This window comes from Haematobia irritans, chromosome 1, assembly GCF_050003625.1.
Source record: "Haematobia irritans isolate KBUSLIRL chromosome 1, ASM5000362v1, whole genome shotgun sequence".
In the NCBI taxonomy this organism is placed as follows: domain Eukaryota; kingdom Metazoa; phylum Arthropoda; class Insecta; order Diptera; family Muscidae; genus Haematobia; species Haematobia irritans.
The window spans coordinates 84,024,222-84,600,937 of NC_134397.1; the positions used below are offsets into that span (position 1 = coordinate 84,024,222).

The 576,716-nt window shown below is 33.9% G+C and overlaps 9 protein-coding genes, 11 long non-coding RNA genes and 1 pseudogene across 47 annotated transcripts; 7 read left to right on the plus strand and 14 right to left on the minus strand.

Annotated features, from left to right (window-relative positions):
• Positions 1-12,446: 12,446 nt before the first annotated feature.
• On the minus strand, positions 12,447-13,448 carry LOC142239643 (uncharacterized). Its single transcript, XR_012723088.1, has 2 exons — positions 13,049-13,448; positions 12,447-12,983 (listed from the first exon to the last, which is right to left on the minus strand). It is a non-coding gene; the product is annotated as an uncharacterized LOC142239643 (long non-coding RNA).
• Positions 13,449-19,672: 6,224 nt separating this feature from the next.
• On the plus strand, positions 19,673-53,274 carry LOC142239652 (uncharacterized). The gene is made up of 2 exons (XR_012723090.1): positions 19,673-19,760; positions 53,114-53,274. It is a non-coding gene; the product is annotated as an uncharacterized LOC142239652 (long non-coding RNA).
• Positions 21,901-22,312, minus strand: LOC142221310 (uncharacterized). Its single transcript, XR_012717984.1, has 2 exons — positions 22,172-22,312; positions 21,901-22,114 (listed from the first exon to the last, which is right to left on the minus strand). It is a non-coding gene; the product is annotated as an uncharacterized LOC142221310 (long non-coding RNA).
• Positions 32,799-33,555, plus strand: LOC142221312 (uncharacterized). The gene is made up of 2 exons (XR_012717985.1): positions 32,799-33,055; positions 33,109-33,555. It is a non-coding gene; the product is annotated as an uncharacterized LOC142221312 (long non-coding RNA).
• On the minus strand, positions 36,609-41,266 carry Calr (calreticulin). The gene is made up of 4 exons (XM_075290990.1): positions 41,085-41,266; positions 40,920-41,024; positions 40,378-40,850; positions 36,609-37,556 (listed from the first exon to the last, which is right to left on the minus strand). The coding sequence occupies exons 1-4, from the start codon at positions 41,173-41,175 to the stop codon at positions 37,017-37,019; spliced, it is 1,209 nt and encodes a 402-aa protein (XP_075147105.1). The 5' UTR covers positions 41,176-41,266; the 3' UTR covers positions 36,609-37,016.
• Positions 52,540-53,031, plus strand: LOC142239649 (uncharacterized). Its single transcript, XR_012723089.1, has 2 exons — positions 52,540-52,861; positions 52,926-53,031. It is a non-coding gene; the product is annotated as an uncharacterized LOC142239649 (long non-coding RNA).
• A 2,632-nt stretch (positions 53,275-55,906) lies between the features above and the next one.
• Positions 55,907-245,889, plus strand: Myo81F (unconventional myosin 81F). The gene is made up of 22 exons (XM_075290991.1): positions 55,907-56,056; positions 95,636-95,750; positions 98,314-98,376; positions 103,470-103,577; positions 110,778-110,922; positions 119,440-120,005; positions 120,076-120,318; positions 136,113-136,478; positions 139,137-139,255; positions 154,444-154,963; positions 168,983-169,119; positions 174,499-174,742; positions 186,280-186,918; positions 188,869-189,092; positions 189,752-189,890; positions 212,355-212,762; positions 214,182-215,175; positions 234,538-234,836; positions 236,224-236,556; positions 236,618-237,028; positions 237,101-237,304; positions 245,533-245,889. The coding sequence occupies exons 2-22, from the start codon at positions 95,640-95,642 to the stop codon at positions 245,608-245,610; spliced, it is 6,351 nt and encodes a 2,116-aa protein (XP_075147106.1). The 5' UTR covers positions 55,907-56,056; positions 95,636-95,639; the 3' UTR covers positions 245,611-245,889.
• LOC142239660 (uncharacterized) lies at positions 96,666-97,327 on the minus strand. The gene is made up of 2 exons (XR_012723091.1): positions 97,090-97,327; positions 96,666-96,986 (listed from the first exon to the last, which is right to left on the minus strand). It is a non-coding gene; the product is annotated as an uncharacterized LOC142239660 (long non-coding RNA).
• On the plus strand, positions 165,677-166,634 carry LOC142239663 (uncharacterized). Its single transcript, XR_012723092.1, has 2 exons — positions 165,677-165,708; positions 165,880-166,634. It is a non-coding gene; the product is annotated as an uncharacterized LOC142239663 (long non-coding RNA).
• Positions 245,890-257,122: 11,233 nt separating the features above from the next.
• Positions 257,123-330,927, minus strand: Snap25 (Synaptosomal-associated protein 25kDa). 2 transcript variants are annotated; one of them, XM_075290994.1, is made up of 8 exons: positions 330,528-330,927; positions 326,809-326,908; positions 310,140-310,181; positions 290,885-290,933; positions 277,736-277,853; positions 259,793-259,921; positions 257,699-257,843; positions 257,123-257,637 (listed from the first exon to the last, which is right to left on the minus strand). In XM_075290994.1, the coding sequence occupies exons 2-8, from the start codon at positions 326,905-326,907 to the stop codon at positions 257,575-257,577; spliced, it is 645 nt and encodes a 214-aa protein (XP_075147109.1). In that variant the 5' UTR covers position 326,908; positions 330,528-330,927; the 3' UTR covers positions 257,123-257,574. The 2 variants fall into 2 exon arrangements, with proteins under 2 accessions (XP_075147109.1, XP_075147108.1); XM_075290993.1 differs by lacking the exon at positions 290,885-290,933 and adding an exon at positions 302,725-302,773 and having other exon boundaries at positions 330,528-330,923.
• A 754-nt stretch (positions 330,928-331,681) lies between these two features.
• LOC142239668 (uncharacterized) lies at positions 331,682-332,176 on the minus strand. Its single transcript, XR_012723093.1, has 2 exons — positions 331,953-332,176; positions 331,682-331,895 (listed from the first exon to the last, which is right to left on the minus strand). It is a non-coding gene; the product is annotated as an uncharacterized LOC142239668 (long non-coding RNA).
• Positions 332,177-357,184: 25,008 nt separating this feature from the next.
• On the minus strand, positions 357,185-357,777 carry LOC142239674 (myb/SANT-like DNA-binding domain-containing protein 1). Its single transcript, XM_075311461.1, has 2 exons — positions 357,572-357,777; positions 357,185-357,486 (listed from the first exon to the last, which is right to left on the minus strand). The coding sequence occupies exons 1-2, from the start codon at positions 357,718-357,720 to the stop codon at positions 357,318-357,320; spliced, it is 318 nt and encodes a 105-aa protein (XP_075167576.1). The 5' UTR covers positions 357,721-357,777; the 3' UTR covers positions 357,185-357,317.
• A 558-nt stretch (positions 357,778-358,335) lies between these two features.
• Positions 358,336-360,417, minus strand: LOC142227058 (uncharacterized; annotated as a pseudogene).
• Positions 360,418-361,063: 646 nt separating this feature from the next.
• LOC142239678 (nucleolar protein 10-like) lies at positions 361,064-361,522 on the plus strand. The gene is made up of 2 exons (XM_075311467.1): positions 361,064-361,174; positions 361,245-361,522. The coding sequence occupies exons 1-2, from the start codon at positions 361,171-361,173 to the stop codon at positions 361,508-361,510; spliced, it is 270 nt and encodes an 89-aa protein (XP_075167582.1). The 5' UTR covers positions 361,064-361,170; the 3' UTR covers positions 361,511-361,522.
• Positions 361,523-362,544: 1,022 nt separating this feature from the next.
• On the minus strand, positions 362,545-364,197 carry LOC142227064 (uncharacterized). Its single transcript, XM_075297392.1, has one exon. It carries the CDS (start codon positions 364,195-364,197, stop codon positions 362,545-362,547), a length of 1,653 nt encoding a protein of 550 aa, XP_075153507.1.
• A 49-nt stretch (positions 364,198-364,246) lies between these two features.
• Positions 364,247-366,510, plus strand: LOC142227073 (uncharacterized). The gene is made up of 2 exons (XM_075297403.1): positions 364,247-364,768; positions 365,533-366,510. Exons 1-2 carry the CDS (start codon positions 364,247-364,249, stop codon positions 366,508-366,510), a joined length of 1,500 nt encoding a protein of 499 aa, XP_075153518.1.
• Positions 366,511-371,396: 4,886 nt separating this feature from the next.
• Positions 371,397-411,038, minus strand: LOC142221317 (trypsin-1). Of its 2 annotated transcripts, XM_075290996.1 has the most exons (4): positions 410,801-411,036; positions 410,581-410,693; positions 390,735-391,121; positions 371,397-371,831 (listed from the first exon to the last, which is right to left on the minus strand). In XM_075290996.1, exons 3-4 carry the CDS (start codon positions 391,048-391,050, stop codon positions 371,476-371,478), a joined length of 672 nt encoding a protein of 223 aa, XP_075147111.1. In that variant the 5' UTR covers positions 391,051-391,121; positions 410,581-410,693; positions 410,801-411,036; the 3' UTR covers positions 371,397-371,475. The 2 variants fall into 2 exon arrangements, with proteins under 2 accessions (XP_075147111.1, XP_075147110.1); XM_075290995.1 differs by having other exon boundaries at positions 410,581-411,038.
• Positions 411,039-430,270: 19,232 nt separating this feature from the next.
• Positions 430,271-430,726, minus strand: LOC142239682 (uncharacterized). Its single transcript, XR_012723094.1, has 2 exons — positions 430,522-430,726; positions 430,271-430,457 (listed from the first exon to the last, which is right to left on the minus strand). It is a non-coding gene; the product is annotated as an uncharacterized LOC142239682 (long non-coding RNA).
• A 12,606-nt stretch (positions 430,727-443,332) lies between these two features.
• On the minus strand, positions 443,333-534,551 carry bt (projectin protein bent). Of its 26 annotated transcripts, none has more exons than XM_075290997.1 (36): positions 534,533-534,551; positions 532,199-532,739; positions 527,403-527,433; positions 527,163-527,325; positions 524,953-525,094; positions 519,821-519,956; positions 516,843-517,043; positions 516,472-516,773; positions 508,122-508,345; positions 507,655-508,057; positions 506,914-507,563; positions 506,161-506,346; positions 503,951-504,580; positions 500,618-500,677; positions 491,209-491,520; positions 490,804-490,929; positions 490,649-490,681; positions 486,099-486,251; positions 485,819-485,854; positions 480,551-480,583; positions 480,013-480,057; positions 473,039-473,186; positions 472,563-472,936; positions 469,411-469,536; positions 465,345-466,044; positions 464,928-465,281; positions 462,100-463,812; positions 460,949-461,848; positions 460,128-460,891; positions 459,927-460,062; positions 458,862-459,752; positions 456,138-458,798; positions 455,791-456,072; positions 445,960-455,724; positions 444,918-445,896; positions 443,333-444,853 (listed from the first exon to the last, which is right to left on the minus strand). In XM_075290997.1, exons 2-36 carry the CDS (start codon positions 532,509-532,511, stop codon positions 443,464-443,466), a joined length of 25,362 nt encoding a protein of 8,453 aa, XP_075147112.1. In that variant the 5' UTR covers positions 532,512-532,739; positions 534,533-534,551; the 3' UTR covers positions 443,333-443,463. The 26 variants fall into 26 exon arrangements, with proteins under 26 accessions (XP_075147112.1, XP_075147113.1, XP_075147123.1 ...); XM_075290998.1 differs by lacking the exon at positions 527,403-527,433 and adding an exon at positions 531,540-531,561; XM_075291008.1 differs by lacking the exon at positions 506,161-506,346.
• A 10,440-nt stretch (positions 534,552-544,991) lies between these two features.
• On the minus strand, positions 544,992-545,779 carry LOC142221321 (uncharacterized). Its single transcript, XR_012717987.1, has 3 exons — positions 545,552-545,779; positions 545,356-545,483; positions 544,992-545,141 (listed from the first exon to the last, which is right to left on the minus strand). It is a non-coding gene; the product is annotated as an uncharacterized LOC142221321 (long non-coding RNA).
• Positions 545,780-570,407: 24,628 nt separating this feature from the next.
• Positions 570,408-571,215, minus strand: LOC142239685 (uncharacterized). The gene is made up of 2 exons (XR_012723095.1): positions 571,141-571,215; positions 570,408-571,007 (listed from the first exon to the last, which is right to left on the minus strand). It is a non-coding gene; the product is annotated as an uncharacterized LOC142239685 (long non-coding RNA).
• Positions 571,216-576,716: the final 5,501 nt, after the last annotated feature.

The window sequence follows — 576,716 nt, forward strand, 5'->3', positions numbered from 1 at the left end:
CTGTCAAAATATGCTTTTGACAACCCTGTTATTTTCATTAGAGGTGCGTACCAGCTTACGAAATTGAACGCTACCGAAAATTTCGTTAGCATAAATAGCATTGCATTTCTTATGGGAATGAAATTTTTCGCTAGAGGTGCATACCGGCCATATTAAGAAAACAAGAGAACGAAACTGTCAAGCGAAACTGCGACAGTAGTTTCATGCAGTTTTTGTGGGCGCTTCCCTCAAATATCATACAGTTTGCGTCGGCGTCACCCAGTTCAGTTCTCTGCCGGCCTTATGAAACTTAAGAAAAATAGGATTTAGAACCTACTTTGTAGTAACAAATGTTCTTTTATATAAATTTTTTGGCAGACAATTTGAAATTATAACTACCGATGCCTTAATAAAGAATTTATCAAAACAGCGCTTCGACCGCAACGTCGGTTATACCAAAGCTGCAGGCATTGTGCGACATCAATATTTTATTAATGCATAAAAATATGTTAAATGTGATGTGATAGTCGTATAAATGTTATATTTACAAGAATTTATAAATGTTTAATCAAATCAATAAACATTTTAACAACCCTGTTTTACTTGACCACAATGATTCTTTTACACCTATCTTAAAATGCACCTTTTCTGATTGTTTGAAAGGGCTCTTATTGGCGTCGTTCTAAATTTATTAAAACAAGTATATACGGCCGTAAGTTCGGCCAGCCGAAGCTTATGTACCCTCCATCATGGATTGCATAGAAACTTCTTCTAAACACTGCCATCCACAATCGAATTACTTAAGTTGCGGTAACGCTTGCCGATGGCAAGGTATCTTAAAACCTCCTAACACCATCTTCTAAATTGTATGTAAGTCCAAACGTGGTATATATTAAATCAAAAAAGATCGATCCAATACGTATATAATTCAGTTTGACAAAGTAGACATAAAATTTTGACAAAATTTTCTACAGAAATAAAATTTTCTATAGAAATAAAATTTTCACAAAATTTTCTATAGAAATAAAAATTTTCACAAAATTTTCTATAGAAAGAAAATTTTGACAAAAATTTCTACAGCAATAAAATTGTAACAAAATTTTCTATAGAAATAAACTTTTGACAAAATTTTCTATAGAAATAAAATCTTGGTAGATTATTTTTGGCTCGAGCGGCAACCATGATTATGAACCGAATAAAATTTGAACAAAATTTTCTATAGAAATAAAATTTTGACAAAATTTTCTATAGAAATAAAATTTTGACGATGATGAACATTTCATTATGAACCGAATAAAATTTTGACAAAATTTTCTATAGAAATAAAATTTTGGTAGATTATTGTTGGCTCTAGTGGCAACCATGATTATTAACCGATATGGACCAATTTTTGTGTGATTGGACCAATTGTTGTATGGTTGTTAGCGACCATATACTAACACCACGTTCCTAATTTGAACCGGATCGGATGAATTTTGCTCCTCCAAGAGGCTCCGGAGGTCAAATCTGGAGATCGTTTTATATGGGGGCTATATATAATTATGGACCGATATGGACCAATTCTGGCACGGTTGTTAAAGATCATATACTAACACCATGTTCAAAATTACAACCGGATTGGATGAAATTTGCTTCTCTTGGAGACTTCGCAAGCCAAATCTGGGGATCGGCTTATATGGGGGCTATATATAATTATGAACCGATGTGGACCAATTTTTGCATGGTTATTAGAGACCATATACCAACATCATGTACCAAATTTCAGCCGGATCGGATGCAATTTGCTTCTCTTTGAGGCTTCACAAGCCAAATCAGGAGATCGGTTTATATGGGGTCCATATATAATTATGGACCGATGTGGACCAATTTTTGAATTGTTCTTAGAGACCATATACCAACATCATGTACCAAATTTCAGCCGGATCGGATGCAATTTGCTTCTCTTTGAGGCTTCACAAGCCAAATCAGGAGATCGGTTTATATGGGGTCCATATATAATTATGGACCGATGTGGACCAATTTTTGAATGGTTCTTAGAGACCATATACCAACATCATGTACCAAATTTCAGCCGGATCGGATGCAATTTGCTTCTCTTTGAGGCTTCGCAAGCCAAATCTGGAGATCTGTTTATATGGGGTCTATATATAATTATGGACCGATGTGGACCAATTTTTGCATGGTTGTTAGAGACCATATACCAACATCATGTACCAAATTTCAGCCGGATCGGATGAAATTTGCTTCTCTTAGAGGCTCCACAAGCCAAATCTGGGGATCGGTTTATATGGGGGCTATATATAATTATAGACCGATGTGGACAAATTTTCGCATGATTGTTAGAGGCCATCTACCAACACCATGTACCAAATTTCAGCCGGATCGGATGAAATATGCTTCTCTTAGAGGCTCCACAAGCCAAATCTGGGGATCGGTTTATATGGGGGCTATATATAATTATGGACCGATGTGGACCAATTTTTGCATGGTTGTTAGAGACCCTATACCAACACCATATACCAAATTTCAGCCCGATCGGATGAAATATGCTTCTATTAGAGGCTCCACAAGCCAAATCTGAGGGTCCCTTTATATGGGGGCTATACGTAAAAGTGGACCGATATGGCCCATTTTCAATACCATCCGACCTACATCGATAACAACTACTTGTGCTAAGTTTCAAGTCGATAGCTTGTTTCGTTCGGAAGTTAGCGTGATTTCAACAGACGGACGGACGGACGGACGGACGGACATGCTTAGATCGACTCAGAATTTCACCACGACCCAGAATATATATACTTTATGGGGTCTTAGAGCAATATTTCGATGTGTTACAAACGGAATGACAAAGTTAATATACCCCCATCCTATGATGGAGGGTATAAAAAGGCACCTAATAATTGCACTCATGCGATACTTTTTTGTAGTAACTTGGTGTGGTACAACTTCTCAATAGTGACGGCGCTTTTCCGACGAGTTTTGGATGTCGTATACGATTGTTTTCGACGTGGTGGGGATTCTCAGAAACGTTGTCAAATTCAAAAAATGTTGGCAGGGACATTGATATATAGGAGCAACAGTCGTGCAATGGTTCATGCCAGCTTTGCATACAAACGGTTATGGATTCAATCCTAGTTTCGGCCAAACACCATAAAGTTTTGCAACGGTGCATTACTCCATCTGTAATGTTGGTGACATTTCTGAGTGTTTCAAAATTCGTGTTTTGTTTTTTTATTGTGGGTTTTACTTCAATCATATTTGTTGTTTTGATCTCAGCTTTAAAACCATTGTGTTGACTAAACTACAAGAGTAGCTTAACCAAAAAGAGGAAAAGAATGTTTGTCAAATTTATTTGGGCAAAGCCCTATATAGACTGCAAGATGGTTGGATAAATTTGACTAACATTCTTTTCCTCTGTTGGTTAAGCTACTCTTGTAGTTTAGTCAACACAATGGTTTTAAAGCTGAGATCAAAACAACAAATGTGTTTCAAAATTCTAAAATTTTCATCGCAATGGGAAATGATGTTCAAGCTCGGCTATAAAAAGGAGATTCCTTGTCTTTGAGCTAAACATGGCACCGGGCAGCACTCAGTGACAAGAGAGAAGTTCAATACTGTGGTATCATAATGGACTAAATAGTCAAAGTGAGACTGAAATAATGGGCTACCACTATAGCTAACCTAAACTGTACACGAATGCATCACAATTGGCAAAGTTCACCTTAAATGTGAATACGAAAAATTAAATATATAAGGATATCTCAGAAACTGTTTCAATAAAATATTTTTAACCTTTCCGAATTCAGGAGAGGAATATACATAAAAAGCAATCTCTCACCAAATGTAAATTTTGGTGTAAACTAGTGTTATTACTAATTGCTTTTTTTACTTCTTTTCATTGCAGATTGTCTTAACATTGTTATGTTTTATCCGCGTGTATAACGTCAAAGAAGAAAAACAAATGAAAATAAATCCTGGACAATACTCCAACTCAAATTCCAATACTTCGATGGAATTAAATTGATTTTACACATTTTTTGTTACAGGGACAACAAACATTTGTAGTTGTTATAGCTGTAAAAATGTTAGCTATTTCAACTAAATGTGGGTATTAAGTTCGAGTTTAGCCGCTAAAATCGCCATTTTTTTCACTATTACTTTCTTAATTAATCCACTTTAAAGAATACAAACTTTGTGAAAATTTGCATTGGGCTATTCCCCATGAAGTTATAATAAAACTTGTAACAAATATGTATAATTTTATGCCTTTTTTATTGATTTAGTTTTCACTTTAGTGAAAAAATGAAAATTTTAGCGGCTAAACTCGAACTTAATACTCACTTTAACCATTAGCGTAGCTAGACAATTTTCCTAGGGGGGGCTATAGCCCCCCCTAGCTAAAACTTTATAGACTGAACTTATATGTTCAACTAATGTTTTATTTCATAAAATTTAATAAAAAAATAGACATCAAAATAACTCGACAATCAATTTATAATAAAGCAACTAAAAGTACCCTACGGGAAATTGGTGCAAATTGCCACTGACGGACCTATCACAGAACTGGTACCTTTGCTCCAGTTAGTTGCAATTTTCACATTTAGTGAAATAAAATTATCAGAATAACCTTTTGTTCGACATATTTCAAATGTTTTTTTTTTTCATTTCGGGTTCGATTAGGAGCCCAAATTGAAAGAGATTGCAAAGAGTTTGTCCGAGACTGGTTCCTGAGGACCTGTTTATGGGTTGCTCCTACTAAAGTGTCCCAGGACGTGTCCTTTGGGATGAGTCCAACACGCGTCCTAAAATGTAAGTTTATTCCGTCAATGACAAACCTATGTTAAAGTGGACGGTCCCTTCCATACGCTTTCATCAGAACTGGGACTGGTCCATACACACCAGGGACTAGTCCTGTACCAGTTCTGTGGTTGATCCATTTCCCGTAGGGTAGTTCCACACTTTTCCCAGCAAAAAATTGGGAGTTGACTTCACAAAGAAGTTAACTATTTTAACTACACAGGAAGTTTTTTTACTTCATTTTTTTTTTTATATTTTAATGCGTAATATTTTGTTTTCTTTTTTCAAATAGTTTAAAAAAAGAGTAAGAATAAATAAAATGGTACAAATTATTCAAATTTTGCCACAAAAATGCAAAATCCATTATAGGAAAATCGATAATATTTGAAAATATTCGAGGGAAAACGTTTCAAACAAGCGAATTTGGAATTTGAAGAAATCGGATCAAAATTAGATATAGCTCCCATATATATATATATATATATATATATATATATATATATATATATATATATATATATATATATATATATATATATATATATATATATATCGCCCGATTTCGACAAATGGGGTCACGTTGCGTTTGTTTTCAAACGGATCGTCTCCAAATTTGGCAAAAAGTTATCATTTTCATCGCTCCTCAAGTCTGCAAAATTTCATCTAAATCGGTTCAGATTTAGATATAGCTCTCATATCTATGTATCGCCCGATTTTCCAAAATTTGGCCATAAAAACCTTATTTATTAAGCGATCTTACACAAACTTGGCTTACTCTAGTCTTTTATGGTACTGACAATATGTGCCAAAAATAATCGAAATCGGTTCAGATTTAGATATAGCTCCCATATATATGTATCGCCCGATTTTGCCAAATTTGGCCATAAAACCTTATTTATCAACCGATAGTGCTCAAAGTTGGCTAAATATAATCTTCTATACCTCTAACTGTATGTGCGCAATTTCATCGAAATCGGTTCAAATTTAGATATAGCTCCCATATATATGTATCGCCCGATTATGCCAAATTTGGCCGTAAAACCCTTATTTATCAACCGATCGTAACCAAGGTTGGCTAACTGTAATCTTCTATAGCACCAACTGTATGTGCAAAATTTCATCGAAATCGGTTCAAATTTAGATATAGCTCCCATATATATGTATTGCCCGATTTTGAAAAATTTGCCCCTAATAACCTTATTTTTGACCATAAGGGCCTCATTTATTAACTGATCGTACTCAAATTTTACACAAAGTGACCCTCTGTGGTATCAATCATACCTGCAAAATATTATACAAATTGGTTCAGATTTAGATATAGGTCCCATATCTATTCTATCTATTTTGTCTCTCTATTTTGTCATATTTGGCCATAATACTCTTATTTCTTAACCTATGTTATTCAAATTTCAGATTTTGATGTACTAGCTGATCGTATTTAGACTTACATTTAGCTCTTACATAAATCTATTGCCCTATTTGCAGAAATTTGGATTTATTGCCCACAACTAATTGACCGATTTCCTCTTTTTTTTAATAATGGACTCAATATTAGTGGCATACTAACTCTTTTGGTGCAAAATAAACTATAGCTCCTAATATTAGACACTTTTGCTCAGATTGTGACAAGACACCCATAAACATGTACCCCCCGTTATGTTCTCCAAAACCTATGCCAATGATACCCCACAAATGCTTATATTTACTAATTCAGTAGGGATGGTTAAGGATATGACATAGTCGGCCCCGCCCGACTTTCTACTTTACTCACTTGTTTTTTTATAAAAATGTAAAATCGTAAATAGGTTTTCAAATTCTGGGGGGGGCTAAAATTTTTCTGGGGGATCTAAGCCCCCTCCCCAGAGGCCTTCCTACGCTTATGACTTTAACGCAGTTTGCTGCTTCAGCAAAGATGTTTGTCAAAAACGCGTTTGCTAATTCAGCAGCATTTGTTTACTATTTTAGCTGTAAAAAATGTTCGCTGTTTCAACTAACGAATGTTTTCTGAAACAGCTACATGCTACTGCTGTCCCTTTTTCAGCAAACAAAAACTGCTGTTTTAGCAAACATTTTTGCTATTATGAGTAACAAAATTTTTTGGGTGTAGTTAGAATAATAATTCTGATATCTCTGAAAAATGTTCACGCAAATCGGAGTATAACTGTGGCGTCCGTGGTCATATAAGGGTAAATCGGGCAAATGATATACATATATTGGAGCTATATCTAAATCTGAACCGATTTCAATCAAATTTGGCACACTTCACGATAGTATTAAAAGTACTTCTTGCGCAAAATTAGTAGCAAATCAGGGCAAAACTCTGGCTTTTGAGCCAAAGAAAAACTCTGTGCTATATTTGAGGACGATCGGACTTAAACTGCGAGCTGTACTTTGCACACAAAATTACATATACAGGCGGACATCGCTAAATCGACTCAGAATTTAATTCTAAGACGATCGGTATACTAAACGATTGGTCTCAAACTTTTCCTTCTCGGCGTTACATACAAACGCACAAACTCATTATACCCTGTACCAGGGATCCGGAGCGGTCCATTTTTTTCGCTCCGCTCCGCTCCCGCTCCGGAGAAAAAAAAAACGCTCCGCTCCACGCTCCGCTCCGAGAAAAAAAAATCGCTCCGCTCCACGCTCCGCTCCGCTCCTCTTCGAGAAAATTATAGTACAAACATTGTATTATTTGTTCAATTGAGTTTTATTATACCCTGCTCCACACTGTGGAACAGGGTATTATAAGTTAGTGCATATGTTTACAAAACCCAGAAGGAGACGAGATAGACACATGGTGTCTTTGGCAAAAATACTCAGGGTGGGCTCTTGAGTCGATATAGCGATGTCCGTCTGTCCGTGAACACATTTTTGTAATCAAAGTCTAGGTCGCAGTTTTAGACCAATCGACTTCAAATTTGGCACAAGTATGTGCTTTGGCTCAGAATAGAACTCTATTGATTTTGGAAGAAATCGGTTCAGATTTAGATATAGCTTCCAAATATATATTTCGCAAGATATGGACTTATATGGCCCCAGAAGCCAGAGTTTTACCCTAATTTGCTTAAAATTTTGCAGAAAAAGAACAATTAGTACTAGAGTCAAGTGTGCTAAATTTTATTGAAATAGGTTCAGATTTAGATATAGCTCCCATATATATCTTTCGCCCGATATGGACTAATTCGGTCCCAGAAGCTAGAGTTTTGTCCCAATTAGGTTGAAATTAGGGGTACAATTAGTAGTGTAGTCAAGTATGCAGAATTTTATTGAAATCGGTTCAGATCTAGATATAGCTCCCATATATAGTTTTCGCCCGATTTACACTCATACGACCACAGAGGCAAATTTTTTGCTCCGATTTAGTTGAAATTTTGCACAGGGAGTAGAATTAGCATTGTAGCTATGCGTGCCAAATTTGGTTGAAATCGGTGCAGATTTAGATATATCTCCCATATATAGCTTTCACCCGATTTACACTCATATGACCACAGAGGCCAATTTTTAACTCCGACTTAGTTGAAATTTTGCACAGGGAGTAGAATTAGCATTGTTGCTATGCGTGCCAAATTTGGTTGAAATCGGTTCAGATTTAGATATAGCTCCCATATATATGTTTTTCTGATTTCGACAAAAATGGTCAAAATACCAACATTTTCCTTGTAAAATCGCCACTGCTTAGTCGAAAAGTTGTAAAAGTGACTCTAATTTTCCTAAACTTCTAATACGTATATATCGAGCGATAAATCATAAATAAACTTTTTCGAAGTTTCCTTAAAATTGCTTCAGATTTAAACGTTTCCCATGTTTTTTTACTAACATTGTGTTCCACCCTAGTGCATTAGCCGACTTAAATTTTGGGTATATAGATTTTGTAGAAGTCTATCAAATTCTTCCCGATCGAGTGGTATTTAAATGTATGTATTTGGGACAAACCTTTATATATAGCCCCAACACATTAAACGGATGTGATATGGTATCGAAAATTTAGATCTACAAAGTGGAGCAGGGTATAATATAGTCGGCTCCGCCCGACTTTAGACTTTCCTTACTTGTTTTTTACTAACTTTGTGTTCCACCCTAGTGCATTAGCCGACTTAAATTTTGTAGAAGTCTATCAAATTCTGTCCAGATCGAGTGATATGTAAATGTATGTATTTGGGACAAACCTTCATATATAGCCCCCAACACATTTGACAGATGTGATATGGTATCGAAAATTTAGATCTACAAAGTGATGCAGGGTATAATATAGTCGGCCCCGCCTGACTTTAGACTTTCATTACTTGTTTTATTTAGAAAAATCGGGTGGTACATATATGGGAGCTATAGCTAAATCTGAACCGATTTCGATGATTTTTTGCACATATAGTTAGTGCTATAGAAGATTACATTTAGCCAACTTTGAGTAAGATCGGTTGATAAATAAGGGTTTTATGACCTAATTTGTCAAAATCGGGCGATACATATATATGGGACCTGTATCTAAATCTGAACCGATTTCGATGAAATTTTCAGACTTAAAGGGTGATACAGAAGATTATTTTGTGCTAAATTTGACGACGATCGGTTAGTAAAAAAGTGCAACGTGACCCGATTTGTCGAAATCGAGCAATACATATATATGGGAGCTATATCTAAATTTGATCCGATTTCTTCCAAATTCAATAGCGTTCGTCCTTGTGCCCAAAAAAAACTCCCTGTACCAAACTTCATCAAAATCGGTTAATAATTGCGACCGGAATCCTGTAAACAACAAATACATGGACAAACGGACGGATGGACGGACGGACACCAAGCGCTAGATCGACTCAGGAGGTGATTCTGAGTCGACCGGTATATATTTTATTGGGTCTAAAATCAATATTTCTGGTAGCACATTTTTTGACAGATCAAACTTATTATACCCTAACCACTATGTGGTTTAGGGTATAATGACTTTAAAACAATGTGTTGAAACATTTTATTAATTTTGAAGATTTTTTCAGAAATATTAAATCTATTTTGACTTCATTAAAACTAAATTTTCATTCATGTTAGGATACACATTTTTATGTCGAATCACTTAGCTATAAGGACAAACAGACTTCATTGAAAAGTTTAGAGACTTTTAGACAAGGAAAAAACTTTATTTCAGAGAAATACGTCTTCTATTCTAAGCAAAATTCGTATTCGTATTTTAAGCATGTGAAATATTTGGCCTCCCGACAATATTCTTTGCGGTGCACCATCTACTATTTAATATGTGATAGAAACCAAATTTATGAAAATGGACCAAATTCTGTTTGGTCCGACCATCGGACCAAATTTAAAAATTAGAAATCTTTTGGACCAATTTTGGTCCGAACGGACCAAAACGGCAACGCTGATTGGAATTGAAAGTCTGTACACAGAGTAGAAGTAACTACTCTCCGAAAGTTTTTTTGTTTTGCAACAGACGTAGAGAAGAGGTTTTGTTATATTTGTAATGTGTGTGTGTATGTTTATGTTTGCAACAACCTCCATCGAAATCAGTCCGTGATATACCTACGAATATTCTTACTCAGATCTAGTGTTACCTAATTTCGCTTTTTTCCATTTATTGTAAAAATACATTTTCGAACAGCGTTTTTAAGAAATGTTCGTTCTCAAAAAAAGTAGATAACATGCAATAATACAAATCAAGTCATTAGTTTTCAATGTGAGAAAAAATTAAAATAAATGTATATGTGCACATTTTTCAACCAAAATTGAAACTATCCATAATTTGAATTAAATTTTCGAGAACTAATATCAGAAATAAGAGAATGCTAGGATATAGTACAATAGTAAAGCAAATATGAAAGTCCTTACACTGAAAAAAAATTTTTTTCTTAATTATTAAAGTCACGTTGATCTTACCTCAAAAATTTTATCATTCATGCTATGATACAAAATTTTAAGTAAAATCACTTGATTATAAGGACATTATAACTTCATTCAAAAGTTTATTGACTTTTGGACAAGGAAAAAAAATTATTTTAGAGAAATGCGTCTTCCATGTTAAGTAAAATTTGCATTCTTATTCTAAGGACATGAAATCTTTGACTTCACGACAATATTTTTTTCAGTGTAGAAAACTAAAAAATTAAATATAAATAAGATCGTTTAATTGCATTTATTTGACGTTCATTACAAACATCTTTGTAGTAATACGGGATGAAATTGATCGAAAGTACTGTTGTTACTTTTACAACACATACTAGAGATATATTTTGACATTTGCCGTTTATGAAAACAATTACTAAAAAAACACGTTGTGTTTTCCCCAATGTACTTACGTACAAAAATACATATCGTACATTTTAAACGTTTACTCACACTACGCTAAGTACTAGCTATATTTGAAATTACCTACACAGTGTAATTTCAAAGTTACACATTTTATTCAAGTAATATTTTATTCGGAGCGGAGCGGTTTTTCATTTGGAAACCGCTCCGCTCCCGCTCCGCTCCGGACTTTAGAAATGCCGCTCCCGCTCCGCTCCCGCTCCGGCAAAAAAAGGGCTTGCTCCGCTCCGCTCCACGCTCCGCTCCGCTCCGCTCCGGATCCCTGCCCTGTACCGCAGTAGTGGTGAAGGGTATAATTAACCAATATCAAACGAAAACGATTAATTTGATTTGTGGCCCAAAATAAACATGCAATCCAAATTTCAGTCAAATCGAATTAATGTGGGGGCTTCTGTGCGCTCATGAATCGGTCGCTATATCAAATCCGGAAGAAGCCTTATTTTGCATATTTTTTAGGGATCCCAAATTCTGGCAAGTCGTATAAAAATTTCAGGCTGGCAAACAATTATAGGCCTTTTGACAAAAGCAGGCTAACTTAACCTAGCCTACGTGTTCAAGAAGTCAAATCGGAAGATCGGTTTATAAGTGATTACTATGTCACCAAATTGTCCGATGTGTCCAATCTTCGAGCTTGAAGTTTAGCGAAATACGTACTTATATAGATATATCATATAACAATAAAATAAAAAAATTAAATCGATGTTTCGAAATGTTTCAAATAAATTTTTATGGTGGGGGATGGCTCCGGAGGTCAAATCTGCGGATCGGCTTATATGGGCAATATATATAATTATTGACCGATATGGATAAATTTTTGCGAATCGGATGAAAATTGCTCCTCCAAGAGGCTCCGGAGGTCAAATCTGGGGATCGGTTTATATGGGGGCTATACGTAAACGTGGTGCCATAACTTTGTTAATATACCCTATGGTGGAGAGTATAAAAATGATTGAAGAACAAACCAACAATAACAAAATATTCTTTTTTATTTCATAAGATAAAAAGTCTTCTTAAAAACCTTTCCAACGATACCCAATAAACACAAACGTTTGAAAAATGCTAAATTTCAACAAATTTTCAAACATTTTTTCAAAGGATTAGGGTAATATTCAAGTTGAGAAATTGTTGAGAAAATCGCGTTCTCAACAAAAAACAGACATTACCCTCAACAGTGAAATTCAACACATTAGCAATAATATCTCAAGTGTTATCCTCAAATTGAAATGCATCGCTACTCAATAATTTGTCAAACAATTTTCGATGCGAGTCAAATTCAAAATTAACATCGTTGCAAATACTTTTCAACCTAAATTTGTATGAATGATATCCCCACTTCAAATTGAAAGTCAAAGCCAAAATTCTATGAATTTTGTATAATTTATTCATTTTCATCAAAATAAAATATATAATAATACACTACACTACATAATACACTACAATACCAATTGATAAATAATAATCTTATTAAACATATCAACAAATAAGAACAAAAAAACAAAACAAACAACAAAACTTTAAATATCTTAAACATTATTAGTAAACACTTTTACTTTTGCATTGATAATTCGATTTCCTTCTTTTTGGTTCCTTCCTTTTATTAACATGCGGGTAATTTGAAATTAGGAACGTACTGGACCGTGTGTTAGAATTGATTTCCAGCAGAAGGAATTCACAAAATATCCATTTTAAACTGATAATAGCATATGAATTAAACTGACGATGTGATGCACATTTTCATCCAGAAGTTGTTGATTTCAACAATTTGTTGTTTAACAATTTTAATTGGTTGCACTTGTAATGTTTCTGGAAACTTTTTCTTGTCGATAAGGCACTCATTTTTCATTGGTCAGCTTCTTATTGTTTGCAAGAATGTAGCATCCAAAGATTTTAGTTTTCTGCAAAGAGATTTAAATTTAGTGACTTCTTTAACGTGTTGATTTAATTTTTCATATTGACGTACCAATTATTATAAACTATTTGAAGCAGTTCCAGTTAATTGTTCACAATTTTTTCATTGGTCAGCTTTTTAATGTTTTATAAACTATTTGGTTATTTGTCTAAAATTTTCCATTTTTTATTTCTTGCAATTGACCACGAACTTCGTTGCACAAATAAGTATTGAAAACCACATGGTTTTTTCGTTGCATTTTAGGGTAGTGTTTTGTCAAAGTTTTCTCATATTATATTCAACGCCTTTTCAAAGATTTCGTCAACATTTTGGCAAATTGTAAGTAATTCGCAAACAATTTGAAGATGTATTGAAGGTGAGCTATTTCAAGTCAAGTTGAATTTATGTTGAAAATTATATTTACCCTCAAACTGAAAAGTTGTTGCATTTGAAAAACGTTCATCATGTGTTTATTGGGTATATTAAAAATGCGCCAGATAACGCACAGTGGTTCCAAATCACTTTTTTTGGAAATAATTCTGAAACTTTTGAACGGATAAAGATACCAACATAATTTTTTCTTTGTGTGAAAGCTGAGGTGTTTTGCTCTAAGTTTGCAAATTTGTGTCGACGGGCTGACCTCCCTGCCAATATTTTTTGAATTTGGGGGCGCTTTTGAGAATCACCACTACGTCGAAAACAGTCGTATACGATATCCAAAACTCCTCGGAAAAGCGCCGTCACTATTGAGAAGTTGTACCACGCCAAGTTACTGCAAAAAAGTATCGCATGAGTGCAATTATTAGGTGCCCTTCTGGATACATTTAGAAGGACGCCAATAAGAGCCCCTTCAAACAATCAGACAAAGTGCATTTTAAGATAGTTGTAAAAGAATCATTGTTGTCAAGTAAAACACGATTGTTTAGATGTTTATTAATTTTATTAAACATTTATAATTTCCCATAAATATAACATTTATACGACTATCACATCACATTTAACATATTTTTATACATTAATATAAGATTGATGTTGAGTTACAAGTTACATGTTGTAGCGTCTATCAGCCAGTGCTTTTATTCCCAATGGAGGCAGCAAAATATTTGAAAAACTATCACTTTATTCCATTTGGAAAGTCAAAAATTGTTCACCAATATGCCTTTCACAATTTTAAGCGAAATAACTATGTTTTCAGCACTTCATTATCGTTTTTATTTAAATAAATTATAAGAAGCTAGTCGTGCTTGGTGTTTCACAAAATATAAAATGGCTCCTGTAACAATAGTGATGGCAAAATACTTTCATGCGAATAGTGATGGCAAAATACTATCACAGTTGGCGATTGTTGCAGTGTCACTTACGAGTCTGTGGTAGCGATGAGGATGAAATGGAACTTTGAAATGCTGGCAGGGCTGTAGGCGTTGAAAGTTGATCCCCTCGGTGGTATGAAATTTTGTTTTAGCTGTCAACTCCGCAATTTTGAACCGATTTCGACTATTTGTTGGGTAGAACTTGTAAAGCTCAACAAAAAAGTCCGCGCACGTATGCAATTATCTTTTACCGTTCGCAAGATATGGGCCCCACAAAATTTTGACAAAGTGGGATCAGATTTTGAACCTAGAAGTTTTTTAATGGATTCGTAATTTTTTTTTTCTTAACTGCATTCCCTACAAAATTCTACGAATTCTAGAAGAAAAAAATATGTAGCCATGTGCTTTAGATTAAAAGTTGTAAAGTCCACACAAAGTAGAATTTCAAAAAAATATCGAATGTTGACCATTTTTTTTTGGAAAAAGGCACGTACAGTATTTTATAGATTTCTCCCAATCTTTTTTTACTTATTTCTTATAGAACACCAAATAGGGATGCGTTTTAAGCTTTTATCGACCATTTTGGTCAAGTAGTATAAGAGTACTTCTCCCAAAATCGGCTATTTTTCAAAAACAAAAATTTTGTTTTCAAAAATTCTCATTTAGCAAAGCACCGATTGCTAAGCCGATCCGTTTTCCAAAAAGCCCTATATGTCCACTAACTAACTGTAAAAGGTTTCAACATCCTACCAATAAATAGCTGTGAAATAAAAAATTACAAAAAAATTACAGAAGAAAAATTACGAATCCACTAAAAAACGGAACTTCTAGGTTCAAAATATTGATCCCACTTTGTCAAAATTTTGAAAAAAAAAGAATAATTGTGGGGCTTTTTACAAGTTCTAACCAGCAAAGAAATCGGTTCAAAATTGCGGAGTTGACAGCTAAAACAAAATGTCATACCCCCGAGGTGACCAACTTTCAACGCCTGCAGATCAGCTTTTTCAAGACAGATGGACAGACTCCCCATTAAAAAAGACATTAACATTTGTAGTTGTTATAGCAGTAAAAATGTTAGCTGTTTCAACTAACGCAGTTTGCTGCTTCAGCAGCTATGTTTAGCAAACACGTTTACTAATTCAACAGCATTTGTTTGCTATTTAAGCTGTAAAAATGTTTGCTGTTTCAACTAACAAATGTTTGCTGAAACAACTACATGCTACTGCTGTCCCTTTTTCAGCAAACAAAATGTGCTGTTTTAGCAAACATTTTTGCTATTATGAGTAACAAAATTTTTTGGGTGTAGCTAGACAATTTTCCTGGGAGACAATTATGGTTTTCTTTTATAAAAATGAATTCATGAATTCAGACTCATATATAATTAGACAATTAGTTCATAATAAAGCAACTAAAAGTAGCTCTACGCTTTTCCCTGCAAAAAATTTGGGAGTTATTTTAAAAGCACAACTTTATATGCACTTCCAAAAATGTCTTCACAAAGAAATTTATTATTTTAACTACACAGGAAGTTTTATTAATTCAATTTTGTATGACTCGTTTTTTTCATATTTTAATGGGTAATTTTTTGTTAGAAAAAAAGTAAGAATTAAGAAAATAGTACAAATTATTCAAATTTTGCAAATACCCTGCCAGCATTTCAAAGTTCCATTTCATCCTCATCGCTTCCACAGACTCGTAAATGTCACCACAACCATCGCGAACTGTGATGGGGGAAGCATATCAAAAAGTACAAAATGTACATGAAAGTATTTTGCCATCACTACTGTTAGAAGAGCCATTTTATTTTTTGTGAAACGCCAAGCGCAACCAGCTTGTTATATTTTATTTAAATAAAAACGAAAATAAAGTTCTGAAAACATAGATATTACGCTTAAAATTGTGAAAGGTATATGGTGAACAATTTTTGACTTTCCAAATGGAATAAAGTGATAGTTTTTCAAATATTTTTCCAGACACGCTGCCTCCATTGGGAATAAAAGTACTGGCTGATAGACGCTACGACCATAGACCAAGGAAGGTATAGACAACGAAAGTGAATTCACAGCGCTGTAGTTTGTCTGCACACCGTAGAGGGCTCTTTTTCGTCTGCAATTGAGTGATTTTTTAATTTGGCTTTAATTTGTTTTCTTTCCTTTGTTCTTTTGATGAAACACCAAATATTGGAAAAACATGTAAAATTCTATACATCCACACCTTTTTTGTAATGCAAATTGACTGATTTGTACGGTAATTTTCGTTTTCCAAAAAGAAATTGAGTCACTTGACTGCGCAATTGAGTGGAATGACTGCGCACTGCAAATAAACAAAACCATGGTGAATTATCAAGGTATGTCTCTATATTTTCTTGGTCTATGCTACGACATTTAACTTACAACTTGTAACTCAACATCAATCTCTTATTAATGCATAAAAATGTGTTAAATGTGATGTGATAGTCGTATAAATGTTATATTTATGAGAATTTATAAATGTTTCATAAAATTAATAAACATCTAAACAATCGTGTTTTACTTGACCACAATGATTCTTTTACAACTATCTTTAAATGCACTTGGTCTGATTGTTTGAAGGGGCTCTTATTGGCGTCCTTCTAAATGTATCCAGAAGGGCTCCTAATAATTGCACTCATGCGATACTTTTTTGTAGTAACTTGGCGTGGTACAACTTCTCAATAGTGACGGCGCTTTTCCGAGGAGTTTTGGATATCGTATACGACTGTTTTCGACGTAGTGGGGATTCTCAGAAGCGCCCCCAAATTCAAAAAATGTTGGCAGGGTAAATCCATTCACATACAGAAAAAAATGCCTTCGAAACAGAAGGAAAAACTGTTAATTAATTTAGTTTAGCCATTTTATTTCCATTAGGTGTTTCTGTGTAAATTAATAAAATTTACTTGTTTCAGTAAAAAAAATCCTTAGTAGAATTCAGTTAGAAATAACTCATTAACCCCCATTTTCATGAAGCTCCGTTAGTGCTCCGTTAACTAACGAACTTTTAAACCATATTATAGCATAGACCAAGAAAATATAGAGACATACCTTGATAATTCACCATGGTTTTGTTTATTTGCAGCATAGACCAAGAAAATATAGAGACATACCTTGATAATTCACCATGGTTTTGTTTATTTGCAGTGCGCAGTCATTCCACCATAGACCAAGGAAGGTATAGACAACGAAAGTGAATTCACAGAGCTGTAGTTTGTCTGCACACCGTAGATGGCTCTTTTTCGTCTGCAATTGAGTGATTTGTAAATTTGGCTTTAATTTGTTTTCTTTCGTTTGTTCTTTTGATGAAACACCAAATATTGGAAAAACATGTCAAATTCTATACATCCACATCTTTTTTGTAATGCAAATTGACTGATTTGTACGGTAATTCTCGTTTTCCAAAAAGAAATTGAGTCACTTGACTGCGCATAAATTTCTGAATAAAAAAACTTGACATTTGTTTTCTCTTTATAAGAGCACAATGCTTAATCTTGGTATACTCAATTATCTTTGTTGAGACCAAAGATAATTGAGACTAACAAGATTAAGCCTTGTGCGCTTATAAAGAGAAAACAAATGTCAAGGCGTAGAGGGCTATGAGAAAAAAATTGTTTTACCATATTTGTCAATTTGTTCCAGGGCAGCTCTGACAGGAATAAATTAAAACAGCAATATTCAAATAAAACCATAATAAATATTCGCTTTAACATACACATACGTTTTATTTTAATTTTCTAGAATCGTTTTGGTATTGCTTTTATGGGTTTTAATTCAGAAATTTATGGAAAACAAAAATGTTATGATATTTTCCGACGCAAACGGCAGTACATTTGAGACACACGTCGACGCAAACTTAATGATATTTTGTTAGCAGAGTCCTCTGGTGCTTCAGTTTTGCAATGACTGAAAAGCTTTCACTCCAATAAACACAAGCATTGGAGAAATGCTTATATTCAATACGCTTTAAACATTTTTTCAAAGAATTACCTTAAAATTCAATTGGGAAATTGTTGAGAAAATCGCGTTCTCAACAAAAAACAGACATTACCCTCAACAGTAGAATTCAACACGTTAGCAACAATTTCTTAACATATTAGCAACAACTTTTCAAACTAAATTTCATTTTAATGCTTCAAACCTATTAGAAAATTTGTTGAAGGCAAGCACTTTGCAACAAAGATAATAAAAGAGGAAGATGGGAGATTGGCTTGCGTCATACCAAATGTTGCATTTACCAGATTAGTTTAATACATGTTTGTAACCTTTTAGTTGTTTTTAGTTTTTATTTTTTAAATGAAAAATTTAATTTTCTTAATGAAACAATGATAAATTTTAGGCAACAACAAAAAAAATTACATTTTCCCCTTTATGGAAATTTATTTCGTGCTATTAATTTCTTTTTATGTGCATTTTAATGCTATGTCAATACTTGTCGTATACGCGTTTGGTTCGAGTATTAAACTAATGTGGTAAATGGTTTGATGTGCTCAGTAGCCAATCTCCCATCTTCCTCTTTTATTATCTTTGCTTTGCAAGGCCATTTGAATTAATGTTTAATATCGGATTCACTATCAAATTGATATGGTGTTACATCATAGACCAAGGAAGGTATAGACATCTCAAGTGAATTCACCATGGTTTTGTTTATTTGCAGAGCGCAGTCATTCCACTCAATTGCGCAGTCAAGTGACTCAATATCTTTTTGGAAAACGAGAATTACCGTACAAATCAGCCAATTTGCATTACAAAAAAGGTGTGGATGGATAAAATTTTATAAGCTTTTACAATATTTTGTGTTTCATCAAGAGAACAAAGGAAAGAAAACAAAAATAAAGCCAAATTAAAAAATCACTCAATTGCAGACGAAAAAGAGCCCTCTACGGTGTGCAGACAAACTACAGCTCTGTGAATTCATTTGAGATGTCTTATATTTAATTGGTCTATGGTTACATGTGAAAAAGACCCAATAAACACAAGATGAGCGTTTTTCAAATGCAACAACTTTTCAGTTTGAGGGTAAATATAATTTTCAACATAAATTCAACTTGACTTGAAATAGCTCATCTTCAATACATCTTCAAATTGTTTGCGAATTACTTCCAATTTGCCTAAATGTTGACGAAATCTTTGAAAAGGTGTTGAAGATAATATGAGAAAACTTTGACAAAACACTACCCTAAAATGCAACGAAAAAAACATGTGGTTATTTGTGCAACGAAGTTCGTGGTCAATTGCAAGAAATAAAAAAAAATGAAAAATTTTAGACAAATAACCAAATAGTTTATAAAAATAGGTAAGTGAAAATAATAAATGAAATAAAACTTTAAGGAAGTCACTAAATGTATATCTCTTTGCAGAAAACTAAAATTATGGATTCTACGTTTTTGAAAACATTAAAAAGCTGACCGATGAAAAAATGGTGGACAATTAACTGGAACTGCTTCAAATAGTTTATAATAATTGGTACGTCAATATGAAAAATTAAATCAACACTTTAGAGAAGTCACTTTGCAGAAAACTAAAATCTTTGGATGCTACATTCTTGCAAACATTAAGAAGCTGACCAATGAAAAATGAGTGGCTTATCGACAAGAAAAAGTTTCCAGAAACATTACAAGTGCAACCAATTAAAATTTTTAAAAACAATAAATTGTTGAAATCAACAACTTCTGGATGAAAATGTGCATCACATCGTCAGTTTAATTCATATGCTATTATCAGTTTAAAATGGATATTTTGTGAATTCCTTCTGCTGGAAACCAATTCTAATTTCAAATTGCCCGCATGTTAATAAATTTTAATGCTGTATGACACCAAAAGGAAGGAAATCGAGTTATCAATGCAAAAGTGTTTACTAATAATGTTTAAGATATTTAAAGTTTTGTTGTTTATTATTTATCAATTGGTATTGTAGTGTATTATGTAGTGTAATGTATTATTATATATTTTATTTTGATAAAAATGAATAAATTATACAAAATTCATAGAATTTGTTATAATTTATTCATTTTTATATCCCCACTTTCAATTTGAAGTGGGGATATCATTCATACAAATTTAGGTTGAAAATTATTTGCAACGATATTAATTTTGAATTTGACTCGCATCGAAAATTGTTTGACAAATTATTGAGTAGCGATGCATTTCAATTTGAGGATAACACTTGAGATACTATTGCTAATGTGTTGAATTTCACTGTTGAGGGTAATGTCTGTTTTTTGTTGAGAACGCGATATCTCAACTTGAATATTACCCTAATCCTTTGAAAAATTGTTGAAATTTAGCATTTTTCAAACATTTGTGTTTATTGGGTACTCATCCTTGTGTTTGTTGGGACGGCTCAAAAGATTTTGTCTTTACGCTAATGATTTTGGTATTGATTCCGAGCTTCACTCAAAAAAAAGTGAACTCTCTATTTCATTAAAGCCATTTTAACAGTAGTTAAATTAACTAAAAAAACAGGACAAAATTATACACAAATTAAGAATTAAGATTTACTAAATTCGTATTTCTCACAACATAGTTCATTATTTATTTTTATTTATTTAAATTTGTAAATTTTACTACAAATGCGTCCATCATGAACTTCCTATGTCACTAAAGACATTCTTGCAATTTTGAACTCCAATTGTTTCCTTCAAACTACAAAATTTTCTTTAACAAATGAAAAAAATAATTATGTCTAATAAATTTTCTTGAATTTGTCGACAAATATTTACTTATTTTTGTAATATTTGCGTGATGCCAGCGTTTGTAATATTGTTTAGTTAAAACTTTCTAAAAGTTTTAAAAATTTTCTAAAATGAACCAAAAGTTTTCTTCCTGATTTGTTCACTGTTTTTTCAAAAGCAGAGAATTGAAGTGAGGACACATTTATGTCACAATTCTCTTTTACTACATGTGAAAATTATTTTATGTTTCAAGTAAAAAACAACTTTAAAATAATGTGTTAAAAAATCTCCTATTTTTAAACGCTTTTAGTTTTACAGTCAAACTGCAAAACGTCAACAATATTAAAGATGATTTCATTAATTTTGAAGATTTTTTTCAGAAATATTAAAGCCATTTTGACTTTAGTAAAACGAAATTTTCTTTCATGTTAGGATACTTAACTATAAGGACTTCATTGAAAAGTTTATAGACTTTTGGACAAGGAAAAAACTTTATTTCAGAGAAATACGTCCTATGCTAATCAAAATTCGCATTCGTATTTTAAGCACATGAAATCTTTGGCTTCACAACAGTGCACATATACTAGGGCTGTTTTCTTTTAGCACTGGATACCCTAAGCCGTGAAGGGTTAGGGTTGTCCAGAACATCTCCAAATATATGCAACACTGTCATATATCCCTGCCAACATTTTTTGAATTTGGGGACTCTTTTGAGAATCCCCACTACGTCGAAAACAATCATATACGACATCAAAAACTCGTCGGAAAAGCACCGTCACTATTGAGAAGTTGTACCACGCCAAGTTACTACAAAAATGTTTCGCATGAGTGCAATTATTAGGTGCCTTTATAGATCAATTTAGAACGACGCCAATAAGGGACCCTCCAAACAATCAGAAAAAGTGCATTTTAAGATAGTTGTAAAAGAATCATTGTGGTCGAGTAAAACACGTTTGTTTAGATATTTATTAATTTGATTAAACATTTACAAATTCTTAAAAATATAACATTTATACCACTATCACATTACATTTAACATAATTTTTGGCATTAATGATGATGTTGAGTTACAAGTAGCGAGTTACATGTTGCTGCGTCTATCAACCAGTGTTTTTATTCCATGGAGGCAGCGTGTCTGTAAAATATCTGAAAAACAATCACTTTATTCCATTTGGAAAATCACCAAATTGTTCACCAATATACCTTTCACAATTTTAAGCGTATAATCTATGTTTTCAGAACTTTATTTTCGTTTTTATTTAATTAAAATATAACAAGCTGGTTGCGCTTGGCGTTTCACAAAAAAATGGCTTTTTTAACAGTAGGGATGGCAAATTACTTGCATGTACTTTTTGGTGCACCTTTTCATGATGGTTGAAGTGACATTTACGAGTCTGTGGTAACGATGAGGTTGAAATGGAGCTTTGAAATGCTGGCAGGGATGCTTATTTAAATTAGTTTCCGTTAATTTAAAATTTCAAATTGTAACGATACAATTTCGCTATCACTTGTTGGAATCATCTATTAATTTTCTAGTATTTTCCTGAATTTCTTTTATGTTCTTTTGTTTGCTTATCGAAATGTTAGTTCTTACTCTCTCATAGAATAGCAACCCCTTTGCTTTGTTATTCTGCATTCTCATTTCATCTCATTGTCTATTGTCATTGTTGTTGTAGTAATGCGAGCATATATCTATGTGAGTGTGTATGTGTTTGGTAGCCACCAGACGAACAACTTAATGGTCGTAGATCCTTCTAGCATTGCCAAAGAATGTTCTGGCGTTGCCAGAATATTGTAGTGCTACCAGAATGTTCTCGTATTGCCACACCGTCATATAAAGGGTGATTCTTTTGAGGTTAGGATTTTCATGCATTAGTATTTGACAGATCACGTGGGATTTCAGACATGGTGTCAAAGAGAAAGATGCTCAGTATGCTTTGACATTTCATCATGAATAGACTTACTAACGAGCAACGCTTGCAAATCATTGAATTTTATTACCAAAATCAGTGGCAGAAAATCCGCTTTTTTATCGACAAATTTTGTTCAGCGATGAGGCTCATTTCTGGTTGAATGGCTACGTAAATAAGCAAAATTGCCGCATTTGGAGTGAAGAGCAACCAGAAGCCGTTCAAGAACTGCCCATGCATCCCGAAAAAGCACTGTTTGGTGTGGTTTGTACGCTGGTGGAATCATTGGACCGTATTTTTTCAAAGATGCTGTTGGACGCAACGTTACGGTGAATGGCGATCGCTATCGTTCGATGCTAACAAACTTTTTGTTGCCAAAAATGGAAGAACTGAACTTGGTTGACATGTGGTTTCAACAAGATGGCGCTACATGCCACACAGCTCGCGATTCTATGGCCATTTTGAGGGAAAACTTCGGAGAACAATTCATCTCAAGAAATGGACCGGTAAGTTGGCCACCAAGATCATGCGATTTGACGCCTTTAGACTATTTTTTGTGGGGCTACGTCAAGTCTAAAGTCTACAGAAATAAGCCAGCAACTATTCCAGCTTTGGAAGACAACATTTCCGAAGAAATTCGGGCTATTCCGGCCGAAATGCTCGAAAAAGTTGCCCAAAATTGGACTTTCCGAATGGACCACCTAAGACGCAGCCGCGGTCAACATTTAAATGAAATTATCTTCAAAAAGTAAATGTCATGGACCAATCTAACGTTTCAAATAAAGAACCGATGAGATTTTGCAAGTTTTATGCGTTTTTTTAAAAAAAAAAGTTATCAAGCTCTTAACAAATCACCCTTTATAAAAGCGCTCGCATGCTGCTAACGAGTCAGTCTTAATTAAAGCGTCAAACGAATAACTTCAGTGTGAACGAATTGTAAAGTGTGAAGTCATAGTAAATAAATTGTAGATTGTCGTTATTTAAAAGAACTGTTTTAATTGTCGGGTAATTAAAAACGCCTAAATATAAAAACGTAACAATTGGTGTCAGAAGTGGGATAACGGAAAAAAATCTACAATGAAGTTTAATGAGCTTCGTGTGGAAGACTTAAAAAATGAATTGAGCAAACTGGAGCTGCCGACAACAGGAAACAAGGCTCAATTACAAAAGCGACTACTGGAAGAGTTCGAGCGGCGCAGTATTGATATCGAAACACATGAGTTCGACTATAAGGTAGATCTTGACGAATCAGTAGTAGCCAGCGCCTTGGAAACTCCATCTGTAGCTTCTAATGTTGTTGATTACACATCGATGGTCAATATTTTGAGCTAAATGATGGAAGAAAATTCTCTAAAAATGCAAGAGAATTCTAGAAAAATGATAGAAGCTAATTCTAGAAAATTGGAAGAAAAATTCGACGAAAATTCAAAAAAGATGGACGAAAATTCTAGAATTCTAAATGAGAATCTTCAACAAATTGCGGAAGGCATGGGAAAACGTGTGGACCATATCGAAAGCCAAATTGGGGAGCTGGATAAGAAGATTATTTCTGTGGATGAGAAAATTATGGTTCATGATGAGAAGTTTCTACACATTGAAAGAAAAATGTCAGAGCTGGAAATTAAAGGTGGACCAGTGCGCGTCATCGAGGGCTCAAAAACCAAACCTCCTGTTTTCGATGGCTCAACTTCATTTGATGTATTCAAATTCCAATTTGAAATGGTTGCTTCTAGAAATTTATGGAACGACAATGACAAAGCAATTGAACTTCTATTGGCATTAAAGGGCAACGCCGCTGATGTGATACAAAGCATTCCCGCTGCCTCTAGAAATAATTATAATGAAGTAATAGCGGCACTTCAACGTAAGTACGGCGGAGAACATAAGCAAGACATCTTCAGAATGGAATTAAGAGGAAGAGTCCAGAAGTCAAATGAGACTCTACAAGACTTTGCAACAGAGGTTGAGCGGTTGGTGCTTTTGGCATACCCAGGAGAGAGTCACCCACTTGTGGACCGCATCAAAATTGAGACCTTTGTGAATGGCATTCGAGACCCAGACATAAAATGTGCAACATATGCGCATTAGCGTAGCTAGACAATTTTCCTAGGGGGGGCTATAGCCCCCCTAGCTAAAAATGTATAGACTGAACTTATAGGTTCAATTAATGTTTTATTTCATAAAATTGAATAAAAAATTAGACATCAAAATAACTTGACAATTAATTTATAATAAAGCAACTAAAAGTAGTTCCACACTTTACCCAGCAAACAAATTGTGAGTTGTTCTAAAGGTACAACTTTAAAAGTACTTCCAAAAATATCCTCAATTATTTTAACTACGCAGGAAGTTTTTTTACTTTCATATTTTAATGTGTAATTTTTTGTTTTCTTTTTTTCAAATAGTTTAAAAAAAGAGTAAGAATAAATAAATTGGCACAAAACTGATAAATCCATTATATCGAGAAAAAACGTTTCAAACAAGCTTCAGAATGCATTAAAAATCATAAAAACAATATAAAAATTATTTATTTGGAAAAATATCACAAAAAGTTTTAATTCACATTCAAAACACTGAATTCGGATCTCACCTTAAGAAGTGATGCAAATGCATTGCAACGGCTGATGAAACGGTGGACATGTGTCCTATGACAAGCTCATATTACATTCATTGCTTTTCCGCCAATTTTGCACCACTTCTAGACCCAAAAAGAACATTTTCACTACTTTTTTCGAGACGCTTTTTCACCGCATTATTAAGATATTAATTTATGAAAGAATAGTTTTAATATCAATTACTATTTTTTTAATTAATTGACTAAACTAAATCATAAGTTCAACCACAGCTTTATTTCATAAATATCTGACTTCAAACATTGCCATCGGCAACTGCTACCACAACCCAAGTAATTCGATTGTTCATGAAAGTCTTTAGCGGAACTTTTTGCGATTCTATATACACGTTTAATTTTTATAAAAATTAAAAAAAAACTATTGACATTTATTGAAAAATGGAAAATCATAAATAGAGTTTCAAATTCTGGGGGGGGCTAAAATTTTTCTGGGGGGGGTCTAAGCCCCCTCCCCAGAGGCCTTCCTACGCTTATGCATATGCGTCACAAAAAGCTACATTTGTGGAAACTGTAACATTTGCCCTTGCACAAGAGACAGCGAGAGTACTAGCACGTCCTCAAGTTCACAAAGTACGTAAGGTGGAGACTGAGAATGACGAATCAAATTCCGTGATTGATTCAGTGAAAGAAGCCGTTAAGCAGGCAATGCAAGAAATGAAGCAGGAAACAACAAAATCCAGAATGAACTGCTATAACTGTGATAAGCCTGGACATCTAGCTCGAGAATGCAAAGCACGACGCAAACGGTCAATGTCCACATCACCATCTCCATTAAACAATAGCCATAAGAAGGTGACCCCACAGTCAAGTGAGTCACCTTTAAACTAAATCGAGCTAATTCAGCGGGGCAAGAGCTGGCTCCCACAGATGATGGCCCCACCATTTCCATAGCAATAGTTCAACGGAAAAATAACAATTTAACTATTGCGGGTGTTATTAATGGCGACAAGCGTACTTTGACGTTGGATACTGGTGCATCAAAGTCTATCATTAGATATGATTTAGTAAAAGGAAAAGTTACACCACTGATTGGAGTCAAGCTACGCACGGCTACAGGGGAACCCGCAACCGTATATGGAAAGGTCACCGTAAAATTAACTATTGCTAACAAATCCGTTACTTATGATTTCATTGTGGCCGATATAGTAGATGAAGTTATAATTGGAGCGGATTTCATGATTGCTTTTGGTCTCAATTTGGATACGAAGCGTCGTGTAATGACATGGTGCGATGCCGAAATAACGGTAAACGTGGGATACGACGAGAATACACCTGTCAGACGTTTGACAACGAGCCAGTCAGAGTCTATACCACCGAATGCCGAAGCAATTATATGGGTTTCTATGGATGGAGATTGTGAAGTCGGCCAATTGTGGGTTGTTGAACCAGCAGAAAACAAAAGCAACAACATCTTGATAGCAAATGCCCTGGTAACAACGAACGAAGAGAGACTAATACCAGTTCGTGTCTTGAACTTGTCTGACAATCATGAGCAAATCGTAAAATTTTCTGATATTGGAAAATGTACACCAGCCGAGGCAATAGTCAATTTGGAAGGCAACTCATCAAAGACACATGGAGCAGTGAGAAAACATCTAGAAGGGTATTTCGAGGCTTGGACACGTCATCTATCGCCGTCAGAGAGAAATAAAGCCAAGCAATTGTTGTGGAAAAACGCCTCTGCTTTTGCTTCTGAAAAGGGAAATCAAGGAAGAACATCTGTAGTGAAACATGAAATTAAAACCGCAGAAGAAAGGCCCATAAAACAGGCACCACGAAGTGTTCCCCTGGCAAAAAGAGACGAAGTTCAAAAGCTCATAAAGGAAATGGCGGAGAGTGGAGTGATCGAGCCATCATCAAGTCCTTGGTGTTCCCCAGTTGTGCTGGTCAAAAAGAAAGATGGAAGTACCCGATTCTGCGTGGACTACAGAAAACTGAATGATGTCACCAAAAAGGACAGTTATCCGCTTCCACGCATTGATGACATGTTGGACACACTAGCAGGAACTACATGGTTTTCTACGCTTGATTTGCAGAGTGGATATTGGCAAGTAGAGATCGCCGAGAAAGACAAGGAAAAGACGGCTTTTGGCGTTAATGGCGGTCTCTGGCAATTCAATGTAATGCCGTTCGGGCTCTGCAACGCTCCGGCTACCTTCGAAAGATTGATGGAGCGGGTACTGAAGGGGTTGAACTGGAAGTCGTGCTTGATATACTTGGACGACATCATAGTGATGGGCAAAACGTTTGACGAGCACCTTAAGAACTTGAAAGACGTTATGCAGCAATTGTCAGCCGCTGGTCTACGCCTTAACGCAAAGAAATGCTCCCTTTTCCAGCGGGAAGTTAAATACCTGGGTCATCATGTGACTGCAGAGGGCATATCCACCGATGAAGACAAAATCCAAGCTGTCAGGGATTGGCCACGACCTGGAAATCTCCACGAATTAAGAAGTTTCCTTGGGTTATGTACATATTACCGACGATTCGTCCCAAACTTCGCCAGCATCGCCGCTAGTCTCCATAAATTGACGCAAAAAGGTCAGAAGTTCCAGTGGAGCGACGAACAGGAGGATTCATTCCAACATTTAAAAGAACTTTTATGTTCAGCTCCTGTTCTAGCGTATCCTATTCCGGGCGAAAAATTTGTTTTGGATACAGATGCTAGCGCGCATGGTATTGGAGGTGTGCTATCCCAACAGATAGACGGCAAGGAGAAGGTCATCGGATATTTCAGCCGAACGTTGTCCAAGCCCGAAAAGAACTACTGTGTAACGCGACGAGAGCTGCTAGCCGTCATAGAGAGTGTAAAACATTATCATAAATATTTGTATGGACAATACTTCTTGCTCAGGACTGATCACTCAGCTCTACGATGGTTGCTCCAATTCAAGAATCCGGAAACTCAACTGGCACGTTGGATCGAGAGGCTCCAAAGCTATGATTTCAGTATCGAGCATAGAAAAGGTGGAAAACACGGTAACGCTGACGCCTTGTCACGTCGACCTTGCAGTATAGAATGCAAGCACTGCTCGAAAACTGAACACAAGGAGGAGATTGTTGATATTCGGCTTTTACACATCGAATCTGGAGTGGACTGGCCAACAGAACAGCGTAAAGATCCCATTTTGTACAAAATTATTTCGGCAAAGGAAGAGAACAAGAAGCCCAGTAAGAAAGACATCGCAGCCGAAAGTCCACTTTTGAAATCATACTGGGCTCAATGGGATAGTTTAGTTCTAGTCAATGGATCCCTGCAACGTAAATGGGAAAGCGAAGATGGCAAGAGCAGCCGAAATTTGATAATCGTTCCGGATTCCAAAATAAGAGACGTTTTGGCGGAGTTCCATAATGGTCCCAGTGGAGGTCATCTGGGAATAACCAAAACCGCCGAGAAAGTGAAGCAACGATTCTACTGGGTTGGATGCCAAAAATCAATTGCTGAATGGGTAGCCAATTGCGAGAAGTGCATGAAGGCGAAAGGTCCAACAAGGAAAAGTCGAAGTCCTATGCAAGAGTATAGACCTGGAGCCCCGTTTGAAAGAATAGCAATGGACGTGGCAGGCCCTTTCCCAGTAAGTGATTCTGGAAACCGTTATGTCCTTGTGGTCATGGATTACTTCAGCAAATGGCCGGAGGTGTATGCAATTCCAAACCAAGAGGCAAAAACGATTGTGGATGTGGTCAACAAAAACTGGATATGTCGCTACGGTGTGCCGTCCGAGATTCACTCAGACCAGGGAAGAAATTTTGAATCGGCCATATTCTAAGAGATGTGTGAATCCCATGGTATCAAGAAAACGAGGACTACGCCATTACATCCACAATCCGATGGCATGGTAGAAAGGTTTAATCGCACCCTGGAGGAACATCTTCGAAAAGTGGTGGACAACGGCCAGAGGGACTTGGACGAGCATATACCAAAGTTTTTGCTGTCCTATAGATCTGCCATTCATGATTCCACCTCTCGAACAACGGCCAATGTTCTATTCGGAACTGAGTTAAAGTTGCCTGGAGATCTGATATTCGGCGCTAAACCTTATGAGCTCGCAATGGAAGAAAACAGAAACGACATCCCAAACACTTTCGGAGAAGTTCACGAATCAGTGCGCAACAAAATAAAAATGGTCAGCAACAGAATGAAGGCGAGATACGATCGTGCTGTAAATACTGAGGGCTTCCAAGAAGAAGAATTGGTTCTGCTATTTAACCCGCAACGAAAGAAAGGACTGTGTCCCAAACTGCAAACACAGTGGGAAGGCCCATACAAAGTCATCAAGAAGATCAATGATGTTGTATACCGGATTCAGAAGGACGACAGCCCTAGATCAAAGATGAAAGTTGTACATCTGGAACGATTGGCTCCTTACGGAACAGGTTCTGTGCCTGTTCGGGACGAACAGGCTTAAGCGGGAGGCAGTGTTACGAATTTGATAATTATAGATATATGCTTATTTAAATTAGTTTCCGTTAATTTAAAATTTCAAATTGTAACGATACAATTTCGCTATCACTTGTTGGAATCATCTATTCATTTTCTAGTATTTTCCTGAATTTCTTTTATGTTCTTTTGTTTGCTTATCGAAATGTTAGTTCTTACTCTCTCATAGAATAGCAACCCCTTTGCTTTGTTATTCTGCATTCTCATTTCATCTCATTGTCTATTGTCATTGTTGTTGTAGTAATGCGAGCATATATCTATGTGAGTGTGTATGTGTTTGGTAGCCACCAGACGAACAACTTAATGGTCGTAGATCCTTCTAGCATTGTCAAAGAATGTTCTGGCGTTGCCAGAATATTGTAGTGCTACCAGAATGTTCTCGTATTGCCACACCGTCATATATAAAAGCGCTCGCATGCTGCTAACGAGTCAGTCTTAATTAAAGCGTCAAACGAATAACTTCAGTGTGAACGAATTGTAAAGTGTGAAGTCATAGTAAATAAATTGTAGATTGTCGTTATTTAAAAGAACTGTGTTTTAATTGTCGGGTAATTAAAAACGCCTAAATATAAAAACGTAACAATATGTATGCTTCACAAAATTATTTTATTTATTCATAGAAGCACAAAATAATCCGCAATTTTGGATTTTTCAGACGATGAAAATTCATAAATTACTTTTGCAATAGATTTTTGTGCGAATATCAGCATTTTTTTTTTTCTAAATACGTTAAATCTTTTGCATGCGGTCGTAGTTCCTCAAATTTGGAGCTTGGCTCTGCACTCTTAAATAGTAAACAAAAGATAATTGGCCAAAAATGTAAGAACGATTTTTATAATATTTTACAATTCAGGGGGCTAGTCACGGCATTCGATATCGAATTCATAATCGTATCGAAAAAATTGTCGATACGATTAAAAGTGTGGATCACGGAATTCGATCGAAATTTGCATGGCTGAATAAGGAGGTTGAATCACGATAACAAAAACAACAAATTTCAATATGTTGTTTACAACTTTAAGAAGTCAAAATCAGCTGATAAAAGAATCGAATGGCATTGGTAAAAGTGGCAATTATTTATTCTTTCAATTGTCCTGAAAAAATAATTAAAATCCAGAGAAAAATAAAGGTTCAAATTTAATAGCGTCACCATGAGTGATTGTGAAGTGGATAATTAATCCGCGGAACGCCGATATGAGACAAATAAGACTATAATACCCACCAAAGTTAAGAATGGAAGTCAGTCAAATGGATCTTCGCCATCTATTAACAACAACAGTTTATGATGCAGTTTAAAAACTGATGTGCGTGGTATTTTGGGGCTGGAATATGTTATCAAGATACTCAAGTCATCTTTGAACAATTCTCCAGCTATGAATGCGCGAGTTTGTTTGAGATGCATTTGCTATGCAGTGTCATTTGGAGAGCTGCAATCACCATAAACATATGATTTTGACATCTTAAAATTTTGTCGAAATAAAAAAATTGTAATCATATGGGCCCATGATTTAACCATAGACCAAGGAAGGTATAGACAACGAAAGTGAATTCACAGAGCTGTAGTTTGTCTGCACACCGTAGATGGCTCTTTTTCGTCTGCAATTGAGTGATTTGTAAATTTGGCTTTAATTTGTTTTCTTTCGTTTGTTCTTTTGATGAAACACCAAATATTGGAAAAACATGTAAAATTCTATACATCCACATCTTTTTTGTAATGCAAATTGACTGATTTGTACGGTAATTCTCGTTTTCCAAAAAGAAATTGAGTCACTTGACTGCGCAATTGAGTGGAATGACTGCGCACTGCAAATAAACAACACCATGGTGAATTATCAAGGTATGTCTCTATTTTAATTGGTCTATGGATTTAACCTCATAGACCTCCTTGGTCTCAGTGTTGCCAATTTGGTGCTTTTAGCACCAAATTTAGTGCTTTTTGATTTCTAAAAAGCACCAAATTGCCTTTTTGGTGCCTTTTCAAAAAAAGCACCAACTTGGTGCTTTCTGACATTTTCATTTAGTGCTTTTAGTGCTTTTTTTTATTTTGAACAGTATTAAGTTTAATTGATACAAAAATGTTGATTAGACTTTCAAGAGCCGAAGAAACTCAAATTTATTGCCAAATATAGAATTTGATTGTTATGAAGTTGGTATTGATTATTTTTTAATTAATATTATTATTAGGGTATTCTGTAGGAAAGTCGAGCAATGAGTGTCGAATTTTTTAATTTGGTAAAGATGTCATTAAAAACGTTCGTATTAAATTCACAAAAGCACGCACAACTAAAATAAGCAATAGACTCCTTCCATATATTAATATTTTGAAAGTTGAAAAACATCACTGATCAAAATGAATTGGACGAAAGCATTAAAACTGATCAAAGTGTATACTTGAATAGCGGTTCATAATGGTGAGTACTAAATTCGAGTTTTGCCGAATTTATACTATATCAGTAAAAAAGGCATAAAATTATGCATATTTGCTGCAAATTTTATTATAACTTGCTGCAAATTTTATTATAACCAAAAGCAAATTTTCACAAAGTTTGTATTCCTTAAAATGAATTAGTAAAGAAAAGTAATTGTGAAAAAATGACTATTTTAGCAGCTAAACTCGATCTTAATACCCACCTAAACTTTTTAAAATTCAATTCACAAAAGTTCTATAATACATCTTCGGAAGTTTTTTTTTTTTTTTTTTTTTTTTTTTTAGTAGAGCATTTAATTTTCGATTTTGTGGTGGAAGGTGGTATGTTACAATTTATAATATTTTTTTGGTGCTTTTTGGCCTTGGGGAGTTGGCAACACTGCTTGGTCTATGTTTAACCTTCTTGTTCAGCCATGGAAATTTTATGCAATTTCTTAAGCGTTGCCAACAGCAAAAAACGAAGCAGAACAAAATGAAATGACAAAATTAAGTTAGCGTCACAAAATAGAATGTAAAAAAAACATGTTTTTGGAGGTTTCAAAGTAAAAAGTAAATTGTATTGCATTATATCTTATGGACCCATACATTCCTCCGAATTCCTTCCTAATTGGAGGATGAGATGAATATAGAATAATTCGGTGACAAATAAGAAATAAAAGTGCACATTGTTATTGGTGTAAGTACATGGGTTTGAAATGGTGTGCACTGTTAGAAAGTCACCTTTTGCAGGCTCAATGGACGATTTCGGCTGACGAAGGAGGCGTTCAAATGGAAAATAATTTTTAGTGGCATGTCAACGTCAATTCTATCACTTTACAATTGTCTGCCGTCTTACAATTTTTTGCGAGTGGAAGCCTTCATAATTCACTATTCTTACAAGGTGGTTCAGAAGCGTTATGTTGTCACGGAATGGTACGGTATTTGGTTGATCACAATCTCTTGAATATCGATCTAGCATGTGCACTTTATATATGGTTCTTTGCCAAGCTAGGATGCTCGCTCCCGAACTCGACTATGACCAATTTTTGATTAACTTTTATTGGAGTTGCATTAGTCCTAAATATTCAAAATATGTTCATTTTATGTAAATTTACTACAAATTAGCAACAATTCGAACTAAAACTAATATATTTACTATTAATATATGGCGAAAACAATGTAAAAAACAAGTGAAAATGTTTTACGATTGCAATTTACCAGTTTTTTGTCGATCCAAAAAACTCGACTCCCGTGATCCGAAAAATTTAGATTTCGATCAAAAGTTCTCGATATCGAATGCCGTAATTAGCCCCAGTAGTTGTTCTTTATAGCCCATTCACATTAGGCCCGAAATCTACTAAAAGTATTTGGGTATGCGGAAGCTCTGTGCAAAATGGGTGTCGCGCGAGCTCACATTTGACCAAAAACAACGTGTTGATGATTCTGAGAGGTGTTTGCAGCTGTTAACTCGTAATACACCCCGAATTTTTCCGTCGATATGTGACAATGGGTGAAACATGGCTCCATCACTACACTCCTGAGTCCAATCGACAGTCGGCTGAGTGGACAGCGACCGGTGAACCGTCTCCGAAGCGTGGAAAGACTCAAAAGTCCGTTGGCAAAGTAATGGCCTCTGTTTTTTGGGATGCGCATGGAATAATTTTTATCGATTATCTTGAGAAGGGAAAAACCATCAACAGTGACTATTATATGGCGTTATTGGAGCGTTTGAAGGTCGAAATCGCGGCAAAACGGCCCCATTGAAAAAGAAAAAAAGTGTTGTTCCACCAAGACAACGCACCGTGCCACAAGTCATTGAGAACGATGGCAAAAATTCATGAATTGGGCTTCGAATTGCTTCTCCACGCACTGTATTCTCCAGAGCTGGCCCCCAGCGACTTTTTCTTGTTCTCGGACCTCAAAAGGATGCTCGCAGGGAAAAAAAATTTGGCTGCAATGAAGAGGTGATCGCCGAAACTGAGGCCTATTTTGAGGCAAAACCGAACGAGTACTACCAAAATGATTGGAAAATTGGAATGTCGTTATAATCGTTGTATCGCTCTTGAAGGGAACTATGTGGAATAATAAAAACGAATTTTGACAAAAAATGTGTTTTTCTTTGTTAGACCGGGGACTTATCAGCCAACCGTTATAATTGTATGCCTTTTTTTTACTGATTTAGTTTTCAATTTAGTGAAAAAAAATTAAAAAAAATTTTAGCGGCTAAACTCGAACTTAATACCCATTTTTGGGTGATTTGTATCGCTCTTGAAGGGAACTATGTGGAATAATAAAAACGAATTTTGACAAAAATAAAATGTTTTTCTTTGTTAGACCGGGGACTTATCAGCCAACCGTTATAATTGTATGCCTTTTTTTACTGATTTAGTTTTCACTTTAGTGAAAAAAAATGAAAAAAAAAAATTTAGCGGCTAAACTCGAACTTAATACCCATTTTTGGGTGATTTGTGCAACCCAGCTGGTTACAGAAATATTCAAAAAAGAACGTGGAATTAAGAACACCAAATTTTCACGTTCGTGGATATGACGTGAATAGTGGAAATCCGAACATGGGTGCATATTTCGTTTTAAACGAAAATGTAATTATTCGTGTCTGTTCTGGTACACACATGTACAATTTTCGTGTGGTGTCACACTTAAAAGGTGTTCTGGCCAACACTATACACCGTCATAGACCTGAAAAATGTACACGAACATTTCTTTTGTGTAGGCTTAGTGTACAGCCATCGTATGCAAAGTTAGAAGTTTTAATAACAAATAAATAACAGATTCTGAAACTTTAATATGTTTTTTATAAATATTTTCAAATATTATTGGGAAAGTCACTTATATATGGCAGAAACCACGATTTTAAAAATCCACCTAAAATTTGAACCGAAATTTCGTCTGATTGGTGTATAAATTTTGGGGTTGTTTTAATCAGCTGATTTTCAGTGTGTTCGAAAGTATAATGTTGCCACAATTCTTAAAAGTTAACACAAAAAAGTTTTAAGCAAAATTATCTTTGATTTTTGTGAATACTATCCGCTTTCCTAAACAAATGAAAGGTCTTTTTGAAAATATAAGGTAATTAAATTATAACTTTTACAAAATCAATGGGCTAAGAAAAGTGAATTTGACCAAATTTATTGCATGAAAAATATGGCATCTTCAATTCTGCAAAGTGTTCTTGGTGCACAATTCACTGAGCAAATTAAAAAAAAACTAACGCCGCCAATATCTTTCTGCACATGGAGGCCGCCACGATAGAGCATTTGTTTGCAACATTATTGTAAATATTTAAGCAATACAAATGAGAAAAACCTTAACAGAATAGTTAATTATGCCCACTATAATTAAATTTCCTTTAATGTATGGATGTTAAAAACTGTTTGACCAAAACCAAAATAAAAACTTCTCCGCCGTCAAAAACAAAAACGAGAACGACACGGCGATCGTTTGTTCATGAGTAACATAGAGGAGGGATAGAAAAAAACAAATCAAAACAGATTTGAAGCATCACGCAATTGTCTCCTTTTTCTTGATAAATTGCTCTTGTCCTTACATTATTCACTGCTAACAAAAATCCGGCAGGCATTTTATGGCTTTGAGTTACGCACTTACTTTTAATTTTTTATGTTTATACCGGCAAAATATGTTTTGTTTATAATTTCTGTCTGCAAATAATATGGCTTGCAGAAAAAATCAGCTGTCACATTTTTCGATTAAAAGTCCGAAAAAATCGTTCACACGTGTGACTCAGAACAACTAACTTTGTGTGTGGTGTGTAGAAAGTGTATAGTGTGGTGCACAATGCGGTGTGACCCAGAACAGACATGATTACCACCCACATTATGGTACGTAGGAATAAATTCACAGTCCATTTATTATTTTTGGGTCCAAACCCAAAATAAGTTGATCCACTTAAATTCAAACATTTCTTCAATCGCGGAAATAATCATATCAATCACCTACACCAAAATTGATTCTGTTAAAATTTTAATTTTCACGGAAAATTAATTGAATCAATTTTATAGTTCATTGTTTATTCAAATTCAATTAAAATTTTAACTGAAAGAATATATATGATTTTTGTTTCTGTTCAATACCAGAATTGTCTTTTTTAGAATTGTAACATAGAGGGATCAATCGTTATAGACAAATGCTCATGAATATTGAACGACATAAACGGTAAAATTTTTACCACCTTAAACAAGCAAATACCCCATGTACATGAAATGTTTAACATCTAGATGTTAGATTCGTAAATATATTAACTCATCTTCATTACTTACAATATGTAAGACATTTTGATATACTATATATATATCTACATACATATATACAGTAAAATATTAAGGTATAATCACAATATAAACCTAACATAAATAAGTTTTTCTTAATTTGTTACATATTTTGTAACACTAGGTTTTATCTTTGTTATGTTCCACTACACATCGATGACGAGAGAGACTCATATTATGTATTTATATTACGTATCTCCATTTAGTGATTTCTTAATATAATTTAAGTGAAATGACAACTACCGCTAATGTAGAAAATTTCTGGAACAACAGGTTAGATGAAAACCTGTTACTTTATTCAGTTCGGAATTTGTCATCACTTGAAACAGAGGAACTATTATAGCTAGATCGAAATTAGAGCTCATCGTGTTCTGTCTGATCATCATTTTCAGCCATTTCATCCTTGTCCTCATTGTCATCATCATCTTCTGATAATGAAGATTTTTGTTCATTCTCATCTTTCTTTCTTTGTTCTTCATCTTGTTCTTCCTTCATTTTTCTTTCACCTTCTTGTGTTTTTTTAACGTCAGCCGCAATTTTCAAGGCCATATCAACATCGTCGGTTATGAGAATGTTATCAAAAATAGTTCCTGATTTGACTTGCCATAAATCGAAGCCCAAAATGCAAATCTCCTTGCGAAGATACAGACTTGGGTCAGGTGTATATTCTGGGTTGTCAATTTCAGGATGTTCCCATGGTCCTTTGTAATTTGGATTGTCGAGCTGCTTGGGGTGCCATTCTCCCTTATATTCAGGGTTATCAATCATTGGAGGCTCCCATTCACCATCCATTTCATCGTCCCAATCTTCAGGCTTGGTGGCATCGGGATCGGGAATATGTTGGGGCTTGTCCCAATCTTCAGGTTTTTTGTCATCTGGATCTGGAATTGTTGCCTGAAATTAAATGGGTACATTACTACACGTGAGAACTATCGATTATATATATACATATTTTATAAGTTTTAATTTTATTTCAGAACATATTAAAAATTTGTAGTTCCCAGCGCCTTAGAGGCATTTTAATTTTATGTGTGGTTTGAAAGAAGACATACAAATTGACTTCAGATAAAAGGTCATCTGACTATATTCTAGAGTACCAATTTGTTCAATGATGGTGTACTCCATATTATAAGCAAATTACAGTTAAAATCTAGTTAAAGTGAATTTTGGAAGTGTAATGTGAATGAGGTATTAGGCGAGTGTTTTGCTTTTGGGAACATTGACCGAATACGTGCACATAGTGACCCCGTTTTACGATGGTAAAATCGAAATAAGTTTCTTTCATTTCCAAACAGTTCTTTAATGTCCAAAACATCCCTCCATACTAATAGTGTGCTTCCGAAAACTATACCCAAAGAGACTGTCTTAACCATTGTAAACAATTTTTGTATTACAAAATATTTTGTATTTTAGTATGATTTATGGCCGATGTAAGAGATCAACAGAATATATATTGTTAGTTGTCCAAGTAGCGCCTTATAACCATAGCTTTAGGCGATTTCTAATTAATTCAAATCAAAGGCCTGCACAAGCCTATTCGAAGTAATCGATGTTCTAGTGAAGGCAATACACTCCACGAATACTTCGATTAATGAATAAAACAAAACCACTTTAAAGCGACTACAGTGTCAAGCATTGCAGAGCCATCACATTCAAAAGAAATCGTTTTACAGCTCTTTTCAATATTTTGGTTTTGAAGTAATCGTCACGATACGAGTAAATCAAAACATTTTTAGTGATAGTTACTTCGTGTCTCATACGAAGTTTCGTTGTTGCTAAAGCAAAGTATTCTATCTTCACTAAAAATGTTTTGATTTACCCGTATCGTGACGATTACTTCAAAAACAAAATAATGTCTCACAAAATGTGATTACTGATACGACGAATACTTTTGTGAACTTTTTTTTGTAGTTTTTTTTTGCAAATAAAAAAATGCATTTGATTTCAAGAAAACAAAAAAAAAACGAATACTTATGTGAGTCACTGTATATGGGAGCTATATATAAGTCCTAACCAATTTCAACGAAAAATTGGCATGCATACCCAGAACGTTAATTCTACTCCCGGTACAAAATTTAAAACAAACCAAGACGAACCTCTGGCTTCTGGGGCCATATAAGTGCATATTGGGCGAAAGATATATATGGGAGCTATATCTAAATCTGAACAGATTTCAACCAAATTCGGTACACTTTAGTCTTGTGTCGTTCCGGAACGAACTAGTTCACTAAAAGGAATGATTGTCACTAGTTCCATCTCTTTCGTCTCATCGTTCCTCATCGATCCTTTTGTCATTTAGTTTTATGTTCAACTTACGCTCCATAGTTCCGAGGATCGCAATTTGATTTTTTGACTTTTGCTTGAGCTATATGACAATGTATTCATTTTGGCGCGTATGTATATTAAATCATTGATTGGTATGCTGCTATTCAATAGAATCATTAGTTCCATTTCAGGAACTAATGATTCTTAATTTCTTGCAATGAGTTTAGTTACTTCTTTAAATTTTCCATTCAATATTTTTTCTTCCTATATTTTTATAAACTATTTTAAGTAATTTTATTAAATTTTTAATATTTTTTTGTATCTTTCATTTGACCACGAACTTCGTTGCACAAAGTAAACAATGTCATCTCTGTCTTTAGTAGATAACAGTGATGACAAATATAAAAAGCTGGAACGAAAAGGAACGATGGAACGATTTGAAGGAACTAGTTCCTTTATACAAAAGGAACGACGAGTCCGAATCACTATGGTGAACGATTTTGCCCAAGACTAGTACACTTTAAGACACTATCAATTGCACTCCTTGTGCAAAATTTAAAGCAAATCAGTCTGAAATTCTGTCTTCTGAGGCCATATTACTAGATATCTGGCGAATGATATATATAGGAGCTATATCTAAAACTGAACCGACTTCTTCCAAAATCAATACGTTTCTACTCTGATCAAAAACACATACCTGTTCAAAATTTGAAGTCGATTGGACAAAAATTGTGATATAGACTTTGATTAAAAAATATGTTCAGAGGCCCGCCCTGATCAATATTGCCAAAGACACCATATGTCTATCTCGTCTCCTTCTGGGTGTTGCAAACGTATGCACTAACTTATAATACCCTGTTCCACAGTGTGGTGCAGGATATAAGTATTGTCGCTGATAGGAGAGATTATAGTATATAATTTTGAAAATGTTTTTTTCCCATATTAACCACAACAATTTCCAAAAAATGTTTGTAGATTTTGTAAAATTTTCTTCATTTTTAAACAAGAGTGGTAACCGTGACAACATAACACACATGAGTCCTACGGTGGTTCTGTGGTTGTTTCCCACCAGTTCACTTTTAAGCAATAAACGGAAAATTGTAAGCATAACTCTTTCTTAATGTACGTATGGAATGTTATGCATTTCTATTATTCGTTCTGTTCTGTTCTTCTCCTTCTTTTCAAATAAAATAAAAAATATTTGATAAAAACATTATGAAAAAAAAATGTATATCGAATTAAAAACGCCTATTTATAGAAATGTCCACGTCATTCAATTTCTTTTTGCCGATAAATAATTGAGTAATTTCCACTCTTCTACCAAACCTTACAAATACGTCACTGGACCAAACAAGAATGGGGTGTCAAGCATTCAAATTAATTAGAAATACCGACTGACAATTTAAATATAGTTGTTCGAAAATAAGTAAATATATTTATTGACACATACCTTGTCATCCCAATCCTCAGGTTTCTTGGCATTTGGATCTTTAATTTTCTTTGGCGGTAAGAAATCCCAGTCTTCTTCAAGATTTCCAGATTGAACGCTCTCATTATCGATTAAAACATCGTAGGTATTATCGGGCTTAACGACCAATGTGTAGAAATGTGTAAAAACGTCGTCTTTGCACCGTATTTCCTTGTTAATCAAATGATTCTTGCCCTTGTAACTGAAAATAACATGTACTTTCTTTGTTCCTGGTCCACAGATATCAGGACCGAACATGATTTCATAGGGAGATTCACCGTGCATATCAGTCTGGTCCAAAGAGCAGTCGAATAATTTGACATAGCCTCCACCACAGTCAATATTTTGTTCATGCTTAACTGAAAATTGTACTACTAATGGCTTTCCTTCATTAGAGAATGGTGCAAATTTTTTTGATGCTGCATAAAATTTAGCATCTTGTGACGTCTGTATACCTATTCAACAATAAAAATATATATACATTATAGAAATAATGTAGTTTATGCCATGAAATATACACATACCCTTGTCGGCATCTTTGTCGTTAAAGAACTTTCCAGAACTGAGAACAAATTTTCCGAATTCTTTACCGGGATGTTTGCTGCTGATCCAAGAATCTTTCCATGAATCTGTAATATAAAATGGTACAATAGTGAATTTATTTTTAAACCGGCTTTTTAAACACATACCATCAACAAAATTTTCTTCAAAATAAGTTTCACTAAATGCAGGACTGAGCAATGCATAAGTGCTCAAGAAAAACAATATATATTTAGCCATTTCTAAGTGGCAAACTTTTTCGAAGCTATCCACAACACAATCAGATCTGAAGTGGTTACACCGGGAGTCTCAAATGAAGCTAAAATATGAACAAATCCCCAAATAATGAAATAGCACGCGCTAGCCGCTGATTGGTTGAAAAGCCAACCAATGAGATATAGGACGCGTACAACATTTTCTGATCACTTCCGAAAGTAAGGCTACCTAAACAGTATGCGTATCAAGAGCGTACAAACATTTAATTAGAATATGAAACTCCGGCATACGCAGAATATCATAGGTGTGTTTGCGCACTCTTCCAGTAAAAATATATGGCAAAAACATTAGCAGATATGTACGCGAACGCCGCCCAGTAACAATTTACTGGACAAAAAATTACAGCTTTTAATTCAATTAAACAGTAAACACCCTACCAGCATTTCAAAGTTCGATTTCATCCTCATCGCTACCACAGACACGTAAATGACACTACAACAATTATCAACTGTGATGGGTGTAGCCCCTGCCAGCATTTCAAAATTCCATTTCATCCTCATCGCTACCACAAACTCGTAAAGGCCGGTATGCACCTCTAGCGAAAAATTTCATTCCCATAAGAAATGCATTGCTATTTATGCTAACAAAATTTTCGGTAGCGTTCAATTTCGTAAGCTGGTACGCACCTCTAATGAAAATAACAGGGTTGTCAAAAGCATATTTTGGCAGCAAACATTTAATTTATTACAATCATTGTGTGCGTACAAGTTTTAAAAGGTCTGTAAATAATAAACAATTTAGTTGAGGAATATTTGGAACATATATTAACAATTTTTAAAAGCGATTAGCTGGTTTAAAATTTCTTGTACACAGCCCTGTTTTTTTGTTGTAGACTTAAATAAATTTTTGCTACCGAAAATTTCGCTAGAGGTGCATACCGGCCTTAAGTGACACTACAACAATTGTCAACTGTGATGGGTGTAGCTCCTGCCAGCATTTTAAAGTTCCATTTCATCCTCATCGCTACCACAGACTCGTAAGTGACACTACAACAATCGCCAACTGTGATGTGGGAAGCGTATCAAAAAGTATGAAATGTACATGAAAGTATTTTGCCATCACTATTGTTACAAGAGCCATTTTATATTTTGTGAAACACAAAGCGTAACTAGCTTGTTATAATTTATTAAAAAAAAACGATAATGAAGAGCTGAAAACATAGTTATTTTGCTTAAAGGTGAGTATTAAGTTCGAGTTTAGCCGATAAAATCGCTAAAGTGAAAACTAAATCAGTAGGAAAAATCCATGAAATAATACATATTTGTTGCCAGTGTTGCCAATTCCCCAAGGCCAAAAAGCACCAAAAATATATAAATTCTCACATACCACCTTCCACCACCAAATCTAAAATTAAATGCTCTACAAAAAAAAAAAAAAAACAAGTATATACGGCCGTAAAGGCCGAAACACAATGAAAAAAAGCAGGCGTATGCTTAGCTTTTTTCTTTGCTTTAAAGCGGCTTCCTTTTTTCCAAAACACATTGAAAATCATATTTGTCTCTTCATAAACATAAACAAACTTCAATTTCCATATACAAACCTGGAAGCAACAAATGTTTTTAACGCCAAAAGCAAAGCAGCCAATAGAAGCCGAAAAAGTTAAAATTTATTTAACTTATTTTCACGCTTCGGCGCAAAGCTTATATTTATTGTGCGCATTCTCATATAATTATGAACGTTTCAACTTTTTTCGAAGCAAAGAAAAAAGCGAAGAATAAAGCAGCGTGTTCATTGTGTGTAGGCCTTAAGTTCGGCCAGGCCGAATCTCATGTACCCTCCACCATGGATTGCGTAGAAACTTCTACGAAAGACTGTCATCCACAGTTGAATTACTTGGGTTGTGGTATCTTAAAACTTCTTAACATCGTTTTCTAAATTGTGAGTTAGTCCATACGTGGTATATATATTTATTAGACAAAAAAGTTATGTATAGTTAAGTCTACAAATAATTACGAATCGATATGGACTTTTTGCACGGTACGTAGATAGCCAGAATTGAAATATGGGGGTCGCTTATATGGGGGCTATTTACAATTATGAAATTGATATGGACCAATTTTTGTGTGATCGGGGATCGATTTATCTGAGGGCTATATATAACTATAGACCAAATTTCAACTCACTCGGATGAAATTTGCTCCTGCAAGAGGTTCCAAAACCAAATCTCGGGATCGGTTTATATGGGGCTATGTATGATTATGAACTGATATGGACCACTTTTGGCATGGTTGTTAAATATCATATACTACCCCCACGTACCAAATTTCAAGCAGATCGGATGAATTTTGCTTCTCCAAAAGGCACCGGAGGTCAAATCTGGGGATCGGTTTTTATGGGAGCTATATATAATTATGGACTGATAGGAACCAATTCATGCATGGTTGTTGAATACCATATACTAACATCACGCACCAAATTTCAACCGAATGGGAAGAATTTTGCTCTTCCAAGGAGCTCTGGAGGTCAAATCTGGGGATCGGTTTATATGGGGGCTATATATAATTATGGACCGATAACGACCAATTTTTGCATGGGAGTTTGAGGCCATATATTAACACCACGTACCATGCAAAAATTGGTCGAAATTGGTCCATGGACCAATTTCGACCAATTTTTGCATGGGAGTTTGAGGCCGTATATTGTCACCACGTACCAAATTTAAACTGAATCGATGAATTTTGGTCTTCCAAGAGGCTCCGGAGGTCAAATCTGGTGATCGGTTTATATGGGGGCTATATATAATTATTGACCGATGTGGACCAATTTTTGCATGGTTGTTAGAGACCATATACGAACACCATGTACCAAATTTCAGCCGGATCGGATGAAATTTGCTTCTATTAGAGGCCTCGCAAGCCAAGTCGGGGGATCGGTTTATATGGGGGCTATATATAATTATGGACCGATGTCGACCAATTTTTGTATGGTTGTTAGAGACCATATACTTGCACCATGTACAAAATTTCAGCCGGATCGGATGAAATTTGCTTCTCTTAGAGGCCTCGCAAGCCAAATTTGGGGGTCCGTTTATATGGGGGCTATACGTAAAAGTGGACCGATATGGCCCATTTGCAATACCATCCGACCTACATCAATAGCAACTACTTGTGCCAAGTTTGAAGTCGATAGCTTGTTTCGTTCGGAAGTTAGCGTGATTTCAACAGACGGACGGACGGACATGCTTAGATCTACTCAGAATTTCACCACGACCCAGAATATATACACTTTATGGGGTCTTAGAGCAATATCGATGTGTTACAAACGGAATGACAAAGTTAATTACCCCCCATCCTATGGTGGAGGGTATAAAAACTTCCGAAGATGTATTATAGAACTTTTGTGAATTGAATTTTAAGAAGTTATGGTGGGTATTAAGATCGAGTTTAGCTGCTAAAGGCCGGTACTATGTTCATTCTTGCGAAAAATTTTTATGGAAACCATTATTTCGCACATAGAAAGCGGCGTTTTTTTAGGTAGCTTGGAGCGCTATTTTAGAGGGAGCGATATTGGATTAAGTTGGTGGTTGTTGCTTGTTTTTACAAAATAACATTTTATTTTTCCTTGGGCAATTGATCTGCTATTCCTTTGTTCCTTTGTATACTTTCGGAACAAAAATATGGTCCGTGTTTGATTTATAAGCCCGCACAAATAGTTTTTAATAAATAAATTATTTCTTAAAGGCCGGTACTCTGTTCGGTTTTCGCGTTGAAACTCCATACAAAACCAAAAAATGCGAAAAATTTGCGAAATTTTTTCCATTTGTGATACTTTGTTTTTTCGTGTTGAAAAACTGACGTTTATAGCACGGCGCCATTTGCAATGTGAATTAAGAAATAATTTATTTATTAAAAACTATTTGTGCGGGTTTATAAATCAAACACGGACCATATTTTTGTTCCGAAACTATACAAAGGATCAAAGGAATAGCAGATCAATTGCCCAAGGAAAAATAAAATGTTATTTTGTAAAACAAGCAACAACCACCAACTTAATCCAATATCGCTCCCTGTAAAATAGCGCTCCAAGCTACCTAAAAAAACGCCGCTTTCTATGTGCGAAATAATAGTTTCCATAAAAATTTTTCGCAAGAATGAACATAGTACCGGCCTTAATTCACATTGCAAATGGCGCCGTGCTATAAACGTCAGTTTTTCAACACGAAAAAACAAAGTATCACAAATGGAAAAAATTTCGCAAATTTTTCGCATTTTTTGGTTTTGTATGGAGTTTCAACGCGAAACCCGAACAGAGTACCGGCCTTAAAATAGTAATTTTTTCACAATTACTTTTCTTTAATAATTCATTTTAAGGAATACAAACTTTGTGGAAATTTGCTTTTGGCTATTCCCCATCAAGTTATAATAAAATTTGCAGCAAATATGCATAATTTTATGCCTTTTTTACTGATATAGTTTTCACTTTAAGGTAAGTACTATGTTCGCTTTTCGCGTTGAAATTTCCGTGGTTACTTTATTAAAACAGCTCAATACAAAGCAGATAAATTGACTCAATTGATGCGCAGTTTCTTGTTCCTCTAGATTTCGACAAGACGTTACAGGAATAAGTTTGTTATCAATTATAATTTTGGTTATTTAAAGAAAAGTAATCGCGAAAATAAAATGGTTTTCAACTCGAACACCGAACATAGTACCCACCTTTAGCGGCAAAACTCGAACTTAGTACTCACCATTATGAACCGCTATTCACACCCTCAAAAAAAATCGCTTCTTTAACATATGTTCCAAACATATTTTGCAGGAAGCACATATATTATTGCATACTGCCGAAACATTAATATGTTTGTTTTATGTGAACATATTATATGTTTGGAAGCATTTTGAGCCAAAAATATTATATGCTTGGAAGAGTTTTTCCCAAACACGATTGTGCTCATTCCCTAACATACTCGTAATTTTCACTTCCACGAAATTTTTTAGTTATTGGCACCTTTTTCTGTAATACAAATAATGTTGAAGAAATTATTCACTTTTATAAATTTTTTAAATTTTACCTTTCGCCTGCACGGAGAATCGAACCGAGGACCATACAGTTTGTAAGCCAACACACTATCCACTGGGCTACGTCGCTGTTATAGTCACCAGTAGATAATTAACGTTTTAAGTTACATTTATATAGCATAGTTTGCAGCGCCCACGAGCCCATGCAAACATAACATTATTTAACAGAAACATACATTTGTTTGCCACGTGGTGCAGTGGTTAGCATGTCTGCCTTGCATACAAAGGGTCGTGGGTTCAATCCCTGCTCCGACAGAACATTTTTTTTTTGTTTTTTAATTTACACATTTATATTTATACTATATAAAATTTTTTTAAATGAAACTTCGAAATGTGTGTTATTAAAGACTTATAGTCAGTAACAGTGCTTGATATAAACGAAATTGACTGATTTTTGGATAAAATATTATTTTTTATTGGAAAAATAACAATTTTGTAACAAAAAACTGTTTTTGGTACAAAACTTTAAAATTTGGAAGGAATTCAAAAACTCTAACAAAAGAAGAACGTGGAGTCGAATATAAACATACATAAATAATTTTATAATATAAACATAAATTTAGTTAGGCGTGAACAGTTTTTTACTAGCATTTAACACCGTCGCTCTAAAATGCCTTTTATTTTTCTTTAATAATTCATTTTAAAGAAAATAAACTTTTTAAATTGTTTTAGCTGCAAAACTCGAATTTAATGCCCGCTTTTATATTTGAAGGTGTCCGTCAACTCCTCGTGGACTACTTATTAATAAAGAGGAACTAAACTTTGTTTTTATACATTTTACTGTGTAATTTTTCACTATTTCCTCCTTATTTCATTTTACTGTCCCACTCTAAAAAGAGTATAGTGCCCTTTCGTTATTTTTATGAAGACCCCTGATTTCTTTTAATGAACCAAGAAAAAAAATTGTGCCCATAATGCCAAAATGATAAACAAAACACATGTCCACACATACATAAAATGCTGCTCTCAAGGCGAAAACATATGCTGTTTGTTTTTCAAATATCTATTCTCTTGGTTCCGAATGTCTATTCTCTTTATTCAAATTAAATAATATTTAGACTTAAGCATATCAAATTTTTGACCTTATCATAAAACAGTTTTCCGAAACAACATACAAGCGGTTTCACAGAAATTGTTCTCTTTTGATTCTTTCGCTGTGTTATGTTGATATCTTTCGTCAACTCTCCCGGTTTCCATCTCTATACTCTCTCTGTCGCTTTGAATAAAATATCACAACATACACCCAGAAAAAAGTGACCCCTTCTTTAAGTTAAAATGAACTCATTGTGAAGAAAGTTGAACTTCGTATAGCGCCAAAGACATTTTTATTTGTTTGAACGATGTGATTTTCGTAGAAATTTGGTATAATGCATTCCGTATATTAGTTAACATTTTCCTATATTTATGTACCACAATACTACAGAATGAAAAAATTTAACTGATTTGAATTCATATATGGAATGATTTTATTGAAATTTTTTCATTCATTTGGACAAATCTTACATATTTGTGGTAAAACTTTTACTTCATAATTAGAACTGCTTACCTTCGTTTTTAAATACAATTTTATTTATTTATATAAGCAATTTTATCTTCAATAAAAGACATGTTTTATTAATATATTGAATATATTTATTAAGAATCAACAGCATCGACTGTCCTTGAAATATTAGTTTATTATTCAACTATTTCCAATTTCCATGTGATATTCTTCTTCTTGTACTTTTCACTTTTAATAAGTTGCTGCCTAACGATTTCAATACCTACAAATATAAAAAATCATAAACCATTTTTGTTACAAAAGGTTAGCGTCACTGAATATTACCTGATAATTGAAGATTCCAAAATGAAGGCAAATGAAAGGGTTGTTATTCTGCTGGTGTTTTCTTTCTTTATACACCATGACGAACATTGATAGATTTATTTTCAAAAAACGAACATTTTTTCTCACTAATTTAAAATAACAAATATTTTATATATTTTATTTGTTATTTATTATATTATTTTACCATATTATTTTTTAACAATCCTCCGTATACAACAACAACGCGATTCCAACTAAAAAAACAACCCACGCGCAAACATATCGATACACCCACGCGCAAACACATCGATTACGATGACAGGTATCGATTACATGTAACAATAGAAATATAGGAAAATTTCCTATATTCTAACAAGTGTGTTTCCTTAAGTTTTGAAAGGATTGCATACCTCTTAGTACGAATGAACTAAAATATTTTTCTATGCCAAGTGTTGTTCGTATGTATGAAAAACTTTCTATTATAAAGGAAGTCGCAATTATCATTTTATAAGAAATTTTACTAATTTTGAGGAAACTTGGTTTTAGTTCGGATTTTGTTTATTTTTACGAATGCTTTGTTATCGGTGAATAAAATTTTCTTGTTCAGTAGTAAATTCGTATACCCAGCGAAGAAAACAGTATGAGTAAAATTCCATGCCTTATTCTAGTTAATGCACTATTCCTAACTGCTTACAGTTTAGGATTTTTTTACTGAAACGAGTAAATTTTATTATTTCTCACAAAAATTTACATTAATGGTAATAAAATGGATAAACCATATTGGTGAAAATTTTTTCCTTTAGTTTCGAAGGCACTTTTTTCTGGGTGTATGTATGTTTAGTCGAAATTTGTAAATTTATATATGTTTGCATTCACACATATGATTTTTATGAAACATTCATGCCACAAACATAATATATTCTAACATATTAACATAGATGTCCCAAACATTTAGTGTTAGTTTAGGAACATTACATGTTTGCACTTAAATATATTGTGTTTTAAAATTGTGCCCGAAACACATTTTGTTTATATCGGAACATATGAAAAACATATTTTTCTAACAGTGCAAGTATACACTTTGATCAGTTTTAATGCTTTCGTCCAATTCATTTTGATCAGTGATGTTTTCAACTTTCAAAATATTAATATATGGAAGGAGCCTATTGCTTATTTCAGTTGTGCGTGCTTTTGTGAATTTAATACAAACGTTTTTAATGACATCTTTACCAAATTCAAAAATTCGACACTCATCGCTCGACTTTCCTACAGAATACCCTAAATAACAATATTAATTACAACTTCATAACAATCAAATTCTATATTTCGCAATAAATTTGAGTTTCTTCGGCTCTTGAAAGTCTAATCAAAATTTTTGTATCAATTAAACTTAATACTGTTCAAAATAAAAAAGCACCAAAAGCACTAAATGAAAATGCCAGAAAGCACCAAGTTGGTGCTTTTTTTGAAAAGGCACCAAAAAGGCAATATGGTGCTTTTTAGAAATCAAAAAGCACTAGATTTGGTGCTAAAAGCACCAAATTGGCAACACTGTTTGTTGCAAATTTTATTATAACTTGATGGGGAAAAGCCCAAAGCAAATTTTCACAAAGTTTGTATTCCTTAAAATGGATTATTAAAGAAAAGTAGTCGTGAAAAAATGACGTTTTTAGCGGCTAAAGGTGGGTACTATGTTCGGTTTTCGAGTTGAAAATCACTTTATTTTCGCGATTACTTTTCCTGAAATAATCAAAATTATAAATTAAAACCAAAATATTCCTGTAAAGTCTTGCCGAAATCTAGGGGAACAAGAAACTGCGCATCTATTGAATTAATTTATCTGCTTCATATTGAACTGTTTTATTAAAGTAACCGCGAAAATTTCAACTCGAAAAGCGAACATAGTACTTACCTTAAACTCGAACTTAATACACACCTTAAAATTGTGAAAGCTACCCTGCCAACATTTTTTGAATTTGGGGGCGCTTCTGAGAATCCCCACTACGTCGAAAACAGTCGTATACGATATCCAAAACTCCTCGGAAAAGCGCCGTCACTATTGAGAAGTTGTACCACGCCAAGTTACTACAAAAAAGTATCGCATGAGTGCAATTATTAGGTGCTCTTCTGGATGCATTTAGAAGGACGCCAATAAGAGCCCCTTCAAACAATCAGACAAAGTGCATTTTAAGATAGTTGTAAAAGAATCATTGTTGTCAAGTAAAACACGATTATTTAGGGCCAGTTTCTCAATGTCTTGTTATTTTTTATCGTGTCGATAAAACAGCTGATCCCATACAAAAATTGTACTAACCGGAGGTCTATCCACCGGTTAAAATTAATCGGAGGATGAGAAACTGGCCATTAGATGTTTATTAATTTTATTAAACATTTATAAATTCTCATAATTTTATGCATTAATAAAAGATTGATGTTGAGTTACAAGTTGCAAGTTACATGTTGTAGCGTCTATCAGCCAGTGCTTTTATTCCCAATGGAGGCAGCGTGTCTGGAAAAATATTTGAAAAACTATCACTTTATTCCATTTGGAAAATCAAAAATTGTTCACCAATATGCCTTTCACAATTTTAAGCGAAATAACTATGTTTTCAGCACTTCATTATCGTTTTTATTTAAATAAATTATAAGAAGCTAGTTGTGCTTGGTGTTTCACAAAATATAAAATGGCTCTTGTAACAATAGTGATGGTAAAATACTTTCATGCGAATAGTGATGGCAAAATACTATCACAATTTGCGATTGTTGCAGTGTCACTTACGAGTCTGTGGTAGCGATGAGGATGAAATGGAACTTTGAAATGCTGGCAGGGTATATTGGTGAACAGTGTTTGACTTTCCAAATGGAATAAAGTAATAGTTTTTCAGACACGCTGCCTCCAACGAGAATAAAAACAATGGCTGATAGACGCTGCAATATGTAACTTGCTACTTGTAATGCTTCTATCGTGTGGGATCCTCAGTATTGATAAGATAGAATCGGTTCAGAAACTGTTCTTGTTGTTCGCTCTAATGCGCTTTACAGACTATAAGTTATTCCGGACGACAGTGCTCGTGTCGAACATATTCCATATATTGTGCACGTTATGAGTTAAGTCCGAAGGCATAATCGATACTGCTGCATGTTTATGGGATCGATAACACATTTACCTATTATTTATGGTGTTTTCTTTTCTGAAAAAAGTGCTTTGCCTTCATTTTGTCTGTACAAAATGCGCATTTTTAAAATGTTACCAGAAACCTTAAAAATTGTTATCATTTCAGCGGGCAGAAAAGAATTCAAAGAAGGAAACAGGGCAATCGCAGCACTCTCGTTTGTTGGCAGTGCTGAAAATGCCCGTAATTTGCCTCTATGCGTGGCGCTATTTTCACAACAGAATTCGAAGCCTTTTCGCACTTTTGCCTGTTTTTTTAGAAAAGAACCTAAAGAGTACATTTTCCGGGCAAAATGCAAAAAAAGTGTGCATTTTTTACAAGAAAAGAAAACGCCATTAGTCAACGCCGACGATTCGTATGTACCCGACACACTGTTAAGCGGACCTTAGACGGATAAACAGGTCGGATAAACACTACGACAGAGGTTCGTCTAGTTGTTGTGTGTTCGTTCAAGTTTTGCCCTTACACTGCACGAACAAATGTGGTGACAACATGAAAAAATAAGAAGAAGCATTAACAAACAATGAAGTTGTATGAAGATTTATTACTGAACAAAATGGAAGAAAAAATTAAAAAAACATCTTGGTAAATGTGTCAAAACAATGATTCCCGAAGTAATCCACATTTAATATATTACAAATTACTTGATGAATTTCAATATACTTGTCGCCTGGTTTTCCATTGATTGGAAGTGGAATTTTTCCACGTTTTTGCCATAATACTGGTTTAGATTTATATATTTGTTTAATTTTCAACCAAAATTGGCGATCCATCATTAATTCATTGCAGAAATGACTGTTTTTACAGCCTATTTCTGATATCCGAACGAAAACAATTGCGAACGAGCGGCAGTCACTCACTTTCGCCTAGATTTGGGTTTCTCTAACTTCCTTTCGTTCGTTCGCATGGCTTACGTTACTGTCAAATGCTAGCATTACCAGATCTCCATTATTTCAATTTCCTCAAAAAGGCCCATACATTTTAAAAATGAGTTTCCATAAAATTCAATCTGGCATCGCCGTTCATTTGGCAAACATTTCCCGCTTTTGATATTTCGTTTAGCTCAATAAATTTTTTTAACAAATTAGCCCGCGTAGAGAGATAAGAATTTGTATTTCCATATTTCTACAATAATTACAGTTCAGTTGTCCTTTTAATGAGTGTTTCATTCGAAATGTATGTGTTTGCTCGTGTTAGACTTTCCCTTAAACGGTCTCTATGGCGGTTATAAAGAAAAAATAGATCGATATAATTAACAGCCTATTTCTTATATCCGAACGAAAGCAATTGCGAACGAACGGCAGTCACTCACTTCCCAATAAACACAGGATGAGCGTTTTTCAAATGCAACGACTTTTCAGTTTGAGGGTAAATATAATTTTCAACATAAATTCAACTTGACTTGAAATAGCTCATCTTCAATACATCTTCAAATTGTTTGCGAATTACTTCCAATTTGCCAAAATGTTGACGAAATCTTTGAAAAGGTGTTGAAGATAATATGAGAAAACTTTGACAAAACACTACCCTAAAATGCAACGAAAAAAACCATGTGGTTTTCAATACTTATTTGTGCAACGAAGTTCGTGGTCAATTGCAAGAAATTAAAAAAATGGAAAATTTTAGACAAATAACCAAATAGTTTATAAAAATAGGTAAGTGAAAATAAAAAATGAAATAAAACTTTAAGGAAGTCACTAAATGTATATCTCTTTGCAGAAAACTAAAATTATGGATTCTACGTTCTTGAAAACATTAAAAAACTGACCGATGAAAAAATTGTGGACAATTAACTGGGACTGCTTCAAATAGTTTATAATAATTTGTACGTCAATATGAAAAATAAAATCAACACTTTAGATAAGTCACTAAATTTAAATCTCTTTGCAGAAAACTAAAATCTTTAGATGCTACATTCTTGCAAACAATAAGAAGCTGACCAATGAAAAATGAGTGGCTTATCGACAAGAAAAAGTTTCCAGAAACATTACAAGTGCAACCAATTAAAATTGTTAAAAACAACAAATTGTTGAAATCAACAACTTCTGGATGAAAATGTGCATCACATCGTCAGTTTAATTCATATGCTATTATCAGTTTAAAATGGATATTTTGTGAATTCCCTCTGCTGGAAATCAATTCTAACACGCGGTCCAGTGCGTTCCTAATTTCAAATTGCCCGCATGTTAATAAATTTTAATTCTGTTTTATGACACCAAAAGGAAGGAAATTATCAATAGGGCTGTTTTCTTTTAGCACTGGATGCAACATTTGTATGGGCTATCCAGAACATCGTTGCACTGGTTTTCTATCCAGAACAACTCATCAGTGCAAGTCGCGCCGATGTTGCCGGATTGTATTTTGATAAAGTGATTCACAATAGCAACTTATTGTGACTAATTTATCAAAAAACATGTAATTCAAAGTGGTACAGTGTCATAAATAATCGCAGCAGTAAATATTTATTACAAATTGGAGCATTTCATATATTAAAAATGCAAGATTTAACTTCTTTTCTGTGATTGTTTTTAAACAGCTGATGACAGTGTTGCATATTTTTGGAGATGTTCTGGATAAGCGAGTACTCTGTTTTCTTTTAGTCCTTCACGGCTTAGGGTATCCAGTGCTAAAAGAAAACAGCCCTAATGCAAAAGTGTTTACTAATAAAGGTGGGTACTATGTTCGGTTTTCGAGTTGAAAATCACTTTATTTTCGCGATTACTTTTCCTGAAATAGTCAAAATTATAAATGAAAACAGACATATTCCTGTAAAGTCTTGCCAAAATCTAGAGGAACAAGAAACTGCACATCAATGGAGTTAAATTTTGTGCTTTATATTGAACCCTTTTAATAAAGTAACCGCGAAAATTTCAACGCGAAAAGCGAACATAGTACTTACCTTAAGGTGGGTATTAAGTTCGAGTTTAGCCGCTAAAATCGTCATTTTTTCACGATTACTTTTCTTTTATAATCCACTTTAAGGAATACAAACTTTGTGAAAATTTGCGTTGGGCTTTTCCCCATCAAGTTATAATAAAATTTGCGACAAATATTTATAATTTTATGCCTTTTTCTTAAAAATTTTGTTTTCACTTTATCGATTTTAGCGGCTAAACTCGAACTTAATACCCACCTACAATGTTTAAGATATTTAAAGTTTTGTTGTTTGTTTTTGGTTCTTATTTGTTGATATGTTTAATAAGATTATTATTTATCAATTGGTATTGTAGTGTATTATGTAGTGTAGTGTATTATTATATATTTTATTTTGCTGAAAATGAATAAATTATACAAAATTCATAGAATTTTGGCTTTGACTTTCAATTTGAAGTGGGGATATCATTCATACAAATTTAGGTTGAAAAGTATTTGCAACGATGTTAATTTTGAATTTGACTCGAATCGAAAATTGTTCGACAAATTATTGAGTAGCGATGCACTTCAATTTGAGGATAACACTTGAGATATTATTGCTAATGTGTTGAATTTCACTGTTGAGGGTAATGTCTGTTTTTTGTTGAGAACGCGATTTTCTCAACAATTTCTCAACTTGAATATTACCCTAATCCTTTGAAAAACTGTTTGAAAAATTTTTGAAATTTAGCATTTTTCAAACGTTTGTGTTTATTGGGTTTATATGCAATATCCAGAACACCGTTGCACTGGTGTTCTATCCAGAACATCTCATCAGTGCAAATCGCGCCGGTGTTGCCAGATTGTATTTTGATAAAGTGACGCTTCTTCGATTCACAATAGCAATTTATTGTGAATAATTTATGGAAAAACATGAAATTCAAAGTGGTAAAGTGTCGCAAATAATCGCAGCAGTAAATATTTATTACTTTTTGAGCATTTTATACATTATAAATGCAAGATTTCACTTCTTTTCTGTGATTGTTTTAAAACAGTTGATGGCAGTGTTGCATATTTTTGGAGATGTCCTGGATAAACGATTACTCTGTTTTCTTTTAGTCCTTCACGGCTTAGGGTATCCAGTGCTAAAAGAAAACAGGCCTAAAATTAACATTTTATTTTCCCTTGGGCAATTGATCTGCTACTCCTTTGATCCTTTGTATAGTTTCGGAACATCCGTGTTTGCGCTATAAACCCAAACAAATAGTTTTAATAAATTTATTATTTATTTATTATTTCTTAATTCACATTGCAAATGGCGTCAGTTTTTCAACTCGAAAAAAAAAATACAACAAATAGAAAAATTTCGCTAGTTTTTAGCATTTTTTGGTTATGTAAGTTTCAACGCGAAAACCGAACAGGGTACCGGCCTTAAAGGGCAAAACTTGAAGACTTATAGTCTGTAGGACTCAATATGTTCGATACGAGCACTGTCGTTCGGATAAACTTATAGTCTGTATGGCACCTGTAGTGTGAATGGGGATGTTGAGTCCTACATTGTTTCCACCGCACGAACATAATTAGGTAGGTTGTGGATTTTCAAGGCGTAACAGACCATACCCGACGGCCCAATGTTAACATGATATAAACTGACTTTGCTGTTTATATTCACAAGTTTTTTTTCGGATTTTGCGATAAGTAGGTTGTTGGTATGAAAAGGCTGAATGTTTTTGGTTAAATACCTTTTGTTTGATTCTTTTTTGGGTTTTGTTTTCAAGGATTCATTTTAACATTTCTCTTCTATTGTTTTTTATTCGTGAATTTATGCATTTTTGTATATTGTGGTCATTCATTTTCATTTCTGATAAATTTCATTTCTGTCTGATCAACTTTCATACAGTTCTTTTGTGTCTACGTATCCGTCTATATATAGTTATAAATTGTCATTTGCAAATTATAAAAGGAAGATTAAAATATTGAGACATTAGACTTGAATGGTAAGTATGTCTACGACTCTGAATAACATATTAAATGGTTTAAAGACAACGTAGGATCCATGTTCTCTGGGTGCTAGCGAGAAGCCAGGAAGGACTTGACCAATAATTTTCTATAAAAATGTCTACGGTATACAAAAATCGTCTATTATTACTGTAAAATATTTTTAAAATTGGTTGATAATTTGCATAAACTTTTACAGAACTATATTTTATAGTGCCAATATTTTTGGGTGGGGTCCAGGAGTTTGTTGTCTGATCTCTTGTTTGACCAGGATTCGTGTATATGTAGAACGATTCACACACGCACACATAGTAATCTTTTATTAGACTTCAAGAGCGAGAAGAATCATTTTCATATTTGATTTATTTTTCATCAATACTGCGTTTAAGCCAAGCAAAAGGTCGGAAATTGTAAGATGTGACTTATTACGTGTCTCCTATATAGCCCACATTGATAAACCTTTTATTATTTTAAAATACGGCAAAGTTTCCTACAATACTAGTAGTATGTAATGACAATGGTTCACAAATATTGAAAATATTACGGTGGAATCGGAAGCTCACATTATTTTTGTTTTTAGAAAGATCCCGCTCTTGAGTTTCTTCGATAAAGTCATTATTTCATCGCTTTTCTATTTCTAAAAGATGACAACGTTAAAATAACCCACCTATTTTTCAGTGCCATTCTTACGTTGCCCATGCTGAACGTCACGATTAGCCAGGGTCTCCATTTTTTGATATGAAGTCTAAAACCAAATACTCTTATTCTAGTACTTGCTCGTTTATGTGTTCACAACATAATTTAGTATTTCAACCCTGGAAGACCTACATATTCCTTTAGCGGACTTTGCGGGTAAAAAATTAAGACAATATGTTTTTTTACCATAAAATATCGACTTCATTTCTGCATAATTTCCAATTTTGTTATCTAATCGCTAAACTTTATAGATTTTTGATCAAGAAAAAAGTGTAAATATCGGTGAAATACATATTAATAAGAACACGTCAAGACAAGAACATATCAAAAAACGGTTCCAAAACAAAAAAACATACCAAAAAACGGTTCCAAAACAAAAACGCATATCAAAAAAACGGTTCCAAAACAAAGAAGACAGTTGGTGCCAACAACTTCCAGATTCTGGGCATGTCGCAAAATTTTCGGAAAAATGTTGATATCAAGGCAATTCTACTAAAAGTCGCAGCCGCATATTATTTGAAGTTGGTCTTCAATATTAATTGAACAAAATTCTAACAGCTATTACTTAATTAATGTATATTAATATGGCTATATTTGTTTAAAGGCCATTGGCAATTATAAGAATCATACATTACTCAGTTTAGAATTTCGGTGAAGTTGAGTCCACTGAGTGATACCGTTACGACATTCTACATCCTATCTGAGGACACAGCAAATTGTCCTTGGGCTTCATAATTGATAAAAACACGATTATGCCTAATTATTATTTCATTTAAGTATTACGTTCCATTTTTTTGTTGGTCTCAGCGCCTTTAAGGCATTATTGAGAAGAGCTGGCAACAATTTACTTATAATATTTAATATCTAATTCAATTAAGGTTAAATTTAATTTAACTCATTTAGATTTCTAGTTGACTCACTATGTAGGCTTTGAGTGTTATTTTATATTGAGATATCCTGGTAATACACATAACTGTGGTATCACAATGGACTGAATAGTCCAATGAGCCTGAAATATCGGGCTGCTATTATACCTAACCTAACTCGTAGGTGTAAAACCAATTATAGTTCCTAATATCAGGCGTTTCTGTTCAGATTGTGATAAAATTGCAATAAACATGTACTCCTTAATTTTCATAAATAAGGAAATGCGGTTCATCTCTCAAACCTATGTTTACTAATTTACTCACGTGCACACCTTTTCCCTAGGTGTGCACGTGAGTAATAGTTTACTCACGTTCACGCACACTCACGACTGAAAAATCATACTCACGCATTATATTTTTTGGTAGGACTCATGCTCACGCCGCACACTCACGAAAAGAAAATTTGTACTCACGCAGGAAAACGTCGTGACTCACGAAAAATACCATGACTCACGAAAAATATCGTGACTCACGAATAATTCTATGATTAATTTACCATACCGAAGTGTCTGAAAACATGAGCATTATTAAAATCTACAGTGTTATTAAACTCTTAACATCTCAGGTGTCACTAAAATTGTAATTGAATTGAACTCTTAAGCGTTTTATGTTGGTGAGCAGGAATATTTTCGTGAGTGTAAGTCGTTACTCACGCACACTCACGAAGATATTATTTTCGTGACTCACGCACGACATTTTGGTTTGTTAATCACGCTCACGCACACTCACGATGTTGTCATGAGCATGCCTCACGCACGAATCACGAAAATTTTCGTGAGTCACGAAAATTTCGTGTCACGTGCACACCTCTAGTTTAGGGTATGGTATAGTCGGCCCCGCCCGACTTTCTACTTTACTCACTTGTTTTAATTGAAATTAAATTTGAAATTGAAATAATTGACAATTAAAATTTTTAATTGAAAATCGTGTTGGTTTTCAATCAAAATAGGTGATTGATATTATCATTTTCGTGATTGAAGACATTTCAATTAAAAAAAATGATTGAATCCGCGATTTTCGTGATTGAAATAAAAAATTTTTTGTGTGTACTATAAAAATGGATGCATTTGACTAAATTTATGACAATGGAAAAAAATCGGCTAAATTTCATTTGGTCCGACCATCGGATCAAATTTAAAAATTAAAAATCTTTTGGACACATTTTTAGTCCGATCGGATCCAAATGCCAAGTACACTTACTTAAGAGTTAAGGTGAGTTCTAAGTTCGAGTTTAGCCGCTAAAGTGAAAACTAAATCAGCAAAAAAGGCATAAAATTATACATATTTGTTGCAAATTTTATTATAACTTGATGGGGAATAGCCCAAAGCAAATTTTCAGTAAGTTTGTATTCCGTAAAAAGCATTATTTAAGAAAAGTAATCTTGAAAAAATTACGATTTTAGCGGCTAAAGGTGGGTATTAAGTTCGAGTTTAGCCGCTATGTTCGAGTTTAGCTGCTAAAATCGTCATTTTGTCACGATAAGTTTTCTTAATTAATTTATTTTAAGGAATACAAACTTTGTGAAAATTTGCTTTGGGCTATTCCCCATCAAGTTATAATGAAATATGCAACAAATATCCCAGCAAAAAAAGTGGAAGTGCTTCTAAAGGCACAACTTTAAAAGCACTTCCAAAAATGTTCTCCCAAAGATGTTCTTTATTTTAACTACTCAGGAAGTTCTTTTAATTCAATTTTTTGTATCTCTATTTTTTCAAAATTTTGAAAGGAAATTAATTTTTTTTTTCAAATAGGTTAAAAACAGAATAAGGATTAATAAAATGGTACAAATTATTACATTTTTTTCGAAAAAAATGCTAAATCCATTCTAGAAAAACTGCCAATTTTTGAAAATATTTGATTTCAAATGTTTCAGACAAGCGGTACAATGCTTTAAAAATCATAAAAAATATAAAAATTATTTGGGAAAATATCAAAACTTTTTTAATCCACATTCAAAACACTGAATTCGGATCACACCTTAAGTAGTGATGCAAATTCAATTCAATTCAATTGCAACGACATTCGTCCTATGCCAAGTTCATATTACATTCATCGTTTCTCCGCCAATTTTGCACCACTTCCGTACCCAAACAGAACATTTTCACTTCTTTTTTGGCGACGCTTTTCTGCCTAATTATTAAGATATTTACTTACGAAAGAATAGTTTTAATATCAATTACTATTTAGGAACTTAAATCATAAGTTCAATCACAGGTTTATTTCATAAATATTAGACTTCCAACTAGAGGTGTGCACGTGAGTAATATTTTAGTCACGCTCACGCACACTCACGACGGAAAAATCTTACTCACGCACGATATTGTTTGGTAGTACTCACGCACACTCACGAAAATGTCGCGACTTACTAAAAATACCGTGACTCACGAAAAATATCGTGACTCACGAACAATTTTTTGAGTACTTTACCTTAGCGACGTGTCTGAAAACATGAGCATTATTAAAATCGAGAGCGTTATTACACTCTTAACATCCCAGGTGTCACTAAAATTGTAAATGAATTTAACTCTTAAGCGTTTTATGTTGGTGAGCGGGATTATTTTCGTGAGCGTAAATCTTTACTCACGCACACTCACGAAGATAATATATTCGTGACTCACGCTCACGCACGACTTTTTGGTTTGTTAATCACGCTCACGCACACTCACGACGTTGCCATGAGCGTGACTCACGATTCACGTGTGAGTCACGAAAATTTTCGTGAGTCACGACAATTTCGTGTCACGTGCACACCTCTACTTCAAACATTCACTTATAATAAAGAAACTAATTCACAATTTAGCAGACAATGTTGAGAAATAAAATATTGCCATCGGCAATTGCTACCACAACCAAGAAATTCGATTGTGCATGAGTCTTTAGCGGAACTTTGTGCGGTTGTATGTGCTTGTTTAATTTTTATAAAAACAATGAAAAATCGTAAATAGTGTTTCAAATTCTGGGGGGGGGTCTAAGCCCCCACCACAGAGGCCTTCCTACGCTTATGCTTGTGGATATGAAACCACCACCTAGGAATGTAAGAATTGATTTTCACATGCTAGAGCGCGAGATCCAGCGTTACAAAAGAGAGTCTCAAGATCAGGCAGCATATCAGACAGGTCTGAACAGGATTCATGAGGATACTGTAGCTGAAGTTTTGGTCCAACTACCCAGTAAAAAAGCATCCCCAAAAACGTAGTGAAAATGTTCTTTTTGGATCCGGAAGTGGTGAAAATTTGGCGTAGAATTTAACGTGGGCTTGTCATAGGACGGATGTCCACCAATTTAACAGCTGTTGCACTGAATTTGCATCACTTCTTAAGGAGTGATTCGAATTCTGTGTTTTGAATGTGAATTAAAAAATTTTGCTATATTTTGCACAAATATTTGATTTTTTTTTATTGCATTCTAATGTTTATCTGAAAATTTTGACATCAAATATTTTCAAAAATTCGCAATATTTCTAGAATGGATGATGCATTTTTTTCGACAAAACTTAACTAAATTATACAATTTTATTGATTCTGGCTCTGTTTTTAACCTATTAAAAAAAAAAAAACAAGTTAAAATTACCCATTGCAAATATGAAAGAAACGAGTTATAAAAAATTGAATTAAAAGAACTTCCTATGTAGTTAAAATAAAGCCCATTTTTGGTTGTGCTTTTAAAGTTGTGCCTTTGGAAGAACTTGCAAATTTTTTTTGCTGGGTAAGATCGGACAAGTGCAGCTGCCTCAATTCCTACCTATCAGTGATTGATAGCAGCGTAGCTGACGTGTGTCAGCTACAGATGAACCAAGGGCCACATGACACTCGTCACCTTTTCGCTTGTCCAGCTAAACCTACCCGACTCATCACCAGATCACTCTGTACGCATCCCTTGTCGCAGAGTTCCTAGATCTGGACACCAGTTGAAGTACCAAAGCATAGAACAGAATGGATGAAATTACATTAAAAACTCTTACAACAACAACAAATAACAAACTGAAAATATATTGTTTTCCATTTTTACCACAAAACACAAAAACACGTAATTCCGAATGGGTTGTGTCCAAAGACGGTAGAAAAGGAAGATGTGAATTGGGCATATTGTTATTCTTTTTCTCGAGAAACCAGAGATTAGCCCCATACATGTTCGATGAGAAGTTGCAACTTTTTTTCGGTTTCTCTTTTCATTTTGCATTCGTAACAAAACCTAATTCACTTATATTAGCATTTTTTTTAACTTTTAAAAGAACAAAAACACTTCATGAAACATTTAATTTATAATTTAGTGCAATCGACAAAGAAATTTGCGGGAACTTTTGAGAAAATAGCAAAATACAAATTGTCTGCATCAATCCAGTAAGTTCGAAGCGCCTTTCCTACAAGTATGGGGCTAATCTCTGGTTTTTAACAAAGATAATAAAAGAGGAAGATGGGAGATTGACTACTGAGCACATCAAACCATTTACCACATTAGTTTAATACCCGAACCAAACGCGTATGCGACAAGTATTGACATAGCATTAACCCTTGTGTATGTGATAACACTGAAAGCGATACCAGCGTGATGAGGTCCCGTGGGACCTACAATAAAAAAAAGGATGGTAGAGAGGTTATCCCTACGATATTTTTCGATCATTTACTGTAGGTGGACTCTTCTATGATGCATAAATTGCATATAAAGGGTGATTCTTTTGAGGTTAGGATTTTCATGCATTAGTATTTGACAGATCACGTGGGATTTCAGACATGGTGTCAAAGAGAAAGATGCTCAGTATGCTTTGACATTTCATCATGAATAGACTTACTAACGAGCAACGCTTGCAAATCATTGAATTTTATTACCAAAATCAGTGTTCGGTTCGAAATGTGTTTCGCGCTTTACGTCCGATTTATGGTCTACATAATCGACCAAGTGAGCAAACAATTAATGCGATTGTGACCAAGTTTCGCACTCAGTTTACTTTATTGGACATTAAACCAACCACACGAATGCGTACAGTGCGTACAGAAGAGAATATTGCGTCTGTTTCTGAGAGTGTTGCTGAAGACCGTGAAATGTCGATTCGTCGCCGTTCGCAGCAATTGGGTTTGTGTTATTCGACCACATGGAAGATTTTACGCAAAGATCTTGGTGTAAAACCGTATAAAATACAGCTCGTGCAAGAACTGAAGCCGAACGATCTGCCACAACGTCGAATTTTCAGTGAATGGGCCCTAGAAAAGTTGGCAGAAAATCCGCTTTTTTATCGACAAATTTTGTTCAGCAATGAGGCTCATTTCTGGTTGAATGGCTACGTAAATAAGCAAAATTGCCGCATTTGGAGTGAAGAGCAACCAGAAGCCGTTCAAGAACTGCCCATGCATCCCGAAAAATGCACTGTTTGGTGTGGTTTGTACGCTGGTGGAATCATTGGACCGTATTTTTTCAAAGATGCTGTTGGACGCAACGTTACGGTGAATGGCGATCGCTATCGTTCGATGCTAACAAACTTTTTGTTGCCAAAAATGGAAGAACTGAACTTGGTTGACATGTGGTTTCAACAAGATGGCGCTACATGCCACACAGCTCGCGATTCTATGGCCATTTTGAGGGAAAACTTCGGAGAACAATTCATCTCAAGAAATGGACCGGTAAGTTGGCCACCAAGATCATGCGATTTGACGCCTTTAGACTATTTTTTGTGGGGCTACGTCAAGTCTAAAGTCTACAGAAATAAGCCAGCAACTATTCCAGCTTTGGAAGACAACATTTCCGAAGAAATTCGGGCTATTCCGGCCGAAATGCTCGAAAAAGTTGCCCAAAATTGGACTTTCCGAATGGACCACCTAAGACGCAGCCGCGGTCAACATTTAAATGAAATTATCTTCAAAAAGTAAATGTCATGGACCAATCTAACGTTTCAAATAAAGAACCGATGAGATTTTGCAAATTTTATGCGTTTTTTTTTTTTTTTAAAGTTATCAAGCTCTTAACAAATCACCCTTTATAAATATTTGGTTGTAAATATAGAGTTTTATTTAATTTTTAATAGGAAACAGATAATGTTTAAATTTTTGATAAGTATACTAGATGCCCTGATGTTTGTCGCAGGCGGGGTACCTATAAGTATCCTTATACGTACCATGTAACAATATATTGTTTTGATAGTTGAATGTTCTTTACAAACTGGATTTTTGAAGGAAAAACAATACGATTTTTTTAGTGGCGTTCGTTTTGTTCGCAGTATTATGTGCATAGTGGTTGTCCAAATTGAGGCACATCTTGCCAAATTCCAGGAGCCAATGGGTCTGGAACATGTTTAGAAATATAAAAACTTAGCTCGACCAAGATTTCCATGAAGTTCAAATAACTTTTTTTGCACTTTTACGCTCACTATATTGGATATATCCACGGAAGACATAACATTATGTACTACCAAGCAACGAAACCAATGGAAACTTCAAAAACGACAAATTCTTCCAAATAACGGTATTTTCTGGAAGGATGTTAGTGTTCTTAATTGTTCCAAATACGAAAATCGAAATATCTTTACGCTGCTTTTTAAACTGTGCTAAAACCACTAATGTAATTAGTGGTATGTCCCATTGGACCTCATCACGCAGAATCGCACTAAACTTTTTCAAATACCTATAAAAACCGATTTAATGATTCAATCACATAAAAATTTTCAAGTTTTCAACTTAAAACACTTCAGTACAAGAAGTCATAAACCATCAAGCTGAAATTCATATAAAAGATAAAGTTATGTATGAATAAAAATCAAAAAGGTCCAGCGGGACCTCATCACGCACAGAAGGGTTAAAATGCACATAAAAAGAAATTAAGAGCATGAAATATATTTCCATAAAGGGGAAAATGTATTTTTTTGTTGTTGCCTAAAATTTATCATTGTTTCATTAAGAAAATTAAATTTTTCATTTAAAAAATAAAAACTAAAAACAACTAAAAGGTTACAAACATGTATTAAACTACTCTGGTAAATGCAACATTTGGTATGACGCAAGCCAATCTCCCATCTTCCTCTTTTATTATCTTTGGTTTTTAACACTAACACTATCAAAGCCCAATTCACATCTTCCTTTTTAATGTTCTTTGGTTCTGTCATATATTTTTTCAGATCTTTACCGCATGATCATTTGTTATTATTCGAACGCAGCAGACAGAATGTCGCCAATCATGTTTTTCAATTTACGTGAAAAAAAAAACAAAAAGCCAACCGTTCGTTACCGTATTTACATTTTTACTACATATTCAGTAGAATCTATGGGGTTAGATAGCATTTCAATCACTGGATAAGCGTTCAAGATCGGATCAGAAAATGTCGCGTTCCAGGTTTTGGGTCAGGTTTTATTTCTTTTTGGACAATTGCAACCCTATTCTCAAATGTGCGCAAAGAGTGGATTAGTAGGATTGAACTATATGAGAGCTATATAAGAATATGGACTGACATGAACCACACTTACGCATCAAATTATGGCAGCGAGCAACACTAAAGGGTGATACGGTCAAAATTTGGTCAAGGGAAAACGCGTGTAAATCGGTGAAATCGTTTATTTAAAAAATTAAATTAAATTTCTTTTTCAAGTTCAATTAGTATAAAATTCAGGAAAAATATTCAGTTAGGCTTTCGCTTTTCCAAATCCGAATTGCCGGGCCTCACGCTTGACACCTGCCATCAGATTTTGTACAGCCACCTTGTCCACCTTCTTCGCCGCAGAAAGCCAGTTTGCCTTGAACTGCTGCACGTCCTTAGCAGTTTTTTTTTGTCTTCTTTAGGTTCCGCTTGACAATAGCCCAGTATTTCTCAATTGGGCGGAGCTCTGGCGTGTTGGGAGGGTTCTTGTCCTTGGGAACCACCTGCACGTTGTTGGCGGCGTACCACTCCATGGCCTTTTTACCGTAATGGCAAGATGCCAAATCCGGCCAAAACGTACGGAACAACCGTGTTTCTTCAGGAAAGGCAGCAGACGTTTATTCAAACACTCTTTCACGTAAATTTCTTGGTTGACAGTCCCGAAAGCTATGAAAATGTAATGATATTTTAGTAGTAATAAGTTCTTCGTTATCCATTGTTTAGAAGTTTTTCTCACTTTGCTTTCTAAATCACTAAAATAGTTTTTTATTTAATTTTTTTTTCTAATTTATAAAAAAGTGTATCTTTATTTATTCTTTGTTCTTATCTTTTATAATTTATTACTGTTAGTTTTTATTCCAATTTTTATTTTGTTATTTTTGGTCAAATTTTTAGATATTTAAAGTTACTTTTGTAGTCTTTTTTATAACCATTTTATATTGGCCTAAAGGCTTGGTTATTTTCACGATAAATATAAATAAATAAATAAATAAATGCTGCTTTTCAAGCCACAGTTACAGATGGCTTGCCAAACCAGATATTTCTTTGCGAACTTTGACAGTTTTATGTGCTTGAAAATATCTGCTACCTTTCCCCTTCCTTTTGCCGTATAAAACTCCTGTCCCGGAAGCTGCTTGTAGTCGGCTTTGACGTAGGTTTCGTCGTCCATTACCACGCAGTCAAACTTCGTCAGCATCGTCGTGTACAGCCTCCGGGATCGCGCTTTGGCCGTCATATTTTGTTTATCATCGCGATTTGGAGTCACTACCGTCTTGTAAGTCGATAGTCCGGCTCGTTTTGTGGCTCGATGCATGGTTGTAGACGATACACCCAGCTTATTTGCGGCATCTCGGAGAGAGGTTAGGGTTTCGCTTGAAACTACCGGCAACTCTCTCTGTCGTCTCAGCGGCTTCCGGTTTTCGATTTCCCCCCGATCCAGACTTCCTGGCTGTCGACAAACGTTCCCCAAACACTTTAATTACATTTGTAACGGTTGATTTGGCAACTTTTAGCGATTTTGCCAGCTTTGCTCGCGATGCGCGAGCAAAATTTTGATACGCTGCTCTTCTTGCTTGGACGGCATTTTGACAACTGAGGAGTGAATTCCAAAATCAAAATAGGAGCAACATTCTACACACACACACCTTCAAAATGAGGGGTGTTCAGGTTTTTTAAATGCAAAATTGAAAGAAATACGTCAAGTTTATATTGACCAAATTTTGACCGTATCACCCTTTACAGCAAATTGGATGAAAACTCAGAAATTATTGTATTCTTTCCAGAAGTAAAATCGGGCGATCGGTCTTCATGGGGGTTATGCCAATATAAACCAAATGTGTGCCTGTTGTGGTCTTCAACTACCTCTAAGTCGAAAGTTTATGTCAATTTTTTGTGATATTGAGTTTCGACTTTTGATTAACAATTCGACCTTTTCAAAAAGTCTACTATTAAAAATTAACAAAAAAATTATAAGTCGACCTTTTGGTTTCGATGTCATCCACTAAATCATATCAGTATTTTCTGGTTTACTTCAATTTTTAATAAAAGCACTATGTACAACAATAAATTACCTTTTAAGGCATGTGGCTGTACAAAATCTGATGGCAGGTGTCAAGCGTGAGGCCCGGCAATTCGGATTTGGAAAAGCGAAAGCCTAACTGAATATTTTTCCTGAATTTTATACTAATTGAACTTGAAAAAGAAATTTAATTTAATTTTTTAAATAAACGATTTCACCGATTTACACGCGTTTTCCCTTGACCAAATTTTGACCGTATCACCCTTTACAGCAAATTGGATGAAAACTCAGAAATTATTGTATTCTTTCCAGAAGTAAAATCGGGCGATCGGTCTTCATGGGGGTTATGCCAATATAAACCAAATGTGTGCCTGTTGTGGTCTTCAACTACCTCTAAGTCGAAAGTTTATGTCAATTTTTTGTGATATTGAGTTTCGACTTTTGATTAACAATTCGACCTTTTCAAAAAGTCTACTATTAAAAATTAACAAAAAAATTATAAGTCGACCTTTTGGTTTCGATGTCATCCACTAAATCATATCAGTATTTTCTGGTTTACTTCAATTTTTAATAAAAGCACTATGTACAACAATAAATTACCTTTTAAGGCATGTTTCTTCAAAGTTGGAAATTGGTCCGCTGGAGGGAATGTTGGGCCGATTTTGGGAAAAATTTGGTCCAAAATAAAATTTTGTTGTGGCAACGCTGATACTAAGAGCGATAACGTCGAGTATGTTGCGAGAACAAGACTGCATGGAGTACTACATTTACAACTTTTAGTTTGAAAGAAAGAAGAAGAAATAGAAAGAACAGTTATTCTCCACTTTATATATTTTCGGTTTGTTATTCAGAACGGCTAACGTCGAGGTAAGTGTGTGACATACTACATACATACATGAAGTGTATGACATATCATATACATATCTGTGGTTATATACCCATAGAAAAATTTTTAACATACGGGCTCAAATCGATACCGTACGTTATTGATAGTTAGCCAACCCTGTATGGTACAATATCAATACCGAATGGTACAGGCGGTACGCAAAGCATGAAAGTACCATACGGTATTATGAAAGTACCAATATGGTATTGAAAATAATACCTAAGCGGTACTATTATTTATACCATAAAGGTATTGATGTATAAACAGTGCGGTATTACCGAATAATACCTAAATGGTATCGGTTTAATAATATTTAGTTTAATAAAACACATGTAAAACACATGTCTTTGTTACGTACTTCATTTAATACATAACATACAAAAACCTAATCATTTCTCCATGCAAAGTTTTTCTCCCTATTCAGCTCCATGTCGCAATTCAGACACTGCAACCCTCAAGTCATTTCTCCATGCAAAGTTTTTCGCCCAATTTAGCTCCATGTCGCAATTCAGGCACTGCATCCCTCAAGACGTCTGTTGTTGTATTTGTAAGGTTTTTGTATGTCAGTTGCGCATCTAATTAAAGGATGATCGAATTAGAAAACATAAATAATGCTAAAAAATATTATACTTACCTATACTTCGCTACATTCACTGAATTCATTTAATTTTCGTCATCTTATCCCAAACTATTGTTATTTACAAGCCGCATGAAAAAAAAACAAGTATATACGGCCGTAAGTTCGGCCAGGCCGAAGCTTATGTACCCTCCATCATGGATTGCGTAGAAACTTTTTCTAAACACTGCCATCCACAATCGAATTACTTAAGTTGCGGTAACGCTTGCCGATGGCAAAGTATCTTAAAACCTCCTAACACCATCTTCTAAATTGTATGTAAGTCCATACGTGGTATATATTAAATCAAAAAAGATCGATCCAATACGTATATAATTCAGTTTGACAAAGTAGACATAAAATTTTGACAAAATTTTCTACAGAAAAAAAAATTTTAACAAAATTTTCTATAGAAATAAAATTTTCTATAGAAATAAAAATTTTGACACAATTTTCTATGGAAAGAAAATTTTGATAAAAATTTCTACAGAAATAAAATTTTAACAAAATTTTCTATAGAAATAGACTTTTGACAAAATATTCTATAGAAATAAAATCTTGGTAGATTATTTTTGGCTCGAGTGGCAACCATGATTATGAACCGAATAAAATTTGAACAAAATTTTCTACAGAAATAAAATTTTGACAATGATGAAAATTTTATTGTGAACCGAATAAAATTTTAACAAAATTTTCTCTAGAAATAAAATTTTGACAAAATTTTCTATAGAAATAAAATTTTGACAAAATTTTCTATATAAATAAAATTTTGGTGGATTAATTTTGGCTCTAGTGGCAACCATGGTTATGAACCGATATGGACCAATTTTTGAGTGATTGGACCAATTGTTGTATGGTTGTTAGCGACCATATACTAACACCACGTTCCTAATTTGAACCGGATCGGATGAATTTTGCTCCTCCAAGAGGCTCCGGAGGTCAAATCTGGAGAACGTTTCATATGGGGGCTATATATAATTATGGACCGATGTGGACCAATTCTGGCACGGTTGTTAAAGATCATATACTAACACCATGTCCAAAATTACAACCGGATTGGGTGAAATTTGCTTCTCTTGGAGACTTCGCAAGCCAAATCTGGGGATCGGCTTATATGGGGGCTATATATAATTATGAACCGATGTGGACCAATTTTTGCATGGTTATTAGAGACCATATAACAATACCAAGTACCAAATTTCAGCCGGATCGGATGCAATTTGCTTTTCTTTGGGGCTTCGCAAGCCAAATCTGGAGATCGGTTTATATGGGGTCCATATATAATTATGGACCGATGTGGACCAATTTTTGCATGGTTATTAGAGACCATATACCAACATCATGTACCAAATTTCAGCCGGATCGGATGAAATTTGCTTCTCTTTGAGGCTCCGCAAGCCAAATCTGGGGATCGGTTTATATGGGGGCTATATATAATTATGGACCGATGTGCACCAATTTTTGCATGATTGTTAGATACCATCTACCAACACCATGTACCAAATTTCAGCCGGATCGGATGAAATATGCTTCTCTTAGAGGCTCCACAAGCCAAATCTGGGGATCGGTTTATATGGGGGCTATATATAATTATGGACCGATGTGGACCAATTTTTGCATGATTGTTAGAGACCATCTACCAACACCATGTATCAAATTTCAGCCGGATCGGATGAAATATGCTTCTCTTAGAGGCTCCACAAGCCAAATCTGGGGATCGGTTTATATGGGGGCTATATATAATTATGGACCGATGTGGACCAATTTTTGCATGGTTATTAGAGACCATATACCAACATCATGTACCAAATTTCAGCCGGATCGGATGAAATTTGCTTCTCTTTGAGGCTCCGCAAGCCAAATCTGGGGATCGGTTTATATGGGGGCTATATATAATTATGGACCGATGTGCACCAATTTTTGCATGATTGTTAGATACCATCTACCAACACCATGTACCAAATTTCAGCCGGATCGGATGAAATATGCTTCTCTTAGAGGCTCCACAAGCCAAATCTGGGGATCGGTTTATATGGGGGCTATATATAATTATGGACCGATGTGGACCAATTTTTGCATGATTGTTAGAGACCATCTACCAACACCATGTATCAAATTTCAGCCGGATCGGATGAAATATGCTTCTCTTAGAGGCTCCACAAGCCAAATCTGGGGATCGGTTTATATGGGGGCTATATATAATTATGGACCGATGTGGACCAATTTTTGCATGGTTGTTAGAGACCATATACCAACACCATATACCAAATTTCAGCCGGATCGGATGAAATATGCTTCTGTTAGAGGCTCCACAAGCCAAATCTGAGGGTCCCTTTATATGGGGGCTATACGTAAAAGTGGACCGATATGGCCCATTTTCAATACCATCCGACCTACATCGATAACAACTACTTGTGCCAAGTTTCAAGTCGATAGCTTGTTTCGTTCGGAAGTTAGCGTGATTTCAACAGACGGACGGACGGACGGACGGACATGCTTAGATCGACTCAGAATTTCACCACGACCCAGAATATATATACTTTATGGGGTCTTAGAGCAATATTTCGATGTGTTACAAACGGAATGACAAAGTTAATATACCCCCATCCTATGATGGAGGGTATAAAAAGATCGATCCAATACGTATATAATTCAGTTTGACAAAGTAGACATAAAATTTTGACAAAATTTTCTACAGAAAAAAAATTTTAACAAAATTTTCTATAGAAATAAAATTTTCTATAGAAATAAAAATTTTGACACAATTTTCTATGGAAAGAACATTTTGATAAAAATTTCTACAGAAATAAAATTTTAACAAAATTTTCTATAGAAATAGACTTTTGACAAAATATTCTATAGAAATAAAATCTTGGTAGATTATTTTTGGCTCGAGTGGCAACCATGATTATGAACCGAATAAAATTTGAACAAAATTTTCTACAGAAATAAAATTTTGACAATGATGAAAATTTTATTGTGAACCGAATAAAATTTTAACAAAATTTTCTCTAGAAATAAAATTTTGACAAAATTTTCTATAGAAATAAAATTTTGACAAAATTTTCTATATAAATAAAATTTTGGTGGATTAATTTTGGCTCTAGTGGCAACCATGGTTATGAACCGATATGGACCAATTTTTGAGTGATTGGACCAATTGTTGTATGGTTGTTAGCGACCATATACTAACACCACGTTCCTAATTTGAACCGGATCGGATGAATTTTGCTCCTCCAAGAGGCTCCGGAGGTCAAATCTGGAGAACGTTTTATATGGGGGCTATATATAATTATGGACCGATATGGACCAATTCTGGCACGGTTGTTAAAGATCATATACTAACACCATGTTCAAAATTACAACCGGATTGGGTGAAATTTGCTTCTCTTGGAGACTTCGCAAGCCAAATCTGGGGATCGGCTTATATGGGGGCTATATATAATTATGAACCGATGTGGACCAATTTTTGCATGGTTATTAGAGACCATATAACAATACCAAGTACCAAATTTCAGCCGGATCGGATGCAATTTGCTTTTCTTTGGGGCTTCGCAAGCCAAATCTGGAGATCGGTTTATATGGGGTCCATATATAATTATGGACCGATGTGGACCAATTTTTGCATGGTTATTAGAGACCATATACCAACATCATGTACCAAATTTCAGCCGGATCGGATGAAATTTGCTTCTCTTTGAGGCTCCGCAAGCCAAATCTGGGGATCGGTTTATATGGGGGCTATATATAATTATGGACCGATGTGCACCAATTTTTGCATGATTGTTAGATACCATCTACCAACACCATGTACCAAATTTCAGCCGGATCGGATGAAATATGCTTCTCTTAGAGGCTCCACAAGCCAAATCTGGGGATCGGTTTATATGGGGGCTATATATAATTATGGACCGATGTGGACCAATTTTTGCATGATTGTTAGAGACCATCTACCAACACCATGTATCAAATTTCAGCCGGATCGGATGAAATATGCTTCTCTTAGAGGCTCCACAAGCCAAATCTGGGGATCGGTTTATATGGGGGCTATATATAATTATGGACCGATGTGGACCAATTTTTGCATGGTTGTTAGAGACCATATACCAACACCATATACCAAATTTCAGCCGGATCGGATGAAATATGCTTCTCTTAGAGGCTCCACAAGCCAAATCTGAGGGTCCCTTTATATGGGGGCTATACGTAAAAGTGGACCGATATGGCCCATTTTCAATACCATCCGACCTACATCGATAACAACTACTTGTGCCAAGTTTCAAGTCGATAGCTTGTTTCGTTCGGAAGTTAGCGTGATTTCAACAGACGGACGGACGGACGGACGGACATGCTTAGATCGACTCAGAATTTCACCACGACCCAGAATATATATACTTTATGGGGTCTTAGAGCAATATTTCGATGTGTTACAAACGGAATGACAAAGTTAATATACCCCCATCCTATGATGGAGGGTATAAAAACTAAACTACCAAGGCGACTAATTACAATTGGTCGCAACGTATATATATCATGTGTTACGGCGTTGTGATAGTTAATAATACCGGATGTAAATGATTTGATACAAAGTGGTACTAAAATTAAAAGGTAACGTGAATCAATTTATTAATACCAATTATCTTTGGTTACTACACCCATAGAAAAATTATTACCATACGGGCTCAAATCGATACCGTACGTTATTGATAGTTAGCCAACTCTGCATGGTACAATATCAATAACGGTACAGGCGGTACGCAAAGCATGAAAGTACCATACGGTATTATGAAAATACCAAAATGGTATTAAAAATAATACCTAAGCGGTTTTTGATGTGTAAACAGTGTGGTATTACCCAATAATACCTAAACGGTATTGGGTTTAATACAAATCCGGTATTTATTGTTATAATACATATTAGTTCAACGAAACGCACGTAACAATGACTTTTCCTTTAATACGTTTATAAAATACATAGTACATACACTTCACCACTTTTTTCATGCAAAATTATTCTTTGAATTGTATGTCCCATCACAGGCTCTGCATGCCTCAAGCTGTCTGTTGTGAGATTTGGAAAGCTTTTGTATGTCTCTTACGTATCTAATGAGAGAATGGTTCCGAATTAGTAAACATTAATAATACTAAAACATTAAAACAAACATAATTCTTTCCTCCCAAACGAAATTTTAGACAAACAAAGTTCGTTTCTCATTTGCTTTTCGCTGTAAGGAAGTGTATTTGGGAGAAAAGTATATACTTTTTGTGATACACGTTTATTCTTTTCCAGGATGTAAAAACAATTTCATAAGGACAAACTCAAAAAAAAATTGCATTTCCCTTTAATGGCATTTTTCTCACATCCACGACGTTTTTTAGTTCTTAACACCTTTTCCTGTAATACCAACAATGTAGAAGAAATTATACGATTTTATAAATTTTAAAATTTGTTTTTACCTTTCGCCTGGACGGAGAATAGGACCTTGCACTTTGTAAGCCAACACACTAACCACTGAGCTATGTACCTGTTATGGTCATCAATAGATAAATATCCATATAAGTTATATTTATATAGCATAGCTTGCGGCGCCCACGAACCGAATAAACAAAGTTTATTTAACAGAAACAAACATTTAGTTTGGCACCATGGTGACGTGGTTGCTACGTCCGACTTGCATGCCAAGGGTCGTGGGTTCGATCCCTGCTACGACCAAAGTTTTTTTTTGTTTTTTTTTACATATATTCCAGATATGTTCGGAAGATTCCGAAAAAATGTTCAACATTACATTGTAGTATATTAAATTTTGAACTGTAAAATGTTTTGCAAGAAATATTGCAATTAACGCGTCTATTTAATTTATGTGAACAAACTACATATCATATGCTACGGGTATGTTAATACCATAATAATACCGGATGTAAATGATTTGATAGAAAGTGGTATCAACATTAAAAAGTAACGTGAACCAATCAATTAATACTAAACGGTAATGGCCACGTACCGCCTTTTTTCTACCAGTGTAACAATGCTTCGCACATAACTGACAAATACTTGTGGTACCACGTGATGCATGTTGTATTCTTTCTCAAGTATTTACATTTTTATGTTCCTTTTTTTCGGAACACATATTGTTGCGGATAAGTATGGATAAAAAACTAACTTATTACATACAAACACTTACATATTCGAAGTCGCTATTTATATCAATTCAGTAAATCGTGAACAAAATCAAAAGTTGTGCACCAATTGTAATGAAATAAAGCTAATTTTCTTCGAAATATATTTAACTAGACCAAAACTGTGATTTTTGTCCCATTTTTATTTTTTTATAAGAATTTTAAAAGAACAAACATTTTTATACCCTCCACCATAGGATGGGGGTATATTAACTTTGTCATTCCGTTTGTCGCTCTAAGCATGTCCGTCCGTCTGTTGAAATCACGCTAACTTCCGAACGAAACAAGCTATCGACTTGAAACTTGGCACAAGTAGTTGTTATTGATGTAGGTCGGATGGTATTGCAAATGGGCCATATCTGTCCACTTTTACGTATAGCCCCCATATAAACAGACCCCAGATTTGGCGTGCGGAGCCTCTAAGAGAAGCATATTTCATCCGATCTGGCTGAAATTTGTACATGGTGTTAGTATATGGTATCTAACAACCATGCAAAAGTCGGTCCATATCGGCTCATAATTACCCAGCAAAAAAATTTGAAAGTTCTTCCAACGGCACAACTTTAAAAGCACTTCCAGAAGATGTACTCCTCATGATGTTCTTAATTTTAACTACCCAGGAAGTTCTTTTAATTCAATTTTTTATAACATGGTTTTTTCATACTTTTAATGAGTAATTTTAACTTTTTTTGTTTCAAATAGGTTAAAAACAGAGTAAGAATTCATAAAATGGTACAAATCATTTAAATTTTGTCGAAAAAAATGCTAAATCCAATCTGAAAAAAATTTGAATTTTTGAAAATATTAAAAATTATGAAAACATTATAAAAATTATTTATTTGACAAAATATCACAGAATTTTTTAATTTACATCCAAAAGATTGAAATCGGATCACACCTAAAGAAGTAATGCAAATTCAGTGCAACGGCTGTTGAAATGGAAGACTTCCGTCCTATGACAAGCCCATGTTAAATTCATCGCTTCTGCGTCAATTTTGCACCACTTCCGGATCCAAAAATAACATTTTCTTTAAATTTTTGGCGACGCTTTTTTTGCTGGGTATATATAGCCCCCATATAAACCGATTCCCAGATTTGGCTTGTGGATCCTCTAAGAGAAGCAAATTCCATTCGATCCGACTGAAATTTGCCCCAATATAAATAATTTGAAATTTGCCTCGACTGAAATAGCCCCCATATAAACCGATTCCCAGATTTGGCTTGCGGATCCTCTTGGAAGGCGCAAATTCGGTTGAAATTTGGAACGTGGTGTAAGTATATGGTCTCTAATAACCATGCAAAAATTGGTCCATTTCGGTCCGTAATAATATATAGCCCCCATATAGACCGATCCGCAGATTTGACCTCCGGAGTTTCTTGGAGGAACAAAATTCATCCGATTCGGTTGAAATTTGGTACATTGCGCTAGTATATGGCCGCAAACAACCATGCTAAAATTGGTCCATATTGGTCTATAGTAAAGGTCTGCACAAGTATGCTTGAAAGCGATTTCAAATGGCTTCAATGGATTTTTATAGAACATGCAGAACATCAGCGCTTCGCTAAACAAACTGAACAAATACATCGTTCGACGGCAGCATGGCTTGAAAACACAAGCACAACAAAAGGCAATCGAAACCAAAAACAATAAACTTGAAGAAGATAGGAAATTGGCTACTGAGGAGATCAAACCATTTACCGTGTTAGTTTTATACTCGAACCAAACGCGTATACGACAAGTATTGACATAGCATTAAAATGCAAATAAAAAGAAATTAAGTGCACGAATTAAATTTCCTTAAACGGAAAAATGTAATTTTTTTTTGTTGCTTAAAATTTAACATTATTTCATTAAGAAAATTAAGTTTTCATTTAAAAAATAAAAAAGAAAAACAAATAAATATTACGAACATATGGTAAATGCATGACGCAAGCCAATTTTCTTTCTTCCTCATGTTTATTGTCTTTGATCGAAACCAAAAACAATGGAAGATGAAGACGGGAAAATGGGCGACGTCATACCAAAAGTTGCATTTACGGTGTTCGATACATACACGTTCGTTCATTTTTAATTTGCAATATTTTTTGTTAAAAACTCACAAATGATGTTAAATTTTGTGTAAATATAATGAGAAACTTTTGACCGATTGTTCTACGTCATTCCCTGATATAAATTTCTTTTTATTCTTAGTTTAATTTGTGGAACAAAAAATCATAAACGACACGTTTGCATCGAACGCCGTCAATGGTTTGATACCCTCTGCTGCCATTTTCCCATCTTCATCTTCCATTGTTTTTGATCGAAACCATTTTCCATTTTCCAATCTTCCTTTTCCATTGTTTTTGATCGAAACCAAACCAAGCATAACAAATATCAAATCAATGTTGCATAGAACATGTTGCTACTTGGGTTATAAATGTTTTGCGTGGGTTATACATGTTCTACAGCAAAGATAATAAAAGAGGAAGATGGGAGATTGGCTTACGTCATACCAAATGTTGCATTTACCAGAGTAGTTTAATACATGTTTGTAACCTTTTAGGTGTTTTTAGTTTTTATTTTTTAAATGAAAAATTTAATTTTCTTAATGAAACAATGATACATTTTAGGCAACAACAAAAAAAAATTACATTTTCCCCTTTATGGAAATTTATTTCGTGCTCTTAATTTCTTTTTATGTGCATTTAAACCCTTTCACTACCGATGTCCACCTAGAAGGACATTTGAAAAAGACACCAAATTCTATTTTCCCACTTAGTTTCGATTTATTTCTCGACGTTATTTTAAAGTAGAGGCTTCAATCTAAATAAGCTATACATATTTTCCATATTAGTGAGCACTAAAATACATTTTTATTAACTTCTTCAACAATAAACGAAAAATACGTAAATTTGAGACAATTTTTATACCCACCACCATAGGATGGGGGGTATATTAACTTTGTCATTCCGTTTGTAACACATCGAAATATTGCTCTAAGACCCCATAAAGTATATATATTCTGGGTCGTGGTGAAATTCTGAGTCGATCTGAGCATGTCCGTCCGTCCGTCCGTCCGTCTGTTGAAATCACGCTAACTTGCGAACGAAACAAGCTATCGACTTGAAACTTGGCACAAGTAGTTGTTATTGATGTAGGTCGGATGGTATTGCAAATGGGCCATATCGGTCCACTTTTACGTATAGCCCCCATATAAACGGACCCCAAAATTTGGCTTGCGAGGCCTCTAAGAGAAGCAAATTTCATCCGATCCGGCTGAAATTTGGTACATGGTGTTGGTATATGGTATCTAACAACCATGCAAAAATTGGTCCACATCGGTCCATAATTATATATAGCCCCCATATAAAACGATCCCCCGATTTGGCTTGCGAGGCCCCTAAGAGAAGCAAATTTCATCCGATCCGGCTGAAATTTGGTACATGGTGTCAGTATATGGTCTTTAACAACCATGCAAAAATTCGTCGACATCGGTCCATAATTATATATAGCCCCCACATAAACCGATCCCCCGATTTGGCTTGCGAGGCCTCTAAGAGAAGCAAATGTCATCCGATCCGGCTGAAATTTGGTACATAGTGTTAGTATATGGTATCTAACAACCATGCAAAAATTAGTCCACATCGGTCCATAATTATATATAGCCCTCATATAAACCGATCCCCCGATTTGGCTTGCGAGGCCTCTAAGGGAAGCAAATTTCATCCGATCCGGCTGAAATTTGGTACGTGATGTTAGTATATGGTCTCTAACAACCATGCAAAAATTGGCCCACATCGGTTCATAATTATATATAGCCCCCTTATAAACCGATCACCAGATTTGATCTCCGGAACCTCTTGGAAGACCAAAATTCATCTGATTCAGTTGAAATTTGGTACGTGGTGTTAATATATGGCCTCAAACTCCCATGCAAAAATTGGTCGTTATCGGTCCATAATTATATATAGGCCCCATATAAACCGATCCCCAGATTTGACCTCCAGAGCCCCTTGGAAGAGCAAAATTCTTCCCATTCGGTTGGAATTTGGTACGTGATGTTAGTATATGGTATCCACCAACCATGCAGGAATTGGTTCCTATCAGTCCATAATTATATATAAAGGGTGATTTGTTAAGAGCTTGATAACTTTTTTTAAAAAAAAACGCATAAAATTTGCAAAATCTCATCGGTTCTTTATTTGAAACGTTAGATTGGTCCATGACATTTACTTTTTGAAGATAATTTCATTTAAATGTTGACCGCGGCTGCGTCTTAGGTGGTCCATTCGGAAAGTCCAATTTTGGGCAACTTTTTCGAGCATTTCGGCCGGAATAGCCCGAATTTCTTCGGAAATGTTGTCTTCCAAAGCTGGAATAGTTGCTGGCTTATTTCTGTAGACTTTAGACTTGACGTAGCCCCACAAAAAATAGTCTAAAGGCGTCAAATCGCATGATCTTGGTGGCCAACTTACCGGTCCATTTCTTGAGATGAATTGTTCTCCGAAGTTTTCCCTCAAAATGGCCATAGAATCGCGAGCTGTGTGGCATGTAGCGCCATCTTGTTGAAACCACATGTCAACCAAGTTCAGTTCTTCCATTTTTGGCAACAAAAAGTTTGTTAGCATCGAACGATAGCGATCGCCATTCACCGTAACGTTGCGTCCAACAGCATCTTTGAAAAAATACGGTCCAATGATTCCACCAGCGTACAAACCACACCAAACAGTGCATTTTTCGGGATGCATGGGCAGTTCTTGAACGGCTTCTGGTTACTCTTCACTCCAAATGCGGCAATTTTGCTTATTTATGTAGCCATTCAACCAGAAATGAGCTTCATCGTAAAGCGCGAAACACATTTCGAACCGAACACTGATTTTGGTAATAAAATTCAATGATTTGCAAGCGTTGCTCGTTAGTAAGTCTATTCATGATGAAATGTCAAAGCATACTGAGCATCTTTCTCTTTGACACCATGTCTGAAATCCCACGTGATCTGTCAAATACTAATGCATGAAAATCCTAACCTCAAAAGAATCACCCTTTAGCTCCCATATAAACCGATCCCCAGATTTGACCTCCGGTGCCTTTTGGAGAAGCAAAATTCATCCGATCTGCTTGAAATTTGGTACGTGGTGGTAGTATATGATATTTAACAACCATGCCAAAAGTGGTCCATATCAGTCCATAATCGTACATAGCCCCATATAAACCGATCCCGAGATTCATCCGAGTGAGTTGAAATTTGGTACATTGTGCTAATATATGGTCGTTAACAACCATGCCTAACTAGGTCCATATCGGTCTATAGTTATATATGGCCCTCAGATAAATCGATCCCCAACCACACAAAAATAAGCGACCCCCATATTTCAATTCTGGCTCTCTACGTACAAAAAGTCCATATCGATTCGTAATTATTTGTAGACTTAACTATACATAACTTTTTTGTCTAATATATACCATGTATGGACTAAATCACAATTTAGAAAACGATGTTAAGAAGTTTTAAGATACCACAACCCAAGTAATTCGATTGTGGATGATAGTCTTTCGTAGAAGTTTCTACGCAATCCATGGTGGTGGGTACATAAGATTCGGCCTGGCCGAACTTGCGGCCGTATATACTTGTTCTACTGTATGTTTCTTGTAAATGGGCATTTATACAAAAACTATAGCTGATTCTTTTACGGTTTCTTTTTTGTATTTTTGCTCACACTGTGAAAGATATTATAGGCTAAATGTCGCTTATTTTCGTAAGGCCATTTAGTCACAATTCAAGAATCAAGTTTTCAGAAGAAGCTCATATAGCTCTTGAAGTAATTGAGGTAGGTTCTCAAATTGACAATTTTTGTTCTACATGCTGTTAGTAAAGGGTGATTCTTTTGAGGTTAGGATTTTCATGCATTAGTATTTGACAGATCACGTGGGATTTCAGACATGGTGTCAAAGAGAAAGATGCTCAGTATGCTTTGACATTTCATGCATTAGTATTTGACAGATCACGTGGGATTTCAGACATGGTGTCAAAGAGAAAGATGCTCAGTATGCTTTGACATTTCATCATGAATAGACGAACGATCTGCCACAACGTCGAATTTTCAGTGAATGGGCCCTAGAAAAGTTGGCAGAAAATCCGCTTTTTTATCGACAAATTTTGTTCAGCGATGAGGCTCATTTCTGGTTGAATGGCTACGTAAATAAGCAAAATTGCCGCATTTGGAGTGAAGAGCAACCAGAAGCCGTTCAAGAAATGCCCATGCATCCCGAAAAATGCACTGTTTGGTGTGGTTTGTACGCTGGTGGAATCATTGGACCGTATTTTTTCAAAGATGCTGTTGGACGCAACGTTACGGTGAATGGCGATCGCTATCGTTCGATGCTAACAAACTTTTTGTTGCCAAAAATGGAAGAACTGAACTTGGTTGACATGTGGTTTCAACAAGATGGCGCTACATGCCACACAGCTCGCGATTCTATGGCCATTTTGAGGGAAAACTTCGGAGAACAATTCATCTCAAGAAATGGACCGGTAAGTTGGCCACCAAGATCATGCGATTTGACGCCTTTAGACTATTTTTTGTGGGGCTACGTCAAGTCTAAAGTCTACAGAAATAAGCCAGCAACTATTCCAGCTTTGGAAGACAACATTTCCGAAGAAATTCGGGCTATTCCGGCCGAAATGCTCGAAAAAGTTGCCCAAAATTGGACTTTCCGAATGGACCACCTAAGACGCAGCCGCGGTCAACATTTAAATGAAATTATCTTCAAAAAGTAAATGTCATGGACCAATCTAACGTTTCAAATAAAGAACCGATGAGATTTTGCAAATTTTATGCGTTTTTTAAAAAAAAAAAAGTTATCAAGCTCTTAACAAATCACCCTTTACAAGTAAAAACGGAAGAAAAATTAAAGTTTTTAATATTAGGTTTATTTCGGTAGTGAAAGGGTTAATGCTATGTCAATACTTGTCGTATACGCGTTTGGTTCGAGTATTAAACTAATGTGGTAAATGGTTTGATGTGCTCAGTAGCCAATCTCCCCAAAAACAATGGAAGATGAAGATGGGAAAATGGCAGCAGAGGGTATCAAACCATTGACGGCGTTCGATGCAAACGTGTCGTTTATGATTTTTTGTTCCACAAATTAAACTAAGAATAAAAAGAAATTTATATCAGGGAATGACGTAGAACAATCGGTCAAAAGTTTCTCATTATATTTACACAAAATTTAACATCATTTGTGAGTTTTTAACAAAAAATATTGCAAATTAAAAATGAACGAACGAGTATGTATCGAACACCGTAAATGCAACTTTTGGTATGACGTCGCCCATTTTCCCGTCTTCATCTTCCATTGTTTTTGAATCTCCCATCTTCCTCTTTTATTATCTTTGTTCTACAGAACCTCAAGCAGCACAGCAGAGTAGTGTGATTTAATTTTGAGAAAAAATATAGAAGCCTTAAGCAGCAATTACTTCAATAATTTTTGTACAATATAGTAACTACGAAGCTTGGTTTAGCTTTGCGTATTGTCTTTTTATTTGATATTGTTTTTTGTTTATTTCTAGAGTCGAACTTTTGGGATTGAAAATGAAAATAAATTACATTGACTATCAATTTTAACATAAAAGATTTTTTATTTTATTTATAGGTTTACTATAATTAAAGTTACAATAAATAAAATTAAAATCAAGCAGTAGCAATTATAGCTATCGGTTTATGTTCATTAGTTATTTCATTTAAAATAAAGGAAAATATAATACCATTTCATGGTTTCATTTAGTAAAACTATCAGTTCTTAAAAATGTGATGTGATATTTGGTATATAAACAGACGGTACTAAGCTTATGTTTCACAAAACCACAAATAAAAGTGCAAAAATAATATAAACTTACGAAATTATTTGGAAAATCTAAAATAGCTTGAAAGAAAATGACATCACAAAATTAATGGTAAACTTGTACCACCTTTAATGCAAAAAAACTTACGCTCGGGGAACCCATAGCTTACAAACTTTCCTTTCAACCAAAAACAATGGAAGATGAAGATGGGAAAATGGCAGCAGAGGGTATCAAACCATTGACGGCGTTCGATGCAAACGTGTCGTTTATGATTTTTTGTTCCACAAATTAAACTAAGAATAAAAAGAAATTTATATCAGGGAATGACGTAGAACAATCGGTCAAAAGTTTCTCATTATTATTTACACAAAATTTAACATCATTTGTGAGTTTTTAACAAAAAATATTGCAAATTAAAAATGAACGAACGTGTATGTATCGAACACCGTAAATGCAACTTTTGGTATGACGTCGCTCATTTTCCAATCTTCCTTTTCTATTGTTTTTGCTAATTGGTATTTTAAGATTGAAAATATTGGTGTTTACTAAATAACATACACTGGTCGGTTGCGGTAGATCGCGTCCGTTCTCTGGTAACACTGCCAAGAGGCTCAGACTTATAATCGAGAAAACATTTTTGAAGCAGCTTTAGAGACAAGCTGCCCTTTCATCCACACAATGTCTATTCAATTCTCCAGATGCCAATCTGATGGACTTTTCTACCTTGGGAACAAATTGGATGCGCTGAAGAGAGCTATTGGATAGAAATGGGCCAATATATCGGAGAGCAAAGCAAAAGGCTGTTGTATGTTAATGGATTATCAAATGTATATTACACAAATGTTTGTCAGTTGAATCAATAAAATATTTTTTCATATTAAAAATGGGGTCGTTTGAATTGGTGCCACTTCCTTTAAGCTACGTTGTATCTCAGTTGCAAAGATCAGTGAAATCATTGACAAATGATGGGGTTTAATTATGACCAAAGATATGAGTAAAACCACCTGCTTCTTTTTAGTGACGTCATACGCATTAGATCATGTATTATAATTGCATTTATACCTGTTTCAACAGGCTAATGTTCATCAGGATGAACAAAAGAACCTTTAAGATTTTGAATCACTGTCATCTAATCTCTCCCCAGTAAAAACTGAGTAAGTAGTTGTTGAACATCCATGTTTGCATAATTGCACTTCCAAAATTTGTTGTTTTGTACTCTATATTACTACAATAAACAATGTTCTGAAGAAAAAACAATTTTGCAATGGCTACTTTTAATTCGGTAGGTAAAGGATTAAGTAGTTCTCTAGTCTTTTTTTTCTTGTTTGGATCACCCCCTAGAAGTTTCGTCGCCCTTCCGACGGTTGTACTGTTCCAATCGGTCCTTCCTCTATGGGATTGCGTTCAGGGTTGGCCTGTCACAAACTGTGACTTTTGCGACATACATTTGCGACGGTATAATACGTATGTCGCAAAAGTCGTAAACCTATTGTAGAAAACCTATTTTTGAATAGAAGAAATCCTGAACATTTTTTAATTTAGCTTGACAGCATTCGCTGTGAGTTTCTGCAGAAATTTGTGAAAGTTTTCCCACGGTCAAGCCTATTTTCTTAGGTGGTATCGAAATTCCCGTTGGTGAGTGTGCAAAATACCTTGGGGTTATATTGGACAGGAGACTGAACTTAAAGCTAAGAAAGGACGAGAAAATCCACGGTTACCCTGTACTCGTGCAAAAGGCAATAGGGAAAATGTGGGGACTAAAACCTTCTCTTTGCACATACCATTGTCTTGGATATCATCGAATGTGCTGCCTAGCTGACGCGACTAAAGTATTTTGAGTTTGCGACTTTTATTAGTTTTTCTACATTTACGACACGTATGTGACGTTTACGACGTTTACAACTTTGCGACAGTCGCAAACCTAAAAAAGATTGATACAGACCATCTCTGATTGCGTTCTCCAAGTTCAAGAATGCGGAACTAGCTATGCATCAAAAAAAGCAGAAATTATTTAGAATCCCAATAGTTCGACATTTTACATTGCACTTGTAAAATGCTATTTGTTTTTGTTTTATATGATGAAAATGACAATAAGTTTTCAAATCTTAACCTAAATTTGTATTTATGGGTGTTGCCAGTGCAAAACACCCTGTTTAAAGTTTTCATGTATTTTTAAAGATTATTCAGTTTTGCGTGCAATTATACATTTGTGTGAGCAGTACTTCATATCAGGCGTATGTGGCAATGTTAACAAGCCTCTTGCAAGAACATTTGGATGGGTATTTAGTTTATTGATATAGCGTATATAAACAAGAAATTTATAGACAAATGTTAAAAAAATAAATGTTTTATTTAGTGAGTTTCATTCTACAATCGTTTCTTTTTACTGGGCATCGGGATAATAAACACAAATGCTGCAAGCATTGGATCGTAATTATAAAGCAGGCAGTGCAATTGATGTTACAGTACTATGCTAGCAACGAATGGAATCACAAGAATTAATTGCTATGTTCCAAAAAATAAAATGTAGCATTATAAAATTAGTTTTTCAGAAAAAAGTTATTTCCAGAATAAATGGTAAATGTTTATGCCACATGAACAACAAATTTTTATTGAAATAGCAAAATAATTTTCTTGTATTGATCATCATTCCAAAATGATTGTGATAGGCTGGAATGAAACGATTTCATTTCATTGTGGGAACAAGTTCACCAGCAGATCCGATGTAACAGGTTGGCTGATAAGTCCCCGGTCTGCAACATAGATGGCGTCGCCAGTATTAAATGCATATTATTTTTATATAGTACCAACCTTCAAATGATTCGTGTCAAAATTTGACGTCTGTAAGTCAATTAGTTTGTGAGATAGAGCGTCTTTTGTGAAACAACTTTTGTTATTGTAAAAAAAATGAAAAAAAAGGAATTTCGTGTTTTGATAAAATACTGTTTTCTAAAGGGGAAAAATACGGTGGACGCAAAAACTTGGCTTGATAATGAGTTTCCGAACTCTGCCCCAGGGAAATCAACAATAATTGATTGGTATGCAAAATTCAAACGTGGTGAAATGAGCACGGAGGACGGTGAACACAGTGGACGCCCGAAAGAGGTGGTTACCGACGAAAACATCGAAAAAATCCACAAAATGATTTTGAATGACCGTAAAATGAAGTTGATCGAGATAGCAGAGGCCTTAAAGATATCAAAGGAACGTGTTGGTCATATCATTAATCAATATTTGGATATACGGAAGCTCTGTGCAATATGGGTACCGCGCGAGCTCACATTTGACCAAAAACAACAACGTGTTGATGATTCTGAGCGTTGTTTGCAGTTGTTAACTCATAATACACCCGAGTTTTTCCGTCGATATGTGACAATGGATGAAACATGGCTCCATCACTACACTCCTGAGTCCAATCGACAGTCGGCTGAGTGGACAGCGACCGGTGAACCGTCTCAGAAGCGTGGAAAGACTCAAAAGTCCGCTGGCAAAGTAATGGCTTCTGTTTTTATACCCACCACCATAGAATGGTGACGGGGGTATAATAAGTTTGTCATTCCGTTTGTAACACATCAAAATATCAATTTCCTACTGTATAAAGTGTATATATTCTTGATCAGGGAGAAATTCTAAGACGATATAACGATGTCCGTCTGTCCGTCTGTCTGTCTGTTGTAATCACGCTACAGTCTTCAATAATGAAGCAATCGTGCTGAAATTTTGCACAAACTCGTCTTTTGTTTTCGAATATTTGTCAAGTTCGAAGATGGGCTACATCGGTCCAGGTTTTGATATAGTCCCCATATAAACCGACCTCCCGATTTGGGGTCTTTGGCTTATAGAAATCGTAGTTTTTATCCATTTTGCCTGAAATTTGAAATCTAGAGGTATTTTATGACCATAAAGGGGTGTGCCAAAAATGGTGAGTATCGGTCCATGTTTTGGTATAGCCCCCATGTAGACCGATCTCCCGATTTTACTTCTTGGGCTTATAGAAACCGCAGTTTTTATTCAATTTACCTGAAATTGGAAATCTAGAGGTATTGTAGGACCACAAATACGTGTTCCAAAAATTGTGAGTATCGGTCCATATTTTGGTATAGCCCCCATATAGACCGATCTTCCGATTTTACTTCTTGGGCTTATAGAAACCGCAGTTTTTATTCAATTTACCTGAAATTGAAAATCTAGAGGTATTGTAGGACCACAAATACGTGTGCCAAAAATGGTGAGTATCGGTCCATGTTTTGGTATGGTATAAAACGACCTCCCAATTTGGGGTCTTGGGCTTAAAGAAACCGTAGTTTTTATCCAATTTGTCTGAAATTGGAAATCTAGAGGTATTTTAGGACCATAAAGAGGTGTGCCGAAAATGGTGAGTATCGGTCCATATTTTGGTATAGCCCCCATATAGACCGATTTCCCGAATTTATTTCTTGGGCTTCTAGAATCCGAAGTTTTTATCCTATTTGCCTGAAATTGGAAATCTAGAGGCATTTTCGGGTCATAAAGAGGTGTGCCGAAAACGGTGAGTATCGGTCCATATTTTAGTATAGCCCCCATAAGAACGATCTCCCGATTTAACTCCTTGGGTTTCTAGAAACTGTAGTTTTTATGTGATTAGCCTGAAATTGTAAATATTCTGGTATTTTAGGCTCACAAAAACGTGTATCGGATAAAGTTTTTATCGGTTCATTTGGTAATGCCTCCATATAGACCGACTTCACTTCTTGAGGGTGTAGAAGGCGCACTGATCATGAAAATTGCTTGAAACTCAATGTAAAATTTCCAGATTTTACTTCTACAGATTTAAGATTTCAAATCAAGACGTTATTTTATAATTTTCTTGCACACTTACAAGAGAGCCACCGTGGTGCAATGGTTAGCATGCCCGCCTTGCATACACAAGGTCGTGGGTTCGATTCCTGCTTCGACCGAACACCAAAAAGTTTTTCAGCGGTGGATTATCCCACCTCAGTAATGCTGGTGACATTTCTGAGGATTTCAAAGCTTCTCTAAGTGGTTTCACTGCAATGTGGAACGCCGTTCGGACTCGGCTATAAAAAGGAGGTCCCTTGTCCTTGAGCTTAACATGGAATCGGGCAGCACTCAGTGATAAGAGAGAAGTTCATCAATGTGGTATCACAATGGACTGAATAGTCTAAGTGAGCCTGTACCAGGCTGCCACATAACCTAACCTAACCTAACCTACAAGAGATGTTAATGATTCCTCTAAAACTCAAACAAAAATGGTTCTTATAAATCCAGAATCTGATATAGTCCTCATATGTGAAATCTTTAAATTTATCTTCGGGAAGTGTCCTCAAGTCCTCAAGCCCTCCTGAAATTTCAAAGGAAACCCTAATATTTGGTTCATGGTGGTGGGTATTTAAGATTCGGCCCGGCCGAATTTAGTGCTGTATATACTTGTTTGGAATGCGCATGGAATAATTTTTATCGACTATCTTGAGAAGGGGAAAACCATCAACAGTGACTATTATTTATATGGCGTTATTGGAGCGTTTGAAGGTCGAAATCGCGGCAAAACGGCCCCATATGAAGAAGAAACAAGTATATTTATACGGCCGTAAGTTCGGCCAGGCCGAATCTTATGTACCCTCCACCATGGATTGCGTAGAAACTTCTGCGAAAGACTGTCAACCACAATCGAATTACTTGCGTTGTGGTAATACTTACCGATGGCAAGGTATCTTAACACTTCTTAACATCGTTTTCTAAATTGTGAGTTAGTCCATACGTGGTATATATTAGACAAAAAATTATGTATAGGTAAGTCTAAGAATTGAAATATGGAGATCGCTTATATGGGGGCTACAATTATGAACTTGATATGGACCAATTTATGTGTGATTGAGGTCGATTTATCTGAGGGCTATATATAATTATAGACCGATATGGACCTAGTTAGGCATGGTTGTTAACGGCCATATACCAGCACAATGTACCAAATTTCAACTGACTCGGATGAAATTTGCTCCTCCAAGAGGCTCCAAAACCAAATCTCGGGATCGGTTTATATGAGAGCTATATATAATTATGGACTGATATGAACCAATACCTGCATGGTTATTAGAGACCATATACTAACACCACGTATTAAATTTCAATCAGATCGGATGAATTTTGCTTATCCACCGGAGGTCAAATCTGAGGATGGGTTTATAGGGGAGGCTATATATAATTATGGACTGATATGAACCAATTCCTGCATGGTTGTTGGATACCATATACTAACATCACGTACCAAATTTCAGCCGGATCGGATGAAATTTGCTTCTCTTAGAGGCCTCGCAAGCCAAATCGGGGGATCGGTTTATATGGGGGCTATATATAATTATGGACCGATGTGGACCAATTTTTGCATGGTTGTTAGAGACCATATACAAACACCATGTACCAAATTTCAGCCGGATGAAATTTGCTTCTCTTAGAGGGTCTGCAAGCCAAATTTGGTGGTCCGTTTATATGGGGCCTATACGTAAAAGTGGACCGATATAGCCCATTTGCAATACCATCCGACCTACATCAATAACAACTACTTGTGCCAAGTTTCAAGTCGATAGCTTGTTTTGTTCGGAAGTTAGCGTGATTTCAACAGACGGACGGACGGACGGACATGCTCATATCGACTCAGAATTTCACCACGACCCAGAATATATATACTTTATGTGGTCTTAGAGCAAAATTTTATGTGTTACAAACGGAATGACAAAGTTAATATACCCCCATCCTATGGTGGAGGGTGTAAAAAGTGTTGTTCCACCAAGAAAACGCACCGTGCCACAAGTCATTATTTTTTTACCATAGTAGCCTCGTTTCTTAACCGATCTTACTCAAAGTTAGCACTAGGTAATCTCTAGGTAAATAATCGAATGACTAGTTGCTGCGTATGTATATGTAATCATTTTATGACATTTGGCGATGTTGCCAATTAAATTTCGTAGAAATAAACGAGCAATAGTTCCAAAATGGCTGTGTTCTTCCTTCGAAATATATTGTCAACAATATCATTTTTCAACGCGAAAGAATGGTTAAGATAAGTTTTTTTCGTGCCAACAAACATAATACCCTCCCTTAGAAGCCATTGCTCTAGCTCATGGACATGCATTTGCAACTGGTATGACCCAATAATTGGGTCACGATGAGTGCTAATGAATGCAGTGTCATCTGCGAATGTGGATGTCATATTTAATGATGTAGTTGGCATATCTGCAGTAAATATGATATATAGGAGAGGTCCCAGTATACTACCTTGTGGTACTCCCGCGTGGGTGCTTATGGTACACGAGATAGTGTCCTTTTCTTTTACTGCGAAGGTTCGATTTGATAGAAAACGCTATAACAATCTATGGGTGATGTCTGGTAATTTTATAGATGAGTCCATCGTGCCATACTTTATCAAAAGCTTGAGAGATGTCTATAAATAAAGCTGAACAGTATTTCTTTTTCTCGTAGATTTTTCTGATTTCATTACTTATACGGTGTACTTGTTCTATGGTGCTGTGACTTTCTCTGAAACTGAACTGGAGGTCTGGAATCACACCTTTTGTCAATAAAAAAAAGGTTTGATTTTTCTTTAAGAATTTTTTTCTCGAACAGTTTGGATAGAATTGGAAGTAAGCTTATCGGACGATACGACTTTATTTGAGTTGGGTCTTTACGGGGCTTCTGAATCATAACTATTGTGGGAAGTATCCTAGACGTAAATACCATTGAATATAAATATTTATATTTTTACTGCTGAGTTTGAAAATTTTTTTTAGCATCCTTCCGTGTATTCCATCACCACCAGTTGCTTTCTAGGAATTTATTTCCCCTATAGAAGTCTCTAAATCCTTGAATCTTAGATTATAGGATTAACAAATAGGCATTGTATAGAATATGCGAAAACTGTTGTTTGAGTATGTGGTGAGAGAGAATTTTGTGGAGTAATATTTGGTGTGAAGACTGTTTCCGGTAATTCGCAAACGCGTTAACTTTTTCTTCTGTGCTTTTTGCCCAGTTAGCTGTTTCTAGACGCAATGGTGAGTCGGAAGCGATGGGTCTTCGCATATGTTTCGTAGCTTTCCAGAGATTGAAGTCAGTTGCTTCCGAGGGATCCAAGTTACGCAAGTAGTCCCTGAGGGCACGTTCTTCATTAGATTTTAGGGCGGCAGACAATTTCTTTTGACATTTCCGCAGTTTCCTCCTCAGTGAAGGCGAGCGGTGTAATTGCAATTCTCTCCTGAGACTCTTTTTTCCTGTATAAGGACGTCAATTCTTTGTGGTTGTGTAGACGAGCAGTTTTGTGTTGTAACGACCTTAGTGGAGGCTAGCGTAATGGATTATTTAAGATATCGGTAAATCGAGATACCGCTGTTCCAATGTCTTCTTCCGATTGTAGTGGGATTTCACCCGCCAGATGGGTACTGACATATTTTATATATATATATATTTATATATATAAATTATAAACTGATGAAAAGTCGTTTTTACCACCAGAATCAAGTAGGGTAAGAATTGATGGAGAATGGTCCGAAGAAAGTTCAAAAGATGGCCGTATCTTCATATTTTCTCGTTTTATTTGCTTTGTAACCTCAAAGTCTATTAGATCAGGAGTTTTATTACGATCTGATGGCCAGTAGATTGGTTGACCACTTGAGATGACATCAAGTTTGGATGATGTAACCGCTCTGCATAATTGTCTGCCTTCACACAAGCTGCTAAAATTTTTGAGCCCAATGTCGAAAAAAAAATCGATGAATCATAAATATTGTGCCTCGGTGGACAATATATAGCAGATATTACAGTTTTGCAGTTTGTTATACTGATTGAAGTTGCTTGTACAAAGAGGAAAATATCACCAAAATATTTCCAATTAAAAAGTTAACTGAAGTTGAAAAATGTATCAATTAATAAATTAATTGATACAATTAATTTTTTAATCAAACTCGAAAGACTAAATCAGTTACAAAAAGCGTTGATTTTTTTAATTTTTGAATAACAATTTATTTCACACATTACATTTTTTAATCAAATTAGTTACGTTTTTAATTCAAAAAATTAATTGAGTATTGCAATCAACATCAACTACATTTTTAGTTGAAGCAATTAAAAATTTAATTGAAATTTTCATATCAAATCAATTAATTTTTTAATCAAAAAAATTTTTATGCCCAATTAAAACTGTGATTGATACTATTATTTTCGTGATTGAAGACATTTCAATTAAAAAACTAATTGGATCAATTAATTTCGTGATTGAATCAGATTTTTTTTTGTGTGATATACAAACTATAAACATATTTATCTCAAATAAACGAGGTTTCGGTAGTAACCGAGGCCCGAAACAAGTGTTGTAAAAATATCGCTCGAAAGCATAAGATAAGTGGATAACTCTAGCTCATATTTTTCTTGTTTGCATGAACCTTCACATAATTAAAAAAATTATTCGAAAAGACATTAAACGTTTTAGACTGCTCGGATTACCACTATAATTGTTAAGCCTTTCGACTCTAAAGTTGCCTGTGGGCAACTTCGTTTGTTTTGAGACTATCAGTTGTTTTTGTATCGAAAGCTACGAGTGTTCTCTTCAAGTTGGATAAAATAGCTAATTTGGTTGTCAATTAGCAATTTTTTTTTCATTAGTACGCACGATCCTCAAAAAAAATATTTACGGATTTGGAAAAAGATTTTTATGCATGTGACTTTTTCAAAAATTCGTTTTGTTTGTTATTGTTGGCTTCTCTTCAATCGTTATTGTTGTTTTTTTTTATCTCAGCTTAAAGCCATGCATTGACTAAACTACAAGTGTAGCTTAACCAACAGAGGAAAAGTATGCTTGTCAAATTTATTTGGACAAAGCCCTACACGCAAAAAAATAATTCTTTCCTCCCAAACGAAATTTTAGACAAACAAAGTTCGTTTCTCATTTGCTTTTCGCTGTAAGGAAGTGTATTTGGAAGAAAAGTATATACTTTTTGTGATAAACGTTTATTCTTTTCCAGGATGTAAAAACAATTTCATAAATTTCATAAAAACATTATTTTCTTGCTAATTGCATTGTCCCTCACATCTTTCTCACATCCACGAGGATGTTTAGTTCTTAACACCTTTTTCTGTAATACCAACAATGTAGAAGAAATTATACGATTTTATAAATTTTTAAAATTTTTTTTTACCTTTCGCCTGGACGGAGGATCGAACCGCGGACCATGCACATTGTAAGCCAACACACTAACCACTGAGCTATGTACCTGTTATGGTCATCAATAGATAAATATCCATATAAGTTATATTTATATAGCATAGCTTGCGGCGCCCACGAACCGAATAAACAAAGTTTATTTACCGGAAAAAACATTTAGTTTGGCACCGTGGAGCAGTGGTAGCTACGTCCGACTCTCATGCCAAGGGTCGTGGGTTCGATCCCTGCTTCGGCCAAAGTTTTTTTTTTGCTTTTGTTTTTTTTTTACATATATTCCAGATATATTCGGAAGATTCCGAAAAAATTTTCAACATTACATTGTACTATATTAAATTTTGAACTGTAAAATGTGTCTTATTAAAGACCTAAAGTCAGAAAAGAACAGTGTTTGATATAAACGAAATGGACTGTGTTGTTATTTCAAAAATAACTTTTTTTATTGAAAAAATAAAAATTTTGTAACAAACGAATTTTTTTGGTGATAAAAGTTTAAAATTTTCGAAGCAATTCAAAAAACTCTAACAAAAGAAAAACGTTTTCGGTACACGTTTTCCAAACGTTTTTTTTTTCTTTGCGTGTATAGACTGCAAGATGGTTGGATGTACAGCTGTTTCGGAATTACCACATTCCTTATCAGCATCCTCTACTTGCAGCAAAACTATCAACCAATTATCAGAATAAATTCGGGTAATTCACTCAACCCAAAGTGAACTACACTTGAACCTCCCGAAAAAGGGTTTGATAGTCGGCTACTGCCTAAACAAATTTGCCAGCATATCTCTTTTCCTTTGCAAAACTCAAATCATCGATTTGAATGTATTTGGCTGGGTTTGTTTTTGAGCGTGCTTCCATTTCAACAAAAATACTGAACGTTTTTTATTAAATCTGTTGTAGTATATATCAAAAAAAATTTTTGGGGAAATCAAATCTTCCATTGCAAAAAAAAAAAAACAACAGGTGATAAATTTTTAAAGTTGTCAAGTTGCCTGTGGGCAACTTTGGGCAATTATAGTAGTAACATTACATATTTTTGGACATTTGGCAACATACTTGTGGATTAGCACGAATATTGTTGTTTTATTATACTTTGGGTTTTTTAAACTGCCAGTAAAAATGACATGGGTTCAAATAAAAAAAAAATACAAAACATTTTCGTGAATCGCGCGAAGCCGTCAATGAATTTTAAACTAACTCTCGTGAATGTGCGTGAACGGGAATTTAAATTCACTCACGCGCACATCCAATTATATATTTTCTGAAAAATAACAACAAATTTTAAAATTCCAATAAAACGGAATACGTCTATAATTACAAAACAAATTATTTTATAGCCGCAATTCTACAGCCTAAACGAATGGGCGTCGTTACTCGAAATTTTGGCTAGACGCTTCTTAAATGACTTCAATATGGTTAAACGTAAAAAAAATTAGCGATACCGATAAAAGTACGGGGTCGAAAAGGTTAATATCTTCAACATCTAAAGAAGCCTCCATCTACAATTATAGTTCTGATTCTTATTATAGCTAAGAGTCGTTAAATAATTATCTATAAATTGGAATTAGAAGCGAATGAAAACGGAGGAACATGCTACGACTAATTAAGGCATTAACAATTTGTTTTTAAATTATAAATAGATGAACTAAAAAAGAAATTGCTTGGTAGAACTCATATTTTTTTTTAGTGAGCGTTGTCCAGGTAATTTTGGTGAACACCGCTTGCTTGAAGGTATTAGTTCACCAATGTGGTATCACAATGGACTGAATAGTCTAAGTGAGCCTGATACATCGGGCTGCCACCTAACCTAACCTAGCCATTACTTTTAAAAAGGAGGCTTGGCAAATCTATTCTCCAAATTTTGTGAAGCTAACATGGTGCGAAGTATTTTTGCAGCTAAAATATCGATTTCGCCGGCAGTGCATTGACTGTGTTCGATACACACACCCTAAAAAAAGCCTGAAACATATACTCCCAAAGCATATATATTTCAAAATGTGTTCAAACAAAATATTGTTTGCATTGTGTTCAAACAAAAAATTGTTTGCATTGTGTTCAAACAAAAAATCATTTGCATTGTGTAAAAGTATTATGTTTACCCTAAGCATACCTTTTTTAAGGTCCCAAATAGTTAATTCCAGTTTGTAAACATTTGTTTGATTGCAGCAAAATGTCTTAAATATAATAATAAAAACATATGTTTGTAATTTATTTGAACATCTACATACAAAATATGTAAGTCGATAAGCAATCATGATCTTTTACTCAGCAACATACCCATTTTTTTACATGTTTTTCGTTATCCATCTCCATCGTCATCTTTATACTTTTCCTGTATTCTCTCTCGCTCTTTTCGATGTTTCTAAACATATATATGTTTATACGAATTTTCTAAAATGTATTAGCATCCAAAAACATTGTTTTTAAGGAAATGTAATGTCTCAAACATAAACTAAATGTTAATATATTAAACTATATGACCCCAACATGTCATACAAGTTTATGAACATTAAACTTGTCGTTTAAACATTCTATAATATGTTTGAAATCTTCAAAACGGAAAGGTGCGGAATATTGGGATAAATAAATAAAATAAAACAAAGGTAGAGGGAAATCGCACTGCTCCACACTGTTATTAGAATGACAGTTTTTTTTAATAAAATGATAAATATATTTGATTTAAAAATAATACAAACTTTATTTAATGAGTAGTCTCTGACTCTTGCTAGTTTAATTTTCATAAATAAAATGGTGGTTGAAATATATAATCTTTTGATAATTATATACTGTCTATATGTATACACTGTATTTATACGTAAAAAATTACCTAGAATACTGTAAAAGAAATAATTGTACTATATATTAATATTTTATATATATGTTTCTATACTTTCAGGAAAATGGATAGTTCTCCGGAAACGGGAGTTAATGACTTAACGGCTATAGCAGAGATCGATGAGATTGGCATAAACAATAATTTGAAAGTCCGTTACGAGAATGAAAGAATATATGTATCCTTTTCAATCATAACTAGATCATCATAATTTCTGAACTGAAAATTGTACGGTATTCAGTAATTTGTCCATCACATACACCTCGAAAAAACTTGTTAAAATCCTCTAGCGAGTTGTACTAAATTTTTGCGGTGTACAATTCGATTTTTATTTACAGGCCGTATAAATTACACAGAAAAATATTAATCCTTCTTTATCCATTTGAAACAATTCATTGGTAAATATTGTATGTTGTAATATTATGTGTACTATTCGGGAATGTTCTGGGTTTCACATGAACGACTTATGGGGAGTTATTCCTGTAGGGGTTGTTCTGTAAGCTACTTTTCCCCTCATAATTTTCACGGATTATTTTTAGTGGAATCTTTCTTATTTCCAAAAAGAAGGATTTGAAACCGAAGTAAATTTTTTATTTTCAATGTTTTCTATATGGTTGATAAATATTGGCTGATAAAATAGCATGAAAGCCCCATAAAACCAAGATTTAAAAATATACCACAAATTTTCCAAGATTCCCCTATCACTTGTTGAAAAAAAGCGGCGGTTGCTTAAAAGCAGCTAATTTTGTCTATGTTTGAAACGACAGTGTCAAGATTTTGTGAAAACGCATTGAAACTTTTGTAATTGCAAACATATTTTCAATTTTAACGCTTATTTGCTTTTAATGAAATATGTATGAATATGATTTTGCTTAAGTTTCAAATAAAAACAAACACATTTTTGAACCAGGTAAGATACATTAAAACAATATTTTTGAACACAGACTCATTCGACTCAATCGAATGATGGGGGTTACAACTTATAATAGATATGGAGTTGGCTATGAGAGCCAATAAAATTGGTTATTGGCACCTTCATATTTCGGTTGTATCATCCAACCTTAATAATCCCCACAACCGATTTGAATGGTAATTCTATTGTCGCGAACATTTATTTTTTTGCATATATTTAAATATTTCGATTAATACATGAATACAAATTGTAGATTATACTTATTTCATTTTTCGAACAAAAAAGTCACAATTCAGCCATTGGCCCGGAATCAGGGAAATCGTTCTATGCATCAAAAATATATATGGCCCTCTATTTTCTGGATATCAGTAATTGAACGTTTGTGATGTGAAAATATTTGGTAAAATCGTTCAGATTTAGGGAGATTTTCCACATCCAACTGCTTTCGTCTCTGAAATGTAGCTTCTTCTTAATCCCTGGTTAATCCGAATTGTTGCATACCTTAAAAGTGGACCAATATAGTTGAGAAACAAACAAATAAAATTAGAAAGTTGGAGGATTCAGGTATACATTTTGGAATTTATAAAAGTAATTTAGAACTTACCCACAATGTATCAAAACTTCGATGTCTCGTGTCGTCGTAGTCTTGGCGGCGCATTTTATCAGATCCGTTTTAAATTTAGTTGATTTTTTTTTGTTTCAAATGGAATTCGGTTGAGAATCGTATATCAGAAAGGACTACAGAATGATAGTAACAAAATTAGGTCATATCAATCGAATTCTAATAAAATTGTTCTAAAAAGAGACATTTAGTTGCTACAACCATTTGTTTTCAATCACAAACGAATATCTATTGCCACAAAAATGTTTGTGTTTGAAGGAAATAGATCAGAACAATTGATATTTAATACTCAATGTAGAATTTTCGTACAACTGATTTGCAACCAATCTGTTTTCTGTGTGAGTTTCTTTGCATCTCCTTAACATTTTGCCACATATTTAGAAATAAAAGAATTGTGCCACATATGTAATGATATGTTTACTTTCATTTTTCGGCAAGCGATTTCGAAAAATCTTGTTTCACCGAAACGAAGAACAACCAAAAATGTTTTGGGGGAAATCAAAGTGGAAGGTGAAAACTATTTGAAGGGAAATCCAGAACATACCTGATTATATGTAATATTATTTTCATTTTAAGGCAATATTTCCGTTTGAAATATACCATTAATAGAATAATATGTTTATTTTTATTCAAGCAATAATAACAAAGTAATTGGGCTTGCAATATTGCTTTTATTAAACCATCATCAATTTAATTTATAATTGCTTTTGTATCAAATTTATCCACTCCTGTCCTGTCACATTTTTGGAGAAATGTAAGCACTTTTATTCTATTCTCTTAATGATTTCCATTTATTTCCTATATCACTTCCCCGGTGCTTAGTCTGCAGAATTGCCTGCAGATTATGTGGCCTTCTTGTTATCATATGTACTGACCGGTATATTTCATTCTTCTTAAAGCATGTCCTGTTCGTCTATCTTAATTGCTTTTTGTAATCTATCCGTCGTTTTTTATAATCAAGCTATGGCTTGATCTATGGTTTCATTTTGTTGACTTCAGTCATGGGTCCATAGAATCATTGATTTTTGGGATTCTATGACGGCTTATCGCCTTTGTGTTTCTCTAGTGACCCCAATGACCTTTCTTTTGTTTCCCCCGAGACCTTTTTTTTTTTATTTGGTATATATTCGGATGGATGCCTTTGTTAAGAACATATATAACCACACACATACCATATACAATAAGTTTCCTTAATAAAGTATGTAGACATATACTGGATCAATCCTTATAGCTGTAAACCCTTATAAACAAATGGATATATTTTCCAAGGTAAGCTTTGTTTACTTTTTCTTATTTTTATTATCTGTACCACTATTTTAAAGGTATTTAAATTAAGAATATTTTTTCCAATTATCGTGAATTATTTTGTTTCTTATTCGTTCTTTTTAATTTTAAATAAAATTCTTTATTTTGCCAAGCGTGGGATCTATTTGTTTTTATTATTTTAAATTCATCCGTCCTAATATTTCGCAATTTTCGTTGAATTGCTTCATCAGAGGTGTATGATATATAAGTCAATCACTATACACAAAATTCATATTAGAGCATCACTGCTCTCGTCAGCGAAAGCTGACGGATGAATTTAAAATAATAAAAACAAATAGATCTCAAGCTTGGCAAAATAAAGAATTTTATTTCCAATTATCTCCATTTAAAAACGTCATTAATACGTTACATGACACGTTTTCAGTTTAAAGAAATCTCAATACAGCTCAATAATTCAAATTAGAAACAACAAACAAGTGTCGCTAATATAGGCGCAGTGGAATTGAGTGGAATTTGATCGACTTCCACTCCGACTTCAAGCTTGATTCAGACTTCGAAGTCTACTACGAATAGTACCATTAAATATAATTTTATAATCATATACTTGTGCAAAGATTAAAAACAAAATCTGGTTTCGTTTGCAAGTTTAGATGTAGGAAAAACGTTTTAGCCTTTCTGTGCGTGATGAGGTCCTGGTGGACCTTTTTGATGTTTATTCATACCTAACTTTATCTTTTAAAGATTTGCAGCGTGATAGTTTATGACTTGTTGTATTAAAGTGTTTCAAGTTAGAAATTAAAATCATTAAATCGGGTTTTATAGGTGTTTGCGTTTCTGTGTGATGAGATCCAATGGGACCCACCACTAATTACATTAGTGGTTTTAGCACAGTTTAAAAAGCAGCGTAAAGAAATCACGATTTTTTGTACTTGGAACAAATAATAACAATAACATCCGTTCAGAAAATACCATTATTTAGAATAATTTGTAATTTTTGAAGTTTCCATTGGTTTCGTTGCTTAGTAGTCTTCAGTCTTATGGTGTCTCTGATCGCGAGTACGCTAAAACTGCTGTGTTTGTTTCCGTAAAAAACTAAACAAAATGGTTTCTCTCTTCTCTTTCATTTAGTGAGAACAGTCAAAGTGCTCCAAAGTAAATGAGTGCTTTGAAGCGAAAACGTTTCGGTGGTAATGCTCCAAAAAACAAATGAGAACAGATTTAGTGTTTTATAATCGCATATTGATGATGACGACGACTTCATGGCCCTACTCTTTGCACTAAGTGTACTATGTACGGCTATGGATCAAGAAATTGCCATAGAAACAACGTTTGCATTGCTTGTGGTTGCAATAATGATTATTCTATGTGCACTAAGTGTACTATGTACGGCTATGGATCAAGAAATTGCCATAGAAACAACGTTTGCATTGCTTGTGGTTGCAATCATGATTATTCTATGTGCATAATCAACAAAACATGAAATGTTTCATACAAATTCACTAAAAAAATCGTAAAAATAATAATCACTGGGCCGATGACCCCCGTTGCCCCTGCCGTAAAGACTATATCCTACTGTGCCAAAAGCTCTCAAATAACCCTCGACTTGATTTAATTACTGCTTCAAAAGAAAAATGTTCCACAAAATCATGTTCCAAAAAACATGAATCTGTCAAGCTTCACTATAACTTCAAAATGGTAATTTGGAATATTTTCAGGACTTCTGTCAATTTAAAACTGAATAGCAACCCACTTCTCAGAGCAGAACTGTCGTCTCAGAACCTTGACATTGTGTTGGAGAACTTTATGGACATATTTTCGGAAGTTTGTAGGGAAGTTATTCCTATTAATTGTAGAAAACCGAACGGGCTGAATTTATCCCCACTGTGTAAGTCACTAATTTCTAATCGGAATCGATACAAAGTTTCAAAGAATCTCAGATCACAACATGAAAATGACTTACCGAGCCATAATCATGGAGCACAACAAACTAATTTATATGAATAGAATAATAAGAAACGATAATTGGGGTAAATTCCTTTGCAATCTTCCTACGGAAAGTAAGCAATCCTGGATGATAACCAAAAAGATTAAGGGGAAACGAAATGAGCTACCATTGCTGAAAGTCAATGGGAGGGGTATTTGTGCATGTTCCGAAAAGGCTGAAATAATAGCGAGTTCCTTTGCGAACGCACACGTCCCCACATCGAGCACATATCTCTATTGAAAATAGAGTTAATTCACTGGTGATGTCTCTGGAACTCTCCTATTACCAGTTCGATTCAGCCTCGTTGACCAATCTCAACAAAGTGAAAGCGTTTATTAATGAAAAATTCAAAGGATTCATGCATTGCATAACATTGTATTTAAAAATTTGTCTGATACAACACTCTCGTGTTTAGTCAAAATCTTTAAATTTTGTATAATGAATTCTTACTTTCCTCGTTGCTTTAAGAAGCTCTAAGCTACTAAGCTCAATAGACAAGGTTTTTGAGAAAATTATTTATAAACGGCTCATGGATTTTACTGATGAATCCCACGTACTCCATAGTTGTAGAGCGGACCATTCTACTGTCCATCAGATCAAAAGGGTTTTGGACATAGTAAAGGCTAATAAACGTTCAAGATATTCCACGGGAGTTCTTCTATTGGACATTGAAAAGGCATTTGACTCGGTCTGGTACAATGGTCTTTCCATTTAACAAATCTCCAAAACGAATACCCATCCGAGCACTTGTGACACAGGCTCAATCTATCCGCTTTGTTTAGGAGTTAACTTCGACAAAGCTCTTACTTGTAAGAATCATATAACATAGATATAACTTGTTTAAAGTCCACTCGTTGTAGTAGAGCACTATTTCCACTCCTTGACAGAAAATCTAAGTTAAATGTTAGGAATAAATTACTCTTACTCTGTGCATAAGACCCATATTAACGTATGCCTGCCAGGCATTACACAGACTGTCTAATATTCCCAGCAAAAAATTTGGAAGTTCTTCTCAAGGCACAACTTTAAAAGAACTTCCGAAAATGCTCTCCCAAAGATGTTCTTCATTTGAGTAAATTTTTTAATAACACCCTTTTTCATGTTTTTACTGGGAAATTTATTTTTATTTGTTTTAAATAGGTTAAAAACATATTAAGAATTAATAAAATGGTACAACATATTTAAATTTAGCCGAAAAAAATGTTAAATCCTTTCTAGAAAAATTACGAATTTTTGAAAATATTTGATAAACGTTCCAGACAAGCGTTTCAGTGTGGCGGCTGTTGAAATGGTGGACATCCGTTCTATGACAAGCCCATGATAAATTCATCGCTTCTGCGTCAATTTGGCACCACTACCGGATCCAAAAAGAACATTTTTACTACTTTTTTGGCGACGCTTTCCAACACTGAAATTTACAGAAAAATGCAGGGAGTCAAATTATCCTCTTATTAGATGTTGGCCAGCAACGGCTAATTCACATATACCTGCTTATATGTTTATTTAACAGATTTGTCTAATACTAACTTTAAATTTTTTAACTTTATGTGAAAATTTAGGTTTTTTATTACGTTTTTCCTAAAAATATTATCTAATTAAAAGTCATGGCAATCACCAAACAATTTTGTAACCATTTGATGTAATATATATTTATATAAAAGCCAAAGACGATTAAAGAGGATGTGAATTGGGCATGTTGTTATTCTCTTTTCTCGAGAACCAGAGATTAGCCCCATACATATTCGATGAGAAGTTGCAACTTTTTTTCGGTTTCTCTTTTCATTTTGCATTCGTAACAAAACCTAATTCACTTATTTTAGCATTTTTTTAACTTTTAAAGGAACAAAAACACTTCATGAAACATTTAATTAATAATTTAGTGCAATCGACACAGAAATTTGCGGGAACCAGTAAGTTCGAAGCGCCTTTCCTATAAGTATGGGACTAATCGTCTTTGATAAAAACACAAAATTTGTAAATATTGACATAGCTTATTGATAGAAATTAAATAAATAAAAAATAGTACATAATTTTATATCTTCCATGGATATATTCTCTATAGTCAAACTACAAGTGCAAAAATGTTATTTGAACTCCATAGAAATCATAGTCGATCTAAATTTTTATATTTCTATGAAATTTGGAAGATGTGCCTCAAATAATATTGCGAACAAAACGAACTACTACCCTGAGGAACACCAAATACAATATTGATGGGATCTGACATACATTCGCCAACCTTTACAAAAAGGATTCTACCAGAAATGTATGACGTTATCCAAGATAATAAATTTGAATGAGTACCTAACTTTTGGATTTTAGCAATTAATATATTATGTGGCAATTTATCAAATACCTTACTAAAATCTGTGTATACCTGTTTTCCTCTCTCCAAGGAGAGAATAAAAACACAAGGGAACGAAACTGTGAGGCGAAACTGCGTCAGTAGGTGGTGGTCATGAGGAACATTTCTCTAAGATCATGCAGTTTTTGTCGGCGCTTCTCTCAAATATCATACAGTTTGCGTCGGCGTCACGCAGTTCAGTGCTCCACCGGCTTTACGAAACGTAAGGAAAATAGGATTTAGAACCTATTTTGTAGTAACAAATTTTCTTTTTTATAAATGTTTTCATTCCAACAAATTTTTTGGCAGACAATTTGAAATTTTAACTGCTGATGCCTTTATAAACAATTTATCAAAACAGCGCTTCGACCGCAACGTCGGTAATACCAAAGCTGCAGGCATTGTGCGACATATATACGGTTGACATTTGTTCTTTTTGTAGAAGAGAAATTTTCGTTCTCTTGTGTTTTCATTCTCTCTGATAAATATATCTCTTAGAAGCATGCGATACAAATGCGGCCTAAAATTAATCTGAGTGAATTTTCAGATCAATTAAATTTCCCGCTGAAACTAAATGCTACGAAAAATACTTGATTATAATAGTAGTGTAATTTTTTGAATGATTCATTTGGACATAAATCACTCTGTTTGGTATCAGGCTATCAAAAAAAAGTAACAAAGATCTTTATGTTTATCACATTATCTTTATGTTTATTACATTAAAAACATTTTGGCATAAATAAATATTTTACACTTTTATTGTTTCAGGAATATGTGGCCAAATATTACGGGCAGCGATTGGGAAATGTTGAGCCGCATGTGTTTGCTTTAGCAGAAGCTTCGTACAGAAGTCTTTTAGATGACGATACTAACCAGGTAAACTATTTTTTTTTTGATTTGGTTTAAAGCATTGTTATAATTCTAAAACCATCATAAGAATACTCCTTATGCTTTATTCCCACTGACTCGTTTTCCTCATTCGTTTTCCCAAAACTTTTCACCGTTCACACCGAGTTGAGATGTTTTAGTTTGACAGTTACCATGGAAACTAGAAATTCACATTTACTCGAAATTCACATATATGCAACGTATGTTCAAATAATTGCCGCGAGCGTAAAGGGAAATATTTTTAAGTTATTTTCACATGTCCATGTTCTTCAAAGCTTTTGTTTGTTTGTTTATTCCTTTTTTTCTATGATATTTATTTCAATATTTTGACATATATTTTGAAAAGGGTATGTTATTCGGGGTATATTCCTAATTAGGTGGGTTCACATTCTAAAATGCTAATATTTCTAATAATTTACAGACAGTTTTTCTAAGGAATTTGTATCGTAATAGTAGATTTAAAGATTACGTTAACTTTTACGAATATGATGCTATTTGCTGCAAAAATGACCCGCATGGCGGGAATCATTATTAATATTTCAATTGAGCTTTGAAATATGTGGAAACCCTTATTCTATCAGCAAGGCTTAAGGTGAGTATTAAGTTCGAGTTTAGCCGCTAAAATCACTAAAGTGAAAACTAAATCAGTAAGAAAAATGCATGGAATTATACATATTTGTTGCAAATTTTATTATAACTTGATGGGGAAAGGCCCAAAGCAAATTTTCACAAAGTTTGTATTCCTTAAAATGGATTATTAAAGAAAAGTAATCGTGAAAAAATGACTTTTTTAGCGGCTAAACTCGAACTTAATACCCACCTTTAGATGGAAACGCCGTTTTATCCATATTTCAATAGAAATATATCGAAAATAAAAGGGTCATGAAAAAAAGCTAAATGCATTTTTTTCCCGCTAAACGACTTCCCTAAGCCCTATAGACTGCAAGATGGTTGGATGGACGCACGTTTCGGAATTACCACATTCCTCATCAGCATCCTCTACTTGCAGCAAAACTATCAACCAATTACACAGGGGAACAAAATCGAACTTTTTTTGTTTTGATTTGAAATTTATAGCAAATTTTTAGTAATTCGATTTTGCTGAATCCAAATCTGCACTTGGTTTTTTTCTATCGGTTCGACTTTTCGAGATATACCGTTATGTTCAAAATTAAGGGTCTTCCGGTTCAACATATTAAATTAAAACAAGTAAGTAAAGTCTAAAGTCGGGCGGGGCCGACTATATTATACCCTTCACCACTATGTACACCAAAATTTGTGTTACAATGTTGTGTACTTCTACAAAATCTCTAGAATTAAAATTTAAATCAGCTAACGCCCTGGGATGAAACGCACTGTTAGTAAATCATCACAGAATTTTGTGTAAAATGTGCACTGAAAAAATATTGTCGTGAGGCCAAATACGAATGCAAATTTTGCTTAGCGTAGACGCATTTCTCTAATATAAAGTTTTTGCATTGTCCAAAAGTCGATAAACTTTTCAAAAAGTCGTGTTGTCCTTATAATTAAGTGATTGAACTTAAAAATGGGTATCATAATATGAAAGAATTTTTTTTTGGGCTAAGGTCAACTTGACCTTAATAATTCAGAAAAATTCTTTAAAATTAATGAAACTGTCTTTAGATTTGTTGTCTTTTTGCATCTTGACTACAAAGCAAAACATCGTTCAAAAATAGGACATTATTTTCAACACTTTATTTTAAAGACGTTTTTTACTTGAAATATAGCATAATCTCTACTGGAAGTCGAGTCTGAATTTGAAAAATAAAATTGTCGTTAACTCGTTTTTAAAGGACTTTGATAGAATATGAAAAAAATATGCTGAAAAAAACGAAAACTTAAAATTTTCTTCCTGGAAGAAAGTACACAAAACCCAAATTTAAAAGAGAATTGTGTCTTAAAAGTATCCATACTTGAATTCTCCGCTTCTTTGGCTCGGAATCAATACCAAAATTGTTAAAGAAAAGGCAAAATCTTTGGAACCGGGCATGCTTTTTTTCAGTGTGGGTATTTTGGCCATATTTGTATAAACCGGAAGAAAAAATATACGTAGGCTTTATCTGAAATCTGAACAAATTAGATCAAGATGACACACTTAAATAGCATATTAAATATATTCTCTGTGGAAACTATCGAGTCAATTGGAGGAAACTCCCATTGATATGGGTCTAGAATATGAGACATTCTACCATATTTCCCTAACTCTGGCGTACATATATATGGGGCTATATCTAAATCTGAACCGATTAAATGAAATTTGGCATGCATAGTTGTAATAATAATTCTGCTATCTCTGCAAAATTTCACGTAAATGGGAGAATAACTTTGGCCTCCGTGGTCATATGAATGTAAATCGGCCAAAAGATATATATGGGTTCTATATCTAAATCTGAAAACTCTGGCTTTTGAGGCCAGTGGAAATCAGACGAAAGATATATATGGGAGCTATATCTAAATCTGAACCGATTTGGCTGATATTTTACATTTTAGGAGAGAGCCAAAATATTTGGCTGTACGAAATTTTAGGACAGTATGTCCATAAATACGTCAATTATGACCAGATCGGTGATATATATATGGTAGCTATATCTATATCTAAATCTGAACTGATTTTGTTTTCAAAATCAATAGCGATTGTCTTTGAGCCAAAGTAAAACTCTGTGCCAAATTTGAGGACGATCGGACTTAAACTGCGAGCTGTACTTTGCACACAAAATTACATATACAGACAGACGGACGGACAGACAGACATCGCTAAATCGACTCAGAATTTAATTCTAAGACGATCGGTATACTAAACGATGGGTCTCAGACTTTTCCTTCTTGGCGTTACACCCTGTACCACAGTAGTGGTGAAGGGTATAAAAATATCAGAAAATTTTCCAAGTAGTTTGAGAGATATCGTTCAAGTTTTGAAACAAAAAATTGAAATTTTTAACAAAAAAGAATTTTTTTCTTCTTTAAAAATTCCAAAACAATCAAAATGGGACAAAAATCACAGTTATGGTCCAGTAGTGGGATTCTGTATTCAATTTTAACGATGAATCGCATCGTAGGGATAACAAGAAAAATAACAACCAACCTATTCGGTAGACTTTTTAAACTACATCTGTGCAGATAACAATAAAAACATCGTTAAGTAAACAACGAAGGTTTTTGGTTGTTTATTTTCTCTAATACGGTGTTTTCACCAAGCATGTTTTGGGGTTTGAAATGTTTTCCCTTTATACACGGATGAAAAAGACTGTTTTTCATATGTTTGGCTATAAACATTATATGTTTGGAACACAAATTTTTAAACACAATATTTTTGAGTGCAAGCATATAATGTTCATAAACTAGCATAACATGTTTGGGACATATATGTTAATATGTTAGAACATATTATGTTTGGGACATAAAATGTTTGTAAATATAATATGCTTGGATGCAAACATATATTAATTTAGAAATAGCCTATAAACATATATGTGTTTAGTAGCTTGGAGCGCTATTTAACAGGGAGCGATATTGAATTAAGTTGGTGGTTGTTGCTTGTTATTACAAAATTAACATTTTATTTTTCCTTGGGCAATTGATCAGCTACTTCTTTGATCCTTACAAACTGTGTGGTCCGCTGTTCGAATCCCCGTCCGGCAAAAGGTAAAATTAAAATAAAAAAAAAATCATACAATTGAATAATTTCTTCTACAATGTTTGTATAACAGAAAAAGGTGCTAAGAACTAAAAAATCTCGTGGAAGTGAGAAAGATGTGGGGGAATATACAATTGGGCAGAAACAAGATTTTGAGCATTCAGGTCGAAAACCTATGTTGTTAGCACCTATATTACCTGTTTATTTTCATAATTCATTATGATTGTAAATATATAAATAAATAAATAAAATTTTGAGCACAATATTGTTTGGGAGAATTTTTTTTAAGCATATAATATTTTTGGGTGCAAAATGCTTCCAAACATATTATATGTTCACATAATAACATATTGTTTTTTGGAAGACAACATTATTGAATTTGGATGCAAAAATACAAAATGTTTGGAACTTAGACTACCCAAGCATATATTGTTTAGAACAATATGCTTTCAAACATATTATATATTGGAAGAGATCAAACATATAAATGTTTGGGCAATACCCAAAAATGTATATGCTTGAAGCAAAATATGTTTGGGAGTATATGTTACAGAAGCGATTTTTTGTGAGCGTGTAAACACTTCAAAACGAGTCGTTTTCGCCATACTAAAAAACAAGTTCAAAACACAAGTTTTCCTCCAAAACACGTCAATTTTATAATGTAAACCCACCTAATTTGGAATATACCCCGAATAACATACCCTATTCAAAATATATGTCAAAATATTGAAATAAGTTTCATAGGTGTGAATTTCGAGTAAATGTGAATGAAATGAAATTTCTAGTTTCCATGGTAACTGTCAAACTAAAACATCTCAACCCGGTGTGAACGATGAAATGTTTTGGAAAAACGAATGAGGAAAACGAGTCGGTGGGAACATAGCATAATGAATTGACGTTATCAGCAGAAAATTTCATTCATGCAAAATAGGGTCTTTAATTATGTATTTTACTTTTAATAAAAACATGGATCCCTTCGCTATTACAAAAGAGTTTTCTGCAATATTTTAAAAATCCGAAGGTTCTAACATAAGCCGTTCTAAGAATTTTGTCGGGCGGAACTGCCTTAAATGGTCTTAAATTATAGGGAATTTCGTAAATTTCTTTTAAATTTGCAAACAATTTTCAATTTTGCAAACTGTTTTTGTCATTCCATCGTTTATCGTAGCAGGGTTGCCAAGCACAACGCAGCTTAAACAACAGTTGCTACAGATTAGGTACAGAATGACACGATCTTTAGTGCAAATACGTATTTTCGTAGACAACGTAAACGATGCGATTATGGTGAAGAAATACAGAATCGCACTACAGAAAGAGTTAGTTAAATACAGTCAGCAAAAAAAAAGTTGTACACCAATCAATGTGAAATAAATTGTGGAACGCTATGGAAAGTATCAACTAAATATATATGTTTTATATCTTAACTTAAAGCAGCTACAAAATAAGAATTAAATTAACTCGGATTTAATTTGGCTTACCCCCATTTTCATGAAGCTCCGTTAGTGCTCCGTTAGCTAACGAACTTTTAAACCATACTAAAGGGTGATACGGTCAAAATTTGGTCAATATAAACTTGACGTATTTCTTTCAATTTTGCATTTTGAAGGTGTGTGTGTGTAGAATGTTGCTCCTATTTTGATTTTGGAATTCACTCTTCAGTTGTCAAAATGCCGTCCAAGCCAGAAGAGCAGCGTATCAAAATTTTGCTCGCGCATCGCGAAAATCCGAGCTACTCGCGCAAAGCTGGCAAAATCGCTAAAAGTTGCCAAATCAACCGTTACAAATGTAACTAAAGTGTTTGGGGAACGTTTGTCGACAGCCAGGAAGTCTGGATCGGGGGGAAATCGAAAACCGGAAGCCGCTGAGACGACCCTAACCTCTCTCTCCGAGATGCCGCAAATAAGCTGGGTGTATCGTCTACAACCGTGCATCGAGCCAAAAAATGAGCCGGACTATCGACTTACAAGAAGGTAGTGACTCCAAATCGCGATGATAAACAAAATACGACGGCCAAAGCGCGATCCCGGAGGCTGTACACGACGATGCTGACGAAGTTTGACTGCGTGGTAATGGACGACGAAACCTACGTCAAAGCCGACTACAAGCAGCTTCCGGGACAGGAGTTTTATACGGCAAAAGGAAGGGGAAAGGTAGCAGATATTTTCAAGCACATAAAACTGTCAAAGTTCGCAAAGAAATATCTGGTTTGGCAAGCCATTTGTCCCTGTGGCTTGAAAAGCAGCATTTTCATATCTTCCGGGACTGTCAACCAAGAAATTTATGTGAAAGAGTGTTTGAATAAACGTCTACTGCCTTTCCTGAAGAAACACGGTTGTTCCGTACTGTTTTGGCCGGATTTGGCATCTTGCCATTACGGTAAAAAGGCCATGGAGTGGTACGCCCCCAACAACGTGCAGGTGGTTCCCAAGGACAAGAACCCTCCCAACACGCCAGAGCTCCGCCCAATTGAGAAATACTGGGCTATTGTCAAGCGGAATCTAAAGAAGACCAAAAAAACTGCTAAGGACGAGCAGCAGTTCAAGGCAAACTGGCTTTCTGCGGCGAAGAAGGTGGACAAGGTGGCTGTACAAAATCTGATGGCAGGTGTCAAGCGTGAGGCCCGGCAATTCGGATTCGGAAAAGCGAATATTTTTCCTGAATTTTATACTAATTGAACATGAAAAAGAAATTTAATTTGATTTTTTAAATAAACGATTTCACCGATTTACACGCGTTTTCCCTTGACCAAATTTTGACCGTATCACCCTTTATGGACATATCTGTTATCTTGCCTATATATTCCACATGCCAGTTAGAAATTTAACTGCTGAAAATTTTTCAGTTAAAGCTAACCGGAAAAAAGATATTTGCAATTTACTTTCTGTTAACTGGCAGTTTAAGCCTAACGGAGCTACATGAAAATGGCCGTTAGAGTAAAAAAATAACAAAAACAAAAAAATAAAAATAATAAAAACAGAAAAATTTTTGGTTTAAATACTTAATATGATAAGTTTAGAATCTTTGACATTGAATGGGCTAGGATTTTCGTCAAAATTACGGCAATTCAGCTCCATACATCAATAAGGTTAAAGTTCTTCAGCTTTGTTTTGATATATGTCTATAGGGATTCAATTGGATTGAAGTCCGGGCTCTGTGTAGTAGCTAATATAGCCACTCGGCTATATTAGCTACTATGATTACACATATTATGAACACTGATTTGGTAGCGGCACAATGGAGTTCAAATGACGTCTTTTATGTCGCAGAATTTCCTTCCGTTATAAGACTTTCTAGTCCATTGGCGATTTGCACTTTGGGTGACCATCGCGTTTCTGATAATCCCATTTTTTTTTGGTAGATTCGCCCAAATTTGACGAAAACCCTAACCTACTCAATGCCAAATAGACTCAAGGCAGTAGAAACCACTAAGGGACGGTGAATTAATATATGGATCTCAGTTTTATTTAATTTCTTATGAGAAATTTTACCTCTTCTAACATTGCAGTACTATGTTTTTTATTAATCATTTTCAGTCGATTGTTATATCGGGAGAGTCTGGTGCTGGAAAAACGGAAAGTACCAAATTTATTATCCAGTATTTATGCACTGTGACATCAAATGTCGCCACATGGATACAACAACAGATATTAGAAGCCAATACTATATTGGAAGCTTTTGGTAAGTATTCACATTTCATTTTGTTCTTTTCTCTGGTTGCAGGAAATAGTGGAATATCACCGACTGAATGAAGGTTTGCTCTAATGTATATATTAGTATTCATAAAATACATCAGTGTAGTAATTTTGTCACCATAGAAATACTGTTTGCCAATAGGTTAGGTTAGGTATAGTGGCAGCCTGATATTTCAGGCTCACTTAGACTATTCAGTCTATTGTGATACCACAGTGGTGAACTTCTCTCTCATCACGGAATACTGCCCGATTCTATGTTAAGCTCAATGACTAAGGACCTCCGAACGTCGTTCCATATTGCAGTGAAACCACTTACCCCACTTTGAACCCTCGACCCTGTGTATGCAAGTCGGGCATGCTAACCACTGCACCACGGTGGCTCCCTGGTTAGAAATACAAATATCTCATATGCGTTTGTCAGCAGAAGATAGCTCATAAGACCCAGATAAAATCATTTCCCCCTTCCAGATTTATACTAAAAGTGCAAAATACTTTGGGGTTATATTGGACAGGAGACTGAACATTAAGTTTAATATTGAAGAAAGGGCGAGAATAGTCACGGTAGGTTTGTACTCATGTAAAAAGGCAATAGGATGAAGTTAGTGAAGTAGCAAGTCGGGAGCCGACTTTATCGCACCCTAAACCACTCCTACCGAATTAGTAAATATAAGCATTTGAAATAGATTTGAGAAATAAACCATATTTCCTTATTTAAGAAAATTAAGGGGTACCTTGTTTATGGTAGCTGTATCTCAATCTGAACAGAAATGCCTGATATTAGGAGCTATGCTTGATTTTACACCTACATAGTTAATATTGAATTCATTATTAAAAAAGAAGAAATCGCTCAATAGTATTGGCTAAAGTAGCCAAATTTATGAAAATTGGGCAATATATTTATGTAAGAGCTATATGTAAATCTGCGACCGGAATCGTGGGAACAACAAATGCATGGGCAGATGGACGAGCGGACACCAAGGGCTAGATCAACTCCGAGTCGATCGGTGTATATTTTATGGGATATAAAATCAATATTTCTGGTGGTCACATTTTTTGGCAGATCAAAGCGTTTATACCCTGACCAATATATGGTTTAGGGTATATAAACGTGGGTTCAAAAACTGAAAATTGTGCGTCTGCTATACGGTTGCGCGAGCTATCGCCTTGGTCGAAAAAAAGATACGATCACAGTTCGGTTCTCAGTAGGGTTTTTTTCCCGGGAACGGGATCCCGCGAATTCCCGGGAATTCGCTATTTTTTCGCTCCCGCTTTCCCGGGAAATAAGTGCGGGAATTCCCGGGAATTTTTCTTTACAATAACTTATATAAAATGGAGGGAAAGTACAATAAAAACATTATTTTTTAGCAAAATCAACTTTAAATATTTTTCAACCGTCATTTTCTTTGTAAGTAAGGTATTTCAAATCCAAGTTTAGTAGATTTTGAGTCAAATGTGAATGTGGTATAATTTAGCCTAAGTAGAGAGGTATATACAAAATAATTTAATTCTTATTGGTATTTTTGTTTAGATAAAATAAACTATTAAATGAAATAATTTAAGTAAACATTTTCAATTACTTTCGAAATTCAATTATCCTATTTTTACCATATTCAAATAGGATAATAGTCCTTGTCCGATAGACATAGTCGTGGGTTCTAGTCTAGATTCTAACGGTTTAAAGAAGGCTACTCTTCCTAATTTATTATGGTCATATATCTGTACACCGACATTCCAATAGTCTGGTAGACAAAGCGAACCTTTATAAACAAAGGGTCATTTTACCTTACGAGGGCAGTTCAGAAACTTCTTAGCCTAGCGCAAAAAGCGCGATACAAACAGAAAAAAGTTAAGTATATTTCCCATATTAAATTCTTCCACAGACGAATGCTGTGAATGAAAAATTATCGCTCAGACGCCCAATATCGTGTTCTGAAAGGTATGATACTATTAAGACGGGCTGAATGCATAAATGCCAACTTTTCGAAAAGATAGGTTCCGTCTTAAATATTACCTTATGTAAGAACAATAGTCAACGAAAATCTAGAAAATTATTGAAAGTCATGTTATACAACTCCTTGGCGTACTCCGAAATACTACTAAACCGATCGATACCATACACAAACCTAGCATTGTCATTAGAAAGAGCCCACAGTCTCCTAGCATGAATGGAATCACAATGCGTGTAAAGCTGACAGCAATAAATAACCCTTAATACTATGTATGATCTTGCTATCAACAGTCTTATATGAGTTGGAATAAAAGGCTGCAACTTCTATAAAGAACGCAAGATGCCGTATACGGTTCCTATAGTCGCATCAATGTGTCTGTTCCACGAGTGTCCGCTATCAAACATAACTCCTAAATTCAAGTTCTATATTCGATAGTATTCCCATTGAAGAATAGGCTGGGAAAATTGCGTTAGTCCATTTGGCGCCTGGAAACTACCATACATTTCGTCTTGGAAGGATTTAGCAGTAACCTGACGATGCATTGAGTTCTCAATAACCTTCGATAGAAAAGGTAATAAACTTATTGACCTATACTCACCATTGGATTTAGGCAAAGGTATTACTCTCGATATCTTCCACCTACTACGAAAAACTGACGTAGTCAGGATGTGGTTGAAGATGTGTGTTATGTATGGAAGTATAGGAGGAAAAGTAGGAACAATCAGACTTAGAAGCGAAAATAGACTCATTATTGGGTTCAGGTATATTAGTATTTAAACCGCTTCCATCGTCTATATAGTTGGTCCCTTCCCGCAATTCGTTAAACCGTCCTGGTTTAACGAATTGGCCTGGTTGTTTTTAATAAACTTCGTTCTTAGCGGAACATGTTTCTCGTAATGGCTCAACAGATTTGACTCTAGTAAATTTAGTTGCTCGTCAATGACAACCGTAAAGAAGATCTCGTCCCATCTCATACGCATAAAATCCAAGGTTAGCCCGGATTGATTAATACGTTGAAAATCTCGAAAAGTTGCCTTTCCACTAGCTGTTTTGGTTTGGTTTGGTTAGGTGGCAGCCCGATATATCAGTCTCACTTAGACTACTCAGTCCATTGTGATACCACATTGGTGAACTTCTCTCTTATCACTGAGTGCTGCCCGATTCCATGTTATGCTCAATGACTAGGGACCTCCCTTTTATAGCCGAGTCCGAACGGCGTTTCACATTGCTGTGAAACCACTTAGAGAAGCTTTGAAACCCTCAGAAATGTCACCAGCATTACTGAGGTGGGATAATCCACCGCTGAAAAACTTTTTGGTGTTCGGTCGAAGCAGGAATCGAACCCACGACCTTGTGTATGAAAGGCGGGCATGCTAATCATTGTACCACGGTACAATGATTAGCATGGTTATGTTTCCACTATTTAGCTGTTGGAAGCATATAGTCATAAGAAGGGAATATCATATCATATCGTGAAAACACGCATAGAGGCACCTGATCATAACGGAAGCATTTTTGAGGACGTGTAAGCAAAAATAAATCAAGAAGTGTGTTACACGTACTACCAAAGTGTTTAGGGCATGTTTCATTTATGGAAAATAATCCTAATGCGTTGAACTCCTTTATTAATGACTTTTCATCAATAATGTTCGGATTAAAATCACTAGTTATTATTATTTGGTCGTATAATAGAGCCAACGGCCGTAAGATTTCTAAAACTGAATCAATATATACACGCCTATTAGGTCGATACACCGTTCCAATTAAGATACTGTAGGTTCCACCGGTTATGCGCAAAAATAAGTATTCTATAGTACTATCTGCATGTGATCTAAAGACAACATACATCGCAACTCCTCCCCCATGTCCTACCCTATCCGAGTGATACACAACATATTCTTCTAATTGAACCATGTTATCCGTTAAATCTGTTCTGAACCATGTTTCAGATATGCAAACTACAGTAGAATTCGGTTATAGCGACCGCCGAGGGACCGAAATTATACGTCGTTATAACCGAACGCCGTTATATCCAAATAAGTGTACACAATATTTTTAAGTTTTTTTTTTATCATGTATATTCATATTTATTGAGATTGGAAATATTTAGAATTGTGGTTTGTTTTCTACTTACAAGAATTTCTTTTAATAATTTACTTTCAATAATTTCAACGGAACTATATAGACTCTCCGATATATCAAAACCCCCTCTCTGATATATCAGTATTTATCCAAGTAAAAGTGCAGCACGCAACCTTACCTGCGTTTGGTTGAGCTTGATTACAGATTCTTATGTAAATAAAAAATTTCTATAACACCGCTGGTAATTAAAAAGTGAATGTTTATGCGTCCATCAGCTTTTACGACTCAAACTGGTTTGAATATTTCTTCTTTGTCATTTGCACCTCTGTTTGGGATAGTCGAAAACAAATTCTGTGATTCCCCGCTGTATATGTTTCTTTATTTAGTATTGGCTGACGACAAAAAATGGAATGAAAAAAATAAAAATTAGTACACAGAACTTACATCGTCGTTATAACCGAATGTCCATTCCAAAGCAGAGGTGCAGGTTAGGTTAGGTTATGTGGCAGCCCGATGTATCAGGCTCACTTAGACTATTCAGTCCATTGTGATACCACAGTGGTGAACTTCTCTCTTATCACTGAGTGCTGCCCGATTCCATGTTAAGCTCAATGACAAGGGACCTCCTTTTTATAGTCGAGTCCGAACGGCGTTCCACATTCCAGTGAAACCACTTAGAGAAGCTTTGAAACCCTCAGAAATGTCACCAGCATTACTGAGGTGGGATAATCCACCGCTGAAAAACTTTTTGGTGTTCGGTCGTAGCAGGAATCGAACCCACGACCTTGTGTATGCAAGGCGGGCATGCTAACCATTGCACCACGGTGGTTCCCTAACAAGCAGAGGTGCAAATTGGTCGTTAAAAGCAGATGGTCGCTAAAACCGGAGTCGTTCTAATCGAATGCTTGCGCATGTACAAACTATTAAGAACCAAACTTGCTTTGAAAATCCGTCGTTATAAACGGATGGTCGTTATAACCGAGGTCTCTATAAATGAACTCTACTGTACGTCTATCGCAGAACCGACAAAAATCTTCCGTAATTCACCTATTTTTTTCAACAGGCTTTCAGCATTTATGTGGACTATCTTAAGACCCAATCTGGAAAGAATTCTTACCATAGCAAAAGTAGTGTCTGCAGAATTGAAGTCATTATTATTAACCAGCGCCCAAGTTTGCCACCATCCCCATGCCATCAGGCTTCCCCCTCCATGTTTAACGATTTGATTCACGTTGTGGTTTTGGATAACTTATCGTTACCAGGTCATTACCAGTAATATTCTGTTATATCGGATAGAATCCAGTTTATTTTTGTTTCATCTGACCATATAACTTACTTCCACTCATCAGCAGGGTTGGCCTGTCAAAAACTGTGACTTTTGCGACATACATTTGCGACGGTATAATACGTCGCAAAAGTCGTAAACCTACTGTAGAAACCCTAATTTTGAATAGAAGAAATCCTGAACATTTTTTAATTTAGCTTGACAGCATTCGCTGTGAGTTTCTGCAGAAATTTGTGAAAGTTTTCTCACGGTCAAGCCTATTTTCTTAGGTGGCATCGAAATTCCCGTTGGTGAGTGTGCAAAATACCTTGGGGTTATATTGGACACGAGACTGAACTTAAAGCTAAGAAAGGACGAGAAAATCCACGGTTACCCTGTACTCGTGCAAAAGGCAATAGGGAAAATGTGGGGACTAAAATCTTTTCTTCGCACATACCATCGTCTTGGATATCATCGAATTTGCTGCCTAGCTGACGCGACTAAAGTATTTTGAGTTTGCGACTTTTGTTACTTTTTCTACATTTACGACACGTATGTGACGTTTACGACGATTACAACTTTGCGACATTCGCAAACCTAATAAAGTTTGATACAGACCATCTCTGCTCATCAGCCGTCCAATATTTCTGGGTCTAACTCGACATTTTCTATTTAACTCTGGACAGTCATCCTTCGTCAAAATGACGACGCGTAATTTCATTTTCGATTTAAAATGCATTTGGGTTGATTAGGAAATGATAAATTTAAGTTATACCAAAACAACCATTTTATGAATTTTTGTCTTGTACTAATTAAAAACAAATTGAATAAGGTTCTCATTTTTGCTTACGATACAAATTATAGTGTATTGAAATAAGCCGTAGTCAAAATGACGAAGGATGACGTTAGTGTAAAAAATAAGGATGGCTTTTCAGGGTTAATAAAGATTGGAAAAAGTAAAACATGCACTAGGTTTTGCTCCCCATTGTACATGTTAGATAGATAAAGTTATACCTGAAATTACAAACCATCTCTAATGCATTCATACTTTAAATCAGTGCTTCCGAAATGGGGGCGCGCCACGAGGTTCCATGGGGCGCACCGTCATTTTGGGTTGAGCAGGTTTTGTATCATTTAATTTGTTGAAACAACAAAATTTGTAACATACTACAAAAGAACGTACGAAACAGTTCGAAACCACACACACACAAAATTCAATCACGAAATTAATTGATCCAAATAATTGAAATTAAACAAGTATATACGGCCGTAATTTCGGACAGGCCGAATCCTATGTACCCTCCACCATGGATTGCGTAGAAACTTCTACGAAAGACTGTCATTCACAATCGAATTACTTGGGTTGTGGTATCTTAAAACTTCTTAACATCGTTTTCTAAATTGTGAGTTAGTCCATACGTGGTGTATATTACACAAAAAAGTTATGTATAGTTAAGTCTACAAATAATTACGAATCGATATGGACTTTTTGCACGGTACGTAGAGAGCCAGAATTGAAATATGGGGGTCGCTTATATGGGGGCTATATAGATTTATGCACTTGATATGGACCAATTTTTGTGTGATTGGGGATCGATTTATCTGTTGGCTATATATAACTATAGACCGATATGGACCTAGTTAGGCATGGTTGTTAACGGCCATATAATACTAGCACAATGTACCAAATTTCAATTCACTCGGATGAAATTGGCTCCTCCAAGAGGCTCCAAAACCAAATCTCGGGATCGGTTTATATGGGGGCTATATATGATTATGGACTGATACGGACCACTTTTGGCATGGTTGTTAAATATCATATACTACCACCACGTACCAATTTTCAGCCAGATCGGATGAATTTTGCTTCTCCAAAAGGCACCGAAGGTCAAATCTGGGGATCGGCTTATATGGGGGCTATATATAATTATCGACTGATATGAACCAATTCCTGCATGGTTGTTGGATACCATATACTAACATCACGTACCAAATTTCAACCGAATCGGATGAATTTTACTCTTCCAAGGGGCTCCGGAGGTCAAATCTGGGGATCGGTTTATATGGGGCTATATATAATTATGGACCGATTTCGACAAATTTTTGCATGGGTATTTGAGACCATATACTAACACCACGTACCAAATTTCAACTGAATCAGATCAATTTTGGTCTTCCAAGAGGCTCCGGAGGTCAAATCTGGTGATCGGTTTATATGGGGGCTATATATAATTATATACCGATGTGGACCAATTTTTGCATGGTTGTTAGAGACCATATACTAACACCATGTGCCAAATTTCAGCAAGATCGGATGAAATTTGCTTCTCTTAGAGGCTCCACAAGCCAAATCGGGGGATCGGTTTATATGGGGGCTATATATAATTATAGACCGATGTGGACCAATTTTTGCATGGTTGTTAGAGATCATGTAGTCACACCATGTACCAAAATTCAGCCGTATCGGATGAAATTTGCTTCTCTTAGAGGCCTCGAAAGCCAAATTTGGGGGTTTATATGGGGGCTATACGTAAAAGTGGACCGATGTGGCCCATTTGCAATACCATCCGACCTACATCAATAAAAACTACTTGTGCTAAGTTTCAAGTCGATAGCTTGTTTCGTTCGGAAGTTAGCGTGATTTCAACAGACGGACGGACATGCTCAGATCGACTCAGAATTTAACCACGACCCAGAATATATATACTTTATGGGGTCTTAGAGCAATATTTCGATGTGTTACAAACGGAATGACAATGTTAATATACCCCCCATCCTATGGTGGAGGGTATAATTATTATTATTATTAAAAAAATTATTGAAGGTCAATTAAAAAATTAATTGATCCAATTAAAAAAATAATTGATACTATTAATTTTTGTGATTGATTCTTGTTTCAATTAAAAACTGCGTTGTATCAATTACATTTTTAATTAAATATCTTTTAAAACTCAATTAAAATTTTAATTGGAAAATTTTTTGTGATTTTTTTTTCCTGTGCAGTGAGAACAGAGTAGAAGTTACATGCAATGCAATAATTTTTTGTCGCAAAGCAAATTGGGTTGGGAAGGTCTGATAAAATTTTTTGTGTAGTTTATTTGGGAATTTAATAAGATTTAATCTCATTAAACATTCTCTTATGATAATAACTAGATGTTGGCAATACCAAAATCGTTTTGATTTTTCTTTTTATTTTTCACTATTACAGGTAATGCAAAGACAGTTCGCAATGACAATAGCTCCCGTTTTGGCAAATTCATGCAAATATGCTTCGATAAAAGTAATGGCATCAAGGGCTGCATTATTCAAGATTATCTATTGGAGCAGTCACGTATAACGTCACAAAGTACTGGCGAAAGAAACTATCACGTCTTATACCACCTAGTAGCACAAGGACAATATAAACCCGAGCTAATGAAAGAATTTCATTTGAAACCGCCATCATTTTATAAATACTTGAACGAGCATAACACCGATATCGAGATGGAATCAAAAAAGTTTGAAGCCCTTACTATGGCATTTACGGTGCTACAAATATCTCAGAGTTCCATAGATGGAATACTCAAAGTATTAAGTGCAATATTATGGTTGGGCAACTTAGAATTTGTCGATGTCGATGGTGAACGAAGTGATTTGCAGGAGGAAGATAAAAATATATGCGCGATTATCTCAGAGTTATTGGGTCTCCAATACGACGATTTACTACAAGTTCTGTTGAAACGACAGATAAATGTTCGAGGCAATGTTACAGAAATTCCGCATAAAGTGCATGAGGTAATTGTTGTAATTACAAAAACTGTAAAAGTTTGCACGAAAGATTTCTATTTGTTTTTATCTTTTAAAGGCTCGAGAAAATCGGCATTCAGTATCGAAGACACTGTATATAAAAACATTCTCTTGGCTTGTGTCTAGAATTAATAATTGTACGAACCCCGGTATGGACAATCAACGATTTCTAGGCGTCCTGGACATATTTGGATTCGAAAATTTTTCAAAAAATTCGTTTGAACAATTGTGCATAAATTACACCAATGAAAAACTTCATAAATTTTTTAATCACTATGTCTTTGCATTGGAGCAGGAAATTGTAAGTATAAACATAATAATTTTTCGTTCAATGTAAATAATATACTTTATCAAAGCTTTTGTTCCTACCATAAAGGGTGATACGGTCAAAATTTGGTCAATATAAACTTGACGTATTTCTTTCAATTTTGCATTTAAAAAACCTGAACACCCCTCATTTTGAAGGTGTGTGTGCGTAGAATGTTGCTCCTATTTTGATTTTGGAATTCACTCTTCAGTTGTCAAAATGCCGTCCAAGCAAGAAGAGCAGCGTATCAAAATTTTGCTCTCGCATCGCGAAAATCCGAGCTACTCGCACGCAAAGCTGGCAAAATCGCTAAAAGTTGCCAAATCAACCGTTACAAATGTAATTAAAGTGTTTGGGGAACGTTTGTCGACAGCCAGGAAGTCTGGATCGGGGGGAAATCGAAAATCGGAAGCCGCTGAGACGACAAAGAGAGTTGCCGGTAGTTTCAAGTGAAACCCTAACCTCTCTCTCAGAGATGCCGCAAATAAGCTGGGTGTATCGTCTACAACCGTGCATCGAGCCAAAAAGTGAGCCGGACTATCGACTTACAAGAAGGTAGTGACTCCAAATCGCGATAATAAACAAAATAAGACGGCCAAAGCGCGATCCCGGAGGCTGTACACGACGATGCTGACGAAGTTTGACTTCGTGGTAATGGACGACGAAACCTACGTCAAAGCCGACTACAAGCAGCTTCCGGGACAGGAGTTTTATACAGCAAAAGGAAGGGGAAAGGTAGCAGATATTTTCAAGCACATAAAACTGTCAAAGAAATATCTGGTTTGGCAAGCCATCTGTACCTGTGGCTTGAAAAGCAGCATTTTCATAGCTTCCGGGACTGGTAACCAAGAAATTACACAAAATGCAGGACACTCACACAAGGGGTGTTTAATTGATTCCTTTTCCTCCGCATCATGACAGCTCGTACAGTAGTCATTATGCTTCGCGCCAATATTTTGGCAAAATCGCCTATCAGGCAGCGACCCGTTATAGCATATATCAGGAGTGATATCTGACGTCTCGAGAACACTAGAATATCTAGTGTGCGGTTTAAGTTTAAATGGGCCATATTTGCTTGGTGTCGTTACAACGCTTGCAATAACAACCTTCCCACGCAGTAAGAGCTTGCTGGTAGCCAGAGGCATACCAACAGATTCTAGTTCCCTTGGAATATGAAATGTAGTTCCTAGCCTTGCTAACTTATAAATGGGACGATATTTGCTTGGTGTCGTTACAACCCTTGCAATTCTCCCTTCGAACATTTGCCATCATAACAGCTTTCTCACGCAGTAAGAGCTTGCAGGTAGTCAGAGGCATACTAACAGAACCTAGTTCCCCTGGAATATGTAAGGTAGTTCCCAGCTCGCAGTTCCCCGGTATGTTCCTATGGCCAGGCACCCATATCGGGAGAATATTGTGCTGCTCAGCGATCTCATTGAGAAATTTGCGGCAGTCTATGGCCATTTTAAGGAACATAGAATCCAAGGATTTTATTACAGGTTGACTGTCTGAGTATATATTAATGCCAACATTTGTTAGAACATTACTTCTCAACCAATTCGCCACTGGGGTATACTCGCGGGGGACAGGGTTCGCCACAGAAAATTTATATTCGCAAGACCCGAGTAGATAGAAGATGTGGATTTCGTTTTTTTCTTTATTGAGGAGTTCAACAGAGTTCGCTTACAATCAAATTTTGGTAGTAATAGACGCTAGGTTGGCGGTGGCTGCGTCGCGGACGTGACCTGGGACAGCACTGCGTCCAACGGCGGTGTCCTCGCCTAGCAGAGGTGTCAGCTGGCTGAGTTGCGGCGAGTGATCTGAGATCGATTCTGCTTCTGGCTCAGTGTGCTGGTGGTTTGTGAGGATCTCAGTCCGTCGTCTGTGTCGGGTCAACGGGTCGTCTCGTCTAAACGTGGTTGCCTTGTATGTCCGCGTAGAGTGTGCGAAGGTGCGTCCGGGGAACTAGCTGGGCGAAAGTAAATCTAGGTTGCCTACTGGAGTGGATCCACGTAGGGTATACGACGAGTCAGTGTACGAATGAACAAAATAATTGTAGGGTGCAGGGCGATTCGGTGTACGAAGGGAAAATGTAGGGTGCCCGGCAAGTCGGTGTATGAATGACAAATGAAGCGTATCCACGTAGGGTGCACGACGAGTCGGTGTACGAAATGAAAATATTATGAAGCCTACCGGAGCGTATCCATGTATGGTGAACGACGAGTCGGGGTTGCTAATGAAAATACTATGATGTCTACCGGAGCGTATCCATGTAGGGTGCACGGCGAGTCGGTGTTGCTAGTGAAAATACTATGATGCCTACCGGAGCGTATCCATGTAGGGTGCACGACGAGTCGGTGTATAAATGTACTTTCCTACTGAAGCGTATCCACGTAGGGTGCACGGCGTGTCACTCTACTCACCTCTACTAGAACTTGGCTATGTTACTTGTTAACTCTATAGACTCACTTACCGATGTTACGCGGTTTAATTTTCTCCACTGACTGTCCCCCCTCCATAGCTTCGCAATCCTTTTATACCCGGCAACTCCCTTGCTGTTTACAATTGTCCCCTGTATAGTTTTGTTGGGTGTTTTGATGCAACGTTGTAAACAACTTCGACTCGCTAGCATAGTTGTTGGTGTCATCCAATGGTATGTTATTTTGATCCTCGCTTGCACTGATAAACAACTTTGGGTCGATGTGATGTTTGTTGCTATGTTGTTTTGATGTTCACTTGCACTGAAAAGAATAACTCGGCTTACTGTGTGCATTGTTGTTACAAACAAACGGCATGTTTTGGTACTCTTCAAATGTTGCAAACAACTACGAGGAGTTCAGGAAAACATACGAGGGTCTTATTCGAAGTTCAAGTTCATTAGATATATTAAAACATTCAATAAAACAACAATTAAAAAAATCAAATAACTAAATCAAGATTTCATGTAAGAAAAAATAATAAAAAGAAATATATGTGTGACCAGAAACGAGGCACGACTTCTGGTCCTCACAATGCACAATTTTCGGTTTAGTCCCCACTTTTTTCCTATTGCCTTTTTGCACGAGTACAAAGCTGCCGTGGCTTTTCTCGCCCTTTCTTCAATATTAAGCTTAAAGTTCAGCTTCCTGTCCAAAATAACGTCAAGGTATTTTGCACACTCAATTTCATTACCATCTAAGGATATGAGCTTCACCGTGGGAGTTTTGGGATCTTTGCAGTACATGACTATTTCTGTCTTTACAGAATTTACCCCAAGACCATTCTCTTTCGCCCATTTCTCAGTCATCCGGAGTGCTCTCTGTATAATATATCTGATTGTGGATGGGAATTTTCCCCTGACTGCTAGAGCCACATCATCTGCGTATGCCACCATTTTTATTCTTTCTTTTTGAAGGAAAACCAGAAGGTGGTTTATTTCATTTCATTTCATTTATTGAATGGTATTTCCAGTACAACAAGATTACATCTTATAAATTATAGTACTGGAGTAACATGGTTAGATTATTAGAGTATTGTTATTAATATGTATTAAATTAAATTTAATTAAAATAACATATAAGTATACATAACAATATTCTAAATTGTATTAGTGTGAAAAAAAAGAAAAATTTAGCGTCCCCAATATTAAAATATTTCACATGATTGAATAATATTCCAGAATATTCCTCTTGAACCGTTGTGTATTAGTTATTAGCTGCAGCTCATTAGGGAGTTGATTCCAGAGACGGATCGTACTAATAAAAAAATGTCTTTCTGATGAGTGACGACGGTGTGCGATTTGTATAATGTTTTTTCCTCTTGATGATCGGGCGAACATCAGGTTGGCATATAGATATGAAGGTTTACTGGTGTGAATTATTTTATGTAACAATACTAATGATTTGCAAATTAAGTATCTTTCCAATGGCAACTTCAGTATCAGTAATGAGTATTGTGAGACTCTGTCAAATCGTCTCAAACCAAAAGCATATCGTACTGCATTGTTAAAAGTAGTTTGAAGTTTTCTTTTGTCAGTTGTATTTATATCAGCGAATACTTCAGAAGCATACAGTAAGGTTGGTAATATGTAGCTTTTTACTAACTGTATTCTAATATTCAGTGGTGTGAAGTGTTGGGTAGTCCACAGATTTCTAAGCATTGAATATACTTTTCCACAGGTTGAAGAAATATGGTCAGACCAGGTAAGATTCTTATTAAAAATTACCCCAAGATTCTTTGCTTTATCCACAATTTCAATTTGTGTGGATCCTAAGTAAATGTTGACGTTATCTCCTATGTCAACATTTCTGTTTCGGATTAGAATTGCCTTCGACTTATTAGGGTTAAGTATTAAACAGTTCTTTGAGGCCCAATTCAGTATTCGTTGCAGGTCTGCGTTAAGATTCGATACGCAAGTCGCAATGGAATTCAGTTTGCATGAGGAGTAAAGCTGTACGTCATCAGCGTACATTTGAATATGATTATGCTTAATTTGGTCAGGTAGATCATTCGAGTATATTGAGTAGAGGAGGGGTCCAAGGATTGATCCTTGCGGTACCCCCCTTGGCAGTGGAAGGAGTAAAGAGTTGTTAGTTCCATCCGTTGTGTATTGCGATCGTTGTGACAGATATGATATCAGTAAACGTGTTGCCGTTTCAGTGAGGCCAACATTTCGTCTCAGTTTTTCAGTAAGTATTGTGTGACAAACACTATCAAATGCCTTGGAGTGATCAAGCAAAATTAGGAAACCAATTTCATTGTTGTCAAGCCCAGCTCGAATTGTCTCTACCACATCAGTGAGTGCAGTAATGCAGCTGTGATTTGGTCTAAAACCAGATTGTCGCGAAGTTAGTAAATTATTTGCAGTAACATAGCTCTGAAGCTGGTTGTGAATAATCCTCTCGAAGACTTTAGATAGGTAGGGCAGTATATTTATATATTTCACGTATTGCTTTGTATAAACACAGAAAGTTTTTACAAATATTGAAAAAGCTGAGCTTTGGATAAGTCACTTTTAATTCTTTTCCGACACAGGGTGTATATATTTGCAATTTGTTCACTTAAAACCTTAAAAGAATCTTTTTTAACACAAAATAAAATTAGTTTTATGGGAGCACGGAGAAAACACGTCCACTCACTACAAGTGTGTCAACACTTTTTGTTCATATCTGTGGTATATGTTAAATGGTGCATGTTAAATAGTGGTAATGTACCATTACCTGTTAATAACATACCTTAACATACGATATAACATAAACATATAATATTCTTTAACCCTTGGCTTTCCTCTAGAGCGTACAGCTTTCAGTGAGATGTTGAAGGCCTTAGTAATCCGCTCCACTGCGTGTTCGATATCTTGAATAGCGCTCATATTTGTCTCTGGTATTTCCGGTATCATCATATTGCAATCAGTTTTCCTAACATTTGGCGGTAGTATGGTCCTGGTGGTACGAACATCAACTTTGGGGCTGATGTAGCGATGATCTGAGAAGCTATGTTTACTTAAAACCTGCCACTCAGATATCATTTCATTCAGTTCTTGCGAGGCGAAGTGACGAAGGTTGGGGCATCTCCCAAACTACCAAATTAGCACTCAAAACCACCAACTTAGCACGCAAAATAAACTCTAGGAGTGACTCTCCTCTTGTATTAATATCACCACTTCCCCATCACATGGAGGCATCTCCTTATCATGTCCCATGTAGACCGATGATACCCAATATTTGCTTTGGCTATTTTTAAACTGGCAACGACAGTGTAAGCATTTCACATTGAAAGAAGCAAAAACAAGTGAATCTCATTTTTAGCAATTATTATACCAGTATACTCGATTGACATCTTTACCAGTTTCTATAAACATATGGTTCTTGAATAATAACTATATCTATCTCCACTTTCACCAGGAGAACTTTTAAGGCTGCAAAAGCAGCCTTACAATGGTGAAGATTTATCTGGAGGATCCGTAGAAACATCGAGATTTTCAACAACCGTCAAATCAGCCGTTTCAATCGAGTCATCAAGAATGTCATCTTCACAGATCTCGGTGACTCTCGCAATAACCATCGGTTCAAATTTGGTGAGTTTTGAGGCATACGGTGTCCATCCATGTCTGCATCTTTGGTATCTTCCTCGACTTCGCAAGAAGATCAGCTTATTTCTGGTTCAGACATTTCTGAATCCTTTAGCTGATATGTCTTTCTTCTCGACTCAGTCTAGAGCAGCTCCTTCCCAAACAAAGTGAAATGAATGGTACTAGCTAGATATATTTGTACGGGTACGTGATTTTCCCGATCATGTAATGGTCTAAAATTCAGTTAAATGTTTGAACAAAATACATGTGTTTGGCGTCAATTACATGCCCTTGATAAGAATTATATGGCTGCGGCAAACATGTTTTCTGCGTGTATTTACATTATCTGGATTCTTTTTTGTTAATGGATAGGTGTTAGTTCCGCCACTGTTCTCCACTAGTGGGGTTGCCGGTTGGTTTTATCTATAGCTTCCTTGTTTTTATTTATAAAATTGTAGTGCGACTGTTCATAAATGTATCAGTAGACACTCGTGCAAGTGATGAATTCAATAATTTACGCACGTAAACTATTTTTGTTAGTACCACGCGGGCCGGAAATCGAACCCGACACCTTCGTCCTGCAAGATTAACGCACTTCCACTGTGCTACCGTAATATTTGTATACAGTTGATGACTAAATTCCACTATAAAAAAAAACCTTTTCGGGAGGTTCTCTGCAAGAAGAGGATGTTTATGAATGTGGAACTCCATTCCTTCAATTTGTATAACATGTTGTTCTCTTGTTAAAGCTACTTTTGTTGTTTAGTGGACATATCGTTTTTAGCTAAAATTAAAATAGTAATATGAAAATGGAAAAACATTAAATACGATGAAATATTTACAAGTAATTAATATTGTTATTCTAGTTTCAGTATGTAGAAAGATTGTCTTCAACTAAAACATTGACAATATTTGATTAAATCTAATCTAACCATAAAAAATTAAATAATTTTTCAATTCATGGTTCTGATTAATATTTTGATTTTTGTGATTGCAGCAATTTCAATTTTGTTATTGATTATAGCAAAAAAGTTTGCTAAAATAGCAGTTTTTGTTTGCTGAAAAAGGAAAAGCAGTAGCATGCACACATACAAAAATTTCTGATTCAATTACTAAATTAATTGATCCAATTAAGTTTTTAACTGAAATGTCTTCAATAACAGATATGGCAGCATCAATTAAAAAATTACTTGAAAGTCAATAAAAAATTAATTGATCCAATTAATAAATAATTGATACTATTAATTTTTTTTATAGAATATTTTTTAAAACTCAATTAAAATTTTAATTGGAAAAAATTTCGTGATTTTTTTTTTGTGTAGTTGTTTCAGCAAACATCCGTTAGTTGAAATAGGAAACATTTTTTTACTGTTAAAATAGCAAACAAATACTGCTGAATTGGCAAACGTGGTTTTCAACAAACATCGCTGTTGAAATAGCAAATTGCTTTAGTTACAATAGCTATAACAACTACAAATGTTTGTTGTCCCAGCAACAAACTCTATTTCACTAAAGCTAATTTAATTTTATTTTAGTTCATGGAATTATTAAGTTTCCTTTACTCTAAAAATGTTTTGCGTACGTTTATTATATGTTATCAAAAAAAAAAAAAAAATCTTGAATTTGTCGAAAAATGTTTACTTATTTTTGTGGAGTCGGCGTGATACTGTTTAGCTACGTTTGTAATACTATTTAGTTAAAATTTTCTAGAAATAATCCATCCATAATCTTTTCGTCTGTTGGTTAAGCTACACTTGTAGATTAGTCAATGCATGGTTTTAAGCTGAAATCAAAAACAACAACTGCACTCAAATCGATGATTTGAAATTGGCAAAGGAAAAGAGAAACATTTGTACAAAGATTTATTTCGGCAAAAGCCGACTATCATAAAGCTTTTCGGAAGGTGGAAGTGTGGTTCACTTTGGGTTTGGTGAACTACAAGAATTTTTTCTGATAATTGGTTGATAGTTTTGCTGCAAGTAGAGGATGCTGATGAAATTCCGAAACATGCGTCCATCCAACCATCTTGCAGTCTATAGGGCTTTGCCCAAATAAATTTGACAGACATTCTTTTCCTCTGTTGGTTATGATATACTTGTAGTTTAGCCAATGCATGGTTTTACGCTAAAATAAAAAAAAAAAAAAAACAATAATGATTGAAGAATAAACCAACAATAAAAAAAAAACGAAATCTAAATTTTCTAAAATTAAAATAACATTTTCTTCATTATTTTTTCAGTGACATGACAAACGACAAACTATTTATTGAATAAATAACTAAAGAAAGTCTATAGTTGGAAGCCGCCAACTACACAGAAAAAATATCACCAAAATATTTCCAATTAAAAAGTTGATTGAAGTTGAAAAAATTTTCAAATAATTGATATTGTTACGTTTTTATATTGAGGCGTATTTAATTACCCGATAATTAAAACACAGTTCTTTTCAAATAACGACAATCTACAATTTATTTGTTTAACTGATTGGTTTCACTTATTTGCTGTACGATGTGTACTGTATAAACTTTAGCTTGCGACTGACTTGACTGCTCTCTCCGCTAGGGGTTTATGTACCGATAATTATAACAGTAAAACAAAAGGCGTTACTTTTACAATGAACGATTGGAAAACTAAGAACACAAAAGATGTTTAGGAAAGTACTAGAAACTAAAGAAATTACTCTAACAAGTTATGGCGTAATTTTATCGTTACAATTTGAAATTTAAATTAACGGAAACTAATTTCAATAAACTTAAATCTAGAAATATCAAATTCGTAACATTGCCTCCCGCTTAAGCCTGTTCGTCCCGAATAGGCACAGAACCCGTTCCGTAAGAAGCCAAACGTTCCAGGTGCACAACTTTCATCTTTGACCTTGGGCTGTCGTCCTTTTGAATGCGGTATACAACATCATTGATCTTCTTGATGACTTTATATGGACCTTCCCACTGCGTTTGTAGTTTAGGACATAATCCTTTCTTTCGTTGCGGGTTGAATAGCAGAACCAGTTGTCCTTCTTTAAAGCCCTCAGCGTTCGCTGCACGATCATATCTCGCCTTCATCCTGTTGCTGACCATTTTTATTTTGTTTCGCACTAATTCGTGAACTTTACCAAATGTGTTTGGTATGTCGTTACTGGTTTCTTCCATGGCGAGCTCATTGGGTGTAGCGCCGAATATCAAATCTCCGGGCAACTTCAATTCCGTTCCGAATAGGACCTTGGCCGGTGTTCGTGACGTAGAATCATGTATGGCTGATGTATACGACAGCAAAAACTTTGGTATATGATCATCCCAGTCTCGTTGGCCGTTATCTACCACCTTTCGAAGATGTTCTTCCAGGGTGCGATTAAACCTTTCTACCATGCCATCAGACTGTGGATGCAATGGCGTAGTCCTTGTTTTCTTGATACCAAGGGAGTCACACATCTCTGAATATGGCCGATTCAAAATTTCTTCCTTGGTCTGAGTGTATCTCGGTCGGCACACCGTAGCGACATATCCAGTTCTGGTCGACTACATCTACAATCGTCTTCGCCTCTTGGTTAGGAATGGCATAAACTTCTGGCCACTTGCTGAAGTAGTCCATGACAACAAGGACATATCGATTTCCAGAATCACTTACTAGGAAAGGCCCTGCAACGTCCATTGCTATTCTTTCAAAAGGCGCTCCTGGCCTATACTCTTGCATAAGACCTCTACTTTTTCGTCTTGGCCCTTTCGCCTTTATGCACTTCTCACAATTTGCCACCCATTCAGCAATTGATTTCTGGCATCCAATCCAGTAGAATCGTTGCTTCACTTTCTCGGCTGTTTTGGTTATTCCCAAGTGACCTCCACTACGTCAATTGTGGAATTCCGTCAAAACATCACTTATTTTAGAATCCGGTACGATTATTAAATTTCGGCTGCTCTTTCCATCTTCGCTTTCCCATTTACGTTGAAGGATTCCATTGACCAGACATAGACTGTCCCATTGAGCCCAATATGATTTCATAAGTGGACTTTCGGCTGCGACGTCTTTCTTGCTGAGTCTCTTATTTTCTTCTTTTGCCGAAATAATTTTTCTCAGAATGGGATATTTACGTTGCTCTATTGACCAGTCTGTACCAGATTCGATATGTAACTGCCTGACATTTACAACTGTCTCCTTTGGTTCCACTTTCAAGAAGTGTGTGCTTTCTAGATTGCAATGCTTTCGTGTCAAGGCCTGGTCAATAACTTGTTTGCCACCTTTTCTATTATTCGCAAAATATAAATTTGAGTCGCTTGGTTTTGTGGTCGCCTTCTTATGATTATTGTTTAACGGAGATGGCGAGATTGACCCCGACGTTTTACGCCACGCTTTACATTCCCGGGAAAGACGTCCAGCCTTATCACAGTTATAGCATTTTATTCTAGATTTATTTGCCTCTGCTTCATTTCTCGCATTATCTGCCTTAGAGCCTCTTTTACCAATTCAATGACTGATTTCGATTCTTCACACTCGGTCTCTACTCTGCGTACTTTGTGAATTTGAGGCCGTGCAAGCAATCTCGTAGTTTCTTGTGCAAGTGCAAATGTTACTGTTTCTGCGAATGTAGCCTTTTGTGACGCATATGTTGCACATTTTATATCAGGGTCTCTAATTCCATTCACAAAGGTCTCGATCTTGATGCGGTCAACAAGTGGATGACTTTCTCCTGGATATGTCAAAAGCACCAACCGCTCAACCTCTGTTGCAAAGTCTTGTAGAGTCTAATTTGACTTCTGGACTCTTCCTCTTAATTCCATTCTGAAGATGTCTTGCTTATGTTCTCCGCCGTACTTACGTTGAAGTGCCGCTATTACTTCATTATAATTATTTCTAGAGGCAGCGGGAATGCTTTGTATCACATCAGCGGCATTGCCCTTTAATGCCAATAGAAGTTCAATTGCTTTGTCATTGTCGTTCCACAAATTTCTACAAGCAACCATTTCGAATTGGAATTTGAAAACATCAAATGAAGTTGAGCCATCGAAAACAGGAGGTTTGGTTTTCGAGCCCTCGATAACGCGCACTGGTCCACCTTTAATTTCCAGCTCTGACATTTTTCTTTCAATGTGTAGAAACTTCTCATCATGAACCATAATATTCTCATCCACAGAAATAATCTTCTTATCCAGCTCCCCAATTTGGCTTTCGATATGGTCCACACGTTTTTTCATGCCTTCAGCAATTTGTTGAATATTCTCATGAAGAATTCTAGAATTTTCGTCAATTTTTTTGAATTTTCGTCGAATTTTTCTTCCAATTTTCTAGAATTAGCTTCCATCATTTTTCTAGAATTCTCTTGCATTTTTAGAGAATTTTCTTCCATCATTTTTCTAGAATTCTCTTGCATTTTTAGAGAATTTTCTTCCATCATTTTTCTAGAATTCTCTTGCATTTTTAGAGAATTTTCTTCCATCATCTTTCTAGAATTCTCTTGCATTTTTAGAGAATTTTCTTCCATCATTTTGCTCAAAATATTGACCATCGATGTGTAATCAACAACATTAGAAGCTACAGATGGAGTTTCCAAGGCGCTGGCTACTACTGATTCGTCAAGATCTTCCTTATAATCGAACTCATGTGTTTCGATATCAATACTGCGCCGCTCGAACTCTTCCAGTAGTCGCTTTTGTAATTGAGCCTTGTTTCCTGTAGTCGGCTGCTCCATTTTGCTCAATTCCACTCGAAGCTGATTAAACTTCATTGTAGATTTTTTTCCGTTATTTCACTTCCGACACCAATTCTTACGTTTTTATATTGAGGCGTATTTAATTACCCGATAATTAAAACACAGTTCTTTTCAAATAACGACAATCTACAATTTATTTGTTTAACTGATTGGTTTCACTTATTTGCTCTACGATGTGTACTGTATAAACTTTAGCTTGCGAATGACTTGACTGCTCTCTCCGCTAGGGGTTTATATACCGAGATATGACGATTTCGAATGTTCTCGCTAATTGGCCTACAACCTTCGAGATTAAGCTACTACCTTGTAGATGTCGCACGGGCGACATTGCACATATTTATCGACTTATGTTCATTGTCTCGGCTATCTAGAACTTTCTATGGGGCGTTATTGTACAGGTGATATGGCACACATACTTTTAGGCTTATTCTTATCTTGGCTAGTGCAGGCATAAGGGATTATGGTCATATTACCGATAATTATAACAGTAAAACAAAAGGCGTTACTTTTACAATGAACGATTAGAAAACTAAGAACACAAAAGATGTTTAGGAAAGTACTAGAAACTAAAGAAATGACTCTAACAAGTTATGGCGTAATTTTATCGTTACAATTTGAAATTTAAATTAACGGAAACTAATTTCAATAAACTTAAATCTAGAAATATCAAATTCGTAACAATATAATTAACTTTTTAATCAAGATAGAAACATTAAGTTAATTAAATCAACAATTAAAATTTTTAAAATGTTTAATTAAAAAATTAATTGATACAATTAACTTGTAGACTACTCGGAAGACTAAGTCAATAAAAAAAGATTGATTATTGACTTATTTTGTTTTAATTGTTAACATAAAATTTATTTCAAACAATCAATTTTTTAATCAAACTAAAAACATTAACGGCCATTTTCATGTATCTCCGTTAGACTTTAACTCCCAGTCAGCAGAAAGTAAAATCGAAATATCTTCTCTCCGGTTAACTTTAACTGAAACATTTTTAGCAGTTAAGTTCCTAACTAGCATATGAAATATATAGACAAGATGACAGACATGTCCGTAGTACGGTTTAAAAGTTCGTTAGCTAACGTAGCACTAATGGAGCTTCCTGAAAATGGGGGTAAATCAGTTAAGAAAGTAATTGAGAATATTTACGTTTTTAATGAAAAAATTAATTGAGTTTGGCAATCAACATAAATTAAAGTTTTAATTGAATCAATTATTATATAAATAAAATCAACTAATTTTTATTATTTTTTAATGTCTAATTAAAACTGTAATTGATATTATCATTTTCGTGATTGAAGACATTTCAATTAAAAAATTAATCGGATCAATTAATTTCGTGATTGAGTCAAAAAAAAAAAAAAATATGTGTACACACTCCAAATGATCGTCTTTCGTATCAATCCCAAACGTTAACCTTTCGGGAGATTACTTGGAAATCTTTATCAATAAAACTGATGAAGTCAGCTATATAAAACCGATTTTGTTTTATTTAGCTGAGTTGAAAGGCTTCATGATAATATCGCTGTTTTGGAAGAATCGGGTGAAACTTTGCTATTTGTGTTCTAACTTCTCATCAGTACCAACCTAGTCGGTGTTGTCAGATTGATAAAATGACGTTTACTCGATTCACAGTATCAATTTATTGTGATAAATTGGTCGAATAACATGATTTTAAAAGTGTTAAAGTTCATAGTAGAGGTGTGCGCGTGAGAGAAATTTCACTCACACTCACGCACATTCACGAAGTCGAATATTTATTAACGCACGCTCACGCACGATAAGTGACGTAGCCACTCACACTCACGCACATTCACCAAATAAAAAGCAGAAATCACGCACGCTCACGCACGAACTACTTTTACAGACTCACGCACGATTCACAACAATTCACGTGACTCACGACAAATTCACGAGACTCACGACATTTTCCAACCGGGAATGAGCAAGGGTAACAAAATTCATAAATAAAATATAGTTCGACAGCTAAATCAAATTCAGTTAACATACGAGTAGGAATTAAATCTTGATTTTTTTCGTGAGCGCGATTTTGCAGAAATGTTCACGCACATTCACGAACCGATTTTACTCACGCATGACATATTTGTTTAAGTCCCATTCACGAGAGTTGCTTCAGATTTTATTCACGACACTCGTGATTCACGCGTGTCACGACAATTTCGAGTCACGCGCACACCTCTACTTCATAGATTAAAAATGTAAGATTTTACTTTTTTTCTGCGATTGTTTTTAAACAGCTGATGCCATTGTTGCACAGTTTTGGATAAACGAGTTCGTTTAGTCCGTCACGGCTTAGGTATCCAGTTCTAAAAGAAACTAGCCTAATGTTTGATGAAAAATAACATGGCATTTACAATAGTACAGAATATAGATTGAAACCATTCTTCTTTGAAATTTAACGAATAGAAACTCATTTCCACCTCGGCGCATACGTCAACAGTTCCGGTGAATGGGTGATGATTAATAATTTTTATGGTTGTAGTTGGATGGTGTTTATCTGGACAATGTTTACTTTCAACAACTGCACGCCTCTTTTGCAGGAAACGTTTCCGGGCCGGGCAATCATACACTGTTAGAAAAATATGTTTTTCATATGTTCCGATATAAACAAAATGTGCTTCGGGCACAATTTTTAAACACAATATATTTAAGTGCAAACATGTAATGTTCCTAAACTAACACAAAATGTTTGGGACACATATGTTAATATGTTAGAATATATTATGTTTGGGGCATGAATGTTTCATAAAAATAATATGCGTGAATGTAAACATATATAAATTTACAAATTTCGAGTAAACATATATATGTTGTGATACTTTATTCAGAGAGCGACAGAGAGAGAGAGTTAGTATAGAGAAAGAAATAGAGATGGAAACCGGGAGGGTTGAATAAAAAGATATCAACATAACACAGCGAGAGAATGAAATGAGAGCAATTTCTGGGAAACCGCTTGTATGTTGTTTCGGAAAACTGTTTTATAATATGGCCAAAAATTTGGTATGCTTAAGTCTAAATATTATTTAATTTGAATAGTAGATTGAGTATTCGGAATAAAGAGAATAGACATTCGGAACAAAGAAAATAGACATTTGAAAAAAAACAGCATATTTGTATAACAGAAAAAGATGCGAAGAACTCAAAAATTTCGTGGATGTTAAAAATATGTGAGGGAATGAACACAATCTTCTTTGGGGAATTATTCCAAGCATATACTATTTTTGGACTCAAAATGCTTCCAAACATATAATATGCTCACATAAAACAAACATATTAATGTTTCGGCGGTATCCAATAATATATGTGCTTCCTGCAAAATATGTTTGGAACATATGTTAGAGAAGCGATTTTTTTTTGAGGGTGTAATTACCCACCAAGGTATTGCTATTTATTCTTCCTGTCGGGCCATGTGAAAGAACGCCATCAACCCATCGTCGAATCAGCACCTAAAATATAGAATTCGTGGGACAATCGAGAACAAAGGTGCTTTGCAATTTGCAAAATTACATAAAATAGATTTGGCTGCTATTGCTTTTCATTATTAACTGAATACTTTCTGCTTTATTAAGGAACAAACAATCAATCATTTACCTGAAAAAATTAATTTTTCTCTTATTCAAAACGTCTCGTGTTTCATTTTGCTGTGGCTGTTATTGTACGTGAAATAAAATAAGATATATGCGACTACCGAAGACTGTGAAACGTTAGATTTTGCGACACAGGACGAAAATTTTTCTCTAGCCACATTTTCATAGAGGTGTAGTCCGTTTAATAAAATGTTAACAAAAAAGTAAATGATGATTATTTACAAATAACATTTGCAGAATAAAAAGCTATTAATTGTTTTTTAATGTTTGGTGTTTTGTAGAGGTTCAATGTGTATCATTCGACTATTTTGGACTTACTTCAGCAGTAATTCTATTATCAGTGGTTGTTTAGAGTAAACTGTAAAATTTTTGCACATTTTAATACATATTATATAACACTATTTTTATATTCCTTTTCAATTTAGTATCAACGAGAGGAAATTACTTACACATTTGTGGACTTTCAAGATAATTCTTTGTGTCTAGAACTTATCGAACGGCCGCCAAGGTGTATATTTAAGTTGCTTACTGAGCAATGTCATATGCCTAAAGGTTCAGATACGGCTTATTTAAATAACATGCATACAGAGTTTGAACAGAACCCCTATTACATAAAAGGCAATGATAAGCGACACTGGGAAACCGAATTTGGCATTAAACATTATGCTGGAGATGTTATATATACGGTTGATGGATTCGTGGAGAAAAATAAAAATGTTCAACAAGATGTTTTGTTTGACAATATGAGCCGAAGCGAAAATGCATTCATTCGCGAACTGTCAAGATTTCAGGTAAGTACACTTAAAAAAAAGTTTACTTGGATCCAAAGATGTTGACCTTGCTTTAAGGATTTTGGTATTGTTTCCGAGCCAAAGATGCGGCTTCTTTAAAATAAAGACATTTTTTAGGACCTCCCTGGCTTTAAATCTAGGATCGATAAAATTAAAATTGGATACAGGTCATCGAATTTTCATTCTCTGTTTGCGATATAAATATTAATAAAGGTATTCATGTACAAACAAACTCCAGTTTCAAAATCCAAATTATGCCAAGTACTTCAAAGTAAAAACTGTTTTCTTAATGCTAAAAAAAAACTTTAAACCAAAGATACAAATCCTTAAAATAAGTCTTAGCCAATATTTTTTTATCTTAAATTTAAAAATTCAATATGTCAGTTGATTTAAAGACGATTTCTTTCAATTAAAAATGTTTTTCTTTATTTTAAGGAATATTTGCCTTACTTCAAATATCTACAACTTCAACAGAGGGACGCAAAATTTCAAGATTTGTGTCCTAAATTTAATGAAAAAATTAATGAAGCAAGGATTATAAACATTCTTTTAATTAAAATGTCATTATTTTAAAGAATTTTGTCCTTATCATTGCGTAAATCTCGAGTACTAAAATTTAAGTTGCATAATCTTCCATATTAGGTCAAAATTTTTTTCAGTGTATAAAATATATCAATATCTATTAAATGATCTCTACTCTGAAAAAAATATTACCGTAAGCACAAAGATTTCGTGGTCTTTAGATATGAATGCGAAATTTGCTTAGCATAGATAATTAATTTCTCTGATACCAAGTATTTTTACTCGACCAAAAATCGATAAACTTTTCAATGAGGAGTTTTGTCCTTAAAGTTAGGATAATGACATTAAAATGGGAAATATTACATAAAATAAAATTCTATTGTCCTAAATATTGGGAATAAATCTTCAATATTATCGTATCGTAATCGTAAACGTATTAAAAAATATGAGATGTTTTTCAAGACCTTGTTAAATTTTCTTTTATGTAAAGATTGCATAAAATAAAATTATATTGTCCAAAAAAGTGGGAATAAATCTTCAATAGTATTGAAATCGTAGTCTGTCGAGTTGTTTCCCAGTATCATGTACTCAAATTTGAAAGATAATTGCGTTTTAAATGCATTCTTAGTGCAATTCTTCGCTTCATTGGCTCGGAATTAATTATTAAAATAATATATAACTAAAACTTATTTACCAGTTTAAAAATTTACATTATAACAAATACTTCTTTAAATCAAAAATGTTTTGCTTCACTTTAAATAATATTTGTGTCATAGTTCAAAGACATGCGACTTAAAAAATGAATGCTAATTTCTTTATTTTAAATAAATATGTCTTCAATATTGTGTAAACTCCTTATCCATATCCTTACATGAGCTTTGTAAGGAGAAAGTCCATAACTTTGTAAATTATAATATTTGCTGAAGATGTTCACCGATGGTGTATCGAAATATCTGAGAACATGAGCTCAAGTCAAACGAATAATCCCAAATTGTAATTTTTGAAAACATTTTTTACGTTGAAGTATCTGTTATATTTTGGATTCTTATACCCTGCGCCACACTGTGGAAAAGAGTATTATAAGTTAGTGCATATGTTCGCAACACCCAGAAGGAATATTGCTCAGGGCCGGCCCCTGAGTTGATCTAGCCATGTTCGTCCGTCCGTCTGTCTGTGAGCACATTTTTGTAATCAACGTCTAGGTCGCGATTGTAGTCCAATCGACTTCAAATTTGGCACTAGTATGTGTTTTGGGTCAGAATAGAACCCTATTTATCGGTTCAGTTTTAGATATAGCTCCCATATATATCTTTCGCCCGGTATGGACTTATATGGCCACAGAAGTCAGAGGTTTGTCCTGAGTTGCTCTAAATTTTGTACGGGGAGTAGAATTAACGTTCTGGATATGCATTTGGTTTAAATCGGTTCATATTTAGATATAGCTTCAATATATATGTTTTTCTGATTTCGGCAAAAATGGCCAAAATACCAACATTTTCCTTGTATAATCACCACTGCTACGTCGAAAACTTGTAAAAATGACTTAAATTTTCATGTATTCATAACATATCTATCGACCGACAAATCATAAATACATTTTCGCGAAGTTGCCAAAAATTTTAAATTTAAATTTAAATTTTCCCATATTTTTTACTAACATTGTGTTCCACCCCAGGGCATTAGCCGACTTAAATTTAAGTCTATAGATTTTGTAGAAGTCTAACAAATTTGTCCAGATCGAGTAAGATTTAAATATATGTATAGGGGAGCAAAAACATTCCGATCCAAAGAAGCGGATAATTGAAGTAAGGATACATTTACGATACAATTCTCTTTTAAATTTGAGTTTTGCGTATTTGATTCTAAGAAACAAATTTTAATTTATTCGATTTTTCAGTTCTTTGTTAATGTGCTATCAACGTCCTTTAAAATGTGTTAGCGACTCGACTGTAATAGAAATTAAGCTGTGTTTCATGAAACTAACCTAGACAAGGAAAAAATTATATCGAAGAAATACGTATTCTATGCTGAACAAAATTCTTTTTTTGTATTTTAATTAATCACATAAACCTTTCTATAAAGTCAATTTTTAGTGTAGGATGAAAGGTAATCGACAATTTTTTATGTTTATTTTAGGAAACAGTGACCTCGTCTACTATCCAGAGAGGAACTTCCAAAGCGAAAGTGACAGTGAGCGATCATTTCAGGCAACAGTTGTTAGCTCTAATTGATGTTTTGCAAAACTCAAAAGTATGGTAAGTAATATCTATTATTCTGAAAAGAGTTTTTGTTCACACTATTGACAGTTTTAGCAGCCAACGATTTGCACATTGTAGCGTATAGTATGCTCAATATGTGGTTACCTCTTATCGAAGGCATGCTGTGTCACCATATTGGGAAGAATATCTTAGGAGTAATGAGTTACTCTCGTGAAGCCAAATCTTGAGATCGATTTATACATCAGCTGTATTAGATTACAACTTCTATACGATCAAGATGTAAACTATGGAGATCGGCTTATATAGGAATTACATTGTATTATGGATCCATATGGTAATTTCAGTTTAGGTTAGTGGAGGTAATATATAAACTTCACACACCGACGCTTACTGGATGTCCAAGAAGAGTCCAGTACTGAAAATGTTTATTTTGTGCAAAAATCAAATTGAAATATATTTGTATGGGGGGCTATTTATGTAATGATGGGACTTGCTAAGTAATATCAGAGAGTAGGAAATCCAATAGGAAGAACCGGGCTCTTCTGCAAAGAAAACAAATGTCAACCGTATAGATCTCGCACAATGACCGCAGTGTTTGGTTATAGAAAAATTTAATAGAGTGAAAGCATATATAAATATGTATATACAGCAAAAAGTTCGGCCGCGACCATGAATCAATATAAGTCTTCTTTGAATAAGGAATGGAGCGATAAAAACCATTTTCGACAATCGGATTGAAAATGCGGTATCTAGAAGCCCAAGACCCCAAATCGGGGGTCGGTTTATATGTGGGCCATATAAAAAAACTAGACCGTTATAGCCCTTATAGCCCGATATATTTGACCTGCCTGTAAATAAAAAACGAATCTGTGCCAATTACAGGACGCTAGCCCTATTATTGAAAGTTGTAGCGTGATTACAACAGACAGACGGACATGGTTATATTGTCTTAGAATTTTTCCCTGATCAAGAATATAAATTAAATCGTTTTATAATAAAAATTTAAAAAAAATATATTTTTTTACTGAACCAAACATTAGGGTTTGTAGTCAATTTCCCTAATCTTTTATAGTTGTACTTTATGCTGATGTTGGGTATCGGGTATCCGCGTGTTGTGTGCATTGACATTGCACAACCTGTGGCAATTGACTTGGCATGTCCCACGTTACCTGTTGGTTGCTTAAGTCGACATACGAATGTACTATCGGCGGAAATTGAAAATTTGCTGCAAAAATTATTTACAATCTATCTAGTATCTCCAAATATCGATATTTCTTATCAAAATCAAATGTTACCAACAAAAATGGAGTCAATCCCCCTTATTCCAGGTGCGTTACTATAGAGGGGTCGAAATTGTAATTCCACTTGGAATACTATAAAATATCCTCATATATGGAGTTTAATTTATACTTGCTTATTTTCCTTATTCAGAAAGCGGCTTATCTCCAGAACTTGACGTAAATAGTATAAAACAGTTGCAATTTTATTAAATTAATTTTATTAATTAGTTACGATTAAACAAATTTAAACCATCACAATCACTTTATTCCGTATCTAAGTCTTAATTCCGTCCATCTGTGTTTGTTGTTCGCAGGATTCCGGTCGCAATTATTAACCGATTTCGATAAAATTTTTACAACGTGACAAACACTGTTGAATTTGGAAAAAAATGATCAAAGTTAGATATGGCCCCCATATATAACAGGTTGGCTGATAAGCCCCCGGTCTAACAAAGAAAAACACATTTTTTTTGTCAAAATTCGTTTTTATTATTTAACATAGTTCCCTTCAAGAGCCATACAACGATTATAACGACCTTCCAATTTTTTGATACCATTTTGGTAATACTCTTTCGGTTTTGTCTCAAAATAGGCCTCAGTTTCGGCGATCACCTCTTCATTGCAGCCAATTTTTTTCCCTGCGAGCATCCTTTTGAGGTCTGAGAACAAGAAAGAGTCGCTGGGGGCCAGCTCTGGAGAATACAGTGGGTGGAGAAGCAATTCGAAGCCCAATTCATGAATTTTTGCCATCGTTCTCAATGACTTGTGGCACGGTGCATTGTCTTGGTGGAACAACACTTTTTTCTTCTTCATATGGGGCCGTTTTGCCGCGATTTCGACCTTCAAACGCTCAAATGTGAGCTCGCGCGGCACCCATTTTGCACAGAGCTTCCGCATATCCAAATATTGATGAATGATATGACCAACACGTTCCTTTGATATCTTTAAGGCCTCTGCTATCTCGATCAACTTCATTTTACGGTCATTCAAAATCATTTTGTGGATTTTTTTGATGTTTTCATCGGTAACAACCTCTTTCGGGCATCCACTGCGTTCACCGTCCGCCGTGCTCATTTCACCACGCTTGAATTTTGCATACCAATCAATTATTGTTGATTTCCCTGGGGCAGAGTCCGGAAACTCATTAGCAAGCCAAGTTTTTGCTTCCACCGTATTTTTTCCCTTCAGAAAACAGTATTTTATCAAAACACGAAATTCCTTTTTTCCATTTTTTCACAATAACAAAAGTTGTTTCACAAAAGACGCTATATCTCTCAAACTAATTGCCTTACAGACGTCAAATTTTGACACGAATCATTTAAAGGTTGGTACTATATAAAAATAATATGCATTTAATACTAGCGACGCCATCTATGTGTCAGACCGGGGACTTATTAGCCAACCTGTTATGCATCGCCCGATTTCGACAAATGAGATCATACTGTGCTTATTTACTATCCTATTGTCTTCAAATTTAACACAAAATAATTCTTTATAGTGCCCTTAAAGTGTGGAAATTCGGTTCAGATTTATATATAGCTCCCATATATATGTATCGCCCGTTTTTCAAAATTTAACTATAGAACCCTTATTTATTAACCGATCTTACTCAAATTTGGTAGAATGTAATCTTCTGTAGTATTACTATACCTGCAAAAAATCCTCAAAATCGGTTCAGATTTAGATATAACTCCCATATATATGTATCGCCCAATTTTCCCAATTTTGGCCATAGATTGCCTATATCGGGCCTATATCGGACCCTTCTCTTGTGGCTTTCACACTTCCTTTTAATATAATTATTTGTGTTTATCAGAAAGTAAAGATATCCTGGTTTGGTTTTCATTTTTATCCTTTTTGTTTTTCAGCCAAAATGAGAATAATACGCTATCTTCACTATTTCTAGAAAAATTACATTTATTTTAGTATGGGCAAGTTTGGGCAGAAAAACTTTACAGCTCGTAAAAGTATACTTCCTCACGAACTATAATAAGCAAAGATTTTCATGAACAATCGTTAACAACTCTAGTTCTATTCCTCGCACGTATGTACTAAAATTTTCACAACAAAACAGCACTGTTGAATTCACAAATTCAAGTCCAAAAACAAAAATATTTTTTAAAGTGTTTACCACATTTTGAACTACTAATCCTTCTTTTAGAGTTTTCTTTTAGTGTTTTCATTCTTTGTCTCTTGTTAAATCGTGATATTATTGGTAACGTTATTATCAAGAAGGTGTTCCAAGTTTATATTCCTGTACTGGGTAATGTCTATCGTATTGAGTGTAGCGTTCGAATAGTCCAGAATGCTAAATTCTGCCAATAAGTAATCTGAAATATGAGTAATGATTTGAATTTCTAATAAGACTCTTACCCTGCCTGTTTCAGTCAGGACTGTGGTAGTGCGGTCTTCTTTTACTATCTCGTCTTCGAAACGATTTTGTACCCAAACTTTTATTCTTTATACTCTGCGCCACACTGTGGAACTTATAATACGTTAGTGCATATTTTTGTAACACCCAAAAGGAGACGAGATAGACACATGGTGTCTTTGGCAATAATGCTCAGGGTGGGTCCCTGAGTCGATATAACCATGTCCGTCCGTCCGTCTGTCTGTGAAGTAAAGGTCTGCACAAGTATGCTTGAAAGCGATTTCAAATGGCTTGAATTTTTATAGAACATTCAAAACATCAGCGCTTCGCAAAACAAACCGAACAAATACATCGTTCGACGGCAGCATGGCTTGAAAACACAAGCACAACAAAAGGCAATCGAAACCAAAGCAAGCATAACAAATATCAAATACATGTTGCATAGAACATGTTCCTACTTGGGTTATAAATGTTTTGCGTGGGTTATGCATGTTCTACAGAACCTCAAGCAGCACAGCACATTGGTGTGATTTAATTTTGTTTATTTCTAGAGTCGAACTTTTAGGATTAAAAATGAAAATAAATTACATTGACTTTCAATTTTAACATAAAAGAATTTTTAATTTTTTTTATAGGTTTATAGTAAAAAAATATAGTTATTTCATTTAAAATAAAGGAAAATAAAATACCATTTCATGGTTTCATTTAATAAAACTATCAGTTCTTAAAAAAAAGACAATTGTTTTGTCTTTTTAGATTTGAAATAAATTTGTTTAATTTCTGAATATTGAGAATCTGATTGATTGGATGTCTAAAATTATACCATTTGTTAGTCTATTTATAACAATATAAAAAAAATAATCACATGGATTTTACATTCAAAAAAAGTTTACTTGGATCCAAAGATTTTGACCTTCCCTTAAGGATTTTGGTATTGATTCCAAGCCAAAGATGCGGCTTCTTTAAAATAAACCTATATGGCCTTAAATCTGGGACCAATAAAATTAAAATTAGGATTTAGATCTTTCATTTCATTTTCGGTAGATTAATAAAGCTTTTCACGTACAAATAAATGCCAGTTTAAAAATTCAAATTATAGCGTATACTACAAAGTAAAGATGTTTTCTTAATTCCAAAAAAATAATGTAAACCAAAAATGCTAAATCTTCACCAACACGCACGCACCAACTGTCCCAGCATTTAATTTTTTGCTTTCAGCTCTTTTAGAAGATGTTCCAAGCATAACAAAATGTTGCAAATACTTCAGAACATGCATACAGGTTCTATAATGCTTGCAACTTTGATGCTTGGTTTCGAATAGAACCTTCAAAACATCGTTCGTTTGCAACCAAATATGGGTAGGTTATGTTCTGATATTTGTTTTATTTGATGTTTGAATGTTTTGCTTATAGCTATGTTTTGAAAGTTCTATTCATGTTGCAGAACATTTTGAAATTTGAAAATTCAAATATGCTTGTGCAGACCTTTACTGTGAAGACATTTTTGTGATCAAAGTCTAGGTCGCAATTTAAGTCCAATCGCCTTCAAATTTGGCACATGTTCCTAATTTGGGTCAGAATAGAACCCTATTGATTTTGGAAGAAATCGGTTCAGATTTAGATATAGCTCCCATATATATCTTTCGCCCGATATGCACTAATATGGACCCAGCAGCCAGAGTTTTATACCGATTTGCTTGAAATTTTGCACAAACATAACACTTAGTCGTATAGTCAAGTGTGCAAAATTTGATTGAAATCGGTTCAGATTTAGATATAGCTCCCATATATATCTTTCGCCCGATATGGGCTTATATGGCCCAGAAGCCAGATTTTTGGCCGAATTTGGTTGAAATTTTGCACTAGGAGTACAATTAGTAGTATCGTCAGGTGTGCAAAATTTGATTGAAATCGGTTCAGATTTAGATATAGCTCCCATATATATCTTTCGCCCGATATGGACTAATATGGTCCTAAAAGCCAGAGTTTTGACCCAATTTGTTTGAAATTTTGCACAGGGAGTAGATTTAGCATTGTAGCTATGCGTGCCAAATTTGGTTGAAATCGATTCAGATTTAGATATAGCTCCCATATATATCTTTCGCCCAATATGCACTTATATGGACCCAGAAGCCAGAGTTTTATCCCGATTAGCTTGAAATTTTGCGATAAATCATAAATAAACTTTTGCGAAGTTTCCTTAAAATTGCTTTGTTTCCCATATTTTTTTTTACTAAAATTGTGTTCCACCCTAGTGCATTAGCCAACTTAAATTTTGAGTCTATAGATTTTGTAAAAGTCTGTCAAATTCTGTCCAAATCGAGTGATATTTAAATGTATGTATTTGGGACAAACCTTTATATATAGCACCCAACACATTTGACGGATGTGATATGGTATCGAAAAGCCTCACCAAAGCTGAACCGCGGATTGTCGCGAGAGTCACCGAGATCTGTGAAGAGGAAGCCCTTGATGACTCAATTGAAGCGGCTGATGTGACGGTGGTTGAAAATTTGGATGGTTCTACGGTTCCTCCAGATAAATCTTCACCATTGTAAGGCCGCTTGTGCTGCCTTAAAAGTTCTCCTGATGAAAGGAGACATAGATATAGTTCTTATTCAAGAACCATACATATATAAGAACAAGATCTGTGAATTAAGCACTCCGGGTTTCAAACTTTTGCATAATACCGGTAACGATATAAATCGAGCATGTATAATTGCTAAAAACGAACTAAACTTGTTTCTGCTTCCTTCATTGAGCAATGCAGACACTGTCGTAGCCAGTCTAGAGATATCCACATGCAAATATTGGGTATCTTCGGTCTACATGGGACATGATAGGGATATGCCACCCTGTGCCGTTAAGACCTTAGTTGAGGAGTCACTAAAAACAAAGATAAAACTCATTATGGGATGCGATGCAAATGCACATCATAGTATTTGGGGAAGTAGTGATACTAATGCAAGGGGAGAGTCGCTAATAGAGTTTATTTTGCGTACTAACCTGGTAGTTTGCAATAAGGGAGATGCACCAACCTTCGTCACCAGGAACAGACAAGAGGTTTTGGACGTAACGTTGACCTCTCCGGAACTGAATGATAAGATATCTGAGTGGCAAGTTTTGAGGGAACATAGCTTCTCAGATTATCGCTACATCAGTTTCAGATTGGCTGTTCGTACTTCAAAGACCATATTTCCGCCAAATGTTAGGAAAGCTGATTGGAATAGGTATAGGGAATCGTTCAATTTGATGATACCGGAAGTGCCGGAGACAAATATGTGCACTGTGCAAGATATCGAACACGCAGTGGAGCGGATTACTAAGGCCTTCAACATTTCACTGAAAGCTGCATGCCCTAGAGGAAAGCCAAGGGGAAAAAATCGGCCGCCATGGTGGACTACGGAGTTAAGTAATATGAGGAAATCCTGCAGGAAGCTCTTTAACAAAGCAAAGTCCACAAGAGCTCCGGAGGATTGGAACACTTACAAGATGAATCTGAGAGAATATAAACGAGAACTGAGAAGGTCTCAACAAAACTCTTGGGATGATTACTGTAGCAGTATTGAGAATACGTCAGAGGCTTCCAGACTACGGAAGGTACTAGCATCCACTAACACCGCTCCAGGTTTCATTAAAACATCGGAGGGAAATTGGACAACGTCCAGTGAGAAGACGTTGGAGGTACTTTTGGACACACACTTCCCTGGAAATCAGACGGTTGAACCATGTTCCGGCGGTGTAACAGGGGCTCAGCGATCATTTCCTATCGAGGAAATTGTGTCGGAATCTAGAATAAAATGGGCTTTAAATAGCTTTGGACCATTCAAATCCCCCGGACCTGATGGAATTACTCCGGCGGAGTTACAGGCAGTGGCTGGAAGAATTATCCCCTGGTTGACGGTGATATATAAACAATGTGTAAACTTAGCATATATTCCAGAAAAGTGGAGGGAAACAAACGTCGTCTTCATACCTAAAGCAGGAAAAGCCTCTCACTCGAGTGCGAAGGATTTCCGACCAATCAGCTTATCCTCATTCCTACTTAAGACCCTGGAGAGGATGATAGACATGTATCTTAGAACTACCGTGGATTCAGGTTTGCTCTCGAAACGACAGCATGCATACTCGAAGGGCAGGTCTACTGAGACCGCATTACATGAACTAGTCAGCTTTATTGAAAGCTCACTATCTATCAAAGAATACACAATCGTGGCATTTCTAGACATCGAAGGGGCGTTCAATAACGTCCATCCGAGCTCGATATTAAATGGACTGACAACTCTGAATGTTGATCCAGGTATTCTTAGGCTGTTAGACGAACTTCTAATGAAGAGACGTATTTCAGCCACACTAGGGCAAGCAAACATACAAAGGTATGTGAACAGAGGCACTCCCCAAGGAGGAGTTCTATCACCTGTTCTTTGGAATGTTGCTATAAACAACCTTCTGGTTTCTCTAGAAAAAGAAAGGATAAAAGTGGTGGCATACGCAGATGATGTGGCGCTAGCAGTCAGGGGAAAATTCCCATCCACAATCGGAGATATTATACAGAGAGCTCTCCGGATGACTGAGAAATGGGCGAAAGATAATGGTATTGGTGTAAATCCAGCAAAGACAGAAATAGTCATGTACTGCAAAGATCGCAAAACTCCCACGGTTAGGCCCATTTCCTTAGGGGGTACTGAAATTCCCTTTGGTGAGTGTGCAAAATACCTTGGCGTTATTTTGGACAGGAAGCTGAATTTTAGGCTTAATATTGAAGAGAGGGCGAGAAAAGCCACGGTAGCTTTGTACTCGTGCAAAAAGGCAATAGGGAAAAAGTGGGGACTAAGACCAAAAATTGTGCATTGGCTATACACGGCAGTGGTTAGACCTATAATGCTATATGGTGTTGTAGTCTGGTGGCCGGCACTTCAGAAACCGACTTGTTTAGATAAAGTTCAGCGTATGGCGAGCTTATGTATCTCAGGCGCATTTAGTAAGACAGGAACAGACTCCCTTAATGTCATGCTACATCTATTGCCTTTAGACATTTTGGCCAAACAGTCAGCTGCAACAACGGCTGTGCGGTTGCGCGAGCTATCGCTGTGGTCGGAAAAAATGTACGGTCATAGTTCGGTCCTCAAAGTAATGCCAGATGGGCCTAACGTAGTGGATTACACCCTGGCAAAACCACTTTTCGACAAAAAGTTTGAAACTCTAATTCCCAACAGTGAGGCGTGGTGTACACAGACCCCGGGGAATAAAAGATATATAGATTTCTATACTGATGGCTCCAAATTGAATGGACAAGTGGGGTTCGGAGTATATTCTAAAGATCTGGAAATTCGAATAGCGAAAAGATTACCTAATCACTGTAGTGTTTTTCAGGCTGAAATATTGGCAATAAGAGAGGTGGTGAATTGGCTGAGAAGTAATGTTCCAACAAATATTGGCATTAATATATACTCAGACAGTCAACCTGCAATAAAATCCTTGGACTCTGTGTTCCTTAACTCAAAAACGGCCATAGACTGCCGCAAATCTCTCAACGAGATGGCTGAGCAGTACAATATTCACCTAATATGGGTGCCTGGTCATAGGAACATACCGGGGAACTGTGAAGCAGATGTGTTAGCAAGGCTAGGAACTACCTTACATATTCCAGGGGAACTAGAATCTGTTGGTATGCCTCTGGCCACCTGCAAGCTCTTACTGCGTGAGAAGGCTGTTATGATGGCCAATATTCGATGGGAAAATTGCAAGGGTTGTAACGACACCAAGCAAATATGGCCCCATTTAAACTTAAACCGCACACTAGATATGCTAGTGTTCTCAAGGCGTCAGATAGCACTCCTAATATCTGCTATAACGGGTCGCTGCCTGATAGGCGAATTTGCAAAAACTATAGGTGCGAAGTATAATGACTATTGTATAAGCTGTCATGACGAGGAGGAAAAGGAATCAATTAAACACCTCTTGTGTGAGTGTCCTGCTTTTTGTATAAGGCGTAAGCGAATTTTAGGAGCATATAGCTTTAGATTACTGGCTGACCTTGAAAACGTTAACTTAAGCAGTTTGTTAATGTTTTTGGAGCAATCTGGTTGGTTCCACAAAAGTTAATAATAGAGAAGGTTCAGTGGTTAAGACTAGAAGTGCCCATATGTAATAGGTACTTTTAGTTAAATGTGGTATCACAATGGACTGAATAGTCTAAGTGAGCCTGAAATTTAATCGGGCTGCCACTTTAACCTAACCTAACCTAACCTATCGAAAATTTAGATCTACAAAGCGGTGCAGGGTATAACATAGTCGGCCCCGCCCGACTTTAGACTTTCCTTACTTGTTTTTACATAAATTACTTAGGAGTATAAGCTTTTATCGGTTGTCTCCTTTTGTTATGGTATTCCAGATTAGAGGTGTGCACGTGACACGAAATTGTCGTGACTCACGAAAATTTTAGTGTCTCATGCGTGAGTCGTGTGCGTGACTAACAAATCAAATATCGTGCGTGAGCGTGAGTCACGAAAATAATTTGTTAGTTAGTGTGCGTGAGTAACTAATATCGCAAAAATATGCTCACGAAAATAATCCCGTCCACGGACATAAAACGTCTACGAGTTGACACCTGACATGTTAAGAGTTCAATAATGCTCTCAATTTTAATCATGCTCATGATTTCAGGCACGTCGTGAGCGTGAGTACTACCAAAAAATATAGTGCGTGAGTAAGATTTTTCCGTCGTGAGTGTGCGTGAGTAAAATATTACTCACGTGCACACTTCTTTTCCAGATCCTTTGCCTGCTTCTGTTCTAGCCTTTCGATATTATTTATCCTAACCGTCTCAATGTACTATGGTGAAAAGTCGAATGTTAGTCCGAAATACAAAACTATTCGTTTTTGTCCATGGTGGAGTTAACAGTATGATTGTATTCATTTTCCGACCTTTCCAAGAGCTCCCCCGAATTCCTAGATGTCGCATCGTCTTTCAAGCATTGCATAATTTCAGCGAGAGTAGAATGAGAGCGCTATACTTGACCATTTACTACGCTCTTGTATGATGGTTTCGTGAAGATTTCTATGCCCATCTGATCCTTCTTCATAAATAATAATGATTTCAAATTCAGTGAAAGCCTATTGTCCATTCGGACAATGGGCTTTCGGCATTCCGTATGTGAACGATAATTTCCAAAGAGGTTTTCTAATTGATTCAGTCGATCTTCCGTCTACACCCTCAAAAAAATCGCTTCTTTAACATATGTTAATATGTTTGTTTTACGTGAACATATTATATGTTTGGAAGCATTTTGAGCCCAAAAATATTATATGCTTGGAAGAATTTTTCCCAAAGACGATTGTGCTCATTCCCTAACATGCTCGTAATTTTCACTTCCACGAAATATTTTAGTTCTTGGCACCTTTTTCTGTAATACAAATAATGTTGAAGAAATTATTCACTTTTATAATTTTTTTTAAATTTTACCTTTCGCCTGCACGGAGAATCGAACCGAGGACCATACACTTTTTAAGCCAACACACTATCCACTGGGTTACGTAGCTGTTATAGTCACTAGTAGACAATTATCGTTATAAGTTACATTTATATAGCATAGTTTGCAGCGCCCACGAGCCCATGCAAACATAACATTATTTAACAGAAACATACATTTGTTTGCCACGTGGTGCAGTGTTTAGCATGTCTGCCTTGCATGCAAAGGGTCGTGGGTTTTTTTTAATTTACACATTTATATTTATACTATATTAATAATGAAACTTCGAAATGTGGGTTATTAAAGATTTATAGTCAGTAACAGTGCTTGATATAAACGAAATTGACTGATTTTTGGACAAAATATTTTTTTTATTGCAAAACCAACAATTTTGTAACAAAAATCTGTTTTTGGTACAAAACTTTAAAATTTTGAAGGAATTCAAAAACTCTGACAAAAGAAGAACGTGGAGTCGAGTATAAACATACATAAATAATTTTATAATACACGCAAAGAAAAAAAAAACGTTTGGAAAACGTGTACCGAAAACGTTTTTCTTTTGTTAGAGTTTTTTGAATTGCTTCGAAAATTTTAAACTTTTATCACCAAAAAAAATCGTTTGTTACAAAGTTTTTATTTTTTCAATAAAAAAAGTTATTTTTGAAACAACAACAGAGTCCATTTCGTTTATATCAAACACTGTTCTTTTCTGACTTTTTGTCTTTAATAAAACACCTTTTTCAGTTCAAAATTTAATATAGTACAATGTAATGTTGAACATTTTTTCGGAATCTTCCGAACATATGTGGAATGTATGTAAAAAAAAAAAAAAAAAACTTTGGTCGAAGCAGGGATCGAACCCACGACCCTTGGCATGAGAGTCAGACGTAGCAACCACTGCTCCACGGTGCCAAACTAAATGTTTGTTTCTGTTAAATAAACTTTGTTTATTGAGTTCGTGGGCGCCACAAGCTATGCTATATAAAAATAACTTATATGGATAATTATCTATTGATGACCATAACAGGTACATAGCTCAGTGGTTAGTGTGTTGGCTTACAAAGTGCATGGTCCGCGGTTCGATTCTCCGTCCAGGCGAAAGGTAAAAAAAAATTTTAAAATTTATAAATTCGTATAATTTCTTCTACATTGTTGGTATTACAGGAAAAGGTGTTAAGAACTAAAAAACTCAAAAAGAAAGATGTGAGGGAAAATGCAATTAGGAAGAAAAAAATTTTTTTAGTTAGTCTTTATGAAATTGTTGTTACATCCTGGAAAAGAATAAATGTTTATCACAAAAAGTATATACTTTTCTTCTAAATACACTTCCTTACAGCGAAAAGCAAATAAGAAACGAACTTTGTTTGTCTAAAATTTCGTTTGGGAGGAAAGAATTATTTTTTTGCGTGTATAAACATAAATTTATTTAGGCGTGAACAGTTTTTTACTAGCATTTAACACCATCGCTCTAAAATGCCTTTTATTTTTCTTTAATAATTTATTTTAAAGAAAATAAATTTTTTACATTGTTTTAGCTGCAAAACTCGAACTTAATGCCCGCTTTTATATTTGAAGGTATTCGTCAACTCCTCGTGGACAACTTATTAATAAAGAGGAACTAAACTTTGTTTTTATACATTTTAGTGTGTAATTTTTCACTATTTCCTCCTTATTTCATTTTAATGTCCCAAATCTAAAAATAGTATAGTGCCCTTTCGTTATTTTTATGAAGATCCCTGATTTCTTTTATCGAGCCAAGAAAAAAAAAAATTGTGCCCATAATGCCAAAATGATAAACAAAACACATGCCCACACATACTCGTACATAAAATGCTGCTCTCAAGGCGAAAACATATGCTGTTTGTTTTTCAAATGTCTATTCTCTTGGTTCCGAATGTCTATTCTCTTTATTCAAATTAAATAATATTTAGACTTAAGCATATCAAATTTTTGGCCTTATCATAAAACAGTTTTCCGAAACAACATACAAACGGTTTCACAGCAATTGTTCTCTTTTGATTCTTTTGCTGTGTTATGTTGACATCTTTCGTCAACTCTCTCGGTTTCCATCTCTATACTCTCTCTGTCGCTTTGAATAAAATATCACAACATATGTATGTTTATATATGTTTGCATTCACACATATGATTTTTATGAAACATTCATGCCCCAAACATAATATATTCTAACATATTAAAATAGATGTCCCAAACATTTAGTGTTAGTTTAGGAACATTACATGTTTGCACTTAAATATATTGTGTTTTAAAATTGTGCCCGAAACACATTTTGTTTATATCGGAACATATGAAAAACATATTTTTCTAACAGTGTAGTATCGTCACCATGGCGTATTTTGAAATCTTATCCACAGGACATTCATTTGATACTCGAGTTTACTCAGACCCCTCTTTCCCACTGGGCACTCTGGGCACGTGCCCAGGACTCCGCGATAGATAAGGATCCGCTAGTTCTTGCCAGATTGCTGAATTTTATTATGAAGAAAAAGTTAGAAATGGAATGTTTGCATTTAACAGAATACTTGAAAATTGTGCGCAGTGACTGCATTAGGGAACGTTGCTTCTCCAAACTAACAGAAATTGAAAATTAATTGAAATTGAAAATTAATTGAAATTGAAAATTAATTAATGCTTCAAGATAGATTAACATTAGGGAGATCGCTGATGTCCATAGAAACCCAGGAAAGAAGAGTCGCCAAAAAAAAATAGTAAAACTGTGCTTTTTGGTTCCGGAAATGGTGCAAAATTGGCGCAGAAGCGATGAATTCAACATGGGCTTGTCATAGGACGGTTGTCCACCATTTCCACAGCCGTTGGAACGAATTCAGTGTTTTGGATGCAAATTAAATAAATTTGTGATATTTTGCCAAATAAATACATTTTTTATATTTTTTAATGATTTTTAATGCATTTTAACCTTTGTTCGAAACTTTTGACCTAAAATATTACAAAAAATTCGCAATTTTTTTGGAATGGATTTAGCATTTTTTTTCATTTTATTAATCCTTACTCTGTTTTTAACCTATTTGAAACAAAAAATTAAAATTACCCTTTGAAAACTTGAAAAAATCGAATTAAAATAACTTCCTGAGTAGTTAAAATAAAGAACATCTTTGGAGCACAGTTTTTGGAAGTGTTTTTAAAGTTGTGCCCTTAGAAGTACTTCCAATTTTTTTGCTGGGATGTGATGTTCTAAACAGCATAGAATTTGAAGAAGTGATTACCTATTTTGTCTCATCACAATTGACTGATTAGTCTAAGTGAGCCTGAAACTTAATCAGGCTGCCACTTTAACCTAACCTAAATAGGCCATTGTAGTCCTTTTGGAAAGTGGGATGTACCAAATTTAGTACAAGTGTACCAAATTTTACATCCGTGTATTCATCCCGATAGGTTAGAAAACATAAAATGTTGTTGTCGTAATGAGGTAGTAATAGTTGTATTTGAAAATGAAACAGTAAATATACCCAGCAAACAAATTTGGAAGTTTTTCTGAAGGCGCGACTTTAAAAGCACTTCCAAAAATGTCCTCCCAAGGGTGTTCTTCATTATAACTACACCGGAAATTCTTTTAATTTAATTTTTATAACTCGATTTTTTCATTTTTAATGCGTAATTTTAACTTTTTTCTTTTAAATGGGTTAAAAACAGAGTAATAATTAATGAAATGGTACAAATTATTCAAAAATTTTGTCGACAAAAATGATAAATCCATTCTAGAAAAATTGCAAATTTTAGAAAATATTTGAGGACAAACGTTTCACACAAGCGTTAAAATGCATTAACAATCATAAAAAATTATAAAAATAATTTATTTGGCAAAATATTTATCACAATATTTATTTATTTATATATATTTATATTTACAATCATAATGAATTATGAAAATAAATAGGTAATATAGGTGCTAACAACATAAGTTTTCGACTTTTTTCTGGGTAGTTTTTGTTTCATCAGCGCAATTTTTTCATGTGGAAACATTTCAGTTACAATCGTAGCTTAACATTCAGAAAACGCAGCCCTTTTATAAAATATCTATTTATATATGTATGTTAACATGTAAATGTTTTATTTTTATTTAGGTATGTGCGCTGCATCAAGCCCAACGGAGATAAAAAACCAGACTCATATGATTCAGACATGGTCCTGGATCAATTGAAATACTTGGGGATGTTAGACATAATTCGCATCCGACGAGAAGGATTTCCGGTTCATTTAACGTACTCCGAATTTTTGTCTAAATATAGGTGTATGTTGAAAATTAAAGCTCTTGAACTCACAAGACAGTATATTGTCGATATAATGTCAAAGTTGGACGTATCGGAAAAGGAGTGGCAGAGTGGAAAGTCCAAGGTTTTCCTCCGACCCAAGGCATATGAGTCTCTGGAAGAAAAAAGAAAAGCCGTTATTAACTCAAATGCTCTCATAATTCAAAAGAATTGGAAATGTTATTTTCAATCTAAACGTTACAATCGTATTCGGAATGCAGCTCTAAAAATTCAGCATGCTTACAGAGGATGGAATTTGCGCATTAAATTTCTTAGAATGCGGAGGGCTGCAATCGCTATTCAAAGCCATTTGCGAGGCGTGTATGCACGTGAGGTAAGTGTAAATATTTCTATACAAATACACGGAGGAAAATGACACTGTTTGAATTTCTCAAACATCATTTATCATAAGCAAACACATATTGCTCTGGAAGGAAAATCAGATAACATATGTCAATAGCTGGATAGAATCGTGGATATTAATTGAATATTGTTGATAACCTATCAATTGTGTTTAGATGTTTCTGTTTGTGTGGTATACTCTGTTATTAGTGTGTTCATCAACCTCTAGCAAAGTGGAGGCATTTTTATTCAGACTTTTTTCATATGTTTATGGGTAGATAACATTTCATGAAATTGTTGTTAATTTTAAGTTAAACGTTTCATCGTTCTTAAATGGATGTGGATGTAAATTGTCAGCTGATGCGATAGACTAATGGACAGTACAGAGATCTTTCTTGGCAAAGTGGAATATGGTTAATGTAAAGATGATGTTACTTCAATTTTGTTTTGTGAGAACATGCGGGTCGATGCCGCCGCTGAATATGTCGACTCAAACTTAACCGCCAATTAATCACAATTATTGATTTAAGTCAGAAAAACAAAAAAACATTATTAATAACACTAGTTTACACTGAAAATTTACACTTGATGAGAGTCGACTTTTCTAATGTATTTTGATGTTTAAAAATTTTTATGGAACAGTTTTTGAGATATCCCGTTATTTTCAGTTTTTCGCTCTTTTTTCAGTAAACAAATTATATCTCGAGTTAGAAATGTCCGATTATATCGCTTCTGTAACATGTACTCCGAAACACATTTTGCTTCAAGCATGCACATTTTTGGGTATTGCCTAAACATTTATATAGTTCCAAACATTTTGTATTTTTCAACCCAAACTCAATAATGTTGTCTTCCACAAAATATATGTTATTATGTGAACATATAATATGTGTGGAAGCATTTTGAGCCCAAAAATATGTTATGCTTAGAAGAATTTTCTCCCAAAGAAGATTGTGCTCAAAAATTGTTTTCTGTCTAATTGAATATTCCCTCACATCTTTCTCACTTCCAAGAGTTTTTTTAGTTCTTAGCGCCTTTTTCTATAATACAAACATTGTAGAAGAAAGTATTCAATTTTATAAATTTTTAACATTTTACCTTTTGCCGGGCGGCGATTCGAACAGCGGACCACACAGTTTGTAAGCCAGAACACTATCCACTTGGCTACGTAGCTGTTATTGTCATCAATAGATAATTATCGTTATAAGTTACATTTATATAGCATAGTTTGTGGCGCCCACGAGACGATGCAAACATAACAGTGTTTAACAGAAACATACATTTGTTGGCCACGTGTAGCAATGTTTAGTATGTCCGCCTTGCACGCAGAGGGTCGTGGGTTCAAATCCTGCTCCGACTGAACACCAAAAAAATTTTTATACCCTCCACCATAGGATGGGGGTATATTAACTTTGTCATTCCGTTTGTAACACATCGAAATATTGCTCTAAGACCCCATAAAGTATATATTCTGGGTCGTGGGGAAATTCTGAGTCGATCTGAGCATGTCCGTCCGTCCGTCCGTCTGTTGAAATCACGCTAACTTCCGAACGAAACAAGCTATCGACTTGAAACTTGGCACAAGTAGTTGTTATTGATGTAGATCGGATGGTATTGCAAATGGGCCATATCGTTCCATTTTTACGTATAGCCCCCATATAAATGGACCCCCAAATTTGGCTTGCAGAGCCTATAAGAGAAGCATATTTCATCCGATCCGGCTGAAATTTGGTACATGGTGTTAGTATATGGTATCTAACACTCATGCAAAAATTGGTCCATATTGGTCAATAATTATATATAGCCCCCATATAAACCGATCCCCCGATTTGGCTTGTTGGGCCTCAAAGAGAAGCAAATTTCTTCCGATCCGGTTGAAATTTGGCACATGGTGTTGGTATATGGTCCTTAACATCCTTGCAAAAATTGGTCCACATCGGTCCATAATTATATATAGCCCCCATATAAACCGATCCCCAGATTTGGCTTGCGAAGCCTCAAAGAGAAGCAAATTTCATCCGATACGGCTGAAATTTGGTACATGGTATAACTATATGTCCTCTAACAACCACGCAAAAATTGGTCCATATCGGTCCATAATTATATATAGCCCCCATATAAACCGATCCCCAGATTTGAACTCCGGAGCCTCTTAGAGGAGCAAAATTCATCCGATCCGGTTGAAATTTGATACGTGATGTTAGTATACGGTCTCTAACAACCATGTAAAAATTGGTCCATATTGGTCCATAATTATATAGCCCCCATATAAACCGATTCCCAGATTTGGTTTGCGGATCCTCTAAGAGAAGCAAATTTCATCCGATCCGGCTGAAATAGTTATATATAGCCGATCCCCAATCACACAAAAATTGGTCCATATCGGTTCATAATCATGGTTGCCATTCGAGTCACAAATAATGTAGCAAAATTTTATTCCTATAGAAAATTTTGTCAAATTTTATTTCTATAGAAAATGTTGGCAAAATTTTATTTCTATAAAAAATGTTGTCAAAATTTTAATTCTATAGAGAATGTTGTCAAAATTTTAAATCTTTTGAAAATTTTGTCAAAATTTTAAGTCTTTTGAAAATTTTGTCAAAATTTTATTTCTATAGAAAATTTTGTCAAAATGTTTTTTCTATAGAAAATTTTGTTAAAATCGTATTTCTATAGAAAATTTTGTCCAAATTTACCCAAGTAATTCGATTGTGGATGACAGTCTTCAGTAGAAGTTTCTACGCAATCCATGGTGGAGGGTACATAAGCTTCGGCCTGGCCGAACTTCGAACTTACGTATATACTTGTTTTACTTATATTTTTACATATATACCAAAAATTCCGAAAAGATGTTCGACATTACATATTACTATATTAAATTTTTACAATGAAACTTCGAAATGTGGGTTATTAAAGATTTACAGTAAAAAAAGAACAGTGCTTGATATAAATGAATTAGACTGCGTTTTTGGATGAAATATTATTATACCCTCCACCATAGGATGGGGGGTATATTAACTTTGTCATTCCGTTTGTAACACATCGAAATATTGCTCTAAGACCCCATAATGTATATATTCTGGGTCGTGGTGAAATTCTGAGTCGATCTGAGCATGTCCGTCCGTCCGTTCGTCCATCTGTTGAAATCACGCTAACTTCCGAACGAAACAAGCTATCGACTTGAAACTTGGCACAAGTAGTTGTTATTGATGTAGGTCGGATGGTATTGCAAATGGGCCATATCGGTCCATTTTACGTATAGCCCCCATATAAACGGACCCTCAAATTTGGCTTGCGAGGCCTCTAAGAGAAGCAAATTTCATCCGATCTGGCTGAAATTTGGTACATGGTGTTAGTATATGGTCTCTAAGAACCATGCAAAAATTGGTCCACATCGGTCCATAATTATATATAGCCCCCATATAAACCGATCCCCCGATTTGGTTTGCCGAGCCTCTAAGAGAAGCAAATTTCATCCGATCCGGCTGAAATTTAGTACATGGTATTAGTATATGGTCTCTAACAACCATGCAAAAATTGGTCCACATCGGTCCATAATTATATATAGCCCCCATATAAACCGATCCCCCGATTTGGCTTGCCGAGCCTCTAAGAGAAGCAAATTTCATCCGATCCGGCTGAAATTTGGTACATGGTGTTAGTATATGGTCTCTAACAACCATGCAAAAATTGGTCCACATCGGTCCGTAATTATATATAGCCCCCATATAAACCGATCACCATATTTGACCTCCGGAAGACCAAAATTCATCTGATTCAGTTGAAATTTGGTACGTGGTGTTAATATATGGCCTCAAACTGCCATTCAAAAATTGGTCGAAATCGGTCCATAAAATTAAATAGGCCCCACATAAACCGATCCCCAGATTTGACACCAGAGCCCCTTGGAAGAGCCAAATTCTTCCCATTCGGTTGAAATTTGGTACGTGATGTTAGTATATGGTATCCAACAACCATGCAGGAATTGGTTCCTATAAGCCCATAATTATATATAGCTCCCATATAAACCGATCCCCAGATTTGACCTCCGGTGCCTTTTGGAGAAGCAAAATTCATCCGATCTGCTTGAAATTTGGTACGTGGTAATCGTATATAATATTTAACAACCATGCCAAAAGTGGTTCATATCAGTCCATAATCATATATAGCCACATATAAACCGATCCCGAGATTTGGTTGTGGAGCCTCTTGGAGGAGCAAATTTCATCCGAGTGAGTTGAAATTTGGTACATTGTGCTAGTATATGGTCGTTAACAACCATGCCTAACTAGGTCCATATCGGTCTATAGTTATATATATCCCTCAGATAAATCGATTTCCAATCACACAAAAATTGGTCCATATCAAGTTCATAATTGTATATAGACCCCATATAAGTGACCCCCATATTTCAATTCTGGCTCTCTACGTACCGTGCAAAATGTCCATATCGATTCGTAATTATTTGTATACTTAACTATACATAACTTTTTTGTCTAATATATACCACGTATGGACTAACTCACAATTTAGAAAACGATGTTACCACAACCCAAGTATTTCGATTGTGGATGACAGTCTACGCAATCCATGGTAGAGGGTACATAAGATTCGGCCTGGCCGAACTTACGGCCGTATATACTTGTTTTTTTTTTTATTGCAAAAATAAAAATTTTATAACAAAGAACAAAACGTTTCTGGTATAAAATTTTCGATACAATTCAAAAAATCTTACAAAAGAAGAACGTGAGGATAAACATAAATATTTTTCCATAAAATCCTAAAGTTAACGATCAGCATTCAAAAACACATAATTTTACAACCAACACATACATTTATTTAGGAGTGAGAAATTTTTTGCTACCATATAACACAATTTTAATTGCATTCAAAATATATCGTATTTAGAAATCCAAATAAATATGAATTTTTATTAACGAATAATTTTTTAGATAATTTCATTTTTACCTTTAAGGCCGGTATAAAGTTGGCGTTATCGCGTTAAACTGGCCATGTTTTCACGATACTTTTCTTTAATAATTTGTTTTAAAGAAAATAAACTTATTCAATTGTTGCTTTGGATCATTCCCCACCAAGTTATAATACAATTTGCCGGAAAAAGTTATAATGTTATTCTGGTTTTACCGATTCGAGTTTTGCCGCTAAAATGAGGTATAATTTTAGCGACAAAACTCGAACTCAATGCCCGCTTTAATTTTCGAAAGTATCCGTCAACCCCTCTTTGACTACTTATTAATAAAGAGGAACTAAACTTTGTTTTTATAGATCTTACTGTTTAATTTTCACTCTTTCCTCCTTTTTTCATTTTACTGTCATAACTCTAAAAAGTGTACACTGAAAAAAATATTGTCGTGAGACCAAAGATTTCATGTCCTTAAAATAAGAATACAAATTTTGCTTAGCTTAGAAGACGCATTTCTCTAATATAAAGTTTTTTCCTTGTTCAAAAGTCGATAATCTTTTCAATGAAGTCGTGTTGTCCTTATAATTAAGTGATTTGACTTAAAAATGGGTATCATAACATGAAAGAAAAATTTTTCGGGCTAAGGTCAACTTAACTTTAATAATTCAGAAAAAATTTTTTAAAATTAATGAACTTATCTTTAAATTTGTTGCATTTTTGCATCTTGACTACAAAGCAAAAAATCGTTAAAAAATAGGACATGTTTTTCAACATTTTATTTTAAAGACGTTTTTTACTTGAAACATGGCATAATTTCGTGCCTGAATTTAGAAAATTAAGTTGTCGTTAACTTGTTTTTAACGGACTTTGATAGCATAACTATGAAGAAAAAAAGTTGAAAAAGCGCTTCGTAGAGTCTAGTACACATACCCCAAATTTAAAAGAGAATAGTGTCTTAAAAGTATCCTTACTTGAATTCTCCCCTTCTTTGGCTCGTAATCAATACCAAAATTGTTAAAGTAGAGACAAAATCTTTGGGACCGGGCATGTTTTTTTTTTAGTGTATAGTGGCCTTTCGTTAGTTTTTATGAAGAGCCCTTTGTAATTTTTATATTTTCCACTGTTGTTTTTATTATTTCCTTTGTTTGAATATTTTGACATACTCCGAAAATTATAAACAAATCTGATGCTCTTTATTTCAAATGTCTTTTCTCTTGGTTCTGAATCCTCATTTTAATATTCAAATTAAATAATACTTTCACTTAACCCTCTAATACCCAAGCTTCATTTAATAAGGAAGCTTTTAGTAAAACACACCTTAATGGCCAGTTTCTCATCCTCCGATTAATTTTAACCGGTGGATAGACTTCCGGTTAGTAAAATTTTTGTATGGAATCAGCTGTTTTATCGACACGATAAATAATAACAAGACATTGAGAAACTGGCCCTAAGACAACAAAAATGGGCAAAATAAAAAGAAAACTTATTTGAAACTATTCACACGCAGAGAAGAAACATGATTGTCACAATCATATTTGAAGAGCAAAATAATATGATAGGATCTATTTTTGCGGCGACCATGTAACATTTTCACCTGCAACCATGTTGGCTAAGTGAACATGGTTCTAAGAAAAATATAATTGTCCTCATCTAAAATGTTATTATATTGATAAAAAGAATTTTGTTTGAATGAAAAGACAATGGTCACGATTTAAAATGTTATGGTATTTATTAAAAATGTTTTTTCCTAGTTAAAAGAACATGGTCACAACCTAAAATGTTTTGATCTTTATGAAAAAAACTTTTTTCATCGTCGAAAAAAGGACGCCACTTGAGAAAAGAAAACACAAAACTAACTTTATTTATTTGATTTTATTTATTTATAAACTAATGCATTGTTTATTTGTATTTATAATGCCGTTCAAGCAAACATCATATATTTTTACAGACTCTATTTTATTTCAATTTCAACAATAAGTAATTATTCCGTATTTAAATCGTGCCCATCAAATGTACAAACGCAGACATCATGTAACTGCAAATAAAAATAAATAATACCATATAGCAAAATGCAGAACAAAAAACAGGTACATTTTTTCAATTACACTTTCCTTTTTTGTGTTCACATAAAACCACGTGCCACTTCAAATAAATTAACACAAAACACAGTAAATCCGTATTCTCCGTCCATTCCAAGAAACAATCAACACACGACTGACGCGCAAAATGAAAATCGTGTGTACCTGCTCAATGTTTTTATAAAATTCTTTTTGCTGCAAAAAAGTTAAAAAATTAAATGGTCACGAAAAAAATGTAAATGGTCTTTATGGCTATGTAATGGTTCTAGACATGTCTATACCTAACCTATAAAAATACTTTTTTCCCTGTAAAAGTTGAATGGTCAGATACATGATTTTCCCGACCATTTAATGGTCTCAAATTCTATCATTCAAATGATAGAACATGTTTGCGGTATTTGAGAACCATCCAAATGCTTATTGCCACCATACATTTTTCTCCGGTCGAAAACTATTTTTACAAAGACAAAATACATGGTTTTCGCGACAATTACATGCTCTAGATAAGTATTAAATGGATGCGGCAACCATGTCCAAACATGGTTTTTCTGTGCGTGCAAGAGGCTTTACAGCATATGCTGAATTTTACCGTATACATTTTTCTTGCTTAGTTCTCTTGCTTTTGTGTCGTTAACGTTGAAAATTTAATCAGCTGGAAAAAAATTGGGGCATTAGAGGGTTAAGCATATCAAATTTTTGGCGAAGTCTTATATCACAACATGGTGATTTGTTAAGAGCTTGATAACTTTTTTTAAAAAAAAAAACGCATAAAATTTGCAAAATCTCATCGGTTCTTTATTTGAAACGTTAGATTGGTCCATGACATTTACTTTTTGAAGATAATTTCATTTAAATGTTGACCGCGGCTGCGTCTTAGGTGGTCCATTCGGAAAGTCCAATTTTGGGCAACTTTTTCGAGCATTTCGGCCGGAATAGCCCGAATTTCTTCGGAAATGTTGTCTTCCAAAGCGGGAATAGTTGCTGGCTTATTTCTGTAGACTTTAGACTTGACGTAGCCCCACCAAAAATAGTCTAAAGGCGTCAAATCGCATGATCTTGGTGGCCAACTTACCGGTCCATTTCTTGAGATGAATTGTTCTCCGAAGTTTTCCCTCAAAATGGCCATAGAATCGCGAGCTGAGTGGCATGTAGCGCCATCTTGTTGAAACCACATGTCAACCAAGTTCAGTTCTTCCATTTTTGGCAACAAAAAGTTTGTTAGCATCGAACGATAGCGATCGCCATTCACCGTAACGTTGCGTCCAACAGCATCTTTGAAAAAATACGGTCCAATGATTCCACCAGCGTACAAACCACACCAAACAGTGCATTTTTCGGGATGCATGGGCAGTTCTTGAACGGCTTCTGGTTGCTCTTCACTCCAAATGCGGCAATTTTGCTTATTTACGTAGCCATTCAACCAGAAATGAGCCTCATCGCTGAACAAAATTTGTCGATAAAAAAGCGGATTTTCTGCCAACTTTTCTAGGGCCCATTCACTGAAAATTCGACGTTGTGGCAGATCGTAAGTCTATTCATGATGAAATGTCAAAGCATACTGAGCATCTTTCTCTTTGACACCATGTCTGAAATCCCACGTGATCTGTCAAATACTAATGCATGAAAATCCTAACCTCAAAAGAATCACCCTTTATATGTTTACCTCAAATTTGTAAATTTATTATTTACGTAATTTCCAGGTTAGAAGCAAAGACGACGTTAATAATAAAAATAGAGGAATAATGCATATTGTAGCTTATTATCTCCGAAATGAAAAATAATAGTTTTCTGTGTCAATTAAACAAAAAGTATTGGTGACAACCACAACCACTAAATTGGAAATAATAATTTCTAATTCTAGTAGGTTGAAAAACTGCGTATTAAGTTTAAGTTTACTGAAAACATAAAATGTATTTTTTAAATGTCGTTTTATATTTTTCCGCAGCAAGTATTGTTTCTACTTTTAGTGTAACTTTCCCAAAAATATCGTGTTTGGACGTTGGTTGTAAGAATTATATGCTTCTGTGCAAACATTTTTCGTATTAAAAAATTTATTCACGTAAACATATTATGTTGTAACATATTAAAATATCGATTGCAAGCATAATATACTAGTTTTCAAACACAATATTCTTGTACCCACACATATTGATTTAATTTTTTTTTGTCCCAAACATCTTATTTTTGTATCCAAACATATAAAAAACACACTTTTTCCACCGTGTACTTAAATGAAAGGTATTAAAATGACGAATAATCGTATAATAATTGGATCTGTGATAAGTTAAGTGGTTCAAAAAATATCGATGCGAAGAAACCAAATTTTCAAAAAAATCGTATTTTACAATGGACCTTTTCCGTCAGGAATAAATTTAAAACGGCAATATTCACTAAAACCATATTGAATATTCGCTTTAAAATACACATACGTTTTATTTTAATTTTCTACAATCGTTTTGGTATTGCTTTTGTGGGTTTTTATTCAGAAATTTATGAAAAACACAAATGTTATGATATTTTCCGACGCAAACGGCAGTGCATTTGAGAGACACTTCGACGCAAACTTTAGGATATTTTGTTGGCAGAGTCCTCTGATGCTTCAGTTTTGCTATGACAAGACTGCATCTTCTTCTCAATTATCTTTGCACAAATTGAAATTGGTGATGCCATATGTGTATTTTTTTAATTGGAAATACAAATGAAATTAATGGAGACGGAGAAACACGTTGGTAGTATTGATTTGATTTTTTAATTGTGTCCGTAAACAATTTGTATGTAACCCTAAACCGCGATAGTAAGCCACTATGAAAGTTTTAATGATTTCATTGATCGATTACATTTTTTCCAACAGCTTCACTAGTCGCTTCATTGGTTTGAAAATATGTCCACGACGAATTATCCATTTTTTTGTACGGCAAATTGCTGATTTTCAAAAATTTATTTGCAGGCAAATTTCTGTTAATTTCCGTTTTTTTTTAAAGCTTTTGTAAATTTTATATGTATGTGTCAATACCACATATTTCAACAACATCGAGAGTCAGTTGTTAAGAAGATGCCACAAATTCCTGATGGTTTTTTAAACCTTTTTCTTTCAATGGGTCGTAGTTGGTTCTACACTGGATTGATTACCGCCTTCCGGGACGCTCTGAGGCTCACCAAAGATAATTGAGAAGAAGATGCAGTCTTGTCATAGCAAAACTGAAGCACCAGAGGACTCTGCCAACAAAATATCATAAAGTTTGCGTCGACGTGTCTCTCAAATGTACTGCCGTTTGCGTCGGAAAATATCATAACATTTGTGTTTTTCATAAATTTCTGAATAAAAACCCACAAAAGCTATACCAAAACAATTGTAGAAAATTAAAATAAAACTTATGTGTATTTTAAAGCGAATATTCATTATGGTTTTATGTGAATATTGCCGTTTTGAATTTATCCCTGGGCAGAGCACAATGCTTAATCTTGTTATACTCAATTATCTTTGGGCTCACTTAGACTATTCAGTCCATTGTGATACCACATTGGTGAACTTCTCTCTTATCACTGACTGCTGCCCGATTCCATGTTAAGCTCAATGACAAGCTTAACACGGAATCGGGCAGCACTCAGTGATAAGAGAGAAGTTCACCAATGTGGTATCACAATGTTCACGTTACCGCGAGTGCACTGTACTTTCATATTTTTGTATTTCCAATTGTTCCCAGCAAAAACTCTCATTACCCGGTAATCTTGTAGGTAAGCCTATTTAAAAATTAATAACCACTTATTAATTGGCATCCCTTCGAATTACATTTACATACACATGTCCTAGAAGGAAAGTACTTCTCCCCAGGCATACTTTCGGCCATAAAATAAGTAGTGCATTTAAAGCATATAATCACCTAATATGTAATGACTTATTCGTAGATACACCAAAGCTTGCAAAATAGCCACTTATTGTCTCAGGCAACCAAATCTCGGAAATATTGATTGATTTAATGTTTCCGATTACAATGGATCAAAATATGGCGAGTGATGCTGTAATAGGAGAACTACTTGAATAGAAACGAATATTGTATAAATAAACAAAAAAATTAATAAATAATCTAAATAAGATGCAAATTAATTTCACACTTAAAATAGAAATAAATGTAGGTTGTTTAAGGGAGTTGGATTCGTGAATTACGTTATAATATATCCAATAGCCAATTCACATAAGGTTCAAAATCTACTAAAAGTGGATTTTAAGTCTCTTTTTTATAAGGTAAATGGCATTTGAAATTTAGTTTAAGCGCATTTTGGAAATGTAATGTAAATGAGGTATAAGAAAGCATTTATTTAAAACATAATATGATAATGTCATTAAACACAATTATTATGAAATGTTTGTGATAAAAATTTCTTAATGGAAAATTTTTCAGAATTACCGTTACATTACATATTCTTTTTGATTTTTTATGTAAGTGCTCGATTATGTGAATAATTATACCTAATGGTACCATCATTTATTCTATTTTATTAATTCGTTAACTACAACTGCATAAAATTTGAGAATAACAATTCGAAAATTACCGAAAAGTATTTATTTTCGTCATTACAAGTTAGTCATTATAACTCGCCGCAATGTAATGCAACGTGTAATGACAGCTTTACTCCTGGTAATGTCAATTGTAATGAGATGTGGTTACCTAATTTTTGCTGGGTTGTTTTTCCAATTGTTTTTCTAGAAAAATATTTATAATTTACAATATGGCATCTCAGTTATGTATACAAAATTCAAAACAATTCTCATTTTATAGAACAGTTCTACGAGTTTTTGAAAAGAGCTGCTCATTGCATCGGTACGGAGCTGTCTTGTCGACACGCCCTTTTTAAAAAGTGCCGAGCTTCATGTGTGCTCCGGCACTCAAGTAAAAAAGGCTTTTATATTTTTTCAGCTCATTCTTGAGCAAAATTCAAACACTGAAGAAAAGTTGCCTCTCATCAAGTGTACATGAAAATTTTTTTGTAAACTAGTGTAATTGTGGTATTTATTTGCCACATTCTTGATCTTTCCACCCAAAATTGATCAGTATCAAATTGCTATAATAATTTTGCAAAAATTTAGCTCCGAAAATTTGAATGAAATGTAAATTTGATTGTAAGTTTGGTTATACTGTTAATCTCATTACCATTTGGATGGCATCAACTTGTTTTCATAATAGATAATTGTGCGTCGAATAGACAAATTTATATCGACTTAGCAGTCAAGCCGCCGCCGAACAGTGGTTCCAAATCGCTTTTTTGGGAAATAATTCTGCAACTTTTGAACGGATAAAGATATCAACATGATAATGATACCGTTTTTGTGTGAACGCTGAGGTATTTTTCTCTAAGTTTGAACATTTGTGGGTCCCTGGTGATTCCACGTGCTGACCTGTAGGCGTTGAAAGTTCGTCACCTCTGGGGTATGAAATTTGGTTTATCTTTATCCATTCAAATGTTGCAGAATTATTTCCAAAAAAGCGATTTAAAACCACTGTGCCCCGCTGGAGGCAAACAATTAGTGTTAGTGCTGATAAGTCCCCGGTCTTGCACATAGATGGCATCGCTAGTATTAAATGCATATTATTTTTATATAGTACCAACCTTCAAATGATTCGTGTCAAAATTTAACGTCTGTAAGTCAATTAGTTTGTGAGATAGAGCGTCTTTTGTGAAAAAAATGGAAAAAAAGTAATTTCGTGTTTTGATAAAATACTGTTTTCTGAAGGGGAAAAATACGGTGGAAGCAAAAACTTGGCTTGATAATGAGTTTCCGGACTCTGCCCAGGGAAATCAACAATAATTGATTGGTATGCAAAATTCAAGCGTGGTGAAATGAGCATGGAGGACGGTGAACGCAGTGGACGCCCGAAAGAGGTGGTTACCGATGAAAACATCAAAAAAATCCACAAAATGATTTTGAATGACCGTAAAATTAAGTTGATCGAGATAGCAGAGGCCTTAAAGATATCAAAGGAACGTGTTGGTCATATCATTCATCAATATTTGGATATGCGGAAGCTCTGTGCAAAATGGGTGCCGTGCGAGCTCACATTTGACCAAAAACAACAACGTGTTGATGATTCTGAGCGGTGTTTGCAGCTGTTAACTCGTAATACACCCGAGTTTTTCCTTCAATACGTGACAATGGATGAAACATGACTCCATCACTACACTCCTGAGTCCAATCGACAGTCGGCTGAGTGGACAGCGACAGGTGAACCGTCTCCGAAGCGTGGAAAGACTCAAAAGTCCGCTGGCAAAGTAATGGCCTCTGTTTTTTGGGATGCGCATGGAATAATTTTTATCGATTATCGTGAGAAAGGAAAAACCATCAACAGTGACTATTATATGGCGTTATTGGAGCGTTTGAAGGTCGAAATCGCGGCAAAACGGCCCCATATGAAGAAGAAAAAAGTGTTGTTCCACCAAGACAACGCACCGTGCCACAAGTCATTGAGAACGATGGCAAAAATTCATGAATTGGGCTTCAAATTGCTTCCCCACCCACCGTATTCTCAAGATCTGGCCCCCAGCGATTTTTCTTGTTCTCAGACCTCAAAAGGATGCTCGCAGGGGAAAAAATTGGCTGCAATGAAGAGGTGATCGCCGAAACTGAGGCCTATTTTGAGGCAAAACCGAAGGAGTACTACCAAAATGGTATCAAAAAATTGGAAGGTCGTTATAATCGTTGTATCGCTCTTGAAGGGAACTATGTTGAATAATAAAAACGAATTTTGACAAAAAAATGTGTTTTTCTTTGTTAGACCGGGGACTTATCTGCCAATCAGCACGACTTGAGCTCTTACTTAATAGTTTTTAATGCTATACGATATTAGTTGATAATAAATCATGAATTTTAAGCTATATATCCACTATGAAAGCTAAAGCTTTTTTGCTAAATATTGAACCCAATCAATTATACTTAACATAAACCAATTATAACAAAATAATATTATAGGTTTTTTATATTCTAACTTTTTATTGTTGTATGTGCTTTTAATAGGTTGCTGCTGCATTGCGAGAGATGCGACGTGTGGATGAGGAAATGAAAAAGAAAGAGAAGGAAAAAGAAAAAGAGAAGGAACTTCAAGACGCATTAAATAGCCCAGATACAGGAAATCCATTGGAGGATTGTGAGAGGTGAGTGATTCACAAAGTCCATCAAGCTTTTCATACTAAGAAGTTCCCTACATTGTGGGTTGCGAACAGAAGGTTTGTATAAGATACAGAAATCTCGACAAAATTTGTGATCGGCTTATGCAAGATATTTTGTTTGTGTTTTTTATGAGTTTATATAATGAATGAAAATGAAATGAAAAATGCCCCACCTGTAAGGTCACGAATTCCAATTTGGAGATTGGTTTATGTGGAGAATGATACTGCCAAAATGTCAAGTTGATATCTAGTTTCATTCGTGAGTTGATATGATATCATCAGACGACCTGAAATATATATTCTCTATGAGGTCTGAGACCAATATTCCGATGCATTACGAAAGGATACAAAAAGTGTTGACTTTTTTTACAGGATGTGAAAACAATTTAATAAGGACAAACATGTTGTTTACTTAGTTCTCAGCACTTTTTCTGTAATACAAACGTTTTTTGTCAAGATGGAGAATCGAACTGCGGACAGGCGTTGCCAAAATTGTTTCATCTAAAACCGCTACATTTGCTAAAAAAAGTCACATTTTTATTGAAATTTAAAAAAAATAAAATTTAAGAAACAAATAATATAAAAATTAATTTTAATTGTACTTTTGTGAGACTATGACAATATTTAAGACATATTAGGCCCGTTCGCCTACTCGATACATTTTGATTATAGTCATAACATTTTATTTGTTTTCTCCAAAAAAGCCAGTAAAAAACCGTACTACGGACATATCTGACATCTTGCTTATATATTCTATATGTCAGTTAGGATGCTGAAAATTTTTCAGTTAAAGTTAACCGGAGAGAAGATATTTCGATTTTACTTTCTGTTAACTGGGAGTTAAAACCTAACAGAGCTACATGAAAATGGCCGTGAGATATAGAGAAGTTTAATTGAACATTTTACCAGTAAAAACTTGCAAGAGGTATCACACAATTATCAGTTGTTTTTAGTCAATAACAAATCATGTGTGCGTTATATTGCACAATTTTAAACGTAGTAGAAAATGTTAATATGTTTAGTTTTAATTTGTTTAAACCCGGTAAATGAGCTAATTTTTTTATTATTTATTTAAGCAATTATTGTACATACTTTGCGCTTAACTAATACTGCAACTAGTCTCTAGGTAAATAAAGGACTAACCACACACAAAAAAATTTTTTCTGATCCAGTCACGAAATAAATTGATCCAATTAATATTTTAATTGAAATGTCTTCAATCACAGAAATGATAGTATCAATTAAAAAATTAATTGATCCAATTAAAAAATTAATTGATACTATTAATGTTTGTGATTGATTTTTGTTTCAATTAAAAAAAATTTGTTGATTCAATTAAATTTTTAATTGAATATTTTTTAAAACTCAATTAAAATTTTAATTGGAAAATTTTTTGTGAAATTTTTTTCTGTGCAGTAGTTCAAATGTTGGTGTCGATAGACGTGAAGTAAATTATCTTAATTCAAGGAATTATTGAATTAAGAAAATTTATGTAAAAAAAGTTATTCGATTGTGTAGTTCGGTTTTACGTAGTAAAACGGATTACGGATCGAGGATTAAAGCGCCTTAATCTTCTAGGTTGATGTGAAGGTTCTAGTAATTTTACAGCTTCGCGGTTTACGTGTTGCTGAACTGTACTTATTTAAGTCTCGATGCAGGTCCTTATTTTGGAACATACTATGGACCATTAACAGCTAATCTTATTGCTTTATTCTAAAATTTTTGATTTTTTTCTATAGCACAATTTGATGCGCCGCCCAAAGTTGAATACCATATAGCCATATTGACTTTAGTGTTTGCTTATATATTAGGAGTTTGTTGTCATTTGAAAGAACGGAATTTCTGCCCATTAACTATTGTATGTTACGATATTTGATATCCAATTCTCCACGTTTTTTATCGAAGTGGTCTTTCCAAGTTAATTTGGAATCCAGTATAAATCCAAGATATTTTGTGGAATTTGTATGCGGTACTTGTTCTGTATTTATGTATAGAGGCTTATATTGCGTATTGATTTTTGCAAAGTCGACGTGTAGAGATTTGCTGTTGTTCAATTTTAGACCCAATCAGTTGTCCATTGATAAACTTTGTTGAGGCCTTCCTGGAGTTGGCTTATGGGATGCGATGCGAATGCACATCATATTATATGGGGAAGTAGTGATACTAATGCAAGGGGAGAGTCGCTAATAGAGTTTATTTTGCGTACTAATCTGGTAGTTTGCAACAAGGGAGATGCCCCAACCTTTGTCACTAAAAACAGGCAAGAGCTTTTGGACATCACCTTGGCCTCGCAAGAACTGAATGAAATGATATCTGAGTGGCAGGTTTTAAGTGAACACAGCTTCTCAGATCATCGCTACATCAGTTTCAAATTTGATGTTCATACCACCAAGACCATATTTCCGCCAAATGTTAGGAAAGCTGACTTGAATTGGTATAGGGAATCGTTCAATATGATGATACCGGAAATACCAGAGACAAATATGAGCACTGTGCAAGTTATCGAACATGCAGTGGAGAGGATTACTAAGGCCTTCAACATTTCACTGAAAGCTGCATGCCCTAAAGGGAAGCCAAGGGGGGAAAATCGACCACCATGGTGGTCTACGGAGTTAGGTAATATGAGGAAATCGTGCAGGAAGCTCTTTAACAAAGCAAAGTCCTCCAGAGCTCCTGTGGATTGGGACGCTTACAAGAAGAATCTGAGAGGATACAAGCGAGAACTGAGAAAGGCTCAGCATAACTCAGCATGATTACTGCAGCAGCATTGAGAATACGTTCGAGGCTTCCAGACTACGGAAGGTGCTAGCATCCACGAGCTCCGCTCCAGGTTTCATTAAAACATCGGAGGGCAATTGGACAACGTCCAGTGAGGAGACGCTGGAGGTACTATTGGACACACATTTTCCTGGAAATCAGACGGTTGAACCATGCACTGGAGGTGCCACAGTGGCTCAGCGGTCGTTTCCTATCGAGGAAATTGTGTCAGAATCCAGAATAAAATGGGCGTTAAATAGCTTTGGATCATGCAAATCCCCCGGACCTGATGGAATTACTCCGGCGGAGTTACAAGCGGTGGCTGACAGAATTATCCCCTGGTTGTCGGCGATATATATAGGATGTATCAACTTAGCATATATTCCACGAAAGTGGAGAGAATCAAAAGTCGTTTTCATACCTAAAGCGGGAAAAGCCTCTCACTCGAATGCGAAGGATTTCCGACCAATCAGCTTATCATCATTCCTACTTAAGACTCTGGAGAGGATGATAGATATTTATCTTAGAACTAGCGTCGATTCAAGTTTGCTCTCGAAACGACAACATGCATACTCGAAGGGCAGGTCTACTGAGACCGCATTACATGAACTAGTCAGCTTTATTGAAAGCTCACTATCTGTCAAAGAATACACAATCGTGGCATTTCTAGACATCGAAGGGGCGTTCAATAACGTCCATCCGAGCTCGATATTAAATGGACTGATAACTCTAAATGTTGATCCAGGTATACTTAGGCTGTTAGACGAACTTCTAAGGAAGAGACGCATTTCAGCCACACTAGGACAAGCAAACATACAAAGGTATGTGAACAGAGGCACTCCTCAAGGAGGAGTTCTATCACCTCTTCTTTGGAATGTTGCTATAAACGACCTTCTGGTTTCCCAAGAAAAAGAAAGGATACAAGTGGTGGCATACGCAGATGATGTGGCGCTAGCAGTCAGGGGAAAATTCCCATCAACAGTTAGAGATATTATACAGAGAGCCCTCCGGATAACTGAGAAATGGGCGAAAGATAATGGTCTTGGGGTAAATCCTGCAAAGACAGAACTAGTCATGTACTGCAAAGATCGCAAAACTCCCACGGTTAGGCCCATTTCCTTAGGGGGTATTGAAATTCCCTTTAGGGAGTGTGCAAAATACCTTGGTATTATTTTGGACAGGAAGCTGAACTTTAAGCTTAATATTGAAGAAAGGGCGAGGAAAGCAACGGTAGCTTTATACTCGTGCAAAAAGGCAATAGGGAAAAAGTGGGGACTAAAACCGAAAATTGTGCTTTGGCTATACACGGCAGTGGTTAGACCTATAATGCTATATGGTGTTGTAGTCTGGTGGCCGGCACTTCACCAGCCGACAAGTTTAGACAAAGTTCAGCGTATGGCGTGCTTGTGTATCTCAGGTGCATTCAGCAAGACAGGAACAAACTCCCTTAATGTCATACTGCATCTATTGCCTTTAGACATTTTGGCCAAACAGTCAGCTGCAACAACGGCTGTGCGGTTGCGCGAGCTATCGCTGCTAATAAGACATTCATGCCATACACCGTCATATGCCTGAGAAATGCCCAAGAAAACTGTGGAAGTGCTTATTTCCAAAGGCTTTATTGATATTTTCAGTTACCCTATGTACTTGTTCGATTGTTGAGTGCTGTTTGCGAAAGCCAAATTGATGGTCAGGTATGATATCCTTCGAATGGCGATAGCCAAATTGATGCTCAGGTATGATATCCTTCGAATGGACAAGGTGCTCCAGTCTTTTGCGGAATAATATTTCATAGAGCTTCCCTATAACTGGTAGAAGCGATATAGGTCTATATGAGTTGGGATCATGAGGGGTTTTGCACGATTTGGGTATCATGACTATTTCTGCAACTTTCCAGCAGCTAGGTATATATTTAAATTTTAGAAAAGCGTTCATTATTGCGGTCAAGCGCGCGAAACTATGGTATGGTACGTTTTTAACGACATCACTCTTTAATTGGTCGAAACCACCAGATTTGTTGTTTTTGAGTTGTTTGACCTCATTGCACACTTCTCTAAAAGAAATGTTGTCAATAGGAATTTCGGCATGGATCGATTGTTGGCGAAGATTTTTATTTGCATTATTTGGTATTTGCGAATAATTTGAAAATGTAGATTGTAGATTTTGTGCGAACTCATCTGCTTGTTCAATGCCGCTCTTAGCCCATTTTCCATTCCGTTTTAATATTGCTACTTTTTTTTAATTGAATATTTTTTAAAACTCGATTAAAATTTTAATTGGAAACATTTTCGTGAATTTGTCACTGAGCTAACATGTAATCGGGCTGCACTCAGTGATAAGAGAAAAGTTCACCATCTAACCTAACCTATGCACATAAGCAAAGATTTATAATTTTACAAACGAATGCCCTGTTACAAACGAACTTTCAAAAATAGAAAAAAAAAAATCCAAATTGATTCGAATTCGAGTGACTGCTTCTCTTTCGAATGGGGTTTCGTACGATTTACAGGAATGTCTCATAATTCACCATACATTTTGAATGCCGCCAACCTATCAATTGTTTACATTTATTAAACTTAATGTATAATATTTTTCTATTCATTTCAGAATTGTAAAAGAAGAAATGAGAGTTTTGTCACACATGGCCGAACAGATGTCTTTAATGCGTTACAACGCCTTATCACCAACGCTTAAATGTGACGAAAGTAATGGAAATTTGAATTATGAAGCCCTTGATTTAGACAATATATTTGCATTTCTAAGTGATGTTCCATCTAGCAATTCAGACAATGCGATATCTGCGCCTAATAGCTGTAACAATACTGTGACAATAGATGGCTCTGATCTTGCGGTGAGTAAATACAGTATTGGTCGCTTATGTACCCCTAAGCCTAATTAACTTTCACGCTTAATTGCTCAAATAATGTCCGAATCTTCCTTTATTTTTTATGTTTTAATACATGCTTAATTACTTCAAAATTACCCATTCTATTAATTGCTCAAAGAATTTTAACACCAAAATGAAAAGTCCTTAGATATGTCTTCGTATTACTGTAGGTAACGGATAGAACAAAGTCAGAAAAAATATGCAAAACATGTTCTTATATGCTTTTTTTCTTATAGGGAATTATTGTATATGGATATAAGAAAATAATTTATTTTTGGAATATATTTTATAAAAATTCGAGTTTGGAAAGAAAATTAAAAAAGTATACTATTCGAATATTTTTATTAAAGAAAATAAAATAAATTTTAAAAATCAAGTTATACCATTCAAAAGGTGCTTAGAGTGGTTTGTTAAATATTATGTTGTTCATCGTATTAGTTTATCCTAACCTATCGTATTAGTTTTTATTTAAACGAATGATTTATACATCTGATTATACAATAAGGATGTAATGTTACAGATTTTAAAACTATTAGACCCTATTCTTCCAGCAGAAAATATTGCATCCCCGGATGCTATAGTGTAAGGGAAACTATCATGACAATAGCTTTCACAGTTGCTTCCATCATGCATGATTCTTTTGGGCGATGTCCCACTTACGTTAAAACTATATTTCATGCATGCCGTATGCAATAAATTATTGCACAATAGTAAGTTAAAACCGTTTGTAGTTTATAAAGAAACTTGGTTTCAAATTTCAGATATTTTCATACATTCTTTTTGAGCATTCTAAATGCGCAAAATGCTAAAATATTTGCGTATTGCTTCCTACGCATGTGAATTTTTTTACTAGGCTGCTTTAAAAATTGCGTGTTTTCTGCTTAATTTACCTGTAGTGTCTCTACATTCTTGTTTTTCGATTCCTGTCCTAATATTTCATTTATTACGAAAAAGGATGTTTAATAAAAAATGAAAATGAAATGAAATGAAAAGGACCAATGACCAAATAAAATTTTCTTATAAGAGTTGTATTTTCAATAGGATTGTCATCAGGCTTAAAAATCAGTTACGACCGTACACGCAGAGAACAAACATGATTGTCACAATCATATTCGAAGAGCAATATGATTGCCTCATGTTGAATATAGTTCTTTTTTTTCTCAAATAATAAGCAAAATTGTATAAAACATTATAAATAACAGATATTTCTATAGGTCGAAATCCTATGTTGTTAGCACCTATATTACCTGTTTATTTTCATAATTCATTATGATTGTAAATATATAAATAAATAAATAAAATAAAACAGATATTTCAAGTTCTATTAAACTTAAAAATTAATAACATTTTCTTTTTTTTTTACGTAATCTCATTTGAAATAATAATATCAAATACTATTATGATGCTTAATTATGTATTTATAACAAGAATATTTTTGTTTATTTTCTAAATGGGAGATCTAAAACATGAAACATGGGAGCCACCGTGGTGCAATGGTTAGCATGCCCGCCTTGCATACACAAGGTCGTGGGTTCGATTCCTGCTACGACCGAACACCAAAAAGTTTTTCAGCGGTGGATTATCCCACCTCAGTAATGCTGGTGACATTTCTGAGGGTTACAAAGCTTCTCTAAGTGGTTTCACTGCAATGTGGAACGCCGTTCGGACTCGGCTATAAAACGGAGGTCCCTTGTCATTGAGCTTAACATGGAATCGGGCAGCACTCAGTGATAAGAGAGAAGTTCACCACTGTGGTATCACAATGGACTGAATAGTCTAAGTGAGCCTGATACATCGGGCTGCCACATAACCTAACCTAAAACATGAAGTCTTTTAAGCCTTTTAATCTCATCACTATCATCTAAGAGTGTTATAGCTAAGATATTTGGATGGTAGCTAAGTCTATTGAGGTACTTGGAACTATATCTGCTAATTTCCAGCATAACAGTTGGCATATTTAAATCATTGTGTATCGTAGAATTTCTAACATAAATACCATAGTGCTTTAACAATTGTTCTGAGGGTCTTTGATCGAAATCTTTGCAAAATTTCAATATTAGAGGTGCTGACTGTTTAAAATAGTTTTGTAGATCAAACCTTTATTCTCTAAACTTAGTTTAGACTTTTCTCCAAGTGGCCAATAGAGTTGTTTAATTTTCAGATTTAATTGTGTTCGTTTAGTTTTTATATGTGTTTGCCAATTCAGCTTTCTATCAATATGTATTCCAAAATATTTAACGCTGTTCGCTCTAGGTATAAATATGTCATTTAATGAAAGGCGTGAACAATCTCCCAATCTTAAGGTATAGGTTACGTGCGTGGATTTCTCAGCATTAACTTTTATATTCCATTTAGTTAGCCATTTCTGAATTTCTAAAAGTTCCGTTTGTACTAAACTTGAAGCTGCGGTACGTGAATTACTTGATGCTAAGAGAGTAGTATCATCTGCATATGTGGCTGTAGTAACATTATCGCTAGATGGCATATCTGATGTAAAAATCGTATATAGCAGTGGCCCTAACACGCTGCCTTGTGTGTACGCCAGCCCTTATTACACCTATATCAGGTTTCATATTGTTAATGTTAACGTAAAACTTTCTTTCATGAAGATACGATTTTAAAAGTATAAAATAAGGAGCTGGGAGCAATTTCTTTAGCTTATATAGAAGTCCTTCATGCCATACGCGGTCAAACGCCTGTTTTACGTCGAGGAAAACTGCCGAACAATATTGTTTGTTTTCGAGACTCTCTCGTATCTTCTTTACTACCCGATGACATTGTTCAGGAGTCCCATGACTTTGTCGGAATCCAAACTGATGTTCTGGTTTTCAATGATTCAATAATTGGAAGTAGTCTTCTTTGGAAGAGCCTTTCAAACAGTTTAGATAACGTTGGCAATAAACTTATGGGTCGATACGAACTCACCTCGTGTTCTGGTTTATTGGGCTTTAAATCAAAATTATTTTTGCATATTTCCATTGCATAGGGTAATATGACAGTCGCAATATGGCATTAAACAAAACCGTGGTGTAGATAATTGCTTTTCTTGAAGTGATTTTAAAGTTTTTCCATCTATGTTATCGTAGCCAGGAGATTTTTTATGGTTTAATTTCTTGAGCTCATTTTAAATTTCATGGTCCCGAAAGGGCTTAATGGGCTTGGACAATTGACAGGCGACATCCAAATATCCTGTGCTTTCCTCACTATCAGAATGGGAGCAAATTGCTTAGGTAATTTCCTAAGGATTTATTCTTTTCATTTTTAAGGCAATGATTAAGATTTCTAACCGCACGGTTAAACATGGTTTTGTGCAGAGTTTCCAAATGGAATTAATCGCTTGAAAAATGAAACAATTGAAGAGCTGGAACATAAAAAGGATAAGTCGTATAAGCCCATGACATACGTCGAAGGATTCTCAGAACGTTTTTTAAAATCGGACATATATAACAAGGACAAAATTCAAATTGCATCACGCACGTCAATAACAATAAAAGAATTATTCAGCAATACAAAGTCAAAAATAAAGAGTGAGGACAAGAGTAATATAGTGTACAAAATTAAATGTAATGGGGACAAGTCCAACATATGTCCAATGGCATATGTTGGCACTACAATGGCCAAGCTCAAGACAAGACTTTCGACGCATAAATCAGACCTAAAATCTACAGACAAGTCAAAAGAACAAAAAAACAGCACTGGCAGCTCACTGTACAACAACAGGACACAATTCAAATTTTACAGACGTTGAGATACTTTCTCAAGAGAATAATTATAGGCGAAGATACACTCTTGAGATGCTCAATATAATAGATCTCTCTCCTGACAAGAGAATGAATTTCAAAAAGGACACGGAAGAATGCGCGAGAACGTATCGACATATCATAAACAAGCATCGACACAAACGACATATCGACATATCATAAACAAGCATCGACACAAACGGTGACTTGCGAAACGAACAGCAGCACAAGAACTCAAGTTAGTTATTTTCAATAAATTATATCTTAAATAATAATTGTGATTTTTGTGAACATTAAATGTAATTTAATTTTTGTATTTTATGTAGATACAAAATCCCAGAAGATGGTTAGTGGCACTAACCGAAATATTGGAAATAAATATTAAAACAAATCAATAATCGATTGTTTCTATGACCTCAAGCCGAACAAAATTAATAATCAAAATTTTATTTGTATAGAAAAATTTTTCAAAATTTTATTTCTACAGAGAATGTTGTCGAAATTTTAATTCTATTAAAAATTGTGTCCAAATTTTACTTCTATAGAAAATGTTGTCAAAATTTTATTTCTATAGAAACTTTTGTCAAATTTTTATTTCTATAGAATATTTTGTCAAACTTAATTATATACGTATTTAATCGGCCTTTTTTAGTTTAATATATACCACGTAGGGACTACCTTGCAATTTAGAAGACGGTGTTAGAAAGTTTTAAGATACCTTGCCATTGGCAAGTGTTACCGCAACCCAAGTGATTTGATTGTGGATGACAGTCTTCAGTAGAAGTTTCTACGCAATCCATGGTGGAGGGTACATAAGCTTCGGCCTGGCCGAACTTACGGCCGTATATACTTTTTGCTTCACTTAAATAATGAAGATATCTAGGAGAATGGTCAGAACTGAGTTCATGTCCATCTTCAATTATCAGTTTGTTTTCTTGAATTTTTCTAGTAATGAAAAAGTCAATCAGATCGGGAGTTTTAGATACGTCTGTTGGCTTACCGGTTGATATTACTGTACATCCAGAACTCATGAGTGCACGATGTAGTTCTCTGCCCTTTGGTGTGGTCCATCTAGAACCCCATTGTATGTTCTTTGCATTGAAATCCCCTCCCATAATAAATATATGTTTATGTGAATTTGGCATGTCTTTGTATTGATCAAATTTTATATTATGTCGTGGTGGACTGTAAACAGTTGAAACTGAAACCAGCGTTTTATTTATGTCAATTGTTACAGTTATAACTTGAAAATAGTCTACAGATATTGTGTTTTCAACCCAATGTTTCATTGAAGTTTTAATAATAACAGCACTTCCTCCTCTTGCGGTGTTGGATGGAGTGCATATATTGTAGTCTTTAATTTTCACGAATGAATTTTTAACAAAATGTGTCTCGCTTATGAGACATATATCAATATTTTTTTCATATAAGTACATCTATGTGTTTTAAGATTCCACTGGTATTCCAATGTCTGCATCTATGTAAAGTGTATTGAAAAAAATCTCCTCTAACAAGCTTAATCGGTTGTCTAAGCTCTTGTCTGCGCCAATAAAATTCGTCCATTGTCACTAAAAAAATCCCTGGGGATACCTCTACGCGCCATAAAATTCCGTATTGCCATGATTCAAGAATTCGTCGTTAATGAATGGGCAACTTCATATGTACTACTCTAATCGTTAAGCAAGTGAACAGGCTTCCATATCTTTTCTCTTTATGACGATTGACAGTGAGTGTGAGTGGGCCGTTCTCCAGTTCTGTGTATGTAAATGAAACTTCATTAGAAGACAACCGAGCTTTAGAACGTTTTGCTGTTTGGGGTACTAAAGGCATATATTTTCTTATCTTACAGTGTTGGCAATTTCGGACAGTGGCTTTAAAGGTAGTCCTAAGTCTAGGAATCAAATATTTCGGACGAATTCATCTAAGAAAGGACACTTGTTGAATATTTCGCTAGTTTCAAGTATAGCCTTCTTTGCAACGAGACACAAAATTTCGGAAGAATATCTCTCATGTTAAGCTTGGCGATAAAGGCATATTTCTGCTTTGAGCAATTCCTATTGTAAAAATTCACCCTTTATTCTAATCTTTTCTCTAGAGTTTTTAACGAAGTGCATGTTATACGCCACTGCTCTCAACATGCGATTCCACTTCGAAAAACGAAATTCGTCCATCAGCTTCTGACTGGATCCTATTACTAATGTGGGTTGCGACATCTCCTCTGTGGTAACAAAACTGTTAGTTTCGCCACTTGTCTTCCGTATTAAGAATTGACTGTAATTCCGGTGCTCCGAATTTGTCCACCTCAGAACAGTCTTTGAATCTGACGAGCTTTATCAAAGCGGCCATTAATTCCAATCGTGGTACCGAAGTTATCTTAATGGGAGCCACTCCAGTTTTATACTCAACGAGGCTATATTTTATATTGCTATCATGTAGTAGTCGGAGATATCACACCGCAGCATAGCCATCCTTGCTGGCGTCAACAAACATATGGAGCTGCTCTTCAAGGTTGGCGTAATTAGGGGAAATATTTCGTAGGTAACATCGTGGGATTTTCATGGCTTCAATGGACGGTAACACATTGAGCCATTGGGCCCATTTAATCATAAGATTGTCAGGAATTTCTTGGTCCCAATCAATTCTTGCCCTCCAGATAATCTTGTGTCGTTCCGGAACGAACTAGTTCCAATGAACGGTTCACCAAATGGAACGACCGGTACTAGTTCCGTCACTTTCGTTCCTGTAGGTCCATTGTTCCTTTTCTTATTAATGTCTCATTCATAAAAAAAAAACTAATTCGCTTTAAAAATACATCGAGTACGGAATATTAATCAACTTTTATATTTCTTGATATAAACGTGCTTCTTCTTTCACTACTTGCTTGTGAAAGAAATTCAACAGTTGAATGATTGAATTTATTCAAAGGAACTAAATGGAACGACATAAAGACTGTAGTTCCTCTGAATGGTAGTAGACGATGATGGCAAATATTAAAACCGGTACGAATTATAAGAACGAGATGGAACGAAGGAACGATGTAAAGGAACTAGTTTCTTTCTAAAAAAGGAACGATAGGTCCGAATCACTACGGTGAACGGTTTTGCCCAAGACTACCTTCAGACTAGAGGTGTCACCATGAGTAATATTTTACTCACGCACACTCACGGCGGAAAAATCTTACTCACATACGATATTGTTTGGTAGGCCTCGCGCACACTCACGAAAAAAAATTTGTACTCACGCACGAAAATACCGTGAATTACGAAAATTGTTGTGACTCACGAATAATTTTATGAGTAATTTACCTTAGAGACGTGTCTGAAAACATGATTAAAATCGAGAGCATTATTAAACTCTTAACATCCCAGGTGCCACCAAAGTTGTAAATGAATTCAACACGTAAGCGTTTCATGTCCGTGGGCGGGATTATTTTCGTGAGCGTATTTTTACGAAATTCGTTACTCACGCACACTCACGAAAAAAATTTTCCGTTTAGTGAGAATTTTATTCGGATATTCTCTACAATTTTCCATAAGAGAAGGAGATAACTTAGACGTGATCAAATGATGATTCTATACAATTTTTCATAACTAAAACGTGCCAAAAAAAACTCCTAAAGCTTTTTCAACATATTTTCAATCGAACAAATTCAGACTTTTTTGTCAGACTTTTTTTTGTCAGGGCTGCAGATTGAATTTATAGCATCTTGGTTGTTACTTATCCAATTTCGTTTATTATATCCTGCCTCTCTGTGAATAAATTGAACCTCTTTTATAATCTCCTTTATAATCTCAAACGAATACGAAAGATAATCGAAATAGTAATCTTCCTTTATTATTTTGGAAATATCTCACAATATTTGTCAGCGTTTAAATTCTTCACATATTGTGAAATGTTGGGAGCGCATACTGCTCCAAAAATCATGACATCCATCAAATAAACCTGTGGTTCAATATTGGTATTGCAATCTCTCCACAAAAAAAAAAAAACGCTGCACCTCCCGATCCTCCGATCTAGTGGAACACTGAGTGCAACTGCTCTTTGGCGAAATGCGAATAGAACGGCAGACAATGAAACAAACATGTCATGTCCCTTCAGTAGGAATGAATTTAGTGAGACGCCCGACGACACAGCGGCAGCATCCCATACAACCCTTGACTTCTCTCACTTATTTTTGTATATTATTTTTATCTTTGTATAATTTTCTATAGCGTCTTATATACCTCATACAGTTTAGGGTCATTTTTTAGTTTTTTTCTCTAAGCAAACGACTCGCTTCCTGGCCATTAGCAAACTATCGGGAAAGTTTAGGGTGTCGAACTTCCACAAATAAGGTACTTCGTAGTGACCGTCTTTTCTTTGTTTAGTATATACGAGTTTTTCAAAAATATTTTTATTTTTCAATATAATCTCCTGAAACTTCAATACACTTAGTCCAACACTTTTCTAGCAATTCTATCCCTTGATTAAAATAGTTTTCCTCAAGGTCTTCAAAATAGTGGTTTATAACTGTAATTGCATCTTCATTTGAGGTAAAACGCTTGCCAGCAAGGAAGTTTTTTGGATTTGGGAACAAGTAAAAGTCACTGGGAGCTAAATCAGGAGAATAAGGTGGGTGGTCAAGCACTTTAATTCGTTGCCATTGTTAAAACACTCTTGTGCGCTGTACATTTAATTGATCCAAAAGGTTGCAATAGTACTCTGAATTTATTGTTTTACCCTTTTGCAGATAGTCAATCTACGTTGCCATAACCTTACCAGCCGATTATATTGTTTTTGCGTTCTTTGGGGCACTTCGTCCAGCTTCAGTCCATTGTTTGGATTGTCCTTTTGTCTCTGGAGTATAGTAGTGGATCGATGTCTCATCAACAGTTATGAAACGACGCTTAAAATCCATTTTATTTCGCTTAAAATGATCCAAACAAGCTTGAGAAATGTTCATTCTTATGCGTTTTTGATCGACTGTTAACAAATGCGGCACTCATCTTGCAGAAAGCTCTTTCATCTTTAGTTCTTCTTACAAAATTAAATGGACTCGATCATTTGAGATGCCCATGATATTAGCAATTTCACGCACTTTTATTCGTCGATCATGTAATACCATATCATGCTCTTTGGCTACAATTTGTGGTTCATCTTCAATGCTTGTACGACCACGTTTAAATTCAGCAACCCAATTTTTTACTGTTGCATATGAAGGAGCACTTTCACCTAACACATTCACCATATCAGAATAAATTTCTTGTCCCGATAAACCTTATTTATGTAAATATTTAATGACAGCACGCATTTCTAATTTTTCAGTGTAAAAAAATTGCGGATTCATCTTTTTTGAACACCTGTTTCTATATGAAGGAGCTGCCAGATCGAAACAAAGTTTAACATGTGTTCAAAACAGAGATGGAAGTTTCCAAAACACTTAACTTTATTCTTTTTATACCGCGCTTTTTCTGCTAGGCTAAGAAGTTTCCGAACTGCTCACGTAATTTTAGCAAGTTCATCGCGCGTTCATTATATTTTCCTACTATTGGGACTTTCAAACTTATGCTTAGGTTTTCCCAGTCTCATCTTTCACTGAAAAAAAGCATGCCCGGTTCCAAAGATTTTGTCTTTACTTTAAAAATTTTGGTATTGATTCCGAGCCAAAGAAGCGGAGAATACAAGTAAGGATACTTTTAAGACACAATTCTCTTTTAAACTTGGGTTTTGTGTACTTGCTTCTAGGAAGCAAATTTTAATTTTTTGCCTTTTCAGCTTTTTTTCTCTCTTTAAATTTAATGAAATTGTCTTTGAATTTGTTGTCTTTTTGCATCTTGACTACAAAACAAAAAATCGTTCAAATATAGGACATGTTTTTCAAAACTTTATTTTAAAGAAGTTTTTACTTGAAACATAGCATAATTTCTACTGGAAGTCAAGTCTAATTTTGGAAAATAAACTGGTTACTGGTCGTTAACTGGTTTTTAAAGGACTTTGATAGCATATGAAGAAAAAAATTTGAAAAAGCGAAAAATTAAAATTTGCTTCCTAGAAGCAAGTACACAAAATCGACATTTAAAAGATAATTATGTCTTAAAAGTATCCTTACTTGTATTCTCCACTTCTTTGGCTCGGAATCAATACCAATTTTTTGAAAGTAAAGACAAAATCTTTGGAACCGGGCATGCTTTTTTTAGTGTAAGAACTAAAAAGTCTCGTGGAAGAGAGAAAGATGTGAGGGAATATGCAATCAGGCAGAAATAAATTTTTTTAAGCACATTCTTCTTTGGAAAAAAATTCTTCCAAGCATATAACATTATTGGGCTCAAAATGCTTCCAAACATATAATATGTTCACATAAAACGAAAATTTTTATAGAATTCTTTTCGTTGCAAAAAAGTTAAAAAATATCACGAAAAAATGTACATGGTCTTTATGACTAAACATACGAAAAAAATTTTATGAATATACGAAAAACTTTTTATGAGTATACGAAATGTCTACGAAATATTCTACATTAACTTTTCTTCGTGAAAAGTTCGTTCTTTTAACGAAATTTTCCTCACATTTCATAATTTTTGTGAAGAAATTTGTTGTACGAAAGTATGAATATTATACGAAACAGTCTGCATTAAAAAATCTTCATAAAAAGTACGAAACATTTTCGTTGAAATTATGAAGAAGTTTCATTATAATTGAATTATTTCCGTTCGCGACATAAAATTGATATATTGTGCACATTATAAGTTAAGTCCGAAGGCATAATCGATACTGCTGCATTTTTATGGGATCGATAACACATTTACCGATTATGTAGTCATCGCCGACAAGTCGTATCGATCCGACACACTGTAAGATTCTTTACAAACACCGACATTCCGTCCGGAATAACTGATAGTCTGTAAAGCGCATGATAGTGTGTTTGAATGTGTTCCTTTATTCACTTTTTTTAATGAATGTCTAAGCAACTTTTGGGTGATTGGATGTTATGAATAAAAGTGAGACAACCGATCTGAAAATAATTCAAAAACATAAGGTATGAAGTAGTGATGACATTTTGCAATAAAAAGTATGAAACTGTGTCATAAAATGTACGAAACTATTTGATAAAAAGTAGGAAACTGGGATGATTTTGATTGACGAAGGATGTGTGCTGTTGGTACTTGGAGGAATATAATTTTTGGTGGCATGTCAACGTCAATTCCATCGATAATACAAATGTCTGCCGTCTTAAACCTTTTGGCCAGTGGAAGCTTTCATCATTAACTATTTTTGCTTAAAAAGTGGGAAAAAGATTTTTTGTATAAAATTAATTATTTTTTAAATACTTTATCTTACGTATGTTTCTCATTTGTTTATATTTAATGTACATGAAAAACTATTTTTATATTAAAACTATTTTCCGCCACCGTGACTCGAAGCTCATTTAACAATTACTCCAATAAAAGTTATTAGAAAGCGATGAAATCGTTTGTTTAGGATGACTTATAGTTGGCCACGTCCGACTTTAGAAGTTTTTTGTTTACCAATCTTTATGTAATGTACATGGTCGCTGTGCAAATTATTTTGCTCTTCGAATATTATCATAATAATCATATGGTTTCTCTGCGTAGCCATACAAAATTATTACTTCAGTGTTCAATCAAAGGCCTAACATCTTATTCTAAGCTTTTTGCACAAACAATCTATCTAGAACTAAGATCATACCTGAGATATAAACCTAACAAAGTTAACTAAAAATAAGAAGGAGTAAATTATTTAAGATTTTTATGTCTTTCGCAGATTGAATCAAGTGTTGAATCAAGCAATGGAATGCTCACATGTTCGGAACAAACTCCTGGACCACCATCACCACCCGACGGTCAAATTGACCGGATGGACAACAAACCGGAAAAACCAGAAGCGATTTACGAATGTATTAAGATTGATGGAATTCCACATGAAGATATAAACGACAACTCGAAAGGAGTGGCTTCGACATGTTCTTCATACAATACAAAACCTGCATTGGATAATGGCAGTACAGATACTGGAACACCAATATCAGATATAAATTTGGTCGAATCGAAACAACCAATGAAAGCTACACCTCATGTTCATAACGATAGAGAGCAGAGAAGGAAATACCGCGTTGAAAAGAAAATTATGGAAATGAACCTACGTAATATAGAGGCAAAGAAGGAATTACACAATAGTACCGCATATTATGATATAAAAGAGTTTGCAATCAACTACTTCAATGTGCATGAGAAGAGTATAGAAGGTTCTTCTACGGATACATTCACCAGAAACTCTCAAATCATACCCGAACAAATGTCTGTCGATGAAATGGTGACTTTTCTCAACAGCGACAAGATACCTACATCTCATATACATCTTTACGATCCGGAGAATGTAGTTATTGCACGCTCTATTTTTCGGGTAAGAAATACTCATAATACATGTTACTTGTTTCAACTTAAATTTAGGTCAGAACATATCTTTTCAAACCTCCTGTATATGATAACACCGAAAACCATACCAGCATGATGAGGTCCCATGGAACCCATAATATAAAAGGATTGTAGAGAGGTTATCGCTACGATATTTTTCGATTATTTACTGTATGTGGACTGTTGAATGAAGCACAAATTGCATATATAGATATTTGTTTGTGAATATAGAGTTTTATTTAATTTTAAATTGGATACAGCTCATGTTTAAAATTTTCATAAGTATTCTAGAGGACCTGATGTTTGTCGCAGCCGTAGTACCATGCAACAATATATAGTTTTGGTGAATGTTCTGAACAAACTGGATTTTGAAGAAAAACAATACGATTTTTTAGTGGCGTTCGTTTTGTTCGCAGTATTATTGGCATAGGGGTGGTCCAAATTGAGACACATTTTGCCAAATTCCAGGAGTCGATGGGTCTGGAACATATATAGAAATACAAAAAGTTAGATCGACCATGATTTCTATGAATAGTAATAACATTTTTGCAATTGTAGTTTCACTACCATATATATATCCATGGAAGATATAAAAGTATATACTACCAAGCAACGAAACCAATGGAAACTTCCAAAATGATAAATTCTTCTAAATAATGGTATTTTCTGAAAGGATGTTAGTGTTATTTATTGTTCCAAATACAAAAATCGCGATTACTTTACGCTGCTTTTTAAACTGTGCTGTAATACTGTAAATAGTGGTGGGTCCATTGGACCTTATCACACAGAAACGCACTAAACTGTTTCATACACCAATAAAAATCGATTTAATGATTCAATCACATACAAAATTATTCTTCGAAAAGCCCCACACACACATACAGTGTAAAACTGATGCTAAAATGAATTTATGTGTTTTGCAAAAATTGTATGAACTAAACCAGTTAAATTCCGACATAGCAATTCTCGATGTTACATTATATCGTCCTTTGTCCATAACTAAGAAGTTCAAAAGATCAACTTTCGAACTTCAACCACAATTTTGAAATCAATACCAATTTTTTCACTTCACTACTCGCGTTTTGGACCATACTACACGCAAAAAAATAATTCTTTCCTCACAAACGAATTTTTAGCCAAACAAAGTTCGTTTCTCATTTGCTTTTCGCTGTAAGGAAGTTTATTTGGAAGAAAAGTATATACTTTTGGTGACAAACGTTTTTTTTTTCTAGGATGTAAAAACAATTTCATAAAGACTAACTCAAAAAAAAAACAATCTTTTCTGGCTAATTGCATTTTCCCAAAAAATGTTATATCTGATTACATCCAATTTATTATACCCTAAACCACATAGTGGTCAGGATATAATAACTTTGATCTGCCAAAAATGTGCCTACCAGAAATATTGATTTTAGATAATATATATTTTAGATAAAATATATACCGTCCGTCTGTCCATGTATTTGTTGTTAGCAGGATTTTAGATACAATATATATCGTCCGTCTGTCCATGTATTTGTTGTTAGCAGGATTGGGATTGGTACCCCACAAACAATGTTTACTATTTCAGTAGGGGTGGTTTAGGGTATGATATAGTCGGCCCGACTTATATGGAATTGGATCTGATCAGATATCAAAAAGAGATAGAATTAAATATAGCAAAAAATATAGTCAAATATTAGATTACATCTGTTCATATCCGACGGTATCTAGCGCCATGCTTATACATATTCTTCATATCTGCTCAGATCTAATGTTTCATTTTTGAGATCCAATTGTATCAAATCTGATACATCAAGTTTTACCCGAGCAGCTGGTTTCCCGTTTAGCGTGCCCAAAGCCCATTAGTACTATTTTTGTATATATACAGTTTTGTGAATACCCATTTTAATTATAACGATCACTTGTTTCGACAACAACATTGTTTCTATCTTTGAAGGAATTATGGAAATACATGACTGGCGATTTGAATTCTGATGCTGAATTAGAAGCCCTTCAATATATCATAGGGCTGGGGATTGAACGTGATGAACTAAGAGATGAAATTTTTATTCAATGTATGCGGCAATGTACCAATAATCCTAATATTGAATGGGCAGATCGACTGTGGCTCTTAATGTGCTTGATTATTGTGGCTTTTCAGCCAAGTAAACTGTTATTTCGGTAAGTAGCTTAATTTTTTATAATATCAATATGAAATATAACGACAAAATAAATAAATAAAAATATATTCACAAAGAGGCGATGTCAAAAAATTAGTTAACATATTCTTTTTGGATCGCATATTGGTACTGAATCGGATTAGAAGTAATGCATTTTACATGAGCTTATTAAGAGACAGAACTGATATCGGATAAGTTCTTCGAATGTCATTAACAAAATACCAAAAAAAAAACTTTATTAAATAAAAAAGCCAATAATACTTACATATTATATGGCCACGTCAAACCCTTTGAAGATTATCAAAATTTGCACATTTTCTTTGTGAAGCTTATAAGGGTCTTTGTAGACTTTCTACATACAGAAGGAACTTCTCATAAAACTCAATGTCGAAAAAATGAATGTAAATTTTTCAAAAATTGAAAAATTGCCTCGTTTGAATCTGGTTACAATAAAGAATTTCCAGAAAAATGTCCCTCTGTGTCTATCATAAAAGTGGAGGGTAGTTTGAAGCTGTGTTTTAGAAACCACATGAAGTTGTAGGTTAAAGTGGCAGCCCGTTGTGATATTATGAAGTTGTATCGTAATTGTCAATATGTCATTGTCTAATATTGATATTCGCACTAACAAATTTTCAATTTAAATAAATTTTATCTTTTTAGTTATTTTGTATCCTTCCTTAAACAAAATTTGGAGACTCTAGAAGGAAAGCTCAAGCAATATGCTCAATGGTGTTTTGACAATTGTAAATGCACAAAAGTGTCATCTAGACTGTTGCCGCCATCAAGTGTTGAAGTTGCGGTAAGTCCAAAGAAGTTATTTGATCAATAAAAACCTACCAGTGTTGGTTACTGTGTTTAGCAGTGTTATACCAAACAGCATTGCAGCAATGTTCGGTAAAAAATATGTACACCCTTAAAAAATGTCTGCTCTAACATATGTACCAAACTTGTTTTGTAGAAAGCACGTATATTTTTGGATACTGCCGAAACATTATGATTTTTTATGTGAATATTTTTTTATTTGGAAGCGCTTAGGTCCAAACGATATAATGGATGGGGCTTTTAACTTCCATTTTGATTTAATTCGAAATTAGTCGTATTTATTTCTGTAACTCTTAAATCAAGAAGAAGTTGGGTTTAAGTGGGTTTTAAGCCTACTTAGACTATTCAATTACTCAGTAAATTTTACTTGCATGCCCGGTTTCAAAGATTTTGTCTTTACACTAATGGTTTTGCTATTGATTACGAGCCAAAGAAGCGTAGAATTGAAGAAAGGATAAATTTAAGACACAATTCTCTCTTAAACTTGAGTAGTGGGTACTTGATCCTAGTAAATTTTAATTTACTCGTTTTTTCCAGATTTTTTTCTTCACGTGATATCAAAGTCCTTTAAAAACGTATTAACGGCAACGTAAGTTTTCGAATTCAGACAAGACTTCAAGTGGAAATTATGCTATGTTTCAACTCAAAAAAGTCTTTAAAATAAAGTGTTGAAAAATATCTCCTATTTTTGAACGTTTTTTTGCTTTGTACTCAAGATTCAAAAAGGCAACAAATTTAAAGACGATTTTATTAATTTTAAAGAATACTAAAGCCAAGTTGACCATAGTCAATCAACTTCATGAATGAAAAAATCAAAAATGTTTGCTAAAACAGCAGTTTTTGTTTGCAGAAAAAGGGACAGCAGTAGCATGTACTTGTTTCAGGAAACATTCGTTAGTTGAAACAGTAAACATTTTCTACAGCTAAAACAGCAAACAAATGTTGCTGAATTAGCAAACGCGTTTGCTAAAAGTTTTTGACAAACATCGCTGCTGAAGTAGTAAACTGCGTCAGTTGAAATTGCTAACATTTTTACTGCTTTAACAACTACAAATGTTTGTTGACCCAGCAACAAAATTTGTCGAAATGAAATCCGTAAATTATTCAATACTATAACTCAAAACATTTATTAAATGTGTGAAATAAATTGAATTCCATCGAAGTATTGGAAGTTGAGTTCGAGTGTTGTCCAGGATTTCGTTTGTTTTCCTTCTTTGGACTTAAAACATAACAATGTTAAGACAACCTGTAATGAAAGGAAGCAAAAAAGCAAAGTAATTACACTAGTTTACCCTTTAATTTACATTTGATGAAAGTTTGCTTTTTCATGTATTTTCATCTCCCGAATTCGAAACTAGTTTAGGTTTTCTTCCTTTTTTCATTCATTTCTCGAGCTAAAAATGTACGATTATATCGTTATTGGTACTTAAATGCAAGGTATTGAGATGACGAACAAATGTGGATCTGTGATAAGTTGAGTGGTTCAAAATATATCACATTTTCAAAAAATATGCTTAAAACTTTGTCATTTTTTCTTCTAGTTGGTCTTTATTCTTACGTTAGAGTAGCATTTGTACGAGCGAAAAGTGAAACCGGACGTTATTTCAACGGTTGGCACTTTTCAGAGAGCAACAGATCCAACGATATAACCGGACATTTCTAGCTCGAGATATGATTCTCGCTTCTAGTGACAATATAAAAATTTAAGTATATCTCAAAAAGTGTTCCATATAAAAATTTAACCTCTATTTACGAATTCAGGAAATGAAAATACTTAAAAACATCACCTCTCATAAAATGCACATAAAAAAAAATATATTTTGTAAACTATTTTTATTCTCTTAAAGCCGTATTTAGTTGTCATTATTTCGCTAAAATAGCAAGGTTGTAATGTTATCCTGGTTTTAATACTCACATTTAAGGTGAACTTTGCCAATTGTGATACATTCGGGTACAGTTTAGGTTAGCTTTGAAACACTCAGTAATGTCACGACGGTGTCGAACCAATGCAGGACGGTTGCTCCCATATATCAATGTATAATTTAAAAATTATTAAAACAAATTATTAAAAACAAAAGACCTATAAAAGGAATAGCAAATTTCTTAAATGTCAAAAATCCTATAATTACCAAATATAATCTCCGTAATAAAAGAAATTTTGGAAAGTACACCCAGAAAAAAGTGCCTTCGAAACTAAAGGAAAAATTCTTCATCAATATAGTTTATCCATTTTATTTCCATTAAGGTAAATTTTTGTGAGAAATAATAAAATTTACTCGTTTCAGTAAAAAAATCCTAAACTATAAGCAGTTAGGAATAGTTCATTAACTAGAATAAGGCATGGAATTTTACTAATACTGTTTTCTTCGCTGGGTATAAGAATTTACTACTGAACAAGAAAATTTTATTCACCGATAACAAAGCATTCGTAAAAATAAACAAAATCCGAACTAAAACCAAGTTTCCTCAAAATTAGTAAAATTTCTTATAAAATGATAATTGCGACTTCCTTTATAATAGAAAGTTTTTCATACATACGAACAACACTTGGCATAGAAAAATATTTTAGTTCATTCGTACTAAGAAGTATGCAATCCTTTGGAAATCCTAAGGAAACACACTTGTTAGAATATAGGAAATTTTCCTATATTTCTATTGTTTACCTGTAATCGATACCTGTCATCGTAATCGATGTGTTTGCGCGTGGGTGTAATCGATATGTTTGCGCGTGGGTTGTTTTTTGGTTGGAATCGCGTTGTTGTGGTATACGGAGAGATTGTTAAAAAATAATATGGTAAAATAATATAATAAGTAACAAATAAAATATATAAAAGATTTATTATTTTAAATTAGTGAGAAAAATGTTCGTTTTTTTGAAAATAAATCTATCAATATTCGTGATGGTGTAAAAAGAAAGAAAACACCAGCAGAATAAAAACCCTTTCGTTTGTCTTCATTTTGGAATCTTCAATTATCAGGTAATATTCAGTGACGCTAACCTTTTGTAACAAAAATGGTTTATGATTTTTTATATTTGTAGGTATTGAAATTGTAAAAGGAGGACAAAATCGTTACGCAGCAACTTATTAAAAGTGAAAGGTACAAGAAGAAGAAAAAATGCGTTTGATGACATTACATGGAAATTGGAAATAGTGGAATAATAAACTAATATTTCAAGGCCAGTCGATGCACTCAAAAAAAAGTGAACTCTCTATTTCACTAAAGCCAATTTAACTTTATATTAGTTCATAGAATCATTATGTTTGGAAAAAGTTTACTTTACTCAAATAATTTTTTGCGTACGTTAGTTAAATGAACTAAAAAACAGGAAAAAATTATACAAAAATAAAGCATAAAGGTTTCCTAATTTCGTATTTCTCACAAAATAGTTCATTATTTCTTTAAATTTGTAAATTTTACCAAAAATGTGTCCATCATGAACTTCGTATGGCACTAAAGACATTCTTGCAATTTTGAACTCCAAGATTTCTCTTAAAACTACAAAATTTTCTTTAACAAGTGCAAAAACTTAGTTATGTCTAATAAATTTTCTTGAATTTGTCGAAAAATATTTACTTATTTTTACCATATCGGAGTGATGCCAGCGCTTGTAATACTGTTTAGTTAAAATTTTCTAAAAAAAATCAAAATTTTCTAAAATTAATCGAAAGTTATCTTTCCTGGTGGGTTCACTGTTTTTTCAGTGTGCTGTTGATTCTTAATAAATATATTCAATATATTAATAAAACATGTCTTTTATTGAAGAAAATATAAATAAATAAAACTGTATTTAAAAACGAAAGTAAACGATTTACCATAAAAATGTAAAATTTGTCCATATACGAATTCCATTCATATATTTATTCTGTGGTACATAAATATAAGAAAATGTTAACTAATATGTAGAATGCATACTTCCTAATTTCTAAGAAAATCACATTGTTCAAAGAAATAAAAATGTCTTTGGCACTATACGAAGTTCAATACTAGTTAATTTTAACTTAAATAAGGGCCACATTTTTCTGGGTGCAGCAAATTCAACCGCCCACTCCGGAGTAACCAACATGAGGGGCGCTTATATAAATAAATAAAATTGTATTTAAAAACGAAGGTAAGCAGTTCTAATTATGAAGTAAAAGTTTTACCACAAATATGTAAGATTTGTCCAAATGAATGAAAAAATTTCAATAAACTCATTCCATATATGAATTCAAATCAGTTAAATTTTTTTCATTCTGTAGCATAGTGGTAAATAAATATAGGAAAATGTTAACTAATATATGGAATGCATTATACCTAATTTCTACGAAAATCACATCGTTCAAAAAAATAAAAATGTCTTTGGCGCTATACGAAGTTCAACTTTCTTCACAGTAAGTTCATTTTAACTTAAAGAAGGGGTCACTTTTTTCTGGGTGTATATTCCAAAACAACACAAAATAACCAACTTTAATCAATTTTTCCATTTTCCCGGCTTGTCTCGTGTTAAATTCGTTTAAAAATTATGCTTTGACGGCGTTGGCGTTTGACATATCAACGTTGACATTCTTCAAAACTGATGCGATGACTTCACCAATAATAGGTGTGTTCGTGTAATTTTCTAGCAATAATTATCCAGTAAAAACTAGCAAGAGAGTTAAAGTGCATTTTACTCTCTTTGATTAAAATTGCTGAAAAGTACGTGAATGCAATCCACACTGAAAGAATATTGTCGTGAGGTTAAAGATTTCATGTCTTTAAAATGCGAATGCAAATTTTGCTTAGCATAGAAGACGCATTTCTCTAATATAAAGCTTTTTCCTTGTCCAAATGTCGATAAACTTTCCAATGAAGTCGTATTGTCCTTATAAGTAAGTGATTTGAATTAAAAGTGGGTATCATAACATGAAAGAAAACATTTTTGGGCTAAGGTCAACTTGACTTTAATAATTTAGAAAAATTCTTTAAAATTAATGAAATTGTCTGTAAATTTGTTGTCTTTTTGCATATTGACTACAAAGCAAAAAATCGTTCAAATATAGGACATGTTTTTCAATACTTTATTTTAAAGACGTTTTTTACTTCAAACATCGTTAACTCGTTTTAAAGGACTTTGGTAGCATATGAAGAAAAAAACAAAGCTGAAAAACGAAAAATTATAATTGGCTTCCTAGAAGCAAGAACACAAAACCCAAATGTAAAAGAGAATTGTGTCTTAAAAGTGTCCCTACTTGTATTCTCCGCTTCTTTGGCTCGTAATCAATGCCAACATTTTTGAAGTAAAGACAAAATCTTTGAAACCGAGCATGATTTTTTGTCAGTACAGTAACTATTTGTATATTCAAAATTTGAGCTTCTAAAACATTAAACGTATTAAATTTTTTAGCCCCCAGTATAATTGCGGAACTTGTACATTTTACTTGTGTTTTGTTGTTATCAGACACTCTAGCAAAAACTTGCAATTTCTCAATCTGATAACTGACAAATGTATTATCACGCTGGCTTTTTGGCGTAATCGATGAGGTTCTAGTAAAAAATTGTGATAATTATCAAAAATTATTGAGTTCTCGGACGGAGCTAATAACACTAAATAAACATGCTATCAAAGTAAGACCAAAATTAAAATAGTTGGAAATTGGCAGAGATTTTGTTTTTGATTTTAATGAAAACATAGCTGCGCTGCTCCCTTTATATTCGCCATTCAATAACATATGGGGGAGGTAAAAATAATTTTTGCTGTCACAGAATCTGGATTTTCATCGGAACAAATGAGGCTCATTTCCACCTCGTCGTATATGTCAAAATGCAAAATGGTTTATCTGAGAGTCTTCTAAAGGGTGATACGGTCAAAATTTGGTCAATATAAACTTGACGTATTTCTTTCAATTTTGCATTTAAAAAACCGAACACCCCTCATTTTGAAGGTGTGTGTGTGTGTAGAATGTTGCTCCTATTTTGATTTTGGAATTCACTCTTCAGTTGTCAAAATGCCGTCCAAGCAAGAAGAGCAGCGTATCAAAATTTTGCCCGCGCATCGGGAAAATCCGAGCTACTCGCACGCAAAGCTGGCAAAATCGGTTACAAATCAACGGTTACAAATGTAATTAAAGTGTTTGGGGAACGTTTGTCAACAGCCAGGAAGTCTGGATCGGGGGGAAATCGAAAACCGGGAGCCGCTGAGACGACAAAGAGAGTTGCCGGTAGTTTCAAGCGAAACCCTAACCTCTCTCTCCGAGATGCCGCAAATAAGCTGAGTGTATCGTCTACAACCGTGCATCGAGCCAAAAAACGAGCCGGACTATCGACGTACAAGAAGGTAGTGACTCCAAATCGCGATGATAAACAAAATACGACGGCCAAAGCGCGATTCCGGAGGCTGTACACGACGATGCTGACGAAGTTTGACTGCGTGGTAATGGACGACGAAACCTACGTCAAAGCCGACTACAAGCAGCTTCCGGGACAGGAGTTTTATACGGCAAAAGGAAGGGGAAATGTAGCAGATATTTTCAAGCACATAAAACTGTCAAAGTTCGCAAAGAAATATCTGGTTTGGCAAGCCATCTGTACCTGTGGCTTGAAAAGCAGCATTTTCATAGCTTCCGGGACTGTCTACCAAGAAATTTACGTGAAAGAGTGTTTGAATAAACGTCTGCTGCCTTTCCTGAAGAAACGCGGTTGTTCCGTACTGTTTTGGCCGGATTTGACATCTTGCCATTACGGTAAAAAGGCCATGGAGTGGTACGCCGCCAACAACGTACAGGTGGTTCCCAAGGACAAGAACCCTCCCAACACGCCAGAGCTCCGCCCAATTGAGAAATACTGAGCTATTGTCAAGCGGAACCTAAAGAAGACCAAAAAACTGCTAAGGACGAGCAGCAGTTCAAGGCAAACTGGCTTTCTGCGGCGAAGAAGGTGGACAAGGTGGCTGTACAAAATCTGATGGCAGGTGTCAAGCGTGAGGACCGGCAATTCGGATTTGGAAAAGCGAAAGCCTAACTGAATATTTTTCCTAAATTTTATACTAATTGAACTTGAAAAAGAAATTTAATTTGATTTTTTAAATAAACGATTTCACCGATTTACACGCGTTTTCCCTTGACCAAATTATGACCTATCACCCTTTATTCTCAACGTTCGACTGTTTAGTTTGGTTAGTGGCCTTGCGGAGTTACTTGATTTTTTTTCGCTAATGAACTTGTTTTATGGTTGGAGCTGTTTGGTGTTGATCTGGAGAATGCTTACATTTACTTACTTTTAGTTACGTGTCACACAAGCAACCAAGCCGTTGCTATTTTGCAGCATACATTTCCAAGCTGGGCAATCATAATAAGCCACCAAGATATTGCGACCTTACTGTCAGACCATGTGAAAGAACTCAGCGTCGAATCACAACCTCAGCGTCGAATCACAGCCTCAACGATAGAATTCATATGAATATATTTGGTTGACAGTGGTTTTCATTATTAACTGCATACTTTTTGCTTTATTATGAAATAAACATCCGAACATTTATCTTATGCATAAAATTGGCAATTTTACAATTAAAATATAAAAACCGAAAGCCGGTTATTGGGGCCTTAAATACAGGTTCTACAAGTCCAGCAAAAATGGTATTTTCACGAAAACCGACAATCGGTTTTGATCACTCTAATGACACCATATATTTGCAAACCAACAACCAGCGTTCATGCTCTGAAAACGTAAAACGAATTTATAATCAGACATACATGATTTAACTTTTAATGTTAAACAAGAGCTATGAGAACCATGTTCGAAGTTTTTTTTTATTATTGCGAGTTTTATAAAAAGGTAAAAAGGATCCTTAAATACTAAAAAAATTTTGAAAAATATTTTTTACATATATTTTGTGTTTTGTTTTTACTCGTATATAGTAAAAACTAAAATCGAAAAGCTGTATAATGAATACTATTATACAGGTTTTCATTTTTATATTAAATTTGCATTCATTTTGCGCGTTAATAGTCGCCTTAGCATATTGTACCACCGTCGGAGTTGCCATAACAACGTCTAACGATTATTTCAATATTTTTCATGGCCAAACTGAGTAAGGTCAATTTGTCTTTAATAATTCTGAAAATTTCTTCAAAATTAATGAAATTGTCTTTCAATTTGTTGTCTTTTTGCATCTTTGCATCAAAGTAAAAAAGGGTTCAAAACTAGAAGAAGTCTTTCAACACTTTATTTTAAAGACATATTTTACATGAAACATAGCATAATTTCGACTTGAAGTCGAGCTTGAATTTGGTAGCACATGAAGAAAAAAGCTGACAAAAAAAAAATATAAATTTATTTCCTAGAATCAAGAACGCAAATTAGAATAGGAATTATTTCTTAAATGTGTCCTTTAATTCTCCGATTCTTTGGCTCGGAATAAATCAAACCAAAATCATTAGAGTAAAGACAAAACTTTTGGAACTGGGCATGTTTTTTCCAGCCTACAAATCTTCTTAAATTATGTTAGGCCCTTCTCACCTTTGCTCCTACATATTAGGCTAAGACCGACATTAGTTTATTGTATTCTTAAAATTAAATAAATTCTTAAATATAAAATAGTCAAAGAAATCCTGAGTTGTTAACTCAATCTAATAAATATTCGCATGCGCATCTAATATTATCTGAATCAAAATATTTCTATACCTTGTTACATCCAAAATAAGCATATGATACATAATTATAAAATCTAACACTCTTTCAATCCAGAACATTATTTTTTTTTTTTTTTTTGAGTTTTTAAAAGAGCCATGTCCATTTATGTCCTAATAGTACGACAAATAAAGCGTTTGTGAGGTCCAGTCTGTTTATTTGCTTGTTCTTCAATAATTCAAATTTATTTATTAATAAATATAACCCATTTTAAATATACCGGAATGAAGGACACTCATTTTCAAATTTCTGACAAATGGATGAAAATAGCGCCTTACATGCCCTAGAATTAAAATCAAGAAAATGTTTTCTATGGGCCACATATATCTCTTATATTAAATATAAATCATCATAGTGTCATCTTAAATATTTGGTCGGAAATCCTTCGCACTCGAGTGAGAGGCTTTTCCCGCCTTAGGTATGAAAACGACTTTTGTTTCCCTCCACTTTTCTGGATTATATGCTAAGTTGATACAACCTGTATATATCGCCAACAACCAGGGGATAGTTCTGTCAGTCACTGCTTGTAACTCCGCCGGAGTAATTCCATCAGGTCCGGGGGACATGAATGGTCAAAAGCTAATTAACGCCAATTTTATTCTTGATTCCGATACAATTTCCTCGATAGGAAATGAGCCGCTGTGGCACCGCCCGAACATAGTTCAACCGTCTGATTTCCAGGAAAATGTGTGCCCAATAGTACCTCCAGCGTCTCCTCACTGGACGTTGTCCTATTGCCCTCGATGTTTTAATGAAACCTGGAGCGGAGTTGGTGGATGCTAGTACCTTCCACAGCCTGGAAGCCTCGGACGTATTCTCAATACTGCTGCAGTAATGCTTCCAAGAGTTATGCTGAGCCTTTCTCAATTGAGCATGATTAAAATCGAGAGCGTTATTAAACTCTTAACATGTCAGGTGTCACTAAAATTGTAAATGAATTCAACTCGTAAGCGTTTTATGTCCGTGTGCGGAATTATTTTCCTGAGCGTATTTTTCCGAAATCACACTCACGAAAAAATTATTTTTGTGACTCACGTACAATCACGATTTTGCATGCCAGCGGTACGAATTATTAGAACAAAGGAATGATTTGAAAGAACTCGTTCCTATGTATAAAAGAAACAATAAACCGCACATTTGATATGGTAGTGTTTTCAAGACTTCAGATATCACACTTAGTATCTGTAATGAATATTAACGTGTCGTATAGTCACTGTTATACGAGTTGTCATGATACGGAGGAAGAAAAATCAATTAGGCACCATTTGTCTACATTTTGTGTGAGGTGTACGCAAAATTTGGGGGTTTATAGCTTTAGATTATTGACGAACCCGGAAAATGGTGTGTGTTTTGGAATAATCAGGTTGGTTCAACGGAAGAAATGAATAGGGCAGGTTCAACGGTATACTTGTACACTAGAAATGTCCAAAAGTAACATATAAAAAATATTTTTTGTCTTCAATGACGAAATGAATTGATTCAATTAATTTTTAATTGAAATGCCTTCAATCACAGAAATTATAGTATCAATTAAAAAATTAATTGAAAGGTAATGAAAAAATTAATTGGTCCTATTAATTTTTGTATCAATTAAGAAATTTGTTGAATCAATTAAATTGTTAATTCAATATCTTTAAAAACTCAATTAAGATTTTAATTGGAAAAATTTTCGAAAAATTTTTCTGTGTATTCGCAGAATTGTTTCATATTAATTTGCCAGAATTGTTTCATATTAATTTAATTGTATTGATTTTAATTCTACTTCTGTGAGACTGCAACAATATCTAAGACATATCATTAATTTTTAATTTAATTGCCTTAAACCCGCTGAATTAATTATAAGTTCGTGAACGTGTACATTCACAGAAAGAAATTTCACGAAAATTTGTCCAATTAACATTTTAATTGAGTTTTAAAAAATATTCAATTAAATATTTAATTGATTCAACAAATTGTTTAATTGAAACTAAATGCAATCACAAAAATTAATAGTATCAATTACTTTTTTAATTGGATCAATTAATTTTTTAATTGACCTTCAATTAATTTTTTAATTGATTGAAGACATTTCAATAAAAAAATTAATTGGATCAATTAATTTCGTATTGAATCAGAACAAAAAATTTTGTGTTTTTTTTTTAATTTTACCGAAGAAAGTAAAACCCATTCTTACTGTATTGCAAGTTTATACTGAATAACTTTTATTGGAAAATTACCCAAACAAACCTATTGTTGTCCAATTTTCGTAAATGTAATTCCATTCCATTAATAAATAGCAGATTTGTTTTTATTCCGCGTTTATTTATACTTTGACCATATCAATACTATATTTTTTATTGTATTTTTTTTTATGTTAAGAAAATAATACCACATTCAAAACTCTATTTCCCTATTTTTTTTCTTGCATAACCTGAAGAAAAGCATGTCCGGTTCCAAATATTTTGTACACTAATGATTTTGGTATTGATTCCGCGTCAAATTTGAATTTATTCATTTTTTAGCATTTTCTTCATATCAAAGTGCTTCAAAAACGTGTTAACGACAATTTAAATTTCCCTATTCAGACTCGACTCTATTATTCTATGTATCAAGTAATATAAGTCTTTGAAACAAGTAAGGCAAGTCTAAAGTCGGGCGGGGCCGACTATAGTATACCATGCACCACTTTGTAGATCCACATTTTCGATAACATATTAAATCCGCCCAATGTGTTGGGTGCTATACTCGTATATAAAGGTTTATGTTCCCATATACTTATATTTAAATCTGACCTGATCTGGACAAAGTTTGTTAGAGTTCTACAAAATTTATAGACTTTAACTTTAAGTCGTCTAATGTCCTGAGGTGGAACGAAATGTTAGTAAAAAATGTGAGAAACATTTAAATCTGAAGTAACTTTTAGGTAACTTTGCAAAAGTGTATTTATGCCCAATCGGTCGATAGATATGTATTAGAAGTATAGGAAAAATCGAATCATTTTTACAAATGTTCGACTTAGCAGTGGCGTTTTTACAAGGAAAATGTGGGTATTTTGGCCAATTTTGCCGAAATCAGTAAAACATATATATGGGAGCTATATTTAAATCGGAACCGATTTCAACCAAATTTGGCATGCATAGCTACAATGTTAATTCTGCACCCTTTGCAAATTTGACTTCTGGGGCATATGAGTGTAAATCGGACGAAAGATATATATGGGAGATATACCTAAATCTGAACCGATTTCAACCAAAATTGGTATGTATATCGAGAACGTTAATTCTACTTCCTGTACAAATTTTAAAGCATATCAGGGTAAAAATCTGGCTTCTGGGGCCATTTAAGTCCATATCGGGAGAAAAATATATATGGGAGCTGTATCTTAATCTGAACCGATTTCAACAAAATTCGGCGCACTTTACGACACTATCACTTGGACTCCTTGTGCAAAATTTAGAGCAAATCAGTTTGAAATTCTGGTTCTGGGCCATATTAATGGATATCTGAAACTGAACCGATTTCTTCCAAAATCAATAGGGTTCTATTTTGACCCAAAACACATACTTGTGCCAAATTTGAAGACGATTGGACTTAAATTGCGACCTAGACTTTGATCACAAAAATGTGTTCACGGGCAGATGGAAATGGCTAGATCGACTCAGGGGCAGGCCCTGAGCAATATTGCCAAAGACACCATATGTCTATCTCGTCTCCTTCTGGATGTTGCAAACATATGCCCTAACTTATAATACCCTGTTTCACAGTGTGGTTTTTATATAGTAATAGTAGATTTAAAGTTTACGTTAACTTTTATGAATATGAGGCAAAAACTTTACAACAAGGTGTATTTGCTGCACAAATGCCCCGCATATTAGCGGGAATCATTAATGTTTCAATTGAGCTTTGAAATATGTGGAAACCCTTATTCTGGCAGCAAGGCTTATGGTGTTTTCTTTTCTGAAAAAAGTGCTTTGCCTTCATTTTGTCTGTACAGAATGCGCATTTTTAAGATGTTACCAGAAACCTAAAAAAATGCTATCATTTCAGCGGGCAGAAAAGAATTCAAAGAAGGAAACAGGGCAATCGCAGCACTCTCGTTTTTTGGCAGTGCTGAAAATGCCCGTAATTTGCCTCTATGCGTGGCGCTATTTTCACAACAGAATTCGAAGCCTTTTCGCACTTTTGCCTGTTTTTTTTAGAAAAGAACCTAAAGAGTACATTTTCCGGGCAAAATGCAAAAAAAGTGTGCATTTTTTACAAGAAAAGAAAACGCCATTAGATAAAAGCGCCGTTTTATCCACACCCTTAAAAAAATCGCTTCTGTAACATATACTCCCAAACACATTTTGCTTCAAGCATGTAAATTTTTGGGTATTGCCCAAACATTTATATATTTGATTTCTTCCAATATATAATATGTTTGAAAGCATATTGGTCTAAACAATATAATATGTTTGGGTAGTCTAAGTTCTAATAGTTTTGTATTTTTCCATCCAAATTCAATAATGTCTTCCAAAAAAATATATGTTTTATGTGACCATATAATGTGTGTGGAAGCATTTTGAGCCCAAAAATATTATATGCTTAGAAGAATTTTCTCCCAAACAAGATTGTGCTCAAAAACTTTTTTTCTGACTAATTGTATATTCCCTCACATCTTTCTCACTGCCACGATTTTTTTTAGTTCTTAACACCATTTTCTGAAATACAAACATTATAGAAGAAATTATTCAATTTTATAAATTTTTAACATTTTACCTTTTGCCGGACGGGGATTCGAACAGCGGACCACGCAGTTTGTAAGCCAGAACACTATCCACTGGGCTACGTATGTTAGCTGTTATTGCCATCAATAGATACTTATCGTTATAAGTTACATTTATATAGCATAGTTTGTGGCGCCCACGAGACGATGCAAACATAACATAACATTGTTTAACAGTAACATAAGGGAGCCACCGTGGTGCAATGGTTAGCATGCCCGCCTTGCATACACAAGGTCGTGGGTTCGATTCCTGCTTCGACGGAACACCAAAAAGTTTTTCAACGGTGGATTATCCACTTCAGTAATGTTGGTGACATTTCTGAGGGTTTCAAAGCTTCTCTAAATGGTTTCACTGCAATGTGGAACGCCGTTCGGACTCGGCTATAAAAAGGAGGTCCCTTGTCATTGAGCTTAACATGGAATCGGGCAGCACTCAGTGATAAGAGAGAAGTTCACCAATGTGGTATCACACTGGACTGAATAGTCTAAGTGAGCCTGACACATCGGGCTGCCACCTAACCTAACCTAACCTAACAGTAACATACATTTGTTGGCCACGTGGAGTAATGGTTAGCATGTCCTCCTTGCATGCAGAGGCTCGTGGGTTCAAATCCTGCTCCGACCGAACACCAAAGATTTTTTTTACTTATATTTTTACATATATACCAAAAATTCCGAAAAGAAGTTCGACATTACCTATTACTATATTACATTTTTACAATGATACTTCGAAATGTGGGTTATTAAAGATTTACAGATAAGTGCTTGATATAAATGAAATGGACTGAGTTTTTGGATCAAATATTATTTTTTTAATGCAAAAATAAAAATTTTGTAACAAAAAAAAATTATACCAAAATTTTCGAAAAAAAAAATCAAAAACTCTTACAAAAGAAGAACGTGAATTCGAGTATAAACATAAATATTTTTCCGTCGAATCCTAAAGTTAACGATAATCATTCAAAAGCAAATAATTTTTAGTTTTGCCGCTAAAATGAGATATACTTTTAGCGGCAAAACTCGAACTCAATGCTCGCTTTAATTTTCGAAAGTATCCGTCAACTCCTCTTGGACTACTTATTAATAAAGAGTAACTAAACTATGTTTTTATAGATCTTACTGTTTAATTTTTCACTGTTTCTCCCTTTTTTTCATTTTACTGTCACAACTCTAAAAAGAGTACACTGAAAAAAATATTGTCCAAAGATTTCATGTCCTTAAAATATGAATATAAATTTTGGTTAGCTTAGAAGACGAATTTCTCTAATATAAAGTTTTTTTCCTTGTTCAAAAGTCGATAAACTTTTCAATGAAGTCGTGTTGTCCTCATAATTGAGTGATTTGACTTAAAAATGGGTCTCATATCATGAAAGAAAAAATTTTTGGGCTAAGGTCAACTTGACTTTAGTAATTCAGAAAAATTCCTTAAAATTAATGAAATTGTCTTTAAACTTGTTGCATTTTTGCATCTTGACTACAAAGCAAAAAATCATTCAAATATAGGACTTATTTTTCAACTCTTTATTTTAAAGAAGTTTTTTACTTGAAACATAGCATAATTTCTACTGGAAGTCGTGTCTGAATTTGGAAATTAAGTTGTCGTTAACTTGTTTTTATCGGAATTTGATAGCATATGAATAAAAAAGCTGAAAAAGCGAAAAACTAAAATTTGCTTCGTAGAGTCAAGTGTACAAAACCCAAATTTAAAAGAGAATTGTGTCTTAAATTTTATTATTTTTTTCGAAATTTTCTACAGCTTAATGAAATCTCAAAAATTTTATGAACTAAACGTGGGTATAAAGTTCATGATCGTACACATAAGTTCAATATGAACTAAAGCAAACGAAGATTTTGCTTTAGTAAGAATGAACTACTGTATGGTTAAAATGGTGATGATTTGGCGCCAATGATTTTCTTCTTTATTTTTAGTTAATTTTTTCTTCTATGAGAGGATGTAATTTCGTGAACTGCAGTTAAAAATTACAACAGGGCATTAAAATTTCCTTGTTTTAACAACGCTTTGTGGAAATCTCACAATGTGGAGCAAAATTTAGTTCAATTTTTGTGCGAGGTAGTTCATTCTTCCTATAAAACAGTTCACTTTTTTCGGTGTCCTTTCTTGAATTCTTCGCTCCTTTGGCTCGTAATCAATACCAAAATTGTTAAAGTAGAGACAAAATCTTTGGAACCGGGCATGTTTTTTTTCAGTGTATAGTGGCCTTTCGTTAGTTTTTATGAAGAGCCCTTTGTAATTTTTATATTTTCCACTGTTTTTTTTTTTTTAATTTCCTTTGTTTGAATATTTTGACTTACTCGTCCTACACCCAGAAAAAAGTGACCCCATCTTTAAGTTAAAATGAACTCATTGTGAGGAAAGTTGAACTTCGTATAGCGCCAAAGACATTTTTATTTGTTTGAATGATGTGGTTTTCGTAGAAATTAGGTAGAATGCATTCCGTATATGAGTTAACATTTTCCTATATTTATGTACAGAATGAAAAAATTTAACTGAATTGAAGTATTGAAGTATGGAATGATTTTATTGAACTTTTTTCATTCATTTGGACAAATCTTACATATTTGTGGTAAACCTTTTACTTCAAATTTAGATCTGCTTACCTTCGTTTTTAAATATAATTTTATGTATTTATATAAGCAATTTTTATACCCTTCACCACTACTGTGGTACAGGGTATAATAAGTTTGTGCATTTGTTTTTTTAGTCCGATTGTCCTAAAATTTGGTATAGGGTCCTGTTTCGGCTCAAAGACGATCCCTATTGATTTTGGAAAAAATCGGTTCAGATTTAGATATAGCTGCCATATATATTTTTCACCGATATGGTCATAATTGGCGTGTATATCAACCGATCTTCCTCAAATTCCGTACATCCGAATATTTTATGAGTCTCGAAAAACTTGCAAAATATCAGCCAAATCGGTTCAGATTTAGATATAGCTCCCATATATAGCTTTCGCCCGATTTACACTCATTTGCCCACAGAGGCTAATTTTTTGCTCCGATTTAGTTGAAATTTTGCACAGGGAGTAGAATTAGCATTGTAGCTATGCGTGCCAAATTTGGTTGAAATCGGTTCAGATTTAGATATAGCTCCCATATACAGCTTTCGCCCGATTTACACTCATATGACCACAGAGGCCAATTTTTTGCTCCGATTTAGTTGAAATTTTGCACAGGGAGTAGAATTAGCATTGTAGCTATGCGTGCCAAATTTGGTTGAATTCGGTTCAGATTTAAATATATATCTCCCATATATAGCTTTCGCCCGATTTACACTCATATGAGCGTAGAGGCCAATTTTTAACTCCGATTTAGTTGAAATTTTACACAGGGAGTAGAATTAGCATTGTAGCTATGCGTGCCAAATTTGGTTGAAATCGGTTCAGATTTAGATATATCTCCAATATATAGCTTTCGCCCGATTTACACTCATATGACCGTAGAGGCCAATTTTTAACTCCGATTTAGTTGAAATTTTACACAGGGAGTAGAATTAGCATTGTAGCTATGCGTGCCAAATTTGGTTGAAATCGGTTCAGATTTAGATATAGCTCCCATATATATGTTTTTCTGATTTCGACAAAAATGGTCAAAATACCAACATTTTCCTTGTAAAATCGCCACTGCTTAGTCGAAAAGTTGTAAAAATGACTCTAATTTTGCTAAACTTCTCATACATATATATCGAGCGATAAATCATAAATGAACTTTTTCGAAGTTTCCTTAAAATTGCTTCAGATTTAAACGTTTCCCATATTTTTTTACTAAGATTGTATTCCATCCTAGTGCATTAGCCGACTTAAATTTTGAGTCTATAGATTTTGTAGAAGTCTATCAAATTCTTCCAGATCGAGTGATATTTAAATTTATGTATTTGGGACAAACCTTTATATATAGCCCCCAACACATTTGACGGATGTGATATGGTATCGAAAATTTAGATCTACAAAGTGGTGCAGGGTATAATATAGTCGGCCCCGCCCGACTTTAGACTTTCCTTACTGGTTTCTTCAATAAAAGACATGTTTTATTAATATATTAAATATATTTATTTAGAATCAACAGCATCGACTGGCCTTGAAATATTCAAACACATTTTTTCTTCTTGTAGTACCTTTCACTTTGAATAATTTGCTGCCTAGCAATTTTGTCCACCTTTTACAATTTCAATACCTACAAATATAAACAAAAAATCCAATACCAATTTTTTCACAAAAGGTAGCGTCACTGAATATTACCTGATAATTGAAGATTCCAAAATGAAGTCGAATAAAGGGGTTGTTATTCTGCTGGTGTTTTCTTTTTTATAAACCAATTGTCAAAAAACGATCATTTTTCTCACTAATTTAAAATAACAAATATTTTATATATTTTATTTGTTTTTATAATATTATTTTACTATATTATTTTTTAACAATCTCTCCGTATACCATAACAACGCGATTCCAACTAAAAAAACAACCCACGCGCAAACATATCGATTACATCAAAGACAGGTATCGATTACAGGTAGATATAAGAAATGTAGGAAATTTTCCTATATTCTAACAAGTGTGTTTCCTTAAGTTTTGAAAGTATTGAATACTTCTTAGTACGAATGAACTAAAATATTTTTCTATGCCAAGTGTTATTCGTATGTATGATAAGCTTTCTATAATAAAGGAAGTCAGAATTATCATTTTATAAGAAATCTTACTAAATTTGAGGAAACTTGGGTTTAGTTCGGTTTTTGTTTATTTTTACGAATGCTTTGTTATCAGTGAATAAAATTTTCTTGTTCAGTAATAAATTCTTATACCCAGCGAAGAAAACAGTATTAGTAAAATTCCATGCCTTATTCTAGTTAATGAACTATTCCTAACTGCTTTCAGTTTAGGATTCTTTTACTGAAACAAGTAAATTTTATTATTTCACACAAAATATTAACTGAGTGGAAATAAAATGGCTAAACTAAATTGATGAACATTTTTTCCTTTAGTTTCGAAGACACTTTTTTCTGGGTGTACGTTCCGATTTGTTTTGACGAACCAAAACAAATGTCCATAATGCGAAAATGATAAACAAAACTCATGCTCATGGAAATAATAATTTCTAATTCGAGTAGGTTGAAAAACTGAGTATTAAGGTTAATTTTACTGAAAACTTAAAATGTATGTTTTAAATGTCGTAAAATTATATTTTTCCGCGGCAAGTATTGTTTCTATTTTTAGTATACTTTCCCAAAAATATCGTGTTTGGACGTTCGTTGTAAGAATTATATGCTTCTGTGCAGACATATTTTGTATTAAAAAATTTATTCACGTAAACATAATATGTTGTAACATATTAACATATCGATTGCAAACATAATATACTAGATTTCAAACACAATATTCTTGTACCCACACATATTGTGTTAAATTTTTTTGTACCAAACATCTGATTTTTGTATCCAAACATATAAAAAACACACTTTTTCCTCCGTGCATATTTCAGTAGAAACATGTCGAAAATAAAAAAAGCTAAAAATAGCTAAAACGATCATAAAAAAAAAGCCAGAAAAAACTAAAAGCTAAATTCATTTTTTCCCCGCTAAAATACTTAAAAAAACCAAATCTAGCGGGAAAATCGCTAAATTGGCAACGCTGGTGCATGTACACAATCACGAAATTAATTGATCTAATTAATTTTTCATTGAAATGTCTTCAATGTCAGATATAATAGTATCAATTGATACTATTAATTTTTGTATCAATTAAGAAATTTGTTGAATCAATTAAATTTGTAATTTAATATTTTTTAAAACTCAACTCAAACACTTTAATTGGAAAAATTCTCGTGAATTTTTTTTCTGTGTTTGTATGTTTGGTTAATGTGGTATCACAATGGATGGATTAGTCTATAAGAGCCTGAAATAAAGTGTTCTGCCACTTAAACCCTACCTTAGAACGGCTGCGATCTACCGCAACCGACCAGGGGCCAAATCACCGCATTCGTCATCGAGTTCTGTTTCGTATCGAGAAAAATTTTGGATCACCGCATTCGATCGTAATTTATTTTGTCTACTACTTTTTTTACATTGCTGTAAACATATGGTAATAAGAAATTGGAAGCAAAAGATGATTTCAAAATAACTTTTTGTGATCAAAATATGTATATGTGTAAATATTATTATGAATCCATGTGTTTTTGTTTTCCTCGTCTTCGGATTCAGAGGATGAGTACAAAGTGGCATTAATAAGGAAAAATATTCCAGACAAAATCAGTCGTTTAGCATTGCCTGTAAGTGATTCTATTTTGAAGTGAGTGCTTTAACTAATTGTGTTTTTAACATCCATAGATTTAAACGACGCTTTCATCTGTCAAAAGAAGCTTTTAAATATGTTCTTGAAAAAAATTAGTTTTTTTGAAGCGGCTACTTAGCATTCCTTTCTTTGTTCCGTTTTCCTAAATGCAAGTAATATTATATTTTCTTAAATGTATTTTGCCAAAATATATAAATAATACTTCCATTTTCACCAACTACTTGTTTCTTTTTGTTTACATTTTTCTGCTCAAAAATCACTACATACTTCGTTTTCGATAGCATGCTACCTATCGTGTTCAACTTCGAGTAGAAACAATTCGATAACGACTGCGGTGATTCGCGTAAACTACATAACGACGACTAAGTACTCGATTTCGACTGCGGTGATTTGGCCCCAGTGTATGTATAGTAAACACCAATATTTGCAATTTTAAAACACCAATTGGTAAAATTGTTAGTATGAATGTTGGTCTCTCAAAAATAACGCAATAAAAAAATCACTCAAATTGGTTACCTCCAGTGTTGCCAGGTTAGGGGGTTTCCCCCCAAATTTAGGGTTTTTTTCACGTTTCGGGGGATTTTTAGGGGTAAAATTTATTTGGGGGGATTTTTGGGGGTAAACAATTATTGCAGACCTTATAAAGTGGAGCAATTCTCAAGCAAATTCGGAACAATTCTAGCATGAGTTATGAGAAAAAAGATGCGGAAAGTCAACAAGAAGATCCTAAATACAAACAAGTGTCCAATAGCATTATAAGCATTATTATTTTCGTTATCTTTTTTAAATTCTTCTGTTGAAAGGCATTTTTAATATTTGACAAAATTAAAAACAATCGTATTTTAATTTAGCAGCTGGAAGCTTTTTAAGAGTAAGCCCGCTTTTTAAATTGATATACATATTGTATCATTATATCCATAGAAAAAATAATTTCCTCAGGGATGAATTTTTAAACAAACGAAAATCTCTTTTGTTTTAAAGTATTTTCTTAAATAGCAAATTTTATTTTTTATTTACTTCAAACGAAAAAAAAAAAATAGCATCAAAAGAAAACTTAGTTTGTCTAAAATTTCGTTTCTCAGGAAAGAACTCTTCTTTCAGGATATATATTTGTGTTAAATTTAATTTTTAAAGTGTATCACTACAGGATGTTTTCACGTAATTTGGGGACCACTTTTTGTACTTTTATATTCTGAAAATTTTTGGGGGTTTTGAAAAAAGCTTAGACCAATTTAGGGTTTTTTTCTTAAGATTTGGGGGGGAAGAATCAAAAATCACCTGGCAACACTGGTTACCTCATATCTCAGCAGTTTGGTATTCTCTTCTTTGGTACTCTCTCAATTCTCTTAAGCTAATGCCAACTGCTGGTAGTTGTTGTTGTTGAGTGCGATCCCACTTTATGCGTTTTTCAGACTATCGGCCTTATTCATAAAAAATCATTAACGCGCACTCTAAACCAGTGATAGCTATCACGCTCTTTTTATTCTATAAGCCTTATATAAAAATGGGTATTCATTAATCATTAATAACACTATTATAGTTATCATGCGTTTTTAGTGATCAGGTGGCAACACATGTCGTTACATCTTGTCATTTTCATCGTAGTAATGAAGATCGAATTATAACCGGTTGATCTTAATAAAAATAAAGTCTCAACATTTTAATGATTTTGTGGCGAAACATAATTTTCCAGGCTAAATTAATTTATACAGAATGCATTACTCACAATATACAATCATTTTATAATTAGTCAATATGTTAGTATCAATATTAGTATTAATCGAACCGGATTGTATTCGACTTTCTATTGTTATTAAAAACACATCACTAATCTAATGGAATTCATCTATTTAATTTTTCGAGCTAATTTTCGACGCATTTTTCATTAAAGTAACAAAAGGAAGTTTAAGATGACGTTAAATTTACATAATATTAGTAGGAATGCATTTTGTACGTCTATTTCTGCAGTTCTCTTATTTGGATTAGTATTTTGAAAAATGGTATAAAAATAGGGTTTTTATAAGAAAAGATCGCCCATTTTATACGCATTGGCATATAATGATATACAAAATAGCATAAAACAGCGATACATTAATAGGTATTGCCCAAAAAAGCATTTTGCAATTTTATCAAAGAGTTAAAGAAGGGTACATCCTACAATAAATTTTTACAATTTACCAAAGACTTGTTAAAGGTTTGGTAAGCTATTAATCGTTTATGAATGCTATTTTTCACGAAATAATTTATCAATCGTTCATAAACGTCAATTAACTTTTTATGAATACGGCTGTATAAGTTTAGCCGGATGACAGTGGTCGTGATGGACATATCATATATATATTCGACACATTATGTTATAAGTTAAGTCCGAAGGCATAATCGATATTATTGCATGTTTATAGGATACATAACATAATTACCGATTATTTAGTCATCAACAAATTGTCGTATCGATTGGACACTGTAAGATTCTTTACAAACACAGACATTCCGTCTGGAAAGATGCATAAGTGTATGTATACTACCACACTCGTTTTTTGTTTACCGAGCATTGCTACGTTGCCGATTGGTTTAACACCGCAAAACACTACAAACGAACGAAATAAGATTTGTTAAAACGCAAGATAATAGAACTTAAATACCTTTATATCATGATAATTAACAACAGTTGTGTTATTTGTATCGATCAAATGAAATTTTAGTATATACTTATAATCCATAGTAATATTATACTTTTATATTTCAGGCAATGCGAAGACTTGGAACTATAGTTTGCCGATTTTTCTTCCTCGATGGTCGTACCAAGGCCATTGACGTCCATCCCACTGATACAGCGGGTGATGCCGTTTTGAAGTTGGCTGATAAACTTAATCTTGCGAATACTGAAGGCTGGGCAATTTATCAATCACATCCTAATGGTGAAGAGCACATTAAGTCGTTTGACTATCTCTATGACATTATTGCTGCTTGGGAGGCGAAAGAATTTAAAATGCATTTCGACACTGGTACTATAAGTCGGACCCTAAGTGGGATACCATCCAATGAAAATAGATTTGTATTCAAAAAGAGACTCTTCAAATCAATTCGTGCACTGTCACCAGATCCTGTTGAAGTCAGTTTATTATATGCTCAAGCTGTTTACAGTGTTGTAAAGGTAAGATTTGTTTTCAATGTACCGAAGTTTTATTTGGAAAAAAATTTTGTACATGTATTTTTGGGACGGGATTAATCCCGAATCCCGGGATTTTTTTTAATCCAGTATATCCCCCATGTTCTGGTTTACGAATTCGCAAAACGCATTTTGCATTTTCAATAACTTTTGAACCATTCCATGTTTTGTCATGAAATTTGTTCCAATTAAATATCTTATCAATAAGAACTATTTATACAAATTTCGTATTATTTATCATTATAGTTCAGAAAATAGAGGTTGAGAAAAATTTTGCTTTTTGCGAATTCGTAAACCAGAATAGGGGGGTATAATCCCAATTCGTTAAAATTTTCAAAAAATTGCGATATTTTGCCAAATAAATTAGTTTTATAATTTTTATGATTTTTAATGCATTCTATCGATTATCTAAAACGTTAGATCTCAATATTTTCAAAAAGTCTCAATTTTCCTAGAATGGAGTGTCACTTTTTTCAACTAAATTTTAATAAAAAGTAGCATTTTATTAATTCTTATTATTTTAACCATATTTTAAACAAAAAAGCTAAAAATACCCATTAAAAATATGAAAAAACGTGGTGAATTAAAAGAACTATCTGTGTAGTTGAAATAAACAACATCTAATCTAATTATACAATTATTTTTCGAGCTTTATGGACAGATATAGATTAAGGAACATGGTTAATAGAGCCATTGAAAAGAAAACGCCAGATACAAATCTATACACGCCTGGACTGTACATGTTTCGGTTCGGGCGAATGAACCTTTCCACAGCCTTTAGTACAGATCTGGCTGGAAGAGATAACTCAATTTTGGGCCCTTTATGCTAACTCCTTATGGAGAAAACATTTGGGAATGTTCCTCTTACAAATTGAATCATCTTTTCTCCCACTGTACATCATCTTTTCATATAACTGACAAGTCCCTTAATCTTATTTTTATTTCGTTTTGTTACATAGTAATGCAACAACACGAAATTTATTTTTAGAAAGCTAATTTGTTAGAATTCACCTAAGTGGTGAACAGTCGAACAACATCTTTAAAAGGACATTTATGGAAGAGATTTTAAACAACATCTTTAGAAGGACATTTATGGAAGAGTTTTTAAAGTTATGCCTTTATAAGAACTTTCTAATTTTATGGTGGGTAGCATATCAAAAAAATAAAACAGCCAAATTTGCCAGATTGTTTTAAAAATGTCAGCAACATATTTTCATTATCAGTTTTTCCACTTCCACAATAAAAATTGGCCATTGGCCCATTATTTAATAGGAACCTTCGTGAAATTTGTGTGTATTACACATGCTTGTCTACTCTCCCTAACACAATTGTTAATTCATGTAAACTGACAATTTTTTATGTTCTACAAAGTAGTGACGAAAGTATATATTTTTTCCATTTTAGCGTGACGAATTTCCAGTAAGCGAACGAGTTGCACTACAATTAGCTGGATTGCAGGCCCAGGTATCGTTAGGTGATCCATCTAACCAACCAAAACCAGAGTATTACACACATGTATATAACTTCCTCCCTGATAGAATATTAAAAACAAGAGAACAACAGTTTTGGGCTCCGATATTATCACAAGCTCACCGACAGTATGGGGCCTCCCGAAATGAGTTAACTGCCAAAGTTTTGTATCTAAGTTGCGTTATGCAATATCCTCTTTACGGTACTACTATGTTTAATGTCACCTATAAAGGATTTTGGAGTTGCGGCAACAACATGATTCTTGGTGTAAATTATGAGGGTTTGGTCTACATACAACCCGATGATAAGCATATTTTATATCAGTTCAAATACTCTGATATAGAATCGATATTACTGGATCCAAGTGATTGTCTTATTACTATAACTCTTTATCGCTACGTTGTTTTAAATAAACGCCCCGCCAAAGAAGTGAAAGAACCATTTGAAACGCAACGATGTTTTGTATTTGAAACTCCTCAGAAAAATGAAATAGGAACATTGATAGTGTCATATCATCCCCCACTTTCTTATTGGATTATGAAAAATTCTAATGATCTTCCAAAGAAAGTAAAGAAAGTGAAAAACATGAGAAATGAAGACCGAGGCCGTTTCTATCAAAATATTGTACTATGTAGAAGACAACTGATCGATTTGGAAATAATACGAAAGCCAATAGATAATGGCGGTGGTTTTCTTAGAAATACTTTACGGCGCCTATCCAAACAACGAATAGAAAAATTAAGATTGGATCAATCTCTTTACAACATTCAAGATGACAGTGAAACATATAAAGGCGTACCTCATTCATGCTGGGCTTTCAGTAAAGAAAACATTAGCCAATGCCTAACAAAAATGAGCGATCAGGATGAATCTGTTATGATGCAAATCTTCCAAGCTATTTCAACTTACGCGGGTCTTGGCATTTCTGGTAAGTACGCCATAAAATACTTGTTCAAAAGCATAGATGTAAAGATTAATATGCAGAAAATACACAGAAAAACACAAAACTCTATTATAGCAAGAATGCTCCACTTTTTGAGATTTCCACTAAACATTGTAAAAACCAGGAAAATTTAATACCCTGGTGTACTTTTTAACTACAACTTACGTATTTACATCCTCTCATAGAAGAAAAAATGAACTAAATGTAAAGAACAAAATAATTGGCGCCAAATCATGACCATTTTAACCATACAGTAGTTCATTCTTACCTTTGTCTTTAATCGTACGAAAATTTTCTTCTGCTTTAGTTTATATCGAACTTATGTGTACGGCAGTTGAACTTTATACGTACGTTTAGTTCATAAAATGTACTTAAAACAAGTAGGTAAAATAGAAAGTCGGCCAGGGCCGACTATATCACCCCTGCGGAATTAGTAAACATGAACATTTCTGGGGTATCATTTGTATAGGTTTGGAAGATAAACCGCATTTCCATATTTAAGAACATTAAGGGATACATGTTTATGGGAGTTATACCACAATCTGAACAGACATGTCTGATATTAGGAGCTATAGTTGATTTTGCACCTACAAAGTTAGTATACCACAAATATTGAGTCCATTACTAAAAAAGAAGAAATCGCTCAATTAGTATGGGTAATAAATTCAAATGTTTAAAAAGCGGGGATTATTATTATGTAAGAGCTACATGTAAGTCTAAATACATAAAAAATTTAAATTTGAGTAACATTGGATAATAAATAAAAGTATTATGGCTAAATTTAAGAAAATCGAGCGATGCATATATATGAGAGCTATATCTAAGTCTGAACCAATTTGTATATTTTGCAGGTTCGATTGATACCACAGAAGGTTACCTTGTGCAAAATTTAAGTAAGATCAATCATCAAAAGTAGGGTTATTAAGGGAAAATTGGAAAATCTGAACCGATTTGGATGATATTTTAATGGTTATGTTGATATTACATAAGATTACATTGTGCTAAATTTATGTAAGATCGCTTAATAAATGAGGCCACTATTGCCAAAAATATGTATATTAGGGGCAAATTTTTGAAAATCTGGCGATACATACATGTAGGAGATATATCTAAATGTGAACCGATTTACATGCTTTTTGGCACATATACTATATTATAGAAGATTGGAGTAAGCCAACTTTGAGTAGGATCGTTTGATAAATAAGGGTTTTATGGCCAACTTTAGCAAAATCGGGCGATTCATATACACTGAAAATAACCATGCCCGGTTCCAAAGATTTTGTCTCTACTTTAAAAATGTTGGTCTTGATTTCGAGCCAAAGAAGCGGAGAATACAAGTAAGGATACTTTTAAGACACAATTCTCTTTTAAATTTGGGTTTTGTGTACTTGCTTCTAGGAAGCAAATTTTTATTTTTCGCTTTTTCAGCTCTTTTCTTCATATGCTATCAAAGTCCTTTAAGAACGATTTAACGACAACTTTATTTTCTAAATTAAGACTCGACATCCAGTAGAAATTATGCTATGTTTCAAGTAAAAAACGTCTTTAAAATAAAGTGTTGAAAAATAAGTCCTATATTTGAATGATTTTTTGCTTTGTACTCGTAGTCAAGATACAAAAAGACAACAAATTTAAAAACAATTTCATTAAATTTAAAGAATTTTTCTGAATTATTAAAGTGAAGTTGACCTTAGCCCAAACATTTTTTCTTTCATGTTATGATACCGATTTTTAAGTGAAATCACTTAATTATAAGGACAATATGACTTTATTGAAAAGTTTATAGTTTTTTTTTTTTTAATTTTTAATTGGATACAGGTAATGTTTAAATTTTTGATAAGTATTCTAGAGGTCCTGATGTTTGTCGCAGGCGTGATATCTGTAAATATACTTATAAGTACCAACAAAAATATATTATTTTCGTATTTGAATGTTCTGAACAAACTCGATTTTTAGAAGAAAAACAATATGATTTTTTTAGTGGCATTCGTTTTTTTCGCATTATTATTGGCATAGTGGTTGCTTCAAACTTGGTCTAAATTGAGGCACATCTTGCCAAATTCCAGGAGCCAATGGGTTTGGAACAAGTATAAAAATATATAAACTTAGATCGACCAAGATTGCTATGAAGTTCAAATAACATTTTTTGCAGTTGTAGTTTCAGTATAGTGGATATACTGACGGAAGATTTAGTACATAATTTTACATAAGCCACGAAACCAATGGAAACTTCAAAAATGACAAATTCTTCTAAATAGCGGTATTTTCTGGAAAGATGTTAGTGTTATTAATTGTTCCAAACACAAAAATTGTAATTTCTTTACGCTGTCTTTTAAACTGTGCTAAAACCACGAATGTAATTAGTGGTAGGTCCCATTGGACCTCATCACGCAGAAGCGCACTAAACTTTTTTCAAACACCTATAAAAACCGATTTAATCATTCAATCACATAAAAATTTTAAGTTTTCATCTTAAAACACTTTAATACAAGAAGTCATAAACCATCACGCTGCAAATCATATAAAAGATAATGTTATGTTTGAATAAAAATCAAAAAGGCCCAGCGGAACCTCATCACGCTGAGAAGGGTTAAGTTAACGTTTTCCAGGTCTGCCAGTAATCTAAAGCTATATGCCCTTAAAATTCGCTTATGTCTTAAATAAAATGCAGGACACTCACTCAAGAGGTGTTTAATTGATTAATTTTCCTCCGCATCATGACAGCTGATTTGCCGTCATAACAGCCTTCTACCTTACAGGTAGCCTGAGGCATATCAACAGATTCTAGTTCCCCTGGAATATGTAAGGTAGTTCCTCGATATGTTTCTATGGCCAGGCACCCATATTAGGTGAATATTGTACTGCTCTTCCATCTCGTTGAGAGATTTTCGGCTGTCGATGGCAGTTTTCGAGTTATGGAACACACAGAATCCAAGGATTTTATTGCATGTTGACTGTCTAAGCATATATTAAATCCAACATTTGTTGGAATATTACATCTCAGCCAATTCGCCACCTCTCTTATTATAATATTTCCGCCTGAAAAACACTACAGTGATTAGATAATCTTTCCGCTATTCGAAGTTCCAGGTCTTTAGAATATACTCCGAACCCCACTTTGCCATTCAATTTGGAACCATCAGTGTAGAAATCTATATAACGTTTATTTCCTGGGGTCTGTGTGCACCACGCAGAGAATTAGAGTTTCAAACTTCTTGTCGAAAAGTGGTTTCGCCAGAGTGTAATCCACTACGTTTGGCACATCTGGCATTTTTTTGGGGACAGAACAATGACCGTGCCTTTTTTCGACCACAGCGATAGCTCGCGCAACCGCACAGCCGTTTTGCAAGTGACTGTTTGGCCAAAATGTCTAAAAGCACTAGATGCAGCATGGCATTAAAGGAATCTGTTCCTTTCTTACTGAATGCACTCGAGATACACAAGCACGCCATACGCTGAACTTTATCTAAACTTGTCGGCTGCTGAAGTGTCGGCCACCAGACTACAACACCATATAGCATTATAGGTCTAACCACTGTCGTGTATAGCCAATGCACAATTTTCGGTTCTAGTCCCCACTTTTTCCCTATTGCCTTATTACACGAGTACAAAGATACCGTGGCTTTTCTCGCCCTTTCTTCAATATTAAGCTTAAAGTTCAGCTTCCTGCCCAAAATAACGCCTGGCTGAAATACGTCGCCTTGTTAGGTCTAACAGCCTAAGTATTACTTGGTCAACATTCAGAGTTGTCAATCCATTTAATATCGAGTTCGGATGGAAGTTATTGAATGCCCCTTCGATGTCTGGAAAAGCCGCAATTGTGTATTAATTGACAGATAGTGAGCTTTCAATAAAACTGACTATGTTAGTTCATGCAATGCGGTCTCAGTAGACCTGCTCTTCGATTAATCATGTTGTCGTTTCGAGAGCAATCTTGAATCGATGCTACTTCTAAGATAAATATGTATCATCCTCTTCAGAGTCTTAAGAACACACAAAAAAATTTTTTTCTGATTCAATCACGAAATTAATTGATCCAATTAATTTTTTAATTGAAATGTCTTCAATCACGAAAATGATAGTATCAATCACAGTTTTAATTGGGCATAGAAAAAATTCTTGATTAAAAAATTAATTGATTTCATTACCAAATTTCAATTAATTTTTTAATTGATTCAATTAAAAATTTAATTGATGTTGATTGCAAAACTCAATTAATTTAGTAATTAAAAAGGGTAACTATTTTCAATTACATTCTGAATTGACTTAGAATTTTTATTTGGATTAACAATTGATTGTTTGAAAAAAAATTTAATTAAAAATTTAAAAAAAAATGCATCACTTTTTTAACTGACTTAGTCTTCCGAATTTGATTAAAAGTTAATTGTATCAATTAACTTTTTAATTAAAAAATTTACAATTTTCAATCATTGACTTAATTAACTTAATGTTTCTATATTGATTAAAAAGTTAATTGTACCAATTAATTTATTAATTGAAAAAAGTTTCAACTTCAATTAACTTTTTAATTGGAAATATTTTGGTGATATTTTTTTCTGTGAAGGAATGAGGATAAGCTGACTGGCCGGAAATCCTTCGCACTCGAGTGGGAGGCTTTTCTCGCTTTAGGTATGAAAACGACTTCTGTTTCCCTCCACTTTCCTGAAATATATGCTAAGTTGAAACATCCTGTATATATCGCCGACAACCAATTCTGTCAGTCACTGCTTACAACTCCGCCGGATTAATTCCATCAGGTCCGGATGATTGGAAGGGTCCAAAACTATTTAAAGCCCATTTTATTCGTTTTGTTTTGTTATTGTTGGATGATTCTTCAATCATTACACAGGAAAACAGTGGTTCTATTGATTTAGAACTGTTTTTAAGGTTATTTGGGACGTTGAATCCAAATCTGCACTAACTGTTTCTGAAACAAAACTGTGAGTTTTGTCCCATTTTTATTTTTTGGAACAAAAAAAAATTTTTTCAAGAACAAAAATTGTTTGTTTGTTAAAAATTTCAATTTTTTTCGAAACTTGAACGTTCTCTCTAAAACTACTTGGAAAATTTTAAAACAATGCAAGCACGGCTTAAAGGGAATATTGTTTGGGAGTTTCTGATTTTATTTTTTTTTTAATTTAATATGGTGAACCGTTTTCAAGTGACTAGTTTTTAAGAGCGGTTCGGAAACTTCTTAGCCTATCAATGAAGGAGAATAGTTAGTTTTTCAAAAATATTTTTATGTTTCAATATTATCTCCTGAAACTTCAATAAACGTAGTCCAACGCTTTTCTAGCAATTCTATCCCTTGATTAAAATAGTTTTCCTCATGGTCTTCAAAATAGTGGTTTACAACTGTAATTGCATCTTCATTTGAGGTAAAACGCTTGCCAGCAAGGATTTTTTTTAGATTTGGGAACAAGTAAAAGCCACTGGGAGCTAAATCAGGAGAATAAGGTGGGCGGTCAAGCAACTCAAACTTTAAGTCGTTGATTTTAGCCATTGTTAAAACACTCTTGTGCGCTGGTGCGTTGTCTTAATGAAAAATTATTTTTTTTGTGTTGTAAGCCAGGACGTTTTTCTCGAAATTGATCCAAAAGGTTGCAATAGTACTCTGAATTTATTGTTTTACTCTTTTGCAGATAGTCAGTCAATAAAATGCCTTTCAAGTCCCAAAAAACCGTTGCCATAACTTTACCAGCCGATTGAATTGTTTTTGCCTTCTTTGGGACACTTCCTCCAGCTTCAGTCCATTGTTTGGATTGTTCTTTTGTCTCGGGAGTATAGTGGTGGATCCATGTCTCATCAACAGTTATGAAACGACGCTTAAAATCCATTTTATTTCGCTTAAAACGATCCAAACAAGCGTGAGAAATGTTCATTCTTATGCGTTTTTGATCGACTGCTAACAAATGCGGCACCCATCTTGCAGAAAGCTTTTTCATCTGTAGTTCTTCATGCAAAATTAAATGGACTCGATCATTTGAGATGCCCATGATATTAGAAATTTCACGCACTTTTATTCGTCGATCATTTAATACCATATCAAGCACTTTGGCTACAATTTCTGTTGTTGTTGCTGTTTTTGGACGTCCACTACGTGGTTCATCTTCAATGCTTGTACGATCACGTTTAAATTCAGGAACCCAATTTTTTACTGTTGCATATGAAGGAGCACTTTCACCTAACACCTTCACCATACACCCAGAAAAAAGTGACCCCTTCTTTAAGTTAAAATGAACTCATTGTGAAGAAAGTTGAACTTCGTATAGCGCCAAAGACATTTTTATTTGTTTGAACGATGTGATTTTCGTAGAAATTAGGTATAATGCATTCCATATGTTAGTTAACATTTTCCTATATTTATGTACCACTATACTACAGAATGAAAAAAGTTAACTGATTTGAATTCAAATATGGAATGATTTTATTGAATTTTTTCATTTATTTGGACAAATCTTACACATTTGTGGTAAAACTTTTACTTCAAAATTAGAACTGCTTACCTTCGTTTTTAAATACAATTTTATTTATCTATATAGGCGATTTTTTCTTCAATAAAATACACGTTTTATTAATATATTAAATATATTTATTAAGAATCGACAGCATCGACTGGTCTTGAAATACTAGTTTATTATTCCACTATTTCCAATTTCCATGTAATGTCATCAACTGTAAAACGCATTTTTCTTCTTTCACTTTTAATAAGTTGCTGCCTAACGATTTTGTCCTCCTTTTACAATTTCAATACCTACAAATATAAATAATCATAAACCATTTTTGTTACAAAAGGTTAGCGTCACTGAATATTACCGGATAATTGAAGATTCCAAAATGAAGACAAATGACAGGGTTGTTATTCTGCTGGTGTTTTCTTTCTTTATACACCATCACGAATATTGATAGATTTATTTTCAAAAAACGAAAATTTTTCTCACTAGTTAAAAATAACAAATATTTTATATATTTTATTTGTTATTTATTATATTATTTTACCATATTATTTTTTAACAATCTCTCCGTATACCACAACAACGCGATTCCAACTAAAAAAACAACCCACGCGCAAACATATCGATTACACCCAAGCGCAAACACATCGATTACGATGACAGGTATCGATTACAGGTAGACAATAGAAATATAGGAAAATTTCCTATATTTTAACAAGTGTGTTTCCTTAAGTTTTGAAAGGATTGCATACCTCTTAGTACGAATGAACTAAAATATTTTTCTATGCCAAGTGTCGTTCGTAAGTATGAAAAACTTTCTATTATAAAGGAAGTCGCAATTATCATTTTATAAGAAATTTTACTAATTGTGAGGAAACTTGGTTTTAGTTCGGTTTTTGTTTATTTTTACGAATGCTTTGTTATCGGTGAATAAAATTTTCTTGTTCAGTAGTAAATTCTTATACCCAGCGAAGAAAATAGTATGAGTAAAATTCCATGCCTTATTCTAGTTAATGAACTATTCCTAACTGCTTACAGTTTAGGATTTTTTTACTGAAACGAGTATATTTTATTATTTCTCACAAAAATTTACCTTAATGGAAATAAAATGGATAAACTATATTGATGAAAAATATTTCCTTTAGTTTCGAAGGCACTTTTTTCTGGGTGTATCATTATGAATTTCTTGTCCCGATAAACCTTTTTTATGTAAATATTTAATGACAGCACGCATTTCAAATTTTTCCATTGTAAAAAAATTGCGGATGCGTCTTTTTTGAACACCTGTTTCTATATGAAGGAGTTGCCAGATCGAAATAAAATCTAACATGTGTTCATAACAGAGAAGGAAGTTTCCAAAACACTTTACTTTTTTCTGTTTATACCGCGCGTTTTGTGCTAGGCTAAGAAGTTTCCGAACTGCCCTCGTAAATAGAAAAAAACAAGTGCAGATTTGGATTCAGAGCCTCAAATAACCTTGAAAACAATATTCAGTTCTTAATCAACAGAACCATAAAAAAACTAACTTATTACATACACCCACAAAACAAATTCGTTGCCTCAACCGAATTATTTGCCAACCGAAAGCAGGTGGTTCCATCAACTATCAATGATATCTGTCAGCACAACTAACATTTGGCAATTGTAACTACATGGTAGTATGTTGGATCAACTTTGCATTGGTTGTCGCAATTTCATATTAATAGTTTTGTTTGTTGGTGCAACCGCCATCGATTTTCTTTACTATTATCCTAACCAAATCCCAATATCAAATGAAAGGGCAGATTATATTGAGATTTTATTAATTTATTACAAGATTTACAATCATAATAAACTACGAAAATAAATACAGAAGGTTCTAACGACAAAGGCTTTTGGTCTACATATATGTGAGATCAATTTACATTACAATTTACAATTTTTTATAGGTAATGTTTGTATACCAATGGCAGATGGTTATTAGGTTGCAATTATGTGGTCAAACTACAGAACCTAATTCAATATATACTTGCCAGAAATTTCTTCCTTAAGCCTCTAGATATAAATACAGATCGACTTAGACTCTTCCTGTATTCTTAATACAATAAAAAAAGCTCGCTTGCTGTAAAATGTATTTGTGTTTGTTGATGTATGAAGCCTGCAATTTTTATGGAAACTTTTGTAATATTCCTTTTTTATAAATCGGTGCGATACTTACCTGAAGGCAACCTCTTTTCTATGGGATAAACTTTATTCAATGTATTGCGGACTATTATCAAGTAAATGTTGTTCCCCGTTTTGCAAATTTTGTAGCGACATACCATTTACCATGTCGATGTTGATATAAATATTTATTTGTTGCAACAACTACCTTACGCCCGTCCTATAATTGAACTAAGATTCTATTAGTAGACTTAACTTTTGGTTGTACCAATCATTTGTTGATTCCCATGATGTAGGTCTCACTATGCTGGTGGTTAACTCAACAATTTTATGCAGCATAAAACCAAATTTATCGGCATTGGTTATTGTAACCAATTGAATGGTTATGGGAATTTCGTTTTGATCCTGTGAACTTTTTTATCGTCGTGTTGGATATATAATGGGGAAAATAATCAAAACATTGTTCTTGTAACAAAAAATAAGTTACTGACATCATTTCCTCATTGTAATGATCGAATTGCAACCAACCATTTCTCTGGGTGTACAAACACTTACCCATTAGAAAATGACATTTTTGTATGGAAATCGCTATTTATATCAATTCAATAAATCGTGAACAAAATCAAAAGTTGTGCACCGATTGTAATGAAATAAAGCTCATTTTATTCGAAATATATAAATATTTAACTAACTGATTCTGGAACAAAACTGTGATTTTTCCCATTTTTTCTTTTTTTAGGAATTTTTCAAGAACAAAAATATTTTTTTTTGTTAAAAATTTCAATTTTTTTTTTTCAAAACTTGAACGATATCTCTAAAACTGCTTGGAAAATTGAAAAAAAAACAATGTAAAGACGGCTTAAAGAGAATATTGTTAGAGATTTTCTGATATTTTTTATACCCTCCACCATAGGATGGGGGGTATATTAACTTTGTCATTCCGTTTGTAACACATCGAAATATTGCTCTAAGACCCCATAAAGTATATATATTCTGGGTCGTGGTGAAATTCTGAGATCTGAGCATGTCCGCCCGTCCGTCCGTCTATTGAAATCACGTTAACTTCCGAACGAAACAAGCTATCGACTTGAAACTTGGCACAAGTAGTTGTTATTGATGTAGGTCGGATGGTATTGCAAATGGGCCATATCGGTCCACTTTTACGTATAGCCCCCATATAAACGGACCCCCAAATTTGGCTTGCGAGGCCTCTAAGAGAAGCAAATTTCATCCGATTCGGCTGAAATTTGGTATATGGTGTTAGTATATGGTCTCTAACAACCATGCAAAAATTGGTCCACATCGGTCCATAATTATATATAGCCCCCATATAAACCGATCCCCCGATTTGGCTTACAGAGCCTCTAAGAGAAACAATTTTCATCCAAGCCGGCAGAAATTTGGTACATGGTGTTAGTATATGGTCTCTAACAACCATGCAAAAATTGGTCCATATCGGTCCATAATTATATATAGCCCCCATATAAACCGATCACCAGATTTGACCTTCGGAGCCTCTTGGAAGACCAAAATTTATCTGATGCAGTTGAAATTTGGTACGTGATGTTAATATATGGCCTCAAACACCCATGCAAAAATTGGTCGATATCGGTCCATAATTATATATAGGCCCCATATAAACCGATCCCCAGATTTGACCTCCGGAGCACCTTGGAAGAACAAAATTCTTCCCATTCGGTTGAAATTTGGTAGGTGATGTTAGTATAGGGTATCCAACAACCATGCAGGAATTGGTTCCTATCAGTCCATAACAATATATAGGTCCCATATAAACCGATCCCCAGATTTGACCTCCGGTGCCTTTTGGAAAAGCAAAATTCATCCGATCTGGTTGAAATTTGGTACGCGGTGGTAGTATATGATATTTAACAACCATGTGAGTTGAAATTTGTGGATGACAGTCTTTCGTAGAAGTTTCTACGCAATCCATGGTGGAGGGTACATAAGATTCGGCCTGGCCGATCTTACGGCCGTATATACTTGTTTTAATTTAATATGCTCAATGACCGTTTTCAACCTTTTTCAAGTTATTCCAGTATATGTAGCGGAAGTGCCTTACTTTTGAACATAACGGTATATCTTGAAAAATCGAGATGATAGAAAAAACCCAAGTGCAGATTTGGATTCAGCGACCTCAAATTACTAAGAGTTTGCTTTAAATTTCAAATCAACACAAAAAAGTTCCCCTGCGCTATTTTTGTTTTTGATTTCAGCTTAAAACCATGCATTGACTAAACTACAAGTGTAGATTAACCAACAGAGGAAAAGTATGCTTGTCAAATTTTGTGGACAAAACCCTTTAGACTGCAAGACAGTTGGATGTACAGCTGTTTCGGAATTACCACCATAGACCAAGGAAGGTATAGACATCATAAATGAATTCACAGCGCTGTGTTTGTCTGCACACCGTAGAGGGCGTCTGCAGTTGAGTGATTTTTTAATTTTGCTTTAATTTGTTTTCTTTCCTTTGTTTTTTTTATGAAACACCAAATATTGTAAAAGCATATAAAATGCTATACATCCACACCTTTTTGTAATGCAAATTGACTGATTTGTACGGTAATTCTCGTTTTCAAAAAAGAAATTTAGTCACTTGACTGCGCAATTGAGTGGAATGACTGCGCACTACAAATAAACAAAACCATGGTGAATTGTCAAGGTATGTCTCTATTTCAATGGGTCTATGATTACCACATTCCTCATCAGCATCCTTTACCTGCAGCAAAACTATCAATCAATTATCAGAATAAATTCTTGAACATCCCGAAAAAAGTCGGCGTTGCTTAACAAATTTGCAAGCATTTTTCTTTTCTTTTGCCATTTTATTCTAGATTCCGATGCAATTTCCTCGATAGGAAATGATCGCTGAGCCTCTATTGCGCCGCCAGAACATGGTTCAGATTTCCGGGAAAATGCGTGTTCAAAAGTACCTCAAACGTTTCCTCACTGGTCGTTGTCCAATAGCCCTACGATGTTTCAATCAAACCAGTAGCGGATGCTCCAGTAATCATTCCAATAGTTATGCTGAGCCCTTCTCAGTTCTGGTTTATATCCTCTTAGATTCATATTGTAAGTGTCCTAATTTGCTTTGTTAAAGAGCTTCCTGCAGGATTTCCTCATATTATACCATGACCGCAATGCAATTTCCGTTTCGAACCAAAAGAGTTTCAGCAGAGTGAAATCACAAAGCTTCTCGAAGTGATTTCCCCAATGTGTGAAACGTCATTCGGATTCGCTTATAAAAGGGAGGTCCTCCGTCATTGAGCTAAGCAGCATTTATTGATAGAGATAAGTTCACCTCTTGTTGTATCATAATGTATGGGCAATTTCGTTCCAGAGGAAAGTATTTTTTCTTTAGTCCTATCAAATTCACAGCTTAAGTTTCTTTCCATGGATATTCTGCTCTACCGTCGCTTGATGAGGCATGACCGGAGTAACCGTATGATTTGAGATTTTCGTAGTGGACCAGTAAAGATATGATGTAAGAAAACTTTCTTTTGTTGTCTTTGGAGTACACAAGCTATTTTATGGGCACAAAACTTGACATACTAAGAGCACAAAAACTAAAACTACCCAGTCAGAAATTCGTGATGGTTTTAAATATTGAGCGTTGAAAGCTAACGTTGAAACAACGCTTGATAAACAAATTAATTGACGATTTTTAAAAAATATATTTACCCCAAAATTATCGTTGAAAATGCGTGTTCCATCAATATTTAATGGTTTTTGATGAGTAATGGAGGTACTACTGTTGGTATAAATTTATGTAGAATAGGATAATCTTCCTTTTTCGTATAAATTGAATGTGTACACTAAAAAAATAGTGATCCCACCAGGAATGTAGGCAATTGTAGAAAGTTTTAACTAAATCAAACGCTGACATCATGCCGATATCACAAATATAAGTAAATATATTTCGACTAATTCGAGTCAAATTTGTAAGAATGTTCTTTTGGCGCATTTGGGGTAAAATTTACAAATTTTAAGAAATACTGAAGTATTTTCTTTGATATACGAACATTTGTATATAACTTTTTTCCTTTTTTAGTTCATTTAACCACCGTGGTGCAATGGTTAGCATGCCTGCCTTGCATACACAAGGTCATGTGCGGTCGATTCCTGCTTCGACCGAATACCAAAATGTTTACAGCGGTGGATTATCCCACCTCAGTAATGATGGTGACATTTCTGAGTGTTTCAAAGCTTCTCTAAGTGGTTTCACTGCAATGTGGAACGCCGTTCGGACTCGGAGAAAAGGAGGCCCATTGACATTGAGCTTAACATGGAATCGGGTAGCAGTCAGTGATAAGAGAGAAGTTCACCACTGTGCTATCACAATGGACTGAATAGTCTAAGTGAGCCTTATACATCGGGCTGCCACCTAACCTAACCTACGCAAAAACAAGTATATACGGCCGTAAGTTCAGCCAGGCCCAATCTTATGTACCCTCCATTATGGATTGCGTAGAAACTTCTACTAAATACTGTCATCCACAATCGAATTACTTGGGTTGTGGTAATATTCCGATGGCAAGGTATCTTAAAACTTCTTAACATCGTCTTCTAAATTGTAAGTTAGTCCGTGGTATATAATAGCCAAAACAGCAGATTACATACGTATATAATTCAGTTCATGACCGGTATATGTTATATAGGGAAGTCTACACACGCTCACAAAAACTCGCTTCTGTAACATATACTCCCAAACATATTTTGCTTCAAGCATATACATTTTTGGCTATTGCCCAAACATTTATATGTTTGATCTCTTCCAATATATAATATGTTTGAAAGCATATTGGTCTAAACAATATATGTTTGGGTAGTCAATTTCCAAACATTTTGTATTTTTGCATCCAAATTCAATAATGTTGTCTTCCAAAAAACAATATGTTATTATGTGAACATATAATATTTTTGGAAGCATTTGGCACCCAAAAATATTATATGCTTAAAAAAATTCTCCCAAACAATATTGTGCTCAAAATTTTATTTATTTATTTATATATTTACAATCATAATGAATTATGAAAATAAACAGGTAATATAGGTGCTAACAACATAGGTTTTCGACCTGAATGCTCAAAATTTTGTTTCTGCCCAATTATATATTCCCCCACATCTTTCTCACTTCCACGAGATTTTTTAGTTCTTAGCACCTTTTTCTGTAATACAAACATTGTAGAAGAAATTATTCAATTGTATGATTTTTTTATTTTAATTTTACCTTTTGCCGGACGGGGATTCGAACAGCGGACCACACAGTTTGTAAGGATCAAAGAAGTAGCTGATCAATTGCCCAAGGAAAAATAAAATGTTAATTTTGTAATAACAAGCAACAACCACCAACTTAATTCAATATCGCTCCCTGTTAAATAGCGCTCCAAGCTACTAAACACATATATGTTTATAGGCTATTTCTAAATTAATATATGTTTGCAACCAAGCATATTATATTTAAAAACATTTTATGTCCCAAACATAATATGTTCTAACATATTAACATATATGTCCCAAACATGTTATGCTAGTTTATGAACATTATATGCTTGCACTCAAAAATATTGTGTTTAAAAATTTGTGTTCCAAACATATAATGTTTATAGCCAAACATATGAAAAACAGTCTTTTTCATCCGTGCAAATACGAACCGATATGAACTAAATATGGGGGGCTATATATAATATATATAGTAACACCACGTGCCAAATGTCAACCCTTTCGGATGAAATTTTCTTCTCTAAGAGGCTCCTTAAACTAAATCTGGGGGTCGGTTTATATGGGAGCTATACGTAAAAATGGTCCGATATTGCCCATTTCGAATACCATCCGACCTACAGCAATAACAACTCCTTATTCCAATTTTCAAGTCGACAGTTTATTTCTTTTGGAAGTTAGCGTGATTTCAACAGACGGACCAACGTGGCTAGATCGACTCAGAATTTCACCACGACCCAGAATATATATACTTTATGGGGTCTTAGAGCAATATTTCGAGTTGTTGCAAACTAGAGGTGTGCACGTGACACGAAGTTTTCGTGACTCACGCTGACGGCAACGGCGTGAGTGTGCGTGAGTCACGAAAATAATATATTCGTGAGTGTGCGTGAATAACAAATTTCGGGAAAAACACACTCACAAAAATAATTCCGCGTACGAACATAAAATGTTTGCGAGTTGAATTCATTTATAATTTTAGTGACAATTTTATAACGCTCTCGATTTTAATCATACTCATGTTTTCAATCAGGTTCTATAGATAAATTACTCATAAAATTATTCGTCAGTCACGAGGTTTTTCGTGAGTCACGACATTTTTCGTGAGGCACGATATTTTTCGTGCGTCACGACATTTAAAAGATTTTCGTGCGTGAGTACAAATTTTCTTTTCGTGAGCGTGAGTCCTACCAAAAATATCGTGCGTGAGTGTGCGTGAATAAGATTTCTCCGTCGTGAGTGTGCGTGAGCGTGAGCACAATATTACTCACGTGCACACTTCTATTGCAAACGGAATGACAAAGTTAATATACCCCCTTCCTATGGTGTAGGTATTAAAGTAAAGGAAACTTTCTCAAAACACTATTTGGTTTTGTTTAATTTTTTTATTGGTTGTAAAAACCATCGATACACCGTATAACGATTTTATCATTTTGGGGTTGCGCGTTCGTTAAACCATCGTATAAAATATTGTTTTCATGACGCTTTGACGTTATAAATACAATCGATACACCGTAGAATGATGTTATCATGTTGGGGTTGTAACAATGCTTTTTCCCACCGTATATCAACCGTTTACAATGCTTTTACAACGCTTTTCCGATGGTTTTTTTCTGACTGGACAATATATATATTGTTTACACTCCGGGCCAATGACACCTCAGTATTATCTGGTCCGTATATTCCGAACTACAGATAGAAACAAAAAAACAACGTTGGCTATAACCGTTTTCCAAACGTTTTATTTTTTTCTTGTTATGTACACACCTTTAATTAGAATTTCCTATCACTTTTTTGTTTTAGTTTTTCTGAATATTTTGCAGTTAACACCCAATTGCTTCTTCACGGGTGATTGTTATACGAGACAACAACTAAACTGCAAAGAATTCTGAAAATAAGAAAAACATATATGAAAAACTTCAAGATCTTACTTTAAAAAACAAAAAAACTTGAATCTCTGTCATTAGCGTAGCTAGACAATTTTCCTAGGGGGGGCTATAGCCCCCCTAGCTAAAACTTTATAGACTGAACTTATAGGTTCAACTAATGTTTTATTTCATAAAATTGAATAAAAAAATAGACATCAAAATAACTCGACAATCAATTTATAATAAAGCAACTAAAAATACCCTACGGGAAATTGGTGCAAATTGCCACTGACGGATCTATCACAGAACTGGTACCTGTGCTCCAGTTAGTTGCAATTTTCACATTTAGTGAAATAAAATTATCAGAATAACCTTTTGTTCGACATACTTCAAAAGTTTTTTTTTCATTTCGGGTTCGATTAGGAGACCAAATTGAAAGAGTTTTCTAAGAGTTTGTCCGAGACTGGTTCCTGAGGACCTGTTTATGGGTTGCTCCTGCTAAATTGTCCCAGGATGTGTCCTTTGGGACGAGTCCAAGACGCGTCCTAAAATGTAAGTTTACTCCGTCAATGACAAAACCATGTTAAAGTGGACGGTCCCTTCCATACGTTTTGATCAGAACTAGGACTGGTCCATACACACCAGGGACTAGTCCTGTAACAGTTCTGTGGTTGATCCATTTCCCGTAGAGTAGTTCCACACTTTTCCCAGCAAAAAATTGGGAGTTGTTCTAAAGGCACAACTTTAAAAGCACTTCCAAAAATGTCACAAAGAAGTTAACTATTTTAACTACCCAGGAAGTTTTTTGCTTCATTTTTTTATATTTTAATGCGTAATTTTTTGTTTTCTTTTTTCAAATAGTTTAAAAAAGAGTAATAATAAATAAAATGGTACAAATTATTCAAATTTTGCCACAAAAATGCTAAATCCATTATAGAAAAATCGATAATATTTGAAAATATTCGAGGGAAAACAAGCGTTAGAATGCATTAAAAATCATAAAAAAGTATAAAAATTGTTTATTTGGGAAAATATCACAAAATTTTTAATTCACATTCAAAACATTGAATTCGGATCACACCTTAAGAAGTGATGCATATTCATTGCAACGGCTGTTGAAACGGTGGACATTCGTTCTATGACAAGTTCATATTACATTCATCGCTTCTCCGCCAATTTTGTACCACTTCCAGACCCAAAAAGAACATTTTCACTTCTTTTTTGGGGACGCTTTTTGGCAGCATTATTAAGATATTAATTTATGAAAGAATAGTTTTAATATGAATTACTGTTTTTTATTCAACTAAATCATAAGTTCAACCACAGCTTTATTTCATAAATATCAGACTTCTACCACAACCCAAGTAATTCGATTGTGCATGAAAGTCTTTAGTGGAACTTTGTGCGTTGTAGGAGTATATAAAGGGTGATTTGTTAAGAGCTTGATAACTTTTTAAAAAAAAAAACGCATAAAATTTGCAAAATCTCATCGGTTCTTTATTTGAAACGTTAGATTGGTCCATGACATTTACTTTTTGAAGATAATTTCATTTAAATGTTGACCGCGGCTGCGTCTTAGGTGGTCCATTCGGAAAGTCCAATTTTGGGCAACTTTTTCGAGCATTTCGGCCGGAATAGCCCGAATTTCTTCGGAAATGTTGTCTTCCAAAGCTGGAATAGTTGCTGGCTTATTTCTATAGACTTTAGACTTGACGTAGCCCCACAAAAAATAGTCTAAAGGCGTCAAATCGCATGATCTTGGTGGCCAACTTACCGGTCCATTTCTTGAGATGAATTGTTCTCCGAAGTTTTCCCTCAAAATGGCCATAGAATCGCGAGCTGTGTGGCATGTAGCGCCATCTTGTTGAAACCACATGTCAACCAAGTTCAGTTCTTCCATTTTTGGCAACAAAAAGTTTGTTAGCATCGAACGATAGCGATCGCCATTCACCGTAACGTTGCGTCCAACAGCATCTTTGAAAAAATACGGTCCAATGATTCCACCAGCGTACAAACCACACCAAACAGTGCATTTTTCGGGATGCATGGGCAGTTCTTGAACGGCTTCTGGTTGCTTTTCACTCCAAATGCGGCAATTTTGCTTATTTACGTAGCCATTCAACCAGAAATGAGCCTCATCGCTGAACAAAATTTGTCGATAAAAAAGCGGATTTTCTGCCAACTTTTCTAGGGCTCATTCACTGAAAATTCGACGTTGTGGCTCGTTAGTAAGTCTATTCATGATGAAATGTCAAAGCATACTGAGCATCTTTCTCTTTGACACCATGTCTGAAATCCCACGTGATCTGTCAAATACTAATGCATGAAAATCCTAACCTCAAAAGAATCATCCTTTACTTGTTTAATTTTTATAAAAATGTAAAATCGTAAATAGGTTTTCAAATTCTGGGGGGGGGGGCTAACATTTTTCTGGGGGGGGGGGTCTAAGCCCCCTCCCCAGAGGCCTTCCTACGCTTATGATCTCTGTAGAAAAAAATTGTTCGGAAACGAAATTTTAAACCAAAATTTTGTTTTAGGCAAAAGTAAATTCGTTTCGGAAAAATAAACTAACGGTTCTTATAAACACAGACTTTTTTACCTTTAAGAATACAACTTGAACAACAAAAGGTAACTTCATTTTCCGTTTTATGGGAAAGAATTTGGGAGTCTGTGTGTTTGTAGTATCATTTTGGCCGCACCGCAACATTTTGTCCGTTCTTGTACTTGAAAACAGCACAAGCTTTGAAGATTGTTTTTCACTGCTTTATCGCACAAAAGGCTATATTAATGATGATAAAATAATGACCTGGTATACTTTTTAACTTTAATTTACGAAATTACTCCCTTTCATAGAAGAAAAATTAAATAAAGTAAAAAAAAAAATTCATTGGCGCCAAATCATGAACCGATATCCATACAGTAGCGCTAGTTTTGAGATTTTTTGTTGGCTTTAGTTCACATTGAACTTATGTGTACGATCATTGAACTTTATATCAACATTCACAGAAACAAATTTCGCGAAAATTTTTCCAATTAAAATCTTAATTGAATTTTTAAAAATATTCAATTAAAAATTGATTCGACAATTTTTTTAATTGAAATAAAAATCAATCACACAAATTAATAGTTTCAATTAATTTTTTAATTGGATCAATTAATTTTTTAATTGATACTATCATATCTGTCATTGAAGATATTTCAATTAAAAAATTAATTGGATCAATTAATTTCGTGATTGAATCAGATTTTTTTTCGTGTTATATTTCATGAAATTTTCTAGATACACTTTGGATAAGGAACATTTCATTTGGCTGTGAAAATTTTCGAAAAAGAATAATAAAATTTAACTACAAAGAAGTTACTTTTTGGCATTAAAAATAAGTTAAATGCTGTATCAGTTCAACATGAACATTTTTTCTTTGTTAAATTGTTCTCGTCAATGAGAACTTCAAAATGATACTGAATTGAAGTCCAAAAGTATATCAATATTTTCGTCGTAAGAATACAATATTGCGATTCCGAATATATTTACATAGGGATAATGCCCTTAATAAGTATTAAGTAACATATATACGTGTGTTGTACCCATGATGAAAAATATTATTTTCCATACTAATTATATCTTATTTACTACTAATTTGCAGGCGATGCTGCCCAAAGAGCAGAAGACGAGCACATTACAATAATTCAATCTATAATGAGCAGATGTATGAGAAAAGAGACTTTAGTAAATGAATTATATCTACAATTAATAAAACAAACAACAGATCATCCAGACCCTAATTCAAGGATAAACTTAAAATACTGGTCGTTGCTTTCATTGGCATGCAGTTTCATATTACCATCGGTGAAAGCAATAAGAAAGTATCTAATAAGTCATCTCAAACGATGTGCAAGTGATTATATAACAGAGGAAGGAAAATATGCACGTTTTGCTGAAAAGGTAAATTCATTTAACTTGAGTTTTAAAAAATTCATTGGAAAGATTTCTCAAATCAAGAACACAAATCAAATTCTGTATTGCACTTTATATAAAAGTTTATAATTCAAGTTGTTATACCCTCCACCATAGGATGGGGGGTATATTAATTTTATCATTCCGTTTGTAACACATCGAAATATTATTCTAAGACCCCATAAAGTATATATATTCTGGGTCGTGGTGAAATTCTGAGTCGATCTAAGCATGTCCGTCCGTCCGTCTGTTGAAATCACGCTAACTTCCGAACGAAACAAGATATCGACTTGAAACTTGGCACAAATAGTTGTTATTGGTATTGTAATGTATTGTATTGCAAATGGGCCATATCGGTCCACTTTTACGTATAGCGTTGGTCCATATCGGTCCATAATTATTATAGCCCCCATATAAATCGATCCCCCGATTTGGCCTCCGGAACCTCTTGGAGGAGCAAAATTCATCCGATTCGGTTGAAATTTGGTACGTGGTGTTAGTATATGGTCTCTAACAACCATGCAAAAATTGGTCCATATCGGTCCATAATTATATATAGCCCCCATATAAACCGTTCCCCAGATTTGATCTCCACATCCTCTTGGAGGAGCAAAATTCGTCCGATCCCGTTGAAATTTGGAACGTGGTGTTAGTATATGGCCGCTAATAACCATGCCAAAATTGGTCCATATCGGTCCATAATTATATATAGCCCCCATATAAACCGTTCCCCAGATTTGATCTCCGCAGCCTCTTGGAGGAGTAAAATTCATCCGATTCGGTTGAAATTTGGTACGTGGTGTTAGTATATGGCCGCTTATAACCATGCCAAAATAAGTCCATATCGGTCTATAGTTATATATAGCCGATCCCCAATCGCACAAAAATTGGTCCATATCGGTTCATAATCATGGTTGCCACTTGAGCCAAAAATAATACACCAAAATTTTATTTCTATAGAAAAGTTTGGCAAAATTTTATTTCTATAGAAAATGTTGTCAAAATTTTAATTTAGTATTGTTTTTAAACAAAATGCAAAGATGTCATTATTATTCACAGCAAAAATCACTGATTTTTAACACAAAATTTCTTTTATCAAAAATTCTTTCATTTCATATGAATTCGTAAACATAGAAGACGATGAATGCGACTGTCCTTATTATTTTTCACACAACTGCATATATTATGTAAAGTTTTATGAATTTTATGAAATAGATGTACATTATTAAAGAGTTAATAATTTAATAACAAGTGTTTTCGCAAAAATATATTACGTAAAAGTACATATATTTTATGAAAGAGTCCATAGATTTTTAAACATGTAAATTTTAATATTATTATACACAAATATTTAAAAAAAATATTGCAATTTCAGTGCTTCTTTAAAACACAAGGCGCAAGAAGACGGCAATGGCCACCTAGTCGGGAGGAGATACTGTGTACCATAAACAGAAGGCCGTGTTATGCAAAGTTTTATTTCATGGACGGTCAGTTTTATTCTGTGGAGTTTCAGCCCTGTTCTACTGCTTTGGAAGTTCTTGAAATAATCAAAAACAAAATTGGACTCCATGAAAATTCAACGGGATATGCAATTTATGAAGTCGTTGGTGGTACGGAGAGAAGTCTTCTCTTTGAAGAAAAAATAACTGATATACTGTCGAAATGGGAAAAGTACAGAAACGCAGCCCACCAAAGCAATGCAGTCGATGTAATACCGTCATAAATATACGTTCGTATTTATAAATCTCTCATTAACTTGTATTTTCTAGCCAAATGTCTCTGCCAGCAAGCTCCGACATCTCCACTATTTTCTCTTCAAGAAACATTTGTTTTTGGACAATTATTTGAATCTGGACGATCCGGTTGAGAAGGAACTTTTGTATCATCAAGTGTTGCACTCGTTGAGAAGCGAACGGTTTCCTATCACTGAAATGGAAGCCATTATGCTTACAGCTCTCCAAGGACAATTAGAGCTAGGAGACTATTCAGACGAAATCACCGACTACGAAGTTGTAGGCAGTCATTGTTTACCTCCACGATTTGTCCCCAATTTGCCCCACGAAGCTGTTGCTATACATCACCAAAGTTTACGTGGCATGTCATCTTCGGAAGCAAAGAAACTGTTTCTTAATTTAGTTAAGAGCTGGCCTTTACACCGCGCAACAATATTTGATGTGAAGGTATTTAGTTTCGTTTTCTTCATTCTATCCTTGGTAGAACATATTCAAATGTAAATTTCTAAATATTTGTAGCAATCGTTCACTTCGAATTGGCCTCGCATTCTTTGGCTTGCTGTTGATCAAAATGGAATCCATTTGCTTGAGCACAGATCGCGTAACATACTCTGTACACATGATTATCAATCTATTATTTCATATTCTCCGAATTTGAACTCTCTAATGGTTTTCACTGGGACGGAGAGAAAACAATCTAAAGTTGTTTTAAGTACATCACAGGTATGTCAGTTCTTGGGAAAATGTGTCCATGTATAGTATTCATGAAATCCAATGTTGAAATTTGCCAAGGGTTTTTGAATAAGTTTGGCACCTTCTATGAAACCACTAGATTTGAACCAGCAGAAGTCAACGACATTATTATTCATACTACACAGCAAAATATAATTATAAAATTGGAAGTACCTAAATTAAAGTTGTAAGTGCTGAATTTAGTGCTACTTTTTATAAACTTGTAAGTAACTTTTTCGTTTATAGCGGGCGACCCACTTATGTTTTTTTTATCGAACGCCCGACAAAAATTATTTAAAATATGGAAGTGCTGAAATTTTGTTGCACTAAAGTAAGGGGGTGCATCTTCCTTCGCTTACCAAGTTGCTCTTCTGTAAGCAAGGGCTTTTTGTGAACGAACGATTTTGTGTGAAGAGATATTAGTAAAAATAAGATAGTGGATGGCTTGTGTTTGAAGGGTAAAGACGTGTTTTGCGGACGATGCAACTCATATTGTGTTCTCATGTTTTGTATATTGTTTAATTTAGTTCTGTGTAAAAACACCTCTTGGGGCCAGCGAAGCGGACCGGGCCCAATTAGTATATTTATAAAAAGGAAGATAGTTAAAAAAGAATTTGTTTAATAATTTTTATAGGCAGTATTTTATCTCTATATGGGAGTAACTTAGCGCTATTATAATTCCAATATTCGAAATTATTATGTGCATTTTTAAGCGCACCAAAGTTGCAATGATTTCCTCATGTAAATTTACTGTTTCTGAACGCCTTGTAAAATCATCAGTGAATTCCTCGCAGAGATAAGCGCAGATTGAGTTTGCTATCCCAAACAAAGCTGCTGAAAATTCAGCAGGTTTTTTGTTGGGTATTCCCATGAGACGTTCTTTTGCTTCTTTATCGTATCATTTTAACTGATGAAACAATTTTCCAAAACTTGAATTAATATTTTCCAAGAAGTCAAGAATTTTCCTTACAATCGGTCAAGTTGTTTATCATCAGATGAATACACAGAATGCCGCTTCAGTGAGCTCCCGCCCCTCCAATGTTCATGTTGTTCAGAGGGACATCATCAACGCAGCATCCGCTCGCTTCATACCCGCTGGTAGAATTGCCTAGGTGAGGCCTAACTACCGAGCAGAAGCGGCGCGAAACCATCCAAATCGCGGGGCCCGACAGAATTTCTTTACCTGACCAGATTCCTCAATTTGTCCTTGGAATCACTCCTTATACCCGATGTCTGGAAGATGGGTAGGGTGATTCTACTACTGAAGCCAGACAATGACTCGAGCAAAGATGAATCGAACAGACCTATATCCATTCTCTCGCCAATAGTAAATTAAAAAAAAAAAATAACTATGGTTACGTATTGTGGCAGCCCGTTATTTTTTAGGCTTACGCTATTCTGTCCATTGTGGTACAAGTGGCGCGCGTCTTACGTTTTACCTTTTTGTCAACATATTAAGAACTTAGAAATGCGCTTCCCTGGAGTTCATCGTTTGATTTAGCTCATATCAGTGGGAACAATTTTCTCCATTTATACTTATGTTCTCGATGTTCTCTTCTAGTTTGTTAAGCTCCAATTCACATGTTTTTGAGATAGGTTTTCAATTGAAGTATTCTAAAAAAAATAAATAGTCTTTATGGAGTTTTGCTACGATAAAGGTTTATTAAGATACAAGTATGTTCTTGTTCTGCCAGCCAAGGTCCGTTTATTTTTTTTTCCTTTATTAGTTGGCACAAGATATTTTATATTCCTCCGGAGGCAGGTTGTCGAATTACAATAGACAACCGCATCGAATGTCTTGGATAGGTCAAAAGTCACGAGGACCATTCTGTAGACTTGGGCGATCCCGGCTCACTAAAGTGATCGGTCTTTTCAGAACCGCTCCTAAAAAGGAACTAGTTCCATTATTTAGTTCCACAGTTCCTTTTGGATCCGGATAAGGAAAGTGCTTAAAGAATCCCATATATTGACATTTTCTTTTAGCTCCGCAAGAAAATAAAACGCATGAACACTAAATGTAAGTAAAACATAAAAGTTCACAAGAATTTAATCAAATTTCATGAACATTAATTTGTATAATAAAGATTTTTGGACTAAAATTAGATAATGATATAACTCTGTAGAAAATTTTTCAGAGATCAAAACTAATACAAAGATCTACATTTATTTTAGAAATATTGTGTTTACATTTTTTCATAGAGAAAATCAAAAGTTACTACGTTAAAAATTATTTTGCCGACTTTAGACCAAAAGAGTTCGCCTTTCGTTCATGATATGTTTCTATTGCGTACACTCATAGAAAAAAGTCTGCTAAAAACAGCAGTCGATGTCTGCTGTTATATTTTTGTACTTCAGGGCCTAATTAACAACAATTTATAAAATTTTTAGGTTATAAATTTTCCCCAAAGTATATTTAAGAGCCAAAAGTAGTTTTTGGTACAATATACTTACAAGCTCCTAAATACGATCAGCTAACATTTTGTTTGCTGTTATGTCTCAATTCCATAAATATTCAGATTTTTGATCAAATACTATAGATGTTCATAAAATATTGTTTTAATTATGTTAGGATAGCTCCTAAGTTGACATTTTTATTTGTTTTAGCCAAAATAAAACATGTTTTAGTGTAATCGAGCTTAAAAATAGCAGGAAACGTTTGCTATTTCAGCAAACAGTGACTGCTGTCCCTTTTTCAGCAGACTTTCTGCTGTTTTAGCAGACTTTTCTGCTGTCCCTACTAACAAATTTCTTTGGGTGTAAAATATTCTTCCGCATTGTATAGGTTTTGCTGATTTACATAATTTTTGTAAAGCATGTTGGTATTGATATGTTATTTAGGTTGGAACAGTTTCGATATCTTCATTAAGGATCTGGCAACTTCAATTTAAGTGAGAGCTGTTGTCATAAAGAGCGAAATAAATGGAATGATAACACAACGAAATGTATATAAGGAACTGAGGAGCTGAAAGAGTAAAGGTATCGGATCCAGTTCATTTAGTTCCAGCCACGGAATAGTTCCATCCTGTGATAGGGCTTGGGTGGGTTTAGCTATCTGTTAATATGTGGTGTAAAAGCACGTAAAGCTTTTATCGCGCTATGTAATTCTTCACCGGCCCGTATGAATCAACTTTTGTTGGCCTCAGTAGCGGGTATAATGAGTGAACCTAAAGAGACTAACCAAGGACTCAACTCTCTGTATGCCCCGTCGAGATTTATCGGGGCACAGCGCCTTGGAGGCATAGGCGAAAACCACGACAAACTGATCTCTAGATTCAATTTCCTGGATCTAAGATTAGCATGACGAAGTTCACCTTAATCTACAAAACCTCTGCGAACCACCGTGGTGCAATGGTTAGCATGCTCGCCTTGCATATACAGGGTCAAACCTTGGTGCAATGCTTAGCATGCACCAAAAAAATTTTTCAGTGGTGGATTATTCCATCTCAGTAATGCTGGTGACATTTCTGAGCGTTTCAAAGCTTCTCTACACACAAAAAAAATAATTCATTTATTGTATGAATAGTGTTCCCAAAAATTTTCCAAACACGGAATTCATAAATTATATGAAAAAAGTTCATAAATTAAAAAATACAGGTTTTCATTGACTACGAATGTATACATAATATTAATGAAATTTGTAATTTTATAAATGTAGTATACATATTTTCAACATTGAGAAATATGTATTTTTACATAATATATATTAAAAATATCATGCATTAAATATATCTCTTCTTTTCTTTTATCTTTTCGATTTTCCCCTAATTCTTAATTGGTCAAAATGTATGAACTCATTTATTAAAAACCGCATTAAAGTCCTGCGAGTAAAACACATTTTATAATATTTTTTATTAGTTATAAATATGAGCACCAATGCTTCCAGTTAATTAATAAAATTGTCAACCTATTTCAGCAATAAATAATCTTTGAATCGCGACGGCGACTCAAACTGAACTGAAAAAACCAAACACAGCAAAGCCACGTGTTGCCTTCAAAAACGTTATGTTTGGGTTTTGTCTTGTTTTGTATGCTTGTATTGTATACATATGAGAGTAACTCTATGTTGTGGCTCTCTCATGCTAAGAGAAAACCGGTATTTTTGGATATATTATGTAAAGTTTCATTAATTTTATGGAAGAATCCATGCACATTATTAAAAATTGCTTAATTTAATAACAAGTATTTACGAATAAAAAAAAATACATCTATTTCATGAAAGAGTACATAAATTTTCAAAAATGTACACATTTATGTAAAAATTCATATTTTATTTTTTTGTGTGTATGTGGTTTCACTGCAATGTGGAACGCCGTTCGAACTCATCTATAAAAAGAGGTCCCTTGTCGTTGAGCTTAACATAGATTCGGGCAGCACTCAGTGTAGAAGTTCACCACTGTGGTATCACAATGAACTGAATAGTCTAAGTGAGCCTGTTTGATAAGAGTGTTCACAACTGTGGTATCACAATGGACTGAATAATCTAAGTGAGCTTGACATATCGGGCTACTTACGTCATACATAGAATGCAGGGCACTCACACAATTGATTCCTTTTCCTCCGCATCATAACAGTTGTAGTCATTATATTTCGAGCCAATAGTTTTTGAAATCGCCTATAGGCAGCGACCCGTTATAGCAGATGGCCCTTTTCGAGTTAAGGGATTTTATTGCAGGTTGACTGTGTGAGTATATATTAATGTCAACATTTATTGGAACATTACTTCTCAGTCAATGCGCCACTTCTCTTATTGCTAATATTTCAGCCTGAAAAACACTACAGTGATTAGGTAATATTTTCGCTATTCGAAGTTCCATCCAATTTGGAACCATCAGTGTAAAAATCTTTATTTCCTTGGGCCTGTGTGCACCACGCCTCACTGTTGGGCATTAGATTTTCAAAGTGGTTTCCCCAGAGTGTAATCCATTACGTTAGGCACATCTGGCATTATTTTGAGGACCGAACTTTGACCGTACCTTTTTTCCTACCACAGCGATAGCTCGCGCAACCGCACAGCCGTTGTTGCAGGCGAGTGTTTGGCCAAAATGTTTAAAGGCAATAGATGCAGCATGAATATGTTCCTGTCTTACTGAATGCACCTGATATACCAAAGCTTGCCATACGCTGAACTTTATCTAAACTTGTCGGCTGATTAAGTCCCGGCCACCAGACTACAACACCATATAACATTATAGGTCTAACCACTATCGTGTATAGCCAATGCACAATTTTCGGTTTTAGTCCCCTTTTTCCTATTGCCATTTTGCACGAGTACAAAGATAGGGTGGCTTTTCTCACCCTTTCTTCAATATTAAGGATGATAATTCTGTCAGTCCAAAACTATTTAAAGCCCATTTTATTCTAGATTCCATTACAATTTCCTCGATAGGAAATGACCGCTGAGCCGCTGTGGCACCGCCAGAACATTGTTCAACCGTCTGATTTCCAGGAAAATGTGTGTCCAATAGTACCTCCAACGTCTCCTAACTGGACGTTATCCACTTGCCCTCTGATGTTTTAATGAAACCTGGAGCGTAGTTAGTGGATGCTAGTACCTACCGTAGTCTGGAAGCCTCGGACGTATTCTCAATACTGCTGCAGTAATCATTCCAAGAGTTTTGCTGAGCCCTTCTCAGTTCTCGCTTGTATCCTCCCAGATTCCTCTTGTAAGCGTCCTCCGTAGCTCTGGTGGACTTTGCTTTGTTAAAGAGCTTCCTGCAGCATTTCCTCATATTACTTAACTTCGTAGACCACCATGTTGGTGGATTTTTCACCCTTGGCTTTCCTCAAGGGTATGTAGCTTCAGTGAGATGTTGAAGGCTTTAGTAATCCGCTCCTCTGCGTGTTCGATATCTTGCACAGTGCTCATATTTGTCTCTGGTATGGAAATATTATATTGGTGGTATGAACATCAAACTTGAAACTGATGTAGCGATGATCTGAAAAGCTATGTTCACTTAAAACCTGCCACTCAGATATCATTTCATTCAGTTCTTGCGAGGTCAAGGTGACGTCCAAAACCTCTTGTCTGTTTTTAGTGACGAAGGTTGGGGCATCACCCTTATTGCAAACTACCAAATTAGTACGCAAAATAAACTCTAGGGGTGACTCTCCTCTTGTATTAATGTCACCACTTCCCCATCTACTATGATGTGCATTGGCGTCGCATCCCATAATGAGTTTTGTGTTTGTTTTCAATGACTCCCCAACTAAAGTCTTAACGGCACATGGAGGCATCTACCTATCATGTCCCATGTAAACTGAAGATGTCCAATATTTGCATTTGGCTATTTCTAAACTGGCGACGACAATGTCTGCATTGTACATTGCAGGAAGTAGAAACTTCGTTAAAACTTAATTTGTTCTTCTATGAGAGGGTGAACAGCAGTTAAAAAGTATAACAGGGCATTAATTTGTCGTAGTTGGAAATAAGTACCAACAATGATGACATCGAAACATATATTTCTGAAATTCTTACCGAAAATTCGTGAAATTTTGATTGATATTGCATATAAAGGGTGATTCTTTTGAGGTTAGGATTTTCATGCATTAGTATTTGACAGATCACGTGGGATTTCAGACATGGTGTCAAAGAGAAAGATGCTCAGTATGCTTTGACATTTCATCATGAATAGACTTACTAACGAGCAACGCTTGCAAATCATTGAATTTTATTACCAAAATCAGTGGCAGAAAATCCGCTTTTTTATCGACAAATTTTGTTCAGCGATGAGGCTCATTTCTGGTTGAATGGCTACGTAAATAAGCAAAATTGCCGCATTTGGAGTGAAGAGCAACCAGAAGCCGTTCAAGAACTGCCCATGCATCCCGAAAAATGCACTGTTTGGTGTGGTTTGTACGCTGGTGGAATCATTGGACCGTATTTTTTCAAAGATGCTGTTGGACGCAACGTTACGGTGAATGGCGATCGCTATCGTTCGATGCTAACAAACTTTTTGTTGCCAAAAATGGAAGAACTGAACTTGGTTGACATGTGGTTTCAACAAGATGGCGCTACATGCCACACAGCTCGCGATTCTATGGCCATTTTGAGGGAAAACTTCGGAGAACAATTCATCTCAAGAAATGGACCGGTAAGTTGGCCACCAAGATCATGCGATTTGACGCCTTTAGACTATTTTTTGTGGGGCTACGTCAAGTCTAAAGTCTACAGAAATAAGCCAGCAACTATTCCAGCTTTGGAAGACAACATTTCCGAAGAAATTCGGGCTATTCCGGCCGAAACGCTCGAAAAAGTTGCCCAAAATTGGACTTTCCGAATGGACCACCTAAGACGCAGTCGCGGTCAACATTTAAATGAAATTATCTTCAAAAAGTAAATGTCATGGACCAATCTAACGTTTTAAATAAAGAATCGATGAGATTTTGCAAATTTTATGCGTTTTTTTTTTTTTAAAAAGTTATCAAGCTCTTAACAAATCACCCTTTATAACTCAATTGTCGAAGTGGCGATGTTTTTTATATGTATACATCGTAACGGTTTTTCATTTGTTTATGAACTTAATTTTTAAACCCTGATATTTTTGAATAATGAATTGTTTTTAAAAGACTGAATAACGTCGTCAAAGTCCGGAACCAATCACGACATAAATCGAGGGAATACTGTAGTGGCATATAGTGACTCTGTTTTATGATGGTGATATCGAAATAAGTTTCTTTCATTTCTATACAGTTTTTAATGTTACAAAAAAAAATCCCACTATATCTATATATATATATATCGGAAGAGACTGTCCATTGTGACCATTGTAAAAGCTTTTTGTATTTTGTTATTGCGAAATATTTCTTATTTTAGTATAATATACATGATATACATTGTTAGTTGTCCAGACAATGCCTTATAACCGTAGCTTTGGGCGATCCGGGATCCCGGTAAATTCGAAAAAAAATCTCGCTTTCCCAGGAATGGAAAAAGTCCGAGGAAAAACCCTGAAATGGTTAGCATTTGCATACAAAAGGTTATAGGTTCAATCCCAATTTCGACTGAACATCACAAGGTTTTTATAGCTTGATTAAATAATTCTTTGAATTAATTTAATTAAAATCGGTCATTGCCAGTACTCTGTCCACGGGACTAAAAACTTCCTATTTTAGTGCATGTGCTATACCATTATACCAAAAACTATTATTGAAATTGTGTATAAGACCTCGAATATTTCTTATAAAATTAATACGTGTGTGTGTGTTTGTTTTATTTTCAGGCTTTTCAAATTGCTACGCTTATAAAGGAGTATTCTGAAATTGTAAAATCGAGAAAAAATATGCAGAATTTCTCTTAAATTGTTCCATTGATGTCATTTTGTGTTTGTTCATTAACCAGTTAATAGTCAGCTGAAATATGAAGCCATGTATTCTCGTAATTTGTATTTTTCTGTTAATTACATTTTATTATATTATGAGTTTAGTATATTCCTAGGTTGTCGCTGTAAAAATTAAGAAAATAAAACATAAACGTTAAAATATACACCATGTAGACACACGGGATAAATGAAAATCGGATACGTTGTATAAGTAAACAATGCGTTTAACTACAAAAATATAAAAAAGTAATAAAGTAATTAACTACATTTTTTTATTTCATCACACAAATTAGAAGTAACCTCTCTTCAATTTTTTGCATTTTTTATTCATCCCTTTTAAAATTTTATTGCAATTCTTACTATTTCGTTTACATATTAACTTAATCAAATTAAATAAACATATATAATAAAATGCTGTTGTTTTTCAATTTAACAAGCATTCATGTGTGTATCTTAAATTCTGTTGAATCCTTCAAATTATATGAATAATAAAAAATACGATTTCAAATGTTAGTAGAATAAATTTCGAAATTAATACAAAATATAAATAAAATCAAATATGTTTTATTAGTCTCGAAAAAGACTGAAAATTATGGATACGAATTTACTGGTGATTAAAGAATGGCTTTTTTAAATATTCTGAAGATTACTTTGAGATACACATGAGACTTGGATTGGATTAAGTTATAATAGTAGTGTGGAATTCAGACTGACGTAGGCAATAGGTCTATACTGATCCAACAAACTACAAATATTTTCTAGACACATTCGAAAAATAAAATACTTAACTAAATAAAAGATTATTGAACGATTTGAACAATCCAGATTACCCTAGCCCCTAAAAGTATACAGCAAATAATATTCGAAATAACGAGTATCCATTATTTTTATATACAGCTTATTTCTTATATCCGGAAGAAAGCAATTGCGAACGAACGGTATTCACTCACTTTCGTCTAGTCTCTTTAACTTCATTTTGCTCGTTCGCATGTCTTATTTTCAGATCTTAATTTTTTCAAATACTTGAAAAAGACCCATACTTTTTAAAAATGCACCCTCAAAAAAATCGCCTCTCTAACATATGTTCCAAACATATTTTGCAGGAAGCACATATATTATTGGATACTGCCGAAACATTAATATGTTTGTTTTATGTGAACATATTCTATTTTTGGAAGCATTTTGAGCCAAAAATATTATATGCTTGGAAGAATTTTCCCCAAAGAAGATTGTGCTCATTTCCTAACATAATTTTCACTTCCACGAAATTTTTTAGTTCTTGGCACCTTTTTCTGTAATACAAATAATGTTGAAGAAATTATTCAATTTTATAATTTTTTTAAATTTTACCTTTCGCCTGGACGGAGAATCGAACCGAGGACCATACAGTTTGTAAGCCAACATACTATCCACAGGGCTACGTAGCTGTTATAGTCACCAGTAGACAAACGTTATAAGTTACATTTATATAGCATATTTTGCAGCGCCCACGAGCCCATGCAAACATAACATTATTTAACAGAAACATACATGTGTTGGCAACGTGGAGCAGTGGTTAGCATGTCTGCCGTACATGCAAAGGGTCGTGGGTTCAATCCCTTCTCCGACCAAACACCAATTGTTTTTTTTTTTAATTTACACATTTATATTTATACTATATTAAATTTTTATAATGAAACTTCGAAATGTGGGTTATTAAAGATTTACAGTCAGAAACAGTGCTTGATATAAACGAGATGGACTGAGCTTTTGGATAAAATATTATTTTTTTATTGCAAAAATAACAATTTTGTAATAAAAAACTGGTTTTGGTATAAAAGTTTGATATTTTGGAAGGAATTCAAAAACTCTAAGAAATGAAGAACGTGGGGTCGAGTATAAACATACATAAATAATTTTATAATATACACAAATTAAATAATATTTAGACTTAAATTAAATAATATTTAGACTTAAGCGTATAAAATTGTTGGCCTTATCATAAAGCAGTTTCCGAAACAACATATAAGCGGTTTCACAGAAATTACTCTCTTTCGATTCTCTCGCTGTGTTAATTTGATATCTTTCGTCAACCCTCCCGGTTTTTATCTCTATTTCTTTCTCTATACTCTCTCTCTCTCTCTCTGTCGCTCTCTGAATAAAATATCACATCATATATATGTTTACTCGAAATTTGTAAATTTATATATGTTTACATTCACACATATAATTTTTATGAAACATGCATGCCCCAAACATAATATATTCTAACATATTAACATATGTGTTCCAAACATTTAGTGTTAGTTTGAGAACATTTGCACTTAAATATATTGTGTTTAAAAATTGTGCCCGAAACACATTTTGTTTATATCGAAACATATGAAAACCATATTTTTCTAACAGTGTGATTTTCCATGAAATTCAATCTGGCATCAATATTTATGTGGCAAACTATTGTCACTTTTACAAAATAGACAGAGTAGAGAGATATGTATTTGTATTTCTACAATTAGAGTTATATTGAAATGGTTTTATATTTAGATATATATCACATACAGTATGCAACAAAACATATGCACGGCATTGCTTTCTATTATTGAAACAAATGAACATATCTGCATATCTACACACATGACTAATTTTTAAGCCGGTTATTTACGTACCTAAACTTTCGGAGAAGTTTGAAAATTTAAAATGTATAGATAAATCATATTATAAAATCGCCGACAAGACTGCAAATACGCTCCAATCTCTATTTACAAACCCCAAGACACAACTTGATAAACTGGACAAATCAAATGTAATTTATAAAATAAAATGCAATGTTAATTGCCAAACACAATGTCGAAAAGTATATATTGGAACGAAAAAAATAAATTAAGATCTGGAAAAGAAATACAAACCAAAAAACGGCACTGTGCAAGAGAAAAGCATGAGTCGACTTAGAGGGAGTGAGAGTGATAGATAACGAGATAAACTACAACAAGAGACTTGCATTAGAAACATTATACATCATTAACACTGCAACAGCAAAACGTACGAACTGGAGGTGTACACGTGGCTCGAAATTGTCGTGACTCACGAAAATTTTCGTGACTCACGCGTGAGTCGTCACATTTCGATTCTTAATCACACACACACACGTCGTTGCCATCAGCGTGAGTCATGAAAATTTTCGTGAGTCACGACAATTTCGTGCCACGTGCCCACAGAGTTATCGAAAAAATAACAGGGTGGCACAGAGACGTCAAAAACTGAATTAATGCAAGACAGGCAGACAATACCATGTTGGTATTTTCATAATACCATAGTTGTCGCCTTAGTAGTTTAGTTTGTTCAAATAAAGTAAATAGACACGTTAATTTCAATATTTCTTGGAAAACATGATGACTGAAAAAACCTAAATTTGTGGATATAGCGAAGTATTCGTAAGTATAAAATGTTTTAGTATTATTAATGTTTACTAATTCGGAACCATTCTCTCATTAGATACGTAAGAGACATACAATACTTTCCAAATCTCACAACAGACAGCTTGAGGCATGCAGAGCCTGGGATGGGACATAAAATTCAATGAATAATTTTGCATGAAAAAAGTGGTGAAGTGTGTGTACTATGTATTTTATAAATGTTTTAAAGGAAAAGTCATGGTTACGTGTGTTTTATTGAACTAATATGTATTATAACAATAAATACCAATACGGTTTTGGTATTATTTGGTAATACCACACTGTTTATACATCAATAACTTAATGGTATAAATATTAATACCGCTTAGGTATTATTTTTAATACCATTTTGGTATTTTCATAATACCGTATGGTACTTTCATGCTTTGCGTACCGCCTGTATCGTTCGGTATTGATATTGTACCATACGGGGTTGGCTAACTATCAATAACGTACGGTATCGATTTGAGCCCGTATGGTAATAATTTTTCTATGGGTGTATTGATAGAGGACATTATTCCCTACAATTTGGTTTACCACATGTATCTGGGAAACGCCGTAATTTAGCTTAGTTATCTGTGAGTACTGGTGATCAGGACACTATTTCCCCTGTCGAGTCCAGGAGCACCCAGAAAAAAGTGACCACTTCTTTAAATTAAAATAAACTCTTTGTGAAGAAAGTTGAACTTCGTATAGCGCCAAAGACTTTTTTATTTGTTTGAACGATGTGATTTTCGTAGAAATTAGGTAGAATGCATTCCATATATTAGTTAACATTTTCCTATTTATGCACCACTATACTACAGAATTAACTGAATTGAATTCATATATGGAATGATTTTATTGAACTTTTTTCAGCCATTTGAACAAATCTTACATATTTATGGTAAACCATTTACTTCAAAATTAGAACTGCTTACCTTCGTTTTAAATACAGTTTTATTTATTTACAAATATTTTTCTTCAATAAAAGACATGTTTTATTAATATATTAAATATATTTATTAAGAATCAATAGCATCGACTGGCCTTGAAATATTAGTTTATTATTCCACTATTTCCAATTTCCATGTAATGTTACGAACTGTAAAACGTAATGCTTTTCTTCTTCTTGTTCCTTTCACTGTTAATAAGATGCTGCGTAACGATTTTGTCCTCCTTTACAATTTCAATAGGTACAAATATAAAAAATCATAAACCAATTTTTTCACAAAAGGTTAGCGTCACTGTATGAATGTTACCTGATAATTGAAGATTCCAAAATGAAGACGAATGAAGGGGTTGTTATTCTGTTGGTGTTTTCGTTCTTTATACACCATCACGAACATTGATAGGCTTATTGTTTGTTATTTATGTTCAATAATTTTGAAAAAAAAAATCTCACTAATTTAAAGTAACAAATATTTTATATATTTGATTTGTTATTTATTATATTATTTTACTATATTATACCATACCGTAGATAAAAGAAATATAGGAAAATTTCCTATATTCTAACAAGTGTGCTTCCTTAAGTTTTGAAAGGATTGAATACTTCTTAGTTCGAATAAACTAAAATATTTTTTTGTTCGTATGTATGATAAGCTTCCTATAATAAAGGAAGTCAGAATTATCATTTTATAAGATATTTTACTAAATTTGAGAAAGAAAAGAAAGTGATCGTTCAAGCGTACAGAACACTAGTTGTCATTATTTCGTTTCTATAATGCTTTCAGCACTTAATTACATTTCGTACTTTTTTATACCCTTCCCCATCACAATTGCCGATTGTTGTCTGTGGTAGCGATGAGGATCTTGAAACAGGGATGAAAAGTCAAATTTTTAAATTGTATCAAAGAGAATAAAAAAGTGTACTTTTTAGGCTCAAATTGTACCAAATTTCAAAAATAATGGAATAAAATATAGTAACCGAAAATATAGGAAATCATTGCAATCATGTGGAAGTGAAGGAGATATAGTGAAGCACCTCGCCAAAAAAAAGTAAACAATTACTCTTAATCAATTGTTTTAAATATTTATATTGAAGAGCTTCACTACCACGGTACCACACAGTGATATAACATAGCTTTATGCAAGAAAATTTATTTATTTTCTGGTAAACCAAATTGTAGACCAACGAATTTTCTTTTGTTGTTGAGTAATTTATTTGAGGCTAAACAAAAGTTCGTTTGAAACAAAAGTTTGTTTGAAACGTGTATAATACACTTTAGAAAAATATGTTTTTCATATATTCCGATATAAGAAAATGTGTTTCGGGCACAATTTTTAAACACAATATATTTAAATGCAAAAACTAACACTAAATGTTTGGGACACATATGATAATATGTTAGAATATATAATGTTTGGGGCATGAATGTTTCATAAAAATTATATGTGTGAATATAAACATATATAAATTTACAAATTTCGAGTAAACATATATATGTTGTGATATTTTATTCAGACAGCGACAGAGAGTGAGTATAGAGAAAGAAATATATATGAAAACCGGGAGAGTTGACGAAAGATATCAACATAACACAGCGAGAGAATCAAAAGAGAGCAATTCCTGTGAAACCGCTTGTATGTTGTTTCGGAAAACTGTTTTATGATAAGGCCAAAAATTTGATGTGCTTAAGTCTAAATATTATTTAATTTGAATATTAGAAGGAGTATTCGGAGAAAAGAGAATAGACATTCAGAACCAAGAGAATAGACATTTGAAAAAAACATCATGTGTTTTCGCCTTGAGAGCAGCATTTTACGTATGTGTGGACATGTGTTTTGTTTATCATTTTGGCATTATGGGCACAATTTTTTCTTGTTTCGTTAAAAGAAATTCGTTAAAAGAAAACGAGGAGTAAGTAAAAATATTCATGCAAAGGAAATTAAAAAAACGGTGGAAAATATACACAAATTACAAAGGGATCTTCATAAAAATAACGAAAGGGCACTATTCTCTTTTTAGATTTGGTACAGTAAAATGAAAAAAGGAGGAAATAGTGAAAAATTAAACAGTAAAATGTATAAAAACAAAGTTTAGTTCCTCTTTATCAATAAGTAGTCCAAGAGGAGTTGACGGACACCTTCAAATATAAAAGCGGGCATTAAGTTCGAGTTTTGCAGCTAAAACAATTGAACAAGTTTATTTTCTTTAAAATGAATTATTAAAGAAAAGTAAAAGGCAAAACAAGGTCATTTTAGAGCGATAATGCTAACATAATACCGACCTTAAAGATAAAAATGAAATTAAGTACAAAACACGATAAGTTTTAAATGCATTTAAAATTGTGTTAAATGCTATTAAAAAAACTGTTCACGTTTAAATAAATTTATGTGTATATTATAAAATTATTTATGTATGTTTATCCTCGACTCCACGTTCTTCCTTTTTTAAAGTTTTTAAATTCCTTCCAAAACTTCAACCTTTATACCAAAAAACAGTTTTTTTGTTACAAAATTGTTATTTTTGCAATTAAAAAAAATTATTCAAAAGCTCAGTCACTGTTTCTGACTGTAAATCTTTAATAACCCACATTTCGAAGTTTCATTATAAAAATTTTATATAGCATAAATATAAATGTGTAAATAAAAGAAATTGGTTCGGTCGGAGCAGGGATTGAACCCACGACCCTTTGCATGCAAGGCAGACATGCTAACCACTGCTCCACGTGGCCAGCAAATGTATGTTTCTGTTAAATAATGTTATGTTTGCATGGGCTCGTGGGCGCTGCAAACTATGCTATATAAATGTAACTTATAACGTTTGTCTACTGGTGACTATAACAGCTACGTAGCCCTGTGGATAGTATGTTGGCTTACAAACTGTATGGTCCTCGGTTCGATTCTCCGTCCAGGCGAAAGGTAATATTTAAAAATTTTATAAAATTTAATAATTTCTTCAACATTACTTGTATTACAGAAAAAGGTGCCAAGAACTAAAAAATTTCGTGGAATTGAACATTATGTGAGGGAATGAGCACAATCTTCTTTGGGGAAAATTCTTCCAAGCATATAATATTTTTGGGCTCAAAATGCTTCCAAACATATAATATGTTCACATAAAACAAACATATTAATGTTTCGGCAGTATCCAATAATATATGTGCTTCCTGCAAAATATGTTTCGAACATATGTTAGAGAAGCGATTTTTTTTGAGGGTGTGTGGAACAGATTTATTTGAAGAAAGTAATATCATAGACGAAGAAAATGTATATATACCTTCCTTGGTCTATGTTTGCAGTGCGCAGTCATCGCACTCAATTACTCATCAAAGTGTTCTTGCCAGAGCTAATGGACAAATGCTAACGCAGCCAATAACTTTCTGTTGATGTGAGCAATCAAAAGTTGTTTGCAATATTATTGCAAATATTTTAGAAGTAAAAAGGTGTGAAATTACAAACAAAACTGTCATTTTGATCATTACACATAAATGCCCGGATACAAAAAACATGTTTACCAACATTAAGAATGTAAAAAACTTTTCCGTCGTCAAAAATGAATGAGCGGCACGGCAAGTGACTTCGACCTCGAATCATTTGAGGTCGCTAAATGCTTGTAAAAAAAGGTATATGATATTCTTATATTTGCAAGGATTGAAGGGAGCTACCGTGGTGCAATGGTTAGCATGCACGCTTTGCATACACAAGGTCGTGGGTTCGATTCCTGCTTCGACCGAACACCAAAACTTTTTCACCGTTGGATTATCCCACCTCAGTAATGATGGTGAGTGTTTCAAAGCTTCTCTAAGTGGTTTCACTGCAATGTGGAACGCCGTTCGGACTCGGCTATAAAAAGGAAGTCCCATGCATTGAGCTTAACATGGAATCGGGCAGCACTCAGTGATAAGAGAGAAGTTCACAATGGACTGAATAGTCTAAGTGAGCCTGACACATCGGTCTGCCACCTAACCTAACCTAAAGATTAGGTTAGGTTAACCTAACCTAACCTAAAGATTGAAATTGTAAAAGGAGGACAAATTCGTTAGGCAGCAACTTATTAAAACTGAAGTTTAGAAGTTGCAAAAATTACTTTTTACAGTTGAGAAAATGTAATATTACATGGAAATTAGAAATAGTGGAATAATAAATCAATATTTCAAGACCAGTCGCCGCTGATGATTCTTCATAATTATATTTAATATATAAATAAATCATGTATTTTATTGAAGAAAATATAAATAAATAAAACTGTATTTAAAAACGAAAGTAAACGATTTACCATAAAAATGTAAAATTTGTCCATATACGAATTCCATTCATATATTTATTCTGTGGTACATAAATATAAGAAAATGTTAACTAATATGTAGAATACATACTTCCTAATTTCTAAGAAAATCACATTGTTCAAAGAAATAAAAATGTCTTTGGCACTATACGAAGTTCAATACTAGTTAATTTTAACTTAAATAAGGGCCACATTTTTCTGGGTGCAGCAAATTCAACCGCCCACTCCGGAGTAACCAACATGAGGGGCGCAGAGTCATTTTTGGTTAGCAAGTTTTGTATCATTAAATTTGTTAAAACAATACAAATTGTTTATTTCAACAAAACATCAATAAAATACTACAAAAGAGCACACCATACGTACATTTCAAAATGTTCATTTATAACCACAGTGAGAAAAGAATAGAAGTTACATGCAATTCTATAATTTGTTGTAGGTTTTCCATTATTACTCGTTCACTTTATTTGCAACGATAGCTGATGGCCTTACACGGATGAAAAAGACTGTTTTTCATATGTTTGGCTATAAACATTATATGTTTGGAACACAAATTTGTAAACACAATATTTTTGATTGCAAGCATATAATGTTCATAAACTAGCATAACATGTTTGGGACATATATATTAATATGTTAGAACATATTATGTTTGGGCCATAAAATGTTTGCAAATATAATATGCTTGGATGCAAACATATATTAATTTAGAAATAGCCTATAAACATATATGTGTTTAGTAGCTTGGAGCGCTATTTAACAGGGAGCGATATTGAATTAAGTTGGTGGTTGTTGCTTGTTATTACAAAATTAACATTTTATTTTTCCTTGGGCAATTGATCAGCTACTTCTTTGATCCTTACAAACTGTGTGGTCCGCTGTTCGAATCCCCGTCCGGCAAAAGGTAAAATTAAAATAAAATAAAAAATCATAAAATTGAATAATTTCTTCTACAATGTTTGTATTACAGAAAAAGGTGCTAAGAACTAAAAAATCTCGTGGAAGTGAGAAAGATGTGGAGGAATATACAATTAGGCAGAAACAAAATTTTGAGCATTCAGGTCGAAAACCTATGTTGTTAGCACCTATATTACCTGTTTATTTTCATAATTCATTATGATTGTAAATATATAAATAAATAAATAAAATATTGAGCACAGTATTGTTTGGGAGAATTTTTTTTGAGCATATAATATTTTTGGGTGCAAAATGCTTCCAAACATATTATATGTTCACATAATAACATATTGTTTTTTGGAAGACAACATTATTGAATTTGGATGCAAAAATACAAAATGTTTGGAACTTAGACTACCCAAACATATATTGCTTTCAAACATATTATATATGGGAAGAGATCAAACATATAAATGTTTGGGCAATACCCAAAAATGTATATGCTTGAAGCAAAATATGTTTGGGAGTATATGTTACAGAAGCGATTTTTTGTGAGGGTGTAGCAGCCAATGCAACTTTTCTCTTTTTATCATACATTTACAGTATGATTAAAATAAACAAAACATAATTATTTGCAACGGCTAAGACCTAAAGGTGGGTATTAAGTTCGAGTTTAGCCGCTAAAATCGTAATTTTTTCACGATTACTTTTCTTTAATAATGCATTTTATGGAATACAAACTTTGTGAAAATTTGCTTTGGGCTATTCCCCATCAAGCTATAATGAAATCTGCAACAAATATGTATAATTTTATGCCTTTTTTACTGATTTAGTTTTCACTTTAGTGAAAAAAACGACGACTTTAGCGGCTAAACTCGAACTTAATACCCACCTTAAAGTAAAAATATCTGTCTTGCCTTCATGTTGAAACTGATTTGAGGCGTACTTTGTTTGGGTAAACAAAATTTGTTTTAGGTTGGGGGCGCAACTAAATTGATACATTTTTTGGAGGGCGCGCAGCAAATTGGGTCGGGAAGCTCTGGGCTAGAAGAAATAAACAATTTCAAATTGTAACCAAGTGTCACCATACTAGTGTGACCAAATATTGCAGTATTTAATTCCGCACATCAAATATTGTCAGGTACAACGTTTTCGAGTTTCTTCTGTATGGGCATTAGAGTTAAAACCAACATTGTTGCTATTTTATCAAAAATGTTTCTAAATTTGCCACGAATACACTGAAAAAAAAAACATGGCCGCTTCCAAAGATTTTGTCTTTACACTAAAAATGTATTATTGATTCCGGGCCAAAGAAGCGAAGAATTGAAGCAAGGATACATTTAGGACACAGTTCTCTTTTAAATTTGAGTTTTGCATACTAGATTCTAAGAAACAAATTTTAATGTATATGTTTTTCAACTTTTTTCTTCATGTGCTATGAATGTTCCTTAAAACGTGTTACCGACAACTTAAATTTCAAAATTCAAGTAGAAATTATCTTATGTTTCAAGTAAAAACATGTCATATTTTAGATACAAAGTTTAAATTGACCTTAGTCCAACAAAATTTTCTTTCATGTAAAGATACCTAATTTTAAGTCGAATCACTTAACTATAATGACAAAATTACGTGAAAAGTTTATCGACTCATGGACAAGGAAAAAACCTATGTCTTGTACGATATGCAAAATTCGCATTCGTATTTTAAGGACATGAAATCTTTTGGCTTACGACAATATTTTTTCAGTGTATGTTAGTTGCAGAATTTGCCTGAAATGTGAAAAGTTTTATCTTCAAAAACTTGTTTGGCAAGCGAACTCGTAGTTTATCTACAAACATATTTTCTCTGATTCTAACTTCAATTTTACAATTAATTCATTCTTATTTGCCTTATTTCAAAAACGTCGTTTGTTTAAAATAAATTTCCTATAATACATAAATAATACCACAATGCATATGGAAGACAGATAATAAACAGATTTATTTATGATAAACGAACATTAAATTCTGTGTAACAAAATAACATCTTAATAATAATAATAATAAATTACTATAAAATACGGTTAAGACATTTACATTTTGAAGTGAGCAAAAAATGTAAATGAAACAACCTTTGTATGATAAATCAATTGAGTAATTTTGTCTTCTGAAAATAAATCGTAGAGAACACGGTGATAACAAAAATGAATAATACTCTCGTTGTAGACATGTGATTTCAACTTATAGTATGATCTGTCGATTTACGAACAAAAACAATCGTCTCTATGACGTATGATGTGTTAGAAGCTGATACATATATACACATATATATCTCACTAAACACCTTTTGGCATTCCAGCTGATGATACAAATAATTACATACTTATAGTTTTATTGGTAGGGTTGAGAAAATAAACTGTTACTCCGTTTACTTCAAAAGTTGGTGCGCTCTTTGATTCGCCACTGCTATCCTCGCTTCATTTGATTCCGCCTTAAAAAATACAAAATCGTATTTAGCTTATTTTAATACAAACCTTTTAAATGACTTTTACCTTTCTATTAATCCGGTCAATTTGTCGGTTTTGATTCTCCAATTCAGAACCCATATCAAGTGCCATGTTTCGAAGGTTCCCTATCATGGTATTTACTTGTCCCATATTTTCTTCCATTTCATCTTCTCGTGCATCATTTGTTATTCTATAAATATATGCAAAAACATAAAACAAATTAGTCTAAAATTTATTTTTGGAAAAGGATTAAGGATGCGATGCATTCTTAACATTACAAACATATTTCAGTGATACGAGTATGAACTAAGAGTTAAGTTTTGTGACTTTGAAAGGTTTATATCTATACAAAACAAAATATTTTGAACCGAAGCTATGTTGTTTTTTTTTTTAATGGAGTAATTTAAAAGGGATTTGCAATAAGAGGTGTTAATTTGGTATTCGAAGAGTCAATTTCATAATAAAGAGGAAGGTATGTCTTCAATAATACAAAGCAATATCAGCCAACAATGTGGCCACAATAGCATGCAGGGAATACAAAAGTCGAAAATCGACCTTTTGTAGGAAAGTTCAAATCGACTTTTTTCTATAGTAGTTCTCAGAGTCAGCGGACGATATCATTTCTTTTAAAAATGTGTAATATTAATCGCAGCTAAAAAATGTAAAAAGTCGATTTTTCAAAATGTTGAAAAAGTTCAAAGGTTTATTTTACACAATTTTTGAAAAATGCGGTGCATATTTGAAACAAAAAATGTTAAAATTTCCCTTTAAAAGTATGAAAAAAGTGAGTTTAAAAGAACTTCCTGAGTAGTTAAAATAAGGAACATCTTTGGAAGGACATTTTTGTAAGTGCTTTTAAAGTTGTGCCTTTAGAAAAACTTCCAAATTTTTTTGCTTCGTATTAATGTCAATATTTGGTAATCGTTTCGATATTTTAAGTTCCAGGTCTTTAGAATATACTCCGAAACCCATTTGTCCATTCAATTTGGAGCCATCGATGTAGAAATCTATATAACGTTTATTTCCAGGGGTCTATGTGTTCCATGCCGCACTCTTGCCAATTAGAGTTTCAAACTTTTTGTCAAAAAGCGGTTTCGCCAGAGAGTATCCACTACGTTTGGTACATCTGGCATTATTTTGAGGACTGAACTGTGACCGAGCGTTTTTTCCGACCACACTGATAGCTTACGCAACCGTACAGCCGTTGTTGCTGCAGACTGTTTGTCTAAAGGTAATAGATGTAGTATGACATTAAGGGAATCTGCTCCTGTCTTACTGAATGCGCATGAGATACACAAGCACGCCATTGGCTGAACTTTATGTAAGCTTGGCGGCTGCTGAAGTGCCGGCAACCAGACCACAATACCATATAGCATTATAGGTCTAATCACTGCAGTGTACAATCAATGCAAAATTTTCGGGTTTAGTCCCACTTTTTCCCTATTGCCTTTTTGCACGAGTACAGGGCTACCGAGGCTTTTCTCGCCCATTCTTCAATATTAAGCTTAAAATTCTGCTTCCTGACCAATATAACTCCAAAGTATTTTGCACACTCACCAAGGGGAATTTCAATACCAATTAATTCCCTTAATTAAACATGGGAATTTTGCGTTCTTTACAGTACATTACTTGTTCTGTCTTTGCAGGATTTGCCTCTAGACAAATTTTCTTCACCCATTTCTCAGTCATCCGGAGGGCTCTCTGTATAATATCTCTGATTGTGGATGGAAAATTTCCCCTGACTGCTAGACCCACCATTTTTGTCCTTTCTTTTTCTTGTGAAACCAGAAGGTTGTTTATAGCAACATTCCAAAGAAGAGGTGATAGAACTCCTCTTTGGGGAGTGTCTCTGTTCACATACCTTTGTATGTTTGCTTGTCCTAGTGTGCCTGAAATACGTCTCTTCCTTAGAAGTTCCTTGATCAACATTCAGAGTCCATTTAATTTGTTTTTTACTTTATGTTTAGCTAATTTTTCTTTTACGATAGGGTGTAAATTCGTGAATAATAGTTAAAATCACACCAAATTATTACATTTTTTGCATTGTGGATACCTCAAAAAGTTGAGTACAATTTAGTTCAATTATATATAAATTATATATAAATATGTTAAGATAATAATAATAAAAAAACCAATTACCTTCCTATGTAACCAGCTTGAGCCATCATTCCATTTCGATCATCCATCACTCTTTGAGGCTGATTATTGACAACTTTACCGTCATCATTTCCTTTCCAAGTACCATCATCTTCTTTGAATGATTGACTTCTGCAAATTAAGAAAATATAAAATAATTAATAAACATTCATAAGCATTAAGAATATATTTTATAATATAGCCTTAAAAAAGTCAGTCTACTGATTTTACTTTTGATTCCATCTACAAAAACTAGTCCAAACAATTGAAAAAAAAATTACAATGCCATGAACGTTTGTTTTTCTTTAGCCACGGAAATTCTAGAAATAACCATTTGATGTTGTTATGACAACCCCGTCGATGGTTCAGAATGAAAAGGCGACTGTTAACATGACCAAATACTAGGTTATTCAACAAAACAAATGTACTAGTTATCCAAATATGCTAAAATTCTGGATTCACCATTTCAATACTTATGTTAGTGTCAACTAGATGATAGATTGAATTACACTTAATGCACATCCTACGAATAGGCTCCACAGAAGCATAATTCGAACGTCGAAAATCAATTAAAAGAAACTGGTAATTCCTAGATGCCCTAAAAGAAACATTTATGCTAATCCTAGATATCAATTCCGAGCATGGAATATCCCCACTCACTAACCTATACATCATGATAGAGCTCAACATCGTCCGTCGGCTCCTAAGAGTAGGCAAATGAATCAGTCTCAATCTAGAAGTGTAAATAAGAAGAACAAAATCACTATTCCAATGAAGATGTATCAAAGCGAACAACAAGAACTGCTTCTGAACCGATTCTATCCTACCAATGTAAACATCATACTGAGGATCCCACACGATAGAACCAAACTCCAGAACGGGTCTAACAAGGGCAGTAAAAAGCCTCTTGGTAACATAAGGGTCCGAAAACTCCTACGCCCAACGCTTTATGAATCCTAGAATTCAAGATGCCGTACTCACCATCGAATTAATATGATCATTAACATTAAGCCTACGATCCCTAACAATGTCAAGATCAACAAAAGAATCAACCGAACAATAATAGACCTAGACCTGAAGAATCGCATAAACTTACATTTCTTCAAGTTCAAATCAATTAGTTTTACCCTACACCAATCACCAAAGCTATCCAAATCATCTTGTAATAAATGCACCCGACCAGAATTATCGAACGAGGAGAATATCTTAACATCATCAGCATCAAAATCCTAGAGTTACCTACGGACTGAGGTAAATCGTTTGTAAATAACAAAAATAAGACAAGCCCCAAATGACTACCCTGAGGCACACCTGATGAGACATCAAAACACCTCGAATAGCAATCACCAAAAGATACAATCTGCGAACGGCACTCAAGATACGACGAAATCCAAGCCACAAGTGTACTGGCCAATCCAATGCTATCCAGCTTATATAATCAACAGCTTATGATTAGCCCGATCAAAAGCTTTACTAAAATCCGTATAAGTAACATGACATGATTTCCAACAACAAACTGATTAATAACATGAGAAGTAAATTCTACCAAGTTCGTAGTAGTCGATAGGCCCTTACGAAAAATATGCTGACAAGTATCCAATACCGAAGAAATGCGAAGAAACTTCACCACCTTCCCAAAATCCTTGGGAATAACACTCAATATTACTATCCCCCTATAATTACTCACATCAAAGGGGCTCCCTGACTTATGAAGTAGTACGACAAAAGAATTCCTCCATCTTAAGGTGAGTATTAAGTTCGAGTTTAGCCGCTAAAATCGCTAAAGTGAAAACTAAATCAGTAAGAAAAATGCATGAATTTATACATATTTGTTGCAAATTTCATTATAACTTGATGGGGAAAAGCCCAAAGCAAATTTTCACAAAGTTTGTATTCCTTAAAATGGATTATTAAAGAAAAGTAATCGTGAAAAAATGACGTTTTTAGCGGCTAAACTCGAACTTAATACTCACCTTTAGAGGGAAATAACCGAACTTCAATGAACTATTAAATAACATTGACAATGGAGCAGAGAGACATTCGGAGTAAAACTTCAGAATTATCCCAGGAATCCCATCTGGACCACCACTGGTGGACGCCTTAACCCCACGCAAATACCTAGACACAGACAGACTATCAAATAATGGAATTGCCACCCGATCAAGCGACCTAATAAAATAGGGATATGAACCATCAGCATCATAAGTACTATTCCTATAAACAGATTCAAAATAGCCCGCAAAACAGTCCGCAATGGACTGGTCCCCATAAAAGTCAACACCATTCCTCCGGATTTTTGATGGCCTAGTCGAAGACTTACGTTTCATCCTAACAAAATCATAAAAATACCTCGGGTTACAATGAAGGTCACTTCTAACCTTATCAATGTAACGAACACCACACGCCCCTGACTCCATATTATAAATAGACCTAGCGACGGAGTACCGAGCATAATCAAAATCAGATCCCGTCCTCTTATAACGTCTAAAACATCTATTCCTATCATTCCTGAGTCTCGTAAACTCATACCATGGCTGATTCCTAGGGAAATCCACCCTAGGAACAGTCCGAGACACATAACCGTCCAAAACCTTGTAGAAATTATCAACAGCCACATCGAGATCGGAAAACCAATCACACCTACAAACAGAGCCCCAGTCAACACCCGAATGTAGCGAATTCAACACATCGAAATTCGTCTTCTTAAAATGTAGCGAAAATACCTCATTAAGAGCAGCAACCATTTGAGACCCATGAGCAACATCCAAGAGGGAAAGAGAGAAAGCACGGTGATACCTATCCTCGGGATAAGAAACAGAATCACATCTGGACAAATCAAATCATTATAAGGATCGCCTACAAAAACCAAATCAAGAATCTTCCCAAAGAAATTCAAAACTCCATTGATCTGACCCAAACCTTCTTCAAGAAAGAGATCCAAAAAAGTCGTCACCGATTCCGATCCACCAGAAGTAGTCAGTGGAGTCAACGCCTCCGTATCAGGCAAGCTGAGACAAGACACCATAGGCAAATTAAAATCGCCAAAAACCACGATTCTGTCCGAATCACTCATTCCAGACATAATTTTATTTATTGCCACAAAATGACGCTCATAGATAGAATATTCTGAAGCAGGAGGAATATATTACCGCAAGGAATTCAATATTATCAACATCGTCAGGAACAATTCGCTCGGAGGGGAAGGTGTGAAGGACACCAATTAGTACTCCACACCAATCCTACCCATACGATCCTTCCTGAACACCAAGTAACGACCACAAAGAGTCTCAGAATCATATACCGTTGGCCTGAGCCAAGTCTCAGTCATAACCAAAACCGCAAATTCAAAATCTAAACTATCAGTATACAGCCTCGATAATTTCGAGAGTCACTAATGGCGATTTCGATTGGGAAAAAAGGTGTAACATTCTCGAAATTGATTGCCACATATGAAGGACACTGTCATAGATTTTGGATCCTGTATTCCTCAAAATGTTATGAATTAATCATAACTTTGGAATGACACTATCATAACTTTGGAATGACACTATCATACAATGAGGGAAAAAGTAGTGTAACACCAAGGCAACATATTTTTTGCGAAACGAAAACACCCTAAGTTTTTTAGAGATGGAATAGGCCTGATAGTTAAAATAGCTAAGTTATCCGATCGACCAACAAACTCCTTAACGAATGCCCTAAGAGGCCAAAAAACACGATTTTCCCTTTCGGTTGAGGCTGAGGGCAATCCGACAAAGTAGGCGTCGCGAAATTTATGAGAGACAAACTTGAATCAACCCTACGACCCCGCGAAGAAGACGAACAGGATGGCAAGCAATAGGAGGAGTCACAGCCGTTCGGGGCAGTGATGACACGACTCCACCTTCCGACGTACCGGCAACACTAGGCATCACATTCTTCGTACCCCTCACACCCGTGGACGCACCCCAACCGTTGATGATCCCACACTAGACTTCGGCAACCCCGAACCAGTCCCTTAGTACGACCCTCCTTCGGCGACGACTTCTTGGAAGATCTCTTCCGTTTCGTCCCCGGAAACTTATCAAACAACGTCGAAAATTTAGCAATAATATAGCTCCCAGATGTCACGCATCACCTCAGACGTAGCCTCCCCAAAAAAGTTATAGAACTCCACACTAATCTTCCTACATCTCACACAACACCATCTAAGACCGTTGTTACCAACATACAACTCATCAACCACCCTTGCAGCCAGTCACACATTTCGAATGCCAGTACCCAGTAGAAAGCCATCATACAACAACAATCTCATCATCAGAAGCAATTTTACAATCCTCATTCGAATGGTGAATTCAGTATCAAAATAAAATTAAATTGATATCCAATTACAAATTATAAAACAAACTATAACAAAGACAAAATTCAAATGAAAATATCCCACTGCCTCAATATACTAAGATGTCACAAAACTAAAAACGCCAAAACCACAAATCAACAATACAAGTATTGTTACTACATATGGAATCTATGTTAGCATGGTGGTTAGAGGCTTATCTTGTCATTTAGCTAAGTATAGGGTTGGATAAGAGTAACAACCTGCCCTATACCTAATCTAACCTAAGTGTGCTCCCTTCACAGAGCTAAATGCAACTAGCAGCAGTCTTTTTCTCCTTTGCTTAATTTCAGACGTCATTTCACTACCTGATAAAGTTTAAGAGCTACATGTCTCGATATCTGATTTTTGGGGGCCATCGAATGTAGAACGCAATTGCATATTGGCTATTTCAGTACCCTTGAGCTTATAACATTGTATATGTCCATGCGCACAGAAATTGAAGTTGAAATCTATTAATCAATTAATCAAATTAAAAAATAAATTCAGATAAGAATATTATTAATTTTTTAAAATTAAAATATTAATTAATCCAATTAACATTTTAAATAAACAAATAAATATTTAAAACTAAAACTGTAATTGATAAGATGTTAGGAAATAAAGTTTCTATGTGCAAACATTGATTTATTAAATTTTGACACTTTAGTCGGTCTGATAATGCATTTTCTAAGACTTGTCCAAAAGAGTTTCATCAGATGTGGAAAAAATTGATGGAGGATCCAGGAATGCATTTAAAAAGAAATGTTAGTGGAACAACTTACAATTTTTTTTTGCTGGGATACGATGTATCAAAACATCAATTCAAATGTTTGAGACATGAAAATAATATGACACCAAGTCATAACATTCTAATTACTTCCTGAGAAGTTCTTTATTATTGCGAATGAAAAAATAAGGAAAGCTGGTTCATATTACACCAGCGGTGATTTTTGTATCAAATATTTTTCTAAAATATTAGTTTTTATGTTATACATATTTTTATACCCTTCACCACTACTGTGGTACAGGGTATAATAAGTTTGTGCATTTGTATGTAACGCCAAGAAATAATTGTCATAGACCCATCTTTTAGTATACCGATCGGCTTAGAATTAAATTCTGAGTCGATTTAGCGATGTCCGTCTGTCTATCTGTCCGTCCGTCCGTCTGTCTGTATATGTAATTTTGTGCACAAAGTACAGGTCGCAGTTTAAGTCCGATCGTCCCCAAATTTGACATAACGTCTTTCTTCGGGTAGAAGACAATCGCTATTGATTTTGGAAAAAAATCGGTTCAGATTTAGATTTAGCTGCCATATATAGTTATCACCGATTTGATTATAATTCACGTATTTATGAACCGACGTTCTTCAAATTTTGTACATCTGAATGTTTTGTAAGTCTCGTAAAAACTGCCAAATATCAGCTAAATCGGTTCAGATTTATATATAGCTCCCATATATATCTTTCGTCCGATTTCGACTTATATGGCTTCAAAAGCCAGAGTTTTGCCTTATTTTGATTAAAATTTTTTACAAGGAGTACGTTTAATAGTATCGTTAATTGTGCCAAATTTAGTTGAAATCGGTTCAGATTTAGATATAGCTCCCATATATATCTTTCGACCGATTTGGACTTATATGGCCCCAAAAGCCAGAGTTTTGCCCTGACTTGCTTCAAATTTTGCACAACAATTACGTTTAATAGTATCGTTAAGTGTGCTTAATTTGGTTAAAATCGGTTCCGATTTAGATATAGCTCCCATATATATCTTTCGTCCGATTTGGATTTATATGGCCCCAAAAGCCAGAGTTTTGCCATGAGTTGCTTGAAATTTTGCACAAGGAGTACGTTTTATAGTATCGTTAATTGTGCAAAATTTAGTTGAAGTCGGTTCAGATTTAGATATAGCTCCCATATATATCATTCGCCCGATTTGGACTAATATGCACACAGAGGCAAAAGTGCTACTCTGATTTACGTGAAATTTTGCAGAGGGAGTAGAATTGAGCTTGAAACTTTGCACAGGCAGTAGAATTAAGGTTCTGCATATACGTGTTTATTTTGGTTGAAATCGGTTCAGATTTTGATATAGCTCCCATATATATCTTTCGCCCGATTTTCCGTCATATGACCACAGAGGTAAAGGTTGTTATCCGATTTACGTGAAATTTTTCACAGGGAGTAGATTCAACATAGTAACTATGCATGTGAAATTTGATTGCAATCGGTTCAGATTTCGATATAGATTCCATATATATGTTTTTCCTATTTAGGCAAAACTGGCCGAAATACCTACATTTTCCTTATCAAATCGCCACTGCTAAGTCGAAAACTTATCAAAATGACTCAAATTTTCCTATTACTCTATTACACATCTATCGACCGATAAATCATAAATACACTTTTGCCAAGTTGCCTCAAAATTGGTTCATATTTAAATGTTTCCTATCTTTTTTTACTAACATTGTGTTCCACCTCAGCGCATTAGCCGACTTAAATGTAAAACCTATAAGTATTGCAGAACTCTGTACAGATCTGCTCAGATATACAGAATATATGTGTATGGATTCATATAGCATCCAACACATTGGACGGATTTGATATGGTATCGAAAATGTGGACTTACAAAGTGGTGAAGGGTATAATATAGTCGGCCCCGCCCGACTTTAGACTTTCCTTACTTGTTTTTTGTTATTTTTGGAATATATATATATTTTTTTTTTGGTTTTCATGAAACACACAATCGAGTCGAGACGAATCGTTCGTCTAGATTGAAACTAAAATAACTTTAGATATATTTTCTAGAAAATCCTGAATTTTGTAATGAACTCATTACTTATGATTTACTATCGAACACCGAAACAATTGGGATTTCACAGACTCTGGTTTTCGAGATATCAATATGTGATTTTTGACCAATCGTTCGCCTCGAAGATGATGATAAAACACATTTGTGTCGTCAAACGAAGCAGGTTCAAATCCCAGCGGGCATGAAATCTATTTTTTGACCCACTTTGCCACGAGTAAAGCACTTTGCATTTCTAAATTTACAATTCTTTCGTGCATGTTAGCCACCCCATCCATAACAACTAGTTTCGGCAGTTGAATCCGACTTATGAGTTACTTGCTTCTTTGTTTTGACCAGAATGAAACCAAGTTTGCGCGTTGGTTCTGTTTTGCTATTATCGCTCGTATTCACCATAGTGGGTAATACTAGTGTTAGCTCTTTAGAAAGAGGAAATTTCGTATACCTCAGCAAAGCTCTTGGTTGTTTGGCAATCACCTCATCACAGATAATGAGTGATTCCATTCCAAAAATTAATTGCTCTAGTAGCATTCTATCCAAGAACACTCCATAATTGCATGATGCTGCAGCTTGTTTGAGGCGCAATGAAAATTTTGCAACGATTCTCCTCCTCACTGATTTTGCTTACTTCCAAAGCCCAGTCAAATCTAGCGAAATAATCTTCCACTGACGAACCATCTGTGCACCTGTATTCACCCATAGTAAAGGAAGGGGGTCTAACTGAGTTTGTGTATTCTGTTACCACCGATTGTGGACGTGATTCTTGTACATGTCACCGCTGCACGTATTGCTTGAGTCAACGAATTAAAAAATGTATTTATTACTCTTCGTTCATTTGAGTTTATTTCAAAGAGATCAAAATCTTAGTTGGCAGTTTACAATTTCACAATTTAGATAAAAATAGAGTTGCTATAGGGCACTTTCAGTAATAGTGACATCGATTCAGAGTTTTGCATACATAAAAATAATAATACAATTTAAATATGGAAAATAAAGGTGATGGTATGGGGATTACAGGTAAGTCGAGAGATTTGACTTTACTTTTTGATTTAATGCGAAAAACTCATTATTGTGACTTAACCTCACATAGATTTTTTCTTTCATAAACATGCGTTTGGGATAAGCTTTATAAATGATGGTCGTGTTTTGACTATTAGAGATATGTTAAGTGGACTATTTCATAAATTTCACGTTGCGATTTTTTGCGTTTTTTTAATTATATCGTTTTTTATTGGCGACCGTTGTTTTCAGTACAACAATTTTTGGTCGTGGGAGCTATATCTAAATCTGAACCGATTTCCATGAAATTTTGTACACTTATTGCAAATTTTGTACACTGGTGAGATTCGAACCTGCGTTCTTTATTTTTTCATTCATACTAATAAAGAACATCTCGAGAAGAAGTTAGAATGTTATGCCTTGGTGTCATATTACTATCATATCACAACCATTTGAATTTAGTGTGCTAGGGCGTTCTGTTATGGTGCCAGCAAACCCAGGTTCAAAAGGAGGCGAAAAGTTTTTCAAATTGTAAGAATTTGATAAAATTAACAAATTAACATCCTAAGGTAAGTACTACGAAGGCAGTACGGAAACTTCTTAGCCTAGCACAAAAAGCGCGGTATAAACAGAAAAAAGTTAAGTGTTTTGGAAACTCCCATCTCTGTTATGAACACATGTTAAATTTTGTTTCGATCTGGCAACTCCTTCATATAGAAACAGGTGTTCAAAAAAGACGCATCCACATTTTTTACAATGGAAAAATTACAAATGCGTGCTGTCATTAAATATTTACATAAAAAAAGGCTTATCGGGACAAGAAATTCATAATGATATGGTGAATGTGTTAGGTGACAGTGCTCCTTTATATGCAACAGTAAAAAATAGGTTTGGTGAATTTATGTTAAACGTGGTCGTACAAGCATTGAAGATGAACCACGTAGTGGACGTCCAAAAACAGCAACAACAACAGAAATTGTAGCCAAAGTGCATGATATGGTATTAAATGATCGACTAATAAAAGTGCGCGAAATTGCTAATATCATGGGCATCTCAAACGATCGAGTCCATTTAATTTTGCATGAAGAACTACAGATGAAAAAGCTTTCTGCAAGATGGGTGCCGCATTTGTTAACAGTCGATCAAAAACGCATAAGAATGAACATTTCTCAAGCTTGTTCGGATCGTTTTAAGCGTCGTTTCATAACTGTTGATAAGACATGGATCCACCACTATACTCCAGAGACAAAAGAACAATCCAAACAATGGACTGAAGCTGGAGGAAGTGCCCCAAAAAAGGCAAAAACAATTCAATCGGCGGCGGTTTTTTTGGGACTTCAAAGGTATTATTATTGATTGACTATCTGCAAAAGGGTAAAACAATAAATTCAGAGTACTATTGCAACCTTTGGGATCAATTAAATGTACAAATTCGAGAAAAACGTCCTGGCTTACAACACAAAAAAATAATTTTTCAGCAAGACAACGCACCAGCGCACAAGAGTGTTTTAACAATGGCTAAAATCAACGAATTAAAGTACGAACTGCTTGACCACCCACCTTATTCTCTTGATTTAGCTCCCAGTGACTTTTACTTGTTCCCAAATCTAAAAAAATTCCTTGCTGGCAAGTGTTTTACCTCAAATGAAGATGCAATTAAAGTTATGTAAGGGAAAATAAATCCGTATATGAAAATTCGTTTCAGCACCACCTATATGTGAAAAAATGAGTTATATACGAATAAATTTTTTTTTGCGATATAATCCTCCGTAGAAATTGCCATAAATTGGCCAAACGGGAAGAGATAGAAAAGCCAAATTTTAACCAAAGATAAACTGAAACAATAGCTTTCGATTGGAATGAAAACCTTTTGCCAGAAATCTTCCGAATCGGAGTAATGTTGCATATACGAAACAGAGAGAAAAGTGACCACTGTGGCCAAATGGAAAAAGATGGGGTTCCAGATTTATATGTGAAAGATAGATCTTTTAGTGCTCTATCCGATGGTAAAAACGGATACAGCTAAATGTGTTTGGGAGTCTCAATGTATGGCTTGGAAAAAAGTGGACGCACTGCTCTTGGAGAGAAAAGTGACCACTGTGGCCAAATGGAAAAAGATGGGGTTCCAGATTTATATGTGAAAGATAGATCTTTTAGTGCTCTATCCGATGGTAAAAACGGATACAGCTAAATGTGTTTGGGAGTCTCAATATATGGCTTGGAAAAAAGTGGACGCACTGCTCTTGGAGAGAAAAGTGACCACTGTGGCCAAATGGAAAAAGATGGGGTTCCAGATTTATATGTGAAAGATAGATCTTTTAGTGCTCTATCCGATGGTAAAAACGGATCATGCGAAATGTGTTTGGGAGTCTCAATATATGGCATGGAAAAAAGTGGACGCACTGCTCCTGGAGAGAAAAGTGACCACTGTGGCCAAATGGAAAAAGATGGGGTTCCAGATTTATATGTGAAAGATAGATCTTTTAGTGCTCTATCCGGTGGTAAAAACGGAGAGAAAAGTGACCACTGTGGCCAAATGGAAAAAGATGGGGTTCCAGATTTATATGTGAAAGATAGATCTTTTAGTGCTCTATCCGGTGGTAAAAACGGATACAGCTAAATGTGTTTGGGAGTCTCAATATATGGCTTGGAAAAAAGTGGACGCACTGCTCTTGGAGAGAAAAGTGACCACTGTGGCCAAATGGAAAAAGATGGGGTTCCAGATTTATATGTGAAAGATAGATCTTTTAGTGCTCTATCCGATGGTAAAAACGGATCATGCGAAATGTGTTTGGGAGTCTCAATATATGGCTTGGAAAAAAGTGGACGCACTGCTCCTGGAGAGAAAAGTGACCACTGTGGCCAAATGGAAAAAGATGGGGTTCCAGATTTATATGTGAAAGATAGACCTTTTAGTGCTCTATCCGATGGTAAAAACGGATATTGCGAAATGTGTTTGGGAGTCTCAATATATGGCTTGGAAAAAAGTGGACGCACTGCTCCTGGAGAGAAAAGTGACCACTGTGGCCAAATGGAAAAAGATGGGGTTCCAGATTTATATGTGAAAGATAGATCTTTTAGTGCTCTATCCGATGGTAAAAACGGATACAGCTAAATGTGTTTGGGAGTCTCAATATATGGCTTGGAAAAAAGTGGACGCACTGCTCCTGGAGAGAAAAGTGACCACTGTGGCCAAATGGAAAAAGATGGGGTTCCAGATTTATATGTGAAAGATAGATATTTTAGTGCTCTATCCGATGGTAAAAACGGATATTGCGAAATGTGTTTGGGAGTCTCAATATATGGCTTGGAAAAAAGTGGACGCACTTCACCTCAAGAGAAAAGTGACCACTGTGGCCAAATGGAAAAAGATGGGATTCCAGATTTATATGTGAAAGACAGATATTTTAGTGCTCTATCCGAAGGTAAAAAAGGATATTGTGAAATGTGTTTGAGAGCCTCAATATATGGGTTGGAAAAAATGGGGGCACTGCTCCTGGAGAGAAAAGTGACCACTGTGGCCAAATGGAAAAAGATGGGGTTCCAGATTTATATGTGAAAGATAGATCTTTTAGTGCTCTATCCGATGGTAAAAACGGATCATGCGAAATGTGTTTGGGAGTCTCAATATATGGCATGGAAAAAAGTGGACGCACTGCTCCTGGAGAGAAAAGTGACCACTGTGGCCAAATGGAAAAAGATGGGGTTCCAGATTTATATGTGAAAGATAGATCTTTTAGTGCTCTATCCGGTGGTAAAAACGGATACAGCTAAATGTGTTTGGGAGTCTCAATATATGGCTTGGAAAAAAGTGGACGCACTGCTCTTGGAGAGAAAAGTGACCACTGTGGCCAAATGGAAAAAGATGGGGTTCCAGATTTATATGTGAAAGATAGATCTTTTAGTGCTCTATCCGATGGTAAAAACGGATCATGCGAAATATGTTTGGGAGTCTCAATATATGGCTTGGAAAAAAGTGGACGCACTGCTCCTGGAGAGAAAAGTGACCACTGTGGCCAAATGGAAAAAGATGGTGTTCCAGATTTATATGTGAAAGATAGATCTTTTAGTGCTCTATCCGATGGTAAAAACGGATATTGCGAAATGTGTTTGGGAGTCTCAATATATGGCTTGGAAAAAAGTGGACGCACTGCTCCTGGAGAGAAAAGTGACCACTGTGGCCAAATGGAAAAAGATGGGGTTCCAGATTTATATGTGAAAGATAGATATTTTAGTGCTCTATCCGATGGTAAAAACGGATACAGCTAAATGTGTTTGGGAGTCTCAATATATGGCTTGGAAAAAAGTGGACGCACTGCTCCTGGAGAGAAAAGTGACCACTGTGGCCAAATGGAAAAAGATGGGGTTCCAGATTTATATGTGAAAGATAGATATTTTAGTGCTCTATCCGATGGTAAAAACGGATATTGCGAAATGTGTTTGGGAGTCTCAATATATGGCTTGGAAAAAAGTGGACGCACTTCACCTCAAGGGAAAAGTGACCACTGTGGCCAAATGGAAAAAGATGGGGTTCCAGATTTATATGTGAAAGATAGATCTTTTAGTGCTCTATCCGATGGTGAAATGTGTTTGAGAGCCTCAATATATGGGTTGGAAAAAATGGGGGCACTGCTCATAGAGAAAAATAGAAAAGATGGGGTTCCATTCACAGAAATATCACTAAAATATTTTAAATTGAAAACGCAATCATTTAAAAAATTAACTTTTTAATAAAATTCAAAAATATTGTAAACAAAATGAGTGAATGTTTTTTAACACTTTAATTCAATAAACAAAATTTTTCTCGGAAATAAACATACATATACTCAAAAAAATATTACTTGGATCCAAAGATTTTGACCTTCCCTTAAGTATTTTGTTATTGATTTCGAGCCAAAGATGCGGTTTCTTTAAAATAAAGAAATCTCATTTATCAAATTTTTCATTTTCTTTTCGTGGTTTATTAATAATAGTACTCATGTACAAACAAATGCCAGTTAAAAAATCCAAATTGTAAATCCAAAAACTTTAAACCAAAGACGTTAAATCCTCAAAATAAGTCTTAGCCTATACTTGAAGCGTTTTTACCTTAAACCTAAAGTTTCAATATTTCAGTTAATTTAAGGACAATATCTTCAAATAAAAAATTCGTTTCTTTACATTAAGGGAAATTTGCATTAGTTCAAAGACATGTGACTTCAACGGAGGGACGCAAATTTACAAAATTTGTGTCCTAAATTTAATGAAAAAATTTTTGAAGCAAATATTATAAACTTTTAATTAAAATTTCATTATTTTAAAGAAATTTGTCCTTAATATTTTGTAAATTTCGTATCCTAAAATTTAGGTTGCGTATCCTTTAATATCACGTAAATATTTTTTTCATTGTACTACACATTTTTTAATAAAACTTTGACGTAAATCTAAAGGAAAGTCAAACTATAATTAAAATCGCAAATATTTTTTTCAGCGTACTACATATTTTTTAATAAAATTTTGACGCAAATCTAAAGAAAAATCAAACTATAATTAAAATCGCAAATTTATGAAAAATTTAAACTTTTGTAAGATTATAAGAATATTAATTCATCTAACCGACAATTAATTATAAACAAATTAAAATTGGAACAAAAAACAAATAATTTCCTCAATTAAAAACTTAAAACTTAACGTATCTGCCATGTAAAGCGAGGTCTAGAATATTTCGACCAAAATTAGTAAAATTTTTAATTCAAATAGAATATTAATTAACAAGTTCCGAAGAAATCAAGTAATTCAAATAATTTGTGTTTTTATACCTTTCGCCATTACTTCGTTATTCCGGTTTTAACACATCGAAATATTGGTTTCAGACCCTATAAAGTCTATATATTCTAGGTCGTCGTGAAATGTGCGGTCGATCTACCTATCTCCGTATGGCGAAATCACACTAACTTCTGAACAAAACAAGTTATCGACTTGGAACTTGGCGTAAGTAGTTGTTATTCATGTAGGCCGGATGGTATTGCAAATGGGCCATATCTGACCACATTTAGGTATAGCCCTTATATAAACCGATCCCCAGATTTGATTTCCGCAGCCTTGTGAAACACCAAATTTCAGATACGGTTAAAATTTAGTACGTGAAATTAGTGTGCGGTCTCCAACCATCATGAAGAAATTAGTCCATATCAGTTCAGTATCATATCATAATTACATATAGCCCCCATATAAACCGTTATTCAAAGCCATATATTGTGACTCCCAAACACATTTCGCAATATCCGTTTTTACCATCGGATAGAGCACTAAAAGATCTATCTTTCGCATATAAATCTGGAACCCCATCTTTTTCCATTTGGCCACAGTGGTCACTTTTCTCTCCAGGAGCAGTGCGTCCACTTTTTTCCATGCCATATATTGAGACTCCCAAACACATTTCGCATGATCCGTTTTTACCATCGGATAGAGCACTAAAATATCTATCTTTCACATATAAATCTGGAACCCCATCTTTTTCCATTTGGCCACAGTGGTCACTTTTCTCTCCAGGAGCAGTGCGTCCACTTTTTTCCAAGCCATATATTGAGACTCCCAAACACATTTCGCAATATCCGTTTTTACCATCGGATAGAGCACTAAAAGGTCTATCTTTCACATATAAATCTGGAACCCCATCTTTTTCCATTTGGCCACAGTGGTCACTTTTCTCTCCAGGAGCAGTGCGTCCACTTTTTTCCAAGCCATATATTGAGACTCCCAAACACATTTAGCTGTATCCGTTTTTACCACCGGATAGAGCACTAAAAGATCTATCTTTCACATATAAATCTGGAACCCCATCTTTTTCCATTTGGCCACAGTGGTCACTTTTCTCGCCAGGAGCAGTGCGTCCACTTTTTCCATGCCATATATTGAGACTCCCAAACACATTTAGCTGTATCCGTTTTTACCATCGGATAGAGCACTAAAAGATCTATCTTTCACATATAAATCTGGAACCCCATCTTTTTCCATTTGGCCACAGTGGTCACTTTTCTCTCCAGGAGCAGTGCGTCCACTTTTTTCCAAGCCATATATTGAGACTCCCAAACACATTTAGCTGTATCCGTTTTTACCATCGGATAGAGCACTAAAAGATCTATCTTTCAAATATAAATCTGGAACCCCATCTTTTTCCATTTGGCCACAGTGGTCACTTTTCTCTTGAGGCGAAGTGCGTCCACTTTTTTCCAAGCCATATATTGAGACTCCCAAACACATTTCGCAATATCCGTTTTTACCATCGGATAGAGCACTAAAATATCTATCTTTCACATATAAATCTGGAACCCCATCTTTTTCCATTTGGCCACAGTGGCCACTTTTCTCTTGAGGTGAAGTGCGTCCACTTTTTTCCAAGCCATATATTGAGACTCCCAAACACATTTCGCAATATCCGTTTTTACCATCGGATAGAGCACTAAAATATCTATCTTTCACATATAAATCTGGAACCCCACCTTTTTCCATTTGGCCACAGTGGTCACTTTTCTCTCCAGGAGCAGTGCGTCCACTTTTTTCCAAGCCATATATTGAGACTCCCAAACACATTTTGCTGTATCCGTTTTTACCATCGGATAGAGCACTAAAAGATCTATCTTCCACATATAAATCTGGAACCCCATCTTTTTCCATTTGGCCACAGTGGTCACTTTTCTCTTGAGGTGAAGTGCGTCCACTTTTTTCCAAGCCATATATTGAGACTCCCAAACACATTTCGCAATATCCGTTTTTACCATCGGATAGAGCACTAAAATATCTATCTTTTAAATATAAATCTGGAACCCCATCTTTTTCCATTTGGCCACAGTGGTCACTTTTCTCTCCAGGAGCAGTGCGTCCACTTTTTTCCAAGCCATATATTGAGACTCCCAAACACATTTAGCTGTATCCGTTTTTACCATCGGATAGAGCACTAAAAGATCTATCTTTCACATATAAATCTGGAACCCCATCTTTTTCCATTTGGCCACAGTGGTCACTTTTCTCTTGAGGCGAAGTGCGTCCACTTTTTTCCAAGCCATATATTGAGACTCCCAAACACATTTAGCTGTATCCGTTTTTACCATCGGATAGAGCACTAAAAGATCTATCTTTCACATATAAATCTGGAACCCCATCTTTTTCCATTTGGCCACAGTGGTCACTTTTCTCTTGAGGTGAAGTGCGTCCACTTTTTTCCAAGCCATATATTGAGACTCCCAAACACATTTCGCAATATCCGTTTTTACCATCGGATAGAGCACTAAAATATCTATCTTTCACACATAAATCTGTAACCCCATCTTTTTCCATTTTGCCACAGTGGTCACTTTTCTCTCCAGGAGCAGTGCGTCCACTTTTTTCCAAGCCATATATTGAGACTCCCAAACACATTTCGCAATATCCGTTTTTACCATCGGATAGGGCACTAAAATATCTATCTTTCACATATAAATCTGGAACCCCATCTTTTTCCATTTGGACACAGTGGTCACTTTTCTCTCCAGAAGCAGTGCGTCCACTTTTTTCCAAGCCATATATTGAGACTCCCAAACACATTTAGCTGTATCCGTTTTTACCATCGGATAGAGCACTAAAAGATCTATCTTTCACATATAAATCTGGAACCCCATCTTTTTCCATTTGGCCACAGTGGTCACTTTTCTCTCTGTTTCGTATATGCAACATTACTCCGATTCGGAAGATTTCTGGCAAAAGGTTTTCATTCCAATCGAAAGCTATTGTTTCAGTTTATCTTTGGTTAAAATTTGGCTTTTCTATCTCTTCCCGTTTGGCCAATTTATGCCAATTTCTACGGAGGATTATATCGCAAAAAAAAAATTTATTCGTATATAACTCATTTTTTCACATATAGGTGGCGCTGAAACGAATTTTCATATACGGATTTATTTTCCACTATTTTAAAGACCTTGAGGAAAACTATTTGAATCAAGGGATATAATTGCTAGAAAAGCGTTGGACTAAGTGTATTGAAGTTTCAGGAGATTAAAATGAAAAATAAAAATATTTTTGAAAAACTAACTATTCTCTTTCATTGATAGGATAAGAAGATTCCGAACCTCCCTCGTATGTTCGCTTTTCGAGTTGAAATTTTCGCGGTTACTTTATTGAAACAGTTCAATATAAATCAGATAAATTAAATCAATTGATGCGTAGTTTCGGCAAGACATTGTGGGAATATGTTTGTTTTCATTTATAATTTTGATTATTTCAGGAAAAGTAATAGCGAAAATAACGTGATTTTCAACTCGAAAACCGACCATAGGTACAACTTCTAAAATAATGCAAAGGATCCAAAAAAGGATAACGACAAAAATAAAAATGGAGAGCTATTCTGGGAAGTTTTGATGGACCCACTACATACCCATGAAATTGTTCATCGGACTACTATTTGTTTCGATCAATTGAGTAAAGATGTGTTCAAGAGAAGCCTGTAAAAACTAGTTTTTTGATCAATCGCAAAAGTTTTGCACTGATAGAATAATGTCTCTAGCGCTAAATGGCAAAAAAAATGGTCGACTAACAAAGGTACATATTTGGGTCAACAAAGTTTATTATATATATAAAATATGAAGATATAGGAACAAATATAACCTAATTAGACAAACGAAACTAGGTGAATGCCACATAAAAAAATAACGTAACATAATTATTTCGATTCGCATGATTTATTTACATTGTAGTTTTCTAAGAAAACAATTAATGTTGGTTACGTATTAACAAATTCAGTGTATGCGATCGGTACTTAAAATACTTACTTGTTACAAGGCAATACGCAAATTCCGCAACATTTTTCCATTCCACTAAGATTTTTTTCTGCTTCTCTCATATCAGCATTAATCTGATCCATTCCTTCTTCGATTCTATCAAGTTGTTCTGAAATAAAATATATATACATTGCAAGTAAAATAATAACAATACTTAGAGCAAACAAAAAAATTAACACTTATGGAATGATATGACCTAATTGAGTATATGATTTTTCACCTAAAATTGTAATGGAATTTTTAGATTTTTCGTTCTATCTGTACTATATTTGAACTATTCTATCCGGAGATTCGGTTACTCCATTGAGTCTGTGGATGTTCTACTTGACTAACGATTCGAAAATATATATATTATGTATCGACTGAGCTCAAGCCATCAATAATTTGGTCATATTATGAATTAAAGAAAACATTACAGAAAGTGTACATAATTCGATTGTAATAACATATTTGAGGGTTATAAATTGGATTTGTCAAAAAGTCGATGCTCCTCGATTTTTTTTCAGTTTTAAATTTTTACATATTGCAAATGAAAATATTTTCCATTTGAGAAATAACTAAAATTCATACACCAATATATATGATTATGGGATAATATCCGAAATGGAATGATCAAAATCCCTGTGTTCTTGAGATTTAATTAACCGCGCTATTTGCTAAAACCGGTTGACTGTGTTTTTTAAACCAATACCCCAGCGCTTCCCAAATGGGGAGCCCCCTAGCAGATTTCGTATCATTAAATTTCTTAAAACAACACAAATTTTTAAGTTCAACGAAACACAAAAATTGTACCAAACATTTGAAAATGTTAATTTGTAACCACATCGCGAAAAGAGTAGAAGTTACATACAATGCTATAATTTGTTGCAGGTTTTCCATTAGAAGTCGTTTACTACCTTTATTTGCAACGGCTAAATTTCTTGCTAAAATATCGGAACACTTTTTTTTCCTCAACTTACCTATGCAAAAAACGATACAGTTTTTGGGGGGCTCAAAAAAAAAATTGAGTTGGGAAGCTCTGCAAGAACCGGCACGACCGGTTCAACCCGTTAATCTCAAAAATAGTAAAGAAACGTATTTTTTTATTGTCACCAAAAATTAAGGTAAAAATCTACAATTCATTAAAAGACTGAATGGTTTTTAATTCATACGTTTAAACGTACAGCGTTGTTGAAAACATTTGCTAACCCTACCATGAACTTTATCTAGATAAATTTCCCATAATAATTATTTTATAGTTTAAACCCCACCTAAAAAATATGGCGTGTTGTTTTCATATTCTTATTGGGTAAATGAATGGGTTGTTATAATGTAATGATATTTCCAAAACAAGTAAAAAATCTGTTTTGAACAGGTCGAATCACACGACCTGTTCAAAACATTTGCAACTACCTAACACTTTGTATATTTTCTTCTTCAGGGATATTATTTTTGCATTTTTAAAACTGAGAAAATTATAAGAACCTAAAAGAGGATAAATTAAATGCACAAAAAGAGGACCAAAAGAAAAATCGTTTAAATGATCGGCAATAAATTTAATCTGCATAATGATAAGTAAAATACGAACGATTTTCAAGCCAGTATATCGAAAAAACGAATTTCGTAAAAATACAATGTTGGTGTAGTCTTACATTTTCTTCTACAGAAGTGGCAGCCCGATTAAGTTTCAGGCTCACTTAGACTATTCAGTCCATTGTGATACCACATTAACTTAAAGTACCAACTACATATGGGCACTTCTAGTTTTAACCACTGAACCTTCTCGATTATTTTCTTCTGTTGAACCAACCACATTGTTCCAAAAACATTAGCAGACTGCGTAAGTTAACGTTTTCCAGGCAGTAGTCTAAAGCTATATGGCCCTAAAATTCACTTACGCCTAACACAAAATGCAGGAAAAACACACAAGAGGTGCTTAATTGATTCCTTTTCCTCCGCATCATGACAGCTCACACAGTATGGTATATAAACGGCAACGATCAGATTTAAAGCCTTGGAAGCCGGAATTCGATCATACAAAAGAGATGAAAACCCATTCTTTTCCAAGAAAACTAGATTATCGCGATTTCACTGAGTGGCAGTGGAAATGAATTATATTTTCGACGAATCAAAGTTTAACTTGCATGGTTCGAATGGCAGGTGTTTACGAAGGCCCAAAGATGAAAGTCTTACTCACAAATACACAAAATGTCAAACATGGTAGGAGCAATATTATGGTCTGGGCGCTTTTTTCTGGACAAAGTACTGGTCCGATTCTTATAATCGGGGGTATTATGCTGCCGCAGGGACTACAAACAGATTTTGTCCAATGTGATAATTCAAACGCTTCCTGAGAAATTCCACTTATTTGAATGCTTGTGTGTGCGGACTGACCTATACAGCCGCTTGACCTAAATCTCATAGTGAACCTTTGGGTAATTGTAAACAGAAAAATAGCCAATAATAATTTTTTCTTAAAAACCTGATGATCTCTATGTGAACCTGAACTAAAGGATCATTGAATCCGGCATCACTATAACATAAACTAATAACATTTATCGTTAAAAGTAAAAAAAAATTAATTTATATATATGGGCAACTTAGTATTATTTTTAACTAATTTTGTAAATTATCAAAAACTATATGCCGATAATTTCTTTATTCTCCAAATTTCTTTAAACTTACATAACAAACTAAAACATTACATTTAAGCCTTGGTTTTAATATTTGTATGTTATCTTCAACAGGCGGAGTGGTTCCAAATTTTTTGAACAGCACTGTATATACTCGGACAAAAACGACTGTTTTTCATATGTTTCGGTGTAAAAATTATATGTTTTGAACCCAATTTTTAGCACATTATTTTTAAGTGCAAGCATATAATGTTCATAAACTAGCATAACATGTTTGCGACATAGAGTTATATGAAAAATAATAGGGACAGTGCTTACGCACATTTAGATAACATTAACAAACAAATAAAAAATCGAAAATTCTTTCTTTTTTAAACGATTTATTTATTATTAAAAGGTAGAGACAATATTAGTAACAAAATGTTTGTTACTATTGGACGAGTAATTCGATATTTTGTGATTTGGTATAAATCGACACGATTTACGCGTGAAAAAAAAAATAACGACACTTCATGAAACTTTAAATCTATTATTAACTTTAGTAAAACTAAATAGATATTTATACTGAATATTATTCCATAAAGCCTCAGTGTTACATTAGTACTTAGTTGCCGATCCTATGTTATCCAGAACTGTAGAACTTCTTCTATGTATTGAATCTACAAAATGTAGCAGAATTTCGTACCACGCAACTTGCATTAAATTCCAAAGCTCATCGCAATTTGGTGGACACATTCCTCTGATTACCCTTCTATATTCGTTCCACAATTTTTCTACCGCCATTTAATACTTTGATTTTATTGTCAAGTAACCACTTCTTTGTGTACTTTCCCAATAAACACAGGATGAGCGTTTTTCAAATGCAACAAATTTTCAGTTTGAGGGTAAATATAATTTTCAACATAAATTCAACTTGACTTGAAATAGCTCATCTTCAATACATTTTCAAATTGTTTGCGAATTACTTCCAATTTGCCAAAATGTTGACGAAATCTTTGAAAAGGTGTTGAAAATAATATGAGAAAACTTTGACAAAACACTACCCTAAAATGCAACGAAAAAACCATGTGGTTTTCAATACTTATTTGTGCAACGAAGTTCGTGGTCAATTGCAAGAAATTAAAAAAATGGACAATTTAGACAAATAACCAAATAGTTTATAAAAATAGGTAAGCGAAAATAAAAAATGAAATAAAACATTAAGGAAGTCACTAAATGTATATCTCTTTGCAGAAAACTAAAATTATGGAGTCTACGTTCTTGAAAACATTAAAAAGCTGACCAATGAAAAAATGGTGGACAATTAACTGGAACTGCTTCAAATAGTTTATAATAATTGGTACGTCAGGGAGCCACCGTGGTGCAATGGTTAGCATGCCCGCCTTGCATACACAAGGTCGTGGGTTCGATTCCTGCTACGACCGAACACCAAAAAGTTTTTCAGCGGTGGATTATCCCTCCTCAGTAATGCTGGTGACATTTTTGAGGGTTTCAAAGCTTCTCTAAGTGGTTTCACCACAATGTGGAACGCCGTTCGGGCAGCACTCAGTGATAAGAGAGAAGTTCACCACTGTGGTATCACAATGGACTGAATAGTCTAAGTGAGCCTGATACATCGGGCTGCCACATAACCTAACCTAACATTGGTACGTCAATATGAAAAATTAAATCAACACTTTAGAGAAGTCACTAAATTTAAATCTCTTTGCAGAAAACTAAAATCTTTGGATGCTACATTCTTGCAAACATTAAGAAGCTGACCAATGAAAAACGAGTGGTTTATCGGTAAGAAAAAGTTTCCAGAAACATTACAAGTGCAACCAATTAAAATTGTTAAAAACAAAAAATTGTTGAAATCAACAACTTCTGGATGAAAATGTGCATCTCATCGTCAGTTTAATTCATATGTTATTATCAGTTTAAAATGGATATTTTGTGAATTCCTTCTGCTGGAAATCAATTCGAACACGCGGTCCAGTACGTTCCTAATTTCAAATTGCCCCCATGTTAATAAATTTTAATGCTGTTTTATGACACCAAAAAGAAGGAAATCGAATTATCAATGAAAAAGTGTTATTAATAATGTTTAAGATATTTAAAGTTTTGTTGTTTGTTTTTTTTTGTTCTTATTTGTTGAAATGTTTAAAAAGATTATTATTTATCAATTGGTATTGTAGTGTATTATGCAGTGTAGTGTATTATTATATATTTTATTTTGATGAAAATGAATAAATTATACAAAATTCATAGAAATTTGGCTTTGACTTTCAATTTGAAGTGGGGATATCATTCATACAAATTTAGGTTGAAAAGTATTTGCAACGATGTTAATTTTGAATTTGTCTCGCATCGAAAATTGTTTGACAAATTATTGTGTAGCGATGCATTTCAATTTGAGGATAACACTTGAGATATTATTGCTAATGTGTTGAATTTCACTCTTGAGGGTAATGTCTGAACGCGATTTTCTCAACAATTTCTCAACTTGAATATTACCCTAATCCTTTGAAAAAATGTTTGAAAAATTGTAGAAATTTCGCATTTTTCAAACGTTTGTGTTTATTGGGTTGCTGTGTGCTTTGGATCATTATCCTGCTGGAAGACCCATTGAAGTGGCATATTTTCTTCGGCATAAGGCAACATTGCTGTTTGCAAAATATCTTTGTAATCAGCTGATTTCATTATATTGTGTATACACAGATATAGAGGGCCCACACTATAATTCGGGAAGGACTTCTGTTTTGAACGGTCTTTAAAGTATATTTGGGATTGAATTGTTTCAACGGACCACAAAATATTACACCATTTCTACTTAGGCCAATCAATTTGATTTTCAGCAAACTTTAATCTTTGTTTAATATTCTTTTTGAGTAATAATGACACTTTTCTTGCACTACGGACTCTAAAACCATTTCCAATGTTTTTCGAATAATTGATGCATCAATGTCAATATTTAGATCATTTCTTACTTATTTAGATCCCATAAATGGATATTTTTTAAGAATATATTGATACTTCTCTTTATAGTAGGTGTAATTTTATGTTTTCTGCCATATATATACCGGCCTTTTGAACCTTTTTGTGAAGTTTCTGTACAAATGTCCACTTTTAATTAATTTTTTAATACTATTTTGGATCTTGCGGTCGTAGCGCTCATTTCTACTCATGTTTAACAAAAAGTTTACAGAAGTGCAATTTATTTAGCAATTAATGTGAAGCTATGAATATGTTTTATGTATTTACTTACAAAAAGAAAAGGGTTTTTAATTTTTAGTATCGTTTTTTTTCCAAAAATCAAAACTGTCCTTATTATTTTTCACAGCAGAAATCGCTCATTTTGAAAAACAAAAAAAAAAATGTTTTGCTATGAAAACGAAGGAAAGAGGAACGCAAATTCTAACAGTATTTTTTAACGGCGTCAACAAGCATTGTACACCAACATTCTTTTTTTAAAAATTCTTTAATTTTATATGAATCCGTAAATACAAGACGGCGAAGTCCGTTCTTATTATTTTTCATACAACCGTATACGAGTATGTTAATATGTTAGAACATATAATGTTTGGGACATTACATTTTCTTAAATATTATATATGTGGATGCAAACATATATTAATTTAGAAATTGTCTATAAACATTTATGTGTTTAGAAAGGAAGACCGATAAAGTTGAAGAAAAACTAAATATATCGAATGGGAGATATAACGAAATACATGAACACAACACAGTGAGGCTAAAAGTCCAACATGAAGGAATATGTGAAACATAAATATTCGTGATTGCTTGTTGACTTTTATATTTTGTGTATAAATAAATATTTGGAGTATAACATTCAAATAAATTATAAACATATTTATTTATTTGTAATCTAACATAAGTATGGCATTTTGCTACAGGTAAAAAAATGAAAGTAACAAATTGGCACCTTAAAATATATATGCCTAAAGAGAAACATAATATGTTTGAACAATACAAACAATATTTTGTTTGGACAAATCCTGAAAATATATATGATTGAAGCAGATTGTGTTTGGGAGTATATATTACAGACGCTTGATTCTACTAAAAACATAAAGCGATACAGTATATCAATTTCAAGAGGACAAAAAAGCGAGTTTTACAAAATACACGCACAGAAAAAACATGTTTGGACATGATTGCCGCATACATTTAAAGCTTATCTAGAGTATGTAATTGCCGCGAAAAGCATGTATTTTGTCATTGTAAAAATAATTTTCGAGCGGAGAAAAATATATGATGACAATAAGCATTTAAATGGTTCTTTAATGCCGCAAACATGTTCTATTATTTACATGATAGAATTTGAGACCATTACATGGTCGGGAAAATCATGTACCTGACCATTCTTTTTCTTTACTTTTTTGCAGGGAAAAAAGTATTATTATAGGTTACGTATAGACATGTAATGAGATAAAGCTCATCTTATTCGAAATATATTTAACTAACTGTTTCTGGATTTCCCATTTTGATTTTTGAGGAATTTTTAAAGAACAAAAAAAAATTGGTTTTTGTTAAAAATTTCAAATTTTTGTTCAAAACTTGAACGATATCTCTAAAACTACTTGGAAAATTGAAAAACAATGTAAAGAATGCTTAAAGAGAATATTGTTAGGGATTCTCTGATATTTTTTTAATTTAATATGTTGAGCCGTTTTCAAGTTATTCCAATATATGTAGCGGAAGTGCCTTAATTTTGAACATAATGGTATACCTCGAAAAATCGAGCTGATAGAAAAAAGCCAAGTGCAGATTTGGATTCAATGACCTCAAGTTACTAAAAATTTGCTAAAATTTCAAATCAACACAAAAAAAGTTAAATTTTGTTCCCCTGTGTTATTATTTATTTATTTATTTTATTCATTCCCATACTACAAGATATACAAAATCGTTTAAATTACAGTATGTGATTAATGTTGGTACGATGTACAATTTCAAATCATTACAATTACAAATCAACAATTGTAATTACAAATCACAGCAAATATAGAGATATTTTTCATAAACATTAAAAACAATAAAAATGTAGCAAAGCGACAGACAGTAGAGTGAGAATAGTGTGTATAGGTTAGTATGAGTGTTAGGCAGAAAAATTTCCATATAAGTCATTCTTGAAAGAATGTATATTACATTTTCCTCTGCAAATCATATTATTTGCAGATTTACATCTTTCGGCAAGGGATTTTGCTTCACGGGAAATCCAGAACAACCAACAATTTTTGGGGGAAAATCAAATTGAAAGGGGGAATCTCTTTGAAGGGAAATTTTGCTGTTTGGTCGAGATTGGGATTGAGAAATGTCAGCGGAATTATAGTATTAAAAAAAAATTATTCAACATTTTGTGACAAACGATTTACTTACAGCAAGTAAAAATTTTCTCAAATTCCACCTAAGTTTTCGTTTGCAGTTCTTGGCGGAATAAATGAATTTGTGTAACTGCCTAAGTTATGTACAAACTTTGTAAGTGTACTGGTATTATTATACCCACCACCATAGAATGGTGACGGGGGTATAATAAGTTTGTCATTCCGTTTGTAACACATCGAAATATCGATTTCCGACTATATAAAGTATATATATTCTTGATCAGGGAGAAATTCTAAGACGATATAACGATGTCCGTCTGTCCGTCTGTCTGTCTGTTGTAATCACGCCACAGTTTTCAATAATAAAGCAATCGTGCTAAAATTTTCCACAAACTCGTCTTTTGTCTGCAGGCAGGTCAAGTTCGAAGATGGGCTATATCGGTCCAGGTTTTGATATAGTCCCCATATAAACCGACTTCACAATTTGGGGTCTTGGGCTTATAGAAATCGAAGTTTTTATCCAATTTGTCTGAAATTTGAAATCTAGAGGTATTTTACGATCATAAAGAGGTGTGCCAAAAATAGTGAATATCGGTCCATGTTTTGGTATAGCCCCCATATAGACCGATCTTCCGATTTTATTTCTTGGGCTTATAGAAACCGCAGTTTTTATTCAGTTTACCTGAAATTTGAAATCTAGAGGTATTATAGGACCACAAATACGTGTGCCAAAAATTGTGAGTATCGGTCCATATTTTGGTATAGCCCCCATATAGACCGATCTCCCGATTTTACTTCTTGGGCTATAGAAACCGTAGTTTTTATTCAATTTACCTGAAATTGGAAATCTAGAGGTATTGTAGGACCACAAATACGTGTGCCAAAAATTGTGAGTATCGGTCCATGTTTTGGTATGGTCCTCATATAAAACGACCTCCCGATTTGGGGTCTTGGGCTTCTAGAATCCGAAGTTTTTATCCAATTTGTCTGAAATTGGAAATCTAGAGGTATTTTAGGACCATAAAGAGGTGTGCCGAAAACGGTGAGTATCGGTCCATATTTTAGTATAGCCCCCATAAGAACGATCTCCCGATTTAACTCCTTGGGTTTCTAGAAACCGTAGTTTTTATCTGATTTGCCTGAAATTGTAAATATTCTGGTATTTTAGGCTCACAAAAACGTGTATCGGATTAAGTTTTTATCGGTCCATTTGGTAATGCCTCCATATAGACCGACTTCATTTCTTGAGCGTGTAGAAGGCGCACTGATCATGAAAATGGCTTGAAACTCAATGCAAAATTTTACTTCTACAGATTTAAGATTTCAAATCAAGATTGCACACTTACAAGAGATGTTAATGATTCCTCTAAAACTCAAACAAAAATGGTTCTTATAAATCCAGAATCTGATATAGTCCTCATAGGTGAAATCTTTAAATTTATCTTCGGGAAGTGTCCTCAAGCCCTCCTGAAATTTCAAAGGAAACCCTAATATTTGGTTCATGGTGGTGGGTATTTAAGATTCGACCCGGCCGAACTTAGTGCTGTATATACTTGTTTTTTTACTTGAGTTTATCGCTATCCTAATGTACGGTCGCATTGGGAAAATACTCCTTTTCATTGAAGGCGTTTTGTCTCTGCATTAGGCGGATTGGTTAGTTAGTAATATACGGAAAAAATTCCGTAGTTAAACTAACGCTAAATTTAACTTATTTTTATTGGAAAAAAATTATTTGCTAGAAGTTAAATTTGATTATTTTTTTTGAAATTTTCCACAACTTAATGAAATTTTACTTTTTTAAAGTATGCCTCAAAAATTTTATTGACTAAATGTGGGTATAAAGTTCAATGACCGTACACATAAGTTCAATATGAACTAAAGCAAAAGAAGATTTTCATACTATTCCCGAAAATAGTAAGAATACACTACTGTATGGTTAAAATGGTCATGATTTGGCGCCAATGATTTTCTTCTTTACTTTTAGTTATTTTTTTTCTTCTATGAGATGATGTAATTTCGTGAACTGCAGTTGAAAAGTACAACAGGGTACAAAATTTCCTGGTTTTGACAACGCTTTGTGGAAATCTCAAAATGAGGAGTAAAATTTAGTTCAATTTTCGTGCGAGGCAGTTCATTCTTCCTATAAAACAGTTCACTTTTTTTCGGTGTAGGAGATGTCTTCCAAGATTATTTCAAAGATGACTTTTCTTTTAAAATATCGTAATTTAAGCTTGGAGTCAAGATTGAATTTAGAATCCAAAGTTGAGGTTAACACTATTATGAAGGACTTTAATATTATATGATGATAATTTAAAAATAAATAAATTATGATTTGTTTCCCAGTATCAAGTACTCAGAATCTAAATTTAAAAGTTGATTGCATCTTAAATGTATCCTGTAGAGTAATTCATCGTTTCTTTGGCACGGAAACCAAAGTCATTAAAATAAAACCATATCTTTGAAACGGGATAAGCTTTGTTTTTCAGTGCACACTTGAATAGTCGTTCTCGTCTGGCAGTTTTAATACGAAGCATAACACATCATAATGAATGACTTTCAATGAACTAAAAACAAAAACATGAAAACACATAAGTAAATTACTACAAACAAAACAAAATTTTGCAACCACAGAGCGGAGCACACGTTCATTCTACAAATTTGCATACACAGTCCGTTCTTAAACTAATGCTAAAATTGACTTATCTTTATTGCAAACAATTTAATTTTTCTGAGTTAGTTTTTAAAATATTGTATGAAATTTTCCTTAACCCAACGACATTTTCTTTATTCGAAGTATGTCTCATAAATTTTATGAACTAAATGTGGGTATGCATTTCAATAATAACCGTCAGTTCAATGCTAACTAAAGCAGAAGAAGCTTTTCGTAATGGTTTGGCGTTATTTTTAGTTTATGTTTGCTTTCACGAGAAGGATGAATTTCGTACATGGTAGTTAAAAATCCAAAAGTCTCAAGCGATTTTCATCAATTTAACGACGCATTATGGAAATTAAAAAAAATGGAATACAATTGAGTTCAACTTTTGCACGACGTAGTTCATTCTTCCCACAAAGCAGTTCCCGGTTTTTCAGTGTATGATTATGTGAAACAAATAAAGCAAAGCATCGAAAGTAGAAACTAAAATAATACTTCTATAGCAAAATATTTTTTATAACAGTAAGCTATAGACACATAAACGTAAATATTGCTATATTAGATAGCTTAGAAAAATCGATCCAATGTTTCCACTTTTATTACTTATGGATGAAATTTGAGCTTTTCTAACATTCCCAGCAAAAACTAGGTAACAAGAAGTAAAACTATATTACATGTTGCATTACATTGCAGTTAGTTAACAGGTTGGCTGATAAGTCCCCGGTCTGACACATAGATGGCGCCGCTAGTATTAAATGCATATTGTTTTTATTGTATTTATATATAAAAATGTGCAAAATGGGTGCAGCGCGAGCTCACATTTGACCAAAAACAACAACGTGTTGATGATTCTGAGCGGTGTTTGCAGCTGTTAACTCGTAATACACCGAGTTTTTCCGTCGATATGTGACAATGGATGAAACACGGCTCCATCACTACACTCCTGAGTACAATCGTCAGTCGTCTGAGTGGACAGCGACCGGTGAACAGTCCCGAAGCGTGGAAAGACTCAAAAGTCCGCTGGCAAAGTAATGGCTTCCGTTTTTTGGGATGCGCATGGAATAATTTTTATCGATTATCTTGAGAAGGGAAAAACCATCAACAGTGACTATTATATGGCGTTATTGGAGCGTTGGAAGGTCGAAATCACGGCAAAACGGCCCCATATGAAGAAGTGTTGTTCTACCAAGACAACGCACCGTGCCACAAGTCATTGAGAACTATGGCAAATATTCATGACTTGGGCTTCGAATTGCTTCCCCACCCACCGTATTCTCCAGAACTGGCCCCCAGCGACTTTTTCTTGTTCTCAGACCTCAAAAGTATGCTCGCAGGGAAAAAATTTGGCTGCAATGAAGAGGTGATCGCCGAAATTGAGGCCTAATTTGAGGCAAAACCGAAGGAGTACTATCAAAATGGTATCAAACAATTGGAAGGTCGTTCGTTATAATCGTTGTATCGCTCTTGAAGGGAACTATGTTGAATAATAAAAACCGGGGACTTATCAACCAATCTTTTATAATGATTAACGCATAATAACAATGGGGAATGTTCCGATATTCGAAATCACAAATCGCAAAATTTTTATTTGGCGATATTTTCTTAACCATAAAACATACAAATTTAAATTTCGGCAATATAGTTCTCTTTGATAAGAAGTTTAATTACAAATTGAATTTAAATCTGATAGTATTTCAGTTTTTTCTTTATAAGAAAACTAAATTCTTGCGATTTGCGATTCCGAATATCGGAACATGGGGGATTCCGCGATGCGTATTCTTAAAATGTTATGCATTTGACCGATGACTTAGTCAAACGACAAATCAAATTTAACTCACTGAAGAATTGTATCTTAAATGTGTACTTATTTCAATTCTCCATTTCATTGATTTGGAATCAATACCAAAATAAGTAGTTTAAAGACCGAACCTTTGGAACCGGGAAAGTTTTTGTTTTCAGTGTAGAAAACTACTATGATTCAAAAAATATTCGATAAAAACTAAATATGTATACCCATATACAAAAAATAATTCACTTTAAAAGTTCCAATTCAAGTAGTGTTAACGTTACAGCTTTGATCCATTACAATCGGTGACGCAAGTTAAATTTTTCAAATTTTGGTATATCTAAAAGTACGTGATTACATATCAAGTGAGCATATGCTTTTAATACACTACTTATTCCATGGCCGGAGGTATGCCTGGGGTGAAGTACTTTCCTCCTAAATGGTTATTTTAATTTTTACGTAGGATTACCTACCAAATTACAGGGTAATGAGAGTTTTTGCTGGGTTGCTTATAAAAGAAAGGTATCCTATGGCGAATTGAGGATTGTCAATAATCAATCAATTTGCATGAATGTAAGAAGTTTAAGGAATCACTGACAATACCGTTAAAAAAAGAAAAAAATCCAATGATAGATTAAGATTAGCGTTTTTTAGTTGTTTTTCTATTTACACAATATACACATACGTACTTATAAATATACATTAGTTTTCATTCTCGATTGTCATTTTGTGTTTAATCTATGTGATACATGCGAACACTCTTACCTCCTTGTTCGTCCAGCATTACAATACTTCTCATTCCAACCTCAGCACTCTAAATAAAAATTTTTAATCGAAATTTACGAATTAAATCGATGCATATAATATAATACATTATATTGCCATTTAGATGTTATGTAGAGTTCTGTTGTTTAGTCTTCATTTGGTGTACAGATTCATTCACTGTTTCGAAGTGTACTGAAAATAATTGAACGTTACTTTAAGAGATCGCCAAAACAAGTGAACCTATTATGATACCATTTTTAGAAGAAACGAGACAATAATAATCCTGGGTTTTGAAAAGCAGGTACTCTACTTTGTATATGTTGTTATCAAGTACTCGTATGGAACTATCAAACATGCTATTAATCAAAGAAACTGTTTATATTTTATAAAAAATATAACTTCACCGGTTTTTTGTTGTTATTTTAGCACTAATTTAGACCAAGTCTCGTGTGTGTGAATAGTATTCGTTCAACCAGTCGGAGGTTGGTTTATTAGCCCTCTAATGCCCAAGCCCGCTTTTGGACGCGCTTCACAACAAAACATTTAAAAAAAAACAATCTAATGTAACATGAAACTTTAAAAAAGAGCTAATTTTTACCGTTTCGTTTTTCACGATTGGTTTAATTGCTGCTTTATTCGACAGTTAACATAAAATGAGTTCAAAAGTAAATAAATAATTAAGAGAAGAATTGAGTAGCAATGAGTGATGAAATCAATTCTGATGATTTTATTAACATTATCATCTCCTCGGAGTCTAGTTAGGTATAAGCTGAAGTTGCTTACCCACCTTTTGGATAGAAAGTTTTATAGAACCTTTGCATAAAAAAGGCAGTAGGTTTAATGTTGAGAATTATCGAGGTATTGTTAAAAAGAGTGTCATTCCTAAGTTATTCGAGGAATTAGTGACATATCCCATTTGATAGGTAATATTATCTCTGAATCTCAAGAATCTTCAACTCTATACAATCTTCTTCTTCGCAAAATTTATTTATACATATTATATTCAACTGGGTATCTTCATATCTTGCTTCTAGATCGCAAAGGGTCTACCAAAAGGGTTTAAAAAATCAATTGTCTAGTGTCATCCATGTTACTTTTGGTGTTCCGCAAGGTAGTCATGTAGGCCTTATGCCTTGATGATGTAATAATCTACAGCATCAAAGAATTGTAGAACGTCAAGCAAGTTGGTTTAATTCAATTCTATTAACAAACAATTATATACTGCCGTAAGTTCGGCCAGGCCGAATCTTATGTACCCTCCACCATGGATTGCGTAGAAACTACTACAAAAGACTGTCATCAACTATCGAATTACTTGTGTTGCGGTAACACTTGCCGATGACAAGATATCTTAAAACTTCTTAACACCATCTTCTAAGTTGTAAGTTAGTCCATACGGGGTATATATTAAAAAAAAAAATAGGCCGATTAAATACGAATATAATTCAGTTTGACAAAATTTCCTATAGAAATAAAATTTTTACAAAATTTTCTATAGAAATAAAATTTTGACAAAATTTTTTATAGAAATAAAATTTTGACAAACTTTTCTATAGAAATAAAATTTTGACAAAATTTTCTATAGAAATAAAATTTTTACAAAATTTTTTATAGAAATAAAATTTTGACAAAACTTTCTGTAGCAATAAAATTGTGGTAGATTATTTTTGGCTCGAGTGGCAATCATGGTTATGAACCGATATGCAAAAATGTTTGTGTGATTGGGGATCGGCTATATATAACTATAGACCAATATGGACCAATTTTGGCATGGCTGTTAGCGACCATTACCTAGCGCAGTGTACCAAATTTCAACCGAATCGGATGAAATTTTAATCCTCCAAGAGATTTTGGAGGTCAAATCTGGGGATCGATTTTTTTGCATGGTTGTTAGAGACCATATACTAACACAACGTACCAAATTTCAACCGGATCGGATGAATTTTGCTATTCCATTAGCTTGATTTCAGCAGACGGACGGACGGACATGCTTAGACCCACTTAGAATTTCACCACGGCCCAGAATATATATATATATACTTTATGGGGTCTTAGAACAATATTTCGATGTGTTACAAACGGAATGACAAAGTTAATATACCCCCATCCTATGGTGGAGGGTATACAAACGGAACAAGAGAAAACGAACGAAACTAAAAAAGCAATTTCAAATTGCTACTTAACAAAAACTATGAACACATAAATTAATTAAAAAAGCTATATCATATTGCTTTCGTACTAAACAAAAGATTTTAAGGATTTTTTTATACTTCGTTTTAAGTAACCTCTTAACCCTTTGACGGCGAATGAGACATACCATATATGTCTCATTTCGTATTTCCATAGTAAAATCTACATTTACCAAATTTTCAAAAAATAGATTTTATCGACGCAGAACACATGTAGCTCTAAAGTTGCAAATTTAAATTGAAATATTTGTGCTTACTTTCACTAAATATATTTTTTCATATTGATATTTTCTAATGATATGACTTAGATATTGTTGCCGTCTCACAGAAGTAGAATTAAAATGAATACAATTAAATGAATATGCATTTTAACCCCCATTTTCATAAAGCTCCGTTAGTGTTCCGTTAACTAACCAACTTTTAAATCGTATTGTGGGCGAAGCTGTCATCTTGCATATATATTCCATATGCCACTTAGGAACTTAACTGGCGAAAATTTTTCAGTTAAAGTTAACTGGAGAGAAGATATTTGCAATTTACTTTCTGTTAACTGGCAGTTAAAGCCTAACGGAGCCACATGAAAATGGACGTAAGTAAAATAAAGTTTTTAAGTTTGTTAAATTTCAATGAAAATGTGACTTTTGATACAAAAAATTTAGTTTTTTTTCTAGCTATTTTTTAGCCATTTTTTGGGACAAATCTAAAGGTTTTTTGGTGAAACAATTCTGGCAACGCTGGTTCTTAAATATGTTATAAGGTTTATCTCCCACCTATACGTACCCCACAAAAAATGTTTACTAATTCAGTAGGGGTGGTTTAGGGTATGATATAGTCGGCCCCGCACGATTTCTACTAACCTGTTTATTCTTTTTATAAAATAAAACAAATATTGAACCAATAATTTCAGTCTATTAATTTTTTTGCTAGGGAAAATTAGGAAAATTATCTAGCTACGCTAATGATATCGTGTATCTAAAAAGGTAACAGGTTGGCTGATAAGTCCCCATTCTGACACATAGATGGCGTCGCTAGTATTAAATGCATATTATTTTTATATAGTACCAACCTTCAAATGATTCGTGTCAAAATTTGACGTCTGTAAGTCAATTAGTTTGTGAGATAGAGCGTCTTTTCTGAAGCAATTTTTGTTATTGTGAAAAAAATTGAAAAAAGGAATTTGGTGTTTTGATAAAATACTGTTTTCTGAAGGGAAAAATACGGTGGAAGCAAAAACTTGGCTTGATAATGAGTTTCCGGTCTCTGCCCCAGGGAAATCAACAATAATTGATTGGTATGCAAAATTCACGGTGAACGCAGTGGACGCCCGAGAGAGGTGGTTACCGACGAAAACATCAAAAAAATCCACAAAATGATTTTGAATGACCGTAAAATGAAGTTTATCGAGATAGCAGAGGCCTTAAAGATATCAAAGGAACGTGTTGGTCATATCATTCATCAATATTTGGATATGCGGAAGCTCTGTACAAAATGGGTGCCGCGCGAGCTCACATTTGACCAAAAACAACAACGTGTTGATGATTCTGAGCGGTGTTTGCAGCTGTTAACTCGTAATACACCCGAGTTTTTCCGTCGATATGTGACAATGGATGAAACATGGCTCCATCACTTTACTTCTGAGTCCAATCGACAGTCGGCTGAGTGGACAGCGACCGGTGAACCGTCTCCGAAGCGTGGAAAGACTCAAAAGTCCGCTGGCAAAGTAATGACCTCTGTTTTTTTGGGATGCGCATGGAATAATTTTTGTCGATTATCTTGAGAAGGGAAAAACCATCAACAGTGACTATTATATGGCGTTATTGGAGCGTTTGAAGGTCGAAATCGCGGCAAAACGGCCCCATATGAAGAAGAAAAAAAATGTTGTTCCACCAAGACAACGCACCGTGCCACAAGTCATTGAGAACGATGGCAAAAATTCATGAATTGAGCTTCGAATTGCTTCCCCACCCACCGTATTCTCCAGATCTGGCCCCCAGCGACTCTTTCTTGTTCTCAGACCTCAAAAGGATGCTCGCAGGGAAAAAATTTGGCTGCAATGAAGAGGTGAAACTGAGACCTATTTTTTGGCAAAACCGAAGGAGTACTACCAAAATGGTATCAAAAAAGTGGAAGGTCGTTATAATCGTTATATCGCTCTTGAAGGGAACTATGTTAAATAATAAAAACTAATTTTGACAAAAAAAATGTGTTTTTCTCTGTTAGACCGGGGACTTATCAGCCAACGTGTTAGCAACACTAATGGGACATGTGTCCCATTCAGGATCCTGAAAAATCCCTGGATTCAAAATAAAAAATTCCGGGATTCGGGATAAATCCCGGGGTTTTGGGATTTTACCCATAATGATGTCCTCCTAATAAGCTAGTTGTTTTAATGGGATGAACACATAATTATAGGGTATTCCCTGAAGGATTCTCTCTTTGTTAACTCATTTACTGGTTAAAATATACAGCATTGACTGCTACGGTAACATTAAAAACAGAACAAAGATCCCAAGAACATTTGGATAGAAATTATAATTTTTCCAGGAGGTGGAATTTTTGTGCCACTTTTTCATTAATTCTTTTTAGCTGTTGAAGAAACTATATGTGCCAATATGTAATAGGTATTTTTAATTAATCACTGAGTAATCTAAATGAGCATCAACCCACAACGAAAGAAAGGATTGTGCCCTAAACTTCAAACACAGTGGGAAGACTCATATAAAGTCATCAAAAAGATCAATGATGTGGTATACGGTATTCAGAAGGATGCCCAAAGTCAAAGATGGAAGTTCTACATCTGGAACGATTGGCTCCTTAACAGGTTCTGTGCCTCTTCGGGACGAAAAGGCTTAAACTGTAGGCAGTGTTACGAATTTGATATTTCTAGATTTAAGTTTATTTAAATTAGTTTCTGTTAATTTCAAATTTCAAGTTGTAACGATCAGATTACGTCATCACTTGTCAAAATAATCTCTTTATTTTCTAGTTCTTTCCTAAACTTCTTTTGTGTTCTTAGTTTCTCAATCGTTCATTGTAAAGTAACCCCTTTTGTGTTTTCTTTTTATGACCACTTAGTTTTTATCAGATTTTTGTTTAATTTAATGGGCTGTTTAGTTTTGTTTTGTTATTTGTATTGCCTATTGTAGATGGTTGTAGGCAAGACTAGCCAGAATGTTCGAAATCGTTGTACAGTACCTATAAAAAAAAGCTGACAGCGGGAGCTGTCAAGTCAGTCGTAGAACTAATCGCAAACAGTACACTTTGTAGAGCAAATAAGTGAAACCTATCAGTTAAGCAAATAAATTGTAGATTGTCGTTATTTGAAAAGAATTGTGTTTTAATTATCGGTTTATTAAACACATCTCAATATAAAAATGTAACAATATATAACGAATTTTTCTGTTAGAAGTGAACACAATGAAAAAAATATTTGTAATTTTAATTAATATATTTCACCATTACTTCTAACCCAAAAAATAACTTTTCGTTTTATTGATTAACCCCCATTTTCATAAAGCTCCGTTAGTGTTCCGTTAACTAACCAACTTTTAAACCGTATTATGGACGAAGCTGTCATCTTGCCTTTATATTCCCTAGGCCAGTTAGGAACTTAACTGACGAAAGTTTTTCAGTTAAAGTTAACCAGAGAAAGGATATTTGCAATTAACTTTCCGTTAACTGGCAGTTAAAGCCTAACGGAGCTACATGAAAATGGCCGTAAATAAAATAAACAAAGTCCATTCGTTAATAAATCATTGCATTGTTCTTGTGAAGTTTTAGTGTAGGTCAAACATTTATTTTATTATGGTACTCATACTATGAGGTTATTTTACCAGATACCAACAAGTTAATAATTTTTGTCAAATTGAAGAAAATTTATTAAAACTATTTTTTTTTTCTATTGTTTAATAAAATTTCATATTTTGGAAGAAAAAATTGGAATTAAAAATTGTTAAAATGTCATTAGCGCTCAATGAGGTTCAAGGCAGACACAATTAAAGCAAATTTACTTGAGAAACTTACGAACTAAATTTAAGCTAACGTCACCCATTTTAGGAAAATATTAACAATTTTCATATATATTAAAATTGTGTTCTTCATTTATATACAAATTCTCATTTTTAGTTCATGTCATTAAAGCAAGCAAAAAATAAACTATGAAACATTTTCTCACATTTGGCAAAATTGAACTAAAATTGTATCGGCTATAAAAAATTTCGGTTACTTTTTTCTGGCGACATATTTTCCCATATCCGCTTTGAAACTTACAGTTATAGTATTTGATACGTAAAGTCGATTTTATAAGGCTCTGATCATATCCGTAATCTTAAGTGAAACTGGAATTAAGTTCAAAACTTGAATATATATTGTAGCATAGGTTATAGGTCATATTAGGTTTAAATGGAACCTTGCCGTTGCCAGGTGAATTACGAGAACAGACACAGAACTCGTTCCGTAAGGAGCCTATCGTTCCAGATGTACAACTTTCATCTTTGGGCTGTCATCCTTATGAATGCGTTATAACACATCATTGATCTTTTTGATGACTTTATATCGGCCTTCCCACTGTGTTTGAAGTTTATGGTACAATACTTTCTTTCGTACTGGGTTGAGTAACAGAAACAGTTGTCCTTCTTGGAAGCCCTCATCCTGTTGCGCCGAATATCAAATCTCAAGGCAACTTCAATTCAGTTCCGAATAGAACCTTGGCTGGTGTCCGAGAGGTGGAGTCATGAATGACAGATCTATAGGACAGCAAGAACTTTGGTATATGCTCGTCGCAGTCCCGTTGGCCGTTGTCCACCACCTTTCGAAGTTGCTCTTACAAAGTGCGATAGGTAAGGTTAGGTTAGGTGGCAGCCCGATGTATCAGGCTCACTTAGACTATACAGTCCATTGTGATACCACATTGGTGAACTTCTCTCTTATCACTGAGTGCTGCCCGATTCCATGTTAAGCTCATTGATAAGGGACTCCTTTTTATAGCCGAGTCCGAACGGCGTTCCACATTGCAGTGAAACCGCTTAGAGAAGTTTTGAAACCCTCAGAAATGTCACCAGTATTACTGAGGTGGGACAATCCACAGCTGAAAAACTTTTGGTGTTCGGTTGAAACAGGAATCGAACCCACGACCTTGTGTATGCAAGGCGGGCATGCTAACCATTGCACCACGGTGGCGATTAAACCTTTCTACCATGCCATCGGACTGTGGATGTAATGGCGTAGTCTTTGTTTTATTGATACCAAGGAAGCCCACATCTCTTTGAATATGGCCGATTCAAAATTTCTTTCTTGGTCTGAGTGTATCTCGGACGGCACACGGTAGCGACATATCCAGTTCTTGTCGACTACGTCCACGATTGTCTTCGCCTCTTGATTTGGAATGGCCACTTGCTGAAGTAGTCCATGACCACAAGGACATATCTGTTTCCAGAATCACTTACTAGGACTGGGCCTGCAACGTCCACTGCTATTCTCTCAAATGGAGCACCTGGTCTATACTCTTGCATATGACCTCTACTCTTTCGTGTTGAACCTTTCGCCTTCCGTCAAAACATCCTTTACCTTGTAATCTGGTACAATTATCAAGTTTCGGCTATTCTTGCCATCTTCACTTTCCCATTTACGTTGCAGGGTTACATGGATCAGAAGTAGGCTGTACCATTAAGCCCAATATGATTTCATAAGTGGACTTTCGGCTGCGATGTCTTCCTTGCTAGGATTATTATTCTCTTCTTTTGCCGACATAATTTTGTTTTTGTTCTGCTGGCCAATCCACTCCAGATTCGACGTGCAACAGCCGGATATCAATGATTTCTTCCTTATGTTCAGCTTTCGAGTGTTTGCAATTGACATTACAAGGTCGACATGACAAGGCGTCAGCGTTGCCGTGTTTGTAACCTTTTCTATGCTCGATACTGAAATCGTAACTTTGGAGTCTTTCTATCCATCGTGCCAGTCGAGCTTTCGGATTCTTGAATTGAAGCAACCATCGCAGAGCTGAATGATCAGTTCTTAGCAAGAAATTCTGTCCATACAAGTATTTGTGGCAATGCATTACGCTTTCTATGATAGCAAGCAACTCTTTTCTCGTTACGTAATAATTATTTTCGGGCTTGGACAACGTTCTGCTGAAATATCCGATGACCTTCTCTTTCTCTGTTGAGATAGCACACCTCCAATACCATACGCGCTAGCATCTGTATCCAAAACAAATTTTTCGCCAGGAATGGCACATGCCAGAACGGGAGCTGAATATAAAAGTTCTTTCAGGTGATGAAATGACTTGTTCCACTGCAACTTCTGACCTTTTTGGGTTAATTTATGGAGGCTAGGGCGATGCTATTGTCGAGGTATATCAAGCAATCCAATGCAACCCCTTTAGTACCCGCTCCATCAATCGCTCGATGGTCGCCGGAGCATTGCAGAGCCCGAATGCATTACATTGAATTGCAAAAGACTGCCATTAACGCCAAAAGCTGTTTTTTCTTTGTCTTTTTCGGCGATCTCTACTTGCCAATAACCGCTCTGCAAGTCAAGCGTGGAAAATCACGTTGTTCGGGCTAGTGTGTTCAATGTGTCATCAATGCGTGGAAGTGAATAACTGTCTTTCATGGTAACATCATTTAACTTTCAGTAGTCCACGCAGAATCGGGTGCTTCCACCTTTCTTTTTGACTAGTACAACTGGTGAGCACTTAATGATGGCTCGATCACATCACTTTCCGCCATTTCCTTTACAAGCTTATGAACCCCATCTCGTTTTGCCAGGGGAGCACTTCGTGGGCCTGTTTTATTGGTCTTTGCTCCGTGTTATTTATTTCATGCTTCACCACAGATGTTCTTCCTTGATTTTTCTTCTCAAAAGCAAAGGCAGAGGCGTTTTTCCATAACAATTGATTGGCCTTATTTTTCTCGGAAGGTAGTAGATGACGTGCCTAAGCTTCGACATAACTTCGACGAAACCAGATGTTTCTTTTGCAATTGAGCCTCGTTTGCTGTAGTTGACAGCTTCAGTTTGCTAAATTCTTTTTTAAGTCTTCCACTCGAAGCTCATTAAATTTAATTGTAGATTTTTTTTTCGTTATTTCACTTCCGACACCAATTGTTTCGTTATTATATTGAGGCGTGTTTAATAGCCTGATAATTAAAACACAGATCTTTTCAAATAACGACAATCTCCAATTTATTTGCTTAACTGATAGGTTTCACTTATTTCCTCTACGATGTCCACTGATTGCGATTAGTTTTTACAGTACAACGATTTCGAACATTCTGGCTATTCTTGCCTACAACCATCTAGAATAATCTACAAGCATCTCGTAGTTCACCTGACAGATGTCGCACACATACATTACAACATATATACATCTGGTGATGCTCATACTCTTGCCTATAACCATCTACAATAGGTAATTAAAATAACAAAACCAAAGGGGTTACTTTACAATGAGCGATTGAGAAACTAAGAACACAAAATAAGTTTAGGAAAGAACTAGAAAATAAAGAGATGTTTTTGACAAGTGAAGAAGTAATCTGATCGGCAGGAATTAAAAGTAATTGAATTATTATTTGAAGCGAACATAGTACTTAGAATTTGGTTTTTATTGGTTTATTTTGGGGCCACAAAATCAAATTAGTGTGTTTTTATAGATATCGTCTATTTATACCCTGCGCCACACTCTGGAACAGGGTATTATAAGTTAGTTCAAATGTTTTCAACACCCAGAAGGAGACGAGCTAGACACATGGTAACTTGATCTAGTATAGGTAGCAGTTTTATTATGTTTTTTTATTTTTATTTTTTTATTGAAAATACCCGATTTACACTCATATGGTCCCAAATCCCAATGTTTTACTCCGATTTACGTGAAATTGTGTACAGGAAGCAGAATTAACATTCTTACTATACATGCCAAATTTGGTCAAAATCTGTTATTTCGCCCGATTGAGACCCATAGGTTAAAATTTTTCTCCAATTTACTTGAAATTTTGCACTGAGAGTAGAATTAACATTTGAGCAATATGTGCCAAATTTGGTCAATATGGGCTCTGATTTAGACAAAACCCTCATATATTATCTTTTTCCGATTTGAGCAAAAGTGGCCAAAATAAGTCGAAACTTGTAAGCATGTTTCAAATTTTCCTATACCTCTAATACACATCTATCGACCGATAGATCATAAATACACTTTGCGAAAATGCATAAAAATGGATTTAGATTTGTTTTTTGCCTTATCTTGCAGTGTTAGGTAAAAATGTTGTGGTTATTATAAAAAAATGTTTCTTCAAACGAAATGTTTTATTATTTTATTATAGAAGTTTTTTTTTAATGTTTCTTGACACTCCTAATAGCGACAATTTATTTGAGTGTATAAATATCGCTTGAACTGTAAATGTGTCGAAGTTTTAAATATTTTTATTTAGCACCAACAAGAGAAAGTTACTACTTCTACAAAAGGGACTCTTTAATAGTATGGCCTAAAACAAAAATTAAAATTTTTAAAGATATTGGTTTAGTCAAAATTTTATTTTTATAGAAAAATTTTCTAAAATTTTGTTTCTTTTCTATAGAAAATGAATTTCTATAGAACATTTTGTCAAAATTTTATTTCTATAAAATGTTTGTCAAAATTTTTATTTTTATAGAAAATTGTCTCAACATTTTATTTCTAGAGGAAATTTATGAAGTAACTCTTAGTTGGAATGTTTAGCAATATTTTGAAAAATCTACAACAACAAAATTAAGAATTCTACCAATCTACCGAGCAGTAAAAAATCTACCAACTAAGGCAACCGTGATTGTGTAGGGTATAATATTGTCGACCCCGCCCGACATTCGACTTTACTTATATGTTTTTTACATAACACCAATATAGCCCAATACCAGGGTTTTACTTCTTAAACTTCTTGAAGCTGAATTATTTTATTAAAAATTTTGTGTTTTTATAAATATATGTATATGCTGAAAATTGTTGGTGTCTGTTCATATTATGACGGAGCCTCTATGTTGATTTATGTTATAATTTAATTTATTGACAATATGAGCCAATTAGCCTAAATTTCTTTTAGACCTTTAAAATGCTAAGGTATGCAATTGGCGTTAAATGTGAAATTTATAAATCCTTGCATTCCCATACATATATTTTCCTTTAACACTGTTAGTGGACTTTCCAAACGAAATCAATTTGACTAATGTACGAGGACATTGTTTTTATAATAGTGCCAATAACTTCAATAGATGTATCTTGAGTACAGCTATGTGTTTAATTGTAGTGAAAACAACAAAATGCAAAAAAATCGTTGAAATAAAAGAAATAATGATCATAGGAAATATTAAAAAAAATGTCGACCAATAATTGTAAAACGAGATTTGAAATAAAAGACAATAAAGAGGTTTACGGAACTAAAAATGTTCTAATAGAACCGAAATTATTATGGTGTTTTACGGCGAAAATATTTTGAGATTGATTCATTGGACAAAGTAATAAATAAGTTAATAAAATTGTATTGTTTGTTAGCCTCCGGTGAGATTTATCCCTAACGTATAATGTTGAATTTTTGGCTGCGTTATGTTTATATATATGGTTGTTAAATAAGCGAAATAAAAACTTCTTATAAATCAATGTAAGTGTTAAAAGAGTGAACTCACCTCCCTGATCATCAAGGGCTACAAGGGTACGAATCCCTGCTTCCTTGCTCTGGTGTGCACAAAAAAGTAAAATAGTTGTAAAGATTTGTGTAAGGTTAATGTTATTGAAATATATTGGTATTAATATTAAAATTTTTAGTGAAATACAATTATTTATGAATTTGACCCTGTTTGAAGCTGAAACATCACATAAATCCCACATATCTCACAACATATCCATACTTATCAGACACTAATTAACAAATCAGTGGGCTAAGTATATATCATATTTGTTTTATTGAAGATCTTAAGATAGAAATATGAACTGCAGATCAGAATTTGTTCAAGTTGTGAGAAAAAAATGATTAAAACTTGTTATAAACGTCAATCTCTGGCATGTTTGTTTTTCACATAACAACTCTCGTTCATGCTTAATTTTTGTTGTTTAGTTTGAAAGGAAAAATTCAATCCTTTCCAATATGAACCGACGAACAGAGTGAAATTCAACTTTGACATCAATAAATTAAGTGCTATGGGCTATTAACGATTTGCATTTGGTTTCATATGCTGTTGTCCATCCATATTTTCTTTTTTTTCTTTTTCGTCGATCGGACATATATGAGTTGTTCATATCGTACGTATAGAAAATTTTTCTTTTCACATAAAGAATTTTGTAGGAATTCTGAAAGTTCTGAAAAACGAAAAGGTAATAGTATATCTTCTCGGGAAAGACGTATTTTAGCCACCTTCTCGGGTTAGACCAATAATGGTATATGGTGTTAGAGTCAGGTGATTGGTGGGCGCAATTATCGGGTTTAGTTATCCTAAATCACTTTTAAGATGCTACATTTTTAAGAAATTTAAATGTAATAAGACAACTAGGAAGCAACTTTGAGTTGTAGAAATATAGAGTGGTAAGTAGCTTGGATTCAGCTATAAAAGGAGGGCGCTTATTATCGTTCCCATTAGAGAATTGGTATGCACTCATTGGTAAATGAGAAATTTCGCTACCTGTAATAAATTGTGTCTGTCTGTAAGCTTTTTCTTTACGTCCGTTGTTAATTCACCTACGCATGGTATCACTTTTATCTGTACCTCCACTAGGCGAGCAAAAACCGGTTAATTGGTATGTTGTAAAGTATAGGAGTCAGAAAGACTCATTGTGAACTCTTCACATACCTTGGAACTTTGTCTTCTATAAAGTGGCTAAAATAGGAGGTTGCCTATTAACAACATTTCATAGTTGCCAACTGTTAACTCATTAACGTGGTTGGTTGGAAAAGCTACATTGAGCTATTGCTCGACATATATTGGAACATTTACCTACAAGTTATATTACATTTTGCAAAGATAAGGAGTAATTTTTTGGTAAGAAAGAAATAAATATTTTACATGGGAAATCTTTGAAGAAGCTGATACATATGAATGACTCAGATAAACATTTGTGTTTCGAACATAAAAACTGTGTTATTCGTCATGCTGGTACGCTGGAATATGTTAGTATTTGGTGTTATCTTCAATGTGACAGTTTGTGCTCATTTTCTCTAATTTGTGTAGAATATTGATTTAAACATTCGGTTACAGTATTTTTTTTTCTTAAAAATATATTTTAAGTAACCCTTTCCTAACATCATATAAGTTCGACCAGGTATAATTTCTACAACCATATTAAATCTAAAGATGGATTCACACAAAACGGGCACCCAACATAATGCCCCATTTTGAATCTAAAATGTGGAAAGCTTGCAGTCACAAATTCATTGTCAATTATTTGGTTGTTTCGAAGATTCCAGGGATAGAATTCGTGAGGACATCGGCCAGGCAGTTGACGTTAAGGTTATGTATAATTCCAGAAAAGGGACCTATAAGTATAATTGTGATGGTCATTTTGATCAATTTTTTTTAATTTTTAACTGTATACCTCCTTTTCATTTTTTGTATTTATCATTGTAAAACCAACACAACAAGAAGTACTGTTATACGTGAAGGTGTTGGACGAATTGAAGTAGACTCTACACATAAGTTTACATATAACCATAGCGATATACGGTTGAAGAATGCTTGTTTACGAACATTTCTTATGGGAAGCTCACAATCCGCGACGTCTAGCGGCGTGTCGCCAAGATATTATATGTTTTTATTCAACTCCAATATTAAACATTTAAAAATCATGATGTATTGACATTAAAAACACTCGGAAACAGCAAAAGATTAAATTTTATTGTATATATAGTCGCACAAAAAATGTTTCGCCTAACAATGTAAACTTCAGTTGTTCTTGAATTCTTGTCAGAAGGTTCTTTTGCTTGTACGTAATGATATCGATTTTAAAACCTAATCTAAAAATGTGTTTTCCAAGTTAGGCAATAATTATGTATAAGAAGTAGTTGTCCTTATAACAATATTTGTTCAGTGTAGTCGCTATAGACCGATCTTCCAGTTTTGCTTTTTCACCATCCAGAAGAACAATTTTTAAACCATTTCTTTGAAATTTGTAATTTTATGTTGTGATACATTTTTTTTACACTCAAAAAATATTGACCTAATATGTAAGATTGTGTAACCTACATTTTAGGACATGTAATTTACCCAATATTAAGGACAAATTTCCTTAAAATAAAGAAATTTTTATTATAGGAAAGTGTATGGTATTTGATCTAACAATTTTCTTCTTTAAATTTAGGACACGAATATTCCGAATTAATACCAAAATCACAATCACTTGTTTTTTTTTTAATTTATGACACAATTCCCTTCGTTAAAGTCGCATGTCTTTAAAGTAAGGCACATTTTCTTTAAATATATGGAATCTTTGGATTGAAGATAAAAAAGTGAAAGCTAAGGGCTTGTCTTGAGGATTTTACAACTTTGATTCAAAGTTTTTTTTCTGGAAATTAAGAAAATATTTTTTAATTTGGTATGTAACCGTTACAATTTGAATTTTTAAAAATTTTTTTGTATGTGGATAGCTTTTTACTCATATATCGCAAAAAGAGATTGAACATTCGATATATGAAATATGTATCCTAATTTTGAGCTTACACAAAAAAAACTGTAACTAAAAAGATAAATAAAAAAATCAATTAACATTTTAGGAAATGTTAATAAAAAATTTAATCAAACAATTAATTGATTCAATTAAGTTTTTAATCAAAGAGAAAGCAGAAATTTATTGGCACAATAAAGTTTTTAATTGACTTTGTTAATTGATACTATCATATTCGTGATTGTAGCAGCTTCAAAAACTTCAAAAACTATTTTTGTTCTGTGTAGATTTGAAGATAGATGTCTTTCCGCATCTTTGGTTCGGAATTAATACCAAAAGTCCTTAAATGAGGGTCAAAATCTTTGGATCCAAGTAATTTTTTTTAGTGTAGATGGAAAAATAACTTTCAGAATTTTGACAAAGGCGATATAAGTTTCATTCCTCTTGAAATCGTCCAAATTTCAGCCGTTTCTGTAACTTATCTCAAAAAAATGAAAAACACCTTTTATTGAAAAACGGTTTAGAACCCAATTTGACTTACGGCCATGTAGTTAGGATTTAACTACCAGTCAACAGAGAGATAAATGGAAATATCACTCTGGTTAACTTTAACTGAAAAAATTTCAGCAGTTAAGTTCATAACTGACATATGCAATATTTAGGCAAGATGATGATAATGTCCATAGAACGGTATAAAAAGTTAGTTAGTATTAACCGAGCTTCATGAAAATGGGGGTTAATCTAAAACATTTTGTTTATATTTGTAACATCTCTTGTCTAAAATACCTAAAGTCTCGGTAACTCTCTTTGTATATATGAATTCGCACCATAAATAAAATCGGTAAACCGACCCCTAGGATTTTATGGAAGATCTCCGAATTTATTACAGATGCCATACTTCATCATTGGCCGAACTTTTAACTTGTCAGCAGCCAAAACACATAGTTGGAGTCTACACAAAAAAAAATAATTTTTGAATTCAATCACGAAATTAAATGATCCAATTAATTTTTAATTGAAATGTCTTCAATCACAGAAATGATAGTATCAATCACCAATGTCAATTAAAAAATTTATTGATCCAATTAAAAAATTAATTGATATTATTAATTCTTGTGAGTGATTCTTGTATTAATTAAAAAAAAATCTGTCTCAATTAAATGTTCATTGAATATTTTTGAAAATTCAATTATACTTTTATTTGGAAATATTTTGATGAAAATTGTTTATGTGTGCTATTTAACATTTTGCAAGCGGACTTTGATCTATCATTTATAAGAGAGCTTTAAATCGGATTTGTTGAATCTTAACCCTTTGACGACGAAGAATTGACCGCTCGATAAAAGTAAGTTTTTCTTGCGAGGTGTTTTTTTGGGTAATGATAGTAATGAGTATCCATACATTCCCCACATTGTGTTGGTTGATCATTTTTCTTACTTAGTCGATGAATGGGACATATATGTCCCTTAGCGTCGGTACCTTCTTAGAAAAACTATGTAGCCGAATTAGTCCATTTAAACCGTTATCGATAGAGTATGAGTTGATACATATTATACCAAAAATACAGCCACCTCAGACAATCAATACTTGAAATATAAACAAATTAATAAGTGAAAAAACTTCCAGATTTTTCATGTTTACAACTTTCCCACACACAAAGTACGCACAAATACCCCAATTTAAATTTACAACTTCATAGTTACATGTGTACTGCGTCGATAGAATCGATGTTTTTGAAAATTGATTGATAAATGTAGATTTTACAACGGATATACGAAATGAGACATATATGTCCCATTCGTCGTCAAAGGGTTAAAACAGATACATCGTTGTAGGCTGATTTCATTCGAAGCTTCTACACTCAAAAAAATTTATTGGTAGTAATATTTTGCTTACGTCGTTTTTGTTGTGGATTTGTCAACATTCGAAATTGTTGCAAATTAATTTTTGAGATTATCTTCATATTTTTGTTTATACTGAAAAGCAAAATGCGTATTATATATAGCAGAGGACAAGATACCGTTAGTAGACTTATTACGAAAGTATAACGACTGAAGTAAACATAAAAATTCGGTTAAAACTGTAATTGATTGCTACAATAGCAAAACTTATCTTTCAAAGTGCTCAATACGTAATATAAGATTGGTTGAAACCACCGAAACATGAAATCTAAGTGCTATAATAATGCATTAAATTGGATGGATTAAGTAGATTAAGATAAAGCACAAACAACATACTGTTGATCATTTCTTGTCCTTTTAACAACGTTTGATGACAAGACCCCATCCAATAACCTCCATTTTATTGAAGCTCCGATAGTGCTACGTTAGCTAACGAACTTTTAAACCGTAGAATGGTTTATGGTTCCATATGCCAGTTAGGAACTTATCTGCTGAACACTTTTCACTCGTACATTCTTTTCGCATGAACGGAGCTACACGAAAATGGCCGTAAAACATAAAAAATTTTGTTTGCAATAATCACCAACTTAACAGGTTGGCCGATAAGTCCCCGGTCTGACACATAGATGGCGTCGCTAGTATTAAATGCATATTATTTTTATATAGTACCAACCTTCAAATGATTCGTGTCAAAATTTAGTTTGTGAGATAGAGCGTCTTTTGTGAAGCAACTTTTGTTATTGTGAAAAAAAAAAATGGAAAAAAAAGGAATTTCGTGTTTTGATACAATACTCTTTTCTGAAGGGAAAAAATACGGTGGAAGCAAAAACTTGGCTTGATAATGAGTTTCTGGACTCTGCCCCAGGGATATCAACAATAATTGATTGGTATGCAAAATTCAAGCGTGGTGAAATGAGCAGGGAGGACGGTGAACGCAGTGGGCGCCCGAAAGAGGTGTTTACCGACGAAAACATCAAAAAAATCCACAAAATGATTTTTAATGACCGTAAAATGAAGTTGATCGAGATAGCAGAGGCCTTAAAGATATCAAAGGAACGTGTTGGTCATATCATTCATCAATATTTGGATATGCGGAAGCTCTGTGCAAAATGGGTGCCGCGCGAGCTCACATTTGACCAAAAACAACAACGTGTTGATGATTCTGAGCGGTGTTTGCAGCTGTTAACTCGTAATTACACCCGAGTTTTTCCGTCGATATGTGACAATGGATGAAACATGGCTCCATCACTACACTTCTGAGTCCAATCGACAGTCGGCTGAGTGGACAGCGACCGGTGAACCGTCTCCGAAGCGTGGAAAGGCTCAAAAGTCCGCTGGCAAAGTAATGACCTCTGTTTTTTTTGGGATGCGCATGGAATAATTTTTATCGATTATCTTGAGAAGGGAAAAACCATCAACAGTGACTATTATATGGCGTTATTGGAGCGTTTGAAGGTCGAAATCGCGGCACAACGGCCCCATATGAAGAAGAAAATAGTGTTGTTCCACCAAAACATCGCACGGTGCGTCATTGAGAACGATGGCAAAAAATCATGAATTGGGCTTCGAATTGCTTCCCCACCCACCGTATTCTCCAGATCTGGCCCCAGCGACTTTTTCTTATTCTCAGACCTCAAAAGGATGCTCGCGGGGAAAAAATTTGGCTGCAATGAAAAGGTGATCGCCGAAACTGAGGCCTATTTTGAGGCAAAACCGAAGGAGTACTACCAAAATGGTATCAAAAAATTGGAAGGTCGTTATAATCGTCATATCGCTCATGAAGGGAACTATGTTGAATAATAAAAACGAATTTTGACAAAAAAATGTGTTTTTCTTTGTTAGACCGGGGACTTATCAGCCAACCTGTTATAACAGTAGGTACCAGTTGTTGATATTTTGTGGTTTTGTGTAGACAAGAGATTACGTATTATATTTTAAAGAATTTTATGAAATGGTACAAACAAATTAAAATATTATTGTTTTGCACTAGGAGATTCGAATAATTTATTACTTGTGTACCAAGTAGCACTATATTAATACAAAATACATAAATTGCTAATTAGACGTGGATAAAAGAAGAATTTCCCAAAGTTTATCAAATGATTTTTTATCATAATACTGATCATGATTATTTTATTGTAAGTTCACCTTAAAAATAACATCATGATAAATTTGGAAAACAATTCTCCCTACTGTCGAAAAAGCCATTTCAAGTGTTTAAGAAGTATTCACTCATGAAAGCCGAAAATGGAAATTTAATTAATATCACCACAAAGACCATAAAAAATTTATGTAGAATACGTAGTACACACGGCATCATTGAAAACATATCCAATTATATCACCTGCCAATTTTCAAATGTATTCACATGGTATACACTTGTTTCATTCTCTTTGGATTTATTGTGCGTCTGTTAGTATTTATTTATGGTCGGTGTTCCGATATGTTGTTTTTTATGTCTGTTGAGCTTCAAATCCAAAATGTGTTTAAAGATGTTGATATAGTGTGATTTCAATGAATAAAACCAAATGGCATTATTTGTAACTTACCTCTTCACATAGTGCTATCATTCGGCGGGTACTTTCCAAAGACTGAAAAATAGAAAATAGAACAAAAACTTATTTTTATTTTTTTCGTTTTATTTTTTTAACTTTAGTAAAATATCGCGAGTAAAATGAAAAACAATTTAATTTCTCTTACTTAACGTAAGTTCTTCTAATTGGGGTTTTCTTATTCGATTGGCGCATAGATTATAGAATAAAGATCGATGATCCACTTCTCTCCGGGAAAACATGTGTCAGTTCCAAAAATAATTTTCTGGCATTTAGTTTTGATTAGTTCGTAAAGAGCCAGTCCCAAACACTAGTTTTCCGGCATTTGCTTTTGTGTTGTTCGTAAAGAGCAATGCTGCTCAAAATTAAATTTCGAACTTGCGCGGATTTAGTCACAAATGCTTGTTCAAATGTGAACTTTTAATATATTAATTTATTTATAAATCCTCAAAATTATAATTTTGTAATTTTACAATTTTACACAAGTAAAATTGTCAAATTACAAAATGGGAAACGAAAGACAATGTAAGCGTGATATTATTCTCTTCGTTTATTCTTAATCTTCGGAAATGTCAAACATAGTTTGACACCGATGGATCATCTACATTCTATAATCTATGGATTGACGTTATTTGATTATGGAATTATAAAAATATTGTATGAATTTTATCAACAGTCATTCATTTATTGCCGCCCAAAACAATGTACGAAAGGTAATTTTTTCTTTCATTCGAAAACGCGATGTTAGTCTAGGCTTTAGGTATAAAAATAAATTGTCATCCCTCATGCTTAGTATTAAGTTCGTTTCGACGAAAAACGAATATCATCATGTATTGCCCTGAAAGGGACCTAATAAGTTCGATTCTGCGAAAAAAAAAAATCCAGCACGTATCACAGTGAATAGGATTTTGAAAGTTTTTATATCTTTCATGCGAAAACGTTATAGAATGTAGTCACTTCAGATCCAATCCCTCCTCACAAAATATTGTTCAGTGGTCGTCCGATGTTTTAATCTACCCTATACAGGTGTGAGTGTATGTCAAAAATTTCTTCGGTGTGTAGACAAGAATTATGTCGAGCCAATCACATTTCTAGTTGACATCCTCATTGACTGTTTTTAACTGTCTGATACTTCCGCAAAATCCGAAAATCAACATTAAAATCGTAATTTCGGTTTATATGGTTTAAAGATGTATATGGATATGAATAATAATGTGTTGGTCTAAAATAAAGTTCATTCAAATTTAGGGCCTTTAGGAGCTCGGGAGCTAAGTTCAATTAAGAGATCAGTCTACATAACGCTTCATTAAGACCTAAAACATCTAGCCATTATTGAAAGTTTAAACATGATCGCCGTAGAATTTCACTTTAACCAATACACTTTGTAAGGTATGCAAACGATATTTATTTCGATATGCGGAGTGACAAATTCATTATACCAAGGAACATATTTTTCGTTGTGGAAGAATTCAAATATTTATTTTAGTTACAAAATTCTGTTGTGCTTTTCAAATTTTTGGCTTGGACGGAAGTCTCTACCGATGGTTGAGTCTATAATCGGCAACGGCAGTCATTTATTCATTGCTTAAATCGGTATTAAGTTTGGCAAGATGACGCAGGAAAGTATTTTAATAGAAATGTTTTTAATTTTGTGCTAATAATATTACAATTATTATCAAATTTAACTGTGTAAATATTGAAAATTTTAATGAACTCAACTGGTTTAATTTTAATTCTTTGTAGCGGGTAAAATTCGCCGCATTAATTCTCTGCATTGCACTCGAAATTCGTAGCAGATACCTTTTACGGGACACGCAAATTAAAAATTCTACACTCAGAGAAAAAAGACTGCATTTAATAGCAAACACTGACAAAATAGTGCTGTTTTAGCAGTTTTTTGCTAAAACAGCAAACTATATATTATTTTGAAATAACAGACATACTGCTGAAAAGTCTTTAGTTTGCTGAAATGTTCTACTGATTCGAATAAAGTTATAAATTCTCTCTGGTCTATCTGATAGTAGAATTACTGCTACAGTAATCCCAAAATAGTCAAAAGGTACACATTATATAAATTCAAACATTAAAAAAATCAGTAGTTTTTGATTATGCAATAACATTTGTGAACAAGTCACCCTTTTTACTATATGGCCCACACGGACATAGTAATTTACATTTTATTTGTAGAGTTTGTAAGACTTGAGGTCATGTTGTAATAAAACAAAATAAAATCTTAGTTTTTATAGTATTTTATTTTTATTTTCTTTCCAATATTTCGAACACCATCGTTGTCCATATTCAGGGAAATTAACTTTAACAAGAGAAGAAAATTTAACAAAAAATAACCAATCAAAAGACAAATATCAATTAAAACATTACAAAAATTACTAGGACATTTAAATTTTTAACTGATGGTCTTGTTGTTCAACCGCACTTTTATTTCTGTTGTCTGTTGCTCTTCTCCAAAGAATCTCGTGAGATGTGGGGAAAACTGGCCGCAATATATGAAATGCAATCGGAAGTAAGTATTCATATGTTACAACAGAGATTCTATGAAATACAGAAAAGTCCTGAGGATTCTATTGAGATACACATAACAAAAATTGAAGAAATTGCAGAGAGATTGAAGAATATGGGTGAACCATTGTCGGAGAAAATGATTATGGCAAAGATTTTGATTACCTTACCGCCAACATTGGAAAAAGAATTGCCCATTGTGGAAGAAGATGAAAAGAAGAAAAAAATTTTCCCAAAGTAGAACGAAGACTATGTCTTCGATGTTGATTCCGACAACAATGAATGCAAATGGATTATGGACACAGAAATTGGTTTTCAAAATATCAAAGTTTTGATTGAAATTCAAAAGTTAAAATTGGTGATGGAACCATGTTAAATGTTATAGGTCAAGGCGATATTGATGTTTTAGTTAGAAGCCAACATCGATGTGTTCGAAAACGTTTTGCATGTTCCCAACATGAAAGTAAATCTATTCTCAGCACCAAGAGCTATGGATAAAAGATACAAAATGGATTCAAACAAAGATAGTTGTAAGTTTATTCGTTGTGGTCAAGTTGGGGCATCGCAAAGGAAACTTGTTTGAAATGAATGTGAAACTATTAATAAAGAAAGAATGAAATAAACCACGCAGATGTTTGTGGTCCAATGGAAAAGTTATCCGTTGGAGGATCTAAATATTTTTTAGTATTAAAGGACGATTTCCTCATTATAAGTGGGTGTATTTCATGGAAGCTAATCATGAAATTTCCGAATACACTATTTTTTTAACGTAAGGGAGAATAACAATATTGCTATAAAAACATTTAGGTCGGATAACGGTTCTGAATTTATAAATAGAAATTTGAATCACATTGTTAAAAGAAAAGGCTTTGAACAACAGAGATCTGTTTTTTACACCCCGGAACAAAATGGATCGGTAGAGCATGAGATAAGAACGTTTGTTGAATTAGCAAGGTCTTCATTGCAAGCAAGAAATTTGAACAAAATTCTATGGGCTGAGGCAGTACATCATGGTGTTTCCATTCTAATAGATTTAGGGCAAGCGCACAGTATAATAAAATCCCATTTGAAGTATGGTATGGAAAACAAGCAAACATAAATATAAGTGACTTGAAAGTGTTTGGTACTGAGGCGTATTCTCATATTCCAAAGCAAGTAAGGTGTAAATGGGATTCCAAAAGTAAGAAAGGTATATTTGTTGGATATGATCTCAATGTTAAAAGTTGTCTTCTGTATTTTGGAAATGAACATAAAATTGGATTCATAGAGATGTTGTATTTTGCGAAATATTGTCGAAATATTCATACTTTAGAAACAAGGAATTATGAAGAACTCAATATATATTTCCAAAAAGAAAACATTGCTGATTACAATCGACACTCAAATGACAAAATGTTTGATCAAATAGACGTCATCATTTTAACCAGCAAAACCTGAACCATCGTACCGACCTGTCTCTTTATTGCCTATTATGTCCAAAATTCACCGCATTGTTGATGTTGCTGAGAACGCTATCGAAAACAAATGTGTCTGCTCCGCAGTATTTCTGGATGTAGGACAAGCATTTGACAAAGTCTGGCATGAGGGACTCTTATGTAAACTATACAATGATTTCCCAATTGAGTATTACGAGATTTTAAAATCATATCTAAGTCAAAGACATTTTCGTGTAAAAATTGGAAATAACTATTCCAAGTTACGTTCAATAAGAGCTGGTGTTCCACAGGGTAGTATCCTTGGGCCAATATTATATCTACAAGAGACATTCCATGTTCTGCAGATGCAACTATAGCTACCTTCGCCGACGATACGGCATTTCTTACCACAGCAAGAATTAGAGGCAACCACAAAACTTCAGACTGTCCTGACTAGTATCTTAAACTGGATTAGCAAATGGAGAATGCAGCTAAATGAAAACAAGTCCATACACATGGTATTCACAAATAAAGAAATCCACAAGATACTATTATACCTGAATAATACATCAGTTCCGTATGCAAACACCGCTAAATATTTGGGTATGACACTAGACGCAAAAATCAAATAGAAAGAACATGTAAAGAAGAAAAACCAAGAAATTAAAATGAAATTCAGTCAGATGTACTGGATGTTCGTTGACAATAGAATATCGATTAAAAATAAAATTGTCGTCTACAATCAAACTACTAAACCGATATTGATTTACGGTATACAGCTTTGGGGCTGTGCCGCAAAAAAGGATGTGGAAATAATCCAAAAAAACTCAAAATAAAATCTTACGAACCATAGTCAATGCTCCCTGGTATATTCGGAATAGCGATCTGCATCGAGACTTGGGAATAAAGACAATTACTGAAGAAATAAGTCTAAATGCACGAAAACATGCAATAAAATTACAATGTCACGAAAACTGAGATCTAAACAAAATATTCTTCAACCATGCGAGGACCAGAAGACTTAGAAGGACTATGCCTATGGATCAATTAATATATTTTGAACAAACTAGAGTATAGTTAAACGACTATTTCTCACAAAACACCAATTTTACTAGAATAATTGCACTAGTATTTATTGTAAATTAGCATAAAATTACTATATTAATAAGTTGAAAGAAGCTATCGATGAAGAATACAGTGCAATCATAAAAATAATACTTGGGAGCTTTGTGTTTTGCCAGAAATGCGAAAATTGATTGATTGTAAATGGGTATATACCATATATACCATTATGGTACGAAAAATAGATACTATTATGACTTTATTAGCTGCCGCAGTTTCTGAAGGATTGTCGATAAAACAGTTCGATGTTAAGACAGCTTTCTTGTACAGTGAATTTGCAGGAAGAGATATATATGAGACAACCTCCTGGATATGCGAAAGACAAGAATAAGATATGCTTGCTGAAACGCAGTTTATATGGCCTTAAACAATCACCAAGATGTTTCAATCAATAGTTTTCTAATGTGTTGGAAATGTTCGGGATGAAAGTATCCTGCTCGGATTCGGGCGTATATATCAAGAATACGATGGGTTCAAAGATAATTCTTGCCTTATATGTCAATGATGGATTATTAATATATAATATGTAATGAAAGGTTGGCTGATGAGCTTCTAATACACTTAAAAGCAAACTTTGAAATTCACGAATGTGAAATTGGGGAATTTCTTGGATTCCAAATGAAAGTATTGGAAAAGGGATCGATATTTCTTTACCAAGAACAATATGCAGAAAATGTACTCAATAGATACGGTATGAGCAATTGCAATAACGTTTTTACGCCGATGGAAACTGGATGGGTAAATAAAATTGATGATGAAGTGTGGTTTGGTTGTGACGGAAATAAAACTCAGGAATAAAAACGAAATTATTTAATATTTTATTTCACAACCGTATCTTCAAATAAAAATTTTCGAATGACAATTCCATTTTTCATTTTCTATATCTCAAATATCAAAAAGTCAAAGATAACTCGATTTGAAAATTAATTTTGTTAACAAGTAAAATTCATTTTTAAGCTAAGTAAAAAATTCAATGGTATCTTGATATGAAAAATTAATTGTTTAACAAGTAAAAATTAATTTTAAGCAAAATAAAAAATCAAAGGTAACTTGATTTGAAAAAAAAAAAAAATAAATTTTAACAACAAAAATTAGTTTTAATCAAAAAAATATGTTAGAATGGTGTTAACAAAATTTACACAAAGGGGCAAAGGTAACTCTTTTACCAGATTTTAGGGTCAATGGCTGGGTATTTTCATCTTGACGTTGTGGATTATCCATCGGATCTTGAGTTAATTTAGATTCATTGAGTTTGAAGGCTGGTTTCAACCGATCAATTGAAATAACTTTCTCTTTGCCATTTTGAATGATTTTGAAAATGTTGTTGGTCCTTGAAACAACTTTAAAAGGTCCTTAATACGGGCGTTGAAGTGGCTTTCGGACTGCGTCTATTCTTACAAAAACATGATAACAAATTCCTATATCATTTGGGACAAACGTATTATGATGCCCATGTCGTAACATAAAGCAGGATTTGGTTTCAGTTTGTTCATTGAAGATCGAAATGATTCTATCCAATCATCGGAGTATTTCGGATTGGAATTCTCAAACAGTTCACGAATTTTTTTTCCGTATACCATTTCAGCAGAAGAATAGCCAATATCTTGTATTACCGCTGACTTCAAAGCAATCAACCCAGTTTTTCGATTTGTAGAACTTTAATGCTGCTTTCAAGTTTCCATCTAGTGTATTTTTAGTTTTGACACAGAGGAAGTTGAGCGGGTGGCTGAAAATTTCCAAGTGGGCTTTTGACATGCCGAGTAACTTTGGATTCTTGACAGGTCAAACAAGATTTTGTCCATTGGCGAATATCCTTACTAATTGATGGCCAAATAAAACGAGACTTTATAGTATTGATTGTAGACCGAATTCCAAGATGGGCAATTCCATGTATAGATCCGAATAGTAGTTTTCGAAACTCGTGTGTTATACGAACGTGCACTTTTAGTTGAAACATCGCAATATATTTCAACCACAACATCTTTCAATTTGGCCATTACTCTGTGGTTGGTAGGGTGTCGTATGAGTTACTTCACGCCCAACAGCCTTGAAAATTCACGAAACAGAGCAGATTCGAACTGTCTTCCTTGATCAGTAGTTAAATAAGAAGGAGCTCCATAACGTGAAATCCAACCTGATAAAAATGCAGATGCTACTGATGCAGCAGTAATATCCACTAGTGGTATAGCTTCTGTCCATCTAGTGTATTTTTCGTTTTGACACAGAGGAAGTTGAGCGGGTAGCTGAAAATTTCCAAGTGGGCTTTTGACATGCCGAGTAACTTTGGATTCTTGACAGGTCAAACAACATTTTGTCCATTGGCGAATATCCTTACTAATTGATGGCCAAATAAAACGAGACTTTATAGTATTGATTGTAGACCGAATTCCAAGATGGGCAATTCCATGTATAGATCCGAATAGTAGTTTTCGAAACTCGTGTGTTATATACGAACGTGCACTTTTGGTTGAAACGTCGCAATATATTCCAACCACAACATCAGGAATAAATATTTTCTTCAAAACAAGTGATGTGTTGCTCTCCAATAACTGCTTAAGGTCATAATGGGTTTCTTGAGACGTGGCTAACGCTTTATAGTCCAATGGTGAGGGCATAGAAATAGCATCCATTCTGGATAATGCATCGGCCACAACCTTTTTCCTTACCGGAAACATGCCGAATATCGTATGTTGACTTATATAATCAAGCCGTATGTTGACTTATATAATCAAGATGCCTTAGTTGGCGTGGAGGAGATTTCTCTGGTTTCTGTTTGAAGGCATAAATCAACGGCTTATGATCAGTGCATATGAAAAAATCACTACCTTCCAAAAAATATTGAAAATGTTTTAGAGCTGAATATGCTGCAAGGAGCTATTTATCATATGCTCTGTACTTCGTTTGAGCCGAGTTTAATTTTTTGGAGAAAATGCTATTGGTATCCACTCACCATTTGTTGTAGCACTCCTCCCATACCAGTATCTGATGCATCTATCCAAAGTGAAGTTGGAGCATTGTATCTCGGATGTGCCAAAAGTGCTGCGTTGGCCAATTGCTGCTTACATTGTTCAAAATCGTTCATTTCAAGTGTTTGGACATCTTATTACCGGAGGCTGCGTTCAGCCTGACTTGTTGTTGAGCCGCATTGGGAATAGTTCGACGATAGAAGTTCAGCATGCCTAAAAATCGACGCAAATCCCTTTCAGTTTCTGGCAATTTGTGATTTTTATGACGTCTACTCGTGCTGGAAGAGGCTTTATTCGTTCTGTTGTACTAAGTATCCCAAAAATTCAATTTCAGTTACACCAAAGACAGATATGTTCTTGTTAATGGTTACACCAAACTTTGTAAAGCGGAGAAATAATTGTTTAAATGTAAATGCTCCATATACTCTTCGTCGTTATCTGAAGCGATTAGAATGTCGTCAATGTAAGCATAGCAGAAATCAAGGCCTTGGATAACTTCGTTGATGAAACGCCGGAAGGACTGCGCCGCATTGCATAACCCGAAGGTCATTCATGGGAACTCAAATAGGCCGATTGGGGTAATTATGGCTGTTTTCTCAATATCGGCTTCATCAACCGGAATTTGATGATATGCCTTGACGAGATCTACCTTGCTAAAAATTTTCTTGTCGCTTAACATGTGTCCAAAATCGTGTATATGTGGAACCGGGTAGCGAACGGGAGTTGTTATACCATTTAATCGTCTGTAATCGCCGCCATTCTCCATTCGACTTTTGGACTAAATGTAATGGGCTTTCCCATGGGCTTTGGATATTCCGCAAATTCCTTCTTCCAGCATCAAATCAAATTAACGTTTACGGTGAGATCCTTCTCGCCTTTGAGTATAGAGGAGGTCCCGTGGTCTCAATGTGGTGTTTGACAGAGTGTTTGATATCAGAAACTTTTCCATCATTTGCGTAAGATTGGGAAATTGTTGTAATAGAGTGTCAAATTTAGAACTTTCTGAATTCGATTTTACAGAGTGGAATTTCCCATAACATGAAATGCTTTTACTTTCAGATTTTGTGGAACGGTCAATAAGACAATTATTACGTTGCATCCATAGAAATTTCAGTACTTCTTCAGCAACTTTATTTGCCGCTAAAGTTGACATTTCACGAAGTAAAGCTGATGGTTTCTTGTCGCCGATTTCAATTTCTCGGAGCAACCTTTTAAACGTTTTTCCTTCGAATCCATAAATAGTTATTTTATGCTCCTCTTCAGAGTTTCGTACAAATTGGATTCTGGGGGATTTATTATTATGTCACTTACTTCTGACAGAATACTAGCATCTATTGATCCAACGACCGTGTGAAACTTAGTGGAGTCTTATACTATACTGGATTTGATAAACTGGCTTTCGAACTGCTTATACCAAAGGGCAGAATTGCTATGCCAAAATGGAGAAATATTGACTGAAACTCTTGCAATTTCTTGATGTCAAGCAGTCAAGGGATCGTCCATTGGGTTTGTGGACCTATTACCTTGTTCTGGGGAAGGAGGACTCACGACCGGTATAAGGAATTCTTGATGAGTTTCTCTGATGTCTTTGGTAATGGAAGTTATTTGTGGGCTACGAAACATATTTTTTGGTCTTTAGAGATTGATGAATGCTCTCGGACTTGTCGGGGTCACCAATTGAAGTGTGGTTTGGTTCTGACGGAAATAAAACTCACAACCGTTTCTTCAAATAAACATTTTCGAGTGACAATCCCATTTTTTCATTTTCTATATCTCAAATATCAAAAAGTCGAAGGTACTTCGATTTGAAAATTAAATTTGTTAAAAAGTAAAATAAATTTTTAAGCAAAGTAATAAATTCAAAGGTATCTTGATATGAGAAATTAATTGTTTAACAAGTAAAAATTAATTTTAAGCAAATTACGAGTTTCCATACAAAGAATTGGTTGGCCCTTTATTATATTTGTCAATTGTAACCAGGCCAGATATTTCTTACGCAGTTGGAATATTAAGCAGATATATGGAAAATCTTCAACAAACACATATCAATAATGGAAAACGAAATTTAAGGTACCTAATTTGGACAAAGCGCTTATTAAAAGAAGTTATAAATCAAAAACAAATTATTCGGTTGTTACTTGATAATCAAAGCACAATAAAATTGATCAAAAATCCAGAGTATCACAGAGTATCGACGTGAAATATCATTTCATCAGAGAAAAATTCACTGAAGGAGAATTCGAACTTGCTTTTGTTAATACGAAGGAACAACTGACCGATATTATTTATTTATTTATTTACAGCAATACAAAAGCCTTATAAGGCCAAATCCATACTACACAGCTTTACAATCCCAAATAGAACTTACATCTAATAAATTTTAGTGTATATAACTAGTAAAATAATATAAATATTATTATTGATTATGGTTGATTGGCTACCCAACCATTAACAAATTATTCATACAAATATTATAACAGCCCGCAGTTAGCAATATGATAAAGAAGGGAGAATTGAATCATTGGCGAAGAAAAGAAAACTTTATAGCTAAAAAAGTCATACTTTGTTTCAATCAACAGTAGAGAAGTAGAACGCATTATTAGAATGAGAGAAGACAAGAAGCTCTATAGGTAAAAAGTTCCAACTTCTTGCAACACGGACCGTGAAAGACCTCTCATATGCAGATTTAAGTATACGTGGCATAGTTATTTGAGTATTCCTACTAGAGTGGGAAAACCCGAACAAATTAAATAAAGGTACAGGAATCTAAAATTTGATAATCTTGACCAAATAAGCCTGAGCTCAATATAGCGATTAAACGACAAACCCAAAAATCGATTAACAAATGCGGAGACATGCTTCCGAAGCCAAATATTATATACAAACATTACAATAGAATTCGTAACCCGTTTCAATGTCTGTAAATTGTGCTCAAAAGTGCCCGATGTTACCTCCAAATCATATAAAATATGCGGCAATAAAATCGATTTAGCAAGCTTGAATCTGACCAAAAAAGGGAAAAATATATTAGTCGAATACAACCTGTTCAAGGTTCCATTAAATCGAGATTGAATCAAGTCAATATGGTACCCAAAATTAAGATATCGGTCAATAATTATTCCCAAACGAAAGCTTGAATCTGACCCAAAAAAGGAATAATATATTAGTCGAATACAACCTGCGCAGGGTTCCATTAATTCGAGATTGAATCAAGACAATGTGGTGTCCAAAAGTAAGATATCGGTCAATAATTATTCCCAAATAACAGGTTGGCTGATAAGTCCCCGGTCTAACACATAGATGGCGTCGCTAGTATTAAATGAATATTATTTTTATATAGTACCAACCTTCAAATGATTCATGTCAAAATTTGACGTCTGTAAGTCAATTAGTTTGTGAGATAGAGCATCTTTTGTGAAGCAACTTTTGTTATTGCTTCCGTTTCCTGTTTGGGATTTGAGATTGATTCCGGACTGAGTTTCACGGGTCATATTTCCTCTGTCTGCTCAAAAGTGAATCTGACTCTAAGGAAGTTATATAGTATTGATGTTATTCTACCGATTGATGTACGACACAGACTAGCTCAGGCCCTACTCATGCCGAATATTTTGTATGGGCTGGAGGTTTATTCAGGTACTAATGCATCGAACTTACGTAAATTACATTCTTGTTTTCATGGTATTTTAAGATACGTTTATGGCTCACATGCGCGTGATAACTACGACTTCTACTCTTTTCAGTTTTTGGGTTGTTCATTTGACAACTTTTTAAACTTGAGATGCTTGTATTTTTTCTTCTGTGTGGTGAAATTTGGTTCACCACTGTATTTGATGGAGTCAATAACGTTTTTGAATACGACTAGAAATACACAGGTGCTGTTGGATCATTTTCACCATCTTGTCTTTGAGAGATCGTTTTCTGTACGTGTAGCCAGGTTATGGAACTCGCTACCTCACCACCTTAAAAATTTCTCTATTACTCCTTTTACATTTAAAAAGAATTTGTTAAATTATTTATCTACTCTATAATGCAAATATTTATCATCTCACTGACAATTTCAAACTCAATGCGTTTTAATTTCTTGTTTGCTATGTATAAAGGGTTGTGCGTTAGGATTTTAATTTTAAGTTTTTTTTTAGTTTCGTTTTAATTATAAGATTAAGTTTTTATTTGGAATACTATAGCTCTATTGATTGAATTTCTATCAACATGTTGTCCAGAAGGGCGTTGGTTGATTAAATAAATAAATAAATAAATAAAATGGCAAAAAGGAATTTCGTGTTTTGATAAAATACTGTTTTCTGAAGGAAAAAAAATACGATGGAAGCAAAAACTTGGCTTGCTATTGAGTTTCCGGACTCTGCCCCAGGGAAATCAACAATAATGGATTGGTATGCAAAATTCAAACATGGTGAAATGAGCACGGAGGACGGTGAACGCAGTGGACACACGAAAGAGTTGGTTACCGACGAAAACATCAAAAAAATCCACAAAATGATTTTTAATGACCGTAAAATGAAGTTGATCGAGATAGCAGAGCCCTTAAAGATATCAAAGGAACGTGTTGGTTATATCATTCATCAATATTTGCGGAAGCTCTGTGCAAAATGGGTGCCGCGCGAGCTCACATCTGACTAAAAACAACAACGTGTTGATGGTTCTGAGCGGTGTTTGCAGCTGTTAACTCGTAATACACCCGAGTTTTTCCGTCGATATGTGACAATGGATGAAACATGGCTCCATCACTACACTCCTGAGTCCAATCGACAGTCGGCTGAGTGGACAGTGACCGTTGAACCGTCTCCGAAGCGTGGAAAGACTCAAAAGTCCGCTGGCAAAGTAATGGCCTCTGTTTTTTGTGATGCGCATGGAATAATTTTTATCGATTATCTTGAGAACGGAAAAACCATCAACAGTGACTATTATATGGCGTTATTGGAGCGTTTGAAGGTCGAAATTGCGGCAAAACGGCCCCATATGAAGAAGAAAATAGTGTTGTTCCACCAAGACAACGCACCGTGCCATAAGTCATTGAGAACGATGGCAAAAATTCATGAATTGGGCTTCGAATTGCTTCCCCAACCACCGTATTCTCCAGATCTGGCCCCAGCGACTTTTTCTTTTTCTCAGACCTCAAAAGGATGCTCGCAGGGAAAAAATTTGGCTACAATGAAGAGGTGATCGCCGAAACTGAGGCCTATTTTGAGGCAAAACCGAAGGAGTACTACCAAAATGGTATCAAAAAATTGGAAGGTCGTTATAATCGTTGTATCGCTCTTCAAGGGAACTATGTTGAATAATAAAAACGAATTTTGACAAAAAAATGTGTTTTCCTTTGTTAGACCGGGGACTTATCAGCCAACCTGTTATTTAAGTCGATCTGCTACATTTACTCTGGAATTTCCCACATAGATATGCACATCAAAATCAAGAGTCCCAAAGGCAATTACTTTAGTCTTAAGATGATTAATAGATAAACAATTTTGGTCAGACCAATGCAAAGCCAGACTGAGACATAAGTTGATCTTTGATTCGAAGGTCATGCCAGAATAAGGAACTGTTAGACCGGGGACTTATCAGCCAACCTGTTATTTAAGTCGATCTGCTACATTTACTCTGGAATTTCCCACATAGATATGCACATCAAAATCAAGAGTCCCAAAGGCAATTACTTTAGTCTTAAGATGATTAATAGGTAAACAATTTTGGTCAGACCAATGCAAAGCCAGACTGAGACATAAGTTGATCTTTGATTCGAAGGTCATGCCAGAATAAGGAACTGAATTAATCAGGAAGAAGACGTCATCAACATACGAAACCGCTTTCAAAGCCAATTTTTGAAACCCTAAGGAACTCATCGAATGTTTCCAGATTAGTTGATATTACTAGTTTTAACATTTAGGAAGGGTGTTGATGAAATCTTAAACATAATAATGTTTCTTTTGTATGTCAAGTAAACTTATGTTTTGTTCTGTCTGAAATATTATTAGATACTGCCATATTTATCAATAAATACATATTATTTTTTCCTCAATAAACTTAAACTTGAAGTCGGCCTTGAAGCCTGACAAAAACAATAACACCGATTTCATTAGACTAAATGTCAACGCTTTTAAGCAAATTTAATACAAACAAGCCGGGAAAATAATGAAATTCGATACATATATTTTTTTTAATTATGTTGTTTTGGTAGGGTGTATATTTTTCCTATGTTTCTTTTCTTGAGATAATGTTTGGTGGTCTTTTTGATGAAAATTAGGTAATGATTCATATATTGTTTTAATAATTTCCAGATTTAGAAAAAAAGGAAGCCACCATGGTGCACTTTTAAGCAAATTTAATACAAATGCCGGGAAAATAATGAAATTCGATACATATAATTTTTTTAATTGTGTTGTTTTGGTAGGGTGTATATTTTTCCAAAGTTTATTTTCTTGAGATTATGTTTGGTGGTATTTATGGTGAAAAATAGGTAATGATTCATATATTGTTTTAATAATTTGTAGATTTAGAAGAATGCATACACATCCCGGTTTCGAACAAACACCAAAAAGTGGATTATCTCCTCTCAATAATGCTGGCGTCATTTAGAGTTTCGTACGATCTCTAAGTGGTTTCACCGCAACGTGAAACACCGTTCTGACTAGATTATAAAAAGAAGGTGTCATTTCCGTTCATGTCGACGGCTGTATACTAAATCTGAAACTTAGGATTTCTGGCGACTGGTCTAACAATAGGACATTTGCCTAGGAATAAAAGTACAAGCAGATCCACAACTTGTATTAAGTGAACCCAACGTGAATCTGTAACCACTAACAGAAAAAGGATGTGCTACGTAGATGATATTATAAAACTTCTGGGGAGAGACATAAGCACAGGAAGGCCTCTGGGGAGGGGTTGAAAACCTATTTACGATTTTCCATTGTTTTCATATAAAATTAAACAAGTAAATACACAAAGTTGCGCTAAAGACTTTCATGCACATTTGAATTACTTGGGTTGTGGTAGCAGATGCCGATGGTAATACATAGTTTTATTTCTTAACATTGTCTTCTAAATTGTAAGTTTGTTTCCTTATTATAAGAGAATGCTTGACGTCTGATCTTAAATTCCTAAATTGATGTTTAGTTTAATAACTAAAGCACCTCTATTATTTTATTTATCTGATTTTTAGTCAATTTAATTAAAAAATAGTAATTGATATTAAAACAATTCTTTCATAAATGCATATATTAATAATGCTGCAACAATTAGTGAAAAAGAAATTTTTTTGGGTCTAGGAGTGGTGCAAAATTGGCGGAGAATAGGACGTATGTCGACCATTTCAACAGCCGTTGCACTGATTTTGAATCACTTCTAAAGGTGTGATCCGAATTCAGGTTTTGAATGTGAATTAAAAAATTTTTGTGATATTTTCTCAAATAAATAATTTTTAATGCATTCCAATGCTTGTCTGTTACGTTTGCCTTGGAATATTTTCAAAAATTATAGATTTTTAGCATTTTCCGGCAATTTTTTTAATAATTTGTACTATTTTATTATTTCTCTTTAACGTTGTTGTTTCTTTGAGTTCAGCTTAAAACCATGCATTGACTAAACTACAAGTGTAGCTTAACCAACAGAGGAAAAGAATGTTTATTTGGACAAAGCCCTATTGACTGCAAGATGGTTGGATGGACGCACGTTTCGGAATTACCACATTCCTCATCAGCATCCTCTACTTGCAGCAAAACTATCAACCAATTATCAGAATAAATTCAGGCAGTTCATTAAACCCAACAATGAACCACACTTGAACCTTTCGAAAAAAGGTTTTATATGATAGCTGGGGCTTATGCCGAAATAAATTCGTACAAACATATACGAAATATAAATTATATAAATTATCAAATCATAAAACATCAATTGAACCTATAAAGTCAGTGTATTAATTTTTTGTTGGGGGGCTATAGCCCCCCCAAAGGAAAATTGTATAGCTACACTAATGGGGAGAGACTTTATTCTTTAATAATTCATTTTAATTTTTTGTTCGGACAATTCTTCAAGTTACAATAAATTTTGTCAAATAAAGTTATAATTTTCTTCTGCTTTTATAGATTTACTCGAACTAAGTGGCCACCTTAAAGCTGTCGGTGGTAGTATACCCAAAGAAATTTGTTAGTAGACCCACCAGAAAAATATGCTAATATAGAAATTCTCCTGAAAATGGGAAAGCAGCACTGTTTGCTAAAACAGCAAACATTTTGAAATCCAATTACCCATAAAAATGTATTAGTTTTGTTGAATCTAAACTAAACTTGGGGCTAAATATTATTAACATGTGTTTGCTTAATAATCTGAACAAATAAAATAAAATCGCATTTAGGAGATCTAAAGGATATTATAAAGCATGAACACACAAAATATTTTTGATTTTTGGATATACGTTGGGTAATGTTTTAAAAAAAGTGTTAAGAATTCTTGTTCGCTACACCAGAAAGTACAAAAATATAACAGCAAACACCGACTGCTGTTTTAGCAGACTTTTTTCTACGAGTTTATTATTTATTTATTTATTTATCATTACTTCTTTGAAGGTAAATATTTCAATGAAATAAAAAAATAATGATAATTGAAAAATTATATATTTTACTTAAATGTACTTACATCATCTGCAACGCTGTTGGCTTTTATTTGCAGTTCCTCCAACTCCGTTTTTGGAACTGGAGGAGCAGCAGATTCCTCTGTATTTTCTACGGAAGGCATTCTGCAAAAAAGAAGAACACAAATAATTTATAATAATTAATCACATAGATTTTTATTAATAAAACAAAAGTGCTCGGTTGGTATATGACATTGCACTAACAAATACTATGTATATCAATGCATATTTATACAGTATTACGAAATCTATATTGTCAGTCGCCATGTTGCGATTTTGATAGTCAGACAAATTGAAACATTGTTCTACTAGTGCACAGAAAAAAAATTCAAAATTTTTCAATTAAAGTTTTAATTTTAAAAAAGGTTTTAAAAGAACTAGAGTAATTATTGGAGAGAACGCAACATGACTAGAGCAAACCTGACGAAGTAAAATATAAAACTATAATTACTTGTGAATATTGATTATTCATTTCGCATGAATACAATATTTGATGATAGGATTGCAAATGTAAGCTTTTTTTTTTGTTAGATATGCTTTACAGCTTTTTGTTTTTAAATTAAAAATGTTTGTAATTTCTATGTTATTTATTTCAAATGCAACAAAAATACTGTTACGAGAATTTCGCTCAGAATTTCCGTCACATGTGACTCCTCAAAATCCTAGATCATACATACAAACATACAAACACATGTGCATAAAACGAGCAAATTTTCAAAAGGGCGTAGCATTCATATCTTTTCAAAAAGCTAATATTTTTGCAATAGTATATTATCATAAATTTTTAACGAAATCTGCCAAACTACAAAAAGAATATAAAATTAATTAAAATAAGATTGCATTGCACTAACAAATACTATGTTTATCAATGCATATTTATACAGTATTACAAAATCTATATTGTCTGCCGCCATGTTGCGATTTTGATAGTCAGACAAATTGAAACATTGTTCTACAAGGGCACAGAAAAAAATTCAAAAATTTTCAATTAAAGTTTTAATTTTAAAAATGTTTTAAAAAATATTCAATTAAACATTTAATTAATTCAACAAATGTTTTAATTAAAAAAAAAAAAAACAATCAGAAAAATTAATAGTATCAATTAATTTTTTAATTGGATCAATTAATTTCTTAATTGATTTTTTAATTGATTCTATCACATCTGTGATTGAAGGCATTCAATTAAAAAATTAATTGGATCAATAATTTCGTGATTGAATCAGTAAAAGATTTTGTGTGTGTGTCATATGTAAACGAAGTGAAACTGCGAAGTGATCATGTTTTGCTTCGGAATGGGAAATATGTAACGACTCTCATGAATAATTAATTGTTGGAATCCTTATCAACAACCGTGGTGTAGCTGGTGGAGATGTACACGTGACACAAAATTGTCGTAACTTACGAAAATTTTCTTGACTCACTCGTGACAAAACTCTGACAAAACACAATTTTACTTTCTTACTAGTGTATTTGTTTATAAGAAGAAATTATGATGTTTCTTATATGCATATTTTTCTTAAAGATTACCTACTGTAAATTGTTGAACATGGTATGGTAAAATTTTGAGCTAATTGTGGACACGAAGTTTTACAAATTTGAATCATTTACAACGAATTTTAAAACTCAATCCACTAATCGGTTTTTGTTGATGGTCAAAATTGACACAAATAAGTTAAAACTTTTTGTCAATTACGGCCATTTCCGCTAGGGTTTAACAGAAAGTAAATTACAGCTATCTTTACTCCAGTTAGTTTTAACTGAATAATTTTCAACTGTTAAGTTAATAAATGGAATATATAAACAAAATGTGGGTTAGAAGCATTTTATAAAAAATAATAAATTTTTTGTCGTTTAAGAAAATTTCATATCTTAAATAAAAGAGCAGACACAATTTAAATAAAATTCTGTTGTAGTTGTAGAAAAATATTAACTATTTTGTGTAGTAAATCGGAGTTTTTGTGTCGATGTGTGTCCGCAGTCAACAGCATTCCGACTGGACGGGGAATGATGGAAGCGCTCCAAATCATGGAAAATGTGCAACAGTCTCCAGGCAAGGTTATTGGATTTACATTTTCGTACGTACATTTTTCGTTGACTACCATTCAAAAGAAAGTACATTTTTTCAGCATTTCTACGGATGAACCGAAAATGGTTCAAAGTAGTGGCAGCGGTACCTAATGCAATGAGTTTCTAGGAGGAGGTATATGCTATTGCAAAAGCTTCAGAAAAGCTACCAGCTTCTTCGTCGAGGGTCAAGTAGCAATAAATGTCTGGGATGTTTTTCCATAACTCAAGGTCGTAAGCTATCACAGAGAGCTTAGAACGTTAATAGGAATAATAACAGGGAATAACAAATTTAGGAAACACATGATGATTGGGTTATGATGATGGATGGTGAGGGCCCTGTGGATGTTTGGGCTTTTGTTGTCTTTTATATGATCTCAAATATGATGGTGGAACAGGTGCTACAGAGCCAGTGTCATGCAGTACCATGTAGAAGAAAGAAGATACTAGGCTCTGAACATATTTGTGAGGCTGCAAGCTGAGGAATATAATCATCAAGTCTTCTGTGCGGAAGAACTAGAGTAATTATTGGAGAGAACGCAACATGACTAGAGCAAACCTGACAAAGTAATATATAAAACTATAATTACTTGTGAATATTGATTATTCATTTCGCATGAATACAATATTTGATGATAGGATTGCTAATGTATGCTTTTTGTTGTTAGATATGCTTTACAGCTTTTTGTTTTTAAATTAAAAATGTTTGTAATTTCTATGTTATTTATTTCAAATGCAAAAAAAACTGTTTCGCAAATTTCGCTCAGAATTTCCGTCACGTGTGACTCCTCAAAATCCTAGATCATAGTTTCGATACATACATACAAACATACACACACATGTGCATAAAACGAGCAAATTTGCAAAAGGGCGTAGCATTCATATCTTTTTAAAAAGCTAATATTTTTGTACAGTCTATTATCATAATTTTTTAACGAAATCTGCCAAACTACAAAAAAAAATAAAATTAATTAAAATAAGATTTTTGTTATTGTATATTTAAAGCATATTTAACGTTACGGTCTTGAGCCTTGCAATAGCAAATATGCTAAGTATGTACTTATATCCAACTAAAAATTAATATTTTGTCTTTGGAGTATATTGAAATGCGTGTGATTTAACGCCCGTTTTCATTTCCGTTGCATATAGGTGAGTGTGTATGTACATATCTATGTAAGAAAGAATGAAATTTGGTAAGGTAAGGAGTTCAGATTGTGGAATACACATGTGTTACATAACGTGGAAAGGACAATTATTTAACAAAGTATTTTAGAGAACTAGGATACACTTAAATTGGAAACTACTTTCATAGATATAACTCAAGGTCAATAATACTAAATGATTTTCAAGAAATTATGACAAATGAAATATTCAAGGACAACTTTCAAAAAGAAAGAAAAACATTCATGCGAAAATCAATACAAAAATGAATATCCCTTCATAAGCAAAGAAGCATTGTACTGATGTAAAATAAATAAAGCATCTCAAACAAGAGAAAAGAACGGAAAAATTAATCATTTCTTTTGGTGAAATAGAAATGTTAGAAGAAATAGAAATGTGTACACAATGTGTTCCCTGCGCAGTGATAAATAAAATCCGCCCAAACATAAAAAACAAAATAATCCTATACGATTCTACATTGGTAAAACTCTTTTCTTACTTGAATAATTTCTCTGCTCCCTTTGCAAGATTGTGACGATATAATAGGCAATTTTTTTATTGTTAAAAACCTTCTTCAATATATTTATTTTGTCTTTTTTTATTGTGTTAACAACATAACTTATATAAAAACGCAACCGGGTTTCAATGTTGATGTCAAAAATCCAGAAGTTTGTACTCGACTACTCGATGAAAGGCATTGTTAAGATTAGTTAAAACAATCTACACTTGACATGCGCAATATTCAAAATTAATTAGCTGTATAAAGTTTTGTTTGAATGACAAATTGATTAAATTATTTGCTATATTGGCTTCACAATTAGTGCATTTCTGTTGGATTTCCAAAATTTCGAGATGTTAATAAAACGAACAATAATAAACGAAATACGTTGAACGAATTTAAATACTTTCAGTTGGTAAACTAATTCAAGGTGTTGCCATATCAAAGACAATTTTGGGTATATTATATATAGTGCTGCCAAGTCTCTTTTAGAGAAGGTACCGAATTACCAGTGATAAGTATTTACCATGATACAAAAGACAAGTAGTGTTATAGGGATTATAATAGGGCTGTTTTCTTTTAGCACTGGATGCAACATTTGTATGGCCTATCCAGAACATCGTTGCACTGGTGTTCTATCCAGAACAACTCATCAGTGCAAGTCGCGCCGATGTTGCCGGATTGTATTTTGATAAAGTGATTCACAATAGCAACTTATTGTGACTAATTTATCAAAAAACATGAAATTCAAAGTGGTACAGTGTCATAAATAATCGCAGCAGTAAATACTTATTGCAAATTGGAGCATTTCATATATTACAAATGCAAGATTTAACTTCTTTTCTGTGATTGTTTTTAAACAGCTGATGACAGTGTTGCATATTTTTGGAGATGTTCTGCCCTGCCAACATTTTTTGAATTTGGGGACTCTTTTGAGAATCCCCACTACGTCGAAAACAATCATATACGACATCAAAAACTCGTCGGAAAAGCGCCGTCACTATTGAGAAGTTGTACCACGCCAAGTTACTACAAAAATGTTTCGCATGAGTGCAATTATTAGGTGCCTTTATAGATCAATTTAGAACGACGCCAATAAGGGACCCTCCAAACAATCAGAAAAAGTGCATTTTAAGATAGTTGTAAAAGAATCATTGTGGTCGAGTAAAACACGTTTGTTTAGATATTTATTAATTTGATTAAACATTTACAAATTCTTAAAAATATAACACTTATACCACTATCACATTACATTTAACATAATTTTTGGCATTAATGATGATGTTGAGTTACAAGTAGCGAGTTACATGTTGCTGCGTCTATCAACCAGTGTTTTTATTCCATGGAGGCAGCGTGTCTGTAAAATATCTGAAAAACAATCACTTTATTCCATTTGGAAAATCACCAAATTGTTCACCAATATACCTTTCACAATTTTAAGCGTATAATCTATGTTTTCAGAACTTTATTTTCGTTTTTATTTAATTAAAATATAACAAGCTGGTTGCGCTTGGCGTTTCACAAAAAAATGGCTTTTTTAACAGTAGGGATGACAAATTACTTGCATGTACTTTTTGATGTACCTTTTCATGATGGTTGAAGTGACATTTACGAGTCTGTGGTAACGATGAGGTTGAAATGGAACTTTGAAATGCTGGCAGGGTGCATAAGCGAGTACTCTGTTTTCTTTTAGTCCTTCACGGCTTAGGGTATCCAGTGCTAAAAGAAAACAGCCCTAATGAATACATCGACTTTAAAGGCCGACATTAAGTTGGCATTTTCGCGCTAATGCTTAGTACTAAGTTCGTTTCTGCGAAAAACGAATATCTTCATATATCTCCGTAAATAGGGTCTCAATTCCAGGAATGTTAACTTATTTATGCGAAATAATATGCCTGCCTATTTTTTCATGCGAAAAATCCAGGTTTGTATAAATATGTGTCTGAAAATGCTCAAAACAAAGATTTCGCATTTATTCCGCGCTAACGTTGTTTTATATGGAGTATAACAGTTTTTCGTTCGAAAACGTGATCTTAGTACTAGGCTTAAAGGTGGGTATTAAGTTCGAGTTGAACCGCTAATATCAAATAAAATCAGAAAAACAAAGTACTCTTTGATGCAAAATGGATTATAATTTGATGGGGACTAGCCCAAAACAACATTTCATAAAGCCTATATTCTTTAAGATGGACTATTAAAGAAATGTAATCGTGAAAATATGGCGATTTTAGAGCTAAAGCCTAGTACTAAGATCACGTTTTCGCACGAGAAACTGTTATACTACATATAAAATACGTTGGCGCGGAAAAAATGCAAAATCTTTGTTTTGAGGATATTCAAACACATATTTATACAACCCTGAATTTTTCTTACGAAAAAATAGACAGGTATATTTTTTCGCATAAATAAGTTAACATCCCTGGGTTTGAGACCCTATTTGCGCAGATAGATGAATATATTCGTTTTTCGCAGAAACGAACTTAGTACTAAGCATAAACTTGAAGTTAATACCCATCTTAAAATAGCAATTTTTCATGGTTACTTTTCTTTAATTTTAACCATGGAAAGTCATCCTTATTTTTTATATACTAACGTCATCCTTCGTCATTTTGACTACGTCTTATTTCAAGACGCCATAATTTACATCGTAAGAAAAAAGGAGAACCAAAACTGAGTTTATTTTCTTATTCAATTTGTTTTTAATTAGTATAAAACAAAAAACCAAATAATTAATATTACTCAAATTTATCTTTTCCCAATCGACTAAAATGCATTTTAAATCGAAAATGAAATTACTCGTCGTTATTTTGACGAAGGATGACTGTCCAGGGTTAAAGGAATATATACATTATATATGCCACTTTATTTGTTGCTTTGTATCATTCCCCACAAAGTTATAATAAAATTTACAACAAGAAGATGCAATCTTATTCTATTTTTGCAGATCTAGTTCTGTTTTTAGCGGCTAAACTCGAACTTAGTACCCACCTTTGAAATTTTGTTATTCATAAAGGCCGGTACTCTGTTTGGTTTTCGCGTTGAAACTCCATACAAAACCACAAAAATGTGAAAAACTATCGAAATTTTTTCCATTTGTGGTACTTTGTTTGTTTTCGAGTTTATAGCATGGCGCCATTTGCAATGTTAATTAAGAAATAATTTATTTATTAAAACTATTTGTATGGGTTTATAACGCAAACACGAAACATATCTTTGTTCCGAAAGGATCAAAGTAGTAGCAGATCAAATGCCCAAGGAAAAATTAAATTTTATTTTTGTAATAGCAAGCAGCAACCACCAACTTAATTTAATATCGCTCCCTGTTAAATAGCGCCCCCTGTTACCCATGTGCAAATAATGGTTTCTATAAAATTTTTTTGCAAGAATTAACATAGTACCGGCCTTAACAGCAGAAATTTTTGCTAAAACATCCGTTTTTGTTTGCTGAAAAAGGGACAGCAGTAGGATGTAGTGTTTCAGCAAACATTCCTTATTTGAAACAGCAAGCATTTTTTACTGCAAAAATAGCAAACAAATATTGCTGAATTAGTAAACGAGTTTGCATTTTACATTTTAAGATGATCATTCACAATGACTCAATGTCATAGTTTTGCGTTACCAACTGACTCAGTACGAAAGTAGGTATCTGCAACTCTCTAAAGAGTGACACAGTCTTGCCGACTTAATCTTTGTACCGACTTAGAAGTCGTAGTTAAACCAAAGATAATTGAGTATAACAAGATTAAGCATTGTGCTCTTATAAAGTGAAAACAAATGTCAAGGTGTAGAGGGCTATGAGAAAAAAATTGTTTTATTTGTCAATTTTTTCCAAAGCAGCTCTGCCCAGGAATAAATTTAAAACGGCAATATTCACATAAAACCATAATGAATATTCGCTTTAAAATACACATACGTTTTATTTTAATTTTCTACAATTGTTTTGGTATTGCTTGTGTGGGTTTTTATTCAGAAGTTTATGAAAAACACAAATGTTATGATATTGTCCGACGCAAACGGCAGTACATTTGAGAGACACGTCGACGCAAACTTTATGATATATTGTTGGCAGAGTCCTCTGGTGCTTCAGTTTTGCTATGACAAGACTGCATCTTCTTCTCAATTATCTTTGATCAGAATGTGGTTCGAGCTTGTCTTTCCGAGTTTTGACACAGAACATAAAACATCGACATTTTGGTTAAGGCAATGTGTACTTGTGTTAATGTCTTAAAAATTGTATTTTCTTTTTTTTAGACTAATAACGAAAGGAAATTAAAGAGTGGGGACCCAATAAACACAAACGTTTGAAAAATGCTAAATTTCAACAATTTTTCAAACATTTTTTCAAAGGATTAGGGTAATATTCAAGTTGAGAAATTGTTGAGAAAATCGCGTTCTCAACAAAAAACAGACATTACCCTCAACAGTGAAATTCAACACATTAGCAATAATATCTCAAGTGTTATCCTCAAATTGAAATGCATCGCTACTCAATAATTTGTCAAACAATTTTCGATGCGAGTCAAATTCAAAATTAACATCGTTGCAAATATATTTCAACCTAAATTTGTATGAATGATATCCCCACTTCAAATTGAAAGTCAAAGCCAAAATTCTATGAATTTTGTATAATTTATTCATTTTTATCAAAATAAAATATATAATAATACACTACACTACATAATATACAACAATACCAATTGAAAAATAATAATCTTATAAAACATATTAACAAATAAGAACAAAACTTTAAATATATTAAACATTATTTGTAAACACTTTTGCATTGATAATTCGATTTCCTTCCTGTTGGTGCCATAAAACAGCATTAAAATTTATTAATATCCGGACAATTCGAAATTAGGAACGTGTTGGACCGCGTGTTAGAATTGATTTCCAGCAGAAGGAATTCACAAAATATCCATTTTAAACTGATAATAGCATATGAATTAATCTGACGATGTGATGCACATTTTCATCCAGAAGTTGATGATTTCAACAATTTATTGTTTTTAACAATTCCCAATAAACACCCCAATAAACACAAACGTTTGAAAAATACTAAAATTCAATAATTTTTCAAACATTTTATCAAAGGATTAGGGTAATAATCAAGTTGAGAAATTGTTGAGAAAATCGCGTTCTCAACAAAAAACAGACATTACCCTCAACAGTAAAATTCAACACAATAGCAATAATTTCTCAATTGTAATCCTCAAATTGAAATGCATCGCTACTCAATAATTTCTCAAACAGTTTTCAATGTGATAAAAATAAAAAATTAGCATTGTTGCGAATACTTTCAAACCACAATTTGTATGAAAGTCAATCCTAGTTCTAACTGAAAGTCAATACTAAATTTCTAGAGATTTTGTAAATTTTATTATTTTTTTCGTTAACAAATATAATATAATAACATTAATAATATATAAAAATAATAATATAATACCAATCAAAATGTAATTATCTTATTAAACGTATTAATAAATAAAACTATGAATACAACTTTAAATACCTTAAACATTTTTACATGTATAATTCCATTTCCTCCATAATGTTGGTGTCAAATAACTATTAATTAATATGCTGGCAATTTGAAATAATTACTATCGAGGAACTTGCTGGCTTGTGTGTTAGAATAGATTCCAGCAAGAGGAAATCACAAAATATCAAACTGATGACGGGATGTAAATTGATGTAATGCACATTTCCATCCAGAAGTTCTTGATATAGGAATTGCTGCACTTTGTTTTAATTGGTTGCACTTTGTAAGTTTTCTGAAAACTTTTCTTTGTTGTTCCCTTCATCGGTTTTTCATCGGCCAACATCTTCCAAGAATATACCATCCAATGATTTTAGTTTTCTGCAAAACAATCGAGTTTTGTGATTTCCATTATGTTTTCATTTCACTTTTTATTTTGACTTACCAACATTGGCGTAGCTAGGGGGGTGCTGGGGGGGGCTATGCCCCCCCCAGAATAGTTCTTGCCCCCCCCAGAATAATCAAAGCTACAGTTGATTTATATTTTAATTCAAGCTTTGCGATGTGTTTAATCCAATTAAGATTGTGGCAGAGAGAGTATGTTAAGCATATTTTTTAGTATTGATATTTACATTACAACTAAAAACACGTAATAAAAACACTAAAAGGAAACTTGAGACGCACATTTTCAAAAATAGTCAATTTATAACTACGTTGATTAAAATCATAAATCGTCACATGCCCAATTTACCATCTAAAATCGTCAAAATCACGAAAAATCCACAGAGTTGGCACCGCTGCTCTCGACAGTTGCTTCGTTGTATTCTGTTCTCAGAGAATTTCTAAAAACTAATCGAAGATAGAAGTTTTATAATATTCAATTTATTTTTTGCCTTTTATTTAATTTTTTATTCTTAGTATTTTTTATACACGATGAATATATTAAGTTTATGTTTTGCTTTATGATGTCTAGTCCTGTTTTAAAACACACATTTTAAATAAAATTTAAAAATCATATGTTTGTTGTCTTGAATTAAAAATAAATTACAAACAATATTTTTCAAACACATACTTAAAGCAATGCTTTTATTTTTTGTTATATTAAATAATGGTAAGTTGCTATTTGATTATTTATAGCGGTGTCGTGGAACCGGCTCCCACATACAATAAAATATTTTTTGTCTTCAACCATGAAATTAATTGATCTAATTAATTATACCCTTCACCACTACTGTGGTACAGGGTATAATAAGTTTGTGCATTTGTATATAACGCCAAGAAATAGTGGTCATAGACCCATCTTTTAGTATACCGATCGGGTAAGAATTAAAATCTGAGTCGATTTAGCGATGTCCGTCTGTCTGTCTGTCTGTCCGTCCGTCTGTCTGTATATGTAATTTTGTGCACAAAGTACAGCTCGCAATTTAAGTCCGATCGTCCTCAAATTTGGCATAGGGCCGTTTCTTGAGACAGAGACAATTGCTATTGGTTTTGGAAAAAATCGGTTCAGATTTAGATATAGCTGCCATATATATTTATCCCCGATCTGGTCATAATTGGCGTGTTTATCAACCGATGTTCTTCAAATTCAGTACATCCGAATATTTTATGAGTCTCAAAAAACTTGCAAAATATCAGCAAAATCAGTTCAGATTTAGATATAGCTCCCATATATATCTTTCGTCCGATTTAGACTCATATGACCACATAGGCCAAAGGTTACTACCGATTTTCGTGAAATTTTGCATAAAGAGTAGAATTGACATTCTACCAATGCTTGGTACACTTGATTGAAATCGGTTCAAATTTAGATATAGCTCCCATATATATCTTTCGTCCGATTTGAACTTATATGGCCACAAAAGCCAGAGATTTGCCGTGATTTGCTTCAAATTTTGCACAAGGGGTACGTTTAATAGTATCGTTAAGTGTGTCAAATTTTGTTAAAATCGGTTCAGATTTAGATATAGCTCCCATATATATCTTTCGTCCGATTGAACTTATATGGCCTCAAAATCCAGGGTTTTGCCGTGATTTGCTTCAAATTTCGCACAAGGAGTACGTTTAGTAGTATAGGTAATTGTGCCAAATTTGGTTGAAATCGATTCAGATTTAGATATGGCTCCCATATATATCTCCCGTCCGATTTGCACTCATATGACCAGGGGGGCCAAAGTTATACTCCCATTTACGTGAAATTTCGCATAGATAGCAGAATTATTATTCTAACTATACATGTCAAATTTATTCAAAATCGGTTCAGATTGTATATAGCTCCCATATATACGTACACCAGAGTTGGGGAAATATGGTCGACTGTTTCATATTTTAGACCCATTTTCAATGGGATTTTCCTCCAAATGACTGGATAGTTTCCACAGAGAATACAAATATGGCCAAAATTCTCACAGTTTACACAAAATTCTGTGATGATTTCCCCATATCCTACACACTGCAATGCCAAAATTTCCACAGAACGGATGAGTTTTAAATAAGGCTCCAAGTCGCCCTACACATATCTTGGCGAGATCTAACCAATATCCTTGTAAAATCGCCACTGCTGAGTAGCAAAAATTGTAAATATTACTCTAATTGTCCTATATCTCGAATACATATGCATCGCCTGAAAAATTAAAAATCTCTTTTGTACAATTGCATTAAAATTTCTCTCGCTTCATATTTCCCATATTTTTTACTAACATTGTGTATCATCCCAGGGCGTTAGCCGATTTAAATTTTAATTCTAGAGTTTTTGTAGAAGTACAAAAAAATGTTTCCATTAAAAGTATTTGTATCTGGAAATGCAAACCTTTATATAGCTCCCAGCAAATTTTAAGTAGTTGAGATGGTAACACAAATGTTTGTCTACATAGTGGTGAAGGGTATAATATAGTCGGCTCCGCCCGACTTTAGATTTTACTTACTTGTTTTTAATTGAAATGTATTCAATCAAAAAAAATGATAGTATCAATCATGTATAGTTTTATCAATAGGGGTAATTTATCGCTTCGGAAATTTCGACAAAATTTTGAAGGATGTCTGGGGGGGCATAGCCCCCCCCAGAGAAAATTTCTAGCTCCGCCAATGCTTACCAATTTGTATTTCTTCCAACTGACCACATACTTCGTGATTTCCTCAAGAACGTTGGTGTTAAAAAATTGTTGTTATTAAAATACTGGCAATTTTCAGGAACTTGATGACCAGATAATTGGAATAAATTTCAATTCACAAAATAACAAATTAAACTGATGATGCGATTTAAATTAAACTATCGATGTGATGCGAATTATCATCCAGTAGTTGTTGATATGGAAAAGCATAAATACCAAGTTTTTTTGGTTGCACTTTGATTTATGGAAACTTTCTCTTCTCGATAAGCCATTTTTCATCGGCCAGCCTCTTAATGTGTCCAAGAATCAGCGTCCAAATATTTTAGTTGTCTGCAAAGAGATTTGATTTTAGTGACTTCCTTAAATTTTTCATTTCGTGTTTTAGTTTTACTTACCAATTATTATAAGCAATTTCAATTGATTATTAAAAAATTTCCACATTTTTGTATTTCTTCCACGAACTTTGTTGTCCAAAGTAGTATTGAAAACCATGTGGTTTTTTCGTTGCATTTCAGGGTAGTGTTTTGTCAAAGTTTTCTCCAATTATCTTCAACACATTTTCAAAGTTTTCGTCAACATTTTGCCAAATTGGTTGTAATTCGCAAACAATTCGAAGATGTATTGAAGATGAGCTGTTTCAAGTCAAGTTGAATTTATGTTGAAAATGATATTTACCCTCAAACTGAAAAGGTGTTGCATTTGAAAAACGCTCATCCTGTGTTTATTGGGACAGGATAAGCGTTTTTCAAATGCAACAACTTTTCAGTTTGAGGGTAAATATAATTTTCAACATAAATTTAACTTGACTTGAAATAGCTCATCTTCAATACATCTTCAAATTGTTTGCGAATTACTTCCAATTTGCCAAAATATTGACGAAATCTTTGAAAAGGTGTTGAAGCTAATATGAGAAAACTTTGACAAAACACTACCGTAAAATGCAACGAAAAAACCATGTGGTTTTCAATACTTATTTGTGCAACGAAGTTCGTGGTCAATTGCAAGAAATAAAAAAAAATGGAAAATTTTAGACAAATACCAAATAGTTTATTAAAATAGGTAAGTGAAAATAAAAAATTAAATAATACTTTAAGGAAGTCACTAAATGTATATATCTTTGCAGAAAATTAAAATTATGGATTCTACGTTCTTGAAAACATTAAAAAGCTGACCGATGAAAAAATGGTGGACAATTAACTGGAACTGCTTCAAATAGTTTATAATAATTGGTACGTCAATATGAAAAATTAAATCAACACTTTAGAGAAGTCACTAAATTTAAATCTCTTTGCAGAAAACTAAATTCTTTGGATGCTACATTCTTGCAAACATTAAGAAGCTGACCAATGAAAAATGAGTGGCTTATCGGCAAGAAAAAGTTTCCAGAAACATTACAAGTGCAACCAATTAAAATTGTTAAAAACAACAAATTGTTGAAATCAACAACTTCGGGATGAAAATGTGCATCACATCGTCAGTTTAATTCATATGCTATTTTCAATTTAAAATGGATATTTTGTGAATTCCTTCTGCTGGGAATCAATTCTAACACCCGGTCCAGTACGTTCCTAATTTCAAATTGCCCGCATGTTAATAAATTTTAATGCTGTTTTATGACACCAAAAGAAAGGAAATCGAATTATCAATGCAAAAGTGTTTACTAATAATGTTTAAGATATTTAAAGTTTTGTAGTTTGTTTATTTTTTTTTTCTTTGTTCTTATTTGTTGATGTGTTTAATAAGATTATTATTTATCAATTGGTATTGTAGTGTATTATTATATATTTTATTTTGATGAAAATGAATAAATTATACAAAATTCATAGAATTTTGGCTTTGACTTTCAATTTGAAGTGGGGATATCATTCATAAAAATTTAGGTTGAAAAGTATTTGCAAAGATGTTAATTTTGAATTTGATTCGCATCGAAAATTGTTTGACAAATTATTGAGTAGCGATGCATTTCAATTTGAGGATAACACTTGAGATATTATTGCTAATGTGTTGAATTTCACTATTGAGGGTAATGTCTGTTTTTTGTTGAGAACGCGATTTTCTCAACAATTTCTCAACTTGAATATTACCCTAATCCTTTGAAAAAATGTTTGAAAAATTGTTGAAATTTAGCATTTTTCAAACGTTTGTGTTTATTGGGTTTTAATTGGTTGTACTTGTAATGTTTCTGGAAACTTTTTCTTGTCGATAAGCCACTCATTTTTCATTGGTCAGCTTCTTAATGTTTGCAAGAATGTAGCATCCAAAGATTTTACAGCCTGTTTCTGTATGTCGAATGAGCTCTGTCGATCGCCTAAAATGGAAACAAACAGCTGAATTTATAACCAAAAAACAGCTGTTTCTATGCATTTCAGTCGATCGATTGAACTCGTTCGACATACAGAAACAGGCTGTTAGTTTTCTGCAAAGATTAATTGGAAGTTTTATAGAATTGTAATAAGTTTGTTGATTCGTGGATAGAATTGATTATTTGAACGTGGATATAATTGTAAAAAATTTGTTAATTGGATTGGATTACAATTGGAAGGTGGCAGAGGAAATATTTGTGAATAAATATTGGTTGAGTAGCTGGAAAATTGAAGGAGAAGAATAGTGAAAATTTGATTGAAGGCTGTGGAAATAAAAATTAGAATAAAGCTAAGGAACTGGAGAAGAAAATCAGTGAGTGGAGCGGTGGACGTGAGGAAGCCGTTGTGCTGGCCTCTAATAATGTTGGCGGAATGAATACTAAATTTGAAATCCCGAAAAGTGATTCAAATTATTATAATAAGAGAATGGATGCAAGCAAGAAAAGTGTTTGTGAATTGGCAGTAAAAGAAAATATGGAGCTATGTTTAACCACAGATGGCTCTGATGCAGGCATGGGTGATGCCAAGAAGGAGAAGATTAAAAGAAGAAAAAAGGGAGATAGTAGCGCAGACTCTGACAGCGCATATAATAATATAAAATTGAAATTGGCAAACGAAAAATTGGCAGAAGAACTGCAGGCATCACGTGCTGATACTGCTAAATTCAATAATATAATAGAGGAGCAAAGGGAACAAATCAATACCCTGACTGGAACGATTAAAAAATTAACGAATGAAATAGAGAAATTAAGAAATTCCATTTCTGGGGGAGTTTCTAAATTATCAGCTGCTCGGGTAGCCGAAATCCCGAGTATGGCGACTAATAATGATCAGAACAATTTAAATGATGAAGACATGAGTGACGACACCTGGAAAACTGTGCGATCGTCAAAAGCTAAAAAATCTGTTGTGAAGGAAGTTATTAGTTCCAAAGGGGCTATACCGAAGGCAAGCAAGACAAAGGACAAATCTATTGAGGAAACAGTAAAGGGCAATGAAGAACCAAGGCCTGGAAGATTTCTCCCTGCAATAACCCTGTATAATGTTGGAGTGAAAGAGATTTTGACTGTGCTTCAAAGATTTTTGAAAAAAGAGGAATTCACCATACGCATGGCGGGTAAGTCCACCTTATCTATTAGGGTCCGAGGTCTTGAAAATTTCGAAAAAACTAAAAATACATTTAGAGAACGGGGTTATCAAATGCATACCCATACACCGAAGGATATTCTCCCATATTCGATTCTAATAATGGGCTTGTCGAAAGAATTCACTAAGGAGGAAGTTGGGGAATTTTTTGCAGCTTTGAAATTTAAGGTAGTATTTTTAGATGCCACTAATATTTCGGATAACATGTGGGTTGTGCGTTTAGGCAGGGACACGGAAATTGAAGAAGTTTACAAAATTGACTTAATGTTAAGCTGTAAGGTAGAATTTAGGAAAAATAAGGGCCGTGATATTGTACAATGTTTTAATTGCCAAAGGTTTTCTCATGTTTCGGCTAATTGTACAATGGGTTGTAGATGCGTGAAATGTGCTGGATCGCATGGTCCGGGTAAATGTACTTTACCATCAAAGGAGGCGATAAGTGATTTAGAGGCGGACGGACGTGCTATTCGTTGTGCAAACTGTGAGTTATTTGGACACGTTGCAAGCTCTCGTGATTGTCCCAAGAGGGTTGCATTGTTGACAAAAATGGCGGAAAAGAAGCAAGAGTCTAGGGATAGAGCTATGGCGCGTTCTAGCAGAATTTCTCATGTTGCGGCTGGTGTATCATATGCTTCGGCGGCTCGTGCACAATTCGGACCGGCTCCGATATATCAAAATTTGAATGATAGATTATTGATAGGACGGGGCTCTTCTATGACTAATAAGGGAACAGTGATGGCTAATGAGGCGGCTAGACGTCGTGGGAAACTATAGCAGATTCTTGTTTTGAATATTTTGGCAAGGATATAATGTCGGTTATGGCTGATATTAGAGAGTTTGGCCCAGAATTTAGACGTCTAGAAAGTTAGGGTAATGGTCCTAGTGCGATTTTGGGTCTTCTTATGCACATTCAAGGTTTTTAATGTTCAGCGTCATATTTATTAATGTGAATTCGCTTGTTTCATTAAACAAGCGACACTATTTTGATAATTTTATTAGGGATATTAATCCTGATGTGGTGTTGGTGGCAGAGCACAAATTATCGCAGGCGCATGTTTTCTCGCTTAATGGGTATGTAATGTATAGACAGGATAGACGGACTGGTAGAGGGGGTGGGACAGCTGTTTTTGTAAAAGAAAACATTAAGTCAGAAAGGGTTTTTATTGATACGGGTTTAATTGAAAATTGTGCATGTAGGATTTGGAGGGGTGATGGGTCGTCTTTTTTAGGGGTTTCAATGTATCTTCCTCCTAGGGTTTCGTTTCGATCTACGGATTTTGATAATCTTGACGTTTTTATGACACAAAACGCTCTTGCGGAACTCGAAAAAAGTCAAGACCTCGGTAATCCTATAATAAGGGGCTTATTCTGCCATGCGTATGATGGTTTAATTTTTCTCTTAGAAGCTAATTTATTATTTTCTAATAATAATTCATTATATTATCACAGAAGACATGAATCTCTTGAACTCAACAATTTGATTTTTAATATTGAACAATAGAAAAGTTTACATTTTGTAAAGTCCTTGTAAATATTGTATATACTGTAAATATTAGGCTATAAGTTTTTCTTTCTTCTTTTACCTTTTAGTTTTAAGTTTAGTTTAAGCTGTACATAATTTAATTTGAGAGAATTGCCTTTTTTATAATCATCCTAATTTTTGTGGCGATCTAATTTAACTTTTTATTTAACTTTTTACTTATTCATGTTTGAGTGTGACTTGTTGCTACTCCTGTAAACTTATATGATAGACCCTGATAATTTTAGCTGGGTATAATAATTTGAGAATTACAATTAAGCTATTTTTGTCATATATATATATATATATATATATATATATATATATATATATATATATATATATATATATATATATATATATATATATATATATATATATATATATATATATATATATATATATATATATATATATATATATATATATATATATATATATATATAGAAAGAAATGGATTAATAAAATAGCTATTTTGAAAAAAGCAAAAAAAAAAAAAGAGATTTAAATTTAGTGACTTCTCTAAGGTGTTTGTTTAATTTTTCATATTGACGTACCAATTATTATAAACTATTTGAAGCAGTTCCAGTTAATTGTCCACCATTTTTTCGTCGGTCAGCTTTTTAATGTTTTCAAAAACGTAGAATCCATAATTTTAGTTTTCTGCAAAGAGATATACATTTAGTGACTTCCTTAAAGTTTTGTTTCATTTATTATTATTTTCAGTTACCTATTTTTATAAACTATTTGGTTATTTGTCTAAAATTTTCCATTTTTTTATTTCTTGCAATTGACCACGAACTTCGTTGCACAAATAAGTATTGAAAACCACATGGTTTTTTCATTGCATTTTAGGTTAGTGTTTTGTCAAAGTTTTCTCATATTAGCTTCAACACCATTTCAAAGATTTCGTCAACATTTTGGCAAATTGGAAGTAATTCGCAAACAATTTGAAGATGTATTGAAGATGAGCTATTTCAAGTCAAGTTGAATTTATGTTGAAAATTATATTTACCCTCAAACTGAAAAGTTGTTGCATTTGAAAAACGCTCATCCTGTGTTTATTGGGGACTGTTCAATACTTTATACTATAAAGGTCTGCACAAGCAAAGATAATAAAAGAGGAAGATGGGAGATTGGCTACTGAGCACATCAAACCATTTACCACATTAGTTTAATACTCGAACCAAACGCGTATACGACAAGTATTGACATAGTATTAAAATGCAAATAAAAAGAAATTAATAGCACGAAATAAATTTCCATAAAGTGGAAAATGTAATTTTTTTGTTGTTGCCTAAAATTTACCATTGTTTCATTAAGAAAATTACATTTTTTATTTAAAAAATAAAAACGAAAAACCTCTAAAAGATTACAAACATGTATTAAACTAATCTGGTAAATGCAACATTTGGTATGACGCAAGCCAATCTCCCATCTTCCTCAAATCTATAATCTTTGTGCACAAGCACATTTGAATTTTCAAATTTCAAAATGTTCTGCAACATGAATAGAACTTTCAAAACATAGCTATAAGCAAAACATTCAAACATCAAATAAAACAAATATCAGAACATAACCTACCCAAAGTTGCAAGCATTATAGAACCTGTATGCATGTTCTGAAGTGTTTGCAACATTTTGTTATGCTTGAAACATCTTCTAAAAGAGCTGAAAGCAAAAAATTAAATGCTGGGACAGTTGGTGCGTAGTCATTGAACTGTGTGTGTGTGTGTGCAAGGAAAATTTTGCAAGCCATGGATTCCCCGAACGTAAGTTTTTTTTTCATTAACGGCGGTACTAAGTTTACCATTTATTTTGTGATGCCATTTTCTTTCAAGCTATATTAGATTTTCCAAATAAGTTCGTAAGTTTATATTATTTTTGCAGTTTTATTTGTGGTTTTGTGAAACAGAAGCATAGTACCGCCTCTTTATATATAAAATAAATTAAATAAATTAAAATTGAAAGTCAATGTAATTTATTTTCATTTTTAATCCTAAAAGTTCGACTCTAGAAATAAACAAAATTAAATCACACCAATGTGCTGTGCTGCTTGAGGTTCTGTAGAACATGCATAACCCACGCAAAACATTTATAACCCAAGTAGCAACATGTTCTATGCAACATGTATTTGATATTTGTTATGCTTGCTTTGGTTTCGATCAAAGACAATAAACTCTAGGAAGATAGGAAATTAGCTACTGAGGAGATCAAACCATTTACCGTGTTAGTTTCATACTCGAACCAAACGCGTATACGACAAGTATTTACATAGCATTAAAATGCAAATAAAAATAAATTAAGTGCACGAAATAAATTTCCTTAAAAGGGAAAATGTAATTTTTTTGTTGTTGCCTAAAATTTAACATTGTTTCATTAAGAAAATTAAGATTTTTATTTAAAAACTAAAAATGAAAAACAAATAAAAAAATTACAAACATGTATGGAACTAACATGGTAAATGCAACATTTGGTATGACGCAAGGCAATTTCCTATCTTCCTCAAGTTTATTGTCTTTGGTTTCGATTGCCTTTTGTTGTGCTTGTGTTTTCCAAAGATTATAGATTTGAGGAAGATAGGAAATTAGCTACTGAGGAGATCGAACCATTAACCAGATTAGTCTAATACTCGAACCAAACGCGTATACGACAAGTATTGACATAGCATTAAAATGCAAATAAAAAGAAATTAAGTGCACGAAATAAATTTCCATAAAGGGGAAAATGTATTTTTTTGTTGTTGCCTTAAATTTAACATTGTTTCATTAAGAAAATAAAATTTTTCATTTAAAAACGAAAAACAACTAAAAGATTGCAAACATGTAATAAACTAATCTGGTAAATGCAACATTTGGTATGACGCAAGCCAATTTCCTATCTTCCTCAAATCTATAATCTTTGGTGTTTTCAAGCCATGCTGCCGTCGAACGATGTATTTGTTCGGTTTGTTTGGCGAAGCGCTGATGTTTTGAATGTTCTATAAAAATTCAAGCCATTTGAAATAGCTTTCAAGCATACTTGTGCAGATATCTATAAAGATATCTATAAGGGACAGTGCCAACCGCGTGCTAGAGCCACCTATTGTTAGTTGCACAACACGTGTTAGGATCCACATGGTGAGCTTTTGGTGTGAGGAACGGGAGATGCCAACCATCGTGGTAGATACCTTGCCACTCGAGTAACAAATATAACGAATATAAGCATTTGAAAGACGAAAATATTCGTAAAGCTAAAAGTTGGATATCCAAGCCCATAAGCGTAGGAAGGTCTCTAGGGAGGGGCTTAGACCCCCAGAAAAATTTTTGCCACCCCCCCCCCCCAGAATTTAAAAGCCTATTTACGATTTTCCATTATTTTTATAAAAATTAAACAAGTATATACAACCGCACAAAGTTCCGCTAACAGTTGTCAATGGATATATATAGTTTTATTTCTTAACATTGACTTCTAAAGTGTAAGTTAGTTTATTATAAGTGAATGTTTGAAATCTGATATATATGAAATGAATCTGTGGTTGATCTTATGATTTAAGTTCCTAAATTTATGTTTAGCTTAATAACTAAAGCTTCTTTATTATTTTGTTGTGTCTGATTTTTGTCAATTTAATTTAAAAAAAATAGTAATTGACTTTTCTATTCTTCCATAAATGAATATCTCAATAATGCTGCAAACAAGTGTGGCCACAAACTCTTATAATTTTTTATGATTTTTAATTCATTCTAAGGCTTTTCTGCAACGTTTGCCCTCGAATATTTTCAGAAATGATCGATTTTTCTAGAATATTCGCGGTAATGTGAACACCGCCTAACGTGAACACCGTATAACGTGAACACGCTGTTTCTTACACTAAAGGGTGATACGGTCAAAATTTGGTCAATATAAACTTGACGTATTTCTTTCAATTTTGCATTTAAAAAATCTGAACACCCCTCATTTTGAAGGTGTGTGTGTAGAATGTTGCTCCTATTTTGATTTTGGAATTCACTCTTCAGTTGTCAAAATGCCGTCCAAGCAAGAAGAGCAGCGTATCAAAATTTTGCTCGCGCATCGCGAAAATCCGAGCTACTCGCACACAAAGCTGGCAAAATCGCTAAATGTTGTCAAATCAACCGTTACAAATGTAATTAAAGTGTTTGGGGAACGTTTGTCGACAGCCAGGAAGTCTGGATCGGGGGCAAATCGAAAACCGGAAGCCGCTGATACGACAAAGAGTGTTGCCGGTAGTTTCAAGCGAAACCCTAACCTCTCTCTCGGCGATGCCGCAAATAAGCTGGGTGTATTGTCTACAACCGTGCATCGAGCCACAAACCAACGAGCCGGACTATCGACTTACAAGAAGCTAGTGACTCCAAATCGCGATGATAAACAAAATACGTCGGCCAAAGCGCGATCCCGGAGGCTGTACACGACGATGCTGACGAAGTTTGACTGCGTGGTAATGGACGACGAAACCTACGTCAAAGCCGACTACAAGCAGCTTCCGGGACAGGAGTTTTATACGGCAAAAGGAAGGGGAAAGGTAGCAGATATTTTTCAAGCACATAAAACTGTCAAAGTTCGCAAAGAAATATCTGGTTTGGCAAGCCATCTGTACCTGTGGCTTGAAAAGGAGCATTTTCATAGCTTCCGGGACTGTCAACCAAGAAATTTACGCGAAAGAGTGTTTGAATAAACGTCTGCTGCCTTTCCTGAAGAAACACGGTTGTTCCGTACTGTTTTGCTCGGATTTGGCATCTTGTCATTACGGTAAAAAGGCCATGGAGTGGTACGTCGCCAACAACGTGCAGGTGGTTCCCAAGGACAAGAACCCTCCCAACACGCCAGAGCTCCGCCCAATTGAGAAATACTGGGCTATTGTCAAGCGGAACCTAAAGAAGACCAAAAAAACTGCTAAGGACGAGCAGCAGTTCAAGGAAAACTGGCTTTCTGCGGCGAAGAAGGTCAAGCGTGAGGCCCGGCAATTCGGATTTGAAAAGCGAAAGCCTAACTGAATATTTTTCCTGAATTTTATACTAATAACTTGAAAAAGAAATTTAATTTGATTTTTTAAATAAACGATTTCACCGATTTACACGCGTTTTCCCTTGACCAAATTTTGACCGTATCACCCTTTAATTACTCCATAACGCTGAAAAACATGAAATTTAACGTAAAAGGCAGATTGACAAAATACACTTACGGAATTTTTTAGTGATCTACTTTGGCTTTTTTCGTGAATTTTAATTATTAATTTACATTGCTTTATAATTCCATATCCACTGATATTTTTCCGATTTTTTTATACCCCCCATCATAGGATGGGGGTATATTAACTTTGTCATTCCGTTTGTAACACATCGAAATATTGCTCTAAGACCCCATAAAGTATATATATTCTGGGTCGTGGTGAAATTCTGAGTCGATCTAAGCATGTCCGTCCGTCCGTCCGTCTGTTGAAATCACGCTAACTTCCGAACGAAACAAGCTATCGACTTGAAACTTAGCACAAGTCGTTGTTATCGATGTAGGTCGGATGGTATAGAAAATGGGCCATATCGGTCCACCTTTACGTATAGCCCCCATATAAAGGGACCCTCTGATTTGGCTAGTGGAGCCTCTAACAGAAGCATATTTCATCCGATCCGGCTGAAATTTGGTACATGGTGTTGGTATATGATATCTAACAACCATGCAAAAATTGGTCCACATCGGTCCATAATTATATATAGCCCCCATATAAACCGATCCCCAGATTTGGCTTGCGGAGCATCAAAGAGAAGCAAATTGCATCCGATCCGGCTGAAATTTGGTACATGGTGTTGGTATATGGTCTCTACCAACCGTGCAAAAATTGGTCCACATCGGTCCATAATTATATATAGCGCCCATATAAACCGATCCCCAGATTTGGGTTCCGGAGCCTCAAAGAGAAGCATATTTCATCCGATCCGGCTGAAATTCGGTATATGATGTTGGTATATGGTCTCTAACAACCATGCAAAAATTGGTCCACATCGGTCCATAATTATATATAGACCCCATATAAACCGATCTCCAGATTTGGCTTTCGAAGCCTCTAACAGAAGCATATTTCATCCGATCCGGCTGAAATTTGGTACATGGTGTTGGTATATGGTCTCTAACAACCATGCAAAAATTGGTCCACATCGGTCCATAATTATATATAGCGCCCATATAAACCGATCCCCAGATTTGGGTTCCGGAGCCTCAAAGAGAAGCAAATTTCATCCGATCCGCCTGAAATTTGGTACATGATATTGGTATATGGTCTCTAACAACCATGCAAAAATTGGTCCACATGGGTTCATAATTATATATAGCCCCCATATAAACCGATCCCCAGATTTGGCTTGCGAAGTCTCCAAGAGAAGCAAATTTCATCCAATCCGATTGTAATTTGGAACATGGTGTTAGTATATGATATTTAACAAGCGTGCCAGAATTGGTCCATATCGGTCTATAATTATATATAGCCCCCATATAAAACGTTCTCCAGATTTGACCTCCGGAGCCTCTTGGAGGAGCAAAATTCATCCGATCCGGTTCAAATTAGGAACGTGGTGTTAGTATATGGTCGCTAACAACCATACCAAAATTGGTCCAATCACACAAAAATTGGTCCATATCGGTTCATAATCATGGTTGCCAGTAGAGCCAAAAATAGTCTATCAAAATTTTATTTCTATAGAAAATTTTGTCAAAATTTTATTTCTATAGAAAATTTTGACAAAATTTTATTCGATTCATAATAAAATTTTCATCATTGTCAAAATTTTATTTCTATAGAAAATTTTGTTCAAATTTTATTCGGTTCATAATCATGGTTGCCACTCGAGCCAAAAAAAATCTACCAAGATTTTATTTCTATAGAAAATTTTGTCAAAAGTTTATTTCTATAGAAAATTTTGTGAAAATTTTATTTCTATAGAAAATTTTGTTAAAATTTTATTTCTGTAGAAAATTTTGTCAAAATTTTATGTCTACTTTGTCAAACTGAATTATATACGTATTGGATCGATCTTTTTTGATTTAATATATACCACGTATGGACATACATACAATTTAGAAGATGGTGTTAGGAGGTTTTAAGATACCTTGCCATCGGCAAGCGTTACCGCAACATAAGTAATTCGATTGTGGATGGCAGTGTTTAGAAGAAGTTTCTATGCAATCCATGATGGAGGGTACATAAGCTTCGGCCTGGCCGAACTTATGGCCGTATATACTTGCTTTAATTTGTTCATAACATTGAATTAAGTTTTTAATATTATTAATAACAAAACTAAAAGAGTATCACGTTAGAATGCGTAAAACTCTCGAATATGGTTATGTTTTGTTCTGAAATTTGCTGAAGTTCGATAACGTGAACATTTTCGCTAATGTGAACTCTCTTGGTTTTAATTAGTTCACGTTACGTTATGAATTAAAAAAATTCCTGTGTAATTAAAATAAAAATAATCATTTTTATACAATAAAACATTAATTGAAGCTATAAGTACTGTTTATAAATTTTTAGCTATTTATTTTTCAATATAATCTCCTGAAACTTCAATGCACTTAGTCCAAAGCTTTTCTAGCAATTCTATGTCTTCATTAAAATAGTTTTCCTCAAGGTCTTCAAAATAGTGGTTTACAACTGTAATTGCATCTTCATTTGAGGTAAAACGCTTGCCAGCAAGGAATTTTTTCAGATTTGGGAACAAGTACACGACACCTGGAGCTAAATAAGGAGAATAAGGTGGGTGGTCAAGCAACTCGTACTTTAATTCGTTGATTTTAGCCATGGTTAAAACACTCTTGTGCGCTGGTGCGTTGTCTTGATGAAATTTTTTTTTGTGTTGTAAGCCAGGACGTTTTTCTCGAATTTGTACATTTAATTGATCCAATAGGTTGCAGTAGTACTCTGAATTTATTGTTTTACCCTTTTACAGATAGTCAATCAATAAAATACCTTTGAAGTCCCCAAAAACCGTTGCCATAACCTTACCAGCCGATTGAATTGTTTTTGCCTTCTTTGGGGCACTTCCTCCAGCTTCAGTCCATTGTTTTGATTGTTCTTTTGTCTCTGGAGTATAGTGGTGGATCCATGTCTCATGAAAAGTTAAGAAACGTCGCTTAAAATCCATTTTATTTCGCTTAAAACGATCCAAACAAGCTTGAGAAATGTTCATTCTTATGCGTTTTTGATCGACTGTTAACAAATGCGGCACCAATCTTGCAGAAAGCTTTCTCATCTGTAGTTCTTCATGCAAAATTAAATGGACTCGATTATTTGAGATGCCCATGATATTAGCAATTTCAAGCACTTTTCTTCGTCGATCATTTAATACCATATCATGTTTAATACCATAAATATTTGATGACAGCACGCATTTCTAATTTTACCATTGTAAAAAAATTGCGGATGCGTCTTTTTTGAACACCTGTTTCTATATGAAGGAGTTGCCAGATCGAAACAAAATTTAACATGTGTTCATAACAGAGATGGAAGTTTCCAAAACACTTAACTTTTTTCTGTTTATACCGCGCTTTTTGTGCTAGGCTAAGAAGTTTCCGAACTGCCCTCGGAAATACACGAACTTCCCTCGGAAATGGTTGCGACAAACATGTTACATGGTCACCACCCAAAAATAACATCTTGCTCTTGAAACATGTTTGAGGTGAGCATATTCCTTCTCTGGGTGTATATTTTATATGATAAAAATGTGAAACGAATGGAACATATCGAAAAATTAAACATAGCGTTTACATTTTCAACATCTAACATTTAACATCCTTAGGTTAGGTTAGGTTATGTGGCAGCCCGATGTATCAGGCTCACTTAGACTATTCAGTACATTGTGATACCACAGTGGTGAACTTCTCTCTTCTCACTGAGTGCTGCCCGATTCCATGTTAAGCTCAATGACAAGGGACCTCCTTTTTATAGCCGAGTCCGAACGGCGTTCCACCTTGCAGTGAAACCACTTAGAGAAGTTTTGAAACCCTCAGAAATGTCACCAGCATTACTGAGGTGGGATAATCCATCCAACTTTTTGGTGTTCGGTCGTAGCAGGAATCGAACCCACGACCTTGTGTATGCAAGGCGGGCATGCTAAGCATTGCACCACGGTGGCTCCCTTAACATCCTTAATTTGACGTTTCTGCTAAAAAGGAAAATTTGTTTTCTTTAAATAATAAAAAAATGAATTTTAAAGAAAAACTGATTTTGGGATTGGCTTGTTTCAATGAAACAACAGCAAGATATAGTGAGCTGGTTGAGTTAAGCCAAATAATTGCACAAGATGAGGATGACGACGATGTTAAATATCTAGAAGCAAATTTATATTCACCTGAGAGACCCTGGATGTTTGTAAGTAAATATTCGCACGTTTTTTTCAGCGTGATCTTACAAGATGTACACATTTTGCAGCCAAAATATGGACAATTTTGGAAAAGAGATGTCCCAGAAGGTGGGGATGCATTTTTCAAGGAAAGCTTTCGTGTCGATAAGGAAACATTTGGATTACTTGTAAGTCTTCTACACGGATTGCAGAAACAGGATACGTGCTTCCGTTTAACAATACCACTGGAAAACGTATTGCGATTGCTCTATATGCATTGGGCTCTTCAGCAGAGTATAGAACTATTGGAAGACTTTTTGGTTTTTCCGATAGTAGTGTATGCAATATCATGCATGAATTTTGTAAGATTGTTATTAAAGTTCTTGGTGAAGAGTACCTTCCATCGTAATTTATAACAGAGGAAAAAGTAGATGAATGCGTCAGTGTCTTTGAGAATATTGGATTTCCCCAATGTTTAGGTGCAGTAGGTAGGCAAAAATGTTGAATGAGAAAGTCAACTGTCTTTATATTTATATTATTAAAGATGGATGCCTTATCGAAGTGAGTCCACCATCGGGAGATGCTGTGGACTAATATAATATTGATCTCGAAATACGAACTTGTACTTTCAAACATGTTTTCGGCGACGTTGTGGGCTCAACTGCAGTTTATGGGCCCCTCACCGAATTGCTTAAAATTAATATATGTTGTGTCATTCGGTGAGCTGATTCCAACAAAGTGACCCATACCCGGGGGAAGTACCCGGGTCTTGAGATATAGCCCTTCAAAGGGTCAATAAAAACTTGATATATCTCTTTTGTTTTTGTCCAATCTAGACAAACTTGGTATCATATGAAAGCTTATTCAATGCACTTTTATACGCAAAAAAAAAAAAAAAATATTATTTATATATATTTAATTTAGTTTGGGAGATATAAATAAAAAAATGAAATTTTTACCCTATTTTTTTGTTATTTTCGTTATATCTTAAAAAGTCTTCGATTATACCCTAACATGTTTTACACATAGATTGAAAGCCTATTCTGGCCTTTCGATTGATGTACAACATGTTTATAAGTCCACTTTTAGCAAAGTTATGGAGTTTTTATTCTGAGAAGAAAAAGAAAAATGTATTATTACTGAAATATTTTCTCCCCTTATGTTTGCGTTAGCCAACTTTGGACTCTGTCCATAGGAGAAAGTCTGAAACTCCGGCCGAAGGCCGGCTACATTTCCCCCCTTGGGCCCTTTGGTTTATAATTTCATATTTTAGTTTATAATTTCATATTTTAATTTTAAGCATATATTATACGTTGATATTGTACAGGGTAAAAAAATCTAGTGTTTAAGAATATATAAAATTTAAACGAAAAGTGGGAAAAATTCATAGATAATAGATACAAAATTTGAAAAAAAAAATAATAAGTTAATTTACAGTATTGTACGACATTAAACTTTCATCGTCGTTATCACTATTTTCTTCGTCTGATGATTCTGAAGAATAATAAATATTTATGGGTTCTTCATGGTTATCATTTCTGAATTGTTCTATGTCTGTTTCAACATTTTCTTTTGTTGGGTCATATAATTGCCCGGCAAATTTTAAAAACTCCAAAAAACAATTTGCTTTATTGCTCTTACACCACCGTAAGAAAATAAATTTTTGAATATATCCGTTAAAAAAAATTTTTCGGCGGCTATATATCGATAGAGAGCTTTTTAAGTGCCTCCACAAACCCTCTATAGTGTTTGTATGTTCTACGGAGTTGGGGTTTACAAAATTTTCTTTATGATTTATGGTATAATGGTCATACCCTTCATCTTTTAAACAATCGTAGGCCTGCAGGGAAAGAATTATTAGAATATAATTGAAAAATATATGTTTATATTATTCTTACTTTCCAGCAGTCGGACATTATAGTTGTTCCTGGTCGAATATATTTTTTTATTATTGGCAGTAAGGTAGATGTTGATCGGTTTGGAACGGGAACTATAAAACATTTATTTGTTTCTCGCTCCACGCCACCGAAAACCCACTGCCCTTCCACTGGATGTCCTTTATTATATTTTCTTTTGCCGATTTTTGATTCATCGATTTCGACAATAGTCCAAGGTCCTCCGATTTCGATTGTTGTTTGGAATGAACTAAATATTACAACTTCTCTGCAGAAGTTGTTCCAGTCCACTCCTGTGTGGTTCCCAGCGATATTAGCCTCTGCCATTATATAATCAATTGGTAGGTTATGACACCACATAAAGGCAAAGGCTAATATTTGGTATACCGACAAATGTGAATTATTGAAAAATGTTCCTTTTCTAATGGAACATTTATAATCACATTTGTCGGCTTTTTTGTGGCCTTTTGGGATTTTTGCTCTGCATCTGAAATTAAATGCATTTAATATGATAAGCAGAAATTTTCTTTTACTTAACTCAGCATCCAGCCATCCTCATTATTGTATGGGCATATTTGCATAATATGTCCATTTGGGCACTTGTATTGTCCCTCTTTGGGTATGATACCCCAATCCATTAATTGGCAAAGTGCGTTGTGAGGAATTTTGCCATTTATTTGGTTTTCAAATAAATTATAAATGTCCAATGTTTTTTTAATTTCCATTATTGGTTTAAAACGTGTTTTGAATAACGGTAACTGTGGCGGGATTGCCATATTGGTCATAAAATATTTTAACCGGTTAAACCAACACATATATGCAAATTATTAGAACACTAACCGTTTTGAAAGTATTTGAAAGCATATTGAATACAAATATATTTCAAATTTTTAAAATTACTGTACTGATTTTAAAATTATTTTTCCAAACTTATACTTACCAGACATGTATAATCGAGTTTATCATCAATACATAACTTTGCTACAATAAGGTTCATCAATATGTCTTATACCCCAATCGGAAGATTGTTTGAATATGCCATGCAACAAATTATGTGTAGTAATCGAAGTTTATTTGATATATATCAATACTTTAAACAATTATAGTAAACATTTCAAAGAATGTTTGTTATATATATTATTTGTTTTAAACCCCATTTGAAATTCTTCAATTCCATTACCCCTTGGGACTGCGTTAGCCCACTTTGGACTCTGTCCATAGGAGAAAGTCTTAACCCCCGGCCGAAGGCCGGCTACTTTCCCCCCTTGGGCCTGCGTTAGCCCACTTTGGACTCTGTACATAGGAGAAAGTCTTAAACCCCGGCCGAAGGCCGGCTACTTTCCCCCTTGGGTCTGTGTTAGCCTACTTTGGACTCTGTCCATAGTAGAAAGCCTTAAACCCCGGCCGAAGGCCGGCTACTTTCCCCCCTTGGGTCTGCGTTAGCCCACTTATGGACTCTGTCCATGTAGACGGCCTTCGGCCGGGGATTAAGACTTTCTTCTATGGACAGAGTCCAAAGTGGACTAACGAAAACACAAGGGGAGAAAATATTTCAGCAATAATAAAATTTTTTTTCTACTCAGAGAAAAAACTCCATAACTTTGCTAAAAGCGGACCTATAAAGACATGTTGTACATTAATCGAAAGGCCAGAATATAGGCTTTCAATCTATGTATAAAAAATGTCGGGGTATAATCGAAGACTTTTTGAGATATAACAAAAATACCAAAAAATAAATTTAAAATTTTTCTTTTTTTATTTATATCTCCCAAACTAAATTAAATATATAAGAACGGTATAAAAGTGCATTGAATAAGCTTTCATATGATACCCAATTTGTCAAGATTGGGCAAAAAACAAAAGAGATATATCAAGTTTTTATTGACCCTTTGGAGGGCTATATCTCAAGACCCGGGTACTTCCCTCGGGTATGGGTCACTTTGTTGGAATCAGCTAATCGAATGACACAACATATATTAATTTTAAGCAATTAGGTGAGGGGCCCATAAACTGCAGTTGCTCCACGTTGTGAATTTTGAAGGAACCCAAAATATTATGCACTTTGTGATAATGCTGCCAATTGGATGGCTCTCCTCCTGTGGATCCTATTTTCCCCTTTTCGCTTCTATTTAAACAATTAAAAAATATATCGTTACTTTTATATATCTTTACTGATGATACAGATTGATTTTTGATAAAAGACTCACCTGTACTTTCGAGTAAGATTATCCAATTTCGTCCTCACGTCTGTCCATGCACCTTTAAATCCTACATCTTCGAGCTTTTTAGCCATTTCTTGATAGACATGAGAGTTTTTTCTAGTACCGCGCAAATCATCAATATATTCCTCCCACATGTCTAACAAAACATTCTCCTCCACTGACGACCACACAATACGTTGAGAAGTCTTTTTTTTCGTGCTAAAATTATGAGTTTTTATAAAATAGTAGAAGACAAATGCGTACTTACATGAAACGTCAACTGCCATGAAATTTTTATCAGTGATGGCACTTTTTCTAGAGAAGACACTTAAAATACTCTCAAACAATGAGTTGAAACAAAGTGAAATAGGAACATTTTCCAAAGATGTTAAACATTTTTAAGACGCACGACGTAAAAATTAGTATGGAAAAATTTTAACATCTTTGGCAAATTGATGCAAGATGTTAGATGTGTGTAGTGTAAAAAGACTATTATTTATAAGCGTTTCAAAGACGATTGCAAAACATGTTTTGTAAGTGTCGTAATTGCACGTTTTCTATATGCTTAAAATACACGTTTTGCAAATGCTTAAAAAATACATATTTTTAATGAAATAAGTAAGCGTTTAAAACATTTGTATTGTTTCGAATTTGGTTTTTATTGATTAACTAAAAAAAAAACATTTGTAATGTTATTTCTTTAGTATAAAAATATTAAATTAATATATAAAAAAGGAACTTCATTGTTATTTCATTTAAAAGTAATAAAATTAATAATTAATAATACATACATATATAAAAAAGGAACAATTTTTTGCGTATTGGAAGTATGACTTAGAGGCAAACACAAAGTCTTCTTCCTTGCCTCCATTTTCAGCGAAAGTTTCTGTAATAGAATTTAAATATGTATGAATATAAAAAAGTATTTTTTTTTTATTTATTTAACTCATTTTACAACCAAGCCGAAATGGCCATATACGGTTACAGGGATACTCAAAATAAAGAATTACATTTAATTTACTTAAAAAAAAAATTATAAAAATAATTAGGACTACAATCAAGGACTGCAAAAACCTGACATATAATTACACCTTAATACTAAATATATATCTTAAGTTAAACAGCGTTGGGAACTACAATATGTATACTAAGTTACAAAAACAATTTGATATATGTCTATAAAAAAGCAACAAAACATAATTTAATTGATAATTAGGAATTGATTACTACTCGCAAATGCCTACTTACAAAGGTTGTACTATAAATATTGTTATATTATTTGCTAGACTTGTTTTTTATTTTATTTATTTATTTATTTATTTATTTATATATTTATTTTTTATTATTATTTTTTTTTTTGTTTTAATATATTGTTATTATTTTTTTTTATTTTTATCTTTATTTTTAGTTTTTTGTTTTTTTTTTGGCAATATCATGTAAACATGTGCAATTAATGCTGCTCACTTGAACAATAATAATCAAAAATTCTTTTGCGAAATGTATTCAAGGATAAATGAAAGGATTTTAAGGAAAGTGGCGAAACATTGAATGCACGGGCTAACCTAACCTGAAATGATCGCTCTAGGATAGGAGTAAGCAATGGTAAACGAAGTTGAGGGTTTCTGACCGATCTACAAAATTGGAATAATTCAATCAAAAAAGCAGGTTCCTGACTTCTAAAAACTTTGTAGAAGAATAGCAGATTCCTAATATTTAAAAATTTATATCCAATTACTAGAAACCTCTTTATGTTATTTCACTTACGACGAATGGCAGTGATGACAGTGAAGGTCCTAATGCACTTTTTATCTGCAGTACCTCGCCAGGAAAAGGTCTCTGCAACTTCGTCAGTCATGATTTTTTTCCACGCATTCGTAACAAATTTTCTTGTATTGTATTGTTTTCTTGTATGTTGTAGACAATCTTTTTAGATCTGCTTTCTAAAAATAAAAATAAAATAGACATCAATAGACAGTTACCGAACATTTCGAATTTAAATACTTACCAGCAATGAAAATTTATCTATATTGTCCAATAAGGTTTTTTTTCAAAATTAAGGAAGTCTTGAATATTAGAAAAAGGTTTACTTGGTACAATTATAGAGTTTTTATGCGATACAGCTTTTTTTAGTTCATTAATTTCTTTACGCATTCCCTCAACATTTTCTGTTAATCGCAGCAATATAAGCTTTTTTTTTCCTCAACCTTTTCAACTGCCTTTTGACATGCAGCGCTGATTAATGATTGAATTGCTGCAAAAAATATATAAAAGAAATAAGAAAAAATATTATCGTCAAGCGCGTGGTGTTCTGGCGATTCTTTAAAATTAAGATTTTCGGCTTGGTAAATATTAAAAAGGGATGTTTGAAGCGGCTTATCGAACAAATTATGCAAACCTTGTATCCTTAGTCCTTGAATTAAAAATTGTGCCAGACTATTGTTCACATCATTGGGCTGTGACCGTTCACAAAAAAAAAAAAAATTAAGCAACCACGAAAACAGAATCCGTTCCATTTACATTCACTAAAATAGGCCACAAGCTCTTCGGCGAACTTTTCGAAATCGGCAATCCATCGATGTTAAATTTAATTCTAAGATATTTGTATGCGCTTTATATTCCCACAAAAAATCTGTCAGACTGTCTTTCAAGCCATAATGGACATATTCTCCACCTGCTAACGAGACAGTTGGAGCATCAGTCGGCGTACGTTCTAGCGTTCTTATATCTTTTGGAAGGCCATCAATTTTTTCGCTTAATAAGTCCAATAATTTATTAGCACGATTAAATTTTTTGCTGCAGACATTAAATTAATAGAAACTTACCTTTTAATAATTAACGAGTATCAAACACATTTTTCAACAATAATTTTATGATTTGATTATTCACACAACTTTTTGCCACAATTTTCAATGCCAAGAATGACAAGTTTTGCTTAATTTTATAAAACAATTGGATTTACAAGCAAATTGTAAACAACTTGTGCAAAACACTTGCATTTGCAAGCAAAATGTCAACGACGTTCCAAAACACTTATTTATGCAAGCTTGCTGCAATCTTTATTTACAAAACGCTTGCCAATATGCTTGCTGGGTAAGGCCTAATTGTTGTAAACAACCAGTAAAACGAAGTTAAAAATTTGTCCATAAAGTTTGAACGGTCTTTTGATTCTGAAGTTACAACATTTCCATCAGTTTCAGCCTTGAAATTTAAGGAAGGTCTTCACTTGGGTGTAGGAACAAATCCAGGACATGATTTAGTCTATGATATACGGTCAAAGGAACCGCCATTGATTAAAGACCATTTGAATCGAAAGCACATTAAGCGTTTGGCCTTTAATAGTAATCATAATGCTGTTTACTCTTTAGATGAAGCAAAGCTAAAATTGTGGGATGAACAAAGTGTAAGGTAAGGTTGAGTGCGCATGGTGTCTATTTTAGGTTCTTGGCTCATGAAGATGTCAAAATGTAGTTTTTATTCTTGGATAATTTGACCGAAGAAATTGATTCAGAAGTCGTAGAGAATACGTATGATGATTATCAGTTTGTAACCCGGAAAGATTGGGAAAAGTAGGGTTTGGAACAGCAATTTGCTGAAAGCCTACATGTATGGGTAAGCTAAAAGGATTTTCGTACTTAATACCATATAAGCAATTATTATTAATTGTGTTTTTTTCTCCCAGTTACTTTATTGATCCTCGCTTGTATGAGGCCAAGACAATTGGGGATCCCTTCGCATTTGATCGTTTCCGCAAGGAGAAAATACACCAAGAAATCGAAAGTGAACGTAAACCTCGCCTACAACTTAACAGTAAATAGTCATTTCAAGGCTATATTTGAAAATACCGATTTCAATATTGACAAAAATGCCGAAGAGTATAAACTTTTGGCCCCAGTACTCAATCGTTTGGAGAAATCAAAACTAAAAGAAACTAAGAAACACGAGTGAATGAATAGCATGAAGATGGGATTAAACCCCATGTTTATGATTAACACACCCGAATGAAAATCATCCACACTATTTGAGTATTTGTAAGTTACTAATTTATTTTAAAAAATGTTCATCCTTATACACTACCTACAATCTAAATATTCTTTAAAGCAAAGACAAAGATAAGCAAATATTTATTCAACGCTATCCTGTATTTGTTATCCCTTAGATAAGATTTTATGACCACGCATGTGCAGCACGTTAGTGTGTTATCAGCCGCAGCTGCACTTGTAATGCGTTCTTGATTTTATTTTAATTGCCAGTCATAAACCTTATCTACCCTAAATGCACGTATCGCAGATAGCACATGTTTAGAAATCTAAACACCCCACGAGAAAAGTGACAATGATGAAGACTTATTTGGTCTAGAGAAGAGTGATTATGATGAAGGCAAAGATTCATCTGAAGTTGACAAATGCTTGCTTAAGGTGAGTACTAAGTTCGAGTTTAGCCGTTAAAGTGAAAACTAAATAAGCAAAAAAGGCATAAAATTATACATATTTGTTGCAATTAAAACTTGATGGGGAAGTTCCCAAAGCATCTTTTCACAAAATTAATGTTCTTTTTAATGGATTATTAGAGAAAAGTAATCGTGAAAAATTGTGATTTTAGCGGCTAGACTCGAACTTAATACTCACCTTATCGATAGAATGTGAATTGATTAAAACAAACAACTTAAAAAATTTTGACAAAATTTCTATAGAAATAAAATTTTGGCAAAATTTTCTGTAGAAATAAAATGTTAAGCAATACTTATCATAGTTTCGGCTATAGGTCGATGAAAAAACATTGGATTGATGTTTTTATTTAAGTTTTATTTCCAATATTTCGGTTGACTTCGTCAAAACCGTTTTCAAGGCTAAAGTGAAACAAAAAACAGAAATTTTCAAATTTAATTACAAAAATCACGAACAAACAGAACCAAACTATAAATTATTTAACTACTATTACTATTTACATTTATTCTGGTGTGCACAACTTTACACTCTGTTTTACACTGAATCTAATTTTCTCTTATGTTTTTGTATTGTATGTCTATACATTCGAGCACAGTTCTCAATGTCTTTCTTGTAATTCATTCTCTCGTCAGGTGGAGTGTTGATAATGTGCAGCATTTCAAGAGTAAATCTGCGTCTGTAGTTGTTTTCGTGGTCTAGAATTTTTACGTCTTCTAAGTTTGGCTTGTGACCTGTCAGCGCACAGTGGGCCGCAAGCGCTGTTTTTTGCTCCATGGGGTTTTCAGTGGCTTCAATATCCGATTTGTGAGAAGATAATCTAGTTTTTAGTTTTGTCATTTTAGTACCAATATATGTCTTTTTACATAAATTGGATTTGTCACCTTTACATTTAATCTTATAAATTACATTGCTTTTATCGTCATTTTTGATTTTAGTTTTACTAAATAATCCAATTACTCTTTTCGTAGTTTTTAACGCGAGCTGATATTTCTTTTTGTCGTACAAATTAGACTTGCACAGTCTTTCCGAAAAGCCAGATATATATGTCACTGGTTTGTAAATTTGAAGTTCTTTTTCGGTATTTCCATCTTTGTTGTTAATCTGCTTTGATTTTACTTTATATATTCGATTTTGAATTGTCCTTAATGGGAAATCATTATTGGTCAGTATTCTTTTGATTTTCTCTCCATTTTCGAAATGAAAACTAGGATCACTAATGTTGAATACTCTCCTGATGATGTTCGTCACAGTATTGATTATGATACGTTTGCTATGATTTGAATAAAAGTTAAGTAGACGTCCCGAAGCTGTTCGTTTTTGGTACCAATTTAATTTAAGTTGATTGCCTTGTCTGTGTATTATTGTGTCAAGATATGGCAATTTTTGATCCTGTTCCTCTTCCTTCGTGAATTGAATTTGTCGGTTGTAAGAGTTTAAAGCTTTTAGTGTTTTTTCGACGTCTGATCTTTTTATTATCGCGAATATGTCATCTACATACTTAATTATTATACGTGGTTTAGTTATCTTCTCAAGTACGTCGTCCAAAAGTTCCTCCATAATTATGTCTGCTATAATTGGTGAAGTGGGGGATCCCATGGGCATGCCTTTTAGTTGTTCATAAACCTTGTCCTCAAATTTGAAATATCTTGTATCCTTAATGCAAAATTTTACTAAATCTATGAATACGTCCTTAGGTATTTTTGTATAGTGCTCAATCTTCGTCCATTTTCTTTCAACCGTCTGAATCGCCAAGTTTATGGGAATACTTGGAAACAGGTATACAACGTCCAAGGAGATTAAAATTTCGTCATCTAGTATCAACAGATTGTTCACTTTGGTCTTAAAGGCTATCGAGTCTTTCACATTGTATTTCGAATCTTCCGTAATATTTTTTAATATGTTTACTATGTATTTACATAGATTATACGATGGCGAGTTAATTGACGAGCAAATAGGTCGTAATTGTGTGTCCTCCTTGTGTATTTTTGGTAGTCCATAAATCCTTGGCGCTACTGCGGTCCTACTGGTCAATTTGTTTTTCTCCTGTGCACTAATAATTTTAAGGTTAAATAGTTTATCCACTAATTTATTATTCTTTGTCTGAAGTCTCGAAGTTGGATCCACTTTTAATCGCTTATACGTACACATATCGTGTACAATCTCCTTCATCTTTAAATCGTAGTCCATTTTGTTCATTGCCACTGTTTTTCCCCCTTTGTCAGCACTTAGAATCAGAATGTCGTCATTGTCCTTTAAATATTTTCGTGTTTGTACCACTGTGTTTGTTATATATCTGTCTCTCATGCTCAGTTCTGGTTTACGCAAATGGTCATCTATTAATGCTGTAATCTCCTTTGACGTTGTATCCCTGTTTCCAAGTATTCCCATAAACTTGGCGATTCAGACGATTGAAAGAAAATGGACGAAGATTGAGCACTATACAAAAATACCTAAGGACGTATTCATAGATTTAGTAAAATTTTGCATTAAGGATACAAGATATTTCAAATTTGAGGACAAGGTTTATGAACAACTAAAAGGCATGCCCATGGGATCCCCCGCTTCACCAATTATAGCAGACATAATTATGGAGGAACTTTTGGACGACGTACTTGAGAAGATAACTAAACCACGTATAATAACTAACAGCCGTATTCATAAAAAGTTAAGTGACGTTTATAAACGAATGATAAACTATTTCGTGAAAAATAGCATTCATAAACGATTAATAGCTTACCAAACCTTTAATAAGTCTTTGGTAAATTGTAAAAATTTATTTTAGGATGTACCCTTCTTTAACTGTTTGATAAAATTGCAAAATGCTTTTTTTTTGGACAATACCTATTAATTTATCGCTGTTTTATGCTATTTTGTATATCATTATATGTCAATGTGTATAAAATGGGCGATCTTTTCTTATAAAAACCCTATTTTGATTCCATTTTTCAAAATACTAATCCAAATAAGAGAACTGCAGAAATAGACATACAAAATTCATACCTACCAATATTATGTAAATTTAACGTCATCTTAAACTTCCTTTTGTTACTTTAATGAAAAATGCGTCGAAAATTAGCTTGAGAAATTAAATAGATGAATTCCATTAGATTAGTGATGTGTTTTTAATAACAATAGACTTTATATTCTAATACAATCCGGTTCGATTAATACTAATATTGATACTAACATATTGACTAATTATAAAATTATTGTATATTGTGAGTAATGCATTCTGTATAAATTAATTTAGCCTGGAAAATTATGTTTCGCCACAAAATCATTAAAATGTTGAGATTTTATTTTTATTAAGATCAACCGGTTATAATTCGATCTTCATAACTACGATGAAAATGACAAGATGTAACGACATGTGTTGCCACCTGATCACTAAAAACGCATGATAACTATAATAGTGTTATTAATGATTAATGAATACGTATTTTTATATACGGCTTATAGAATAAAAAGAGCGTGATTGCTATCACTGGTTTAGAGTGCATGTTAATGATTTTTTATGAATAGGGCCGTAAGTATGTAGATGACATATTCGCGATAATAAAAGGATCAGACTTCGAAGAAACACTAAAAGCTTTAAACTCTTACAACCGACAAATTCAATTCACGAAGGAAGAGGAACAGGATCAAAAATTGCCATATCTTGACACAATAATACACAGACAAGGCAATCAACTTAAATTAAATTGGTACCAAAAACCAACAGCTTCGGGACGTCTACTTAACTTTTATTCAAATCATAGCAAACGTATCATAATCAATACTGCGACGAACTTCATCAGGAGAGTATTCAACATTAGTGATCCTAGTTTTCATTTCGAAAATGGAGAGAAAATCAAAAGAATACTGACCAATAATGATTTCCCATTAAGGACAATTCAAAATCTAATATATAAAGTAAAATCAAAGCAGATTAACAACAAAGATGGAAATACCGAAAAAGAACTTCAAATTTACAAGCCAGTGACATATATATCTGGCTTTTCGGAAAGACTGTGCAAGTCTAATTTGTACGACAAAAAGAAATATCAGCTCGCGTTAAAAACTACGAAAAGAGTAAATGGATTATTTAGTAAAACTAAAACTAAAATCAAAAATGACGATAAAAGCCATGTAATTTATAAGATTAAATGTAAAGGTGACAAATCCAATTTATGTAAAAAGACATATATTGGTACTACAATGACAAAACTGAAAACTAGATTATCTTCTCACAAATCGGATATTAAAGCCACTGAAAACCCCATGGAGCAAAAAACAGCGCTTGCGGCCCACTGTGCGCTGACAGGTCACATGCCAAACTTAGAAGACGTAAAAATTCTAGACCACGAAAACAACTACAGGCGCAGATTTACTCTTGAAATGCTGCACATTATCAACACTCCACCTGACGAGAGAATGAATTACAAGAAAGACATTGAGAACTGTGCTCGAATATATAGACATACAATACAAAAACATAAGAGAAAATTAGATTCAGTGTAAAACAGAGTGTAAAGTTGTGCACACCAGAATAAATGTAAATAGTAATAGTAGTTAAATAATTTATTGTTTGGTTTTGTTTGTTCGTGATTTTTGTAATTAAATTTGAAAATTTCTGTTTTTTGTTGCACTTCAGCCTTGAAAACGGTTTTGACGAAGTCAATCGAAATATTGGAAATAAAACTTAAATAAAAACATCAATCCTATGTTTTTTAATCGACCTATAGCCGAAACTATGATAAGTATTGCTTAAAAATAAAATAAAAAGGTCATCGATAAAATTTTGACAAAATTTTCTGTAGAAATAAAATTTTTACAAAATTTTCTGTAGAAATAATACAACTTTTTGTAATTTCTTGTTATTCCATATCTTTTGTCTCATCTTTTGTTCTTTGAGACGCTTGTTCATATGCCTTACTGTAAAATGTAAGCGACATTTGAAAAATAATTTTTTCACATGCTCGGGTAAGTCAACACCATTACTTCTTTCCAATAGTCTTTTTTGTATATGTCTGTTATGGTCTATGCTCTTGCCATTCATAATGTAAAATACTTTTTCCAGTTCTTGGATACTGCTTAAGAAAGCTGGAGATGGTTTTTTGAGGTAACCTTTAGAAACCTGGTCCATTCATGTTGAAGAATTTTCTTTATTGTCATATTTTTTAATATTCAACTTTCGAATTATGTAACCTGCTATATATTCTAAAGCATCGTTTTGCAAAAGACCGAAGTCATAAAACGGTTTTATATTGAAGGAAGATTGATCGAAACAAATGTCATCGGAATTTTCTTCCAGTGGCTTAAAATCAGAAGGCGAAACTTCAATTGCCGGCATATTAAGAGTTGAATTTAGCCATTCAGTGTTATAAGGTTCAACATTTCCCGTGCATGCAAATGTTCGGTATTTCTCGCTGAAAACAATTTTTAACCCTGAAAAGTCATCCTTATTTTTGGTACACTAACGTCATCCTTCGTCCTTTTGACTACAGACTTTTTAAGACGCTATAATTTGCCTCGTGTTCAAATTAGTATAAATCAAATGGTTGAATTATTATAAATTTATTATTTCTTAATCATCAAAAACGCATTTTAGATCGAAAATGAAATTACGCGTCGTCATTTTGACGAAGGAAAAAAACATACCAAAGAGGTACTTTCGTAACCTATATTTAAACTGCTTTGGAGAAGGGTGGTCATGAAGACCACCTTTACTACGCAAAGCACCAAATAAATGCTCCAATATGTCCTGGTTTAGCCTGTTTGTTAGAATATATTGAACTTGAAATTTCTCCTGCATATATTCATAGAGCATTATCAAAGCTTTATTGGATATTAATATTGGATATTAATATGGAAACATTCCAATGATTTTTTGGATGGTATAATTGGTTTCGACATTATTTCATTTATTCGATGTAATGTTTGTTTCTGGCTTTCGAGTTTAATGCCAAAATGTTCCTTGGTAGAATAAATAATTAAATACATTCATAGCCTAAAAAACAAACTAAATTGGATCGAAAATTACCTTTCCGGGGTAGTTAAAAGTATTTGTATTTGAATTCATTACATCGAACCAATCATTAACCATTAACTCTGCCGTTTCCTTTGGTTGATAAATGCTGAATCCGAGATCGTAGCATCGTCGGATGACATTGGCAGTCGTGTTGGAAAAAAGCTGCGCCGCCAATTTTACTTTTTACCGTGCTACTTAAAAATAGTATAAATTAAAAAAAAAAAAAAATCTATTTGCCAAAATACCCACGATATTAACGCCAAAATCTATTGTAACGATGTAAAACATTATTGGGCGGTGTTAAAATAATGCCGTTCATGTAAATCAAGGAAAATTGGTTGCTTCCATGACTTTCCAATAACACCAGGCGCCATTACCACTTGGACAAAGTTATCAGGCATCCGCACGAAATCTTCCGACGCATCGTGTTTGAATGTATGACTTATCTTCATTTCGTCGAAGTCCAGGATACAAATTTTATCGTGATCTGACATATCCGTAGCATGCTTCAGAAAATCAATTGCCGCCGTCATTAAACCTTCTGTTACTGGAATTTTCCGACTCCATCTCTGTAATGTGGACACAGATGGTAACGGAAAACCTTTGCGATAGAGATGATTATATGCACGAGGACCTGCCGCATGAAGACAGATGGCGTTTGCAATGTCATCCCATGCCCAATGTGTGGATTCAGTAGACATCATGCGGCGTATCTGTCCTTCTGTAAATATATTTTTCATACATTCAACAACATTGTTGGCCTGAGTTAGTTGAATCTTCAAATCGCTGTTATTTATTTGCAATTTTTTTATTAGTTTACGATTTTCAGTCCGCTCTTTTACCATTTTAGAGAAAATATCAATGGTAGCTCCAACAACAAATATTAACTAATCTAATAATTATGATTAATACTCATATTCAATACGCATACTCAGTCTGAGTGGATTTGTTCACCATACTCCATTCCGTTTGGGTTTCTTAATTAATCATTTTAGTTTTGTTTGAACGGGGATCACAGGACCTATTGACCAAATTGTACTCTTTATTGCATAGCAATAATGTATGTAAGTAGTTTCTCAGACCAAAATATGCATGTGTTACAAACTGATTGACAAAGTTAGTATACAATATAATTAGAATATTATTATGGGTCTTTCATATTACACTTCCAAAATGCACTTGAACGAGATTTGAACTGATTTTGCCCTATCAAAGAAAAATTCAAATCTCGAAAGATATAGATTTTAAGTGTTATGTGCAATGGTTATTAGATTAATTAGATGATTAATCCCTTATTTCTAGGTTAAAAAGACATTTTCTGCATAATAAATAGGTGTATATTTTTTACATATGAGAGATGGAAGGAATTTTTACCATACCCACTATGACTTCTCCATTTCGTCTGCTGTTGACATGCACACATCTTCTCTAATTTCCTCACATTGGGATGATGTGTTTGTCATAATACCGTCCTCATTATATGATATTGAATGAAACTGTATGTCTCTATATGAAAAAAAATCCTTACATGAAATTAAAATAAATGTATTGCCCCTTTACATTTGATCTGGATGCCGTTGTGGATTCAATCCAATAGGCAAAGCTCTTGACAGCAAATAGCTGAATTTGCCTCTTTTTATAATATCAGCTGCTAAAAAATGTTCTTTGCAGATATATAGGGAAGCCTTCAGTGGAGTGTCGCACGATTGACTCCAATTCAATCGTATTTGTTCATCTGATGGAACTTTGAAAAAGGGGCCACAAAATCCAACATCTGTCTTACGACAAAGGCAGCACTTACCCATTTTTTCTTTTTACTTCTTCTAATTCTTTATAACTAATTTTTAATTGTAAATAATTTATTTAAAAAAGGCACCACCAACAAGATTCAAAAGAAATTACTTGATGTTGATTTTATATATATGTATGTGTGTGTATGGATATAGCACTACTGACAGGTGTCTGTCAAAATAAGCTGGCTTTATAATTCTACCTTAAAATAAGTGTATCCTGCCTTTGTACTCTGTCTCTACTACCTTTTCATACAGCGCTGAGAGATCGCCATCTTACTGACAAGGTAGTGTCTAAAGCGAAACGCTGTAGGTACGCAGCGTATCTACGAATTTTAGGAAAAATTATGGTCATGAATGTTGACACAACACAGTAATCAAAAACTTACTACTTGTGGTATTAGAACACTGAAAAAACAGTGAACCCACCAGGAAGACAACTTTTGATTAATTTTAGAAAATTTTGAATAGTTTTAGAAATTTTTAACTAAACAGTATTACAAGCGCTGGCATCACGCCGATATCACAAAAATAAGTAAATATTTTTCGACAAATTCAAGAAAATTTATTAGACATAAATAATTTTTTTCACTTTTTAAAGAAAATTTTGTAGTTTGAAGGAAAAAATTGGAGTTCAAAATTGCAAGAATGTCTTTAGTGACATACGAAGTTCATGATGGACGCTGTTGTAGTAAAATTTACAAATTTTAAGAAATAATGAACTATTTTGTGAGAAGTACGAATTTAGTAAAACTTTTTACTTCATTTGCGTATAATTTTTTCCTGTCTTTTAGTTCATTTAACTAACGTACGCAAAAAATTATTAGAGTAAATGAAACTTTCTCCAAATATAATAATTTCATGAACTAAAATATAGTTAAATTGGCTTTAGTGAAATAGTGAGTTCACTTTTTTTTGAGTGAAGGGATTTAAAAATAATAACTTACCTGTGTAGACCAAAAGTGATTCATTTTATTAATACTAATAATTAAAATCATATCGAGCCCTGCTGAGCCCTCTATTTTTTTAGTTTTTTATTCTTATGAAATATAAATTAATTATTTTTTTCCTGAAAATTTGCTTTTTTCTTGACATTTTTCAAATAGAGTAACCACTATAGCGATCGTGGGCATCGTTAATAGTAGCGAAATTACATTTCAGACAAAATTGCAACATATTAATTGATAACACCAATAAAATATACCCTTGTTTTCTCAAGTAGGCAACTACTACTATTTGTACTATAGTTATTCCCAATATACTTCCAAAATTCACATTAACTAGATTTCAACTGTCAATTGCCACATAAAACCCTCTATTATATATAAAATATTGTAAAGAAAATTTCCCGGCAATTCACGTACTTAATTCCCGGGAAAGCGGGAGTGAAAAATTGATGTATTCACAGTGCAGTATTATTTCAGGTATGCAACTTTTCATTACTTCCTTCACAGATTAATTGGCGTAAATTATTACTATATTTTGAAATAATGTTGGAGGACCCTAATACCCTTACTGCAATCAATTTTTTTCAGGTTATACGGTACGGATAGCGAAATTTTATAGTAAATATTTCAGGCAATAAATTGTGAAAACAGTATTTTTTATTATTCTAGGTATTATTTTTTAAATATTGTTAAGTGACAAAGCTAAGTGAATTAGTTCTCAAGAACAAATGCATGTATTTTTTAAATTTGACTTAATCCAGGGTATGAATTTACTAACACGAGTATAAACCCCAGGATATCCATCTCTTCCACATCCAACTCCCCATGAAACTATTCCAACTATGAAATATTTTATTCCATTTGATAGTATTAGTGGTCCACCGCTGTCACCTTGACATGAATCCATGTTTGGTCTTCCGGCGCAAAGCATTGTAGATGTTATTCTTGTGCTCTTGTATTTCTGGTTTCTGCACTCGGTTATGGACATTATCGGTACTTTGACTTGATTTATAATAGCTGGCAATTCCCCCCCTTCTGAAGTTCTGCCCCATCCAACAACTGTACCAATTCGACCTGAAAAAATTAGTTATTATAAAATCTGTATCTCTTTATACTCTCCGATAGATTTAACATTTATTAATTTTTATACCCACCACCATAGAATGGTGACGGGGGTATAATAAGTTTGTCATTCCGTTTGTAACACATCGAAATATCGATTTCCGACTATATAAAGTATATATATTCTTGATCAGGGAGAAATTCTAAGACGATATAACCATGTCCGTCTGTCTGTTGTAATCACGCTACAGTCTTCAATAATGAAGCAATCGTGCTGAAATTTTGCACAAACTCGTCTTTTGTCTGCAGACAGGTCAAGTTCGAAGATGGGCTATATCGGTCCAGGTTTTGATATAGTCCTTATAGAAATTGTAGTTTTTATCCAATTTGCCTGAAATTTGACATCTAGAGGTATTTTATGACCACAAAGAGGTGTGCCAAAAATGGTGAGTATCGGTCCATGTTTTGGTATAGCCCCCATATAGACCGATCTCCCGATTTTAAATTTTGGGCTTATAGAAACCGCAGTTTTTACTCAATTTACCTGAAATTGGAAATCTAGAGGTATTGTAGGACCACAAATACGTGTGCCAAAAATTGTGAGTATCGGTCCATATTTTGGTATAGCCCCCATATAGACCGATCTCCCGATTTTACTTCTTGGGCTTATAGAAACCGCAGTTTTTATTCAATTTACCTGAAATTGGAAATCTAGAGGTACTGTAGGACCACAAATACGTGTGCCAAAAATTGTGAGTATCGGTCCATATTTTGGTATAGCCCCCATATAGACCGATCTCCCGATTTTACTTCTTGGGCTTATAGAAACCGTAGTTTTTATCCAATTTGTCTGAAATTGGAAATCTAGAGGTATTTTAGGACCATAAAGAGGTGTGACGAAAATGGTGAGTATCGGTCCATATTTTGGTATAGCCCCCATATAGACCGATTTCCAGATTTTACTTCTTGGGCTTCTAGAATCCGAAGTTTTTATCCTATCAGTCCATATTTTAGTATAGCCCCCATAAGAACGATCTCCCGATCTAACTCCTTGGGTTTCTAGAAACTGTAGTTTTTATCTGATTTGCCTGAAATTGTAAATATTCTGGTATTTTAGGCTCACAAAAATGTGTATCGGATTAAGTTTTTATCGGTCCATTTGGTAATGCCTCCATATAGACCGACTTCACTTCTTGAGCGTGTAGAAGGCGCACTGATCATGAAAATTGCTTGAAACTCAATGCAAAATTTTACTTCTACAGATTTAAGATTTCAAATCAAGATTGCACACTTACAAGAGATGTTAATGATTCCTCTAAAACTCAAACAAAAATGGTTCTTATAAATCCAGAATCGGATATAGTCCTCATAGGTGACATCTTTAAATTTATCTTCGGGAAGTGTCCTCAAGTCCTCAAGCCCTCCTGAAATTTCAAAGGAAACCCTAATATTTAGTTCATGGTGGTGGGTATTTAAGATTCGGCCCGGCCGAACTTAGTGCTGTATATACTTGTTATAAAATATTTTTTGTCAATTCCAAGTTCTTAATTGCTAGTGGAAAAAAAAACTGCACAGAAAAAAATTTCACGAAAAATTTTCCAATTAAAATTTTAATTGAGTTTTAAAAAATATTCAATTAAAAATTTAATTGATTCAACAAATTTTTTAATTGAAACAAAAATTAATAGTATCAATTAAAAATTTTTTTTGGGTGTACAAAACGCCCTGGTGGAAGTAGATGAATGAACCACCAAATGGGGATTTAAAGTAAACAGTTGGAAATATGTTCACGTTGATTTTACGCAAAGACAAACACAATATAATCCCACCTTCATAAAAGGCCAACAAGTACCTGTAGCTGACTCTGCAAAATACTTTGGAATGATAATAGATAGCAAATTATACTGGAAACCCCTTGTATTAAATAAAAAGAAGGCCCTCGAATTAAAATATCGAGAGTTCAAATGGCTGATCGGAAACAAACTTATGACATACACGCAAAGAAAAAAAACGTTTGGAAAACGTGTACCGAAAACGTTTTTCTTTTGTTAGAGTTTTTTGAATTGCTTCGAAAATTTTAAACATTTATCACCAACAAAATTCGTTTGTTACAAAATGTATATTTTTCAATAAAAAAAATATTTTTGAATCAACAACACATTCCATTTCGTGTATATCAAGCACTGTTCTTTTCTGACTTAAAGTCTTTAATAAGACACATTTTACAGTTTCATAGAAAAAATTTAATATAGAAGTATGTAATGTTGAACATATTTTCCGAATCTTTCGAACATATCTGGAATATGTGGAAAAAAAAAATAATTTTTTGGTGTTCGGTCGAAGCAGGGTTCGAACCCACGACCCTTGGCATGCAAGGCGGACGTAGCAATCACTGCTCCATGGTGCCCAACTAAATGTATGTTTCTGTTAAATAAAATTTGTTTAATCGGCTCGTTGTCGCCGCATACTATGATGCATAAATATAACTTATAACGATAATTGTCTATTGATGACAATAACAGCTACGTAGACCAGTGGATAGTTTGTTTGCTTACAAAATGTGTGGCGAAGCCTTGTTAACATGGCAAGCGCATAGCCAAAATAAATGAACACATAAAACAGTTTTCCGAAACAACATACAAGCACTTTCACATAAATTGCTCTTTTTTTAATCTCTCGCTGTATTATGTTGATATCTTTCGTCAAGAATGTTTCATTATTTTTATGAAACATTCCTGTCCCAAACATAATATATTCAAACATATAATGCTAGTTTAGGGACACTTAAATATATTTATATTAATATATTTATATACACATTTTGTTTATATCGGAACATATGAAAAACATATTTTTCTAACAGTGTAGGGATCTGAAAATCATCACTGTAAGAGATGAAATTCAGCATGCAGCAGACAACTATGAAACACGTCTGCGCCATCACTTAAATCCGGAAATTCCCAAACTCATAGAAGCAAATGTAACGCGAAGACTAAGTCGGTATAAGCCTCTAGATCTAAAGAGCAGATTTGCCCAGCGAATTGTGCACTGAATCAAAAGCTCCATCACATTAATATTAATACATATATTAAAAAATTTAGATTAGTCAGAGTTCAATTTGGTACTAAATTGGGTTGTGGTAACATTTGCCGATGGCAAGGTATGTTAAAACATCTCAAAATTGTCTTCTAAATTATGACTTAGTCCATTTGAAGTGAATGTTTGATAAAAATTACAAATTCCTATATAAGACAATTTATTTTATAAATAATTATGAAAAGAATCGAACCATGTGGTAATTAGAGTGCCAAATTTCAGAAAAAATCGCGTCCTTCAGAAAAAATTGCATGTACACAATTTGCTTCAATCATATATATTTTCAGGATTTGTCGAAACAAAATATTGCTTGTATTGTTCAAACATATTATGTTTCACTTTAAGCATATATATTCTAAAGTCCCATTTGGTTACTTTAATTTTTACTTGTGTTGGATTACAAATAAATATGTTTATAATTTATTTGAATGTTATACTGCAAATATTTATTTATAAACAAAATATAAAAGTCAACAAGCAATCACGAATATTTACGTTTCACATATTCCTTCATGTTGGACTTTTAGCCCAAAGATTATAGATTTGAGGAAGATAGGAAATTGGCTTGCGTCATACCAAATGTTGCATTTACCAGATTAGTTTATTACATGTTTGCAATCTTTTAGTTGTTTTTCGTTTTTAAATGAAAAATTTTATTTTCTTAATGAAACAATGTTAAATTTAAGGCAACAACAAAAAAATACATTTTCCCCTTTATGGAAATTTATTTCGTGCACTTAATTTCTTTTTATTTGCATTTTAATGCTATGTCAATACTTGTCGTATACGCGTTTGGTTCGAGTATTAGACTAATCTGGTAAATGGTTCGATCTCCTCAGTAGCTAATTTCCTATCTTCCTCAAATCTATAATCTTTGTTTTAGCCTTACTGTGTTGTGTTGATGTCTTTCGTTATATCCAAAGATTATAGATTTGAGGAAGATAGGAAATTAGCTACTGAGGAGATCGAACCATTAACCAGATTAGTCTAATACTCGAACCAAACGCGTATACGACAAGTATTGACACAGCATTAAAATGCAAATAAAAAGAAATTAAGTGCACGAAATAAATTTCCATAAAGGGGAAAATGTATTTTTTTGTTGTTGCCTTAAATTTAACATTGTTTCATTAAGAAAATAAAATTTTTCATTTAAAAACGAAAAACAACTAAAAGATTGCAAACATGTAATAAACTAATCTGGTAAATGCAACATTTGGTATGACGCAAGCCAATTTCCTATCTTCCTCAAATCTATAATCTTTGGTTATATCTCCCATTTGTCATCTTTAGGTTTTCTTTATACTTTCTCGGCCTCTCTTTCAAAACACATATATGTTTATAGACAATTTCTAAATTAATATATCATTCCTTCACGTATATAATATTTAAGTAAATGTAATGTCCCAAACATAATATCCCAGCAAAAAAAGCGTCGCCAAAAAAGTAATGAAAATGTTCTTTTTGGATCTGGAAGTGGTGCAAAATTGACGCAGAAGCAATGAATTTAACATGGGCTTGTCATAGGACGGAAGTCCTCCATTTCAATAGCCGTTGCACTGAATTTGCATCACTTCTTTAGGTATGATCCGAATTCAATGTTTTAGATGTAAATTAAAAAAAAACTGTGATATTTTGTCAAATAAATAATTTTTATAATTTTTAATGGATTCGGAAATATTTGACCTCAAATATATTCAAAAAATCACAATTTTTTCAGATAGGATTTAGCATTTTTTCGACAAAATTTAAATGATTTGTACCATTTTATGAATTCTTACTCTGTTTTTAACCTATTTGAAACAAAAAAAGTTAAAATTGTCCTTTAAAAGTTTAAAAAAATCAAGTTATAAAAAATTGAATTAAAAGAACTTCCTGGGTAGTTAAATAAAGAACATCATTGGAAGTGCATCTTCTGGAAGTGCTTTTAAAGTTGTGCCTTTGGAAGAACTTCCAAATGTTTTTGCTAGGATGTTCTAAGATATTAACATATATATAACATATATATGAACATTATATGATTGCACTTAAAAATAATGTGCTAAAAATTTGAGCTCCAAACGTATAATTTTTACACGGAAACATATGAAAAACAGTCTTTTTCATCCGTGTGGTCTTCCTATGAGTTCCGAAGGTCAAATCATCGGTTTATATGGTGAACCAATATGGATCAATTTTTGCATGGTTGTTGCAAGTCTATACTAACATAACGTACCCAGTTTCAACCAATTTTTGCGCGACTCAGAATTCTTTATGGCGACTACACGTAGGGATGCCAGACGTGCTCTTTTTTACAAAATGTGCTCTTAAAACAAGATAGGCCAAAAGAGCACGCAAAAGTGCTCTATTTTTAGTTAAGTACTATTTTTGTGCTCTTTTTATGCATCACAACAAATATTACTCCAACGCGATTTAATAAATGGTAAAAGTAAACTAAGCATACGTAAATGTCACACTACGAGATTTTCCTACGCCGTTATTTTCTAATTAAATAGTGTTTTACTTTATATATCAGAGTCAAAGAAGAGCACGTCGATGTTGCTTCTTCACTTTGTACTCTGTTCTAACTGTAATCAATTCAATAACATTTTTCACAAAAACACAAAACAAATGACTTAGCTTGAGTTGAAAGTGGTTTATTTTATGTATATGTTATGAACCTTTTTTATGTTTAAATGAATTATTATGGAATTAAATGTTTTTATTTTATTTGAAAAAGTGTGTTCTTTCTTTTTTCGTATGTGCTCTTTTTATAAACTGAATGTGCTCTTTTTGTTTCTTCAAAATCTGGCATCCCTAACTACACGCAAAAAAAAAACGTTTGGAAAGCGTTATTATTTTGTTATTTAATTTTTATTTTTGAGATAAAAAATAATTTTTGTCACAATCTATATATAGGTCGTTAATAATGCTATGTTCTCACTAGGGTTGTCACCCGGAATTTCGGGACGGTATTAATTCTGAATTGTTCAATTTAACAATTCAAATTTTTTTAAATTTGTGGCTTTTTAGAATTATTTATTACTAAATTGGAGTCTCCATTCATTGCAAACGGTCCTTAGATTTCATACCCGACAAATTGAGTTAATAAACGTAAAGGGTGATACGGTCAAAATTTGGTCAATATAAACTTGACGTATTTCTTTCAATTTTGCATTTAAAAAAACTGAACACCCCTCATTTTGAAGGTGTGTGTGTGTAGAATGTTGCTCCTATTTTGATTTTGGATTTCACTCTTCAGTTGTCAAAATGCCGTCCAAGCAAGAAGAGCAGCGTATCAAAATTTTGCTCGCGAAAATCCGAGCTACTCGCACGCAAAGCTGGCAAAATCGCTAAAAGTTGCCAAATCAACCGTTACAAATGTAATTAAAGTGGGTGTATCGTCTACAACCGTGCATCGAGCCAAAAAACGGACTATCGACTTACAAGAAGGTAGTGACTCCAAATCGCGATGATAAACAAAATACGACGGCCAAAGCGCGATCCCGGCAGGCTGTACACGACAATGCTGACGAAGTTTGACTGCGTGCTAATGGACGACGAAACCTACGTCATAGCCGACTACAAGCAGCTTCCGGGACAGGAGTTTTATACGGCAAAAGGAAGGGGAAAGGTAGCAGATATTTTCAAGCACATAAAACTGTCAAAGTTCGCAAAGAAATATCTGGTTTGGCAAGCCATCTGTACCTGTGGCTTGAAAAACAGCATTTTCATAGCTTCCGGGACTGTCAACCAAGAAATTTAGTGAAAGAGTATTTGAATAAACGTCTGCTGCCTTACCTGAAGAAACACGGTTGTTCCGTACTGTTTTGGACGGATTTGGCATCTTGCCATTACGGTCAAAAGGCCATGGAGTGGTACGCCGCCAACAACGCGCAGGTGGTTCCCAAGGACAAGAACCCTCCCAACACGCCAGAGCTCCGCCCAATTGAGAAATACTGGGCTATTGTCAAGCGGAACCTAAAGAAGACCAAAAAAACTGCTAAGAACGAGCAGCAGTTCAAGGCAAACTGGCTTTCTGCGGCGAAGAAGGTGGACAAGGTGGCTGTACAAAATCTGATGGCAGGTGTCAAGCGTGAGGCCCGGCATTTCGGATTTGGAAAAGCGAAAGCCTAACTGAATATTTTCCTGAATTTTATACTAATTGAACTTGAAAAAGAAATTTAATTTGATTTTTTAAATAAACGATTTCACCGATTTACACGCGTTTCCCCTTGAACAAATTTTGACCGTATCACCCTTTATATGGTAGACCTTGAGTAAGTATTTATTATACATGAGGTATACTAAAAAAAATTTCAAAACATATTAGTTGCGTTCCTCTACTTTACATGTAATAAAAGTAGTAATGGATAAAGGAACACAACTGTGGTAGTTTGACATTGTTGCTGATATTTTTGGGCTAGCGATGCTACTTTGTAAATTATTTGTACCACGGCAAAGCCGACTATAAAAAACCGTTTTTTCGGGAGATTCGAGTGTAATTTACTTCGCTTTAGTGAATTACCCGAAGTTGACAAATATACTTTTCCTCTCTTGGTTGAGCTAATCTTGTGGTTTAGCGAACGCACGATTTGAAATCAAAAAAATGGTTGAAGGACAAACCAACAATAACAAACAAAACAAATGAATTTTACTCAACTTTAGAATTAAAATTGATTAACATTTACTATTTTAAACAATTAATACGATTGTATCTAATTCTTGAACGTCTTATTGTTAAAAATAATTATTTACTTTCAATATATTAAACCCTTCGTTGCATGATTTAATTTGAACAAGGATAACAATTTTTTGATATGTTAGAATTGTGGTATATGGAGTTATGATCCCGAATTCGTTCAATTCTGATCACTGCAGTGACTTGTTCTCCATGGAGAAAAAATTACGTAATATAGCAATATATATGCAATTTCATACAGATAGTCAATATCTTTAGTGCAGGATGTTATACCTATATGTCACAGGCAGAGGTGGAATGCGATCACATCAAAAACGTTTTAAGTGAAAAATGTTATTGCTGGATGGGGAAAATGGAACAGTTTTAGTAAAAAAAATGTTGTTTTCTCGACAACAACATAATGTTTCCAAAATCAGATACATAATTTCCGAGAAAATAGATTGTTTGCGACAAACATGTTACATGATCCTCATCGAAAACCAAAATTTTGAACAGTCGGAAGGGCGACGAAACTACTATGGGTGGCCCAAACAAGAAAAAGATTGAAGAACTACTTAATGATAAGAGGATGAAGAACAGAAACGTCGTACGATTCATTACCAGGCACCTAGAGTGGGGGACATATCTGTGCCGAGTAAGAACAGCGGATGATTGTGTATGCTGCCGTATTTTGACGAAAAAGAGTCTTTGGAACTCTGTTTATGTCAAATTCTATTCTTTTACAAGATATAGAAATCGCCATATCGGATATGATTCGGTTTGATGGAACAAAGAAGTTATTGAGTACCACAAGCTGAAAACTGGTTTTGGTATATGCTAGCATGTATGATACACGGAAACTTAGACCCTCCTTTTTACCTAGGTTAGGTATAGTGGTGACCCATAACTTCATTTTCCCTTAGACTTTTCAGTCAATTATGATACCAAAGTGGTGGACTTTTGTTTATCACTGAGTGCAGTTCGATTGCGCATTAACCTCCATAGCCTAGTTCGAACGGTCTTTCACATTATGGTGGAACCACTTTGAGAAACTTTGAAAAACCTAAAATTGTCACCTACATTATTGACAGGGTATAGACCACCGCACAGTGGTTCCAAATCGCTTTTTTTTGGAAATAATTCTGCAACTTTTGAACGGATAAAGATATCAAGATAGTTTTTTTCTTTGTGTGAAAGCTGAAATGTTTTTCTGTAAGGTTTCAAATTTGTGGATCCCTAGTTGGATCCCTAGTTGGGCGGACCTGTAGGCGTTGAAAATTGTCCGTCTCGGGGGAATGCAATTTATTTTAGCTGTCAACGCAATTTTGGACCGATTTCGATGATTTCTTTGCTGTATAGAACTTGTAAAGCTCTACAAAAAAATTACGTGCGTGTGCGATTATCTTTTACTGTTAACAAGATATGGGCATCACAATTTATTTTTTTTTTTTTTGCAACATTTTGGCAAAGTGGGGTCAGTATTTTGAAACTAGAGTGGATTCGTAATTTTCTTAACTGCATTGCATGATTATTTAGTTCCCGATGGCCATGTAAGTGTACATATATCGGACAATAGATATATGTTATATGGGATCTATCTAAAACTGAATCGATTTCCACTTGACTGTACTACTAATTAGACTCCTAGTGTAAAATTGAAAGCAAAACTAAGCAAAGCTCTGGGTTTTGCAGTAACACCGGATTTTGTAAGTATTTTGTATGGCCCCAGAACAGCTACGCATGCCGAGTTTGGTTGAAATCGGTTCTGATTTAGATATAGCCCGCATATATATCTTACGCCCGATAAGCACTAATATGGATCCAGAAGCCATATTTTTCTCTGATTTACTTCAAATTTTGCACAATAAATATATTTGAAAGTATCGCCGTGCCGAATTTCATCGGTTTAGATTTAGATATAGCACCCATATAAACGTAACATACATTTGCAGAAATGCATTATTTTACCCAAGTTAGTAACGTTTAGTGCAAATTTTTCGCGCATTTAGCTCAGCACGGGCTTAATATAATACATCGTTGGAAAGGTATTTGAGAGAGCTTTATTCCTATGCAATTGACAAGAACAAGGAACACGAAAATTCGAAGATTTTGGGGCACGGAACAATTTTTATTCGAAAATTCCGATTTTTTGGGAATTAAAAATATGAATTGAAACCTTAATAACTTTTGAACTAATTGCAATATCATTATGATTTTTATTGATTTTTGCAGAGAAAATGGTTTTAAAAACTATTGCTAAATACACCATTCCCAAAATTGGTATCAAAAATCCCCAAAGTGGGGACATATGTTGAAAAAACATTATTTTTTGTAATTTGCATATTTATCAGATGTTTATAGTTAGTTAGTGGACACATAGGACTTTTTGGGAAAGACATCGGCTTAGCAATCGGTGTTTTGCTAAATGAGGATTTTTGAAAACAAAATTTTTTCTTTTTGAAAAATTCGATTTCGGGAGGAGAAGAACTCCTATATTACTTGACCCAAATGACCGATAAAAGCTTAAAACGTATTTTATTTGGTTTTATATAAGAAACAAGTAAAAAATATTGGGAGAAATCTATAAAAAAAAAATGGTACGACAGAAAGAAGTTATGTGGCTTTTTCTAAAAAAATGGTCAACATTTTTTTTCATTTAGATAAGTTCAGGATTTTCTTATAAATTAGTTCATGTATTGCATCGTATTTTAGTTCATTATTACGAAGCTGTGGGAAGAATGTACTCACACTCATTCAAAAAATGTTCCGGTTTACGGAAAAATGAAAAATTTTTTGGGAAACCTATAATAAGAAATTGGTGTCAAATGAACTGTTTGTCAGTATAATTTTCAAAAAAGGAGAGAAATTAAGGAATAAAAGGTACAACAAGCCCATATGCAACTAAGAAATTTTTTGTACAGTACAAGTAAATTTTCTATAACCACTAGTACTTTATTTCAAAAAATTATTATTATATTACACAAAACTATGGCTTATGATATACAATAAAGGAAATATTTTTATTCGCACGTTGGATGCAGTTACTTGTCGGTAGTTAGTTATTGCTTTAAAAGAGTAATATTCTATGTTAGTAGAACCAAAACTAATTAATTTCAATTTCCATGTTTTCTATCCACATGAAGGATATATGTGGCATAAGTTGCTATATTCATTGAATTGTTGCCCAATTTCATCTATTTAGCTAATGTTTGTTGTGCGGATTTGCTTACAAGCATCTGAAATTGCAAAGTTAATGTGGGTATTAAGTTCGAGTTTTTTCACTAAAGTGAAAATTAAAACAGTAAAAGAAGGCATAAAATTATACATATTAGTTGCAGATTTTATTATAACTTGATGGGGAACAGCGCAAAGCAAGTTTTCACAATGTTTGTATTCCTTAAAAAGTATTATTAAAGAAAAGTAATCGTGAAAAAATTGCGATTTTAGCGGCTAAACTCGAACTTAATACTCACCTTTATACAAAAATAAAAAAAAAGAAAAAATTTTAAGAAATTGTGATCTATTTTGTGGGGATACGAATTTAACTAATCTTTATGCTTCATTTGGGTACAATTTATTTCTCTTTTTTAGTTACTTTAACGTACGCTAAAAATTATTACAGTCATCGAAATTTTCTTAAAACGTAATAATTCCATGAACTAAAATAAAATTAAATCGGCTTTAGTGAAATATAGGGTTCACTATTTTGTTTTGTTTTTTGAGAGGTTTCCTTCCGTTCGTTCGCATGACTTACGTTACTGTCAAATGTTAATATGACAATATTAACATTTCTCAATTATTTCAATCACTCGAAAAGTTTGTTCTTATATATGAGTACCTTTTTCCACAAAACGTAAGGCAAAGTGAGTGGTTTTCACATTTCTGTTCGACAAAATGCGAACGAATGGAGTTAGAGAAACCCAATTTTAGTTGCAACGTTACGTTTTCGTTCGAATTTATTTTCGTCTCACTTGTCGTTTAGGGTAAGTACTATGTTCGCATTTCGCGTTGATATTTTCGCGTTTATTTTATAAAAACAGTTCAATATTGTTACGAATTTGACATTTCAAGATTTAAGTTTATTTAAATTAGTTTCCGTTAATATAAAATTTCAAATTGTAACGATCAGATTACGTCATCACTTGTCAAAATCATCTCTATCTTCTAGTACTTTCCTAAACATATTTTGTGTTCTTAGTCGCTCATAGTAAAGTAACCCCTGTTGTTTTGTTATTTTCATTGCCTATTGTTATTGTTGTATTAATATGAGCATAACCATCTGCCAGATGAATTACGAGATGCTTGATGGTTGTAGGCAAGACTATGAGCATAACCAGATGAATATATGCGACATCTGCCAGATATGAGCTTGTGGATTCTTCTACATGATTGTAGGAAAGACTATGAACATAACCAGATAAATATGTGCGGCATCTGCCGGACGAATTACGAGAAACTTGTACATTTTTCTAGATGGTTGTACACAAGACTGGACGAGACATACAAGATGGTTGTAGTATATTCTACAACCATCTTGCTAGAATATTCCAAATCGTTATGGCTTGGCTATAAAACCTCTGGCAGATGGAGCAAGTCATGTCTGTCGTAAACTAAAAGTCGAACAGTACACAAATAAGAGAAACCTATCAGTTAAGCAAATAAATTGTAGATTGTCTTTATTTGAAAAGAACTGTGTTTTAATTATCGGGTTATTAAACACGCCTCTATATAAAAACGTAACAATTGGTGTCAGAAGTGATAACGAAATAAAAATCTACAATGAAGTTTAATGAGCTGCGAGTGGAAGACCTGAAAAAGGAATTGAACAGACTGGAGTTGTCTACTGCAGGAAACAAGGCTCAATTTCAAAAGCGACTACTGGAAGAGTTCGAACGGCGAAAAATAGATATCGAGACGCATGAGTTTGATTATAAGGAAGACGTTGATGAATCAATACTCGTTAATACAAGCAGTATCGAAACTCCATCTGTGGCTTCGAATGTTGTGGATTACACATCAATGCTCAATGAAAAATTGAAGAAAACTGTAGAAATTTGGATAAATAATTTAAAATTAAACGAAAATTCCAGAAAAATTATTGAAGAGAATTCCAGAAAGGTGGACGAAAATTCAAGAATTATTAATGAAAAGTTACAACAAATTTCGGAAGGTATGGAGAAACGCGTGGACTATATTGGAAGCCAAATAGTGGAATTGGATAATAAATTTGTGGTTCGTAGAATTTCTACGATGGTTGCTTCAATGCAAGAATCCGGAAGCTAAACTGGCACATTGGATCGAGAGACTCCAAAGCTACGATTTCTGTATCGAGCATAGAAAGGGTGGAAAACACACTGACTCTTTGTCATGTCGGCCTTGCAGTATAGAGTGCAAGCACCGCTCGAATGCTGAACACAATGAGGAAATTGTTGCTATCCGCCTGTTACACATAAAATCTGGAGTGGACTGGCCAAGAGAACAGCATAAAGATCCCATTTTGAGCAAAATTATTTTGGCAAAAGAAGAGAATAAGAAGCCCAGCAAGAAAGACATCGCAGCCGAAAGCCCACTTATGAAATCATACTGGGCTCAATGGGACAGTCCATGTCTGGTCAATGGAACCCCTCAACGTAAATGGGAAAGTGAAGATGGCAAGCATAGCCGAAACTTGATAGCCGTACCAGATTCCAAGGTAAAGGAAGTTTCGACGGAATTCCACAATTTTACTGGGTTGGATGCCAGAAATCAAATGCTGAATGGTTGGCAAATTACGAGAGGTGCATGAAGGCGAAAGGGCGAAGACGATTGTGGACGTAGTCGACAAGAACTGGATATGTCGCTACGGGGTGCAGTCCGAGATTTAATCTGACCAACGAAAAAATTTTGAATCGGCCATATTCAAAGAGATGTGTGTCTCCTTGGTATCAAGAAAACAAGGACTACATCCACAGTTTGATGTCATGATCGAAAGGTTTAATCGCACGCTGGAAGAACATTTTCGAAAAGTGGTGGATAAAGACCAACGGGACTGGGATGAGCATATAACAAAGATTGTGCTGTCATATAAATCTGTCATACATAATTCTACGTTCACGAACACAGGCCAATGTGCTATTCGGAATGGGATTGGAACATGTCTCAATATAAAGACGTAACAATATAAATAACGCCGTTCGGACTCGGCTATAAAAAGGAGGTCCCTTGTCATTGAGCTTAACATGGAATCGGGCAGCACTCAGTGATAAGAGAGAAGTTCACCAATGTGGTATCACAATGGACTGAATAGTCTAAGTGAGCCTGATACATCGGGCTGCCACTTAACCTAACCTAACCTAACAATATAAATCAGATAGATTAACTCAATTGATGTGCAATTTCTTTTTCTCTAGATTTTGGCAAGTCTTTACAGGAATATGTCTTTTTTCATTTATAATTTTGATTAGTATTACTATTATTATTTCAGGAAAAGTAATCGCGAAAATAAAGTGCTTATATCTTTGTCATTTTTCGTTTTTCTTCTAGTTGGTCTTATTAGTTACGTTAGAGTATCGTCTATACGACCATGAAGAGATTTTTTTTAAATGGTTTATACTTTTCTGGCGGAAAAAGTCCATTGTAAAATAAGACTTTTTTTGAAAATTTTGATGTTTCGCATTGATATTTTTTGAACTACTTAACTTATCACAGATCAAATTACACACGATTATTCGTCATCTTATTACCTTTCATTTAAGTGCCACGTTATAATCGGACATTTCTAACTCGAGATATATTGTGTTTAGTGAAAAAAGAGCAAAAATTTAAAAATAACGGGATATCTCAAAAACTGTTCCATAAAAAATTTTTAAACATTTTTTTTCGAATTCAGCAGCTAAAAATATATAAGAAAAGTTGATTTTCATCAAGTGTACGTTTTGAGTGTAAACTAGTGATATTAATTGTCTAGTTATCTTGATGTCTGATTTTTTATTCATTTTTATAAAATAAAACATTAATTGAACCTATAAGTTTAGTCTATTAAATTTTAGCTAGGGGGGCCCCCGATACATAGTACACACCTTTACATAGAGCTTAGAGAAACCGAAATCAGCTGATTTTCGTTTTGTGTGCGAACGAAGAGTAGAATTTGGATATTAGAAATATGCTGTTAAGGTGGGTATTAATTTCGAGCTTAGCCGCAAAAAACGAAATTAAATCAGTAAAAGGCCGGTATGCACCTCTAGCGAAAAATTCCCATAAGAAATGCATTGCTATTTATGCTAACGAAATTTTCGGTAGCGTTCAATTTCGTAAGCTGGTACGCACCTCTAATGAAAATAACAGGGTTGTCAAAATCATATTTTGGCAGCAAAAATTTAATTTATTACAATCATTGTGTGCGTAAAAGTTTTAAAAGGTCTGTAAATAATAAACAATTTATTTGAGGAATATTTGGAACATATATTAACAATTTTTAAAAGCGATTAGCTGGTTTAAAATTAGTGTATACAGCCCTGTTTTTTTGTTGTAGACTTAAATAAATTTTTGCTACCGAAAATTTCGCGAGAGGTGCATACCGGCCTAAAAACAGTATAAAATTGTACCTCTTTGATACAAATTTCATTAAAATTTGATGGGGAATATCACAAAGCAACTTTTCACAAAGTTTGTATTATTTTTATTGGATTATTAGAGAAAAGTAATCGTGACAAACGGTGATTTTAGCGGCTTAACACGAACTTAATACTCACCTTTACAAGAATCTTGACAAATCACTTTTTCACTTGACACTTGACACGCATAAAAAAAACTTGACAATCAAGCCAAATCAAACTCGTTTGCAACCCTAGCTAACGCATGAAATTGCAGATATGATATGATTCATTGTAGAGCACTTGTAATTTGAATTGCAAACATACTATGAAAAAACAGTGAACCCTTTTCCATTGCAAAATGAATTAACTGTAGTAAAATTGACCATGATTTATCCCTTAAGATTTTTTCTGCTTGTCTAGTTTAAAATTCTCTTAAATTTTAGTTCATTTATGGCATTGCATTTTAGTTCAATTTTACAAAACCATAAGATATTTACACACCTACCAAGTTAAAAACCTTTATTATTTGAGTTAACTTGACTATTTTTTTTGGGAAACACGATAATAAAATTTTGTTAACATTCTCTTTAAAATGACGACGAATAAATTATTGTAAATAAATCTTTCCAAAATACAGAGAAATTAAATAATTAAAGGATAAACAAACTGGTATACTGTTATGAAAATCTACATATATTAACAAAACAGGAGTTTTTTTTTAACATTTTGACTTATCCTTAGTTCTTTATTGAAAGTATATTTTTCACATATCTTGCTGAAAAAAATGGAAGGAGTAATGAAAATTGTTAAAAATTAACACCATGTAATAAAAAATATATATTTGTTTTTAATTCTTCATATAAGCTTGTAACTTACCATATTTGGGATCATTTTATGAAATGGTATAAGGAACTCAACTTTTCTTTGGTAATCGTTTCTCATAAAATTTGTACCTGAACAATTAGAGAAATAATAAAGTAAGCTATTTTAACTCAAAAACATGTGTTGTTGTTGATGTGAAGGACAAAAAAACTAAATATTCTAGTTAAAAGCCAAAATTGTAAAAGAAAACTTGCCTATTAAATTATACGCTGAGGGAAATATAAAAATTTGTCCAAATTCATTTAGGGTTACTCTGAAATTAAATATATTACATTAAATTGGTTTCCAAAAAATTCTAATTAAATATATAATAAAATAAAAAACTAAATATTCTGGTTATAAAAAAGTTAAAAAACCTTACCAATCCACTATTAAATTATAAGCAGAGGAGTAATAATAAGTTTTTTCAAAAGAAAACTTACCAATTCGAAATATAAAAATATGTTGGAATCTATCTAGGGTTGCTCTGAAATCAAATATTTTTTTACAAGAAAAACATTAAACTGGTTTCCAAAAAATTTAATTAACTAATAATAATATGACTAAAACCAAAAAACCCACATTTTTAAAAAGAATACTTACCAATATACGATTAAACTATCAGCTGAGGTGTAACAAAAAATTTTCCAAATTCATCTAGGATTACTCTGAAAGTGAATATTTATTTTTTACATGAAATAATACGAAATTAGATATCTATAAAAGAATTTCCATATACTTTCCATTTCAGCATTTTTTCTTAAATATTGAACATTCTTAATGACTTTTTTCCAAGCTACCGATCGTTATCGTACATCCCATCGCCAAAGTATTAATAACTCACTTAAAAGGTTTAATAAGCAAACGCTAATATATCTCAAAAAACCAAAATATTCCATACTTTTATATTCCCCTGTTGCATACCTGCTATAAAGATATAACAGATTACGCCAACTACACACAAAAAAAATATTTTTTTGATTCAATCACGAAATTCATTGATCCAATTAATTTTTTATTTGAAATGTCTTCAATCACAGAAACGATAGCATCAATTAAAAAACTAATTGACACTCAATTGAAAAATTAATTGATGCTATTAATTTGTGTGATTGATTTATATTTCAATTAAAAAATTTTTTGATTCAATTAAATTTTTCATTGAATATTTTTTACAACTCAATTAAGATTTTAATTGGAAAAATGTTCGTGAAATTTTTTTCTGTATATACAACTGAAGCATGCCAAACAAAACCGGGCAAAACTCAAACATTCCTACAACAACAAAAACACATGTGCAAAATTTTCAATAGAAATAAAATTTTGACAAAATCTATGGAAATAAAATTTTGACAAAATTGTCTATGGAAATAAAATTTTTTATATAAATAATATTTTGACAACGTTTTCTACAGAAATACAATTTTGACAAAATTTTCTATAGAAATAAAATTTTGACAAAATTTTCTATAAAAATAAAATTTTGACAAAATTTTTTTTAGAAATAAAATTTTGACAAATTTTTTTTATAGAAATAAAATGTTGACAAAATTTTCAAGAGAAAAAAATTTAATTATATTTGTTTAGTTAGTTTAGTTCCACATTCACATTACACTTTCAAAATCGACTTCACTAGATTTCAACTGTCATTTGCCTTATAAAAAGGGATATATAAATCTTATTTAGATGATTTGTTACATTTTTGTTTATTTCTACAATATTCGTTTCTATCCAAGTAATGTTCATATTAGAGCATTACTCGCCATATTTTGATCCATTGTAATCGGCTAGAGATGTCAATATTTTCGATATTTGGTTGCCTGAGACAATAAGTGGCTATTTCGCAAACTTTGGTATATCTACGAATAAGTGATTCCATATTAGGTGATTATATACTTTAAAAGCACTACTTATTTCATGGCCAAAGGTATGCCTGGGGAGAAGTACTTTTCTCCTAGGACATACGTATGTAAATGTAATCCGGAGCGATGACAATTAATAATTGGTTATTATTTTTTAAACAGGTTTACATACAAGGTTACCGGGTAATGAGAGTTTTTGCTGGGTAGTTATAGACTGATATGGACTAATTGTTGCATTGTAGTTAGAGGAAAGATACCAACATCATATGAAAATTGGGAAGCCCAAGAAGTTAAATCGGGAGATCGGTATATATGGGGCTAAATGTGGTCCAAAAACGGCCCGTGGTGCAAAATTGGCGCAGAAGCGATGAATTTAGCACTGGCTTGTCATAGCACGGATGTCCACCATTTTAATAGTCGTTGCACTGGTTTTTCATCACTTCTTAAGGTGTGTCCGAATTCAATGTTTTGTGACATTTTGCCAAATATATAATTTTTGTAATTTTTTATGATTTTTAATGCGTTGCAACGCATGTATAAAACGTTTGACCTCAAATATTTTCAAAAATATGCAATTTTTCTAAAATGGTTTTTTCGACAAAATTTTAATAATTTGTACCATTTTATTAATTCTTACTCTCTTTTTAACATATTTGCAACAAAAAAAATAAAATAAAATAAAATTACTCATTAAAAATATAAAAAAATCGAATTAAAAAAAACTTCCTGTGTAGTTAAAATAAAGAACATCTTTGGGAGGACATTTTTGGAAGTGCTTTTAAAGTTGTGCTTTAGAAGAACTTCCAATTTTTTCGGAGTAGTTTATTTATGTGAATAATAATAAATATATGAAATTATTTACCTGATGGATCATAGTTATACCGAGGTAAACAAACGGGTTTTATTATTTTCGAGAATGTGATCGGCTTTCGCAGCCTTAGTAACGCTATATCGTAGTTATATGTTTCTGGATCAAAATGTCTGTGCTTTACTATACTTGTGACTGCTCTTTGAATTGCATTTGACTCTGAAGTAATTTTTTGATCGTGATCTCCAAAAATTACACGAATTTTCGATCTTCTTAACTTTTTCACACAATGTGCTGCTGTTAGTATGTAATCTTTTGTCAAAAGCGATCCTCCACAATGAAACTTTCCATCATATATAATTCTTGCCATCCATGGATATTGATTTATTCCAGTTGGTCGTCCTCCAACAATCCTTATCTCCTCATTTGAAAATCCGCAATCTACGATTAGAAACACATTATTAGGTGTTGAGAATAAGAAAGATGACAGCAGAGAGCAACTAGATACAAATAGTACGTGGTATTTAATTAGTCACAATCAAAACTATAGAATAAAAGAGAAAATGGGCCAAACAGACTTTTCTGAGGAACGAAAATTTGAACAAACGAAATTTTCTTTTCTGTAAAAATAATAAAAATCGGGGATAACCGTTGAATCGTTTATCATAAATTCGGGTTTATATCCTCGCAAAGAAAACACATACACCCTCAAAAAAAGTCGCCTCTGTAACTTCAAACATATATATTTTCAGAACTTGTTCAAACACAAAATTGTTTGTACTGCGTAAACATTGTATGTTTAACCTTAAACATGTCTTTTTTAAAAGCTTCAGTTTCTAAACATTTGTCTTAAATATAATTGTGTTCGTATACAAATAAAATATATCTTTGTAATTTATTTGAATACTACACCCCATACATTTATTTATGTTCAAAATTTGTGAACGTTTACTCAGCAACCTACAGTTTTATGTGTTGTAATTAATCTTACAGTTTTACATATCTTTACATGTGTTTCGTCATCTATCTCCGTCATCGCCTTTATCTTTTCTCTATATTCTCTCTCTCTCTGACATTTCTAAAAATATATATGTTTATACGAACTTTTGAAATTAATATATGTTTGTATTCAGGGGCATTATTTTTAGGAAAATGTAAATGTCCAAACATAATATGTTCATATTAACATATCATCATAAATGTCCCAAACATGTTCTAGTTTATGAACATTATATGCTTGCACTTACAAATAATGTGCTATAAATTTGAGTTCCAAACATATAATTTTTATACCGAAACATATGAAATATACTTTTTTCGTCAGTGTAATAACATATACGATTTTCGTTTGTCTAAAATTTCTATCAGGAGGAAAGTATTTTGGAATGTCCAAAATTGGTAATTTAATCAAAAGAAAAAAAAAAATATGAAATGTTGTGAAGAATATTAATTTCATGTTTTAAAAAACTTAAAAAAGAAAAAAATTGCTTAAATTTAGCGATAACAATAACATATTCTATATAGATTTATTTATTTATTTCAATCTATTGGGCTATGCCTTTACAGATATGACGTATGTATACTTAAATCTAAAAAAGTATTTTCAAAGAGTTTTTTTTTTCATAGAAAAGTCCAATTGATTGCAAACTCTGTTACTTAGTGATATGTTAAACATCGAGTTACAACTTCATTCAAACCGTAATTATATCTGTAGATTTGTTCATTAAACATACAATGACTTCTCTGGACGGAACGTAAAATGGAATTTTTTGCAACAGTTCGGGTGAATCTATTTTACTACACGGATGAAAAAGACTGTTTTTCATATGTTTGGCTATAAACATTATATGTTTGGAACACAAATTTTTAAACACAATATTTTTGAGTGCAAGCATATAATGTTCATAAACTAGCATAACATGTTTGGGACATATATGTTAATATGTTAGAACATATTATGTTTGGGACATAAAATGTTTGTAAATATAATATGCTTGGATGCAAACATATATTAATTTAGAAATAGCCTATAAACATATATGTGTTTAGTAGCTTGGAGCGTTATTTAACAGGGAGCGATATTGAATTAAGTTGGTGGTTGTTGCTTGTTATTACAAAATGAACATTTTATTTTTCCTTGGGCAATTGATCAGCTACTTCTTTGATCCTTACAAACTGTGTGGTCCGCTGTTCGAATCCCCGTCCGGCAAAAGGTAAAATTAAAATAAAAAAAAATCATACAATTGAATAATTTCTTCTACAATGTTTGTATTACAGAAAAAGGTGCTAAGAACTAAAAAATCTCGTGGAAGTGAGAAAGATGTGAGGGAATATACAATTGGGCAGAAACAAAATTTTGAGCATTCAGGTCGAAAACCTATGTTGTTAGCACCTATATTACCTGATTATTTTCATAATTCATTATGATTGTAAATATATAAATAAATAAATAAAATTTTGAGCACAATATTGTTTGGGAGAATTTTTTTAAGCATATAATATTTTTGGGTGCAAAATGCTTCCAAACATATTATATGGTCACATAATAACATATTGTTTTTTGGAAGACAACATTATTGAATTTGGATGCAAAAATACAAAATGTTTGGAACTTAGACTACCCAAACATATATTGTTTAGACCAATATGCTTTCAAACATATTATATATTGGAAGAGATCAAACATATAAATGTTTGGGCAATACCCAAAAATGTATATGCTTGAAGCAAAATATGTTTGGGAGTATATGTTACAGAAGCGATTTTTTGTGAGGTTGTATCAATGATATCTTTAAAGGACATGATATTATGACCAAATCTACGTTGATCGAGGCTGTTTGTGCCGAGCATCATACAACGAACATCATAAGTAGGCAAGTTATCATACTCATATAAACTCCTTAGAGCAAATTTGGAAAATCTCTTTTGGATTCTTTCAATACGAACCCTATGAATTTTATAACATGGGTTCCCAACAATATAACTATATTCCAATCGTTAAAATCTTTGGCGTTTCTTTTTAAAAATCCTAATTGAGAATTTTATGTGAAATGGTCAAAATTGTACACTTAGAGAAATTTAACTCCATATTGTTCTGTTCACACCAACGGAGAAGTCGACTAATGTCATTTTGAAATTGGATGCAATCATTTAGATTTCGAACCATTGAATATAACTTTAAATCATCAGTGTATAATGGGTTACAAAATGAAAAATAGTTCAAATTACATTAACAAACAGTAAAAACAAGAGTGATCCCAGATGGTTTCTTTGTGGAGCATCTGATTTTACGCTGAAGGGATATGATGTACAATTTTCTATTTTAACAAATAACGTTCTATCATACAAATAGGATTCTAGACAAAGCAGCATATTTGAATGAAATCCTAATACTTTCAGCTTATATAACAATAGTTTGTGATTTAGTTTATCGAAGGCTTTAACAAAGTCTGTGTACAAGACATCTACTTGTAATCCTTTTTCTACTGAATTTATGCAATAAAAGCAATAATTGTCCCGATTTGTAAAAAGGCGAAATTAACGACATTTTACATTCATGAAAAAAACATCCAGTGGATAACGATTTATTAAAAATTATCGTAATGCCAATATAAAATTATTCATGAATATCCGACAAATGTTGTTCGTTGTAAGACGTATTTATAACAGGTTGGCTGATAAGTCCCCAGTCTGACACATAGATGGCGTCGTTACTATTAAATGCGTATTATTTTTATATAGTACCAACCTCCAAATGATTCGTGTCAAAATTTGACGTCTGTAAATCAATTAGTTTGTGAGATAGAGCGTCTTTTGTGAAGCAAATTTTGTTATTGTGAAAAAAATGGAAAAAAAGGAATCTTGTGTTTTGATAAAATACTGTTTTCTGAAGGGACAAAATACGGTGGAAGCAAAAACTTGGCTTTATAATGAGTTTCCGGACTCTACCCCAGGGAAATCAACAATAATTGATTGGTATGCAAAATTCAAGCGTGGTGAAATGAGCACGGAGGACGGTGAATGCAGTGGACGCCCGAAAGAGGGGGTTACCGACGAAAACATCAAAAACATCAAAAAAATCCACAAAATGATTTTGAATGACCGTAAAATGAAGTTGATCGAGATAGCAGAGGTCTTAAAGATATCAAAGATCATATCATTCATCAATATTTGGATATGCGGAAGCTCTGTGCAAAATGGGTGCCGCGCGAGCTCACATTTGACCAAAAACAACAACGTGTTGATGATTCTGAGCGGTGTTTGCAGCTGTTAAGTCGTAATACACCCGAGTTTTTCCGTCGATATGTGACAATAGATGAAACATGGCTCCATCACTACACTCCTGAGTCCAATTAAATTTACAAATTCGAGAAAAACGTCCTGGCTTACCACACACAAAAATAATTTTTCATCAAGACAACGCACCAGCGCACAAGAGTGTTTTAACAATGGCTAAAATCAACGAATTAAAGTAAGAGTTGCTTGACCACCCACCTTATTCTCCTGATTTAGCTCCCAGCCACTTTTACTTGTTCCCAAATCTAAAAAAAAAATCTTTGCTGGCAAGCGTTTTACCTCAAATGAAGATGCAATTACAGTTGTAAACCACTATTTTGAAGACCTTGAGGAAAACTATTTTAATCAAGGGATAGAATTGCTAGAAAAGCGTTGGACTAAGTGTTTTGAAGTTTCAGGAGATTATATTGAAAAATAAAAATATTTTTGAAAAACTAACTATTCTCTTTCATTATATCATTATATTATTATTTACAGTCGCAACGGTGTAATATGACACCGCTTGTTATTCCCAGATATTCTTCAGCGATGAATTATGGTGTTCGACACCCCGAGATATACCAAAAACTCCAAGAAGATTCCCAATCTTCGATTTCCAGGCGCACTAACAAGTCCCAAACAGATCTTCAACGCATAGAAGAGCACATGAAAAAGGGATACAAAATTTAATAAGAAAATGTCGAGCCTTTTAGAAGTGTTTGGCCAAATGGTTCAAACTGAATACCCAAATATTGATGCTTCAAGTTTGCTTTTGTCACACAGCGATTCGGAATGATCGCGAATGTTCTTTATCAAAACTTGAATTTATTTATTTGGCTGAAAAATATGTAATTGTTGTTTTCTACCAAGACTGAATGTCTTACAAGCAACTGTGACTTTTGCGACATACATTTTTTATACTCTAATTTTCCTAAACTTCTAATACATATATATCGAGCGATAAATCATAAATAAACTTTTGCGAAGATTCCTTAAAATTGCTTCAGATTTAAATGTTTCCCATATTTTTTTTACTAAAATTGTGTTCCACCCTAGTGCATTAGCCAACTTAAATTTTGAGTCTATAGATTTTGTAAAAGGCTATCAAATTACGTCCAAATCGAGCGATATTTAAATGTATGTATTTGGGACAAACCTTTATATATAGCACCCAACACATTTGACGGATGTGATATGGTATCGAAAATTTAGATCTACAAAGTGGCGCAGGGTACAATAAAGTCGGCCCCGCCCGACTTTAGACTTTCCTTACTTGTTTTATAATGAATATTTTATTCATAATTTTAATAAATTCACAAGAAGTAATGGCCTCTACAGATAAATCTAATAACATTGACTGCTGCATCTTGAGCCCCACATCCTCTTCTACAACCAAATTTAAATTTGTATTGAAAGTCATTTTCCTCAAAATATTTAAGTAGCTTATCATATATAATTCTTTCAAATATCTCGTCGACGGTTGATAAAACTGATATAGGTCTATATTTATCCAATGATATAGCGTTAGTTTCTTTAGGGATCGGAACGATTTTCTGAATTTTTAAAGCACCTGGATATGTCGACGTTGATATCATCTTATTTAATATAGTGTGCAGAACTGGGGCGAGAATTTCTCAATTCTCCTTTACGAATTTTGGAGATATATTGTCATAACCAGGACTTTTTGTAACAGAAATATTTAGTACCGCCTCAATTACATCTTGAATTCCAACATTCCCAAATCTAAAACGCTTATTTGCAGAACGAAGTGTACGTAGATCATTTATTGTATCACCCAAATTCATGTCAATAGTTTGTCTTCTTCAACTTCTACTATGTTTCCAAAATAATCATTAAATGTATTCGCCTTGATCTCATCACTAGTCATTAATTGCCCTCCAGAATCTATCAACTTCAACTTCCTTACTTTTAGTTCTGCCAAGAGCATTGTTAATGAATATCTAACATTTCTCTATATCATTGCCGGCAAACGTGAGATTATTGATATAGTATCTCTCTCGTCATATCGCAGAAGGTCTCTTAGTAATCTTACCAATTCTTTTTAGATCTTCATCTAATATATGTTTATTCCTTGACCTTCATCACTTTTTTAACAAATTTCGTTTGTACATAATAAAGTTCTGCAGGCTTGTATTTATCCATGGCGATAATTTAAAACCCAAATTTGGTAATATAGTTTTTGACCACGGTCGACTGACTAATGGCTGTTTGCATAGCGCTAATAACCGAATCTGTCAAGACTGAAACATCCATCAAGAAGTAATCGGTAGGCAATTCATTCTTCAGTATACTTCTTGCTTTATCATAGTCACAAAACATTTTCGTTTCATCAATGTAGTCATTTGTGTTCTTATCGGTTTTCACTTTACAAAATATAATGTTATGATCCGAAAGATCACACTCCACCGAATCAATACTAATGGACTCAATAAAATTACTGAACACTCGATCTATACTTGTGGCACTACATGGCCTATCAATCAGATTATGTGCATTCATACAATCATAACATTGAAATGTACTAAGTAAATCTGCATAATGTAACTTTGCCAGGGAATCGACGTTTGAGTCCCCAAGAATAATGATAGGGTATTGCGCATATGATTTTAAAATATCCTCAATTATACTCAGAAAATTAACCAACTGACATCTCTGCGATCGGTAAACTAATTTTAAAGACTTGCCGTTCACTTTAAAATTGTTAATTGATATGATAATAAGTTCAACGAAATTTTGAATTTGACAAATTTCAACAGTGTAATGGAAACAATTTTGTATATATAATGAGGTACCACCATACCCGTCCCCTCTGCAGCGGTGGATATTGGTGAAACCTGGAAGTTTATACATTTGTGATATCTCGTCTCGAAACCAAGTCTCTTGTTTTGAGATTATATCTGGTAACTTGGGAAACCCAGTCACCATTTCTTTAAATCTATTAAATTTATTTACCGATGAAACGCTTCTAATATTTACATTCAAATTTTTAAAATAATTATATTTTAAACTAAAAATATGATTTTCATAATCACACAATTTTTTAAAATAGCAATTTTTATTCATAAAGATTTATTTGAATATTTCAAGAAAATATATACCAACAATAATGTAGTTTATAAGGGAGAAGCATAATCAGTATTTTCTTCTTCTTCGCCATCGTCATCACCATCAACATGTACAGATTTTATATTATTTTGAATCATAGATCTACGTTTCCAGTGTTTGTTGGTCGTGACATCTAGTAAAATTTTGTCCACATCATCTTGGCATTGCAATATTTGTTGACGCGATATGTCATTCCGTTTACAACAAACTGATCCATTGCGCACATAAATGTGTTGGTATCCGATAGTTTTCAATGCTTTAGCGTAATGAAATAGTTGCAACGATTCTTTGGTCAGAAAATCATTTACATAGACGCTCTTCGTATCTTCCTTTTCTCTTAATTTTGCTTTAGACATCATTAACATCTCTTTTTCAGATTTTCTTGAAAATTTGACAACTATGGTTTTCTTTTTGGTATTTTTTTTTGCCAATGAAGAACGCTTCTTGAACTCCATCAGTCACAATATCAACCCCAAAATTTTTCGATAAGTTTACAACTGCATCAATAGCTTCAACTCCTTCATCCACTTTTAGACCGCTTATAATACAGTCATACTTTACATTGAAGTTGTTGAGTTCTTTAACTGAGTTTTCTAATGAATGTACTTTATTTTTTAATTTTTTATTTTCTTTTTCCAATTCATTAATTCTTTTCTTCTTTCTTTTTTATTTTGATTAACATCTTTCATCACTTCATCAAATTTATGTGATATATAATTTATAGATTCTGTCAATTGATCCAATTTTTAAGATTTTCAAGTTTTCTTTAATTCCATTTTTACTGTTTTTAGTTCTTTTTTAATCTCTCCATCGTCTTCTTCTTTTTAAGCAGTATCTCAAACTCTCTTCTACTTATCCCTGAGCACTGAGAATGGTACACTTTCTTACACTTGTCACATTCTATAGAATCATCAGTCTACTTTTTTACTTGGTCTTTACATTCGTGACAGACAATTTTTTGACTAGTTTTAGGCATTTTTTACTTTTTCCGAACACAGCGTTCTTTAATTATAATTGTCTGAGTCTTTGTGTTTTGTTAACAATCTTAATGTTTTAATTTTCACAGTTTACGGAGCGTTTCAGAAACGTAAAAAACCACTTGTTACTTTCAGTGATGCCAACTCAATATTTACGATGGTATAATACGTATGTCACAAAAGCCGTGAACCTATTGCAGAAAACCTCATTTCAAATAAAAGAAATTAAGAACGTTTTAAACTTTAATTTTGTTTTGTTCCCCGATAAAAGAGATGCAAACATTATGATGTTCTATTGAAATTATTGAAACCCCACCTATTTTTACATCACTCATTTCCAACTTCAAACTTTCTGGGTATGCCTGGTCCATTACGTTCATCCAAGCTTCTGTTGCATCAATGAATGACTAGCTAGAGTTTTGACAATTTTTAATTAGCATTGAAATTGGCTCTAATAAACCAAAAAGTGAATTTATAAAATTTTCTCTACACAGCTGTTCACTTATGCAAAACTTATATAGTGGTTTTTCTTCGATGTCAGTTTCTGTAAAAATTTGTGTAAGGTTATAAAGAGCGTGTACAGATCGTCACGTTTAACGCACCATCGAGTAGGACATAGTACACCCAGAAAAAAGTCCCTTCGAAACTAAAGGAAAAATGTTTATCAATTTAGTTTAGCCATTTTATTTCCATTAAGTTAAATTTTTGTGCGAAATAATAAAATTCACTTGTTTCAGTAAAAAAATCCTAAATTAAAAGCAGTTAGGAATAGTTCATTAACTAGAATAAAGCATGGAATTTTACTAAAACTGGTTTCTTCGCTGGGTATAAGAATTTACTACTGAACAAGAAAATTTTATTCACTGATAACAAAGCATTCGTAGAAATAAACAAAACCGAACTAAAACCAAGTTTCCTCAAATTTAGTAAAATTTCTTATAAAACGATAACACTGAATTCCTTTATTATAGAAAGCTTATCATACATACGAATAATACATGGCATAGAAAAATATTTTAGTTCATTCGTACAAAGAAGTATTCAATTCCTTCAACTTCATTCGTCTTCATTTTGGAATCTTCAATTATCAGGTAACATTCATACAGTGACGCTAACCTTTTGTGAAAAAAATTGGTTTATGATTTTTTATATTTGTAGGTATTGAAATTGTAAAAGGAGGACAAAATCATTACAAAGCATCTTATTAAAAGTGAAATGAACAAGAAGAAGAAAAGCATTACGTTTTACAATTGGTAACTTTACATGGAAATTGGAAATAGTGGAATAATAAACTAATATTTCAAGGCCAGTCGATGCTGTTAATTCTTAATAAATATATTTAATATATTAATAAAACATGTCTTTTATTGAAAACGAAGATAAGCAGTTCTAATTTTGAAGTAAAAGGTTTACAACAAATATGTAAGATTTGTCCAAATGAATGAAAAAAGTTCAATAAAATCATTCCATATATGAATTCAATTCAGTTAAATTTTTTCATTCTGTAGTATAGTGGTACATAAATATAGGAAAATGTTAACTAATATATGGAATCCATTCTACCTTATTTCTACGAAAATCACATCGTTCAAACAAATAAAAATGTCTTTGGCGCTATACGAAGTTCAACTTTCTTCACAATGAGTTCATTATAACTTAAAGAAGTGGTCACTTTTTTCTGGGTGTAACTTTGGCTTGAAATCTCCCATTGAAATAAGTCTATTTTCTAGTCTACTTTTTTAAATCCAATAATAATGTTGTGAACATTCCTGAGAATTGAAACTTTTTCGAATTCGTTGCCCAACTACCGCGACTGAAGTATTTTGAGTTTGTGACTTTTGCATGTTTACAGCCTTGCGCAAACCTAAAAAAGTTTGTTACAGACCAAATTCGAAAAATGTTGGCAGGGCGAATTTAAAATTTATAAAAGTAGCAGCGATTGCGACCAGGGCTGTGGAGTCGGAGCCGGAGTCGGAGTCTTGGAGTCGGAGTCTGAAGATTTTGCTGGAGTCGGAGTCGTATAAATTTTGCTCGACTCCGACTCCGGCGAAACAAAATTTGCAAAATACTTCATATCAATAAAATTGTAACAAAAGAAATATTTTGACAAATTAGATTCGATTGGTGTTTTTAATCGAACAACGAAAAACAAAGTACTGAATTTCAGGCCATTCAAATTGTATTTATACGGGAGAAATTTAACGGTGATTAATTTTTAACTCTATATATACTCTTGATAAAGGCACAATTTAAGGCAATTGTAGAACCTAACTTTCTGAATTTTTGGCAGGCATGTTGAGTTCAAAGATTGGTCATACCGAACAATTTTGTGATATAGCACCTACATAAAAACCCATCTCCGATTTGCTTTAAGAAATCTGATTAGCCCGACATTTTGATTTTTGTATATTTTTATACCCACCACCATAGAATGGTGACGGGGGTATAATAAGTTAGTCATTCCGTGTGTGACACATCGAAATATCGATTTCCGACTATATAAAGTATATATATTCTTGATCAGGGAGAAATTCTAAGACGATATAACCAAGTCCGTCTGTCTATTGTAATCACACTACAGCCTTCTATAATGAAGCAATCGTGCTGAAATTTTGCATAAACTCGTCTTTTCTCTGCAGCCAGGTCAAGTTCGAAGATGGATATATCGGTCCAGGTTTTGATATAGTCCCCATATAAACCGACCTCCCGATTTGGGTCTTGGGCTTATAAAAACCGTAGTTTTTATCCAATTTGCCTGAAATTTGAAATTTAGAGGTATTTTAGAACCATAAAGAGGTGCGCCAAAAATGGTGAGTATCGGTCCATGTTTTCGTATAGCCCCCATATAGACCGATCTCTAGATTTTATTACATGGTCTTTAGAATCCGTAGTTTTTATCCAATTTGAAATCTAGAGGTATTTTAGGACCATAAAGAGGTATACCAAAAATGGTGAGTATCGGTTCATGTTTTGGTATGGCACCCATATAGACCGATCTCCCGGTTTCACTTCTCGGGCTTCTAGAATCCGTAGTTTTTATCCAATTTGCACTAAATTTGAAATCTAGAATTATTTTACGAAGAGGTGCGCCGAAAATGGAGAGTATCGGTCAATGTTTTAGTATAGGCCCATATAGACCGATCTCCCGATTTTACTTTTTGGACTTGTCCAATTTGCCTGAAATTGAAATGATTTTATTGTTTGGGATTTTTGAAACCGTAATTTTTATCCAATTGTCCTGAAATTTTAAATCTAAAAATATTTTAGGACCGTAAATAGGTGTGCTAAAAATGGTGATTATCGGTCCATGTTTTAGTATAGCACCCATAAGACCGATCTATCGATTTAACTCCGGGGGTTTCTAGAAACCGTAGTTTTTATCGGATTTGCCTGAAATTGTATTGTAGACTCACAAAAACGTGTATCGGATATAGTTTTTATCGGCCCGTATGGTAATACCTCCATATAGACCAATTTCACTTCTTGAGTGTATAAAAGGCGCACTGATCATGAAAATTGCTTGAAACTAAATGTAAAATTTCCAGATTTTACTTCTCGTAATCATTTAAATAATGGGGGTGAAAATCTATAGATTTTAGATCTCCAATCAAGACGTTATTTCATCATTTGCTTGCACACTTACAAGATATGTTAATGATTCCTCTAAAACTCAAACAAAAATGATTCTTATAAATCCAAAATCTGATATAGTCTTCAAAGGTAAAATCTTTAAATTTACTTTCGGGAAGTGTACTAGTTGAACGGTTCTGCTTGGGAGAATATCTGTCATCAAACCCCCCTGAAATTTTAAAGGAAACTATAATATTTGATTCATGGTGGTGGGTATTTAAGATTCGGCCCGGCCGAACTTACTGCTGTAAATACTTGTTCTTTTTTATATAGATTTATTTTTTTATAAAATGCCTACATAGACCAATACCAAGATTTTTACTTCTTAAACATCTGGAAGCCTAAATATTTTTTTGAAATTTTGTGTTTTTATAAATTCATATTCTGCACTCAAAAAAAGTGAACTCTCTATTTCACTAAAGCCAATTTAACTTTGTTTTAGTTCATGGAATTTTTATATATGGAGAAAGTTTCGTTTACAATAATAATTTTTTGCGTACGTTAGTTAAATGAACTAAAAAACGGAAAAAATTATACACAAATGAAGTAAAAAGTTTAACTAAATTCGAACTTCTCACCAAATAGTTCATTATTTCTTAAAATTTGTAAATTTTACTACAAATTCGTTCCTCATGAACTTCGTATGTCACTAACGACATTCTTGCAATTTTGAGCTCCATTTTTTTTTTCAAACTACAAAATTTTCTTTAACAAGTGGAAAAAAATAATTATGTCTAATAAATTTTCTTGAATTTGTCGAAAAATATTGACTTATTTTTTTGATATCGGCGTGATGTCAGCGTTTGTAATACTGTTTAGTTAAAATTTTCTAAAAATATTAAAAATTTTCTAAAATTAACTAAACGTTTTCTTCCTGGTGGGTTCACTGTTTTTTCAGTGTGGAGATTGTTGTTATCTACCCATACTTTGATGTGGTCTCTATATAGTCTTGTGTCGTATTTTAATTTATTGGCCTGAAATTAAAATTTAGAGTTCTTTACATTCCTAAAATGCTGAGATTTGTCGTCGAGTCATATCAAAAATTAAAATTAGAGTTCTTTTGGACATATAAACACATAGGGCAACATAGAATACTTATATTGGTCTATTTTTAGAACACTACACCTTAAAATTACAATACTGTTAAAATGATATTTAGGTACACCACCTGGAGTCGACTCCGGAGTCGGAGTCGGAGTCGAGGCTTATAAGAAATGCTGGAGTCGGAGTCGGAGCCGGAGTCGAGCAAAATTGACTCGACTCCACAGCCCTGATTGCGACATCAGATATAATATTTGTTTGCCATGGTTTTATTTACATCTTAAGCTACAACAGCCTGCACGGATGAAAAAGACTGTTTTTCACATGTTTGGCTATAAACATTATATGTTTGGAACACAATATTTTTGAGTGCAAGCATATAATGTACATAAACTAGCATAACATGTTTGGGACATATATGTTAATATGTTAGAACATATTATGTTTGGGACATAAAATGTTTGTAAATATAATATGCTTGGATGCAAACATATATTCATTTAGAAATAGCCTATAAACATATATGTGTTTAGTAGCTTGGAGCGCTATTTAACAGGGAGCGATATTGAATTAAGTTGGTGGTTGTTGCTTGTTATTAAAAAATTAACATTTTATTTTCCCTTGGGCAATTGATCAGCTACTTCTTTGATCCTTACAAACTGTGTGGTCCGCTGTTCGAATCCCCGTCCGGCAAAAGGTAAAATTAAAATAAAAAAAATCATACAATTTAATAATTTCTTCTACAATGTTTGTATTACAGAAAAAGGTGCTAAGAACTAAAAAATCTCGTGGAAGTGAGAAAGATGTGAGGGAATATACAATTAGGCAGAAACAAAATTTTGAGCATTCAGGTCGAAAACCTATGTTGTTAGCACCTATATTACCTGTTTATTTTCATAATTCATTATGACTGTAAATATATAAATAAATAAATAAAATTTTGAGCACAATATTGTTTGGGAGAATTTTTTTAAGCTATAATATTTTTGGGTGCAAAATGCTTCCAAACATATTATATGTTCACATAATAACATATTGTTTTTTGGAAGACAACATTATTGAATTTGGATGCAAAAATAGAAAATGTTTGGAACTTAGACTACCCAAACATATATTGTTTAGACCAATATGCTTTCAAGCATATTATATATTGGAAGAGATCAAACATATAAATACCCAAAAATGTATATGCTTGAAGCAAAATATGTTTGGGAGTATATGTTACAGAAGCGATTTTTTGTGAGGGTGTGGATTGCCAAGCGAAATGGATCTCAAAAATATAAAATGGCAGTAAATAAGTAGAGCCTACGCTATCAAGAAACAACAACATTTGCAAAAAAAAATGTAGGGAGAAAGTTTTTCCTCCAACATATTTAGGAATTTCCCAGACTGTCTACAGTCTGGAATTTCCCAGACTGTATACAATAACGACTACTGTGCCTTACGTGGCGTTTATCCAAATTTACCAAAATAAGTACCACGTCATCAAATATGGAAACTTTTTTCGAAAATTTGGTAGCAAAAACTCTTCCACATATTCAAATTTGTATTTACCATAAATAATGCTTATTACGAAAGAGTGTTTGGTATTTTGAATAATTTATATTCTAAGGAAAAGAATATAATATATTTCGATCTCATAACTGAAGAATTGGTTATTACACTAAATATTAATACAAATTACCAACAATTCGAATGATAATTAAAAACGGACGAAGGAACTAAGTTATTCAGGCAAAAATGAGTCAGACTTAAATAACTTTAAATTATTATAAATAATAAAATTGAAACTCAAATGTGTCCCGACAAATCCCGGACAACCCTAGTATAAAATGGGAGCCACCGTGGTGCAATGGTTAGCATGCCCGCCTTGCATACACAAGGTCGTGGGATCGATTCCTGCTACGACCGAACACCAATAAGTTTTTCAGCGGTGGATTATCAAAGCTTCTCTAAGTGGTTTCACTGCAATGTGGAACGCCGTTCGGACTCGGCTATAAAAAGGAGGTCCCTTATCATTGAGCTTAACATGGAATCGGGCAGCACTCAGTGATAAGAGAGAAGTTCACCAATGTGGTATCACAATGGACTGAATAGTCTAAGTGAGCCTGATACATCGGGCTGCCACATAACTTAACCTAACCTAACCTAGTATAAAATACATTTTCTGAAATTGCGTATGTCTAAAAGTATTGTTTCTTGTGTACACGCTCACAAAAAATCGCTTCTGTAACATATACTCCCAAACATATTTTGCTTCAAGCATATACATTTTTGGGTATTGCCCAAACATTTATATGTTTGATCTCTTCCAATATATAATATGTTTGAAAGCATATTGGTCTAAACAATATATGTTTGGGTAGTCTAAGTTCCAAACATTTTGTATTTTTGCATCCAAATTCAATAATTTTGTCTTCCAAAACAACAATATGTTATTATATGAACATATAATATGTTTGGAAGCATTTTGCACCCAAAATTATTATATGCTTAAAAAAAAATTCTCAAAATTTTATTTATTTATTTATATATTTACAATCATAATGAATTATGAAAATAAACAGGTAATATAGGTGCTGACAACATAGGTTTTCGACCTGAATGCTCAAAATTTTGTTTCTGCCCAATTGTATATTCCCCCACATCTTTCGCACTTCCACGAGATTTTTTAGTTCTTAGCACCTTTTTCTGTAATACAAACATTGTAGAAGAAATTATTCAATTGTATGATTTTTTTTTATTTTAATTTTACCTTTTGCCGAACGGGGATTCGAACAGCGGACCACACAGTTTGTAAGGATCAAAGAAGTAGCTGATCAATTGCCCAAGGAAAAATAAAATGTTAATTTTGTAATAACAAGCAACAACCACCAACTTAATTCAATATCGCTCCCTGTTAAATAGCGCTCCAAGCTACTAAACACATATATGTTTATAGGTTATTTCTAAATTAATATATGTTTGCATCCAAGCATATTATATTTACAAACATTTTATGTCCCAAACATAATATGTTCTAACATATTAACATATATGTCCCAAACATGTTATGCTAGTTTATGAACATTATATGCTTGCACTCAAAAATATTGTGTTTAAAAATTTGTGTTCCAAACATATAATGTTTATAGCCAAACATATGAAAAACAGTCTTTTTCAACCGTGTAGGTACAAACGATAATGTCTTCGGAAAAAAAACTTTAATTATAATTAAAATAAAATTTGTCTAAACAAAGAGGAAATGCGTAATTTAACAAAAGATCAACGTTCACGATAACTGTCTTCCAAAAACTGTGTTTCTGTGCATGTATGGAATAAAATGAACTAATTGTTGTTGTTCTGCTATAAACGGTATATAAACAAAGAAAATCGCTCCCTCAATTGCGGTATTGAAATAATCGAAATGTAATTAAAAATAGTTACTAAAATGTTCATATAAAACAATGCTTCAGAAAAATCGAAATTCAAAATTAATGTGTATATATATTTATATTAACACATATTAGGAAAATTTAATTACCATATGAGTAGGGTTTCCGTTAATTCCCGGGAATTAAGTGCAGGAATTCTCGGGAAGTTTTCTTGCAGTATTTTCTAAGAAAAGAGAAAAAAATAAAACATATGCCTTGAGTAATTGAAATTCCGGGATTTTTGGCAAATTTTGTGATAGATTCCTGGAGGACAATCCAGGCGAATCCCGGCCATCTGGCAAGCCTAGTTCTAAACCAGGTTCTAACGGCCTACCAATTGATTAAAAGAACGTTGCTCTTCCTATTTTTCTATCGTCATATTTCTGTAAACCGGGATTCCAATAGACTGGTAGACCATTATAAACAATGGGTCATTTTACCTTATATAACCACTTTTGCAATAGTATAATTTCAAAATATTTTAGTAATTATTGCAAGTACGTGTTTATGAAATATTAAAATGACAACTTTTATTATGATAGTTAGTTTAATTTCAAATATAGGTAATGAGACCCACCGTGGTGCATACTCGCCTTGCATACCCAGGGTCGCGGGGTTCGAGCCCAGCTTCGACCAAACACCAAAAAGTTTTTCAGCGGTGGATTATCCCACCTCAGTAATGCTGGTGACATTTCTGAGTGTTTCAAATCTTCTCTAAGTGGTTTCACAGCAATGTTGAACGCCGTTCGGACTCGGCTATAAAAAGGAGGTCCATTGTCATTGAGCTTAACTTAGAATCGGGCAGCATTCAGTGATAAGAGAGAAGTTTCATCACTGTGGTCATAGACATTATAATACATAGATGATCCACGATTCTCTTTAAAAAAAATGTGTCAGTTCCAAAAATTAATTTTCTAACATTTCGTTTTGATTTTTTCGTAAAGAGTCAGTCCCAAACATTAATTTTCGTGCATTTGCTTTTGTGTTGTTCGTAAAGAGCCATGCGGCCCAAAATTAAATTTCGTATTTTCGCGGTTTTGGTCACAATTTTTTGTTCAAATATGAACTTTTAATATATTAATTTTTTTAGAAATCCTCTGGTGCATCATAAACGTTCTAATTTTGTGTATAATTGGCAAACTACAAAAAGGAAAACGAAAGAGATTGTAAGCGTGCTCTTATTTTTCTCGTTTATTCTTAATCTTCGGAACTGTCAAACATAGTTTGACACCCATAGCTCATCTATATGTATTATAATGTCTATGACTGTGGTATCACAATGGACTGAATAGTGAGTCTGAAATATCGGGCTGCCACTATACCTAATCTAACCTAGGTGGTGTATTCCTTCTGGGAATATTTACCGAATATGTGCATATAGTGACTCTGTTTTACTATGGTGACATCGAAATAAGTTTCTTTCATTTCCATACAAGTTTTAATGTTACAAGAAAAAATCCCACTATATCGGAAGAGACTGTCGATTGTAAAAGCTTTTTGTATTTTGTTATTAAAAAATATTTCTTACATTGTTAGTTGTCCAGACAGCGCCTTATGACCGTAGCATTAGGCGATTTCTAATTTATTTAAATGTCTAAAAGTATGCCACATGAAAAAAATTCCCGTTTTTCCGGGAATGGAAAAAGTCCGGGAAAACCCCTGCATATGGGATATGTTAAGAACTGCTCATTAAAACGTTGATATAAAATAATGTTCCAGAAAATCAATTAAAACTTAAAAACTAAAATAAATATATAGACATTTTAGGAGCACATATTAACTTGTAAGATTTATGGAGACAATATTCTTTCACTTGAAAATATTGTATTAAAAACCCCCAAACACATATTTTAACACTGATCATATGAAAAAACATATATTTTTTGTCCTTGTAGTAACTTTATCCGATTTAAAAGTATGCCACATGAGAAAAATTCCCGTTTTCCGGGAATGGAAAAAGTCCGGGGAAAACCCCTACATATGGGATATGTTAAGAACTGCTTATTAAAATGTTGATATAAAATAATGTTCCAGAAAAGCAATTAAAACTTAAAAACTAAAATAAATGTATAGACATTTTACACTGTTAGAAAAATATGTTTTTCATATGTTCCGATATAAACAAAATGTGTTTCGGGCACAATTTTTAAACACAATATATTTAAGTGCAAACATGTAATGTTCCTAAACTAACGCAAAATGTTTGGAACACATATGTTAATATGTTAGAATATATTATGTTTGGGGCATGAATGTTTCATAAAAATAATATGTGTGAATGTAAACATATATAAATTTACAAATTTCGAGTAAACATATATATGTTGTGATACTTTATTCAGAGAGCGACAGAGAGAGAGTTAGTATAGAGAAAGAAATAGAGATGGAAACCGGGAGGGTTGAATAAAAAGATATCAACATAACACAGCGAGAGAATGAAATGAGAGCAATTTCTGTGAAACCGCTTGTATGTTGTTTCGGAAAACTGTTTCATGATAAGGCCAAAAATTTAATATGCTTAAGTCTAAATATTATTTAATTTGAATATTAGAATGAGTATTCGGAATAAAGAGAATAGACATTCGGAACCAAGAGAATAGACATTTGAAAAAAAACCGATATATTTGTATTACAGAAATGAGCACAATCTTCTCTGGGGCATTCTTCCAAGCATATACTATTTTTGGACTCAAAATGCTTCCAAACATATAATATGCTCACATAAAACAAACATATTAATGTTTCAGCAGTATTCAATAATATATGTGCTTCCTGCGAAATATGTTTGGAACATATGTTAGAGAAGCGATTTTTTTTGAGGGTGTAGGAGCATATATTAACTTGTAAGATTTATGGAGACAATATTCTTTCACTTGAAAATACATATTTTAACACTGATCATATGAAAAAACATATATTTTTTGTCTTTGTAAGTAAATTTATCCGATTTCCAATCTTATTTTACACATCATAATTTACATTCACTTTTCTATAACCGAATGATAACACTTCAACACTCAAAATGCCATTTTAATGAAAAGCTTGACCAATTTTCTTTAATTTCCTTAGTCAATGTACATATTGGCCCAGTTTCCATTTTTGGGCGTCTGAAATTTTAAATTATTATTTGATTTTCAATTGGGATCGGACCCTATTTCGATGCCTCCATTTATACACTGATCTACGACTTCAATATGAATACGATTAAACTGAATTGGAAATTTTTGCTTGTTTCAGTTTACTTTAATGGAATTCTTTGAAACACGTACTACAACTAGTGTAAGCTTTCAGAAATTATTTTTTTTTGTGGCTCAAAATGCACGCGGTGCAACATCGTTCCGAATACATAACAATATGTATTAATTCGCTTTTATTCTTCGTTTTTGAGACTTTCACTATTTCTTCTCGTCCCATAATTTATGATTTTGTGTTACTTACCGCAATCACACTTCTCAATGTTGATATCTTCATAATCGGGTTCCTCATCAGTCTCCTCACCAAAAACATTTGATATTCCAGAACCAATACGAAATATGGAGTCAAACAGAAATCTGCTTTGTCGATTTGAAGATACAAATGTGTTATTACAATTCGATTCCGATATACAGCATTCTACAAAAACATTTCGTACGGTTATTATACTTATCAAAAAATATACCAGAAACATCGTGTCCGCGAAACAAGCATTTCATAATTGGTCAGTCATTCATGGTTTACTATAATTGACCTATATTTTCTTTTTTTATTACTAATTTCTTATTGTTATTGAAACATTGGATTTAATTTAGAGACAAATGCATGCATACGTATATACATATATCTTTCATATATATGTGTACAAAGAATAAAATTTTAAACTAGATGTGCGAATTACATATGATCGATATACACTGCGGTAATGTGCTGTACACATTTCGATATTGAAATGATTTTTACGATGGAATAAACATAAAACATAAAGACAAAATACACACATTCATTGAATCGTACACACCAGATATTGTCATATTCAATGGGGCGAATATGATATTATTTCTGAAAATAGTAATTAGGACGTAGGTTAAAGTTGGGAACTGCGTTCGTTTTCCGCCGAGAAAATCTAAAACAAGTATGATCATTTATTTGCAACCTGGATGAGCAAATGTACAATGAAAAATAGCGTACCTAGAGGAACCATTTCTAATTTTGAACACAAAAATTACTTTTCGTAGACTTTTTAAAAATATAAATACTTTTTGGATTTAGAATAAGGTCCAATAAATGTGCACCCACACAAAAAAAATATTTGATTTCAATCACGAAAATCGCGGATTCAATCATTTTTATACCCTAAACCACATAGTGGTCAGGGTATAATAAGTTTGATCGGCCAAAAAATGTGCCTACCAGAAATATTGATCTTAGACCCCATAAAATATATACCGATCGACTCAGAATCACCTCCTGAGTCGATCTAGCGCTTGGTGTCCGTCCGTCCGTCTGTCCATGTATTTGTTGTTCACAGGATTCCGGTCGCAATTATTTACCGATTTGGATGAAATTTGGTACAGGGTGTTTATTGGGCACAAGGACGAACGCTATTGAATTTGGAAGAAATCGGATCAAATTTAGATGTAGCTCCCATATATATGTATCGCCCGATTTCGACAAATGGGGTTAAGTTGCGCTGTTTTACAAACGGATCGTCACCAAATTTGGCAAAAAATAATCTTTTTCAATACCCTTCAAGTCTGTAAAATTTCATCCAAATCGGTTCAGATTTAGATATAGCTCTCATATATATGTATCGCCCGATTTTCCCAAATTTGGCCACAAAACGCACGTTTATCAACCGTTCTTACTCAAAGTTGGCTAAATGTAATCTTCTCTAGCATTAACTATATGTGCAAAAAATCATCAAAATCGGTTGAGATTTAGCTATAGCTCTCATATATATGTATCGCCCGATTTTCCCAAATTTGGCCACAAAACCCTTATTTATCAACCGATCTCAAAGTTGGCTAAATGCAATCTTCTATAGCTCTAACTATATTTGCAAAATATCATGGAAATCGGTTCAGATTTAGCTATAGCTCCCATATATATGTACCGCCCGATTTTTCTAAATTTGGCTATAAAACCCATATTTATCAAACGATAGTACTCAAAGTTGGCCAAATATAGTTTTATATAGCACTAACTGTACAAAATTTCATCGAAATCGGTTCAAATTTAGATATAGCTCCCATATATATGTATCGCCCGATTTCGACAAATGGAGTCACGTTGCGCTTTTTTACAAATCGATCGATTTCATCACCCTTTAATTCTGCAAAATTTCATCGAAATCGGTTTGGATTTAGATATAGCTCCCATATATATGTACCGCCCGATTTTCCCAAATTTGGCCATAAAAACCTTATTTATTAAGCGATCTTACTCAAACTTGGCTTACTCTAATCTTTTATGGTACTGACAACATGTGCTGAAAAAATCGAAATCGGTTCAGATTGAGATATAGTTCCCATATATATGTATCGCCCGATTTCGCCAAATTTGGCCCTTATTTATCAACCGATAGTACTCAAAGTTGGCTAAATGTAATCTTCTTTACTTCTAACTGTATGTGCGCAATTTCATGGAAATCGGTTCAGATTTAGATATAGCTCCCATATATATGTATCGCCCGATTTGGGCAAATTTGGCCGTAAAACCCTTATTTATCAACCTATCTTACTCAAAGTTGGCTAAATGTAATCTTCTATAGCTCTAACTGTATGTGCAAAATTTCATCGAAATAGCTCCCATATATATGTATCGATTTTGAAAAATTTGCCCCTAATAACCTTATTTTTGACCATAGGGGCCTCATTTATTAACTGATCGTACTCAAATTTTACACACGGTAACCTTCTGTGGTATCAATCATACCTGCAAAATATTATACAAATTGGTTTAGATTTAGATATAGGTCCCATATATATGCATCGCTCGATTTTGTCATATTTGGCCATAATACTCTTATTTATTAACCTATGTTATTGATATTTCAAATTTTGATGTACTAGCTGATCGTATTTAGACTTGCATGTAGCTCTTACATAATAATATTGTCCGATTTTTACAAATTTGGATTTATTACCGACAACTAATTGACCGATTTCCTCTTTTTTAATAATGGACTCAATATTAGTGGCATACTAACTCTTTTAGTGCAAAATAAACTATAGCTCATAATATTTGACATTTCTGCTCAGATTGTGACAAGACTCCCGTAAACATGTACCCTCCTTTATGTTCGCCAAAACCTATAGCAATGATACATGATGCATCACATAGAAATATCTATGACATATGGCAACTATACATTGGCGGCGTTTCTGGACATTGAAAGTGCCTTTAATTATACTAGAAGAATGGTGTCGAGAAATTCGTTATAAATTGGATCGAGTTGATGTTGCTAAGCAGGGACATGGTGGCCGAGCTAGCGAACTCCACAATGAGGGCTATAACCACCAGAGGATTGCCAAAGGGAGGGGTAATATCCCCTTTGCTATGGCTATTGGTGGTGAACGAGGTATTGATTGGCCTGAGCAGTAAGGGCATCAAGGTAATGGCATACGCGGATGACATTGTAATAATGGTATCGGGAAAATTCCTGGATTCTATTTCGGATGTGCTGAGCGGGTCTTTGCAGTATTTTTCGGAGTGGACACTAGGATGTGGATTAGGGGTGAGCCATGGAAAGACGGAGTTGATACTGTTCAACAGGGTTATCGGTTAAAGGTAATTCCAGGGCACAAAGTTGACCCTCTCGAAATCAGCAAGGTACTTGGGAGTTCTTTTGGATTCCAAACTGAACTGGATGGAGAATACTGCGGATACTCGTGTCAGAAATTGGTCGGGCAAAGATGGAGAATGAGGCCTTCTGCTTTTGGCTGGAAGAATTGCGGCCATTGATTGGTATCATAACAGGACATAACACACTTGGGAAACACATGGTAAGAATATGACTTAAAGGCGATGATATCTGTAGATGGTGCCAGGACCCGGAAGTTACGGAGGACTCGTACCACTTCCTGTGCCAGTGTCCAGCTTTATCCTTTAGAAGAAACATGATACTGGGCTCCTATTTCTTTCAGGCTATCACTGATCTGCGGGAGTACAGCTTAAGGAACATACTTGTATTCATCAGGGCCTCTGATTGGTTGTTCTGAGATTTCTTTTAAAGGAAACGAGCAGGTTCTAGGACTATTCCAAAGCGGACCGCATCGGAAGGAAGAAGATGGAAAGATCATATCGAGGAATCACAATGGAACTATACTGGTCTAAGTGGACATCAATTGAACACAACATTTTTGTCATCCTCTACAACCTAACCTAACCTATTGGCAGGTTCTGGGGGACCATTCGGAAGATTTGGATTTTGATTATTTTTCATTAAAGTATGAGCTTCTTAGCAATTTCAAGTCTTCCGAATGTGATTATGAGATCATCCGTGAGATAATGGATTGTAATCAGCTTCCAGTAATCATATTTCGACTGAAGAAGAAAATACCTGAATCGGAATTGGTCCAAATAATGAGGAGCAACTTACGCCATAATGTTGCTTCCCTCATATTTGCCTCTAATATAAATACGATGTCTGTTCTGAGGAAGGAATGTAAGAGAGCCGAGAGGCTCATTAAGGAGGAGCATAAAATAGATGTGACGAATGAGGATATCCCCATTAAGCAGCGGCACTATCCCGTCTCACCTGTTATACAAGAGCTCCTGTATCATGAACTGGACTGAATGCTTGGATTAGGTGTTATAGAAGAGAGCAATAGTGCATGGAGCTCTCCAGTGACTTTAGTGAGGAAGGGGGATAACTGTCGTTTGTGCCTTGACGCTCGCAAGGTTAATGCCAGGACGATCAAAGACGCATACCCCTTGCCCCATATTGAAGGGATACTTAGTCGTCTACATGATACCAAGTTTATTTCAGCAACCGACATCAAGGATGCCTTTTGGAAGTCCTTGGGCGGCCATTATACCTCTTTACGGTAATGCCGTTCGGTCTTTGTAATGCCGCCCAGGGAATGTGTAAGCTCTTGGACAAGGTCATTCCAGTCGGTCTAAGAGCCAACGTCTTCGTTTACCTTGACAAACTTCCAGTGCTCACTGTCAGCTTCGAAGAGCATTTGACATTATTGGGGAATGTAGCAGAATGTCTTAAAGCTGCGAAACTCACCATAAATGTCAAAAAAGTAAATTTAGCTACAAAGAGGTTCGATATTTAGGTTTTATCGTGGGCAATGTGTGTATTGGAACCGATGATACCAAGGTGGAAGCAATAAGGGAATTTCCGATACCAAAGACACCAAGACAATTGCGTAGGTTCCTTGGTATTTGTGGATGGTATCGTAGATTTATTCACGATTACGCCAATATTGTTGCTTCTCTTCATGAGTGTTTAAAAAAGGAAAACATCCGAAAATTTTTGATTTCTGATGAGGCCTTATATCTTTTGACCGACTTAAAGATTGTCTTACTTCTGCCTCTTCTATATCCAGTGTGACACATCGACCCATGGCGTCGGGGGAGTACTATTTCAGCTGGACGATGACAATCATGAGCACCCAATAGCCTACATGTCCGTTAAATTAAATAAGGAACAAAAAACCTATAGCGTGACAGAGCTTGAGTGCTATGCCGTGGTGCTCAGTGTAAAACATTTTCGACCTTATGTGGAGGGTTTACCCTCGAGCCTCAAATGGCTCATGAACCACAAAGACTGACAGGGCGACTTGCACGGTGGAGCTTGAATTTACTATTCAACATCGCAAGGGTTCTATAAATGTCGTTCCTGACGCTCTTTCACGGGCCCATGTTGAAGAAATGGCGGAAATTCATCGACAGCTGGAGTCCATTTTTCTAGTCTGAGAAAATTTTGGAGAATAAGGATATGATACCAGACCTATGTATTTCTGAGGGTTTTGTTTATAAGCGCACTAATGGTGTAAGTGGGGATCCTTTAGATGATGACAACTCATGGTGATGCTGGTGCCAAGGGAATTGCGAAGTGGTTTGGTCGAGGCTGCACATAGCTCACCGCCTTCAGGCCATAAATTTGTGATGCTGGAACCGATGCGTGCAGCTACTACCGTTAATGTAATCAAATTTTTACAGAAACGGGTGCTACAGACATTTGGTGTACCGCAAATCGTACATTCGGATAATGAAAAACAGTTTGTTTCAGGTGCGTTTAGGGATTTCCTTCAACAATATGGTATTCATATTTGTACAGGCCTATACGCACCACAATCCAATCCAGAACGTGTGAATAGAACTGTTTTCCAAATGCTCCGCTCGTATATAGGGTCAGAACAGAAGAACTGGGACAACCACGTTGGTGACGTTGAATTTGCCCTAAGGAGTACAAGCCATAGTTCTATTGGGGTATCATCCTATTACGCGATATTCGGACTTAACATGATAGAACATGCAGCTACCTACGATATTATCCGAAAACTTGATTCTATCAAAGATCTTGATTTGGTGCTAACCGATCGGGCAGATAAATTGGTACTCATTGGGAATACAATCTGAAAGATGCTCATGAATGTTGTTCGAGGAACTACAACACGCGTGCCAGAGGAATGCATTATAAAGTTGGCCAAATGGTGTTTAGGCGGAATTTTAAGCTTAGCAATAAGATTAAGAATTACGACTCATTATACGAACTAGGAGGACTGGACGGAAGAAGTATGGGTGTATTTCATGGACAGGACATATTTGTGAGCAAAGTAGTCCCGGCTAGCGGATTGGTTATGGGTCGAGGCCACACATCCTGGATACACGGAGGGAAATTTGGATTCGATAACGACAATTTATTGAACCAATTAATTTTATTTTTTGGATTTAAACTGCCTCAACTGCTTTAGTTTTCAATATCGAGATAAAAATAATTGGAAGTTTACAACAAAATCAATTTGGATCGTATCGTTTGAACAATTAATTGGTTATATGAATTAATAAATAAATTCCAGTTAATAACCAAATTTTGAAAATGTAAACAAGTTGACATATTCATTCTGGTTACAATCCATCGACGCTTAATTAAGCATAGCTCTTGTTTAAAGTTCACATTAGGAACACAACGTAATCTATGTACTGACTTTTGAGTAATTTGATCATACTTTTTCATTTTTTTGTGAATGTAGAGATATATTTATGGGAATGTTAATTAAACGGGCGATTGAATCAAATCATGTTTTTTTATCTTTTACCGTATAATATAATGTTCTACAGGGTAAAATAGTCAAATTGTTAATTCGGTAAAATATTCAATTATTAATTACCCAGCAAAAAAATTTGGAAGTTCTTCCAAAGGTACAACTTTAAAAGCACTTCCAGAAGATGCACTCCCAATGATGTTCTTTATTCTAACTACCCAGGAAGTTCTTTTAATTCAATTTTTTATAACTTGGCTTTTTCATACTTATAATGGATAATTGAATACAAACCGTCGAACTGAACGGACGTGTTTTCTAATAGCGGAGTATTTCATCGTAATAAGTACTTATTACGAATTTCACGTGTGGTGGAAATAATAAACCACCATGCAGCGAAATTCGAAGTCGTCCACTGGGTTGCTAACTTCAGGGCCCAGTGGACGGGTAACGACTGAAGTTATGAATTTGTGCAGCGAAAGCTGCTTGCCCTAGAGGAAAGCCAAGGGGAAAAATCGGCCGCCATGGTGGACTACGGAGTTAAGTAATATGAGGAAATCCTGCAGGAAGCTCTTTAACAAAGCAAAGTCCACAAGAGCTCCGGAGGATTGGGACACTTACAAGATGAATCTGAGAGAATATAAACGAGAACTGAGAAGGTCTCAACAAAACTCTTGGGATGATTACTGTAGCAGTATTGAGAATACTTCAGAGGCTTCCAGACTACGGAAGGTACTAGCATCCACTAACACCGCTCCAGGTTTCATTAAAACATCGGAGGGAAATTGGAGACGTTGGAGGTACTTTTGGACACACACTTCCCTGGAAATCAGACGGTTGAACCATGTTCCGGCGGTGTAACAGAGGCTCGGCGATCATTTCCTATCGAGGAAATTGTGTCGGAATCTAGAATAAAATGGGCTTTAAATAGCTTTGGACCATTCAAATCCCCCGGACCTGATGGAATTACTCCGGCGGAGTTACAGGCAGTGGCTGAAAGAATTATCCCCTGGTTGACGGTGATATATAAACGATGTGTAAATTTAGCATATATTCCAGAAAAGTGGAGGGAAACAAAAGTCATCTTCATACCTAAAGCAGGAAAAGCCTCTCACTCGAGTGCGAAGGATTTCCGACCAATCAGCTTATCCTCATTCCTACTTAAGACCCTGGAGAGGATGATAGAAATGTATCTTAGAACTAGCGTGGATTCAAGTTTGCTCTCGAAACGACAACATGCATACTCGAAGGGCAGGTCTACTGAGACCGCATTGCATGAACTGGTCAGCTTTATTGAAAGCTCACTATCTGTCAAAGAATACACAATCGTGGCGTTTCTAGACATCGAAGGGGCGTTCAATAATGTTCATCCGAGCTCGATATTAAATGGACTGACAACTCTGAATGTTGATCCAGGTATACTTAGGCTGTTAGACGAACTTCTAATAAAGAGACGTATTTCAGCCACACTAGGGCAAGCAAACATACAAAGGTATGTGAACAGAGGCACTCCTCAAGGAGGAGTTCTATCACCTCTTCTTTGGAATGTTGCTATAAACAACCTTCTGGTTTCTCTAGAAAAAGAAAGGATAAAAGTGGTGGCATACGCAGATGATGTGGCGCTAGCAGTCAGGGGAAAATTCCCATCCACAATCAGAGATATGTAGTCTGGTGGCCGGCACTTCAGAAACCGACTTGTTTAGATAAAGTTCAGCGTATGGCGAGCTTATGTATCTCAGGCGCATTTAGTAAGACAGGAACAGACTCCCTTAATGTCATGCTACATCTATTGCCTTTAGACATTTTGGCCAAACAGTCAGCTGCAACAACGGCTGTGCGGTTGCGCGAGCTATCGCTGTGGTCGGAAAAAATGTACGGTCATAGTTCGGTCCTCAAAGTAATGCCAGATGTGCCTAACGTAGTGGATTACACCCTGGCAAAACCACTTTTCGACAAAAAGTTTGAAACTCTAATTCCCAACAGTGAGGCGTGGTGTACACAGACCCCGGGGAATAAAAGATATATAGATTTCTATACTGATGGCTCCAAATTGAATGGACAAGTGGGGTTCGGAGTGTATTCTAAAGATCTGGAAATTCGAATAGCGAAAAGATTACCTAATCACTGTAGTGTTTTTCAGGCTGAAATATTGGCAATAAGAGAGGTGGTGAATTGGCTGAGAAGTAATGTTCCAACAAATATTGGCATTAATATATACTCAGACAGCCAACCTGCAATAAAATCCTTGGACTCTGTGTTCCTTAACTCAAAAACGGCCATAGACTGCCGCAAATCTCTCAACGAGATGGCTGAGCAGTACAATATTCACCTAATATGGGTGCCTGGTCATAGGGACATACCGGGGAACTGTGAAGCAGATGTGTTAGCAAGGCTAGGAACTACCTTACATATTCCAGGGGAACTAGAATCTGTTGGTATGCCTCTGGCCACCTGCAAGCTCTTACTGCGTGAGAAGGCTGTTATGATGGCCAATATTCGATGGGAAAATTGCAAGGGTTGTAACGACACCAAGCAAATATGGCCCCATTTAAACTTAAACCGCACACTAGATATGCTAGTGTTCTCAAGGCGTCATATAGCACTCCTAATATCTGCTATAACGGGTCGCTGCCTGATAGGCGAATTTGCAAAAACTATAGGTGCGAAGTATAATGACTATTGTATAAGCTGTCATGACGTGGAGGAAAAGGAATCAATTAAACACCTCTTGTGTGAGTGTCCTGCTTTTTGTGTAAGGCGTAAGCGAATTTTAGGAGCATATAGCTTTAGATTACTGGCTGACCTGGAAAACGTTAACTTAAGCAGTTTGTTAATGTTTTTGGAGCAATCTGGTTGGTTCCACAAAAGTAAATAATAGAGAAGGTTCAGTGGTTAAGACTAGAAGTGCCCATATGTAATAGGTACTTTTAGTTAAATGTGGTATCACAATGGACTGAATAGTCTAAGTGAGCCTGAAATTTAATCGGGCTGCCACTTTAACCTAACCTAACCTATGGATAATTTTAACTTTTTTTGTTACAAATAGGTTAAAACCAGATTAAGAATTCATAAAATGGTACAAATCATTTAAATTTGGTCGACAAAAATGCTAAATCCAATCTTTAAAAATTGTGAATTTTTGAAAATATTTGTTGTCAGACGTTTCCGACGAGCGTTAGAATCCATTAAAAATTATAAAAAAATATAAAAATTATTTATTTGACAAAATATCACAGAATTTTTTAAGTTACATCCAAAACATTGAACTCGGAATACACCTAAAGAAGTGATGAAAATTCAGTGCAACAGCTGTTGAAATGGAGAACTTCCGTCCTATGACAAGCCCATGTTAAATTCATCGCTTCTGCGTCAATTTTGCACCACTTCCGGATCCAAAAAGAACATTTTCATTACTTTTTTGGCGACGCTTTTTTTGCTGGGTATGTGTAAGAACTTGATTGATGTTTAACTTGAACTATATTTTTTATTGAGTAAAAATATCAATCATTGATTGATTCAAACATTATTTAATATCAATCAGCAAATTAATAGACTCAATAACTTTTAAAGAAATCTTTTCATCACGTGTTTAATTGCAATTTTTTCTGAAGTTGGTTACATACATCAATTGAATTTTTACCAGGACTTCATTTTTGTTTGTGGGCTGATTTTTTTAATTGGGTTAGTTTTCAACTTTGATTGACTTTATCGACTAAGGATTTTACGCTTCCGTTCCATACCAATTCTGTTATCGACGACAGCAAGCCTGTTAAGTGGACCTTACACGGTCGGAGAAAAACTACGACAGAGGTTCGCCTATTTGTTGTGTGTTCGTTCAAGTTTTACCCTTACACTGCACGGACAATTATGATAACAACATGAAGAAATAAGAAGAATCATAAACATAAACAATGAAGATGGACCAAAAATTATGTGTGAAGCCGTTTTTTAATAAAAATAGAAGAAACAATAAAAATTCCAAGCAGAATTAGCGATCCATCATTAATTGCATTGCAGTCAATTTTTAAAAGAAAACGTACCAATTCTCCATTAAATTATAAATTATATTCCCGTGCAGGTATGCATTTTGTTCGAGTATTAAACTAATGTGGTAAATGGTTTGATGTGCTCAGTAGCCAATCTCCCATCTTCCTCTTCTATAATCTTTGTACACAACATACCCATTGCATTGCTCTCACTCTCAAACAAAATTCAAGTAACATTATCTTTACATTAATCACATTCCACTTTGCCGAGAAAGATCTCTGTACTACTCTGTAGCAAAGATTATAGAAGAGGAAGATGGGAGATTGGCTACTGAGCACATCAAACCATTTACCACATTAGTTTAATACTCGAACAAACCGCGTATACGACAAGTAGCGACATAGCATTAAAATGCAAATAAAAAGAAATTAAGAGCACGAAATAAATTTCCATAAAAGGAAAAAGGAATTTTTTTGTTGTTGTCTAAAATTTAACATTGTTTCATTACGAAAATTACATTTTTCATTTAAAAAATAAAAACTAAAAACAACTAAAAGATTACAAACATGTATTAAACTAATCTGGTAAATGCAACATTTGGTATGACGCAAGCCAATCTCCCATCTTCCTCAAATCTATAATCTTTGCTCTGTAGTTGATCGCATCTGCTGACAAGTTACTCTAAGAACAGTATTCGTAAAGGCACATCTGTTTACCCGTGTAAAAATTGGGGGATCTGAGTTGATATGGTTAGATCTGTGCCAAGATATGGTCAGATCTGAGCAGATCCGAAAAATTGTTATATCTGGTCAGATCTAAATACTACTTGGCTACTGAGCACATCAAACCATTTACCACATTAGTTTAATACTCGAACAAACCGCGTATACGACAAGTAGCGACATAGCATTAAAATGCAAATAAAAAGAAATTAAGAGCACGAAATAAATTTCCATAAAAAGAAAAAGGAATTTTTTTGTTGTTGTCTAAAATTTAACATTGTTTCATTACGAAAATTACATTTTTCATTTAAAAAATAAAAACTAAAAACAACTAAAAGACAAACATGTATTAAACTAATCTGGTAAATGCAACATTTGGTATGACGCAAGCCAATCTCCCATCTTCCTCAAATCTATAATCTTTGCTCTGTAGTTGATCGCATCTGCTGACAAGTTACTCTAAGAACAGTATTCGTAAAGGCACATCTGTTTACCCGTGTAAAAATTGGGGGATCTGAGTTGATATGGTTAGATCTGTGCCAAGATATGGTCAGATCTGAGCAGATCCGAAAAATTGTTATATCTGGTCAGATCTAAATACTATGACATTGGATCTGATCAGATCTCAAAAATAAGACACATCTAATCAGATCTAATTTGATATAATTGTATATTATTTGATACATTTGTATCTTTCGAGATCTTTCAAAAACATTGGATACCTGCTCATACACTGAAAAAAACAGTGAACCCTTTTCCATTGCAAAATGAACTAAACTGTAGTAATATTGACCATGATTTAGCCCTTAAGATTTTTTTCTACTTGTCTACTTTATAATTCTCTTAAATTTTAGTTCATCTATAACATTGTATTTTAGTTCATTTTTACAACACCATAAGATTTATATACCCCTACCAAGTTAAAAAGTCAATATTATTTTGGTTTACTTGCTTATTTTTTGGGAAACCCGATAATAAAAATTGGTTAACAGTCTCTTTAAAATGTCGACGACTAAACTATTTTTAAATCAATCATTCCACAGTACGGAGAAATTAAATAATTAAAGGAACAACAAACCGTTTTACTATTATGAAAATTTTCATACATTGAAGTTAAACTTTCTTTAAGCAAAAGTACTTTATTATAAAAACTTATGATGAAAGTTCTTAATACAATGTTTTTGTGAATAAAAATTATGAGCACGGGGAACAGAGAGTAGTTCATTTGAACTCGCTGTTTGGACATTTTGACTTAAATATGCATAAAAACCCCAAATATTCTGGTTAAAAGAAAGTTAAAGAATCCTTTCCAATTCACTATTAAATTACAAGCAAAGGAGTACTAAAAATTTTTCCAAATTTTTAAGGGGTTATTCTGAAATTAAATATTTGTTTTTTACATTAAAAATATTACATTGGTTTCCAAAAAATTTGATTAAAGAAATACTAAAATAAGGTATTAAAAACAAGCAATTTTGATGATAAAAAGTAAATACCCATCACCATGAACCAAATATTAGGGTTTCCTTTGAAATTTCAGGAAGGCTTGAGGATTTGAGGACACTTCCCGAAGATAAATTTATAGATTTCACCTATGAGGACTAAATATATCAGATTCTGGATTTATAAGAACCATTTTTGTTTGAGTTTTAGAGGAATTGTTAACATCTCTTGTAAGTGTGCAAGAAAATTATAAAATAACGTCTTGATTTGAAATTTTAAATCTGTAGATTTTTACCCGAGAAGTAAAATCTGGAAATTTTACATTGAGTTTTAAGCAATTTTCATGATAAGTGCGCCTTCTATACCATCAAGAAGTGAAGTCGGTCTATATGGAGGCATTACCAAAAGGACCGATAAAAACTTAATCCGATACACGTTTTTGTGAGACTAAAATACGAGAATATTTACAATTTCAGGCAAATCGGATAAAAACTACGGTTTCTAGAAACCCAAAGAGTTAAATCGGGAGATCGTTCTTATGGGGGCTATACTAAAATATGGACCGATACTCACCGTTTTTGGCACACCACTTTATGGCCCGAAAATACCTCTAGATTTCCAATTTCAGGCAAATTGGATAAAAACTTCGGATTCTAGAAGCCCAAGAATTAAAATCGGGATATCGGTCTATATGGGGGCTATACCAAAACATGGACCGATACTCACCATTTGTGGCACACCTCTTTATGGTCCTAAAATACCTATAAATTTCCAATTTCAGACAAATTGTATATAAACTACGGATTCTATAAACCCAAGATGTAAAATCGGGAGATCGGTCTATATGGGGGCTATACCAAAACATGGAACGATACGGACCATATTCGGCACACCTTTTTATGGTCCTCAAGTACCTCTAGATTTTCAATTTCAGGCAAATTGGATAAAAACTACGGTTTCTATAAGCCCAACACCCCAAATCGGGAGGTCGGTTTATATGGGGACCATACCAAAACATGGACCGATGCTCACCATTTTTGGCACACCTCTTTACGGTTCTAAAGTACCTCTCAATTTCTAATTTCAGGTAAATAGGATAAAAACTGCGGTTTCAATAAGCCCAAGAAGTAAAATCGGGAGATCGGTCTATATGGGGGCTATACCAAAACATGGACCGATACTCACCATTTTTGGCACACCTCTTTTTGGTCATAAAATACCTCTAGATTTAAAATGCCAGGCAAATTGGATAAACACTACGATTTCTATAAGCCCAAGACCCCAAATCAGGAGGTCGATTTATATGGAGACTATATCAAAACCTGGACCGATATAGCCCATCTTCGAACTTGACCTGCCTGCAGACAAAAGACGAGTTTGTGCAAAATTTCAGCACGATTGCTGCATTATTGAAGACTGTAGCGTGATTACAACAGACAGGCAGACAGACAGACAGCCAGACAGACAGACGGACATCGTTATATCGTCTTAGAATTTCTCACTGATCAAGAATATATATACTTCATATAGTCGGAAATCGATATTTCGATGTGTTACAAACGGAATGACAAACTTATTATACCCCCGTCACCATTCTATGGTGGTGGGTATAAAAAGGTCATAAAAACGTAAATATTCTAGTTGAAAGAAAGCCAATTTTTATAAGAAAACTTACCGATTCTCTATTTTTTAAATTTGTTCGAATCCATCTGGAGTTGCTCTGGAATTAAATATTGCTTTTACAACAAAGAAAAACATTAAACTGGTTTCCAAAAAAAAAAAAAAACAAAATAATTAACAAATAATAATATACCTAAAAATATTCTTTTTAAAAGAAAGCCATATTAATAAAATACTTACCAATTTATGACTATACTGTACGCTGAGATATAAAAAAACTTTCCAAATTCATCTGGAATTGAGTATTAATTATTTACATTGAATAATAAAAATTTCAATACACTTTCATTTTCAACATATTTTCCTAAATATTCTTAATAACTTTTTTCTAAACTACCGATAAAATATTAATACCTTTCATTTAGAAGGTTTAATAAACAAATAATAATATATGTCTCAAAAATCCAAAATATTCCGTGCCTTTATATTCCCTTGTTGCATACCTGCTTAAAAGATGCAACAGCCAACGCCAACTATACAACTGAAGCATGCCAAACAAAGCCAAAACATTCCTACAACAACAAAAACACATGTGCTTTTATTTGAAAACAACACCTCATCCAGCCAAAAAAACCATCCGCGAATAATAAACACACACAAACAACTAAATGAACAAAAATAAAAACAACCCCACGCTCTTGTATACACAACATACCCAGCCCTCGCTACCATTTCTCATTAATGCATTACTCTCCCTCAAACAAAACTGAAGTAACATCATCTCTACATTAATCACATTCCACTATGCCGATAAAGATCTCTGTGCTATGCATTAGTTCATCACATCTGCTGACAATTTACTCTAAGAATAATATTTGTAAAGGCACACCAGTTTATGAACGATGAAACGTTTAACTTAAAATTTGCAAAAACTTCATGAAATGTTATCTACCACTTTTGACGAAAATGTATATAAATTTAATTACATGTGAAAAATATATCATTGGGTAATTTTCTACCAACAATTATTAACTATAGGAATTGTCAGTAAGAAATTGCTATACACTTTTAAGTTCATTTTTCGTAAAAAAATATTTTCTCATACATAAAAAATCTTATAGTAAATTTCACTTATTATTTAGAAAGTACTTTACATTTCACAAGTAGTTTTATAGCATGACAAACGAATTTTTACTACCACTTAAGATTTTTTTAAGGAAATTTCCATCGTATTTTGTAGGCCATGAACTAAACGATTGCTACTTAGAATTTGTAAAATTTCCTTTCGAATAGTTAATTTTCGTTGAAGATACGAAAAATGAACTAAAATTCTGGAAAATTATTGTAAAAATCTTCTTAAATTTACGAGACACTTTTCCTTGTGTGTATAAATCATAAAAGTGCACAGTTTATATCTATTAAGAAAATAAAACCAAAAGAAGAAAAAACTGAAAAAAAGATATATCATATATGATGATTTAATTTTGTGTGAAGATTTATTTAAAGTTTTTTTTTTAAGATTTTTGTTACAAATCTCAATGACGTAATATCCAAACAAATTATATACTTTAGTGTTATACTAATCACATGGTAAAAACTAATGGGATATTTTTTTCACACCCACCAATACATGTGTAGATTAAGCCTTCATAGTGTTAGGCCAAACCAGTTTTACAAAATAATAAACGTGTAAATTCTCGGGATGAACATCAGATCATGTTCCAGTAGACCGAGAAAATATTATTCAGAGAGAGAAAAAAACATGTTAAGAAATAACATTAACTGTGTGTGATATGTTACTAACATCATAAGCGTAGGAAGGCCTCTGGGGAAATGGGGTGAAATGTTCTTTTTGGGTCTAGAAGTGGTGCAAAATTGGCGGAGAAGCAATGAATGTAATATGAGCTTGTCATAGGACAAATGTCCACCGTTTCAACAGCCATTGCAATGAATTTGCATCAGTTCTTAAGGTGAGATCCGAATTCAGTGTTTTGAATGTGAATTAAAAAATTTTGTGATATTTTCCCAAATAAATATTTTTTTATTGTTTTTATGATTTTTAATGCATTCTGACGCTTGTTTGAAACGTTTTTCCTCGAATAATTTCCAAAATGATCGATTTTTCTATAATGGATTTAGCAGTTTTATGGCAAAATTTGAATAATTTGTACCAATTTATTTATTCTTAACCTTTTTTTAAACTATTTGAAAAAAATATAAAACAAAAAATTACACATTAAAATATGAAAAAAAAAATGAAGTACAAAAAACTTCCTGTGTAGTTAAAATAATTGAGGACAATTTTGGAAGTGCTTTTAAAGTTGTGCCTTTAGAACAACTCACAAGTTTTTTGCTGGGGAAAGTGTGGAACTACTTTTAGTTGCTTTATTATAAATTAATTGTCGAGTTATTTTGATGTCTAATTTTTTATTCAAATTTATGAAATAAAACATTAATTGAACCTATAAGTTCAGTCTATAAATTTTTAGCTAGGGGGAAAATTGTCTAGCTACGCTAATGACTAACATCAAAACTAAGAAAATAAGAAGTCGTCCAAAGAATAACAATACAAAATAATAAGACGAAATGTAAGACAAAAACAAAAAAGTATAAATCAAAACAAATACGTGGAGAAGAAGAAAATACGCAAGAATTCTAAGACAAAATAAAAAGAATGAGTTATCAACAAAGAAGCGAAGAATATGCGATCTATAAAATCTAATGAGGATTTAAATAAAGACAAAGAACCAAAACAGTGAATGAAAAAAGACGAAAATTCGAAGTCAATACAGAATAATTGCACGCAAAGAAAAAAAACGTTTGGAAAACGTGTACCGAAAACGTTTTTCTTTTGTTAGAGTTTTTTGAATTGCTTCGAAAATTTTAAACTTTTATCACCAAAAAAATTCGTTTGTTACAAAATTTTTATTTTTTCAATAAAAAAAGTTATTTTTGAAATAACATCACAGTCCATTTCGTTTATATCAAACACTGTTCTTTTCTGACTTTAGGTCTTTAATAAGACACATTTTACAGTTCAAAATTTAATATAGTACAATGTAATGTTGAACATTTTTTCGGAATCTTCCGAATATATCTGGAATATATGTAAAAAAAAAAAAACAAAAGCAAAAAAAACTTTGGCCGAAGCAGGGATCGAACCCACGACCCTTGGCATGAGAGTCGGACGTAGCTACCACTGCTCCACGGTGCCAAACTAACTGTTTGTTTCTGTTAAATAAACTTTGTTTATTCGGTTCTTGGGCGCCGCAAGCTATGCTATATAAATATAACTTATATGGATATTTATCTATTGATGACCATAACAGGTACATAGCTCAGTGGTTAGTGTGTTGGCTTACAATGTGCATGGTCCGCGGTTCGATTCTCCGTCCAGGCGAAAGGTAAAAAAAATTTTAAAAATTTATAAAATCGTATAATTTCTTCTACATTGTTGGTATTACAGGAAAAGGTGTTAAGAACTAAAAATCCTCATGGTTGTGAGAAAGATGTGAGGGACAATGCAATTAGCAAGAAAATAATGTTTTTTTTGAGCTAGTCTTTATGAAATTGTTTTTACATCCTGGAAAAGAATAAACGTTTATCACAAAAAGTATATACTTTTCTTCCAAATACACTTCCTTACAGCGAAAAGCAAATGAGAAACGAACTTTGTTTGTCTAAAATTTCGTTTGGGAGGAAAGAATTATTTTTTTGCGTGTGATCAAAAGAAATAACTGATACAAGTGCAGATGCTGCTGATGGTGAACAGGTGATAATGTTATTGTGTAAACTTACAGATATTGTGTAAACTGTTTGCCGCTTAATCACTCTGAGGGGACCATTTCCATCCCCGCTTACAGCACTAAACATCTTCTTCAAAAAAACTTTATTGAATTTTTTAAAGTTTGTTATTATTTTTACAGTGGGTAGGAATTCACGCTCAAGCAAATTCACGAAATGAAAAGTCATACTTGCGCACGTTAACGCACGAACGACGTTTAGGCCTCACGGTCTCGCACGATTCACGACAATTTTCGTAATACACGACAAATCACGTGATTCAAGAACATTTGCGGAACACAACAATTTTCGTGGCTCAATAAAATTATCGTAATTTACGAAGGTTCTCGTGATTCACGACAATATTCTTGATTCACGAAAATGTTCGCGACACAACACTTATCATTCACGAACAAATTCTTGTGATTCACGACAAATCTCATGACTCGCTGCAATTACAGATGAGTAATTAACATTCATAACTCGCGACGGAACCATTACTACAATTAAAATATTGTTACGTTTTTATATTGAGGCGTGTTTAATAACCAGACAATTAAAAACACAGTTCTTTTTAATAACGACAATCTACAATTTATTTGCTTCACTGATAGATTTCACTTAGCACTCCGACTACTTTACAACTCGAGCTCTTGATTACAACTGACTTGACAGCTCCCTCTGACAGGGGTTTATATACTGAGATATGACGATTTCGAACATTCTGGCTAGTCGGGCCTACAACCATCTAGATAAATCTACAAGCAGATATCGCACATTACCCGACATAGCCCGACAATTAAAAACACAGTTCTTTTCAATAACAACAAACTACAATTTATTTGCTTCACTGATAGATTTCACTTAGCACTCCGACTACTTTACAACTCGAGCTCATAGTCTTGCCTACAACCATCTAGAACAATCTACAAGTAGCTGGCAGATGTTGCACATATTACTACAACAATAACAATAGGCCATGAAAATAACAAAACAAAAGGGGTGACTTTACAATGCCCGTTGAGAAACGAAGAATTCAAAAGATGTTTAGGAAAGTACTAAAAAATAAAGATGATTCTAACAAGTGATGACGTAATTTTATCATTACCCTGCCAACATTTTTTGAATTTGAGGGCGCTTCTGAGAATCCCCAGTACGTCGAAAACAATCATATACGATATCAAAAACTCGTCGGAAAAGCGCCGTCACTATTGAGAAGTTGTACCACGCCAAGTTACTACAAAAAGGTTTCGCATGAGTGCAATTATTAGGTGCCTTTATAGATCAATTTAGAACGACGCCAATAAGAGACCCTCCAAACAATCAGAAAACCCACATTTTAAGATAGTGGTAAAAGAATCATTGTGGTCGAGTAAAACACACGTTTGTTTAGATATTTATTAATTTGATTAATCATTTACAAATTCTTAAAAATATAACATTTATACCACTATCACATCACATTTAACATAATTTTTTGCATTAATGATGATGTAGAGTTACAAGTAGCGAGTTACATGTTGCAGCGTCTATCAGCCAGTGTTTTTTTCCGATGGAGGCAGCGTGTCTGTAAAATATTTGAAAAACAATCACTTTATTCCATTTGGAAAATCAAAAATTGTTCACCACACCTTTCACAATTTTAAGCGTAAAATCTGTTTTCAGAACTTTATTTTCGTTTTTATTTAAATAAAATATAACAAGCTGGTTGCGCTTGGCGTTTCACAAAAAATAAAATGGCTTTTGTAAAAGTAGTGATGGCAAAATACATGTATGAAGTACATTTTGTACTTTATGATACGCTGCCCCCCATCACAGTAGGATGGTTGTAGTGACATTTACGAGTCTGCGGTAGCGATGAAGATGAAATGGAAATGCTGGCAGGGTACTATTTGAAATTTTAAATTAACATAAACTTGTTTTTGTTGTATTCGACCTGTATTTGATTTTTCCAATTAATGAATTGGTGATTGAAACGAGCTCGGAATCTAATTTAAATACACTTAAATCTAGAAATATCACATTCGTAATGCGCTTTACAGACTATCAGTTATTCCGGACGGAATGTCGGTGTTTGTAAAGAATCTTACAGTGTGTCGGATCGATACGACATGTCGGCGATGACTAAACAATCGGTAAATGTGTTATCGATCCCATAAACATACAGCAGTATCGATTATGCCTTCAGACTTAACTTATAATGTGCACAATATATGGGATATATTCGACACGAGCACTGTTGTCCGGAATAACTGATAGTCTGTAAAGCGCATAACACTGCCTCCCGCTTAAGGATGTGCGTCCCGAATAGGCACAGAATCCATTCCGTAAGGAGCCAAACGTTCCTGGTGTACAACTTTCATCTTCGACCTTGGGCTGTTATCCTTATGAATGCGATATACCACATCATTTATCTTCTTGATGGTTTTAGATGGGCCTTCCCACTGTGTTTGTAGTTTAGGACATAATCCTTTCTTTCGTTGCGGGTTGAATAGCAGAACCAATTGTCCTTCTTTGAAACCTTAGCTGGGGTTCGGGAGATGGAAGCATGAACGGCAGATCTATAGGATAGTAAAAACTTTGGTATATGCTGGTGCCAGTCCCTTTGGCCATTGTCTACCACTTTTCGAAGATGTTCCTCCAGAGTGCGATAAAATCTTTCTACCATGTCATCGGACTGTGGGTGTAGTCCTTGTTTTCTTGAAACCAAGGGAGTCACACATCTCTTTGAATATTCAAAATTTCTTCCATGGTCTGAGTGTATCTCGGACGGCACCCCGTAGCGACATATTCAATTTCTGTTGACAACATCCACAATCGTTTTTGCCTCTTAGTTTGGAATTGCATAATCCTGAGGCCACTTGCTGAAATAGTCCATGAGCACCAGGACATATCGGTTTCCAGAATCACTTACTGGGAAAGGGCCTGCCACGTCTATTGTTATTCTTTAAAATGGGGCTCCTGGCCTATACTCTTGCATATGACTTCTACTTTTTCTTCTTGGACCTTTCGCCTTCATGCACTTCTCGCAATTGGCTAACCATTTAGCAATTGATTTCTGGCATCCAACCCAATAGAATCGTTGCTTGACTTTCTCGGCTGTTTTGGTTATTCCTAGGTGATCTCCACTAGGTCCGTTGTGGAATTCCGTCAAAACGTCTCTTATTTTAGAATCCGGTACGGTGATTAAATTTCTTGCCATCTTCGCTTTCCCATTTACGATGCAGGGTTCCATTCCATTCCAATAACACCTTTACCGATTATTTAGTTATCGCCGACAAGTCGTATCGATCCGACATACTGTAAGATTCTTTACAAACACCGACATTCCGTCCGGAATAACTGATAGTCTGTAAAGCGCATAAAATATATTGTAAATACCGACATTTTAATCACCCTGTGTTTCGGATTTTGTGTCATCTACTTCTAAAAGCTGGTTTTTGCACACTATTAAACTAAAATAATTGTTTGGTGCCAAAGTTAAAAAGAAAGAAAAATAATGTGAACTACAAAAACAACAATAAGAAGAGAATAAATAAGTGCATATGAGAAAACTCTCGACACATATACAAAGTGATATCGATATTCTCAATCAATAATGAAAGTTTTTATATTGATTTAGAACTCACACTTTCAGTATTAGCATCGCCACAAACCATTGTTTGACAGTTGGAACCTCAACCGCTACGAGAAAATATTTAAAAATGTTATCAAGTAATTTCCCGTTTCATCCCCAAAGTATGCTATACATATAACTGGTTAGTTAGCACCTGAACCTAATCAACTAAAGTATTATATCGTTGTCCCGAACCGCATACATCTCAAGATCATCAAGTAATTCTCGGTTGCATCCCCAAAGTATGACATAGAATAGGCTGTTTAGCTAGTACCAGAACCAGTAATAAAAAATAAATAAATAAAACGAAAAGAAAAAACATTAGAAATTATTGCATAAATTATCTATTAACACTATCTATATAACACTATCTATATAACACTAACAATAATAATGGAATCTATTACTTCGAGTAATGCCGAAGACTCAAATGCGTTTGTATTAGTTACTACTTCAACAAAGTCAGCAACATGCATAGATGATCCACTTGTCTCTTTAAAAAAATGTGTCAGTTCCAAAAATTAATTTTCTGACATTTCGTTTTGATATTTTCGTAAAGAGTCAGTCCCAAACATTAATATTCGTGCATTTGCATTTGTGTTGTTCGTAAAGAGCAATGCTGCTCAAAATTAAATTTCGTATTTTCGCGGTTTTGGTCACAATTTTTTGTTCAAAAATATACTTTTAATATATTAATTTATTTATAAATCCTCTGGTGCATAATAAACGTTGTAATATTGTGTTAAATTGGCAAACTACAAAAAGGAAAACGAGAGAGCATGTAAGCGTGCTCTTATTTTCTTCGTTTATTCTTTATCTTCGAAACTAACAAATATCGTTTGACACCGATGGATCATCTATATATATTATATCGTCTATGCTCTTTACTAACAGCCCCACTGCGAAAGAGAGAACTGCAAACACCCAAAACTTTTTGCTACGATTCACCCACACGAATCATAAATGTAATAGAGAAGAGATTTGATAAACAACAATTGGAAATGCAACAAATGATTCAACTATTGATGCATGAGAGTGTCTCGTCTCATGGGCGAAATTAAAGTGAAGTTGAGAGAGATAAAAGATGAAATGTTGAACGAAGTCAGAATGGAGCTCAAGGATTTGAAAGACAGTGTTGCCAAAGCTCACGACGAAATTAACACTTTGAAAGCTCGAATTTTGTCTCTGGAAGAAATCTACTCGAATATTTGATGAATGCAATAGTCTAAAACAAAACGTCCTACAAAAAGTGCTACTGTAGCCTCGGATATTCGAATAAGCGGTATACCATTATACAAAGACAAAAACTTATTATCCATATTCAACAATATGTGTTGAGCTTTGAATGTTAGTAACCTTAATGTAAAATCTATTTATCGTGTTAAAAATATGAAACACAGACAAAATATAGCAGATCCCCCTATTCTTGTTAAGCTTGCTACTCCTTATGAGAAAAGCTTCTTATTGCGCTCAATATCGAATTTTAAACGTATGCATTACTCACAAATTACTTTACAGCATATTGGTTATGATAGCGATAATATTTTTTACATTAACGAAAATCTAACTCCTCACAATCACAAAATATTACTTTCTGCTCTAAAACTAAAGAAAGATAAAAATAGCTTAACTGCTTTTTCTTTGCATGAATTAGTTTACTTTAAGAAATTGGAATCCGATGAACTATTTGCTATTGAGACGCTAGATAAATTAAATAACATTTTTTGGTAATCTTGTTCTAATTGTTTTCTTACCACACCCTAAAAAAAATCGATTTTGTAACGTATACCCCAAACACATTTTGCTTGGTCCAAACAAAATTTTATTTGTATTGTTCAATCATGTTATGTTTCGCCTTAGGGCATAACATACACTGGTAGAAAAAAAAAATTGTAATGAAATTTTCTTTGTGTGGATATATTTTTAATGCGCCAATTGGTTACTCCCATTATTTTACTTGCAGCATACTCGTACTCTCTAGGTCTCTCTTTCTAAACACATACATGTTTATAGGCTATTTCTATATTAATATATGTTTGCACCCAAGCATATTATATTTACAAACATTTTATGTCCCAAACATAATATATTCTAACAAATTAACATATATGTCCCAAACATGTTATGCTAGTTTATGGACATTATAGGCATGCACTTAAAAATACTGTGTTAAAAAATTTGAGTTCCAAACATATAATTTTTACACCCAAACATATGAAAAACAGTATTTTTCGTTCGTGCATTTATACACCGAAAGAAAAAGCGTTCGTCACATTGACGATTCAGTTTCATCTATGCGTTTTCGTCCATGTGAGTATGTTATTTAAGTAGTTCACATGACGAAATTAATCAGCAAAGTCAAGTTTTGTTCTTTTCATAGTTCGTCACATTGACCATCTAGTTTCGTCTACGAGACGAAATTATTTGCTTCCCGATTCAGGGAAAATTAACCAAAATTAACATTTGATTTAAATTTATTTCGTTTATATGCAGTCCCATTATATGAATTCCACATTTTAATATAAATTGGACAAGAGTTTTAAGTGTTTTATTTCCATGATGTGTCAATGATGCTGATATTTGTCAATGCGATGAAAGAATCTTCAAATTCATGAAACACACTTTTCTCTGAAATATGTGTCGAAAAAATCTCAATACAAAATAAAACATAATACGGTATACGGTATATAGTATATGGATGGTTGTAATTTACATTTTCCATTAGGACTAAAGTGAAACACCTAAAAGTCGAATCAATCGTCAATGTGACGAAACAGTGTTCAATGCGATGACAAAATTCATAGTTCTGTAAATGTGTATTTCTCTACCCAAAAAAACACACACAGGCAAATGCGCTTGCTACGTTCAAATAGCTGTACAAAGCTTTTATTAATGAGAGCAAATTTATTTTTTGTTGGGTATTTCATTCTCTCTCCACATTTAAATTAACTCAAACGAGAATTTGAGCACACATTTGTCCACATGGTTGTGTTTAAATTGGCTTCCAAGATGAATGAGAACAATTAAAGTCGTCAAATTGACGAAAAAAGTATTCAAGTAGACGAAAATTTTCATCAACTCCGTTGTTTTTTTTTTCTGTGCGGTAAGAATATTTCAAATGGTTCTTCTCAGTTAATGAGTTTAGTTCAAAGTGTAAAGGTGGTCGAGCATGCCGAAAATAGAGAGCTAATTGATTAAAGTTGTGATAGTGAAAAGAGGAAAAAAGTGAGTAAAAACAAACAAAAAAAAACATGAAGTGTTATATATGGAATACTTTTTTAACCAAAATGACGACTATTTTAAGCATTTAAAATGTTTTCATTTGCTTTAACACATAGACAGTCTACGATGTTATAGGACATTATACAAGGATGCTTCTTCTTTTGAGAACAAAACATTCATCCAATAAAGAAAAAGCGTTGCAAGAAAAAATAGAAAATGAATTCGTTGCGAAGATAACAATTATAATTTTACATTTAATTTGAACAATTTATTGTTTTACGAAACATTTATATGTTATATGTTTATGGAGGTATTTCTAAATTTACAGATAATTGCCGCAACATTTTTCGTTCAGTGAAAACCGAATATGGTTTTAAACTGAAATTAAAGGAGAAAGACGAACTGAATTAACAAAAAATTCAAAAGGAAAAGGAACATTTCGGCACAAAGAGGGTGAGTTAAATTTTGTTCAAAATTCTAATAGGATCGAATATATTTTACAATAATTCAAAATATCAAATTTTAAACTCTTCTTTATAATTGTTTTCTCCACAGGATGAACCCATAAAACTTTTCATCCTTGATCTAAATGCTATTAAGGTAACAGAATGTTTGTGGAAGATGTGTATGATAAATTTTATATAAGTATTTATTTCGTTAGTTGTACTTTATTTAAAATAAATAAAATTTAATTAAAACAAAAACCAATATAGTTGTTTATTAAAAGTGTCGTAGAAAATATTTATGGTAATACATTTATCAATATGATGTAATCTATTCACCAATATAAGTCAAATTTATGATAAGGACGGAAATGTTCGCAATGTAAACGAATTGATATTATCGAGTAGACGAATATAATAATATCCGTCAATTTATTAATACAAATTTGTCTATGTAGCGAACATATCCGCTCTTACCACAAAATTGACTTATATTGATGAATATTACATCAAATTTGTGAACGGTTTACATCATATTGATGAATCGATTACATCATATTGATGAATGCATTATGTAAATTTTAGGAAAAGCATTCATCGCTGTGACGATCGCGTTTGTACCGACGACGAAGGAGAATCGTACTTTTGAAGAATTTCATTATCGCATGGATGAAAGAGAATAATCGCAGATACGAAAAATATAATCGCATAGATGAAATACTTTCATCACCTGGACGTAATATAGTTATCTATGGGATGTCAATATGTTCATCACAGCGATGAATTACAATCCATCGCCATGACGAAAAATTCATCACCGGGATGAAATGTTACGTTAGCTCATTTTTGACGAAAAATTCGTCACCAGGACGTAAAAATTCGTTTCCATGAAGTAGGTTAGGTTAGGTGGCAGCCCGATGTATCAGGCTCACTTAGACTATTCAGTCCATTGTGATACCACATTGGTGAACTTTTCTCTTATCACTGAGTGCTGCCCGATTCCATGTTAAGCTCAATGACAAGGGACCTCCTTTTTATAGCCGAGTCCAAACAGCGTTCCACATTGCAGTGAAACCTCTTAGAGAAATTTTGAAACCCTCAGAAATGTCACCAGCATTACTGAGGTGGGATAATCCACCGCTGAAAAACTTTTTGGTGTTCGGTCGAAGCAGGAATCGAACCCACGACCTTGTGTATGCAAGGCGGGCGTGCTATCCATGGCACCACGGTGGCTCCCTTCCCATGACGTACATTTTCCTTTCAGTGTAATAAGTTATATTTTGTACCTCGTAAAAAAACTTATTTTTCCTTGATATACATACACCTGTAACCCTTATAATTCAAAGTAAAATTGCAGTTGTGTATTACTTCCTTTTTTATAAAACAAAAAAATGATAGATATGATAATTCTACAGCTAGCGCGGTTTTGAGGATTTTATCCAGAACACATAATGGAATGAAGATAGTTCATATAAATGCCCAAAGTCTTTTGTAGAAAATTGATGAATTTACCATACCAGGTAATGTTTCCACACCACGCGGAAACTTTCTCGTTTCGCTGTGATTCTCAGGATGACACATTTATATCAATACTTGCCATAAAATCTTCATCTAAGGGTATAGATGGTGTTGATCCTCGTTTCGTAAGTATAATTTTGCCACTTATTCGACCATACATTATCCACGTCTTTAACTATAATTAAAGACGTGGATCTCAATGCTAACTAAAACATAAAACGATATACGGTGTATATAGTATACATATAGATGTTTGTAATTTACATTTTTCCATTAGTACTAATCAATAGTCAATGTGACGAAACAGTGTTCAATGTGATGATAAAATTCATACGTTCTGTAGATGAGTGTTTATTTCTCTACCTAAAAAAACACACACACAACCAAATGCGCTTGCTACATTTTGTTTTTAAAATAACTGTTCACAGCTTTTATTAATGAGAGCTAAGTTATTTTTTTTGGGTATTTCATGCTCTCTCCACATTTAACTTAACTCAAACGAGTAATTGAGCAAACATTTGTTCACATGTTTGGTTTTAAATTGGCTTACAAGACATATGAGAACAATAAAAGTCGTCAAAATGACGAAAATATTAATCAAATAGACGAAAAGTTTCATCTACTCCGTTGACATGTATTCAAATACTAATGCAATAACACATCCATACGTAGTTGTGTGGTAGAAATGTTGTTTTTTTCTGTGCGGTAAGAACATTTCAAATGGTTCCTCTCAGTTGTTGAGTTTAGTCCAAAGTGTAAAGGTGGTCGCGCGTGCCGAAAATAAAGAGCTAATGCTTAAAGATGTGAAAGTGAAAATAAAAACGTGAATAAAATAAAAAAAAACATGAAGTGTTATATATGGAAAAAAAAATTTAACCAAAATGACGATTTTTTTTATTTTTTGGTCAATTTATTTTTTTTAACATTTATATGTTTATGGAAGTATTTCTAAATTTACAGATAAATGCCGCAACATTTTTCGTTCTGTGAAAACTGAATTCGGATAAAGAAATTAAAGAATAAAGATGAATTGGATGAGCAAACAATTCAAAACGAAAAGGAACAGTTGGGCACAAAAAGGGTGAGTTAAATTTTGTTCTAAAAAGATCGAATATATTTTACAATAATTTAAAATTTCAATTTTTAAATTCTTCTTTATAATTTTTTTACTCCACAGGATGAACCCATAAAACTTTTCATCCTTGGTGATCTAAACACTAATTAAGGTAACAGAATGTTTGTGTGTCTAGATGGTCAATTTATCAAAATCAACAGCTTTGGTAGATGTGTATGAAAATTTTTGTATACGTTTTTACTTCGTTAGTTGTACATATTTCAAATAAATAAAATTTAAATCTAATTAAAATAAAAAACAATATGGTTCTATATTAAAAGTGTCGTAGAAAATATTTCTAATAATCAATTTATCAATTTGATGTTTACATGAATCTATTACATCATATTGATGAATGGATTACGTCAAATTTAGGGAAAGAGTTCATCGCTATGACGAAGGCCTTTGTAGCGATGACGAACGAGAATCGTACTTTTGAAGAATTGCATCATCGCATGGATGAAAGAGAATAATCGCAGATACGAAAAATATCATCACATAGATGAAATGCATTCATCATCTGGACGTAACATAGTCGTATATGGGATGTAAATAAGTTCATCACAGGGATGAATTCAATTCATCGCTATGACGAAAAAATCGTCAATGGGATGAAATGTTACGTTAGCTCATTTTTGACGAAAAATTCGTCACCGTGATGTAAAGATTCATCCTCATGACGTACTTTTTCCTTTCAGTGTATGTTCTGACTACTTCTACTTATCCCAAAAGCTGGAAACGGGAATTATTTTCCCATTCCGAATACTAAAGGTGAATAGGCAATCAGGATTTCGTAGAGGCCGAAGCTGTACGACAGATCTAATTGATATGGTAGAGACCATAAGGAGGGATACTGACAGAAATAGGTTATGATTTTTGTTACTTTTAGATCATTCTAAGGCATTTGACACTGTGTGTCACCAGATACTATTGTCAAAACTGAGACGATTCTTCAGATTTGACCCATCAGCCTGCTCACTTCTGTTGTCCTATCTGACAGGAAGATCACAGGTAGTTCTGGCAAGAGATAGATATTCGCAACTCATGAATCTCGACAGAGGAATTCCACAGGGGTCTGTATTAGGTCCCTTGCTCTTCTCCATATACATTAATAATATAGTAGATGTTTGTGAGGGTTGCGACGTACATATTTATGCGGAAGCTGTTCAATTGTGTTTTTCGAGTGATAACTCAAACATCCAGAGCTGTGTAGGCAACATAAACGATAATTTGAGGAAGGTTAATCAATGGGCGTTAGACAATGGATTAAAGCTTAACCCCGGGAAGACAAAGTGCTTAGTTTTGTCGCGTGGGACTCTTTGGACCCAGGCACATTACCTGTGATCTCCATTGACGGCTGTCAAATTGAATATGCCACATACGCGAAGAACTTGGGTATGACATTTGATACGAACACAATTTGAATTTTACTCACGCTCACGCACGCAATGCCATTTTAACTGACAGTCTAAAAAAACCAAAGTATAACGAAGCACCAGTATGTTGCCAAGAAGGCCGATATCTATAGCTTCCTCCCTTTTTACGATTCCTTCCCAGCATTGCAGATATGTCATTCACACCATCACCGCATTCCTCGTTACTGGGACATCTCAATCGAAGTTAAAAATTTGTTCAATATCGTTTCGTTAGGTATCATGCAAAGACAATAGAGAGAAGAACATGGGAGATTGGCTGCTGAGAACATCAAACCATTTACGGGCTTGGTCCATACTTTTCGTTTATCGAACTAAATGACAAGTATTGACATAGCATTAAAATGCAAATAAAAAGAAATTAAGTATAGGAAATAAATTTCCATAAACGGGAAAATTAAATATTTTTGTTGTTGCCAAAAATTTAACATTGTTTCATTAAGAAAATTAATACATGTATGGAACTAGCACCGTCAATGCAACATTTGGTTTGACGTAGGCCAATTTCCCATCTTCTTATCTCTATTGTTTTTGGTATCATGTCTAAAAGTATGTAAATTTACTACCATAATTGTCCAAAGTTGCCCACAGGCAACTTTACAACTTTAAACAATTCTAAAATTTGACTTCCACAAATATTTTATTTGATATGTACTACAACAGATTTAATAAAGACGTTCAACATTTTTGTTGTATTTTTTGAAAAAAGTCACGTGTATATAAACCTTTTTCCAAATTCGCAAATATTTTTATATTTCTTGAGGAATGTGCGTACTAATTAAAAAATTTTGCTAATTGGCAACCAAATTATCTTTTTTTTATACAACTTGAAGAAAACACTTGTAGCTTTCAGCCTTTTTCTGTATGTCGAACGAGCTCTATCGATCGACTGAAATGGAGACAAACAGCTGAATTTATAACCAAAAATCAGCTGTTTCTGTGCATTTCAGACGATCGATATAGCTCGTTCAACATACAGAAACAGGCTGTTAGTCTCAAAACACAAAAAGTTTGTCGCAGGCAACTTTAGAGTCGAAAGAGTTAACATTACATGATGAGAAGATCTGTCCACTTAAACTTAACTCTATCCATAATCCTTACGTCTTCATACAAACTATCCTTAAAGTATATATCCATAACGACTCTAATTCAAACTTATCTTCCGCAATCCGAGAAAAATTTCATAATCTGCTATTAGCGGATTATACATTTTACAGATCTAGCAGAATTGATGTAATTTTTGGGGTAGACATTCATACCAAGGTTATAAGTGAAGGCAACCGACTTGGGATTCCGAAATACGATATTCGGCTGGACGCTTTACGGTCTCTGTCTACGGTATAGCCACATGAACAAAACAATCTCATAGGTACAAAACACTACCATATATCGCACTGTCCTTTGAATGTATTGAAATAATTTTGAACTAACTTTGCAAAGTATTTAGTATTCTCTTTAAGTTTATTTAATAATATTGAATTCCCGTTTCATTGAAACTAAAAAACAACTTTAAACTTGAATTTTTAAATTAGATTTTTTGAATTGTATATCAGACTTCGAATTTTTCATTCAATTATGTATAAAAAATTGATTACGATATACAAAATATGAGTCGAGATACATGAAAAATGCTGGAGCCTGAGACGAGCAAAATGATCCTGGTAGAGACATGACCAGAGCCATATAATATATTTCTGCATAGATGTTCCGTCTCTCGAAGCAATAATTTGAAGACATATTGTTTTGATTATTTCGTAGTCAGTTCTAAACTTTGATTTGTCGGTATTTAATTTTGTGTTGTTCGTAAAGAGCAAATCTGCTTAAAATAAAATTTGGTATTTCCCGGTTTTGGTCGCAATTTTTAATTCCACTCTTCCTAGAAATGCCCAAAAATCGACCCACAAAATTGACCTTAATATAATTAACCCCCTCAAACTTAACGCCCAGCTACGCTCATGGGATCTCCAGAATAGTCTTCTGCGCCCTTAAATCTAACAGATACAATTAATTTTTTTTAAACTGTGCCCCATTAATGATTTTTAGCTCTTCGAAAATACATTAATGTCCCCGTTTTTATCCCTTAACTAGATGACCTACGCATCTGGGGTCTGGAGGAGAGGATTCTCCCAGCTCGGAGCTAATGTGCTATACCCACTTTTGCCTTTTAACCCTTCCTAGAAATGTCCGAAAATCGAAATGTCCGAACTGACCCCCCTCAGACTTAACGCCCAGCTACACTCAAGGGATTTCCAGAATAGTCTTCTACGCCCATAAATCTGATAGATAGAATTAATTTTTTTTAAGTGTGCCCCATCAATGATTTTTAGCTCTTAGAAAATACATTAATGACCCCCTTTTATCTCGTTAACTAGCTGACCTACGCCCCTGGGGTTTGGGGGAGAGGATTCTCCTAGCTCAGGGCTAATGTGCTATACCCACTTTTGTTTTTTAACTCTCCTTGCAAATGACTGAAAAAGTCTACTGAATGAAAAATCCCTTTTCCATATTTTTTGAATGGCATCTATATTACTCAAAATAACTTTTTGCTCAAAATTATGTTGAGACTACACGTATTTGCGCTTAAGATATGTGTAATGAAGCAAAATATATTTAATTTCTTGCCAAAAGGTCTTAAATTCGCAACAAAAGTTAAAATTTTCAAAATATGTAAAGTGATTTGTGTCTTCGCTAAAACAACTTTAACTTCACACCCTTGCAAATACTGAGTGACCAAAATCAGGAGGACTGTGGAACTCATTGTTCAAGATTCTAACGTATCTTGTCTTTTATTTATTGTCTCAATAAATCCTAAACTCTCTAAATGTTTCTTATTATTTCAAGTCTCAATCATTGCTTGATTTGTGCAAATACAAAAGGTAGCTTGCCAATAACTATTGTCTATGATTAGAGAAGAGAAAAATAATGTTATGGTTTTTGTTATTTTATTTAAGTTTTAGCGAAATGTTTTTATTCTGCTGGTAGAAGTAACAATAGTTTGATAGTAATATTAACATTGAGTTCAGCTTAATGGATAGTATTTTTACAAATGATACACAATTTTGCAGTACTTACACTTAATCAAATCAATAAAAAACATTTTATTCTGATGAAGCACAAAGGTATATGCATTTACAACATTTATTTATATTGTAAGCCAAACGAGACATCTCTTAGATATTGTTATGATCAATTCAATTTGGAGAATCCAAACTAAAATGAACATGGATTTAAATACCTTCTACTATAACAACACATTCAGTTTCATCGGATCCATGGCAGTTGGTTGCTTTGCAGGTATATTTACCTGAATCTGAGGGCCTGCAGTCTATAATTTCCATTGTGACGACGCCGTCAGAGTGAGTCATTGAGTAATCATATTTGCTTAATTCTCGACCATCTTTATACCATTTAACAGCTGCCACTGGTTTGCCGCTCAGACAGCACAAAAGTTTACATGTGTCGCGGGACTGCATAACACGTGGTCGCAACAGGAATGTGAAGTATGGTATTGATTCAGACTCTTCCTGCCAGAATGTATAAGGTAGAGGTTCACGGCGACGTACGGGTGTTGATTCGTGGACGTATCTGGGTAGTTCTTTAGGTAGTGGTTGCACATTGAGGAAAACTACTTCTTCGCGGGCTCCATAGTGATTTTCTGCTCGGATAATATATTCGCCCCGATCGTCGAGTTTGACGCGATTAATGATGAAGTAGTAATCATCACCAACATATCGCTTCATAAACTTAACGCTCTGCCGGAGCTCAACATTGTTGTGTGACCACGAAAGTGTTGGAGTTGCTGTTGCTATGCAACGACAGTAGAATTTCACACTCTGGCCCTCATAACAGAATTGTGACGAGGGACGAATGACAAACCGTGGTGCAGCTTGACGGCGGTCGAAAGTAGTGTCGTATATCTTATATTTTTCCATGAGAAGTTTGCGCAGAGACGAATATTCAGAAATGCGACCGATCGGCAAAAGATACTTTCCACCTTCATTTCTCATTCGGAGTTTATCACGGAATGCAATGTAACGGGATTGTTGGATTTGTTTGGTACGATCAGCGTGGTCTCCCGTCAACCATGGGTGAAGGAGACACTCATGTGCAGTCATTCGTTTTTCCTTGTTTGCCACCAACAATTTGCGAATAAAGTCTTTGGCTTCATCTGAAATATACTTGAAGGCTTCCGCATCGAAGTCCCATTCGCAGGATTTTACATTTTTCAATGTCTTAACATCGTTTTCACCAGCGAACGGCGATAAACCACTTAATAGAATATAAGTCAACACACCAGTAGCCCACATATCTGTGTAGAATCCAACAGGTTCACGGTTCACAATTTCAGGGGCTGCGAACTCAGCAGTTCCAGTAGTTATTTTCACCATTTCATTAGGGTCGAGTCGTGTTGCAAGTCCAAAATCGATAAGTTTTACAATGTTGCTGTTGCGAGTTTGACACATGATATTCTCCGGCTTTATATCGAGATGGATAATGTTCTTTTCGTGCATGTATTTTATACCTTCGCAGATTTGTCGCATGTAATTCATTACTTCTGCCTCTGACATATGGTAACCTTCTGTTGTTATGCGTTCAAATAATTCTCCACCAGACAAGCTAAAACAAACAAAAACAAATTATTGATATGAGTTTATAATATTAGAAATTTACTTGAACTCACAATTCCAAAATTAGGACCATCTCATCATCGTCTTCGAAAGCATCATGCAAATTAATTAGCTTCTGGTGATGCAGTTGGTTCATAATGTCTATCTCACGTCGGATCATATCCTTTTCCATAGCATGTGAAACCGGTATAAATTTGGCAGCAAAAATATTGCCTGTCTTTAATTCTCGACATCTGTGAACTACTCCAAAGGCGCCGGTACCGATTTCTTCCAAAATATCATATCTGTCATAAACACTGTCGTGGGAAATTTCCACTGGTTGTGGTACATATCTAGAGTAGATATCGAAAACGTAGGAATCATAGTCTTTAACTGGACCGTCAGCTTTTCCTCTTATTCTCTTTCCGTTCTCATCGAGTTCCCATTTACGTTCTCGTGGTTTCCTGTGCAGGGATTCCTTGGTCTTCACTAAAGTGCTTACTTCAGATGGATTGGAGATACCATAAACATTTTCGGCGTAAATGCGGAACTCATATTCTTTACTTGGGGTAAGGCCTGTTATGGGCATTGTTGTGAAACGTGTGCTTCCCGCGCGTATCCAAGACGACATAGGATGCTCGCGTTTCTCTACAATGTAATTAGTTATGTCACTGCCTCCATCCCATGTGGGCGATTTCCAGCTAAGCGCTAAGGAATCATGGCTAATATTTTCAATAACGGGAAGTCTTGGTGGATCGGGACGATCACTGATCTGTATAGAAATATTAGCAGCGTCTGAACCTAAATCATTTTCGGCAGTTATTCTGTATACACCAGAATCAAGGCGTGATCCGTCGCGTATTGTAAGAACTGCATGGCGTTCCTTTGTCTCAACGTGATAATGACCACCCGATTCGATTTTCTCACCATCTCGTATCCAATGAATTCTGGGTTTGGGGAAGCCAGTGAATGGAATTTTGACTACAACATTTTCGCCCTTGTCGAAGTAAGCCGTATCGCGGAATCTTGGAGGAACATTCAATTTTGGTGCGGCTGGAAAAAAGTACGAACATTATGAAGACCTTTTTGTGTGATGTTTAATATTGTAATACTTACTCGCAATAATCAATGAAGCCCGGGATGATTTGGCACCTGCTTTGTTTACTGCTCTGCAAACATATTCATCCGCATCTTCACCATATACGCCATTTATGTTCAAGAAATAATTTTCACCCTCACTATACATATGGTAGCGGGCACCATTTGAAATTTCTCGTGCCCCCTTATACCAGGAAACAGTTGGTTTTGGTGAACCCGTAATAGTGCAGGTGAATTGTGCATTGTGGTTTTGTATGCATTGGGCATCTCTTAAAGGTTTAACAAAGATAGGAGCTGTTGCGGCCTTTGGATCTACTATCTTAACAGTAGACGAATTTACCGATTCTCTGGATATACCGGCTTCATTTTGAGCAAAAACTCTAAATTCATATTGACGGCCTTCTACCAAATTGGGACAGTTGATTTGTGTTGCATTGCATATAGTAATATTCACTCGTTGCCATGTATCGCTTCCAACCTCACGTTTATCGATCCAATAACCTTGAATGTGAGCGCCGCCATCGGAATCGGGTTTTCCCCATTCCAAATGAACGAAGTCTTCTCCAACTTCCAGAACGGTAGGTATCTTTGGAGGCGATGGAGGATCAATGGGGGCCTTTGCCCTTATGGGATTAATGCCTTCTAAAGCTGGACCCATACCATTGCCATTCACAGCCATAACACGGAATAAGTACTCTTGGTTTTCGATCAAACCTTGAACATTGAAGGATGTGTCCTTGCAGAAGGTTGATACGGTTATCCAATGGGGTGAAGTTGTGTCTTTCCTTTCTACGACATAGTGTGTTACGCGGAGGCCACCATCGTAGCTAGGTGGACGCCAGCTGAGATAACAAGAGTGTTTATTAACATGGGAAACTTGCATTGGTCCTCCAGGAGCTGAGGGCAATCCAGTGATATTAACTAAGAATTGGGCAGTTGCTTTTCCGGAATCATTGGTAAATTCTAGTTCATAATGACCTGCATCAGACTTGACAATTCCACGTATAAATATGGCGACATATTCATCGAACATTGTAAGTTTCACGTGATCGTCTTCCACAACTGGTTCATGGTTTTTAGTCAATTGTATTTGCATTGGGTGATCACCTCCATAGAAGATCTTAATCTTTGTATTATCATCTTCTGGCAAGAATAGCTCTTCCGGACATCTGTGAATTACCGGTGGTGATCCTATCTTCAGATAACCAGAGGTATGGACGAAGCCTAAAGAATTAATAGCCTCGCAGGTGTAGTCGCCCTCGTCACCAGTTTGGACGTTATTTATGTGCAATCTAAAGAAGCCGTCCTTAGTGTCACAGCTAAATCTTCCAGTATTCATCTGAATCTCTTTGCCATTTCGGAGCCATCTTGCAACAGGTTCCGGTTTACCAGATGCCTGGCATTGCAACATAAAGTCCTTTCCGTATGGAGCAACACGATCCTGCAATCTGGTAATCCATTCTGGCTTTTCTCCTCCCAATACTTCACAGACCTTAATAGGCATTGTGCAAGAGCTAGGTTCGGAACGACCGGCAGCATTTACAGCGAAAACGCGGAATTCGTAGTCACCCATTTCAATTAAGTTGATAGCAGTGTATTCGGTATCAAGCAGATTGTAGTCGTTACATTTGATCCAAACAGCACCTCCAATATCTCGACGTTCGACAATATATCCCGTAATACGAGATCCACCATCACTGACAGGTTTTGTCCACTTGAGGTCCACATAACTTTTACCGACTTTGATGACTTGTGGCGTACCAGGGGGAGAAGGAACAGTAAACTTGCCCTTCAACTTGAACTTGGAAGATGGTGGTGAGGGTTTGCTCATACCAGCTGCATTCTTTGCTTTAATGCGGAATTCATACTCACTGCCCGGTGTAAGATTATATAATTGATATTTGGTGTCTTTAACCAAGAAATCGTACGTATTCCATGATGAATCGTGGAGTACATCGCGGTATTCGATTTGATAGCCTTGTATACGAGAGCCGCCATCATTATTGGGTCGAGACCACAAAAGAGTTACATTATCCGAATCCCAGTCGATCACCTTAGGCTGGCCAGGAGCATCGGGAACTGTGAATTGGTACTGAGCTAAAATGCTATCGGGCATTTCGAGGGGTTCCGAAAGACCGTATTGATTTTCTGCACGGACACGGAAGCTATATCTGTGGCCTGGTTCCAAACCCATCACGTCGTAGTGTATATTTCTTACAAAGCTGCTTACCTTAGTCCATGTACCATCTTTGTCTAATTTCTCCACAACGTAGTTGGTAATAGGAGATCCGCCATCATCTAAAGGCGTCTTCCACGACAATGTGCATGTATCAGGTGTAATATCGTAAGCATTTAGAGGACCAAGTGGCATTCCAGGTTTGTCGAATACTGTAACATAGCACGAAGCTGAATCATGTCCTTTGCTATTTGTTAAATTAATTATATAAGTTCCTGTTTCGGATCGTTTTGCACATTTATTATAGTATACTGAACTGAATTCGTCAGTTATGAATTTAATTCGGTCATCCTGCATGACATCTTGGCCATTTACATTCCATGTAGGTGTTGGAATTGGATTGGCGGTGTATGGGACAGTAATACGGAATTCTTCTCCAGCTATTACGCTAATATCACGAATCGAAAGATCCGACGTTATCTTAGGGGCATGGGCTTGGCGGCGGCAGTATATTGGTTCACTTGAACCACTATACATGGATTGGCCTGCCAAATTGACTGCAGCTACTCTAAATTCGTATTCTGCATTTTCTATCAAGTTAGGTATTTTCAAAGTTGTATCTGGACACAGGGAATGAATAGCCTTTGTCCATTTATCATCGCTGATGAGACGCTTCTCAACAACATATCCTGTAATTGGTGACCCACCATCGTGTTTAGGTTTAGTCCAGGCTATGGTAATGCTATCTTCAGTTGAATCAATATATCTTGGAACTCCTGGAGCATTAGGTACATTGAATGGATATCTGGCACGTATGGGATCTGATGTGGTTGCGGGATCAGATTTTCCGTATTTGTTTTCGGCAACTACACGGAAGTCGTATTCTTTTCCGACTCCCAAGTTGCGGATTCGCACAAATGGAACTGTGCAGTAGCTATTAACCTTGGTCCAATTGGAAGATGACGCCTCCTTCTTTTCAATGATGTAATTTGTAATTGGTGAACCACCATCATCTTTAGGTGGATGCCAATATAATGTCAAAGCGTCGCCAGCAAACTCATCGGCATGCAAGTTCGTCGGGGGTAGTGGACGATCCAAAACCTTGACATTGACAGTGCATGTATCGAAACCAGATGGATTTCTTAGTTGAAGTCTATATTGTCCTGTGTCAGAACGGTTTGCGTTCTTAACTATAAGAGATGCGGAATCATTAGTTAGACGGTGGAACAAACGTTTTCCATCATCTTGAAGAAGGATATCATTAGCATGCCATTGTGCTGTAGGTTGAGGGAAGCCGACATATGGAACATGAATACTAAAATCTTCTCCTGCTCGGCACTCGATATCTCTAACACCTCCCAAATCCATATGTGGCTTGTTTGGTTGTTCTTCAATGATGACGGGCTGTGACGGTTTTGATGGATTTGATCGTCCGACATCGTTCACAGCCATAACTCGGAATGTATACTCTTCTCCTTCTCTCAAATTAGGTATTGTATGAATCGTGTTCCTGATAGGAAGTTCGTTTACAGGCTCCCACGTGTTGGAATTCTTTGGTTTCATTTCCAGGAAGTATCCCTTAACTTTAGATCTGCCATCATTTCTTGGTGGACGCCATGAAAGGGTAACACTGTCTTTTGTAATACGATCTGTATTTGGAGCTTCGGGAGCATCAGGCACATTTCTTTGTAGTTCAGCAGTGATGCTTTCAGATGGTTTTGATGGTTGACCGGGTCCAGCATCATTAACAGCAAGAACTCGGAACTCATAACGACCTCCTTCATGTAAATTCAAAACAGTGAAGCTTGTGTTTGGAGTAGGATAATTGGTGCACTTTATCCATTCGCCTCCACGTTCTCTTCGCTCAACTATGTAGCCTGTAACAGGTTTACCTCCACAATATTCTGGTGGATGCCATTCTAAACTTGCAGAGCTGGGTGAGTATGCAGCTACCTTAGGTTGGCTAGGTGGGCCTGGTGGATCAAATGGAGATTTTGCCACAACGGCCTTTCCTTCTAAGGGTTCAGATACGCCATATATATTTTCAGCTCTTACGCGGAAGACATATTTCTTGCCTTCGGTAAGACCCTTCACCGTGTAATTCGTTTTAGGACAATAACCAGAGACAGGACGCCATACGTCAGTGCCAAATTCAGCTACTTCAATAATATAGCCGACAATTTCACTGCCACCATCATCTTTAGGTGGACTCCACATTAGGGAAATGTGATCATTGCCAATTTCAGTGTATTGCAATGGACCGACTGGAGTGGATGGTTTGTCGACAACTATAATTTCCACATCGGCCGAATCCTTTCCAAATTCGTTTGCCAATGCAACGGTATATTTACCGGCATCTTCTCGTAGAATATCTTCGATACGCAATACGGTAGCATCATTATTTGTTTTGTATGTAATACGGTTAGTTTGTGGCACTTTGAAGTCTCCACGTTTCCATTCAACTGTAGGAGTGGGTGCTCCTGAAATTGGTATATTGAGGTTTAGTGTTTCTCCTGCACGAAGTTTAATCTTTCGTCCGATGATTCCATCCAAATTCAAACGTGGCTTCTCACGCATAGGTTTAGCGAATAACACCGATGACGAATCTGAAGGTTTTCCATTGCCAGCGGCATTTACAGCCGATACTCGATATTGATATTGATGATCTTCCTTTACACGGTCATCACAATAACTAGTTGTTGGTACTGGTTCACTATTGATTTTGGTCCAGCGACCTGTTGCTACATCGCGACGCTCGATGTCATAGCCGATAATAGGCGATCCGCCATTACTAATGGGGGCAGACCATTTAATTGATATGTGATCCCTATCGCTGTCTGTAATTTCTGGCTTGCTTGGAGAGCCTGGAACTGTGAATTGATTTCTTGCGAATATTGGATTTTCTGATGTCAGTGGCATTGAGCGGCCTTGGGCATTTTCTGCCATAACTCTGAACTCATATTGTGTTCCCTCAAGCAAACGTGGGACAACCGAATGGTTGTACTTAGAATTGATATAAGTAACAGCTGGCACCCAACCACCACCATGGGTTAAGTCACGCTTTTCGATTACATAACCTGTTATTTCTGAACCGCCATTATCTAGAGGAGGTTTCCAGGATACTGTTACCGAATGTGCTGTAATTTCTTCATATTGGAGAGGTCCAACTGGAGGACCAGGACAATCCAAAATATTTACGTCGAAATCGCCCTCATCAGTACCGGACTCATTACGCAAATGTAAATGATAGCGACCGGAATCACTGCGTTGACAATTTACAATGTGAACTATTGTATGATGTCCGACAGAATTAATGCTGAAACGTTCATTACTTGTGAGTGGTAGATTATTGCGGGTCCAAATAACTTCTGGTTCTGGTTCGCCAATGAAGGAAATATCTGCATGCAAAATCAAACCAGCCTTGGTACGCAGATCCTTAAGAGGAGTTATAATCTTTGGTGCCAGATGCCTACATCTTGCTTGTACCATATCAGATGGTTCAGATGGTTCCGATGGACCAGCCTTATTCACAGCGATAACCCTGAATTCATATTCTTGTCCTTCCGTTAAGTCTGGTACAGTGGCCGAATTGGTCGTTGGGGGTACATGGACAGCATTTACCCAATGTGGGCTACCTCTTTCTTTCTTTTGCACGATGTACTCAGTAATGGGAGATCCACCGTCAGACTTTGGAACAGCCCATTGTAGGTCTACATGGTCGCGATCCCAATCCATAATATCTGGCTTGCCAGGGGCATCTGGCTCATCAAATTCGTTTTTAGCTATTATGCTATTGCTGGCTTCTAGTGGATCTGATTCCCCAATGGCATTAACAGCCTTAACACGGAATAGATACTCCTTACGGTGTGTTAAGCGTGTGACATCATAAACTGGGTGAGTGCTAGTACCAGCATCGGACCAAGTTCCTCGTGATAAATCCATTTTTTCAATTTTGTAGTACAATATTGGAGAACCACCATCATCAAGTGGAACGTTCCATGCAAGATGACATCCATCACGTGTGACTCTACTCACGTCTAATGGACCAACTGGAACTCCAGGACGGTCGAGTACTGTTGCATGGGCTGAGGCGTCAAACGAACCATGTTCATTTTTCAAGATTAATGTGTATCTACCCTCATCACTTCTCAATGCACTTGAAATTTCAAATGTTAACTCATTTTGGAAGATGTGAATATCTACACGAGACGATGGTTCAATAACCTTTCCATTCATCATCCAAGTAACCTTTGGACTAGGTGAAGCCACGATGGGCAATTTCCATCCAAGATGTTTTCCAGCATGGACAGTGATATCAGGCATCAATGATCTATCAAAGAATGGAGCTAAGAATCGTGGTTTACATGTAATGGGTACAGTTGGATCAGATGGATCACTCTTTCCTCCCTTATTAACAGCAATGACACGGAATTCGTATTCACAGTCTTCCGTAAGGTTTGGAATATGGGCTTTTGTTCCTGTAACTGGTTCGTCAAGGGCATTCTCCCACTGACCAAACTTAGGTTTCTTTTCAATAATGTACCCAGTAATAGGAGTTCCTCCATCCCGTTTCGGTGCTGGCCATTCAAGGTCCACAAAATCTTTACCCCAATCAACTGCTTGTGGTTGGCCTGGCTTGTCAGGTCTTGAGAATGGATCTTTAATGGTAATAGCTTGTGACGATAGTAATGGTTGGGATGCACCTTGTTTATTAACAGCTCTAACCCGGAAGTTATAGTCGTGACCCTCAATCAAATTATCTGCACGTATTTGGCAATCTGATGTTTCTCCGACAGGAACCCAACGCATTGCGTCTGTGTCCATTTTCTCCACAATGTAATGAGTAATATCCGAACCGCCATCATCTCTAGGAGGACGCCAGCGTAGATTTGCAGAACTCTTAGTGATATCGTCAGCACGTAAAGGTCCCTCTGGTGGTGTTGGGACGTCCAAAACAATAACCTTAACAGTTGCTTTGTCCATTCCATTGATATTTCTTGCTACAAGTGTATATTCACCAGAATCGGAACGTTTTGCATCAATAACACGAATTTTAGTTCTATTGGTATCATTTACTATCTTTACACGGTCGGTGTTAATAATAAAGTTGTTATCTTGGGACCATTCCTTTGTGGGATCGGGTTCTCCACTCACTGGAACATCAAACTCAAAGCTATTGCCAGCACGAATCTTGATATTGGACAAGAAGGTGCGATCAATAACTGGTGGAACATTCTTTGCCCGAGCAATATGTGATACTGACGGGTCACTGGGTTCTCCTGGGCCAGCCTTATTTACAGCGCGTACCCGGAATTCATATTTGTTTCCTTCGATTAAATCAGGAACATGTCCCGTGGTAACATCACCTTCAACTTCAGCACAAGGTTCCCAATCAGCGGCAAACTTATCTCTTTTTTCAATAATATATCCAGTTATTGGAGAGCCACCATTACATTCCGGACGGGTCCATTCCAAATCAACGAAGTCTTTGTCGTAGTCCTTAATAACTGGTACACCGGGTTTCGTGGGTTCATCAAATGGATTCTTGGCTAATATCGGTTGAGTTGTAGTCAATGGGTCGGATATACCTTGACGATTCTTTGCGCGAACACGGAATTTATATTTATGTTCAGGTGTTAAACCTTTAACAACGAAAGCTGGAGTGTTGTCGTCGGTTTCGCCGGCTGGTGTCCAACGGCCCATTAACTCATCGTATTTTTCAATAACATAGTTGGTGATTGGTTGTCCTCCATCATCATCAGGTGGATTCCAAGTAAGGGAGCAACCATTAGCATGGATGTCATTGACTTTGAGAGGACCATTAGGAGGTGAAGGTTTGTCGATTACAATTACTTTCACGTCTGCACTGTCTTCGCCATTGCAATTCTCTGCATGAACGGTGTATGTTCCGGAATCTGCTCTTGTGGCATTCGTGACTTTGAGTTTAGTGTTGTAGTCAACATGTGTAACCTTGACATTATCTTTGGTATATACTTCTTTCTTTTTGAGGATCCATTTGGTTTTTGGTGCCGGTTCTCCAGATACTTTGCAATCAAAGACAAATGACTGACCGGCCTTTATACGAACCTCAATCAAGTTAGTACGATCGATAAGTGGTGCTTTGTTACGGGGTTTCGCTGTAATGGGCTGTGTTGCATCTGAAGGCTCACTGGGACCAGCGGCATTGACGGCAAGCACTCGGAATTCGTATGTTTGACCTTCAACAACATTGGTGACAGAAGCTTTTGTAACATCTGCCGGTACATCCAAAGCCTTTTCCCAATGACCATATTTATCCCTCATCTCAACAATATATCCAGTGATAGGTGAACCACCATCGTTGAGAGGTGCCATCCAGGCCAAATCAATATGATCTTTATCCCAATCTGTAGGATGAACATTTTGGGGTTTATCGGGCTCATCGAAGGGATTCTTAGCCACCATCGACTCGTCTCCAACCAAAAACTCTGATTCACCTTCAGCATTAACAGCCGAAACTCTAAATTTGTACTCACTTCCGGGTTTAAGTCCTACTATGTCAGCTTGTGGTTCTGTTGATCTACAACATGGTACCCAACAGCCTGTTTCAACATCCAGTTTTTCAACTTGGAAATATTCAATGGGAATTCCGCCGTCATCTTTAGGTCGTTTCCATTTAAGATGGCATCCTTCCTTGTGCACGTCTGATATGGCGAGTGGTCCTGTGGGCGCAGTTGGCTTATCAGTTACTGTAACATTTATTTTAACTGTGTCCTTGCCAGAACTGTTTGTTGCAGTAACAACATATTCTCCAGAATCAGACCTTTGTGTTGGCCGAATGACTAATTTTGTGAAATAATCAGGTGAGTCAATGGTGACGGTATCGCTATTGTGCAGTGTGAAGTTGGAAAATTTCCACTCGACCTTCGGAGCAGGTTCTCCTGTGATGCTTGCTTCCAATTTCAAAGGTGAACCAGCTGAAATCCGTACATCACGAAGATAGCGACGGTCAATTTTAGGCTCCAAGAAACGTGGTTTGGCAACAAACGTCTTACTAGGATCTGATGGATCGGAGAGTCCAGCATTATTGATAGCGATAACACGGAATTGATACTCATTGCCTTCTACTAATCCATTAACGGTAGCAGAAGGAGTTGGACTGTCTGTTTCTAATGCCTTTTCCCATAGAGGGCTATATTTATCTTTCATTTCAATTATGTAACCTGTAATCGGAGAGCCTCCATCGCTGATGGGTTCTGTCCAAGCCAAATCGACTTTATTGGATGTCCAATCTGTAGGCTCTGGAATACCTGGCGCGGATGCTGTAGTGAATGGATCTTTAGCCACAATCGAGCCCAGAGTTTCGAGAGGCTCAGATTCGCCTTCCTTGTTTACAGCCTTAACTCTAAATTTATATTCACTTCCGGGCTGCAAACCTTCAACATCAAATTCTGGGACTGCAGATTTGCCACATTGAATCCAAACACCTTCAGTTGGATCATATTTCTCAATAACATAGCCGTCAATGGGTTCTCCTCCGTCATCTTTAGGTCTCTTCCATTTAAGTTTACATCCATCCTTTCGAATATTTGATACTTCAAGTGGACCTTCAGGTTTGGCTGGTTTTGCTAAAAAAAATCAATAAAATCGTTTGCTAAATATACAGCATATGTTTCCAATGAGAGTTAACTTACTGATGACATTAATCTTGAATTCTACTTCATCATGGCCATATAAATTTGAAGCAACAATTTTGTATGTACCAGTATCCTTTCGTTCGAGATTTGAATTAATATACTTGGTCTTATTTGGAACACATTCAACCATTCTTGAAGAGGATTCAGGGATGGTCTTTCCATTTTGTGTCCAGTATACATCTGGAGCTGGTTCACCTTCCACCAACACATCTAAATGCAGAGATTCACCCGCTTTCAAGTTGTAAGTATGAATATTACGTCTATCAATCTTAGGTGCAACTACAAATAAATAATACGAAAATACAAATTATCCGAATGTAACATGAATCCAAAATTGTACATACGTTTTGATGGTTTGGTTATAACTGGCTTGCTTGCATTTGAGGGTTCACCTGGGCCAGCAGCATTTATTGCCTTAACTCTAAATTCGTATTTACAGTTTTCATCCAAGTATGGTACCGTTGCTTTGCATTCCTCTCCTAGAGGTGGAGCGTTAACTTCAATCGCTTTTATCCATTTGTCAGAACCTTCCTCCTTCTTTTCAATGACGTATGCAGTAATGGGAGAACCACCATCGTTGATGGGAGGTTTCCATACAAGATCTACATGATCCTTATCCCAATCAACGGGATCTGGGACTCCAGGTCTACCAGGTGCATCAAATGGATTTTTGGCAATTATTGAGTGGTCTCCATCCAAAGGTTCAGATTCGCCCTCGGTATTTACAGCCACTACACGGAATTTATACTCTTGACCTTCGACTAAATTGTTCACTTCGGCAAAAGGCTCCTTTACGCGAACAGCAGGAAGCCAGCGTCCAGTGTCTACATCCATTTTCTCGACAATGTAGTATTCGATGGGTAATCCACCAGTGTCTAGAGGAGGATTCCATTTGAGCTTACAGCTTTCTTTTTGTACATCGCTGATGCGAAGAGGTCCCTCTGGTTTGTCAGGTCGATCAAGTACGTTAATTTGGAAGGAGGCTTCATCCCGACCGGACTCATTTTCGGCCTTAAGAGTGTAAAGTCCAGTATGGAGTCGTTTTGCGAATGGAATTGTTAATTTTGTCTTATACGATTCAAGGTCAATATTAACGTCGTCACCTTCAATACGAGCTTTGTTGTGGAACCAAGTTTTCGAAGCTGGAGGTTCTCCCGATACTTTAATATCAAGACGAACGTGGCTTCCAAATTTAATTGTAATATCTTTAATGTTGGTGCGGTCAATCTTGGGTGGTGCAAATCGGCATTTTGCGACTACTGGATCGGAAGGCTCTGAAGGTTTACTTTCTCCAGCTTTATTAACAGCTTTAACACGGAATTGATATTTTGTTCCCTCAACCAGATCATTGACGCGTGCACTTGGCGTAGGCGATTTTGTTTCCATCGCCTTTACCCATTTGCCTGTGTTGCAGTCCTTCTTCTCGATAATATAACCTGTAATAGGAGCACCGCCATCGTCGTCGGGTACCTTCCATTTTAAGTCTACGTGATTCTCGGACCAATCCTGAATTTGAGGCTTTCCAGGAGCATCTGTTGGATCGAATGGATTTTTGGCTAATGTAGGAACATCTGTAACCAACGGTTCAGATTCGCCCTCGGCATTGACAGCCTTTACTCTAAACATATACTCTTTTCCTTCTGTAAGACCTGTAACATTTGCTTCTGGATTTTTGGTAGTCAATACCGGTACCCATCTTCCCGTCTCTGTATCCATGCGTTCAACAACATAGTGCTCAATGGGAACGCCACCGTCATCCTCTGGTTTCTCCCATTTGAGAGTAACTCCGTCGGCCGTTACATCAGAAACCGCCAAAGGACCTTTAGGAGACTTGGGTTTGCACAAAACTTCCAACTCTAATTCGACTGTGTCTGTACCAGAATCGTTTTTAGCGGTTACCACGTATATACCTCGGTCAGATCGCTTAACCTTTGGTATGATCAGAGTCGTCTTGTAGTTTTCATTCTCAATCTTAATCCTATCAGTTGTCTTAAGAACTTCACCATTGTAAGTCCAAGTTACTGTTGCTGGTGGCTCTCCTTTAACTGCTGAGTCTACATGAAGCATTTGTCCACTTCTTAAAGTTTTCTTCTGCAAGTTCTTTCTATCGATATGGGGCTTGAGGAAACGAGGTTTAGCCACAACGGATTTGGAAACATCACTTGGGTCACTTGGGCCTGCTTTGTTTACAGCAACAATTCTGAATTCATATTCGTGTCCTTCCTCGACGTTGGTTACTGTTCCTTTAGGAGTATTTCCCAGAGTAATAGCAGCATCTACCCAAGCTCTTCCAGATTTATCGCGCATTTGAATGATATATTTCTCAATAGGAGCACCTCCATCATTTTTAGGTGGATCCCATGCTAAGTCTACAAAGTCCTTATCCCAGTTAGTGGGTTCTGGCCGACCGGGTTTGTCTGGCTCATCAAATGGATTTTTGGCAATGATTGGTTTCTCTGTTTCCAAATCTTCAGATTCGCCCTCTTTGTTTACGGCGCGAACACGGAATTTGTATGGTTTTCCTTCCTGTAAACCAGTAACCTTGGCATTTGGCTCTGTACTCTTACCACATGGTAGCCATTGACCTGTGTGTGGATCAAGTTTTTCAATTTCATAATAATCAATAGGAGCCCCACCGTTATCCTCTGGTGGTTCCCATTTCAACTTGCAACCATGTTTAGTGATATCATTAACTTGCAAAGGTCCTTTTGGTTTTCCTGGTTTACCCAATACAGTAATATCAAGTTCAGCCACATCCTCTCCGACCTCATTGGTGGCTTTAATTGTATATTTTCCAGACATAGGACGTTGAGCACGCATAACAAAGAATTTGGTGTTGTAATCAACGTTTTCAATTTTAATGCCTTCATCAGACACAGGGCTATCTTTAAAGAACCATTCAACCTTCGGTGCTGGTTCACCCTTAATGCCTATATCGAGGTCAATTGAGAGACCAGCCTTAACTGTCAGTGGATTTAGCTTTGTCCTGTCAATATGTGGTTTAACTGTGGAGTAATATACATATAATTAGCTACAATTAACTATAATGTATACTTTTATATACTTACGGAATCGTGGTTTGGCCGTATGCCAGTTCGTTTGTTCAGATGGTTCAGATTGACCAGCCTTATTATTGGCACGAACTCGGAATTTATACTGGTGTCCTTCTTCTAATTTTTTAACAACGCCCTTACATACGGGACCTTCGGTTTCAAATGCTTTAACAAATTCTCCTGTGTCCTTATCCATTACTTCAATAGTGTAACTGGTAATAGGAGCACCTCCATCACGTATAGGAGGTTCCCATTTCAGTTTAACGTGATGCTCATCCCAATCTTCTAACTCTGGAAGGCCAGGGGGAGCTGATACATCAAATGGATTTTTAGCGGTGATAGCTGAATCCGTTTCCAGTGGATCGGATTCTCCTTCATCGTTAACAGCTCTAACACGGAACTGGTATCTATGATTTGGTTCCAATCCCTTTATGTCCTGCTCGGTCTTTTCGGGGTCGGCTGTTCCTGCTGGCACCCATCGTCCTGTAGCTGTGTCCATCTTTTCTATGACATAGCCGGTAATAGGAATACCGCCATCATCTACAGGCTTCTTCCATTTAAGCTTACATCTGTCATTGAAGATATCGCTTACTTCAAGTGGTCCCTGTGGTTTCGATGGTTTATCTAATACGGTAACTTCAACCTCAGCCTCGTCAACGCCATTAATATTTTCGGCTTTAAGTTTGTAAACACCACTATGTTTACGGGCAGAGTCCAATACAGTAATTTTGGTATTATAATCCTCCGACTCAATTCTTATACCTTCAATTGGTATAACTTCGGTATCTTTAAAGAACCATGTTAGAGTAGGGGCTGGTTCACCCTTTACATCAACATCAAATTTAACTGTTTGGCCTGCGCGCAATTTAAGTGGCTTCATTTTCTCGCGATTGATGTGGGGTTTCACTGTACATTAAAAAATAGATTTATAGGTTAATAGAATTTAATCTTTAGCGAAACTTATCTAGTTTTGTTATGCATAAAAGCTTTATTTAATTATCAATTGTGGAAATACAACAATCCTTTTTGAGAAAATCCAATGCGAAGCAATTTTCAAACGTCGAATATTATGTATCTTACAATTTCTTGGTTTTGCCGTTTGTGGATCAGAGCCATCACTGGGTTCACTAACACCCGCTTTGTTAACTGCTCTAATACGAAACTGGTAAACGTTACCCTCTATAAGACCATTTACAGTAGCTTGTGTCGCTGGTGTCTATAATAGTGAACAATAAATAACGTTGTAGAAATTGCGACTTTTAATATGACAGATATACTTACATCGGTTGTCAGAACTTCATCCCAATGAGGCGAGTATTTGTCTTTCTTTTCAATAACATAACCTGTAATTGGGGCACCTCCGTTATCCATTGGCGGTTCCCAGGAGAGTTTCATAAAGTCCTTATCATAATCTTCGACCTTGGGTTTACCAGGCCTGTCGGATGTATCGTAAGGATTCTTGGCTATGATGCTGTGATCAGTTTCCAATGGTTCTGACTCTCCTTCTTCATTTACAGCCCTAACACGGAATTGATATTCATGGCCTTCTTGTAGTCCTTTCACATCCATTTCTGTCTCACCTCCTGGAACGCGACCAACTGGAACCCACCGTCCATTTTTCTTGTCGAACTTCTCGACTTGATAGGCAGTAATCGGTTTTCCACCATCATCTTCTGGCTTTTTCCATTTCAATTTGCAGCCATCCTTTGTAATGTTCTCTACCTGTAATGGACCCTTGGGCTTTCCGGGTGCACCCAATACATTAACTTCAACTGTTGCCTCATCTTCACCGTGTTCGTTTACAGCACGAATCTTATACATGCCAGTATGTTGGCGGACGGTATCAATAATAGAAATTTTTGTATTGTGTGGTACATTCTTGATTTCGTAATTTGAGGGTAAATCTTCGGGCTTCAGCTCCTTGTCGCCATGATACCAAATGATAGTTGGAACTGGTTCACCGCGAACATTTACATCGTACTTAACAGGTTTTCCGGCGCGAATAAGCAAAGGCTTAAGGTTGGTGCGATCGATTCTGGGTTTAACTAAAATAAAATATTTAGAATTATTCATTTTGCAGAACTAAAAGTTATCTAACTTACGTTTCTTATATTTAACAACTTGTGGGACACTTGCATCTGATGGCTGTGAGGGTCCTGCCTTATTCACAGCAATAATTCTGAATTGATATTCCTCGTATTCTTGAAGACCATCAACCTTGCCTTCAAGTTTATCGCCAGGTACTTCAAGGGCTTTCTCCCAGTTCTTTTGGTTTTTGGGTTTCTTCTCAATAATGTATTTTTCTATTGGAGCACCTCCATCGTTAGTTGGGGGAGTCCATTTCAATGAGACACTTTCATTGTCATAGTCGGTAACTTCAGGGGTACCAGGTTTATTGGGTTCATCGTAAGGATTCTTGGCAACAACGCCGACCAATGTGGTCAGTGGTTCCGACTCGCCCTCCTCATTGACTGCAGATACTCTAAACATGTATTCTGATCCTGGATTCAAACCGGTAACAGCAAAACTTGGTGGTTCCTTTTCTCCAGGAGAACGACCAATGCGAACCCACTTGCCAGTGGCGGTATCCATTTTTTCAACAACATACTCTTTAATGGGAACACCACCGTCGTCATCTGGTTTCTTCCATTGCAAGTTACAACTGGTCGCAGTTACATCGTTTACTGCAAGAGGTCCCTTTGGACTACTAGGCTTACCCAAAACTATCAGTTCAATCGTTTCTGTGTCTACACCCACACGATTTTCAGCTTTCAAAGTATACATGCCGGAGTCCTTGCGTACAACATTAGATATTGTGAAATCTGTATGGTAATCGACATCAACTATTTTTATGCGATCACCAGTAGTCAATGGAACATTATCGCGCCAACTCCAGCTAAGCGTTGGCACAGGTTCACCAATAACATCCACAGACCATTTGTGCGTGCGGCCACTCTTGATTGTGACACGCTTGAAGGTCGAACGGTCAATTTCAGGCTTCACTGTATACGAAGAGTTAATGAAATACTTTCCAATTTAACCAATTCTTAAAACCAAAAATCAAGCGGAAGCATACAAGCCAATCTCTGATACTTTTATTAGCGTATATTTTGCCCAGATGTCTCTTTACTATATACATATGTACTATAAGTTAATATTGATTAGTTTTCGCTTGCAAAAGAAACCTATTTGCTAATGCCATGTACAAAAGCTTTTATGAATAACAATTGCACGCCATAGACAATGTACTTACAGTTTTTATGTTTGCACAGATGGTTATCAGTTGGTTCTGATGGTTCCGATGGTCCGGCCTTGTTCACTGCCCTTACGCGGAAATTGTATACCATCTTTTCTTTAAGATTTTCAACCTTGCATTCTGGAGTGGGGCTTTCGGTTTTCGCAACTTCGGTCCAAGCAGGTGAAAATTTGTCCTTTTGTTCAATGACATAGTGCAAAATGGGACGTCCACCATCGGAAGGTGGTATTTTCCATTTTAGTGTGACGCTCTTGTTGTCGTAGTCATCTATTACAGGTTTTCCGGGAGGACTTGGAGGATCATATGGATTCTTGGCCACAATAGCATCTGTACACTCCAAAGGCTCAGACTCGCCTTCCTTATTAATAGCTTTAACACGGAATTTGTATTTCTTTCCGGGTGTAAGTCCCTTGAAGTTAAAGGATGTATCATTGGGACCCACTTCGCCAGCTGGTATCCAACGACCGGTTTCTTCATCCATTCTTTCCATTGCATAACCAGTAATTTCACATCCTCCATCATCTTCTGGTGGATTCCATGTCACGGTAATATGATCAGCTCGAATCTCTGTAGGAGTTAAGGGTCCGCGAGGAGCAAGTGGACGGTCCAAAACTATTAACTTGGCTTTAGTTTCCAATGTACCCGAACTATTTGTAAGGACTAGTTTATATGTATCAGTGTCTTTCCTGATAGCCTTTTTAATTGTAACACAAGTGTTGCGTTCCATTTGATGCGAGCATATACGTTGGTTATCAAATACCAATCGTTGTTCACCTTTGTACCAAGCAACCTCAGGTTCAGGTTCACCATCGTATTTAATTTCAAAGCGTACAGTTTGACCCTTCTTTACGGTTATATTTTTCAAATCATCGCCTACAATAAATGGTTTAACGAACCTACACTTAGCAACAATAGCCTTTGTTTTATCGCTAGGCTCGCCTGGACCGGCCCTGTTAACAGCACGAATACGAAACTCGTATTGCTGGCCTTCTTTAAGACCATCAACGGTACCTGTCCTTGCATCTCCAGGTACTTCTTTGCCGGTAACCCAATCATTGGAGAATTTTTCTTTATATTCGATAACATACGACGTTATTGCATCGCCGCCATCGCTCTCAGGTGCTTCCCACTTAAGATCAGCGTGGTCTTTGTCCCAGTCCACCAAATCCACATTTTTAGGTTTGCCAGGTTCATCCCAGGGATCTTTTGCAAGAATTGTATTTTTGAAAGTGGCTGGTTCCGAAGAGCCAATGGCATTAACAGCGCGAATTCGGAAGCGGTATTGTTTTTTGGGAACCAAATCTTCAATGCTTTTCGAGCAGGGTTCATTAGGTAGCACTTCTGCTACAGGTTCCCACATCTGTTTCTTACTCAAGTCTTGCCTTTCAATTATGTACTTAATAATTGGTGAACCGCCGTCGTCTTTTGGAGGATTGAACTTAATTTTACAGGATGTTTGATAGACATCTGTAACGTCAACGTCTGCAGGTGGTTCGGGAACATCTTGGCATATAATTTTAACATCTTTAACATCATCGCCTTGGCCGTTGCTAAGTTTAATTTGATATGGGCCCGACATATCGCGAGTTGGCTTCTTAATTTTGAATGTAACCTTATCCTCTGTTATGGCAACTTCAACGTCCTTTATTGGCAGAGGTTTTCCGTCCTTCAGAAGTTTAGCTTCGACTGGAGTCTGTTTAGTGCCTAGAACTGTACAAATTTTATAGAAAACATTACAAAATAGTTAGTTATGGCTTTCGAGTTAAGTCGTTGATATAAAAAAAAATTAATAACAATGCATTAGACAAACCATCTTCTGATATGCATCACAGTCAGGATAAATTCAGCATTAAACATTTTTTCCTATCAAGAGAGAACTTCGGTCCAAATTTTCATAGCTACACTGGTGATAGTTTCGCTGCAATTAGGGCATATTCATTCTAAAAATTTTCCCTAATCAATTCGACCAACCTATTTGTCCTCTGTTCGTTAAGTCTTATCGTTTAATCGTCATAGGGGTTTAAGATGAATTAAAAAAGTAATGTGAAGATTGAACAGAAAAACCAACAAAAACAAAACAACAAATATTTATTATTTTTCATTAAAAATGAAATACTCATTGATTTTTTATGAATTTACGATATATTTACAAGATATTCTACATTAACTTTTAGTCTTACCTTTACCGAAATATTCTTCATATTTCACGATTTTTGTGAAGAAGTTTCTAAGACTTTATGAATATTTTACAGAATATTTTTCTGCATGAAAATTGAAAAATACATGCAGTGAAATTGTAAAGTGTTTGCCCTTGGCATAAAATTTTCTCTAACACGTTTTTCGGTTCTTTAATGTATGCATCAAGGCAGAACATTCGAACATCCTAAGTTGAAAATATTTTTCATTGTATTTGTTAGGGGGAATGTCAAACCCATAATCCCCGCTAGCTACGACAATGCCCTTAATAAAATATATTTCCATATAAAGAAATTCTAACCATCAAAATTCTGCCAGTAATGAAACAATTGTAGTCCGTTGATTGTGACTGACAAATCCTCCTAAATATGCTTTGGTTTTTATTGTCTTTATTTGGGCTCTATGAACCCAAAAAAGAATAGTGTTGACTTTAACCATTGTGATCAATGGAACTACTTGTGTTTTGAACCTAAAAAGTTGTTCTGGAAATTGAATTCCTTTACAAAAAGAATATCTTATCACGAAGGAATTTCTTCGGTGCACGTTTTAGGCGGTTTTCTGAACACATAGTTTTCATATCAGATTTATCAACAGGGTGTAATGGGAGGGATATGATCGTTCTAACTTACCCTTGTATGGCACTTCAATGACTACTGGACTTGATATGGGTCCGGCAAATTCTTCCGGACAATCAATATTTGGTTTGCTTTCTCCTTTACGAACGGAAAGCTTGCAATTCGAAACAAGTTGCCCAGATTCACATGAAATATCACCAGCATCACTCATTTCTAAGCTATTGAATACCAATTGATGTTTACCACCGCCGAGATTTTTAATTTCGATACGATCGTTTGGTTCAACTGGTTCACCATTGAACTTCCAAACACATGGTGCTGTCTGGTCCTGTAGTTCGACTTCCAAGACAAGTTTCTCACGCTCCACAGCATCGGTATTCTTAAGCTGTTTGTTGAAGCGATTTTGATCTGAAAGAAATATTAATATATATTACATATGGATTGATTACTAATATAATGTGTCTCACGCACAATTAATAATAATTTCGGCTTCAGTTTTGTCAGCGTTTGTTGTACATTTGAACATTCCAGAATCGGCCACTTTACAATCTTTAATTATCAATTTGCGCTTGCGACCATCTTTAACAATTTGCATGCGCTTATCGGGCTTAATTTCTTCATCGCCTCGCCACCATTGTACTTCTCCGGCCGCATCATCTATTTCACAGGCCAAGGTAACTGTATCCTTCTCAACACATTGTTGTGACTTCAGAACCTTGACAAATTTATATGGATATTCGACTATTTTCAATTTGCATTCTGTTTTGTCGGGCTGTTTATCCAGTTGACAAGTATAGGTACCAGTATCTTCCAAGACACACTCTTTGATAATAAGTTTGAGATTTCCATTGATATCTTTCGAAATAAGATATCGTGGATCGTCCGATTCGATTTTCTTTCCGTCCCTCAACCAAGTTACATTAGCCATGCTACTACTTACGGAGCACTCCAAGCTGGTTTCATGCTGAGTAAATCCTTCCAATTTCTTTTTCAGTGGTTTAGTGAATGTGTAGGATGGATCAGCCTCTTCAACTGTCAGGAAACCGGTAGTTGATACGCCTCCAATTTCAATGGTGTACTTGCCCGTGTCTTCAACTTTGGGAGTTGAAATAATGAGTGTGTAAGTATCGTTCTCATTTTTAAACTTATATTTGCTTCCAGGGAAACATTCCTTTCAGGGGGAAATTAAAAACCAAAATATAGGTTAGCAAAATTCAAAAACTCGATAAGAATACGGAGCAGGATAACGCCGCTTTTTTAATAAAAAATACCAGCATTAGAAATACAAATAAATCAAATTCAACGCCTTTTGGATCGTTAGTTCTATATTTTTTTATATTCTTTGCTCTTATTTTGATTATTAATAAATAGTCTGTTACTCAAAAATATTTGTTTCGCAAGAATAAAGCAATAAAAGACAGAGGTTGTTTTTATAAAATAGTATATAATATAATCCTTTAATATATAATATTTATGGCTTAATATAAGAAGGCATCGTCTCTTCTGTTAGAAAACTGGCAATATTCTACCAATATTTTCAAATGAGAAATAAAATGCGTTGCTTGTTTTTATTAAAAATTTTGTTACATCTTTGGTTGTGTTTAAAATTTTACGGATTTTATTAACTTTAACTTTGAGGAGTAACGAAAATGAAACAAAACCATTTTTTATATTAAGCCATTTATATATTTACTGCCAGTTGATTTTCAAAGGTTATAGAAGTTTGGTAGTTGCATTTATGTTTTAATTTCAGCCAGTAAAACTTCTCAAAGTGGTTGTTATATTTGAACTAAACCTAGAATTGTGCAGCTTTTAACGATAATTAATAATAAAAAGTTTGCCAATTGTGTTGTACAATCAAAGAATGAAACAGGCAGGATTCTGCTACTAGATTACTAAACTATCCGTAGGGCTACGAAATGGATTTCTCAGCGATTATACGATTAATTGCACAACTAATAGTAAACAATTTGTCATTTAATCATATGATATTGGTGAACAGCGGTCAAAACACTATGGGAACAACCTGGATTTACTGGATACTGGATTTTTATTGGAACATAGCTAATATCTAAAACATGATGAGATGAACAGCACAACAGCCAGTATTCATCCCTATTGAAAATCTTTGGACTGATATGTAATGAAATTTGGGCTGTTATATTCTTGACAAAAAAAATACCGAAGTTTTACGAGGCCGTCATTACCAATAAACGGTATTCAACAAAATATTAAACATACAATGTATTTTCCTACAAATTAAATTAGGTTCGCCATAAAACTTTCATCAATGAGGATAAGAACAGAAAACTGGAACAGGTCAGAAAATAATAAAAATACTTCTTATTTGCTGACCTGTTCCTGTTTTCTGTTCTTATCCTCCTTGATTTTAAATGATTAGCAATAGGCAAATATTTCTTTCAAAATCCCCTATACTGCCTAGTGCAACTGTGGTTTTAGTAAAAAAATGCGCTTTATGTAACCCTTCCCGAATTTTCATTGTAGATGAATGTGTTTGTGCATGTGCAGAGACGGGTTTGTGTTTGTTTTGATATATTTGAGAAGTTTTTATGTTGGCCAAAACAGAACGAAACTCAATTGTTTGCTCCAAACTTATCTTAAGTCAAAAGAAATCAATAGCTCAACTGTTAATTTTATGTTAAAATCATAATATTCACCGTGAACTGAAAAGTGTTCCAATGTTTACATTTTCTACTTGTAAACAATAAACAACTGTTAAATCCACAAATCAAATCTCGTTATTTTGTCAGGTCATAAACTAATAAAAAAAATGCTGATGTAATTGTTTTTCATTACTTTATTCTTGAAATATTACTATTCTCGGATATTTCGATACAGCTTCGGTGATCATCTTCAGCGAGATGTTATATTTTAGAAAGAAATAGACTTTCTCCTTACAAAGTTCATGTCTAACTGTGAAACTTTAATAAATAATCAGTTTGTTCGTAAATTGTAATCAGCGAGTGTATTTGTTTGAATTTTATACTACGTTTACGCCAAAATATCTTTTAGCGCCAAAAATTCTTTAAACATCTAAAGTGTTTTGCATTGACAAAAAAAATAAGTGTTCGTCCATTTGCGGACTTTACAGCTATGCTTTGTTTACAAACAGAAAAAGTATACATTGTTTTTTTATTATTTTACACTGAGTATTAATTACCAGTTAATGTAGAATAAACTTGTTTCTTTCGAATTAACACAAGATTGGAGCAAACAATTAAGTTTCAATCGTTTCTAACCTAATATATGAAAACATAAACAAAGTCATATGTGCACATACATCTACCATAGATAAGGTATAGACGTGTTATGTGAATTCACAGCGCTGTGGTTCGTCTGCACACCGTAGATGGAACTTTTTCGTCTGCAAATGAGCGACTTTTTAGTTTGGCTTTATTTTGTTTTCTTTCTTTTGTTCACTTGATGAAACACCAAATATTGTAAAAGCATATAAAATTCTATACATCCACACCTTTTTTGTTATGTAAATTGACTGATTTGTATGGTAATTATCACAATGGACTGAATAGTCTAAGTGAGCCTGAAATTTAATCGGGCTGCCACTTTAACCTTTAACCTATGGTAATTCTCGTTTTCCAAAAAGAAATTGAGTCACTTGACTGCGCAATTGATTGCAATGAATTGAGCACTGCAAATAAGCAAAATCATTATGAATTGTCAAAAGACGTCTATATCTTTCATCTCTAAGTACTGAAATCGGAATTGTATATGCAGTAAAGTGAAATTTGAACGAGATGTTGCAATTCTCTACGAGACAGGTGATATTTCCTCATTGAAAATTTACTGAAATCAGTTCAGTAGACTTCGGACAGTGTGAACGGAGTATTATATAGACGGATCCCTAAGGTAGGCATATATATATGGACACATTTTTATGTAAAACATACGAAGTGATATATTAGCTGCTTTTGTACTTCCTTTTAAAAAATATTTAAAATAAAAATGTTATGAATAATAATATCAAAATTTTTAAAATGTGTGGAGACAAAAGTGGATACTAGTTCTGATGTTTTAGCAAGAAATTTAGCCCTTGCAAATAAATGTACGGAACGACTAATAAGGGAAAACCTAAAACAAATTATAGCATTGCGTTTAATTTCTACTCTTTTCTCACTGTGGTTATAAATTAACATTTCGAAATGTACGAATGGTACGTTCTTTTGTAGTATATTATTGATGTTTCGTTGAACTTACAAATTTGTGTTGTTTTAGCAAATTTAACCAAAAATGGCGCTGCGTCCCCCTAGAACCTTTTCGTACACCGCCCATTTGGGAAGCTCTGTACTAAATGCTACTATATAATAATATAGCTAATACCCCAATATATGTTAATCGCATGCTTAGAGATAATTTCCTTTATAATAATTATTACTTCTAATTACATAATAATCAATTGGCAGTAAAATTGTAAAATATACTTGTGCACTTGATATTCGTATAATAATGAAAAATATATTTATTTTCTACGTGGCAATTGTTTCTTGTAGATACTTACGTCTTTACGGAACAACCATTTTGGTTTGCAATTGGGCTTGCTGAAACGTGCTTCAAATACGACCTTCTTGTCCTTTCCTTCCTTTGCGAACTGATCAATCAGGGGACTCAAGAATGAATCTTGTTTCTACATGGCGGTAATTTCGATATAACAACGTTGTCAAGCATAAATATCATTTCAAGGAATTTGATATCATTTCAGTAAAAAAGCAAGTAAAATAATAACACAATATTACTTTTCGTTGTCGAAAAATGGGACAAGAAATTTAATTCCAGTTTCGTTACACCAAAAACAAAAAAACATGTATGACGTGGTTTTATATCATTTATAAATCCATATATGTTTCTAATATGTGTCTTTCTTCACATACAAATACTTAACATAATTTAACATGCACACATATTTTGTGAAAATGTATATACCTACATGTTAAAAATTTGTGGTACATGAACATACACAAAAAAAAATAATATATATAGATTTGTTTTTTTTTTTTTACAAAAAAATAAAAAGAAACTTTTAGACAAATATAACAAAGTTAGAGATTCAAAATATTTATGTTTTTGAAAAAAAAGGTACACAAAATCCCTACAATATATTGGGATTGGAAACATCAAGATTCGAAACAATAATCTCATTAAATTTTCTAATATCCCATGCATGCAATACCTTTCTGTCGATGTGATATCTTGAAAATAAAATCCTATGGGAAAAAAATGCCAAAAAAAAGTTCTACGTCAAAGGCTCAAAGCCTGTCAACACCAAAATGCAATTAAGTAATTTTCTTAAAAATATTGAATCCAAAAGGAAGGAAACCATATTTCATTGTGAAAATAATTAGTTTCACTTCGCTCGCTCGATCACTAATGTAGTAATTGGAACCATAAATTGACATCTTATTGGTTAATGATTTTAATTTTCAGCTCTAGAAAATATTTAAAAATAATTTAAAAATATTATGTGGTTAACACATAAATGAGAGCACAAATTTGTATACGATAGTAGAACTGTTAATTAATTGGAATCAAAGATATCGAACCTCTTCACGCCGAAACGGTTGAAGAATTGGCCAGTCTGGTATCAATTCAGCCAATGATGGTCTACGCGATCCTGGTGGCTATATGTTTAATGCGGAGGAAAGCGCATCGTTCAGAAGAAAAATGTTCATGTTAATTTAAGCTAATATAGTTTTGCTGATCATTATTTCAATACGGTCCCGAAAAGGCAATGCATAGAGGGAATGCAAACTTCCTTTAGAAGTAATATAATGTATTTTTCTAAAAAGATTTTTAGTTTCAATACGAAGACAATATCCTAATTTCAATTTTAATGGATGTAAAAGAGAAATTTTTGTTTTGGATTTTCCTTTAGGAAAATTAATAGTTTGTTTAGTATACTAATTATGAACCAAATATGAATATATTTATGAAGAAAGCCAATGAATCTCATATTTGTTTAACAAACGAAAGAAACAACAAAAAGGTAAGATTCTCTCCGATACTATTCTAGCTTATTGAAATGTAGGTTTCTAAATCTCTTTGTTACGAATAAGCCAATGCTAAGAATATTTTTCGGAAAATAAAAGAAAAAGGTTTGGTTAATTTAATTTCTTGGAATATTTGTTATGCAGAGTTCACCTTAATAATATATCGAAGTTTGTAGTATATTGGGATTATATTATGATTATTGTTTGAAATATTTATAATGCAATTAATGTTGTCATCATTTCTGCACTGATGGCTCCAAATTGGTTACCTGCAAGCTCTTACTCCGTGAGAAGGCTGTTAAGATGGCAAGCAAATATGGCCCCATTTAACCTTAAACGGCACACTAGATATGCTTGTGTTCTCAAGACGTCAGATTTCACTTCTGATATCTGCTATAACGGTCGCTGCCTGAAAGGCGATTTTGCAAAAACTATTGGCGCGAAGTATAATGACTACTATATGAGCAGTAATGATGCGGAGGAATTGAAATGATTTGAAATCGTGCGAATTAGTTTAACACGATTTCAAATTAAATTTATGTTCACATTATGGCAACGCAAATTAGGCGATGGGTTATTTTGCAAACAGAGTAGTTTTCGGGGTTGCCAAACGCTTCATTACTTTAGTGGGTAGAATCAATCTTAATATACAGAATATTAGAAAAAAAACAAGAAATAAACTTCGAATATGGGCTTGATTGGTGCAAATCAACTCTTACGCGTATATTACGTCGTAACGGCATGCAACAAGCCGTAAAATATTGAATTCGCAAGCTCAAACACAAGCCATTTCAATTCGGCAAAATTTTTGCGAATGCGTTTGCCGGAACAGCTTATTAACCCTCTAATGCCCAAGCCCGCCTTTAGGCGGGCTTCATTTAATAAGGAAGCTTTTAGTAAACCACACCTTAAGGCAACAAAAATGGGCAAAATAAAAAGAAAACTTATTTTAAACTATTCAAGAGGATTTGCAACATATGCTGTATTTTACGGTATAAATTTTTCTTGCTTAGTTCTCTTGCTTTTGTGTCGTTAACATTGAAAATTTAATAAGCTAGCAAAAAATTGGGGCATTAGAGGGTTAAATAACAGTTTTAGCACGCTTGGATTATTGAAGTGTACAATCACCCAATTTTTCGAATATGATTACAATAATCAAGTTTCTATTATATGCACCCAAACTCGAGTTTATCTCATGCAAACAAAGTGCAAAGGCTGGGCACTACCTCGGTGTAACAAACACCTCTCCATACTGTGTGAATCGTTGAGTTCATTCACCAGAATATATGGGCAAACCATATGCGAACATCGGTCAATATTCTTTCAATGAGCATTCGCAATCCAACAAAACCGAACTCATGAACCCAATAACCGGTTCATCTATTGTTTCAGATATTTTGGATTCAAAACGCAAGTTATAGTATGAACAATGCATAACACATTCCAAAAGAAAATATTTTCTAAGCTTTCTAACAAAATATCCTTCCATTGTATACTTTGGGTGGACCCAATTACATATTTGAATTCCCTTGATATTGAAAAGTTGACTTATGCACGGCCTTTGAGATTTAAAGATTGATTCCTTTGGAATAAATTCCAATACGCCATTACTCTCTATTTTTTTATATTCCTTCATATATGTCTTTTTGTCATTAAAGTATCTTACCCTTTCGACTTTTTTCAATGCTGGAATGGGTTTTTCAGTTTCTTTTAGATCGCCCCAATTGGGATCTTCTTGTTCTTTGTCCCATTTTTGATAACGACGTTTCTTTAGCATGGCGCGGAAATCCATGCCACTTGAATCGGAAACATATAATTGCATTTCAGCCGAATCTTCGCCATGTATGTTGGATACGACAATTTTGTATTTTCCTTCATCGTTGGGCTTACACTTGCGCATACACAGAGTGATAGTATTTGTTTGGCCGTCGGTCAAAAACTTGTAACGGCCACCCTCAAGGATTTCACTAACACCTTTGTAGAATTTGAAAGTTGGAGCAGGATTGCCTTCTACGCCTACTGTCATGTAGGCCGTCGAATCTATTGATTTTTCATGAAACATTAACATTTAAACATACATTTAAAACGTTTATCCACTGACATATAAACAACTTAACAACAGAGATCATTATCATTACTTACCTTCCACAACTGAATACGACTCTTGTACGTCCAAAATTTGTGGTGGTCCCCCATCGCCGATCTCCCGCAGAGGGGTTGATGGTTTGTTAATAAGATCTTCAAGATCCTGTATACTTGGACGGCGCACATCGATAGAGGGACGTCGTTTCTGTACATTGAACAAATCCATTCACGCAACATTTCGATAGCACGGACACGACAAGGATACATAAAATATTATTAGTCAATAATAATGACATGATTGATTTTGAATAGTAAAATTATAAAAATAAATTCAAAATAAAGGAGAGGGGTAGCATTCATTGCATAAATGGTCAGCATACAGTTTTAGTTTATTTACTTCTTCCTACAATTCATAGCTACTACAATGCTTATAAACACAAAAAAAATAAATGTTAGCACTTTCGATTTCTACAAATAATCAACCATAATTGTTAATATAATGAAAAAAAAAACAAAAATTAATTACGATGTGATAGACATTCAAGTCTACAAAAAATAATAAAACTCTGTTATATATATATCGGGTAGTGGAAAAGAACAAGTGTACTTCATAGGATACTCTCTTACCACAGCTCGTACTCGAGGGGTTTCGATCCATACAAAACAAAAATACAAGTTAATTACATAGGGTGTGCTATAGCCTTACGTCTATCATTGGTGTATGTATGTGTTGGTGTAAATAAGCAGATGTATATACTATATACTGTATTTTGGGTATATGCAAATTTCCCATCGACTGGGGGAATTTTTAAATGTGCTATAATTATGTTCAAGTGTAATGTAATTGTTTAACAAAAACAAAATTATTATCCGAATAAAACTAATAATAATGGTAAACGATATTTCATGAGGGTTTTGTGAGGTCATACGGGCAGCGGTGCCAACTCTGACGATTTTTCGTCATTTTGACGATTTTTGAAGGTAAAATTTGGCCTTTGACGATTTGACGACGATTTTAAACAACTTAGTTATGAGATGACGATTTTTTAAAATGCGCGACTCAAGTGTTTCCTTTTAAGGGGTTTTATGTCGATTTGACGATTTTTCAAAGTGATGTAGTTGTAAGTTGACGATTTTCATAAGTTGGAATGTAAACAAATTATTTTGGATCTCAATAATATGACAATTTATATGTAGCTTTCTCCCAGCCCCAGTGTCCAATGTAGAAAGTAATTTCAAAGCAATCAACATAAATAAACCTAAAATTCGGAAACCCTTTGAAACTTAAACATTGCAAGGTATTCTTTTGTCTAAAAACTATTTAAAGCAAAATAGCTCTGATTGCCATGAAGCAATTTAGTTAAATTCACTTTATTTATTTATTCATTACCGATAATAGTAACAATAATAAAAATTATACATGAGCAAGTAATAAGGATTTAAATTCGCTTGGAGAATAGGACATTTTTCTGGCAAGAAAATTTTGTTAAACAATGTAGTACATGTGGTCACAATCAGATATATTAATTTAAATAATAATATTTAAATTAATCGTCGCTTAAAAAACTGGAAACTATATGACTTAATTAGAGATTTAAACGGCATTATTCATGTAACTAAAATGAATAAAACTCCTTTTTTAATAACAGCTTTATTGTGTATACAATATATGGATGCCTCAGATGTTTGAATAAAACTTTTATTTTGTTCCCAAATCTTTTTTTCAACTGTTTTATGAGTGACGATTTTTTGACGAATTCTTTGGGATGAATTGACGATTTTGACTAAAAATATTTTTAAAATTGACGATTTTCAGCCCAAAACAGTTGGCACCACTGCATATGGGTATGGTATTGTAATCAACATTGTTTTTTACTATTTCGCTTTAGGGCGAAATTCGTTTTTCTGGAAAATCGACGATTAGTTCTACACTTACAAATTTTTAACTGCAGTTCAGAATTTATTGATTTTCGCCTCAAATAAACGTCTTTCTATTAATCTTGTAAAATGAAGAGGTTTGAGGTTAGTGAATAAGAACAGAGCATATTTCCATATCCATATATTTAATAGTGTACACTATTTTATATTTTTAATATCTACACCCAGAGAAAAAATATTTTCCTCCGGAACGAAATTTTAGACAAACGAAGTTCCCCATCTCTGCAACGTAGATTCTTCAAGAGTAAATAAACTCGAATTTATGACATGCATTGCAACGAATATCTCTAAATTTATTATTCGCTTTAAAACTAAATTTGTTAGAACCAAAAGGAAACTTTGTCTAAAATGTCGTTCCTCTGAAAAGAACACTCTACTTTGAGTGTAATATAATAAAAAAAGAACCGGATCACAACTCTTTTCTTAGCCAAAATGAAAATCTACTTGAAGTCCTATTTGATAGTGCCAACTAAAATGTTCAAACACTAAACATTTGTTCCCATAATTTATAATAAATTGTTGTTTGGTATAATCCGTGTTTTAAGTGAGTTTAACTTCAAATAAGTTCGTATTGTTAAATGATGCTTAATTTCAGGTAAAAATTACCCATATGAAGCAAGTGGGAAAGCGTATCTGGGTATGCACTCGATAAAATTATTGCATTTGCATTGAATTTGTTCAAATCAATTCTAACTATTAAATAAAAAATCATTCCCTTAATACACGTGTACAATAATGTGTCCAATTTTAGTGGTCCATGCTAAAGTTACTCCTTTTTTGAAAGAGAACGACTCAATATCTAAAACCAATTTATCTGTATTAATCAAAATGTAATGATAAATGACATAGAAGGAATATTGAATCAACGGAGTCCTTACCGACTCACATCTCAACAACCTACAACTTTATATATTTAGGGATATATCTTTATAGAATAGCCAGCACCCACTATTCTATTTGTTGCATCAGCATCACTCATAGAAAAAAGTCTGCTGTACTAAGTTCGAGTTCAGCCGCTAAAATCAAATATAAATCTATGAAAGCAGAATAACTTTTATGGCATATTTTATTACAACTTGGTGGGGAATTTTATTACAACTTGGTGGGCAACAATTGAAAAAGTGTATTTTCTTTAAAATAAATTATTAAAGAAGAAAAGGGCTGTTTTAGCGCGATAATGCCAAATTAATATCTACAGTGCGGTATCTGTAAACAGATAAAATCTACTATCTAAATATATACAACTGAAAACAAATAGCCCAATAGGGTGAGTACACCCTCAAGGTGGGTATTAAGTTCAAGTTTAGCCGCTAAAAACGTCATTTTTTCACGATTACTTTTCTTTAATAATCCATTTTAAGGAATACAAACTTTGTGAACATTTGCTTTGGGCTTTTCCCCATCAAGTTATAATAAAATTTGCAACAAATACGTATAATTTCATGCATTTTTCTTACTGATTTAGTTTCCACTTTAGTGATTTTAGCGGCTAAACTCGAACTTAATACTCACCTTCAAAAACAAAAAAAAATCGCTTCTGTATATATTTTCAGGATTGCATATATATTTTCAGGATTGGTCCAAACAAAATATTGTTTGTATTTTTGAAACATATTATGTTTCACCTTAGGGCATACACTGGTAGTAAAAAATTTTCATGAAATTTTCTTTGTGTGAATATATTTTTAAAGCGCCAATTGGTTACTTCCATTATTTTACTTGCATTATACTCTCTAGGTTTCTCTTTCTAAACACATATATGTTTTTCCAAATTTATATATGTTTGCATTTAAGCATATTATATTTACAAACATTTTATGTCCCAAATATAATATGTTCTAACATATTAACATATATGTCCCAAACATGTTATGCTAGTTTATGAAAATTATATGCTTGCACTTAAAAATATTGTGTTAAAAAATTTGAGTTCCAAACATATAATTTTTATACCCAAACATATGGAAAACAGTCTTTTTCCAGTTCGAGTTTAGCAGCTAAAATCAAAAATAAATCAGTAAAAAATTAATAAAATTATACCTCTTTGATGCAAAAGCAACTTTTTATGAAGATTATATATTCTTTAAAATGGATTATTAAAGAAATGAATTATTATAGAAAAAGTTAAAGTGAACTTTAAACCTACTTTTCCCACATAAATTCTTTGATAAACTGTCAAATCTTTTTATTGTACATGGGTAGTAGTCAATACATATGAGCAAATAAGGTACATTAGATATATTTTTTATGAAAGCGGCGTTTGCGAAATAGTAGTACCTAAAGGTCAGTAAAAAGTTATTTCGCTGTAGAAAATGTTCACATTTCTTTTTAATAAAAACACAATGTACAGTCTCTGTATAAGTGTTTGTTAACAACATCACTTGCACTTCTGATTATGAGATATGTTCCGAAATTCGGTATCGCAAAATTTTTGTTTGGCCTAACATAAATTTTGGCAACATAGTTCTCTTCAATAAGAAACTCAAATACAAATTAAATTTAAGTCCGATAGTACCTCAATTTTGTTCTTTAGAAGAAAACTAAATTTTTCCGATTTGCGATTCCGAATATCGGAACTTGGGGTATAACTTCTGACAAAAAAATTTCTTTAGATGAAAACTTAACAAAATAATTTCCTCTGAATTTCATACACCGTTTCATGATATGGAGTTTCGAATCGAAAGACAACTTACATTCCTTCGGAACGAAAACTTACATCAAAGTTTAGAAAATAAACCCGACTGTTTCTGTTTCTTTTTCAGCGTCAAAAAATCATTTTTATTTAAAATTTCTTTCCTCCGGAAAGAAAAATCTTTTTTATAGTTATAGAACCACTTTTAGAAAATATTTACCAAAGAGTGTGAAGAGTAAGATAGTTGTAAGGAATATACATATTAAAAACTACAAAGCGAAACTGATACAAATGATAACAGATGCAAATGATGGAACGACCTCAAATAGAATTCAAGTATTTGTAAATAAATCTCCTTCTACAATGTGTAACTGACTGTGTGTATAGTTTTGAAGCAGAGTGTTCGTCATAATAATGTTGTGTGGGTGTGCATCGAAAAATGTGTAGTGTAAATGGTGTAGAGAATATAATTAAAATTTCGGCTAGTCTTACAAAAGACTAGCCCCTATTAAAAAGGAACGTGCACAATTTATTTCAAAGTCAGTTAGTACACATGCATATTTAACTACATTTAAATAAGGGCCTAACAAATGATATATAATACACGGCAATTTGGAAAAAAAAACTTATGATGTCAATTATGTTGATTATATATGTAAAGAGCCTAGTATAAATTGATATAGTATATCTCCTTAACACAAAAAGCTATCACGTCCCTTTTATGTAAAGTAATCACATTAATATTCGTAGAGTAATATTGCAGACTCTGAAATTGACAAGTTTTGAAAGTAGATAATATTGTGTGCTTATATATCAGTGAAGGTGCATATATTTCTACATAATGATATGTCTTTTGGTATAGGTCGCACAAAATCTAACTCACCAAATGTTTTACATTTCGCTACGCAAGTTATTGAAAATGTTTTTAAAATAATTTTCTAGGCGTCATTAGGATCTGGATTGCCTTTCAAAATTGAAGGCATTCTTATTCTTATTACGTGTAGAATTTTGTTGATACATTCACCTCGACCTAGCCAGTTCTTAAGGTACATGGAATTTACATTTTAGTTTATTGACAACATTCGACGAATTCTTGTGGAAGTCATAAAATTCTATTTAGAATTTCTAATTCAAAACTAAGGGACCTTCGCCTTGAGTACAAGTACATATGGGCAGACGGACGGATTTACATTGCTAATTACAATCAGAAAATCATACTAAGACGATCATACAAAGACATTCCTCTGTTTGCCCAAATTATAAGGCCTTGTACAACGTTTTAAGTTGCAATTATTGAAACGTTGATTTTGGTCCACTTCCTAATTAAAAATAATAAAATGCCAATTTTACTCTTGGGGGCATTTATTTGTATTATGATATTTCTGCAATGATGTCATATTGATGTCATTCAGTTATAGTAATTCATTGCCAAATATGTTTGTCTTAAAATAATTCTACAAGAATGTAGTGTAAAATGCTATATTTAATTAAAAAGATTGGGACTTTATTGTCTGAATTGGTGACATTATTCGGTAACTAAAAGTGTTTCAATCGTTGTTTCAAAAGGAATCTTTGGACCAATGAGTTAAATTTTCAAATGCGCTGTTATTATTTATAACAAATAAAATCCTATTTGACAATAACATAATTTATGGCGATTGTCTACGAGAATTTATTTCCATTTAAAGGAACAACATCGAAAGAAAGAAGACATAACTTATAAGAAAGCAAACATTTTTTGATTATGAGAAATTAGTAATTTAAAACAATTCAAATATTGCAAAAACTGCAATTGTAAAAGCTTCTTATCTATTATGAATTTCATTGAAATACACATGGAAACATGTGAGAAAAGATTTTAAATCTGTTTGTTGTTTAATATTTATTGAAGTACTGTACAACACATTGTAAGTAGAGGATAGAGAACTCAAATCAGTTTAAACTGATCTGAAAATATGGGTTCCACAAAAATATTAAATCGAACACATTTACTACTATAAAATATTAACTAAATTACAATTACAATTATAAAATATTAACTAAAATTAAATAGCATTACATTTTGAAGTTCAATTTGCTAAATATGTTACACTGAATTATGGGATCCACGGTGAAATTGAAGGGAAGAAGAGTTTTTCATGTGAAATATAACTCTTAGAATTTGTTATATTAAACATTTATGAACGGATTTTTATATTGCTATATAATGGACACCATATTATATATATATGAAAAAATCATTTTTGGGAGTGGGAAGGAATTTGAAACATCCTGTCTGTTAAACGTGTAGTGTACATGTATCTACAATATTCATCAACTTTAGATAGCAACAACACACAATGCTTATCGGTGAAGTATTTACATAAAGTATTTCGATATATGTATATATATATATATGTTATTTACATATATGAATATGAATTTAAAACTATTCATAAAATAAGTAAAAAAAAGTAAAAACCTGTTTAGAATCACCCATTTTGCAAGAATATTGTTCGCTTGCCCGCTTACATAATTATAGTGATTTTATAAAAAGAATACATTTATGTAATTAGTCTGGTGTAAAATAAATGTTAAGATGTAATGTTGCTTCAGAGTTCTATACTTTTCAAAAAAAAAACAGGTATTCGTTTTGCCCTTATAATAGCGCGGCAAAAAAAAATTAACTGCAACTAAAACATCTAAAGTTAGAACAACGTATGGAGATTTCACTATTTTACTATTAAGAAGATATACGGTATCTTGTCAATCAAGCCAATGCGGGAAAGCATTCTGGTTGACTTAGTAGACTGAAATGAATTCGCTTATAAATAAATTAGGCTCTATATTTTAATCCGAAGATAAATGTAGGGGTTTCAACTATTTGAGTTTAATTTATTTAACTATTTTGTTTGTTTGATTTTTTTTTGTTGCCGCATAACTAGTTAAATGGTCCCTAATGTTAGTTGAAATCATAACATAAATTCAACGATTACAATGACTAGCTCGTCCATTCTCACCTGTCCTTCAGGAACTTCTCCAGGTCTCAAAAGCTGGAATATTTTCAAACAACAAATGAAATATGTTGAATGACGGTCTTATGTAACATTATACTTTTATCACAATAGAAATAGACTCATTGAATACCTCGATTGTATGCTACTACTTGTTTTTATTTATGTAACATTTTCGTAAATTATTATTATTATTATGTATTATTGTGTTTTCATGAACTTAATGTGTTTATGTTCCTATGATTGGTTAATGAGAACTAAGTATAGTGTTCGTTTTTATGTTAATTTATTGAAATCATATTCAGTGAAATGCACCCATACACACATGCCATATAGTGGCATGTATAAATATAATACATTTTTATACATATTTATAAATATAATACATTATATATAAAATGAGTGTGCTTGTTCACCTACATGGGACTGCATATTCATAGTGGTGATGCATATATTTTTCATTAATTTCATGTTCATTTCTTTAGTATCGATATATGAGCATATCTGTGGGAATACCTTAACATATTTATGCAGGTGTTTCTATCGTACACATCGATATTCATTGCAGGGCACATGACGCGAAGTACATTAATATGTACGTCTATCTTCTATGCTGTATATTGGAAATTTCTGGAAATTTCTTCCTATTTTTCGTTATATTTCCATTCTATAAATATCACAATTCTAAATGGCACGGATTCCTATTAAGATATTAATTTCTCTCTTTTCAAGTTTCTGGTACTATATATATATATATATATATATATATATATATATATATATATATATATATATATATATATATATATATATATATATATATATATATATATATATATATATATATATATATATATATATATATATATATATATATATATATATATATATATATATATATATATATATATATATATATATATATATATATATAAATAACTTTATTACATAGGGTGAGCAAGGGTTTAAAAAAAAATTGCGATTAACTAGGATGTTTTAAACAAACGCATTACGTAGTTGGAAAAAATCTGACCTAAATAGATTCAAAAAAAGTTTATTTGCATCCAAAGATTTTGACCTTACCTTAAATATGTTGGTATTGCTTTCGATCCATAGATGTGGCTTCTTAAAAAAAAACGACCTATCTAGCCTTGAATCTACACTGAAAATACGCGGTATTAAAGATTACACAACCTAAATGTTAGTATGCCCAATTTACACAATATTAATGAAAAATTTCCCTAAAATATTGAAATTTTATTTAAAAAAGTTTATAATCTTCAAAAATTATGTTTATTAAATTAAGGACACAAATTTTGCTTCTTTGATTTTTTTTTTTAATTAAGAAAACATTCCTTACCCCAGCAAAAAAATGTGGAAGTTCTTCCAAAGGCACAACTTGAAAAGCACTTCCAAAAATGTCCTCCCAAAGATGTTCTTTACTTTAAGTACACGGTATTAAATATTACACAACCTAATTTTTAGTATGCCCAATTTACACAATATTAATGACAAATTTCCCTAAAATATTGAAATTTTGTTTAAAAAAAGTTTATAATCTTCAAAAATTTTGTTTATTAAATTAAGGACACAAATTTTGGAAATTTGTTTCTTTGATTTAAAGTTTTTTTTTGTGAATTAAGAAAACATTCCTTACCCCAGCAAAAAAATTTGGAAGTTCTTCCAAAGGCACAGCTTTAAAAGCACTTCCAAAAATGTCCTCCCAAAGATGTTCTTTCCTTTAAGTACACTGGAAGTTCTTTTAATTCAATTTTTTATAACTCGCTTTTTTCATATTTTCAATGGGCAATTGTAACTTTCTTTTTGTTTCAAATAGGTTAAAACAGAGTCAGAATTAATAAAATAGTATAAATTATTTAAGTTTTGTCGAAGAAAATGCTACATCCATTCTATAAATATTGCGAATTTTTGAAAATATTTGACGTTAAACTTTTCAGATAAACATTAGAATACATAAAAAATAATAAAATAATTAAAAAATTATTTGGAAAAATATAGCAAATTTTATTAATTCACATCCAAAACACAGAATTCGAATCACTCCTTAAGAAGTGATGAAAATTCAGTGCAACAGCTGTTGAAATGGTTGACATCCGTCCTATGACAAGCCCACTTTAAATTCATCGCTTCTGCGTCAAATTTGCATCACTTCCGGATCCAAAAATAACATTTTCATTACTTTTTTGGCGACATTTTTTTGCTGCCCAGCAAAAAAAGCGTCGCTAAAAAGTAATGAAAATGTTCTTTTTCGATATGTAAGTGGTGCAAAATTGACGCAGAAGCGATGAATTTAACATGGGCTTGTCATAGGACGGAAGTCCTCCATTTCAACAGCCGTTGTACTGAATTTGCATCACTTCTTTAGGTGTGACCCGAATTCAATGTTTTGGATGTAAATTAACAAAATCTGTGATATTTTCTCAAATAAATAATTTTTATAATTTTTAATGGATTCTAACGCTTGTCGGAAACGTTTGACCTTAAATATTTTCAAAAACTCACAATTTTTTTCAGATTGGATTTAGCATTTTTGTTGGCAAGATTTAAATGATTTGTACTATTTTATGAATTCTTACTCTATTTCTAACCTATTTGAAACAAAAAAAGTTAAAATTATCGTTAAAAGTATGAAATAACCAAGTTATAAAAAATTGAATTAAAAGAACTTCCTGGGTAGTTAAAATAAAGAACATCATTGGGAGTGCATCTTCTGGAAGTGCTTTTAAAGTTGTGCTCTTGGAAGAACTTCCAAATTTTTTTGTTGTGTGGTAAGTTGAAAAATCTATATAATTTGGATTTTTTTGATTCGGCATTTGTTTGTACGTAAATGGCTTTATTAATATATCGCAAACAGAGAATGAAATTCCATAAATGAAATCTTTTTACCTTATTTGATTTTTATTGATCGCAGATTTAAAGCGACATAGGTCATTAAGAAAATCGTTATTTTAAAGAAGCCGCATCTTTGGCTCGGAATTAATACCAAAATTGAGGAAAGGTCGAAATATCCTGAGATTTTTATATAATCAATTGAAAATTACGAGCTCTATCCTAAAGAAGTAAAATATGTAGATGGGTATATAAAATCGAAACCGATAGACGGTGACAGACATCTACATTTTATCACATTGTTTTTGCGATCCGATTTGTTACACTTTTCCACAAACTTATAATGATGTTAAATTAAAGTTATTTTCATTTCTAGATTACATATATATCCGTTGTACAACTTAAAAGTTGGTCAGCTAACCTTTCAGTGTAGGTTGCCCTTTTACTGCAATGAATATAGGATGTATTGAAGCTACATAAATACTAGGATTCACATTTAATACTAATGCTATTGTTTACAACCCTATTTACCAATAAAAATGATGGCCATATGAAAACTTTTATAGGGCTGATTACCCGACGTAAGTTCCGCCTAAAGACCATAGAATAAGAAGATAGGAATTTGTATTTTACAACGTCAGAAGCATGTATATTTTAAATTGCAAATTATAAATTAAAAAATTCGCACTTAATAATATGTGATTTGAGTTTTCTCGTTATTTCTTACACTCAATTTCTACAATTATTATTGTAATTTGTGGAACTTAAGTCGGATAGGACAAGACTTAACGTTATGTGGTCGCCAGCCGATGTGTCAGTTTTGTCTTTTTGGGAAACATTCAAAGTTTATTCTAGACCATTACGAACCAAAGTGTGGAACTCGAAATGATTATTGTAGAAAGTAATATTTTCAAGACATAATGCACAATCTTATTTGAAAATTTTAGGATACATATATGGGAGATGAGATTCACTCAATTGTAGTACTACACATCATAAAAAGACTAGAAGAAGATATTAGAGAAGGGAAGATGGGATTGAGGTTTGCATAATGCCAAGTCAAGGTCCAAATATGTGGTGCAATGGTTAACATGCCCTACTTTCATATAAAGGGTCCATATATAGCCTAGATCCATATATGTTCTGGGAGTAACCCTAGTGCAATGGTAAGCATGCCCTCCATGGGTTCAATCCCAGCTCCGACTGAATACCAAAAGTCTTTCAGCGGAGAATTATCCCCTTCTTAGTAACGGTGGTGGCATTTGTAAGTGTTTCACCATAATAGGAAAATCGTTCGAACTCGGCTCTAAAAAGGGAGTTCCTTGTCATTGAGCTAAACATAGACTTGAACAGCACTCATTGATAAGAGAGAAGATCATCTTCTGCGGTAACAAAATGACTACCAATATACCTAGCCTAATAATACATTCTCGAAATTTTTAATTTACATTTTATTTGTTAAAAAAAATAATAATATGTAATGTTCTTTTGTGTGTAATAATTCAGAAATTAATGGCGTTTTCTTTTCTGAAAAAAAAAAAAAATGATATGATTTTATTATGTCTTTACAGAATGTACATTTCTAAAATGCTGCAACTCATTTTAACGAGCACAAAGAAATTTTACGGAACAAACAGGGTGAACGTAAAATTAACATAAAATAATAAATATAAAGAACATTCTCGTGTGTTCCTTATTTCTGTGCAATACATTTCATTGGAATAAAATAGGGATACAATTATTGAAATTATTCAATTTTCAATTCACAAAGAATTCAAGGGAGCAAACAGGGTGAACGTAAAATTAACACAAAATAATTAAAGACTGGTCACTATGAACAGTGTATGCAACTCTGCGTTTAAGAATAATTGCAGCGATCTCGTTTATCGGCAGTTGTGCGAGGTGCTATTTACACAACATAATTCTAAACCTTCTCGAACTGCTTCCTGTGCTCATATTTTACAAGGAAAGAAAACGCCATAAATTTACAAGATTTTTCTAAGTTAGTTCCTGTATCTAGCATCGTCTTATTGTTAGTTTTTTTATGGATTAAAACTCGTGTAGAACACATTAGGACAATGGCGTCAATTTCCCATCTTCCTCCTCTATTGGGTATGAAAATCATGGTACACACACTTAAAAATCCATTGCAAGTATGAACTGAATACTCTGTTTGGAAATTGTGCTTGCGTCTTGTCTGAATTCTGAATTATTTGATTTCTTCCATATCTGTTAATTAGTGTGTATTGGGTATGTACTTGGAAACCATGAACGCAATTTCCAAATATTCAAATTGGTATGTTATATTTCACATCACCATATTACTGAACTTAACATATTGAAGTGTAGAAAAATCAAAAAAAAAAATCGACATATGTCGATAAATATATGAAGACGTCTAAATAAATGTACGTTCATTCTTACCTTAGTGTCCATTACTTCACCAGGACGTAGCTTTTTCTACGAGGTACATATATACATTACAAACATGGTCAAAGGCAAGGTGGTTGAGGAATGTGTGATATATGTTGTAAACAGTGTTGTAGTAAAATCAATTGATTGGTTTGAGGTGTTGGAGGATATAACATGAAAATTAACCACAATAAGTAACATGATAAACTAAATGCGAATATACAACTACTTTTAAGGTATATAAACAAAATGAATGGGCAATTTTGGCAATTTTGTCCATGGCACAACATACCTCATCGTTAATTATTAATGACGGACGGCGACCCATCTCAGGTGGAATCAAAGAGCCACGTCTACTTTCAGGTTTCTTCTCGCGAATAACTTCAATTTTAGGTGGCTCGCCTGGTGCTGGTGGCTGTACCTTAGGGACCTTTGGTGCTTCAATCTGAAATTGTGCAAAAATGCGAGTTATTAATACGTATTGGAGATATCTTTGCGTAGATTGTATTTCGTTTTTAGTGGCGCTTTCAATAGATACGCAGAATGGCAGGAAATCTTACCACTTTAACTTCGTCTCGTCATAATTTGCTGATTAGAATAAAATTTAGCGCTTATAGAAAATGCATAGGCAACCTTTACGTCGTACAGTGAGAAAGGGTAAAGATAACTCTTTGAAATGCATAGAGATAAGGAACCAACTTGTTCTGAGCAAAACTTGTGAAGCTTTATATATTTCGCTAACTCATTTTCACTTTGATACACTTCTACAAGAAGTTGTCTTTACAAACCAAGATAAGAATTGTAAAAAAAATAAAAAACTATTTTTTGCAAGAATCCGCAAAATACCAAATTTCCTTGGCAGAAATTAAAAAATAAGAATACATTAAACTCCGAAATCGGAAGAGAAATTGTTGGATTTTTTGGGTTAGAAACCGTATTACAAATAAAAAAAAACAAATCTTCACAAAACAGATTTGACTAAAATAAGGGCTTGCCAATAGAGTCCCGTATCAAAAGTGCATTGAAAGTTAATATGTCGTCTGATTTGCTCCTTAATGCAAAATAAGCACTAAATTCCCTTTTCAGAAATAAGTCATTTAGTAGAGTCACTATTCACCTGAGGCTAAATTATTTTAATAAAACGATAAAGAGGATAAATACAGTAACCATAAATGATGGTTAGAATAGTAATGTTTATATTAGACCTAGACAATCGATCTATTCGGATACTACCCCTTCTAGCTTTCACCTTGCAGCCGGCAACTCACACCAAAGGATTGTCTCTTTCTTCGAAATGTGGCAGCTCATGATATAGGGTGGTTAAATTGTAAGGGCCGATGTTGAATGTGAACCACACCTACACGCCAAGTTTTTTTCCGAATTTTATTTGACATTTCTCTACTTCAGACTTACTCAATTCGAACCATGGAGAGATACACAATCCAACAACGTGTTAAATGGTTCCAAGAAATGGCAACAGTGGATGATCAATTTTCGATGAAAATCATCTTCAGTGATGAGGCACATTTTCACCTCAGAGGATTCGTCAAAAGCAGAATTGCTGCATTTGGGCGAATGAGAATCCAAGAGTGATTGTCGAAAAACCAATGCACCTACAATGAGTGACTGTTTGGTGCGGTTTATGGGCTGGCGGGCCGTATTTTTTCCAAAATGAGGCCGGACAGGCAGTTACTGTGAATGGTGTTCGCTATCGTGAGATGATAATGAACTTTTTATGGCCCGAATTTGGAGATATGGATGTGGACGATATGTGGTTTCAGCAGGACGGTGCAACTTGCCGCACAGCTAACGAAACAATGGCTCTTTTGCGCAACAAATTCAATTGCCGTGTTATCTCACGTAATGGCGATGTCAATTGGCCGCCAAGATCATGTGATTTGACACCGTTGGACTTTTTTCTTTGGGGTTATTTGAAAGAAAAGGTGTACGTCGATAAGCCAGCAATAATTTTAGAGCTAAAGGATGAGATAATTCGGCACATTAACGGCATAGAACCTCCATTATGCCTCAGCGTCATCGAAAATTTGGACCATCGGGTGAAGGTGTGCCACCAAGGTCGCGGCGCCCATTTGGCCGATATTTTGGTCCACACATAATTGAGTAATACCAATATATCATAATAAAATAAAATTACAATAATTTCCTAAATAGTTTGTGTTTTATTCAAAATCAACCTCGGCCCTTGAAATTTTAGCCACCCTTTACATAAGGGGTGATTTTTTTACCATTATCTTTATGGCAACACTGGTTTAAACAGCTGACGCACATTTCAGTGTTAAACATCTCCAGTTTGGTCTATAATTCAACCATGAATCGTCTTACAAACGAACAACGCTTTCAAATTATTGAAATATTATTATCAAAATGCTTGCTCTGTTAAGAAAGGTCATGGCGCGCTTGAATTGTGTTCAGCGACGAAGCTCATTTTTGGTTCAATGGATACGTAAGTAAGCAGAATTATCGATTTGGGAGTGAAGATCAGCCAGAAGCAACGCAAAAGCTACCAACGCAACCAGAAAAAGTTACAGTTTGGTGAGGTTTATTGGCTGGCGGTATCATTGAATAGAATAGGTGTCCTATATAGAGAATGAAGCCTCCGCCGGCGGTGGCTTGACGGCTAAGCCCTTATAAATTTTTCTATTCGGCGGCGGACAATTATTCATAATAAAATCAATGTGAGCTTATCCGAATGGTTATTAGATTAGTTTTACAACCAGTCATACAATCAAATTAACATGTCATTCATATCTTCTGTGAGAGGATATTGCAAAATTGTTGTTGCAAATTGATATTGAATGATTGTGGGTGGAAAGTTCAACATTTTAGCAGAAAATATCAAATTATAAAAATCAATATTTCTGATGTAAATAAATATGTTTGATTGATTGACGGCTACATTTGAGTCGGCGGCAGAGAATGAAGCCGCCGAGTCGCGCCGCCGATTTCAGTCGCCGCCGACCATTTTTGACCAGTCGACGCCGCCGCCGTATATGTCGACTCATTTCGACTCAAATTTAGCCGCCAATTAATCAAAAATATCGATTTAAGTCAGAAAAATGTATTACTAATTGTCGTATTTTATTCCAAAATTTTGAACCTTCCAACCACAATCAATCAATTTCAAGCTGCTATAATAACTTTGCAAAAAACTTTGCTCAGAAAATTTGAATTCAATGTAAATTTGATTGTTAGATTGGTTGTACAACTAATCTCATTCCCATTCGAATAATTTCAAAATTGATTTTATAATGGATAATTGTCCACCGCCGAATGGATAAATTTATATCGGCTTAGCCGTCAAGCCGCCGCCGCCGGAGGTAAAAATTTAGTGTCAGCCGCCGCCGACAAAAAGGGGTCGGCTTCATTCTCTGGTCGGCGGACGCGTCGACTAGCAAAAAAAAATATCGGCGGCGACTTAGCGGCTTCATTCTCTGGTCCTATACCTAACCTAGTCTTGCCTGCTCATCCGCTTTGCAGTTCCAGCAACCATATTAGGTGAACTTGAAATGATCAGTCATGACCAGTTTCAAATTGAGAGTCACAGAGTCCAACGATTCTGTTGCAGCTTCACTATTTGCCACTTTTATCATTTCTTTTCCTATAGAGACCAAAGGCATCAGGGAGCCTCAGTGGTGCAGTGGTCGTGGGTTCGATTCCTGCTTCGACGGAACAAAAAAAATGTTTTTCAACGGTGGATTATCCAACCTCAGTAATGCTTGTGACATTTCTGAGTGTTTCAAAGCTTCTCTAAGTGGTTTCACTGCAATGTGGAACGCCGTTCGGACTCGGCTATAAAAAGGAGGTCCCTTGCCATTGAGCTTAACATAGAATCGGGCAGCATTCAGTGATAAGAGATAAGTTCACCAATGTGCTATCCCAATGGACTGAATAGTCTTTGTTCGCGTATCAATTAATGTTGGCTTGTTCCAGAGTGGCTAAAACTAGTCTCTTAGTTGGAAGTTCACATATCATCCTCTGTATCTCGTCAACATTTTGAGCTAACAATGAGTTTACTATTCAACTCGGGTGTACGTTATTGAGCCTGCACGTGCACAACCTCACAGAAGTTTTCGTAACTCATGTGTGAGTCGTGCATCACGATAAAGCCAACTGCGTGAGTGTGCGTCAATAAGTAGTAAAATACGTGAGTACTCCTAAGCGTCACGAAAATAATCTGTTGGTGTGGTTGCGTGAGTATCAAATGTTCGAAAAATGCACTCGCAAAGATAATTGCAATCACGAACATAATCAATCTCATGAGTTGCATTCGATTACAATGATTCAGCCGTCCGATTTTCAGGAAAATGCATGCGAATAATACATCCAGCGTCTCCTTGTCAGACGTTATCCAATGAACTTACGATGTTTTAATGAATAAATATTGCAGGAATCTCTGGAACAAATATTAGCAACTTTTAATAGCGAGTTGCTAGTTTACGATTTGGGCAAATTATTCTTTTCTACACAACTATTTAAGACAAAATTTTCTCTGAGATTTAAATAGATTTGTACTAATGAAAATATCGCATGAGATTTAAATAGATTTGTACTAATGAAAATATCAGTCTTCGAAATAAAAACCAATAAAATATCAGACCGAAAGCTTGAAGTAGATTTTTTTTGTACAATAAAAAAACGCCAAAAACATTAAACGTTAAATATATATTATATATTGCTTTCACCACGATAAAACTAGTTTAGCAAGCATTTTCTTACAATGTAAATCTTCAAGCAAAATCGAAATAAAGCAGGCAATGGCGCAAAGTAACGACGGCAATGTAGCTTTTGTATGCAACTCTCTAAAAACTACTAAAAACATACCTCAGCTTTCTTTTCATCTACTGGTGTCAATTTCTACATATATTCATGAAAACCATAACATGAAATGAATAAAATTTAGTTGTAAGTAAAGTATGATTATAGAGTTTGTCAGTACAGTTTCCCCATGTTGAAGGAAAACTTGAAAAATACTGTACCTCGGGAACAACAATAACTGGTTTTAATGTTGCGGAATCAACCTTCGTTGTGTCTTCAATCAATTTACCCTTACCAACGGTGAACCCTTTAGGTTGATCCACAGTTTTCTCCTCTGGTGTTTGGATCTGTAAAAAATCAACAGTTGTGTTTAAATGACTCTGACAAAAGTATAGAGATCCTTGGAGAAAATTCGATTTGAATATGGACAGTAAGTATGGATTTTAGTCTAAAATATTTCGGATCGTATTTATCGTAAAGACATGTATACTTAGTTCTACACTGAAGAAGAACACCGAAGCTTGATTTATTTAATTACAAACAACCCATTAGGTAGTTGTTTGAAACGATTACTGTATAGGATACGGAGTTTTATACGATGTTTATTGGCCTTGTCGGCTTCATACCTTTGGTACGTTTTTAGTCTCTATTATTTCTTTTGTTTTCTGTGCGGTCTCTAAAACAGGTTTTTCCATTTTGTTGGGAATATTGAGTTCCCTGGTGAAGTCTGAAGCCTCAAATTCAGGTTTTTCGTATTTCTCTAACTGTGGACGTTCATAGTCTGGGATTTCGGGGAGTTCATCGTATTTGGATTTAGGTTTAGTCTTTGTCTTAGTCTTAGGTTTCGCTGGTTCCGGTTTTGGTTCTTCTTTTGGTTGAGCAACTGAAGTCTTCCTCAGTTTAGGGAATTCTTCAATTGGTTTTGGCTCGTCAATCACCTAAAACAGTTAATTCAAATTATAAGGTTAATACTTGTACGAAAGATATGACAACTATATGCCAGCGAGTTTTCGCACTGAACTTCAAAATAAGATTTTGCATCCTTGGCGAAATATAAGCAATAGATCTAGAGCAAGTAGAAATCAAAGAAATCGCTATAAGAAGAAGTAAATAACAAAGAGAATACATTTAATCAAGAGTAAGCGAATGTTCCTTTACGAAGCATAATCTGTATTCAAACAAAATAAACGTTTGGAGTTGACAGAAGAGAGTTTGTCAATATATCATATTACAAACCATTTGTTGCTTATATATCAAATGTAATATCAAATTCAAAACCAGATGTATAAAATTATTCATCGTAACATTCACCGTAATGACGCGCAGATGATATTTAACCAACTTAGTAAACATTCACAATAATGAAGGTTGTAATAAACAAGATGATCAAATTAAACTAGTTAATAAAATATTTTTTTTTCATGTACATTTGATGAGATGTGATATTTCTTGTGTATTTTGATCTGCTGAATTCAACAAAAAAATTTTTTTATGATATCCCGTTATTTTTAGTTTTACGCTAAAAAAATAATTATATCTCGAGGTAGAAATGTCCGATTATATCGTTGTTGATACTTAAAATGAAAGGTATTGAGATGACGAATAATCGTGTATAATTGGACCTGTGATAAGTTAAGTGGTTCAAAAAATATAAAAGCAAAAAGTCAAATTTAAAAAAAAATCATGTGACACTTTTCCGCCGGAAAAGTACAAACCATTGAAAAAAAATGTTTCTTCATGGTCGTATAGATGATATTCTAACGTAAGTAATAAGACCAACTAGAAGAAAAACGACCGCAAAATTACAAAGTTATAAGCAATTGAGTGAACAAATCATGCAAATATGAGCCCCCCACAAAAAAAGCATTTTTGTGTAGCCGAGTGACTACATAATCGGACATATCTAACTCGAGATATAATTTTTTAGTGAAAATAGAGCGAAAAACTAAAAATAACGGGATATCACAAAAACTGTTCCATAAAATTTTTTTAAACATTTTTTTCGAATTCAGCAGATTAAAATACATAAAGTCACCTCTCATCAAATGTACATTTTCAGTGTTATTTATTTAACTGCATTGGTACAAACTAATAAAAAATCCTCTAAAATTAAATGCCATTCCAGCTGTTTTACTTTTTATCGATTAAAATTTCTCTTCAAATCAAGTAACATGTAAATGTAATTCGTGGTATCCATTTAAATATTTCTCTACAGATTTGTATTTGAATTGCAGAATGAACAAGTATATACGGCCGTAAGTTCGGCCAGGCCGAATCTTATGTACCCTCCATCATGGATTGTGTAGAAACTTCTACGAAAGACTGTCATCCACAATCGAAATACTTGGGTTGTGGTATCTTAAAACTTCTTAACATCGTTTTCTAAATTGTGAGTTAGTCCATACGTGGTATATATTAGACAAAAAGTTATGTATAGTTAAGTCTACAAATAATTACGAATCGATATGGACTTTTTGCACGGTATGAACTTGATATGGACCAATTTTTGTGTGACTGCCGATCGATTTATATCAGGGCTATATATAACTATAGACCCATATAGACCTAGTTAGGCATGGTTGTTAACGGCCATATACTAGCACAATGTACCAAATTTCAACTCATTCGTATGAAATTTGCTCCTCCAAGAGGCTCTAAAACCAAATCTCGTGATCGGTCTATATGGGGGCTATATATGATTATGGACTGATAGGGACCACTTTTGGCATGGTTGTTAAATATCATATACTACCACCACGTACCAAATTTCAACCAGATCGGATGAATTTTGCTTCTTCAAAAGGCACCGGAGGTCAAATCTGGGGATCGGTTTATATGGGAGCTATATATAATTATGGACTGATAGGAACCAATTCCTGCATGGTTGTTGGATACCATATACTAACATCACGTACCAAATTTCAACCGAATGGGAAGAATTTTGCTCTTCCAAGGGGCTCCGGAGGTCAAATCTGGTGATCGGTTTTTATGGGGCATATATATAATTATGGACCGATATCGACCAATTTTTGCATGGGAGTTTGAGGCCATATATTAATACCACGTACCAAATTTCAACTGAATCAGATGAATTTTGGTCTTTCAAGAGGCTCCGGAGGTCAAATCTGGTGATCGGTTTATATGGGGGCTATATATAATTATGGACCAATGTGGACCAATTTTTGCATGGTTGTTAGAGACCCTATACTAACACCATGTACCAAATTACAGCCGGATCGGATGAAATTTGCTTCTCTTAGAGGCCTCGCAAGCCAAATTTGTGGGTCCGTTTATATTGGGGCTATACGTAAAAGTGGACCGATATGGCCCATTTGCAATACCAACCGACCTACATCAATAACAACTACTTGTGCCAAGTTTCAAGTCGATAGCTTGTTTCGTTCGGAAGTTAGCGTGATTTCAACAGACGGACGGACGGACGGACATGCTAAGATCGACTCAGAATTTCACCACGACGCAGAATATATATACTTTATGGGGTCTTAGAGCAATATGTCGATGTGTTACAAACGGAATGACAAAGTTAATACACCCCCCATCCTATGGTGGAGGGTATAAAAATAGGAGAATTTACGAGATTGCGTAAAATTTCGATTTGATATGTATACAAATAATACCTCTATATGTTTCAGGCTAAGTGTCCTGGAAGGACTATCTTAGTTTTGAATACCGAAAAACCATTTAAATAATAATGAAAAATTGTTTCAGATTTATTTATGAACAATTATGTCATCAACAGAGTTTTCTTTTCATCAGATTATTAAACGTTTCTGAATTGCTGTTCGGTTTAAGCAACGAAAGACCATTCAAAATAAAAAAAGGCAAAAAAACTACCGGAATTTCTTTTCATTTGTGGTACTTTATTGTGTTCTTTTCGGATGAAATGCTAAAGTACACAATTGGAACGTGTTAAATCTTTTCATATGGCTGGGTTAGGTAGATTTATAATGTAACGCAATTTGCAATAACTTATTATTGCAGACATATTTTCCCTAGAGTCGATTTGGATTTGAATCGGTTATCTCTTCATAAAAGACAAATTTGTTAAATTTTTATTGTTGTTTTGTTAATTCTTCGATATTGAAACTTAATAATGAACATTAAAAAACAGGAGACATCTGGAAGGCTTTATTTTAAAGACGTTTTTATTTGAATTATGACTTAGATAAATTTATTATGCATAAATCGAGGTAGTATTTTTTGCTAATATAAAAAATACAAACAACTAATAGTAAAATTTTAATCAACACTAAGTAATTTCCAAATTGGAAGGTTTTGATAAAATATTCTAATAATAATTTTACAATAATAGAATTAGTATGTTTTAAGTGGAAAGTTCGTATTTTTATATTACACTAATAGTAAAATCAAAGAATATGATGGCGTAATTTCGGCCGGGCCGCATCTTATGTACCCTCCACCATGGATTGTGTAGAAACTTCTATTAAAGTTTGTAATCCACAATCGAATTACTTGGGTTGTGGTAACACTTGCCGATGGCAAAGTATCTTTAATATTCCTAACATTGTCTTCTTCTATATTATAAGTTAGTGCATATGGGGTACATGTTAGACAAACAAGGCAGGTTTCATACCTATATATAATTCGGTTCTTAATCGGTATATATAGGGGAGTCTATAAATAACTACGAACCGATATGAACCAATTATTGCGCTATTTATATGGGGGCTATATATAATTATGGACCAATATTAACCAATTTATTCATGGTTGTTAGAGGCCATATACTAACTCAACTTACAAAATTGTAATCGAATCGGATGCAATTTGCTCCTCCCAGAGTCTCCGGGAGTCAAATCTGGGGATCGGTTTATATGGGGGCTATATATAATTATGGACATATATGGATTTTAAATTTACAAAATATTAAGAACAAATTTCTTTAAAATAATTAAATTTTAATTAAAATAAAGTTTGTAATCTTTGCTTCAAAAAAAATTTTTTTTCATTAAATTTAGGACACAAATTTTGTAAATTTGCGTCCCTCCGTTAAAGTCGCATGTCTTTGAACTAAAGCTAATTTTCCTTAAAGTAAAGAAACACATTTTTGATTTATTGAAATTTTCCTTAAATTAACTGATATATTGAAACTTTAGATTTAAGATAAAAACGCTTCAAATATTGGCTAAGACATATTTTGTTGTGTTATGTGACCATATACGAACACCACGTACTTTCTAAGAGGCTCCGAAAGCCAAATCTGGGGGTATGAGTAAAATTGGAGCGGTATGGCCCATTTGCAGTAACAGTCTACCTACATCGATAGCCACTACATGTGTCAAGTTTGATGTTGATAGCTTGTTTAGTTGGGAAGATAGCGTGATTTCAACAGACAGGACGGACATCGCAGGATCGACTCATAATTTCACCACGACTCAGAATATATATACTTTATGGAGTCTTAGACCAATATTTCGGAATGACAAAGTTAATATGCCCCCATCCTATGGTGGAGGGTAGAATAACGTTCCAACGGTAACGAAATAAAACGAAAGCATTCACGAAAAGTCAAAACGGAATGTTCACGGTTTCGTCCATTGACGTTCACTATTTCATGAATGGTACTTGGCAATGAAATAATCGTTAGACGTTGTATTGAGCAGAAAACCCACACTGAAAAAAAGCATGCCCGGTTCCAAAGATTTTGTCTTTACTTTAGAAATTTTGGTATTGATTTCGAGCCAAAGAAGCGGAGAATACAAGTAAGGATACTTTCAAGACACAATTATCTTTTAAATTTGGGTTTTGTGTACTTGCTTCTAGGAATTTCGCTTTTTCAGCTTTGTTTCTTCTTATGCTGTTAAACTCCTTTAAAAACGAGTTAGCGACAACTTTATTTTCCAAATTAAGACTCGACTTCCAGTAGAAATTATGCTATGTTTCAAGTAAAAAACGTCTTTAAAATAAAGTGTTGAAAAACATGTCCTATATATGAACGATTTTTTGCTTTGTAATCAAGATGCAAAAAGACAACAAATTTAAAGACAATTTCATTAAATTTAAAGAATTTTTCTGAATTATTAACGTCAAGTTTGCCTTAGCCCAAACATTTGTTCTTTCATATTATGATACCCATTTTTAAGTGAAATCACTTAATTATAAGGACAATACGACTTCATTGAAAAGTTTATCGACTTTTGGACAAGGAAAAAACTTTATATTAGAGAAATGCATCTTCTATGCTAAGCAAAATTTGCATTCGTATTTTAAAGACATGAAATCTTTGACCTCACGACAATATTTTTTTCAGTGCAGGTTTGGAAATAATTTTAGATGTATAAATGGACTAGTTCGTATTATATACTTAAGTACAAAAGTGCAAAATTAGAAAAAAAGTGTAAATTAGAATTCATCTGAGAAGGATTTAAAAAACATAAGAATTGTGTAATATTTTATTTTTTGTTAAAAGAACTAAGTTTCCGATACGGGATTCGAACCTTGAACCTCTGCTCTCTGTTTGACCATATGTGTCATGAACGGATCATTTAGAAGCGTGAATCGTGCGCGAGTCTTTAAAAGTAGTTCGAGCGAGAGCGTGCATGAGTACGGTTTTTCATTTCGTGAATGTGCGTGAGTGTGAGTGGCTACTCACGTATCGTTTAGCATGCCCGCCTTGCATAGGTCGTGGGTTCGATTCCTGCTTCGACCGAACACCAAAAATTTTTTCAGCGGTGGATTATCCCACCTCAGTAATGTTGGTGACATTTCTGAGGGTTTCAAAGCTTCTCTAAGTGGTTTCACTGCAATGTGGAATGCCGTTCGGACTCGGCTATAAAAAGGAGGTCCCTTGTCATTGAGCTTAACATGGAATCGGGGAGCACTCAGTGATAAGAGAGAAGTTCACCAATGTGGTATCACAATGGACTGAATAGTCTAAGTGAGCCTGATACATCGGGCTGCCACCTAACCTAACCTAACCTAAACCCCTTGTCTAACAACGCACACCTCTACTAAGGATAGTAATTAAGATCACAAAGTCGACTTTTCGAACTTTCGTTGTATTTACAAGCTTAGAAAAGCACTTTGATTTATTGCATTCAGAAATAAGGTTGTTTGTGTTGGAATTCCAAGATCATAGTGTGATTGCTTTATATTTAATTGGAAAACCACAATTGGCTACCGTTCTACACTGAAAAAAAAATATTTTCGTGAGGCCAAAGATTTCATGTCCTTAAAATACGAATGCAAATTTTGCTTAGCATAGAAGACGCTTTGGTAGCATCCCCACGGGAAATGGATCAACCACAGAACCGGAACAGGACTAGTCCCTGGTGTACATTGACTAGTCCCAGTTCTGGTCAAAACGTTCGGAAGGGACCGGTCACTTTAACATGGGTTTGTCATTGACGGGGTAAATTTACATTTTAGAACGCGTCTTGGACTCATCCCAAAGGACACGTCTTGGGACAATTTAGCAGGAGCACCCCATAGACAGGTCCCCAAGAACCAGTCTCGGACAAACGCTTAGAAATCTGTTTCAAATTTCGAACCCGAAATGAAAAAAAAACTTTTAAAATATGTCGAACAATAGGTTATTCTGATAATTTTATTTCACTAAATGTGAAAATGCTTGATATTGAAATCTTAATGGATCTAAGATTTTAGTATCAAGCGAGTACGGAAATAAATAAAGTACGACTATTTAAAAATTGCAAGTAACTGGAGCACAGGTACCAGTTCTGTGATAGGTGCGTCAGTGGCAATTTACACCAATTTCCCATAGGGATATTAAACAAAAAGCTGAAAACTAAAAATTTAAATTTGCTTCATGAAAGCAAGTACACAAAACCCAAATTTACCCTTACTTGTATTCTCCGCTTCTTTGGCTCGGAATCAATACCAAAATTGTTAAAGTAAAGACAAAATCTTTGAAACCGGACATGTTTTTTTTCAGTGTAGCATTTAATTGAATACATTTTTTGTTTTTCGTAGCATATTTAGCTCGTTACCATGATGCTGCCAGTGTTCCATCGCGTCCAATAAGTGTACGAAAAACGGTATCAGCAAAAGAAATAATCTGAAAAATGAATGCCGGATACAAATCCACTGGTATTGGTAGAAAACTTGCTCATGAGCTGAAAATTTCGCAAGAACGGATGCAACACATATTGCAAAAAAAGCTTGGACTACAGCAATTTAAGTTCCAAAAAGTGCAAGAGCTCACCGATGCATAAAAACAAGTTAGACAGGTAAGAGAAAAGAAGTTGCATCGCTTGCACGAAAGTGGCCAATTACCGAATTTGGTTTTCTACTGTGAGTAGCCAATACAAATTGAGCAGTTTGTGAAAAAAAAAATGATCGGGATTACTAGATCAGCTGCAAATTTACACCTCCGATTGGCCACTAGAACCGAAGCCCCACCACTCGTACGGAAGTAGATTTTTAGCATAAAAATCTAGAAAAATCGAAATTAGAATTTAAAAATTAACCTAAAAATAATCACATAGAATTTCCTTAGAATAATGAAAGTTCTGATTTGATAAAATAACCTAAAATTTGTGGAACTGCATCCTTTGTGCTTTCAAACTCCTTGATATTATACAGTTTTTTTTATTTTTCGAAGAGCAAAATACTGAATCATTAAATCACCGTAAATGATCAAATTTAATATTAGACAAATTAAAAAAAAAATAATAATTTTATTGCAACACTAATTTTTTACATTTCTTCCCAACTGTTGTTGATAACACTTGTAAAAAGGCAAATAGATTTCATAAAATTATTATTTCTATGACATTCGATTATAAATAAATCGAATATTCGAATTTTAATTAGTAAAAATAGTAAAAAATCCATTTTTGATTTCAGGTCAATAATCGGAAAATCGATTATTGGATTGCACTATATATACCTAAAGAGAACCTTACATGGTCGGATAAACTGTCCAACACAACACGTTGCGGCGACATTGCTAGTATAAGGACATGTTGCCATAAATTCAAACGATCTTTGCTTTTTCATGTCAAAGCTTTAGGTGTTAGCGGATCTTCGCCCAACATTATCAAAACCGCTTCGGCAATATTTTTTTTCGTCCGTCTTAATAGTTTATGTTTATGCTTCTTCTTCTTTTTCGCATGTTATTATCATATATGTTCGTGTAGTGTAAAGGCCGGTATGCACCTCTAGCGAAATTTTCGGTAGCAAAATTTATTTAAGTCTACAAAAAAAACAAAAAAAATATATGTTCCAAATATTCCTCAAATAAATTGTTTATTATTTACAGACCTTTTAAAACTTTTACGCACACAATGATTGTAATAAATTAAATGTTTGCTGCCAAAATATGCTTTTGACAACCCTGTTATTTTCATTAGAGGTGCGTACCAGCTTACGAAATTTTCGTTAGCATAAATAGCAATGCATTTCTTATGGGAATGGAATTTTTCGCTAGAGGTGCATACCGGCCTTAAGGGCAAACTTGAGCTAAAACGCAACAAACCCGCGCATCAATATCGTAGGGTTTGTCCGACCGTGTAAGGTTCGCTTAATTTGAATTACGAACACATAATACGCCATATTTATAATTTCAAACAAACTAGATCATTCACTCCAGATATGTAAGAGAAAAAAATAAGTATATTTCCTAATATGCAATTTTCTAGGGATTGCATTGTTGATTTTCAGTAGAAGTGAATCATTTACTTTCTATATTTTTATTGTAGTTTATTTTTTTCAGATTAGCTTCGATCATGGACATAATATAAAGTTCTTATATTCACTTTACTTCCATACATATTGATACCTTAAATACATAGCGCGCAAAGTAGGTTATATAAGACGTAAAAACATTTGCCACTATATAAAAATATTTATGATGAACCCAGACGGTCTTGGGCTCAAAATTTAAGTTGACGACTGTACGTACTATGGAATTAAGGTGTCAACATGTTTTGTGACAAGCGCAAAAATGTTTGTTTAGAATGTATTAAGTATGTGCTCCATACATTTGAAGAGGTAACTCAAATGCACTTGGTATCGAACACAAATTCTTACCTTTCGTGGGATTGCCCTTTGTTCCATCTTTTTGAAACCAATTTTTTCGAATAATTCTTTCTATTAAAGTAAGAAAAAGTCGTTTAGTTATATTGCCAAATGATGTTTTCTATATACTAAATATTTATATAAGTGTCGAATAAATCCTTAAATAGCGCTGGACTCATTCAGAATTCAGGCTAAGAATTCTATAGGGCAGAGTAAAGCGATAAATATAAAATAACACGAAGCAACACATAGTTATCAACATAATTCACAGAGATTGGCAGACAGAAGAGAAATTGCATTGCATTCATTAATCAGTACAATAGACACATACATATAACATTTAGAGCATTGTTGTAATGCCTTAAAGAATTTCACATATACAAATATTTGTGGCTTCAATCACGAAATTAATTGATACAATTACTTTTTATTTGAAACAGCATCAATAAATCGCCAACGTTAATTTATGGTATTCCCTTCATTTCTGTGATTGATTTTTGTTTCGCTTGATATTCTTTAAACTCAATTGAAAATTTTATTGAAAACTGTTTAATAATATTTTCCTGTTTATAGTTTGTCATTATTCAACAATTCCCCATGTTTTGGTTTATGAATCGACAAATCGAAAAATTTAAATTTTCAAAAACTCCTTATTTATCCTTCATCTTTTTTCTGCGTGAATATTTTCGATTAAAAACAGTGCTTTACATATAATAATTAATTATAAGGAGTAACGACAATTTAACGTTTTGCTTAATCATAAACCAGAACATGGAAGTATATGCTCATATCTTTTAGACTTTACAGAATGGATTGTTTACTGTTCACTGTCTTGAATTCATTCCCAAAACAAAATGGCTCAAATATTCTGCACAGTTGAATAGACATGTCTTCGTTTACAAACGGAGCCTAAAAATTATCGTCGCGCCACATCGAAAATAAAGTAGGGACCAAGTTTTTCCATACAAAAGTTGCTGCTCAAATTGTAGTTAAAAAATATGGTTAATATATGAAATAAAATATTGCAAGACTGGTATGTTGTTCTAAAATTATTTCAACATAAAAGACAAAATATTGTTCAACACACTCAAAAACAAGTGAACCCTCTATTTGACTAAAGCCGATTTAATTCTATTTTAGTTCATGGAATTTTTAAGTTTTAAAAAATTTTCCATGACTTTAATAATTTTTTGCGTTGTTAAATTAACTGCGTTAGTTAAATTAACTGAAACACAGGAAAAAATTATACACAAAATTCTAAACTTAATGAAATTTTTCTAAAATTAACTCAAATTTTCTTTTCTATTGGGTTCACTGTTTTATCAGTGCAGCGTTTTCTATGAATAGATTAAGCAGTTTTGTATAAGCAGATTATATGTGAGAGTAGGCGAATATTATTTAAATTAAGCGAGAATAAATATTGATTTCCATATAACAATTTTCGATCTTAAAATCAAATTATTCAAAAATATTTTTTTGCTTCAAAGATGACCTGAATCTCGATATGACTTTTCAAAATCAGTGCAATATATGAAGGAGAACTTAAATTAAGTTTAATGCCTGTAATCGCTATGCCTAAATGTGCAAAAATTGAGGATTATTTTTTAACAGTTTGTATTTAAAGCAAGCAAGTTGAAATCTATTATTTACTATTTTATTTTTATATCGATGAGTAATTGGCAATATTTGAATAATAAAATAAAAATAAATAAAAATAAAAATACTATAGATGTTCTATGTTACTCATCTATAGTATTTTTATATATTTTTCTTATTGCCAAAATAGTTCAACCTGATCTTAGTGCATCTGAATTGAATCGCAGTAAATTTTAAAGTAATTGTAATTGTTATCGCCTTGTTGAAGTATGAAAAATACCGACAAAGAATGGCTGCATTGTTATATAGAAATCATTTTGCCTGAAATTTTATTGTGTATGTGTGATTGTTTGCTATAGCTTTTGGGATTTTGGAACAGTTAGTAAGAATAATTTGCGTTTTGTAAAATGTACAGAAATGAATTATATTAAAATGTCTAATATCTTTCGGTCCTACATCGTACATTAAGGTGGGTGCAATGTCCGGTTTCCGCGCCTAAATCCAGTTAATTTCCACGCTTATTTTTTTTTAATCAATTAATTTCATTAGACAAAGGCTCACGCAAAAAAAACTTTTTTGCTTTAAAACTTTTCTATTCATAATTTAACTAGATTCGATAAAAATTATAATCATCGCCATATATATTTTTACGCTGCTAATTTAGTGTTTTGGTGGAAAATCTGAATATAGTGTCCACCCTTAGGTTTACAACTAAATGTAAATACTATGTTCAGTTTTCAAGCTGAAAACCTGCTTATTTTCACGGTTACTTTTTTTAATTAGTGTTTTGGTGATAAAACCGAACATAGTACCCAGCTTAACACATTATTTTAAAATCTTGACAAAATAAGAGAGGTAGTGTCAGATCCACAAAAAAACTGTCAATATCAATTATGATAAATTATCAAGGATAAAATACATTTACGATCTGATTATAAGTCATTTTTTTAATATTCTACTTAACAAGATTTTTGGTTTTACTAATTATTTCATAAATTTAACCCTTAAATGCACATGAACACTGATTCCTCCAAAAAATATATAATATGCAAAATGGTAAGAAAGAACATCTGCATAGCATATTTTTTCAATTTTTGTTTTTTTTTTTTGCGTTGTTTTGCAAAAATAGTGGTTGTATCTTAAAATATACAGTGCGCACTAAAGTAAGTTTTTGTTTATAAAAAAATAATTTGATTGTAGTAGAGCATAGAGAATAGCGATTTTTTACACTACACAAATTTTTTACCAACATTCCTTTTATTTCTGGTAAGAAGTAATTATTATCCAATTTGTAAGTTTTTGAATTTTCGGGCAAAAATTTAATTTCAATTTTGGTTTTAGTTTACACAGAAGTACTATAGATATTTTTTTAAAACTGAGTTAAGATGTTTTAAATGCATAAAACTTGAATTCGGCCAAAATTTTAAGACCTAAGATTTTTTCTGGTTGTATCTTAAAGATACAGTGCGCATTTAAGGGTTAAGGTATGATTTGAACCGAAAGATATTAGCGCATTGTAAATCTGTTCTGTCACTATTTTAAAAACGGTTCTAATGTTTGGTCCTTTTCCCCAACACAACTCCCGGTAAGAACGGTATTGTCACACTTTTAAAATATGAAGTACAATATAAAAGCTTTTATATTTAGTAGTATGTATAGCTTTTTTTTCAGTAAAACTGAAACACCAAATTTATCCAATAAATAATGATAGACAAATAAATGTTTTATATATTTAAACATATTCTTTACCTGTTCTGGAATGTCTTTGCTATCCTCGGGAGCAGGTTTCAAAGAATCACGCTTAACTCCCACTGGTTTAACCTTATCCTTTTCGGCTTCTGCAGGCACTTCAGGTTTACTACTATCTGTAGTATCCTTTTTAAGCTCTTTGGCTTCGGGTTTACTGGGTTCTTTGGTTTCTTTAGGCTTAGTTTCGACAGGTTCCTTTCTGGCCTCCTTGACTTCGGGTTTACTGGGTTCTTTAGGCTTAGCTTCGACAGATTCCTTTTTGGCCTCCTTGACTTCAGTCTTACTTGGCTCCACTGTTTCTTTAGGCTTGCTCTCAGGAATTTCCTTTTTGGCATCCTTGGCCGGTTTTTCTTCAACTTTCTTCTCTTTGGCTTTTTCTTCTGCCTTTGGTTTATCCTTAGTAGTTTTGGGCTTCTCTTCTGGAATTTCTTTCTTTTCATCCGTATCTTGTTTCTCTTGAACCTTCTTTTCCTTTAGTTTCGATTTTTGTGTCTCCTTCACTTCCTCTTCCTTGGTTGTTTCTTCTTGAACCTTCTTGGTTTTGACCTTTGATTTTTCCGTTTTTGATTCCTCTTTTGTTTCTTCGGTTTTTTCTTCGTTATTTTCTAATGTCTTAGTTTCCTCAGCAGGCTAGTTATTTTTATTAAAATACAGTGTAATAGTTGTGAAGTGACATTTTGGAAATGCAATAGAAAAACTTTAATAAATATTGTTCTTTGTTCTCGTTTATATTGTGCATATAATTATTCCTACTCTCATATTGGACAAAAAATCCATTAAATATCTAACAGTAACTACCACCTAACAGTAACTACCACCTTGACATAACTATACCTAATGTCTGATACCGATGGTATTTATCCTACTATTCATCGTCTAAAGATTTATCAATTACTGATTTGTGCTTTCTTGAATACAAATTAAAAACTTTGAGTTTTTCAAGTAGTACCATTTGGAAGGTTCAATTTATGAATCCATTTAATTTCTGTAGCAAATAATTACGAATATTTCAGTAATTTGTTTTTGTGTTGTTCGTAAAAATTGAATTCGGTAATTCAATTAAACCATCTGTATATTTTATAATCTATGATTCAATCCAAAATATATCCCAATATGAGTACGTGTGGGGTATACTTTCTCCTTTTATTCTCTGAAGTATACCCCATAGACATTATAATACATAGATGATCCACTATTCTCTTTAAAAAAATGTGTCAGTTCCAAAAATTAATTTTCTGACATTTCGTTTTGATTTTTTCGTAAAGAGTCAGTCCCAAACATTAATTTTCGTGCATTTGCTTTTGTGTTGTTCGTAAAGAGCCATGCGGCCCAAAATTAAATTTCGTATTTTCGCGATTTTGGTCACAATTTTTTGTTCAAATATGAACTTTTAATATATTAATTTATTTATAAATCCTCTGGTGCATCATAAACGTTCTAATTTTGTGTAAAATTTGCAAACTACAAAAAGGAAGACGAAAGAGACTGTAAGCGTGCTCTTATTTTTCTCGTTTATTCTTAATCTTCGAAACTGTCAAACATAGTTTGACACCCATGGCTCATCTATATGGTATATTGTCTATGATATACCCATCAACAAAATTAAATTAAGAGCACGCTTACGTTCTCTTTCGTTTTACTTTTTTGTAGTTTTCCAATTCTACACAAAATTAGAACATTTATGATGTTCTAAACGATTTATAAATAAATTCAAAAATAATAAAAGGTCATATTTGCACAACAAATTGTGAGCAAAACTGCGAAAATATGAAATTTAAGTTTAAACAGCTTTGATCTTTACGAATAACACAAAAGCAAAATTAATGTTTGAAACTGACTCTTAACGAAAAAATCAAAACGAAATGTCAGAAAATTAATCTTTGGAACAGACACATTTTTTTCCCGGACAGATGGGAATCATCTATCTATCTTTTATTTAAGCAAGAAGTAGTTCTTTATAAACAAAGAATCGATCGAAAAAGCAGAATGGAAAGCAGTACTCTACATGTATTTCCTACTGCATTATTATTTTAGAGCATTTTTTGCTAGATAGTCATATGCTATTATTATATGTAAGAAGAACAGAAAAATATTCCCTAAATATACTGAGTACTGACAAGAACTACCCAATAAGTTTTCACTGTGGTTTTATTAATCGACCTATGGCAATATTTTCATATTTCGTCCTATAATCTCTCCACTAAACTTACCTTCTCTGGAATGTGTTTTTTTCTTTCGGCATCTTTCTTGTCGGACACTTTTTCGTTTTCTACTTCCTTACTATCGTTTTCAATGTTTTCTTCCTTGTTTTTGCTATCTGGTTTCTCTTTTTCAAACCCGTTTGTAATTTCATCCTTAGCCTTTCCTTCTTCTTCTTGTGTAGTTTCTTCTTCCGTCTTATTGTGTGGTAAAATACGGTGTGTGGTGTATGTTGTTTATGTGCGAGAAAGAAAGTGTGAAACAAGTAAGTAATGTTTATGTTGTGGAATGTTTAGATAAGTATGTGTGTGAGTGTATGAAACTTATCGTCCCTATGTCTAACATCAAGTTCTCTTGAGTATAATATTATCACAATAGACTGAATAGTCTAAGTGAGCCTGAAAATAAATCGGGTTGCCACTTTAACCTTTAACTATAATATGGGTATGATGATAGAAAATCGATAAATTGTAAATTAATTCGAAAATAAAAAATATCATTGCTTTTGAGTACATTCATTGACAGATAACAGTTTGCGACATTAATGTATCACACAGTACACGTAAACAGATTTAAATTCTAAACGACCATAAAGGTTACAAAACTATTGATTTTATCATGCAATGACATAATATACACAAACTCTTTACTCTTAATGCCCTTTTGTGATTGATTGCCCTTTTTGGCAAACATTAGAACTAACTTTATTTTGATACTTTTCAAATAAGTAAAAACTACATTTCAGGTCGATCATCAATACATACCTTCTTCTTGACATCGGCGGCTTCTTCCTCTTGCTTTTTCTCGGATTTCTTTTCTACCACCACCTTACACGTGCTTTCATCTTTTCCAGCTTCGTTGCTAACTACAACTTTGTAAGATGAGCTATGTTCCATACGGGCAGAACTGAAAGTTAAGCGGGCGGTTGTACCATCGAATGTGGTTGTAATCTCTTTTGTTTCTCTGATAATAGTAGATCCTTTATACCACTCTACTTTACATTTGCGATCAGCCTCCTTGAGTTTTATTACTAACTCGAATGTCTTCGATTCGACTACTTTCTGGTCAGAAAGTTTGCGGATCATCTCAGGCTTTTGGGGTTTACGCTCTTCCTCCGGTATGTCTACTAAGTGGACAATTTGAGAAACGGCTTCACCCTTCTCATTGCTTGCCACAAGTTTGTAGGCACCCTTGTCTGAATCTTCCACATCGTTAATCTCCAATTTGACGGCAAATTCGCCTTCCTTGGACTTTTGTACTTGATAGACATGGCGTTTGCTTTGTGTGACAACGTTCGATTCCTTGTACCAGGTACATTTTGGTTCAAACTTAGATGCAACTGTACATTCAATTACAACCGTTCGCTTCTTGATGATTTTGATAATCTTTGGTTTGTCTTTGATAACGGGAATGACTGCAAATAGAATTATAATATTACGAGTAAGTAATCTTCCGTAGGAAATTCTCTATTTTGTCGTTTTGGCAGGTGAGTAATTTGTACTTACTTTCGATGTTTAATGTTAAATTAGCATTAAGTTCACCCAATGTATTTTTTATGTTACATTTGTAAAGACCTGAATCCTCCAGCTGTGGATCGATCATTTCCAATTTAATGTAATACTGATCACCACGTTGTTCTACGGACATTTTTATTTTGTTTGTTTCGTTAATCACTTCGTTATTGCGATACCATACTATGTCCGGTTTTGGATCGGCTTTCACCTTGCACTCCATAATAATTAGTTTTCCACCATGCTCGGACACGATGCGTGGTTTCTCAACAAATGTTGGTCCCTCTCCCTCAGGTTCAGGTTCGGCTTCTATATTCAGATTGAGATTGGCATTTGATTCACCATACTCATTCTGAACATTACATCGGTATGTTCCACCATCCGATGCGCCTGGATCCTGTATGACAAGAATACAAACCTTTGTAAGCTATTAATCATTTATAAAATGTACTATATCTTGCCTTAATTTCTAATGTGAGTTCGTACGAATCTTCGCCAATGGCTGAAGTTTTTATCTCGATTTTTTTCGATTTGTTGACCACTTCCTTCCCTCTGTACCATGTAACAGTGGGTTCGGGCTTGGCCTTGCACCGGCACTTCATCGTAATTAATGTGCCAGAGTCGTTTGGTATGATTCGGGGTTTTTCGATAAATGATGGAGCAAATCCATTTGCATCGTTTGCACCTAAATGAAATTAAAAACAAAAGATTTAAACAATAAAACTGGCCTCTTGATTTGGATAAATTTTGTCGAAGTGTACTATATACATAGAATTTGTATTAATTTTCTTAACATTCTTAACGCAAAGGTGATAACAATTCAATTTTGTACAACTCCACAATTTTATGCACACCTAATGACACTTTTTACATAAAACCGGTACTAAGTTTGTGTTTCACAGGTACAAATTAAACAAAAAAACACAAATATTTTCATAACTCATACCAACAGGGAAGGGAATAATTCGAACACGAATACACACAGATTTTCCCGCGATCAAAGACAACTTATAATGGACAACTTAGTCTTATGTTTGTTGGAAGAACCAAATTGATAATGTACTGTTAATTTGTTGGTTTTGTGTTTACCACTATGCGACGAATTTCCAACGGTAAAACTGGATATGGTTTTACGATAGATCGTATATTATGCTGTTGGCTGTGACCGCATTTGATTTTTTGCACTTTAATTTCACTATTCTTTCTGATCTTTGTTCTTGCGGCACCAAATAATTGAAGTCATTGTTCTTGCAAAATTTATTAACTGTTGTACAGAAATTCAAAAGTAACCACAATCCACGCATCAGATATTTCCATTTATATTTTCAACGAAGCTTTAATTTAGGTCGAAGAATTAAAGTGTCCATAATGCACCGCCAATATGCACCGTAGACGAACTAAAGGGTGATACGGTCAAAATTTGGTCAAGGGAAAACGCGTGTAAATCGGTTAAATCGTTTATTTAAAAAATCAAATTAAATTTCTTTTTCAAGTTCAATTAGTATAAAATTCAGGAAAAATATTCAATTAGGCTTTCGCTTTTCCAAATCCGAATTGCCGGGCCTCACGCTTGACACCTGCCATCAGATTTTGTACAGCCACCTTGTCCACCTTCTTCGCCGCAGAAAGCCAGTTTGCCTTGAACTGCTGCTGGTCCTTAGCAGTTTTTTGGTCTTCTTTAGGTTCCGCTTGACAATAGCCCAGTATTTCTCAATTGGGCGGAGCTCTGGCATGTTGGGAGGGTTCTTGTCCTTGGGAACCACCTGCACGTTGTTGGCGGCGTACCACTCCATGGCCTTTTTACCGTAATGGCAAGATGCCAAATCCGGCCAAAACAGTACGGAACAACCGTGTTTCTTCAGGAAAGGCAGCAGACGTTTATTCAAACACTCATTCACGCAAATTTCTTGGTTGACAGTCCCGGAAGCTATGAAACTGCTTTCAAGCCACATGTACAGATGGCTTGCCAAACCAGATATTCCTTTGCGAACTTTGACAGTTTCATGTGCTTGAAAATATCTGCTACCTTTCTCCTTCCTTTTGCCGTATAAAACTGTGGCGTGGGTGTAGGTTTCGTCGTCCATTACCACGCAGTCAAACTTCGTCAGCATCATCGTGTACAGCCTCCGGGATCGCGCTTTGGCCGTCGTATTTTGTTTATCATCGCGATTTGGAGTCACTACCTTCTTGTAAGTCGATAGTCCGGCTCGTTTTTTTGGATCGATGCACAGTTGTAGATGATACACCAGCTTATTTGCGGCATCTCGGAGAGAGAGGTTAGGGTTTCGCTTGAAACTACCGGCAACTCTCTTGGTCGTCTCAGCGGCTTCCGGTTTTCGATTTCCCCCGATCCAGACTTCCTGGCTGTCGACAAACGTTCCCCAAACACTTTAATTACATTTGTAACGGTTGATTTGGCAACTTTTAGCGATTTTGCCAGCTTTGCGTGCGAGTAGCTCGGATTTTCGCGATGCGCGAGCAAAATTTTGATACGCTGCTCTTCTTGCTTGGACGGCATTTTGACAACTGAAGAGTGAATTCTAAAATCAAAATAGGAGCAACATTCTACACACACACACACTTTCAAAATGAGGGGTGTTCAGGTTTTTTAAATGCAAAATTGAAAGAAATACGTCAAGTTTATATTGACCAAATTTTGACCGTATCACCCTTTAAAGTGCAAAATGTGTTACATTTATGGTATTGCTATGGGCTGCACCACGTCAATCAAACTTGAACATTTTGAGTAGGCTGCACTGGATTTTCCAATAAAAAAATGGGTAAAATATGCAATACATTTTTGACCAATCGAAATCACAATAAAACTGCTCAAATTTTCATTGATATTTCTATTCGTGAAACAGGAATATCATTTCACATATGAGGATGACACTCATTTCATAGCAAAACTCTAAAGATATGTCATAGGAAAACTCTAAAGATACGTCGTAAATTAATATTTTAATATAATCTTTAACACATTTCTTTATATGGTGAGATAGTTCAATATATCATGAATTTATCTATGAAATAGTATCTTACAAACACTCAATGCATGTAGACGATTTCCTTTATTTCTGAGATAAGTAGGTTTTACGATTCATCTTAATCAGTTCAATCATTTTTATAACATTCTTCATGCGAGTAGTTTTTAGTTCATGGAATTCTTTTGTGAAAAATATGTTATGTGGCCTGGCGAATTGTGATATTTTTTGCCAACAAAAGATGGTACTAGGATTTGTCCCAAACAACACAGAGTTGAACATACTATTGGCAAAGAACATAGATGAGTTGTTTTATGAATACTATATATATTTAATTTCACTTCAAATGAAACCTCTTTCAAATCAAATGAATCCTTTTTCAGATTAAATGAAACCAAATCAAATGAAACCTTTCTCAAATCAAATGAAACCTTTTTCACTTGTAATGAAACTTTTTCGAATCAAATTAATCTCTAAAATCAAAGGATGCAATTTATAATTAACCCGCAAAATTATTCTCGAAGGAATTGCTTTATCGCTAAAAGTAAAAATGGAAGAATTATATGTTACATTCTTATTTGTACACTCTTCATTTAGGATTGCTCGCCCTCTTAAACATAAACTCGTGTTTTAATTGAATATTAATTAAATTAATTGAAAATCCACAATGATTTATAGTAACTATTGTAATTTTTCATACGAATTTAAAAAAACAAAACAAATTCCTTTGAAGTCAGTTGTAAACTAAGGGCTCGATGGTTTTGATGACGGAACGTATATCCAAATCCTAACTTTCTTTTTTTATATATCAGCTACAAATTTGGAAGTCTTCCTACGCCATTGCCTATAATGTACATCCAAAAATGCTTTTCTAGAGATTGACCTACACAAGTTCATTTGGGGCGATACATAAAAATTCTTTGGTTTACTAAGTTTTCGCAATAAATTTAAATTTTCTGAATTTTACCGGATATAAAACACAGTAAGGACAAACAAAATAATGGAAATTTCCAAAAATGTATTTAAAAAGTGATCAAATATTTGCCAGTATTATTTAAAACTCCTTTATGTAAAAATACAATTAGAACACGTTAATATTTTTTGTTATGATTTTCCTTATTTTTTTAAATGAAATCTGAAAATATCATCACACTTGAGAACTAATGCGAAATAAATGCTGCGGATGCTTATAAAGATGACTTACGCCTTATGACAAGCCCAAGTAAAATACATCGCTTCTGAGCGAAAAAGAACGTTATTATTGCGTTTTTGGCTACGTTTTTTTCGCTGGTCTTCTGTTTTCAGTATAAATTTTTTAGCCATGTCTATTGTTTCCTTAGTGTACACCGTAATTATACTCCAACCATCAATGATCTAAATATGAAATCGAATAAAATCTGAGCCAAAATTTTATTAAAACTTCAAAAGATTCATTTGATTTGAAAAAGGCTTTATTGGAAATGCAAAAGGTTTCATTTAATTTGAAAAATGATTAATTTGATTCAAAAAAAGGTTTCATTTGAAGTGAAAATGCTATATATAAACTAAAATTCAATATTTCGTACATATTTTTTATGAAATTTACTTCATAAAAGCCATGAGTTTTACAAAATGAATACGAGAAACGTACATTTTTGCACAATGAAGACTTATTTACTAGCCTATAGTTATCATTTTATGGAGTCATAACAAACAACAAATATGTAGTCGAAATTTGCGAGAATATTGCTGTTTCGGATTTCCACATTAACATCGGATTTCCACATTAACTTTATCCAATAAAGTTTAGATCGATGCTGAAAATGTTTACCATACCGGAATTTTACCATACTTTTAGTCCCTCAAAAAATATTTTTAGTGTCCCTTGATTGATTTTCTCGTAGCAGAGAGTAGTATATAAAATAATTTAATGGTTAAAATAATTTAAGTAAAAGTTTTCAATTTATATCAAAACTTTAATCTAACGGGTTCCGAATTTTTTGTTAAAGGAAGGTTTATCATCCTGAGAGATATTTCTATGAACCGACATTTCAACGGACTAGTAGACTAAGAATAAAATCAAAACAACAAATCGATTGAAGAACAAAATTAAAAAAAAAAAAAGGAACAAGTATATACGGCCGTAAGTTCGGCCAGGCCGAATCTTATGTACCCTCCACCATGGATTGCGTAGAAACTTCTACGAAAGACTGTCATTCACAATCGAATTACTTGGGTTGTGGTATCTTAAACCTTCTTAACATCGTTTTCTAAATTGTGAGTTAGTCCATACGTGGTATATATTAGACAAAAAGTTATGTATAGTTAAGTCTACAAATAATTACGAATCGATATGGACTTTTTGCACGGTATGAACTTGATATGGACCAATTTTTGTGTGACTGCCGATCGATTTATATGAGGGCTATATAACTCTAGACCCATATGGACCTAGTTAGGCATGGTTGTTAACGGCCATATACTAGCACAATGTACCAAATTTCAACTCATTCGTATGAAATTTGCTCCTCCAAGAGGCTCTAAAACCAAATCTCGTGATTGGTCTATATGGGGGCTATATATGATTATGGACTGATAGGGACCTCTTTTGGCATGGTTGTTAAATATCATATACTACCACCACGTACCAAATTTCAACCAGATCGGATGAATTTTGCTTCTTCAAAAGGCACCGGAGGTCAAATCTGGGGATCGGTTTATATGGGAGCTATATATAATTATGGACTGATAGGAACCAATTCCTGCATGGTTGTTGGATGCCATATACTAACATCACGTACCATATTTCAACCGAATGGGAAGAATTTTGCTCTTCCAAGGGGCTCCGGAGGTCAAATCTGGTGATCGGTTTATATGGGGCATATATATAATTATGGACCGATATCGACCAATTTTTGCATGGGAGTTTGATGCCATATATTAACACCACGTACCAAATTTCAACTGAATCAGATGAATTTTGGCCTTCCAAGAGGCTCCGGAGGTCAAATCTGGTGATCGGTTTATATGGGGGCTATATATAATTATGGACCGATGTGGACCAATTTATTCATGGTTGTTAGAGACCATATACTAACACCATGTACCAAATTTCAGCCGGATCGGATGCAATTTGCTTCTCTTAGAGGCTCCGCAAGCCAAATCGGGGGATCGGTTTATATGGGGGCTATATATAATTATGGACCGATATGGGCCAATTTTCGCATGGTTATTAGATACCATATACTAACATCATGTCCCAAATTTCAGCCGGATCGGATGAAATTTGCTTCTCTTAGAGGCCTCGCAAGCCAAATTTGGGGGTCCGTTTATATGGGGGCTATACGTAAAAGTGGACCGATATGGCCCATTTGCAATACCATCCGACCTACATCAATAACAACTACTTGTGCCAAGTTTCAAGTCGATAACTTGTTTCGTTCGGAAGTTAGCGTGATTTCAACAGACGGACGGACGGACCGACATGCTCAGATCGACTCAGAATTTCACCACGACCCAGAATATATATACTTTATGGGGTCTTACAGCAATATTTCGATGTCTTACAAACGGAATGACATCCCCATCCTATGGTGGAGGGTATAAAAACAGTGGACAATTTTACCTTACATAATCCCCGTTAGCAAACAGGTGACTATAATTTTTTTTAATTATTCTCCAACGCTATGTAGGCCTTGTAGTATTTTACGATACAGTGCAGTTCGCTAACAATATCGTATTAGCGTCTCATAATGGTAATGGTTATACAATATTCTGCAATTTTTATAATAAATTGCAATTCAATTGTACTAATTTATGGTTACTTCCGGTACAACCGGAGGTTATTTTTGATTTTGACGTTCAGGAAATAAAAAGTTTGTTTTTGTAGAACTGACGATATTCCTCTATTATATCTGCTGCATTAAAATTGTAATTCATTCCATAAAGGTAAAATTATTTTGTTTTGTTTTATGTTGTGACTAGAAAACTAAAAAATCTGTTTCGCAGACACTATCTGATTGTTTCGTCTTATCTGGATTCATTACTATGTGTGAAATGTCAAGGCAATTTATATTATTTTTTGTTGATCTGACAAAGCTACCAATTGTTGTTTGAAAAACGTATAGTATCGTAAATATTTTTCAAAGACGTAATTTTTTGTTCTTTATGAACTTGTTATTTCTAATGAGAATGTGTTAAAGGGACCACAAATATTTTTTTCCTATAACCAAAATACGTTATAACCGTTTTGGTTATAAACATAGTAATTTCAATGAAAAATTCAAGAAAAATATTTGGAATCTGAAAAACTTTTTCTTCATAGATAGTATTCGTTAGAATCATATCATAATTTAAGACGTGGTGTATTATTTTTATATATAAAGTATTAACAATTTTCAATTTACAAAAATTTCCATATTTTGTATAATTTAACCTTACACTCAAAAAAAGTGAATATTTAGCGCATTAAAGTTCATGCAATTATTATATTTTCAGTTTAATATATTTTTTTGCGTACGTTAATTAAATAAACTTCCCAGCAAAAAAGCGGTTGCCATAAAAGTAATGAAAATGTTCTTTTTTGGATCCGGAAGTGGTGCAAAATTGACGTAGAAGCGATGACTTTAACATGGGCTTGTCATAGAATGGAAGTCCTCCATTTCAACAGCCGTTGCATTGAATTTGCATCACTATTTTGGATGTAAATTGAAAAATTCTGTGATATTTTGTCAAAAAAAATAATTTTTATAATTTTTTATAATTGTTAATGGGTTCTAGCGCTTGTCTGAAACGTGTGACCGCAAATATTTTCAAAAATTCACAATTTTTTCAGATCAGTTTTAGCGTTTTTTTCGACAACATTTAAATAATTTGTGCCTTTGGAAGAACTTCCAAATTTTTTTGCTGGGTAGAAAAGGGCGAATATACACAAACACAGAAAAACATTTTACGAAATTTTTTCAATTAAAGTCTTTATTGAGTTTTTAAAAATATCCAATTAAAAATTTAATTGATTTAACAAATTTTTTTAATTGAAACAAAAATCAATCACAAAAATTAATAGTATCAATTAATTTTTTTAATTTATACTATTAATTTTTTAATTGACTTTCAATTAATTGTTTAATTGACTTTCAATTAATTTTTTAATTGATACTATCATTTCTGTGATTGAAGATATTAAAAAATTAATTGGATCAATTAATTTCGTGATTGAATCAGAAAAGAAAATTTTTGTGTAAATGAAGCATAAAGATTTATTAAATTCGTATTATCCTGAAAATAATTCAACATTTTTTAAATATTGTAAATTTTACCACAAATGCTTCCATCATAAACTTCATATGGCGCTATAGACATTTTATTTACAAGTTGCCGAAAAAATATATTTTTTGTGTGATATCTACGGTTGTCATACCGTTTAGTTCAAATATTCTAAAATTAACTATACTTTTACTTCACTTTTTATATTTTAGAATTCTTTAGAAAATATTTCTTTTTTCGCTAAATCCTCTATACTAGAAAGTGCTAAAAGAACATTAGTTGGGTTCAGTATTCTGTAAGCATACACATACTCCCAACGTTACAGTTACGAAGGAACAAATTGTGGTAAGGGAATTTAAATAACAAATAGTATATAGTGGAGGTCGGCTAAGGCCTTAAGAATTTCATGTGTCTTTTTGTCTGTTTTATTTCTATACTAAAAGAAAACAAAAGGACGGGTTGTAGGAATATTGAAAATTTCCACATAAATAAATTTAAACGGATGCAATAATTGGTAACATATATGGACTGGGGTGTAAACATACGCATACATTATTTTGAATACATATAGACTTGAATGTACCTTGAAAATTGAGCGCAATGTTTGCGTTACTCTCTCCGAGCACGTTTAGCGCATTGCATCGATAATTGCCACCATCCTCTTTTGTAGGATTTTGTATTGCCATTGTTAGCACGTAGATATCTTTTGATTGACTTTTGCATTCCATCTTAATACGAGATGAGTTTTCAATTTTTTGATCGCCTCGATACCATGATATCTCTGGTAATGGGTAAGCCTCTAGCATGCATTCCATAATTAATATTTCTTCCTCTTGTCGTATAGTTGGTTTCTTTGGAAATCTTGGTGATTTTCCATCGGGAATTCTAACAATAGTTATTTAGTAAAACTCGCTGTCAAAATATTGATCAAAAATTTACTGAAAGGTCACTTACTTATTAGAACTTCCTTCAAAATTTAAATTAAGTGTTGCAGCACCTTCTCCATGTACATTTTTCGCTATAACTCGATATTCACCTTGATCGCTCGAGACAACATCCGTGATTTCCATATAAGCCATGTGATACAATTGCTGATCCAAAACCAACGACATTTTATAACGCCCACCTTCAACTATCTTTTCCTTATCATGATACCTTTTTTTGTACAATATGCATATATTTAAACATTAATACGTTTAACAATATAAACAACACAATCCACTTTAATGGCTGGCCAATTCATTGATTATAGCCCTAAGATTACAGAGTCCATTCTATATATTTTATACGTTTACAGTTTACAATTCAAAAGTAATCTAAACAAATGCTTACCTTTCCAAATAATTCAGATGTGAGTCGAACCTAACTGTTTTCGAATAAAAAAAAACAACGACCTAAAATTTCTTATTGAAAGACAGCAAAAATCTTCATAAATTTACATATCTATCTACACCAATTATCTTTATCTTACATTTTTTGATGTAAGCGGATGTAGCCAGATATGATGAGACAGAATTATTTATAACTATATATACATACGACAAGATCGAACTAAATATAGGAATAGATATAACTACATCTAAGGCTTTGGTCTAGATCAATATTTAGATCTGATTAAATTTAATTCCTTAGTAATAAAATAAAATCAGATCTCACTATTTTTCGGATCTACTCATATCAAATTAGATCTTTCAATTTTTACTTGGGACAATCTAAAATTTATGGGGCGGCCTTTAAATTTTCCCTGAAGGCTAGCTACACCCATCCAATAGCCACACCAAACCTAAAATTGTACAACTTTTATTGTATGATAATTCACTTAATATTTTAAAACAAATCCACCAAGAATTACACAACTAATTGGATCAATAAACACGTTATTGATTCGTCCTAATGTAGTTTTTTGGTGTTATGGTTTTTGAAAATAACACAGCAATATTTGTAAATTCAAGTATCAACAAAAAAATTCCAAATTACATTTGAAATGTGTAAAATCAAAGATTTTGAACGTGGTGTTTGTAAGAGAGTATTTATATTTATTACATACAGTATTTACCGTTATGACTAAATAACTTTCGCACTTAATTGCCCTGAACCCCTGTTTATTTTTTATATGTTTAATAAAAATTACACATTTTTATATACTTCCTCTAATAACCCAATGAAATTTATCCCCAAACTGTATAACAGATTTATACATAACATTTACTCATAATTAGTCTTGTGCCGTTCGCTAAGGAACTCATAATTCCAATGAAACATTCATCAACAGGAACGACCGGTTCCAGTAGCGTCACTTTCGTTCTAAAGTTCCACAGTTCATTATCTTATATAACATCTCTTTTCACATTGGTCAGCTGTTTAAAAACATAAGAGACTCTCTCATAGAAGTTTAGAGAGAGAACAAATGTAAGAGATTCTCTGATGGAAGGTTAGAGAGATAACAAATGTGAAAAATTATGAATTTCACACAATGAATGAACGATATAGAGGAAATAGTTCCTCTGATGGAATGGAGCGAAATAACACCTATAGTGAACGTATTTTCCCCAAACTAGTTTCTGCAGTTCATGACAGTAATGGAAACTTTTAAAAAGGAACGATTTTAAGGATTTAGTTCTCATGTACAAAAGGAACGATAAATCTCAATATTTCGGTGAACGATTTTTCCCAAGACTAGTTATAGAAATTGTACAACTAAACTCAATTTAATTTGAATTGATTGCAATCAGAGAATGAAGACGTCGAGTCACGCTGTTAAGTCTAGCCGCCGCCGACCATGTTTTGCCAGATGCCGCCGTCGAATATGTCGACTCATCTCGAGTTAAATTTAGCAGCCAATTAATCAAAAATGTTGATTTAAATTAGGAAAACTTATTAGTAACTGTTGCGTTTTTGCCTACAATTTTGAATCCATCAGTCAATCAGGATCGAGTTGCTAGAATAATTTTGCAAAAATTTAGCTCAGAAAATTTGATGAAATGGAAACTTGATTATAAGATTGGTTGTACAACTAATCTGATTGCAATTCGCGTAACTTTAAATTGATTTTATAATGGATAATTGCCCGCCGCCGTAGAGACTAATTTATATCGGCTTAGCCGTCAAGCCGCCTCTGCCGGAGCCAAAAATTTAGTACCAGCCGCCGCACTTCCATTTTGTATTTATGTTTTGCTGAATATAAAGCACAACTTCAACATATATGTAGTGATCAACGTGAGTTAGCATTAGTCCAAAGAGTTCACGAGAACTCACTATCAGATTTTCACAGTGATTGATAGTCCAATTATTGTAATTTCGAGATAAAACTTAAAACTTCAACAGAAGAACATTTTTATTGGACAACTTTATAAAAAATAAATAAATAAAAATACTCGCTTATTTAGCAATTCGTTCTGGAGGAAAGAACCAATTATTTGTATACACTCAAAGAGTGCTCCATTGTCAGGATCATTTCTTTTGTCTGTAAACAATTTCTTGAATAGTTTGGAGACAATAATTGCATTGCTTTGAGTACTGTTTCTCCAATAAACGGATAAAGGCGTGAACATCGGACACTCTATCTTCTAATATGATTTATACTACCTTTAATAAATATTTTTCTTTCACTACATAATAATAAAACCATAATAAATAATATCATCTTTTTGCCCATATGTTAGTTTTTCACAAGTAAACAAACTTGTAATTAATACAATTATCTCTAACGATAATTATTTGCCCTTAAAAAACCTACTCTGTTACAAATTGGATGTTTATTTCCCTAAAACTTTTCAAAAACAAATATATATCTGTATTGTTCTATATACAATCGATTCTAAGGACTCTGTTGTATTAAAGTGCTATTAATCAATGACCTAGCAAATGTCGCCTTGTGAATTGAACTTTTCGTAAACAGATTGTACATATTCGAGAGTATATCAATTGCATACCATGTTATTGTGGGCTTTGGATCACCAACACATCTGCATTCAAAAACTACATTGCCACCATCTTCGCTTTGTCGTATTATTGGCCGTTCTGTGAAAGTCGGTTTAATTCCGTCATCTGGTATTGGTGCTTCGTCGCCTAGGATGTAGGTAAATAGGTAGTTTGTGTATATGTAGTTATATATTGGAACGCATAAAACTAAGAATTTAATATTTTTATATACATATACCGCAGACTAGAATAATTTAAGAGAAAAGAACAAACCGTAGAATGTTCTGCTCATCCTCATATTTTTGTTGGCAAAATATTTTCAGATACTTAGTATGCGAAAAATTCCAATGTAGGAATATAAAGTAAGCTTCAATTAATTTCTGATCTCTCGGAGATAAAGAAATTGAAGTTTCACTTCCTGTTTGGGTCCAATACAAAGGCCGATTCGAAACTATACGACATATAAATTGGGGAACATGTCCCTTTGAAAGTTTTAAGAAAATCTTGATTTAAAAGCATTCGATGTATGTACATGCGTTCGAAATTCCGGTAGCACATGTAAGAATATGTGTGTGGTATATATTCGCAATTTATTGAATGTATCAAGAAATCCTTTAGCCTCAATGCAGAATGCGATTGTATGGTGTCCTACATAAAATACTATTGAGTTGGTTCTATGCCAAAAACCTAAAATTATACATTAAACCTAATTTTACTATGTAAATAAACTGTCAATAAATATAACCATTAAACCATAATGTGTTTAGAATGTGTACAAATTAATAATTATATTTCAATTCGCTTTTTGAAAAAAGCAACTTAATGTATTTTCCTTGTACCGACAATTGAGTAGATTTAAAAATGTTTAAAAATGCATGTTTCTTATCATTCCTTTCAATGCATGAATTCTCTATTCCTTTGTGGATTCCAGCATTTCGCTTTAGTTTGTGAAAATTAGATAATAGGTAAATATCATCGCCGATACTTTGATGACTTTACAGATTAATTTGCTATTGCAATTTAATACTGAATTGTATAAATTTGTATCCCTACAGATTATCCATATTATTCCACCACTGAAATGGTTGTGTCGATTAATGTAGCAATATCATCATAGATCAAGAAAATGTATAGACGGCTCATGTCAATTCACAATGATATTGATTACTTGCAGTGCGCAGTCATCGCACGAGAATTACCGTACAAATCAGTCAATTTGCATTAAAAAAGAGGTGTGGTGACATCATAGACCAAGAAAATGTATATACGGCTCATGTCAATTCACAATGATTTTGCAGTGCGCACTCACCGCACTCAATTGCGCAGTCTCAATTTGTGACTCAATTTCTTTTTGGAAAACGAGAATTACCGTACAAATCAGTCAATTTGCCTTAAAAAAGAGATGTAGATGTATAGAATTGTATATGCTTTTGCAATATTTAGTGTTTCATCAAAAGAACAAATGATGATACCATAGACTAAGAAATGTATAGGCGTCTCATGACAATTCACAGCGCTGTGGTTTGTCTGCATACCGTAGATGGCTCTTTTTCGTCTGCAAATGAGTTGTTTTTTAATTTGGGTTTAATTTGTTTTCTTTCCTTTGTTCTTTTGATGAAAAACTAAATAATGCAAAAGCATATTAAATTCTATTATCTACACCTCTCTTTTAATGCAAATTGACAGATTTGTACGGTAATTCTCGGTTTCCAAAAATAAATAGAGTGACTTGACTGCGCAATTGAGTGAGATTACTGCGCACTTCAAATAACAAAATCATTGCGAATTGTCAAAAGGCATCTATACATTTTCTTGGTCTATAATACCATCATAGACCAATTAAAATAGAGACATGCCTTGATAATTCACCATGGTTTTGTTTATTTGCAGAGCGCAGTCATTCCACTCAATTGCGCAGTCAAGTGACTCAATTTCTTTTTGAAAAACGAGAATTGCCGTACAAACAAGTCAATTTGCATTACAAAAAAGGTGTGGATGTATAGAATTTTATATGTTTTTCCAATATTTCGTGTTTCGTGAAGAGAACAAAGGAAAGAAAACAAAAATAAAGCCAATTTAAAAAATCACTCAATTGCAGACCAAAAAAGCCCTCTACGGTGTGCAGAAAAACTACCGGGCTGTGAATTCACTTGAGATGTCTTATATTTAATTGGTCTATGATACCACCATTGTCCAGATTTTTTATCGAGTGTTACTCATGAGTCCAAGTCTTGTCCGAATTGTCATTTTTCATATATTCAAATTTCTACAGCACTAAGAGCCCATTGTTTAACACAATAGAGAGATAATAGTATAGCAATTTCATTTCGTTTGCAATGTATATCACGCAAAACTTTTTCATATAAAGAAGCCACTCTTGTTAATGTTGTACTTCTTGATCACCGCAACTTTGTTTTGTCTTTTGGCCATGCTAATGGTAAACGTTTCTTTTTTATTTCTCAATTAGTAAGAATCAAAAATTTGACTCAATTCGCTTATATCAAATAAAACTCGAAATTTCACAAGTGAAGTCGTTTACATGCTGCTGAAAATTCAAAATGTTTCTGCTTGTTTAGTAACTATATATCATAGATTTCTACATAGGCATTAGTCATCGACGTCAAACGGTGCTTGATAGGTCCGAAAATTAAGAATAAACGAACAAAATAATATACACCAGACAAATAACTTAAAAATTTAAAAGATCATATTTGTATGAATACATGCACCCAAAATCGCGAAAATACAAAATTTAATTTTGAACAGATTTGTTCTTTACGAACCACACATTCGACTTAAACACATTCTTAAAGTGTGGTCAAATGGTAAGAATTTTCGACCAAAGTAAAAAATCGATAAATGTGTAATCGATCGCATTAACAAGCTGCAATATCCATTATATGGTCGAACATATATAATGGAATATGTCTCGAAAAGTTGGGCATTGCGTTTTTGTACGAATAAGTGTGTAAACGTAACCATAGCGAAAGGCGAAACTTTTTTCTGCGACAAACAAATACAATAAGCTTGACGGCAATAATTTCCCTTTGTTGGTTTCGAGCGTTGTTTTGATGTCAATATAGCATGACTTTTGAACATTCAATATTGGAATAAAATAAGAGCATGTAATAACTTATTATTTCTTGAGTTATAAGATAACGGGAACAAAATGCCTTAAGAAATTGGTAGACAATGGCAACACTATCCCATTTTCCACCAAGGAATTAAAATATAATAGCGTTATTCCGTCGAACATTTTGGACTTCCCACAATAAAAGCACGTACACATGTTTTCGCCTATCGCTATTGTTATATTTACACACTACTGCAAGAGGACGTTTCAAAATCGTGATTGTACGGTAACGAAATGAATTGGAAGCCTTGACGAAATATTAAAACGGTCATGATTCCGTCCACGGACGTTCACGATTGCATAAATGTCGTTCGTTTTCTTTGGCTATGAAAGGTCTTGCAATGTCCTTAACGCGTATGGAACAGAAAATCCAGGTTCGAAATCAGATTAGTTTGTAATGTAATTTGTAAATTAATTGTAAAAATGAGAAAGTTCAAATTAGTATTCATAACTCTAACTCTGTTCAAGATTTAAACAAAAGAATTGCGTATAATTTTGTTTCTCAAGGAATTCGAACCTGGGTTCTCACATTTCATAATTGTTATTAATAGTTAAATCGTACAAGCTTGATTAAAAATTCGTAACAATTATATTTTCAGATCGTGAACACTAGTTGCTGTTATGTTTGTTTGACACCTTTGACGATTTTAACAACGTCAAACTATTGGACAATGAAAGAAGAGAAAGAAAGAGAATGATCATAGAGAGCTTACGTATTCAAGAGAAAATAGACAAACAAATGAACAGAAAGGAAGATACTGACAACATAAGTGCCAGTTACAGGGTTGCATTGGGATAAAAAGTGACAAATTGATATGTTGTGTGTTGTAAAAACTTTAATGTAATATTAAACATATAATTTTTGTAAGTTTCAGAATTAATTTTATATTGTGACAATACTAACATATTTTCAATATAATAGAAAATACCCTTGAAAATGTCGACATACATCGGCGAAACATCGGGAAATGTGTAACGAAAATTGTTTCTATTTACATCTATGCGATAGGCCGTATTAGCTAAAGGAGGAATATCCAAAACACATAAAAATGTCTTTATTTTAAAGAAGCCGCAACTTTGGCTTGGAATCAATACCAAAATCCTTAAGGCAAGATCAACATTTTTGCAATCAATTAATTTTTTTTGGAATGTGTGTTGATTCACTTTCATGAACGGGCCATTATAAACGTGTAAGCCATTCCTTATTATTTCTATACAAAATTTATTTAATTTTTGAGATAAGCTCCTTGGCTGGGCAGACGGAATTTCGTACCATCATTTGAAGCCAGTACTAAGATCACATTTCCGCATGAAAGACTGTTCTTTTGTTACGCTGAAATGAATTTAGCATCTCTTCACTGAAACAAATTTAGTCTCTCTCCGTTAAAACGGAAATTTAAATCAACGATGTTGTTGTTGTTTCTTTAAGGTAAAATATTTAGACGTCGTGAAAAGTCGATTAGTCGACTTTGACCAACTTCAAAGTCGTTTACTAAATACATGTAACAACAATTTTTATTTTCAGCGTTTTATTCTTAATGGATTTCAGGTTTCACTTTTTTGTTGCTTATAGTGCTTTTAGATTTTTAAGAAAGTACCAAAATGTATGTATGTAAATTTTGTGGAGTCGAGTAAGTTTATACTGAAAACCAGTCTGTAGATTTTATAGTGTGAGGTTCATCTCTCTTTACTGGATATATGAAATAAGTCATTCATTCAAGAACATATAGGCTTCCAAATTGGTATATGCAATAATGGAATATTTTTTGGCAAACAAAAATGAGTTTCGAAATATTTGTCTGCGGCTATTTGTAATTTAGTTGCCTTCAACCGAATAATATTTATTGGCCAAGGCCAAATTTTCGGATTGGCACTACTAAAAATATTTAATTCTTTAATTCTATGGATTTGTAGTAAGTAAACAATAAAAATAATTTGTTTATGTGCTTCAGCAAGAATGCACACGATGAAAATACCTAAATGGTTATATTAACAATGGAAGATACTCACTGTCAAAATTTAAACTGATTGTAGCGTTACTTTCACCAAGTTCGTTTTTGCCATTTACTTTATATTTGCCGGCATCTTCAACTGTAACATTTTTTAGCTCAAGTGTAGCAAAATAAGATTGGCCATCTTTCTTGACAATAAGCTATAAGGAAAGAAAGAAAATAAGTAAATTTACACAGTGTTTTGGATTCAAGTTTTAATATATTATTTTTAAGTGCAAACATAGAAACGAAATAAAATGTTTTGTGGTGTTTTTTTTTTCATGACTGCTTAAGAATTTTGTACAATCCTATGATTTGATGTTTTCCAATTTTATATAATCTGCTTCTTCATCGATGTATCAATAAATTTCGCGCACGGGTAAGTGCTGTTTGACTTTATTGCTAAATTTTAGCAAGCTTATAATCATTTTACGCCATGTCATGCAGTTTGGTTTACAAAACTCTCCCATCACGCAAAGAGCTTGTAACTCTACAGGAAAAATACTTTGCTTCGAAATTAAATTTGTTATAAAATATTTTTGTTAAAAGCAAATAACCCAAATTGAGGACATGCGTTGCAACGATTGTCTCTAATCTGCTTTACTTGTCTTTAAAGCAAAGCCAAAAGAAAACTTCGCTTGTCTAAAAATTCGATCCTCAGAAAATATAAGGTGAAACAAGAGGCATAAATATTAATTTTTCGAATTCAGGAACACAAATTCCAAGTACTGTTCTTTTTTATCCAGTACTGTTTTTTTTCTGGCTCCACGTATTAGAAAACACGCTTTTCTATGTTTAGTAGTAAACATTTTATATAGTAGTATAAAAGGTTGGCTGATAAGTCCCCGATCTGAAACATAGATGGCGTCGCTACCTTCAAATGATTCGTGTGAAAATTTGACGTCTGTAAGTCAATTAGTTTGTGAGATAGAGCATCTTTTGTGAAGCAACTTTTGTTATTGTGAAAAAATTGAAAAAAAGGAATTTTGTGTTTTGATAAAATACTGTTTTCTGAAGGGAAAAATACGGTGGAAGCAAAAACTTGGCTTGATAATGAGTTTCCGGACTCTGCCCCAGGGAAATCAACAATAATTGATTGGTATGCAAAATTCAAGCGTGGTGAAATGAGCACGGAGGACGGTGAATGCAGTGGACGCCCGAAAGAGGTGGTTACCGACGAACATCAAAAAAATCCACAAAATGATTTTTAATGACCGTAAGATGAAGTTGATGGAGATAGCAGAGGCCTTAAAGATATCAAAGGAACGTGTTGATCATATCATTCATCAATATTTGGATATGCGGAAGCTCTGTGCAAAATGGGTGCCGCGCGAGCTCACATTTGACCAAAAACAACAACGTGATAATGATTCTGAGCGGTGTTTGCAGCTGTTAACTCGTAATACACCCGACTTTTTCCGTCGATATGTGACAATGGATGAAACATGGCTCCATCACTACACTCCTGAGTCTAATCGACAGTCGGCTGAGTGGACAGCGACTGGTGAACCGTCTCCGAAGCGTGGAAAGACTCAAAAGTCCGCTGGCAAAGTAATGGCCTCTGTTTTTTGGGATGCGCATGGAATAATTTTTATCGATTATCTTGAGAAGGAAAAAACCATCAACAGTGACTATTATATGGCGTTATTGGAGCGTTTGAAGGTCGAAATCGTGGCAAAACGACCCCATAAGAAGAAGAAAAAAGTGTTGTTCCACCAAGACAACGCACCGTGCCACAAGTCATTGAGAACGATGGCAAAAATTCATGAATTGGGCTTCGAATTACTTCCCCACCCACCGTATTCTCCAGATGTGGCCCCCAGTGACTTTTTCTTGTTCTCAGACCTCAAAAGGATGCTCGCAGGGAAAAAATTTGGCTGCAATGAAGAGGTGATCGCCGAAACTGAGGCCTATTTTGAGGCAAAACCGAAGGAGTACTACCAAAATGGTATCAAAAAATTGGAAGGTCGTTATAATCGTTGTATGGCTCTTGAAGGGAACTATGCTGAATAATAAAAACGAATTTTGACAAAAAAAATGTGTTTTTCTTTGTTAGACCGGGGACTTATAAGCCAACCTGTTATAATGCCAAACGTCCTTTCAAAAACCTGGAATCATTGTTGGCAGTAGAATCAATTAGGACTTCATCCCATTTGTACAGTTGTTTTATTTTAATATAGTGATATTGTGCTACTTACAGTCTAGCGGATAATCTTGTTCATATCTTACCTTATGGCGCTCAGACTCGGCCACAATTGTTTCATTGTGAAACCATGTAATGACTGGCTGTGGATCTGCTTTAACGGTACATTCGAATAGCAGCCGCTTTCCATCATCTTCTTGTCTGATTGAAGGTTTCTTCGCAAAGGTGGGCGCAAAACCATCGATTTGTCTGCGGAAAGAATTATATAAGTCTTTTTTCACTGATCATCATGCAAAGTAGATGTTATACTAAATAAAGTTACTCACGTAGGGTCGTCGCTCAACGAGAAAATGCCCTCTAGCCATTGCAAAGCAGATGTTAATTATAAAGCGTTAATATAAAGCAAAAATATAGAAATCATTATGAGCGTTAAAGTAGGTAGGTAGTGGGAAAAGTTCTATCATAAACTATTCTATTCTTATACATCACAGAATTATATTTTGTCTCTAAAAACTTTTCCTGTAGAACAAATAAAGCAGATTAAAAGCAAAACATTACACCGTTTGTCATAAAGTGAGGATTATTTTCTCCAACAGAAAAAACAAGCGAACTTCGTTTGTCTAAACACTCGATCGCGATGAAAATATTTTTTCTTTGTGTGTACAATTTTTCTTATATTTATTTATTTATTTACAAAATTAGACTTATAGTATAATATAAGAATAATATTACAATAGTAGCATTGGCTACAGAGGCCATCAGCTAACAATTTATAGATTTCCTAAATATATTCTATATTTTATTTATATTTTATATTTTATTGTGTATGTGTTGGGACATTATCAAAAGATTTTGTAAGTACCATATTTTTTATATTCATCGTATTACTATATACATTGAAAGAAGAGTTTTCTTTTCAGGGTAACGAAAATTAAGACACATTAAGACACAACACAGCATGCTATTTCAATATTAAACATTGAAGTTGATTAAAAACATGTAATGACTAGTTATTTGTTGAGTTATTTGAAGATAAAAGACTGTCCACGTGGCCACAACTATGAATTTATATGTACCGCTAAATTTTCCCTAATACGGACATAGAATAACATAGAAGAACGAAATATCAACCATATCGTATGAAATTTTGGTTCATGTCCCAAACTTATTTTAGTAATACTCCTAAAATGCTTTGGTTTACTAATTCAGTAGAGGTGTTTAGGCTATGATATAATCTCTAGCAAAACCCTGCTATTTCTCTATCTGACAACTGTTAAATGTAGTCTCTCTTCATCTGGAACGACTTCCAGTAAAAACTTTTGAACCGAGCTAATATCGTCATTTTCGAAGCAAAAATCGACATTTACTATTTTTTTGATTAAAAAATCGTCAAAATGCAGCCCTGGTTGAATGATTTAATTTGAGCATGGATAAAAATTTTCTTGGATGTTAAAATTGTTGTATATGGAGTTATGATACCGTAAACCAATTTTCGTTCAATTATGATCACTGGAGGAAAAGTTATGTAACATAGCATGTATGCAATTTCATGCAGATAATCAATTTCTTTAGTGCACTGTGTTATATCTAGAGGTAGAATACGATCAGATCAAACATATTTTAAGTGAACAATTTTATTGCTGAAGGGGAAAATGGAACACTTTTACTAAAACAATTTTTGTTTCCTCGCCAAACATAAAATGTTTGCCAAAATCATATACATAATTTCCGAGAAAATAGCATGGTTGCGACAAACATGTTATATGTTTCCCATCAAAAGCTAACATTTTACTTCTGAAACATGTTTTAGGACATCATATTCCTTCTTGGGCTGCAATTTAAAAGTCAAATTTTTGGGATTCTAAATAATTTCTGCCTTTTTTGATGCACAGCTAGTTCCGCGTTTTTGCATTTTGGGGAATGCAATCCCAAAGAGGTGGGAACGCTCCACGTGGAATAGGGCAACGGTCAGAAGGGCGACGAAACATCTAGGGGTGATACAAATAAGAAAAACAGAACTACTTATGCGCTTTACAGACTATCAGTTATTCCGGACGGAATGTCGGTGTTTGTAAAGAATCTTACAATGTGTCGAATCGATACGACTTGTCGGCGTTGACTAAATAATCGGTAAATGTGTTATCGATCCCATAAACATGCAACAGTGTCGATTATGCCTTCGGACTTAACTTATAATGTGCACAATATATGGGATATGTTCGACACGAGCACTGTCGTCCGGAATAACTGATAGTCTGTAAAGCGCATTAAAGAGAAGAGGATGATGAAAAGAAACATCGTACGAATCATTACTGGACACCTAGAGTTGGGGGCACATCTGTGTCGTGTAAGGGCAGCGGATGATTGTGTATGCAGCCGTATTTGGAAGAAAAAGAGGCCTTGCAACATTGTTTATGTCAAATGCTAGGGTTTTACAAGATCTAGAAACCGTCACATCGGAGATGATTCAGTTTGATGGAACAAAGGAGGTAGAACATACCACAAGCTGAAAACGGGTTTTGGTATATGTCAGCCTATATGATACACGGAAACCTGGACCCTCTTTTTATTTAGGTTAGGTACCGTGGCTCCCCACAACTTGATTTTACTTACACTTTTCAGTCAATTATGATACCACCGTAGTGAACTTCTGTTTATCACTGAGTGCTGTTCGATTCTATATTTAGCTCAATAGCCGAGTTCGAACGCTCTTTTACCATAATGTGAAACCCTTTGAAACACCTAAAATTGTCACCGACATTATTGACAGGGGATAGGTCACCACAGAAAAATGTTGAACCCATCTAACCTATCTATCACAATGTAACAATTACAACCCAGCAGTTTGTATGTTATACGATTAAATCTCCATCATCATTAAAATATTCGTCTTTATATTCATATTCGTCGCTAAGTGTACTCGTAGTAACAAAAATGGATTGAATGCATGATATTGCACATATGCAATCACACCAGGACCTCGCTTTGCGTCGCAGATACATTCCAAAAAAAAAACACGACACAAACTGAGACGACGCAAAGTGAATTAAGATTTTCTATGGCAAACTATGCAAAGATTGGAGATAGATAATAACGCAACTTTGAAAATTTAACAAGTGAAAACTAGTACTAATTCAATAGCGTATGTATGACAGTGTATGACAGTCTAGGTGTATGACAGTTCATATCGGCTAAAACGCATGATATTGCAGATATGATATGATTATTTAAGAAAGTTTCATAATATTAAGACAAATAAATAAAATTTTTCGAGGTACCCAAATACTTATTTTAATTTATTTAAATGAAGTTATTACGATTCTGGATAAAATCCTTATCAAATATAATCTACGGCTTTCAAAATGTGATTAAGAAAAAAATTATGGTAAAATATATAAAAGAATAGGAGCTAGACAGGCAAGAAACTAACATATCATATATGCAATGCCATGGAACGAAAGGTTAATTTGTGGACATGCCGCTAGCCATCACGGTATTACGTCGCGGATTATGGGCTTCCCATAAGAAATACACGTAAACAAGTGGTTATATTTTTACACTTAGTTCTTCAGATGCACCGAAAAAAATAATGTTATGGGGCCAAAGATTTCATGTTCTTAAAATACGAATGCAAACTTTACTTAGCATTAAGTCGTTATGTGCTAATTGTTGGGTATGTTAGGTTAGGTATAGTGGCAGCCCGATATTTCATGCTCACTTAGACTATTCGGTCCATAGTGATACCACAGTGGTGAACTTCTCTCTTATCACTGGGTGCTGTCCGATTCTATGTTAAGCTCAATGACAAGTGCCCTCCTTTTTATAGTCGAGTCCGAACGGCGTTCCACATTGCAGTGAAACCACTTAGAGAAGCTTTGAAACACTCAGAAATGTCACTAGCATTACTGAGGTGGGATAATCCAATACTGAACAACTTGTTGTTGTTTGGTCGAAACTGGATTTGAACCCACGACCCTGTTTATACAAGGCGGACATGCAGCCATTGCACCACTGTGGGTAATATGAAAGAATATTTAGTTTGACTAAGATCAACTTGTCGAGTCTGCATTTGGAAATTTAAATTGTCGTTAGCACATTTTACTGGACTTTCATAGCACATGAAGAATAAAGCTGACAAAACAAATAAAATAAAATTTGTTTCCCACAATCTCAAATTTAAAAGAAAATTGTGTTTTAAATATGTCTTTGTTGTAAAATAATAAAATTGTTCTTTTTATAACCTGTAGTGAGGTGTGAATTCTAGGGAATTGAATGTTTTGGATGTAATTTTAAAGTATTATATTATTTATTACATATTATTATTATATTATTTATTTTATTATTTAAAAGTATATACACTGCACATATACGATATGTAAAACAAAATAATGAAACATTCATGCATCGAACAGCTTAGTTAGTTAAACAATATTGTATAAGTGTAAGTTTGAAATATATCTTACTTTTCTTTGGGATCGTCAGCAGCTGTTACATGTCAAAGATTTGGTTAATTCCATTAAGAACAACATTGAACATGTGAATAATGGAAGATAATTAAAATAATTAAAATACATATAAAATAAAAGGAAATAGGTTTTATTAGCATTAACTAAGACAAATATTCTTAAATTGGATTTACAACAAAAACATACAAATATGCAACTGGACTAAAGGATAGACACAAAACTAATGACTTGAGGTGTCGTTCTTACATATTTTGAGTCTCGTTTTCTTATTTTTGGTTTTATTCATTTATTGCAATATGCCGGAACTGATCAACACACGCCTAGCTCTACATGTTTTAAGATCCGAAGAAAATGAACTAATTTGAGGTATATATGGGTAAATCCTATAATATAGTTATAGGGAAATTGGCATATTTCATTTTCATTTTATTGAGTACCTACACAGTACAGGATTATAAATGTTAAACATTTCCGACTTATAATAAATACATATAACAATTTAATTTTGAAAGTAAGAAGAAAATAAATAAAAAAAAATTCAAATTTATAGAAAATTAATTTTAATATTAATATACCGATATATTTGTCAAAGTTTAATATATTTATGATATATCATTTTTCAAAATTCTTAACTTTATTATTGTAGATGTACTTACGTGAAAAGTTCAAATTTATAGACGCTGCAACTTCTCCAGAATTATTTTTCGCTTTCACTTTGTAAAGCCCAGCATCTGTATCCATTACATCGTCGATCTCCAATAATACTGTGAACTTATTTGCGCCAACTGGAGTGATTTTGAATTTCGTTCGCTCATCCTCCACTACTAATGTGTCGCTGCGGAACCACTGAATGCTTGGCGCTGGCGATGAAAGTAACTGACATTCAAAAATGAGTCGGTTGCCATCATCTTCCTGTCTGAGTTGAGGCTTTTTAATAAAAGATGGTGCAAAATCTTCTGATACTCCCATCCCGAGTATAGATTCTCTGAAATCTCCAACAAGGAATCAATCTGACTTTTATCGAATGATTCTTGCTAATTATATAAAAGGTAATTCTTCATCTATTCGTCGTTGAGTTTATTTGTCGATAGTTATTACTTAAACTTTATCATGTAATAGTCGATTTCAGTTAGCCGTGTTGAAAATTGTATTTCTTACTTATAGTTTGTTGCCAATACAATGTTACAAAAAGTTCACCTGTTCAAAGAAAATGTTAATGTGAAGTTCAAGAAAGCGGCACAATGCCACAATATTGAAGGTTCTCAGCAAACACATTGCATAGTGAAATAGTTGACTTTTATTGTCCATACGTCACACAAGGAGCTCTACCTCTTTCATGGATTCGATCTAAACAGATTGACTAAGCAAATAGTGAAAATGGTCCACAATTTGGTCAGGGTGTAACAATCAAATTGAAGGGTATAAAAATGTTCCCACTATTGATTACACTAATTTACACCGAAAATTTACATTTGATGAGAGGTCACTTTTTACGTATTATGTATTTTCATCTGTTTAATTCATAAAAATAAAGATTAATTTTTTATGAATCAGTTTTTGAGATATCCCGTTATTTTTAGTTTTTCGTCCTTTTTTCACTAGACAAATCATATCTCAAACTAGAAATGCCCGATTATGTCGATGTTGGTACTTAAATGCAAGGTATTGAGATGACGAACAAACGTGTACAATTCACTCAATTGCTTATAACTTTGTTATTTTTCGGTCGTTTCGGTCGGAATTAAAAAATCACTCAATTGCAGACGAAAAAGAGCCATCTACGGTGTGCAGACAAACTACAGCGCTGTGAATTCACTTTCGTTGTCTATACCTTCCTTGGTCTATGATACAATTTCCATACATATGCTCATTAAACTCCCCGCCCCTTCGGTAGAGGTTCACCACAACCATATCCATCAAGAGGAGTTCCAATACCGTTGGAAAACATTTCAGTGTTCGAACGAAACGGGGATTGAACCCATAACCATTTGTATGCAAGTCAATAAATATCAAATCTAACCATAACATAATATAAAGTATACAAATTTACCGCAGATTATACCCATATTTAAGTTTATATACTCGTCTTACGATGCACCAAAAATTGTTTTCCAATTATGCTTAAACTCGCCAGCAAGTCAATAGCACTTAATACCAGCTCCCATCGATATGAGAAAAAGTCACCCTGTTATCAAATTGCATGAAACGTTGGCTGACTCTGTACAACATAGACCATGGAAGGTATAGACATCTTATGTGAATTCACAGCGCTGTAGTTTGTCTGCACACCGTAGATGGCACTTTTTCGTCTGCAAATGAGTGATTTTTTAATTTGGCTTTAATTTGTTTTCTTTCCTTTGTTTTCTTGATGAAACACCAAATATTGTAAGCATATAAAATTCTATACATCCACTCCTGTTTTGTAATTCAAATTGACACTGCAAAATCATTGTGAATTGTCAAGCGATGTCTTTATATTTTCTTGGTCTATGCTGTACAAAAAGTTCGGCACCTCGTATTTTATAGCCCATCAAAGCGTAACGGTGACCAGCCTTATTTAAATTAAACGGTCACCGAATAACGCTGATTCCTAAAAATCCTGCCAAAGCTTGATTTAGAAGGTATTCAATTCAAATTCTGAATACTTCTGGCGAGTTGCATGCATTTATCAAAAATCTTAATGCATTTACTATTTCCCGATTTTGAGAAGTTTGACCTGTAATGTACCTTGGGCTATACGTTAATCCATATACAAAATTTAAAGACCTGTCATATGCTGGTATGGACCGCTTTTATGAACTAAACAAGGCCTAAACATTATTACTCTCCAAAGTTCATCAAAGCGGGTTGTAATTGTAATATGGCGATTTATTTATTACGAGAGCTATTGTGGCAATCGCAATGGACTGAATAGTCTAAGTGCGCCTGAAACTTAATCGGGCTGCCACTTTAACCCTTAACCTAATGTGGCAACGCTTGGATATTAATACCTAATTTTTTGCTCAGTGTGATATTTCAATGAGTATAAAAAACGTCGTTACAATTTAAATTACTTCCTATAAATATACAGTCACTAAAAATAAAAGAAATAAATTTGTATTTTATGAAATTTGCAAATAAAAATTATCGGGATTAAGATTTCTCTTTTTGTGAAAATTACAATGCGATCAATTTTGTACATTTATTTTACAATGTAGTTTAATTGTATTGTTCATTGTATTGTTGTTTTAAAGGACTTTTAGCAGATATTATCTGCATTCATAAGAGTTTTTCCAATCTATTCGAGTTCAGATAAATTTTGACTTAATAAAATATTTGTAGCTGATATACGTTGTAATATCATGGTAGGGAAGATTTCAGTCATTTAAAGCATGTTCCAAGAAAAACGTTAACCATTTTTTTGGTAAAATAATAGTCTAGGGTGACCATACCATAATAATTGTAATTTCTAATGGATATTTAATGCAAAATCAATTTTGTTAAACCATTAATGTAAATTCTACTACATATTTTTATTTTTAATAATTTTATAGATTAAAATTAGTTTTTTGTGAATGGGCGGATATGTGTCTTTTAACAATTTTCCATTTATAAGCAAAAAAATTTTATTTACAATTTTTTATTACAAAATGTTTTTTTTTTTGTATATTTTTAGAGTAAAAAATTACGTTATTTATGTCGAGTATTTAGTACGCAATTTGTAAGAAAGGAAATTTTATATAAAGTTCCTTTGAATCTGCTTGTGTGTGCATTCTTAAACAGATAATTGACTGCCTGTATTAATTGTCTGTTACAACGTTTGCAATATCTGTTTTGCAAATGTTTTCATTAATTGCATGTACACTGTTAGAAAAATATGTTTTTCATATGTTCCGATATAAACAAAATGTGTTTCGGGCACTATTTTAAACCACAATATATTTAAGTGCGAACATGTAATGTTCCTAAACTAACACTAAATGTTTGGGACATCTATGTTAATATGTTAGAATATATTATGTTTGGGGCATGAATGTTTCATAAAAATAATATGTGTGAATGTAAACATATATAAATTAACAAATGTCGAGTAAACATATATATGTTGTGATATTTTATTCAGAGAGCGACAAAAAGAGAGTATAGAGAAAGAAATAGAGATGGAAACCGGGAGGGTTGACGAAAGATATCAACATAACAAAGCGAGAGAATGAAAAAAGAACAATTTCTGTGAAACCACTTGTATGTTTTATGATAAGGCTAAAAATTTTGATATGCTTAAGTCTAAATATTATTTAATTTGAATAAAGAGAATAGACAATCGGAACCTAGAGAATAGACATTTGAAAAACAAACTGCAATGTTTTCGCCTTGAGAGCAGCATTTTATGCATGTGTGAACATGTGTTTTGTTTATCATTTTGGCATTATGGGCACAATTTTTCGTTAAAATAAATCAGGGGTCTTCATAAAAATAACGAAAGGGCACTATACTCTTTTTAGAGTTGGGACAGTAAAATGAAATAAGGAGGAAATAGTGAAAAATTACACAGTAAAATGTAAAAAAAAACAAACTTTAGTTCCTCTTTATTAAAAAGTAGTCCACGAGGAGTTGACGGACACCATCAAATATAAAAGCGGGCATTAAGTTCGAGTTTTACAGCTAAAACAATTTAAAAAGTTTATTTTCTTTAAAATGAATTATTAAAGAAAAACAAAAGGAATTTTAGAGCGATGGTGTTAAATGCAAGTAAAAAACTGTTCACTCCTAAATAAATTTATGTTTATATTATAAAATTATGTATGTATGTTTATACTCGACTCCCCGTTCTTTTGTTAGTTTTTGAATTCCTTCCAAATTTTAAAGTTTTGTACAAAAACAGTTTTTTATTAAAAAATTGTTATTTTTGCAATAAAAAATAATATTTTATCCAAAAATCAGTCAATTTCGTTTATATCAAGCACTGTTACTGACTATAAATGTTTAATAGCATACATTTCGAAATTTCATTTAAAAAAATTTAATATAGTATAAATATAAATGTGTAAATTAAAAAAAAAAAAAAAATGTTCGGTCGGAGCAGGGATTGAACCCACGACCCTTTGTATGCAAGGCAGACATGCTAACCACTGCTCCACGTGGCAAACAAATGTATGTTTCTGTTAAATAATGTTATGTTTGCATGGGCTCGTAGGCGCTGCAAACTATGCTATATAAATGTAACTTAAAACGATAATTATCTACTGGTGACTATAACAGCTACGTAGCCCAGTGGATAGTGTGTTGGCTTACAAACTGTATGGTCCACGGTTCGATTCTCCGTGCAGGCGAAAGGTAAAATTTAAAAAATTTATAAAAGTGAATAATTTCTTCAACATTATTTGTATTACAGATAAAGGTGCCAATAACTAAAAAATTTCGTGGAAGTGAAAATTACGAGTATGTTAGGGAATGAGCACAATCGTGTTTGGGAAAAATTCTTCCAAGCATATAATATTTTTGGCTCAAAATGCTTCCAAACATATAATATGTTCACATAAAACAAACATATTAATGTTTCGGCAGTATGCAATAATATATGTGCTTCCTGCAAAATATGTTTGGAACATATGTTAAAGAAGCGATTTTTTTTGAGGGTGTATGAAATTGATCTGGTAGCGTAGTAGTTACTGATATATACCAACTTATTACGAAAGGGAAGAAAAACATATTACTTTAATATGGAACGTTCATATTATTTGCACTCACTCATGTTTTTGCGAGTGTCCAACTTAATGCAAATTCAGTGTGATATTTCAATTGGTATTTAAATATGTCGCTGCATAGTGCTCTAATTCCTATAAAAACAAATTGCATAAATGAGACATAAATGTATGAGTGATGTAATTTATCAATAAACTTTAATATTTTTTTTTCATGAAAATTACAATACGACCAATTATTTATTTTGTTATAATATCAGATATAATCCGTAAATATTTAGTCACTTCACTGTTGAGTATTGCACGTGTTTTTTCTGTGCATATAAAATGTATAAAGGCCATATAAGCAATATGGCTATAAGGGCAATTGTCACTGTTTTACTAACTGCGCCTAAAATTAACAAGGTGCCATTTATTAGACTTCATCTAGAATATTACTTAAAGTAAATGATTCCAAGCTATATAATTTAAATAATCAACAATTTTCAGGACGTTGGAGGCCATTGATAACCAACTAATTTCTCGACGTCCTTTGCATAGGCAAAAAATAAATATTTTGTTTAAAACGAAATTCTAGATCAACATACAACGTTTTCCAATCCATTTTTTTTAATTTTGTTTGTATCTCAAGCTGGAATAAACAAAATCTACAATTTTTATGATAGATGTGTTGAGCTTCGCTAATGGTTTTACTGGATTTCGAATGAAAAGCGTTATCCAACGCCTTAAATTAAAGTTCCTACACACAAAAAAAATTCTTATTCAATCACGAAATTAATTGCTGCAATTAATTTTTAATTGAAATGTCTTCAATCCCTGAAATTATATAAATTAATTGAAGGTCAATTAAAAAGTTAATTGATCCAATTAAAAAATTAATTGATACTATTATTTTTGTGACTGATTTTTGTTTCAATTAAAAAATTTGTTGAATCAATTAAATTTTTAATTGAATATTTTTTAAAACTTAATTAAAATTTTAATTGGAAAAATGTTCGTGAAATTTTTTCTGTGTGTACACAAACAACATTTATGTTACTGTTCAATATTACCAAAAACAATTAAATTTACTTTTTGGCTTGGGAACATTAGATCTATACTTTTCTAGAAATCAACCCAATATTTTTGTCCGACAGAAAGAATTTTCACGTCAGCCAAAGTTCAGATACAACTTTCAAAAATTAGCCAAGAAAATAGCGCAAACTCAGATGCTATACATTAACAATTACTCCGAAAAGTATTTGATAAACCTGACATTAAACTGAACATATCTAGATATTAAATTTAAATTCGACAGGCTTTGTTAATAGCCGCAGCAAAATGATCGACATCTTTTAGAGAAGGGAAAAGAATTCTTCGAATTCTAGTACATATCTTTAACACTGACATCATACCATGACGACATATTGACTTAATATAATAGATTATGTAACCAAATTTTAGGTCACTCAATTTGCACACACAGAAAAAATGTGCAACAAAATATTTCCAGTTAAAATTTTAATTGAATTTTCAATAATTTGCAATTAAAAATTTGATTGATTCAACAATATTTTTAATTAAAACAAAAATTAATAGTATCAATTAATTTTTTAATTGACTTCGGTGATTGAACACATTTCAATTAAAAATTAATTGGATCAATTAATTTCATGATTGAATACAGAATTTATTTTTGTGTGTGCAGTAATAAGGACAATTTTCATTAAATAAATTAAGGCATATATGAAATTTTAATCTTTAACTTAATTGATATATTGAATCGTCTCAATGTTATTATACTTATACGAGTAGTTTTCTGTGAACATGAAGCAATGAATGTATTTTATTTATTTATTTAATTAATTTTTTTTTTTTTGTTACATTTGCTTTGGTATTTATTGTATCTCCAGCAAGAAAGATTTTGGATTTCTCACTACTTTGCATAAATCGATTACTTCATGGTTGTTTTGCTTTTCGAGTATAATTATGAAGTTAATTATACTTTTCTGAGAGTAGTCTACATTCACAAAAATTAATAATTAATTTATTCATTAAAATTTGGCAAATGTTAGGTTTAGAGAGGAAAACCAAAAGATTAATTCGCTTACTTACATGAGTCCCCTTTATGAACCAAATAACACCTAGTTAACAACCGCGCAAAGACACTATTATGTGAGTTGTCACCCAATGGAAGAGTTGCCGGAATCTCAAAATCCAACTTCTAACCGGGAATAACCAACGGACATCTTTGTAATAAAAATATGTATGGAATTTTGATTTGATATTGATACCAACTCATTCAATCAGTGTGATATTTTAAGAAGTATTTACGTTTGACATAGTAAAATCGAATTTTCCTGAAGGATGTCATAGTGCTTAGTGTACTGAAAATAAAAGAAATAAATGTAGTTTTAATATACGAATCAAATACCGAATGTTTACATTTTAACTTTTTTTAAATTACAATACGATCAAGTCTCTATTTTTAATATATACGTAGGCGTAAAACCTCGAATCAATTGCAACCTATGAAATAACAAAATTACATATATAACATATATCATAATCTATGCAAAAACCTTATGAAATAAACATATCAGAATTCGCACACTTCCATATTTATGTCTTTGGACAAAAAAAAATATATTTTCCTCCGGAACGATATTTTCGACAAGAGAAATTTTCTGTAAGAGCAAATATATTCGAATTTATGACAAGTGATTCAACGATTGTCTCTATTCGTTTTTAATGGATTTAAAAAATTGTTTGCGTCAACAAAAGATTTCGCTTGTCTAAAATTTTATTTCTCAGAAAGAAAACTCTTTTTTAGTGTAGCTTTTTTTAGTGTAATATGATAGTTATATACTGTATTTGGAGAGTCTAATTTTTAAGCGGAACATGTTTTAGAGAAATAATTTTAATTTACAAATTTGTATACGTTAGGTGGCAGCCCGATGTATCAGGCTCACTTAGACTATTCAGTCCATTGTGATACCACATTGGTGAACTTCTCTTTTATCACTGAGTGCTGCCCGATTCCATGTCAATGACAAGGGACCTCCTTTTTATAGCCGAGTCCGAACGGCGTTCCACATTGCAGTGAAACCACACGCACAGAAAAAACATGTTTGGAAATGGTTGCCGCATACATTTAATGTTTATCTAGAGTATGTAATTGTCGAGAAAACCATGTATTTTGTCTTTGTAAAAATAATTTTCGAGCGGAGAAAAATATAAGTTGGCAATAAGCATTTAAATGGTTCTCAAATGCCGCAAACATGTTCTATTATTTAAATGATAGAATTTGAGACCATAACATGGTCGGGAAAATCGTGTACCTGACTATTCAATTTTTTTACTTTTTTGCAGAGAAAAAATTATTTTTATAGGTTAGGAATAAACATGTCTAGAAACATTACATGGTCATAAAGACCATGTATTTTTTCGTGACCATTTAATTTTTTAACTTTTTTGCAGCGAAAATAATTTTATAAAAACATTGAGTAAGTACACACGATTTTCATTTTGCGCGTCAGTCGCGTATTGATTGTTGCTTCGAATGGACGGAGAATACGGAATTAATGTGTTTTGTGTTAATTTATTTCTTCAGAAGAGGCACGTGGTTTTATGTGAACACAAAAAAGGACAATGTAATTGAAAAAAAAGTTACCTGCTTTTTGTTCTGCATTTTGCTTATGGTATAATTTATTTTTATTTGCAGTTACATGATGCCTGCATTTTTAAATTTGATGGGCACGAAGTAAATATGGAATGATTACTTATTGTTGAAATTGAACCAAAATAGAGTGTGTAAAAATATGTGATGTTTGCTTGCACGACATTATAAATACAAATAAACAATGAATTAGTTTATAAATAAATAAAAACAAATAAATAAATTAATTTTGTGTTTTCTTTCCTCAAGTGGCGTCCTTTTTTCGACGACGAAAAAAGTTTTTTCATAAAGATCAAAACATTTTAGGTTGTGACCGGAAGAAAAACATTTTTGACGAATACCATAACATTTTAGATCGTGACCATTGTATTTTGATTCAAACAAAATTCTTTTTATCAATATAATAACATTTTAGATGAGGACAATTTTATTTTTCTTAGAACCATGTTCATTGAGCTAACATGGTTGCAGGTGAAAATGTTACATGGCCTCCGCAAAAATAGCTCCTATCATATTATTTTGCTCTTCGAATATGATTGTGATAATCATGTTTCTTCTCTGCGTGCACTTAGAGAAGCTTTGAAACCCTCAGAAATGTCACCAGCATTACTGAGGTGGGATAATCCACCGTTGAAAAACTTTTGGGTGTTCGGTCGAAGCAGGAATCGAACCCACGACCTTGTGTATGCAAGGCGGACATGCTAACCATTGCACCACGGTGGCTCCCAATTTGTATACGATATTCATAAATATTAATTGGAGAGAAGAAAAAACAAAGGCAGAGGGACAACAAAACAAAGAAGAAGATTGTTACGGAATGAACATGTAGATCCCTAATTGATAGAATAAACAAGAAATAAAACTCAGAGTTTATGCACACAAAGAATAAACACTTTCATTACGACAGAAATTTGGACAAACGAAATACCCCTTGATCTAAAGCATTTACTTTTAAATAAAAGAAACTTTGTTGGCATCAAAATAAGATTTCGTTTGTCTAAAATTTTGTTACTCGTTTTGTACTGTAGTGTAATGTAGCCAGGTTTTAAAAGAAAATTTGTAGAAGTTGCTCATTAGCTACATGTCTTCAAAAGGGATCGCAAGAAAATAATCCTTTCCATCGAAACGAAACGTTGGTCTAAACTTTCGTTTTCCAGAAAGAAGTTTTGTTTGCGTGTAATCTTAATCAAAAATTCGATTTTTTCAAATTTTGAAAAATTCGACTTTTTGAGTTTTGCAAATATCGACTCTTTTAAAAAATTGGAATTGACTTGCACTGAAGTTCCACAATAAAAAAAATATTGACCTTATATGAAAGCTTATATATCCAACATTTTTTAGTCGCATGACAAAATAATTGCAAGCATATTTATCGAAAGGAAAAAATATATCTATGTTATCAAACAGAGAACCTCATTTGATTGTCTCACTGTGAAAAGTTGGTGTCTTTTGTTTTCTATCTCGGTACAGAAAAAATATAACCAAAATATTTCCAATTACAAAGTTAATAGAATCTAAAAACGTTTTCAATTAAAAATTTAATTGATACAATAAATTTAATCAAATTAGTTGACTTAGGCTAACGATTGAAAATATTTTTAAACTTTAATTAATAAATTAATTGATACAACTAACTTTTTAATCAAACTCGAAAGCAAAGCCAGTTAAAAAAATATTGATTTTTTAAGTTTTAATATAAAAAAAAAATAATACAATCAACTTAATTTAATCGAAATAAACACACAAAGTCAATTAAGAAAGTGGTTGAAAACAATTACGTCTTTAATAAGAAAAAATGATTTACACTTTTTTAATCAAACTATGAACTCAAAGTTAGTTAAGAAAAAATTTGTGAATTTTTTTAATTGTTCCAATTAACAATTTAATTCAAAAATTTAATGGATGTCGATTGCAAAACTAAATTAAATATTTAACTGATTTAATTGAAAATTGGATTGAAGTTAATTAATTGAATCAAGTAAAAAATAAATTGCTTTTTGCAATGAAACTCAATTAAATTTTTCATTGAATCATTTAAAATGTTGATTGCAATTTTCAAATGAAATCAATTAATTTTATACCCTGCGCCACACTGTGGAACAGGGTATTATAAGTTAGTGCATATGTTTGCAACACCCAGAAGGAGACGAGATAGACACATGGTGTCTTCGGCAAAAATGCTCAGGGTGGGCTCCTGAGTCGATATAGCCATGTCCGTCTGTCCGTGAACACATTTTTGTAATCAAAGTCTAGGTCACAGTTTTAGTCCAATCGACTTCAAATTTGGCACAAGTATGGGTTTTGGTCCAGAATAGATACCTATTGATTTTGGAAGAAATCGGTTCAGATTTAGATATAGCTCCCATATATATATTTCGCCCGATATGGACTTATATGGCCCCAGAAGCCAGACTTTTACCCTAATTTGCTTAAAATTTTGCACAAGAAGAACAATTAGTACTATAGTCAAGTGTGCCAAATTTTATTGAAATCGGTTCAGATTTAGATATAGCTCCCATAATATCTTTCGCCCGATATGGACTAATACGGTCCCAGAAGCCAGAGTTTCACCCCAATTTGGTTGAAATTTTGCACTAGGAGTACAATTAGTAGTGTAGTCAAGTGTGCCAAATTTTATTGAAATCGGTTCAGATTTAGATATAGCTCCCACATATATCGTTCGCCCGATTTACACTCATATGACCACAGTGGCCAATCTTTTACTCCGATTTGATTGAAATTTTGCACAGGGAGTAGAATTAGCATTGTTACTATGCGTGCCCAATTTGGTTGATATCGGTTCAGATTTAAATATAGCTCCCATATATATGTTTTTCCGATTTCGACAAAAATGGTCAAAATACCAACATTTTCCTTTAAAATCGCCACTGCTTAGTCGAAAAGTTGTAAAAATGACTATAATTTTCCTAAATTTCTAATACATATATATCGAGCGATAAATCATAAATAAACTTTTGCGAAGTTTCCTTAAAATTGCTTCAGATTTAAATGTTTCCTATATTTTTTTACTAACATTGTGTTCCACCCTAGTGCATTAGCCGACTTAAATTTTAAGTCTATAGATTTTGTAGAAGTTTATCAAATTCTGTCCAAATCGAGTGATATTTAAATGTATGTATTTGGGACAAACCTTTATATATATCCCTCAACACATTTGACGGATGTGATATGGTATAGAAAATTTAAATCTACAAAGTGGTGCAGGGTATAATATAGTCGGCCCCGCCCGACTTTAGACTTTCCTTACTTGTTTTATAATGATATTTTTTATACCCTGTGATTGGTACTATCATTTTCATGTCGATTACAAAACTAAGTTAAATATTTATCTGATTTAATTGAAAATTGGATTGAAGCTAATTAATTGAATCAATTAAAAAATAAATTGCTTTTTGCAATCAACCCCAATTAAATTTTTCATTGAATCATTTAAAATGTTAATTGCAATTTTCAAATGAAATCAATTAATTTTTTGATCAAATATTTTTTATGCCCTCTGATTGGTACTATCATTTTCATGATCGAAGACATTTCAATTAAAAAATTAATTGGATCAATTAATTTCGTAATTGAATCAGAAAAATGTATGTGTCAATATATTTATAGCTTTTCTCTATTCCCCCTCACTTTATCTGACGTTTCATTGTAATTTTTCATCGGGTTATCGGACTTTGAAGTTATATACACTGTCTCAAACAATTGTCCGTACACCAAACTGTTAAAGCTAGATTTCATTGTATCTCAGAAACTATATGGCCGATTCATTTCAAGTAAATTGTACTTTAAAGATCAAGCATGAATTATTATTTTATACTTGATAACAAAAAAGATTGAATAAAATCGAATTATCTAGTTTCTAAGATACGATGAAATATATATTCAACAGTTTGGTGTACGGACAATTGTTTGAGACAGTGTATATCTTTGGGAAAACATTTTAGTAGTTATAAAATGGTGTAATGGGTCGATTGTATTTACTCTTTTAGGTCTGGTTTAAAGGATGCCTTGGTTTTTACTTTAACAAAAACCAAACTTGTAATTAAATACTCTCAATGGTATTTTATATGAATTTAGAAAAATTTAAAAGTATTTGAACTGGGCATTTATGTTTTTTTTACAATTCTATATAACAATCCGACAAATGTAGTTCTTAATTTTGATTTTGGGATCTCTCTTTCGTCTATCCATATAGTACAGTGGCGATTACTAAATTGATCATGGTCATTTCGTGTGATGTATCTGAAAATAAGAAAATAAAAGGAGCATATTAAACAATTTCAACATGTTAAAAATTCGATGAAATCAATTATTTTGAAGAAAATGTCAATACGACTTCTGAACACTTATTTGCGAGAAATTCTTATTAATACTTCTTTTTATTTCAATAATTGTAAATTATGAATACAAATTTCACAAAGAGAAAAAGCGACGATTCTTATTTTTGAATACTTACTTCATCTCGAAGTCGGTATTAAAAACAACGGAGTAAAATGTACAAAGCGAATGGAAGGCACGAATACTGGTCGTTACTGCAGCTGCTTCAAGGATATTAGGAAGATGGAAATTAAACAAAAAAGTTATCTATTTTGTGCAAATTGAAAATGAAAAAAAACTATTTAATAATTATCATGATTGTATATAGTACATACATGTCATGAATCTCTACCGTATGGGATAAAAATTAGGGCTACTGTTCTTTTCAACAAATCGTTGAGTATGATGCACAAAGATGTCAACAATACCTCTTACAGTTCTTTATAGGTCGTACTGCCTTCATTTCAAAGTATTAGTCAATCGAATCACATTCATGAATGGTTGTACTTCACATATCGGGAACATGTCCAAAAAATGTTCTCTCTGGCTTTAAATTGTACGATCCGATCTAAAAGTAGAGAATAATAATATACTTAATTTGATGTCGTAATAATAAAATGAGACTTCAAACTATGCAAAGGTTTATCTGGAAATCACAATACGATCGCATCACTTTTGATGTTTATGGTTAATTTTAAATGGAAGCGCGAAGTTTATATTTTTTGACATAGCCCTTCTGTTGAAGGGCCCATTACCATGCACATGTCCCATTACCAAGCACATGTCAACTTCATTACCCAACAAAAAATGGAGCACTATTTCAGCAGGAATGTAAGGGAGTGAGGCAGTATCAACTGCTGATTTTTGTGGGCGATGTCCCGAATTAGAGTAGCTTCTACATAGCGCTGATATAATTGCTCATTTTAGTAGAAATATTGCTCATAAGTGATATATAATCTTGAGTATAGCATTGTTGGCGTGAAGGAAAACAGCATGAATTGGTTGCAATAACGTAAACGAATGATCATAAACTAGTTTGATTACTCGTTTATTGCCACCGATTCATACAGTGTGGATGCACTGCCTACTTTATTGTATACCAAAAAGCGCAACTAAACTCTTACTGCTGAAGTATTTTTTGCTGGGGTACAACAAGATTAAAGTCTTATAATTAAAATACAGGAATTTTAATAAAAAAAATAAAAAAAAAAACAATATCCGTTATAAATTTAAAAAAGCAAAAATGAAACATGATAATAATAATTTATATTAAAACAAAATGAAATTATTACAAAATTTTAATAAAAATTAAAATATGTTTAAAATTAAAATTAAATTGAAAAGTTTAATAAATTTCTTTTAATTTCTTCGAAAACTTTTTTATTTTTGCCGTAAATTAAAAATCTTTTTATTCCATAATCAATGACATGTTCGTATATGGAATAAAAATTTTGAGCTTTCGTAGTAAAAATATAATATAGTATTATACATTTCCGCAAATCATTGCAAAATTATGGGTTGGACATGTTTTACTCCACGCAAAAAAACGTTTGGAAAACTTGTATCGAAAGCGATTTCTTTTGTTACAGTTTATTGAAATTCTTCGAAAATTGGAAAATCATCAAACAATTTTAGTTGTTCCAAAAATTTTATTTTTGCAATAAAAATTAATTTTCTTCCAAAAACTCGGTCCATTTCTTTTGTTTTTTTAATGATGATACTGTATTGGCCAATTGTATTACATATTTTTTTTTGATGTTACTCCTTTAGCTAATAGGGCCTATCGCATTGATGTAAATAAAATAATTTTATTACATGTTTCCCAACGTTTCGTCGATGTATGTCTACATTATCAATTTTTTTATTGTAAAGAAAATGTATAATTTACATTACATAGATATTACAACAATTATTAAATGTATACGCCCAACTACTTTTGTTTTATACACGCAAAGAAAAAAAACGTTTGGAAAACGTGTACCGAAAACGTTTTTCTTTTGTTAGAGTTTTTTGAATTGCTTCGAAAATTTTAAACTTTTATCACCAAAAAAATTCGTTTGTTACAAAATTTTTATGTTTTCAATAAAAAAAGTTATTTTTGAAATAACAACACAGTCCATTTCGTTTATATCAAACACTGTTCTTTTCTGACTTTAGGTCTTTAATAAGACACATTTTACAGTTCAAAATTTAATATAGTACAATGTAATGTTGAACATTTTTTCGGAATCTTCCGAATATATCTGGAATATATGTAAAAAAAAAAAACAAAAGCAAAAAAAAAAAACTTTGGCCGAAGCAGGGATCGAACCCACGACCCTTGGCATGAGAGTCGGACGTAGCTACCACTGCTCCACGGTGCCAAACTAAATGTTTTTTCCGGTAAATAAACTTTGTTTATTCGGTTCGTGGGCGCCGCAAGCTATGCTATATAAATATAACTTATATGGATATTTATCTATTGATGACCATAACAGGTACATAGCTCAGTGGTTAGTGTGTTGGCTTACAATGTGCATGGTCCGCGGTTCGATTCTCCGTCCAGGCGAAAGGTAAAAAAAATTTTAAAAATTTATAAAATCGTATAATTTCTTCTACATTGTTGGTATTACAGAAAAAGGTGTTAAGAACTAAAAATCCTCGTGGATGTGAGAAAGATGTGAGGGACAATGCAATTTGCAAGAAAATAATGTTTTTATGAAATTTATGAAATTGTTTTTACATCCTGGAAAAGAATAAACGTTTATCACAAAAAGTATATACTTTTCTTCCAAATACACTTCCTTACAGCGAAAAGCAAATGAGAAACGAACTTTGTTTGTCTAAAATTTCGTTTGGGAGGAAAGAATTATTTTTTTGCGTGTATCAAGTATAAAACAAGTTGTTCACTTTTGTTGCACTGAATTTGAATCACTTCTTAAGGTGTGATCGGAATTCAGTGTTTTGGATGTGAAGTAAATAATTTTGTGATAGTTTGCCAATTTTTTATATTTTTACATTTTTTATGATTTGCAATACATCCTAACGCTTGTATAAAACGTTTGACCTCAAATATTTTAAAAAATTCAGATTTTTTTTTAGAATGGATTTAGCATTTTTGTCGACAAAGTTTTAATCATTTGTACTAATTGATTAATACTTACACCGTTCTTACCATATTTGAAACAAAAAATTAAAATTACCCATTAAAAATATAAAAAATTCGAAGCAGTAATCGAACCCACCTTGTGTATCCAAGGCGGGCATGCTAACCATTGCACCACGGTGGCTCCCTTGTAGTTAAAATGAAGAACATCTTTGGGAACATCGTGCCTTTAGAATAACTTCAAAATTTGTTTGGTGGGTACCTTAAGCGTGTCGAACCCATTAAAATGTGTGCTTTATTGAAACGCAACGAGACAAAAAATGTCAATGTAGAATATAACTTTGGAATACGTTCAATATGTTGATACCGGAAATACCTGAGAAAAATAAAAGTATAGCGCAGGATATCGAACAAACCGTAGAACGGATTTCAAAATCCTTCAGCATGCCCTACAGTTAAGGAAAGGCGGAAAATCGACCGCTATGGAATTAATTAATATGTGTAAATCCTGCAGGAAGCTCTTTAACGAAGCAAAGTCCATCAGAGCTCCGGAGGATTGGGATGCTTACAAGATGAATCTGAGAGGATATAAACTGAGAAGGGCTCAGCACAACTCTTGGAAAGATTACTGTAGCAGTATTGAGAATACGTCCGAGGCTTCGAAAGGTACTATCAACCTAACTAACTCCGCTCTAGGATTCATTAAAACATCGGAGGGCAATTGGACAACGTTCAGTGAGGGGACGCTGAAGGTACTATTTGACATACATTTTCCTGGATATCAGACGGTTGAACCATGTTCTGGCGATTCCACAGAGGCTTAGCGATCATATCCTATCGAAAAAATTGAATCGAAATCTAGAATAAAATGGGCTCAAAATAGGACCTTTCAAATCCCATGGACCTGATGTAATTACTCCGGCGGAGTTACAAGCAGCGACTGACAGAAGTATCCCGTATCTCAGGCACATTCAGTCATGCCGCAATTATTGCTCTTAGACATATTGGCCAAACTCTCAGCAGCAACAACGGCTGTACGGTTGCGTGAGGTATCTCTATAGGAAAAGACGCTCAGTCGCAGTTCGATCCTCAAAATAATGCCAGATATGCCAAACGTAGTGGAATACTCTCTGGCGAACTAGCTTTTCGACAAAAAGTTTGAAACACCGATGGCTTCAAATTGATGGTTTTCGACCTAACCTGTTGTGTTTTTCAGGCTGAAATATTAACAATAAAAAGGTGGCAAATTGGCTGAGAAATAATGTTCCAACAAATGTGGGAATAAATACACACTCACACAGTCAACCTGCGATAAAATCCTTGAACTCTGTGTTCCCTAACTCGAAAACGGCCATAGACTGCCTCACATCTGTCAAAGATATGGCTGAGAAGTGCAATATTAACCTAATATGGGTGCCTGGCCACAGGAACATACCAGGGAACAGCGAAGCGGATGAGTTAGAGAAGCTAGGAACGAAGTGGATGAGTTAGAGAAGCTAGGATCTAGCTTACCTATTCCAGGGGAACTAGAATCTGTTGGTCGAATGTCCGATGGGCCCATCTAAACTTAAACCGCACACTAAATATGCTAGTGTTCTCAAAACGTCAGATATAACTCCTGATACCTGCGATAACGGGTCGCATAATGTGGAGGAAAAGGAACTAATTAAACACCTATTGTGTGAGTGTCCTGATTTCTGTGTAAGGCGTAAGCGAAGTTTAGAGGCATATAGCTTTAGATCAGTGGTGAACCTGGAAAATGTTAACTTAAGCAGTCTGCTAATGTTTTAGAACAATCAGGATGGTTCAACAGAAGAAAATAATCGGATGGGTTCAATGGTAAAAACCTATATGTAACAGGTACTTTTAGTTAATGTGGTATCATAATGGACTGAATGGTCTAAGTGAGTCTGAAATAAATCGGGATGTCACTTTAACCTTATCTAGTATATAAATGTCTCAAGGTGGAACTAAAGCAAACAAACAGACTTAAAACCGGAAGTTAAGCGAACAGCTCTTAAAATCTGATGCACAACTTTTAGAGTTTCACGCTACTTCCTCTTGATTCACCAAAACTCTTCTGTCGCACGAAAATTCGCTTGACTCAGTTGAATTCTCATGAATCACGGCAATTATCGTGAGATACCAGTAGGGATGCCAGATTTTGACGAGGCAAAAAGAGCACATTCAGCTTATAAAAAGAGCACATACGAAAAAAAGAGCACACTTTTTCAAATAAAATAAAAACATATAATTCCAATTTATTGAAATATAATTCATTTAAACGTAACAAAAAGGTTCATAATATAAACATAAAATAACCCACTTTCAACTCGAGCTAATTTTCGTACAATACTTCGTAAGTAATTTTTTGGTGTTTTTGTGAAAAATGTTATTGAAAGAAGTTTGTTTACATCTAGAACAGAGTACAAAGTGAAGGAGCAACATCGACGTGCTCTTCTTCGACTCTGATATATAAAGTAAAATACTATTGAATTAGAAAATAACGGCGTAGGAAAATCTCGTAGTGTGACATTTACGTATGTTCAGTTTACTTTTACCATTTATTGAATATTTGTTGTGATGCATAAAAAGAGCACAAAAAGAGTACTTAACTAAAAATAGAGCACTTTTGCGTGCTCTTTTAGCCTATCTTGTTTTAAGAGCACATTTTATAAAAAAGAGCACATGTGCTCTTTAAAAGAGCACGTCTGGCATCCCTAGATACCAGTAAGTTGAGAATTGAAAAATATCACTAGTGTAAGCGTACGCTATCGAGAATATGTAACAGCGTAGGCAATATTATATGTATGTATATTAAAATGCTTAGAATTGTCTGCGTAATTTTGAATCTGATGAACATCATGAACGTGACTAACGTCGTGCAACTTAAAACAAAAGTTATTGATGGCGGAAATAGGTATATGGTATTTGTGACCATAAAATGGTCTTGGCTCAACAAGTCAACGATTATTTTTTTATAACAAAAAAGGAAAAATAAAATTCTAAAAAGTCTAATCAAGCATGGTGACAATTGTTATCATGTTTAAGACCTATTTAAATACCAAATTTTTCCTCGAAACTGTCTCATTAAATTCTCTAAATATGTTTTAAATGGTTGCAGTGATCCTATCCAAATATGTTTTTCACTGCGTGTAAATAAAATAATGTTAAAGGTGACAATATTCTTGAAGTGGGAAAAAATCTCTTTACTTTGTAAGAACACTCGTTGTGTGTTAGTTCTTTTAGACCGTGAAACAATTCGTTGCTTTGAGATCATATATTTTGAGACTTTGACCACGTTATTTTGATTTATCGCACGTTTTAGATGGAGATCATGTTCTGTTAGTTCGGAGTAATAGTTTTCTTCGGGACTATAACATTTCGATGACCATAAATACATCACAGCATTTAAAATTTTTATTTTCATGGAATATCTGGCCTATCCCATTACTATTCTGTTTCGGCAATCATGATCCTCGCTGCATAGATGAAATTATTAAAAAAAAAGGTCACACTGTTTTGTTCATATTGCGTATTTTGTAATTCTGTTCGATTTTAACAAATGGTCAAATGAATTATTCCATGAAGTGAATACCTAAAAGAAAATAAAAACCAATTTATGTTAATAATATATAATGATAATCATTATGTTCAGTAGCTGAAAGTGATATATTGTTTTTAGACGATGAACATGGAACATTTGTGGCACAACCATGTTATGGTCTCAAAAATTATGTATATGATTTCAGCAACCATGTATATGTTTTCCGAGAAAACAACATTTTAGCGACAAAAATGCTCTGTTCATTGTCTAAAAATAACATTTTAATGTTGAAACATATTTGGAGAGATCATATTTCTTCTCTGCGTGCATGGTTGAAATGTGTCCTCCTCTCACGACAACCATGCATCTCTCTGCATGGGATTACTCAGGGTGACATTTTAACGAATGGACATTATACCATCAGATGACTGTCTAAAAGTAAATAAAACCATATTTATATTAATAATAAAACATCAATTATATAAATGTTGTAGGTGGAAATTACAATACGATCAAAACGCCATAGACTACCACAGCGCAATAAAATTTTGCTGATTATCGAACACAATATGACTTGAACAGCCTCTAATAATTTGCTCCGAAACAAATTTGTAAGCCTTCATTTTTTAAGAACCAAATAAAATGTGAAATGTTAATTGTACCAGTATTATAAAATAATATATTTCAATTGATTGCGTTTTCAACAATCATTTAATTAGAAATACTTTTGTGTTGTTGTTTGTGTAGGTTTCGAATTCTGAGGTAAAAATTATGGTGACAAACGAGAGTTCTGTGATTGCCCTAAAACCAGAATTGCGTATGCTGTTGATGGGGACTTATGGTGATTTCGATTGGTAAAAAATATGTCGCATATTTTACTCCTTATCCCGATAAATCAAAAATTTTTATTCGATTGGAAAATTTAGTGCAGCCTACCCAAATGTGCACGTTCGATTGACGAGGTGTTACCCATCGCAAGAACAAAAGTGCAACCCATTTTACACCGTAGCTGGTCTACGGTGCAGATGGTTACACCATAGACCAAGGAAGGTATAGACATCTCAAGTGAATTCACCATGGTTTTGTTTATTTGCAGAGCGCAGTCATTCCACTCAATTGCGCAGTCAAGTGACTCAATTTCTTTTTGGAAAACAAGAATTACCGTACAAAGCAGCCAATTTGCATTACAAAAAAGGTGTGAATGGATCAAATTTTTTAAGCTTTTACAATATTTTGTGTTTCATCAAGAGAACAAAGGAAAGAAAACAAAAATAAAGCCAAATTAAAAAATCACTCAATTGCAGACGAAAAAGAGCCCTCTACGGTGTGCAGACAAACTACAGCTCTGTGAATTTATTTGAGATGTCTTATATTTAATTGGTCTATGGTTACACCATAGACCAAGAAAATATAGAGACATACCTTGATAATTCACCATGGTTTTGTTTATTTGCAGAGCGCAGTCATTCCACTCAATTGCGCAGTCAAGTGACTCAATTTCTTTTTGGAAAACGAGAATTACCGTACAAATCACCCAATTTGCATTACAAAAACGGTGTGGATGGATAGAATTTTATATGCTTTTCCAATATTTGGTGTTTCCTCAAGAGAACAAAGGAAAGAAAACACAAATAAAGCCAAATTAAAAAATCACTCATTTGCAGACGAAAAAGAGCCATCTACGGTGTGCAGACAAACTACAGCGCCGTGAATTCACTTGAGATGTCTATACCTTCCTTGGTCTATGGTTACACTTTCAATCAGATGTTGAAGACGCTTTTATTCTTCGACCTAAATAATAGCGTTGTTGCAAATACAAAAGAAAGTGCGTGATGCGTGTATTGTGGTTGCTTTTCAATTTATTCAACACGGCTGATTAATTTACCATGAAGAAGCATATCAATTGTTTAGTGCCGCGACAACAAAATTCAATGTTAAATATTTTTAATATAATGGCAAAATGCAAAAAGCAAATGCGTTTTTTTGGTCAACACCATCGTAGATGCGCTATTGGAGACGATGATGAGAAAGTTACAACATCATTGCTTGGACAAAATGACCAACGGCGAGTTAAAAACTTTGTTGAGGATGTAATTAATTTGTACTCTGAAGTAGAGGTGAGATCATTAAAAATATATAAAATCAAACATTTAAACATTTCCCTTAGTTCAAGAAAAATTTGCGTGTTAGTCGATATTCCAGTGATAGTTGTTTATAATAATCGAAATATTTCCGCCAAATTTCTTTGATTTTATATCAGTGTTGCACCTTTTTTGTTCGTTGTCACACGCAAACGGTGTTGTCATTGCAAGGGGTTTCGGCAACACTGTGGTAACATCATAAAATGTATCATTTGTATGCAACACTTTTTTCCCCAACGAAATCACCATTAAATACATGAGTGTGGGCTAGTTTCAATATTTTCAGTCATATTTAATCATTTAATAGGAAATATATTGCCCAGAAATAAAAACGCAAGTGATTGCTATTTATATTTTATTATTTTTTTTAGTTCATTTTACATACGCCTTCTTTGCTCCATTTATTTCGTTTTTGCCTCATTTGCACTCTGTACAGACAAAAATGAAGGCAAACATTTTTCTGTCAGAAAAGAAAACACCATAATTAACTAAGATCATGATAATCATATTTATTTCTGTGTACAAAGATATTCTTCTCAAAAGGTCAGAATGTGTCCTTCATTTTTGGAATATTGGCATTATATAGTGTGATATTTTAATAGATAGACAAATGCACTATTCCAGTACGTGGGAATCTACACGGATAAAAAAATATGTTCTTCATATGTTCCGGTGTAAATAAACTGTGTTTCGAGCAGGATTCTTAATATAATATTTTTAAGTGCAAAAATATAATGTTTGGGACATCAAAGTTTCCTAACTGTAGTATGTGCGGATATAAAAATATATTAACATAGAAAAGGAATATGATCACCTCCATAATGTTCCAAGAGCAAAATGTTATTTTTGTACGGCAGACATGTAGCATTTTTGTCGCAACCATGTTATGTTATGTTATTGAAAATTGTGTATTGTGTGTATTTTAGCAACCATGCATATTTTTGCCGAGAAAACAACATGTTTGCAACAAACATGTTCCATGTTCACCGTCCAAAAATAACATTTTGCCCTTGAAACATGTTTGAGGTGATGATATTTCTTCTCTGCTTGTACTCGTATGTTTCGATATCTTATTTAGAGAGCGAGAGAAAAAGAATAGACAGATAAAGAAATAGAGAAACCGGAAACCGACGAAAATATGTTTTTATAAAACCTTCGACCCGGACAAACTTTGGGCGTATTTCTGTAATCGCATGTCGACATCTTTGCGACCCATTCGTCTTCGTGTTATCTTAAACTTCGTTACTGAAAATAAAGATGTCATATAAAACAACAAACTATACACTACCTTAAGTTCGGCCTACCCTTAATCAAAAATAATAGTTTCGTTTCAAAACTCTTCGTCCTAGCTTGTTTACATGGAGTTTGATGACAGATGCCAAACAGATAGGTTCGACTACTACGCTTCCCGTAGTTAAATTTAAAGTTTCTACATATGGAGATCAGATTTTGGATTTATTAGAACCATTTTTGTTTGAGTTTTCGAGGAATTTTAGCCTCCCGTCCAAAACGTTCATGAAAATCCAAAGAAGGAACGCCTTTCATATAATTTTATATATAAATGATATAAATTTTTACCCGCATTACTCGGATGAAAACGTCAGCTCTGATAAAAATTACGATTTCTCTAAGCTCAAGAAATCAAATCAGGAGATCGGTCTATATGGGACTAAACCAAAACATGGATCGATACACGCCATATTCGACACACCTATTTGTGGACCTATAGAACCTCTAGATTTCACATTTTAAATTTCAGGCAAATTAGATTAGTAGATTAGATCGGATAAAAACTGCAATTTCTCGAAGCCCACACAGAAAAAAATGTCACGAAAATTTTTCCAATTAAAATCTTAATTGAGTTTTAAAAAATATTCAATTACAAATTTAATTGATTCAACAAATTTTTTAATTGAAATAAAAATCAATCACACAAATTAATAGTATCAATTAAATATTTAATTGGATCAATTAATTTTTTAATTGATACTATCATTTCTGTGATTGAAGACGTTTCAATTAAAAAATTAATTGGATCAATTAATTTCGTGATTGAATCAGAAAAAAAATTTTTTGTGTGCAAGAATGCAAATCGGGAGATCGGTCCAAACCTGGATTGTATAACCCATCTTCAACCTTGACCGGCCTGCAGACAAAAGATGAGTCTGTGCAAAATTTCACCACGATAGGTGATTACAACAGACAGACATAGGGACATCATTATATTGTCTTAGAATTTCTCCATAAATCGATATTTCGATATGTTACAAACCCTATTACTATGATCGTTATTCTATGGCGGTGGGTATAAAAATTGAGGAAAAATTGCGTTTTGCCAATTTATTAGCCAGAATATGGCAGATAGATGTTCATTTAATCCATTATCAGTATACAGTGGTGGGTACATACGCTTCAGCTATTGTAAATGACACATTTTATCCTACATTTTAGAAATTCTCCAAGATTATGACGTCTCATTCCTTCCGATTCAATGCGTTTGACATGGTAATTTTTTACTAAGTGTGATATTTTAACAAATGTCTAAATGTACATGTGAAGACCTGAAAGTAAAGAAACGTTTATATTAATTTTAAAATCTCACAAATTTTATAATTCTAAACTAAATTGAAAATTACAATACGATCAAAATTTGAATATTTAGAAATACTCTCTGTTTTTATCACACACTCTCCCTACACATTGATTTTAGTGTGTGAGAAACCCAGCAAAAAAATAAGAAGTTATTCCGAAGACACAACTTTAAAAGCACTTCCAAAAATGTCCTCCCAAAGATGTTCTCTATTTGAATTACACACAAAAAGACTGTTTTTCATATGTTTGGCTATAAACATTATATGTTTGGAACACAAATTTTTAATCACAATATTTTTAAGTGCAAGCATATAATGTTCATAAACTAGCATAACATGTTTGGGACATATATGTTAATATGTTAGAACATATTATGTTTGGGACATAAAATGTTTGTAAATATAATATGCTTGGATGCAAACATATATTAATTTAGAAATAGCGTATAAACATATATGTGTTTAGTAGCTTGGAGAGCTATTTAACAGGGAGCGATGTTGAATTAAGTTGGTGGTTGTTGCTTGTTATTACAAAATTAACATTTTATTTTTCCTTGGGCAATTGATCAGCTACTTCTTTGATCCTTACAAACTGTGTGGTCCGCTGTTCGAATCCCCGTCCGGCAAAAGGTAAAATTAAAATAAAAATAAATCATAAAATTGAATAATTTCTTCTACAATGTATTACAGAAAAAGGTGCTAAGAACTAAAAAATCTCGTGGAAGTGAGAAAGATGTGGGGGAATATACAATTGGGCAGAAACAAAATTTTGAGCATTGAGGTCGAAAACCTATGTTGTTAGCACCTATATTACCTATTTATTTTCATAATTCATTATGATTGTAAATATATAAATAAATAAATAAAATTTTGAGCACAATATTGTTTGGGAGAATTTTTTTAAGCATATAATATTTTTGGGTGCAAAATGCTTCCAAACATATTATATGTTCACATAATAACATATTGTTTTTTGGAAGACAACATTATTGAATTTGGATGCAAAAATACAAAATGTTTGGAACTTAGACTACCCAAACATATATTGTTTAGACCAATATGCTTTCAAACATATTATATATTGGAAGAGATCAAACATATAAATGTTTGGGCAATACCCAAAAATGTATATGCTTGAAGCAAAATATGTTTGGGAGTATATGTTACAGAAGCGATTTTTTGTGAGCGTGCAGGATGTTCTTTTAATTAATTTGTTTTATAGCTTGCTAATTTTCGGACATCAGGCGAATATGATCAAAAACTAAAATTGATGTTTTCATTTGAACCATACAAAATCGAATCAAATCGGGCTGCCATTTTAACCTAACCTAGAAAAATTGGTTGATAATAGCAAACTATAGACCAGAAGTAAAACATATTAAAAACGGCGGAATTGATATGCGTACTTTATGTTTTAGCCTTAAGGCCGGTATTAAGTTAGCAGTATCGGGCGAAAATAGTAATTTGTCAATGTTAATTTTTTCCTTAATATTTCATAGAAATATAAATATTTTAAGAAAACATTTTTTTTAATTGATACTTGAGTTCATTTCCCTTTCAAGTTATAATAATAAAATGTGCCAAATCCATATAGTTTGTACAGCGTTACCGTTGCTGTAATTTAGTGGCAAATTTGCCACTTTTTTTTGGGCGGTGCCATTTTTGTGCCACAAAATGTGATACTTTTTACGATTTTGTGCCACTTTCCCAATAATGTGTGTCACTTTTTAAAAAGTTTAAATTTTTCAAAAATTTCAATTTTAAAGAGATGTGTTATTCAGAAAATTGAATATTGTGCACCAACGATAAACAGCTTGCGTCCATTAATTCTTATTATTACGTGAACAGTTATGATTCAATTTTTTTGGTAAACGTTTAATTTGAATATGCCTAATTTATTGTGGCATCCGGGCTATGATAAATATGAAAATATTTAAGGTTTGTATTGCGGCCGCAAGGAATAATTGATGATGGATCCCAAGGACTCAGTTAAAAAAATTGCAATCTCAGTTTGAGACTTATTGTTCCAATTCGACAGACTATATTCCTGAAACTGAATGCTGGAACAGTGGACAGTATTGAAGCATTACTTCATTAGAGAAAAGGTGGAAGAAAAATGTTCTAAAAATTACAAAAAGTATGAAGAATCCAAAATGCACTTTCAAATACCAACGAGATTTGTCTTAAATTTTTAGTTTATATTATCAAAAGTATGAATACCTTTAGCAAAACACTCCAAAGCGAATCGAATTGTTTATTTAAATTATATAACAAAAATTATTCTATTACAAATACACATAAATTGTGTAAAAGAGTTATATTGGAATTAGTGATATAGCATATATCGACTACAAAAATTCTTTGTATATTAAAGAAATTACGAAAATATATTTAGGCCACAAAACCAAATCTCGAATAATTTCAGAAAACATCCCTGAAACTGATATTATTACAGTTAAAGCTAATATTCTAAAATTTTACAATTTGTGGACAAATTTGATCATGAATTAACATAAATGACAAAAAAATTGAATAGAAAAAGATTCTTAGATCCGCAATGCTTAACAACCAATGATGATATAAATTATTTTGATATCGTAAATAAATTTAAAGATATAATTGAAAGGCCTGATTATTTAATAAGCGCATAAAAATATTTTTAAATACGATTTGTTCTCCAGTTTGTAAGAATCGCAAAATAAACTTTAACTTCACATCATAGCACTATTTGTTTTTTAAGTTTTTTTTGTTTTGTAAAAGATAATAGAAAGAATGTGCCACTTTTCCAAAAAAATTGTGCCACTTTTTGGCGACGTTTGCCACTTTTTGAAAATTCCCAACGGTAACGCTAAATTTATACTGTTTTTAGTGATTCATAATTTATTTTTGCTGCTAAACTCAAACGTAACACCCTTCTTTAGGGAAAACTACAACATTAAAAAAAGTGAACCCTCGAGGGCACTTAAGAATATTGAACTCTACATTGAAAAAATAATGACCTAATATGCAAGATTGTGAAACCTAAATTTTAGGACACGTAGTTTACATAATATTAAGGACAAATTTCTTTAAAATAAAGAAATTTTAATTAAAATAGTGCACAATTTTTGATTTAACAATTTTCTTCTATAAATTTTGGACACGAATTTTTGAAATTTGTGTCCCTTAGTTAATGTCGTCTTTGAGGTAAGTAAATAAAAACATTTTTGATTTACCCCCATTTTCATGAAGCTCCGTTAGTGCTACGTTAGCTAACTAATTTTTAAACCGATCTATGGACATATCTGTCATCTTGTCTATACATTCTATGTGCCAGTTAGGAGCTTAACTGCTAGAAATTTTTAAGTTAAAGTTAACTGGAGAAAATATATTTTCAATTTACTTTCTGTTAACTGACAGTTAAAGCCTAACGGAGCTACATGAAAATGGCCGTTAAAGAAATATTTTTTAGCTCAATAAATAATGAATCCGATGGAGCTAAACATATCGAAATGTATGTCATATGGCATTTTTTAAATTAGAACTTTTGCACTCATGCTATGTCTTGAACGATCGTGACCGTGAATCTGTCAATTCTATACTATACCTTGGAGTCACATAGGACCCACGATTGGATTTTCGACTACATATTTCGTAAACTATTAACTGTTGGTTTCATCAAAAGGTGGAGCAAGGAGTTTTCTGATCCGTCTGTAACAAAACTGTTATTTATTTCGTTTGTGCGCTGTATACTAGAATATGCATATGTACACTGTCTCAAACAATTGTTCGTACGCCAAACTGTTGAACATATATTGTGTCCGAAAACATGAGCATGATTAAAATCGAGAGCGTTATTAAACTCCTAACATCTCAGGTGTCACTAAATATATAAATGAATTTAATTCGTAAGCCTTTTATGTCCGTGGAAGGGATTATTTTCGTGAGCGTGTTTTTCCGAAATTCGTTACTCACGCACACTCAAGAAGAAATTATTTTCGTGACTCACGCTCACGCACGACATTTGGTTTGTTAATCACGCTCACGCACACTCACGACGATGCCATCAGCGTGAATCACGACTCACGCGTGACTCACGACAATTTCGTGTCACGTGCACACCTCTATTATGAATACAGACTGAGTATAATCAAACTCCCAACGTTAAAGAGTCGCCGTACATATTAATAATATTAGTTTCTTGTCTAATGTTATTGTGTCTATATTTTGGAACTACCAGCTGCTGAAAATCCCTTTTTCTCGGTCAAATTATGAGAATAATGACCAAATACTTCGTCTGTTCTTCCAATTCAATAAGTATTTCTTCTTACTGGACATATCTGAAAATCATACTACACTTAAGCGTAAAATAATACTATTTTTAAATGCATAATGTTATTTGTAAATATGTATTCATATAATTGGTCTGTAAGGATTATTTAATCTATAAATTTAATAAAAAAAACTGAGACATTGAATTTTAGGATTAAAGATAAAAAAGGTTGAAATATAGGCTAATACTTATTTTGAGGATTTTGATCATTAGTTTAAAGTTTTTTTTAATTAAGAAAATATTGTATACTTTGAAGTATCTTTTGTAATGTGAACTTTTTAACTGATTTTGTTTTATACATGGATAGCTTTGTTAATGAATTGCAAACAGGGGAATAAAATTCGCATAATGGAATCTACATCCTAATTCTAAAATAAATTAATTACTTTAAAGAAGCCGCCTCTTTGACCTGGAATCAATCCTTAGTTATGTCAATATCTTTGGATCCAAGAAGCATGGCGATTATTATGTTTTAGTAAAAATTTCTCCAATATCAGACAGTCTCCTTGATTTTAATAATTTTTATGTACGTTAGCAAAATTAACTAAAAAAGATGGGAAAATAATTCTCACACAATAGTTTCCTTCTTGAACGTCGACATAGTTTGCTATTGTGAACTCCCACATTTTTCCTTGAAACTTCTCAGTGCTCATTTACGTAAAATTTTTAGATAATTTAATTTAAAGTGGCAGCCCGATTAAGTTTCAGGCTCACTTAGACTATTCAGTCCATTGTGATACCACATTAACTAAAAGTACCTATTACATATGGACACTTCTAGTTTTAACCGCTGAACCTCTTGATAACTTTCGTGTGTTGAACCAACCAGATTGTTCCAAAAACATTAGCAGACTGCATAAGTTAACGTTTTCCTGGACCCCCCAATAATATAAAGCTATATGCCCCTAAAATTCGCTTACACAAAAAAACAGGACATAGGGCCATATTTGCTTGGTGTCGTTACAACGCTTACGTTTCTCCCATAGAACATTTGCCATCATAAAGCCTTCTCACGCAGTAAGAGCTTACAGGTAGCCAGAGGCATAAGAACAGATTCTAGTTCCCCTGGAATATGTATGGTAGTTCCTAGCCTTGCCACCGTGGTGCAATGGTTAGCATGCCCGCCTTGCATACACAAGGTCGTGGGTTCGATTCCTGCTTCGACCGAACACCAAAAGTTTTTCAGCAGTGGATTATACTACCTCAGTAATGCTGGTGACATTTCTGAGGGTTACAAAGCTTCTCTAAGTGGTTTCACTGCAATGTGGAACGTCGTTCTGACTCGGCTATAATAAGGAGGTCCCTTGTCATTGAGTTTAACATGGAATTGGGCAGCAATCAGTGATAAGAGCGAAGGTCACCAATGTGGTATCACAATGGACTGAATAGTCTAAGTGAGCCTGATACATCGGGCTGCCACCTAACCTAACCTACTAAATTCCTACTTCTCACTAAATACTTCATTATTTCTAATTATTATTTGTTATTTCTTTAAATTTGTAATTTTTACTACAAATGCAACCATCTTAAACTTCGTATGGCACTAAAGATGTTTTTGCAATTTTGAATTCCATTTTTTTTTCCTTTAAACTACAAAATTGTCTTTAATAAGTTAAAAACAAGTAAGGAAAGTCTAAAGTCGGACGGGGCCGACTATATTATACCCTGCACGAATTTGTAGATCCACATTTTCGATACCATATCAAATACGTCCAATGTGTTGAATGCTATATGCACCCATATACATATATTCTGTATATCTGACCAGATCTGGACAGAGTTTTACAATATTTATAGACTTTAAATTTAAGTCAGCTAATGCCCTGAGGTGGAACACAATGTTAGTAAAAAAATATAGGAAACATTTAAATCTGAACCAATTTAGAGGCAACTTCGTAAAAGTGTATTTATTATTTATCGGTCGATAGATAATAATAGTAATATAAATAAAGGAAAATTTGAGTAATTTTTACAAGTTTTCGACTTAGAAGTGGCGATTTTATAAGGAAAATGTGTGTATTTTGCCTATTTTTGCCCAAATCGGAAAAAATATATAGAAGATATATGAAAATCTGAATTTGGTATGCATACTTAGTATATTAATTTTACTTTTTTGGCGACACTTTGTTTGCTGGGTCGCCAAAAAAGTAATGAAAATGTTCTTTTTGGATCCGGAAGTGGTGCCAGATTGACGTAGAAGCGATGAATTTAACATAGGCTTGTCATAGGACGGAAGTCCTCCATTTCAACAGTCGTTGCACTGAATTTGCATCACTTGTTTAGGAGTAATCCGAATTCAATGTTTTGGATGTAAATTTAAAAATTCTGTGATATTTTGTCAAATAAATAACTTTTATAATTTTTTATAATTTTTAACGGATTCTAACGCTTGTTGGAAACGCTTGACCTCAAATATTTTTAAATTGTGATTTAAAAATCACAATTTTTTCAGATTGGATTTATCATTTGTTTCGACAAAATTTAAATGATTTGTACCGTTTTATGAATTCTTACTCTGTTTTTAACCTATTTGAAACAAAAAAGTTAAAATTACCCATAAAAAATACGAAAAAAAACAAGTTATAAAAAATTGAATTAAAAGAACTTCCTGGGTAGTTAAAATACAGAACATCATTGGGAGTGAATCTTCTTGAAGTGCTTTTAAAGTTGTGCCTTTGGAAGAACTTCCAATTTGTTTGCTGCTCCACAGTGTGGCGCAGGGTATAAAAATGCATTATGTCTAATAAATTTTCTTGAATTTGTCGAAAAATATTTACTTAGTTTTATGATATCGGCGTTGGTAATACTGTTAGTTAAAAGTTTCTAAAAATAATATAAATTTTCTAAAATTAATAAAAATTATTTTCTTCCTTGTGGATTCACTGTTTTTGCAGGTGTAAAAAGACGGTCGCATTGAAAATGATCGCCACAAAAAAGCTCCAATCATAAGATCATGACAACCATGTTTCTTCTCTGCGTATAGAATAGAGCTAAAAGTGCTAAATTAATAATTACAAAATTCAAGAAAAATCATAATAAATAAAAAAAAAATAAAATTCTCGCTTCAGTGTTTGATAATGTGATAATTATTTTCTAAGACATCAGGCCAACATGAATCGGGATATTATTAGTTTGCTCAGTGTGATATTTTAACAAATAGACAACTGCATTATTTCTAGCAAGTGACGATCTAAAAGTAAATAAAGAAACATTCATTTAAATGCAAATACTATTAAAACTGAAAATTACAATACGACCAAAACACGATATTTGCTTTATTAAATGTGGAAATAAAATGTTCTGCCTCTCTCTCTTTTTCATAGTCTCCAGGAGTTTTGTTTCAAGCTCCTAGAGAATACGAAAACGCCACAATTTGATAACAGCCAGAAATCTGGAATACTAAAAGAAAATTATCTGTTTAAAGTTTAAAGCTTTCGGTTAAAATGTTAGGAATAACAACCATTAAAAATTGGGTGGAAAAATGTCCACTGCAGTAAAAACTCTGGTTAATAGGCCCATTTATAGTTATGCCGACGCCGATTCTGGACCTTTTCGCATTTTTAATGTTGCTCTGCAAGTTTCAAAAGGTTCATCGAAAAATATAACCAAAATATTTCGTATTAAAAAGTCGATTGAAGTTGAAAACGTGATCAATTGAAAATTTAACTAATACAATCAATTAAAAAAAAAAATAAAGTCAATTAAGAAAAAGATTAAAAATTGATAAATATAATAAATAAATTTAATTTGGAAATGAGTAGTTTAATACTATTCATTGATTAATTAAATTGTGACACAAATATAAAGAAAAATCCAACTAATCCAAAATCGGAAAGCTTAATAAAAGTATAAATTATTTTATTCCTTTTTTCTGTGTTGCACAGCTGTATCCGTTTTGTTTAGAATGTGAGAGAAAACGGATTCTCCAAGTCGGTTAAAGCTATATTATTTACAGCAGAAATGCAATTGGTATACACATCCACATACATATAGGTAAAGTTAGTACGAGAAATATAAATATTAACAAATTAAATACTTACTACATTCATTGCATTTTAGTACTACATGTTTGTAGTACGTTGCGTAACATATGTTTGATATTTGCTTTTTCAGAACATCCGATGCTGCAGTGTTGCCGGATGTTTCAATTACGAATGCATTATATATTCATGCAGTCCCAGAAGGCCCTCCGTTATTTGTAGATTTGTTTCTATGGGAGTTGGTTTACTTAGTGTGATATTTTAATAAGTAGCTAAATTTTGTAACACATGTCAACCTAAAAAAGACATTATTTCTTATTATTAAGAAAACCTAGTTATTTATCAAAAGTCTCAAATGAAAATTACAATACGACCACACAATTTAGATTGTCACATTTTCAGTATACCATAACTTTGTTATTATTATAATGATATCTAAACCATCCAGAACACTGGAAAGTTTACTTAACCCTTAAATGCACAAGAACACCGATTTTTTCAAAAAAAAAAACTAACTAAAAATATAATACTCAAAAAGGTAAAAAAAGAACATCTTCATAGCACATTTTTTCAAAATTTTGCGGTTCTTTTTGCAAAAATAGTGGTTGTATCTTAAAAGATACAGTGAGTATTAAACTAAGTTTTTGTTTACAAATAAACAATTTGATTGTAGTAGAGCATAGATAATAGAGAATTAAAAAATGTCGTTTTATATTTTAAAATATTTTTATTAAATGACAATAATGAAACTATTGACTTTCAATTAATTATATTAATTAAATAATCATAACCATAAAACAAAAACCAAATGTAAAAGTAAACTAAATTGAAAATAATTGTACTTGTCAAAAAGTATCTTGTTTCGTTCGTTATTCTTTGTTCATATTATTAGTTCTCTAATTGTTCTGCAGAATTTAAAATATGTTTCCTATTCTTTAAACGAATGCTTTATCTCCGATTATATAAAGAGGTCTTAATGTGACAGATCATCATTATACAATATACGGTTTTAATAACTTTTATAGCTTGGTTCCGTCTCATTAACTTGAACTATTTCCCCTTGTTCCGATTCCAAAATACAACAAAAAGTTGTGGTGTTTCCAAAAACTTTCCTATATATTTTTTTATATGATATCCGTTAAAATAAGTCCTATTTATTCACTAGTAATAGCAAAATGATTAAAAAGTGCAAAGGTGACATGTACATGGAAGGTACTATTACTACCATACAAAAATTACTCGACACCTCCACTCTAAGGTACCCAGCAAAAAAGCGTCGGTAAAAAGTAATGAATATGTTCTTTTTGGATCCGGAAGTGGTGCAAAATTGGCGCAGAAGCGACGAATTTAACATGGGCTTGTCATAGGACGGAAGTCCTCTATTTCAACAGCCGTTGCACTGAATTTGCATGACTTCTTTAGATGTGATCCGAATTCAATGTTTTGGATGTAAATTATAAAATTCTGTGATATTTTGTCAAATAAATAATTTTTATAATTTTTAATGGATTCTAACGCTTGACGGAAACGTTTGACCTCAAATATTTTCGAAAATTCACAATTTTTTCAGATTGGATTTAGCATTTTTTTTTTCGACAAAATTTTAATGATTTGTAACATTTTTGAATTTTTACTCTCTTTTTAACCTATTTGAAACAAAAAAAGTTAAAATTACCCATTAAAAGTATGAAAACCCCAAGTTATAAAAAGTAGAATTAAAAGAACTTCCTGTGTAGTTAAAATAAAGAAAGAAGAAGGAAATTGTATCAGAATCTAGAATAAAATGGGCGTTAAATAGCTTTGGATCATTCAAATCCCCCGGACCTGATGGAATTACTCCGGCGGAGTTACAAGCGGTGGCTGACAGAATTATCCCCTGGTTGTCGGTGATATATATAGGATGTATCAACTTAGCATACATTCCACGAAAGTGGAGGGAATCAAAAGTCGTTTTCATACCTAAAGCGAGAAAAGCCTCTCACTCGAATGCGAAGGATTTCCGACCAATCAGCTTATCATCATTCCTACTTAAGACTCTGTGTATTTATCTTAGAACTAGCGTCGATTCAAGTTTGCTCTCGAAACGACAACATGCATACTCGAAAGGCAGGTCTACTGAGACCGCATTACATGAACTAGTCAGCTTTATTGAAAGCTCACTATCTGTCAAATAATACACAATCGTGGCATTTCTAGACATCGAAGGGGCGTTCAATAACGTCCATCCGAGCTCGATATTAAATGGACTGACAACTCTGAATGTTGATCCAGGTATACTTAGGCTGTTAGACGAACTTCTAAGGAAGAGACGCATTTCAGCCAAACTAGGACAAGCAAACATACAAAGGTATGTGAACAGAGGCACTCCTCAAGGAGGAGTTCTATCACCTCTTCTTTGGAATGTTGCTATAAACGACCTTCTGGTTTCCCTAGAAAAAGAAAGGATACAAGTGGTGGCATACGCAGATGATGTTGCGCTAGCAGTCAGGGGAAAATTCCTATCAACAGTTAGAGATATTATACAGAGAGCCCTCCGGATGACTGAGAAATGGGCGAAAGATAATGGTATTGGGGTAAATCCTGCAAAGACAGAACTAGTCATGTACTGCAAAGATCGCAAAACTCCCACGGTTAGGCCCATTTCCTTAGGGGGTATTGAAATTCCCTTTAGGGAGTGTGCAAAATACCTTGGCGTTATTTTGGACAGGAAGCTGAACTTTAAGCTTAATATTGAAGAAAGGGCGAGGAAAGCAACGGTAGCTTTATACTCGTGCAAAAAGGCAATAGGGAAAAAGTGGGGACTAAAACCAAAAATTGTACATTGGCTATACACGGCAGTGGTTAGACCTATAATGCTATATGGTGTTGTAGTCTGGTGGCCGGCACTTCACCAGCCGACAAGTTTAGACAAAGTTCAGCGTATGGCGTGCCTGTGTATCTCAGGTGCATTCAGCAAGACAGGAACAAACTCCCTTAATGTCATACTGCATCTATTGCCTTTAGACATTTTGGCCAAACAGTTAGCTGCAACAACGGCCGTGCGGTTGCGCGAGCTATCGCTGTGGTCGGAAAAAAGTTACGGTCACAGTTCGGTCCTCAAAGTAATGCCAGATGTGCCTAACGTAGTGGATTACACTTTGGCGAGTCCACTTTTCGACAAAAAGTTTGAGACTCTAATTCCCAACAGTGAGGCGTGGTGTACACGGACCCCGGGGAATAAAAGATATATAGATTTCTACACTGATGGCTCCAAATTGGATGGCCAAGCGGGTTTCGGAGTATATTCTAAAGATCTGGAACTTCGAATAGCGAAAAGATTACCTGATCACTGTAGTGTTTTTCAGGCTGAAATATTAGCAATAAGAGAAGTGGTGAATTGGCTGAGAAGTAATGATCCACGCAATATTGGCATTAATATATACTCAGACAGTCAACCTGCAACAAAATCCTTGGACTCTGTGTTCCTCAACTCGAAAACGGCCATCGACTGCCGCAAATCTCTCAATGAGATGGCTGAGCAGCACAATATTCACCTAATATGGGTGCCTGGCCACAGCAACATACCGGGGAACTGCGAAGCAGATGAGCTAGCAAGGCTAGGAACTACCTTACATATTCCAGGGGAACTAGAATCTGTTGGTGTGCCTCTGGCTACCTGCAAGCTCTTACTGCGTGAGAAGGCTGTCATGATGGCAAATGTTCGATGGGAGAATTGTAAGGGTTGTAACGACACCAAGCAAATATGGCCCCATTTAAACTTAAACCGCACACTAGATATGCTAGTGTTCTCGAGACGCCAGATATCACTCCTGATATCTGCTATAACGGGTCGCTGCCTGATAGGCGATTTTGCAAAAACTATTGGTGCGAAGTATAATGACTATTGTATGAGCTGTCATGATGCGGAGGAAAAGGAATCAATAAAACACCTCTTGTGTGAGTGTCCTGCATTTTGTGTAAGGCGTAAGCAAATTTTAGGGGCATACAGCTGCTAATGTTTTTGGAACAATCTGGTTGGTTCAACAGAAGAAAATAATCGAGAAGGTTCAACGGTTAAAACTAGAAGTGTCCATATGTAATAGGTACTTTTAGTTAATGTGGTATCACAATGGACTGAATAGTCTAAGTGAGCCTGAATCTTAATCGGGCTGGCACTTTAACCTAACCTAAAATAAAGAACATCATTGGGAGTGCATCTTCTGGAAGTGCTTTTAAAGTTATGCCTTTGGAAGTACTTCCAATTTTTTTTTTGCTGGGTAGTGATAAAATTGGAGAACAGTGTGCATCAGATATTATCATGATTATGATCAGTTTCCCATATTACTAGGTTTAAGAAACTCTGAAACGATAACAAATGCCAAAAAAGTTGTAGCCTTTTGTATGCAAGGTGGGCTCGATAACCATTGCACCGCGATGGCTCCACACCATATTTCAAAATATCGATGAATTTAATTTCGTATATGGTAAAACTGGCATGTTTGGAATACACCTTTCATAAGCAAGTGGGCGTGGCAGTGGTCGGATCACAATTGTTTGTATATCTAGTGTTATATGTATTTCAGTGTTCTAGGTGCTTCCGTTGATATAATGCGTCAAAACCCTGTCATTTGGCCCATAGTGCGACGTAAGCGATGTTTTGTAGGGTTAAATTATGCCATACATGATCACCTTTAATACTCCCTAACAAATCCTTTGAAAATCTAAAATTTAAGAACTACGACCTCTTTAATGCGAAAGAAAGAAATATCCAAGACTGGACAGAACTTTGAACGGTCGTCGTTGAGTTTTGATTTTTGGCAGTTTTGATTTTGTTTTTTTTTTTTTTGCAATTTCGTCAATGTAACTTCAAACAAAAATTGTAGTAGTAGTAGTAGTGAAGCCCCCTAAAAATGTTTAACTGACCAGCATAAAAAATATTTTAATGGAACCTAAATAAAAAAGACTACGATTACTCATACAAGTGCCCATGATAAGGCGGAGTATGTGCTGTGATTTGACATACTCTAATAAATTCAATTGACATTAGGCAAACTTGATAATTTTCTCCAAATTTATCACGGAAGTAAAAGAGACAAACGGCGCAGGATCAATTTTATCTCTATTGTTGTTTAACTATATACAGATTTTCCATTCTTCCTTGCGTCATATCATTCTCCAAAAATAAGTATAAATAGAAATGTTTGTGAAATATCTGAAAAAAAGAACAACAACAAAAAACACAAAACAGTTTTGGGTGACTTCCTATAGAAAATAAGAAAAATAAAATCGTTCAAATGGTTTGTTTCAAAATGTAATACAAAATCAATCCACGTTGTTTACTGGGTATACATACGTGTCTAACTATTATCCTTTTCAGCAGAGCCCTCTCCCTAGCGACACACCTCAATTGGTACATTTGATAATGCCTAGAAATATAAAATTTCTAAATTAGATGTGGTCGTATTTGGTGGATTTCGATTGAAAGAATATCTTTGGAAATTACAATACGATCGCATATTTTACTATATAATTTGTTATATATTCATACAAGTATCGTTTCTTTTATCAACCCCACATTTGCTTTTATTTCAATTAATCTGGGCCTTAATAACTAAAACATTGAGTGCGTATCTAAACAGTATCAATTAATGATTTAATTGAACAATCGAATATTTATATGATGGTTGTCGCACACTAAATTACAATTAAAACGTTAATTGATATAATATGAATTACTTCGTTTCGTTGGACCAATTAAATGATTGATGATATCATTTTGGAGACAATGTAGGGAAGGATTACGGGTCCCACACCTAACATATTTAAGGACAGACCAGGATGTATGAAGGGCCCAACTATGGTTGTGGTCCCAAAATTTCAGTGTTCTAGGTGCTTCAGGTCATTTGTCATGCGTCAAAACCCCGTCATTTGGCATAGTGCGATGTAAGCGATGTTTTGCAGGGTTAAATTATGCCATACATGATTACCTTTAATACTCCCTAACAAATTCATTGAAAATCTAAGAAATACGACCTTTTTCATGCGGTCGATTTCTTGCGTCATATCACACTCCAAAATTAAATTTTTCGCTTAAAACACCCAAATGGTGCATATAAACTTCATCTTCAAGCTTAAATGGAAATGTTTGTGGAATATCTGAAAAAAAGAACAAAAAAACTAAACAGTGTTGGGTGACTTCCTATAGAAAATAAGAAAATAAAATCGTTCACATGGTTTGTTCCAAAATGTAATACAAAATCAATCAAAGTTGTTTACTGGGTATACATACGTGTCTAACTATTATCCTTTTCAGCAGAGCCCTCTCCCCAGCGACACACCTCAATTGGTACATTTGACAATGTCTAGAAATATAAAATTTCTAAATTAGATGTGGTCGTATTTGGTGGATTTCGATTGAACATTATATTCTTTGGAAATTACAATACGATCGCATATTTTACTATATATATTTTTTTATATATTCATACAAGCATCGTTTCTTTTACCAACCCTACATTTGCTTTTATTTCAAATAATCTGGGCCTTAATAACTAAAACATTGAATTGGGCTTCGAATTGCTTCCCCACCCACCGTATTCTCCAGATCTGGCCCCCAGCGACTTTTTCTAGTTCTCAGACCTCAGAAGGATGCTTGCAGGGAAAAAATTGGCTGCAATGAAGAGGTGATCGCCGAAACTGAGGCCTATTTTAAGGCAAAACCGAAGGAGTACTACCAAAATGGTATCAAAAGATTGGAAGGTCGTTATAATCGTTGTATCGCTCTTGAAGGGAACTATGTTGAATAATAAAAACGAATTTTGACAAAAAAATGTGTTTTTCCTTGTTAGACCGGGGACTTAGCAGCCAACCTGTTATATAGTGAATGCCTCACTCTTGTGGATATAATTTGTTCCTTTGAAGAATAACAGTTAATTTTGTATTGTTAACTTTATATAGTATGTTGGTATAAAAGGAATTTTTTTTCCAAAATAAAGTTCTTCCACCATTTTCCGTAACATAAACAATGTGATTACCGTGAAGAGATACAGAATCCCACTACTGGACTCTATAGATCTAGCTTTCCAGCTTGTGATCTGCTTTCGCACCTTGTCCATTGCTGCAGAAGTTGTGCCTTGGAAATTCGTTTCAATTGAAATTTAAAAATATAACAAATCTTTTTCTTCAATTTCCTTTGGAGCATTAATAATCAAAATATGTTTGTATATTCTTCTCATATTCGCCAGATTAAATTCTGTGTGATTTCTGGCTGTTCAGCTATGTCAAAAGACCACTTTGTAGCTACAGAAATTGACGCAACCATGTTATTTTCTCGGGCATTACGTTTCCCAGCATAAGATGTATTTTTGAGACAAAAATGGTGTGTATCGGATCTTGTTTTGGTATATCGTCCATATAGACCGACCGTGGTTTCTTACAGATTTGCCTTAAACTTTAAATCTAGAGGTATTTTAGGACCACAAATAGGTGTGCCAAAAATTATGGCTATCGGTCCATGTTTTGGTATAGCCTCCATATAGATCAATCTTCCGATTTTACTTTTTGGGCTTCTACAAAACGTCTTTTCCTTCCGATTTGCCTAAAATTGGAAATCTAGATATATTTTCAGATCGCAAATAGGTGTAACGGAAAGGGTGTGCACCAGCCCATGAGTGCATACCAGGAATATTGATTTTAGACCCCACAAAATATATACCGATTGACTCAGAATCACCTCCTGAGTCGATCTAGCGCTTGGTGTCCGTCCGTCCATGTATTTTTTATTCGCAGGATTCCGGTCGCAATTATTAACCGATTGTGATGAAATTTGGTATGTGGTGTTTTTTTTTTGGTACAGAGGCGAACGCTATTAAATTTTGAAAAAATCGTATCAAATTAGATACAGCTCCCATATATACGTATCGCCCGATTTCGATATATGGAGTCAGGTTGCGTTCATTTGCAAACCGATCGGCGTCAAATTTGCCACAAAGTAGTCCAATTGACGACCCTTGAAGTGTGCCAAATTTGATCGAAATCAGTTCAGATTTAGATATAGCTCCCATATATATGTATCGAACCGATTTTCTCAAATGTAGTCATAAGTCCCTTATTTATCAACCGATCTGACTCAAAGTTGGCCAAAACTAATTTTCTATAGCACTTACTATATGTGCATAATATCATCGAAATCGGTTCAGATTTATATATAGCTCCCATATATATGTATCGCCCGAAAAATTTACCCTCTATAACTTTATTCCGGACCATAATAGCCTTATTTAGTACCCGATCTTACACTCTCATGCACAAGGTAACCTTCTGTTGTATCAACCAAATCGGAAAAATATCATCCAAATCGGTTCAGATTTAGATGTAGCTCCCATATATATGTATCGATCGATTTTCCCAAATTTGGCCATAATACTCTTAACATTTAGTAAGAAATTTTCAAATTTACATGCTTTACCCGATCGTATTTAGACGTACATATACACGCAAAGAAAAAAAGCGTTTGGAAAACGTGTACAGAAAACGTTTTTCTTTTGTTAGAGTTTTTTGAATTGCTTGGAAAAGTATACACTTTTATCACCAAAAAAATTCGTTTGTTACAAAATTTTTATTTTTTTCAATAAAAAAAGTTATTTTTGAACCAACAACACAGTCCATTTCTTTTATATCAAACACTGTTCTTTTCTGGCTTTAGATCTTAAATAAGACACAATTTACAGTTCATAGTAAAAATTTAATATAGTAGAATGTAATGTTGAACATTTTTTAGGAATCTTCCGACCATATCTGGAAAAAAAACTTTGATCGAATCAGGGATCGAACCCACGACCCTTGGCATGCAAGTCGGACGTAGCAACCACTGCTCCACGGTGCCCAACTAAATGTATTTTTCTGTTAAATAAACGTTGTTTAATCGGCTCGTGGGCGCCGCAAGCTATGCAATATAAATATAACTTATATGGGTAATTGTCTATTGATGACAATAACGGCTACATATTTAGCTCAGTTGATAGTGTGTTGTCTTACAAATTGAATGGTGCGCGGTTCGATTCTCCGTCCAGGCGAAAGGTAAAAAAATTTTAAAATTTATAAAATCGTATAATTTCTTCTACATTGTTTGTATTACAGAAAAAGGTGCTAAGAACTAAAAAACTTCGTGAAAGTGAGAAAGATGTGAGGGAAAATGCAATTAGCCAGAAAAAAAAATTTTTTGAGTTTGTCTTTATGAAATTGCTTTTACATCCTGGAAAAGAATAAACGTTTATCACAAAAAGTATATACATTTCTACCAAATACACTTCCTTTCAACGAAAAGCAAAAGAGAAACGAACTTTGTTTGTCTAAAATTTCGTTTGGGAGGAAAGAATTATTTTTTTGCGTGTATGTGATTACGATAATATTTAATAATGATTGCGATTTCGTCTATCTAAAAAATAATATAAAATAAAATAAATTAAATTTATTTAGTAAAAAACGAAAATAGTTATGGCTTTTTTATGATATGAGTTTTAAAGTAGTCAGTGTGATATTTCAATAATTAATATATTATCGGCTTCTTAAAGACTTGGTCATACATGATGATGAAATAAACTAAATTAAATATTTCACACAGTTCAATTCATATGTTGTCGTATTCAGTTCCAACCTTCTCTTCTTTGGAAGCTACTACACGCAAAGAAAAAAAACGTTTGGAAAACGTGTACCGAAAACGTTTTTCTTTTGTTAGAGTTTTTTGAATTGCCTCGAAAATTTTGAACTTTTATCACCAAAAAAATTCGTTTGTTACAAAATTTTTATTTTTTCAATAAAAAAAGTTATTTTTGAAACAACAACACAGTCCATTTCGTTTATATCAAACACTGTTCTTTTCTGACTTTAGGTCTTTAATAAGACACATTTTACAGTTCAAAATTTAATATACTACAATGTAATGTTGAACATTTTTTCGGAATCTTCCGAACATATCTGGAATATATGTAAAAAAAAAAAAAAAAACTTTGGTCGAAGCAGGGATCGAACCCACGACCCTTGGCATGCAAGTCAGACGTAGCAACCACTGCACCACGGTGCCAAACTAAATGTTTGTTTCTGTTAAATAAACTTTGTTTATTCGGTTCGTGGGCGCCGCAAGCTATGCTATATAAATATAACTTATATGGATATTTATCTATTGATAACCATAACAGGTACATAGCTCAGTGGTTAGTGTGTTGGCTTACAAAGTGAATGGTCCGCGGTTCGATTCTCCGTCCAGGCGAAAGGTAAGAAAAAATTTTAAAAATTTATAAAATCGTATAATTTCTTCTACATTGTTGGTATTACAGGAAAAGGTGTTAAGAACTAAAAAACATCATGGATGTGAGAAAGATGTGAGGGAAAATGCAATTAGCAAGAAAACGATGTTTTTTTGAGTTTGTCCTTATGAAATTGTTTTTACATCCTGGAAAAGAATAAACGTTTATCACAAAAAGTATATACTTTTCTCCCAAATACACTTCCTTACAGCGAAAAGCAAATGAGAAACGAACTTTGTTTGTCTAAAATTTCGTTTGGGAGGAAAGAATTATTTTTTTGCGTGTATACTCTGGAAAGTGAAATAAGGCGTTCAAGAAGATTTGAAAACTCCATAACTAAACTGAAATTATTCTAAATAGAGTCGTTATAAAAATTAAATCACCAATGTTCCATTAATAAGTAATTATACATGTAATAATAATACGCATCAACTACCTGTTGAATTATTGAATTGTCATACCCTGCGAATGCCATTGCCTTAAAATAGGTGTGAAACACATACATATCATTTGAATGATTTTTGCAAGTCATCTACAAAAAAAAAAGATATCTAATTTTAGTGGATGACGGAATTCGAAGAAAAGTGCACCTTTAAGCCATCTCTAATCTGGTATTAATTGAAAATTACAATACGACCATTTTACGTATTTACATCCTCAAAATATTGCTTCTGTAACATACTCCGTTTTTAACTTATTTTAAACAAAAAAATTAAAACTACTCATTAAAAATATGAAAAAACGCGAGTTATAAAAATAACATCCAGTGTAGTTAAAACAAACAATGTCAATGTTTTTATGCGTTGAAAAACATTTGAATCTAAATTGAAAAATTATAAATTTTTAGCAATTTGTTGTTGGATCATTATTTTATTAAGGCCTATCTATCACTAAAAAAACAAGTTTAATGTAAGGTTGAATTTTTGCGATTATTGCTTTTCGATTCGTCGATATACTATGAAAGTTAATCGTATAAATCTAAAATAAGATGAAATAAAAATTAAAATTCTGGCTTCCGGAATATCGACATTCTTCGGCAAATGGTGAAGCGATGCACACTAAATGTTCCCATATTTGATTGAAACCAATTTTTTTCGCTTTAGCGATTACTTTGGGCCGACTTCTGTCGACCATACTAATTATCAATTTGACTTTTGTAATCTTCGAAATTAACAAATCTAACTTTAAAGAAAAAGTCGAATTTGAATTTAAAACAAAGAATGTCATGCTGAGAATTCATCAAAGTCGACTTTTCAACAATCACCACAGTCAGAAGCCGACTTTAGCAAACTTTCAACAAAAGTCAAATGTCTAAAGTCGGTTTTTCAAAGTTTGTAAAAAGTCTAAAAAAGAAACGAGTTCGTATTTAATATATCATTTAAAAAGGAAAGGACAATGTTCACTTCTCCGATGATGACCGCTGCTAATTGAGCAGCGGATTACTGTAGATAGCTACACACACAAAAATAACTGCAAAAAAATATTAACAACTTTATTTGTATGTAAAATCTGCTGATGCTCAAAATTTGTCTATTGAATATGAGGCATTTGTTGTTGAAAT

What these genes read in the sequence shown, in the direction of transcription:
- Calr (XM_075290990.1), bottom strand. Translation starts at nt 41,175, where the DNA reads ATGGCTAAATATATATTGTTTTTCTTGAGCACTTATGCATTGCTCAGT. An exon ending in TGAAGAAAATTTTGTTGATG is followed by an intron (nt 41,025 to 41,084) that starts GTATGTGTTTAA and finishes TTTATATTACAG; the next exon opens with ATTCATGGAAAGATTCTTGG. An exon ending in CTGAGGATTGGGATGACAAG is followed by an intron (nt 37,557 to 40,377) that starts GTATGTGTCAAT and finishes ATTTAATTTCAG; the next exon opens with GCAACAATTCCAGATCCAGA.
- Myo81F (XM_075290991.1), top strand. Translation starts at nt 95,640, where the DNA reads ATGGATAGTTCTCCGGAAACGGGAGTTAATGACTTAACGGCTATAGCA. An exon ending in TAGATGGCTCTGATCTTGCG is followed by an intron (nt 174,743 to 186,279) that starts GTGAGTAAATAC and finishes TGTCTTTCGCAG; the next exon opens with ATTGAATCAAGTGTTGAATC. An exon ending in CCAAGTAAACTGTTATTTCG is followed by an intron (nt 189,093 to 189,751) that starts GTAAGTAGCTTA and finishes TTATCTTTTTAG; the next exon opens with TTATTTTGTATCCTTCCTTA.
- Snap25 (XM_075290994.1), bottom strand. Translation starts at nt 326,907, where the DNA reads ATGCCTTCCGTAGAAAATACAGAGGAATCTGCTGCTCCTCCAGTTCCA. An exon ending in TGATAGCACTATGTGAAGAG is followed by an intron (nt 290,934 to 310,139) that starts GTAAGTTACAAA and finishes ATTTTTATTTAG; the next exon opens with AGTGCTGAGGTTGGAATGAG. An exon ending in CAAGCTGGTTACATAGGAAG is followed by an intron (nt 257,844 to 259,792) that starts GTAATTGGTTTT and finishes ATATATTTATAG; the next exon opens with AATAACAAATGATGCACGAG.
- LOC142239674 (XM_075311461.1), bottom strand. Translation starts at nt 357,720, where the DNA reads ATGTGGGAGGAATATATTGATGATTTGCGCGGTACTAGAAAAAACTCT. An exon ending in AATCTTACTCGAAAGTACAG is followed by an intron (nt 357,487 to 357,571) that starts GTGAGTCTTTTA and finishes TTTAAATAGAAG; the next exon opens with CGAAAAGGGGAAAATAGGAT.
- LOC142227064 (XM_075297392.1), bottom strand. Translation starts at nt 364,197, where the DNA reads ATGGACTACGATTTAAAGATGAAGGAGATTGTACACGATATGTGTACG.
- LOC142227073 (XM_075297403.1), top strand. Translation starts at nt 364,247, where the DNA reads ATGTCGTCATTGTCCTTTAAATATTTTCGTGTTTGTACCACTGTGTTT. An exon ending in AAACCTTTAATAAGTCTTTG is followed by an intron (nt 364,769 to 365,532) that starts GTAAATTGTAAA and finishes TTTTATGAATAG; the next exon opens with GGCCGTAAGTATGTAGATGA.
- LOC142221317 (XM_075290995.1), bottom strand. Translation starts at nt 410,809, where the DNA reads ATGTTTCTGGTATATTTTTTGATAAGTATAATAACCGTACGAAATGTT. An exon ending in CATTGAGAAGTGTGATTGCG is followed by an intron (nt 391,122 to 410,580) that starts GTAAGTAACACA and finishes TTCTAATCGTAG; the next exon opens with ATTGCGGATTTTCAAATGAG. An exon ending in GTATAACTATGATCCATCAG is followed by an intron (nt 371,832 to 390,734) that starts GTAAATAATTTC and finishes TAATTTTTTCAG; the next exon opens with GTCGAATTGGTACAGTTGTT.
- bt (XM_075290997.1), bottom strand. Translation starts at nt 532,511, where the DNA reads ATGGGAGTATCAGAAGATTTTGCACCATCTTTTATTAAAAAGCCTCAA. An exon ending in CCGCCGATGTCAAGAAGAAG is followed by an intron (nt 506,347 to 506,913) that starts GTATGTATTGAT and finishes CCACACAATAAG; the next exon opens with ACGGAAGAAGAAACTACACA. An exon ending in TCTGTGCAAACATAAAAACT is followed by an intron (nt 461,849 to 462,099) that starts GTAAGTACATTG and finishes CTTCGTATACAG; the next exon opens with TGAAGCCTGAAATTGACCGT.